The sequence below is a fragment of the Pseudopipra pipra genome, chromosome 13, assembly GCF_036250125.1.
Source record: "Pseudopipra pipra isolate bDixPip1 chromosome 13, bDixPip1.hap1, whole genome shotgun sequence".
Taxonomy (NCBI): domain Eukaryota; kingdom Metazoa; phylum Chordata; class Aves; order Passeriformes; family Pipridae; genus Pseudopipra; species Pseudopipra pipra.
This window is the reverse complement of record NC_087561.1, coordinates 17,412,519-17,838,877: the sequence shown is the minus strand read 5'-3', so window position 1 is coordinate 17,838,877 and position 426,359 is coordinate 17,412,519. Positions and strand designations below refer to the sequence as shown.

General features: G+C 48.7%; 11 protein-coding genes and 23 long non-coding RNA genes across 38 annotated transcripts; 6 read left to right on the top strand and 28 right to left on the bottom strand.

Moving 5' to 3' along the window:
• The first annotated feature begins 13,981 nt into the window (after positions 1–13,981).
• On the top strand, positions 13,982–20,857 carry LOC135421571 (uncharacterized). 2 transcript variants are annotated; one of them, XR_010434084.1, is made up of 5 exons: positions 13,982–14,685; positions 15,654–15,773; positions 16,733–18,261; positions 18,554–18,588; positions 19,122–20,857. It is a non-coding gene; the product is annotated as an uncharacterized LOC135421571 (long non-coding RNA). The 2 variants fall into 2 exon arrangements; XR_010434083.1 differs by having other exon boundaries at positions 18,554–20,857.
• A 6,503-nt stretch (positions 20,858–27,360) lies between these two features.
• LOC135421584 (serine/threonine-protein kinase PAK 3-like) lies at positions 27,361–94,185 on the bottom strand. Of its 2 annotated transcripts, XM_064670200.1 has the most exons (6): positions 94,004–94,185; positions 93,303–93,537; positions 92,993–93,056; positions 35,406–35,454; positions 28,299–28,414; positions 27,361–27,580 (listed from the first exon to the last, which is right to left on the bottom strand). In XM_064670200.1, exons 1-6 carry the CDS (start codon positions 94,145–94,147, stop codon positions 27,400–27,402), a joined length of 789 nt encoding a protein of 262 aa, XP_064526270.1. In that variant the 5' UTR covers positions 94,148–94,185; the 3' UTR covers positions 27,361–27,399. The 2 variants fall into 2 exon arrangements, 1 of the variants encoding a protein (XP_064526270.1); XR_010434094.1 differs by lacking the exons at positions 27,361–27,580; positions 28,299–28,414; positions 35,406–35,454 and adding exons at positions 90,799–90,876; positions 91,595–91,710 and having other exon boundaries at positions 94,004–94,156.
• LOC135421593 (uncharacterized) lies at positions 29,670–30,851 on the bottom strand. Its single transcript, XR_010434103.1, has 3 exons — positions 30,701–30,851; positions 30,000–30,234; positions 29,670–29,753 (listed from the first exon to the last, which is right to left on the bottom strand). It is a non-coding gene; the product is annotated as an uncharacterized LOC135421593 (long non-coding RNA).
• LOC135421595 (uncharacterized) lies at positions 36,446–49,012 on the bottom strand. Its single transcript, XR_010434107.1, has 3 exons — positions 48,364–49,012; positions 46,712–46,906; positions 36,446–36,603 (listed from the first exon to the last, which is right to left on the bottom strand). It is a non-coding gene; the product is annotated as an uncharacterized LOC135421595 (long non-coding RNA).
• LOC135421213 (uncharacterized) lies at positions 65,166–68,421 on the bottom strand. Its single transcript, XR_010433912.1, has 3 exons — positions 68,299–68,421; positions 67,981–68,103; positions 65,166–65,321 (listed from the first exon to the last, which is right to left on the bottom strand). It is a non-coding gene; the product is annotated as an uncharacterized LOC135421213 (long non-coding RNA).
• LOC135421212 (uncharacterized) lies at positions 70,886–74,141 on the bottom strand. Its single transcript, XR_010433911.1, has 3 exons — positions 74,019–74,141; positions 73,701–73,823; positions 70,886–71,041 (listed from the first exon to the last, which is right to left on the bottom strand). It is a non-coding gene; the product is annotated as an uncharacterized LOC135421212 (long non-coding RNA).
• LOC135421211 (uncharacterized) lies at positions 76,602–79,856 on the bottom strand. Its single transcript, XR_010433910.1, has 3 exons — positions 79,734–79,856; positions 79,416–79,538; positions 76,602–76,757 (listed from the first exon to the last, which is right to left on the bottom strand). It is a non-coding gene; the product is annotated as an uncharacterized LOC135421211 (long non-coding RNA).
• LOC135421599 (uncharacterized) lies at positions 82,317–85,570 on the bottom strand. The gene is made up of 3 exons (XR_010434112.1): positions 85,448–85,570; positions 85,130–85,252; positions 82,317–82,472 (listed from the first exon to the last, which is right to left on the bottom strand). It is a non-coding gene; the product is annotated as an uncharacterized LOC135421599 (long non-coding RNA).
• Positions 94,186–94,391: 206 nt separating the features above from the next.
• On the bottom strand, positions 94,392–112,341 carry LOC135421729 (serine/threonine-protein kinase PAK 3-like). Its single transcript, XM_064670415.1, has 9 exons — positions 111,687–112,341; positions 110,035–110,229; positions 99,749–99,938; positions 99,203–99,266; positions 98,712–98,760; positions 97,793–97,908; positions 96,819–96,936; positions 94,803–94,925; positions 94,392–94,397 (listed from the first exon to the last, which is right to left on the bottom strand). The coding sequence occupies exons 1-9, from the start codon at positions 111,858–111,860 to the stop codon at positions 94,392–94,394; spliced, it is 1,035 nt and encodes a 344-aa protein (XP_064526485.1). The 5' UTR covers positions 111,861–112,341.
• On the bottom strand, positions 102,327–104,636 carry LOC135421730 (serine/threonine-protein kinase PAK 3-like). The gene is made up of 5 exons (XM_064670416.1): positions 104,628–104,636; positions 104,329–104,444; positions 103,392–103,509; positions 102,909–103,008; positions 102,327–102,580 (listed from the first exon to the last, which is right to left on the bottom strand). Exons 1-5 carry the CDS (start codon positions 104,634–104,636, stop codon positions 102,327–102,329), a joined length of 597 nt encoding a protein of 198 aa, XP_064526486.1.
• Positions 108,087–109,609, bottom strand: LOC135421596 (uncharacterized). Its single transcript, XR_010434108.1, has 3 exons — positions 109,550–109,609; positions 109,016–109,041; positions 108,087–108,133 (listed from the first exon to the last, which is right to left on the bottom strand). It is a non-coding gene; the product is annotated as an uncharacterized LOC135421596 (long non-coding RNA).
• Positions 112,342–121,885: 9,544 nt separating the features above from the next.
• Positions 121,886–124,622, top strand: LOC135421570 (uncharacterized). Its single transcript, XR_010434082.1, has 3 exons — positions 121,886–122,661; positions 123,034–123,197; positions 123,670–124,622. It is a non-coding gene; the product is annotated as an uncharacterized LOC135421570 (long non-coding RNA).
• A 20,742-nt stretch (positions 124,623–145,364) lies between these two features.
• LOC135421738 (serine/threonine-protein kinase PAK 3-like) lies at positions 145,365–195,381 on the bottom strand. The gene is made up of 6 exons (XM_064670425.1): positions 195,200–195,381; positions 194,499–194,733; positions 194,189–194,252; positions 147,006–147,054; positions 146,087–146,202; positions 145,365–145,368 (listed from the first exon to the last, which is right to left on the bottom strand). The coding sequence occupies exons 1-6, from the start codon at positions 195,341–195,343 to the stop codon at positions 145,365–145,367; spliced, it is 612 nt and encodes a 203-aa protein (XP_064526495.1). The 5' UTR covers positions 195,344–195,381.
• LOC135421604 (uncharacterized) lies at positions 162,036–164,006 on the bottom strand. Its single transcript, XR_010434118.1, has 2 exons — positions 163,743–164,006; positions 162,036–162,941 (listed from the first exon to the last, which is right to left on the bottom strand). It is a non-coding gene; the product is annotated as an uncharacterized LOC135421604 (long non-coding RNA).
• Positions 177,768–181,012, bottom strand: LOC135421210 (uncharacterized). Its single transcript, XR_010433909.1, has 3 exons — positions 180,900–181,012; positions 180,582–180,704; positions 177,768–177,923 (listed from the first exon to the last, which is right to left on the bottom strand). It is a non-coding gene; the product is annotated as an uncharacterized LOC135421210 (long non-coding RNA).
• On the bottom strand, positions 183,187–186,726 carry LOC135421598 (uncharacterized). The gene is made up of 3 exons (XR_010434110.1): positions 186,614–186,726; positions 186,296–186,418; positions 183,187–183,637 (listed from the first exon to the last, which is right to left on the bottom strand). It is a non-coding gene; the product is annotated as an uncharacterized LOC135421598 (long non-coding RNA).
• A 1,571-nt stretch (positions 195,382–196,952) lies between the features above and the next one.
• Positions 196,953–355,905, bottom strand: LOC135421583 (serine/threonine-protein kinase PAK 3-like). Its single transcript, XM_064670199.1, has 11 exons — positions 355,748–355,905; positions 353,077–353,202; positions 305,284–305,409; positions 257,580–257,705; positions 242,433–242,667; positions 242,123–242,186; positions 199,908–199,956; positions 198,989–199,104; positions 198,015–198,132; positions 197,535–197,634; positions 196,953–197,206 (listed from the first exon to the last, which is right to left on the bottom strand). Exons 1-11 carry the CDS (start codon positions 355,835–355,837, stop codon positions 196,953–196,955), a joined length of 1,404 nt encoding a protein of 467 aa, XP_064526269.1. The 5' UTR covers positions 355,838–355,905.
• On the bottom strand, positions 203,531–205,840 carry LOC135421728 (serine/threonine-protein kinase PAK 3-like). The gene is made up of 5 exons (XM_064670413.1): positions 205,832–205,840; positions 205,533–205,648; positions 204,596–204,713; positions 204,113–204,212; positions 203,531–203,784 (listed from the first exon to the last, which is right to left on the bottom strand). The coding sequence occupies exons 1-5, from the start codon at positions 205,838–205,840 to the stop codon at positions 203,531–203,533; spliced, it is 597 nt and encodes a 198-aa protein (XP_064526483.1).
• On the top strand, positions 222,818–225,512 carry LOC135421569 (uncharacterized). 3 transcript variants are annotated; one of them, XR_010434081.1, is made up of 4 exons: positions 222,818–223,013; positions 223,360–223,548; positions 223,921–224,084; positions 224,558–225,512. It is a non-coding gene; the product is annotated as an uncharacterized LOC135421569 (long non-coding RNA). The 3 variants fall into 3 exon arrangements; XR_010434080.1 differs by having other exon boundaries at positions 222,818–223,068; XR_010434079.1 differs by lacking the exon at positions 222,818–223,013 and having other exon boundaries at positions 223,144–223,548.
• LOC135421727 (serine/threonine-protein kinase PAK 3-like) lies at positions 246,201–256,924 on the bottom strand. Its single transcript, XM_064670412.1, has 6 exons — positions 256,582–256,924; positions 255,920–256,115; positions 248,301–248,364; positions 247,842–247,890; positions 246,923–247,038; positions 246,201–246,204 (listed from the first exon to the last, which is right to left on the bottom strand). Exons 1-6 carry the CDS (start codon positions 256,738–256,740, stop codon positions 246,201–246,203), a joined length of 588 nt encoding a protein of 195 aa, XP_064526482.1. The 5' UTR covers positions 256,741–256,924.
• On the top strand, positions 270,585–273,200 carry LOC135421592 (uncharacterized). The gene is made up of 3 exons (XR_010434102.1): positions 270,585–271,237; positions 271,610–271,773; positions 272,246–273,200. It is a non-coding gene; the product is annotated as an uncharacterized LOC135421592 (long non-coding RNA).
• On the bottom strand, positions 287,503–292,758 carry LOC135421726 (serine/threonine-protein kinase PAK 3-like). Its single transcript, XM_064670411.1, has 8 exons — positions 292,672–292,758; positions 291,637–291,759; positions 290,838–291,017; positions 290,137–290,371; positions 289,827–289,890; positions 289,360–289,408; positions 288,441–288,556; positions 287,503–287,722 (listed from the first exon to the last, which is right to left on the bottom strand). The coding sequence occupies exons 1-8, from the start codon at positions 292,756–292,758 to the stop codon at positions 287,542–287,544; spliced, it is 1,035 nt and encodes a 344-aa protein (XP_064526481.1). The 3' UTR covers positions 287,503–287,541.
• Positions 293,905–304,628, bottom strand: LOC135421725 (serine/threonine-protein kinase PAK 3-like). The gene is made up of 6 exons (XM_064670410.1): positions 304,286–304,628; positions 303,624–303,819; positions 296,005–296,068; positions 295,546–295,594; positions 294,627–294,742; positions 293,905–293,908 (listed from the first exon to the last, which is right to left on the bottom strand). Exons 1-6 carry the CDS (start codon positions 304,442–304,444, stop codon positions 293,905–293,907), a joined length of 588 nt encoding a protein of 195 aa, XP_064526480.1. The 5' UTR covers positions 304,445–304,628.
• LOC135421591 (uncharacterized) lies at positions 318,293–320,908 on the top strand. Its single transcript, XR_010434101.1, has 3 exons — positions 318,293–318,945; positions 319,318–319,481; positions 319,954–320,908. It is a non-coding gene; the product is annotated as an uncharacterized LOC135421591 (long non-coding RNA).
• On the bottom strand, positions 335,165–338,076 carry LOC135421585 (serine/threonine-protein kinase PAK 3-like). The gene is made up of 5 exons (XM_064670202.1): positions 337,848–338,076; positions 337,538–337,601; positions 337,071–337,119; positions 336,152–336,267; positions 335,165–335,433 (listed from the first exon to the last, which is right to left on the bottom strand). The coding sequence occupies exons 1-5, from the start codon at positions 338,062–338,064 to the stop codon at positions 335,253–335,255; spliced, it is 627 nt and encodes a 208-aa protein (XP_064526272.1). The 5' UTR covers positions 338,065–338,076; the 3' UTR covers positions 335,165–335,252.
• On the bottom strand, positions 349,795–351,476 carry LOC135421597 (uncharacterized). Its single transcript, XR_010434109.1, has 3 exons — positions 351,402–351,476; positions 350,280–350,343; positions 349,795–349,845 (listed from the first exon to the last, which is right to left on the bottom strand). It is a non-coding gene; the product is annotated as an uncharacterized LOC135421597 (long non-coding RNA).
• A 3,650-nt stretch (positions 355,906–359,555) lies between the features above and the next one.
• LOC135421209 (uncharacterized) lies at positions 359,556–360,458 on the bottom strand. Its single transcript, XR_010433908.1, has 2 exons — positions 360,301–360,458; positions 359,556–359,597 (listed from the first exon to the last, which is right to left on the bottom strand). It is a non-coding gene; the product is annotated as an uncharacterized LOC135421209 (long non-coding RNA).
• Positions 360,459–366,438: 5,980 nt separating this feature from the next.
• LOC135421568 (uncharacterized) lies at positions 366,439–369,053 on the top strand. Its single transcript, XR_010434078.1, has 3 exons — positions 366,439–367,091; positions 367,464–367,627; positions 368,101–369,053. It is a non-coding gene; the product is annotated as an uncharacterized LOC135421568 (long non-coding RNA).
• An 8,082-nt stretch (positions 369,054–377,135) lies between these two features.
• Positions 377,136–379,693, bottom strand: LOC135421590 (uncharacterized). The gene is made up of 4 exons (XR_010434100.1): positions 379,544–379,693; positions 378,843–379,077; positions 378,533–378,596; positions 377,136–377,250 (listed from the first exon to the last, which is right to left on the bottom strand). It is a non-coding gene; the product is annotated as an uncharacterized LOC135421590 (long non-coding RNA).
• Positions 379,694–379,931: 238 nt separating this feature from the next.
• LOC135421737 (serine/threonine-protein kinase PAK 3-like) lies at positions 379,932–397,874 on the bottom strand. The gene is made up of 9 exons (XM_064670424.1): positions 397,241–397,874; positions 395,589–395,783; positions 385,287–385,476; positions 384,741–384,804; positions 384,258–384,306; positions 383,334–383,449; positions 382,360–382,477; positions 380,343–380,465; positions 379,932–379,937 (listed from the first exon to the last, which is right to left on the bottom strand). Exons 1-9 carry the CDS (start codon positions 397,412–397,414, stop codon positions 379,932–379,934), a joined length of 1,035 nt encoding a protein of 344 aa, XP_064526494.1. The 5' UTR covers positions 397,415–397,874.
• LOC135421208 (uncharacterized) lies at positions 390,785–392,466 on the bottom strand. Its single transcript, XR_010433907.1, has 3 exons — positions 392,392–392,466; positions 391,270–391,333; positions 390,785–390,835 (listed from the first exon to the last, which is right to left on the bottom strand). It is a non-coding gene; the product is annotated as an uncharacterized LOC135421208 (long non-coding RNA).
• A 6,205-nt stretch (positions 397,875–404,079) lies between the features above and the next one.
• LOC135421600 (uncharacterized) lies at positions 404,080–407,334 on the bottom strand. Its single transcript, XR_010434113.1, has 3 exons — positions 407,212–407,334; positions 406,894–407,016; positions 404,080–404,235 (listed from the first exon to the last, which is right to left on the bottom strand). It is a non-coding gene; the product is annotated as an uncharacterized LOC135421600 (long non-coding RNA).
• A 2,540-nt stretch (positions 407,335–409,874) lies between these two features.
• LOC135421207 (uncharacterized) lies at positions 409,875–413,046 on the bottom strand. The gene is made up of 3 exons (XR_010433906.1): positions 412,924–413,046; positions 412,606–412,728; positions 409,875–409,947 (listed from the first exon to the last, which is right to left on the bottom strand). It is a non-coding gene; the product is annotated as an uncharacterized LOC135421207 (long non-coding RNA).
• A 2,462-nt stretch (positions 413,047–415,508) lies between these two features.
• LOC135421601 (uncharacterized) lies at positions 415,509–418,763 on the bottom strand. Its single transcript, XR_010434114.1, has 3 exons — positions 418,641–418,763; positions 418,323–418,445; positions 415,509–415,664 (listed from the first exon to the last, which is right to left on the bottom strand). It is a non-coding gene; the product is annotated as an uncharacterized LOC135421601 (long non-coding RNA).
• Between the last annotated feature and the right edge of the window lie 7,596 nt (positions 418,764–426,359).

The window sequence follows — 426,359 nt, the reverse complement described above, 5'->3', positions numbered from 1 at the left end:
GGGGATGTGTGGGTTCATCACAGCTGTTCTCTTTCCATCCAAAAAGGGCTGTAATCTTACAGAAATGTGTCTTCCTGTTCATTTTTCAATTCCTGAAAGGTTATAGATGTCACTTCATATACCCAGTTAAAGGGAGTGACCTGTCCCCAGCACTTTGGACTCTGAGGACAAGGGAGCTCATTTGAAAGGTGGAAGGGAGGAAATGTGCTTTACATTCATCTGGGGAGGTGGCAGCAGTCAGGGAAATCCCTAGCCGACTTTAGAAGTCAGAAACAGAGTTTGAAGAAAGATTAGATCCAAATATCCTGTGTGGAACCCTTTGATTTAGGCATTCTGGGACTCCCTGAGTTTTGGGACAGATTCTTAGCAGGGGAGCAGCTGTGTCCCCAAATGTAGCATCTGCTTGGCATTTTAGCTCTCCCTTGAAAGAAGAACCAGTGAATTTTGCTCCTGTGACAGCAGAACCAGTGAATTCTGCTCCTCTGACAGCAGAACCAGTGAATTCTGTTCCTCTGACAGCAGAACCAGTGAATTCTGCTCCTCTGACAGCAGAACTAGTGAATCCTGCTCCTGTGACAGCAGAACCAGTGAATTCTGCTCCTCTGGGAGTAGAACCACTGAACTTCTGTTCCTCTGAGATGTCCAAGGGGTCAGAGAAATGCCAACACCCTGTTTTGCACCTGTCCTCCTTTCAGAGTGCCCAGTCATCCCACTCCTGTTCCCAGAGGGTTTTGGAGGGCTCTGTGCTCTCCTGGACCTGTCCTCATGGTCTCACAGCTCCCACACCAGCTCCTGGCTGCTCATCTGCTGAGGGATTGCTTTGGGTTTGATTCTTCTTCAAATACTGGGAAAAAGCACAGCTGTCCTGGCTCCTCTGGCCTCCCTCAAGGGCTGCTGCCTTGGCATCATCTTTTTTCCTTCATTTTCCCCTCTTTTTCTCACACCATCCCATGCTCAGCACTTTGATTCTACCCCGTATTCTTCCTTGGTGGGTTGGGTTTGGCTGAGGGATTTCTCCTAAAGCTGTTTTCCATTAGAAACTCTTTAGCCACATCAAAGCACTTCACAGGAAGAGCTCCTTTCCCAAAACTTTCCACAAAAACCACGGAGACATCCAAGGCTGCCTCATGCCTTGGGTGTTTCACAGCAGCAATGTCATGCTGTGCTTTCATTTCTGTCACAATTGTTTCCAGGAGAATAAACAGGATAAAATTTTTTCCACCAAGGAAAGTGAGGCAGTTCAGTGAGACTGTTCCCACATCACCCTTTCTGTGTGGATTTATTGCAGGAGGAATTTCAAATTTTTGGTTTTCTGTTCCAATTTGGGGCAGAAGAAAATTTGGGCAGCAAAAAATCTGAAGTTCAGTCAGATCTTTATCTTAGGTTTAAAATGTGTCACATTAAAATGAGCCAAAAAAAAAAAAAAGGCAGAAAAGAATATCTAATTTTCCTCCTGATCTTTCCCTGTTGTATCCCTGTCCTCCCATACAGTCTTACCCATCATCTTCCCTTGCTCTGCTCTAATTATAAATTCTTCCAGGCTGCCAGTGTTTCTGTCAGTGAAGTGCCAAGCCCATCCATGATGCCTTACAAATAATCATGGAGAATGCTTATTTTGGGAAATATTTAAGCTTTTCCTGTTTCAAAAAAATTAATTCTCCCTGCCACAGCAGACATGATTAAATTTCAGAGTGCCAGCCTTCCTAAATTCACATCCTTTCCTCTGTCATTCTTGCTTTGGCTCATGGGAGGCCAAAGGATCCCTCTCCCCTCTTCTTCCCACATGGAAGAATTTGATTTCAACCTCAAATTCCAGCTTATACAAAAGAATTGGACTGTCTAAGGCATATAAGGGACAATCATCTCAAATCTTCTTTAGCTGCCCATGGGGTCTTTATTCAACTTTAACCTTCATTACCTAAAAAGTCTCAAAATATCTGGAGTCTGAGGCACATGATGGAGGTGACAGAATTCTACCTGCCTTCCCTAGACCTCTCCAGGACCTGAGCACATCATGTTCATGGAATATGGCACAGGGAATTTCTTCAACCCTCTTAAATATATTTATGGAATATGACACAGGAAATATACCCCCTTAAATATCTTAAAACTTCTTGCAGGGGAGAACTGCCTCTGACAGATCATCTCGGTGGCTGGTGGGAGCCTGGTTTCCATATCCAAGGCATCCCTGGGGTGCTGCAGAGGAGCTCCTGCAGAATGAAGCTGCTCAACTGGCTCTTTCTTCCTGAAGGAATTATTCCTAGTTGGAAGCAAACAGGCAGGCAACCCTGAGGGGACACAGGGCTCTCCCCACCATACTGGCATTGTAGATGTGCCTGCAGGGCTCTCCCTCTCTGGGCACAGACCCTTCCTCACACTCACCTGGAACATGAGCCTGCCATGGCCAGGTGAGCCTCTCTGAACTTACAGTGGAGTTGGACAGGCATTCTCTGCACCTTAATACAGAAGAAAATCAGAGAATCATGAAGTCATTACAGTTGGAAAATCCTTCCAGGATCAGTGAGTCCCCCCTGTGCCCAATGCCCCCCTTGTCCCCCAGCCCAGAGCACTGAGTGCCACGGCCAGGCCTTCCTTGGACATCTCCAGGGATGGGGACTCCACCGTCTCCCTGGGCAGCATCTGCCAAAGCCTGACCACCCTTTCTAGCAAGAAATTCTTCCTGATGTCCAACCTGACCCTCTGCTGGCACAGCTTGAGGCCATTCCCTCTCATCTTGTCCCTTGTTCCCTGGGAGCAAGAGCCTGACCCCCACCCGACTCCCTCTCCTGTCAGGGGGTTGCAGAGCCAGAAGGTCCCCCCTGAGCCTCCTTTTCTCCAGGCTGAGCCCCCCCAGCTCCCTCAGCCGCTCCTGCTGCTCCAGTCCCCTCCCCAGCTCTGTTCCCTTCCCTGGACACGCTCCAGCCCCTCAGTGTCTGTCTTGGATTGAGGGGCCCAGGACTGCCCCCAGGGCTGGAGGTGCCCCAGCAGTGCCAGCACAGGGATGGGCACTGCCCTGGTCCTGTCTGAGGTCCCAAAGGAGACAACCCCCAAGACTGACCATCTGAAGGAGCTGACAAAGGCTTTCTTCAGTGTCTGTGTGAAATTATGACTTGTGCTTGTAGAGGTCCTGGTGCTTTTGCCTGCTCCTTTCCCGACTTTATTCTATCTATCAAAATCCCTGTGGGAATATGTGCTCCCACTGCTGGGACTGAGCCTGGCTATGTTTTAGGCTGGTCTGTGCCTGGTGTGTTCCCAAACACACTCCACCAGCCTCAACAGCTGAGACTTCAGTTGCCTCCTGTCCCTATTCACCGCAATCAGGGCAGATGTGGCTGTTTGCCATGGTGAGCTTTGCCTTTCTCCCTGCTCCCTTCCCTCTCCTGCCTCTTCTGGCTTCACAAATGACACGTTTCCACAGTGAAATGACAATTCTTAGGGAAGCAAAGGGAATGAAATCAGCTGAAGTGAGGAGCCCACCAGTGCTGGAGCTTCCTGTGGCACCAGAGCTTACGTGTGTGAGTTGGGGGTGTGTGAGGAAGGAAAAAGCCTCAGTGTTCAGGTCTCAGATCCTTTGCAGCAAGATGATTTCATGCTGAAAGCAGCATTCCACTGATCTTTTCATAGAATTCTTGGTCAGAAAAGATCTATTCCAAGAGATCAGAGTGAGCCAACAACAGCACTGACCCTGTGTCACCTTAGGCCTCACGTAACTCTGAAAGGACACAGTTCTTTGTCAGAAAGCACAACATTGTTTTCCAGTTACAAATCTAAATATAGCTGCTCCAAATGTTCTCCATCAATAAGGAAGAGCCATTATTGGCTTTTTCAGTTTTTTTTTTCTGAAGTCTGCTTTGCATGGATTTGCCTTTCTTCATCTGTCAGGAGTCCTTCATAGAATCACAGAATGGTTGGGCTGAGAGAGACCTTAAAGATCATCTTCTTCCAACCCGCTGCCGTAGTCTCTTGAAATCAGATGGTTTGTTCCTCTCTCTGCAGTAAAGATTTGGGAACAAGTAGTTTTTCTTTAAGATCCTTAGGGATTCAATAATTTTGTATTAATATCATTGTATTGCAAATTAAATTATACACAAGCATGGCAGAAGGACCTTTAAACAGACAGTGATTCCCTTTGTGTTACCACAAATGTTTCTGTGGATATTTCCAGATCTGTAAAACTTGACTTTCTAGCTCAGAGTGATTCAGGATAGTGACATTAGGAATACCAAAGTAAGAAAGAATAATTTATTAGTTCCATGAGCCCTTGCCTCACTAACTGTGAGGGTACAGAGCTCCTCTAGTGAATCATTTCCCATGACTCCTTCTTCCGGTACAAACTTGCTTTTCCCAAGATGAAGATGACATTTTCCAGGTAAAAAAGAGTTTTGACCCATGGAATCCAAGTCTCTGAAAGATTACTGGGATTTCATGAGCTCCAAAAGTGACCAAACCCCAGGCTGGAACGGGGCTCGGAGCAGCCTGGTCTAGTGGAAGGTGTCCATGTCCATGGAACTGGATGGGTTTTAAGGTCCCTTCCCAACCAAAGCATTCTGGGATTCTGTGATTCTATGAAAGGAAGGAGAAAATGGTTGGATAAATCATCTCTAAAAGCCTGTTATCTGTATTGATAACGTTTTAACCTCCAGTCTCCTTGGAAAACTGGATCCTGTTGGGCTGCACCATGGGCCAAGCTGTCATGGGAGGCTGGTGGAACTGTTGAATACTATTATTATAGTTGTGCTTTTTGTGTTTTATATCATGACAGTCCTCAAAATGCTGCTGTGAGGCCCTGTAAACCAGAAGGAATCCACTAATGGAAGGGTGCCATGGAATTGTTAACTTGGAGAAGTTTCACCCCAGGAAGGTTCTGCCCCTCCAGATGGGGGGAGATTAACAATATCCAGGGGGTGATGCCCCTGGAAGAGGAGAGAAGGGATTGAGCAGGTTCTCCTGTGGGGAGTGTAGTGGAGGAGGTGTCCAGGTGCACCAGCTTTAAGATCTCACTCCAAGCTTTAGTACTCCAGGAGTGTTTTCAGTCTGTGACTGTGCCTTGAGCTTGGCCAACATGGATCTTGAGGATTTGAGATGACAGCTGGGAAAGAAATCTGATGCTCAAACTCCATTTGGGGTTATTTTCCTCTTCCTGGACTCTTTCTCACTTAATTAAGGGCCCAACCTTCTCCTGAGCTGGAATTGAATTATTTGCTTTCACCTTTAATCTGCTTGAGGTTGAGTGAATTCAATTGGAGCTGCAAACACAACCAGATTGCATCTCCTGAGGAGAAAGGAATGTAATTGTATTTCTCCTGACCTCTTCACCCTCTTTTTGACCCGAAAGTCAGGATTTGCCCCCTCTGCCTGATCCCCCTTGATCCTTTCTCCACCTCCAGCTGAGTTTTTTTCTGGGGGGAGCAGAAGGTTCAGAGCTGTGCCCCCAAAGCAGCTCTGTCTGTGTGAACACAGCAAGTTTCTGCAAGTTAAATCTGTTTCTAATTCTGGATTTGAAAATGAGCTTAAATGCCAGTGGTGATGTAATGTTCATTTACATTTAGATTCTGTTTCTATTTATTTTTGCTCCCATTAACTGCATCTTGATTCTAACAGTTTGGGGTGTTTTTTTTTTTTATCCATCCAGGCTCTCTTTGATATGAGCAGCTCATTTTTTACTTAAAGCCTGCTAGATTTCAGGCCTTATTGATTCAATAAATGAAGAAGAATGACAGGTAGAAAGGGAAATGGATGTTTCCTCCCCAGGGGAAGGCTTATAAATTTGATATGAACTGTTTCTCTGGGAAATGTTCCCTCTGATTAACACTGAAATGGCTCTGGGAGGAAGTCAGAGGGGATCATTCACCTCTGGTTTGTACTGGATGTGAAAAGCTGGGGAGATGCTTTGGGTTTAGATGTTTCCTGAGCCATATTCCGTAAACATGAAGTGCCTGTGTGTGAGGGATGGCTTAAAAATAACTGCACAGCTCTGCTCTGTAGCCTGGCCCTGTGTGGTTGCTGCTCCCAGTGCTCCCACAATCCCAAGGACCATCCTGGAGCTTGGAGCTACCAGAACACTCTGGAATTAGTTGAGTCCTTGTGAGCCACAGGCACTTCAAACGGAGGTCAAGTAGTTTCTCAGCCCCTTTGTGTCCCCAGATCAGGAGGCAAAACCAGAAGAATCCTGGAATCACAGACTCATTGAGGCTGGAAAGGACCTTGGCAATGAGCAAGTCCAACCACCAACTAGCAGCATCACCGTGTTCAACACTAAACCACATCCTCAAGTGCTGCATCCATGTTTTTGGAGCACTTTAGGGGGTGTGACTCCACCACTGTCCCGGGCAGCCTGTTCCAGTGCTTGACAACCCTCTCCATGTTGGATCAGGGCATAGACCTGTAGGAGACATCTCGAAATCCAGACTCAGGAGAGCAAGGCAGGAGGTTTCAGGCAGGGACCAAAGCACTTCTGAGCATTGGGTTCCTTAACTCTCCCAGAAAAATGGAAGGAGATTTATCTCTAGAGGAAACAAAAGGAATAACACAAGGGTCATCAGCAGGATTTCTTACCTACTCCCATAAATATCCTCTGGGGTGACAGAGTTCCCTAATGGGATGGTGTTGAAAGAGCTGCTAGAATAATTTGCTAATTATTAGGAAACACAGGACATTTGGCATCTCTCAAAACTGCTGTTTCAGGCTTCTCCACAGACACAAACACACTGGATTTGCCTGCTCACACTTCTCCTAAGAACAGGGAGGTTTCCAAGAGTTCTGATTTTTAATTGAAGATCCTGAGATAATGACAGGACTTCAGGAGGCAGGAGACTCCTTGTGACTCCATCCAGGCAGGGAAGTGAGAGCAGGGACAAACCACAGCTAATAAGAAAGCTCTTTATTGTGCATAAAAACTTACATTAAACTAATAATATAAAGGAATGGAATATAATGGAAGAAGGCATCAACCAGAAAATAGCAGGATGGAGGTTGATGTTGTGAATTTAATTACCCATTTACATTATAATATCCCCCCTAATTACACAACCATATCATTTTCCAGAGGGATGGTGTCTTGAGGTTGGATATTGTTGCCAGCTTTGTGTAGCATTCGTTTAGTTTTTTATAAAGCACAAAATATGAGTGTGGCAACTGCTTTCCACTCATTTTTCCTATTACAAGGAACTGCTGCTAGGAATATCAGGGAGCACAACACAGAGGATGCCACCTTTCCTTCAGAATTCCACTAGTCCAGCAGAACAGGTAAGACTTTCTCTTATTAACTGGCTCATGAAGGTGAGCTCTGAGATATTGGTCTCCTCAGTTAATGAGCTTTGAAGGACATTTTCTGTGCAATTACTTTGGGCTCTTTCTGATAGAACAGACACTGAGGGGCTGGAGCGTGTCCAGGGAAGGGAATGGAGCTGGGAAGGGGCTGGAGCAGCAGGAGTGGCTGAGGGAACTGGGGGGGCTCAGCCTGGAGAAAAGGAGGCTCAGGGGGGACCTTCTGGCTCTGCAACTCCCTGACAGGAGAGGGAGCCGGGTGGGGGTCAGGCTCTGATCTCAGGGAACAAGGGACAAGATGAGAGGGAACGGCCTCAAGCTGTGCCAGAGAAGAGTCAGGTTGGATAATGGGGAAAAATTCCATCATGGAAAGGGCTGTCCAGCCCTGGCACAGCTGCCCAGGGCAGGGGTGGATTCCCCATCCCTGGAAGTGCACAGAAAACGTGTGGATGTGGCACTTGAGGTCATGTTTTAGTGGTGATCATCGTGGAGGTGTTGGTTGATGGTTGGGTCTGGGGATCTCAGAGATCTTTTGCAACCTTAACAGTTCCACAATTCTATTCCCTGTAGCTGCAGCTCCCCTCTTGGTCTCTGCTGGATCATCAGCCCAGAGGTTTGGGCACCATGGTGGGACAGAAATCCCAGGAATGCCAGGCTGGTGGTGCTGTGCTGGGGACAAAGGTGTCCTCCAGAAGACCCAGATCTGCTGCCTTTGTGTCAGCAAGCACCTGCTCCCGTGGAACAAGGGACAGGACAAGGGGAAATGACCTCAAGCTGTGCCAGGGGATGTTCAGGTTGGACACTGGGAAAATTTCTTCATAGAAAGGGTTGTCCAGCCCTGGCACAGCTGCCCAGGGCAGTGGTGGTGTCCCCATCCCTGGAAGTGCTCAGAAAACACATGGATGTGGCACTTGAGGATGTGGTTCGTGGTGACCATGGTGCTAGTGCTGGTTGATGGTTGGATTTGGTGATCTTAAAGGTCTTTTCCAACCTTGAAGATTCTGGGATTCTCCTTCTGGGCTGGGCATTTCCAACTTTCAGACACAAGGAGCTGTATTTACTAATGGTGAAAGCTGGACTAGCTCCAACAAACCTTGGAAATCCACAGACCAGGATGAAATGGGATCCTTTAGATAGATTCAATCAGATTCACAGGCAGGGATTCATCAAGCCCCAAAAGATGGAACTTCTTTTACATTTTGTAACAGCTTTTATTCCCTCACACTTCCCCGCTTGCAATTCTAGTGTTTCACAAGTTGCTGCCTCTTCGTTTTGCACTTCCCTCCTTGGCTCTCCTCCCCGTCAGGACTAACAGGTTTTAAGAATACCCTCTGGTATGAGACTGGGCACAGCCTTCCTTGTGCCACTGAGTAGGTCCAGAAAGTCCTTCAAAAAAGCTGGAATTCTGTGGCACTGCCTGGGTCATAGGGTGTAGTCCTGAGTTGAAGGGGGGAAGCAGCGACAGTGCAGAACAGCAGCCCCCAGGGCCATGGAGCCTGATCCCATCCTGCTCCACTGTTGGTGGTGTCACTTCCAGTTGAAGAGCAGGAATGGAAGTCAAAGCGACTTTGTTTCCAAGGATTTGTAGCATCTCAGGATGGTTTGGGTTGGAAGGGATGTGAAAAGCTCATCCAGTCCCACCCCCTGCCATGGGCAGGGACACCTTCCACTAGCCCAGGTTGCTCCAACCTGGCGTTGGACACTTCCAGGGCTGGGGCAGCCACAGATTCTCTGGGCAAGGCCTCAGCACCCTCCCAGCCCAGAATTCCTTCCCAATATCCCATCTAGCCCTGCCCTCTGGCAGTGGGAAGCCATTCCCCCTTGTCTTTTCACTCCAGTTCCACTTCAGCTTCCTTGTAGCCCCTTCAGATATATCCCTTTCCTTCTCCCTTCCTTTTAGCCTAACAATGAGCCCACAATCCAGTACAATCTGTGCTCCCCCTGTCAGACACCAGCTCTTCAGGTGTTCTCAGTTTAGCAGATCCAGACACCCTTCCATCCTCTTTGGCTGGACCTTTCCTTGCTGAATCTCCCTCTGTTGCTCCATTTCCTTTCAGGCAGAGGTGAAGAGTTGGGGGAAAAGTCAGCTAGTGCTGAGAGCACATAGCTCCCACCTCTATCCCAGTGACACCACAGATCCAAACCACTGGTTGCCTTTTCCTGACCTCACTGGTTGAGTCAAGCAGCTCATGGAATTTAGAGAGGGCACTGACTGGGATGACTGACAGCTTTTCCATGGCAGAAGTCCAAGCTGGCTCAATCCACGGCAGGGAGCTTTAAAGCCTTAAAAAGCAGAGTCTCCACTGCTCACAGGTGCCCATTAGCGATTTTCTGCCTTTGAATCTAAGTTTAGGATGTGCCATTAGGATCCCAGATCACCTTAGCAGGGATGTCAGGAGGGGTTTGCACAAAACTGGCTCGGTTTGATTCCTGTTTGAGCACGGAAGCAAAGAAAGGAATGAAAGCAGATGGAGATCAAGGGGGAGATACTGCCCTGGGGAGGGTTCTCCTGGCTCTAAAGGGGAGATAAGGAGCTTTTATAGATGGAAGGCTGCAGGATGTTAATGACGGAATATCAGTGTTTATCAGGCACTACACGGTAGGTGAGATGCCTGATCACAGCTGGGATAACGAGTCCAGTGTTGGAATTAGCTTTCCCCCCCCTCTTTCCTCCTCCCATTCTGATATCCCACTCCCATGATTTTTTCTGTCAGGATTCAAGAGTGAAGTGAAACCACTTCTGATCTGCCACCATGACAAGTAGTTCCTAAATCTCCTTAATATTGTCAGATCTCCTTTAATATTGTCAGATCTTCTCAGGAAAATGACCCAGCCACCTGCAGCAGCCTCTGCCCACCCATCTCTGCCTCCACATGGATCATGAATCATGGATCACAGAGGGATAGGGCAGCTCTGTTTGTGACCTTCAGCTGGTACAAGGTGTGACACCAAAGATGTGCTAAACTTTTCCCAGACATACCTGTTGCAGAACTTCCAGTGTGCTCTAAAAGAGCAGGGAGAGGAGAGGCAATTTGGGATTGTGTTTGCAATTACAGATTTCTCCTCTCAGGCAGCCATGGATGTAAAAATGCTGCTGCTGCCCCTCTCGCACAGCCTGACAGAGAAAATCGGTGTTTTTTTCACTTTGCTCTGGTGAAAACACTGGAGATGAACTGTCACAGAGGTTCTAAAAAACCCTGATTCCTCTGCCTCTGAGAGCAGGATTAACACACCCAGCCCTCAGCTCTGAGCACAGACACAACTATCGAAGTGTCCCATTGCCCTGTCCCCACTGTCACCCTGCCAGAGCCACAGAGACCCTGGGAGGGAAATGTGTTCAGAGCAGTGTTTGCCTCCTTGTCCCTGTGGAGAGACACAGCTCTGCAGCCCCTCAGATGTTTGTTTCTCAGGAGCCACTGGACCCTGGCCAAGGGTTAGGACAGGTCTGGACCTCAAGAACTTCACCCTCCAACAGTCCCAAGGCTGCTGTTCCCTCACCTGCCCAGCCAAGACAGAGCAAATAATCTGATCTCATGAGGAGGTGGTGGCAGGGTCATGAAATGTCTGTGTCCCCACACAGACATGGAGAGGGCCAGAACGCAGCCTGTTCAACAGCCTTTTGTGCTCCAGCAAAACTCCTTGGCCAGCCCTGCTTTTAGGGGTTTTGCCCCTGCTCCTTCAAAAGCCAAAGCCATGCCCAGAGAGCTGCCGGGGGCTGTTATTTCTCAAGGTGATCCCGACTAGAAAAGCAGTAAGGAGTGAAGTCCTCAAGGGTTTAAGGGTCTGAGGAGCATGAGCAGGTGTTGCTGTCCTGGAGATGGAGAGTCTGGGGAAGGGCAGCTCTGCTTTTAGCTGTGGGCTGTTGTGTTAATCACAACAGGGTCACTCAGGAAAGGAAGAGCTGCGAAGTGCTAGAGGTGCCATCTTTTCCCAAAGCACAGGAGACAACTGGTTTCCACATGGAGCAAGCCCCTCACAGGGATTTTCTTCCTCCATTTTCCCTTCCATGCTTCTCTCCTTGTTACTTTGTCACTCCATCCCTGGGAGGGTGTGCTGAGGTGTGGGAGCATGTTCTGTGTGCCCACAGAACAAGCAGCTCTGAGCTGAGAAATGAGATGCTTCTTTTAAAACACGGTGTGATTTTGGTGAACGTTCCACTTCTTTTAGAGGACGACACAGACACTCGAGAGCTCTTCCCAGAGAAAAGGCAGCAAAGCATCAATCCTTCCTTAAAAAAAAATATTTAATTGTGAGACAAATGAACATTAATGCCTCCCCTCCTTCCAACTCACAAAAAAGAGGCTGACTGGGAACTAATTAAGTAGTTGGTTGACTTTATGCATAGAAGTAGCTTCATTTAATTTTAAGTCAAGTTACTGTGACTTTCCTATTGAAAGACTGAGCAGAAAGGTAGGGAACGAAATCTCCATAAAAATGTTGTTCATCTTGAGAAGCCCTTGACTGGCTCCTGCATTCCCTGATGATGCTTTCCATGGAATCACAGAACAGTTCGGGTTGGAAGGGAACTTAAAGCTCATTTCATTCCACTACATCTTCCACTAGATCGGGTGGTGGTCTTTTCTCTCCACAGCCTCATCCCCGTGAGGTTCATTCTTGTTTGTGTGTCAGTAAAATACAATAATCCAGGAAGAACCATGAACCTTCCTTGAAATATTAATCTGTAACTCCCATTTTTGAATATTTCTGAATTTCGAATTATTCAATATTCACATTATTCTATTTTTTAATAAAAATAGAAGTAGGATGCGTATTATGGACCTGAGGTTGGCTCTGCAGGGCAGAAGGTGAGCAGGACAGTGCCAGTGTCTCAAATGAGACCTGTCAGGTCTCTTCAATATGTGCTCTGTCAATTTTAGAAAAATTGATTCCTCTTGCAAGATTTCTGTAGGTCTGCATTACATTTATACAGTGTTTTTATGATTGCATGTCCGTGATGTGACTCTTTGCACAGAAGGACACAAATTTCTGCATCTCCAACATAAAGGAAAAATAAGATTTTAATAGAATCCCAACTTTGGAGATGGACGGGACTTTAAAGACCCTCTTGTTCCAAACCCCTTGCCATGGGCAGGGACATTTTCACAGAGCCCCAGCTTGGCCAAAGGCTCAAAATGAGGTGGTAGAGGGGGTAGAGGTGCCCATGAATGAATCCCTGGAGATCCTTGCACTGCCCCTGGACTGTCCTCCTGGGAGTGTGTGCTGGGAGAAAATGGGAGATGCTGCACTGTGGAGAAAGAGTTGTATGGATTATCAATTCCCTGCTATTTTAAGTGTATTTTATCCCCAGAATTTGTCCAGGAATCTCAGCAAGCTCAAGTGCTGATTCAGCATCTCCTCGTTGTTTGGGGCTGTGTGGCACTTTTATTAATTACATGCCATTGTTCCTGAATTCAAATGTTCTTGTTTACCCTCCTCCCTCATTTCACTCTGAGAGCCTGAAGCTTATCTGTTTGTCAAATTTGGGTTAATTGTCTGTCACCCTTCCTGGGTCTTTGTGGCCACTGGAACAGCTCAGGAATTGCCATTTTCCTCAGGAAAGGATCATCAGATCTGACTGTGCTGTCAGAGATCGTGGAAATCCATAAACAAAAACTCAAGACTTGATGTGCCTTAGGAATACCAAGCCCCATAAATAACATGAATGATTTAACCAACATGAATGATTTAACCAACATGAATGATTTATAATCATTATAGAGAGATGCTCATCTCATTATTCAGGGGGTTGCTTTATTTTCACTTTGTTTGCTTTTAGTTAACAGCTGCTCTTATCCCGAACAACCTGACTGATTTAACACTGACAGCCATTGCTTTAGCTCTCTCTCTCTCGTTTTGGTTTTCTTGGGGTTTTTTTCCCTCTTCTCCCTGAGGTTTGGGGGGGGGGGGGGGACTTCTTGTGGTAAGGTTTGGAGACTTGGCAGGGAGCCAGCTTCAAACCATATCAGCAGGTAAAAAGTTATTTTTTCCTGGAAATGATGTAAGATTTTATAACACGTCTCCCATGCTGAAAGTGGGATGAGAGGTCAAAACTCATTGAAACTTTAGCAAAGTAGAAACCTCCCTGAAATTATTCATTTGCTGTTTAATTTTTATAGGCCTTGTTTTATCAAAGTGCTTAAGTGTATGTTTAATTTCCTATATCACAAATTTCAGCCCCTTGCTTAGGGGTTTATTAAATCAAAAATTGATGAGATTTCTGGGAAGCTGGAGAGGAAAACAAGGTGCTTTCCAGGAGTGCAGTGGAGCCATGAGCCTCTGTGTTATCTCCTCTCCATGGTGCAGTGGCTGATGGTAAGAACCTGTTATTTGCACAGTAATGGCCTTGCAGAAATTAAAAATTAAATTGAAATGGCACAAACAAGGCTCCTTCCAGCATAGAGTGCTCCCAGGAGTGAGCTGGGAGGGATCTGTCCCTGAGACCTCTCTAAACCTGGTACCCTCCATGGTTACTTCTCTTCTGGATAAAGAGAGGAATCATATCTTTTTACTGTTGCATTTAATTTTTCCTTTCTAGAACCTCTAAAAGCCCTTTTCCATAGTTTTGGGGTTCTCCCTCTCTGCCCTGCTAAAGGGTCTCTGGTAGAACCACAGAATCCCAGGATGGTTTGGGTGGGAAGGACCTTAAAATCATCCAGTCCCACCCCGTGCCATGGGCAGGGACACCTTCCACTAGCCCAGGTCGCTCCAACCTGGCCTTGGACATTTCCAGGGCTGAGGCAGCTACAGCTTCTCTGGGCAACCTGTGCCAGGGCCTCCCCACCCTCTGAATAAAGAATTTTTAGGTGCTCTCAAATTATCTCTCTCAATGGCAGCTGGGATTTTATTCCCATAATCCCAAATCTGTGCTGGGCAGGTTGTAAATCCCAGCTGTACATCAGGGAAGGGTTGGATTCCTTCTGTCTCCATCTGCAGCCTCTCACTTTTATGACCCTTTTGGATCTTTGTTTCCATCACAAGGAATGTCTTCATGCAGATGGATGAGTTTGACTGTGGGCAGGATCCAGAGAAGGGGATTTACAGGGCCTCTGGGCACTCAGGACACAGGAGCACCTTGTAACATGCCTTGGATATGACGGATGGGGAATATTATCTCAATGCTAATAAATACCCAGCCACAAATTGGCTCCGTTTTAATTCATTTGTCTGCTGCCTGTGGTTGGTGACTGACACCAAATCAAGGCTCAGACACATTAAACCTCTAATTACTGCTGATTTCTTCCTCTATTCTTTCTTTTCTCCAGGGCAATACAGATATATGGGAATATATCCATATGGATGTGCTGCCTTTGGGCATACTTCTGTCCCAGTCCTGTACCACAGCTTGGTGCAAGATGGAGGAGGTGCAAAGCTGGTGTAAATCTCACCTGGCTCAGGAGCATCATTTCAACTGCTCAGGAGGTCTGTATTCCTTACTAAAATTCCTTACTAAACTCTGCAGGACTTTTCCATGGGAATGATATAATTTGAACATACATTTGATCCCATACATGATACAATGTACTTGCTGCAGCATCTTCTGTGCAAAATGCAGCACAAACCTGTCCCCAAACCCTTTGAGAGTTACAGTTCACTTGCAGTTCCTTGTGATCAAGACATTTGTAGCAATGGCATCTTGTTTTTTTGGCCAGAAAACAAGGAAACAAGCCACTTGCATGTGGAACCTGCAAGCCTGATGTGTTCTTCCTCATTAAAGAAAAGAAAATAAAATAGTGTAGGGATAGGATGAGGGGGAATGGCCTTAAGCTGAAGGAAGGCAGGGTTAGATGGAATATTGGGAAGGAATTCTGGGCTGGGAGGGTGCTGAGGCCCTGGCACAGGTTGCCCAGAGAAGCTGTGGCTGCCCCAGCCTTGGAAGTGTCCAAGGCCAGGTTGGAGCGACCTGGGCTAGTGGAAGGTGTCCCTGCCCATGGCACGGGGTGGGACTGGATGATTTTAAGGTTCTTCCCACCCAAACCATCCTGGGATTCTATGGTTCAATGAAAATAAACCCCATGGCTCCCAGGCAGCCTCTGGGAAAGCTCTCTGGCACCTTCTGGGAATTTTTGGAGACCAATGTTGACTTTGAAACAGCTGAAAACTTTGAATAACTCTTTACTTCACTTGCCAAAGTATTATCTTCTTGAATTCCTGGTTATTAAAGATTCAGAGCTTCTCGTCTGCTTTGAGACCATGAACCATTTTGCACTGAGAGAATTCCAGTGTTTGCTGAGCACAGGTGTAAAAGCCTTTGCAGGGCAGAGCAGTGGGAAGGGCTTGGCTGCAGCAAAACAATTACATATTCAAGATACCCACCACAATCGTGTTTATTGTGTTAAATACAGCAGCAAATTCTGTCATCAAGTTGATTTTTGCTCTTCTACCAAAAGGCTCCAGAAGCTGAACTTTGGCAAACAAGGGTCAGTGGCTTCAGGGCAATCTGGGCACAAACAAAACTTCTTTGCTCTTCAGCAATGAGTAACTTCATCTGAGCTGAAGCAAGACTGGAGGTATGGCTCTCATTATGTATTGTTTATTATTATTATTTACTATTTTTTATTCTTTCTTAGAACCAGTTTTTGGTTGGGCTCACCCTCCACACTTTGTGCTGGAGCTCAGACAAGAGGTTGTATCAAGGATAGGGTTTATGATCTTTGTTATAGATCAGATTAAATGATTCAAGAGGTTCTTTCTGGCTGTGAAAACAGAGTTTGTGATTCTTAAAAATAGTGACAGTGTGCTGAAGACTTCTCCCAGGATTCCCTATGGAGATGGACTCCAGCCCAAGATGTGCACAAGGCACTCTGTGCCAAGGAATTGGGTTAGGAGATTACTGTGGTTGGGGTTACAAATTAGGTGTATCAGGTGGGTGGAAAGATAGAAGATCTACTGGGACATTCCCATCAGCTCCTGCATTCCCCATTCTCCCCTGGGGAGGGGCTGATGGACATTCTGGAAGTGAAACATAAAATACTGGAGGTGGGGTACACCAGTGTTTCCCTCCAACACCTACAGTCCTTGTTCAAAAGATGGGTTTTAACTTCGTATTTGTCTAGTTTGCAGAGTGGATTCCTGTGGTAGCATTCCATCATCCTGTGATTATTAACGGAATTAATAATGGTACTGATAAATTAATAAGGGAGGACGTTTCACATTCTTCACAATTCAAACAGCTCAGGGGAGTGTGATGGTCCTGAACATGGGGATGGTGCTGGGTTGATGATCTTAGAGGTCTTTTCCAAACTTAATGATTCTATGACCTAATCCCAGGATCTGGTTTTGGTTCCCAGCAGAACCATCCCCATCTCCAGCTCAGCCTCGCGTGGCACACATGGACTATCTGTATTTCTGTGTTTATTTGTTTAGAGCCAAGCCTGAACTCCCCTGATAGCCCTGATTTCTGTAGGATCAAGCTCAGCTCAGAGCACCTGGTTTGTTTTTTCTTTTTCTCCTTGCTCCTCTTTTCCAGGAAGGCTGATAAAAAGCAATCCAAAGGTCCTCAGTGGATCCAACCTGTCAGCTCTGACTGTGCACAGGGATGAGATGCCCTCAGCGATGTGAGGTTTGATCAGACCCATCCAAACACAGAGATAAGACGATCTTCTTCAATAATTGAAGTGGTATTAAGGTCGGGCCTCTCACTTTTAGTGCTTTTCAACTCTCTTGCCAATTGTTTCCTTGCTCTTTGCAGAGAAATTACACTTCTCTCGGTTTGGCATTTGTTCTGCTCTGTGCCAGGGGTTCCCAGCAGCTCCAGCACAGCCTGACCTCCCAGAGCAGCGGGAATATCATAACTTGTTTTCATGGAGACTGGAGGAAAGGAATAAATAAATGTGGCTGGGAATAGCAAGGCTTCACCTGCTGCCTCCAGGATAAACCAGGGAGAGCCACGGTCTGGTTGTGAGGTTACACAAAGAAGAGGGGACAGCCCCAGGTGTTGTCCCTGTCTCTGTGTCACCAGGGCCATGGTTGGTGCTGTGGGATTTGTGTGGCCTCATCATTCCCAAGGGATGGGGAGCAAACCCCAACCCATGTGCTGCTTCATCAGGGCTACCCCTCAAGGACCAACGTGGTGGGCTTGGAGCAACCTGGGCTAGTGGAAGGTGTCCCTGCACATGGCAGGGGGTGGAAATGAGGTGACATTTAAGGTGCCTTCCCAACAAACCATCCCATGATACAACATAAAAATTAAATGGAGCTGCTGGAGGAGTCCAGAGGCAGCCACAGAGCTCCTCCGAGGGCTGGAGCCCTTCTGCTCTGGAGCCAGGCTGGGAGAGCTGGGAGCGTTCACCGGGAGAAGAGAAGGCTCCAGGGAGACCTGAGAGCCCCTTCCAGGGCCTAAATGGGCTCCAGGAGAGCTGGAGAGGGACTTGGGACAAGGGATGAAGGGACAGGACAAGGGGGAATGGCTTCCCACTGCCCTCTGGGCAGGGTTAGATGGGATATTGGGAAGGAATTCCTGTCTGGGAGGGTGGGGAGGCCCTGGCACAGGTTGCCCAGAGAAGCTGTGGCTGTCTCAGCCCTGGAAGTGTTCCAGGCCAGGTTGGAGGGGCTTGGAGCAACCTGGGCTAGTGGAAGGTGTCCCTGCCCATGGCAGGGATGGAACTGGATGATCCTTCGAGTCCGTTCCAACCCAAGCCATTCCATGATTCTGAGACTGCCCAAACAGGGCAGGGATGGCATTTATTTGGGATGTGCTCAGAGTCACTGGGTGATGTCCCAGCATGAGCTGGGAGATGTACCTTTACAATACACCACTGAAAAAATCCATAAAATTCCATCTGGCTGGTGGAATTGCAGCCTGGGAGCCAGAAAAGCTCCGATTTGGATCCCAGTCTTATTGCTGAGCTGCTGTGTGGTCCTGAAAGATCACTTCTTGTTCTTCTCTTATCCTTTACTTATGAGGTTACAACACTTCTGGAGCAGCAAATTTCTGTCTGAGGAAAGTTTTGATTCTGTCTGTGCCAGGGGTGGCTTTGTCATGGTTAAGGTTTCTAGGTGAGTTATATAATTATATATATATATAATTGTACATCTATTTATTTATTTATAATATTACTTACATAATTATATATAATGCCTATAAATAATTATATACAATATATACAATTATATATAATACACATATAATTATATATAATACATTTATAGTTATATATAATACATATATAATTATATAATATAATAATAATAATATGATGTAATACTACTATCACTGGTAACAAATAAAGTTCAGGAATGCTCTTTGGGGCCAGCACTGTTTCATTCTCCCACATCCATCTGCTTCCAGGTCCTACAGGGATCCTCCAGAGACTGCTGGTGAAGGTGGGTCTTCCAAAACTGCTCTGACAATGAAAATGGACATCTGGTCTGAGATCATTCCTTTTTATTTGCTGCTTGGAGGGAATTTCTTAGAATAATGACTTTCCTTGTCAGAGGATTCAATCTGCCCTCACTCTGCACTGGATATTTTCTCACACAGAAGAGCAGGTGAATTTTGTCAGAGCAGAAGGTTGGGGTGGGTTAATCCCAGAAATTCTCAGCTCAGATCCTCCTCACCCCTGGTGAAATGAAAAGCTGAACCCAGGTGGGACTGCTGAGGTGGTTCAGCTCTAAAATTGATCTAAAAATACAAGTCAAAACTCCCAGATTGGGAGGGGAAATTTTAAGCTATGTCAAACCTGCCTTGTAACCTCCTCATGCCCACTGTGGCAGCAGCTACTCCTGCCCTGTCACAGGCACTAATTACCCCAAACAGTACATTCCTCTGGGAGCAGACAGACTTTTCCAGGCCTTGTTATTCCTCATTACTTGAATCACTCTGTCTTTATCTCCTTTGATTCTGCTGGGACACCCAGGCAATTTTCCAAGGCTGTGAGCATGGGATTCGGAAGGAATCATTGCCTGGCACTGATGCTGAAGCTGAAGCTGCTCTCTTGTGATTTGCCAATAAACCAGAAGGCACTTTGCCACCTGATACTGCTCAAAATTGGGGTTGGGGTGAGATGGTAAATTACGGCCTTTCCCTTTCTGTAGCTGTTTGATAGAGCTGGTTTGGGTGTCTGGTGTAGTCAAACTGAAGGTGTTTTACCCTCCCTCGTATTAAAAAAAAAACCCAAACAGTTGAATTGAGCTCTGTGTTCCCAGAAGTGGCTGCATTCCATTAGAGTTTGCATATGATGGGAGGAAAAAGATTGGCACAGCAGGAAATACCTCCTTTCCTCTCTTCTTGTTCCAGAGGGACCCGGAAAACTCATGGGCACTGATGCCCTGAGAGCTGTGCTCCAACTCCTGCCTGAGCAGTGAGACATTCAGGTGATTTATGTGTGTCCTGGTTTATAGACTCCAGTCCAGTTCTTCTGAGACTGATGGCGTTCCTGGGATACCAGTCTGAAGGGAAACATTCCTCCCACAACCCATGGCCCTCTGAAAGTTGTCCTGTGTCACTGCCTTGTGCAGGATGTGTCCCCCATTTCTGGTTGTCTGAGCTGTTTTGTGTCAGTGGTGCTTGTTTGTCTCTCCTACCACCTTCTGGTTCCTTCCTTTAATGTTTGTCAGCTTTATGTTTAACTCTTAATGAGTTCTAATTAGCCATCACCCATGAATGCCATTAAAAAAATGCCAGAATCATCCTTGAACTCTCATCTGTCTTTTTCCTGCTCTGATGGGACTGAATTCCTAATTACAAAGGAGTAAGGAACAAGAAAGAAGATATAGAAGATACATAAGATCAAAGGAACTGTTCTGTCCTTGCTAGATCCTGCTTGACAGTCTGATTATCCTCAAGATAATCTGTCCTGGTGCAGTCCCAGAGGAGAAGGATGAGCAGCCCTGGAGGCAGTGGAAGGAGATTGAGGCTGGTGTGAATATGTGTGTGAAGTTCAGGTTCATCTTGGCACAGTCCTGCTGGAAATCCCAATCCCACAAGGTTAATGGTGGCAGGAAAAGGAATACTGGGGGGGCTGGGGAAGTGAGGGCTTGTTCCAGCTCAGTGTAAGCTCTGGCAGGGGGGCTGCACTCCCGAGGAGCCTCACACACACCCGGGGGGTGCAAGGACACATCGAAGTGACAAGATGTGTCACCAACCCAGAGATGGTCATTCGCCTCAGAATCCTGCAATCATTTAGGTTGGAAAAGACCTCCCAGGTCTTTGAGTCAGCCACTGAACAGCCTTGGGCTGCTGCTGCTCCTGCTCCGTGGTGACAGAGAAATTTTTGCCTCAAGGAACCCAATCATGGAATGGCTTGGGTTGGAACGGACTCGAAGGATCATCCAGTTCCACCCCTGCCATGGGCAGGGACACCTTCCACTAGCCCAGGTTGCTCCAAGCCCCTCCAACCTAGCCTGGAACACTTCCAGGGCTGAGACAGCCACAGCTTCTCTGGGCAACCTGTGCCAGGGCCTCCCCACCCTCCCAGCCAGGAATTCCTTCCCAGTATCCCATCTAACCCTGCCCAGAGGGCAGTGGGAAGCCATTCCCCCTTGTCCTGTCCCTTCATCCCTTGTCCCAAGTCCCTCTCCAGCTCTCCTGGAGCCCATTTAGGCCCTGGAAGGGGCTCTCAGGTCTCCCTGGAGCCTTCTCTTCTCCCGGTGAACACTCCCAGCTCTCCCAGCCTGGCTCCAGAGCAGAAGGGCTCCAGCCCTCGGAGCAGCTCTGTGGCTGCCTCTGGACTCCTCCAGCAGCTCCATTTAATTTTTATGTTGTATCATGGGATGGTTTAGGTGGGAAGGGGCCCTTAAAGCTCATCTCATCTCACCCCTGCCATGTGCAGGGACACCTTCCACTAGCCCTGGTTGCTCCAAGCCCTGTCCAACCCGGCCTTGGACTCTTCCAGGGATGGGGCAGCCACAGCTTCTCTGGGCAGATATTTCATCATTTCACCATTAACAGACTTTTCTAGTGTTGGACCATTTGGATGTGGAAATTCCTCCGAGGCTCAGTGCTGTCAGTCCAGGATCCTTGGCAGAATTTCGGGAGGAATTTTGTCCTGTAGGAAGGCGTCAGTATTTCATCCAACAAACAACTGAGCAGAGGAAAACATCCCACATGTCCTGCCTAGTCCCAAGCAAGGCCATGCAGAATTTCTCTTGCTTTCTCCATTGGGAATATGGACCCCAGTGGTCTTTGCTGGAAGTAACAGAAGGATATGTCCCTGTTAGGAATTCTCTGTGGATTTGGCCCACTGCCAGCAGCTTCTGCAAGGTGAAGCAGAGGGGAAACGGTGCTCTTTAATCCTGGATCTTGGACTGCACCAAAGGCTCCAGCCCTTGGTAACACAGGACCTGTGTCAGGACAGAGGGAACACACTGTTTGCAGGTGGAGGAGCCATTCCTGGGGGAAGGCAGCCTGTTCCTGCCTGGGGATGTCTGGAGAGAGACTGGAGGGATCACAGGATGCTCCAAGTCTCCATCTCTCTAAATAGCAGAGAATTTGGAGTCAGTATTTACATTCAACTCTGTTGCCTCAGTGCCAGAGTGATAAGTCAGAGAGACAACAAGAGTGGTTGAAAATTTGACTTGGAAAGGTGACTCAGATTGCTCGGGAGGCACCATCTACCTTAAGGGCAAACTGGGAGGACATGGCAAGGAAGGAAAAATTGGGAGGATGTGAAGACAGAGGACAGACAGGCTGTTTGTAGGAGCTGTGGAGGAGCCACAAGGGTCAGGGAGGAAAATAAACAGTGGGAGAATGGACAAAGTATATTCTGCTCCCAGCACTGAGACTGATTTCTGGAATGATTTTGAACAGTTCGTTTATCTGGGTGTCGCTTGACAGAGCTGGAAACTTGACCTCTTGTTGCTGCTGAACAATTTTTAAGAGGAGCCCTGAAGCCCCCAGAGAACAGGCAGTTGGGTGGGTGCTGCTGGGTCACCTCCTTCAGTTCTAATCCAGGAATTAATGCAGAGTCTTTGTGCAACAAATATGCCCCTCTCTGCTGAAAAACACAGTGATGGTGATGATAAATCTGTGAGATGCTCTGGGTTCTGTGGATGAAAAAGGACTTAGTTGTGCTGGGGTCATGTTTTAAAATTCCAAAAAAAAGAACATCCCAGAGCGCTGCCAAGGTTAAGTGGCTGCTCGAAGCTGTTGCCACAGAGTTTCCAGGAGAGAGTGATTTTTATGGACTAAAATTGGCAGCTGTGTGGCTGCCTCTCAGGTGGGCACTGTTCCGTCTTGGAGCTGGATTTTCTAAGGTGGACAAGCTGGACCAGAACTGCTGAGGGTCTGCGTTTACAGAAGAAGCTTCTCTGGCACTGACATGTTGTTTGAGGTGTCTCTCCAGTCAGAGGAGTTATAGGTGCTCACAGAGATGTCAAAATATTGAATGTTGAATTATTTCCTATTTAGATAAAGTTCAAAAATGTTTTCACAAACCTAAACCAAAATAATATTGTCCTGTAAGTCTGGTGCCAGCACTACAGAGCCCCGGGGCTGGTGCCCCAGGGGGTTTTGCACCACATGTACAACTGATTTAGACATCAAGGAGCACATTTGTCATAATAATTCATCATCTTTGATTCCCATAAGAGAAGGATGAGGTGTCACTTTCCTTGCACAGAGCTGGAAACATGACTTCTTGTTGCTGCTGAGCAATTTTTAGGAAGAGCCCTGAAGCCCTCAGAGAATGGGCATAGGTACAAAAGGAATCCAGGAATCTGAAAATACCAGACTGAGCCTTCCAGGGGTTCACTGTTTTGAGGCAGTTGAGGAATGATCAAGGTCCCTGCTCTAAAAATCAGTCTCCTGGGTTTAACACTCCATGTGAGCAGCTGGACCTTCCCTGAGCAGTGTGTTCACCAGAAGGTTTTATTAAACAATTATCACTGGCAGCCTCTCTGTATGTCAAGCAGAGAATTGTTCTCCAGCAGGCCCAGGGACAGATGTGTTTAACAGTCCCACATTTCCAGCTGCAAACCTAGCTTTGAGCCGCAGGATTTGCTTTGCTCAGTTCTTCCAATTGATCCCAGTCTCAATCTCGGTCCAAAGTGGTTTGGGGAGAGGAGGAGACAATTTCAGGACAAATGGACTTGTATCCATACCACTGAGAAGTGAGTGTATGAAGTGAGTGAGAAGTCAGTGGAGCTGTGGGGTTGTTGTGCGTGCTCCAGACACCCCCTGCAAACAGTGACCACGTTTGGAGACTGTCAGAGACTGAAATGGTTAATGATTTATGCATTCTAAGAGACTTTTGCAGGCTTTCGACTTGCATAATACCTCTGATGAGCAGTCGGGCCCCTCCCTCCCTCCAGTGCTGAAGGTGTGAAGCCCTGAAAAGGCAAGAGCTGAGCTTGCAGGCTTTTGACTGTTGATACACCTGATGAGCAATCAGGACCCTCCCTCCCTCTGCTAATCTTGAAAGGCGGGAACCAGGCGAGACACAAAAAAAACTCAGCACAGACCTAGGAGATGTTGGAGGCTCGAGGCACGGCCCATGACACTAACCATGGATATAACTCATAACTTCTTGGAGTGTGGGGGCTTCCCTCCTTCACCCCCAGCAGATCAAGGCCACCACTTCAACTGACAGACATGGAAGCATCACTGGACCCCGTGGGCGGTGACTATGGACATCTGTCCACTCTCAGCTTTTCTTTCCCTTACTCTCCCTTGCTCTTATCCTGCCTTTCTCTCCCCTATGCATTTTCTTTCCCCCCCAAAGGTTATCTCTGTGTCACACTGTTGTATGACAGTACCCAAACTGCTAGCATGCCTGTTGATGCAGAATTGTTACAATAAACCTTGCCAGTATATGTTTTCAGCCACCGATAATTTAGTGTAGTGTCACTTTAATCCACCCCAAGGGAATTATTGATAAAAACCTGAGTTACCCCCTCTCCCCTTTTCCTGGGGCGGGTCGTAACAGAGACACTCCACAGTGTTCAGGAGCTCTGGGATCGAGTCCAGGGAAGGGAACAGAGCTGGGAAGGGGCTGGAGCACCAGGAACAGCTGAGGGAGCTGGGGGGGCTCAGCCTGGAGAAAAGGAGGCTCAGGGGGGACCTTCTGGCTCTGCAACTCCCTGACAGGAGGGGGGAACTGAGGGGGGGTCGGGCTCTGCTCCAAGGGAACAAGGGACAAGATGAGAGGGAACGGCCTCAAGCTGTGCCAGAGGAGAGTCAGGTTGGATATTGGGGAAAAATTCCATCATGGAAAGGACTGTCCAGCCCTGGCACAGCTGCCCAGGGCAGGGGTGGATTCCCCATCCCTGGAAGTGCACAGAAAACGTGTGGATGTGGCAGTTGAGGTCATGTTTTAGTGGTGATCATTGTGGAGGTGTTGGTTGATGGTTGGGTCTGGGGATCTCAGAGATCTTTTGCAACCTTAACAGTTCCACGATTCTATTCCCTGTAGCTGCAGCTCCCCTCTTTGTCTCTGCTGGATCATCAGCCCAGAGGTTTGGGCACCATGGTGGGACAGAAATCCCAGGAATGCCAGGCTGGTGGTCACTTCGCCCTGGGTCAGTCACGACATCTTCTTGAAGAATGGCTTCCACATTACAGCGCCTGTTAATCCCGCAACAGAGAGGGAGCCAGGAGAGGTTCCGGTGCCGCTGTTCTGGGTCTCCTGACTGCATCAATCAGAGGAGCCATCTCGACAAGACTCTTGGATTTTCCTAAAAACGGATGCTGCACCCAAAACCAAAGAAGAACAAAAGGAGCCATTACTTTCCAAATGCAGTTTCTCACAGGCTCCAGCGGGATTCCTCTGGTTACCAGCAATACACATCAGGAGGACGTAGGGAACTATCTAGACCTCCAACTTTCCTCTGAGGAAAGGCCAAGACAGATGGCACTGGAGAAGAGAAGGTGCCAGGGAGAGCTTATTGTGCCTTTCAGTCCTTCAAGGGGACACATTTTTTCAAAGGGCGTGGTTGCAATGGGACAAAGGATCATGGTTTTCAAGTGGAAGAGGATAGATTCTGGTTACATCTCAGGAAGTCATTGTTTAGAATGAGGGTGCTGAAACACTGGCACAGGAAGTGGATACCCCATCCCTGGTCAGGTGGGACAGGGCTCTGAGCAACCCAGTCTAGTTGAAGATGTCCCTGCTCGTTGCAGGGGGGTTGGACTAGATGCCACTTAAAGGTCCCTTCCAAGCCAAACTATTCTAGAATGCTACTTAGTTGTTTAGCTGATGACAAAGCCCATCCCTGGACAGCTGTTTCACCTGCAGCCACTTTACCTTCAGCAGCTTCTTGGCCGTCCATTGACGCTTTGCATTCGGGTTCAGGCAGGACTGCAGGAAGGAACGGAACACAGGCGACAGGTTTCTGGGAGTCTCCAGCTCGGGTGGCATGTCCTTAGGCTTGGGACAAAGGAAACACAAGACAGCCATTGACCATCCCTCCCCGAGGGGAAAGCTCCAGCACAGGCCAGTCCTTGCTTTCTGAGACTTGACCTGGGGCTTCTCCAGGAGCCCTGATCAACATTTGAGCTTAAGGAAGCAGAGAATTTTCAGCATCCAGACCAGTCCTGCTAATTCCCTTCAACTCTTTTTGCTGCCTTCTGCAAGGCAAATGCAATCCAAAAGAAGTCTTCCAAGAAAAGTCAGGGACCTTTTTCAGAAGGACTGGAAGACTGACATTTTCCATAATTGTTGCCTTCCTCAGGAATTAACTGTGCAGCATTTAACTTGGTTTCAGCTGTTAGTCATGGGGTTTTATCCCCGTATACCTTCCTGGCCTATTGCACACTCCTTTGGTGTAAGAGCGGGTCATTTCATTTTAGGGAATTAGCATCTACAACTGCAAACCTGGAAATACATTGGCTTACTACAAGGAGCTGTGCTAGAACCTACTTTTAGAAATGTACTGGCTAATACATACTTGTGGCAGTACTAGAAGCAGTGACCTGCCCTGAAAGGCTCAGGTAAGCAGTGGGCACTGGTCCAAGTTTGAAAAGACTTCTGGCCTGCAGATCCCCTTGAAATGCTTTTCACAGTAATTCTCCAACGGGAGAATCCTGCTGCTGAAAAATTCCTGCCATTGGGAGATCCAGCTCCAAGGGAGTTCAAAGAGCACAGGAGGAATTCAAGCATTGTTGGAGGCCAAAACGGCCCATTTCTGCACTGGCACATGTCACTTCTCCTGTGAGCAGATGTGCTCCAGGACACTTTTAGACGTGGGCCTTGGTGGGACTAGTTCAAGCTGATGTGAGTGGGAGAAAGATATGGCTCAGGGGAGAAAGGCAGGGCTCTCTGACAGTATTTGCACCTTACCCGTGTAGGACCATCCACCATTTCTAGTGCCGTGATCCCAAGGGCCCAGATGTCCACTTTGGCATCATATCGGTCTCTTCTCAACATTTCTGATACCATATAGAAAGGTGTTGAAAAAAATGACCTCCATGTCTTTCGCTGGGGCTGAAGCCAAGCACATAAGCCAAAATCAACTGCAGAAAAAAGAAATAGAGTTAAAACCGGCTTGAATTATGAAAGCAAGCACAAGAATTCCCCACTCTCAGTCTGAGAGCACAGTGTTGAATCTAGCTGGAAGAGTGGCTGTGCTCTGTTTCCTCTGGAAGGGACAGACCCAAACCAAAGGCACTCTTGACAGCCTCATCCTCTCTAGAGCTCTCTGCACATTGCAACTCTGCTCTCAGCTTACAGCAGTGGGCTGGGCACTCCCACCAGCACCACTTTTGGGGAACTGGCAGGCACTCAAAGGCAACCCCAGACCCTGCCTCCCAGGAACGCTGTGCCTGACCAAGAACACCTACTCAGTTTGACAGATCCATCCATTCCGAGAAGAATACTGTCACTTTTGATGTCTCTGTGGATCACTCGATTTGAATGAAGGAAGTCCAGGGCTTTCAGGCACTGAGATTAAACAAAGAAACACAAGGGGAAAAATTAATTAGGTTGATTTTATCGCAGAAAAAAAGAAATGGCTCTAAAAGGTCAAATTTCAGGTGACACATCAATTGCAGACATACCTCAAGTGGCAAAGTTTGGAATAATAAATGAATTAAATTGAAATTAAACTAGAAAGGAAAGTACAACAACATTATAGGAGTATAATAACAGAGTACAAGAAATGTAGTGAGACTGGCAGGCCGTTCACTTGGATGCTCTTTTCTTCTCCACATCAGAACAGCAACGCAGAAACAAAGCTCTGAACAGGAAATCACTCCTGTTCTTACCACCTTTTGCAAAGAACCATCCTGTCCAAGCTGTCAGAAGCAAGGGCAGCATCCCTTACCTCCCGACTGATAGAGGCTATCATCTCTTCCTCAAGAGCTTGTATGGAAATGACATCGCCTAAGGTGCATCCCTCCACATATTCCGTCACCAGCCAGAGTTCTTCATTGAAAAGGTAGCTGAAAGAAGAAACCCACAGCATGGAGATGAATGGCCCCAGCTAAATGACCTTATGGGAAAGACTGCAGTTGTGTTTTCTTGCCAGGTCACTTGTAAATGAAGAGAGAATCTGAGCAGGCTAAATGAGAAAGGCTCATCTGTGAAAAAGGAGATGTCTTAGATGGCAAGCAAGGCAAAAATGCAGTTTAGTGACAGCAGAGAGAAATCTGGAACCAGGACATTGCCATCAGCTGCTTCATCATCTTAACTCATCCCTTCCAGCCTGAACTCCAGGAAGCAGGCAACACAGACTTCTCCATGGGAGGAGAGTGTGCACCACTGAGGGCAGATGTTGGTCAACCCCTTGGAAAGCATTGCATAAAGTGCATTCAGAAACAGGGAAAACCATTTAAAACCTGGCACATTGTGTGGTTGTGCAAACAAGAGCCTAGTCTTCCTGGCATCCACACCAACAGAAAGTAGAAGGAAAACCCCAAGGGCAATAATTTCTAGGTGGGTTTATCAGCACGTATCATTACGGCACAGAAAAGATGATCAGTTTGAAAAAAACCAGACCCCAAAAGAACAGGGAGGTAGTGAACTGAAGGGCTGTGGCTTTAGGAAGACATGGCAGATGCAGGTTTTGGAAGACACGCTTCAAACTACGTATACCAGAAAAGGCCAAGGCAGACACAAGGCACATGTGAACCTCGGTGTGATAATCCCTGAACCACTCACCTGTCTATATAGTGAATGATATTGGGGTGCCTCATTCTCTTCAGGACTGCAACCTCAGTTAAAACAAGCTCCCTTTTGTTCTTTCTGTCGCGGAGAAAAATCTTCTTGATGGCCACCTAAAAGGAGATTGAAAGCCACAGACTTGAGAAGTCTGTTGCACGGGACCACAACGCACATGGAGCAGGTGTCTTTGGAATGATGGAGTCAGGGTGGGCCAAACTGCCTGGGATTAGACACCAGAGCTTCTTAACTGACAGGACAAGAGGCGATTCCTCCGCTCGCCCTTGTGTGCCAGTTACAGGACACATGGCTATAGACATTTTGCCTTGTAAACTCTGGACAAATGGTCTGCAAACAATCAATCCGTAATGGAGGAAATCCCATCCTAAAAGGTCATGAGGGTTACACAAAAAAATACAATCCCTGCACTTTGTAACATCTTGAAGTTGGATTTTGCAACTCTAAAGAACGTTTTTAACCCAGTTCCTATTTGCAGTTCTTTTCTGGGTTTGAAAAGGAATAACCCATTCTAGGGTATTTTATGGATGTGGCCGGGGTTATGAGCAGCGCTCAGGGCCTTTAGATCCCTTGCAGACTCCTGTGTAAGTGCACTTCCCAAGTGCAGCACTGCAGCTGGGTAAGGAGCCACCAAGTAGCTGATGCATTAGCATAGTCAGTAAATAAGTCTGAGCAAAGGTGTCCTTCTCTGAAAGATACCCCTGCCCTCCTTGTGTTCTTTTGGGGACTTAATAAGGACAAGGTCTGTCCAAACCGTGTCTTGCAGGCTGACACTTGTCTGCCCTCAGAGGAACAGTCTCTGCAGCAAAGATCTCGTGGCCACCCAGAGCTGTGGCCACAGCTCCCAGCGGAGGGGAAAGCACTCGAGAGCTGAGCTGCACAATCTGCCGGGGGTGCTGCCCTTACCCGTCTTCCTGTATCAATGTCAACTCCTCGGAAAACTCTTCCACAAGACCTAGAAACAGAGCAGCAGCCAAGAAAGGAGAAGGCGTTTAGGCCCTGGGTGAGAAAGCCAGCCCAGAGAGCAGAGCTCTGCTGCCCAGAGTGTTTATAAAACACTCGGCTTCAGCCAGCAGCCCAGCAGCCCAGCAGCCCAGCAGCCCAGCAGCCCTCTGCCATGCAGGGTGGCCAGGAGAAAACATAGGACATACTCCATGTCCTGCTCCTTGTTACAGGCAAGAGACTGCCAGCATTGAGTTGTCTTTGACAATGCCTTCTGACCACAGTTATTAAATACTGATCAGGACTGACAGACAGGAGGATGTAAGCCCAGTGTCTGCCCATGTTTGCAGCTTGCCTGACTGCATGCTTGATATGACACCAGCAAAATCCCTGGCCCATGGTTTTGTAGAAGTAGCTGAGATTGGACTTACCCTTGGCCAATTTGCTGCTGTAAAGTGTATTTCTTCATAGGGTTCTCCTCACTCACAATGCCCTCTGAAAGAAACAACATGAAAGACGCTCATGTGAAACAGAGATACCACCTTGCAGCAGATCCAAAAGGCAGCCCCACTGTGCAGGGCTGTGAGCCCTTTGTAGTCAGCTGGTAACAACAATCACAAGAGCAACAGAGGCAGCTCTGAAGCACAGGTGGCTCGACAAACACTCTGTTCCTTTAGTACAGCTAAAGTTGACATGCATACCATGGACTGCTCCACCAGAAGTGAAATACATGATACGTACTGAGATCGGCGAGGTAAATACTTGTTAGTGAGGATATCAGTTGTGGCTGGTCTGAGCTTTTTCTCCCTGTGCTGGTTTCTGCAGAGCTTTTCTTCCCAGTGCTTGTTTTCTGTGTGCATTTTTTCCCAGTGGCTCTTTTGCCAGTGCTTGTGCTTGGCATTTCAGTGTCGGGCAAGGAGACTTCTTTAGGTTGTGGTGCTGCAGCAACACCTGCCATTGCAGAGCTCTTGAGGATCTGTGGCAAGAATTAGTTTATGTCAGAAAGGTGGCTTGCAGAGATGTCCTGAGATCATAGTTCAAATGCAAACCCTTGGGAAGATGCTGTTGGCCACAAGTCAGGCTCTTAAACTGTCTTTTGCTGCCCACTTCACAAAGTGAATGGACGAGAAGAAAAGACTGGATTTACACAAGTTCATGGGCAGTTTCCTCTTCAATTTTCATGCATTTTGTCAACTAGGTCGTGCAGAGGGGCAACTACCCTCTAGGGCACAGTTATTGCTGTGTGTCCTGAAAGGGACAGTCTGACTCAACTTGGAAGTTCCAGACTGCTTTTCCAGGTGTCAGTGGCTGGGCTGAAGCACCATGTCATGGCAGGGCTACAGCCCTCACAATCTTCAGCCACAAAAAGCAAGCGCTGTCTGCTCAGGAACTTGCAGCTCTGATTGACACCAAAGGCAGTGCTAATGTACGCTGGCACTTACTGATTTCACTCCTTCAGGCTTTGCTTTGACAACTTTCTTCTCTACTTGCTCTTCTTTCCCCTCTTGTCCAGAAAGAGAGGGAGCCAGCAGAGGTTCTGGTGCCGCTGTTCTGGGTCTCCTGACTGCATCAATCAGAGGAGTCATCTCGGCAAGACTCTTGGATTTTCCTAAAAACGGATGCTGCACCAAAAAACCAAAGAAGAACAAAAGGAGCCATTACTTTCCAAATGCAGTTTCTCACAGGCTCCAGCGGGATTCCTCTGGTTACCAGCAATACACATCAGGAGGACGTAGGGAACTATCTAGACCTCCAACTTTCCTCTGAGGAAAGGCCAAGACAGATGGCACTGGAGAAGAGAAGGTGCCAGGGAGAGCTTATTGTGGCCTTTCAGTCCTTCAAGGGGACACATTTTTTCAAAGGGCCCGGTTGCAGTGGGACAAAGGATCATAGTTTTCAAGTGCAAGAGGATAGATTCTGGTTACATCTAAGGCAGTCATTGTTTAGAATGAGGGTGCTGAAACACTGGCACAGGAAGTGGATACCCCATCCCTGGTCAGGTGGGACAGGGCTCTGAGCAACCCGGTCTAGTTGAAGATGTCCCTGCTCGTTGCAGGGGGGTTGGACTAGATGCCACTTAAAGGTCCCTTCCAAGCCAAACTATTCTAGGATGCTACTTAGTTGTCATTTGAAAAGCACCAAGACTGGAGATTAGTAGGAGTGGAGGCCTCCTGATGCCTCTGAGTTTAGCTGATGACAAAGCCCATCCCTGGACAGCTGTTTCACCTGCAGCCACTTTACCTTCATCAGCTTCCTGGCCGTCCATCGACGCTTCACCTTCCGTTTCAGGCAGGACTGCAGGAAGGAACGGAACACAGGCGACAGGTTTCTGGGAGTCTCCAGCTCGGGTGGCTTGTGCTTAGGCTTGGGACAAAGGAAACACAAGACAGCCATTAACCATCCCTCCCCGAGGGGAAGAGCTCCAGCACAGGCCAGTCCTTGCTTTCTGAGACTTGACCTGGGGCTTCTCCAGGAGCCCTGATCAACATTTGAGCTTAAGGAAGCAGAGAATTTTCAGCATCCAGACCAGTCCTGCTAATTCCCTTCAACTCTTTTTGCTGCCTTCTGCAAGGCAAATGCAATCCAAAAGAAGTCTTCCAAGAAAAGTCAGGGACCTTTTTCAGAAGGACTGGAAGACTGACATTTTCCATAATTGTTGCCTTCCTCAGGAATTAACTGTGCAGCATTTAACTTGGTTTCAGCTGTTAGTCATGGGGTTTTATCCCCGTATACCTTCCTGGCCTATTGCACACTCCTTTGGTGTAAGAGCGGGTCATTTCATTTTAGGGAATTAGCATCTACAACTGCAAACCTGGAAATACATTGGCTTACTACAAGGAGCTGTGCTAGAACCTACTTTTAGAAATGTACTGGCTAATACATACTTGTGGCAGTACTAGAAGCAGTGACCTGCCCTGAAAGGCTCAAGTAAGCAGTGGGCACTGGTCCAAGTTTGAAAAGACTTCTGGCCTGCAGATCCCCTTGAAATGCTTCTCACAGTAATTCTCCAACGGGAGAATCCTGCTGCTGAAAAATTCCTGCCATTGGGAGATCCAGCTCCAAGGGAGTTCAAAGAGCACAGGAGGAATTCAAGCATTGTTGGAGGCCAAAACGGCCCATTTCTGCACTGGCACATGTCACTTCTCCTGTGAGCAGATGTGCTCCAGGACACTTTTAGACGTGGGCCTTGGTGGGACTAGTTCAAGCTGATGTGAGTGGGAGAAAGATATGGCTCAGGGGAGAAAGGCAGGGCTCTCTGACAGTATTTGCACCTTACCTGTGTAGGACCATCCACCATTTCTAGTGCCATGATCCCAAGGGCCCAGATATCCACTTTGGCACCATATCGGTCTCCTCTCAACATTTCTGGTGCCATATAGAAAGGAGTCCCAATGAAAGATGTCCGTTTCTTCTCCCAGGGCATAAGCCAAGCACAGAAGCCAAAATCAACTGCAAGAAAAACAAGTACTGATAAAACCAGCTTGAATTATGAAAGCAAGCAAAGAATTCCCCACTCTCAGTCTGAGAGCACAGTGTTGAATCTAGCTGGAAGAGTGGCTGTGCTGTTTCCTCTGGAAGGGACATACCCAAACCAAAGGCACTCTTGACAGCCTCATCCTCTCTAGAGCTCTCTGCACATTGCAACTCTGCTCTCAGCTTACAGCAGTGGGCTGGGCGCTCCCACCAGCACCACTTTTGGGGAACTGGCAGGCACTCAAAGGCAACCCCAGACCCTGCCTCCCAGGAACGCTGTGCCTGACCAAGAACACCTACTCAATTTCACAGATCCATCCATTCCGAGAAGAATATTGTCACTTTTGATGTCTCTGTGAATCACTAGATCTGAATGAAGGAAGTCCAGGGCATTCAGGCACTGAGATTAAACAAAGAAACGAGAGGAAAAATTAATTAGGCTGATTTTATCCCACAAAAAAGGAAATGGCTCTAAAAGATCAAATTTCAGGTGACACATCAATTGCAGACATACTTCAAGTGGCAAAGTTTGGAATAATAAATTAAATAAAATGAAATTAAACTGAAAAAGAAAGTACAACAACATTATAGGAGTATAATAACAGAGTACAAGAAATGTAGTGAGACTGGCAGGCCGTTCACTTGGATGCTCTTTTCTTCTCCACATCAGAACAGCAACGCAGAAACAAAGCTCTGAACAGGAAATCACTCCTGTTCTTACCACCTTTTGCAAAGAACCCTCCTGTCCAAGCTGTCAGAAGCAAGGGCAGCATCCCTTACCTCCCGACTGATAGAGGCTATCATCTCTTCCTCAAGAGCTTGTTTGGAAATGACATCGCCTAAGGTGCATCCCTCCACATATTCCGTCACCAGCCAGAGTTCTTCATTGAAAAGGTAGCTGAAAGAAGAAACCCACAGCATGGAGATGAATGGGCCCAGCTAAATGACCTTATGGGAAAGACTGCAGTTGAGTTTTCTTGCCAGGTCACTTGTAAATGAAGAGAGAATCTGAGCAGGCTAAATGAGAAAGGCTCATCTGTGAAAAAGGAGATGTCTTAGATGGCAAGCAAGGCAAAAATGCAGTTTAGTGACAGCAGAGAGAAATCTGGAACCAGGACATTGCCATCAGCTGCTTCATCATCTTAACTCATCCCTTCCAGCCTGAACTCCAGGAAGCAGGCAACACAGACTTCTCCATGGGAGGAGAGTGTGCACCACTGAGGGCAGATGTTGGTCATCCCCTTGGAAAGCATTGCATAAAGTGCATTCAGAAACAGGGAAAACCATTTAAAACCTGGCACATTGTGTGGTTGTGCAAACAAGAGCCTAGTCTTCCTGGCATCCACAGCAACAAAAAGTAGAGGGAAAACCCCAAGGGCAATAATTTCTAGGTGGGTTTATCAGCACGTATCATTAAGGCAAAGAAATGATGATCAGTTTGAAAAAAACCAGACCCCAAAAGAACAGGGAGGTAGTGAACTGAAGGGCTGTGGCTTTAGGAAGACATGGCAGATGCAGGTTTTGGAAGACACGCTTCAAACTACCTATTACCAGAAAAGGCCAAGGCAGACACAAGGCAAGCTCCTCCCTGAAGGAGCTAAGAGACCTGTGCCCTGCACCTCCCGTCCACTGCAGGTGGAGGAGTTATAAAATAATGAAGAGCTCCATGTTCTTCCAGTGACCAAAGTGGCTTTTTAGCCTTTGGCTTGCAGTTTGTCAATGAACCTCAACGTGATAATCCCAGAACCACTCACCTGTCTATGTAGCGAATGATATTGGGGTGCCTCATTCTCTTCAGGACTGCAACCTCAGTTAAAACAAGCTCCCTTTTGTTCTTTCTGTCGAGAACAAAAATCTTCTTGATGGCCACCTAAAAGGAGATTGAAAGCCACAGACTTGAGATGTCTGTTGCACGGGACCACAACGCACATGGAGCAGGTGTCTTTGGAATGATGGAGTCAGGGTGGGCCAAACTGCCTGGGATTAGACACCAGAGCTTCTTAACTGACAGGACAAGAGGCGATTCCTCCGCTCGCCCTTGTGTGCCAGTTACAGGACACATGGCTATAGACATTTTGCCTTGTAAACTCTGGACAAATGGTCTGCAAACAATCAATCCGTAATGGAGGAAATCCCATCCTAAAAGGTCATGAGGGTTACACAAAAAAATACAATCCCAGAACTTTGTAACATCTTGAAGTTGGATTTTGCAACTCTAAAGAACGTTTTTAACCCAGTTCCTATTTGCAGTTCTTTTCTGGGTTTGAAAAGGAATAACCCATTCTAGGGTATTTTATGGATGTGGCCGGGGTTATGAGCAGCGCTCAGGGCCTTTAGATCCCTTGCAGACTCCTGTGTAAGTGCACTTCCCAAGTGCAGCACTGCAGCTGGGTAAGGAGCCACCAAGTAGCTGATGCATTAGCATAGTCAGTAAATAAGTCTGAGCAAAGGTGTCCTTCTCTGAAAGATACCCCTGCCCTCCTTGTGTTCTTTTGGGGACTTAATAAGGACAAGGTCTGTCCAAACCGTGTCTTGCAGGCTGACACTTGTCTGCCCTCAGAGGAACAGTCTCTGCAGCAAAGATCTCGTGGCCACCCAGAGCTGTGGCCACAGCTCCCAGTGGAGGGGAAAGCACTCGAGAGCTGCACAATCTGCCGGGGGTGCTGCCCTTACCCGTCTTCCTGTGGCAATGTCAACTCCTCGGAAAACTGTTCCAAAAGTCCTAGAAACAGAGCAGCAGCCAAGAAAGGAGAAGGCGTTTAGGCCCTGGGTGAGAAAGCCAGCCCAGAGAGCAGAGCTCTGCTGCCCAGAGTGTTTATAAAACACTCGGCTTCAGCCAGCAGCCCAGCAGCCCAGCAGCCCAGCAGCCCTCTGCCATGCAGGGTGGCCAGGAGAAAACATAGGACATACTCCACGTCCTGCTCCTTGTTACAGGCAAGAGACTGCCAGCATTGAGTTGTCTTTGACAATGCCTTCTGACCACAGTTATTAAATACTGATCAGGACTGACAGACAGGAGGATGTAAGCCCAGTGTCTGCCCATGTTTGCAGCTTGCCTGACTGCATGCTTGATATGACACCAGCAAAATCCCTGGCCCATGGTTTTGTAGAAGTAGCTGAGATTGGACTTACCCTTGGCCAATTATCTGCTGTACAGTGTATTTCTTCGTAGGGTTCCCCTCACTCACATGGCTCTCTGAAAGAAACAACATGAAAGATGCTCATGTGAAACAGAGATACCACCTTGCAGCAGATCCAAAAGGCAGCCCCACTGTGCAGGGCTGTGAGCCCTTTGTAGTCAGCTGGTAACAACAACAACAACAACAACAACAACAATAACCACAACAGCAGAGGCAGCTCTGAAGCACAGGTGGCTCCACAAAGACTGATTTTCCACAGTGTTTTGTGGCTTTACCTTGACAGGAAACCACGCACATGGAGGAATGCTCAGAGCAGACAGAAATCAGAAAAGAACAGGCACCAATGCAAGAGTTTGTTGTCTACAAAAATTAAGGAGAGCTGGTGCAACAGAGCTCTATTTTCTTGGAGAGAAACACTCCGTGTGATTCAGCAGAAGGAACAGCCACAGTGCTCTGTTGCTTCCTCTCTTCCTTTAGTAGAACTAAAGCTGACATGCATACCATGGACTGCTGTACCAGCCAGGAAATACGTGATACGTACTGAGGTTATCAAGGAAACGTCGTGTTAGTGGCAATAGCTTTGGCGGCCGGTACGTGATTTCCTTTGGAATGCTTTTCTTCTGAGTGTCTCCTTTCCCGGTGCTTGTGCTTGGCATTTCAGTGTCGGGAAAGGAGATTTCTTCAGACTGTGGTGCTGCAGCAACAGCTGCCATTGGTGAGCTCTTGAGGATCTGTGGCAAGAATTAGTTTATGTCAGAAAGGTGGCTTGCAGAGGTGCCCCGGGATCCTATTTCAAATGCAAACCCTTCGGAAGACTTGGCCACAAGTTGGGCTCTTAAACTGTCTTTTGCTGCCCACTTCACAAAGTGAATGGACGAGAAAAAAAGACAGGATTTACACGAGTTCATGGGCAGTTTCGTCTTCAATTTTCATGCATTTTCTCAACTAGGTTGTGCAGAGGGGCAACTACCCTCTAGGGCACAGTTATTGCTGTGTGTCCTGAAAGGGACAGTCTGACTCAGCTTGGAAGTTCAAAACCTCTTTTCCAGGTGTCAGTGGCTGGGCTGAAGCACCATGTCATGGCAGGGCTACAGCCCTCACACTCTTCAGCCATGCATGGCAAGCACTGGCTGCTCAGGAACTTGCAGCTCTGAATGACGCCAAAGGCAGTGCTAACCAAAGCTGGCACTTACTGATTTCACTCCTTCAGGCTTTGCTTTGTCGTTTTCCTTCTCTGCTTGCTCTTCCTTACTCTCTTGTCCAGAAACAGAGGGAGCCAGCAGAGGTTCTGGTGATGGTGTTGTGAACCTCTGTGTAAGGAATCTCCTGATTGCATCGAGCAGAGGCCTCATGTTGTTGAGACTACCGGATTTTTCTAAAAATGGATGCTGCCCAAAGGAAAAAACACAGAAAGAAAGGAGCCATTACTTTCCAAATGCAGTTTCCCACAGGCTCCAGCGGGATTCCTCTGGTTACCAGCAATACACATCAGGAGGACTGAGGGCACCATCTACACCTCCAACTTCATGTCCAGGACCTTGCTATCACAGGCAAACATGGCCCCTGAGGCCCTTAATCAATTTCTCAGGGTGTCTGCAGCAAGGAGGTTTGCCTTGCCAGTGCTCGGGAATGCCACTTGCTGTCTCGGGCCTTTTTCCATTTCAGAAAACTCAAAGGACTCCCTTAGGTTCCTCTTCTCTAAAGACCTGGGCTATTTTAGGTGTGAAAACTGATGAGGAGCATAAGCCCCTCCTCGGGAAATTCCCGTACCTCTAAGCAAGGTCAACGCCAGGAGGATGCAGGCCTGTGTATTGTTCTGAAGAGCACTGAGGTGGAGGTTCTCAGCACCCAGACAAGAGCAGGGACACAAGGGGCAGAGCGCTGATGGACTCAGCTCTGGCTTGCAGGGAGAGCAGTGTGTGCATTCCACCCCTGCCCCTCCCTGTGCTGGCTGCCACCTTCCTTCCCAGCAGGGACAGCCCAGTGGCACCTTGTGCAGCTCCCTCTCTCTGCCACAAAACCTGCCAGAACCCTGGAGCACTTCTGGCCTGCTTGAATGTGCCAGGCAGCAAATGGGGCTGGGACAAGGCCCGCTCAGCTGTCCCTCCTTGGGTGGCAGAAACCTCAAAGAGTGGGGCAGGAGGGACAGCTGTTTCACCTGCAGCCACTTTACCTTCAGCAGCTGCTCGGCTGTCCATCGACGCTTCTCATTCCGTTTCAGGCAGGACTGCAGGAAGGAACGGAACACAGGCGACAGGTTTCTGCGAGTTTTCAGCTTGGGTGGCTTGTACTTAGGCTGGGACAAAAGACACAAGGCAGCCATTAACCATCCCTCCCCGAGGGGAAGAGCTCCAGCACAGGCCAGTCCTTGCTTTCTGAGACTTGACCTGGGGCTTCTCCAGGAGCCCTGATCAACATTTGAGCTTAAGGAAGCAGAGAATTTTCAGCATCCAGACCAGTCCTGCTAATTGCCTTCAACTCTTTTTGCTGCCTTCTGCAAGGCAAATGCAATCCAAAAGAAGTCTTCCAAGAAAAGTCAGGGACCTTTTTCAGAAGGACTGGAAGACTGACATTTTCCATAATTGTTGCCTTCCTCAGGAATTAACTGTGCAGCATTTAACTTGGTTTCAGCTGTTAGTCATGGGGTTTTATCCCCGTATACCTTCCTGGCCTATTGCACACTCCTTTGGTGTAAGAGCGGGTCATTTCATTTTAGGGAATTAGCATCTACAACTGCAAACCTGGAAATACATTGGCTTACTACAAGGAGCTGTGCTAGAACCTACTTTTAGAAATGTACTGGCTAATACATACTTGTGGCAGTACTAGAAGCAGTGACCTGCCCTGAAAGGCTCAGGTAAGCAGTGGGCATTGGTCCAAGTTTGAAAAGACTTCTGGCCTGCAGATCCCCTTGAAATGCTTTTCACAGTAATTCTCCAACGGGAGAATCCTGCTGCTGAAAAATTCCTGCCATTGGGAGATCCAGCTCCAAGGGAGTTCAAAGAGCACAGGAGGAATTCAAGCATTGTTGGAGGCCAAAACGGCCCATTTCTGCACTGGCACATGTCACTTCTCCTGTGAGCAGATGTGCTCCAGGACACTTTTAGACGTGGGCCTTGGTGGGACTAGTTCAAGCTGATGTGAGTGGGAGAAAGATATGGCTCAGGGGAGAAAGGCAGGGCTCTCTGACAGTATTTGCACCTTACCTGTGTAGGACCATCCACCATTTCTAGTGCCGTGATCCCAAGGGCCCAGATGTCCACTTTGGCATCATATTTGTCTCCTGCCAACATTTCTGGTGCCATATAGAAAGGAGTCCCAATTAAAGACCTCCGTTTCTTCTCCCAGGGATTAAGCCAAGCACAGAAGCCAAAATCAACTGCAGACAAAAACAAGTACTGTTAAAACCAGCTTGAATTATGAAAGCAAGCACAAGAATTCCCCACTCTCAGTCTGAGAGCACAGTGTTGAATCTAGCTGGAAGAGTGGCTGTGCTCTGTTTCCTCTGGAAGGGACATACCCAAACCAAAGGCACTCTTGACAGCCTCATCCTCTCTAGAGCTTGCAACTCTGCTCTCAGCTTACAGCAGTGGGCTGGGCACTCCCACCAGCACCACTTTTGGGGAACTGGCAGGCACTCAAAGGCAACCCCAGACCCTGCCTCCCAGGAACGCTGTGCCTGACCAAGAACACCTACTCAATTTGACGGATCCATCCATTCCGAGAAGAATATTGGCACTTTTGAAGTCTCTGTGGATCACTAGATTTGAATGAAGGAAGTCCAGGGCTTTCAGGCACTGAGATTAAACAAAGAAATGAGAGAAAAAAATTAATTAGGCTGATTTTTTTTCCCACAAAAAAAGAAATGGCTCTAAAAGGTCAAATTTCAGGTGACACATCAATTGCAGACATACCTCAAGTGGTAAAGTTTGGAATAATAAATAAAATAAAATGAAATTAAACTGAAAAAGAAAGTACAACAACATTATAGGAGTACAATAACAGAGTACAAGAAATGCAGTGAGACTGGCAGGCCGTTCACTTGGATGCTCTTTTCTTCTCCACATCATAACAGCAACGCAGAAACAAAGCTCTGAACAGGAAATCACTCCTGTTCTTACCACCTTTTGCAAAGAACCCTCCTGTCCAAGCTGTCAGAAGCAAGGGCAGCATCCCTTACCTCCCGACTGATAGAGGCTATCATCTCTTCCTCAAGAGCTTGTATGAAAACCACAGTAGCTAAGGAGCATCCCTCCACGTATTCCATCACCAGCCAGAGTTGTTCATTGAAAAGGTAGCTGAAAGAAGAAACCCACAGCATGGAGATGAATGGCCCCAGCTAAATGACCTTATGGGAAAGACTGCAGTTGAGTTTTCTTGCCAGGTCACTTGTAAATGAAGAGAGAATCTGAGCAGGCTAAATGAGAAAGGCTCATCTGTGAAAAAGGAGATGTCTTAGATGGCAAGCAAGGCAAAAATGCAGTTTAGTGACAGCAGAGAGAAATCTGGAACCAGGACATTGCCATCAGCTGCTTCATCATCTTAACTCATCCCTTCCAGCCTGAACTCCAGGAAGCAGGCAACACAGACTTCTCCATGGGAGGAGAGTGTGCACCACTGAGGGCAGATGTTGGTCAACCCCTTGGAAAGCATTGCATAAAGTGCATTCAGAAACAGGGAAAACCATTTAAAACCTGGCACATTGTGTGGTTGTGCAAACAAGAGCCAAGTCTTCCTGGCATCCACAGCAACAAAAAGTAGAGGGAAAACCCCAAGGTCAATAATTTCTAGGTGGGTTTATCAGCACGTATCATTAAGGCAAAGAAATGATGATCAGTTTGAAAAAAACCAGACCCCAAAAGAACAGGGAGGTAGTGAACTGAAGGGCTGTGGCTTTAGGAAGACATGGCAGATGCAGGTTTTGGAAGACATGCTTCAAACTACGTATACCAGAAAAGGCCAAGGCAGACACAAGGCAAGCTCCTCTCATCCACTTCAGTTGGAAGAGTCGAGAAACAATGAAGAGCTCCATGTTCTTCCAGTGACCAAAGTGGCTTTTTAGCCTTTGGCTTGCAGTGTGTCAATGAACCTCAATGTGATAATCCCAGAACCACTCACCTGTCTATATAGCGAATGATATTGGGGTGCCTCACGCTACTCAAGAGTGAAACCTCAGTTAAAATTATCTCTCTTGCGTACTTTTCCTTGCAAAGACACATCATCTTGATGGCCACCTAAAAGGAGATTGAAAGCCACAGACTTGAGAAGTCTGTTGCACAGGACCACAACGCACATGGAGCAGGTGTCTTTGGAATGATGGAGCCAGGGTGGGCCAAACTGCCTGGGATTAGACACCAGAGCTTCTTAACTGACAGGACAAGAGGCGATTCCTCCGCTCGCCCTTGTGTGCCAGTTACAGGACACATGGCTATAGACATTTTGCCTTGTAAACTCTGGACAAATGGTCTGCAAACAATCAATCCATAATGGAGGAAATCCCATCCTGAAAGGTCATGAGGGTTACACAAAAAAATACAATCCCTGCACTTTGTAACATCTTGAAGTTGGATTTTGCAACTCTAAAGAACGTTTTAAACCCAGTTCCTATTTGCAGTTCTTTTCTGGGTTTGAAAAGGAATAACCCATTCTAGGGTGTTTTATGGATGTGGCCGGGGTTATGAGCAGCGCTCAAGGCCTTTAGATCCCTTGCAGACTCCTGTGTAAGTGCACTTCCCAAGTGCAGCACTGCAGCTGGGTAAGGAGCCACCAAGTAGCTGATGCATTAGCATAGTCAGTAAATAAGTCTGAGCAAAGGTGTCCTTCTCTGAAAGATACCCCTGTCCTCCTTTTGTTCTTTTGGGGACTTAATAAGGACAAGGTCTGTCCAAACCGTGTGTTGCAGGCTGACACTTGTCTGCCCTCAGAGGAACAGTCTCTGCAGCAAAGATCTCGTGGCCACCCAGAGCTGTGGCCACAGCTCCCAGTGGAGGGGAAAGCACTCGAGAGCTGCACAATCTGCCGGGGGTGCTGCCCTTACCCGTCTTCCTGTATCAATGTCAACTCCTCGGAAAACTCTTCCACAAGACCTAGAAACAGAGCAGCAGCCAAGAAAGGAGAAGGCGTTTAGGCCCTGGGTGAGAAAGCCAGCCCAGAGAGCAGAGCTCTGCTGCCCAGAGTGTTTATAAAACACTCGGCTTCAGCCAGCAGCCCAGCAGCCCAGCAGCCCAGCAGCCCAGCAGCCCAGCAGCCCAGCAGCCCTCTGCCATGCAGGGTGGCCAGGAGAAAACATAGGACATACTCCACGTCCTGCTCCTTGTTCCAGGCAAGAGACTGCCAGCATTGAGTTGTCTTTGACAATGCCTTCTGACCACAGTTATTAAATACTGATCAGGACTGACAGACAGGAGGATGTAAGCCCAGTGTCTGCCCATGTTTGCAGCTTGCCTGACTGCATGCTTGATATGACACCAGCAAAATCCCTGGCCCATGGTTTTGTAGAAGTAGCTGAGATTGGACTTACCCTTGGCCAATTATCTGCTGTACAGTGTATTTCTTCACAGGGTTCCCCTCACTCACAATGCCCTCTGAAAGAAACAACATGAAAGATGCTCGTGTGAAACAGAGATATCACCTTGCAGCAGATCCAAAAGGCAGCCCCACTGTGCAGGGCTGTGAGCCCTTTGTAGTCAGCTGGTAACAACAACAACAACAATAACCACAACAACAACAATAACCACAACAGCAGAGGCAGCTCTGAAGCACAGGTGGCTCCACAAAGACTGATTTTCCACAGTCTTTTGAGGCTTTACCTTGACAGGAAACCAAGCCCATGGAGGAATGCTCAGAGCAGACAGAAATCAGAAAAGAACAGGCACCAATGAAAGAATTTGTTGTCTACAAACATTAAGGAGAGCTGGAGCAACAGAGCTCTATTTTCTTATAGAGAAACACTCCGTGTGATTCGGCCAAAGGTTTAGTAGTTTTGAATGCACTAAGTTAAGTGCATTAAAAATTAAATTTTGACAATTAAATTGAGTTTTGGAATCTACTGTTGTGAACAAGTGCCATTTTCAGAACAGAAAGAATATTATCAGGTGTTTACAGGAGATGATGGAATCTGCCCAACCTTTCAGCAGTTTGCCAAAAAAAAGCCTTTATGGTGTTCAAGAGCAGCATCTTAAGTTCTAATCCCTGAGGATGGGGCTTTAAGAACTAGGACCCTCATCACGGATCAGCAGGCTGAGTTCTGAAGAGGACCTTGCCTGTGCCATTTGAAGAACCACACTGCTTGTCTTCAACCTTAGAGATTTCGGCAAAGTCTTTGTACTCCAATGACTTGTGAGGAGTCAGGAGTCTAAAGAGAATTTAGGAACCCTAATATTCTCTTGGGTTTAGCCCTCTGCACACAGGAGTTCACTAGGTCATTCACTAGGTCAAAGCCTTCTGCTCAACCAGAAACCATCTCTGCCTTTGCCTGGAGCGTAGATGGAAGCTCAGGAAAACTGAATCCAGCCCCAGCTGCCCTCAGAGGCAGAAGGAACAGCCACAGTGCTCTGTTGCTTCCTCTCTTCCTTTAGTAGAACTAAAGCTGACATGCATACCATGGACTGCTGTTCCAGACAGGAAATACATGATACATACTGAGGTCATCAAGGTAAAGTTGTGTTAGTGGGGACAGCGTTGGCGGCCGGTGCGTGATTTTCTTTGGAATGCTTTTCTTCAGAATGCTTTTCTTCAGAATGCTTTTCTTCGGAGTGTCGCCTTTCCCGGTGCTTGTGCTTGGCATTTCAGTGTCAGCAAAGGTGACTTTTTTAGGTTGTGGTTCTGCAGCAGCACCAGGCCTCTTGAGGATCTGAGGCAAGAATTAGGTTCTGTGAGAAAGGTGGCTTGCAGAGCTGCCCTGAGATCATAGTTCAAATGCAAACCCTTGGGAAGATGCTGTTGGCCACAAGTCAGGCTCTTAAACTGTCTTTTGCTGCCCACTTCACCAAGTGAATGGACAAGAAGAAAAGACTGGATTTACACGAGTTCATGGGCAGTTTCCTCTTCAATTTTCATGCATTTTCTCAACTAGGCCATTCAGAGGGGCAAGGATCCTCCAGGGCACAGTTATTCCTATGTGTCCTGCAAGGAAGGTGAACTTCCAACTTGGAAGTTCAAAACCTCTTTTCCAGGTGTCAGTGGCTGGGCTGAAGCACCATGTCATGGCAGGGCTAGAGCCCGCACAATCTTCAGTCCCAAAGAGCAAGCGCTGTCTGCTCAGGAACTTGCAGCTCTGAATGACACCAAAGGCAGTGCTAACCAAAGCTGGCACTTACTGATTTCCTTCTCTCAGGCATGACTTTTCCAACAGCCACAGGTTCCTTCTCCACTTCTTTCTCTTCAACCTCCTGTCCAGAATCAGAGGGAGCCAGCACAGGTTCTGGTGCTGCTGTTGTGTCCTGGAGACAGTCAGTAGAGTCAGGGACAGTCACCATTCTGTCCCTTGCAAGGTTGGATAGTTACACACAATAACAAAAGGGTCACTTCACAAAAGGCCACTTTCTTGTTCAGTTTGCTTAGATTTTCTCAAGTAGGCTATTCAGACGGGCAGGTAACCCCAGGGCACAGTTATTCCTATGTGTCCTGCCAGGGACACTGGCTCAACTTGGAAGTTCAAAACCCCTTTTCCAGGTGTCAGTGGCTGGGTAGAAGCACAGTGTCATGGAAGGACTCCAGCCCTCACACAGTCTTCAGCCATGAAAAGCAAGCTTGCTCTCATCACAAGTTCTAAATTACACCAAAGGCAATGCTAATGTACTCTGGCACTTACTGATTTAATTTCTTCAGGCTCTGCAGCTCCAACAACAGCCACAAGTTCATTGTCCACTTCCTCTTCTTTAATGTCTTGTCCGGAAACAGAGGGAGCCAGCAGAGGTTCTGGTGTCACGTTTGTGCCCTGGGGAGAGTCAGAAGAGTCAGGGACAGTCACAATTCTGTCCCTTGCAAGGTTGGATAGTTACACACAATAACAAAAGGGTCATTTCACACAAGGGCCTGGCCAATTTCTTGTTCATGGATTTTCTGAAATAGGCCCTGTGGAGGGGCAGGTACATCCAGGGGACAGTTTCTCCTGTCTCCTAGGAATCCTGCACGGCAATCTAAAGATTAAACAGGAAGGGCCAAAACCCCTTTTCCAGGTGTCAGTGGCTGGGCTGAAGCACCATGTGATGGAAGGACTCCAGCCCTCACACTCTTCAGCCATGAAAAGCAAGCTTGCTCTCATCACAAGTTCTAAATTACACCACAGGCAATGCTAATGTACTCTGGCACTTACTGATTTAATTTCTTCAGGCTCTGCGGCTCCAACAACAGCCACGGGTTCATTGTCCACTTCCTCTTCTTTACCCTCTTGTCCGGGAAGACAGGGAGCCAGCAGAGGTTCTGGTGCTGGTGTTGTGCCCTGGGGAAAGTCAGTAGAGTCAGGGACAGTCACCATTCTGTCCCTTGCAAGGTTGGATAGTTACACGCAATAACAAAAGGGTCATTTCACACAAGGGCCTGGCCAATTTCTTGTTCATGGATTTTCTGAAATAGGCCCTGTGGAGGGGCAGGTACATCCAGGGGACAGTTTCTCCTGTCTCCTAGGAATCCTGCACGGCAATCTAAAGATTAAACAGGAAGGGTCAAAACCCCTTTTCCAGGTGTCAGTGGCTGGGTAGAAGCACAGTGTCATGGCAGCACTCCAGCCCTCACACTCTTCAGCCATGAAAAGCAAGCTTGCTCTCATCACAAGTTCTAAATTACACCACAGGCAATGCTAATGTACTCTGGCACTTACTGATTTAATTTCTTCAGGCTCTGCGGCTCCAACAACAGCCACGGGTTCATTGTCCACTTCCTCTTCTTTACCCTCTTGTCCAGAAAGAGAGGGAGCCAGCAGAGGTTCTGGTGCTGCTGTTGTGCCCTGGGGAAAGTCAGTAGTGTCAGGGACAGTCACCATTCTGTCCCTTGCAAGGTTGGATAGTTACACACAATAAGAAAAGGGTCATTTCACACAGGGCCACTTTCTTGTTCTTTTTTTTTATGGTTTTCTGAAATAGGCCCTGTGGAGGGGCAGGTACGTCCAGGGGACAGTTTCTCCTGTCTCCGAGGAATCCTGCACGGCAATCTAAAGACTAAACAGGAAGAGTCAAAATTCCTTTTCCAGGTGTCAGTGGCTGGGTAGAAGCACAGTGTCATGGAAGGACTCCAGCCCTCACACAGTCTTCAGCCATGAAAAGCAAGCTTGCTCTCATCACAAGTTCTAAATTACACCAAAGGCAATGCTAATGTACTCTGGCACTTACTGATTTAATTTCTTCAGGCTCTCCACCTCCAACAACAGCCACAAGTTCATTGTCCACTTCCTCTTCTTTAATGTCTTGTCCGGAAATAGAGGGAGCCAGGAGAGGTTCTGCTGTCACGTTTGTGCCCTGGGGAGAGTCAGTAGAGTCAGGGACAGTCACCATTCTGTCCCTTGCAAGGTTGGATAGTTACACACAATAACAAAAGGGTCATTTCACACAAGGGCCTGGCCAATTTCTTGTTCATGGATTTTCTGAAATAGGCCCTGTGGAGGGGCAGGTACATCCAGGGGACAGTTTCTCCTGTCTCCTAGGAATCCTGCACGGCAATCTAAAGACTAAACAGGAAGGGTCAAAACCTCTTTTCCAGGTGTCAGTGGCTGGGCTGAAGCACCATGTCATGGCAGGGCTAGAGCCCTCACACTCTTCAGCCATGCATGGCAAGCACTGGCTGCTCAGGAACTTGCAGCTCTGAATGACACCAAAGGCAGTGCTAACCAAAGCTGGCACTTACTGATTTCATTCCTTCAGGCTTTGCTTTCACGTTTTCCTTCTCTGCTTGCTCTTCCTTACTCTCCTGTCCAGAAACAGAGGGAGCCAGCAGAGGTTCTGGTGATGGTGTTGTGACCCTCTCTGTAAGGAATCTCCTGGCTGCATCGAGCAGAGGACTGTTGTTGGTGAGACTATCGGATCTTTCTAAAAATGGATGCTGCCCAAAGGAAAAAACACAGAAAGAAAGGAGCCATTACTTTCCAAATGCAGTTTCCCACAGGCTTCAGCAGGATTCCTCTGGTTACCAGCAATACACATCAGGAGGACTGAGGGCATCATCTACACCTCCAACTTCATGTCCAGGACCTTGCTATCACAGGCAAACATGGCCCCTAAGGCCCTTAATCAATTTCTCAAGGTGTCTGCAGCAAGGAGGTTTGCCTTGCCAGTGCTCGGGAATGCCACTTGCTGTTTCGGGCCTTTTTCCATTTCAGAAAACTCAAAGGACTCCCTTAGGTTCCTCTTCTCTAAAGACCTGGGCTATTTTAGGAGTGAAAACTGATGAGGAGCATAAGCCCCTCCTCGGGAAATTCCCGTACCTCTAAGCAAGGTCAACCCCAGGAGGATGCAGGCCTGTGTATTGTTCTGAAGAGCACTGAGGTGGAGGTTCTCAGCACCCAGACAAGAGCAGGGACACAAGGGGCAGAGCGCTGATGGACTCAGCTCTGGCTTGCAGGGAGAGCAGTGTGTGCATTCCACCCCTGCCCCTCCCTGTGCTGGCTGCCACCTTCCTTCCCAGCAGGGACAGCCCAGTGGCACCTTGTGCAGCTCCCTCTCTCTGCCACAAAACCTGCCAGAACCCTGGAGCTCTTCTGGCCTGCTTGAATGTGCCAGGCAGCAAATGGGGCTGGGACAAGGCCCGCTCAGCTGTCCCTCCTTGAGTGGCAGAAACCTCAAAGAGTGGGGCAGGAGGGACAAGCTGGGCCCCCTCTGAGGCTCGCAGTGAGCTCCCCACAGCCCCTTCCTTCTCACAGGCAATTCTCCGATCGCTTGGCTGGGACTGCTTCCTTGGGTCCCCCTCCACCAACACCATTGCAGCCTCTGGACCTGCTATTATTCTACTCCAGGTCTTTTGCCACCAGGTACAACCAAGTGTCCTCCCAAAGTACAAGCCAGGGCCACAGACAGGACCAGATGGTGGAAGACCTTGCCTCGGAGGAAAGGCCAAGACAGATGGCACTGGAGAAGAGAAGGTGCCAGGGAGAGCTTATTGTGGCCTTTCAATCCTTCAAGGGGACATTTTTTCAAAGGGCCCGGTTGCAATGGGACAAAGGGTCATGGTTTTCAAGTGGAAGAGGAGAGATTCTGGTTACATCTGAGGAAGTCATTGTTTAGAATGAGGGTGCTGAAACACTGGCACAGGAAGTGGATACCCCATCCCTGGTCAGGTGGGACAGGGCTCTGAGCAACCCAGTCTAGTTGAAGATGTCCCTGCTCGTTGCAGGGGGGTTGGACTAGATGCCACTTAAAGGTCCCTTCCAAGCGTAATTATTCTAGGATGCTACTTATTTGTCTTTTGAAAAGCACCAAGACTGGAGATTAGTAGGAGAGGAGGCCTCCTGATGCCTCTGAGTTTGGCTGATGACAAAGCCCATCCCTGGACAGCTGTTTCACCTCCAGCCACTTTGTCTGCAGAAGCTGCTTGGTGGGCCATCGGGGCCTCACATTCCCGTACAGGTAAGACTGCAGGAAGGATCGGAACATAGACGGTGGATTTCTGGGAGTCTCCAGCTGGGTTGGCACGTCCTTGGGATTGGGACAAAGGAAACACAAGACAGCCATTAACATGCACTTGGTCCTACGGGCCTCAGTTCTACAGTGCGTATGTCCCAGGCCAATTTAACTCTCTATCAAATTAGGGGAGTTGAAATCCCTCCACAGTCCCAGCTGCCTCTCAGTGGCAGGGCATTACATCCCATTGTCCCAAATTTGCTCTCTTTACCAACTAGTTAGACAGTGCTGCATATTGCTCTGACTTAGATATCCCACCATGGCTAAAATCAGCAAAAAATCTTCTGCCTGCAAACCCAGATCTTCCTCTGTTTAAAAGCTCTTGAACAGAAAATGAGAAAACAGCCAGGGATGCCTTGGCTGCTGCTGCTGCTGCTGCTGCTGCAAAGGCACTGACATGGACTTTCTTTCATGGACTTGCTTTCAGCCTCTCAGGCTGGCACTCTGTTGTAGCAGGCCAAGCTCACAGCTCGCTCCATGATTCTTAAAAACTAGGAACGTCAAAGCTTCCTTTTCCACTCACAGAAGGATGGGCTGCTCTCTGTCCACCTCCATATCCACTGGTGATTCCGTCTGCAATGGGCAAGGCAAAATGAACCAGACGCTGTCAGAAAACTGCCTCTTGTGGGGAATCCCATCACACAAGGCAACCCAAATAAAGAGCATTTTTCTTTCACAACATCTCTCCAGGAGCAGCAGTTCTTTTGCACAGCAAGCAAGAGAAGAGGACAAAACCCCATATTCATCTTCTACAGTTTCCTGTCTATTTTTTATGCTGTTTTCCCAGGAAATAAAACAAATAGAAACTCCATCAAGCAAATGTAAACTGTCCATTAACAGTCAATGCTTCTGTTCTACCCAAGAGCTAAAGCAGCTTTAGCTGAAGAGCTAAAGAAATTTCCTCTTCTTTTTTTTTTTTTCCTTTTTCTGTTCTGTTGGCTTTTGGTTTTTCTTTTAATAAATGGCAAGCATCAGTTCTCTTTAGCTTGCGGAAAATGGTTCCCCAGAAAAACTGTCCAAAAAATCCCCTCTAGCCATTCTAGCACACGAACAGCTCCTGGGTTCAGGAGCCTGCACTGTTTGGAAGCTGGCATTTTATCTCAGAGGTCATTGGTGTGATCAAATCCTTTAATTATGGAATTTAGCAAAAAGGATGCTTTCCCCTCAGTTCTGGAGATAACTGAACAGTTTTTAGAAGAACTTCTGAGAAGCTCTCCCAAGCCTGCATTTTGGAAGTCGTACTGGTAGAACCAGCAAAGTGAGGAAATTGCAGACTCCACAGGCTATCCAGTGGAGGGCACAGAACCCCCTCAAGTTCCATTCCAAATGCTGTCCACACACAGACCCCCCCCTTTTCAGACAAAGCTGTTGACAGGAGTTCTACCAAACTAAGGGCATCTTAAGGGCAGTTTTGTTTCTAAATCATCTCAGTGCCTAAGGAAGAGCATAAAGAACACAGCCATGCCAAAGCCAGGTATGCTGCCCCCAGGAACAAACACTACTCACCTCTCGGGAACTCCGTCACCTGGCAGGACCTGTCTGGAGAAAAATATAAATTTGATGAAAACAGCACAAAATCATGAACTGCAGCGCAGATTTGCCGAAACATTTCAGCAAAGCTGTGCTGCAGTCCAAGGGGCACAGCCCCTTGGGGGGGGGGGGAAAAGAAAACCGCTCTCTGGTTTGCAGGGTCTCCACTGAGAGCTCCTCGATCTGAAAAATCCTCTTGGACGCCCGTTCACAACTCTCCGCTGAGAAATCCTCAATCCGAAGACTCCTCTGCGACGAGCACGTGACGAACTGCACCGCAAGCCGAGGCCCTTGGTGCCTGAATGAGAGCGTTCCACGGACACTGCAGTGGCCACCCAGCACTTCAGTGACATCACAGCGACAGTGGGGGCAACAGTCCTGTGACATCACGGAAACAGCCGTTCAAGGTTCCCCACGCTGCAATGGTTTTGGGTGGCTTCTTGACCCCTGGAATGTTGAATCTTGCTCTCCTGTTGGAGCCTGACCTCCCTTTCTCGCAGTGACTTGTCAGCTTACCTCCTGATGTAAAGCTCATCTTTCTGCCTAAAACTCATCTGGAAATCAACTCTGCTCTTCCATGGAAAAATGGAATAATAAGTTTTGAATCCGTGTCTGTGTGGAGGCTGTTGGCTAGTCACCCACAGCCCATAGTGCTGTGAATAAAATAACGCCTTGCTTTTTAACACTAGCAATGCAGGGTTTGAGGGTTCTGTTATCCCGAGGATTTCAGAGGTATTTGACAACAGTAGCTGACTCCAGGAAGAGTGAGATTCCTCCCCAGCAGCCCTCACGGCACAGCCCTCGCTGTACCAAGCGGGGCTTCTCCCCTTTTACTGTGGAGAGGCTTGGAGGACATTCAGAACAGCTGTGATTGCCTGACATGGACAGCATTTGTTGTCAATCCCTCAGGGACACGTCCGTGTTCCACACGTGGCAGGGAGCCCTTGGAGCAGCTGTCAGAGTGGGGGTGCCCCCGTGGGTGCTTCCTGCCCGTTCTCCCCCCTTTGGCCACTTCTCCCATAGCCACTCAAGTCAGACTTTCTCCCAAGAAAGTTCTCTGCCCAGCACTGAGCTCTTGGTGCACCTGCAAAAACCAAATTCCCTTAGGCTTGTGGGAAACCTACAGGGTTGGAACCCTCAGTGGACATGGAGCTCTTAAATCCTTCTCCTATCCAACTTCTGTGTGCGTGTAAGATTTTCTGGGGCCCTGACTAGCCTTTCTGTCTGCTACAGTGGAATATCAGGGCGACGGAGCAGCGGGTGTGTGTGAGGGGGTCTCTCTCTTTGCTGCCTGCTGAGGGGAAGGTGCTGAGAGACTGTGCATGCTCCGAGAGCGAGGGGAACCGTTCGGTGAGAGGCAGACTCGAAGCCTTCATCCCCTGCGACCACCCGAGAGAAGTGGGCAGGCGCCAGAAGGCGTGTCCCGAGATTTCCATAGAAATCCATACCACTCTGGGGTAGTTCCTGAATATGTCAAACCGTGCGATGGATATGGATGACCTGCTGGGAGAAAATGAAATGTACTGGCTAATACATACTTGTGGCAGTACTAGAAGCAGTGACCTGCCCTGAAAGGCTCAAGTAAGCAGTGGGCACTGGTCCAAGTTTGAAAAGACTTCTGGCCTGCAGATCCCCTTGAAATGCTTTTCACAGTAATTCTCCAATGGGAGAATCCTGCTGCTGAAAAATTCCTGCCATTGGGAGATCCAGCTCCAAGGGAGTTCAAAGAGCACAGGAGGAATTCAAGCATTGTTGGAGGCCAAAACGGCCCATTTCTGCACTGGCACATGTCACTTCTCCTGTGAGCAGATGTGCTCCAGGACACTTTTAGACGTGGGCCTTGGTGGGACTAGTTCAAGCTGATGTGAGTGGGAGAAAGATATGGCTCAGGGGAGAAAGGCAGGGCTCTCTGACACTATTTGCACCTTACCTGTGTAGGACCATCCACCATTTCTAGTGCCATGATCCCAAGGGCCCAGATGTCCACTTTGGCATCATATTTGTCTCCTGTCAACATTTCTGGGGCCATATAGAAAGGAGTCCCAAGGAATGACCACTGTTTCTTCTGCCAGGGTGTAAGCCAAGCACAGAAGCCAAAATCAACTGCAGAGAAAAACAAGTACTGTTAAAACCGGCTTGAATTATGAAAGCAAACACAAGAATTCCCCACTCTCAGTCTGAGAGCACAGTGTTGAATCTAGCTGGAAGAGTGCTGTGCTCTGTTTCCTCTGGAAGGGACATACCCAAACCAAAGGCACTCTTGACAGCCTCATCCTCTCTAGAGCTCTCTGCACATTGCAACTCTGCTCTCAGCTTACAGCAGTGGGCTGGGCACTCCCACCAGCACCACTTTTGGGGAACTGGCAGGCACTCAAAGGCAACCCCAGACCCTGCCTCCCAGGAACGCTGTGCCTGACCAAGAACACCTACTCAATTTTACAGATCCATCCCTCCCCGAGGGGAAGAGCTCCAGCACAGGCCAGTCCTTGCTTTCTGAGACTTGACCTGGGGCTTCTCCAGGAGCCGTAATCAACATTAGGACAAAACAAATGCTGCTAAAATATTAGGAACTTGCAGCTTTGAATGACACCAAAGGCAGTGCTAACCAAAGCTTTCATTCCTTCAAGCATTACTTCTCCAACAGCCACAGGTTCCTTCTCCACTTCTTCCTCTTCATTCTCCTGACGGGAGTCAGAGGACCCGAGACGACCACCCGAGAGAAGTGGGCAGGCGCCAGAAGGCGTGTCCCGAGATTTCCATAGAAATCCATACCACTCTGGGGTAGTTCCTGAATATGTCAAACCGTGCGATGGATATGGATGACCTGCTGGGAGAAAACGGGAGCCGTGAGGGGGGAGCGCTCGCGCGTGTCAGGCGGAGTCATCCCCCGCGCGTCCGGCAGCGTAATAAACAACTAGCGGCTTCATAGCGCCTGTGGCTCTTGAGTTTTACTACCGTGGCCTTTTCCCGGCATCACCGAGGCCTCAGCTGAGATGGGGTGATCCCCAGGCTGAAGCAAAACCGCTGCGGGCTGAAGCAGCGGGGCACAAGGGCTGAGATGAGAATGGCTCTGGGCTGAGACAAAACCGGCTGCAGCTGAGGCGGGGGGGGGGGGGCAGTTATGAGGCAGAAAGGGCTGTGGGCTGAGGCAAAATCGGCTGCGGGCTGAGGGAAAAACTGGTGCGGGCTGAGGCAAAACCGACTGTGATCTGAAGGAAAAATGGCTGAGGGTTGAGGGAAAAAGTGGTGCGGGCTGAGGGGAAAACCCCTGAGGGCTGAGGCAAGAACAGTTGCCGATGAGGCGGGGCGGCCCCCAGGCTGAGGCAGCAGCGGCGACGGTTCTCAGCCTGGGCGATGGGGTGGGGGGGGAAGAGGCCAGGCACTGAGCACAGTGGCGAGGAGTCTCCCTACAGCTCCCCGGCCCCACGCCGTCCCGCTCCCAACTTGAAGGAAGCCCCAGTCCCGTCCCGTCCCCCCCCACACCTTTTCGTTTTTCCTTTAATTTTTTCCTGTTCCTACACAAATACATATATATATGTGTATATATATATGTGTGTGTATGTATATATATGTTTATACATATATATACACACTATATGTACACACTATTTACAGTCTCTCTATATATACACACACACAAGTATGTACATTATCTATATATAAGGGAGCATTATATAAGGGGCTACAGTGCAGGAGAGTTATGGGGTGTCGTGCAAATGCCCTATAGAGTACAGAGTACAGGCCAAGCAGAATGTCTGTACATCTGCATTTATTATTTCTTGGAAGTAGCTGGAACAGACAGGGTTTGCCCATCAGAAGGAGCTGAGTTCCCAAGCTGGGAACACGACTGGCTGTGCTGATTTACAAGGGGTCTGGCTTCCCCAGTGAATCCCAGGTGAAGCAAGGCTGCCTGTTCCCCGCACGATAGCCCAGGCTGGGCAGGGACGATGCCCCCTCGCTGTGGGCTCCAGTTCCTAACAGCTGGGCAGTATTTTTTAACAACTTGTGGGAAAAACAGGGTTTTTTGGAGGGTGCTGCATTTATGTACATACTCAGGCCACCTTCAGCAGAGAGTCCCGCGGAAATGAAAACGGGGGAAATGGGTGGGAAATGTTTCATTTCGGCCTTTCATAACTTCAATGTGAAGTGACTGAAGCAAAAGGTTTACACAAACACATATTCAGGGACTTCTGCCTCCGCCTGCCCCGCTGGCAGCCGCGAGAGGGCGATCTGTATCCATTCACCCACCCATCCTTCCATCCGTCCAGGTAAAACCATGGCCAGGTACCGACGCAACACACACCCCGATAAATACAGGGTATCGTTTACTGAAGATATCATACATTATCCTATACACGATATTATACCTCTCTCTACAGTGTGTAGCACCTATAGAAGGGCCTCCAAATGTCTATAAAAATACATATTACATATATACATTATACACATATATTACATTATATACATATATACATATACTATAGATACAAACAATATATATTTACATAAACACTGTATATATACACATATATATATACATATAATACATATATCCTGCCTCCCAGTGCCTGACCAGGAACGCCTACTCAATTTGACAGATCCATCCATTCCGAGAAGAATACTGCCACTTTCGATGTTTCTGTGGAACACTAGATTTGAGTGAAGGAAGTCCAGTCCTTTCAGGCACTGAGATTAAACACAGAAACACAAGAGGAAAAATTAATTAGGCTGATTTTATCCCACAAAAAAGGAAATGGCTCTAAAAGATCAAATTTCCAGGTGACACATCAATTGCAGACATACCTCAAGTGGCAAAGTTTGGAATAATAAATAAAACAAAATGAAATTAAACTGAAAAAGAAAGTACAACAACATTATAGGAGTACAATAACAGAGTACAAGAAATGCAGTGAGACTGGCAGGCCGTTCACTTGGATGCTCTTTTCTTCTCCACATCATAACAGCAACGCAGAAACAAAGCTCTGAACAGGAAATCACTCCTGTTCTTACCACCTTTTGCAAAGAACCCTCCTGTCCAACCTGTCAGAAGCATCCCTTACCTCCCGACTGATAGAGGCTATCATCTCTTCCTCAAGAGCTTGTATGAAAACCACAGTAGCTAAGGAGCATCCCTCCACGTATTCCATCACCAGCCAGAGTTGTTCATTGAAAAGGTAGCTGAAAGAAGAAACCCACAGCATGGAGATGAATGGGCCCAGCTAAATGACCTTATGGGAAAGACTGCAGTTGAGTTTTCTTGCCAGGTCACTTGTAAATGAAGAAAGAATCTGAGCAGGCTAAATGAGAAAGGCTCATCTGTGAAAAAGGAGATGTCTTAGATGGCAAGCAAGGCAAAAATGCAGTTTAGTGACAGCAGAGAGAAATCTGGAACCAGGACATTGCCATCAGCTGCTTCATCATCTTAACTCATCCCTTCCAGCCTGAACTCCAGGAAGCAGGCAGCACAGACTTCTCCATGGGAGGAGGGTGTGCACCACTGAGGGCAGATGTTGGTCAACCCCTTGGAAAGCATTGCATAAAGTGCATTCAGAAACAGGGAAAACCATTTAAAACCTGGCACATTGTGTGGTTGTGCAAACAAGAGCCAAGTCTTCCTGGCATCCACAGCAACAGAAAGTAGAGGGAAAACCCCAAGGTCAATAATTTCTAGGTGGGTTTATCAGCACGTATCATTAAGGCAAAGAAAAGATGATCAGTTTGAAAAAAACCAGACCCCAAAAGAACAGGGAGGTAGTGAACTGAAGGGCTGTGGCTTTAGGAAGACATGGCAGATGCAGGTTTTGGAAGACACGCTTCAAACTACGTATACCAGAAAAGGCCAAGGCAGACACAAGGCAAGCTCCTCCCTGAAGGAGCTAAGATACCTGTGCCCTGCACCTCCCGTCCACTGCAGGTGGAGGAGTTATAAAATAATGAAGAGCTCCATGTTCTTCCAGTGACCAAAGTGGCTTTTTAGCCTTTGGCTTGCAGTTTGTCAATGAACCTCAACGTGATAATCCCAGAACCACTCACCTGTCTATATAGCGAATGATATTGGGGTGCCTCATTCTCTTCAGGACTGCTACCTCAGTTACAACAAGCTCCCTTTTGTTCTTTCTGTCGAGAACAAAAATCTTCTTGATGGCCACCTAAAAGGAGATTGAAAGCCACAGACTTGAGAAGTCTGTTGCACGGGACCACAACGCACATGAAGCAGGTGTCTTTGGAATGATGGAGCCAGGGTGGGCCAAACTGCCTGGGATTAGACACCAGAGCTTCTTAACTGACAGGACAAGAGGCGATTCCTCCGCTCGCCCTTGTGTGCCAGTTACAGGACACATGGCTATAGACATTTTGCCTTGTAAACTCTGGACAAATGGTCTGCAAACAATCAATCCGTAATGGAGGAAATCCCATCCTAAAAGGTCATGAGGGTTACACAAAAAAATACAATCCCAGAACTTTGTAACATGTTGAAGTTGGATTTTGCAACTCTAAAGAACGTTTTTAACCCAGTTCCTATTTGCAGTTCTTTTCTGGGTTTGAAAAGGAATAACCCATTCTAGGGTATTTTATGGATGTGGCCGGGGTTATGAGCAGCGCTCAGGGCCTTTAGATCCCTTGCAGACTCCTGTGTAAGTGCACTTCCCAAGTGCAGCACTGCAGCTGGGTAAGGAGCCACCAAGTAGCTGATGCATTAGCATAGTCAGTAAATAAGTCTGAGCAAAGGTGTCCTTCTCTGAAAGATACCCCTGCCCTCCTTGTGTTCTTTTGGGGACTTAATAAGGACAAGGTCTGTCCAAACCGTGTCTTGCAGGCTGACACTTGTCTGCCCTCAGAGGAACAGTCTCTGCAGCAAAGATCTCGTGGCCACCCAGAGCTGTGGCCACAGCTCCCAGCGGAGGGGAAAGCACTCGAGAGCTGCACAATCTGCCGGGGGTGCTGCCCTTACCCGTCTTCCTGTGGCAATGTCAACTCCTCGGAAAACTCTTCCACAAGACCTAGAAACAGAGCAGCAGCCAAGAAAGGAGAAGGCGTTTAGGCCCTGGGTGAGAAAGCCAGCCCAGAGAGCAGAGCTCTGCTGCCCAGAGTGTTTATAAAACACTCGACTTCAGCCAGCAGCCCAGCAGCCCAGCAGCCCAGCAGCCCTCTGCCATGCAGGGTGGCCAGGAGAAAACATAGGACATACTCCATGTCCTGCTCCTTGTTACAGGCAAGAGACTGCCAGCATTGAGTTGTCTTTGACAATGCCTTCTGACCACAGTTATTAAATACTGATCAGGACTGACAGACAGGAGGATGTAAGCCCAGTGTCTGCCCATGTTTGCAGCTTGCCTGACTGCATGCTTGATATGACACCAGCAAAATCCCTGGCCCATGGTTTTGTAGAAGTAGCTGAGATTGGACTTACCCTTGGCCAATTATCTGCTGTACAGTGTATTTCTTCGTAGGGTTCCCCTCACTCACAATGCCCTCTGAAAGAAACAACATGAAAGATGCTCATGTGAAGATACCACCTTGCAGCAGATCCAAAAGGCAGCCCCACTGTGCAGGGCTGTGAGCCCTTTGTAGTCAGCTGGTAACAACAACAACAACAACAACAACAATAACCACAACAGCAGAGGCAGCTCTGAAGCACAGGTGGCTCCACAAAGACTGATTTTCCACAGTCTTTTGAGGCTTTACCTTGACAGGAAACCACGCACATGGAGGAATGCTCAGAGCAGACAGAAATCAGAAAAGAACAGGCACCAATGCAAGAGTTTGTTGTCTACAAAAATTAAGGACAGCTGGTGCAACAGAGCCCTTATTTTCTTGGAGAGAAACACTCCGTGTGATTCAGCAGAAGGAACAGCCACAGTGCTCTGTTGCTTCCTCTCTTCCTTTAGTAGAACTAAAGCTGACATGCATACCATGGAATGGACTGCTGTACCAGCCAGGAAATACGTGATACGTACTGAGGTCATCAAGGAAACGTCGTGTTAGTGGCAATAGCTTTGGCGGCCGGTACGTGATTTCCTTTGGAATGCTTTTCTTCTGAGTGTCTCCTTTCCCGGTGCTTGTGCTTGGCATTTCAGTGTCGGGAAAGGAGATTTCTTCAGACTGTGGTGCTGCAGCAACAGCTGCCATTGGTGAGCTCTTGAGGATCTGTGGCAAGAATTAGTTTATGTCAGAAAGGTGGCTTGCAGAGGTGCCCCAGGATCCTATTTCAAATGCAAACCCTTCGGAAGACTTGGCCACAAGTTGGGCTCTTAAACTGTCTTTTGCTGCCCACTTCACAAAGTGAATGGACGAGAAAAAAAGACAGGATTTACACGAGTTCATGGGCAGTTTTCTCTTCAATTTTCATGCATTTTCTCAACTAGGTTGTGCAGAGGGGCAACTACCCTCTAGGGCACAGTTATTGCTGTGTGTCCTGAAAGGGACAGTCTGACTCAGCTTGGAAGTTCAAAACCTCTTTTCCAGGTGTCAGTGGCTGGGCTGAAGCACCATGTCATGGCAGGGCTCCAGCCCTCACACTCTTCAGCCATGCATGGCAAGCACTGGCTGCTCAGGAACTTGCAGCTCTGAATGACACCAAAGGCAGTGCTAACCAAAGCTGGCACTTACTGATTTCACTCCTTCAGGCTTTGCTTTGTCGTTTTCCTTCTCTGCTTGCTCTTCCTTACTCTCTTGTCCAGAAACAGAGGGAGCCAGCAGAGGTTCTGGTGATGGTGTTGTGAACCTCTGTGTAAAGAATCTCCTGATTGCATCGAGCAGAGGCCTCATGTTGTTGAGACTACCGGATTTTTCTAAAAATGGATGCTGCCCAAAGGAAAAAACACAGAAAGAAAGGAGCCATTACTTTCCAAATGCAGTTTCCCACAGGCTCCAGCGGGATTCCTCTGGTTACCAGCAATACACATCAGGAGGACTGAGGGCACCATCTACACCTCCAACTTCATGTCCAGGACCTTGCTATCACAGGCAAACATGGCCCCTAAGGCCCTTAATCAATTTCTCAAGGTCTCTGCAGCAAGGAGGTTTGCCTTGCCAGTGCTCGGGAATGCCACTTGCTGTCTCGGGCCTTTTTCCATTTCAGAAAACTCAAAGGACTCCCTTAGGTTCCTCTTCTCTAAAGACCTGGACTATTTTAGGAGTGAAAACTGATGAGGAGCATAAGCCCCTCCTCGGGAAATTCCCGTACCTCTAAGCAAGGTCAACGCCAGGAGGATGCAGGCCTGTGTATTGTTCTGAAGAGCACTGAGGTGGAGGTTCTCAGCACCCAGACAAGAGCAGGGACACAAGGGGCAGAGCGCTGATGGACTCAGCTCTGGCTTGCAGGGAGAGCAGTGTGTGCATTCCACCCCTGCCCCTCCCTGTGCTGGCTGCCACCTTCCTTCCCAGCAGGGACAGCCCAGTGGCACCTTGTGCAGCTCCCTCTCTCTGCCACAAAACCTGCCAGAACCCTGGAGCACTTCTGGCCTGCTTGAATGTGCCAGGCAGCAAATGGGGCTGGGACAAGGCCCGCTCAGCTGTCCCTCCTTGAGTGGCAGAAACCTCAAAGTGTGGGGCAGGAGGGACAGCTGTTTCACCTGCAGCCACTTTACCTTCAGCAGCTGCTCGGCCGTCCATCGACGCTTCTCATTCCGTTTCAGGCAGGACTCCAGGAAGGAACGGAACACCGGCAACAGGTTTCTGCGAGTTTTCAGCTTGGGTGGCTTGTACTTAGGCTGGGACAAAAGACACAAGGCAACCATTAACCATCCCTCCCCAAGGGGAAGAGCTCCAGCACAGGCCAGTCCTTGCTTTCTGAGACTTGACCTGGGGCTTCTCCAGGAGCCCTGATCAACATTTGAGCTTAAGGAAGCAGAGAATTTTCAGCATCCAGACCAGTCCTGCTAATTGCCTTCAACTCTTTTTGCTGCCTTCTGCAAGGCAAATGCAATCCAAAAGAAGTCTTCCAAGAAAAGTCAGGGACCTTTTTCAGATAGACTGGAAGACTGACATTTTCCATAATTGTTGCCTTCCTCAGGAATTAACTGTGCAGCATTTAACTTGGTTTCAGCTGTTAGTCATGGGGTTTTATCCCCGTATACCTTCCTGGCCTATTGCACACTCCTTTGGTGTAAGAGCGGGTCATTTCATTTTAGGGAATTAGCATCTACAACTGCAAACCTGGAAATACATTGGCTTACTACAAGGAGCTGTGCTAGAACCTACTTTTAGAAATGTACTGGCTAATACATACTTGTGGCAGTACTAGAAGCAGTGACCTGCCCTGAAAGGCTCAAGTAAGCAGTGGGCACTGGTCCAAGTTTGAAAAGACTTCTGGCCTGCAGATCCCCTTGAAATGCTTTTCACAGTAATTCTCCAACGGGAGAATCCTGCTGCTGAAAAATTCCTGCCATTGGGAGATCCAGCTCCAAGGGAGTTCAAAGAGCACAGGAGGAATTCAAGCATTGTTGGAGGCCAAAACTGCCCATTTCTGCACTGGCACATGTCACTTCTCCTGTGAGCAGATGTGCTCCAGGACACTTTTAGATGTGGGCCTTGGTGGGACTAGTTCAAGCTGATGTGAGTGGGAGAAAGATATGGCTCAGGGGAGAAAGGCAGGGCTCTCTGACAGTATTTGCACCTTACCTGTGTAGGACCATCCACCATTTCTAGTGCCGTGATCCCAAGGGCCCAGATATCCACTTTGGCATCATATTTGTCTCCTCTCAACATTTCTGGTGCCATATAGAAAGGAGTCCCAACGAGTGACCACCGTTTCTTCTCCCAGGGCGTAAGCCAAGCACAGAAGCCAAAATCAACTGCAGACAAAAACAAGTACTGTTAAAACCAGCTTGAATTATGAAAGCAAGCACAAGAATTCCCCACTCTCAGTCTGAGAGCACAGTGTTGAATCTAGCTGGAAGAGTGGCTGTGCTGTTTCCTCTGGAAGGGACATACCCAAACCAAAGGCACTCTTGACAGCTGTGGTGGATGAGAAGACAGAATGGGAGAGATATGCTGCCTGGAAAAACATAAATGGGATCTAAATGGACCTGTTGCTTACTGAATAATTCACCCACCGGACTGACAGTTTTTCCCCAGTTTATTGTTGTGTGTTTATGAATTCTTATGCACCCCAGTTTATTGTTAAATTTTATGAATTCTGTCCTACCTCCATATTGTCTCCCTTTCTCCCTCAGATTTTCCGTCCAAAAGTTGTTTTTCCCCCTGTCTCCCCAGTTTTCCCGCTCCTCTGCCGCTGATTGGTCACAGCCTGCCGCAGTGCAGGGAGAGCTACCATTGGCCCATTCCCTCAGAGACCCGAGAGTTCCACCCACCTTTCCCCTGTCTCCCTATCACACTTTTCCCTGAGTTGTCAATCTCTTGCGCCTCCCCAGGTTAGAATCCACCCCTCAAACCTACTTTATTTAAACCCTTGTTGCCCCTAAATAAAGTGGCATTGCTGCACGAGACCTCAACTGTGTCAGAACCCTTATTGCAGTGCCCGGTCCCATTTCCCTTCCCCCCACGGACTGTGGCAGACAGCCTCATCCTCTCTAGAGCTCTCTGCACATTGCAACTCTGCTCTCAGCTTACAGCAGTGGGCTGGGCACTCCCACCAGCACCACTTCTGGGGAACTGGCAGGCACTCAAAGGCAACCCCAGACCCGCCTCCCAGGAACGCTGTGCCTGACCAAGAACACCTACTCAGTTTGACAGATCCATCCATTCCGAGAAGAATACTGTCACTTTTGATGTCTCTGTGGATCACTCGATTTGAATGAAGGAAGTCCAGGGCTTTCAGGCACTGAGATTAAACAAAGAAACACAAGAGGAAAAATTAATTAGGCTGATTTTATGGCACAAAAAAGGAAATGGCTCTAAAAGATCAAATTTCCAGGTGACACATCAATTGCAGACATACTTCAAGTGGCAAAGTTTAGAATAATAAAAAAAATAAAATGAAATTAAACTAGAAAGGAAAGTACAAGCCAGGACCACAGACAGGACCAGATGGTGGAAGACCTTTCCTTGGAGGAAAGGCTCTGAGCAACCTGGTCTAGTTGAAGATGGCCCTGCTCGTTGCAGGGGGGTTGGACTAGATGCCACTTAAAGGTCTCTTCCAAGCCAAATTATTCTGTGATGCTACTTATTTGTCATTTGAAAAGCACCAAGACTGGAGATTAGTAGCAGAGGAGGTCTCCTGATGCCTCTGAGTTTAGCTGATGACAAAGCCCATCCCTGGACAGCTGTTTCACCTGCAGCCACTTTACCTGCAGAAGCAGCCTGGTGGGCCATCGGGGCCTCACATTCCAGTTCAGGCAAGACTGCAGGAAGGAGAGGAACACAGGTGACAGGTTTCTGGGAGTCTCCAGCTTGGGTGGCACGTCCTTAGGCTTGGGACAAAGGAAACACAAGACAGGCATTAACCATCCCTCCCCAAGGGGAAGAGCTCCAGCACAGGCCAGTCCTTGCTTTCTGAGACTTGACCTGGGGCTTCTCCAGGAGCCGTAATCAACATTAGGACAAAACAAATGCTGCTAAAATATTAGGAACTTGCAGCTCTGAATGACACCAAAGGCAGTGCTAACCAAAGCTTTCATTCCTTCAGGCATTACTTCTCCAACAGCCACAGGTTCCTTCTCCACTTCTTCCTCTTCATTCTCCTGAGCAGAGTCAGAGGACCCGAGACGACCACCCGAGAGAAGTGGGCAGGCGCCAGAAGGCGTGTCCCGAGATTTCCATAGACCAGCGCCCACTCTGGGGTAGTTCCTGAATATGTCAAACCGTGCGATGGATATGGATGACCTGCTGGGAGAAAACGGGAGCCGTGAGGGGGGAGCGCTCGCGCGTGTCAGGCGGAGTCATCCCCCGCGCGTCCGGCAGCGTAATAAACAACTAGCGGCTTCATAGCGCCTGTGGCTCTTGAGTTTTACTACCGTGGCCTTTTCCCGGCATCACTGAGGCCTCAGCTGAGATGGGGTGAACCCCAGGCTGAAGCAAAAACCGCTGCGGGCTGAAGCAGCGCGGCACAAGGGCTGAGATGAGAACGGCTCTGGGCTGAGACAAAACCGGCTGCAGCTGAGGCGGGGGGGGGGGGGGGCAGTTATGAGGCAGAAAGGGCTGTGGGCTGAGGCAAAACCGGCTGCGGGTTGAGGGAAAAATTGGTCCGGGCTGAGGCAAAACCGGCTGCGAGTTGAGGGAAAAATTGGTCCGGGCTGAGGCAAAACCGACTGTGATCTGAAGGAAAAATGGCTGAGGGTTGAGGGAAAAACTGGTGCGGGCTGAGGGGAAAACACCTGAGGGCTGAGGCAAGAACAGTTGCCGATGAGGCGGGGCGGCCCCCAGGCTGAGGCAGCAGCGGCGACGGTTCTCAGCCTGGGCGATGGGGTGGGGGGGGGGGAAGAGGCCAGGCACTGAGCACAGTGGCGAGGAGTCTCCCTACAGCTCCCCGGCCCCACGCCGTCCCGCTCCCAACTTGAAGGAAGCCCCAGTTCCCTCCCACACACACAGCTTTCCGTTTTTCCTTTAATTTTTTCCTGTTCCCACACAAATACATATATATATGTGTGTGTATATATATGTGTGTGTATGTATATATATGTATATACATATATATACACACTATATGTACACACTATTTACACAGTCTCTCTGTATATACACACACACAAGTATGTACATTATCTATATATAAGGGAGCATTATGTAAGGGGCTACAGTGCAGGAGAGTTATGGGGTGTTGTGTAAGTGCCCTAGACAGTACAGAGTCCAGGTATGCCCACAGCACTGTAAAACACTATCTATATACAACGGTAATAATTCTACAGTACCTTGTGTGTCTATATATTTTATAAATTTGCACACCCCCCATATAATGCTCCCACATTTAGTAATCTCCATGATGTCAGTTGTGCCATTTCATGGGGAGCCTCCAAGCCATGAGGATCCGCCGTTTTGTGGGGCCTCTCCCAGGGAAGGCTGTCACCCTCTGTGTCAGCCTCAGTTCCCAGGGCAGAACTGGGATGCCTAAAGGACACTCACCTGAGCACAAGCCTGTGGAACAGCCCAGCTCCCTCCCCCTCTGTCCAGAGTGGCACAGACACTCCCGACCTTTCCCAGGAGCTACGAGGCAACCAAGAGGTCAGGAGGCATTGCCAGAAACGACTCCATCACTCTGCTCTCTTTTGCCCTTCTCGACTCCTGTGCAGACCCAAGGTGGCAAATCCCATCAGTCCATGCATTTCCATGCCTGGCCACGATTCCCCTCTGGAGCAGCCCACACCCAGTTTGTCTCCGAGTCTGGAAGATTAGTCTGGTCCCAGAAAGATGCAAGCACCCCGGGCTGGGCTTCTTCCAGCCTGGCTCTGCGCATGCTGAGGCTGCTCTGTGCTCTGCCCGGGCTCTGCGGGGGCTCAGCCCCTCAGACTGCTGCTCTGAAAGCCTCGCATCAGACGTGCCCTTTCGGAGCACACGGGCTGACCTTCTGCTTTTTCAGCTGAGGAAGACTCTCATCCAGGCACAGAGATTGCAAGTGGTCATACAAACCCAATTGTCAAGAACTCAAACACTCTACGGTCCCAGTTGAATACCTGTACCCAGCGGGGGGATTTGTCTGCCCCACTCTCCATCTGATTGTGGCTGGACTTGCAATTGCACTTTCTTCCTCATATAGAAGTACCACGACTGGGCAAACACAGGCCAGTGGGATGAATTCCAAAGGCAATGTGGTCTGGAGCCGATGAATGAAAGAAACCCTTTCCCAATTCCAAACCATACCAAAACCCCCATCAATGGGACTTCCCAGCTATGAATAACAACAAAAGTTTATTTACAAACGAAGTGGCTGGAAAGATCAGAGTAGATATTGCCTGATTTCCTAGTCCTTGTCTACTCTGTGCCTCCTTTGCCAGTGGAGGCATTTCCATGTCGGGAAAGGAGACTTCTTCAGGTTGTGTTGCTGCAGCAGTGCCAGGATGTTTGAACTGTGCAGAGGGGCAGGTATCCCCAAGGGACAGTTTGTCCTGTCTCCTGTCTCCTGCAAGGGACCCTGACTTGACTTGGTAGTTCAAAACCCCTTTTCCAGGTGTCAGTGGCTGGGCTGAAGCACCATGTCATGGCAGGGCCCCTGCCCTCACAATCTTCAGACCCAAAGAGCGAGTGCTGTCTGTTCAGGAACTTGCAGCTTCCTTCTCTACTTGCTCTTCTTTCCCCTCTTGTCCAGAAAGAGAGGGAGCCAGCAGAGGTTCTGGTGCCGCTGTTCTGGGTCTCCTGACTGCATCAATCAGAGGAGCCATCTCGACAAGACTCTTGGATTTTCCTAAAAACGGATGCTGCACCAAAAAACCAAAGAAGAACAAAAGGAGCCATTACTTTCCAAATGCAGTTTCTCACAGGCTCCAGCGGGATTCCTCTGGTTACCAGCAATACACATCAGGAGGACGTAGGGAACTATCTAGACCTCCAACTTTCCTCTGAGGAAAGGCCAAGACAGATGGCACTGGAGAAGAGAAGGTGCCAGGGAGAGCTTATTGTGGCCTTTCAGTCCTTCAAGGGGACACATTTTTTCAAAGGGCGTGGTTGCAATGGGACAAAGGATCATGGTTTTCAAGTGGAAGAGGATAGATTCTGGTTACATCTCAGGAAGTCATTGTTTAGAATGAGGGTGCTGAAACACTGGCACAGGAAGTGGATACCCCATCCCTGGTCAGGTGGGACAGGGCTCTGAGCAACCCAGTCTAGTTGAAGATGTCCCTGCTCGTTGCAGGGGGGTTGGACTAGATGCCACTTAAAGGTCCCTTCCAAGCCAAACTATTCTAGAATGCTACTTAGTTGTTTAGCTGATGACAAAGCCCATCCCTGGACAGCTGTTTCACCTGCAGCCACTTTACCTTCAGCAGCTTCTTGGCCGTCCATTGACGCTTTGCATTCGGGTTCAGGCAGGACTGCAGGAAGGAACGGAACACAGGCGACAGGTTTCTGGGAGTCTCCAGCTCGGGTGGCATGTCCTTAGGCTTGGGACAAAGGAAACACAAGACAGCCATTGACCATCCCTCCCCGAGGGGAAAGCTCCAGCACAGGCCAGTCCTTGCTTTCTGAGACTTGACCTGGGGCTTCTCCAGGAGCCCTGATCAACATTTGAGCTTAAGGAAGCAGAGAATTTTCAGCATCCAGACCAGTCCTGCTAATTGCCTTCAACTCTTTTTGCTGCCTTCTGCAAGGCAAATGCAATCCAAAAGAAGTCTTCCAAGAAAAGTCAGGGACCTTTTTCAGAAGGACTGGAAGACTGACATTTTCCATAATTGTTGCCTTCCTCAGGAATTAACTGTGCAGCATTTAACTTGGTTTCAGCTGTTAGTCATGGGGTTTTATCCCCGTATACCTTCCTGGCCTATTGCACACTCCTTTGGTGTAAGAGCGGGTCATTTCATTTTAGGGAATTAGCATCTACAACTGCAAACCTGGAAATACATTGGCTTACTACAAGGAGCTGTGCTAGAACCTACTTTTAGAAATGTACTGGCTAATACATACTTGTGGCAGTACTAGAAGCAGTGACCTGCCCTGAAAGGCTCAGGTAAGCAGTGGGCACTGGTCCAAGTTTGAAAAGACTTCTGGCCTGCAGATCCCCTTGAAATGCTTTTCACAGTAATTCTCCAACGGGAGAATCCTGCTGCTGAAAAATTCCTGCCATTGGGAGATCCAGCTCCAAGGGAGTTCAAAGAGCACAGGAGGAATTCAAGCATTGTTGGAGGCCAAAACGGCCCATTTCTGCACTGGCACATGTCACTTCTCCTGTGAGCAGATGTGCTCCAGGACACTTTTAGACGTGGGCCTTGGTGGGACTAGTTCAAGCTGATGTGAGTGGGAGAAAGATATGGCTCAGGGGAGAAAGGCAGGGCTCTCTGACAGTATTTGCACCTTACCCGTGTAGGACCATCCACCATTTCTAGTGCCATGATCCCAAGGGCCCAGATATCCACTTTGGCATCATATCGGTCTCTTCTCAACATTTCTGATACCATATAGAAAGGTGTTGAAAAAAATGACCTCCATGTCTTTCGCTGGGGCTGAAGCCAAGCACATAAGCCAAAATCAACTGCAGAAAAAAGAAATAGAGTTAAAACCGGCTTGAATTATGAAAGCAAGCACAAGAATTCCCCACTCTCAGTCTGAGAGCACAGTGTTGAATCTAGCTGGAAGAGTGGCTGTGCTCTGTTTCCTCTGGAAGGGACATACCCAAACCAAAGGCACTCTTGACAGCCTCATCCTCTCTAGAGCTCTCTGCACATTGCAACTCTGCTCTCAGCTTACAGCAGTGGGCTGGGCGCTCCCACCAGCACCACTTTTGGGGAACTGGCAGGCACTCAAAGGCAACCCCAGACCCTGCCTCCCAGGAACGCTGTGCCTGACCAAGAACACCTACTCAGTTTGACAGATCCATCCATTCCGAGAAGAATACTGTCACTTTTGATGTCTCTGTGGATCACTCGATTTGAATGAAGGAAGTCCAGGGCTTTCAGGCACTGAGATTAAACAAAGAAACACAAGAGGAAAAATTAATTAGGCTGATTTTATGGCACAAAAAAGGAAATGGCTCTAAAAGATCAAATTTCCAGGTGACACATCAATTGCAGACATACTTCAAGTGGCAAAGTTTAGAATAATAAAAAAAATAAAATGAAATTAAACTAGAAAGGAAAGTACAAGCCAGGACCACAGACAGGACCAGATGGTGGAAGACCTTTCCTTGGAGGAAAGGCTCTGAGCAACCTGGTCTAGTTGAAGATGGCCCTGCTCGTTGCAGGGGGGTTGGACTAGATGCCACTTAAAGGTCTCTTCCAAGCCAAATTATTCTGTGATGCTACTTATTTGTCATTTGAAAAGCACCAAGACTGGAGATTAGTAGCAGAGGAGGTCTCCTGATGCCTCTGAGTTTAGCTGATGACAAAGCCCATCCCTGGACAGCTGTTTCACCTGCAGCCACTTTACCTGCAGAAGCAGCCTGGTGGGCCATCGGGGCCTCACATTCCAGTTCAGGCAAGACTGCAGGAAGGAGAGGAACACAGGTGACAGGTTTCTGGGAGTCTCCAGCTTGGGTGGCACGTCCTTAGGCTTGGGACAAAGGAAACACAAGACAGGCATTAACCATCCCTCCCCAAGGGGAAGAGCTCCAGCACAGGCCAGTCCTTGCTTTCTGAGACTTGACCTGGGGCTTCTCCAGGAGCCGTAATCAACATTAGGACAAAACAAATGCTGCTAAAATATTAGGAACTTGCAGCTCTGAATGACACCAAAGGCAGTGCTAACCAAAGCTTTCATTCCTTCAGGCATTACTTCTCCAACAGCCACAGGTTCCTTCTCCACTTCTTCCTCTTCATTCTCCTGAGCAGAGTCAGAGGACCCGAGACGACCACCCGAGAGAAGTGGGCAGGCGCCAGAAGGCGTGTCCCGAGATTTCCATAGACCAGCGCCCACTCTGGGGTAGTTCCTGAATATGTAAAACCGTGCGATGGATATGGATGACCTGCTGGGAGAAAACGGGAGCCGTGAGGGGGGAGCGCTCGCGCGTGTCAGGCGGAGTCATCCCCCGCGCGTCCGGCAGCGTAATAAACAACTAGCGGCTTCATAGCGCCTGTGGCTCTTGAGTTTTACTACCGTGGCCTTTTCCCGGCATCACTGAGGCCTCAGCTGAGATGGGGTGAACCCCAGGCTGAAGCAAAAACCGCTGCGGGCTGAAGCAGCGCGGCACAAGGGCTGAGATGAGAACGGCTCTGGGCTGAGACAAAACCGGCTGCAGCTGAGGCGGGGGGGGGGGGCAGTTATGAGGCAGAAAGGGCTGTGGGCTGAGGCAAAACCGGCTGCGGGTTGAGGGAAAAATTGGTCCGGGCTGAGGCAAAACCGGCTGCGAGTTGAGGGAAAAATTGGTCCGGGCTGAGGCAAAACCGACTGTGATCTGAAGGAAAAATGGCTGAGGGTTGAGGGAAAAACTGGTGCGGGCTGAGGGGAAAACACCTGAGGGCTGAGGCAAGAACAGTTGCCGATGAGGCGGGGCGGCCCCCAGGCTGAGGCAGCAGCGGCGACGGTTCTCAGCCTGGGCGATGGGTGGGGTGGGGCGGGGGGAAGAGGCCAGGCACTGAGCACAGTGGCGAGGAGTCTCCCTACAGCTCCCCGGCCCCACGCCGTCCCGCTCCCAACTTGAAGGAAGCCCCAGTTCCCTCCCACACACACAGCTTTCCGTTTTTCCTTTAATTTTTTCCTGTTCCCACACAAATACATATATATATGTGTGTGTATATATATGTGTGTGTATGTATATATATGTATATACATATATATACACACTATATGTACACACTATTTACACAGTCTCTCTGTATATACACACACACAAGTATGTACATTATCTATATATAAGGGAGCATTATGTAAGGGGCTACAGTGCAGGAGAGTTATGGGGTGTTGTGTAAGTGCCCTAGACAGTACAGAGTCCAGGTATGCCCACAGCACTGTAAAACACTATCTATATACAACGGTAATAATTCTACAGTACCTTGTGTGTCTATATATTTTATAAATTTGCACACCCCCCATATAATGCTCCCACATTTAGTAATCTCCATGATGTCAGTTGTGCCATTTCATGGGGAGCCTCCAAGCCATGAGGATCCGCCGTTTTGTGGGGCCTCTCCCAGGGAAGGCTGTCACCCTCTGTGTCAGCCTCAGTTCCCAGGGCAGAACTGGGATGCCTAAAGGACACTCACCTGAGCACAAGCCTGTGGAACAGCCCAGCTCCCTCCCCCTCTGTCCAGAGTGGCACAGACACTCCCGACCTTTCCCAGGAGCTACGAGGCAACCAAGAGGTCAGGAGGCATTGCCAGAAACGACTCCATCACTCTGCTCTCTTTTGCCCTTCTCGACTCCTGTGCAGACCCAAGGTGGCAAATCCCATCAGTCCATGCATTTCCATGCCTGGCCACGATTCCCCTCTGGAGCAGCCCACACCCAGTTTGTCTCCGAGTCTGGAAGATTAGTCTGGTCCCAGAAAGATGCAAGCACCCCGGGCTGGGCTTCTTCCAGCCTGGCTCTGCGCATGCTGAGGCTGCTCTGTGCTCTGCCCGGGCTCTGCGGGGGCTCAGCCCCTCAGACTGCTGCTCTGAAAGCCTCGCATCAGACGTGCCCTTTCGGAGCACACGGGCTGACCTTCTGCTTTTTCAGCTGAGGAAGACTCTCATCCAGGCACAGAGATTGCAAGTGGTCATACAAACCCAATTGTCAAGAACTCAAACACTCTACGGTCCCAGTTGAATACCTGTACCCAGCGGGGGGATTTGTCTGCCCCACTCTCCATCTGATTGTGGCTGGACTTGCAATTGCACTTTCTTCCTCATATAGAAGTACCACGACTGGGCAAACACAGGCCAGTGGGATGAATTCCAAAGGCAATGTGGTCTGGAGCCGATGAATGAAAGAAACCCTTTCCCAATTCCAAACCATACCAAAACCCCCATCAATGGGACTTCCCAGCTATGAATAACAACAAAAGTTTATTTACAAACGAAGTGGCTGGAAAGATCAGAGTAGATATTGCCTGATTTCCTAGTCCTTGTCTACTCTGTGCCTCCTTTGCCAGTGGAGGCATTTCCATGTCGGGAAAGGAGACTTCTTCAGGTTGTGTTGCTGCAGCAGTGCCAGGATGTTTGAACTGTGCAGAGGGGCAGGTATCCCCAAGGGACAGTTTGTCCTGTCTCCTGTCTCCTGCAAGGGACCCTGACTTGACTTGGTAGTTCAAAACCCCTTTTCCAGGTGTCAGTGGCTGGGCTGAAGCACCATGTCATGGCAGGGCCCCTGCCCTCACAATCTTCAGACCCAAAGAGCGAGTGCTGTCTGTTCAGGAACTTGCAGCTTCCTTCTCTACTTGCTCTTCTTTCCCCTCTTGTCCAGAAAGAGAGGGAGCCAGCAGAGGTTCTGGTGCCGCTGTTCTGGGTCTCCTGACTGCATCAATCAGAGGAGCCATCTCGACAAGACTCTTGGATTTTCCTAAAAACGGATGCTGCACCAAAAAACCAAAGAAGAACAAAAGGAGCCATTACTTTCCAAATGCAGTTTCTCACAGGCTCCAGCGGGATTCCTCTGGTTACCAGCAATACACATCAGGAGGACGTAGGGAACTATCTAGACCTCCAACTTTCCTCTGAGGAAAGGCCAAGACAGATGGCACTGGAGAAGAGAAGGTGCCAGGGAGAGCTTATTGTGGCCTTTCAGTCCTTCAAGGGGACACATTTTTTCAAAGGGCGTGGTTGCAATGGGACAAAGGATCATGGTTTTCAAGTGGAAGAGGATAGATTCTGGTTACATCTCAGGAAGTCATTGTTTAGAATGAGGGTGCTGAAACACTGGCACAGGAAGTGGATACCCCATCCCTGGTCAGGTGGGACAGGGCTCTGAGCAACCCAGTCTAGTTGAAGATGTCCCTGCTCGTTGCAGGGGGGTTGGACTAGATGCCACTTAAAGGTCCCTTCCAAGCCAAACTATTCTAGAATGCTACTTAGTTGTTTAGCTGATGACAAAGCCCATCCCTGGACAGCTGTTTCACCTGCAGCCACTTTACCTTCAGCAGCTTCTTGGCCGTCCATTGACGCTTTGCATTCGGGTTCAGGCAGGACTGCAGGAAGGAACGGAACACAGGCGACAGGTTTCTGGGAGTCTCCAGCTCGGGTGGCATGTCCTTAGGCTTGGGACAAAGGAAACACAAGACAGCCATTGACCATCCCTCCCCGAGGGGAAAGCTCCAGCACAGGCCAGTCCTTGCTTTCTGAGACTTGACCTGGGGCTTCTCCAGGAGCCCTGATCAACATTTGAGCTTAAGGAAGCAGAGAATTTTCAGCATCCAGACCAGTCCTGCTAATTGCCTTCAACTCTTTTTGCTGCCTTCTGCAAGGCAAATGCAATCCAAAAGAAGTCTTCCAAGAAAAGTCAGGGACCTTTTTCAGAAGGACTGGAAGACTGACATTTTCCATAATTGTTGCCTTCCTCAGGAATTAACTGTGCAGCATTTAACTTGGTTTCAGCTGTTAGTCATGGGGTTTTATCCCCGTATACCTTCCTGGCCTATTGCACACTCCTTTGGTGTAAGAGCGGGTCATTTCATTTTAGGGAATTAGCATCTACAACTGCAAACCTGGAAATACATTGGCTTACTACAAGGAGCTGTGCTAGAACCTACTTTTAGAAATGTACTGGCTAATACATACTTGTGGCAGTACTAGAAGCAGTGACCTGCCCTGAAAGGCTCAGGTAAGCAGTGGGCACTGGTCCAAGTTTGAAAAGACTTCTGGCCTGCAGATCCCCTTGAAATGCTTTTCACAGTAATTCTCCAACGGGAGAATCCTGCTGCTGAAAAATTCCTGCCATTGGGAGATCCAGCTCCAAGGGAGTTCAAAGAGCACAGGAGGAATTCAAGCATTGTTGGAGGCCAAAACGGCCCATTTCTGCACTGGCACATGTCACTTCTCCTGTGAGCAGATGTGCTCCAGGACACTTTTAGACGTGGGCCTTGGTGGGACTAGTTCAAGCTGATGTGAGTGGGAGAAAGATATGGCTCAGGGGAGAAAGGCAGGGCTCTCTGACAGTATTTGCACCTTACCCGTGTAGGACCATCCACCATTTCTAGTGCCATGATCCCAAGGGCCCAGATATCCACTTTGGCATCATATCGGTCTCTTCTCAACATTTCTGATACCATATAGAAAGGTGTTGAAAAAAATGACCTCCATGTCTTTCGCTGGGGCTGAAGCCAAGCACATAAGCCAAAATCAACTGCAGAAAAAAGAAATAGAGTTAAAACCGGCTTGAATTATGAAAGCAAGCACAAGAATTCCCCACTCTCAGTCTGAGAGCACAGTGTTGAATCTAGCTGGAAGAGTGGCTGTGCTCTGTTTCCTCTGGAAGGGACATACCCAAACCAAAGGCACTCTTGACAGCCTCATCCTCTCTAGAGCTCTCTGCACATTGCAACTCTGCTCTCAGCTTACAGCAGTGGGCTGGGCGCTCCCACCAGCACCACTTTTGGGGAACTGGCAGGCACTCAAAGGCAACCCCAGACCCTGCCTCCCAGGAACGCTGTGCCTGACCAAGAACACCTACTCAGTTTGACAGATCCATCCATTCCGAGAAGAATACTGTCACTTTTGATGTCTCTGTGGATCACTCGATTTGAATGAAGGAAGTCCAGGGCTTTCAGGCACTGAGATTAAACAAAGAAACACAAGAGGAAAAATTAATTAGGCTGATTTTATGGCACAAAAAAGGAAATGGCTCTAAAAGATCAAATTTCCAGGTGACACATCAATTGCAGACATACTTCAAGTGGCAAAGTTTAGAATAATAAAAAAAATAAAATGAAATTAAACTAGAAAGGAAAGTACAAGCCAGGACCACAGACAGGACCAGATGGTGGAAGACCTTTCCTTGGAGGAAAGGCTCTGAGCAACCTGGTCTAGTTGAAGATGGCCCTGCTCGTTGCAGGGGGGTTGGACTAGATGCCACTTAAAGGTCTCTTCCAAGCCAAATTATTCTGTGATGCTACTTATTTGTCATTTGAAAAGCACCAAGACTGGAGATTAGTAGCAGAGGAGGTCTCCTGATGCCTCTGAGTTTAGCTGATGACAAAGCCCATCCCTGGACAGCTGTTTCACCTGCAGCCACTTTACCTGCAGAAGCAGCCTGGTGGGCCATCGGGGCCTCACATTCCAGTTCAGGCAAGACTGCAGGAAGGAGAGGAACACAGGTGACAGGTTTCTGGGAGTCTCCAGCTTGGGTGGCACGTCCTTAGGCTTGGGACAAAGGAAACACAAGACAGGCATTAACCATCCCTCCCCAAGGGGAAGAGCTCCAGCACAGGCCAGTCCTTGCTTTCTGAGACTTGACCTGGGGCTTCTCCAGGAGCCGTAATCAACATTAGGACAAAACAAATGCTGCTAAAATATTAGGAACTTGCAGCTCTGAATGACACCAAAGGCAGTGCTAACCAAAGCTTTCATTCCTTCAGGCATTACTTCTCCAACAGCCACAGGTTCCTTCTCCACTTCTTCCTCTTCATTCTCCTGAGCAGAGTCAGAGGACCCGAGACGACCACCCGAGAGAAGTGGGCAGGCGCCAGAAGGCGTGTCCCGAGATTTCCATAGACCAGCGCCCACTCTGGGGTAGTTCCTGAATATGTAAAACCGTGCGATGGATATGGATGACCTGCTGGGAGAAAACGGGAGCCGTGAGGGGGGAGCGCTCGCGCGTGTCAGGCGGAGTCATCCCCCGCGCGTCCGGCAGCGTAATAAACAACTAGCGGCTTCATAGCGCCTGTGGCTCTTGAGTTTTACTACCGTGGCCTTTTCCCGGCATCACTGAGGCCTCAGCTGAGATGGGGTGAACCCCAGGCTGAAGCAAAAACCGCTGCGGGCTGAAGCAGCGCGGCACAAGGGCTGAGATGAGAACGGCTCTGGGCTGAGACAAAACCGGCTGCAGCTGAGGCGGGGGGGGGGGGCAGTTATGAGGCAGAAAGGGCTGTGGGCTGAGGCAAAACCGGCTGCGGGTTGAGGGAAAAATTGGTCCGGGCTGAGGCAAAACCGGCTGCGAGTTGAGGGAAAAATTGGTCCGGGCTGAGGCAAAACCGACTGTGATCTGAAGGAAAAATGGCTGAGGGTTGAGGGAAAAACTGGTGCGGGCTGAGGGGAAAACACCTGAGGGCTGAGGCAAGAACAGTTGCCGATGAGGCGGGGCGGCCCCCAGGCTGAGGCAGCAGCGGCGACGGTTCTCAGCCTGGGCGATGGGGTGGGGGGGGGGGAAGAGGCCAGGCACTGAGCACAGTGGCGAGGAGTCTCCCTACAGCTCCCCGGCCCCACGCCGTCCCGCTCCCAACTTGAAGGAAGCCCCAGTTCCCTCCCACACACACAGCTTTCCGTTTTTCCTTTAATTTTTTCCTGTTCCCACACAAATACATATATATATGTGTGTGTATATATATGTGTGTGTATGTATATATATGTATATACATATATATACACACTATATGTACACACTATTTACACAGTCTCTCTGTATATACACACACACAAGTATGTACATTATCTATATATAAGGGAGCATTATGTAAGGGGCTACAGTGCAGGAGAGTTATGGGGTGTTGTGTAAGTGCCCTAGACAGTACAGAGTCCAGGTATGCCCACAGCACTGTAAAACACTATCTATATACAACGGTAATAATTCTACAGTACCTTGTGTGTCTATATATTTTATAAATTTGCACACCCCCCATATAATGCTCCCACATTTAGTAATCTCCATGATGTCAGTTGTGCCATTTCATGGGGAGCCTCCAAGCCATGAGGATCCGCCGTTTTGTGGGGCCTCTCCCAGGGAAGGCTGTCACCCTCTGTGTCAGCCTCAGTTCCCAGGGCAGAACTGGGATGCCTAAAGGACACTCACCTGAGCACAAGCCTGTGGAACAGCCCAGCTCCCTCCCCCTCTGTCCAGAGTGGCACAGACACTCCCGACCTTTCCCAGGAGCTACGAGGCAACCAAGAGGTCAGGAGGCATTGCCAGAAACGACTCCATCACTCTGCTCTCTTTTGCCCTTCTCGACTCCTGTGCAGACCCAAGGTGGCAAATCCCATCAGTCCATGCATTTCCATGCCTGGCCACGATTCCCCTCTGGAGCAGCCCACACCCAGTTTGTCTCCGAGTCTGGAAGATTAGTCTGGTCCCAGAAAGATGCAAGCACCCCGGGCTGGGCTTCTTCCAGCCTGGCTCTGCGCATGCTGAGGCTGCTCTGTGCTCTGCCCGGGCTCTGCGGGGGCTCAGCCCCTCAGACTGCTGCTCTGAAAGCCTCGCATCAGACGTGCCCTTTCGGAGCACACGGGCTGACCTTCTGCTTTTTCAGCTGAGGAAGACTCTCATCCAGGCACAGAGATTGCAAGTGGTCATACAAACCCAATTGTCAAGAACTCAAACACTCTACGGTCCCAGTTGAATACCTGTACCCAGCGGGGGGATTTGTCTGCCCCACTCTCCATCTGATTGTGGCTGGACTTGCAATTGCACTTTCTTCCTCATATAGAAGTACCACGACTGGGCAAACACAGGCCAGTGGGATGAATTCCAAAGGCAATGTGGTCTGGAGCCGATGAATGAAAGAAACCCTTTCCCAATTCCAAACCATACCAAAACCCCCATCAATGGGACTTCCCAGCTATGAATAACAACAAAAGTTTATTTACAAACGAAGTGGCTGGAAAGATCAGAGTAGATATTGCCTGATTTCCTAGTCCTTGTCTACTCTGTGCCTCCTTTGCCAGTGGAGGCATTTCCATGTCGGGAAAGGAGACTTCTTCAGGTTGTGTTGCTGCAGCAGTGCCAGGATGTTTGAACTGTGCAGAGGGGCAGGTATCCCCAAGGGACAGTTTGTCCTGTCTCCTGTCTCCTGCAAGGGACCCTGACTTGACTTGGTAGTTCAAAACCCCTTTTCCAGGTGTCAGTGGCTGGGCTGAAGCACCATGTCATGGCAGGGCCCCTGCCCTCACAATCTTCAGACCCAAAGAGCGAGTGCTGTCTGTTCAGGAACTTGCAGCTTCCTTCTCTACTTGCTCTTCTTTCCCCTCTTGTCCAGAAAGAGAGGGAGCCAGCAGAGGTTCTGGTGCCGCTGTTCTGGGTCTCCTGACTGCATCAATCAGAGGAGCCATCTCGACAAGACTCTTGGATTTTCCTAAAAACGGATGCTGCACCAAAAAACCAAAGAAGAACAAAAGGAGCCATTACTTTCCAAATGCAGTTTCTCACAGGCTCCAGCGGGATTCCTCTGGTTACCAGCAATACACATCAGGAGGACGTAGGGAACTATCTAGACCTCCAACTTTCCTCTGAGGAAAGGCCAAGACAGATGGCACTGGAGAAGAGAAGGTGCCAGGGAGAGCTTATTGTGCCTTTCAGTCCTTCAAGGGGACACATTTTTTCAAAGGGCGTGGTTGCAATGGGACAAAGGATCATGGTTTTCAAGTGGAAGAGGATAGATTCTGGTTACATCTCAGGAAGTCATTGTTTAGAATGAGGGTGCTGAAACACTGGCACAGGAAGTGGATACCCCATCCCTGGTCAGGTGGGACAGGGCTCTGAGCAACCCAGTCTAGTTGAAGATGTCCCTGCTCGTTGCAGGGGGGTTGGACTAGATGCCACTTAAAGGTCCCTTCCAAGCCAAACTATTCTAGAATGCTACTTAGTTGTTTAGCTGATGACAAAGCCCATCCCTGGACAGCTGTTTCACCTGCAGCCACTTTACCTTCAGCAGCTTCTTGGCCGTCCATTGACGCTTTGCATTCGGGTTCAGGCAGGACTGCAGGAAGGAACGGAACACAGGCGACAGGTTTCTGGGAGTCTCCAGCTCGGGTGGCATGTCCTTAGGCTTGGGACAAAGGAAACACAAGACAGCCATTGACCATCCCTCCCCGAGGGGAAAGCTCCAGCACAGGCCAGTCCTTGCTTTCTGAGACTTGACCTGGGGCTTCTCCAGGAGCCCTGATCAACATTTGAGCTTAAGGAAGCAGAGAATTTTCAGCATCCAGACCAGTCCTGCTAATTGCCTTCAACTCTTTTTGCTGCCTTCTGCAAGGCAAATGCAATCCAAAAGAAGTCTTCCAAGAAAAGTCAGGGACCTTTTTCAGAAGGACTGGAAGACTGACATTTTCCATAATTGTTGCCTTCCTCAGGAATTAACTGTGCAGCATTTAACTTGGTTTCAGCTGTTAGTCATGGGGTTTTATCCCCGTATACCTTCCTGGCCTATTGCACACTCCTTTGGTGTAAGAGCGGGTCATTTCATTTTAGGGAATTAGCATCTACAACTGCAAACCTGGAAATACATTGGCTTACTACAAGGAGCTGTGCTAGAACCTACTTTTAGAAATGTACTGGCTAATACATACTTGTGGCAGTACTAGAAGCAGTGACCTGCCCTGAAAGGCTCAGGTAAGCAGTGGGCACTGGTCCAAGTTTGAAAAGACTTCTGGCCTGCAGATCCCCTTGAAATGCTTTTCACAGTAATTCTCCAACGGGAGAATCCTGCTGCTGAAAAATTCCTGCCATTGGGAGATCCAGCTCCAAGGGAGTTCAAAGAGCACAGGAGGAATTCAAGCATTGTTGGAGGCCAAAACGGCCCATTTCTGCACTGGCACATGTCACTTCTCCTGTGAGCAGATGTGCTCCAGGACACTTTTAGACGTGGGCCTTGGTGGGACTAGTTCAAGCTGATGTGAGTGGGAGAAAGATATGGCTCAGGGGAGAAAGGCAGGGCTCTCTGACAGTATTTGCACCTTACCCGTGTAGGACCATCCACCATTTCTAGTGCCATGATCCCAAGGGCCCAGATATCCACTTTGGCATCATATCGGTCTCTTCTCAACATTTCTGATACCATATAGAAAGGTGTTGAAAAAAATGACCTCCATGTCTTTCGCTGGGGCTGAAGCCAAGCACATAAGCCAAAATCAACTGCAGAAAAAAGAAATAGAGTTAAAACCGGCTTGAATTATGAAAGCAAGCACAAGAATTCCCCACTCTCAGTCTGAGAGCACAGTGTTGAATCTAGCTGGAAGAGTGGCTGTGCTCTGTTTCCTCTGGAAGGGACATACCCAAACCAAAGGCACTCTTGACAGCCTCATCCTCTCTAGAGCTCTCTGCACATTGCAACTCTGCTCTCAGCTTACAGCAGTGGGCTGGGCGCTCCCACCAGCACCACTTTTGGGGAACTGGCAGGCACTCAAAGGCAACCCCAGACCCTGCCTCCCAGGAACGCTGTGCCTGACCAAGAACACCTACTCAGTTTGACAGATCCATCCATTCCGAGAAGAATACTGTCACTTTTGATGTCTCTGTGGATCACTCGATTTGAATGAAGGAAGTCCAGGGCTTTCAGGCACTGAGATTAAACAAAGAAACACAAGAGGAAAAATTAATTAGGCTGATTTTATGGCACAAAAAAGGAAATGGCTCTAAAAGATCAAATTTCCAGGTGACACATCAATTGCAGACATACTTCAAGTGGCAAAGTTTAGAATAATAAAAAAAATAAAATGAAATTAAACTAGAAAGGAAAGTACAAGCCAGGACCACAGACAGGACCAGATGGTGGAAGACCTTTCCTTGGAGGAAAGGCTCTGAGCAACCTGGTCTAGTTGAAGATGGCCCTGCTCGTTGCAGGGGGGTTGGACTAGATGCCACTTAAAGGTCTCTTCCAAGCCAAATTATTCTGTGATGCTACTTATTTGTCATTTGAAAAGCACCAAGACTGGAGATTAGTAGCAGAGGAGGTCTCCTGATGCCTCTGAGTTTAGCTGATGACAAAGCCCATCCCTGGACAGCTGTTTCACCTGCAGCCACTTTACCTGCAGAAGCAGCCTGGTGGGCCATCGGGGCCTCACATTCCAGTTCAGGCAAGACTGCAGGAAGGAGAGGAACACAGGTGACAGGTTTCTGGGAGTCTCCAGCTTGGGTGGCACGTCCTTAGGCTTGGGACAAAGGAAACACAAGACAGGCATTAACCATCCCTCCCCAAGGGGAAGAGCTCCAGCACAGGCCAGTCCTTGCTTTCTGAGACTTGACCTGGGGCTTCTCCAGGAGCCGTAATCAACATTAGGACAAAACAAATGCTGCTAAAATATTAGGAACTTGCAGCTCTGAATGACACCAAAGGCAGTGCTAACCAAAGCTTTCATTCCTTCAGGCATTACTTCTCCAACAGCCACAGGTTCCTTCTCCACTTCTTCCTCTTCATTCTCCTGAGCAGAGTCAGAGGACCCGAGACGACCACCCGAGAGAAGTGGGCAGGCGCCAGAAGGCGTGTCCCGAGATTTCCATAGACCAGCGCCCACTCTGGGGTAGTTCCTGAATATGTAAAACCGTGCGATGGATATGGATGACCTGCTGGGAGAAAACGGGAGCCGTGAGGGGGGAGCGCTCGCGCGTGTCAGGCGGAGTCATCCCCCGCGCGTCCGGCAGCGTAATAAACAACTAGCGGCTTCATAGCGCCTGTGGCTCTTGAGTTTTACTACCGTGGCCTTTTCCCGGCATCACTGAGGCCTCAGCTGAGATGGGGTGAACCCCAGGCTGAAGCAAAAACCGCTGCGGGCTGAAGCAGCGCGGCACAAGGGCTGAGATGAGAACGGCTCTGGGCTGAGACAAAACCGGCTGCAGCTGAGGCGGGGGGGGGGGGCAGTTATGAGGCAGAAAGGGCTGTGGGCTGAGGCAAAACCGGCTGCGGGTTGAGGGAAAAATTGGTCCGGGCTGAGGCAAAACCGGCTGCGAGTTGAGGGAAAAATTGGTCCGGGCTGAGGCAAAACCGACTGTGATCTGAAGGAAAAATGGCTGAGGGTTGAGGGAAAAACTGGTGCGGGCTGAGGGGAAAACACCTGAGGGCTGAGGCAAGAACAGTTGCCGATGAGGCGGGGCGGCCCCCAGGCTGAGGCAGCAGCGGCGACGGTTCTCAGCCTGGGCGATGGGGTGGGGGGGGGGGAAGAGGCCAGGCACTGAGCACAGTGGCGAGGAGTCTCCCTACAGCTCCCCGGCCCCACGCCGTCCCGCTCCCAACTTGAAGGAAGCCCCAGTTCCCTCCCACACACACAGCTTTCCGTTTTTCCTTTAATTTTTTCCTGTTCCCACACAAATACATATATATATGTGTGTGTATATATATGTGTGTGTATGTATATATATGTATATACATATATATACACACTATATGTACACACTATTTACACAGTCTCTCTGTATATACACACACACAAGTATGTACATTATCTATATATAAGGGAGCATTATGTAAGGGGCTACAGTGCAGGAGAGTTATGGGGTGTTGTGTAAGTGCCCTAGACAGTACAGAGTCCAGGTATGCCCACAGCACTGTAAAACACTATCTATATACAACGGTAATAATTCTACAGTACCTTGTGTGTCTATATATTTTATAAATTTGCACACCCCCCATATAATGCTCCCACATTTAGTAATCTCCATGATGTCAGTTGTGCCATTTCATGGGGAGCCTCCAAGCCATGAGGATCCGCCGTTTTGTGGGGCCTCTCCCAGGGAAGGCTGTCACCCTCTGTGTCAGCCTCAGTTCCCAGGGCAGAACTGGGATGCCTAAAGGACACTCACCTGAGCACAAGCCTGTGGAACAGCCCAGCTCCCTCCCCCTCTGTCCAGAGTGGCACAGACACTCCCGACCTTTCCCAGGAGCTACGAGGCAACCAAGAGGTCAGGAGGCATTGCCAGAAACGACTCCATCACTCTGCTCTCTTTTGCCCTTCTCGACTCCTGTGCAGACCCAAGGTGGCAAATCCCATCAGTCCATGCATTTCCATGCCTGGCCACGATTCCCCTCTGGAGCAGCCCACACCCAGTTTGTCTCCGAGTCTGGAAGATTAGTCTGGTCCCAGAAAGATGCAAGCACCCCGGGCTGGGCTTCTTCCAGCCTGGCTCTGCGCATGCTGAGGCTGCTCTGCGCTCTGCCCGGGCTCTGCGGGGGCTCAGCCCCTCAGACTGCTGCTCTGAAAGCCTCGCATCAGACGTGCCCTTTCGGAGCACACGGGCTGACCTTCTGCTTTTTCAGCTGAGGAAGACTCTCATCCAGGCACAGAGATTGCAAGTGGTCATACAAACCCAATTGTCAAGAACTCAAACACTCTACGGTCCCAGTTGAATACCTGTACCCAGCGGGGGGATTTGTCTGCCCCACTCTCCATCTGATTGTGGCTGGACTTGCAATTGCACTTTCTTCCTCATATAGAAGTACCACGACTGGGCAAACACAGGCCAGTGGGATGAATTCCAAAGGCAATGTGGTCTGGAGCCGATGAATGAAAGAAACCCTTTCCCAATTCCAAACCATACCAAAACCCCCATCAATGGGACTTCCCAGCTATGAATAACAACAAAAGTTTATTTACAAACGAAGTGGCTGGAAAGATCAGAGTAGATATTGCCTGATTTCCTAGTCCTTGTCTACTCTGTGCCTCCTTTGCCAGTGGAGGCATTTCCATGTCGGGAAAGGAGACTTCTTCAGGTTGTGTTGCTGCAGCAGTGCCAGGATGTTTGAACTGTGCAGAGGGGCAGGTATCCCCAAGGGACAGTTTGTCCTGTCTCCTGTCTCCTGCAAGGGACCCTGACTTGACTTGGTAGTTCAAAACCCCTTTTCCAGGTGTCAGTGGCTGGGCTGAAGCACCATGTCATGGCAGGGCCCCTGCCCTCACAATCTTCAGACCCAAAGAGCGAGTGCTGTCTGTTCAGGAACTTGCAGCTTCCTTCTCTACTTGCTCTTCTTTCCCCTCTTGTCCAGAAAGAGAGGGAGCCAGCAGAGGTTCTGGTGCCGCTGTTCTGGGTCTCCTGACTGCATCAATCAGAGGAGCCATCTCGACAAGACTCTTGGATTTTCCTAAAAACGGATGCTGCACCAAAAAACCAAAGAAGAACAAAAGGAGCCATTACTTTCCAAATGCAGTTTCTCACAGGCTCCAGCGGGATTCCTCTGGTTACCAGCAATACACATCAGGAGGACGTAGGGAACTATCTAGACCTCCAACTTTCCTCTGAGGAAAGGCCAAGACAGATGGCACTGGAGAAGAGAAGGTGCCAGGGAGAGCTTATTGTGCCTTTCAGTCCTTCAAGGGGACACATTTTTTCAAAGGGCGTGGTTGCAATGGGACAAAGGATCATGGTTTTCAAGTGGAAGAGGATAGATTCTGGTTACATCTCAGGAAGTCATTGTTTAGAATGAGGGTGCTGAAACACTGGCACAGGAAGTGGATACCCCATCCCTGGTCAGGTGGGACAGGGCTCTGAGCAACCCAGTCTAGTTGAAGATGTCCCTGCTCGTTGCAGGGGGGTTGGACTAGATGCCACTTAAAGGTCCCTTCCAAGCCAAACTATTCTAGAATGCTACTTAGTTGTTTAGCTGATGACAAAGCCCATCCCTGGACAGCTGTTTCACCTGCAGCCACTTTACCTTCAGCAGCTTCTTGGCCGTCCATTGACGCTTTGCATTCGGGTTCAGGCAGGACTGCAGGAAGGAACGGAACACAGGCGACAGGTTTCTGGGAGTCTCCAGCTCGGGTGGCATGTCCTTAGGCTTGGGACAAAGGAAACACAAGACAGCCATTGACCATCCCTCCCCGAGGGGAAAGCTCCAGCACAGGCCAGTCCTTGCTTTCTGAGACTTGACCTGGGGCTTCTCCAGGAGCCCTGATCAACATTTGAGCTTAAGGAAGCAGAGAATTTTCAGCATCCAGACCAGTCCTGCTAATTGCCTTCAACTCTTTTTGCTGCCTTCTGCAAGGCAAATGCAATCCAAAAGAAGTCTTCCAAGAAAAGTCAGGGACCTTTTTCAGAAGGACTGGAAGACTGACATTTTCCATAATTGTTGCCTTCCTCAGGAATTAACTGTGCAGCATTTAACTTGGTTTCAGCTGTTAGTCATGGGGTTTTATCCCCGTATACCTTCCTGGCCTATTGCACACTCCTTTGGTGTAAGAGCGGGTCATTTCATTTTAGGGAATTAGCATCTACAACTGCAAACTGGAAATACATTGGCTTACTACAAGGAGCTGTGCTAGAACCTACTTTTAGAAATGTACTGGCTAATACATACTTGTGGCAGTACTAGAAGCAGTGACCTGCCCTGAAAGGCTCAGGTAAGCAGTGGGCACTGGTCCAAGTTTGAAAAGACTTCTGGCCTGCAGATCCCCTTGAAATGCTTTTCACAGTAATTCTCCAACGGGAGAATCCTGCTGCTGAAAAATTCCTGCCATTGGGAGATCCAGCTCCAAGGGAGTTCAAAGAGCACAGGAGGAATTCAAGCATTGTTGGAGGCCAAAACGGCCCATTTCTGCACTGGCACATGTCACTTCTCCTGTGAGCAGATGTGCTCCAGGACACTTTTAGACGTGGGCCTTGGTGGGACTAGTTCAAGCTGATGTGAGTGGGAGAAAGATATGGCTCAGGGGAGAAAGGCAGGGCTCTCTGACAGTATTTGCACCTTACCCGTGTAGGACCATCCACCATTTCTAGTGCCATGATCCCAAGGGCCCAGATATCCACTTTGGCATCATATCGGTCTCTTCTCAACATTTCTGATACCATATAGAAAGGTGTTGAAAAAAATGACCTCCATGTCTTTCGCTGGGGCTGAAGCCAAGCACATAAGCCAAAATCAACTGCAGAAAAAAGAAATAGAGTTAAAACCGGCTTGAATTATGAAAGCAAGCACAAGAATTCCCCACTCTCAGTCTGAGAGCACAGTGTTGAATCTAGCTGGAAGAGTGGCTGTGCTCTGTTTCCTCTGGAAGGGACATACCCAAACCAAAGGCACTCTTGACAGCCTCATCCTCTCTAGAGCTCTCTGCACATTGCAACTCTGCTCTCAGCTTACAGCAGTGGGCTGGGCGCTCCCACCAGCACCACTTTTGGGGAACTGGCAGGCACTCAAAGGCAACCCCAGACCCTGCCTCCCAGGAACGCTGTGCCTGACCAAGAACACCTACTCAGTTTGACAGATCCATCCATTCCGAGAAGAATACTGTCACTTTTGATGTCTCTGTGGATCACTCGATTTGAATGAAGGAAGTCCAGGGCTTTCAGGCACTGAGATTAAACAAAGAAACACAAGAGGAAAAATTAATTAGGCTGATTTTATGGCACAAAAAAGGAAATGGCTCTAAAAGATCAAATTTCCAGGTGACACATCAATTGCAGACATACTTCAAGTGGCAAAGTTTAGAATAATAAAAAAAATAAAATGAAATTAAACTAGAAAGGAAAGTACAAGCCAGGACCACAGACAGGACCAGATGGTGGAAGACCTTTCCTTGGAGGAAAGGCTCTGAGCAACCTGGTCTAGTTGAAGATGGCCCTGCTCGTTGCAGGGGGGTTGGACTAGATGCCACTTAAAGGTCTCTTCCAAGCCAAATTATTCTGTGATGCTACTTATTTGTCATTTGAAAAGCACCAAGACTGGAGATTAGTAGCAGAGGAGGTCTCCTGATGCCTCTGAGTTTAGCTGATGACAAAGCCCATCCCTGGACAGCTGTTTCACCTGCAGCCACTTTACCTGCAGAAGCAGCCTGGTGGGCCATCGGGGCCTCACATTCCAGTTCAGGCAAGACTGCAGGAAGGAGAGGAACACAGGTGACAGGTTTCTGGGAGTCTCCAGCTTGGGTGGCACGTCCTTAGGCTTGGGACAAAGGAAACACAAGACAGGCATTAACCATCCCTCCCCAAGGGGAAGAGCTCCAGCACAGGCCAGTCCTTGCTTTCTGAGACTTGACCTGGGGCTTCTCCAGGAGCCGTAATCAACATTAGGACAAAACAAATGCTGCTAAAATATTAGGAACTTGCAGCTCTGAATGACACCAAAGGCAGTGCTAACCAAAGCTTTCATTCCTTCAGGCATTACTTCTCCAACAGCCACAGGTTCCTTCTCCACTTCTTCCTCTTCATTCTCCTGAGCAGAGTCAGAGGACCCGAGACGACCACCCGAGAGAAGTGGGCAGGCGCCAGAAGGCGTGTCCCGAGATTTCCATAGACCAGCGCCCACTCTGGGGTAGTTCCTGAATATGTAAAACCGTGCGATGGATAGGGATGACCTGCTGGGAGAAAACGGGAGCCGTGAGGGGGGAGCGCTCGCGCGTGTCAGGCGGAGTCATCCCCCGCGCGTCCGGCAGCGTAATAAACAACTAGCGGCTTCATAGCGCCTGTGGCTCTTGAGTTTTACTACCGTCGCCTTTTCCCGGCATCACTGAGGCCTCAGCTGAGATGGGGTGAACCCCAGGCTGAAGCAAAAACCGCTGCGGGCTGAAGCAGCGCGGCACAAGGGCTGAGATGAGAACGGCTCTGGGCTGAGACAAAACCGGCTGCAGCTGAGGCGGGGGGGGGCAGTTATGAGGCAGAAAGGGCTGTGGGCTGAGGCAAAACCGGCTGCGGGTTGAGGGAAAAATTGGTCCGGGCTGAGGCAAAACCGGCTGCGAGTTGAGGGAAAAATTGGTCCGGGCTGAGGCAAAACCGACTGTGATCTGAAGGAAAAATGGCTGAGGGTTGAGGGAAAAACTGGTAGGGGCTGAGGGGAAAACACCTGAGGGCTGAGGCAAGAACAGTTGCCGATGAGGCGGGGCGGCCCCCAGGCTGAGGCAGCAGCGGCGACGGTTCTCAGCCTGGGCGATGGGGTGGGGCGGGGGGAAGAGGCCAGGCACTGAGCACAGTGGCGAGGAGTCTCCCTACAGCTCCCCGGCCCCACGCCGTCCCGCTCCCAACTTGAAGGAAGCCCCAGTTCCCTCCCACACACACAGCTTTCCGTTTTTCCTTTAATTTTTTCCTGTTCCCACACAAATACATATATATATGTGTGTGTATATATATGTGTGTGTATGTATATATATGTATATACATATATATACACACTATATGTACACACTATTTACACAGTCTCTCTGTATATACACACACACAAGTATGTACATTATCTATATATAAGGGAGCATTATGTAAGGGGCTACAGTGCAGGAGAGTTATGGGGTGTTGTGTAAGTGCCCTAGACAGTACAGAGTCCAGGTATGCCCACAGCACTGTAAAACACTATCTATATACAACGGTAATAATTCTACAGTACCTTGTGTGTCTATATATTTTATAAATTTGCACACCCCCCATATAATGCTCCCACATTTAGTAATCTCCATGATGTCAGTTGTGCCATTTCATGGGGAGCCTCCAAGCCATGAGGATCCGCCGTTTTGTGGGGCCTCTCCCAGGGAAGGCTGTCACCCTCTGTGTCAGCCTCAGTTCCCAGGGCAGAACTGGGATGCCTAAAGGACACTCACCTGAGCACAAGCCTGTGGAACAGCCCAGCTCCCTCCCCCTCTGTCCAGAGTGGCACAGACACTCCCGACCTTTCCCAGGAGCTACGAGGCAACCAAGAGGTCAGGAGGCATTGCCAGAAACGACTCCATCACTCTGCTCTCTTTTGCCCTTCTCGACTCCTGTGCAGACCCAAGGTGGCAAATCCCATCAGTCCATGCATTTCCATGCCTGGCCACGATTCCCCTCTGGAGCAGCCCACACCCAGTTTGTCTCCGAGTCTGGAAGATTAGTCTGGTCCCAGAAAGATGCAAGCACCCCGGGCTGGGCTTCTTCCAGCCTGGCTCTGCGCATGCTGAGGCTGCTCTGTGCTCTGCCCGGGCTCTGCGGGGGCTCAGCCCCTCAGACTGCTGCTCTGAAAGCCTCGCATCAGACGTGCCCTTTCGGAGCACACGGGCTGACCTTCTGCTTTTTCAGCTGAGGAAGACTCTCATCCAGGCACAGAGATTGCAAGTGGTCATACAAACCCAATTGTCAAGAACTCAAACACTCTACGGTCCCAGTTGAATACCTGTACCCAGCGGGGGGATTTGTCTGCCCCACTCTCCATCTGATTGTGGCTGGACTTGCAATTGCACTTTCTTCCTCATATAGAAGTACCACGACTGGGCAAACACAGGCCAGTGGGATGAATTCCAAAGGCAATGTGGTCTGGAGCCGATGAATGAAAGAAACCCTTTCCCAATTCCAAACCATACCAAAACCCCCATCAATGGGACTTCCCAGCTATGAATAACAACAAAAGTTTATTTACAAACGAAGTGGCTGGAAAGATCAGAGTAGATATTGCCTGATTTCCTAGTCCTTGTCTACTCTGTGCCTCCTTTGCCAGTGGAGGCATTTCCATGTCGGGAAAGGAGACTTCTTCAGGTTGTGTTGCTGCAGCAGTGCCAGGATGTTTGAACTGTGCAGAGGGGCAGGTATCCCCAAGGGACAGTTTGTCCTGTCTCCTGTCTCCTGCAAGGGACCCTGACTTGACTTGGTAGTTCAAAACCCCTTTTCCAGGTGTCAGTGGCTGGGCTGAAGCACCATGTCATGGCAGGGCCCCTGCCCTCACAATCTTCAGACCCAAAGAGCGAGTGCTGTCTGTTCAGGAACTTGCAGCTTCCTTCTCTACTTGCTCTTCTTTCCCCTCTTGTCCAGAAAGAGAGGGAGCCAGCAGAGGTTCTGGTGCCGCTGTTCTGGGTCTCCTGACTGCATCAATCAGAGGAGCCATCTCGACAAGACTCTTGGATTTTCCTAAAAACGGATGCTGCACCAAAAAACCAAAGAAGAACAAAAGGAGCCATTACTTTCCAAATGCAGTTTCTCACAGGCTCCAGCGGGATTCCTCTGGTTACCAGCAATACACATCAGGAGGACGTAGGGAACTATCTAGACCTCCAACTTTCCTCTGAGGAAAGGCCAAGACAGATGGCACTGGAGAAGAGAAGGTGCCAGGGAGAGCTTATTGTGGCCTTTCAGTCCTTCAAGGGGACACATTTTTTCAAAGGGCGTGGTTGCAATGGGACAAAGGATCATGGTTTTCAAGTGGAAGAGGATAGATTCTGGTTACATCTCAGGAAGTCATTGTTTAGAATGAGGGTGCTGAAACACTGGCACAGGAAGTGGATACCCCATCCCTGGTCAGGTGGGACAGGGCTCTGAGCAACCCAGTCTAGTTGAAGATGTCCCTGCTCGTTGCAGGGGGGTTGGACTAGATGCCACTTAAAGGTCCCTTCCAAGCCAAACTATTCTAGAATGCTACTTAGTTGTTTAGCTGATGACAAAGCCCATCCCTGGACAGCTGTTTCACCTGCAGCCACTTTACCTTCAGCAGCTTCTTGGCCGTCCATTGACGCTTTGCATTCGGGTTCAGGCAGGACTGCAGGAAGGAGAGGAACACAGGCGACAGGTTTCTGGGAGTCTCCAGCTCGGGTGGCATGTCCTTAGGCTTGGGACAAAGGAAACACAAGACAGCCATTGACCATCCCTCCCCGAGGGGAAAGCTCCAGCACAGGCCAGTCCTTGCTTTCTGAGACTTGACCTGGGGCTTCTCCAGGAGCCCTGATCAACATTTGAGCTTAAGGAAGCAGAGAATTTTCAGCATCCAGACCAGTCCTGCTAATTGCCTTCAACTCTTTTTGCTGCCTTCTGCAAGGCAAATGCAATCCAAAAGAAGTCTTCCAAGAAAAGTCAGGGACCTTTTTCAGAAGGACTGGAAGACTGACATTTTCCATAATTGTTGCCTTCCTCAGGAATTAACTGTGCAGCATTTAACTTGGTTTCAGCTGTTAGTCATGGGGTTTTATCCCCGTATACCTTCCTGGCCTATTGCACACTCCTTTGGTGTAAGAGCGGGTCATTTCATTTTAGGGAATTAGCATCTACAACTGCAAACCTGGAAATACATTGGCTTACTACAAGGAGCTGTGCTAGAACCTACTTTTAGAAATGTACTGGCTAATACATACTTGTGGCAGTACTAGAAGCAGTGACCTGCCCTGAAAGGCTCAGGTAAGCAGTGGGCACTGGTCCAAGTTTGAAAAGACTTCTGGCCTGCAGATCCCCTTGAAATGCTTTTCACAGTAATTCTCCAACGGGAGAATCCTGCTGCTGAAAAATTCCTGCCATTGGGAGATCCAGCTCCAAGGGAGTTCAAAGAGCACAGGAGGAATTCAAGCATTGTTGGAGGCCAAAACGGCCCATTTCTGCACTGGCACATGTCACTTCTCCTGTGAGCAGATGTGCTCCAGGACACTTTTAGACGTGGGCCTTGGTGGGACTAGTTCAAGCTGATGTGAGTGGGAGAAAGATATGGCTCAGGGGAGAAAGGCAGGGCTCTCTGACAGTATTTGCACCTTACCCGTGTAGGACCATCCACCATTTCTAGTGCCATGATCCCAAGGGCCCAGATATCCACTTTGGCATCATATCGGTCTCTTCTCAACATTTCTGATACCATATAGAAAGGTGTTGAAAAAAATGACCTCCATGTCTTTCGCTGGGGCTGAAGCCAAGCACATAAGCCAAAATCAACTGCAGAAAAAAGAAATAGAGTTAAAACCGGCTTGAATTATGAAAGCAAGCACAAGAATTCCCCACTCTCAGTCTGAGAGCACAGTGTTGAATCTAGCTGGAAGAGTGGCTGTGCTCTGTTTCCTCTGGAAGGGACATACCCAAACCAAAGGCACTCTTGACAGCCTCATCCTCTCTAGAGCTCTCTGCACATTGCAACTCTGCTCTCAGCTTACAGCAGTGGGCTGGGCGCTCCCACCAGCACCACTTTTGGGGAACTGGCAGGCACTCAAAGGCAACCCCAGACCCTGCCTCCCAGGAACGCTGTGCCTGACCAAGAACACCTACTCAGTTTGACAGATCCATCCATTCCGAGAAGAATACTGTCACTTTTGATGTCTCTGTGGATCACTCTATTCGAATGAAGGAAGTCCAGGGCTTTCAGGCACTGAGATTAAACAAAGAAACACAAGGGGAAAAATTAATTAGGTTGATTTTATCGCAGAAAAAAAGAAATGGCTCTAAAAGGTCAAATTTCAGGTGACACATCAATTGCAGACATACCTCAAGTGGCAAAGTTTGGAATAATAAATGAATTAAATTGAAATTAAACTAGAAAGGAAAGTACAACAACATTATAGGAGTATAATAACAGAGTACAAGAAATGTAGTGAGACTGGCAGGCCGTTCACTTGGATGCTCTTTTCTTCTCCACATCAGAACAGCAACGCAGAAACAAAGCTCTGAACAGGAAATCACTCCTGTTCTTACCACCTTTTGCAAAGAACCATCCTGTCCAAGCTGTCAGAAGCAAGGGCAGCATCCCTTACCTCCCGACTGATAGAGGCTATCATCTCTTCCTCAAGAGCTTGTATGGAAATGACATCGCCTAAGGTGCATCCCTCCACATATTCCGTCACCAGCCAGAGTTCTTCATTGAAAAGGTAGCTGAAAGAAGAAACCCACAGCATGGAGATGAATGGCCCCAGCTAAATGACCTTATGGGAAAGACTGCAGTTGTGTTTTCTTGCCAGGTCACTTGTAAATGAAGAGAGAATCTGAGCAGGCTAAATGAGAAAGGCTCATCTGTGAAAAAGGAGATGTCTTAGATGGCAAGCAAGGCAAAAATGCAGTTTAGTGACAGCAGAGAGAAATCTGGAACCAGGACATTGCCATCAGCTGCTTCATCATCTTAACTCATCCCTTCCAGCCTGAACTCCAGGAAGCAGGCAACACAGACTTCTCCATGGGAGGAGGGTGTGCACCACTGAGGGCAGATGTTGGTCAACCCCTTGGAAAGCATTGCATAAAGTGCATTCAGAAACAGGGAAAACCATTTAAAACCTGGCACATTGTGTGGTTGTGCAAACAAGAGCCTAGTCTTCCTGGCATCCACACCAACAGAAAGTAGAGGGAAAACCCCAAGGTCAATAATTTCTAGGTGGGTTTATCAGCACGTATCATTAAGGCAAAGAAATGATGATCAGTTTGAAAAAAACCAGACCCCAAAAGAACAGGGAGGTAGTGAACTGAAGGGCTGTGGCTTTAGGAAGACATGGCAGATGCAGGTTTTGGAAGACACGCTTCAAACTATGTATACCAGAAAAGGCCAAGGCAGACACAAGGCACATGTGAACCTCGGTGTGATAATCCCTGAACCACTCACCTGTCTATATAGTGAATGATATTGGGGTGCCTCATTCTCTTCAGGACTGCAACCTCAGTTAAAACAAGCTCCCTTTTGTTCTTTCTGTCGCGGAGAAAAATCTTCTTGATGGCCACCTAAAAGGAGATTGAAAGCCACAGACTTGAGAAGTCTGTTGCACAGGACCACAATGCACATGGAGCAGGTGTTTTTGGAATGATGGAGCCAGGGTGGGCCAAACTGCCTGGGATAAGACACCAGAGCTTCTTAACTGACAGGACAAGAGGCGATTCCTCCGCTCGCCCTTGTGTGCCAGTTACAGGACACATGGCTATAGACATTTTGCCTTGTAAACTCTGGACAAATGGTCTGCAAACAATCAATCCGTAATGGAGGAAATCCCATCCTAAAAGGTCATGAGGGTTACAAAAAAAATACAATCCCTGCACTTTGTAACATCTTGAAGTTGGATTTTGCAACTCTAAAGAACGTTTTTAACCCAGTTCCTATTTGCAGTTCTTTTCTGGGTTTGAAAAGGAATAACCCATTCTAGGGTATTTTATGGATGTGGCCGGGGTTATGAGCAGCGCTCAGGGCCTTTAGATCCCTTGCAGACTCCTGTGTAAGTGCACTTCCCAAGTGCAGCACTGCAGCTGGGTAAGGAGCCACCAAGTAGCTGATGCATTAGCATAGTCAGTAAATAAGTCTGAGCAAAGGTGTCCTTCTCTGAAAGATACCCCTGCCCTCCTTGTGTTCTTTTGGGGACTTAATAAGGACAAGGTCTGTCCAAACCGTGTCTTGCAGGCTGACACTTGTCTGCCCTCAGAGGAACAGTCTCTGCAGCAAAGATCTCGTGGCCACCCAGAGCTGTGGCCACAGCTCCCAGTGGAGGGGAAAGCACTCGAGAGCTGAGCTGCACAATCTGCCGGGGGTGCTGCCCTTACCCGTCTTCCTGTATCAATGTCAACTCCTCGGAAAACTCTTCCACAAGACCTAGAAACAGAGCAGCAGCCAAGAAAGGAGAAGGCGTTTAGGCCCTGGGTGAGAAAGCCAGCCCAGAGAGCAGAGCTCTGCTGCCCAGAGTGTTTATAAAACACTCGGCTTCAGCCAGCAGCCCAGCAGCCCAGCAGCCCAGCAGCCCAGCAGCCCAGCAGCCCTCTGCCATGCAGGGTGGCCAGGAGAAAACATAGGACATACTCCATGTCCTGCTCCTTGTTACAGGCAAGAGACTGCCAGCATTGAGTTGTCTTTGACAATGCCTTCTGACCACAGTTATTAAATACTGATCAGGACTGACAGACAGGAGGATGTAAGCCCAGTGTCTGCCCATGTTTGCAGCTTGCCTGACTGCATGCTTGATATGACACCAGCAAAATCCCTGGCCCATGGTTTTGTAGAAGTAGCTGAGATTGGACTTACCCTTGGCCAATTTGCTGCTGTACAGTGTATTTCTTCACAGGGTTCTCCTCACTCACAATGCCCTCTGAAAGAAACAACATGAAAGACGCTCATGTGAAACAGAGATACCACCTTGCAGCAGATCCAAAAGGCAGCCCCACTGTGCAGGGCTGTGAGCCCTTTGTAGTCAGCTGGTAACAACAATCACAAGAGCAACAGAGGCAGCTCTGAAGCACAGGTGGCTCGACAAACACTCTGTTCCTTTAGTACAGCTAAAGTTGACATGCATACCATGGACTGCTCCACCAGAAGTGAAATACATGATACGTACTGAGATCGGCGAGGTAAATACTTGTTAGTGAGGATATCAGTTGTGGCTGGTCTGAGCTTTTTCTCCCTGTGCTGGTTTCTGCAGAGCTTTTCTTCCCAGTGCTTGTTTTCTGTGTGCATTTTTTCCCAGTGGCTCTTTTGCCAGTGCTTGTGCTTGGCATTTCAGTGTCGGGCAAGGAGACTTCTTTAGGTTGTGGTGCTGCAGCAACACCTGCCATTGCAGAGCTCTTGAGGATCTGTGGCAAGAATTAGTTTATGTCAGAAAGGTGGCTTGCAGAGATGTCCTGAGATCATAGTTCAAATGCAAACCCTTGGGAAGATGCTGTTGGCCACAAGTCAGGCTCTTAAACTGTCTTTTGCTGCCCACTTCACAAAGTGAATGGACGAGAAGAAAAGACTGGATTTACACAAGTTCATGGGCAGTTTCCTCTTCAATTTTCATGCATTTTGTCAACTGGGTCGTGCAGAGGGGCAACTACCCTCTAGGGCACAGTTATTGCTGTGTGTCCTGAAAGGGACAGTCTGACTCAACTTGGAAGTTCCAGACTGCTTTTCCAGGTGTCAGTGGCTGGGCTGAAGCACCATGTCATGACAGGGCTACAGCCCTCACAATCTTCAGCCACAAAAAGCAAGCGCTGTCTGCTCAGGAACTTGCAGCTCTGATTGACACCAAAGGCAGTGCTAATGTACTCTGGCACTTACTGATTTCACTCCTTCAGGCTTTGCTTTGACAACTTTCTTCTCTACTTGCTCTTCTTTCCCCTCTTGTCCAGAAAGAGAGGGAGCCAGCAGAGGTTCTGGTGCCGCTGTTCTGGGTCTCCTGACTGCATCAATCAGAGGAGTCATCTCGGCAAGACTCTTGGATTTTCCTAAAAACGGATGCTGCACCAAAAAACCAAAGAAGAACAAAAGGAGCCATTACTTTCCAAATGCAGTTTCTCACAGGCTCCAGCGGGATTCCTCTGGTTACCAGCAATACACATCAGGAGGACGTAGGGAACTATTTAGACCTCCAACTTTCCTCTGAGGAAAGGCCAAGACAGATGGCACTGGAGAAGAGAAGGTGCCAGGGAGAGCTTATTGTGGCCTTTCAGTCCTTCAAGGGGACACATTTTTTCAAAGGGCCCGGTTGCAGTGGGACAAAGGATCATAGTTTTCAAGTGCAAGAGGATAGATTCTGGTTACATCTAAGGCAGTCATTGTTTAGAATGAGGGTGCTGAAACACTGGCACAGGAAGTGGATACCCCATCCCTGGTCAGGTGGGACAGGGCTCTGAGCAACCCGGTCTAGTTGAAGATGTCCCTGCTCGTTGCAGGGGGGTTGGACTAGATGCCACTTAAAGGTCCCTTCCAAGCCAAACTATTCTAGGATGCTACTTAGTTGTCATTTGAAAAGCACCAAGACTGGAGATTAGTAGGAGAGGAGGCCTCCTGATGCCTCTGAGTTTAGCTGATGACAAAGCCCATCCCTGGACAGCTGTTTCACCTGCAGCCACTTTACCTTCATCAGCTTCCTGGCCGTCCATCGACGCTTCACCTTCCGTTTCAGGCAGGACTGCAGGAAGGAACGGAACACAGGCGACAGGTTTCTGGGAGTCTCCAGCTCGGGTGGCTTGTGCTTAGGCTTGGGACAAAGGAAACACAAGACAGCCATTAACCATCCCTCCCCGAGGGGAAGAGCTCCAGCACAGGCCAGTCCTTGCTTTCTGAGACTTGACCTGGGGCTTCTCCAGGAGCCCTGATCAACATTTGAGCTTAAGGAAGCAGAGAATTTTCAGCATCCAGACCAGTCCTGCTAATTGCCTTCAACTCTTTTTGCTGCCTTCTGCAAGGCAAATGCAATCCAAAAGAAGTCTTCCAAGAAAAGTCAGGGACCTTTTTCAGAAGGACTGGAAGACTGACATTTTCCATAATTGTTGCCTTCCTCAGGAATTAACTGTGCAGCATTTAACTTGGTTTCAGCTGTTAGTCATGGGGTTTTATCCCCGTATACCTTCCTGGCCTATTGCACACTCCTTTGGTGTAAGAGCGGGTCATTTCATTTTAGGGAATTAGCATCTACAACTGCAAACTGGAAATACATTGGCTTACTACAAGGAGCTGTGCTAGAACCTACTTTTAGAAATGTACTGGCTAATACATACTTGTGGCAGTACTAGAAGCAGTGACCTGCCCTGAAAGGCTCAGGTAAGCAGTGGGCACTGGTCCAAGTTTGAAAAGACTTCTGGCCTGCAGATCCCCTTGAAATGCTTCTCACAGTAATTCTCCAACGGGAGAATCCTGCTGCTGAAAAATTCCTGCCATTGGGAGATCCAGCTCCAAGGGAGTTCAAAGAGCACAGGAGGAATTCAAGCATTGTTGGAGGCCAAAACGGCCCATTTCTGCACTGGCACATGTCACTTCTCCTGTGAGCAGATGTGCTCCAGGACACTTTTAGACGTGGGCCTTGGTGGGACTAGTTCAAGCTGATGTGAGTGGGAGAAAGATATGGCTCAGGGGAGAAAGGCAGGGCTCTCTGACAGTATTTGCACCTTACCTGTGTAGGACCATCCACCATTTCTAGTGCCATGATCCCAAGGGCCCAGATATCCACTTTGGCACCATATCTGTCTCCTCTCAACATTTCTGGTGCCATATAGAAAGGAGTCCCAATGAAAGATGTCCGTTTCTTCTCCCAGGGCATAAGCCAAGCACAGAAGCCAAAATCAACTGCAGAGAAAAACAAGTACTGATAAAACCAGCTTGAATTATGAAAGCAAGCACAAGAATTCCCCACTCTCAGTCTGAGAGCACAGTGTTGAATCTAGCTGGAAGAGTGGCTGTGCTCTGTTTCCTCTGGAAGAGACATACCCAAACCAAAGGCACTCTTGACAGCCTCATCCTCTCTAGAGCTCTCTGCACATTGCAACTCTGCTCTCAGCTTACAGCAGTGGGCTGGGCACTCCCACCAGCACCACTTTTGGGGAACTGGCAGGCACTCAAAGGCAACCCCAGACCCTGCCTCCCAGGAACGCTGTGCCTGACCAAGAACACCTACTCAGTTTGACAGATCCATCCATTCCGAGAAGAATATTGTCACTTTTGATGTCTCTGTGAATCACTAGATCTGAATGAAGGAAATCCAGGGCATTCAGGCACTGAGATTAAACAAAGAAACGAGAGGAAAAATTAATTAGGCTGATTTTATCCCACAAAAAAGGAAATGGCTCTAAAAGATCAAATTTCAGGTGACACATCAATTGCAGACATACCTCAAGTGGCAAAGTTTGGAATAATAAATGAATTAAATTGAAATTAAACTAGAAAGGAAAGTACAACAACATTATAGGAGTACAATAACAGAGTACAAGAAATGTAGTGAGACTGGCAGGCCGTTCACTTGGATGCTCTTTTCTTCTCCACATCATAACAGCAACGCAGAAACAAAGCTCTGAACAGGAAATCACTCCTGTTCTTACCACCTTTTGCAAAGAACCATCCTGTCCAAGCTGTCAGAAGCAAGGGCAGCATCCCTTACCTCCCGACTGATAGAGGCTATCATCTCTTCCTCAAGAGCTTGTATGGAAATGACATCGCCTAAGGTGCATCCCTCCACATATTCCGTCACCAGCCAGAGTTCTTCATTGAAAAGGTAGCTGAAAGAAGAAACCCACAGCATGGAGATGAATGGGCCCAGCTAAATGACCTTATGGGAAAGACTGCAGTTGAGTTTTCTTGCCAGGTCACTTGTAAATGAAGAGAGAATCTGAGCAGGCTAAATGAGAAAGGCTCATCTGTGAAAAAGGAGATGTCTTAGATGGCAAGCAAGGCAAAAATGCAGTTTAGTGACAGCAGAGAGAAATCTGGAACCAGGACATTGCCATCAGCTGCTTCATCATCTTAACTCATCCCTTCCAGCCTGAACTCCAGGAAGCAGGCAGCACAGACTTCTCCATGGGAGGAGAGTGTGCACCACTGAGGGCAGATGTTGGTCAACCCCTTGGAAAGCATTGCATAAAGTGCATTCAGAAACAGGGAAAACCATTTAAAACCTGGCACATTGTGTGGTTGTGCAAACAAGAGCCTAGTCTTCCTGGCATCCACAGCAACAAAAAGTAGAGGGAAAACCCCAAGGTCAATAATTTCTAGGTGGGTTTATCAGCACGTATCATTAAGGCAAAGAAATGATGATCAGTTTGAAAAAAACCAGACCCCAAAAGAACAGGGAGGTAGTGAACTGAAGGGCTGTGGCTTTAGGAAGACATGGCAGATGCAGGTTTTGGAAGACACGCTTCAAACTACCTATTACCAGAAAAGGCCAAGGCAGACACAAGGCAAGCTCCTCCCTGAAGGAGCTAAGAGACCTGTGCCCTGCACCTCCCGTCCACTGCAGGTGGAGGAGTTATAAAATAATGAAGAGCTCCATGTTCTTCCAGTGACCAAAGTGGCTTTTTAGCCTTTGGCTTGCAGTTTGTCAATGAACCTCAACGTGATAATCCCAGAACCACTCACCTGTCTATGTAGCGAATGATATTGGGGTGCCTCATTCTCTTCAGGACTGCAACCTCAGTTAAAACAAGCTCCCTTTTGTTCTTTCTGTCGAGAACAAAAATCTTCTTGATGGCCACCTAAAAGGAGATTGAAAGCCACAGACTTGAGATGTCTGTTGCACGGGACCACAACGCACATGGAGCAGGTGTCTTTGGAATGATGGAGTCAGGGTGGGCCAAACTGCCTGGGATTAGACACCAGAGCTTCTTAACTGACAGGACAAGAGGCGATTCCTCCGCTCGCCCTTGTGTGCCAGTTACAGGACACATGGCTATAGACATTTTGCCTTGTAAACTCTGGACAAATGGTCTGCAAACAATCAATCCGTAATGGAGGAAATCCCATCCTAAAAGGTCATGAGGGTTACACAAAAAAATACAATCCCTGCACTTTGTAACATCTTGAAGTTGGATTTTGCAACTCTAAAGAACGTTTTTAACCCAGTTCCTATTTGCAGTTCTTTTCTGGGTTTGAAAAGGAATAACCCATTCTAGGGTATTTTATGGATGTGGCCGGGGTTATGAGCAGCGCTCAGGGCCTTTAGATCCCTTGCAGACTCCTGTGTAAGTGCACTTCCCAAGTGCAGCACTGCAGCTGGGTAAGGAGCCACCAAGTAGCTGATGCATTAGCATAGTCAGTAAATAAGTCTGAGCAAAGGTGTCCTTCTCTGAAAGATACCCCTGCCCTCCTTGTGTTCTTTTGGGGACTTAATAAGGACAAGGTCTGTCCAAACCGTGTCTTGCAGGCTGACACTTGTCTGCCCTCAGAGGAACAGTCTCTGCAGCAAAGATCTCGTGGCCACCCAGAGCTGTGGCCACAGCTCCCAGTGGAGGGGAAAGCACTCGAGAGCTGCACAATCTGCCGGGGGTGCTGCCCTTACCCGTCTTCCTGTGGCAATGTCAACTCCTCGGAAAACTGTTCCAAAAGTCCTAGAAACAGAGCAGCAGCCAAGAAAGGAGAAGGCGTTTAGGCCCTGGGTGAGAAAGCCAGCCCAGAGAGCAGAGCTCTGCTGCCCAGAGTGTTTATAAAACACTCGGCTTCAGCCAGCAGCCCAGCAGCCCAGCAGCCCAGCAGCCCAGCAGCCCAGCAGCCCAGCAGCCCAGCAGCCCTCTGCCATGCAGGGTGGCCAGGAGAAAACATAGGACATACTCCATGTCCTGCTCCTTGTTACAGGCAAGAGACTGCCAGCATTGAGTTGTCTTTGACAATGCCTTCTGACCACAGTTATTAAATACTGATCAGGACTGACAGACAGGAGGATGTAAGCCCAGTGTCTGCCCATGTTTGCAGCTTGCCTGACTGCATGCTTGATATGACACCAGCAAAATCCCTGGCCCATGGTTTTGTAGAAGTAGCTGAGATTGGACTTACCCTTGGCCAATTATCTGCTGTACAGTGTATTTCTTCGTAGGGTTCCCCTCACTCACATGGCTCTCTGAAAGAAACAACATGAAAGATGCTCATGTGAAACAGAGATACCACCTTGCAGCAGATCCAAAAGGCAGCCCCACTGTGCAGGGCTGTGAGCCCTTTGTAGTCAGCTGGTAACAACAACAACAACAACAACAACAATAACCACAACAGCAGAGGCAGCTCTGAAGCACAGGTGGCTCCACAAAGACTGATTTTCCACAGTCTTTTGAGGCTTTATCTTGACAGGAAACCAAGCCCATGGAGGAATGCTCAGAGCAGACAGAAATCAGAAAAGAACAGGCACCAATGCAAGAGTTTGTTGTCTACAAAAATTAAGGAGAGCTGGTGCAACAGAGCTCTATTTTCTTGGAGAGAAACACTCCGTGTGATTCAGCAGAAGGAACAGCCACAGTGCTCTGTTGCTTCCTCTCTTCCTTTAGTAGAACTAAAGCTGACATGCATACCATGGACTGCTGTACCAGCCAGGAAATACGTGATACGTACTGAGGTCATCAAGGAAACGTCGTGTTAGTGGCAATAGCTTTGGCGGCCGGTACGTGATTTCCTTTGGAATGCTTTTCTTCCGAGTGTCTCCTTTCCCGGTGCTTGTGCTTGGCATTTCAGTGTCGGGAAAGGAGATTTCTTCAGACTGTGGTGCTGCAGCAACAGCTGCCATTGGTGAGCTCTTGAGGATCTGTGGCAAGAATTAGTTTATGTCAGAAAGGTGGCTTGCAGAGGTGCCCCAGGATCCTATTTCAAATGCAAACCCTTCGGAAGACTTGGCCACAAGTTGGGCTCTTAAACTGTCTTTTGCTGCCCACTTCACAAAGTGAATGGACGAGAAAAAAAGACAGGATTTACACGAGTTCATGGGCAGTTTCAATTTTCATGCATTTTCTCAACTAGGTTGTGCAGAGGGGCAACTACCCTCTAGGGCACAGTTATTGCTGTGTGTCCTGAAAGGGACAGTCTGACTCAGCTTGGAAGTTCAAAACCTCTTTTCCAGGTGTCAGTGGCTGGGCTGAAGCACCATGTCATGGCAGGGCTACAGCCCTCACACTCTTCAGCCATGCATGGCAAGCACTGGCTGCTCAGGAACTTGCAGCTCTGAATGACACCAAAGGCAGTGCTAACCAAAGCTGGCACTTACTGATTTCACTCCTTCAGGCTTTGCTTTGTCGTTTTCCTTCTCTGCTTGCTCTTCCTTACTCTCTTGTCCAGAAACAGAGGGAGCCAGCAGAGGTTCTGGTGATGGTGTTGTGAACCTCTGTGTAAAGAATCTCCTGATTGCATCGAGCAGAGGCCTCATGTTGTTGAGACTACCGGATTTTTCTAAAAATGGATGCTGCCCAAAGGAAAAAACACAGAAAGAAAGGAGCCATTACTTTCCAAATGCAGTTTCCCACAGGCTCCAGCGGGATTCCTCTGGTTACCAGCAATACACATCAGGAGGACTGAGGGCACCATCTACACCTCCAACTTCATGTCCAGGACCTTGCTATCACAGGCAAACATGGCCCATAAGGCCCTTAATCAGTTTCTCAAGGTCTCTGCAGCAAGGAGGTTTGCCTTGCCAGTGCTCGGGAATGCCACTTGCTGTCTCGGGCCTTTTTCCATTTCAGAAAACTCAAAGGACTCCCTTAGGTTCCTCTTCTCTAAAGACCTGGGCTATTTTAGGAGTGAAAACTGATGAGGAGCATAAGCCCCTCCTCGGGAAATTCCCGTACCTCTAAGCAAGGTCAACGCCAGGAGGATGCAGGCCTGTGTATTGTTCTGAAGAGCACTGAGGTGGAGGTTCTCAGCACCCAGACAAGAGCAGGGACACAAGGGGCAGAGCGCTGATGAACTCAGCTCTGGCTTGCAGGGAGAGCAGTGTGTGCATTCCACCCCTGCCCCTCCCTGTGCTGGCTGCCACCTTCCTTCCCAGCAGGGACAGCCCAGTGGCACCTTGTGCAGCTCCCTCTCTCTGCCACAAAACCTGCCAGAACCCTGGAGCACTTCTGGCCTGCTTGAATGTGCCAGGCAGCAAATGGGGCTGGGACAAGGCCCGCTCAGCTGTCCCTCCTTGGGTGGCAGAAACCTCAAAGAGTGGGGCAGGAGGGACAGCTGTTTCACCTGCAGCCACTTTACCTTCAGCAGCTGCTCGGCCGTCCATCGACGCTTCTCATTCCGTTTCAGGCAGGACTCCAGGAAGGAACGGAACACAGGCGACAGGTTTCTGCGAGTTTTCAGCTTGGGTGGCTTGTACTTAGGCTGGGACAAAAGACACAAGGCAGCCATTAACCATCCCTCCCCGAGGGGAAGAGCTCCAGCACAGGCCAGTCCTTGCTTTCTGAGACTTGACCTGGGGCTTCTCCAGGAGCCCTGATCAACATTTGAGCTTAAGGAAGCAGAGAATTTTCAGCATCCAGACCAGTCCTGCTAATTCCCTTCAACTCTTTTTGCTGCCTTCTGCAAGGCAAATGCAATCCAAAAGAAGTCTTCCAAGAAAAGTCAGGGACCTTTTTCAGAAGGACTGGAAGACTGACATTTTCCATAATTGTTGCCTTCCTCAGGAATTAACTGTGCAGCATTTAACTTGGTTTCAGCTGTTAGTCATGGGGTTTTATCCCCGTATACCTTCCTGGCCTATTGCACACTCCTTTGGTGTAAGAGCGGGTCATTTCATTTTAGGGAATTAGCATCTACAACTGCAAACCTGGAAATACATTGGCTTACTACAAGGAGCTGTGCTAGAACCTACTTTTAGAAATGTACTGGCTAATACAGACTTGTGGCAGTACTAGAAGCAGTGACCTGCCCTGAAAGGCTCAGGTAAGCAGTGGGCACTGGTCCAAGTTTGAAAAGACTTCTGGCCTGCAGATCCCCTTGAAATGCTTCTCACAGTAATTCTCCAACGGGAGAATCCTGCTGCTGAAAAATTCCTGCCATTGGGAGATCCAGCTCCAAGGGAGTTCAAAGAGCACAGGAGGAATTCAAGCATTGTTGGAGGCCAAAACGGCCCATTTCTGCACTGGCACATGTCACTTCTCCTGTGAGCAGATGTGCTCCAGGACACTTTTAGACGTGGGCCTTGGTGGGACTAGTTCAAGCTGATGTGAGTGGGAGAAAGATATGGCTCAGGGGAGAAAGGCAGGGCTCTCTGACAGTATTTGCACCTTACCTGTGTAGGACCATCCACCATTTCTAGTGCCGTGATCCCAAGGGCCCAGATGTCCACTTTGGCATCATATTTGTCTCCTGCCAACATTTCTGGTGCCATATAGAAAGGAGTCCCAATTAAAGACCTCCGTTTCTTCTCCCAGGGATTAAGCCAAGCACAGAAGCCAAAATCAACTGCAGACAAAAACAAGTACTGTTAAAACCGGCTTGAATTATGAAAGCAAGCACAAGAATTCCCCACTCTCAGTCTGAGAGCACAGTGTTGAATCTAGCTGGAAGAGTGGCTGTGCTCTGTTTCCTCTGGAAGGGACATACCCAAACCAAAGGCACTCTTGACAGCCTCATCCTCTCTAGAGCTCTCTGCACATTGCAACTCTGCTCTCAGCTTACAGCAGTGGGCTGGGCACTCCCACCAGCACCACTTTTGGGGAACTGGCAGGCACTCAAAGGCAACCCCAGACCCTGCCTCCCAGGAACGCTGTGCCTGACCAAGAACACCTACTCAATTTGACGGATCCATCCATTCCGAGAAGAATATTGGCACTTTTGAAGTCTCTGTGGATCACTAGATTTGAATGAAGGAAGTCCAGGGCTTTCAGGCACTGAGATTAAACAAAGAAATGAGAGAAAAAAATTAATTAGGCTGATTTTTTTTCCCACAAAAAAAGAAATGGCTCTAAAAGGTCAAATTTCAGGTGACACATCAATTGCAGACATACCTCAAGTGGCAAAGTTTGGAATAATAAATAAAATAAAATGAAATTAAACTGAAAAAGAAAGTACAACAACATTATAGGAGTATAATAACAGAGTACAAGAAATGCAGTGAGACTGGCAGGCCGTTCACTTGGATGCTCTTTTCTTCTCCACATCATAACAGCAACGCAGAAACAAAGCTCTGAACAGGAAATCACTCCTGTTCTTACCACCTTTTGCAAAGAACCATCCTGTCCAAGCTGTCAGAAGCAAGGGCAGCATCCCTTACCTCCCGACTGATAGAGGCTATCATCTCTTCCTCAAGAGCTTGTATGAAAACCACAGTAGCTAAGGAGCATCCCTCCACGTATTCCATCACCAGCCAGAGTTGTTCATTGAAAAGGTAGCTGAAAGAAGAAACCCACAGCATGGAGATGAATGGGCCCAGCTAAATGACCTTATGGGAAAGACTGCAGTTGAGTTTTCTTGCCAGGTCACTTGTAAATGAAGAGAGAATCTGAGCAGGCTAAATGAGAAAGGCTCATCTGTGAAAAAGGAGATGTCTTAGATGGCAAGCAAGGCAAAAATGCAGTTTAGTGACAGCAGAGAGAAATCTGGAACCAGGACATTGCCATCAGCTGCTTCATCATCTTAACTCATCCCTTCCAGCCTGAACTCCAGGAAGCAGGCAACACAGACTTCTCCATGGGAGGAGGGTGTGCACCACTGAGGGCAGATGTTGGTCAACCCCTTGGAAAGCATTGCATAAAGTGCATTCAGAAACAGGGAAAACCATTTAAAACCTGGCACATTGTGTGTTTGTGCAAACAAGAGCCTAGTCTTCCTGGCATCCACAGCAACAAAAAGTAGAGGGAAAACCCCAAGGTCAATAATTTCTAGGTGGGTTTATCAGCACGTATCATTAAGGCAAAGAAATGATGATCAGTTTGAAAAAAACCAGACCCCAAAAGAACAGGGAGGTAGTGAACTGAAGGGCTGTGGCTTTAGGAAGACATGGCAGATGCAGGTTTTGGAAGACACGCTTCAAACTACGTATACCAGAAAAGGCCAAGGCAGACACAAGGCAAGCTCCTCTCATCCACTTCAGTTGGAAGAGTCGAGAAACAATGAAGAGCTCCATGTTCTTCCAGTGACCAAAGTGGCTTTTTAGCCTTTGGCTTGCAGTGTGTCAATGAACCTCAATGTGATAATCCCAAACCACTCACCTGTCTATATAGCGAATGATATTGGGGTGCCTCACGCTACTCAAGAGTGAAACCTCAGTTAAAATTATCTCTCTTGCGTACTTTTCCTTGCAAAGACACATCATCTTGATGGCCACCTAAAAGGAGATTGAAAGCCACAGACTTGAGAAGTCTGTTGCACAGGACCACAACGCACATGGAGCAGGTGTCTTTGGAATGATGGAGCCAGGGTGGGCCAAACTGCCTGGGATTAGACACCAGAGCTTCTTAACTGACAGGACAAGAGGCGATTCCTCCGCTCGCCCTTGTGTGCCAGTTACAGGACACATGGCTATAGACATTTTGCCTTGTAAACTCTGGACAAATGGTCTGCAAACAATCAATCCGTAATGGAGGAAATCCCATCCTGAAAGGTCATGAGGGTTACACAAAAAAATACAATCCCTGCACTTTGTAACATCTTGAAGTTGGATTTTGCAACTCTAAAGAACGTTTTTAACCCAGTTCCTATTTGCAGTTCTTTTCTGGGTTTGAAAAGGAATAACCCATTCTAGGGTGTTTTATGGATGTGGCCGGGGTTATGAGCAGCGCTCAGGGCCTTTAGATCCCTTGCAGACTCCTGTGTAAGTGCACTTCCCAAGTGCAGCACTGCAGCTGGGTAAGGAGCCACCAAGTAGCTGATGCATTAGCATAGTCAGTAAATAAGTCTGAGCAAAGGTGTCCTTCTCTGAAAGATACCCCTGCCCTCCTTGTGTTCTTTTGGGGACTTAATAAGGACAAGGTCTGTCCAAACCGTGTGTTGCAGGCTGACACTTGTCTGCCCTCAGAGGAACAGTCTCTGCAGCAAAGATCTCGTGGCCACCCAGAGCTGTGGCCACAGCTCCCAGTGGAGGGGAAAGCACTCGAGAGCTGCACAAACTGCCGGGGGTGCTGCCCTTACCCGTCTTCCTGTATCAATGTCAACTCCTCGGAAAACTCTTCCACAAGACCTAGAAACAGAGCAGCAGCCAAGAAAGGAGAAGGCGTTTAGGCCCTGGGTGAGAAAGCCAGCCCAGAGAGCAGAGCTCTGCTGCCCAGAGTGTTTATAAAACACTCGGCTTCAGCCAGCAGCCCAGCAGCCCAGCAGCCCAGCAGCCCAGCAGCCCTCTGCCATGCAGGGTGGCCAGGAGAAAACATAGGACATACTCCACGTCCTGCTCCTTGTTCCAGGCAAGAGACTGCCAGCATTGAGTTGTCTTTGACAATGCCTTCTGACCACAGTTATTAAATACTGATCAGGACTGACAGACAGGAGGATGTAAGCCCAGTGTCTGCCCATGTTTGCAGCTTCCCCAACTGCATGCTTGATATGACACCAGCAAAATCCCTGGCCCATGGTTTTGTAGAAGTAGCTGAGATTGGACTTACCCTTGGCCAATTATCTGCTGTACAGTGTATTTTTTCGTAGGGTTCCCCTCACTCACAATGCCCTCTGAAAGAAACAACATGAAAGATGCTCGTGTGAAACAGAGATATCACCTTGCAGCAGATCCAAAAGGCAGCCCCACTGTGCAGGGCTGTGAGCCCTTTGTAGTCAGCTGGTAACAACAACAACAACAATAACCACAACAACAACAATAACCACAACAGCAGAGGCAGCTCTGAAGCACAGGTGGCTCCACAAAGACTGATTTTCCACAGTCTTTTGAGGCTTTACCTTGACAGGAAACCAAGCCCATGGAGGAATGCTCAGAGCAGACAGAAATCAGAAAAGAACAGGCACCAATGAAAGAATTTGTTGTCTACAAACATTAAGGAGAGCTGGAGCAACAGAGCCCTTATTTTCTAATAGAGAAACACTCCGTGTGATTCGGCCAAAGGTTTAGTAGTTTTGAATGCACTAAGTTAAGTGCATTAAAAATTAAATTTTGACAATTAAATTGAGTTTTGGAATCTACTGTTGTGAACAAGTGCCATTTTCAGAACAGAAAGAATATTATCAGGTGTTTACAGGAGATGATGGAATCTGCCCAACCTTTCAGCAGTTTGCCAAAAAAAAGCCTTTATGGTGTTCAAGAGCAGCATCTTAAGTTCTAATCCCTGAGGATGGGGCTTTAAGAACTAGGACCCTCATCACGGATCAGCAGGCTGAGTTCTGAAGAGGACCTTGCCTGTGCCATTTGAAGAACCACACTGCTTGTCTTCAACCTTAGAGATTTCGGCAAAGTCTTTGTACTCCAATGACTTGTGAGGAGTCAGGAGTCTAAAGAGAATTTAGGAACCCTAATATTCTCTTGGGTTTAGCCCTCTGCACACAGGAGTTCACTAGGTCATTCACTAGGTCAAAGCCTTCTGCTCAACCAGAAACCATCTCTGCCTTTGCCTGGAGCATAGATGGAAGCTCAGGAAAACTGAATCCAGCCCCAGCTGCCCTCAGAGGCAGAAGGAACAGCCACAGTGCTCTGTTGCTTCCTCTCTTCCTTTAGTAGAACTAAAGCTGACATGCATACCATGGACTGCTGTTCCAGACAGGAAATACATGATACGTACTGAGGTCATTAAGGTAAAGTTGTGTTAGTGGGGACAGCGTTGGCGGCTGGTGCGTGATTTTCTTTGGAATGCTTTTCTTCAGAATGCTTTTCTTCAGAATGCTTTTCTTCGGAGTGTCGCCTTTCCCGGTGCTTGTGCTTGGCATTTCAGTGTCAGCAAAGGTGACTTTTTTAGGTTGTGGTTCTGCAGCAGCACCAGGCCTCTTGAGGATCTGAGGCAAGAATTAGGTTCTGTGAGAAAGGTGGCTTGCAGAGCTGCCCTGAGATCATAGTTCAAATGCAAACCCTTGGGAAGATGCTGTTGGCCACAAGTCAGGCTCTTAAACTGTCTTTTGCTGCCCACTTCACCAAGTGAATGGACAAGAAGAAAAGACTGGATTTACACGAGTTCATGGGCAGTTTCCTCTTCAATTTTCATGCATTTTCTCAACTAGGCCATTCAGAGGGGCAAGGATCCTCCAGGGCACAGTTATTCCTACGTGTCCTGCAAGGAAGGTGAACTTCCAACTTGGAAGTTCAAAACCTCTTTTCCAGGTGTCAGTGGCTGGGCTGAAGCACCATGTCATGGCAGGGCTAGAGCCCGCACAATCTTCAGTCCCAAAGAGCAAGCGCTGTCTGCTCAGGAACTTGCAGCTCTGAATGACACCAAAGGCAGTGCTAACCAAAGCTGGCACTTACTGATTTCCTTCTCTCAGGCATGACTTTTCCAACAGCCACAGGTTCCTTCTCCACTTCTTTCTCTTCAACCTCCTGTCCAGAATCAGAGGGAGCCAGCACAGGTTCTGGTGCTGCTGTTGTGTCCTGGAGACAGTCAGTAGAGTCAGGGACAGTCACCATTCTGTCCCTTGCAAGGTTGGATAGTTACACACAATAACAAAAGGGTCACTTCACAAAAGGCCACTTTCTTGTTCAGTTTGCTTAGATTTTCTCAAGTAGGCTATTCAGACGGGCAGGTAACCCCAGGGCACAGTTATTCCTATGTGTCCTGCCAGGGACACTGGCTCAACTTGGAAGTTCAAAACCCCTTTTCCAGGTGTCAGTGGCTGGGTAGAAGCACAGTGTCATGGAAGGACTCCAGCCCTCACACAGTCTTCAGCCATGAAAAGCAAGCTTGCTCTCATCACAAGTTCTAAATTACACCAAAGGCAATGCTAATGTACTCTGGCACTTACTGATTTAATTTCTTCAGGCTCTGCAGCTCCAACAACAGCCACAAGTTCATTGTCCACTTCCTCTTCTTTAATGTCTTGTCCGGAAACAGAGGGAGCCAGGAGAGGTTCTGGTGTCACGTTTGTGCCCTGGGGAGAGTCAGAAGAGTCAGGGACAGTCACAATTCTGTCCCTTGCAAGGTTGGATAGTTACACACAATAACAAAAGGGTCATTTCACACAAGGGCCTGGCCAATTTCTTGTTCATGGATTTTCTGAAATAGGCCCTGTGGAGGGGCAGGTACATCCAGGGGACAGTTTCTCCTGTCTCCTAGGAATCCTGCACGGCAATCTAAAGATTAAACAGGAAGGGTCAAAACCCCTTTTCCAGGTGTCAGTGGCTGGGCTGAAGCACCATGTGATGGAAGGACTCCAGCCCTCACACTCTTCAGCCATGAAAAGCAAGCTTGCTCTCATCACAAGTTCTAAATTACACCACAGGCAATGCTAATGTACTCTGGCACTTACTGATTTAATTTCTTCAGGCTCTGCGGCTCCAACAACAGCCACGGGTTCATTGTCCACTTCCTCTTCTTTACCCTCTTGTCCGGGAAGACAGGGAGCCAGCAGAGGTTCTGGTGCTGGTGTTGTGCCCTGGGGAAAGTCAGTAGAGTCAGGGACAGTCACCATTCTGTCCCTTGCAAGGTTGGATAGTTACACGCAATAACAAAAGGGTCATTTCACACAAGGGCCTGGCCAATTTCTTGTTCATGGATTTTCTGAAATAGGCCCTGTGGAGGGGCAGGTACATCCAGGGGACAGTTTCTCCTGTCTCCTAGGAATCCTGCACGGCAATCTAAAGATTAAACAGGAAGGGTCAAAACCCCTTTTCCAGGTGTCAGTGGCTGGGTAGAAGCACAGTGTCATGGCAGCACTCCAGCCCTCACACTCTTCAGCCATGAAAAGCAAGCTTGCTCTCATCACAAGTTCTAAATTACACCACAGGCAATGCTAATGTACTCTGGCACTTACTGATTTAATTTCTTCAGGCTCTGCGGCTCCAACAACAGCCACGGGTTCATTGTCCACTTCCTCTTCTTTACCCTCTTGTCCAGAAAGAGAGGGAGCCAGCAGAGGTTCTGGTGCTGCTGTTGTGCCCTGGGGAGAGTCAGAAGAGTCAGGGACAGTCACCATTCTGTCCCTTGCAAGGTTGGATAGTTACACACAATAAGAAAAGGGTCATTTCACACAGGGCCACTTTCTTGTTCTTTTTTTTTATGGTTTTCTGAAATAGGCCCTGTGGAGGGGCAGGTACGTCCAGGGGACAGTTTCTCCTGTCTCCGAGGAATCCTGCACGGCAATCTAAAGACTAAACAGGAAGAGTCAAAATTCCTTTTCCAGGTGTCAGTGACTGGGTAGAAGCACAGTGTCATGGAAGGACTCCAGCCCTCACACAGTCTTCAGCCATGAAAAGCAAGCTTGCTCTCATCACAAGTTCTAAATTACACCAAAGGCAATGCTAATGTACTCTGGCACTTACTGATTTAATTTCTTCAGGCTCTCCACCTCCAACAACAGCCACAAGTTCATTGTCCACTTCCTCTTCTTTAATGTCTTGTCCGGAAATAGAGGGAGCCAGGAGAGGTTCTGCTGTCACGTTTGTGCCCTGGGGAGAGTCAGTAGAGTCAGGGACAGTCACCATTCTGTCCCTTGCAAGGTTGGATAGTTACACACAATAACAAAAGGGTCATTTCACACAAGGGACTGGCCAATTTCTTGTTCATGGATTTTCTGAAATAGGCCCTGTGGAGGGGCAGGTACATCCAGGGGACAGTTTCTCCTGTCTCCTAGGAATCCTGCACGGCAATCTAAAGACTAAACAGGAAGGGTCAAAACCTCTTTTCCAGGTGTCAGTGGCTGGGCTGAAGCACCATGTCATGGCAGGGCTAGAGCCCTCACACTCTTCAGCCATGCATGGCAAGCACTGGCTGCTCAGGAACTTGCAGCTCTGAATGACACCAAAGGCAGTGCTAACCAAAGCTGGCACTTACTGATTTCATTCCTTCAGGCTTTGCTTTCACGTTTTCCTTCTCTGCTTGCTCTTCCTTACTCTCCTGTCCAGAAACAGAGGGAGCCAGCAGAGGTTCTGGTGATGGTGTTGTGACCCTCTCTGTAAGGAATCTCCTGGCTGCATCGAGCAGAGGACTGTTGTTGGTGAGACTATCGGATCTTTCTAAAAATGGATGCTGCCCAAAGGAAAAAACACAGAAAGAAAGGAGCCATTACTTTCCAAATGCAGTTTCCCACAGGCTTCAGCAGGATTCCTCTGGTTACCAGCAATACACATCAGGAGGACTGAGGGCACCATCTACACCTCCAACTTCATGTCCAGGACCTTGCTATCACAGGCAAACATGGCCCCTAAGGCCCTTAATCAATTTCTCAAGGTGTCTGCAGCAAGGAGGTTTGCCTTGCCAGTGCTCGGGAATGCCACTTGCTGTCTCGGGCCTTTTTCCATTTCAGAAAACTCAAAGGACTCCCTTAGGTTCCTCTTCTCTAAAGACCTGGGCTATTTTAGGAGTGAAAACTGATGAGGAGCATAAGCCCCTCCTCGGGAAATTCCCGTACCTCTAAGCAAGGTCAACCCCAGGAGGATGCAGGCCTGTGTATTGTTCTGAAGAGCACTGAGGTGGAGGTTCTCAGCACCCAGACAAGAGCAGGGACACAAGGGGCAGAGCGCTGATGGACTCAGCTCTGGCTTGCAGGGAGAGCAGTGTGTGCATTCCACCCCTGCCCCTCCCTGTGCTGGCTGCCACCTTCCTTCCCAGCAGGGACAGCCCAGTGGCACCTTGTGCAGCTCCCTCTCTCTGCCACAAAACCTGCCAGAACCCTGGAGCTCTTCTGGCCTGCTTGAATGTGCCAGGCAGCAAATGGGGCTGGGACAAGGCCCGCTCAGCTGTCCCTCCTTGAGTGGCAGAAACCTCAAAGAGTGGGGCAGGAGGGACAAGCTGGGCCCCCTCTGAGGCTCGCAGTGAGCTCCCCACAGCCCCTTCCTTCTCACAGGCAATTCTCCGATCACTTGGCTGGGACTGCTTCCTTGGGTCCCCCTCCACCAACACCATTGCAGCCTCTGGACCTGCTATTATTCTACTCCAGGTCTTTTGCCACCAGGTACAACCAAGTGTCCTCCCAAAGTACAAGCCAGGGCCACAGACAGGACCAGATGGTGGAAGACCTTGCCTCGGAGGAAAGGCCAAGACAGATGGCACTGGAGAAGAGAAGGTGCCAGGGAGAGCTTATTGTGGCCTTTCAATCCTTCAAGGGGACATTTTTTCAAAGGGCCCGGTTGCAATGGGACAAAGGGTCATGGTTTTCAAGTGGAAGAGGAGAGATTCTGGTTACATCTGAGGAAGTCATTGTTTAGAATGAGGGTGCTGAAACACTGGCACAGGAAGTGGATACCCCATCCCTGGTCAGGTGGGACAGGGCTCTGAGCAACCCAGTCTAGTTGAAGATGTCCCTGCTCGTTGCAGGGGGGTTGGACTAGATGCCACTTAAAGGTCCCTTCCAAGCGTAATTATTCTAGGATGCTACTTATTTGTCTTTTGAAAAGCACTAAGACTGGAGATTAGTAGGAGAGGAGGCCTCCTGATGCCTCTGAGTTTGGCTGATGACAAAGCCCATCCCTGGACAGCTGTTTCACCTCCAGCCACTTTGTCTGCAGAAGCTGCTTGGTGGGCCATCGGGGCCTCACATTCCCGTACAGGTAAGACTGCAGGAAGGATCGGAACATAGACGGTGGATTTCTGGGAGTCTCCAGCTGGGTTGGCACGTCCTTGGGATTGGGACAAAGGAAACACAAGACAGCCATTAACATGCACTTGGTCCTACGGGCCTCAGTTCTACAGTGCGTATGTCCCAGGCCAATTTAACTCTCTATCAAATTAGGGGAGTTGAAATCCCTCCACAGTCCCAGCTGCCTCTCAGTGGCAGGGCATTACATCCCATTGTCCCAAATTTGCTCTCTTTACCAACTAGTTAGACAGTGCTGCATATTGCTCTGACTTAGATATCCCACCATGGCTAAAATCAGCAAAAAATCTTCTGCCTGCAAACCCAGATCTTCCTCTGTTTAAAAGCTCTTGAACAGAAAATGAGAAAACAGCCAGGGATGCCTTGGCTGCTGCTGCTGCTGCTGCTGCTGCAAAGGCACTGACATGGACTTTCTTTCATGGACTTGCTTTCAGCCTCTCAGGCTGGCACTCTGTTGTAGCAGGCCAAGCTCACAGCTCGCTCCATGATTCTTAAAAACTAGGAACGTCAAAGCTTCCTTTTCCACTCACAGAAGGATGGGCTGCTCTCTGTCCACCTCCATATCCACTGGTGATTCCGTCTGCAATGGGCAAGGCAAAATGAACCAGACGCTGTCAGAAAACTGCCTCTTGTGGGGAATCCCATCACACAAGGCAACCCAAATAAAGAGCATTTTTCTTTCACAACATCTCTCCAGGAGCAGCAGTTCTTTTGCACAGCAAGCAAGAGAAGAGGACAAAACCCCATATTCATCTTCTACAGTTTCCTGTCTATTTTTTATGCTGTTTTCCCAGGAAATAAAACAAATAGAAACTCCATCAAGCAAATGTAAACTGTCCATTAACAGTCAATGCTTCTGTTCTACCCAAGAGCTAAAGCAGCTTTAGCTGAAGAGCTAAAGAAATTTCCTCTTCTTTTTTTTTTTTTCCTTTTTCTGTTCTGTTGGCTTTTGGTTTTTCTTTTAATAAATGGCAAGCATCAGTTCTCTTTAGCTTGCGGAAAATGGTTCCCCAGAAAAACTGTCCAAAAAATCCCCTCTAGCCATTCTAGCACACGAACAGCTCCTGGGTTCAGGAGCCTGCACTGTTTGGAAGCTGGCATTTTATCTCAGAGGTCATTGGTGTGATCAAATCCTTTAATTATGGAATTTAGCAAAAAGGATGCTTTCCCCTCAGTTCTGGAGATAACTGAACAGTTTTTAGAAGAACTTCTGAGAAGCTCTCCCAAGCCTGCATTTTGGAAGTCGTACTGGTAGAACCAGCAAAGTGAGGAAATTGCAGACTCCACAGGCTATCCAGTGGAGGGCACAGAACCCCCTCAAGTTCCATTCCAAATGCTGTCCACACACAGACCCCCCCCCTTTTCAGACAAAGCTGTTGACAGGAGTTCTACCAAACTAAGGGCATCTTAAGGGCAGTTTTGTTTCTAAATCATCTCAGTGCCTAAGGAAGAGCATAAAGAACACAGCCATGCCAAAGCCAGGTATGCTGCCCCCAGGAACAAACACTACTCACCTCTCGGGAACTCCGTCACCTGGCAGGACCTGTCTGGAGAAAAATATAAATTTGATGAAAACAGCACAAAATCATGAACTGCAGCGCAGATTTGCCGAAACATTTCAGCAAAGCTGTGCTGCAGTCCAAGGGGCACAGCCCCTTGGGGGGAGGGAAAAGAAAACCGCTCTCTGGTTTGCAGGGTCTCCACTGAGAGCTCCTCGATCTGAAAAATCCTCTTGGACGCCCGTTCACAACTCTCCGCTGAGAAATCCTCAATCCGAAGACTCCTCTGCGACGAGCACGTGACGAACTGCACCGCAAGCCGAGGCCCTTGGTGCCTGAATGAGAGCGTTCCACGGACACTGCAGTGGCCACCCAGCACTTCAGTGACATCACAGCGACAGTGGGGCAACAGTCCTGTGACATCACGGAAACAGCCGTTCAAGGTTCCCCACGCTGCAATGGTTTTGGGTGGCTTCTTGACCCCTGGAATGTTGAATCTTGCTCTCCTGTTGGAGCCTGACCTCCCTTTCTCGCAGTGACTTGTCAGCTTACCTCCTGATGTAAAGCTCATCTTTCTGCCTAAAACTCATCTGGAAATCAACTCTGCTCTTCCATGGAAAAATGGAATAATAAGTTTTGAATCCGTGTCTGTGTGGAGGCTGTTGGCTAGTCACCCACAGCCCATAGTGCTGTGAATAAAATAACGCCTTGCTTTTTAACACTAGCAATGCAGGGTTTGAGGGTTCTGTTATCCCGAGGATTTCAGAGGTATTTGACAACAGTAGCTGACTCCAGGAAGAGTGAGATTCCTCCCCAGCAGCCCTCACGGCACAGCCCTCGCTGTACCAAGCGGGGCTTCTCCCCTTTTACTGTGGAGAGGCTTGGAGGACATTCAGAACAGCTGTGATTGCCTGACATGGACAGCATTTGTTGTCAATCCCTCAGGGACACGTCCGTGTTCCACATGTGGCAGGGAGCCCTTGGAGCAGCTGTCAGAGTGGGGGTGCCCCCGTGGGTGCTTCCTGCCCGTTCTCCCCCCTTTGGCCACTTCTCCCATAGCCACTCAAGTCAGACTTTCTCCCAAGAAAGTTCTCTGCCCAGCACTGAGCTCCTGGTGCACCTGCAAAAACCAAATTCCCTTAGGCTTGTGGGAAACCTACAGGGTCAGAAGCCTCAGTGGACATGGAGCTCTTAAATCCTTCTCCTATCCAACTTCTGTGTGCGTGTAAGATTTTCTGGGGCCCTGACTAGCCTTTCTGTCTGCTACAGTGGAATATCAGGGCGACGGAGCAGCGGGTGTGTGTGAGGGGGTCTCTCTCTTTGCTGCCTGCTGAGGGGAAGGTGCTGAGAGACTGTGCATGCTCCGAGAGCGAGGGGAACCGTTCGGTGAGAGGCAGACTCGAAGCCTTCATCCCCTGCGACCACCCGAGAGAAGTGGGCAGGCGCCAGAAGGCGTGTCCCGAGATTTCCATAGAAATCCATACCACTCTGGGGTAGTTCCTGAATATGTCAAACCGTGCGATGGATAGGGATGACCTGCTGGGAGAAAACGGGAGCCGTGAGGGGGGAGCGCTCGCGCGTGTCAGGCGGAGTCATCCCCCGCGTGTCCGGCAGCGTAATAAACAACTAGCGGCTTCATAGCGCCTGTGGCTCTTGAGTTTTACTACCGTCGCCTTTTCCCGGCATCACCGAGGCCTCAGCTGAGATGGGGTGATCCCCAGGCTGAAGCAAAAACCGCTGCGGGCTGAAGCAGCGGGGCACAAGGGCTGAGATGAGAATGGCTCTGGGCTGAGACAAAACCGGCTGCAGCTGAGGCGGGGGGGGGGGGGCAGTTATGAGGCAGAAAGGGCTGTGGGCTGAGGCAAAACCGGCTGCGGGCTGAGGGAAAAATTGGTCCGGGCTGAGGCAAAACCGACTGTGATCTGAAGGAAAAATGGCTGAGGGTTGAGGGAAAAACTGGTGCGGGCTGAGAGGAAAACCCCTGAGGGCTGAGGCAAGAACAGTTGCCGATGAGGCGGGGCGGCCCCCAGGCTGAGGCAGCAGCGGCGACGGTTCTCAGCCTGGGCGATGGGGTGGGCGGGGGAAGAGGCCAGGCACTGAGCACAGTGGCGAGGAGTCTCCCTACAGCTCCCCGGCCCCACGCCGTCCCGCTCCCAACTTGAAGGAAGCCCCAGTTCCCTCCCACACACACAGCTTTCCGTTTTTCCTTTAATTTTTTCCTGTTCCCACACAAACGCTACATTCTATATACACACTATATACACACACACTATATAGACACACACACTATATAGACACACACACTATATACACACACACACTATATACACACACACACACTATATACACACACACACACTATATACACACACACACACTATATACACACACACACACTATATACACACACACACACTATATACACACACACACTATATACACACACACACTATATACACACACACACTATATACACACACACACTATATACACACACACTATATACACACACACACTATACACACACACACTATATACACACACACACTATATACACACACACACTATATACACACACACACTATATACACACACACACTATATACACACACACACTATATACACACACACACTATATACACACACTATATATACACACTATATATACACACTATATATACACACTATAGGAGCACACGGGCTGACCTACAAAAGTTTATTTACAAATGAAGTGGCTGCAAAGATAAGAGTAGATATACACACACTATATATACACACACTATATATACACACACTATATATACACACACTATATATACACACACTATATATACACACTATATATACACACTATATATACACACTATATATACACACTATATATACACACTATAGGAGCACACGGGCTGACCTACAAAAGTTTATTTACAAATGAAGTGGCTGCAAAGACCGCTGTTCTGGGTCTCCTGACTGCATCAATCAGAGGAGCCATCTCGGCAAGACTCTTGGATTTTCCTAAAAACGGATGCTGCACCAAAAAACCAAAGAAGAACAAAAGGAGCCATTACTTTCCAAATGCAGTTTCTCACAGGCTCCAGAGGGATTCCTCTGGTTACCAGCAATACACATCAGGAGGACGTAGGGAACTATCTAGACCTCCATCTTTCCTCTAAGGAAAGGCCAAGACAGATGGCACTGGAGAAGACAAGGTCCCAGGGAGAGCTTATTGTGGCCTTGCAGTCCTTCAAGGGGAGACATTTTTTCAAAGGGCCCGGTTGCAGTGGGACAAAGGATCATAGTTTTCAAGTGCAAGAGGATAGATTCTGGTTACATCTAAGGAAGTCATTGTTTAGAATGAGGGTGCTGAAACACTGGCACAGGAAGTGGATACCCCATCCCTGGTCAGGTGGGACAGGGCTCTGAGCAACCCGGTCTAGTTGAAGATGTCCCTGCTCGTTGCAGGGGGGTTGGACTAGATGCCACTTAAAGGTCCCTTCCAAGCCAAACTATTCTAGGATGCTACTTAGTTGTTTAGCTGATGACAAAGCCCATCCCTGGACAGCTGTTTCACCTGCAGCCACTTTACCTTCAGCAGCTGCCTGGCCGTCCATCGACGCTTTGCATTCCGGTTCAGGCAGGACTGCAGGAAGGAACGGAACACAGGCGACAGTTCTCTGGGAGGCTCCAGCTGGGGTGGCATGTCCTTAGGCTGGGACAAAGGAAACACAAGACAGCCATTAACCATCCCTCCCCGAGGGGAAAAGCTCCAGCACAGGCCAGTCCTTGCTTTCTGAGAGTTGACCTGGGGCTTCTCCAGGAGCCCTGATCAACATTTGAGCTTAAGGAAGCAGAGAATTTTCAGCATCCAGACCAGTCCTGCTAATTGTCTTCATCTCTTTTTACTGCCTTCTGCAAGGCAAATGCAATCCAAAAGAAGTCTTGCAAGAAAAGTCAGGGACCTTTTTCAGAAGGACTGGAAGACTGACATTTTCCATAATTGTTGCCTTCCTCAGGAATTAACTGTGCAGCATTTAACTTGGTTTCAGCTGTTAGTCATGGGGTTTTATCCCCGTATACCTTCCTGGCCTATTGCACACTCCTTTGGTGTAAGAGCGGGTCATTTCATTTTAGGGAATTAGCATCTACAACTGCAAACCTGGAAATACATTGGCTTACTACAAGGAGCTGTGCTAGAAACTACTTTTAGAAATGTACTGGCTAATACAGACTTGTGGCAGTACTAGAAGCAGTGACCTGCCCTGAAAGGCTCAGGTAAGCAGTGGGCACTGGTCCAAGTCTGAAAAGACTTCTGGCCTGCAGATCCCCTTGAAATGCTTTTCACAGTAATTCTCCAACGGGAGAATCCTGCTGCTGAAAAATTCCTGCCATTGGGAGATCCAGCTCCAAGGGAGTTCAAAGAGCACAGGAGGAATTCAAGCATTGTTGGAGGCCAAAACGGCCCATTTCTGCACTGGCACATGTCCCTTCTCCTGTGAGCAGATGTGCTCCAGGACACTTTTAGACGTGGGCCTTGGTGGGACTAGTTCAAGCTGATGTGAGTGGGAGAAAGATATGGCTCAGGGGAGAAAGGCAGGGCTCTCTGACAGTATTTGCACCTTACCCGTGTAGGACCATCCACCATTTCTAGTGCCATGATCCCAAGGGCCCAGATGTCCACTTTGGCATCATATCTCTCTCTTCTCAACATTTCTGATACCATATAGAAAGGCGTTGAAAAAAATGACCTCCATGTCTTTCGCTGGGGCTGAAGCCAAGCACATAAGCCAAAATCAACTGCAGAAAAAAGAAATAGCGTTAAAACCGGCTTGAATTATGAAAGCAAGCACAAGGATTCCCCACTCTCAGTCTGAGAGCACAGTGTTGAATCTAGCTGGAAGAGTGGCTGTGCTCTGTTTCCTCTGGAAGGGACATACCCAAACCAAAGGCACTCTTGACAGCCAGAAGGCGTGTCCCGAGATTTCCATAGAAATCCATGCCACTCTGGGGTAGTTCCTGAATATGTCAAACCGTGCGATGGATAGGGATGACCTGCTGGGAGAAAACGGGAGCCGTGAGGGGGGAGCGCTCGCGCGTGTCAGGCGGAGTCATCCCCCGCGCGTCCGGCAGCGTAAGAAACAACTAGCGGCTTCATAGCGCCTGTGGCTCTTGAGTTTTACTACCGTCGCCTTTTCCCGGCATCACCGAGGCCTCAGCTGAGATGGGGTGACCCCCAGGCTGAAGCAAAAACCGCTGCGGACTGAAGCAGCGCGGCACAAGGGCTGAGATGAGAATGGCTCTGGGCTGAGACAAAACCGGCTGCAGCTGAGGCGGGGGGGGGCAGTTATGAGGCAGAAAGGGCTGTGGGCTGAGGCAAAACCGGCTGCGGGCTGAGGGAAAAACTGGTGCGGGCTGAGGGGAAAACCCCTGAGGGCTGAGGCAAGAACAGTTGCCGATGAGGCGGGGCGGCCCCCAGGCTGAGGCAGCAGCGGCGACGGTTCTCAGCCTGGGCGATGGGGTGGGGGGGGAAGAGGCCAGGCACTGAGCACAGTGGCGAGGAGTCTCCCTACAGCTCCCCGGCCCCACGCCGTCCCGCTCCCAACTTGAAGGAAGCCCCAGTTCACCCCCCCACCCCATCTTTCCGTTTTTCCTTTAATTTTTTCCTTCCCCAATTCCAAGCCATACCAAAACCCCCATCAATGGGACTTTCCAGCTATGAATAGCAAGAAAAGTTAATTTAATAATGAAGTGGCTGCAAAGATCAGAGTAGATACTTGCCACCGCCCGGTAGGAAGGAAACAGGGACGCGACACTGCACAGAAGGCTTCGACAACATAGAAGGAAACGGTGCAACGGCCACTTTATTAGGAGGAACGAGGACTTATGTAGGGTTCAAGTGAGGGAGGTCCGATAACCGGGGCGGAGCACGGGACGGACATCTCAGGGTGCCACAGGATTGGGGAGTAGGGAGAAGGAGGGAGGGACTTGGGAGGAGTCAGGTATCTGGGGCCAATGGGAGCTCACTCCGCACTGCGGCATTTTCTGGCCAATCAGTGTGGGATGAGCGGGAAAGCAGGGGAGAGTAAGGGAGAAAACTTTTGGTGGGAATAACTGGGGACAAGTTCAGACATGTCTGGGGTAGTACAAATCAAGGGGATTGATACAGAGATATATGTGCGGGTATGTTATAAGTAAATGAAACTCAGCCTAAAATATAGCAGCAAAATTTATTAAAGATTTATATAAAGTGCAAATAAGCAAATCAGCACGCTGGGCTGCTGGGGAGACCCCTGCTCCACACACGGCCAGCAAAGCAGTGGGCAAAAGCAGTATTCTTTGTACTATTGTCAATTCCCTTCCCATAGTCACTTGTTATCCTTCTATTGCATCTGAGTTCGCAGACCTGGTTCTGGTTGGTTCTTTTGCATGCTCGCTTTTAGTTGCCAGGTACTTTCCTTTCCATAGTTTTAGGTAATTTTTCATCCTTGAGGCCTACTGTGTGAGTCTCTTCCAGATGTCCATCTAGGATACTTTTTATCGTCTTCGTTCTTGACCCTTTGATCCTTGTCCATTCTTTCGTTACTTTAAGCGTACACTTTTAGACAATATACAAAAGACTTATTCAGTAAGGCATAACAACTTTTTTTGTCAGCTTAGAAACTGCAGCTGCAGGACTATCAGCTTATAGTACTGACAGATTAATTGCCCATTCTGTAACTTACAGTCCACCGGCCTTAACAGAACCTTGATTACAAATATATATATATGAATATAACATGCAATACTATTAGAAGAGTAAATTACTACAACTATTACAACTATTACTACTACTGATTTGATGAGTAAATTATGTGACAACTACTAATCTATTACAAGGGGCAGGGCAGGGCAGGCCGCTGCCCCTCGGCCCCTGAGTGTGAGGGGGGTGTGGAGGGAATGGATTGGCCGGGCTTTGACAATCTGGCCCCTAGAAAGACTAAGTGACCTCTTCCAACAAAGGAAGACTGAAGCAAGCGGTGCCAGAAAGAACTGGAGTTTCTGGAGAATAAAACCTGGAAGTATCCCCCGGAAAATCCCCCCCGGGTGGTCACTGGTCTGACTTCCACAGACCGGTCGCCTTGGCCAGGAGTGTCCCAGCAGTCCTGCCGGAAGCGCGTTTGCCCACAATGTAATTTCCATTTGATACTGGCAAAGCCCTTCTGAGTGAGCCTCAGTCCCTGGAATGAGTGGACCAGGCTTCCAGGGCACTAATTCCAGGCGTTGTGTTTAAGGGAAGAGCAGGGGAGCCTTTCTCTGGTCCAGAGGAGCTGCAGTGTTTCCCTCTCTGGAAGAATAAGAAATAAAAAAATAAAAACCAAACAAGAAATAAAAGAAAATGAAAAATGAAGAGAATAAAAAATAAACAAAATAAAAAAGGAAATATAAAATACAGAAGAAAATAAAAAAATTAAAAGCAAGAAAACTAAAAAGGAAATAAAATAAAAAGTGAAATAAAAGAGAAAAAAAAAACCTTCTTGGGCACCCCGTTTACTTCCACCCCCCACCCTCCGAACCGTAAATTGGGGGTCACCCCTAAAATGTGAGAAGGGGACCCCGAAACGTGGGTGGGGGAACCCCAGGGACACGAAAAAGTGGAGGGGGAGCCGCGAAACGTCAGGGAAGGGCCCCAGAATGGGTGGGACCCCAGAAAAGCAGGTGAGGCGTCCGCAGTAAGAAAGCGAAGCCAGAAGGTCACGTGGTGAGGGTCCCCCAAGCAGGCGGCGTCGGCGCATGCGCAGTCATTTGTGAGACGTCCGCGATCACGTGGTAATTAAGGGCGGTCAAGAGAGGGAATGACGCATGCGCAGTGACTCTCATGGCACTGCAGCGCCCCCTGCTGAACTTAAGGGCGGCACTGCAGCGAAGGGCCCTGCACGCGCGCGGTGCCTGCCGCGGCTGTTCTTGGGAGTCTCGAGGGTCCCGCCCGCAGCGAGGGGAAGAGCAGCGGAGAACGGGGAGGGGGCGGCGGCCCTTCGGAGGCCTGCTCAAGGGGGCGGGGCCCGCCAGGAGGCGGCTGAATCAGCGGCACCGAGCAGGGAAGGAGCGGCCGCACTGGGGCCTGGCCGGTTCCCGGGGCACGACGGGACTTGTGGTCTCCCGTCTCTCTCGGGGTTGGGGGGCGGGACTAAAATGAAGATTTTGAGGTGAAACCGTAGAAATTAGTGAGGGACATTCAAAGGGTAAAGTTGGGGACCGGGAGTGGGAGCGACCGGAATATTTTCAACGCCTCAGCAAAGATGGCGCCCCCCGGACCTGAGGTCCTGCGAGGCCGCACAGAAAGATGGCGGCCCTCGGACCAGAAGTCCTCCAATGCCGTACAGAAGGATGGTCCGCCAAGCCAGAAGTGAAGATGGCGCTACCAGGACCGGAAATGAGCCAGGACAACACTAAATATGGTGGCGCGAGGCCCCCTGCCTCAGAGAGGCGTCTTTCCTGTTGCCTGAGCTCCATCCCAACCCGGACCCCCACCCCGCGCTCGCAGCGCCGTCTCGCTGCGGTGCTTCCCGCTGTGAGGACAGGACAGGGCAGGGCTCTCGGCGGCGCCGGGCGCCGGCGGCAGGCACCGGACGGGCAGCCCCGCTTGGGGACGCGGCGCGCGGCTGACAAGCGAGGACCCCAGGCAGGAAGCGGATCGGCGCTCAGGCGGCTTCGCCGCCCCGCCCGGCCACCCCGCTCCGCTCTGCTCCGTTCCCGCTCCCGCCCCGGGAGTCTGTGTTTAATGAAACAGCTTTAGTGTTTTGTTACTGGCTTCTTAGGGCTTAAATGCAGAGTTTGAAATGATGCCTTGTGGTTGAGTGAGTGTCTTCCTGCTGAATTCAGCAGGCATTCGGTGAATTTGGGCTTCTGCAGGTGAATTCAGTCTGGTGTTGTGGTTTTGTTTGTTTCTGTACTTGGGACAGTGAACCAAATGTTCTTTTTCCCTCTCCGTCAGTGCTCTGAGGAGACCAAATGTCCAGAATGGTGCCGGTGACTTTGCTTGTGCACCTGCCGGGTAGAGGAGCAGGTTTGGCTCTGTGCAGCCCTGCTCCGGAGGCCGGCAGGGTGCTCTCTGGGTGCCCTGCAGCGCTGCCCTGGGAGCAGAGCAGCCCATGCTGGGCTGTTCCTCAGGGCAGCTCTTGTGCTCTCTCTCGTCCTTTGCAGCGGAGGAGGCGGACCAGCTGAAGAGCCTGTTGCAGCCGAAGCGGCGCGAGCTGGCGCTGGACGTGCCGAAAGCAGAGGAACTGCCTGGGCTGCCAGAGATGCTGAGAAAGGGCTGACGAATTAGTGGTTACCACGACAACCTGTCACCTGTAGCTGAGCTCCACCCACCGCATGTCCAAGGAGCTGCAGGTAATGGAAAGCCAGCTTGTGACCCCCAACTCTTAAGGGCTTTAAAGACAGTTGGGTCCTTTTCTGAGCTCGTCGGGAAGAAACGCCACTGCTCCCATTCCTGCCGGGCCCGTGTGGCTGCCTGCATGCTGAGGATGGAGGGGTGATTGTACCGAGTTCGAGGGAAAGGGAGGAAGGAGCACACTGTGCATATCCCTTTCCTTTCTGCAAATTTGGAGACTAACCAATATTTTCACTGGAGAGAAGACATAACTTCACTTTTTCAACGGCTTTTCTCTTTGTAACTGGTTCCTGTCCCCTCTCCTGAAAGTTCATTTGTTTTTCTTTTCCTTGCTTTCCCCTCCTGCCCCACTGCTTGGTGAATTTTTTCAGGTAAGGAACAAAGTGAAGCAGGAGCAGAATGCCAGGCTGCAGCACCGAGGGAGAATTGGAAGGAGCGCAGCTTGGAGGTGGCAGTGCTGGAGAAGCGTGTTAGTGAGCTGCCAGAGCACCTGGAGAAGAGAAAGGCAGCTCTGTCCCAGGGAGAGAATGTACCAGTAAGTGTGAGAGATGTCCTAACAACAACATAAATTTTGTTACCTGGACAGTCTGAAGTAAAAACTTGCTTGTGGGGGAGGGGGAGTCTGTTCAGATGCTAGACCTGTTGTCTTGATCCATATGTAGTGGAAGTCTTGTGTTATTAAAGTCCTTTTCTTGGTACATTAGTGTTAACCTACTTATTCTTTACAGGCAAGAACTCTTCTAATGTTGTCATGGATTTTTTTTTAAGGTTTTTGTTGATTTTTTTTTTAATTTGCTATTTCTACCTCAAGTTTATAATTTTTATTATAATATATAATAAACCCTAATTATATAGTTATAATGCTTAAAGCTTTCTCAAAAAAGCCTCTAATATTGAGGTATCATTTGCTACTTGTTTTGTCCTTTGTGACTTCTGTTTCAAGCTCTGGACAGACACTGTGGCATAAAATTCTTTACATTTTCATCTTTTTTTTTTTTTCCCCAAAGGTTTCTTCAGATGGGAATTCACCACAGCCAGTGGCTTCTGCTCCAAGGGGAGTGGCAGCAGTAGGTCCTTCTATCCAGTCCTCTACTATGCCACATATTGCTTCCAGACCTGAACTTTAGGTGAAAGCAGCATTCTCAGGTGGGACGTGAGCCTTGCCGGGCAGCTGAGGGTCTGCTAAAATCACAAACTCTGCCCAGCGTGGGAGCTGGGAACCGTTCACAAGCTAAAGCTCCTGCAGGTAAGAGCTTATGATTAATAGTTCTTATCCAGACATGTTTTGGTTCATCTAACTGCTCTGTTTTGGTGGTTTGGGGTTTTGTTTGTTTGTTTGTTTTTGAAGCAAAGAGTTACTTGCGATGTAAGTCTCGCTACTTGCAATTATTTTTTTTTGTGCCTGTGAATACATTTATAAGCAGTGAGGTTATTCGGTTCAATGTTATAAATTAGGTAATTCTCCTAGTGAGCAGCTGGAGTTGTTATACAGTGTGGACTGCAGAAGGATTTGTGTGTAAACTAATTATTTTTTTTATTTTAAAGCTCTCCTAAAAACTATACACCAGTGTGCGTTTGAGTTTCTAGAGTCAGTTTTGGGTCATACCTGGTAACAATCTGGTGCCTGGATTTAACAACTAGCAAAGCCAAGTTTTGTGATCATGCATTTTGGAAATGACACGTGTAAAGGATTTACCATTAGCGTAGCTAACATGGCTACAGGCTCTGAAGTTAGAACTTCAGAAAAGAAGGCTCCCTGCCAAGGTCAAGGAGGAGTCTTAGAAAGCTAAACAAGTTTTTTCATCTCTTATGGACACCTGTGATGCTCCAATTAACACCGGACAACAAAGTATGTTTCTCTTATATATCCAGTGCTGTGTGAAGAAGAATCACACGTCCAGGTGTAGCAGCAGTATATAATAAATGTTCTTCTTCTAATAAACGGACATTTTGCCAACCATATTGGCCTGTGAGCCGTCTGTTCCGAGCCCCTCCACCAGTAGCTTTGTTCTTTGGGGTTGGTTTGTTTGGTTTTGGTTTGTGACTGTGAACCCCTGAAGAGGAAACTCTTCCCCGCCCAGATCTGAGACATTTTGCAGCCCTGAAAAAAGTAGAATTGTACCAGGCCATCCCTGTGCCATCTCTCCAGGTGACCTCCCAGCTCCTGCCCTCCAAGATCACCTCCAAGACTCAGCAGGGAGAGTTCATCTTTTGTAAGGAGTGGATGTAGGGAACCGAGTTTATATGACCCTGGGAGAAACATAGAAGGGGAACTTGGCAAGATAAATGCGGATGTGGTGAGATGTATCCTTGTGTGTGGGAAATTAATTGAGAGTAATTTTCTCCTAGACAGTGAATGCTTAACGAAAAAGTAGATATATAGAAAAGTTACTAAAAAGAATTTACTGCTGATGTAACAGGGTATATAAACCATGAAAGAACTGTAATAAATGATTCAATTATACCACACTCCTTGGAGTCCGTGCCCTAGTATGCCACAGGGGGTTGAGGTGAACAGCCTGAAAGCCCATCAGGGGCAGCTGAGCTATTCCGTGTCTTTGACCATGATGAGTGGGAGCTCAAGGTTCCCCACGCTGCAATGGTTTTAGGTGGCTTCTTGACCCCTGGAATGTTGAATCTTGCTCTCCTGTTGGAGCCTGACCTCCCTTTCTTGCAGTGACTTGTCAGCTTACCTCCTGATGTAAAGCTCACCTTTCTGCCTGAAACTCATCTGGAAATCAACTCTGCTCTTCCATGGAAAAATGGAATAATAAGTTTTGAATCCGTGTCTGTGTGGAGGCCTTTGACTGGTCACCCACAGCCCACAGCGCTGTGAATAAAGTAACGCCTTGCTTTTTAACACTAGCAATGCAGGGTTTGAGGGTTCTGTTATCCCGAGGATTTCAGAGGTATTTGACAACAGTAGCTGACTCCAGGAAGAGTGAGATTCCTCCCCAGCAGCCCTCACGGCACAGCCCTCGCTGTACCAAGCGGGGCTTCTCCTCTTTTACTGTGGAGAGGCTTGGAGGACATTCAGAACAGCTGTGATTGCCTGACATGGACAGCATTTGTTGTCAATCCCTCAGGGACGCGTCCGTGTTCCACACGTGGCAGGGAGCCCTTGGAGCAGCTGTCAGAGTGGGGGTGCCCCCGTGGGTGCTTCCTGCCCGTTCTCCCCCCTTTGGCCACTTCTCCCATAGCCACTCAAGTCAGACTTTCTCCCAAGAAAGTTCTCTGCCCAGCACTGAGCTCCTGGTGCACCTGCAAAAACCAAATTCCCTTAGGCTTGTGGGAAACCTACAGGGTCAGAAGCCTCAGTGGACATGGAGCTCTTAAATCCTTCTCCTATCCAACTTCTGTGTGCGTGTAAGATTTTCTGGGGCCCTGACTAGCCTTTCTGTCTGCTACAGTGGAATATCAGGGCGACGGAGCAGCGGGTGTGTGTGAGGGGGTCTCTCTCTTTGCTGCCTGCTGAGGGGAAGGTGCTGAGAGACTGTGCATGCTCCGAGAGCGAGGGGAACCGTTCGGTGAGAGGCAGACTCGAAGCCTTCATCCCCTGCGACCACCCGAGAGAAGTGGGCAGGCGCCAGAAGGCATGTCCCGAGATTTCCATAGAAATCCATACCACTCTGGGGTAGTTCCTGAATATGTCAAACCGTGCGATGGATAGGGATGACCTGCTGGGAGAAAACGGGAGCCGTGAGGGGGGAGCGCTCGCGCGTGTCAGGCGGAGTCATCCCCCGCGCGTCCGGCAGCGTAATAAACAACTAGCGGCTTCATAGCGCCTGTGGCTCTTGAGTTTTACTACCGTGGCCTTTTCCCGGCATCACCGAGGCCTCAGCTGAGATGGGGTGAACCCCAGGCTGAAGCAAAAACCGCTGCGGGCTGAAGCAGCGGGGCACAAGGGCTGAGATGAGAACGGCTCTGGGCTGAGACAAAACCGGCTGCAGCTGAGGCGGGGGGGGGGGGGGCAGTTATGAGGCAGAAAGGGCTGTGGGCTGAGGCAAAACCGGCTGCGAGTTGAGGGAAAAATTGGTCCGGGCTGAGGCAAAACCGACTGTGATCTGAAGGAAAAATGGCTGAGGGTTGAGGGAAAAACTGGCTGCGGATTGAGGGGAAAATTGGTGCGGGCTGAGGGGAAAACACCTGAGGGCTGAGGCAAGAACAGTTGCCGCTGAGGCGGGGCGGCCCCCAGGCTGAGGCAGCAGCGGCGACGGTTCTCAGCCTGGGCGATGGGGTGGGGCGGAAGAGGCCAGGCACTGAGCACAGTGGCGAGGAGTCTCCCTACAGCTCCCCGGCCCCACGCCGTCCCGCTCCCAACTTGAAGGAAGCCCCAGTTCCCTCCCACACACACAGCTTTCCGTTTTTCCTTTAATTTTTTCCTGTTCCCACACAAACGCTACATTCTATATACAGACTATATATACAGACTATATATACAGACTATATATACAGACTATATATACAGACTATATATACACACTATATATACACACTATATGTAAACACTATTTACACAGTCTCGCTCTGTATATACACACACACACGTATGTACATTATCTATATATAAGGGAGCATTATGTAAGGGGCTACAGTGCAGGAGAGTTATGGGGTATTGTGTAAGTGCCCTAGACAGTACAGAGTCCAGGTATGCCCATAGCACTGTAACACACTATCTATATACAACAGTAATAATTCTACAGTACCTTGTGTGTCTATATATTTTATAAATTTGCACACCTCCCATATAATGCTCCCACATTTAGTAATCTCCATGATGTCAGTTGTGCCATTTCATGGGGAGCCTCCAAGCCATGAGGATCCGCCGTTTTGTGGGGCCTCTCCCAGGGAAGGCTGTCACCCTCTGTGTCAGCCTCAGTTCCCAGGGCAGAACTGGGATGCCTAAAGGACACTCACCTGAGCACAAGCCTGTGGAACAGCCCAGCTCCCTCCCCCTCTGTCCAGAGTGGCACAGACACTCCCGACCTTTCCCAGGAGCTACGAGGCAACCAAGAGGTCAGGAGGCATCGCCAGAAACGACTCCATCACTCTGCTCTCTTTTGCCCTTCTCGACTCCTGCGCAGACCCAAGGTGGCAAATCCCATCAGTCCGTGCATTTCCATGCCTGGCCACGATTCCCCTCTGGAGCAGCCCACACCCAGTTTGTCTCCGAGTCTGGAAGATTAGTCTGGTCCCAGAAAGATGCAAGCACCCCGGGCTGGGCTTCTTCCAGCCTGGCTCTGCGCATGCTGAGGCTGCTCTGCACTCTGCCCGGGCTCTGCGTGGGCTCAGCCCCTCAGACTGCTGCTCTGAAAGCCTCGCATCAGATGTGCCCTTTCGGAGCACACGGGCTGACCTTCTGCTTTTTCAGCTGAGGAAGACTCTCATCCAGGCACAGAGATTGCAAGTGGTCATACAAACCCAATTGTCAAGAACTCAAACACTCTACGGTCCCAGCTGAATACCTGTACCCAGCGGGGGGATTTGTCTGCCCCACTCTCCATCTGGTTGTGGCTGGACTTGCAATTGCACTTTCTTCCTCATATAGAAGTACCACGACTGGGCAAACACAGGCCAGTGGGATGAATTCCAAAGGCAATGTGGTCTGGAGCCGATGAATGAAAGAAACCCTTTCCCAATTCCAAACCATACCAAAACCCCCATCAATGGGACTTCCCAGCTATGAATAACAACAAAAGTTTATTTACAAATGAAGTGGCTGAAAAGATCAGAGTAGATATTGCCTGTTTTCCTAGTCCTTGTCTACTCTGTGCCTCCTTTGCCAGTGGAGGCATTTCCATGTCAGGAAAGGAGACTTCTTCAGGTTGTGTTGCTGCAGCAGTGCCAGGATTTTTGAACTGTGCAGCGGGGCAGGTATCCCCAAGGGACAGTTTGTCCTGTCTCCTGTCTCCTGCAAGGGACCCTGACTTGACTTGGTAGTTCAAAACCCCTTTTCCAGGTGTCAGTGGCTGGGCTGAAGCACAATGTCATGGCAGGGCCCCTGCCCTCACAATCTTCAGTCCCAAAGAGCGAGTGCTGTCTGCTCAGGAACTTGTAGCTTCCTTCTCTACTTGCTCTTCTTTCCCCTCTTGTCCAGAAAGAGAGGTGCCGCAATCAGGTCAAGACTCTCAGTGCAGGTACAAAAACGAAACTAACTTTATTGATTACAGAGGAGTATATATATCTGAGTATACAGAGGAGTATATATATCTGAGTATACACTTCAAACAGCATCTGATTGGTTGATTCTGAGTACACAGCTGGTCTTTCTTAGTTTTCTTTCAAGTCCCTCTATCGTACTTAAAACATCCTGGTCTGTGACATCCCTCAAGTTTTATGGCCTTGTTTACTTCGCTTCCTGCGCGGACAAGGTCACTTCGCCCTGGGTCAGTCACGACATCTTCTTGAAGAATGGCTTCCACATTACAGCGCCTGTTAATCCCGCAACATCTCCCCCTCTCTTATCAAAAACTGCATCAGCCATACTATGAATTCTACTAGCAAAGCACTGAATAATACAAGGAGCCATACAGAGTACAATTCCAATAATTAATACAATGATACATATCCATTTCAAAACATCCTTGACCCATGCAGATAAACCTAATGATAGTAACCAATCGTCCAAAGGATTTGTGCTCACAGTGATCCTTTTTGTATGTTCTTTCAACCACTTCAATTGCTCCTGGATGGACTCTGAGTGATCTGAGAGATTAAAACAGCAGAGTCCTTGGTATTCCTCACAACCTTTTCCTTGTACCAATAGCAAGTAATCGATGGCAGCTCGATTTTGGAGCACAGCCTTGCGCATGCTGCTCATATCTTGTGCCAATTGGGAAAGTACATTAGTGGTGACATTAGCTTGTTTAGCAGTCCAACACGCAAGGTGTTGTAATTGGGTCAACGCTTCCTCTGCTGCGATTTGGGGAATTATGGCAGCAAACACTCGAGCTGTGGTTCCCCACAAGCTTACCTCATCAGAACAGTCTGAGGACAATTGTTCGAGACTTCTACGAGCTCTTTGTGTTTTGCCATGCAGTATGGTTTGCCATTGCTCTTTAGAAGGTGCTAGGAGAGCAAGTTTTCCAAGATAACAAGCTCTCCCATGGGCTTCTTTGGGGATGCCTTGCCATGCTCTATCACCACAGATAAGGTATATTTGATGTGGCAAGGAGGTAGCATAGGAATAATTAAGGTGGATGTGGCCTGAACCCCATCCATAAACGCGATCAGGAGAACAATATTGGGACGTGTTGTAATTTTTGTGAGGTGTTAACCAGGTACGTCTTTTCTTTTCTGTTAAATTGTACGATCCAAAAAAGACACATCCTGAACCATTTGATGGTCGACTATCCAGTAGGTTTAACTCCTGAGGATCCCAAGGCAAAGGTTCTTTAAAACTTTTCAACAGCATACCTAAGCAATAACTAGCATTTCGTGCAGTACAATTTATACTTACTACATTCTTAGCAAGCTCAAATGGACTTACAGGAACACCGATTAGGCAAGTCTTAAAAGGATTAGTTGCTGCAGTGAGATGCAAGCAAAAGGCAGAGGTGTTTGTCTGAGTTGCCCATTGAATCCACAGATTGTCTTGGGCTTGCGTCTCACCGATGGCAAATAACAGGAGAAGGAAAGAAAGGGTCAGGAAGGTAATGCCTTTTTGATCCACGGTCGAACCCATTTGGCTGGGATCCAGATGGTATCGTTACCTGTAGAGACACAAGCGTAGCCACGACCCCAGGTTATTAATTGCTGTGGACCTTGCCAAGCATTCTGTTTGGGATCCCATATTTCAACAGACACATCTGGATATTGGACAGTAGAGGATAAAAAGTGCAAAGACATTGGTGCTATATATTGCGTTTTGGGAGCTTTTGGCGATTCAACAAGATTTTTCCAATTGTGGACATATAATGCTTTTAGAACTACCTGTTGTGGTGACAGGGTCTGCTCCCCCTCTTTCATTAAAACACGGAATAAACGTTTAAGGTCTTGGTGCTTTCGCTCAACAATAGCTTGACCGGTGCTGTTGTACGGGATGCCGGTAGTATGTCGTACATTCCAGCGTGAGAGAAAATCATTGGAATAAGTGCTAGTATAATTTGGGCCACTGTCAGTTTTAATTTCTTCAGGAACACCTAAAACAGCAAAGGCTTGCAGCCAATGTAAACAAGTGGATTTGCTGGAAGTACTCGTTAGTGGCGTAGCCCAGGTCAGTTTACTGAACGTATCCACGGTAACGTGAACATACTTAAATCTGCCAAACGAGGGAACTAATGTAATGTCAGTTTGAAAAAGGGAACGTGATGAAAGGCCACGGGGATTCGTTCCCATCTGCTGTAAAGGAGGGAGACGGGCACAGTCAGGGCAGGCAGAAATAATGGATTGCGCCTCAGGTTTTGAAATATTAAACTCTGCACTGAGGCTGGGGGCGGATTGATGAAAAAACGCATGCGATTGTTGAGCGGAAAGGAAAGCAGAGGACTGAACTGCAGGAGCACTAACAGCGGTATCAATCATGGCATTACCTTCTGCAAGGATTCCAGGAAGCAGAGAATGACTTCTCAAATGAGTTACAAAAACAGGGTGGTGTCTAAGATTAACAACATTTAGTAATTCTAGTAACAGATCAGCAATGACAGGGTTAGCTACTTTTCCCAAAAGAGAGTCTTCGATACGGTTAACAATAGAATAAACATATAAAGAATCAGTTACTAAATTAAAAGGTACAGTAGAAAAGGTAACAAATGCTAATACAACAGCTTTTAGCTCAAGGACTTGCACAGAAACATTTGGAAGTGAGTCAGTAACAACTTTCCAGTTGCTGTCCTGTAAATAGGCATAACCATATTTGTGAGTACGTCCACTAGCGTCTGTAAAAACAGTAAGAGCATCTGGGAGGGGAGAGTCAGAGAGGATTTTCAAGGGTACAAATGGGAGATTGGCTGAAAATATAGGAGACGCAGGAAAGTGATTATCAATGTTTAATCCAACTATAGCTGTAGCAAAGGTGACAGAAGTATCTGCCCATTCCTCGACCAATTGCAGGTTAGAAATAGGCAAGATAAGGTAATCAAGATCTTTACCAAATAAACAACGAGTCCTATGTTTAGCTTTAAACAGCAAATCGCCTAATTGATCTACTCTTTTCTGGATAGATGTTGTTGGGGTGGATTTTGTAAACACCCATTCAAGAATATAGCATGTTTTGTGATCAGCCTCTAGTTGCCCAATAAGGGCAAAAAATTCTCTCGCAACATTGAGGACAAACAGATAAAGAGGTAAATGCGCATCATAGCGATGGGCACACACGTTCTCTAATTTCGTAGAGATATGTTGAAGAGCTTCTTGTGCAGCTGGAGTTAGGGTCCTGGGCTCTGCTATAGAGGTTGAATTTTTAAGGAGGTCGATTAGTGGCTCTAATTCTGTATTAGAAATTCCAGCCCAAGGGCGAACGCTTTGAATGTCCCCAATTAACTTTTGAACATCATTGACTGTTTGAATTGTAGGATGAAGTGATAATTTTAAAGGCCGAAAGCGATTTTTCGTGACTTCAAAACCCAAGTAATGCCAGGGATCTATCTGTTGAATTTTTTCAGGAGCAACAGATAGGCCCCAATTTTGTAATTCTGACAATAATTCATTTTGTTCCTTTTCTGGTAGGGGTTTAGGACTGGCCACAAGGATATCATCCATATAGTGATAGGTAATGTAATTGGGGTGGCTTTGACGCCAATTTTGTAAAGCTTGATTGACATACCATTGACAAATGGTAGGACTGTTTTTCATACCTTGCGGTAATACAACCCATTCGTATCTCGCCATGGGTGCAGAATTGTTGATTTGAGGAACACTAAAGGCAAAGCGTTTAGTATCATCAGGATGAAGGGGAATGCTAAAAAAGCAATCTTTAATGTCAATAATGAACAAGGAGTAATCTTTAGGAAGACCAGCTGGAGAAGGAAGGCCAGGTTGGAGTGCTCCTAAAGGAAGCATTTGGTTATTCACTTCTCTTAAATCATGTAAGAATCGCCATTTACCTGATTTCTTTTGAATAACAAAGACAGGTGTATTCCATGGACTCTGAGAAGGGACAATGTGTTTTTTCTCCAGTTGTTCTTGTACTAAAATATGTAATTGTGTCAATTTTGCTTGAGGAAGTGGCCACTGAGCAACCCAAATAGGGTCATCGTTTATCCAGCCTAACTTGATCAGTGGTTGCCCTTGGAGTTGCTCAGTGGCCCCTACTAAAAATGGTTAGAAGTGAGAACCATACGCCATTGACTCAAAGCATCACGACCCAATATCCGTAAAGTTGTCTGCAAAATGTATGGATGTACAGAAGCGACGTTGCCTTCATTATCTGAGATCTGAAAAAAATTTTGACTTTGAATGGTTTGGGCTATTCCGGAAACACCCAGAATAGATTCTTTTTTCGCATGTTTTAACCAAGTATCTGGCCATGCATCTGCTGGAATTATAGTAACATCAGAACCCGAATCCAGCATCATTTCAGCTCGTAAGTGAACCGCAGGGTCATCTGCAGAAGTGACAAGGACTGATCGGAGTGGTTTGTTATTTGAGAGTATTTCTGTGAAGGCAACTAAAGGTCCTGTACTTCCAAAACCACCTGTTCTTTCAGTGTTACTGATGCAATGCTGAGGCACCTGGGGATAAAATGGTATTAGTTGAGCAATTTTACTGCCTGTAGGGAGAAAAAAGGGTGGATGTAAAACTCTCAACATAATTTGAACAACACCATTATAATCAGCATCAATAACACCAGGTTGAACAAAAAGCCCTTGTTTGGTGGCAGAGGAACGTCCTAAAAGTAAAGCAGCAAGTCCATTTCCAATGGGTCCCTTAAAAGTGGTAGGAATTAAATGAACTGAATCATCTGTGATAGTTACAGATTGAGAAGTTACCAGGTCAAGCCCTGCACTGCCCCGGGTGGCTGCTTCGGCAGCGTACTCGGGTTGGGGGGTGTTTGGATAGGGTTCACCGCCGCGCCCCCCACGCGGCTCCTGAAGTTTCCCTGGTCTTGCTTTGTTGGTCCAAGTAAGGGTGTCCCATCCTTTCTGAATTTGGATCGGCAATCTGCAGCTCTGTGACCGGGTTTTTCACATCGATGACACATTCCTGTAAAAGAACTCATAGAAATAGCTTTAAATCCCCCCTTAAAGCGCTGGGGACACTGTTTACGAAAGTGCCCAAGCTGTCCGCAGCTAAAACATTTTTCCGGATTTTTATCTCCACGACCTTGCAGCTGTGCTTTTGTAAGCGCAGCAGCTAGAGCAGAGGCATGAATAGTTGCTTTCTCTTTCTCTAGCTCTAAAGGAGCTCGAGCACACTGTTCAATAATTTGAGTAAGAGAGGCCCCTGCTGGCAGAATAGTGATCATCCTTTTGCAAGCTGTGTTAGCATTCTGAACAGCTATTTCCCGCACCATAGTGTCTTTCATGTTATGTGGTATGTCCGGTGCTACTTCAACTCCTTCTTTCACTCTATCCACAAAGGAGAGGAAAGGTTCATCATCCTGTTGCCTAATATGTAGATAAGGCTGCTTTGGTTTACCCATCTGCGGTAATGTCATGAAGGCTTCGAGAGCAGCTGCTTTGCTTTGCGCAAGAACACGAGCGTCCAGGGCGGCTTGCATCTGCGGGTCTACAAATTGCCCTTTTCCCATTAATTGATCTAAAGTAGCAGTACGCAGGGGATCTCCGACTGGCAAATCTAAGTTCGCTACCTGAGCTACTTCCAATCTCTCTTGCCATTTTGTCAAAAACAGTAAAAAACTTGTGGGTCCCAAAATTAACTCAAAAATGCTACGTAAATCAGCAGGTACCAATTCCTGATAGCGAATGATCGTTTCAACTTGGTTTTTGACTAATCGGTTATCTATACCATAGTCAATTACTGCTTTTTGGACTCGTGTAATTAGATTCCAATCCAGAGGTGCCCATTGCCGTTGGTTCCCCTGTACAAGCACAGGGGCTGCGGTAAAGCTAAAATCACCTGTGAGTTCTGCATTTGTAATGATTCCCCTCCATCTCTTGTGATGATCAAAATTCGGATCACGGGGAGGTACTGAACCATCAGGTAAGGGAACCTTGGGGGTAGCACCCGAGTCCACAAGGGATCGCCCTGGTAGTGTTCGTTTTGGCGGCGGCGATTTGTTCCACCAATCTTGTAATTTTTGCGGCAAACTTTGATTCTGACTCGCTGAGGGAGCTGCATCATCATACACATCTGGAGGATAGTGTTTCTGATAAGCAACTATCTCTCCTTTTTCTACCGCACTTAACGGGGGTGCTCCCTTTGAAGTAAGAAAATCATCAGCGGTCTCTTCATCCCAGTGTCTTTGTTTAACCATATTAATGACCCAGCAACGTCGTTCAGGAGAAATGCCTTCCACAACAAATTCTTTATTTAATTGCTGTTCAATATTTTTTAGTCCCTCAACGATTGCTTTATGGGCTGCTTTATACTGACTCCTTATTGCAGGCTTAGTTGCAGCTTCCTTATCCAAAGCTTTCATTTCTTTTAACAATTTTGTCATGACATTTGTTTGGGCTTGCAAAAGCGTTGATAGAGTAGGATTAGTATCAACTTCCATAGGTTCAGACGGCAGTGGAACATGGGTTGGGTCAGCCGGGGGTGCGGAAGGCACGGGTTCGGGCGGGGGATTCCACGGGGGAATAAGATCGTCATATGGTCCCCGTTCAGCTGCTGCAGCAGTATAAGCTGGCACCCCGAGGTCGATGAGAGACTCTTCCGAGTCCTCCTCGGCATATTCAGGGTTAATATCTGAGCCGGCTGCGGGAGGGGGGGGCTCTTCCACCTCCGGTGCAGGCGGCACTGGGGCGGCAGCTGCTGTAAACACAGCAGCACGTACAGCAGCTTCTACACTCGCTTCAGCGCCTAACCGTTCAATAAGCAATCGGACCTGCCGATATGTCGGCGCAAGAGCCTTGGCTTCTTTATTATTTATTTGCACCGCTTCCCATAATTCTGCCCCAACTTTACGCCAGGTATCATCCTTAAAAACGTCCGTGGAATCATGCAAAAATCCGCGGCGTTTCGCCCAGAATAATAAGTCCACTACTTGAGTACGCGACAAAGTTTCATCTGCCTTTTTCCCCAAGTTCATTACTGCATCAACAGTAGCACGCTCTACTGCAGAAATAGACGACCCCATCCCGAGCAATTCAAATCAGCCTCGATGGGCTCCGACTCACCGGTCGACTGTGGCCACAAAACACGTCTCTCTCGGACGTCCGGTCGCAACCGCACCTCGGGAATTTGCAGGTATCAAGTTGCACAGAACAGTATCACGTCGCGGGGTCACCAAGATGCCGCAATCAGGTCAAGACTCTCAGTGCAGGTACAAAAACGAAACTAACTTTATTGATTACAGAGGAGTATATATATCTGAGTATACACTTCAAACAGCATCTGATTGGTTGATTCTGAGTACACAGCTGGTCTTTCTTAGTTTTCTTTCAAGTCCCTCTATCGTACTTAAAACATCCTGGTCTGTGACATCCCTCAAGTTTTATGGCCTTGTTTACTTCGCTTCCTGCGCGGACAAGGTCACTTCGCCCTGGGTCAGTCACGACATCTTCTTGAAGAATGGCTTCCACATTACAGCGCCTGTTAATCCCGCAACAGAGAGGGAGCCAGCAGAGGTTCTGGTGCCGCTGTTCTGGGTCTCCTGACTGCATCAATCAGAGGAGCCATCTCGACAAGACTCTTGGATTTTCCTAAAAACGGATGCTGCACCCAAAACCAAAGAAGAACAAAAGGAGCCATTACTTTCCAAATGCAGTTTCTCACAGGCTCCAGCGGGATTCCTCTGGTTACCAGCAATACACATCAGGAGGACGTAGGGAACTATCTAGACCTCCAACTTTCCTCTGAGGAAAGGCCAAGACAGATGGCACTGGAGAAGACAAGGTGCCAGGGAGAGCTTATTGTGCCTTTCAGTCCTTCAAGGGGACACATTTTTTCAAAGGGCGTGGTTGCAATGGGACAAAGGATCATGGTTTTCAAGTGGAAGAGGATAGATTCTGGTTACATCTAAGGCAGTCATTGTTTAGAATGAGGGTGCTGAAACACTGGCACAGGAAGTGGATACCCCATCCCTGGTCAGGTGGGACAGGGCTCTGAGCAACCCAGTCTAGTTGAAGATGTCCCTGCTCGTTGCAGGGGGGTTGGACTAGATGCCACTTAAAGGTCCCTTCCAAGCCAAATTATTCTAGAATGCTACTTAGTTGTTTAGCTGATGACAAAGCCCATCCCTGGACAGCTGTTTCACCTGCAGCCACTTTACCTTCAGCAGCTTCTTGGCCGTCCATTGACGCTTTGCATTCGGGTTCAGGCAGGACTGCAGGAAGGAACGGAACACAGGCGACAGGTTTCTGGGAGTCTCCAGCTCGGGTGGCATGTCCTTAGGCTTGGGACAAAGGAAACACAAGACAGCCATTAACCATCCCTCCCCGAGGGGAAAGCTCCAGCACAGGCCAGTCCTTGCTTTCTGAGACTTGACCTGGGGCTTCTCCAGGAGCCCTGATCAACATTTGAGCTTAAGGAAGCAGAGAATTTTCAGCATCCAGACCAGTCCTGCTAATTCCCTTCAACTCTTTTTGCTGCCTTCTGCAAGGCAAATGCAATCCAAAAGAAGTCTTCCAAGAAAAGTCAGGGACCTTTTTCAGAAGGACTGGAAGACTGACATTTTCCATAATTGTTGTCTTCCTCAGGAATTAACTGTGCAGCATTTAACTTGGTTTCAGCTGTTAGTCATGGGGTTTTATCCCAGTATACCTTCCTGGACTATTGCACACTCCTTTGGTGTAAGAGCGGGTCATTTCATTTTAGGGAATTAGCATCTACAACTGCAAACCTGGAAATACATTGGCTTACTACAAGGAGCTGTGCTAGAACCTACTTTTAGAAATGTACTGGCTAATACATACTTGTGGCAGTACTAGAAGCAGTGACCTGCCCTGAAAGGCTCAAGTAAGCAGTGGGCACTGGTCCAAGTTTGAAAAGACTTCTGGCCTGCAGATCCCCTTGAAATGCTTTTCACAGTAATTCTCCAACGGGAGAATCCTGCTGCTGAAAAATTCCTGCCATTGGGAGATCCAGCTCCAAGGGAGTTCAAAGAGCACAGGAGGAATTCAAGCATTGTTGGAGGCCAAAACTGCCCATTTCTGCACTGGCACATGTCACTTCTCCTGTGAGCAGATGTGCTCCAGGACACTTTTAGACGTGGGCCTTGGTGGGACTAGTTCAAGCTGATGTGAGTGGGAGAAAGATATGGCTCAGGGGAGAAAGGCAGGGCTCTCTGACACTATTTGCACCTTACCTGTGTAGGACCATCCACCATTTCTAGTGCCATGATCCCAAGGGCCCAGATATCCACTTTGGCATCATATCGGTCTCTTCTCAACATTTCTGATACCATATAGAAAGGTGTTGAAAAAAATGACCTCCATGTCTTTCGCTGGGGCTGAAGCCAAGCACATAAGCCAAAATCAACTGCAGAAAAAAGAAATAGAGTTAAAACCGGCTTGAATTATGAAAGCAAGCACAAGAATTCCCCACTCTCAGTCTGAGAGCACAGTGTTGAATCTAGCTGGAAGAGTGGCTGTGCTCTGTTTCCTCTGGAAGGGACATACCCAAACCAAAGGCACTCTTGACAGCCTCATCCTCTCTAGAGCTCTCTGCACATTGCAACTCTGCTCTCAGCTTACAGCAGTGGGCTGGGCACTCCCACCAGCACCACTTTTGGGGAACTGGCAGGCACTCAAAGGCAACCCCAGACCCTGCCTCCCAGGAACGCTGTGCCTGACCAAGAACACCTACTCAGTTTGACAGATCCATCCATTCCGAGAAGAATACTGTCACTTTTGATGTCTCTGTGGATCACTAGATCTGAATGAAGGAAGTCCAGGGCTTTCAGGCACTGAGATTAAACAAAGAAACACAAGGGGAAAAATTAATTAGGTTGATTTTATCGCAGAAAAAAAGAAATGGCTCTAAAAGGTCAAATTTCAGGTGACACATCAATTGCAGACATACCTCAAGTGGCAAAGTTTGGAATAATAAATGAATTAAATTGAAATTAAACTAGAAAGGAAAGTACAACAACATTATAGGAGTATAATAACAGAGTACAAGAAATGTAGTGAGACTGGCAGGCCGTTCACTTGGATGCTCTTTTCTTCTCCACATCAGAACAGCAACGCAGAAACAAAGCTCTGAACAGGAAATCACTCCTGTTCTTACCACCTTTTGCAAAGAACCATCCTGTCCAAGCTGTCAGAAGCAAGGGCAGCATCCCTTACCTCCCGACTGATAGAGGCTATCATCTCTTCCTCAAGAGCTTGTTTGGAAATGACATCGCCTAAGGTGCATCCCTCCACATATTCCGTCACCAGCCAGAGTTCTTCATTGAAAAGGTAGCTGAAAGAAGAAACCCACAGCATGGAGATGAATGGCCCCAGCTAAATGACCTTATGGGAAAGACTGCAGTTGTGTTTTCTTGCCAGGTCACTTGTAAATGAAGAGAGAATCTGAGCAGGCTAAATGAGAAAGGCTCATCTGTGAAAAAGGAGATGTCTTAGATGGCAAGCAAGGCAAAAATGCAGTTTAGTGACAGCAGAGAGAAATCTGGAACCAGGACATTGCCATCAGCTGCTTCATCATCTTAACTCATCCCTTCCAGCCTGAACTCCAGGAAGCAGGCAACACAGACTTCTCCATGGGAGGAGAGTGTGCACCACTGAGGGCAGATGTTGGTCAACCCCTTGGAAAGCATTGCATAAAGTGCATTCAGAAACAGGGAAAACCATTTAAAACCTGGCACATTGTGTGGTTGTGCAAACAAGAGCCAAGTCTTCCTGGCATCCACAGCAACAGAAAGTAGAGGGAAAACCCCAAGGGCAATAATTTCTAGGTGGGTTTATCAGCACGTATCATTAAGGCAAAGAAATGATGATCAGTTTGAAAAAAACAGACCCCAAAAGAACAGGGAGGTAGTGAACTGAAGGGCTGTGGCTTTAGGAAGACATGGCAGATGCAGGTTTTGGAAGACACGCTTCAAACTACCTATTACCAGAAAAGGCCAAGGCAGACACAAGGCACATGTGAACCTCGGTGTGATAATCCCTGAACCACTCACCTGTCTATATAGTGAATGATATTGGGGTGCCTCATTCTCTTCAGGACTGCAACCTCAGTTAAAACAAGCTCCCTTTTGTTCTTTCTGTCGCGGAGAAAAATCTTCTTGATGGCCACCTAAAAGGAGATTGAAAGCCACAGACTTGAGAAGTCTGTTGCACAGGACCACAATGCACATGGAGCAGGTGTTTTTGGAATGATGGAGCCAGGGTGGGCCAAACTGCCTGGGATTAGACACCAGAGCTTCTTAACTGACAGGACAAGAGGCGATTCCTCCGCTCGCCCTTGTGTGCCAGTTACAGGACACATGGCTATAGACATTTTGCCTTGTAAACTCTGGACAAATGGTCTCCAAACAATCAATCCGTAATGGAGGAAATCCCATCCTAAAAGGTCATGAGGGTTACAAAAAAAATACAATCCCTGCACTTTGTAACATCTTGAAGTTGGATTTTGCAACTCTAAAGAACGTTTTTAACCCAGTTCCTATTTGCAGTTCTTTTCTGGGTTTGAAAAGGAATAACCCATTCTAGGGTATTTTATGGATGTGGCCGGGGTTATGAGCAGCGCTCAGGGCCTTTAGATCCCTTGCAGACTCCTGTGTAAGTGCACTTCCCAAGTGCAGCACTGCAGCTGGGTAAGGAGCCACCAAGTAGCTGATGCATTAGCATAGTCAGTAAATAAGTCTGAGCAAAGGTGTCCTTCTCTGAAAGATACCCCTGCCCTCCTTGTGTTCTTTTGGGGACTTAATAAGGACAAGGTCTGTCCAAACCGTGTCTTGCAGGCTGACACTTGTCTGCCCTCAGAGGAACAGTCTCTGCAGCAAAGATCTCGTGGCCACCCAGAGCTGTGGCCACAGCTCCCAGCGGAGGGGAAAGCACTCGAGAGCTGAGCTGCACAATCTGCCGGGGGTGCTGCCCTTACCCGTCTTCCTGTATCAATGTCAACTCCTCGGAAAACTCTTCCACAAGACCTAGAAACAGAGCAGCAGCCAAGAAAGGAGAAGGCGTTTAGGCCCTGGGTGAGAAAGCCAGCCCAGAGAGCAGAGCTCTGCTGCCCAGAGTGTTTATAAAACACTCGACTTCAGCCAGCAGCCCAGCAGCCCAGCAGCCCAGCAGCCCAGCAGCCCAGCAGCCCAGCAGCCCAGCAGCCCAGCAGCCCAGCAGCCCAGCAGCCCTCTGCCATGCAGGGTGGCCAGGAGAAAACATAGGACATACTCCATGTCCTGCTCCTTGTTACAGGCAAGAGACTGCCAGCATTGAGTTGTCTTTGACAATGCCTTCTGACACAGTTATTAAATACTGATCAGGACTGACAGACAGGAGGATGTAAGCCCAGTGTCTGCCCATGTTTGCAGCTTGCCTGACTGCATGCTTGATATGACACCAGCAAAATCCCTGGCCCATGGTTTTGTAGAAGTAGCTGAGATTGGACTTACCCTTGGCCAATTTGCTGCTGTAAAGTGTATTTCTTCATAGGGTTCTCCTCACTCACAATGCCCTCTGAAAGAAACAACATGAAAGACGCTCATGTGAAACAGAGATACCACCTTGCAGCAGATCCAAAAGGCAGCCCCACTGTGCAGGGCTGTGAGCCCTTTGTAGTCAGCTGGTAACAACAATCACAAGAGCAACAGAGGCAGCTCTGAAGCACAGGTGGCTCGACAAACACTCTGTTCCTTTAGTACAGCTAAAGTTGACATGCATACCATGGACTGCTCCACCAGAAGTGAAATACATGATACGTACTGAGATCGGCGAGGTAAATACTTGTTAGTGAGGATATCAGTTGTGGCTGGTCTGAGCTTTTTCTCCCTGTGCTGGTTTCTGCAGAGCTTTTCTTCCCAGTGCTTGTTTTCTGTGTGCATTTTTTCCCAGTGGCTCTTTTGCCAGTGCTTGTGCTTGGCATTTCAGTGTCGGGCAAGGAGACTTCTTTAGGTTGTGGTGCTGCAGCAACACCTGCCATTGCAGAGCTCTTGAGGATCTGTGGCAAGAATTAGTTTATGTCAGAAAGGTGGCTTGCAGAGATGTCCTGAGATCATAGTTCAAATGCAAACCCTTGGGAAGATGCTGTTGGCCACAAGTCAGGCTCTTAAACTGTCTTTTGCTGCCCACTTCACAAAGTGAATGGACGAGAAGAAAAGACTGGATTTACACAAGTTCATGGGCAGTTTCCTCTTCAATTTTCATGCATTTTGTCAACTGGGTCGTGCAGAGGGGCAACTACCCTCTAGGGCACAGTTATTGCTGTGTGTCCTGAAAGGGACAGTCTGACTCAACTTGGAAGTTCCAGACTGCTTTTCCAGGTGTCAGTGGCTGGGCTGAAGCACCATGTCATGACAGGGCTACAGCCCTCACAATCTTCAGCCACAAAAAGCAAGCGCTGTCTGCTCAGGAACTTGCAGCTCTGATTGACACCAAAGGCAGTGCTAATGTACTCTGGCACTTACTGATTTCACTCCTTCAGGCTTTGCTTTGACAACTTTCTTCTCTACTTGCTCTTCTTTCCCCTCTTGTCCAGAAAGAGAGGGAGCCAGCAGAGGTTCTGGTGCCGCTGTTCTGGGTCTCCTGACTGCATCAATCAGAGGAGTCATCTCGGCAAGACTCTTGGATTTTCCTAAAAACGGATGCTGCACCAAAAAACCAAAGAAGAACAAAAGGAGCCATTACTTTCCAAATGCAGTTTCTCACAGGCTCCAGCGGGATTCCTCTGGTTACCAGCAATACACATCAGGAGGACGTAGGGAACTATCTAGACCTCCAACTTTCCTCTGAGGAAAGGCCAAGACAGATGGCACTGGAGAAGAGAAGGTGCCAGGGAGAGCTTATTGTGGCCTTTCAGTCCTTCAAGGGGACACATTTTTTCAAAGGGCCCGGTTGCAGTGGGACAAAGGATCATAGTTTTCAAGTGCAAGAGGATAGATTCTGGTTACATCTAAGGCAGTCATTGTTTAGAATGAGGGTGCTGAAACACTGGCACAGGAAGTGGATACCCCATCCCTGGTCAGGTGGGACAGGGCTCTGAGCAACCCAGTCTAGTTGAAGATGTCCCTGCTCGTTGCAGGGGGGTTGGACTAGATGCCACTTAAAGGTCCCTTCCAAGCCAAACTATTCTAGGATGCTACTTAGTTGTCATTTGAAAAGCACCAAGACTGGAGATTAGTAGGAGAGGAGGCCTCCTGATGCCTCTGAGTTTAGCTGATGACAAAGCCCATCCCTGGACAGCTGTTTCACCTGCAGCCACTTTACCTTCATCAGCTTCCTGGCCGTCCATCGACGCTTCACCTTCCGTTTCAGGCAGGACTGCAGGAAGGAACGGAACACAGGCGACAGGTTTCTGGGAGTCTCCAGCTCGGGTGGCTTGTGCTTAGGCTTGGGACAAAGGAAACACAAGACAGCCATTAACCATCCCTCCCCGAGGGGAAGAGCTCCAGCACAGGCCAGTCCTTGCTTTCTGAGACTTGACCTGGGGCTTCTCCAGGAGCCCTGATCAACATTTGAGCTTAAGGAAGCAGAGAATTTTCAGCATCCAGACCAGTCCTGCTAATTCCCTTCAACTCTTTTTGCTGCCTTCTGCAAGGCAAATGCAATCCAAAAGAAGTCTTCCAAGAAAAGTCAGGGACCTTTTTCAGAAGGACTGGAAGACTGACATTTTCCATAATTGTTGTCTTCCTCAGGAATTAACTGTGCAGCATTTAACTTGGTTTCAGCTGTTAGTCATGGGGTTTTATCCCAGTATACCTTCCTGGACTATTGCACACTCCTTTGGTGTAAGAGCGGGTCATTTCATTTTAGGGAATTAGCATCTACAACTGCAAACCTGGAAATACATTGGCTTACTACAAGGAGCTGTGCTAGAACCTACTTTTAGAAATGTACTGGCTAATACATACTTGTGGCAGTACTAGAAGCAGTGACCTGCCCTGAAAGGCTCAGGTAAGCAGTGGGCACTGGTCCAAGTTTGAAAAGACTTCTGGCCTGCAGATCCCCTTGAAATGCTTCTCACAGTAATTCTCCAACGGGAGAATCCTGCTGCTGAAAAATTCCTGCCATTGGGAGATCCAGCTCCAAGGGAGTTCAAAGAGCACAGGAGGAATTCAAGCATTGTTGGAGGCCAAAACGGCCCATTTCTGCACTGGCACATGTCACTTCTCCTGTGAGCAGATGTGCTCCAGGACACTTTTAGACGTGGGCCTTGGTGGGACTAGTTCAAGCTGATGTGAGTGGGAGAAAGATATGGCTCAGGGGAGAAAGGCAGGGCTCTCTGACAGTATTTGCACCTTACCTGTGTAGGACCATCCACCATTTCTAGTGCCATGATCCCAAGGGCCCAGATATCCACTTTGGCACCATATCTGTCTCCTCTCAACATTTCTGGTGCCATATAGAAAGGAGTCCCAATGAAAGATGTCCGTTTCTTCTCCCAGGGCATAAGCCAAGCACAGAAGCCAAAATCAACTGCAGAGAAAAACAAGTACTGATAAAACCAGCTTGAATTATGAAAGCAAGCACAAGAATTCCCCACTCTCAGTTTGAGAGCACAGTGTTGAATCTAGCTGGAAGAGTGGCTGTGCTGTTTCCTCTGGAAGGGACATACCCAAACCAAAGGCACTCTTGACAGCCTCATCCTCTCTAGAGCTCTCTGCACATTGCAACTCTGCTCTCAGCTTACAGCAGTGGGCTGGGCGCTCCCACCAGCACCACTTTTGGGGAACTGGCAGGCACTCAAAGGCAACCCCAGACCCTGCCTCCCAGGAACGCTGTGCCTGACCAAGAACACCTACTCAATTTCACAGATCCATCCATTCCGAGAAGAATATTGTCACTTTTGATGTCTCTGTGAATCACTAGATCTGAATGAAGGAAGTCCAGGGCATTCAGGCACTGAGATTAAATAAAGAAACGAGAGGAAAAATTAATTAGGCTGATTTTATCCCACAAAAAAGGAAATGGCTCTAAAAGATCAAATTTCAGGTGACACATCAATTGCAGACATACTTCAAGTGGCAAAGTTTGGAATAATAAATTAAATAAAATGAAATTAAACTGAAAAAGAAAGTACAACAACATTATAGGAGTATAATAACAGAGTACAAGAAATGTAGTGAGACTGGCAGGCCGTTCACTTGGATGCTCTTTTCTTCTCCACATCAGAACAGCAACGCAGAAACAAAGCTCTGAACAGGAAATCACTCCTGTTCTTACCACCTTTTGCAAAGAACCATCCTGTCCAAGCTGTCAGAAGCAAGGGCAGCATCCCTTACCTCCCGACTGATAGAGGCTATCATCTCTTCCTCAAGAGCTTGTATGGAAATGACATCGCCTAAGGTGCATCCCTCCACATATTCCGTCACCAGCCAGAGTTCTTCATTGAAAAGGTAGCTGAAAGAAGAAACCCACAGCATGGAGATGAATGGGCCCAGCTAAATGACCTTATGGGAAAGACTGCAGTTGAGTTTTCTTGCCAGGTCACTTGTAAATGAAGAGAGAATCTGAGCAGGCTAAATGAGAAAGGCTCATCTGTGAAAAAGGAGATGTCTTAGATGGCAAGCAAGGCAAAAATGCAGTTTAGTGACAGCAGAGAGAAATCTGGAACCAGGACATTGCCATCAGCTGCTTCATCATCTTAACTCATCCCTTCCAGCCTGAACTCCAGGAAGCAGGCAACACAGACTTCTCCATGGGAGGAGAGTGTGCACCACTGAGGGCAGATGTTGGTCAACCCCTTGGAAAGCATTGCATAAAGTGCATTCAGAAACAGGGAAAACCATTTAAAACCTGGCACATTGTGTGGTTGTGCAAACAAGAGCCTAGTCTTCCTGGCATCCACAGCAACAACAAGTAGAGGGAAAACCCCAAGGGCAATAATTTCTAGGTGGGTTTATCAGCACGTATCATTAAGGCAAAGAAATGATGATCAGTTTGAAAAAAACCAGACCCCAAAAGAACAGGGAGGTAGTGAACTGAAGGGCTGTGGCTTTAGGAAGACATGGCAGATGCAGGTTTTGGAAGACACGCTTCAAACTACCTATTACCAGAAAAGGCCAAGGCAGACACAAGGCAAGCTCCTCCCTGAAGGAGCTAAGAGACCTGTGCCCTGCACCTCCCGTCCACTGCAGGTGGAGGAGTTATAAAATAATGAAGAGCTCCATGTTCTTCCAGTGACCAAAGTGGCTTTTTAGCCTTTGGCTTGCAGTTTGTCAATGAACCTCAACGTGATAATCCCAGAACCACTCACCTGTCTATGTAGCGAATGATATTGGGGTGCCTCATTCTCTTCAGGACTGCAACCTCAGTTAAAACAAGCTCCCTTTTGTTCTTTCTGTCGAGAACAAAAATCTTCTTGATGGCCACCTAAAAGGAGATTGAAAGCCACAGACTTGAGATGTCTGTTGCACGGGACCACAACGCACATGGAGCAGGTGTCTTTGGGATGATGGAGTCAGGGTGGGCCAAACTGCCTGGGATTAGACACCAGAGCTTCTTAACTGACAGGACAAGAGGCGATTCCTCCGCTCGCCCTTGTGTGCCAGTTACAGGACACATGGCTATAGACATTTTGCCTTGTAAACTCTGGACAAATGGTCTGCAAACAATCAATCCGTAATGGAGGAAATCCCATCCTAAAAGGTCATGAGGGTTACACAAAAAAATACAATCCCTGCACTTTGTAACATCTTGAAGTTGGATTTTGCAACTCTAAAGAACGTTTTTAACCCAGTTCCTATTTGCAGTTCTTTTCTGGGTTTGAAAAGGAATAACCCATTCTAGGGTATTTTATGGATGTGGCCGGGGTTATGAGCAGCGCTCAGGGCCTTTAGATCCCTTGCAGACTCCTGTGTAAGTGCACTTCCCAAGTGCAGCACTGCAGCTGGGTAAGGAGCCACCAAGTAGCTGATGCATTAGCATAGTCAGTAAATAAGTCTGAGCAAAGGTGTCCTTCTCTGAAAGATACCCCTGCCCTCCTTGTGTTCTTTTGGGGACTTAATAAGGACAAGGCCTGTCCAAACCGTGTCTTGCAGGCTGACACTTGTCTGCCCTCAGAGGAACAGTCTCTGCAGCAAAGATCTCGTGGCCACCCAGAGCTGTGGCCACAGCTCCCAGTGGAGGGGAAAGCACTCGAGAGCTGCACAAACTGCCGGGGGTGCTGCCCTTACCCGTCTTCCTGTGGCAATGTCAACTCCTCGGAAAACTGTTCCAAAAGTCCTAGAAACAGAGCAGCAGCCAAGAAAGGAGAAGGCATTTAGGCCCTGGGTGAGAAAGCCAGCCCATAGAGCAGAGCTCTGCTGCCCAGAGTGTTTATAAAACACTCGGCTTCAGCCAGCAGCCCAGCAGCCCAGCAGCCCAGCAGCCCAGCAGCCCAGCAGCCCAGCAGCCCAGCAGCCCTCTGCCATGCAGGGTGGCCAGGAGAAAACATAGGACATACTCCATGTCCTGCTCCTTGTTACAGGCAAGAGACTGCCAGCATTGAGTTGTCTTTGACAATGCCTTCTGACCACAGTTATTAAATACTGATCAGGACTGACAGACAGGAGGATGTAAGCCCAGTGTCTGCCCATGTTTGCAGCTTGCCTGACTGCATGCTTGATATGACACCAGCAAAATCCCTGGCCCATGGTTTTGTAGAAGTAGCTGAGATTGGACTTACCCTTGGCCAATTATCTGCTGTACAGTGTATTTCTTCGTAGGGTTCCCCTCACTCACATGGCTCTCTGAAAGAAACAACATGAAAGATGCTCATGTGAAACAGAGATACCACCTTGCAGCAGATCCAAAAGGCAGCCCCACTGTGCAGGGCTGTGAGCCCTTTGTAGTCAGCTGGTAACAACAACAACAACAACAACAACAATAACCACAACAGCAGAGGCAGCTCCGAAGCACAGGTGGCTCCACAAAGACTGATTTTCCACAGTCTTTTGAGGCTTTACCTTGACAGGAAACCACGCACATGGAGGAATGCTCAGAGCAGACAGAAATCAGAAAAGAACAGGCACCAATGCAAGAGTTTGTTGTCTACAAAAATTAAGGAGAGCTGGTGCAACAGAGCTCTATTTTCTTGGAGAGAAACACTCCGTGTGATTCAGCAGAAGGAACAGCCACAGTGCTCTGTTGCTTCCTCTCTTCCTTTAGTAGAACTAAAGCTGACATGCATACCATGGACTGCTGTACCAGACAGGAAATACGTGATACGTACTGAGGTCATCAAGGAAACGTCGTGTTAGTGGCAATAGCTTTGGCGGCCGGTGCGTGATTTCCTTTGGAATGCTTTTCTTCTGAGTGTCTCCTTTCCCGGTGCTTGTGCTTGGCATTTCAGTGTCGGGAAAGGAGATTTCTTCAGACTGTGGTGCTGCAGCAACAGCTGCCATTGGTGAGCTCTTGAGGATCTGTGGCAAGAATTAGTTTATGTCAGAAAGGTGGCTTGCAGAGGTGCCCCGGGATCCTATTTCAAATGCAAACCCTTCGGAAGACTTGGCCACAAGTTGGGCTCTTAAACTGTCTTTTGCTGCCCACTTCACAAAGTGAATGGACGAGAAAAAAAGACAGGATTTACACGAGTTCATGGGCAGTTTCCTCTTCAATTTTCATGCATTTTCTCAACTAGGTTGTGCAGAGGGGCAACTACCCTCTAGGGCACAGTTATTGCTGTGTGTCCTGAAAGGGACAGTCTGACTCAGCTTGGAAGTTCAAAACCTCTTTTCCAGGTGTCAGTGGCTGGGCTGAAGCACCATGTCATGGCAGGGCTACAGCCCTCACACTCTTCAGCCATGCATGGCAAGCACTGGCTGCTCAGGAACTTGCAGCTCTGAATGACACCAAAGGCAGTGCTAACCAAAGCTGGCACTTACTGATTTCACTCCTTCAGGCTTTGCTTTGTCGTTTTCCTTCTCTGCTTGCTCTTCCTTACTCTCTTGTCCAGAAACAGAGGGAGCCAGCAGAGGTTCTGGTGATGGTGTTGTGAACCTCTGTGTAAAGAATCTCCTGATTGCATCGAGCAGAGGCCTCATGTTGTTGAGACTACCGGATTTTTCTAAAAATGGATGCTGCCCAAAGGAAAAAACACAGAAAGAAAGGAGCCATTACTTTCCAAATGCAGTTTCCCACAGGCTCCAGCGGGATTCCTCTGGTTACCAGCAATACACATCAGGAGGACTGAGGGCACCATCTACACCTCCAACTTCATGTCCAGGACCTTGCTATCACAGGCAAACATGGCCCATAAGGCCCTTAATCAATTTCTCAAGGTGTCTGCAGCAAGGAGGTTTGCCTTGCCAGTGCTCGGGAATGCCACTTGCTGTCTCGGGCCTTTTTCCATTTCAGAAAACTCAAAGGACTCCCTTAGGTTCCTCTTCTCTAAAGACCTGGGCTATTTTATGTGTGAAAACTGATGAGGAGCATAAGCCCCTCCTCGGGAAATTCCCGTACCTCTAAGCAAGGTCAACGCCAGGAGGATGCAGGCCTGTGTATTGTTCTGAAGAGCACTGAGGTGGAGGTTCTCAGCACCCAGACAAGAGCAGGGACACAAGGGGCAGAGCGCTGATGGACTCAGCTCTGGCTTGCAGGGAGAGCAGTGTGTGCATTCCACCCCTGCCCCTCCCTGTGCTGGCTGCCACCTTCCTTCCCAGCAGGGACAGCCCAGTGGCACCTTGTGCAGCTCCCTCTCTCTGCCACAAAACCTGCCAGAACCCTGGAGCACTTCTGGCCTGCTTGAATGTGCCAGGCAGCAAATGGGGCTGGGACAAGGCCCGCTCAGCTGTCCCTCCTTGGGTGGCAGAAACCTCAAAGAGTGGGGCAGGAGGGACAGCTGTTTCACCTGCAGCCACTTTTACCTTCAGCAGCTGCTCGGCCGTCCATCGACGCTTCTCATTCCGTTTCAGGCAGGACTGCAGGAAGGAACGGAACACAGGCGACAGGTTTCTGCGAGTTTTCAGCTTGGGTGGCTTGTACTTAGGCTGGGACAAAAGACACAAGGCAGCCATTAACCATCCCTCCCCGAGGGGAAGAGCTCCAGCACAGGCCAGTCCTTGCTTTCTGAGACTTGACCTGGGGCTTCTCCAGGAGCCCTGATCAACATTTGAGCTTAAGGAAGCAGAGAATTTTCAGCATCCAGACCAGTCCTGCTAATTGCCTTCAACTCTTTTTGCTGCCTTCTGCAAGGCAAATGCAATCCAAAAGAAGTCTTCCAAGAAAAGTCAGGGACCTTTTTCAGAAGGACTGGAAGACTGACATTTTCCATAATTGTTGCCTTCCTCAGGAATTAACTGTGCAGCATTTAACTTGGTTTCAGCTGTTAGTCATGGGGTTTTATCCCCGTATACCTTCCTGGCCTATTGCACACTCCTTTGGTGTAAGAGCGGGTCATTTCATTTTAGGGAATTAGCATCTACAACTGCAAACCTGGAAATACATTGGCTTACTACAAGGAGCTGTGCTAGAACCTACTTTTAGAAATGTACTGGCTAATACATACTTGTGGCAGTACTAGAAGCAGTGACCTGCCCTGAAAGGCTCAGGTAAGCAGTGGGCACTGGTCCAAGTTTGAAAAGACTTCTGGCCTGCAGATCCCCTTGAAATGCTTTTCACAGTAATTCTCCAACGGGAGAATCCTGCTGCTGAAAAATTCCTGCCATTGGGAGATCCAGCTCCAAGGGAGTTCAAAGAGCACAGGAGGAATTCAAGCATTGTTGGAGGCCAAAACGGCCCATTTCTGCACTGGCACATGTCACTTCTCCTGTGAGCAGATGTGCTCCAGGACACTTTTAGACGTGGGCCTTGGTGGGACTAGTTCAAGCTGATGTGAGTGGGAGAAAGATATGGCTCAGGGGAGAAAGGCAGGGCTCTCTGACAGTATTTGCACCTTACCTGTGTAGGACCATCCACCATTTCTAGTGCCGTGATCCCAAGGGCCCAGATGTCCACTTTGGCATCATATTTGTCTCCTGCCAACATTTCTGGTGCCATATAGAAAGGAGTCCCAATTAAAGACCTCCGTTTCTTCTCCCAGGGATTAAGCCAAGCACAGAAGCCAAAATCAACTGCAGACAAAAACAAGTACTGTTAAAACCAGCTTGAATTATGAAAGCAAGCACAAGAATTCCCCACTCTCAGTCTGAGAGCACAGTGTTGAATCTAGCTGGAAGAGTGGCTGTGCTCTGTTTCCTCTGGAAGGGACATACCCAAACCAAAGGCACTCTTGACAGCCTCATCCTCTCTAGAGCTTGCAACTCTGCTCTCAGCTTACAGCAGTGGGCTGGGCACTCCCACCAGCACCACTTTTGGGGAACTGGCAGGCACTCAAAGGCAACCCCAGACCCTGCCTCCCAGGAACGCTGTGCCTGACCAAGAACACCTACTCAATTTGACGGATCCATCCATTCCGAGAAGAATATTGGCACTTTTGAAGTCTCTGTGGATCACTAGATTTGAATGAAGGAAGTCCAGGGCTTTCAGGCACTGAGATTAAACAAAGAAATGAGAGAAAAAAATTAATTAGGCTGATTTTTTTTCCCACAAAAAAAGAAATGGCTCTAAAAGGTCAAATTTCAGGTGACACATCAATTGCAGACATACCTCAAGTGGTAAAGTTTGGAATAATAAATAAAATAAAATGAAATTAAACTGAAAAAGAAAGTACAACAACATTATAGGAGTACAATAACAGAGTACAAGAAATGCAGTGAGACTGGCAGGCCGTTCACTTGGATGCTCTTTTCTTCTCCACATCAGAACAGCAACGCAGAAACAAAGCTCTGAACAGGAAATCACTCCTGTTCTTACCACCTTTTGCAAAGAACCATCCTGTCCAAGCTGTCAGAAGCAAGGGCAGCATCCCTTACCTCCCGACTGATAGAGGCTATCATCTCTTCCTCAAGAGCTTGTATGAAAACCACAGTAGCTAAGGAGCATCCCTCCACGTATTCCATCACCAGCCAGAGTTGTTCATTGAAAAGGTAGCTGAAAGAAGAAACCCACAGCATGGAGATGAATGGCCCCAGCTAAATGACCTTATGGGAAAGACTGCAGTTGAGTTTTCTTGCCAGGTCACTTGTAAATGAAGAGAGAATCTGAGCAGGCTAAATGAGAAAGGCTCATCTGTGAAAAAGGAGATGTCTTAGATGGCAAGCAAGGCAAAAATGCAGTTTAGTGACAGCAGAGAGAAATCTGGAACCAGGACATTGCCATCAGCTGCTTCATCATCTTAACTCATCCCTTCCAGCCTGAACTCCAGGAAGCAGGCAACACAGACTTCTCCATGGGAGGAGAGTGTGCACCACTGAGGGCAGATGTTGGTCAACCCCTTGGAAAGCATTGCATAAAGTGCATTCAGAAACAGGGAAAACCATTTAAAACCTGGCACATTGTGTGGTTGTGCAAACAAGAGCCAAGTCTTCCTGGCATCCACAGCAACAGAAAGTAGAGGGAAAACCCCAAGGTCAATAATTTCTAGGTGGGTTTATCAGCACGTATCATTAAGGCAAAGAAATGATGATCAGTTTGAAAAAAACCAGACCCCAAAAGAACAGGGAGGTAGTGAACTGAAGGGCTGTGGCTTTAGGAAGACATGGCAGATGCAGGTTTTGGAAGACACGCTTCAAACTACGTATACCAGAAAAGGCCAAGGCAGACACAAGGCAAGCTCCTCTCATCCACTTCAGTTGGAAGAGTCGAGAAACAATGAAGAGCTCCATGTTCTTCCAGTGACCAAAGTGGCTTTTTAGCCTTTGGCTTGCAGTGTGTCAATGAACCTCAATGTGATAATCCCAGAACCACTCACCTGTCTATATAGCGAATGATATTGGGGTGCCTCACGCTACTCAAGAGTGAAACCTCAGTTAAAATTATCTCTCTTGCGTACTTTTCCTTGCAAAGACACATCATCTTGATGGCCACCTAAAAGGAGATTGAAAGCCACAGACTTGAGAAGTCTGTTGCACAGGACCACAACGCACATGGAGCAGGTGTCTTTGGAATGATGGAGCCAGGGTGGGCCAAACTGCCTGGGATTAGACACCAGAGCTTCTTAACTGACAGGACAAGAGGCGATTCCTCCGCTCGCCCTTGTGTGCCAGTTACAGGACACATGGCTATAGACATTTTGCCTTGTAAACTCTGGACAAATGGTCTGCAAACAATCAATCCATAATGGAGGAAATCCCATCCTAAAAGGTCATGAGGGTTACACAAAAAAAAATACAATCCCAGAACTTTGTAACATCCTGTAGTTGGATTTTGCAACTCTAAAGAACGTTTTTAACCCAGTTCCTATTTGCAGTTCTTTTCTGGGTTTGAAAAGGAATAACCCATTCTAGGGTATTTTATGGATGTGGCCGGGGTTATGAGCAGCGCTCAGGGCCTTTAGATCCCTTGCAGACTCCTGTGTAAGTGCACTTCCCAAGTGCAGCACTGCAGCTGGGTAAGGAGCCACCAAGTAGCTGATGCATTAGCATAGTCAGTAAATAAGTCTGAGCAAAGGTGTCCTTCTCTGAAAGATACCCCTGCCCTCCTTGTGTTCTTTTGGGGACTTAATAAGGACAAGGTCTGTCCAAACCGTGTCTTGCAGGCTGACACTTGTCTGCCCTCAGAAGAACAGTCTCTACAGCAAAGATCTCGTGGCCACCCAGAGCTGTGGCCACAGCTCCCAGTGGAGGGGAAAGCACTCGAGAGCTGCACAATCTGCCGGGGGTGCTGGCCCTTACCCGTCTTCCTGTATCAATGTCAACTCCTCGGAAAACTCTTCCACAAGACCTAGAAACAGAGCAGCAGCCAAGAAAGGAGAAGGCGTTTAGGCCCTGGGTGAGAAAGCCAGCCCAGAGAGCAGAGCTCTGCTGCCCAGAGTGTTTATAAAACACTCGGCTTCAGCCAGCAGCCCAGCAGCCCAGCAGCCCAGCAGCCCTCTGCCATGCAGGGTGGCCAGGAGAAAACATAGGACATACTCCACGTCCTGCTCCTTGTTCCAGGCAAGAGACTGCCAGCATTGAGTTGTCTTTGACAATGCCTTCTGACCACAGTTATTAAATACTGATCAGGACTGACAGACAGGAGGATGTAAGCCCAGTGTCTGCCCATGTTTGCAGCTTGCCTGACTGCATGCTTGATATGACACCAGCAAAATCCCTGGCCCATGGTTTTGTAGAAGTAGCTGAGATTGGACTTACCCTTGGCCAATTATCTGCTGTACAGTGTATTTTTTCGTAGGGTTCCCCTCACTCACAATGCCCTCTGAAAGAAACAACATGAAAGATGCTCGTGTGAAACAGAGATATCACCTTGCAGCAGATCCAAAAGGCAGCCCCACTGTGCAGGGCTGTGAGCCCTTTGTAGTCAGCTGGTAACAACAACAACAACAATAACCACAACAACAACAATAACCACAACAGCAGAGGCAGCTCTGAAGCACAGGTGGCTCCACAAAGACTGATTTTCCACAGTCTTTTGAGGCTTTACCTTGACAGGAAACCAAGCCCATGGAGGAATGCTCAGAGCAGACAGAAATCAGAAAAGAACAGGCACCAATGAAAGAATTTGTTGTCTACAAACATTAAGGAGAGCTGGAGCAACAGAGCCCTTATTTTCTTATAGAGAAACACTCCGTGTGATTCGGCCAAAGGTTTAGTAGTTTTGAATGCACTAAGTTAAGTGCATTAAAAATTAAATTTTGACAATTAAATTGAGTTTTGGAATCTACTGTTGTGAACAAGTGCCATTTTCAGAACAGAAAGAATATTATCAGGTGTTTACAGGAGATGATGGAATCTGCCCAACCTTTCAGCAGTTTGCCAAAAAAAAGCCTTTATGGTGTTCAAGAGCAGCATCTTAAGTTCTAATCCCTGAGGATGGGGCTTTAAGAACTAGGACCCTCATCACGGATCAGCAGGCTGAGTTCTGAAGAGGACCTTGCCTGTGCCATTTGAAGAACCACACTGCTTGTCTTCAACCTTAGAGATTTCGGCAAAGTCTTTGTACTCCAATGACTTGTGAGGAGTCAGGAGTCTAAAGAGAATTTAGGAACCCTAATATTCTCTTGGGTTTAGCCCTCTGCACACAGGAGTTCACTAGGTCATTCACTAGGTCAAAGCCTTCTGCTCAACCAGAAACCATCTCTGCCTTTGCCTGGAGCATAGATGGAAGCTCAGGAAAACTGAATCCAGCCCCAGCTGCCCTCAGAGGCAGAAGGAACAGCCACAGTGCTCTGTTGCTTCCTCTCTTCCTTTAGTAGAACTAAAGCTGACATGCATACCATGGACTGCTGTTCCAGACAGGAAATACATGATACGTACTGAGGTCATTAAGGTAAAGTTGTGTTAGTGGGGACAGCGTTGGCGGCCGGTGCGTGATTTTCTTTGGAATGCTTTTCTTCAGAATGCTTTTCTTCAGAATGCTTTTCTTCGGAGTGTCGCCTTTCCCGGTGCTTGTGCTTGGCATTTCAGTGTCAGCAAAGGTGACTTTTTTAGGTTGTGGTTCTGCAGCAGCACCAGGCCTCTTGAGGATCTGAGGCAAGAATTAGGTTCTGTGAGAAAGGTGGCTTGCAGAGCTGCCCTGAGATCATAGTTCAAATGCAAACCCTTGGGAAGATGCTGTTGGCCACAAGTCAGGCTCTTAAACTGTCTTTTGCTGCCCACTTCACCAAGTGAATGGACAAGAAGAAAAGACTGGATTTACACGAGTTCATGGGCAGTTTCCTCTTCAATTTTCATGCATTTTCTCAACTAGGCCATTCAGAGGGGCAAGGATCCTCCAGGGCACAGTTATTCCTATGTGTCCTGCAAGGAAGGTGAACTTCCAACTTGGAAGTTCAAAACCTCTTTTCCAGGTGTCAGTGGCTGGGCTGAAGCACCATGTCATGGCAGGGCTAGAGCCCGCACAATCTTCAGTCCCAAAGAGCAAGCGCTGTCTGCTCAGGAACTTGCAGCTCTGAATGACACCAAAGGCAGTGCTAACCAAAGCTGGCACTTACTGATTTCCTTCTCTCAGGCATGACTTTTCCAACAGCCACAGGTTCCTTCTCCACTTCTTTCTCTTCAACCTCCTGTCCAGAATCAGAGGGAGCCAGCACAGGTTCTGGTGCTGCTGTTGTGTCCTGGAGACAGTCAGTAGAGTCAGGGACAGTCACCATTCTGTCCCTTGCAAGGTTGGATAGTTACACACAATAACAAAAGGGTCACTTCACAAAAGGCCACTTTCTTGTTCAGTTTGCTTAGATTTTCTCAAGTAGGCTATTCAGACGGGCAGGTAACCCCAGGGCACAGTTATTCCTATGTGTCCTGCCAGGGACACTGGCTCAACTTGGAAGTTCAAAACCCCTTTTCCAGGTGTCAGTGGCTGGGTAGAAGCACAGTGTCATGGAAGGACTCCAGCCCTCACACAGTCTTCAGCCATGAAAAGCAAGCTTGCTCTCATCACAAGTTCTAAATTACACCAAAGGCAATGCTAATGTACTCTGGCACTTACTGATTTAATTTCTTCAGGCTCTGCAGCTCCAACAACAGCCACAAGTTCATTGTCCACTTCCTCTTCTTTAATGTCTTGTCCGGAAATAGAGGGAGCCAGCAGAGGTTCTGGTGCTGCTGTTGTGCCCTGAGGAGAGTCAGGGACAGTCACCATTCTGTCCCTTGCAAGGTTGGATAGTTACACACAATAACAAAAGGGTCATTTCACACAAGGGCCTGGCCAATTTCTTGTTCATGGATTTTCTGAAATAGGCCCTGTGGAGGGGCAGGTACATCCAGGGGACAGTTTCTCCTGTCTCCTAGGAATCCTGCACGGCAATCTAAAGATTAAACAGGAAGGGTCAAAACCCCTTTTCCAGGTGTCAGTGGCTGGGCTGAAGCACCATGTGATGGAAGGACTCCAGCCCTCACACTCTTCAGCCATGAAAAGCAAGCTTGCTCTCATCACAAGTTCTAAATTACACCACAGGCAATGCTAATGTACTCTGGCACTTACTGATTTAATTTCTTCAGGCTCTGCGGCTCCAACAACAGCCACGGGTTCATTGTCCACTTCCTCTTCTTTACCCTCTTGTCCGGGAAGACAGGGAGCCAGCAGAGGTTCTGGTGCTGGTGTTGTGCCCTGGGGAAAGTCAGTAGAGTCAGGGACAGTCACCATTCTGTCCCTTGCAAGGTTGGATAGTTACACACAATAACAAAAGGGTCATTTCACACAAGGGCCTGGCCAATTTCTTGTTCATGGATTTTCTGAAATAGGCCCTGTGGAGGGGCAGGTACATCCAGGGGACAGTTTCTCCTGTCTCCTAGGAATCCTGCACGGCAATCTAAAGATTAAACAGGAAGGGTCAAAACCCCTTTTCCAGGTGTCAGTGGCTGGGCTGAAGCACCATGTGATGGAAGGACTCCAGCCCTCACACTCTTCAGCCATGAAAAGCAAGCTTGCTCTCATCACAAGTTCTAAATTACACCACAGGCAATGCTAATGTACTCTGGCACTTACTGATTTAATTTCTTCAGGCTCTGCGGCTCCAACAACAGCCACGGGTTCATTGTCCACTTCCTCTTCTTTACCCTCTTGTCCGGGAAGACAGGGAGCCAGCAGAGGTTCTGGTGCTGGTGTTGTGCCCTGGGGAAAGTCAGTAGAGTCAGGGACAGTCACCATTCTGTCCCTTGCAAGGTTGGATAGTTACACACAATAACAAAAGGGTCATTTCACACAAGGGCCTGGCCAATTTCTTGTTCATGGATTTTCTGAAATAGGCCCTGTGGAGGGGCAGGTACATCCAGGGGACAGTTTCTCCTGTCTCCTAGGAATCCTGCACGGCAATCTAAAGATTAAACAGGAAGGGTCAAAACCCCTTTTCCAGGTGTCAGTGGCTGGGCTGAAGCACCATGTGATGGAAGGACTCCAGCCCTCACACTCTTCAGCCATGAAAAGCAAGCTTGCTCTCATCACAAGTTCTAAATTACACCACAGGCAATGCTAATGTACTCTGGCACTTACTGATTTAATTTCTTCAGGCTCTGCGGCTCCAACAACAGCCACGGGTTCATTGTCCACTTCCTCTTCTTTACCCTCTTGTCCGGGAAGACAGGGAGCCAGCAGAGGTTCTGGTGCTGGTGTTGTGCCCTGGGGAAAGTCAGTAGAGTCAGGGACAGTCACCATTCTGTCCCTTGCAAGGTTGGATAGTTACACACAATAACAAAAGGGTCATTTCACACAAGGGCCTGGCCAATTTCTTGTTCATGGATTTTCTGAAATAGGCCCTGTGGAGGGGCAGGTACATCCAGGGGACAGTTTCTCCTGTCTCCTAGGAATCCTGCACGGCAATCTAAAGATTAAACAGGAAGGGTCAAAACCCCTTTTCCAGGTGTCAGTGGCTGGGCTGAAGCACCATGTGATGGAAGGACTCCAGCCCTCACACTCTTCAGCCATGAAAAGCAAGCTTGCTCTCATCACAAGTTCTAAATTACACCACAGGCAATGCTAATGTACTCTGGCACTTACTGATTTAATTTCTTCAGGCTCTGCGGCTCCAACAACAGCCACGGGTTCATTGTCCACTTCCTCTTCTTTACCCTCTTGTCCAGAAAGAGAGGGAGCCAGCAGAGGTTCTGGTGCTGCTGTTGTGCCCTGGGGAAAGTCAGTAGTGTCAGGGACAGTCACCATTCTGTCCCTTGCAAGGTTGGATAGTTACACACAATAAGAAAAGGGTCATTTCACACAGGGCCACTTTCTTGTTCTTTTTTTTTATGGTTTTCTGAAATCGGCCCTGTGGAGGGGCAGGTACGTCCAGGGGACAGTTTCTCCTGTCTCCGAGGAATCCTGCACGGCAATCTAAAGACTAAACAGGAAGAGTCAAAATTCCTTTTCCAGGTGTCAGTGACTGGGTAGAAGCACAGTGTCATGGAAGGACTCCAGCCCTCACACAGTCTTCAGCCATGAAAAGCAAGCTTGCTCTCATCACAAGTTCTAAATTACACCAAAGGCAATGCTAATGTACTCTGGCACTTACTGATTTAATTTCTTCAGGCTCTGCAGCTCCAACAACAGCCACAAGTTCATTGTCCACTTCCTCTTCTTTAATGTCTTGTCCGGAAATAGAGGGAGCCAGGAGAGGTTCTGCTGTCACGTTTGTGCCCTGGGGAGAGTCAGTAGAGTCAGGGACAGTCACCATTCTGTCCCTTGCAAGGTTGGATAGTTACACACAATAACAAAAGGGTCATTTCACACAAGGGCCTGGCCAATTTCTTGTTCATGGATTTTCTGAAATAGGCCCTGTGGAGGGGCAGGTACATCCAGGGGACAGTTTCTCCTGTCTCCTAGGAATCCTGCACGGCAATCTAAAGACTAAACAGGAAGGGTCAAAACCTCTTTTCCAGGTGTCAGTGGCTGGGCTGAAGTACCATGTCATGGCAGGGCTAGAGCCCTCACACTCTTCAGCCATGCATGGCAAGCACTGGCTGCTCAGGAACTTGCAGCTCTGAATGACACCAAAGGCAGTGCTAACCAAAGCTGGCACTTACTGATTTCACTCCTTCAGGCTTTGCTTTCACGTTTTCCTTCTCTGCTTGCTCTTCCTTACTCTCCTGTCCAGAAACAGAGGGAGCCAGCAGAGGTTCTGGTGATGGTGTTGTGACCCTCTCTGTAAGGAATCTCCTGGCTGCACCAAGCAGAGGACTGTTGTTGGTGAGACTATCGGATCTTTCTAAAAATGGATGCTGCCCAAAGGAAAAAACACAGAAAGAAAGGAGCCATTACTTTCCAAATGCAGTTTCCCACAGGCTTCAGCAGGATTCCTCTGGTTACCAGCAATACACATCAGGAGGACTGAGGGCACCATCTACACCTCCAACTTCATGTCCAGGACCTTGCTATCACAGGCAAACATGGCCCATAAGGCCCTTAATCAATTTCTCAAGGTGTCTGCAGCAAGGAGGTTTGCCTTGCCAGTGCTCGGGAATGCCACTTGCTGTCTCGGGCCTTTTTCCATTTCAGAAAACTCAAAGGACTCCCTTAGGTTCCTCTTCTCTAAAGACCTGGGCTATTTTAGGTGTGAAAACTGATGAGGAGCATAAGCCCCTCCTCGGGAAATTCCCGTACCTCTAAGCAAGGTCAACCCCAGGAGGATGCAGGCCTGTGTATTGTTCTGAAGAGCACTGAGGTGGAGGTTCTCAGCACCCAGACAAGAGCAGGGACACAAGGGGCAGAGCGCTGATGGACTCAGCTCTGGCTTGCAGGGAGAGCAGTGTGTGCATTCCACCCCTGCCCCTCCCTGTGCTGGCTGCCACCTTCCTTCCCAGCAGGGACAGCCCAGTGGCACCTTGTGCAGCTCCCTCTCTCTGCCACAAAACCTGCCAGAACCCTGGAGCACTTCTGGCCTGCTTGAATGTGCCAGGCAGCAAATGGGGCTGGGACAAGGCCCGCTCAGCTGTCCCTCCTTGAGTGGCAGAAACCTCAAAGAGTGGGGCAGGAGGGACAAGCTGGGCCCCCTCTGAGGCTCGCAGTGAGCTCCCCACAGCCCCTTCCTTCTCACAGGCAATTCTCCGATCGCTTGGCTGGGACTGCTTCCTTGGGTCCCCCTCCACCAACACCATTGCAGCCTCTGGACCTGCTATTATTCTACTCCAGGTCTTTTGCCACCAGGTACAACCAAGTGTCCTCCCAAAGTACAAGCCAGGGCCACAGACAGGACCAGATGGTGGAAGACCTTGCCTCGGAGGAAAGGCCAAGACAGATGGCACTGGAGAAGAGAAGGTGCCAGGGAGAGCTTATTGTGGCCTTTCAATCCTTCAAGGGGACATTTTTTCAAAGGGCCCGGTTGCAATGGGACAAAGGGTCATGGTTTTCAAGTGGAAGAGGAGAGATTCTGGTTACATCTGAGGAAGTCATTGTTTAGAATGAGGGTGCTGAAACACTGGCACAGGAAGTGGATACCCCATCCCTGGTCAGGTGGGACAGGGCTCTGAGCAACCCAGTCTAGTTGAAGATGTCCCTGCTCGTTGCAGGGGGGTTGGACTAGATGCCACTTAAAGGTCCCTTCCAAGCGTAATTATTCTAGGATGCTACTTATTTGTCTTTTGAAAAGCACTAAGACTGGAGATTAGTAGGAGAGGAGGCCTCCTGATGCCTCTGAGTTTGGCTGATGACAAAGCCCATCCCTAGACAGCTGTTTCACCTCCAGCCACTTTGTCTGCAGAAGCTGCTTGGTGGGCCATCGGGGCCTCACATTCCCGTACAGGTAAGACTGCAGGAAGGATCGGAACATAGACGGTGGATTTCTGGGAGTCTCCAGCTGGGTTGGCACGTCCTTGGGATTGGGACAAAGGAAACACAAGACAGCCATTAACATGCACTTGGTCCTACGGGCCTCAGTTCTACAGTGCGTATGTCCCAGGCCAATTTAACTCTCTATCAAATTAGGGGAGTTGAAATCCCTCCACAGTCCCAGCTGCCTCTCAGTGGCAGGGCATTACATCCCATTGTCCCAAATTTGCTCTCTTTACCAACTAGTTAGACAGTGCTGCATATTGCTCTGACTTAGATATCCCACCATGGCTAAAATCAGCAAAAAATCTTCTGCCTGCAAACCCAGATCTTCCTCTGTTTAAAAGCTCTTGAACAGAAAATGAGAAAACAGCCAGGGATGCCTTGGCTGCTGCTGCTGCTGCTGCTGCTGCAAAGGCACTGACATGGACTTTCTTTCATGGACTTGCTTTCAGCCTCTCAGGCTGGCACTCTGTTGTAGCAGGCCAAGCTCACAGCTCGCTCCATGATTCTTAAAAACTAGGAACGTCAAAGCTTCCTTTTCCACTCACAGAAGGATGGGCTGCTCTCTGTCCACCTCCATATCCACTGGTGATTCCGTCTGCAATGGGCAAGGCAAAATGAACCAGACGCTGTCAGAAAACTGCCTCTTGTGGGGAATCCCATCACACAAGGCAACCCAAATAAAGAGCATTTTTCTTTCACAACATCTCTCCAGGAGCAGCAGTTCTTTTGCACAGCAAGCAAGAGAAGAGGACAAAACCCCATATTCATCTTCTACAGTTTCCTGTCTATTTTTTATGCTGTTTTCCCAGGAAATAAAACAAATAGAAACTCCATCAAGCAAATGTAAACTGTCCATTAACAGTCAATGCTTCTGTTCTACCCAAGAGCTAAAGCAGCTTTAGCTGAAGAGCTAAAGAAATTTCCTCTTCTTTTTTTTTTTTTCCTTTTTCTGTTCTGTTGGCTTTTGGTTTTTCTTTTAATAAATGGCAAGCATCAGTTCTCTTTAGCTTGCGGAAAATGGTTCCCCAGAAAAACTGTCCAAAAAATCCCCTCTAGCCATTCTAGCACACGAACAGCTCCTGGGTTCAGGAGCCTGCACTGTTTGGAAGCTGGCATTTTATCTCAGAGGTCATTGGTGTGATCAAATCCTTTAATTATGGAATTTAGCAAAAAGGATGCTTTCCCCTCAGTTCTGGAGATAACTGAACAGTTTTTAGAAGAACTTCTGAGAAGCTCTCCCAAGCCTGCATTTTGGAAGTCGTACTGGTAGAACCAGCAAAGTGAGGAAATTGCAGACTCCACAGGCTATCCAGTGGAGGGCACAGAACCCCCTCAAGTTCCATTCCAAATGCTGTCCACACACAGACCCCCCCCTTTTCAGACAAAGCTGTTGACAGGAGTTCTACCAAACTAAGGGCATCTTAAGGGCAGTTTTGTTTCTAAATCATCTCAGTGCCTAAGGAAGAGCATAAAGAACACAGCCATGCCAAAGCCAGGTATGCTGCCCCCAGGAACAAACACTACTCACCTCTCGGGAACTCCGTCACCTGGCAGGACCTGTCTGGAGAAAAATATAAATTTGATGAAAACAGCACAAAATCATGAACTGCAGCGCAGATTTGCCGAAACATTTCAGCAAAGCTGTGCTGCAGTCCAAGGGGCACAGCCCCTTGGGGGGGGGGGGAAAAGAAAACCGCTCTCTGGTTTGCAGGGTCTCCACTGAGAGCTCCTCGATCTGAAAAATCCTCTTGGACGCCCGTTCACAACTCTCCGCTGAGAAATCCTCAATCCGAAGACTCCTCTGCGACGAGCACGTGACGAACTGCACCGCAAGCCGAGGCCCTTGGTGCCTGAATGAGAGCGTTCCACGGACACTGCAGTGGCCACCCAGCACTTCAGTGACATCACAGCGACAGTGGGGCAACAGTCCTGTGACATCACGGAAACAGCCGTTCAAGGTTCCCCACGCTGCAATGGTTTTGGGTGGCTTCTTGACCCCTGGAATGTTGAATCTTGCTCTCCTGTTGGAGCCTGACCTCCCTTTCTCGCAGTGACTTGTCAGCTTACCTCCTGATGTAAAGCTCATCTTTCTGCCTAAAACTCATCTGGAAATCAACTCTGCTCTTCCATGGAAAAATGGAATAATAAGTTTTGAATCCGTGTCTGTGTGGAGGCTGTTGGCTAGTCACCCACAGCCCATAGTGCTGTGAATAAAATAACGCCTTGCTTTTTAACACTAGCAATGCAGGGTTTGAGGGTTCTGTTATCCCGAGGATTTCAGAGGTATTTGACAACAGTAGCTGACTCCAGGAAGAGTGAGATTCCTCCCCAGCAGCCCTCACGGCACAGCCCTCGCTGTACCAAGCGGGGCTTCTCCCCTTTTACTGTGGAGAGGCTTGGAGGACATTCAGAACAGCTGTGATTGCCTGACATGGACAGCATTTGTTGTCAATCCCTCAGGGACACGTCCGTGTTCCACACGTGGCAGGGAGCCCTTGGAGCAGCTGTCAGAGTGGGGGTGCCCCCGTGGGTGCTTCCTGCCCGTTCTCCCCCCTTTGGCCACTTCTCCCATAGCCACTCAAGTCAGACTTTCTCCCAAGAAAGTTCTCTGCCCAGCACTGAGCTCTTGGTGCACCTGCAAAAACCAAATTCCCTTAGGCTTGTGGGAAACCTACAGGGTTGGAACCCTCAGTGGACATGGAGCTCTTAAATCCTTCTCCTATCCAACTTCTGTGTGCGTGTAAGATTTTCTGGGGCCCTGACTAGCCTTTCTGTCTGCTACAGTGGAATATCAGGGCGACGGAGCAGCGGGTGTGTGTGAGGGGGTCTCTCTCTTTGCTGCCTGCTGAGGGGAAGGTGCTGAGAGACTGTGCATGCTCCGAGAGCGAGGGGAACCGTTCGGTGAGAGGCAGACTCGAAGCCTTCATCCCCTGCGACCACCCGAGAGAAGTGGGCAGGCGCCAGAAGGCGTGTCCCGAGATTTCCATAGAAATCCATACCACTCTGGGGTAGTTCCTGAATATGTCAAACCGTGCGATGGATATGGATGACCTGCTGGGAGAAAATGAAATGTACTGGCTAATACATACTTGTGGCAGTACTAGAAGCAGTGACCTGCCCTGAAAGGCTCAAGTAAGCAGTGGGCACTGGTCCAAGTTTGAAAAGACTTCTGGCCTGCAGATCCCCTTGAAATGCTTTTCACAGTAATTCTCCAATGGGAGAATCCTGCTGCTGAAAAATTCCTGCCATTGGGAGATCCAGCTCCAAGGGAGTTCAAAGAGCACAGGAGGAATTCAAGCATTGTTGGAGGCCAAAACGGCCCATTTCTGCACTGGCACATGTCACTTCTCCTGTGAGCAGATGTGCTCCAGGACACTTTTAGACGTGGGCCTTGGTGGGACTAGTTCAAGCTGATGTGAGTGGGAGAAAGATATGGCTCAGGGGAGAAAGGCAGGGCTCTCTGACACTATTTGCACCTTACCTGTGTAGGACCATCCACCATTTCTAGTGCCATGATCCCAAGGGCCCAGATGTCCACTTTGGCATCATATTTGTCTCCTGTCAACATTTCTGGGGCCATATAGAAAGGAGTCCCAAGGAATGACCACTGTTTCTTCTGCCAGGGTGTAAGCCAAGCACAGAAGCCAAAATCAACTGCAGAGAAAAACAAGTACTGTTAAAACCGGCTTGAATTATGAAAGCAAGCACAAGAATTCCCCACTCTCAGTCTGAGAGCACAGTGTTGAATCTAGCTGGAAGAGTGGCTGTGCTCTGTTTCCTCTGGAAGGGACATACCCAAACCAAAGGCACTCTTGACAGCCTCATCCTCTCTAGAGCTCTCTGCACATTGCAACTCTGCTCTCAGCTTACAGCAGTGGGCTGGGCACTCCCACCAGCACCACTTTTGGGGAACTGGCAGGCACTCAAAGGCAACCCCAGACCCTGCCTCCCAGGAACGCTGTGCCTGACCAAGAACACCTACTCAATTTTACAGATCCATCCCTCCCCGAGGGGAAGAGCTCCAGCACAGGCCAGTCCTTGCTTTCTGAGACTTGAACTGGGGCTTCTCCAGGAGCCGTAATCAACATTAGGACAAAACAAATGCTGCTAAAATATTAGGAACTTGCAGCTTTGAATGACACCAAAGGCAGTGCTAACCAAAGCTTTCATTCCTTCAGGCATTACTTCTCCAACAGCCACAGGTTCCTTCTCCACTTCTTCCTCTTCATTCTCCTGACGGGAGTCAGAGGACCCGAGACGACCACCCGAGAGAAGTGGGCAGGCGCCAGAAGGCGTGTCCCGAGATTTCCATAGAAATCCATACCACTCTGGGGTAGTTCCTGAATATGTCAAACCGTGCGATGGATATGGATGACCTGCTGGGAGAAAACGGGAGCCGTGAGGGGGGAGCGCTCGCGCGTGTCAGGCGGAGTCATCCCCCGCGCGTCCGGCAGCGTAATAAACAACTAGCGGCTTCATAGCGCCTGTGGCTCTTGAGTTTTACTACCGTGGCCTTTTCCCGGCATCACCGAGGCCTCAGCTGAGATGGGGTGATCCCCAGGCTGAAGCAAAACCGCTGCGGGCTGAAGCAGCGGGGCACAAGGGCTGAGATGAGAATGGCTCTGGGCTGAGACAAAACCGGCTGCAGCTGAGGCGGGGGGGGGGGGGGCAGTTATGAGGCAGAAAGGGCTGTGGGCTGAGGCAAAACCGGCTGCGGGCTGAGGGAAAAACTGGTGCGGGCTGAGGCAAAACCGACTGTGATCTGAAGGAAAAATGGCTGAGGGTTGAGGGAAAAAGTGGTGCGGGCTGAGGGGAAAACCCCTGAGGGCTGAGGCAAGAACAGTTGCCGATGAGGCGGGGCGGCCCCCAGGCTGAGGCAGCAGCGGCGACGGTTCTCAGCCTGGGCGATGGGGTGGGGGGGGGAAGAGGCCAGGCACTGAGCACAGTGGCGAGGAGTCTCCCTACAGCTCCCCGGCCCCACGCCGTCCCGCTCCCAACTTGAAGGAAGCCCCAGTCCCGTCCCGTCCCCCCCACACCTTTTCGTTTTTCCTTTAATTTTTTCCTGTTCCTACACAAATACATATATATATGTGTATATATATATGTGTGTGTATGTATATATATGTTTATACATATATATACACACTATATGTACACACTATTTACAGTCTCTCTATATATACACACACACAAGTATGTACATTATCTATATATAAGGGAGCATTATATAAGGGGCTACAGTGCAGGAGAGTTATGGGGTGTCGTGCAAATGCCCTATAGAGTACAGAGTACAGGCCAAGCAGAATGTCTGTACATCTGCATTTATTATTTCTTGGAAGTAGCTGGAACAGACAGGGTTTGCCCATCAGAAGGAGCTGAGTTCCCAAGCTGGGAACACGACTGGCTGTGCTGATTTACAAGGGGTCTGGCTTCCCCAGTGAATCCCAGGTGAAGCAAGGCTGCCTGTTCCCCGCACGATAGCCCAGGCTGGGCAGGGACGATGCCCCCTCGCTGTGGGCTCCAGTTCCTAACAGCTGGGCAGTATTTTTTAACAACTTGTGGGAAAAACAGGGTTTTTTGGAGGGTGCTGCATTTATGTACATACTCAGGCCACCTTCAGCAGAGAGTCCCGCGGAAATGAAAACGGGGGAAATGGGTGGGAAATGTTTCATTTCGGCCTTTCATAACTTCAATGTGAAGTGACTGAAGCAAAAGGTTTACACAAACACATATTCAGGGACTTCTGCCTCCGCCTGCCCCGCTGGCAGCCGCGAGAGGGCGATCTGTATCCATTCACCTACCCATCCTTCCATCCGTCCAGGTAAAACCATGGCCAGGTACCGACGCAACACACACCCCGATAAATACAGGGTATCGTTTACTGAAGATATCATACATTATCCTATACACGATATTATACCTCTCTCTACAGTGTGTAGCACCTATAGAAGGGCCTCCAAATGTCTATAAAAATACATATTACATATATACATTATACACATATATTACATTATATACATATATACATATACTATAGATACAAACAATATATATTTACATAAACACTGTATATATACACATATATATATACATATAATACATATATCCTGCCTCCCAGTGCCTGACCAGGAACGCCTACTCAATTTGACAGATCCATCCATTCCGAGAAGAATACTGCCATTTTCGATGTTTCTGTGGAACACTAGATTTGAGTGAAGGAAGTCCAGTCCTTTCAGGCACTGAGATTAAACACAGAAACACAAGAGGAAAAATTAATTAGGCTGATTTTATCCCACAAAAAAGGAAATGGCTCTAAAAGATCAAATTTCCAGGTGACACATCAATTGCAGACATACCTCAAGTGGCAAAGTTTGGAATAATAAATAAAACAAAATGAAATTAAACTGAAAAAGAAAGTACAACAACATTATAGGAGTACAATAACAGAGTACAAGAAATGCAGTGAGACTGGCAGGCCGTTCACTTGGATGCTCTTTTCTTCTCCACATCATAACAGCAACGCAGAAACAAAGCTCTGAACAGGAAATCACTCCTGTTCTTACCACCTTTTGCAAAGAACCCTCCTGTCCAACCTGTCAGAAGCATCCCTTACCTCCCGACTGATAGAGGCTATCATCTCTTCCTCAAGAGCTTGTATGAAAACCACAGTAGCTAAGGAGCATCCCTCCACGTATTCCATCACCAGCCAGAGTTGTTCATTGAAAAGGTAGCTGAAAGAAGAAACCCACAGCATGGAGATGAATGGGCCCAGCTAAATGACCTTATGGGAAAGACTGCAGTTGAGTTTTCTTGCCAGGTCACTTGTAAATGAAGAAAGAATCTGAGCAGGCTAAATGAGAAAGGCTCATCTGTGAAAAAGGAGATGTCTTAGATGGCAAGCAAGGCAAAAATGCAGTTTAGTGACAGCAGAGAGAAATCTGGAACCAGGACATTGCCATCAGCTGCTTCATCATCTTAACTCATCCCTTCCAGCCTGAACTCCAGGAAGCAGGCAGCACAGACTTCTCCATGGGAGGAGGGTGTGCACCACTGAGGGCAGATGTTGGTCAACCCCTTGGAAAGCATTGCATAAAGTGCATTCAGAAACAGGGAAAACCATTTAAAACCTGGCACATTGTGTGGTTGTGCAAACAAGAGCCAAGTCTTCCTGGCATCCACAGCAACAAAAAGTAGAGGGAAAACCCCAAGGGCAATAATTTCTAGGTGGGTTTATCAGCACCTATCATTAAGGCAAAGAAAAGATGATCAGTTTGAAAAAAACCAGACCCCAAAAGAACAGGGAGGTAGTGAACTGAAGGGCTGTGGCTTTAGGAAGACATGGCAGATGCAGGTTTTGGAAGACACGCTTCAAACTACCTATTACCAGAAAAGGCCAAGGCAGACACAAGGCAAGCTCCTCCCTGAAGGAGCTAAGATACCTGTGCCCTGCACCTCCCGTCCACTGCAGGTGGAGGAGTTATAAAATAATGAAGAGCTCCATGTTCTTCCAGTGACCAAAGTGGCTTTTTAGCCTTTGGCTTGCAGTTTGTCAATGAACCTCAACGTGATAATCCCAGAACCACTCACCTGTCTATATAGCGAATGATATTGGGGTGCCTCATTCTCTTCAGGACTGCTACCTCAGTTACAACAAGCTCCCTTTTGTTCTTTCTGTCGAGAACAAAAATCTTCTTGATGGCCACCTAAAAGGAGATTGAAAGCCACAGACTTGAGAAGTCTGTTGCACGGGACCACAACGCACATGAAGCAGGTGTCTTTGGAATGATGGAGCCAGGGTGGGCCAAACTGCCTGGGATTAGACACCAGAGCTTCTTAACTGACAGGACAAGAGGCGATTCCTCCGCTCGCCCTTGTGTGCCAGTTACAGGACACATGGCTATAGACATTTTGCCTTGTAAACTCTGGACAAATGGTCTGCAAACAATCAATCCGTAATGGAGGAAATCCCATCCTAAAAGGTCATGAGGGTTACACAAAAAAATACAATCCCAGAACTTTGTAACATGTTGAAGTTGGATTTTGCAACTCTAAAGAACGTTTTTAACCCAGTTCCTATTTGCAGTTCTTTTCTGGGTTTGAAAAGGAATAACCCATTCTAGGGTATTTTATGGATGTGGCCGGGGTTATGAGCAGCGCTCAGGGCCTTTAGATCCCTTGCAGACTCCTGTGTAAGTGCACTTCCCAAGTGCAGCACTGCAGCTGGGTAAGGAGCCACCAAGTAGCTGATGCATTAGCATAGTCAGTAAATAAGTCTGAGCAAAGGTGTCCTTCTCTGAAAGATACCCCTGCCCTCCTTGTGTTCTTTTGGGGACTTAATAAGGACAAGGTCTGTCCAAACCGTGTCTTGCAGGCTGACACTTGTCTGCCCTCAGAGGAACAGTCTCTGCAGCAAAGATCTCGTGGCCACCCAGAGCTGTGGCCACAGCTCCCAGCGGAGGGGAAAGCACTCGAGAGCTGCACAATCTGCCGGGGGTGCTGCCCTTACCCGTCTTCCTGTATCAATGTCAACTCCTCGGAAAACTCTTCCACAAGACCTAGAAACAGAGCAGCAGCCAAGAAAGGAGAAGGCGTTTAGGCCCTGGGTGAGAAAGCCAGCCCAGAGAGCAGAGCTCTGCTGCCCAGAGTGTTTATAAAACACTCGACTTCAGCCAGCAGCCCAGCAGCCCAGCAGCCCAGCAGCCCTCTGCCATGCAGGGTGGCCAGGAGAAAACATAGGACATACTCCATGTCCTGCTCCTTGTTACAGGCAAGAGACTGCCAGCATTGAGTTGTCTTTGACAATGCCTTCTGACCACAGTTATTAAATACTGATCAGGACTGACAGACAGGAGGATGTAAGCCCAGTGTCTGCCCATGTTTGCAGCTTGCCTGACTGCATGCTTGATATGACACCAGCAAAATCCCTGGCCCATGGTTTTGTAGAAGTAGCTGAGATTGGACTTACCCTTGGCCAATTATCTGCTGTACAGTGTATTTCTTCGTAGGGTTCCCCTCACTCACAATGCCCTCTGAAAGAAACAACATGAAAGATGCTCATGTGAAGATACCACCTTGCAGCAGATCCAAAAGGCAGCCCCACTGTGCAGGGCTGTGAGCCCTTTGTAGTCAGCTGGTAACAACAACAACAACAACAACAACAATAACCACAACAGCAGAGGCAGCTCTGAAGCACAGGTGGCTCCACAAAGACTGATTTTCCACAGTCTTTTGAGGCTTTACCTTGACAGGAAACCACGCACATGGAGGAATGCTCAGAGCAGACAGAAATCAGAAAAGAACAGGCACCAATGCAAGAGTTTGTTGTCTACAAAAATTAAGGAGAGCTGGTGCAACAGAGCCCTTATTTTCTTGGAGAGAAACACTCCGTGTGATTCAGCAGAAGGAACAGCCACAGTGCTCTGTTGCTTCCTCTCTTCCTTTAGTAGAACTAAAGCTGACATGCATACCATGGACTGCTGTACCAGCCAGGAAATACGTGATACGTACTGAGGTCATCAAGGAAACGTCGTGTTAGTGGCAATAGCTTTGGCGGCCGGTGCGTGATTTCCTTTGGAGTGCTTTTCTTCTGAGTGTCTCCTTTCCCGGTGCTTGTGCTTGGCATTTCAGTGTCGGGAAAGGAGATTTCTTCAGACTGTGGTGCTGCAGCAACAGCTGCCATTGGTGAGCTCTTGAGGATCTGTGGCAAGAATTAGTTTATGTCAGAAAGGTGGCTTGCAGAGGTGCCCCAGGATCCTATTTCAAATGCAAACCCTTCGGAAGACTTGGCCACAAGTTGGGCTCTTAAACTGTCTTTTGCTGCCCACTTCACAAAGTGAATGGACGAGAAAAAAAGACAGGATTTACACGAGTTCATGGGCAGTTTTCTCTTCAATTTTCATGCATTTTCTCAACTAGGTTGTGCAGAGGGGCAACTACCCTCTAGGGCACAGTTATTGCTGTGTGTCCTGAAAGGGACAGTCTGACTCAGCTTGGAAGTTCAAAACCTCTTTTCCAGGTGTCAGTGGCTGGGCTGAAGCACCATGTCATGGCAGGGCTACAGCCCTCACACTCTTCAGCCATGCATGGCAAGCACTGGCTGCTCAGGAACTTGCAGCTCTGAATGACACCAAAGGCAGTGCTAACCAAAGCTGGCACTTACTGATTTCACTCCTTCAGGCTTTGCTTTGTCGTTTTCCTTCTCTGCTTGCTCTTCCTTACTCTCTTGTCCAGAAACAGAGGGAGCCAGCAGAGGTTCTGGTGATGGTGTTGTGAACCTCTCTGTAAGGAATCTCCTGATTGCTTCGAGCAGAGGCCTCATGTTGTTGAGACTACCGGATTTTTCTAAAAATGGATGCTGCCCAAAGGAAAAAACACAGAAAGAAAGGAGCCATTACTTTCCAAATGCAGTTTCCCACAGGCTCCAGCGGGATTCCTCTGGTTACCAGCAATACACATCAGGAGGACTGAGGGCACCATCTACACCTCCAACTTCATGTCCAGGACCTTGCTATCACAGGCAAACATGGCCCCTAAGGCCCTTAATCAATTTCTCAAGGTCTCTGCAGCAAGGAGGTTTGCCTTGCCAGTGCTCGGGAATGCCACTTGCTGTCTCGGGCCTTTTTCCATTTCAGAAAACTCAAAGGACTCCCTTAGGTTCCTCTTCTCTAAAGACCTGGACTATTTTAGGAGTGAAAACTGATGAGGAGCATAAGCCCCTCCTCGGGAAATTCCTGTACCTCTAAGCAAGGTCAACCCCAGGAGGATGCAGGCCTGTGTATTGTTCTGAAGAGCACTGAGGTGGAGGTTCTCAGCACCCAGACAAGAGCAGGGACACAAGGGGCAGAGCGCTGATGGACTCAGCTCTGGCTTGCAGGGAGAGCAGTGTGTGCATTCCACCCCTGCCCCTCCCTGTGCTGGCTGCCACCTTCCTTCCCAGCAGGGACAGCCCAGTGGCACCTTGTGCAGCTCCCTCTCTCTGCCACAAAACCTGCCAGAACCCTGGAGCACTTCTGGCCTGCTTGAATGTGCCAGGCAGCAAATGGGGCTGGGACAAGGCCCGCTCAGCTGTCCCTCCTTGGGTGGCAGAAACCTCAAAGTGTGGGGCAGGAGGGACAGCTGTTTCACCTGCAGCCACTTTACCTTCAGCAGCTGCTCGGCCGTCCATCGACGCTTCTCATTCCGTTTCAGGCAGGACTCCAGGAAGGAACGGAACACCGGCAACAGGTTTCTGCGAGTTTTCAGCTTGGGTGGCTTGTACTTAGGCTGGGACAAAAGACACAAGGCAACCATTAACCATCCCTCCCCAAGGGGAAGAGCTCCAGCACAGGCCAGTCCTTGCTTTCTGAGACTTGACCTGGGGCTTCTCCAGGAGCCCTGATCAACATTTGAGCTTAAGGAAGCAGAGAATTTTCAGCATCCAGACCAGTCCTGCTAATTGCCTTCAACTCTTTTTGCTGCCTTCTGCAAGGCAAATGCAATCCAAAAGAAGTCTTCCAAGAAAAGTCAGGGACCTTTTTCAGATAGACTGGAAGACTGACATTTTCCATAATTGTTGCCTTCCTCAGGAATTAACTGTGCAGCATTTAACTTGGTTTCAGCTGTTAGTCATGGGGTTTTATCCCCGTATACCTTCCTGGCCTATTGCACACTCCTTTGGTGTAAGAGCGGGTCATTTCATTTTAGGGAATTAGCATCTACAACTGCAAACCTGGAAATACATTGGCTTACTACAAGGAGCTGTGCTAGAACCTACTTTTAGAAATGTACTGGCTAATACATACTTGTGGCAGTACTAGAAGCAGTGACCTGCCCTGAAAGGCTCAAGTAAGCAGTGGGCACTGGTCCAAGTTTGAAAAGACTTCTGGCCTGCAGATCCCCTTGAAATGCTTTTCACAGTAATTCTCCAACGGGAGAATCCTGCTGCTGAAAAATTCCTGCCATTGGGAGATCCAGCTCCAAGGGAGTTCAAAGAGCACAGGAGGAATTCAAGCATTGTTGGAGGCCAAAACTGCCCATTTCTGCACTGGCACATGTCACTTCTCCTGTGAGCAGATGTGCTCCAGGACACTTTTAGATGTGGGCCTTGGTGGGACTAGTTCAAGCTGATGTGAGTGGGAGAAAGATATGGCTCAGGGGAGAAAGGCAGGGCTCTCTGACAGTATTTGCACCTTACCTGTGTAGGACCATCCACCATTTCTAGTGCCGTGATCCCAAGGGCCCAGATATCCACTTTGGCATCATATTTGTCTCCTCTCAACATTTCTGGTGCCATATAGAAAGGAGTCCCAACGAGTGACCACCGTTTCTTCTCCCAGGGATTAAGCCAAGCACAGAAGCCAAAATCAACTGCAGACAAAAACAAGTACTGTTAAAACCAGCTTGAATTATGAAAGCAAGCACAAGAATTCCCCACTCTCAGTCTGAGAGCACAGTGTTGAATCTAGCTGGAAGAGTGGCTGTGCTGTTTCCTCTGGAAGGGACATACCCAAACCAAAGGCACTCTTGACAGCTGTGGTGGATGAGAAGACAGAATGGGAGAGATATGCTGCCTGGAAAAACATAAATGGGATCTAAATGGACCTGTTGCTTACTGAATAATTCACCCACCGGACTGACAGTTTTTCCCCAGTTTATTGTTGTGTGTTTATGAATTCTTATGCACCCCAGTTTATTGTTAAATTTTATGAATTCTGTCCTACCTCCATATTGTCTCCCTTTCTCCCTCAGATTTTCCGTCCAAAAGTTGTTTTTCCCCCTGTCTCCCCAGTTTTCCCGCTCCTCTGCCGCTGATTGGTCACAGCCTGCCGCAGTGCAGGGAGAGCTACCATTGGCCCATTCCCTCAGAGACCCGAGAGTTCCACCCACCTTTCCCCTGTCTCCCTATCACACTTTTCCCTGAGTTGTCAATCTCTTGCGCCTCCCCAGGTTAGAATCCACCCCTCAAACCTACTTTATTTAAACCCTTGTTGCCCCTAAATAAAGTGGCATTGCTGCACGAGACCTCAACTGTGTCAGAACCCTTATTGCAGTGCCCGGTCCCATTTCCCTTCCCCCCACGGACTGTGGCAGACAGCCTCATCCTCTCTAGAGCTCTCTGCACATTGCAACTCTGCTCTCAGCTTACAGCAGTGGGCTGGGCACTCCCACCAGCACCACTTCTGGGGAACTGGCAGGCACTCAAAGGCAACCCCAGACCCTGCCTCCCAGGAACGCTGTGCCTGACCAAGAACACCTACTCAGTTTGACAGATCCATCCATTCCGAGAAGAATACTGTCACTTTTGATGTCTCTGTGGATCACTCGATTTGAATGAAGGAAGTCCAGGGCTTTCAGGCACTGAGATTAAACAAAGAAACACAAGAGGAAAAATTAATTAGGCTGATTTTATGGCACAAAAAAGGAAATGGCTCTAAAAGATCAAATTTCCAGGTGACACATCAATTGCAGACATACTTCAAGTGGCAAAGTTTAGAATAATAAAAAAAATAAAATGAAATTAAACTAGAAAGGAAAGTACAAGCCAGGACCACAGACAGGACCAGATGGTGGAAGACCTTTCCTTGGAGGAAAGGCTCTGAGCAACCTGGTCTAGTTGAAGATGGCCCTGCTCGTTGCAGGGGGGTTGGACTAGATGCCACTTAAAGGTCTCTTCCAAGCCAAATTATTCTGTGATGCTACTTATTTGTCATTTGAAAAGCACCAAGACTGGAGATTAGTAGCAGAGGAGGTCTCCTGATGCCTCTGAGTTTAGCTGATGACAAAGCCCATCCCTGGACAGCTGTTTCACCTGCAGCCACTTTACCTGCAGAAGCAGCCTGGTGGGCCATCGGGGCCTCACATTCCAGTTCAGGCAAGACTGCAGGAAGGAGAGGAACACAGGTGACAGGTTTCTGGGAGTCTCCAGCTTGGGTGGCACGTCCTTAGGCTTGGGACAAAGGAAACACAAGACAGGCATTAACCATCCCTCCCCAAGGGGAAGAGCTCCAGCACAGGCCAGTCCTTGCTTTCTGAGACTTGACCTGGGGCTTCTCCAGGAGCCGTAATCAACATTAGGACAAAACAAATGCTGCTAAAATATTAGGAACTTGCAGCTCTGAATGACACCAAAGGCAGTGCTAACCAAAGCTTTCATTCCTTCAGGCATTACTTCTCCAACAGCCACAGGTTCCTTCTCCACTTCTTCCTCTTCATTCTCCTGAGCAGAGTCAGAGGACCCGAGACGACCACCCGAGAGAAGTGGGCAGGCGCCAGAAGGCGTGTCCCGAGATTTCCATAGACCAGCGCCCACTCTGGGGTAGTTCCTGAATATGTCAAACCGTGCGATGGATATGGATGACCTGCTGGGAGAAAACGGGAGCCGTGAGGGGGGAGCGCTCGCGCGTGTCAGGCGGAGTCATCCCCCGCGCGTCCGGCAGCGTAATAAACAACTAGCGGCTTCATAGCGCCTGTGGCTCTTGAGTTTTACTACCGTCGCCTTTTCCCGGCATCACTGAGGCCTCAGCTGAGATGGGGTGAACCCCAGGCTGAAGCAAAAACCGCTGCGGGCTGAAGCAGCGCGGCACAAGGGCTGAGATGAGAACGGCTCTGGGCTGAGACAAAACCGGCTGCAGCTGAGGCGGGGGGGGGGGGCAGTTATGAGGCAGAAAGGGCTGTGGGCTGAGGCAAAACCGGCTGCGGGTTGAGGGAAAAATTGGTCCGGGCTGAGGCAAAACCGGCTGCGAGTTGAGGGAAAAATTGGTCCGGGCTGAGGCAAAACCGACTGTGATCTGAAGGAAAAATGGCTGAGGGTTGAGGGAAAAACTGGTGCGGGCTGAGGGGAAAACACCTGAGGGCTGAGGCAAGAACAGTTGCCGATGAGGCGGGGCGGCCCCCAGGCTGAGGCAGCAGCGGCGACGGTTCTCAGCCTGGGCGATGGGGTGGGGGGGGGAAGAGGCCAGGCACTGAGCACAGTGGCGAGGAGTCTCCCTACAGCTCCCCGGCCCCACGCCGTCCCGCTCCCAACTTGAAGGAAGCCCCAGTTCCCTCCCACACACACAGCTTTCCGTTTTTCCTTTAATTTTTTCCTGTTCCCACACAAATACATATATATATGTGTGTGTATATATATGTGTGTGTATGTATATATATGTATATACATATATATACACACTATATGTACACACTATTTACACAGTCTCTCTGTATATACACACACACAAGTATGTACATTATCTATATATAAGGGAGCATTATGTAAGGGGCTACAGTGCAGGAGAGTTATGGGGTGTTGTGTAAGTGCCCTAGACAGTACAGAGTCCAGGTATGCCCACAGCACTGTAAAACACTATCTATATACAACGGTAATAATTCTACAGTACCTTGTGTGTCTATATATTTTATAAATTTGCACACCCCCCATATAATGCTCCCACATTTAGTAATCTCCATGATGTCAGTTGTGCCATTTCATGGGGAGCCTCCAAGCCATGAGGATCCGCCGTTTTGTGGGGCCTCTCCCAGGGAAGGCTGTCACCCTCTGTGTCAGCCTCAGTTCCCAGGGCAGAACTGGGATGCCTAAAGGACACTCACCTGAGCACAAGCCTGTGGAACAGCCCAGCTCCCTCCCCCTCTGTCCAGAGTGGCACAGACACTCCCGACCTTTCCCAGGAGCTACGAGGCAACCAAGAGGTCAGGAGGCATTGCCAGAAACGACTCCATCACTCTGCTCTCTTTTGCCCTTCTCGACTCCTGTGCAGACCCAAGGTGGCAAATCCCATCAGTCCATGCATTTCCATGCCTGGCCACGATTCCCCTCTGGAGCAGCCCACACCCAGTTTGTCTCCGAGTCTGGAAGATTAGTCTGGTCCCAGAAAGATGCAAGCACCCCGGGCTGGGCTTCTTCCAGCCTGGCTCTGCGCATGCTGAGGCTGCTCTGCGCTCTGCCCGGGCTCTGCGGGGGCTCAGCCCCTCAGACTGCTGCTCTGAAAGCCTCGCATCAGACGTGCCCTTTCGGAGCACACGGGCTGACCTTCTGCTTTTTCAGCTGAGGAAGACTCTCATCCAGGCACAGAGATTGCAAGTGGTCATACAAACCCAATTGTCAAGAACTCAAACACTCTACGGTCCCAGTTGAATACCTGTACCCAGCGGGGGGATTTGTCTGCCCCACTCTCCATCTGATTGTGGCTGGACTTGCAATTGCACTTTCTTCCTCATATAGAAGTACCACGACTGGGCAAACACAGGCCAGTGGGATGAATTCCAAAGGCAATGTGGTCTGGAGCCGATGAATGAAAGAAACCCTTTCCCAATTCCAAACCATACCAAAACCCCCATCAATGGGACTTCCCAGCTATGAATAACAACAAAAGTTTATTTACAAACGAAGTGGCTGGAAAGATCAGAGTAGATATTGCCTGATTTCCTAGTCCTTGTCTACTCTGTGCCTCCTTTGCCAGTGGAGGCATTTCCATGTCGGGAAAGGAGACTTCTTCAGGTTGTGTTGCTGCAGCAGTGCCAGGATGTTTGAACTGTGCAGAGGGGCAGGTATCCCCAAGGGACAGTTTGTCCTGTCTCCTGTCTCCTGCAAGGGACCCTGACTTGACTTGGTAGTTCAAAACCCCTTTTCCAGGTGTCAGTGGCTGGGCTGAAGCACCATGTCATGGCAGGGCCCCTGCCCTCACAATCTTCAGACCCAAAGAGCGAGTGCTGTCTGTTCAGGAACTTGCAGCTTCCTTCTCTACTTGCTCTTCTTTCCCCTCTTGTCCAGAAAGAGAGGGAGCCAGCAGAGGTTCTGGTGCCGCTGTTCTGGGTCTCCTGACTGCATCAATCAGAGGAGCCATCTCGACAAGACTCTTGGATTTTCCTAAAAACGGATGCTGCACCAAAAAACCAAAGAAGAACAAAAGGAGCCATTACTTTCCAAATGCAGTTTCTCACAGGCTCCAGCGGGATTCCTCTGGTTACCAGCAATACACATCAGGAGGACGTAGGGAACTATCTAGACCTCCAACTTTCCTCTGAGGAAAGGCCAAGACAGATGGCACTGGAGAAGAGAAGGTGCCAGGGAGAGCTTATTGTGCCTTTCAGTCCTTCAAGGGGACACATTTTTTCAAAGGGCGTGGTTGCAATGGGACAAAGGATCATGGTTTTCAAGTGGAAGAGGATAGATTCTGGTTACATCTCAGGAAGTCATTGTTTAGAATGAGGGTGCTGAAACACTGGCACAGGAAGTGGATACCCCATCCCTGGTCAGGTGGGACAGGGCTCTGAGCAACCCAGTCTAGTTGAAGATGTCCCTGCTCGTTGCAGGGGGGTTGGACTAGATGCCACTTAAAGGTCCCTTCCAAGCCAAACTATTCTAGAATGCTACTTAGTTGTTTAGCTGATGACAAAGCCCATCCCTGGACAGCTGTTTCACCTGCAGCCACTTTACCTTCAGCAGCTTCTTGGCCGTCCATTGACGCTTTGCATTCGGGTTCAGGCAGGACTGCAGGAAGGAACGGAACACAGGCGACAGGTTTCTGGGAGTCTCCAGCTCGGGTGGCATGTCCTTAGGCTTGGGACAAAGGAAACACAAGACAGCCATTGACCATCCCTCCCCGAGGGGAAAGCTCCAGCACAGGCCAGTCCTTGCTTTCTGAGACTTGACCTGGGGCTTCTCCAGGAGCCCTGATCAACATTTGAGCTTAAGGAAGCAGAGAATTTTCAGCATCCAGACCAGTCCTGCTAATTGCCTTCAACTCTTTTTGCTGCCTTCTGCAAGGCAAATGCAATCCAAAAGAAGTCTTCCAAGAAAAGTCAGGGACCTTTTTCAGAAGGACTGGAAGACTGACATTTTCCATAATTGTTGCCTTCCTCAGGAATTAACTGTGCAGCATTTAACTTGGTTTCAGCTGTTAGTCATGGGGTTTTATCCCCGTATACCTTCCTGGCCTATTGCACACTCCTTTGGTGTAAGAGCGGGTCATTTCATTTTAGGGAATTAGCATCTACAACTGCAAACCTGGAAATACATTGGCTTACTACAAGGAGCTGTGCTAGAACCTACTTTTAGAAATGTACTGGCTAATACATACTTGTGGCAGTACTAGAAGCAGTGACCTGCCCTGAAAGGCTCAGGTAAGCAGTGGGCACTGGTCCAAGTTTGAAAAGACTTCTGGCCTGCAGATCCCCTTGAAATGCTTTTCACAGTAATTCTCCAACGGGAGAATCCTGCTGCTGAAAAATTCCTGCCATTGGGAGATCCAGCTCCAAGGGAGTTCAAAGAGCACAGGAGGAATTCAAGCATTGTTGGAGGCCAAAACGGCCCATTTCTGCACTGGCACATGTCACTTCTCCTGTGAGCAGATGTGCTCCAGGACACTTTTAGACGTGGGCCTTGGTGGGACTAGTTCAAGCTGATGTGAGTGGGAGAAAGATATGGCTCAGGGGAGAAAGGCAGGGCTCTCTGACAGTATTTGCACCTTACCCGTGTAGGACCATCCACCATTTTTAGTGCCATGATCCCAAGGGCCCAGATATCCACTTTGGCATCATATCGGTCTCTTCTCAACATTTCTGATACCATATAGAAAGGTGTTGAAAAAAATGACCTCCATGTCTTTCGCTGGGGCTGAAGCCAAGCACATAAGCCAAAATCAACTGCAGAAAAAAGAAATAGAGTTAAAACCGGCTTGAATTATGAAAGCAAGCACAAGAATTCCCCACTCTCAGTCTGAGAGCACAGTGTTGAATCTAGCTGGAAGAGTGGCTGTGCTCTGTTTCCTCTGGAAGGGACATACCCAAACCAAAGGCACTCTTGACAGCCTCATCCTCTCTAGAGCTCTCTGCACATTGCAACTCTGCTCTCAGCTTACAGCAGTGGGCTGGGCGCTCCCACCAGCACCACTTTTGGGGAACTGGCAGGCACTCAAAGGCAACCCCAGACCCTGCCTCCCAGGAACGCTGTGCCTGACCAAGAACACCTACTCAGTTTGACAGATCCATCCATTCCGAGAAGAATACTGTCACTTTTGATGTCTCTGTGGATCACTCGATTTGAATGAAGGAAGTCCAGGGCTTTCAGGCACTGAGATTAAACAAAGAAACACAAGAGGAAAAATTAATTAGGCTGATTTTATGGCACAAAAAAGGAAATGGCTCTAAAAGATCAAATTTCCAGGTGACACATCAATTGCAGACATACTTCAAGTGGCAAAGTTTAGAATAATAAAAAAAATAAAATGAAATTAAACTAGAAAGGAAAGTACAAGCCAGGACCACAGACAGGACCAGATGGTGGAAGACCTTTCCTTGGAGGAAAGGCTCTGAGCAACCTGGTCTAGTTGAAGATGGCCCTGCTCGTTGCAGGGGGGTTGGACTAGATGCCACTTAAAGGTCTCTTCCAAGCCAAATTATTCTGTGATGCTACTTATTTGTCATTTGAAAAGCACCAAGACTGGAGATTAGTAGCAGAGGAGGTCTCCTGATGCCTCTGAGTTTAGCTGATGACAAAGCCCATCCCTGGACAGCTGTTTCACCTGCAGCCACTTTACCTGCAGAAGCAGCCTGGTGGGCCATCGGGGCCTCACATTCCAGTTCAGGCAAGACTGCAGGAAGGAGAGGAACACAGGTGACAGGTTTCTGGGAGTCTCCAGCTTGGGTGGCACGTCCTTAGGCTTGGGACAAAGGAAACACAAGACAGGCATTAACCATCCCTCCCCAAGGGGAAGAGCTCCAGCACAGGCCAGTCCTTGCTTTCTGAGACTTGACCTGGGGCTTCTCCAGGAGCCGTAATCAACATTAGGACAAAACAAATGCTGCTAAAATATTAGGAACTTGCAGCTCTGAATGACACCAAAGGCAGTGCTAACCAAAGCTTTCATTCCTTCAGGCATTACTTCTCCAACAGCCACAGGTTCCTTCTCCACTTCTTCCTCTTCATTCTCCTGAGCAGAGTCAGAGGACCCGAGACGACCACCCGAGAGAAGTGGGCAGGCGCCAGAAGGCGTGTCCCGAGATTTCCATAGACCAGCGCCCACTCTGGGGTAGTTCCTGAATATGTCAAACCGTGCGATGGATATGGATGACCTGCTGGGAGAAAACGGGAGCCGTGAGGGGGGAGCGCTCGCGCGTGTCAGGCGGAGTCATCCCCCGCGCGTCCGGCAGCGTAATAAACAACTAGCGGCTTCATAGCGCCTGTGGCTCTTGAGTTTTACTACCGTGGCCTTTTCCCGGCATCACTGAGGCCTCAGCTGAGATGGGGTGAACCCCAGGCTGAAGCAAAAACCGCTGCGGGCTGAAGCAGCGCGGCACAAGGGCTGAGATGAGAACGGCTCTGGGCTGAGACAAAACCGGCTGCAGCTGAGGCGGGGGGGGGGGCAGTTATGAGGCAGAAAGGGCTGTGGGCTGAGGCAAAACCGGCTGCGGGTTGAGGGAAAAATTGGTCCGGGCTGAGGCAAAACCGGCTGCGAGTTGAGGGAAAAATTGGTCCGGGCTGAGGCAAAACCGACTGTGATCTGAAGGAAAAATGGCTGAGGGTTGAGGGAAAAACTGGTGCGGGCTGAGGGGAAAACACCTGAGGGCTGAGGCAAGAACAGTTGCCGATGAGGCGGGGCGGCCCCCAGGCTGAGGCAGCAGCGGCGACGGTTCTCAGCCTGGGCGATGGGGTGGGGCGGGGGGAAGAGGCCAGGCACTGAGCACAGTGGCGAGGAGTCTCCCTACAGCTCCCCGGCCCCACGCCGTCCCGCTCCCAACTTGAAGGAAGCCCCAGTTCCCTCCCACACACACAGCTTTCCGTTTTTCCTTTAATTTTTTCCTGTTCCCACACAAATACATATATATATGTGTGTGTATATATATGTGTGTGTATGTATATATATGTATATACATATATATACACACTATATGTACACACTATTTACACAGTCTCTCTGTATATACACACACACAAGTATGTACATTATCTATATATAAGGGAGCATTATGTAAGGGGCTACAGTGCAGGAGAGTTATGGGGTGTTGTGTAAGTGCCCTAGACAGTACAGAGTCCAGGTATGCCCACAGCACTGTAAAACACTATCTATATACAACGGTAATAATTCTACAGTACCTTGTGTGTCTATATATTTTATAAATTTGCACACCCCCCATATAATGCTCCCACATTTAGTAATCTCCATGATGTCAGTTGTGCCATTTCATGGGGAGCCTCCAAGCCATGAGGATCCGCCGTTTTGTGGGGCCTCTCCCAGGGAAGGCTGTCACCCTCTGTGTCAGCCTCAGTTCCCAGGGCAGAACTGGGATGCCTAAAGGACACTCACCTGAGCACAAGCCTGTGGAACAGCCCAGCTCCCTCCCCCTCTGTCCAGAGTGGCACAGACACTCCCGACCTTTCCCAGGAGCTACGAGGCAACCAAGAGGTCAGGAGGCATTGCCAGAAACGACTCCATCACTCTGCTCTCTTTTGCCCTTCTCGACTCCTGTGCAGACCCAAGGTGGCAAATCCCATCAGTCCATGCATTTCCATGCCTGGCCACGATTCCCCTCTGGAGCAGCCCACACCCAGTTTGTCTCCGAGTCTGGAAGATTAGTCTGGTCCCAGAAAGATGCAAGCACCCCGGGCTGGGCTTCTTCCAGCCTGGCTCTGCGCATGCTGAGGCTGCTCTGCGCTCTGCCCGGGCTCTGCGGGGGCTCAGCCCCTCAGACTGCTGCTCTGAAAGCCTCGCATCAGACGTGCCCTTTCGGAGCACACGGGCTGACCTTCTGCTTTTTCAGCTGAGGAAGACTCTCATCCAGGCACAGAGATTGCAAGTGGTCATACAAACCCAATTGTCAAGAACTCAAACACTCTACGGTCCCAGTTGAATACCTGTACCCAGCGGGGGGATTTGTCTGCCCCACTCTCCATCTGATTGTGGCTGGACTTGCAATTGCACTTTCTTCCTCATATAGAAGTACCACGACTGGGCAAACACAGGCCAGTGGGATGAATTCCAAAGGCAATGTGGTCTGGAGCCGATGAATGAAAGAAACCCTTTCCCAATTCCAAACCATACCAAAACCCCCATCAATGGGACTTCCCAGCTATGAATAACAACAAAAGTTTATTTACAAACGAAGTGGCTGGAAAGATCAGAGTAGATATTGCCTGATTTCCTAGTCCTTGTCTACTCTGTGCCTCCTTTGCCAGTGGAGGCATTTCCATGTCGGGAAAGGAGACTTCTTCAGGTTGTGTTGCTGCAGCAGTGCCAGGATGTTTGAACTGTGCAGAGGGGCAGGTATCCCCAAGGGACAGTTTGTCCTGTCTCCTGTCTCCTGCAAGGGACCCTGACTTGACTTGGTAGTTCAAAACCCCTTTTCCAGGTGTCAGTGGCTGGGCTGAAGCACCATGTCATGGCAGGGCCCCTGCCCTCACAATCTTCAGACCCAAAGAGCGAGTGCTGTCTGCTCAGGAACTTGCAGCTTCCTTCTCTACTTGCTCTTCTTTCCCCTCTTGTCCAGAAAGAGAGGGAGCCAGCAGAGGTTCTGGTGCCGCTGTTCTGGGTCTCCTGACTGCATCAATCAGAGGAGCCATCTCGACAAGACTCTTGGATTTTCCTAAAAACGGATGCTGCACCAAAAAACCAAAGAAGAACAAAAGGAGCCATTACTTTCCAAATGCAGTTTCTCACAGGCTCCAGCGGGATTCCTCTGGTTACCAGCAATACACATCAGGAGGACGTAGGGAACTATCTAGACCTCCAACTTTCCTCTGAGGAAAGGCCAAGACAGATGGCACTGGAGAAGAGAAGGTGCCAGGGAGAGCTTATTGTGCCTTTCAGTCCTTCAAGGGGACACATTTTTTCAAAGGGCGTGGTTGCAATGGGACAAAGGATCATGGTTTTCAAGTGGAAGAGGATAGATTCTGGTTACATCTCAGGAAGTCATTGTTTAGAATGAGGGTGCTGAAACACTGGCACAGGAAGTGGATACCCCATCCCTGGTCAGGTGGGACAGGGCTCTGAGCAACCCAGTCTAGTTGAAGATGTCCCTGCTCGTTGCAGGGGGGTTGGACTAGATGCCACTTAAAGGTCCCTTCCAAGCCAAACTATTCTAGAATGCTACTTAGTTGTTTAGCTGATGACAAAGCCCATCCCTGGACAGCTGTTTCACCTGCAGCCACTTTACCTTCAGCAGCTTCTTGGCCGTCCATTGACGCTTTGCATTCGGGTTCAGGCAGGACTGCAGGAAGGAACGGAACACAGGCGACAGGTTTCTGGGAGTCTCCAGCTCGGGTGGCATGTCCTTAGGCTTGGGACAAAGGAAACACAAGACAGCCATTGACCATCCCTCCCCGAGGGGAAAGCTCCAGCACAGGCCAGTCCTTGCTTTCTGAGACTTGACCTGGGGCTTCTCCAGGAGCCCTGATCAACATTTGAGCTTAAGGAAGCAGAGAATTTTCAGCATCCAGACCAGTCCTGCTAATTGCCTTCAACTCTTTTTGCTGCCTTCTGCAAGGCAAATGCAATCCAAAAGAAGTCTTCCAAGAAAAGTCAGGGACCTTTTTCAGAAGGACTGGAAGACTGACATTTTCCATAATTGTTGCCTTCCTCAGGAATTAACTGTGCAGCATTTAACTTGGTTTCAGCTGTTAGTCATGGGGTTTTATCCCCGTATACCTTCCTGGCCTATTGCACACTCCTTTGGTGTAAGAGCGGGTCATTTCATTTTAGGGAATTAGCATCTACAACTGCAAACCTGGAAATACATTGGCTTACTACAAGGAGCTGTGCTAGAACCTACTTTTAGAAATGTACTGGCTAATACATACTTGTGGCAGTACTAGAAGCAGTGACCTGCCCTGAAAGGCTCAGGTAAGCAGTGGGCACTGGTCCAAGTTTGAAAAGACTTCTGGCCTGCAGATCCCCTTGAAATGCTTTTCACAGTAATTCTCCAACGGGAGAATCCTGCTGCTGAAAAATTCCTGCCATTGGGAGATCCAGCTCCAAGGGAGTTCAAAGAGCACAGGAGGAATTCAAGCATTGTTGGAGGCCAAAACGGCCCATTTCTGCACTGGCACATGTCACTTCTCCTGTGAGCAGATGTGCTCCAGGACACTTTTAGACGTGGGCCTTGGTGGGACTAGTTCAAGCTGATGTGAGTGGGAGAAAGATATGGCTCAGGGGAGAAAGGCAGGGCTCTCTGACAGTATTTGCACCTTACCCGTGTAGGACCATCCACCATTTCTAGTGCCATGATCCCAAGGGCCCAGATATCCACTTTGGCATCATATCGGTCTCTTCTCAACATTTCTGATACCATATAGAAAGGTGTTGAAAAAAATGACCTCCATGTCTTTCGCTGGGGCTGAAGCCAAGCACATAAGCCAAAATCAACTGCAGAAAAAAGAAATAGAGTTAAAACCGGCTTGAATTATGAAAGCAAGCACAAGAATTCCCCACTCTCAGTCTGAGAGCACAGTGTTGAATCTAGCTGGAAGAGTGGCTGTGCTCTGTTTCCTCTGGAAGGGACATACCCAAACCAAAGGCACTCTTGACAGCCTCATCCTCTCTAGAGCTCTCTGCACATTGCAACTCTGCTCTCAGCTTACAGCAGTGGGCTGGGCGCTCCCACCAGCACCACTTTTGGGGAACTGGCAGGCACTCAAAGGCAACCCCAGACCCTGCCTCCCAGGAACGCTGTGCCTGACCAAGAACACCTACTCAGTTTGACAGATCCATCCATTCCGAGAAGAATACTGTCACTTTTGATGTCTCTGTGGATCACTCGATTTGAATGAAGGAAGTCCAGGGCTTTCAGGCACTGAGATTAAACAAAGAAACACAAGAGGAAAAATTAATTAGGCTGATTTTATGGCACAAAAAAGGAAATGGCTCTAAAAGATCAAATTTCCAGGTGACACATCAATTGCAGACATACTTCAAGTGGCAAAGTTTAGAATAATAAAAAAAATAAAATGAAATTAAACTAGAAAGGAAAGTACAAGCCAGGACCACAGACAGGACCAGATGGTGGAAGACCTTTCCTTGGAGGAAAGGCTCTGAGCAACCTGGTCTAGTTGAAGATGGCCCTGCTCGTTGCAGGGGGGTTGGACTAGATGCCACTTAAAGGTCTCTTCCAAGCCAAATTATTCTGTGATGCTACTTATTTGTCATTTGAAAAGCACCAAGACTGGAGATTAGTAGCAGAGGAGGTCTCCTGATGCCTCTGAGTTTAGCTGATGACAAAGCCCATCCCTGGACAGCTGTTTCACCTGCAGCCACTTTACCTGCAGAAGCAGCCTGGTGGGCCATCGGGGCCTCACATTCCAGTTCAGGCAAGACTGCAGGAAGGAGAGGAACACAGGTGACAGGTTTCTGGGAGTCTCCAGCTTGGGTGGCACGTCCTTAGGCTTGGGACAAAGGAAACACAAGACAGGCATTAACCATCCCTCCCCAAGGGGAAGAGCTCCAGCACAGGCCAGTCCTTGCTTTCTGAGACTTGACCTGGGGCTTCTCCAGGAGCCGTAATCAACATTAGGACAAAACAAATGCTGCTAAAATATTAGGAACTTGCAGCTCTGAATGACACCAAAGGCAGTGCTAACCAAAGCTTTCATTCCTTCAGGCATTACTTCTCCAACAGCCACAGGTTCCTTCTCCACTTCTTCCTCTTCATTCTCCTGAGCAGAGTCAGAGGACCCGAGACGACCACCCGAGAGAAGTGGGCAGGCGCCAGAAGGCGTGTCCCGAGATTTCCATAGACCAGCGCCCACTCTGGGGTAGTTCCTGAATATGTCAAACCGTGCGATGGATATGGATGACCTGCTGGGAGAAAACGGGAGCCGTGAGGGGGGAGCGCTCGCGCGTGTCAGGCGGAGTCATCCCCCGCGCGTCCGGCAGCGTAATAAACAACTAGCGGCTTCATAGCGCCTGTGGCTCTTGAGTTTTACTACCGTGGCCTTTTCCCGGCATCACTGAGGCCTCAGCTGAGATGGGGTGAACCCCAGGCTGAAGCAAAAACCGCTGCGGGCTGAAGCAGCGCGGCACAAGGGCTGAGATGAGAACGGCTCTGGGCTGAGACAAAACCGGCTGCAGCTGAGGCGGGGGGGGGGGGCAGTTATGAGGCAGAAAGGGCTGTGGGCTGAGGCAAAACCGGCTGCGGGTTGAGGGAAAAATTGGTCCGGGCTGAGGCAAAACCGGCTGCGAGTTGAGGGAAAAATTGGTCCGGGCTGAGGCAAAACCGGCTGCGAGTTGAGGGAAAAATTGGTCCGGGCTGAGGCAAAACCGACTGTGATCTGAAGGAAAAATGGCTGAGGGTTGAGGGAAAAACTGGTGCGGGCTGAGGGGAAAACACCTGAGGGCTGAGGCAAGAACAGTTGCCGATGAGGCGGGGCGGCCCCCAGGCTGAGGCAGCAGCGGCGACGGTTCTCAGCCTGGGCGATGGGGTGGGGCGGGGGGAAGAGGCCAGGCACTGAGCACAGTGGCGAGGAGTCTCCCTACAGCTCCCCGGCCCCACGCCGTCCCGCTCCCAACTTGAAGGAAGCCCCAGTTCCCTCCCACACACACAGCTTTCCGTTTTTCCTTTAATTTTTTCCTGTTCCCACACAAATACATATATATATGTGTGTGTATATATATGTGTGTGTATGTATATATATGTATATACATATATATACACACTATATGTACACACTATTTACACAGTCTCTCTGTATATACACACACACAAGTATGTACATTATCTATATATAAGGGAGCATTATGTAAGGGGCTACAGTGCAGGAGAGTTATGGGGTGTTGTGTAAGTGCCCTAGACAGTACAGAGTCCAGGTATGCCCACAGCACTGTAAAACACTATCTATATACAACGGTAATAATTCTACAGTACCTTGTGTGTCTATATATTTTATAAATTTGCACACCCCCCATATAATGCTCCCACATTTAGTAATCTCCATGATGTCAGTTGTGCCATTTCATGGGGAGCCTCCAAGCCATGAGGATCTGCCGTTTTGTGGGGCCTCTCCCAGGGAAGGCTGTCACCCTCTGTGTCAGCCTCAGTTCCCAGGGCAGAACTGGGATGCCTAAAGGACACTCACCTGAGCACAAGCCTGTGGAACAGCCCAGCTCCCTCCCCCTCTGTCCAGAGTGGCACAGACACTCCCGACCTTTCCCAGGAGCTACGAGGCAACCAAGAGGTCAGGAGGCATTGCCAGAAACGACTCCATCACTCTGCTCTCTTTTGCCCTTCTCGACTCCTGTGCAGACCCAAGGTGGCAAATCCCATCAGTCCATGCATTTCCATGCCTGGCCACGATTCCCCTCTGGAGCAGCCCACACCCAGTTTGTCTCCGAGTCTGGAAGATTAGTCTGGTCCCAGAAAGATGCAAGCACCCCGGGCTGGGCTTCTTCCAGCCTGGCTCTGCGCATGCTGAGGCTGCTCTGTGCTCTGCCCGGGCTCTGCGGGGGCTCAGCCCCTCAGACTGCTGCTCTGAAAGCCTCGCATCAGACGTGCCCTTTCGGAGCACACGGGCTGACCTTCTGCTTTTTCAGCTGAGGAAGACTCTCATCCAGGCACAGAGATTGCAAGTGGTCATACAAACCCAATTGTCAAGAACTCAAACACTCTACGGTCCCAGTTGAATACCTGTACCCAGCGGGGGGATTTGTCTGCCCCACTCTCCATCTGATTGTGGCTGGACTTGCAATTGCACTTTCTTCCTCATATAGAAGTACCACGACTGGGCAAACACAGGCCAGTGGGATGAATTCCAAAGGCAATGTGGTCTGGAGCCGATGAATGAAAGAAACCCTTTCCCAATTCCAAACCATACCAAAACCCCCATCAATGGGACTTCCCAGCTATGAATAACAACAAAAGTTTATTTACAAACGAAGTGGCTGGAAAGATCAGAGTAGATATTGCCTGATTTCCTAGTCCTTGTCTACTCTGTGCCTCCTTTGCCAGTGGAGGCATTTCCATGTCGGGAAAGGAGACTTCTTCAGGTTGTGTTGCTGCAGCAGTGCCAGGATGTTTGAACTGTGCAGAGGGGCAGGTATCCCCAAGGGACAGTTTGTCCTGTCTCCTGTCTCCTGCAAGGGACCCTGACTTGACTTGGTAGTTCAAAACCCCTTTTCCAGGTGTCAGTGGCTGGGCTGAAGCACCATGTCATGGCAGGGCCCCTGCCCTCACAATCTTCAGACCCAAAGAGCGAGTGCTGTCTGCTCAGGAACTTGCAGCTTCCTTCTCTACTTGCTCTTCTTTCCCCTCTTGTCCAGAAAGAGAGGGAGCCAGCAGAGGTTCTGGTGCCGCTGTTCTGGGTCTCCTGACTGCATCAATCAGAGGAGCCATCTCGACAAGACTCTTGGATTTTCCTAAAAACGGATGCTGCACCAAAAAACCAAAGAAGAACAAAAGGAGCCATTACTTTCCAAATGCAGTTTCTCACAGGCTCCAGCGGGATTCCTCTGGTTACCAGCAATACACATCAGGAGGACGTAGGGAACTATCTAGACCTCCAACTTTCCTCTGAGGAAAGGCCAAGACAGATGGCACTGGAGAAGAGAAGGTGCCAGGGAGAGCTTATTGTGCCTTTCAGTCCTTCAAGGGGACACATTTTTTCAAAGGGCGTGGTTGCAATGGGACAAAGGATCATGGTTTTCAAGTGGAAGAGGATAGATTCTGGTTACATCTCAGGAAGTCATTGTTTAGAATGAGGGTGCTGAAACACTGGCACAGGAAGTGGATACCCCATCCCTGGTCAGGTGGGACAGGGCTCTGAGCAACCCAGTCTAGTTGAAGATGTCCCTGCTCGTTGCAGGGGGGTTGGACTAGATGCCACTTAAAGGTCCCTTCCAAGCCAAACTATTCTAGAATGCTACTTAGTTGTTTAGCTGATGACAAAGCCCATCCCTGGACAGCTGTTTCACCTGCAGCCACTTTACCTTCAGCAGCTTCTTGGCCGTCCATTGACGCTTTGCATTCGGGTTCAGGCAGGACTGCAGGAAGGAACGGAACACAGGCGACAGGTTTCTGGGAGTCTCCAGCTCGGGTGGCATGTCCTTAGGCTTGGGACAAAGGAAACACAAGACAGCCATTGACCATCCCTCCCCGAGGGGAAAGCTCCAGCACAGGCCAGTCCTTGCTTTCTGAGACTTGACCTGGGGCTTCTCCAGGAGCCCTGATCAACATTTGAGCTTAAGGAAGCAGAGAATTTTCAGCATCCAGACCAGTCCTGCTAATTGCCTTCAACTCTTTTTGCTGCCTTCTGCAAGGCAAATGCAATCCAAAAGAAGTCTTCCAAGAAAAGTCAGGGACCTTTTTCAGAAGGACTGGAAGACTGACATTTTCCATAATTGTTGCCTTCCTCAGGAATTAACTGTGCAGCATTTAACTTGGTTTCAGCTGTTAGTCATGGGGTTTTATCCCCGTATACCTTCCTGGCCTATTGCACACTCCTTTGGTGTAAGAGCGGGTCATTTCATTTTAGGGAATTAGCATCTACAACTGCAAACCTGGAAATACATTGGCTTACTACAAGGAGCTGTGCTAGAACCTACTTTTAGAAATGTACTGGCTAATACATACTTGTGGCAGTACTAGAAGCAGTGACCTGCCCTGAAAGGCTCAGGTAAGCAGTGGGCACTGGTCCAAGTTTGAAAAGACTTCTGGCCTGCAGATCCCCTTGAAATGCTTTTCACAGTAATTCTCCAACGGGAGAATCCTGCTGCTGAAAAATTCCTGCCATTGGGAGATCCAGCTCCAAGGGAGTTCAAAGAGCACAGGAGGAATTCAAGCATTGTTGGAGGCCAAAACGGCCCATTTCTGCACTGGCACATGTCACTTCTCCTGTGAGCAGATGTGCTCCAGGACACTTTTAGACGTGGGCCTTGGTGGGACTAGTTCAAGCTGATGTGAGTGGGAGAAAGATATGGCTCAGGGGAGAAAGGCAGGGCTCTCTGACAGTATTTGCACCTTACCCGTGTAGGACCATCCACCATTTCTAGTGCCGTGATCCCAAGGGCCCAGATATCCACTTTGGCATCATATCGGTCTCTTCTCAACATTTCTGATACCATATAGAAAGGTGTTGAAAAAAATGACCTCCATGTCTTTCGCTGGGGCTGAAGCCAAGCACATAAGCCAAAATCAACTGCAGAAAAAAGAAATAGAGTTAAAACCGGCTTGAATTATGAAAGCAAGCACAAGAATTCCCCACTCTCAGTCTGAGAGCACAGTGTTGAATCTAGCTGGAAGAGTGGCTGTGCTCTGTTTCCTCTGGAAGGGACATACCCAAACCAAAGGCACTCTTGACAGCCTCATCCTCTCTAGAGCTCTCTGCACATTGCAACTCTGCTCTCAGCTTACAGCAGTGGGCTGGGCGCTCCCACCAGCACCACTTTTGGGGAACTGGCAGGCACTCAAAGGCAACCCCAGACCCTGCCTCCCAGGAACGCTGTGCCTGACCAAGAACACCTACTCAGTTTGACAGATCCATCCATTCCGAGAAGAATACTGTCACTTTTGATGTCTCTGTGGATCACTCTATTCGAATGAAGGAAGTCCAGGGCTTTCAGGCACTGAGATTAAACAAAGAAACACAAGGGGAAAAATTAATTAGGTTGATTTTATCGCAGAAAAAAAGAAATGGCTCTAAAAGGTCAAATTTCAGGTGACACATCAATTGCAGACATACCTCAAGTGGCAAAGTTTGGAATAATAAATGAATTAAATTGAAATTAAACTAGAAAGGAAAGTACAACAACATTATAGGAGTATAATAACAGAGTACAAGAAATGTAGTGAGACTGGCAGGCCGTTCACTTGGATGCTCTTTTCTTCTCCACATCATAACAGCAACGCAGAAACAAAGCTCTGAACAGGAAATCACTCCTGTTCTTACCACCTTTTGCAAAGAACCATCCTGTCCAAGCTGTCAGAAGCAAGGGCAGCATCCCTTACCTCCCGACTGATAGAGGCTATCATCTCTTCCTCAAGAGCTTGTATGGAAATGACATCGCCTAAGGTGCATCCCTCCACATATTCCGTCACCAGCCAGAGTTCTTCATTGAAAAGGTAGCTGAAAGAAGAAACCCACAGCATGGAGATGAATGGCCCCAGCTAAATGACCTTATGGGAAAGACTGCAGTTGTGTTTTCTTGCCAGGTCACTTGTAAATGAAGAGAGAATCTGAGCAGGCTAAATGAGAAAGGCTCATCTGTGAAAAAGGAGATGTCTTAGATGGCAAGCAAGGCAAAAATGCAGTTTAGTGACAGCAGAGAGAAATCTGGAACCAGGACATTGCCATCAGCTGCTTCATCATCTTAACTCATCCCTTCCAGCCTGAACTCCAGGAAGCAGGCAACACAGACTTCTCCATGGGAGGAGAGTGTGCACCACTGAGGGCAGATGTTGGTCAACCCCTTGGAAAGCATTGCATAAAGTGCATTCAGAAACAGGGAAAACCATTTAAAACCTGGCACATTGTGTGGTTGTGCAAACAAGAGCCTAGTCTTCCTGGCATCCACACCAACAAAAAGTAGAGGGAAAACCCCAAGGTCAATAATTTCTAGGTGGGTTTATCAGCACGTATCATTAAGGCAAAGAAATGATGATCAGTTTGAAAAAAACCAGACCCCAAAAGAACAGGGAGGTAGTGAACTGAAGGGCTGTGGCTTTAGGAAGACATGGCAGATGCAGGTTTTGGAAGACACGCTTCAAACTACGTATACCAGAAAAGGCCAAGGCAGACACAAGGCACATGTGAACCTCGGTGTGATAATCCCTGAACCACTCACCTGTCTATATAGTGAATGATATTGGGGTGCCTCATTCTCTTCAGGACTGCAACCTCAGTTAAAACAAGCTCCCTTTTGTTCTTTCTGTCGCGGAGAAAAATCTTCTTGATGGCCACCTAAAAGGAGATTGAAAGCCACAGACTTGAGAAGTCTGTTGCACAGGACCACAATGCACATGGAGCAGGTGTTTTTGGAATGATGGAGCCAGGGTGGGCCAAACTGCCTGGGATAAGACACCAGAGCTTCTTAACTGACAGGACAAGAGGCGATTCCTCCGCTCGCCCTTGTGTGCCAGTTACAGGACACATGGCTATAGACATTTTGCCTTGTAAACTCTGGACAAATGGTCTGCAAACAATCAATCCGTAATGGAGGAAATCCCATCCTAAAAGGTCATGAGGGTTACAAAAAAAATACAATCCCTGCACTTTGTAACATCTTGAAGTTGGATTTTGCAACTCTAAAGAACGTTTTTAACCCAGTTCCTATTTGCAGTTCTTTTCTGGGTTTGAAAAGGAATAACCCATTCTAGGGTATTTTATGGATGTGGCCGGGGTTATGAGCAGCGCTCAGGGCCTTTAGATCCCTTGCAGACTCCTGTGTAAGTGCACTTCCCAAGTGCAGCACTGCAGCTGGGTAAGGAGCCACCAAGTAGCTGATGCATTAGCATAGTCAGTAAATAAGTCTGAGCAAAGGTGTCCTTCTCTGAAAGATACCCCTGCCCTCCTTGTGTTCTTTTGGGGACTTAATAAGGACAAGGTCTGTCCAAACCGTGTCTTGCAGGCTGACACTTGTCTGCCCTCAGAGGAACAGTCTCTGCAGCAAAGATCTCGTGGCCACCCAGAGCTGTGGCCACAGCTCCCAGCGGAGGGGAAAGCACTCGAGAGCTGAGCTGCACAATCTGCCGGGGGTGCTGCCCTTACCCGTCTTCCTGTATCAATGTCAACTCCTCGGAAAACTCTTCCACAAGACCTAGAAACAGAGCAGCAGCCAAGAAAGGAGAAGGCGTTTAGGCCCTGGGTGAGAAAGCCAGCCCAGAGAGCAGAGCTCTGCTGCCCAGAGTGTTTATAAAACACTCGGCTTCAGCCAGCAGCCCAGCAGCCCAGCAGCCCAGCAGCCCTCTGCCATGCAGGGTGGCCAGGAGAAAACATAGGACATACTCCATGTCCTGCTCCTTGTTACAGGCAAGAGACTGCCAGCATTGAGTTGTCTTTGACAATGCCTTCTGACCACAGTTATTAAATACTGATCAGGACTGACAGACAGGAGGATGTAAGCCCAGTGTCTGCCCATGTTTGCAGCTTGCCTGACTGCATGCTTGATATGACACCAGCAAAATCCCTGGCCCATGGTTTTGTAGAAGTAGCTGAGATTGGACTTACCCTTGGCCAATTTGCTGCTGTACAGTGTATTTCTTCACAGGGTTCTCCTCACTCACAATGCCCTCTGAAAGAAACAACATGAAAGACGCTCATGTGAAACAGAGATACCACCTTGCAGCAGATCCAAAAGGCAGCCCCACTGTGCAGGGCTGTGAGCCCTTTGTAGTCAGCTGGTAACAACAATCACAAGAGCAACAGAGGCAGCTCTGAAGCACAGGTGGCTCGACAAACACTCTGTTCCTTTAGTACAGCTAAAGTTGACATGCATACCATGGACTGCTCCACCAGAAGTGAAATACATGATACGTACTGAGATCGGCGAGGTAAATACTTGTTAGTGAGGATATCAGTTGTGGCTGGTCTGAGCTTTTTCTCCCTGTGCTGGTTTCTGCAGAGCTTTTCTTCCCAGTGCTTGTTTTCTGTGTGCATTTTTTCCCAGTGGCTCTTTTGCCAGTGCTTGTGCTTGGCATTTCAGTGTCGGGCAAGGAGACTTCTTTAGGTTGTGGTGCTGCAGCAACACCTGCCATTGCAGAGCTCTTGAGGATCTGTGGCAAGAATTAGTTTATGTCAGAAAGGTGGCTTGCAGAGATGTCCTGAGATCATAGTTCAAATGCAAACCCTTGGGAAGATGCTGTTGGCCACAAGTCAGGCTCTTAAACTGTCTTTTGCTGCCCACTTCACAAAGTGAATGGACGAGAAGAAAAGACTGGATTTACACAAGTTCATGGGCAGTTTCCTCTTCAATTTTCATGCATTTTGTCAACTAGGTCGTGCAGAGGGGCAACTACCCTCTAGGGCACAGTTATTGCTGTGTGTCCTGAAAGGGACAGTCTGACTCAACTTGGAAGTTCCAGACTGCTTTTCCAGGTGTCAGTGGCTGGGCTGAAGCACCATGTCATGACAGGGCTACAGCCCTCACAATCTTCAGCCACAAAAAGCAAGCGCTGTCTGCTCAGGAACTTGCAGCTCTGATTGACACCAAAGGCAGTGCTAATGTACTCTGGCACTTACTGATTTCACTCCTTCAGGCTTTGCTTTGACAACTTTCTTCTCTACTTGCTCTTCTTTCCCCTCTTGTCCAGAAAGAGAGGGAGCCAGCAGAGGTTCTGGTGCCGCTGTTCTGGGTCTCCTGACTGCATCAATCAGAGGAGTCATCTCGGCAAGACTCTTGGATTTTCCTAAAAACGGATGCTGCACCAAAAAACCAAAGAAGAACAAAAGGAGCCATTACTTTCCAAATGCAGTTTCTCACAGGCTCCAGCGGGATTCCTCTGGTTACCAGCAATACACATCAGGAGGACGTAGGGAACTATCTAGACCTCCAACTTTCCTCTGAGGAAAGGCCAAGACAGATGGCACTGGAGAAGAGAAGGTGCCAGGGAGAGCTTATTGTGGCCTTTCAGTCCTTCAAGGGGACACATTTTTTCAAAGGGCCCGGTTGCAGTGGGACAAAGGATCATAGTTTTCAAGTGCAAGAGGATAGATTCTGGTTACATCTAAGGCAGTCATTGTTTAGAATGAGGGTGCTGAAACACTGGCACAGGAAGTGGATACCCCATCCCTGGTCAGGTGGGACAGGGCTCTGAGCAACCCGGTCTAGTTGAAGATGTCCCTGCTCGTTGCAGGGGGGTTGGACTAGATGCCACTTAAAGGTCCCTTCCAAGCCAAACTATTCTAGGATGCTACTTAGTTGTCATTTGAAAAGCACCAAGACTGGAGATTAGTAGGAGAGGAGGCCTCCTGATGCCTCTGAGTTTAGCTGATGACAAAGCCCATCCCTGGACAGCTGTTTCACCTGCAGCCACTTTACCTTCATCAGCTTCCTGGCCGTCCATCGACGCTTCACCTTCCGTTTCAGGCAGGACTGCAGGAAGGAACGGAACACAGGCGACAGGTTTCTGGGAGTCTCCAGCTCGGGTGGCTTGTGCTTAGGCTTGGGACAAAGGAAACACAAGACAGCCATTAACCATCCCTCCCCGAGGGGAAGAGCTCCAGCACAGGCCAGTCCTTGCTTTCTGAGAGTTGACCTGGGGCTTCTCCAGGAGCCCTGATCAACATTTGAGCTTAAGGAAGCAGAGAATTTTCAGCATCCAGACCAGTCCTGCTAATTGCCTTCAACTCTTTTTGCTGCCTTCTGCAAGGCAAATGCAATCCAAAAGAAGTCTTCCAAGAAAAGTCAGGGACCTTTTTCAGAAGGACTGGAAGACTGACATTTTCCATAATTGTTGCCTTCCTCAGGAATTAACTGTGCAGCATTTAACTTGGTTTCAGCTGTTAGTCATGGGGTTTTATCCCCGTATACCTTCCTGGCCTATTGCACACTCCTTTGGTGTAAGAGCGGGTCATTTCATTTTAGGGAATTAGCATCTACAACTGCAAACTGGAAATACATTGGCTTACTACAAGGAGCTGTGCTAGAACCTACTTTTAGAAATGTACTGGCTAATACATACTTGTGGCAGTACTAGAAGCAGTGACCTGCCCTGAAAGGCTCAGGTAAGCAGTGGGCACTGGTCCAAGTTTGAAAAGACTTCTGGCCTGCAGATCCCCTTGAAATGCTTCTCACAGTAATTCTCCAACGGGAGAATCCTGCTGCTGAAAAATTCCTGCCATTGGGAGATCCAGCTCCAAGGGAGTTCAAAGAGCACAGGAGGAATTCAAGCATTGTTGGAGGCCAAAACGGCCCATTTCTGCACTGGCACATGTCACTTCTCCTGTGAGCAGATGTGCTCCAGGACACTTTTAGATGTGGGCCTTGGTGGGACTAGTTCAAGCTGATGTGAGTGGGAGAAAGATATGGCTCAGGGGAGAAAGGCAGGGCTCTCTGACAGTATTTGCACCTTACCTGTGTAGGACCATCCACCATTTCTAGTGCCATGATCCCAAGGGCCCAGATATCCACTTTGGCACCATATCTGTCTCCTCTCAACATTTCTGGTGCCATATAGAAAGGAGTCCCAATGAAAGATGTCCGTTTCTTCTCCCAGGGATTAAGCCAAGCACAGAAGCCAAAATCAACTGCAGAGAAAAACAAGTACTGATAAAACCAGCTTGAATTATGAAAGCAAGCACAAGAATTCCCCACTCTCAGTCTGAGAGCACAGTGTTGAATCTAGCTGGAAGAGTGGCTGTGCTCTGTTTCCTCTGGAAGGGACATACCCAAACCAAAGGCACTCTTGACAGCCTCATCCTCTCTAGAGCTCTCTGCACATTGCAACTCTGCTCTCAGCTTACAGCAGTGGGCTGGGCACTCCCACCAGCACCACTTTTGGGGAACTGGCAGGCACTCAAAGGCAACCCCAGACCCTGCCTCCCAGGAACGCTGTGCCTGACCAAGAACACCTACTCAGTTTGACAGATCCATCCATTCCGAGAAGAATATTGTCACTTTTGATGTCTCTGTGGATCACTAGATCTGAATGAAGGAAATCCAGGGCATTCAGGCACTGAGATTAAACAAAGAAACGAGAGGAAAAATTAATTAGGCTGATTTTATGGCACAAAAAAGGAAATGGCTCTAAAAGATCAAATTTCAGGTGACACATCAATTGCAGACATACCTCAAGTGGCAAAGTTTGGAATAATAAATGAATTAAATTGAAATTAAACTAGAAAGGAAAGTACAACAACATTATAGGAGTACAATAACAGAGTACAAGAAATGTAGTGAGACTGGCAGGCCGTTCACTTGGATGCTCTTTTCTTCTCCACATCATAACAGCAACGCAGAAACAAAGCTCTGAACAGGAAATCACTCCTGTTCTTACCACCTTTTGCAAAGAACCATCCTGTCCAAGCTGTCAGAAGCAAGGGCAGCATCCCTTACCTCCCGACTGATAGAGGCTATCATCTCTTCCTCAAGAGCTTGTATGGAAATGACATCGCCTAAGGTGCATCCCTCCACATATTCCGTCACCAGCCAGAGTTCTTCATTGAAAAGGTAGCTGAAAGAAGAAACCCACAGCATGGAGATGAATGGGCCCAGCTAAATGACCTTATGGGAAAGACTGCAGTTGAGTTTTCTTGCCAGGTCACTTGTAAATGAAGAGAGAATCTGAGCAGGCTAAATGAGAAAGGCTCATCTGTGAAAAAGGAGATGTCTTAGATGGCAAGCAAGGCAAAAATGCAGTTTAGTGACAGCAGAGAGAAATCTGGAACCAGGACATTGCCATCAGCTGCTTCATCATCTTAACTCATCCCTTCCAGCCTGAACTCCAGGAAGCAGGCAGCACAGACTTCTCCATGGGAGGAGAGTGTGCACCACTGAGGGCAGATGTTGGTCAACCCCTTGGAAAGCATTGCATAAAGTGCATTCAGAAACAGGGAAAACCATTTAAAACCTGGCACATTGTGTGGTTGTGCAAACAAGAGCCTAGTCTTCCTGGCATCCACAGCAACAAAAAGTAGAGGGAAAACCCCAAGGTCAATAATTTCTAGGTGGGTTTATCAGCACGTATCATTAAGGCAAAGAAATGATGATCAGTTTGAAAAAAACCAGACCCCAAAAGAACAGGGAGGTAGTGAACTGAAGGGCTGTGGCTTTAGGAAGACATGGCAGATGCAGGTTTTGGAAGACACGCTTCAAACTACCTATTACCAGAAAAGGCCAAGGCAGACACAAGGCAAGCTCCTCCCTGAAGGAGCTAAGAGACCTGTGCCCTGCACCTCCCGTCCACTGCAGGTGGAGGAGTTATAAAATAATGAAGAGCTCCATGTTCTTCCAGTGACCAAAGTGGCTTTTTAGCCTTTGGCTTGCAGTTTGTCAATGAACCTCAACGTGATAATCCCAGAACCACTCACCTGTCTATGTAGCGAATGATATTGGGGTGCCTCATTCTCTTCAGGACTGCAACCTCAGTTAAAACAAGCTCCCTTTTGTTCTTTCTGTCGAGAACAAAAATCTTCTTGATGGCCACCTAAAAGGAGATTGAAAGCCACAGACTTGAGATGTCTGTTGCACGGGACCACAACGCACATGGAGCAGGTGTCTTTGGAATGATGGAGTCAGGGTGGGCCAAACTGCCTGGGATTAGACACCAGAGCTTCTTAACTGACAGGACAAGAGGCGATTCCTCCGCTCGCCCTTGTGTGCCAGTTACAGGACACATGGCTATAGACATTTTGCCTTGTAAACTCTGGACAAATGGTCTGCAAACAATCAATCCGTAATGGAGGAAATCCCATCCTAAAAGGTCATGAGGGTTACACAAAAAAATACAATCCCAGAACTTTGTAACATCTTGAAGTTGGATTTTGCAACTCTAAAGAACGTTTTTAACCCAGTTCCTATTTGCAGTTCTTTTCTGGGTTTGAAAAGGAATAACCCATTCTAGGGTATTTTATGGATGTGGCCGGGGTTATGAGCAGCGCTCAGGGCCTTTAGATCCCTTGCAGACTCCTGTGTAAGTGCACTTCCCAAGTGCAGCACTGCAGCTGGGTAAGGAGCCACCAAGTAGCTGATGCATTAGCATAGTCAGTAAATAAGTCTGAGCAAAGGTGTCCTTCTCTGAAAGATACCCCTGCCCTCCTTGTGTTCTTTTGGGGACTTAATAAGGACAAGGTCTGTCCAAACCGTGTCTTGCAGGCTGACACTTGTCTGCCCTCAGAGGAACAGTCTCTGCAGCAAAGATCTCGTGGCCACCCAGAGCTGTGGCCACAGCTCCCAGTGGAGGGGAAAGCACTCGAGAGCTGCACAATCTGCCGGGGGTGCTGCCCTTACCCGTCTTCCTGTGGCAATGTCAACTCCTCGGAAAACTGTTCCAAAAGTCCTAGAAACAGAGCAGCAGCCAAGAAAGGAGAAGGCGTTTAGGCCCTGGGTGAGAAAGCCAGCCCAGAGAGCAGAGCTCTGCTGCCCAGAGTGTTTATAAAACACTCGGCTTCAGCCAGCAGCCCAGCAGCCCAGCAGCCCAGCAGCCCAGCAGCCCAGCAGCCCAGCTGCCCAGCAGCCCAGCAGCCCTCTGCCATGCAGGGTGGCCAGGAGAAAACATAGGACATACTCCATGTCCTGCTCCTTGTTACAGGCAAGAGACTGCCAGCATTGAGTTGTCTTTGACAATGCCTTCTGACCACAGTTATTAAATACTGATCAGGACTGACAGACAGGAGGATGTAAGCCCAGTGTCTGCCCATGTTTGCAGCTTGCCTGACTGCATGCTTGATATGACACCAGCAAAATCCCTGGCCCATGGTTTTGTAGAAGTAGCTGAGATTGGACTTACCCTTGGCCAATTATCTGCTGTACAGTGTATTTCTTCGTAGGGTTCCCCTCACTCACATGGCTCTCTGAAAGAAACAACATGAAAGATGCTCATGTGAAACAGAGATACCACCTTGCAGCAGATCCAAAAGGCAGCCCCACTGTGCAGGGCTGTGAGCCCTTTGTAGTCAGCTGGTAACAACAACAACAACAACAACAACAATAACCACAACAGCAGAGGCAGCTCCGAAGCACAGGTGGCTCCACAAAGACTGATTTTCCACAGTCTTTTGAGGCTTTACCTTGACAGGAAACCACGCACATGGAGGAATGCTCAGAGCAGACAGAAATCAGAAAAGAACAGGCACCAATGCAAGAGTTTGTTGTCTACAAAAATTAAGGAGAGCTGGTGCAACAGAGCTCTATTTTCTTGGAGAGAAACACTCCGTGTGATTCAGCAGAAGGAACAGCCACAGTGCTCTGTTGCTTCCTCTCTTCCTTTAGTAGAACTAAAGCTGACATGCATACCATGGACTGCTGTACCAGCCAGGAAATACGTGATACGTACTGAGGTCATCAAGGAAACGTCGTGTTAGTGGCAATAGCTTTGGCGGCCGGTACGTGATTTCCTTTGGAATGCTTTTCTTCCGAGTGTCTCCTTTCCCGGTGCTTGTGCTTGGCATTTCAGTGTCGGGAAAGGAGATTTCTTCAGACTGTGGTGCTGCAGCAACAGCTGCCATTGGTGAGCTCTTGAGGATCTGTGGCAAGAATTAGTTTATGTCAGAAAGGTGGCTTGCAGAGGTGCCCCGGGATCCTATTTCAAATGCAAACCCTTCGGAAGACTTGGCCACAAGTTGGGCTCTTAAACTGTCTTTTGCTGCCCACTTCACAAAGTGAATGGACGAGAAAAAAAGACAGGATTTACACGAGTTCATGGGCAGTTTCAATTTTCATGCATTTTCTCAACTAGGTTGTGCAGAGGGGCAACTACCCTCTAGGGCACAGTTATTGCTGTGTGTCCTGAAAGGGACAGTCTGACTCAGCTTGGAAGTTCAAAACCTCTTTTCCAGGTGTCAGTGGCTGGGCTGAAGCACCATGTCATGGCAGGGCTACAGCCCTCACACTCTTCAGCCATGCATGGCAAGCACTGGCTGCTCAGGAACTTGCAGCTCTGAATGACACCAAAGGCAGTGCTAACCAAAGCTGGCACTTACTGATTTCACTCCTTCAGGCTTTGCTTTGTCGTTTTCCTTCTCTGCTTGCTCTTCCTTACTCTCTTGTCCAGAAACAGAGGGAGCCAGCAGAGGTTCTGGTGATGGTGTTGTGAACCTCTGTGTAAAGAATCTCCTGATTGCATCGAGCAGAGGCCTCATGTTGTTGAGACTACCGGATTTTTCTAAAAATGGATGCTGCCCAAAGGAAAAAACACAGAAAGAAAGGAGCCATTACTTTCCAAATGCAGTTTCCCACAGGCTCCAGCGGGATTCCTCTGGTTACCAGCAATACACATCAGGAGGACTGAGGGCACCATCTACACCTCCAACTTCATGTCCAGGACCTTGCTATCACAGGCAAACATGGCCCATAAGGCCCTTAATCAGTTTCTCAAGGTCTCTGCAGCAAGGAGGTTTGCCTTGCCAGTGCTCGGGAATGCCACTTGCTGTCTCGGGCCTTTTTCCATTTCAGAAAACTCAAAGGACTCCCTTAGGTTCCTCTTCTCTAAAGACCTGGGCTATTTTAGGAGTGAAAACTGATGAGGAGCATAAGCCCCTCCTCGGGAAATTCCTGTACCTCTAAGCAAGGTCAACGCCAGGAGGATGCAGGCCTGTGTATTGTTCTGAAGAGAACTGAGGTGGAGGTTCTCAGCACCCAGACAAGAGCAGGGACACAAGGGGCAGAGCGCTGATGAACTCAGCTCTGGCTTGCAGGGAGAGCAGTGTGTGCATTCCACCCCTGCCCCTCCCTGTGCTGGCTGCCACCTTCCTTCCCAGCAGGGACAGCCCAGTGGCACCTTGTGCAGCTCCCTCTCTCTGCCACAAAACCTGCCAGAACCCTGGAGCACTTCTGGCCTGCTTGAATGTGCCAGGCAGCAAATGGGGCTGGGACAAGGCCCGCTCAGCTGTCCCTCCTTGGGTGGCAGAAACCTCAAAGAGTGGGGCAGGAGGGACAGCTGTTTCACCTGCAGCCACTTTACCTTCAGCAGCTGCTCGGCCGTCCATCGACGCTTCTCATTCCGTTTCAGGCAGGACTCCAGGAAGGAACGGAACACAGGCGACAGGTTTCTGCGAGTTTTCAGCTTGGGTGGCTTGTACTTAGGCTGGGACAAAAGACACAAGGCAGCCATTAACCATCCCTCCCCGAGGGGAAGAGCTCCAGCACAGGCCAGTCCTTGCTTTCTGAGACTTGACCTGGGGCTTCTCCAGGAGCCCTGATCAACATTTGAGCTTAAGGAAGCAGAGAATTTTCAGCATCCAGACCAGTCCTGCTAATTGCCTTCAACTCTTTTTGCTGCCTTCTGCAAGGCAAATGCAATCCAAAAGAAGTCTTCCAAGAAAAGTCAGGGACCTTTTTCAGAAGGACTGGAAGACTGACATTTTCCATAATTGTTGCCTTCCTCAGGAATTAACTGTGCAGCATTTAACTTGGTTTCAGCTGTTAGTCATGGGGTTTTATCCCCGTATACCTTCCTGGCCTATTGCACACTCCTTTGGTGTAAGAGCGGGTCATTTCATTTTAGGGAATTAGCATCTACAACTGCAAACCTGGAAATACATTGGCTTACTACAAGGAGCTGTGCTAGAACCTACTTTTAGAAATGTACTGGCTAATACATACTTGTGGCAGTACTAGAAGCAGTGACCTGCCCTGAAAGGCTCAGGTAAGCAGTGGGCACTGGTCCAAGTTTGAAAAGACTTCTGGCCTGCAGATCCCCTTGAAATGCTTCTCACAGTAATTCTCCAACGGGAGAATCCTGCTGCTGAAAAATTCCTGCCATTGGGAGATCCAGCTCCAAGGGAGTTCAAAGAGCACAGGAGGAATTCAAGCATTGTTGGAGGCCAAAACGGCCCATTTCTGCACTGGCACATGTCACTTCTCCTGTGAGCAGATGTGCTCCAGGACACTTTTAGACGTGGGCCTTGGTGGGACTAGTTCAAGCTGATGTGAGTGGGAGAAAGATATGGCTCAGGGGAGAAAGGCAGGGCTCTCTGACAGTATTTGCACCTTACCTGTGTAGGACCATCCACCATTTCTAGTGCCGTGATCCCAAGGGCCCAGATGTCCACTTTGGCATCATATTTGTCTCCTGCCAACATTTCTGGTGCCATATAGAAAGGAGTCCCAATTAAAGACCTCCGTTTCTTCTCCCAGGGATTAAGCCAAGCACAGAAGCCAAAATCAACTGCAGACAAAAACAAGTACTGTTAAAACCGGCTTGAATTATGAAAGCAAGCACAAGAATTCCCCACTCTCAGTCTGAGAGCACAGTGTTGAATCTAGCTGGAAGAGTGGCTGTGCTCTGTTTCCTCTGGAAGGGACATACCCAAACCAAAGGCACTCTTGACAGCCTCATCCTCTCTAGAGCTCTCTGCACATTGCAACTCTGCTCTCAGCTTACAGCAGTGGGCTGGGCACTCCCACCAGCACCACTTTTGGGGAACTGGCAGGCACTCAAAGGCAACCCCAGACCCTGCCTCCCAGGAACGCTGTGCCTGACCAAGAACACCTACTCAATTTGACGGATCCATCCATTCCGAGAAGAATATTGGCACTTTTGAAGTCTCTGTGGATCACTAGATTTGAATGAAGGAAGTCCAGGGCTTTCAGGCACTGAGATTAAACAAAGAAATGAGAGAAAAAAATTAATTAGGCTGATTTTTTTTCCCACAAAAAAAGAAATGGCTCTAAAAGGTCAAATTTCAGGTGACACATCAATTGCAGACATACCTCAAGTGGCAAAGTTTGGAATAATAAATAAAATAAAATGAAATTAAACTGAAAAAGAAAGTACAACAACATTATAGGAGTATAATAACAGAGTACAAGAAATGCAGTGAGACTGGCAGGCCGTTCACTTGGATGCTCTTTTCTTCTCCACATCATAACAGCAACGCAGAAACAAAGCTCTGAACAGGAAATCACTCCTGTTCTTACCACCTTTTGCAAAGAACCATCCTGTCCAAGCTGTCAGAAGCAAGGGCAGCATCCCTTACCTCCCGACTGATAGAGGCTATCATCTCTTCCTCAAGAGCTTGTATGAAAACCACAGTAGCTAAGGAGCATCCCTCCACGTATTCCATCACCAGCCAGAGTTGTTCATTGAAAAGGTAGCTGAAAGAAGAAACCCACAGCATGGAGATGAATGGGCCCAGCTAAATGACCTTATGGGAAAGACTGCAGTTGAGTTTTCTTGCCAGGTCACTTGTAAATGAAGAGAGAATCTGAGCAGGCTAAATGAGAAAGGCTCATCTGTGAAAAAGGAGATGTCTTAGATGGCAAGCAAGGCAAAAATGCAGTTTAGTGACAGCAGAGAGAAATCTGGAACCAGGACATTGCCATCAGCTGCTTCATCATCTTAACTCATCCCTTCCAGCCTGAACTCCAGGAAGCAGGCAACACAGACTTCTCCATGGGAGGAGGGTGTGCACCACTGAGGGCAGATGTTGGTCAACCCCTTGGAAAGCATTGCATAAAGTGCATTCAGAAACAGGGAAAACCATTTAAAACCTGGCACATTGTGTGTTTGTGCAAACAAGAGCCTAGTCTTCCTGGCATCCACAGCAACAAAAAGTAGAGGGAAAACCCCAAGGTCAATAATTTCTAGGTGGGTTTATCAGCACGTATCATTAAGGCAAAGAAATGATGATCAGTTTGAAAAAAACCAGACCCCAAAAGAACAGGGAGGTAGTGAACTGAAGGGCTGTGGCTTTAGGAAGACATGGCAGATGCAGGTTTTGGAAGACACGCTTCAAACTACGTATACCAGAAAAGGCCAAGGCAGACACAAGGCAAGCTCCTCTCATCCACTTCAGTTGGAAGAGTCGAGAAACAATGAAGAGCTCCATGTTCTTCCAGTGACCAAAGTGGCTTTTTAGCCTTTGGCTTGCAGTGTGTCAATGAACCTCAATGTGATAATCCCAAACCACTCACCTGTCTATATAGCGAATGATATTGGGGTGCCTCACGCTACTCAAGAGTGAAACCTCAGTTAAAATTATCTCTCTTGCGTACTTTTCCTTGCAAAGACACATCATCTTGATGGCCACCTAAAAGGAGATTGAAAGCCACAGACTTGAGAAGTCTGTTGCACAGGACCACAACGCACATGGAGCAGGTGTCTTTGGAATGATGGAGCCAGGGTGGGCCAAACTGCCTGGGATTAGACACCAGAGCTTCTTAACTGACAGGACAAGAGGCGATTCCTCCGCTCGCCCTTGTGTGCCAGTTACAGGACACATGGCTATAGACATTTTGCCTTGTAAACTCTGGACAAATGGTCTGCAAACAATCAATCCATAATGGAGGAAATCCCATCCTGAAAGGTCATGAGGGTTACACAAAAAAATACAATCCCTGCACTTTGTAACATCTTGAAGTTGGATTTTGCAACTCTAAAGAACGTTTTTAACCCAGTTCCTATTTGCAGTTCTTTTCTGGGTTTGAAAAGGAATAACCCATTCTAGGGTGTTTTATGGATGTGGCCGGGGTTATGAGCAGCGCTCAGGGCCTTTAGATCCCTTGCAGACTCCTGTGTAAGTGCACTTCCCAAGTGCAGCACTGCAGCTGGGTAAGGAGCCACCAAGTAGCTGATGCATTAGCATAGTCAGTAAATAAGTCTGAGCAAAGGTGTCCTTCTCTGAAAGATACCCCTGCCCTCCTTGTGTTCTTTTGGGGACTTAATAAGGACAAGGTCTGTCCAAACCGTGTCTTGCAGGCTGACACTTGTCTGCCCTCAGAGGAACAGTCTCTGCAGCAAAGATCTCGTGGCCACCCAGAGCTGTGGCCACAGCTCCCAGTGGAGGGGAAAGCACTCGAGAGCTGCACAAACTGCCGGGGGTGCTGCCCTTACCCGTCTTCCTGTATCAATGTCAACTCCTCGGAAAACTCTTCCACAAGACCTAGAAACAGAGCAGCAGCCAAGAAAGGAGAAGGCGTTTAGGCCCTGGGTGAGAAAGCCAGCCCAGAGAGCAGAGCTCTGCTGCCCAGAGTGTTTATAAAACACTCGGCTTCAGCCAGCAGCCCAGCAGCCCAGCAGCCCAGCAGCCCAGCAGCCCTCTGCCATGCAGGGTGGCCAGGAGAAAACATAGGACATACTCCACGTCCTGCTCCTTGTTCCAGGCAAGAGACTGCCAGCATTGAGTTGTCTTTGACAATGCCTTCTGACCACAGTTATTAAATACTGATCAGGACTGACAGACAGGAGGATGTAAGCCCAGTGTCTGCCCATGTTTGCAGCTTCCCCAACTGCATGCTTGATATGACACCAGCAAAATCCCTGGCCCATGGTTTTGTAGAAGTAGCTGAGATTGGACTTACCCTTGGCCAATTATCTGCTGTACAGTGTATTTTTTCGTAGGGTTCCCCTCACTCACAATGCCCTCTGAAAGAAACAACATGAAAGATGCTCGTGTGAAACAGAGATATCACCTTGCAGCAGATCCAAAAGGCAGCCCCACTGTGCAGGGCTGTGAGCCCTTTGTAGTCAGCTGGTAACAACAACAACAACAATAACCACAACAACAACAATAACCACAACAGCAGAGGCAGCTCTGAAGCACAGGTGGCTCCACAAAGACTGATTTTCCACAGTCTTTTGAGGCTTTACCTTGACAGGAAACCAAGCCCATGGAGGAATGCTCAGAGCAGACAGAAATCAGAAAAGAACAGGCACCAATGAAAGAATTTGTTGTCTACAAACATTAAGGAGAGCTGGAGCAACAGAGCCCTTATTTTCTTATAGAGAAACACTCCGTGTGATTCGGCCAAAGGTTTAGTAGTTTTGAATGCACTAAGTTAAGTGCATTAAAAATTAAATTTTGACAATTAAATTGAGTTTTGGAATCTACTGTTGTGAACAAGTGCCATTTTCAGAACAGAAAGAATATTATCAGGTGTTTACAGGAGATGATGGAATCTGCCCAACCTTTCAGCAGTTTGCCAAAAAAAAGCCTTTATGGTGTTCAAGAGCAGCATCTTAAGTTCTAATCCCTGAGGATGGGGCTTTAAGAACTAGGACCCTCATCACGGATCAGCAGGCTGAGTTCTGAAGAGGACCTTGCCTGTGCCATTTGAAGAACCACACTGCTTGTCTTCAACCTTAGAGATTTCGGCAAAGTCTTTGTACTCCAATGACTTGTGAGGAGTCAGGAGTCTAAAGAGAATTTAGGAACCCTAATATTCTCTTGGGTTTAGCCCTCTGCACACAGGAGTTCACTAGGTCATTCACTAGGTCAAAGCCTTCTGCTCAACCAGAAACCATCTCTGCCTTTGCCTGGAGCATAGATGGAAGCTCAGGAAAACTGAATCCAGCCCCAGCTGCCCTCAGAGGCAGAAGGAACAGCCACAGTGCTCTGTTGCTTCCTCTCTTCCTTTAGTAGAACTAAAGCTGACATGCATACCATGGACTGCTGTTCCAGACAGGAAATACATGATACGTACTGAGGTCATTAAGGTAAAGTTGTGTTAGTGGGGACAGCGTTGGCGGCTGGTGCGTGATTTTCTTTGGAATGCTTTTCTTCAGAATGCTTTTCTTCAGAATGCTTTTCTTCGGAGTGTCGCCTTTCCCGGTGCTTGTGCTTGGCATTTCAGTGTCAGCAAAGGTGACTTTTTTAGGTTGTGGTTCTGCAGCAGCACCAGGCCTCTTGAGGATCTGAGGCAAGAATTAGGTTCTGTGAGAAAGGTGGCTTGCAGAGCTGCCCTGAGATCATAGTTCAAATGCAAACCCTTGGGAAGATGCTGTTGGCCACAAGTCAGGCTCTTAAACTGTCTTTTGCTGCCCACTTCACCAAGTGAATGGACAAGAAGAAAAGACTGGATTTACACGAGTTCATGGGCAGTTTCCTCTTCAATTTTCATGCATTTTCTCAACTAGGCCATTCAGAGGGGCAAGGATCCTCCAGGGCACAGTTATTCCTATGTGTCCTGCAAGGAAGGTGAACTTCCAACTTGGAAGTTCAAAACCTCTTTTCCAGGTGTCAGTGGCTGGGCTGAAGCACCATGTCATGGCAGGGCTAGAGCCCGCACAATCTTCAGTCCCAAAGAGCAAGCGCTGTCTGCTCAGGAACTTGCAGCTCTGAATGACACCAAAGGCAGTGCTAACCAAAGCTGGCACTTACTGATTTCCTTCTCTCAGGCATGACTTTTCCAACAGCCACAGGTTCCTTCTCCACTTCTTTCTCTTCAACCTCCTGTCCAGAATCAGAGGGAGCCAGCACAGGTTCTGGTGCTGCTGTTGTGTCCTGGAGACAGTCAGTAGAGTCAGGGACAGTCACCATTCTGTCCCTTGCAAGGTTGGATAGTTACACACAATAACAAAAGGGTCACTTCACAAAAGGCCACTTTCTTGTTCAGTTTGCTTAGATTTTCTCAAGTAGGCTATTCAGACGGGCAGGTAACCCCAGGGCACAGTTATTCCTATGTGTCCTGCCAGGGACACTGGCTCAACTTGGAAGTTCAAAACCCCTTTTCCAGGTGTCAGTGGCTGGGTAGAAGCACAGTGTCATGGAAGGACTCCAGCCCTCACACAGTCTTCAGCCATGAAAAGCAAGCTTGCTCTCATCACAAGTTCTAAATTACACCAAAGGCAATGCTAATGTACTCTGGCACTTACTGATTTAATTTCTTCAGGCTCTGCAGCTCCAACAACAGCCACAAGTTCATTGTCCACTTCCTCTTCTTTAATGTCTTGTCCGGAAACAGAGGGAGCCAGCAGAGGTTCTGGTGTCACGTTTGTGCCCTGGGGAGAGTCAGAAGAGTCAGGGACAGTCACAATTCTGTCCCTTGCAAGGTTGGATAGTTACACACAATAACAAAAGGGTCATTTCACACAAGGGCCTGGCCAATTTCTTGTTCATGGATTTTCTGAAATAGGCCCTGTGGAGGGGCAGGTACATCCAGGGGACAGTTTCTCCTGTCTCCTAGGAATCCTGCACGGCAATCTAAAGATTAAACAGGAAGGGTCAAAACCCCTTTTCCAGGTGTCAGTGGCTGGGCTGAAGCACCATGTGATGGAAGGACTCCAGCCCTCACACTCTTCAGCCATGAAAAGCAAGCTTGCTCTCATCACAAGTTCTAAATTACACCACAGGCAATGCTAATGTACTCTGGCACTTACTGATTTAATTTCTTCAGGCTCTGCGGCTCCAACAACAGCCACGGGTTCATTGTCCACTTCCTCTTCTTTACCCTCTTGTCCGGGAAGACAGGGAGCCAGCAGAGGTTCTGGTGCTGCTGTTGTGCCCTGGGGAGAGTCAGAAGAGTCAGGGACAGTCACCATTCTGTCCCTTGCAAGGTTGGATAGTTACACACAATAAGAAAAGGGTCATTTCACACAGGGCCACTTTCTTGTTCTTTTTTTTTATGGTTTTCTGAAATAGGCCCTGTGGAGGGGCAGGTACGTCCAGGGGACAGTTTCTCCTGTCTCCGAGGAATCCTGCACGGCAATCTAAAGACTAAACAGGAAGAGTCAAAATTCCTTTTCCAGGTGTCAGTGACTGGGTAGAAGCACAGTGTCATGGAAGGACTCCAGCCCTCACACAGTCTTCAGCCATGAAAAGCAAGCTTGCTCTCATCACAAGTTCTAAATTACACCAAAGGCAATGCTAATGTACTCTGGCACTTACTGATTTAATTTCTTCAGGCTCTCCACCTCCAACAACAGCCACAAGTTCATTGTCCACTTCCTCTTCTTTAATGTCTTGTCCGGAAATAGAGGGAGCCAGGAGAGGTTCTGCTGTCACGTTTGTGCCCTGGGGAGAGTCAGTAGAGTCAGGGACAGTCACCATTCTGTCCCTTGCAAGGTTGGATAGTTACACACAATAACAAAAGGGTCATTTCACACAAGGGCCTGGCCAATTTCTTGTTCATGGATTTTCTGAAATAGGCCCTGTGGAGGGGCAGGTACATCCAGGGGACAGTTTCTCCTGTCTCCTAGGAATCCTGCACGGCAATCTAAAGATTAAACAGGAAGGGTCAAAACCTCTTTTCCAGGTGTCAGTGGCTGGGCTGAAGCACCATGTCATGGCAGGGCTAGAGCCCTCACACTCTTCAGCCATGCATGGCAAGCACTGGCTGCTCAGGAACTTGCAGCTCTGAATGACACCAAAGGCAGTGCTAACCAAAGCTGGCACTTACTGATTTCATTCCTTCAGGCTTTGCTTTCACGTTTTCCTTCTCTGCTTGCTCTTCCTTACTCTCCTGTCCAGAAACAGAGGGAGCCAGCAGAGGTTCTGGTGATGGTGTTGTGACCCTCTCTGTAAGGAATCTCCTGGCTGCATCGAGCAGAGGACTGTTGTTGGTGAGACTATCGGATCTTTCTAAAAATGGATGCTGCCCAAAGGAAAAAACACAGAAAGAAAGGAGCCATTACTTTCCAAATGCAGTTTCCCACAGGCTTCAGCAGGATTCCTCTGGTTACCAGCAATACACATCAGGAGGACTGAGGGCACCATCTACACCTCCAACTTCATGTCCAGGACCTTGCTATCACAGGCAAACATGGCCCCTAAGGCCCTTAATCAATTTCTCAAGGTGTCTGCAGCAAGGAGGTTTGCCTTGCCAGTGCTCGGGAATGCCACTTGCTGTTTCGGGCCTTTTTCCATTTCAGAAAACTCAAAGGACTCCCTTAGGTTCCTCTTCTCTAAAGACCTGGGCTATTTTAGGAGTGAAAACTGATGAGGAGCATAAGCCCCTCCTCGGGAAATTCCCGTACCTCTAAGCAAGGTCAACGCCAGGAGGATGCAGGCCTGTGTATTGTTCTGAAGAGCACTGAGGTGGAGGTTCTCAGCACCCAGACAAGAGCAGGGACACAAGGGGCAGAGCGCTGATGGACTCAGCTCTGGCTTGCAGGGAGAGCAGTGTGTGCATTCCACCCCTGCCCCTCCCTGTGCTGGCTGCCACCTTCCTTCCCAGCAGGGACAGCCCAGTGGCACCTTGTGCAGCTCCCTCTCTCTGCCACAAAACCTGCCAGAACCCTGGAGCTCTTCTGGCCTGCTTGAATGTGCCAGGCAGCAAATGGGGCTGGGACAAGGCCCGCTCAGCTGTCCCTCCTTGAGTGGCAGAAACCTCAAAGAGTGGGGCAGGAGGGACAAGCTGGGCCCCCTCTGAGGCTCGCAGTGAGCTCCCCACAGCCCCTTCCTTCTCACAGGCAATTCTCCGATCACTTGGCTGGGACTGCTTCCTTGGGTCCCCCTCCACCAACACCATTGCAGCCTCTGGACCTGCTATTATTCTACTCCAGGTCTTTTGCCACCAGGTACAACCAAGTGTCCTCCCAAAGTACAAGCCAGGGCCACAGACAGGACCAGATGGTGGAAGACCTTGCCTCGGAGGAAAGGCCAAGAGGGATGGCACTGGAGAAGAGAAGGTGCCAGGGAGAGCTTATTGTGGCCTTTCAATCCTTCAAGGGGACATTTTTTCAAAGGGCCCGGTTGCAATGGGACAAAGGGTCATGGTTTTCAAGTGGAAGAGGAGAGATTCTGGTTACATCTGAGGAAGTCATTGTTTAGAATGAGGGTGCTGAAACACTGGCACAGGAAGTGGATACCCCATCCCTGGTCAGGTGGGACAGGGCTCTGAGCAACCCAGTCTAGTTGAAGATGTCCCTGCTCGTTGCAGGGGGGTTGGACTAGATGCCACTTAAAGGTCCCTTCCAAGCGTAATTATTCTAGGATGCTACTTATTTGTCTTTTGAAAAGCACTAAGACTGGAGATTAGTAGGAGAGGAGGCCTCCTGATGCCTCTGAGTTTGGCTGATGACAAAGCCCATCCCTGGACAGCTGTTTCACCTCCAGCCACTTTGTCTGCAGAAGCTGCTTGGTGGGCCATCGGGGCCTCACATTCCCGTACAGGTAAGACTGCAGGAAGGATCGGAACATAGACGGTGGATTTCTGGGAGTCTCCAGCTGGGTTGGCACGTCCTTGGGATTGGGACAAAGGAAACACAAGACAGCCATTAACATGCACTTGGTCCTACGGGCCTCAGTTCTACAGTGCGTATGTCCCAGGCCAATTTAACTCTCTATCAAATTAGGGGAGTTGAAATCCCTCCACAGTCCCAGCTGCCTCTCAGTGGCAGGGCATTACATCCCATTGTCCCAAATTTGCTCTCTTTACCAACTAGTTAGACAGTGCTGCATATTGCTCTGACTTAGATATCCCACCATGGCTAAAATCAGCAAAAAATCTTCTGCCTGCAAACCCAGATCTTCCTCTGTTTAAAAGCTCTTGAACAGAAAATGAGAAAACAGCCAGGGATGCCTTGGCTGCTGCTGCTGCTGCTGCTGCTGCAAAGGCACTGACATGGACTTTCTTTCATGGACTTGCTTTCAGCCTCTCAGGCTGGCACTCTGTTGTAGCAGGCCAAGCTCACAGCTCGCTCCATGATTCTTAAAAACTAGGAACGTCAAAGCTTCCTTTTCCACTCACAGAAGGATGGGCTGCTCTCTGTCCACCTCCATATCCACTGGTGATTCCGTCTGCAATGGGCAAGGCAAAATGAACCAGACGCTGTCAGAAAACTGCCTCTTGTGGGGAATCCCATCACACAAGGCAACCCAAATAAAGAGCATTTTTCTTTCACAACATCTCTCCAGGAGCAGCAGTTCTTTTGCACAGCAAGCAAGAGAAGAGGACAAAACCCCATATTCATCTTCTACAGTTTCCTGTCTATTTTTTATGCTGTTTTCCCAGGAAATAAAACAAATAGAAACTCCATCAAGCAAATGTAAACTGTCCATTAACAGTCAATGCTTCTGTTCTACCCAAGAGCTAAAGCAGCTTTAGCTGAAGAGCTAAAGAAATTTCCTCTTCTTTTTTTTTTTTTCCTTTTTCTGTTCTGTTGGCTTTTGGTTTTTCTTTTAATAAATGGCAAGCATCAGTTCTCTTTAGCTTGCGGAAAATGGTTCCCCAGAAAAACTGTCCAAAAAATCCCCTCTAGCCATTCTAGCACACGAACAGCTCCTGGGTTCAGGAGCCTGCACTGTTTGGAAGCTGGCATTTTATCTCAGAGGTCATTGGTGTGATCAAATCCTTTAATTATGGAATTTAGCAAAAAGGATGCTTTCCCCTCAGTTCTGGAGATAACTGAACAGTTTTTAGAAGAACTTCTGAGAAGCTCTCCCAAGCCTGCATTTTGGAAGTCGTACTGGTAGAACCAGCAAAGTGAGGAAATTGCAGACTCCACAGGCTATCCAGTGGAGGGCACAGAACCCCCTCAAGTTCCATTCCAAATGCTGTCCACACACAGACCCCCCCCTTTTCAGACAAAGCTGTTGACAGGAGTTCTACCAAACTAAGGGCATCTTAAGGGCAGTTTTGTTTCTAAATCATCTCAGTGCCTAAGGAAGAGCATAAAGAACACAGCCATGCCAAAGCCAGGTATGCTGCCCCCAGGAACAAACACTACTCACCTCTCGGGAACTCCGTCACCTGGCAGGACCTGTCTGGAGAAAAATATAAATTTGATGAAAACAGCACAAAATCATGAACTGCAGCGCAGATTTGCCGAAACATTTCAGCAAAGCTGTGCTGCAGTCCAAGGGGCACAGCCCCTTGGGGGGGGGGGGAAAGAAAACCGCTCTCTGGTTTGCAGGGTCTCCACTGAGAGCTCCTCGATCTGAAAAATCCTCTTGGACGCCCGTTCACAACTCTCCGCTGAGAAATCCTCAATCCGAAGACTCCTCTGCGACGAGCACGTGACGAACTGCACCGCAAGCCGAGGCCCTTGGTGCCTGAATGAGAGCGTTCCACGGACACTGCAGTGGCCACCCAGCACTTCAGTGACATCACAGCGACAGTGGGGCAACAGTCCTGTGACATCACGGAAACAGCCGTTCAAGGTTCCCCACGCTGCAATGGTTTTGGGTGGCTTCTTGACCCCTGGAATGTTGAATCTTGCTCTCCTGTTGGAGCCTGACCTCCCTTTCTCGCAGTGACTTGTCAGCTTACCTCCTGATGTAAAGCTCATCTTTCTGCCTAAAACTCATCTGGAAATCAACTCTGCTCTTCCATGGAAAAATGGAATAATAAGTTTTGAATCCGTGTCTGTGTGGAGGCTGTTGGCTAGTCACCCACAGCCCATAGTGCTGTGAATAAAATAACGCCTTGCTTTTTAACACTAGCAATGCAGGGTTTGAGGGTTCTGTTATCCCGAGGATTTCAGAGGTATTTGACAACAGTAGCTGACTCCAGGAAGAGTGAGATTCCTCCCCAGCAGCCCTCACGGCACAGCCCTCGCTGTACCAAGCGGGGCTTCTCCCCTTTTACTGTGGAGAGGCTTGGAGGACATTCAGAACAGCTGTGATTGCCTGACATGGACAGCATTTGTTGTCAATCCCTCAGGGACACGTCCGTGTTCCACATGTGGCAGGGAGCCCTTGGAGCAGCTGTCAGAGTGGGGGTGCCCCCGTGGGTGCTTCCTGCCCGTTCTCCCCCCTTTGGCCACTTCTCCCATAGCCACTCAAGTCAGACTTTCTCCCAAGAAAGTTCTCTGCCCAGCACTGAGCTCCTGGTGCACCTGCAAAAACCAAATTCCCTTAGGCTTGTGGGAAACCTACAGGGTCAGAAGCCTCAGTGGACATGGAGCTCTTAAATCCTTCTCCTATCCAACTTCTGTGTGCGTGTAAGATTTTCTGGGGCCCTGACTAGCCTTTCTGTCTGCTACAGTGGAATATCAGGGCGACGGAGCAGCGGGTGTGTGTGAGGGGGTCTCTCTCTTTGCTGCCTGCTGAGGGGAAGGTGCTGAGAGACTGTGCATGCTCCGAGAGCGAGGGGAACCATTCGGTGAGAGGCAGACTCGAAGCCTTCATCCCCTGCGACCACCCGAGAGAAGTGGGCAGGCGCCAGAAGGCGTGTCCCGAGATTTCCATAGAAATCCATACCACTCTGGGGTAGTTCCTGAATATGTCAAACCGTGCGATGGATAGGGATGACCTGCTGGGAGAAAACGGGAGCCGTGAGGGGGGAGCGCTCGCGCGTGTCAGGCGGAGTCATCCCCCGCGCGTCCGGCAGCGTAATAAACAACTAGCGGCTTCATAGCGCCTGTGGCTCTTGAGTTTTACTACCGTGGCCTTTTCCCGGCATCACCGAGGCCTCAGCTGAGATGGGGTGATCCCCAGGCTGAAGCAAAAACCGCTGCGGGCTGAAGCAGCGGGGCACAAGGGCTGAGATGAGAACGGCTCTGGGCTGAGACAAAACCGGCTGCAGCTGAGGCGGGGGGGGGGGGGCAGTTATGAGGCAGAAAGGGCTGTGGGCTGAGGCAAAACCGGCTGCGAGTTGAGGGAAAAATTGGTCCGGGTTGAGGCAAAACCGACTGTGATCTGAAGGAAAAATGGCTGAGGGTTGAGGGAAAAACTGGTGCGGGCTGAGGGGAAAACCCCTGAGGGCTGAGGCAAGAACAGTTGCCGATGAGGCGGGGCGGCCCCCAGGCTGAGGCAGCAGCGGCGACGGTTCTCAGCCTGGGCGATGGGGTGGGGGGGGAAGAGGCCAGGCACTGAGCACAGTGGCGAGGAGTCTCCCTACAGCTCCCCGGCCCCACGCCGTCCCGCTCCCAACTTGAAGGAAGCCCCAGTTCCCTCCCACACACACAGCTTTCCGTTTTTCCTTTAATTTTTTCCTGTTCCCACACAAACGCTACATTCTATATACACACTATATACACACACACACTATATACACACACACACTATATACACACACACACACTATATACACACACACACACTATATACACACACACACACTATATACACACACACTATATACACACACACACTATATACACACACACACTATATACACACACACACTATATACACACACACACTATATACACACACACACTATATACACACACACACACTATATACACACACACACACTATATACACACACACACACTATATACACACACACACACTATATACACACACACACACACTATATACACACACACACACTATATACACACACACACACTATATACACACACACACACTATATACACACACACACACTATATACACACACACACACTATATACACACACACACTATATACACACACACACACTATATACACACACACACACTATATACACACACACACACTATATACACACACACTATATACACACACACTATATACACACACACACTATATACACACACACACTATATACACACACACACTATATACACACACACACTATATACACACACACACTATATACACACACTATATATACACACTATAGGAGCACACGGGCTGACCTACAAAAGTTTATTTACAAATGAAGTGGCTGCAAAGATAAGAGTAGATATACACACACTATATATACACACACTATATATACACACACTATATATACACACACTATATATACACACACTATATATACACACACTATATATACACACACTATATATACACACTATATATACACACTATATATACACACTATATATACACACTATAGGAGCACACGGGCTGACCTACAAAAGTTTATTTACAAATGAAGTGGCTGCAAAGACCGCTGTTCTGGGTCTCCTGACTGCATCAATCAGAGGAGCCATCTCGGCAAGACTCTTGGATTTTCCTAAAAACGGATGCTGCACCAAAAAACCAAAGAAGAACAAAAGGAGCCATTACTTTCCAAATGCAGTTTCTCACAGGCTCCAGAGGGATTCCTCTGGTTACCAGCAATACACATCAGGAGGACGTAGGGAACTATCTAGACCTCCATCTTTCCTCTAAGGAAAGGCCAAGACAGATGGCACTGGAGAAGACAAGGTCCCAGGGAGAGCTTATTGTGGCCTTGCAGTCCTTCAAGGGGAGACATTTTTTCAAAGGGCCCGGTTGCAGTGGGACAAAGGATCATAGTTTTCAAGTGCAAGAGGATAGATTCTGGTTACATCTAAGGAAGTCATTGTTTAGAATGAGGGTGCTGAAACACTGGCACAGGAAGTGGATACCCCATCCCTGGTCAGGTGGGACAGGGCTCTGAGCAACCCGGTCTAGTTGAAGATGTCCCTGCTCGTTGCAGGGGGGTTGGACTAGATGCCACTTAAAGGACCCTTCCAAGCCAAATTATTCTAGGATGCTACTTAGTTGTTTAGCTGATGACAAAGCCCATCCCTGGACAGCTGTTTCACCTGCAGCCACTTTACCTTCAGCAGCTGCCTGGCCGTCCATCGACGCTTTGCATTCCGGTTCAGGCAGGACTGCAGGAAGGAACGGAACACAGGCGACAGTTCTCTGGGAGGCTCCAGCTGGGGTGGCATGTCCTTAGGCTGGGACAAAGGAAACACAAGACAGCCATTAACCATCCCTCCCCGAGGGGAAAAGCTCCAGCACAGGCCAGTCCTTGCTTTCTGAGAGTTGACCTGGGGCTTCTCCAGGAGCCCTGATCAACATTTGAGCTTAAGGAAGCAGAGAATTTTCAGCATCCAGACCAGTCCTGCTAATTGTCTTCATCTCTTTTTACTGCCTTCTGCAAGGCAAATGCAATCCAAAAGAAGTCTTCCAAGAAAAGTCAGGGACCTTTTTCAGAAGGACTGGAAGACTGACATTTTCCATAATTGTTGCCTTCCTCAGGAATTAACTGGGCAGCATTTAACTTGGTTTCAGCTGTTAGTCATGGGGTTTTATCCCAGTATACCTTCCTGGCCTATTGCACACTCCTTTGGTGTAAGAGCAGGTCATTTCATTATAGGGAATTAGCATCTACAACTGCAAACCTGGAAATACATTGGCTTACTACAAGGAGCTGTGCTAGAACCTACTTTTAGAAATGTACTGGCTAATACAGACTTGTGGCAGTACTAGAAGCAGTGACCTGCCCTGAAAGGCTCAGGTAAGCAGTGGGCACTGGTCCAAGTCTGAAAAGACTTCTGGCCTGCAGATCCCCTTGAAATGCTTTTCACAGTAATTCTCCAACGGGAGAATCCTGCTGCTGAAAAATTCCTGCCATTGGGAGATCCAGCTCCAAGGGAGTTCAAAGAGCACAGGAGGAATTCAAGCATTGTTGGAGGCCAAAACGGCCCATTTCTGCACTGGCACATGTCACTTCTCCTGTGAGCAGATGTGCTCCAGGACACTTTTAGACGTGGGCCTTGGTGGGACTAGTTCAAGCTGATGTGAGTGGGAGAAAGATATGGCTCAGGGGAGAAAGGCAGGGCTCTCTGACAGTATTTGCACCTTACCCGTGTAGGACCATCCACCATTTCTAGTGCCATGATCCCAAGGGCCCAGATGTCCACTTTGGCATCATATCTCTCTCTTCTCAACATTTCTGATACCATATAGAAAGGCGTTGAAAAAAATGACCTCCATGTCTTTCGCTGGGGCTGAAGCCAAGCACATAAGCCAAAATCAACTGCAGAAAAAAGAAATAGCGTTAAAACCGGCTTGAATTATGAAAGCAAGCACAAGGATTCCCCACTCTCAGTCTGAGAGCACAGTGTTGAATCTAGCTGGAAGAGTGGCTGTGCTCTGTTTCCTCTGGAAGGGACATACCCAAACCAAAGGCACTCTTGACAGCCAGAAGGCGTGTCCCGAGATTTCCATAGAAATCCATGCCACTCTGGGGTAGTTCCTGAATATGTCAAACCGTGCGATGGATAGGGATGACCTGCTGGGAGAAAACGGGAGCCGTGAGGGGGGAGCGCTCGCGCGTGTCAGGCGGAGTCATCCCCCGCGCGTCCGGCAGCGTAAGAAACAACTAGCGGCTTCATAGCGCCTGTGGCTCTTGAGTTTTACTACCGTCGCCTTTTCCCGGCATCACCGAGGCCTCAGCTGAGATGGGGTGAACCCCAGGCTGAAGCAAAAACCGCTGCGGGCTGAAGCAGCGCGGCACAAGGGCTGAGATGAGAATGGCTCTGGGCTGAGACAAAACCGGCTGCAGCTGAGGCGGGGGGGGGGGGGGGGCAGTTATGAGGCAGAAAGGGCTGTGGGCTGAGGCAAAACCGGCTGCGGGCTGAGGGAAAAACTGGTGCGGGCTGAGGGGAAAACCCCTGAGGGCTGAGGCAAGAACAGTTGCCGATGAGGCGGGGCGGCCCCCAGGCTGAGGCAGCAGCGGCGACGGTTCTCAGCCTGGGCGATGGGGTGGGCGGGGGAAGAGGCCAGGCACTGAGCACAGTGGCGAGGAGTCTCCCTACAGCTCCCCGGCCCCACGCCGTCCCGCTCCCAACTTGAAGGAAGCCCCAGTTCACCCCCCCACCCCATCTTTCCGTTTTTCCTTTAATTTTTTCCTTCCCCAATTCCAAGCCATACCAAAACCCCCATCAATGGGACTTTCCAGCTATGAATAGCAAGAAAAGTTAATTTAATAATGAAGTGGCTGCAAAGATCAGAGTAGATACTTGCCACCGCCCGGTAGGAAGGAAACAGGGACGCGACACTGCACAGAAGGCTTCGACAACATAGAAGGAAACGGTGCAACGGCCACTTTATTAGGAGGAACGAGGACTTATGTAGGGTTCAAGTGAGGGAGGTCCGATCACCGGGGCGGAGCACGGGACGGACATCTCAGGGTGCCACAGGATTGGGGAGTAGGGAGAAGGAGGGAGGGACTTGGGAGGAGTCAGGTATCTGGGGCCAATGGGAGCTCACTCCGCACTGCGGCATTTTCTGGCCAATCAGTGTGGGATGAGCGGGAAAGCAGGGGGAGAGTAAGGGAGAAAACTTTTGGTGGGAATAACTGGGGACAAGTTCAGACATGTCTGGGGTAGTACAAATCAAGGGGATTGATACAGAGATATATGTGTGGGTATGTTATAAGTAAATGAAACTCAGCCTAAAATATAGCAGCAAAATTTATTAAAGATTTATATAAAGTGCAAATAAGCAAATCAGCACGCTGGGCTGCTGGGGAGACCCCTGCTCCACACACGGCCAGCAAAGCAGTGGGCAAAAGCAGTATTCTTTGTACTATTGTCAATTCCCTTCCCATAGTCACTTGTTATCCTTCTATTGCATCTGAGTTCGCAGACCTGGTTCTGGTTGGTTCTTTTGCAGGCTCGCTTTTAGTTGCCAGGTACTTTCCTTTCCATAGTTTTAGGTAATTTTTCATCCTTGAGGCCTACTGTGTGAGTCTCTTCCAGATGTCCATCTAGGATACTTTTTATCGTCTTCGTTCTTGACCCTTTGATCCTTGTCCATTCTTTCGTTACTTTAAGCATACACTTTTAGACAATATACAAAAGACTTATTCAGTAAGGCATAACAACTTTTTTTGTCAGCTTAGAAACTGCAGCTGCAGGACTATCAGCTTATAGTACTGACAGATTAATTGCCCATTCTGTAACTTACAGTCCACCGGCCTTAACAGAACCTTGATTACAAATATATATATATGAATATAACATGCAATACTATTAGAAGAGTAAATTACTACAACTATTACAACTATTACTACTACTGATTTGATGAGTAAATTATGTGACAACTACTAATCTATTACAAGGGGCAGGGCAGGGCAGGCCGCTGCCCCTCGGCCCCTGAGTGTGAGGGGGGTGTGGAGGGAATGGATTGGCCGGGCTTTGACAATCTGGCCCCTAGAAAGACTAAGTGACCTCTTCCAACAAGGGAAGACTGAAGCAAGCGGTGCCAGAAAGAACTGGAGTTTCTGGAGAATAAAACCTGGAAGTATCCCCCGGAAAATCCCCCCCGGGTGGTCACTGGTCTGACTTCCACAGACCGGTCGCCTTGACCAGGAGTGTCCCAGCAGTCCTGCCGGAAGCGCGTTTGCCCACAATGTAATTTCCATTTGATACTGGGAAAGCCCTTCTGAGTGAGCCTCAGTCCCTGGAATGAGTGGACCAGGCTTCCAGGGCACTAATTCCAGGCGTTGTGTTTAAGGGAAGAGCAGGGGAGCCTTTCTCTGGTCCAGAGGAGCTGCAGTGTTTCCCTCTCTGGAAGAATAAGAAATAAAAAAATAAAAACCAAACAAGAAATAAAAGAAAATGAAAAATGAAGAGAATAAAAAATAAACAAAATAAAAAAGGAAATATAAAATACAGAAGAAAATAAAAAAATTAAAAGCAAGAAAACTAAAAAGGAAATAAAATAAAAAGTGAAATAAAAGAGAAAAAAAAAAACCTTCTTGGGCACCCCGTTTACTTCCACCCCCCACCCTCCGAACCGTAAATTGGGGGTCACCCCTAAAATGTGAGAAGGGGACCCCGAAACGTGGGTGGGGGAACCCCAAGGACACGAAAAAGTGGAGGGGGAGCCGCGAAACGTCAGGGAAGGGCCCCAGAATGGGTGGGACCCCAGAAAAGCAGGTGAGGCGTCCGCAGTAAGAAAGCGAAGCCAGAAGGTCACGTGGTGAGGGTCCCCCAAGCAGGCGGCGGCGGCGCATGCGCAGTCATTGTGAGACGTCCGCGATCACGTGGTAATTAAGGGCGGTCAAGAGAGGGAATGACGCATGCGCAGTGACTCTCATGGCACTGCAGCGCCCCCTGCTGAACTTAAGGGCGGCACTGCAGCGAAGGGCCCTGCACGCGCGCGGTGCCTGCCGCGGCTGTTCTTGGGAGTCTCGCGGGTCCCGCCCGCAGCGAGGGGAAGAGCAGCGGAGAACGGGGAGGGGGCGGCGGCCCTTCGGAGGCCTGCTCAAGGGGGCGGGGCCCGCCAGGAGGCGGCTGAATCAGCGGCACCGAGCAGGGAAGGAGCGGCCGCACTGGGGCCTGGCCGGTTCCCGGGGCACGACGGGACTTGTGGTCTCCCGTCTCTCTCGGGGTTGGGGGGCGGGACTAAAATGAAGATTTTGAGGTGAAACCGTAGAAATTAGTGAGGGACATTCAAAGGGTAAAGTTGGGGACCGGGAGTGGGAGCGACCGGAATATTTTCAACGCCTCAGCAAAGATGGCGCCCCCCGGACCTGAGGTCCTGCGAGGCCGCACAGAAAGATGGCGGCCCTCGGACCAGAAGTCCTCCAATGCCGTACAGAAAGATGGTCCGCCAAGCCAGAAGTGAAGATGGCGCTACCAGGACCGGAAATGAGCCAGGACAACACTAAATATGGTGGCGCGAGGCCCCCTGCCTCAGAGAGGCGTCTTTCCTGTTGCCTGAGCTCCATCCCAACCCGGACCCCCACCCCGCGCTCGCAGCGCCGTCTCGCTGCGGTGCTTCCCGCTGTGAGGACAGGGCAGGGCTCTCGGCGGCGCCGGGCGCCGGCGGCAGGCACCGGAGGGCAGCCCCGCTTGGGGACGCGGCGCGCGGCTGACAAGCGAGGACCCCAGGCAGGAAGCGGATCGGCGCTCAGGCGGCTTCGCCGCCCCGCCCGGCCACCCCGCTCCGCTCTGCTCCGTTCCCGCTCCCGCCCCGGGAGTCTGTGTTTAATGAAACAGCTTTAGTGTTTTGTTACTGGCTTCTTAGGGCTTAAATGCAGAGTTTGAAATGATGCCTTGTGGTTGAGTGAGTGTCTTCCTGCTGAATTCAGCAGGCATTCGGTGAATTTGGGCTTCTGCAGGTGAATTCAGTCTGGTGTTGTGGTTTTGTTTGTTTCTGTTCTTGGGACAGTGAACCGAATGTTCTTTTTCCCTCTCCGTCAGTGCTCTGAGGAGACCAAATGTCCAGAATGGTGCCGGTGACTTTGCTTGTGCACCTGCCGGGTAGAGGAGCAGGTTTGGCTCTGTGCAGCCCTGCTCCGGAGGCCGGCAGGGTGCTCTCTGGGTGCCCTGCAGCGCTGCCCTGGGAGCAGAGCAGCCCATGCTGGGCTGTTCCTCAGGGCAGCTCTTGTGCTCTCTCTCGTCCTTTGCAGCGGAGGAGGCGGACCAGCTGAAGAGCCTGTTGCAGCCGAAGCGGCGCGAGCTGGCGCTGGACGTGCCGAAAGCAGAGGAACTGCCTGGGCTGCCAGAGATGCTGAGAAAGGGCTGACGAATTAGTGGTTACCACGACAACCTGTCACCTGTAGCTGAGCTCCACCCACCGCATGTCCAAGGAGCTGCAGGTAATGGAAAGCCAGCTTGTGACCCCCAACTCTTAAGGGCTTTAAAGACAATTGGGTCCTTTTCTGAGCTCGTCGGGAAGAAACACCACTGCTCCCATTCCTGCCGGGCCCGTGTGGCTGCCTGCATGCTGAGGATGGAGGGGTGATTGTACCGAGTTCGAGGGAAAGGGAGGAAGGAGCACACTGTGCATATCCCTTTCCTTTCTGCAGATTTGGAGACTAACCAATATTTTCACTGGAGAGAAGACATAACTTCACTTTTTCAACGGCTTTTCTCTTTGTAACTGGTTCCTGTCCCCTCTCCTGAAAGTTCATTTGTTTTTCTTTTCCTTGCTTTCCCCTCCTGCCCCACTGCTTGGTGAATTTTTTCAGGTGAGGAACAAAGTGAAGCAGGAGCAGAATGCCAGGCTGCAGCACCGAGGGAGAATTGGAAGGAGCGCAGCTTGGAGGTGGCAGTGCTGGAGAAGCGTGTTAGTGAGCTGCCAGAGCACCTGGAGAAGAGAAAGGCAGCTCTGTCCCAGGGAGAGAATGTACCAGTAAGTGTGAGAGATGTCCTAACAACAACATAAATTTTGTTACCTGGACAGTCTGAAGTAAAAACTTGCTTGTGGGGGAGGGGGAGTCTGTTCAGATGCTAGACCTGTTGTCTTGATCCATACGTAGTGGAAGTCTTGTGTTATTAAAGTCCTTTTCTTGGTACATTAGTGTTAACCTACTTATTCTTTACAGGCAAGAACTCTTCTAATGTTGTCACGGATTTTTTTTTTAAGGTTTTTGTTGATTTTTTTTTTTTTATTTGCTGTTTCTACCTCAAGTTTATAATTTTTATTATAATATATAATAAACCCTAATTATATAGTTATAATGCTTAAAGCTTTCTCAAAAAAGCCTCTAATATTGAGGTATCATTTGCTACTTGTTTTGTCCTTTGTGACTTCTGTTTCAAGCTCTGGACAGATACTGCGGCATAAAATTCTTTACATTTTCATCTTTTTTTTTTTCCCCAAAGGTTTCTTCAGATGGGAATTCACCACAGCCAGTGGTTTCTGCTCCAAGGGGAGTGGCAGCAGTAGGTCCTTCTATCCAGTCCTCTACTATGCCACATATTGCTTCCAGAGCTGAACTTTAGGTGAAAGCAGCATTCTCAGGTGGGACATGAGCCTTGCCGGGCAGCTGAGGGTCTGCTAAAATCACAAACTCCGCCCAGCGTGGGAGCTTGTAACCGTTCACAAGCTAAAGCTCCTGCAGGTAAGAGCTTATGATTAATAGTTCTTATCCAGACATGTTTTGGTTCATCTAACTGCTCTGTTTTGGTGGTTTGGGGTTTTGTTTGTTTGTTTGTTTTTGAAGCAAAGAGTTACTTGCGATGTTAAGTCTCGCTACTTGCAATTATTTTTTTTTTGTGCCTGTGAATACATTTATAAGCAGTGAGGTTATACAGTTCAATGTTATAAATTAGGTAATTCTCTTAGTGAGCAACAGGAGTTGTTATACAGTGTGGACTGCAGAAGGATTTGTGTGTAAACTAATTATTTTTTTTATTTTAAAGCTCTCCTAAAAACTATACACCAGTGTGCGTTTGAGTTTCTAGAGTCAGTTTTGGGTCATACCTGGTAACAATCTGGTGCCTGGATTTAACAACTAGCAAAGCCAAGTTTTGTGATCATGCATTTTGGAAATGACACGTGTAAAGGATTTACCATTAGCGTAGCTAACATGGCTACAGGCTCTGAAGTTAGAACTTCAGAAAAGAAGGCTCCCTGCCAAGGTCAAGGAGGAGTCTTAGAAAGCTAAACAAGTTTTTTCATCTCTTGTGGACACCTGCGATGCTCCAATTAACACCGGACAACAAAGTATGTTTCTCTTATGTATCCAGTGCTGTGTGAAGAAGAATCACACGTCCAGGTGTAGCAGCAGTATATAATAAATGTTCTTCTTCTAATAAACGGACATTTTGCCAACCATATTGGCCTGTGAGCCGTCTGTTCCGAGCCCCTCCACCAGTAGCTTTGTTCTTTGGGGTTGGTTTGTTTGGTTTTGGTTTGTGACTGTGAACCCCTGAAGAGGAAACTCTTCCCCGCCCAGATCTGAGACATTTTGCAGCCCTGAAAAAAGTAGAATTGTACCAGGCCATCCCTGTGCCAGCTCTCCAGGTGACCTCCCAGCTCCTGCCCTCCAAGATCACCTCCAAGACTCAGCAGGGAGAGTTCATCTTTTGTAAGGAGTGGATGTAGGGAACCGAGTTTATATGACCCTGGGAGAAACATAGAAGGGGAACTTGGCAAGATAAATGCGGATGTGGTGAGACGTATCCTTGTGTGTGGGAAATTAATTGAGAGTAATTTTCTCCTAGACAGTGAATGCTTAACTAAAAAGTAGATATAGAGAAAAGTTACTAAAAAGAATTTACTGCTGATGTAACAGGGTATATAAACCATGAAAGAACTGTAATAAATGATTCAATTATACCACACTCCTTGGAGTCCGTGCCCTAGTATGCCACAAGGGGGTTGAGGTGAACAGCCTGAAAGCCCATCAGGGGCAGCTGAGCTATTCTGTGTCTTTGACCATGATGAGTGGGAGCTCAAGGTTCCCCACGCTGCAATGGTTTTAGGTGGCTTCTTGACCCCTGGAATGTTGAATCTTGCTCTCCTGTTGGAGCCTGACCTCCCTTTCTTGCAGTGACTTGTCAGCTTACCTCCTGATGTAAAGCTCACCTTTCTGCCTAAAACTCATCTGGAAATCAACTCTGCTCTTCCATGGAATAATGGAATAATAAGTTTTGAATCCGTGTCTGTGTGGAGGCTTTTGGCTGGTCACCCACAGCCCTCAGCGCTGTGAATAAAGTAACGCCTTGCTTTTTAACACTAGCAATGCAGGGTTTGAGGGTTCTGTTATCCCGAGGATTTCAGAGGTATTTGACAACAGTAGCTGACTCCAGGAAGAGTGAGATTCCTACCCAGCAGCCCTCATGGCACAGCCCTCGCTGTACCAAGCTGGGCTTCTCCCCTTTTACCTTGGAGAAGCTTGGAGGACATTCAGAACAGCTGTGATTGCCTGACATGGACAGCATTTGTTGTCAATCCCTCAGGGACACGTCCGTGTTCCACATGTGGCAGGGAGCCCTTGGAGCAGCTGTCAGAGTGGGGGTGCCCCCGTGGGTGCTTCCTGCCCGTTCTCCCCCCTTTGGCCACTTCTCCCATAGCCACTCAAGTCAGACTTTCTCCCAAGAAAGTTCTCTGCCCAGCACTGAGCTCCTGGTGCACCTGCAAAAACCAAATTCCCTTAGGCTTGTGGGAAACCTACAGGGTCAGAAGCCTCAGTGGACATGGAGCTCTTAAATCCTTCTCCTATCCAACTTCTGTGTGCGTGTAAGATTTTCTGGGGCCCTGACTAGCCTTTCTGTCTGCTACAGTGGAATATCAGGGCGACGGAGCAGCGGGTGTGTGTGAGGGGGTCTCTCTCTTTGCTGCCTGCTGAGGGGAAGGTGCTGAGAGACTGTGCATGCTCCGAGAGCGAGGGGAACCGTTCGGTGAGAGGCAGACTCGAAGCCTTCATCCCCTGCGACCACCCGAGAGAAGTGGGCAGGCGCCAGAAGGCATGTCCCGAGATTTCCATAGAAATCCATACCACTCTGGGGTAGTTCCTGAATATGTCAAACCGTGCGATGGATAGGGATGACCTGCTGGGAGAAAACGGGAGCCGTGAGGGGGGAGCGCTCGCGCGTGTCAGGCGGAGTCATCCCCCGCGCGTCCGGCAGCGTAATAAACAACTAGCGGCTTCATAGCGCCTGTGGCTCTTGAGTTTTACTACCGTCGCCTTTTCCCGGCATCACCGAGGCCTCAGCTGAGATGGGGTGACCCCCAGGCTGAAGCAAAAACCGCTGCGGGCTGAAGCAGCGCGGCACAAGGGCTGAGATGAGAATGGCTCTGGGCTGAGACAAAACCGGCTGCAGCTGAGGCGGGGGGGGGCAGTTATGAGGCAGAAAGGGCTGTGGGCTGAGGCAAAACCGGCTGCGGGCTGAGGGAAAAATTGGTCCGGGCTGAGGCAAAACCGACTGTGATCTGAAGGAAAAATGGCTGAGGGTTGAGGGAAAAACTGGCTGCGGATTGAGGGGAAAATTGGTGCGGGCTGAGGGGAAAACCCCTGAGGGCTGAGGCAAGAACAGTTGCCGATGAGGCGGGGCGGCCCCCAGGCTGAGGCAGCAGCGGCGACGGTTCTCAGCCTGGGCGATGGGGTGGGGGGGGAAGAGGCCAGGCACTGAGCACAGTGGCGAGGAGTCTCCCTACAGCTCCCCGGCCCCACGCCGTCCCGCTCCCAACTTGAAGGAAGCCCCAGTTCCCTCCCACACACACAGCTTTCCGTTTTTCCTTTAATTTTTTCCTGTTCCCACACAAACGCTACATTCTATATACAGACTATATATACAGACTATATATACAGACTATATATACACACTATATATACACACTATATATACACACTATATATACACACTATATGTAAACACTATTTACACAGTCTCGCTCTGTATATACACACACACACGTATGTACATTATCTATATATAAGGGAGCATTATGTAAGGGGCTACAGTGCAGGAGAGTTATGGGGTGTTGTGTAAGTGCCCTAGACAGTACAGAGTCCAGGTATGCCCATAGCACTGTAACACACTATCTATATACAACAGTAATAATTCTACAGTACCTTGTGTGTCTATATATTTTATAAATTTGCACACCTCCCATATAATGCTCCCACATTTAGTAATCTCCATGATGTCAGTTGTGCCATTTCATGGGGAGCCTCCAAGCCATGAGGATCCGCCGTTTTGTGGGGCCTCTCCCAGGGAAGGCTGTCACCCTCCGTGTCAGCCTCAGTTCCCAGGGCAGAACTGGGATGCCTAAAGGACACTCACCTGAGCACAAGCCTGTGGAACAGCCCAGCTCCCTCCCCCTCTGTCCAGAGTGGCACAGACACTCCCGACCTTTCCCAGGAGCTACGAGGCAACCAAGAGGTCAGGAGGCATCGCCAGAAACGACTCCATCACTCTGCTCTCTTTTGCCCTTCTCGACTCCTGCGCAGACCCAAGGTGGCAAATCCCATCAGTCCGTGCATTTCCATGCCTGGCCACGATTCCCCTCTGGAGCAGCCCACACCCAGTTTGTCTCCGAGTCTGGAAGATTAGTCTGGTCCCAGAAAGATGCAAGCACCCCGGGCTGGGCTTCTTCCAGCCTGGCTCTGCGCATGCTGAGGCTGCTCTGCACTCTGCCCGGGCTCTGCGTGGGCTCAGCCCCTCAGACTGCTGCTCTGAAAGCCTCGCATCAGATGTGCCCTTTCGGAGCACACGGGCTGACCTTCTGCTTTTTCAGCTGAGGAAGACTCTCATCCAGGCACAGAGATTGCAAGTGGTCATACAAACCCAATTGTCAAGAACTCAAACACTCTACGGTCCCAGTTGAATACCTGTACCCAGCGGGGGGATTTGTCTGCCCCACTCTCCATCTGGTTGTGGCTGGACTTGCAATTGCACTTTCTTCCTCATATAGAAGTACCACGACTGGGCAAACACAGGCCAGTGGGATGAATTCCAAAGGCAATGTGGTCTGGAGCCGATGAATGAAAGAAACCCTTTCCCAATTCCAAACCATACCAAAACCCCCATCAATGGGACTTCCCAGCTATGAATAACAACAAAAGTTTATTTACAAATGAAGTGGCTGAAAAGATCAGAGTAGATATTGCCTGTTTTCCTAGTCCTTGTCTACTCTGTGCCTCCTTTGCCAGTGGAGGCATTTCCATGTCAGGAAAGGAGACTTCTTCAGGTTGTGTTGCTGCAGCAGTGCCAGGATTTTTGAACTGTGCAGAGGGGCAGGTATCCCCAAGGGACAGTTTGTCCTGTCTCCTGTCTCCTGCAAGGGACCCTGACTTGACTTGGTAGTTCAAAACCCCTTTTCCAGGTGTCAGTGGCTGGGCTGAAGCACAATGTCATGGCAGGGCCCCTGCCCTCACAATCTTCAGTCCCAAAGAGCGAGTGCTGTCTGCTCAGGAACTTGTAGCTTCCTTCTCTACTTGCTCTTCTTTCCCCTCTTGTCCAGAAAGAGAGGTGCCGCAATCAGGTCAAGACTCTCAGTGCAGGTACAAAAACGAAACTAACTTTATTGATTACAGAGGAGTATATATATCTGAGTATACACAGGAGTATATATATCTGAGTATACACTTCAAACAGCATCTGATTGGTTGATTCTGAGTACACAGCTGGTCTTTCTTAGTTTTCTTTCAAGTCCCTCTATCGTACTTAAAACATCCTGGTCTGTGACATCCCTCAAGTTTTATGGCCTTGTTTACTTCGCTTCCTGCGCGGACAAGGTCACTTCGCCCTGGGTCAGTCACGACATCTTCTTGAAGAATGGCTTCCACATTACAGCGCCTGTTAATCCCGCAACATCTCCCCCTCTCTTATCAAAAACTGCATCAGCCATACTATGAATTCTACTAGCAAAGCACTGAATAATACAAGGAGCCATACAGAGTACAATTCCAATAATTAATACAATGATACATATCCATTTCAAAACATCCTTGACCCATGCAGATAAACCTAATGATAGTAACCAATCGTCCAAAGGATTTGTGCTCACAGTGATCCTTTTTGTATGTTCTTTCAACCACTTCAATTGCTCCTGGATGGACTCTGAGTGATCTGAGAGATTAAAACAGCAGAGTCCTTGGTGTTCCTCACAACCTTTTCCTTGTACCAATAGCAAGTAATCGATGGCAGCTCGATTTTGGAGCACAGCCTTGCGCATGCTGCTCATATCTTGTGCCAATTGGGAAAGTACATTAGTGGTGACATTAGCTTGTTTAGCAGTCCAACACGCAAGGTGTTGTAATTGGGTCAACGCTTCCTCTGCTGCGATTTGGGGAATTATGGCAGCAAACACTCGAGCTGTGGTTCCCCACAAGCTTACCTCATCAGAACAGTCTGAGGACAATTGTTCGAGACTTCTACGAGCTCTTTGTGTTTTGCCATGCAGTATGGTTTGCCATTGCTCTTTAGAAGGTGCTAGGAGAGCAAGTTTTCCAAGATAACAAGCTCCCCCATGGGCTTCTTTGGGGATGCCTTGCCATGCTCTATCACCACAGATAAGGTATATTTGATGTGGCAAGGAGGTAGCATAGGAATAATTAAGGTGGATGTGGCCTGAACCCCATCCATAAACGCGATCAGGAGAACAATATTGGGACGTGTTGTAATTTTTGTGAGGTGTTAACCAGGTACGTCTTTTCTTTTCTGTTAAATTGTACGATCCAAAAAAGACACATCCTGAACCATTTGATGGTCGACTATCCAGTAGGTTTAACTCCTGAGGATCCCAAGGCAAAGGTTCTTTAAAACTTTTCAACAGCATACCTAAGCAATAACTAGCATTTCGTGCAGTACAATTTATACTTACTACATTCTTAGCAAGCTCAAATGGACTTACAGGAACACCGATTAGGCAAGTCTTAAAAGGATTAGTTGCTGCAGTGAGATGCAAGCAAAAGGCAGAGGTGTTTGTCTGAGTTGCCCATTGAATCCACAGATTGTCTTGGGCTTGCGTCTCACCGATGGCAAATAACAGGAGAAGGAAAGAAAGGGTCAGGAAGGTAATGCCTTTTTGATCCACGGTCGAACCCATTTGGCTGGGATCCAGATGGTATCGTTACCTGTAGAGACACAAGCGTAGCCACGACCCCAGGTTATTAATTGCTGTGGACCTTGCCAAGCATTCTGTTTGGGATCCCATATTTCAACAGACACATCTGGATATTGGACAGTAGAGGATAAAAAGTGCAAAGACATTGGTGCTATATATTGCGTTTTGGGAGCTTTTGGCGATTCAACAAGATTTTTCCAATTGTGGACATATAATGCTTTTAGAACTACCTGTTGTGGTGACAGGGTCTGCTCCCCCTCTTTCATTAAAACACGGAATAAACGTTTAAGGTCTTGGTGCTTTCGCTCAACAATAGCTTGACCGGTGCTGTTGTACGGGATGCCGGTAGTATGTCGTACATTCCAGCGTGAGAGAAAATCATTGGAATAAGTGCTAGTATAATTTGGGCCATTGTCAGTTTTAATTTCTTCAGGAACACCTAAAACAGCAAAGGCTTGCAGCCAATGTAAACAAGTGGATTTGCTGGAAGTACTCGTTAGTGGCGTAGCCCAGGTCAGTTTACTGAACGTATCCACGGTAACGTGAACATACTTAAATCTGCCAAACGAGGGAACTAATGTAATGTCAGTTTGAAAAAGGGAACGTGATGAAAGGCCACGGGGATTCGTTCCCATCTGCTGTAAAGGAGGGAGACGGGCACAGTCAGGGCAGGCAGAAATAATGGATTGCGCCTCAGGTTTTGAAATATTAAACTCTGCACTGAGGCTGGGGGCGGATTGATGAAAAAACGCATGCGATTGTTGAGCGGAAAGGAAAGCAGAGGACTGAACTGCAGGAGCACTAACAGCGGTATCAATCATGGCATTACCTTCTGCAAGGATTCCAGGAAGCAGAGAATGACTTCTCAAATGAGTTACAAAAACAGGGTGGTGTCTAAGATTAACAACATTTAGTAATTCTAGTAACAGATCAGCAATGACAGGGTTAGCTACTTTTCCCAAAAGAGAGTCTTCGATACGGTTAACAATAGAATAAACATATAAAGAATCAGTTACTAAATTAAAAGGTACAGTAGAAAAGGTAACAAATGCTAATACAACAGCTTTTAGCTCAAGGACTTGCACAGAAACATTTGGAAGTGAGTCAGTAACAACTTTCCAGTTGCTGTCCTGTAAATAGGCATAACCATATTTGTGAGTACGTCCACTAGCGTCTGTAAAAACAGTAAGAGCATCTGGGAGGGGAGAGTCAGAGAGGATTTTCAAGGGTACAAATGGGAGATTGGCTGAAAATATAGGAGACGCAGGAAAGTGATTATCAATGTTTAATCCAACTATAGCTGTAGCAAAGGTGACAGAAGTATCTGCCCATTCCTCGACCAATTGCAGGTTAGAAATAGGCAAGATAAGGTAATCAAGATCTTTACCAAATAAACAACGAGTCCTATGTTTAGCTTTAAACAGCAAATCGCCTAATTGATCTACTCTTTTCTGGATAGATGTTGTTGGGGTGGATTTTGTAAACACCCATTCAAGAATATAGCATGTTTTGTGATCAGCCTCTAGTTGCCCAATAAGGGCAAAAAATTCTCTCGCAACATTGAGGACAAACAGATAAAGAGGTAAATGCGCATCATAGCGATGGGCACACACGTTCTCTAATTTCGTAGAGATATGTTGAAGAGCTTCTTGTGCAGCTGGAGTTAGGGTCCTGGGCTCTGCTATAGAGGTTGAATTTTTAAGGAGGTCGATTAGTGGCTCTAATTCTGTATTAGAAATTCCAGCCCAAGGGCGAACGCTTTGAATGTCCCCAATTAACTTTTGAACATCATTGACTGTTTGAATTGTAGGATGAAGTGATAATTTTAAAGGCCGAAAGCGATTTTTCGTGACTTCAAAACCCAAGTAATGCCAGGGATCTATCTGTTGAATTTTTTCAGGAGCAACAGATAGGCCCCAATTTTGTAATTCTGACAATAATTCATTTTGTTCCTTTTCTGGTAGGGGTTTAGGACTGGCCACAAGGATATCATCCATATAGTGATAGGTAATGTAATTGGGGTGGCTTTGACGCCAATTTTGTAAAGCTTGATTGACATACCATTGACAAATGGTAGGACTGTTTTTCATACCTTGCGGTAATACAACCCATTCGTATCTCGCCATGGGTGCAGAATTGTTGATTTGAGGAACACTAAAGGCAAAGCGTTTAGTATCATCAGGATGAAGGGGAATGCTAAAAAAGCAATCTTTAATGTCAATAATGAACAAGGAGTAATCTTTAGGAAGACCAGCTGGAGAAGGAAGGCCAGGTTGGAGTGCTCCTAAAGGAAGCATTTGGTTATTCACTTCTCTTAAATCATGTAAGAATCGCCATTTACCTGATTTCTTTTGAATAACAAAGACAGGTGTATTCCATGGACTCTGAGAAGGGACAATGTGTTTTTTCTCCAGTTGTTCTTGTACTAAAATATGTAATTGTGTCAATTTTGCTTGAGGAAGTGGCCACTGAGCAACCCAAATAGGGTCATCGTTTATCCAGCCTAACTTGATCAGTGGTTGCCCTTGGAGTTGCTCAGTGGCCCCTACTAAAAATGGTTAGAAGTGAGAACCATACGCCATTGACTCAAAGCATCACGACCCAATATCCGTAAAGTTGTCTGCAAAATGTATGGACGTACAGAAGCGACGTTGCCTTCATTATCTGAGATCTGAAAAAAATTTTGACTTTGAATGGTTTGGGCTATTCCGGAAACACCCAGAATAGATTCTTTTTTCGCATGTTTTAACCAAGTATCTGGCCATGCATCTGCTGGAATTATAGTAACATCAGAACCCGAATCCAGCATCATTTCAGCTCGTAAGTGAACCGCAGGGTCATCTGCAGAAGTGACAAGGACTGATCGGAGTGGTTTGTTATTTGAGAGTATTTCTGTGAAGGCAACTAAAGGTCCTGTACTTCCAAAACCACCTGTTCTTTCAGTGTTACTGATGCAATGCTGAGGCACCTGGGGATAAAATGGTATTAGTTGAGCAATTTTACTGCCTGTAGGGAGAAAAAAGGGTGGATGTAAAACTCTCAACATAATTTGAACAACACCATTATAATCAGCATCAATAACACCAGGTTGAACAAAAAGCCCTTGTTTGGTGGCAGAGGAACGTCCTAAAAGTAAAGCAGCAAGTCCATTTCCAATGGGTCCCTTAAAAGTGGTAGGAATTAAATGAACTGAATCATCTGTGATAGTTACAGATTGAGAAGTTACCAGGTCAAGCCCTGCACTGCCCCGGGTGGCTGCTTCGGCAGCGTACTCGGGTTGGGGGGTGTTTGGATAGGGTTCACCGCCGCGCCCCCCACGCGGCTCCTGAAGTTTCCCTGGTCTTGCTTTGTTGGTCCAAGTAAGGGTGTCCCATCCTTTCTGAATTTGGATCGGCAATCTGCAGCTCTGTGACCGGGTTTTTCACATCGATGACACATTCCTGTAAAAGAACTCATAGAAATAGCTTTAAATCCCCCCTTAAAGCGCTGGGGACACTGTTTACGAAAGTGCCCAAGCTGTCCGCAGCTAAAACATTTTTCCGGATTTTTATCTCCACGACCTTGCAGCTGTGCTTTTGTAAGCGCAGCAGCTAGAGCAGAGGCATGAATAGTTGCTTTCTCTTTCTCTAGCTCTAAAGGAGCTCGAGCACACTGTTCAATAATTTGAGTAAGAGAGGCCCCTGCTGGCAGAATAGTGATCATCCTTTTGCAAGCTGTGTTAGCATTCTGAACAGCTATTTCCCGCACCATAGTGTCTTTCATGTTATGTGGTATGTCCGGTGCTACTTCAACTCCTTCTTTCACTCTATCCACAAAGGAGAGGAAAGGTTCATCATCCTGTTGCCTAATATGTAGATAAGGCTGCTTTGGTTTACCCATCTGCGGTAATGTCATGAAGGCTTCGAGAGCAGCTGCTTTGCTTTGCGCAAGAACACGAGCGTCCAGGGCGGCTTGCATCTGCGGGTCTACAAATTGCCCTTTTCCCATTAATTGATCTAAAGTAGCAGTACGCAGGGGATCTCCGACTGGCAAATCTAAGTTCGCTACCTGAGCTACTTCCAATCTCTCTTGCCATTTTGTCAAAAACAGTAAAAAACTTGTGGGTCCCAAAATTAACTCAAAAATGCTACGTAAATCAGCAGGTACCAATTCCTGATAGCGAATGATCGTTTCAACTTGTTTTTTGACTAATCGGTTATCTATACCATAGTCAATTACTGCTTTTTGGACTCGTGTAATTAGATTCCAATCCAGAGGTGCCCATTGCCGTTGGTTCCCCTGTACAAGCACAGGGGCTGCGGTAAAGCTAAAATCACCTGTGAGTTCTGCATTTGTAATGATTCCCCTCCATCTCTTGTGATGATCAAAATTCGGATCACGGGGAGGTACTGAACCATCAGGTAAGGGAACCTTGGGGGTAGCACCCGAGTCCACAAGGGATCGCCCTGGTAGTGTTCGTTTTGGCGGCGGCGATTTGTTCCACCAATCTTGTAATTTTTGCGGCAAACTTTGATTCTGACTCGCTGAGGGAGCTGCATCATCATACACATCTGGAGGATAGTGTTTCTGATAAGCAACTATCTCTCCTTTTTCTACCGCACTTAACGGGGGTGCTCCCTTTGAAGTAAGAAAATCATCAGCGGTCTCTTCATCCCAGTGTCTTTGTTTAACCATATTAATGACCCAGCAACGTCGTTCAGGAGAAATGCCTTCCACAACAAATTCTTTATTTAATTGCTGTTCAATATTTTTTAGTCCCTCAACGATTGCTTTATGGGCTGCTTTATACTGACTCCTTATTGCAGGCTTAGTTGCAGCTTCCTTATCCAAAGCTTTCATTTCTTTTAACAATTTTGTCATGACATTTGTTTGGGCTTGCAAAAGCGTTGATAGAGTAGGATTAGTATCAACTTCCATAGGTTCAGACGGCAGTGGAACATGGGTTGGGTCAGCCGGGGGTGCGGAAGGCACGGGTTCGGGCGGGGGATTCCACGGGGGAATAAGATCGTCATATGGTCCCCGTTCAGCTGCTGCAGCAGTATAAGCTGGCACCCCGAGGTCGATGAGAGACTCTTCCGAGTCCTCCTCGGCATATTCAGGGTTAATATCTGAGCCGGCTGCGGGAGGGGGGGGCTCTTCCACCTCCGGTGCAGGCGGCACTGGGGCGGCAGCTGCTGTAAACACAGCAGCACGTACAGCAGCTTCTACACTCGCTTCAGCGCCTAACCGTTCAATAAGCAATCGGACCTGCCGATATGTCGGCGCAAGAGCCTTGGCTTCTTTATTATTTATTTGCACCGCTTCCCATAATTCTGCCCCAACTTTACGCCAGGTATCATCCTTAAAAACGTCCGTGGAATCATGCAAAAATCCGCGGCGTTTCGCCCAGAATAATAAGTCCACTACTTGAGTACGCGACAAAGTTTCATCTGCCTTTTTCCCCAAGTTCATTACTGCATCAACAGTAGCACGCTCTACTGCAGAAATAGACGACCCCATCCTGAGCAATTCAAATCAGCCTCGATGGGCTCCGACTCACCGGTCGACTGTGGCCACAAAACACGTCTCTCTCGGACGTCCGGTCGCAACCGCACCTCGGGAATTTGCAGGTATCAAGTTGCACAGAACAGTATCACGTCGCGGGGTCACCAAGATGCCGCAATCAGGTCAAGACTCTCAGTGCAGGTACAAAAACGAAACTAACTTTATTGATTACAGAGGAGTATATATATGTGAGTATACACTTCAAACAGCATCTGATTGGTTGATTCTGAGTACACAGCTGGTCTTTCTTAGTTTTCTTTCAAGTCCCTCTATCGTACTTAAAACATCCTGGTCTGTGACATCCCTCAAGTTTTATGGCCTTGTTTACTTCGCTTCCTGCGCGGACAAGGTCACTTCGCCCTGGGTCAGTCACGACATCTTCTTGAAGAATGGCTTCCACATTACAGCGCCTGTTAATCCCGCAACAGAGAGGGAGCCAGCAGAGGTTCCGGTGCCGCTGTTCTGGGTCTCCTGACTGCATCAATCAGAGGAGCCATCTCGACAAGACTCTTGGATTTTCCTAAAAACGGATGCTGCACCCAAAACCAAAGAAGAACAAAAGGAGCCATTACTTTCCAAATGCAGTTTCTCACAGGCTCCAGCAGGATTCCTCTGGTTACCAGCAATACACATCAGGAGGACGTAGGGAACTATCTAGACCTCCAACTTTCCTCTGAGGAAAGGCCAAGACAGATGGCACTGGAGAAGACAAGGTGCCAGGGAGAGCTTATTGTGCCTTTCAGTCCTTCAAGGGGACACATTTTTTCAAAGGGCCCGGTTGCAATGGGACAAAGGATCATGGTTTTCAAGTGGAAGAGGATAGATTCTGGTTACATCTCAGGAAGTCATTGTTTAGAATGAGGGTGCTGAAACACTGGCACAGGAAGTGGATACCCCATCCCTGGTCAGGTGGGACAGGGCTCTGAGCAACCCGGTCTAGTTGAAGATGGCCCTGCTCGTTGCAGGGGGGTTGGACTAGATGCCACTTAAAGGTCCCTTCCAAGCCAAATTATTCTAGAATGCTACTTAGTTGTTTAGCTGATGACAAAGCCCATCCCTGGACAGCTGTTTCACCTGCAGCCACTTTACCTTCAGCAGCTGCCTGGCCGTCCATCGACGCTTTGCATTCGGGTTCAGGCAGGACTGCAGGAAGGAACGGAACACAGGCGACAGGTTTCTGGGAGTCTCCAGCTCGGGTGGCATGTCCTTAGGCTTGGGACAAAGGAAACACAAGACAGCCATTAACCATCCCTCCCCGAGGGGAAAGCTCCAGCACAGGCCAGTCCTTGCTTTCTGAGACTTGACCTGGGGCTTCTCCAGGAGCCCTGATCAACATTTGAGCTTAAGGAAGCAGAGAATTTTCAGCATCCAGACCAGTCCTGCTAATTCCCTTCAACTCTTTTTGCTGCCTTCTGCAAGGCAAATGCAATCCAAAAGAAGTCTTCCAAGAAAAGTCAGGGACCTTTTTCAGATAGACTGGAAGACTGACATTTTCCATAATTGTTGCCTTCCTCAGGAATTAACTGTGCAGCATTTAACTTGGTTTCAGCTGTTAGTCATGGGGTTTTATCCCAGTATACCTTCCTGGACTATTGCACACTCCTTTGGTGTAAGAGCGGGTCATTTCATTTTAGGGAATTAGCATCTACAACTGCAAACTGGAAATACATTGGCTTACTACAAGGAGCTGTGCTAGAACCTACTTTTAGAAATGTACTGGCTAATACATACTTGTGGCAGTACTAGAAGCAGTGACCTGCCCTGAAAGGCTCAGGTAAGCAGTGGGCACTGGTCCAAGTTTGAAAAGACTTCTGGCCTGCAGATCCCCTTGAAATGCTTTTCACAGTAATTCTCCAACGGGAGAATCCTGCTGCTGAAAAATTCCTGCCATTGGGAGATCCAGCTCCAAGGGAGTTCAAAGAGCACAGGAGGAATTCAAGCATTGTTGGAGGCCAAAACTGCCCATTTCTGCACTGGCACATGTCACTTCTCCTGTGAGCAGATGTGCTCCAGGACACTTTTAGACGTGGGCCTTGGTGGGACTAGTTCAAGCTGATGTGAGTGGGAGAAAGATATGGCTCAGGGGAGAAAGGCAGGGCTCTCTGACAGTATTTGCACCTTACCCGTGTAGGACCATCCACCATTTCTAGTGCCGTGATCCCAAGGGCCCAGATGTCCACTTTGGCATCATATCGGTCTCTTCTCAACATTTCTGATACCATATAGAAAGGTGTTGAAAAAAATGACCTCCATGTCTTTCGCTGGGGCTGAAGCCAAGCACATAAGCCAAAATCAACTGCAGAAAAAAGAAATAGAGTTAAAACCGGCTTGAATTATGAAAGCAAGCACAAGAATTCCCCACTCTCAGTCTGAGAGCACAGTGTTGAATCTAGCTGGAAGAGTGGCTGTGCTCTGTTTCCTCTGGAAGGGACATACCCAAACCAAAGGCACTCTTGACAGCCTCATCCTCTCTAGAGCTCTCTGCACATTGCAACTCTGCTCTCAGCTTACAGCAGTGGGCTGGGCACTCCCACCAGCACCACTTTTGGGGAACTGGCAGGCACTCAAAGGCAACCCCAGACCCTGCCTCCCAGGAACGCTGTGCCTGACCAAGAACACCTACTCAGTTTGACAGATCCATCCATTCCGAGAAGAATACTGTCACTTTTGATGTCTCTGTGGATCACTCGATTTGAATGAAGGAAGTCCAGGGCTTTCAGGCACTGAGATTAAACAAAGAAACACAAGGGGAAAAATTAATTAGGTTGATTTTATCGCAGAAAAAAAGAAATGGCTCTAAAAGGTCAAATTTCAGGTGACACATCAATTGCAGACATACCTCAAGTGGCAAAGTTTGGAATAATAAATGAATTAAATTGAAATTAAACTAGAAAGGAAAGTACAACAACATTATAGGAGTATAATAACAGAGTACAAGAAATGTAGTGAGACTGGCAGGCCGTTCACTTGGATGCTCTTTTCTTCTCCACATCAGAACAGCAACGCAGAAACAAAGCTCTGAACAGGAAATCACTCCTGTTCTTACCACCTTTTGCAAAGAACCATCCTGTCCAAGCTGTCAGAAGCAAGGGCAGCATCCCTTACCTCCCGACTGATAGAGGCTATCATCTCTTCCTCAAGAGCTTGTATGGAAATGACATCGCCTAAGGTGCATCCCTCCACATATTCCGTCACCAGCCAGAGTTCTTCATTGAAAAGGTAGCTGAAAGAAGAAACCCACAGCATGGAGATGAATGGCCCCAGCTAAATGACCTTATGGGAAAGACTGCAGTTGTGTTTTCTTGCCAGGTCACTTGTAAATGAAGAGAGAATCTGAGCAGGCTAAATGAGAAAGGCTCATCTGTGAAAAAGGAGATGTCTTAGATGGCAAGCAAGGCAAAAATGCAGTTTAGTGACAGCAGAGAGAAATCTGGAACCAGGACATTGCCATCAGCTGCTTCATCATCTTAACTCATCCCTTCCAGCCTGAACTCCAGGAAGCAGGCAACACAGACTTCTCCATGGGAGGAGAGTGTGCACCACTGAGGGCAGATGTTGGTCAACCCCTTGGAAAGCATTGCATAAAGTGCATTCAGAAACAGGGAAAACCATTTAAAACCTGGCACATTGTGTGGTTGTGCAAACAAGAGCCTAGTCTTCCTGGCATCCACACCAACAGAAAGTAGAAGGAAAACCCCAAGGGCAATAATTTCTAGGTGGGTTTATCAGCACGTATCATTACGGCACAGAAAAGATGATCAGTTTGAAAAAAACCAGACCCCAAAAGAACAGGGAGGTAGTGAACTGAAGGGCTGTGGGTTTAGGAAGACATGGCAGATGCAGGTTTTGGAAGACACGCTTCAAACTACGTATACCAGAAAAGGCCAAGGCAGACACAAGGCACATGTGAACCTCGGTGTGATAATCCCTGAACCACTCACCTGTCTATATAGTGAATGATATTGGGGTGCCTCATTCTCTTCAGGACTGCAACCTCAGTTAAAACAAGCTCCCTTTTGTTCTTTCTGTCGCGGAGAAAAATCTTCTTGATGGCCACCTAAAAGGAGATTGAAAGCCACAGACTTGAGAAGTCTGTTGCACAGGACCACAATGCACATGGAGCAGGTGTTTTTGGAATGATGGAGCCAGGGTGGGCCAAACTGCCTGGGATTAGACACCAGAGCTTCTTAACTGACAGGACAAGAGGCGATTCCTCCGCTCGCCCTTGTGTGCCAGTTACAGGACACATGGCTATAGACATTTTGCCTTGTAAACTCTGGACAAATGGTCTGCAAACAATCAATCCGTAATGGAGGAAATCCCATCCTAAAAGGTCATGAGGGTTACAAAAAAAATACAATCCCTGCACTTTGTAACATCTTGAAGTTGGATTTTGCAACTCTAAAGAACGTTTTTAACCCAGTTCCTATTTGCAGTTCTTTTCTGGGTTTGAAAAGGAATAACCCATTCTAGGGTATTTTATGGATGTGGCCGGGGTTATGAGCAGCGCTCAGGGCCTTTAGATCCCTTGCAGACTCCTGTGTAAGTGCACTTCCCAAGTGCAGCACTGCAGCTGGGTAAGGAGCCACCAAGTAGCTGATGCATTAGCATAGTCAGTAAATAAGTCTGAGCAAAGGTGTCCTTCTCTGAAAGATACCCCTGCCCTCCTTGTGTTCTTTTGGGGACTTAATAAGGACAAGGTCTGTCCAAACCGTGTCTTGCAGGCTGACACTTGTCTGCCCTCAGAGGAACAGTCTCTGCAGCAAAGATCTCGTGGCCACCCAGAGCTGTGGCCACAGCTCCCAGCGGAGGGGAAAGCACTCGAGAGCTGCACAATCTGCCGGGGGTGCTGGCCCTTACCTGTCCTCCTGTGGCAATGTCAACTCCTCGGAAAACTCTTCCACAAGACCTAGAAACAGAGCAGCAGCCAAGAAAGGAGAAGGCGTTTAGGCCCTGGGTGAGAAAGCCAGCCCAGAGAGCAGAGCTCTGCTGCCCAGAGTGTTTATAAAACACTCGGCTTCAGCCAGCAGCCCAGCAGCCCAGCAGCCCAGCAGCCCAGCAGCCCTCTGCCATGCAGGGTGGCCAGGAGAAAACATAGGACATACTCCACGTCCTGCTCCTTGTTACAGGCAAGAGACTGCCAGCATTGAGTTGTCTTTGACAATGCCTTCTGACCACAGTTATTAAATACTGATCAGGACTGACAGACAGGAGGATGTAAGCCCAGTGTCTGCCCATGTTTGCAGCTTGCCTGACTGCATGCTTGATATGACACCAGCAAAATCCCTGGCCCATGGTTTTGTAGAAGTAGCTGAGATTGGACTTACCCTTGGCCAATTTGCTGCTGTAAAGTGTATTTCTTCATAGGGTTCTCCTCACTCACAATGCCCTCTGAAAGAAACAACATGAAAGACGCTCATGTGAAACAGAGATACCACCTTGCAGCAGATCCAAAAGGCAGCCCCACTGTGCAGGGCTGTGAGCCCTTTGTAGTCAGCTGGTAACAACAATCACAAGAGCAACAGAGGCAGCTCTGAAGCACAGGTGGCTCGACAAACACTCTGTTCCTTTAGTACAGCTAAAGTTGACATGCATACCATGGACTGCTCCACCAGAAGTGAAATACATGATACGTACTGAGATCGGCGAGGTAAATACTTGTTAGTGAGGATATCAGTTGTGGCTGGTCTGAGCTTTTTCTCCCTGTGCTGGTTTCTGCAGAGCTTTTCTTCCCAGTGCTTGTTTTCTGTGTGCATTTTTTCCCAGTGGCTCTTTTGCCAGTGCTTGTGCTTGGCATTTCAGTGTCGGGCAAGGAGACTTCTTTAGGTTGTGGTGCTGCAGCAACACCTGCCATTGCAGAGCTCTTGAGGATCTGTGGCAAGAATTAGTTTATGTCAGAAAGGTGGCTTGCAGAGATGTCCTGAGATCATAGTTCAAATGCAAACCCTTGGGAAGATGCTGTTGGCCACAAGTCAGGCTCTTAAACTGTCTTTTGCTGCCCACTTCACAAAGTGAATGGACGAGAAGAAAAGACTGGATTTACACAAGTTCATGGGCAGTTTCCTCTTCAATTTTCATGCATTTTGTCAACTGGGTCGTGCAGAGGGGCAACTACCCTCTAGGGCACAGTTATTGCTGTGTGTCCTGAAAGGGACAGTCTGACTCAACTTGGAAGTTCCAGACTGCTTTTCCAGGTGTCAGTGGCTGGGCTGAAGCACCATGTCATGACAGGGCTACAGCCCTCACAATCTTCAGCCACAAAAAGCAAGCGCTGTCTGCTCAGGAACTTGCAGCTCTGATTGACACCAAAGGCAGTGCTAATGTACTCTGGCACTTACTGATTTCACTCCTTCAGGCTTTGCTTTGACAACTTTCTTCTCTACTTGCTCTTCTTTCCCCTCTTGTCCAGAAAGAGAGGGAGCCAGCAGAGGTTCTGGTGCCGCTGTTCTGGGTCTCCTGACTGCATCAATCAGAGGAGTCATCTCGGCAAGACTCTTGGATTTTCCTAAAAACGGATGCTGCACCAAAAAACCAAAGAAGAACAAAAGGAGCCATTACTTTCCAAATGCAGTTTCTCACAGGCTCCAGCGGGATTCCTCTGGTTACCAGCAATACACATCAGGAGGACGTAGGGAACTATCTAGACCTCCAACTTTCCTCTGAGGAAAGGCCAAGACAGATGGCACTGGAGAAGAGAAGGTGCCAGGGAGAGCTTATTGTGGCCTTTCAGTCCTTCAAGGGGACACATTTTTTCAAAGGGCCCGGTTGCAGTGGGACAAAGGATCATAGTTTTCAAGTGCAAGAGGATAGATTCTGGTTACATCTAAGGCAGTCATTGTTTAGAATGAGGGTGCTGAAACACTGGCACAGGAAGTGGATACCCCATCCCTGGTCAGGTGGGACAGGGCTCTGAGCAACCCAGTCTAGTTGAAGATGTCCCTGCTCGTTGCAGGGGGGTTGGACTAGATGCCACTTAAAGGTCCCTTCCAAGCCAAACTATTCTAGGATGCTACTTAGTTGTCATTTGAAAAGCACCAAGACTGGAGATTAGTAGGAGAGGAGGCCTCCTGATGCCTCTGAATTTAGCTGATGACAAAGCCCATCCCTGGACAGCTGTTTCACCTGCAGCCACTTTACCTTCATCAGCTTCCTGGCCGTCCATCGACGCTTCACCTTCCGTTTCAGGCAGGACTGCAGGAAGGAACGGAACACAGGCGACAGGTTTCTGGGAGTCTCCAGCTCGGGTGGCTTGTGCTTAGGCTTGGGACAAAGGAAACACAAGACAGCCATTAACCATCCCTCCCCGAGGGGAAGAGCTCCAGCACAGGCCAGTCCTTGCTTTCTGAGAGTTGACCTGGGGCTTCTCCAGGAGCCCTGATCAACATTTGAGCTAAAGGAAGCAGAGAATTTTCAGCATCCAGACCAGTCCTGCTAATTGCCTTCAACTCTTTTTGCTGCCTTCTGCAAGGCAAATGCAATCCAAAAGAAGTCTTCCAAGAAAAGTCAGGGACCTTTTTCAGAAGGACTGGAAGACTGACATTTTCCATAATTGTTGCCTTCCTCAGGAATTAACTGTGCAGCATTTAACTTGGTTTCAGCTGTTAGTCATGGGGTTTTATCCCCGTATACCTTCCTGGCCTATTGCACACTCCTTTGGTGTAAGAGCGGGTCATTTCATTTTAGGGAATTAGCATCTACAACTGCAAACTGGAAATACATTGGCTTACTACAAGGAGCTGTGCTAGAACCTACTTTTAGAAATGTACTGGCTAATACAGACTTGTGGCAGTACTAGAAGCAGTGACCTGCCCTGAAAGGCTCAAGTAAGCAGTGGGCACTGGTCCAAGTTTGAAAAGACTTCTGGCCTGCAGATCCCCTTGAAATGCTTCTCACAGTAATTCTCCAACGGGAGAATCCTGCTGCTGAAAAATTCCTGCCATTGGGAGATCCAGCTCCAAGGGAGTTCAAAGAGCACAGGAGGAATTCAAGCATTGTTGGAGGCCAAAACGGCCCATTTCTGCACTGGCACATGTCACTTCTCCTGTGAGCAGATGTGCTCCAGGACACTTTTAGACGTGGGCCTTGGTGGGACTAGTTCAAGCTGATGTGAGTGGGAGAAAGATATGGCTCAGGGGAGAAAGGCAGGGCTCTCTGACAGTATTTGCACCTTACCTGTGTAGGACCATCCACCATTTCTAGTGCCATGATCCCAAGGGCCCAGATATCCACTTTGGCACCATATCTGTCTCCTCTCAACATTTCTGGTGCCATATAGAAAGGAGTCCCAATGAAAGATGTCCGTTTCTTCTCCCAGGGCATAAGCCAAGCACAGAAGCCAAAATCAACTGCAGAGAAAAACAAGTACTGATAAAACCAGCTTGAATTATGAAAGCAAGCACAAGAATTCCCCACTCTCAGTCTGAGAGCACAGTGTTGAATCTAGCTGGAAGAGTGGCTGTGCTCTGTTTCCTCTGGAAGGGACATACCCAAACCAAAGGCACTCTTGACAGCCTCATCCTCTCTAGAGCTCTCTGCACATTGCAACTCTGCTCTCAGCTTACAGCAGTGGGCTGGGCACTCCCACCAGCACCACTTTTGGGGAACTGGCAGGCACTCAAAGGCAACCCCAGACCCTGCCTCCCAGGAACGCTGTGCCTGACCAAGAACACCTACTCAATTTCACAGATCCATCCATTCCGAGAAGAATATTGTCACTTTTGATGTCTCTGTGAATCACTAGATCTGAATGAAGGAAGTCCAGGGCATTCAGGCACTGAGATTAAACAAAGAAACGAGAGGAAAAATTAATTAGGCTGATTTTATCCCACAAAAAAGGAAATGGCTCTAAAAGATCAAATTTCAGGTGACACATCAATTGCAGACATACTTCAAGTGGCAAAGTTTGGAATAATAAATTAAATAAAATGAAATTAAACTGAAAAAGAAAGTACAACAACATTATAGGAGTATAATAACAGAGTACAAGAAATGTAGTGAGACTGGCAGGCCGTTCACTTGGATGCTCTTTTCTTCTCCACATCAGAACAGCAACGCAGAAACAAAGCTCTGAACAGGAAATCACTCCTGTTCTTACCACCTTTTGCAAAGAACCATCCTGTCCAAGCTGTCAGAAGCAAGGGCAGCATCCCTTACCTCCCGACTGATAGAGGCTATCATCTCTTCCTCAAGAGCTTGTATGGAAATGACATCGCCTAAGGTGCATCCCTCCACATATTCTGTCACCAGCCAGAGTTCTTCATTGAAAAGGTAGCTGAAAGAAGAAACCCACAGCATGGAGATGAATGGGCCCAGCTAAATGACCTTATGGGAAAGACTGCAGTTGAGTTTTCTTGCCAGGTCACTTGTAAATGAAGAGAGAATCTGAGCAGGCTAAATGAGAAAGGCTCATCTGTGAAAAAGGAGATGTCTTAGATGGCAAGCAAGGCAAAAATGCAGTTTAGTGACAGCAGAGAGAAATCTGGAACCAGGACATTGCCATCAGCTGCTTCATCATCTTAACTCATCCCTTCCAGCCTGAACTCCAGGAAGCAGGCAACACAGACTTCTCCATGGGAGGAGAGTGTGCACCACTGAGGGCAGATGTTGGTCAACCCCTTGGAAAGCATTGCATAAAGTGCATTCAGAAACAGGGAAAACCATTTAAAACCTGGCACATTGTGTGGTTGTGCAAACAAGAGCCTAGTCTTCCTGGCATCCACAGCAACAAAAAGTAGAGGGAAAACCCCAAGGGCAATAATTTCTAGGTGGGTTTATCAGCACGTATCATTAAGGCAAAGAAATGATGATCAGTTTGAAAAAAACCAGACCCCAAAAGAACAGGGAGGTAGTGAACTGAAGGGCTGTGGCTTTAGGAAGACATGGCAGATGCAGGTTTTGGAAGACACGCTTCAAACTACCTATTACCAGAAAAGGCCAAGGCAGACACAAGGCAAGCTCCTCCCTGAAGGAACTAAGAGACCTGTGCCCTGCACCTCCCGTCCACTGCAGGTGGAGGAGTTATAAAATAATGAAGAGCTCCATGTTCTTCCAGTGACCAAAGTGGCTTTTTAGCCTTTGGCTTGCAGTTTGTCAATGAACCTCAACGTGATAATCCCAGAACCACTCACCTGTCTATGTAGCGAATGATATTGGGGTGCCTCATTCTCTTCAGGACTGCAACCTCAGTTAAAACAAGCTCCCTTTTGTTCTTTCTGTCGAGAACAAAAATCTTCTTGATGGCCACCTAAAAGGAGATTGAAAGCCACAGACTTGAGATGTCTGTTGCACGGGACCACAACGCACATGGAGCAGGTGTCTTTGGAATGATGGAGTCAGGGTGGGCCAAACTGCCTGGGATTAGACACCAGAGCTTCTTAACTGACAGGACAAGAGGCGATTCCTCCGCTCGCCCTTGTGTGCCAGTTACAGGACACATGGCTATAGACATTTTGCCTTGTAAACTCTGGACAAATGGTCTGCAAACAATCAATCCGTAATGGAGGAAATCCCATCCTAAAAGGTCATGAGGGTTACACAAAAAAATACAATCCCTGCACTTTGTAACATCTTGAAGTTGGATTTTGCAACTCTAAAGAACGTTTTTAACCCAGTTCCTATTTGCAGTTCTTTTCTGGGTTTGAAAAGGAATAACCCATTCTAGGGTATTTTATGGATGTGGCCGGGGTTATGAGCAGCGCTCAGGGCCTTTAGATCCCTTGCAGACTCCTGTGTAAGTGCACTTCCCAAGTGCAGCACTGCAGCTGGGTAAGGAGCCACCAAGTAGCTGATGCATTAGCATAGTCAGTAAATAAGTCTGAGCAAAGGTGTCCTTCTCTGAAAGATACCCCTGCCCTCCTTGTGTTCTTTTGGGGACTTAATAAGGACAAGGTCTGTCCAAACCGTGTGTTGCAGGCTGACACTTGTCTGCCCTCAGAGGAACAGTCTCTGCAGCAAAGATCTCGTGGCCACCCAGAGCTGTGGCCACAGCTCCCAGCGGAGGGGAAAGCACTCGAGAGCTGCACAATCTGCCGGGGGTGCTGCCCTTACCCGTCTTCCTGTGGCAATGTCAACTCCTCGGAAAACTGTTCCAAAAGTCCTAGAAACAGAGCAGCAGCCAAGAAAGGAGAAGGCGTTTAGGCCCTGGGTGAGAAAGCCAGCCCAGAGAGCAGAGCTCTGCTGCCCAGAGTGTTTATAAAACACTCGGCTTCAGCCAGCAGCCCAGCAGCCCAGCAGCCCAGCAGCCCTCTGCCATGCAGGGTGGCCAGGAGAAAACATAGGACGTACTCCATGTCCTGCTCCTTGTTCCAGGCAAGAGACTGCCAGCATTGAGTTGTCTTTGACAATGCCTTCTGACCACAGTTATTAAATACTGATCAGGACTGACAGACAGGAGGATGTAAGCCCAGTGTCTGCCCATGTTTGCAGCTTGCCTGACTGCATGCTTGATATGACACCAGCAAAATCCCTGGCCCATGGTTTTGTAGAAGTAGCTGAGATTGGACTTACCCTTGGCCAATTATCTGCTGTACAGTGTATTTCTTCGTAGGGTTCCCCTCACTCACATGGCTCTCTGAAAGAAACAACATGAAAGATGCTCATGTGAAACAGAGATACCACCTTGCAGCAGATCCAAAAGGCAGCCCCACTGTGCAGGGCTGTGAGCCCTTTGTAGTCAGCTGGTAACAACAACAACAACAACAACAATAACCACAACAGCAGAGGCAGCTCCGAAGCACAGGTGGCTCCACAAAGACTGATTTTCCACAGTCTTTTGAGGCTTTACCTTGACAGGAAACCAAGCACATGGAGGAATGCTCAGAGCAGACAGAAATCAGAAAAGAACAGGCACCAATGCAAGAGTTTGTTGTCTACAAAAATTAAGGAGAGCTGGTGCAACAGAGCTCTATTTTCTTGGAGAGAAACACTCCGTGTGATTCAGCAGAAGGAACAGCCACAGTGCTCTGTTGCTTCCTCTCTTCCTTTAGTAGAACTAAAGCTGACATGCATACCATGGACTGCTGTACCAGCCAGGAAATACGTGATACGTACTGAGGTCATCAAGGAAACGTCGTGTTAGTGGCAATAGCTTTGGCGGCCGGTACGTGATTTCCTTTGGAATGCTTTTCTTCTGAGTGTCTCCTTTCCCGGTGCTTGTGCTTGGCATTTCAGTGTCGGGAAAGGAGATTTCTTCAGACTGTGGTGCTGCAGCAACAGCTGCCATTGGTGAGCTCTTGAGGATCTGTGGCAAGAATTAGTTTATGTCAGAAAGGTGGCTTGCAGAGGTGCCCCGGGATCCTATTTCAAATGCAAACCCTTCGGAAGACTTGGCCACAAGTTGGGCTCTTAAACTGTCTTTTGCTGCCCACTTCACAAAGTGAATGGACGAGAAAAAAAGACAGGATTTACACGAGTTCATGGGCAGTTTCAATTTTCATGCATTTTCTCAACTAGGTTGTGCAGAGGGGCAACTACCCTCTAGGGCACAGTTATTGCTGTGTGTCCTGAAAGGGACAGTCTGACTCAGCTTGGAAGTTCAAAACCTCTTTTCCAGGTGTCAGTGGCTGGGCTGAAGCACCATGTCATGGCAGGGCTCCAGCCCTCACACTCTTCAGCCATGCATGGCAAGCACTGGCTGCTCAGGAACTTGCAGCTCTGAATGACACCAAAGGCAGTGCTAACCAAAGCTGGCACTTACTGATTTCACTCCTTCAGGCTTTGCTTTGTCGTTTTCCTTCTCTGCTTGCTCTTCCTTACTCTCTTGTCCAGAAACAGAGGGAGCCAGCAGAGGTTCTGGTGATGGTGTTGTGAACCTCTGTGTAAAGAATCTCCTGATTGCATCGAGCAGAGGCCTCATGTTGTTGAGACTACCGGATTTTTCTAAAAATGGATGCTGCCCAAAGGAAAAAACACAGAAAGAAAGGAGCCATTACTTTCCAAATGCAGTTTCCCACAGGCTCCAGCGGGATTCCTCTGGTTACCAGCAATACACATCAGGAGGACTGAGGGCACCATCTACACCTCCAACTTCATGTCCAGGACCTTGCTATCACAGGCAAACATGGCCCATAAGGCCCTTAATCAATTTCTCAAGGTCTCTGCAGCAAGGAGGTTTGCCTTGCCAGTGCTCGGGAATGCCACTTGCTGTCTCGGGCCTTTTTCCATTTCAGAAAACTCAAAGGACTCCCTTAGGTTCCTCTTCTCTAAAGACCTGGGCTATTTTAGGTGTGAAAACTGATGAGGAGCATAAGCCCCTCCTCGGGAAATTCCCGTACCTCTAAGCAAGGTCAACGCCAGGAGGATGCAGGCCTGTGTATTGTTCTGAAGAGCACTGAGGTGGAGGTTCTCAGCACCCAGACAAGAGCAGGGACACAAGGGGCAGAGCGCTGATGGACTCAGCTCTGGCTTGCAGGGAGAGCAGTGTGTGCATTCCACCCCTGCCCCTCCCTGTGCTGGCTGCCACCTTCCTTCCCAGCAGGGACAGCCCAGTGGCACCTTGTGCAGCTCCCTCTCTCTGCCACAAAACCTGCCAGAACCCTGGAGCACTTCTGGCCTGCTTGAATGTGCCAGGCAGCAAATGGGGCTGGGACAAGGCCCGCTCAGCTGTCCCTCCTTGGGTGGCAGAAACCTCAAAGAGTGGGGCAGGAGGGACAGCTGTTTCACCTGCAGCCACTTTACCTTCAGCAGCTGCTCGGCTGTCCATCGACGCTTCTCATTCCGTTTCAGGCAGGACTGCAGGAAGGAACGGAACACAGGCGACAGGTTTCTGCGAGTTTTCAGCTTGGGTGGCTTGTACTTAGGCTGGGACAAAAGACACAAGGCAGCCATTAACCATCCCTCCCCGAGGGGAAGAGCTCCAGCACAGGCCAGTCCTTGCTTTCTGAGACTTGACCTGGGGCTTCTCCAGGAGCCCTGATCAACATTTGAGCTTAAGGAAGCAGAGAATTTTCAGCATCCAGACCAGTCCTGCTAATTGCCTTCAACTCTTTTTGCTGCCTTCTGCAAGGCAAATGCAATCCAAAAGAAGTCTTCCAAGAAAAGTCAGGGACCTTTTTCAGAAGGACTGGAAGACTGACATTTTCCATAATTGTTGCCTTCCTCAGGAATTAACTGTGCAGCATTTAACTTGGTTTCAGCTGTTAGTCATGGGGTTTTATCCCCGTATACCTTCCTGGCCTATTGCACACTCCTTTGGTGTAAGAGCGGGTCATTTCATTTTAGGGAATTAGCATCTACAACTGCAAACCTGGAAATACATTGGCTTACTACAAGGAGCTGTGCTAGAACCTACTTTTAGAAATGTACTGGCTAATACAGACTTGTGGCAGTACTAGAAGCAGTGACCTGCCCTGAAAGGCTCAGGTAAGCAGTGGGCACTGGTCCAAGTTTGAAAAGACTTCTGGCCTGCAGATCCCCTTGAAATGCTTTTCACAGTAATTCTCCAACGGGAGAATCCTGCTGCTGAAAAATTCCTGCCATTGGGAGATCCAGCTCCAAGGGAGTTCAAAGAGCACAGGAGGAATTCAAGCATTGTTGGAGGCCAAAACGGCCCATTTCTGCACTGGCACATGTCACTTCTCCTGTGAGCAGATGTGCTCCAGGACACTTTTAGACGTGGGCCTTGGTGGGACTAGTTCAAGCTGATGTGAGTGGGAGAAAGATATGGCTCAGGGGAGAAAGGCAGGGCTCTCTGACAGTATTTGCACCTTACCTGTGTAGGACCATCCACCATTTCTAGTGCCGTGATCCCAAGGGCCCAGATGTCCACTTTGGCATCATATTTGTCTCCTGCCAACATTTCTGGTGCCATATAGAAAGGAGTCCCAATTAAAGACCTCCGTTTCTTCTCCCAGGGATTAAGCCAAGCACAGAAGCCAAAATCAACTGCAGAGAAAAACAAGTACTGATAAAACCAGCTTGAATTATGAAAGCAAGCACAAGAATTCCCCACTCTCAGTCTGAGAGCACAGTGTTGAATCTAGCTGGAAGAGTGGCTGTGCTCTGTTTCCTCTGGAAGGGACATACCCAAACCAAAGGCACTCTTGACAGCCTCATCCTCTCTAGAGCTCTCTGCACATTGCAACTCTGCTCTCAGCTTACAGCAGTGGGCTGGGCACTCCCACCAGCACCACTTTTGGGGAACTGGCAGGCACTCAAAGGCAACCCCAGACCCTGCCTCCCAGGAACGCTGTGCCTGACCAAGAACACCTACTCAGTTTGACGGATCCATCCATTCCGAGAAGAATATTGGCACTTTTGAAGTCTCTGTGGATCACTAGATTTGAATGAAGGAAGTCCAGGGCTTTCAGGCACTGAGATTAAACAAAGAAATGAGAGAAAAAAATTAATTAGGCTGATTTTTTTTCCCACAAAAAAAGAAATGGCTCTAAAAGGTCAAATTTCAGGTGACACATCAATTGCAGACATACCTCAAGTGGCAAAGTTTGGAATAATAAATTAAATAAAATGAAATTAAACTGAAAAAGAAAGTACAACAACATTATAGGAGTACAATAACAGAGTACAAGAAATGCAGTGAGACTGGCAGGCCGTTCACTTGGATGCTCTTTTCTTCTCCACATCATAACAGCAACGCAGAAACAAAGCTCTGAACAGGAAATCACTCCTGTTCTTACCACCTTTTGCAAAGAACCATCCTGTCCAAGCTGTCAGAAGCAAGGGCAGCATCCCTTACCTCCCGACTGATAGAGGCTATCATCTCTTCCTCAAGAGCTTGTATGAAAACCACAGTAGCTAAGGAGCATCCCTCCACGTATTCCATCACCAGCCAGAGTTGTTCATTGAAAAGGTAGCTGAAAGAAGAAACCCACAGCATGGAGATGAATGGGCCCAGCTAAATGACCTTATGGGAAAGACTGCAGTTGAGTTTTCTTGCCAGGTCACTTGTAAATGAAGAGAGAATCTGAGCAGGCTAAATGAGAAAGGCTCATCTGTGAAAAAGGAGATGTCTTAGATGGCAAGCAAGGCAAAAATGCAGTTTAGTGACAGCAGAGAGAAATCTGGAACCAGGACATTGCCATCAGCTGCTTCATCATCTTAACTCATCCCTTCCAGCCTGAACTCCAGGAAGCAGGCAACACAGACTTCTCCATGGGAGGAGAGTGTGCACCACTGAGGGCAGATGTTGGTCAACCCCTTGGAAAGCATTGCATAAAGTGCATTCAGAAACAGGGAAAACCATTTAAAACCTGGCACATTGTGTGGTTGTGCAAACAAGAGCCAAGTCTTCCTGGCATCCACAGCAACAAAAAGTAGAGGGAAAACCCCAAGGTCAATAATTTCTAGGTGGGTTTATCAGCACGTATCATTAAGGCAAAGAAATGATGATCAGTTTGAAAAAAACCAGACCCCAAAAGAACAGGGAGGTAGTGAACTGAAGGGCTGTGGCTTTAGGAAGACATGGCAGATGCAGGTTTTGGAAGACACGCTTCAAACTACCTATTACCAGAAAAGGCCAAGGCAGACACACGGCAAGCTCCTCTCATCCACTTCAGTTGGAAGAGTCGAGAAACAATGAAGAGCTCCATGTTCTTCCAGTGACCAAAGTGGCTTTTTAGCCTTTGGCTTGCAGTGTGTCAATGAACCTCAATGTGATAATCCCAGAACCACTCACCTGTCTATATAGCGAATGATATTGGGGTGCCTCACGCTACTCAAGAGTGAAACCTCAGTTAAAATTATCTCTCTTGCGTACTTTTCCTTGCAAAGACACATCATCTTGATGGCCACCTAAAAGGAGATTGAAAGCCACAGACTTGAGAAGTCTGTTGCACAGGACCACAACGCACATGGAGCAGGTGTCTTTGGAATGATGGAGCCAGGGTGGGCCAAACTGCCTGGGATTAGACACCAGAGCTTCTTAACTGACAGGACAAGAGGCGATTCTTCCGCTCGCCCTTGTGTGCCAGTTACAGGACACATGGCTATAGACATTTTGCCTTGTAAACTCTGGACAAATGGTCTGCAAACAATCAATCCGTAATGGAGGAAATCCCATCCTAAAAGGTCATGAGGGTTACACAAAAAAAAAATAGAATCCCAGAACTTTGTAACATCTTGAAGTTGGATTTTGCAACTCTAAAGAACGTTTTTAACCCAGTTCCTATTTGCAGTTCTTTTCTGGGTTTGAAAAGGAATAACCCATTCTAGGGTATTTTATGGATGTGGCCGGGGTTATGAGCAGCGCTCAGGGCCTTTAGATCCCTTGCAGACTCCTGTGTAAGTGCACTTCCCAAGTGCAGCACTGCAGCTGGGTAAGGAGCCACCAAGTAGCTGATGCATTAGCATAGTCAGTAAATAAGTCTGAGCAAAGGTGTCCTTCTCTGAAAGATACCCCTGCCCTCCTTGTGTTCTTTTGGGGACTTAATAAGGACAAGGTCTGTCCATACCGTGTCTTGCAGGCTGACACTTGTCTGCCCTCAGAAGAACAGTCTCTACAGCAAAGATCTCGTGGCCACCCAGAGCTGTGGCCACAGCTCCCAGTGGAGGGGAAAGCACTCGAGAGCTGCACAATCTGCCGGGGGTGCTGCCCTTACCCGTCTTCCTGTATCAATGTCAACTCCTCGGAAAACTCTTCCACAAGACCTAGAAACAGAGCAGCAGCCAAGAAAGGAGAAGGCGTTTAGGCCCTGGGTGAGAAAGCCAGCCCAGAGAGCAGAGCTCTGCTGCCCAGAGTGTTTATAAAACACTCGGCTTCAGCCAGCAGCCCAGCAGCCCAGCAGCCCAGCAGCCCTCTGCCATGCAGGGTGGCCAGGAGAAAACATAGGACATACTCCACGTCCTGCTCCTTGTTACAGGCAAGAGACTGCCAGCATTGAGTTGTCTTTGACAATGCCTTCTGACCACAGTTATTAAATACTGATCAGGACTGACAGACAGGAGGATGTAAGCCCAGTGTCTGCCCATGTTTGCAGCTTGCCTGACTGCATGCTTGATATGACACCAGCAAAATCCCTGGCCCATGGTTTTGTAGAAGTAGCTGAGATTGGACTTACCCTTGGCCAATTATCTGCTGTACAGTGTATTTTTTCGTAGGGTTCCCCTCACTCACAATGCCCTCTGAAAGAAACAATATGAAAGATGCTCGTGTGAAACAGAGATACCACCTTGCAGCAGATCCAAAAGGCAGCCCCACTGTGCAGGGCTGTGAGCCCTTTGTAGTCAGCTGGTAACAACAGCAACAACAACAACAACAATAACCACAACAGCAGAGGCAGCTCCGAAGCACAGGTGGCTCCACAAAGACTGATTTTCCACAGTGTTTTGTGGCTTTACCTTGACAGGAAACTAAGCCCATGGAGGAATGCTCAGAGCAGACAGAAATCAGAAAAGAACAGGCACCAATGAAAGAATTTGTTGTCTACAAACATTAAGGAGAGCTGGAGCAACAGAGCCCTTATTTTCTTGGAGAGAAACACTCCGTGTGATTCGGCCAAAGGTTTAGTAGTTTTGAATGCACTAAGTTAAGTGCATTAAAAATTAAATTTTGACAATTAGATTGAGTTTTGGAATCTACTGTTGTGAACAAGTGCCATTTTCAGAACAGAAAGAATATTATCAGGTGTTTACAGGAGAGGATGGAATCTGCCCAACCTTTCAGCAGTTTGCCAAAAAAAAGCCTTTATGGTGTTCAAGAGCAGCATCTTAAGTTCTAATCTCTGAGGATGGGGCTTTAAGAACTAGGACCCTCATCACGGATCACCAGGCTGAGTTCTGAAGAGGACCTTGCCTGGGCCATTTGAAGAACCACACTGCTTGTCTTCAACCTTAGAGATTTTGGCAAAGTCTTTGTACTCCAATGACTTGTGAGGAGTCAGGAGTCTAAAGAGAATTTAGGAACCCTAATATTCTCTTGGGTTTAGCCCTCTGCACACAGGAGTTCACTAGGTCATTCACTAGGTCAAAGCCTTCTGCTCAACCAGAAACCATCTCTGCCTTTGCCTGGAGCGTAGATGGAAGCTCAGGAAAACTGAATCCAGCCCCAGCTGCCCTCAGAGGCAGAAGGAACAGCCACAGTGCTCTGTTGCTTCCTCTCTTCCTTTAGTAGAACTAAAGCTGACATGCATACCATGGACTGCTGTAGCAGACAGGAAATACATGATACGTACTGAGGTCATCAAGGTAAAGTTGTGTTAGTGGGGACAGCGTTGGCGGCCGGTGCGTGATTTTCTTTGGAATGCTTTTCTTCAGAATGCTTTTCTTCCGAGTGTCGCCTTTCCCGGTGCTTGTGCTTGGCATTTCAGTGTTGGCAAAGGTGACTTTTTTAGGTTGTAGTTCTGCAGCAGCACCAGGCCTCTTGAGGATCTGTGGCAAGAATTAGGTTCTGTGAGAAAGGTGGCTTGCAGAGCTGCCCTGAGATCATAGTTCAAATGCAAACCCTTGGGAAGATGCTGTTGGCCACAAGTCAGGCTCTTAAACTGTCTTTTGCTGCCCACTTCACCAAGTGAATGGACAAGAAGAAAAGACTGGATTTACACGAGTTCATGGGCAGTTTCCTCTTCAATTTTCATGCATTTTCTCAACTAGGCCATTCAGAGGGGCAAGGATCCTCCAGGGCACAGTTATTCCTATGTGTCCTGCAAGGAAGGTGAACTTCCAACTTGGAAGTTCAAAACCTCTTTTCCAGGTGTCAGTGGCTGGGCTGAAGCACCATGTCATGGCAGGGCTAGAGCCCGCACAATCTTCAGTCCCAAAGAGCAAGCGCTGTCTGCTCAGGAACTTGCAGCTCTGAATGACACCAAAGGCAGTGCTAACCAAAGCTGGCACTTACTGATTTCCTTCTCTCAGGCATGACTTTTCCAACAGCCACAGGTTCCTTCTCCACTTCTTTCTCTTCAACCTCCTGTCCAGAATCAGAGGGAGCCAGCACAGGTTCTGGTGCTGCTGTTGTGTCCTGGAGACAGTCAGTAGAGTCAGGGACAGTCACCATTCTGTCCCTTGCAAGGTTGGATAGTTACACACAATAACAAAAGGGTCACTTCACAAAAGGCCACTTTCTTGTTCAGTTTGCTTAGATTTTCTCAAGTAGGCTATTCAGACGGGCAGGTAACCCCAGGGCACAGTTATTCCTATGTGTCCTGCCAGGGACACTGGCTCAACTTGGAAGTTCAAAACCCCTTTTCCAGGTGTCAGTGGCTGGGTAGAAGCACAGTGTCATGGAAGGACTCCAGCCCTCACACAGTCTTCAGCCATGAAAAGCAAGCTTGCTCTCATCACAAGTTCTAAATTACACCAAAGGCAATGCTAATGTACTCTGGCACTTACTGATTTAATTTCTTCAGGCTCTGCAGCTCCAACAACAGCCACAAGTTCATTGTCCACTTCCTCTTCTTTAATGTCTTGTCCGGAAACAGAGGGAGCCAGCAGAGGTTCTGGTGTCACGTTTGTGCCCTGGGGAGAGTCAGAAGAGTCAGGGACAGTCACAATTCTGTCCCTTGCAAGGTTGGATAGTTACACACAATAACAAAAGGGTCATTTCACACAAGGGCCTGGCCAATTTCTTGTTCATGGATTTTCTGAAATAGGCCCTGTGGAGGGGCAGGTACATCCAGGGGACAGTTTCTCCTGTCTCCTAGGAATCCTGCACGGCAATCTAAAGATTAAACAGGAAGGGTCAAAACCCCTTTTCCAGGTGTCAGTGGCTGGGTAGAAGCACAGTGTCATGGCAGCACTCCAGCCCTCACACTCTTCAGCCATGAAAAGCAAGCTTGCTCTCATCACAAGTTCTAAATTACACCACAGGCAATGCTAATGTACTCTGGCACTTACTGATTTAATTTCTTCAGGCTCTGCGGCTCCAACAACAGCCACGGGTTCATTGTCCACTTCCTCTTCTTTACCCTCTTGTCCAGAAAGAGAGGGAGCCAGCAGAGGTTCTGGTGCTGCTGTTGTGCCCTGGGGAAAGTCAGTAGTGTCAGGGACAGTCACCATTCTGTCCCTTGCAAGGTTGGATAGTTACACACAATAACAAAAGGGTCATTTCACACAGGGCCACTTTCTTGTTCTTTTTTTTTATGGTTTTCTGAAATCGGCCCTGTGGAGGGGCAGGTACGTCCAGGGGACAGTTTCTCCTGTCTCCGAGGAATCCTGCACGGCAATCTAAAGACTAAACAGGAAGAGTCAAAATTCCTTTTCCAGGTGTCAGTGACTGGGTAGAAGCACAGTGTCATGGAAGGACTCCAGCCCTCACACAGTCTTCAGCCATGAAAAGCAAGCTTGCTCTCATCACAAGTTCTAAATTACACCAAAGGCAATGCTAATGTACTCTGGCACTTACTGATTTAATTTCTTCAGGCTCTCCAGCTCCAACAAGAGCCACAAGTTCATTGTCCACTTCCTCTTCTTTAATGTCTTGTCCGGAAATAGAGGGAGCCAGGAGAGGTTCTGCTGTCACGTTTGTGCCCTGGGGAGAGTCAGTAGAGTCAGGGACAGTCACCATTCTGTCCCTTGCAAGGTTGGATAGTTACACACAATAACAAAAGGGTCATTTCACACAAGGGCCTGGCCAATTTCTTGTTCATGGATTTTCTGAAATAGGCCCTGTGGAGGGGCAGGTACATCCAGGGGACAGTTTCTCCTGTCTCCTAGGAATCCTGCACGGCAATCTAAAGACTAAACAGGAAGGGTCAAAACCTCTTTTCCAGGTGTCAGTGGCTGGGCTGAAGCACCGTGTCATGGCAGGGCTAGAGCCCTCACACTCTTCAGCCATGCATGGCAAGCACTGGCTGCTCAGGAACTTGCAGCTCTGAATGACACCAAAGGCAGTGCTAACCAAAGCTGGCACTTACTGATTTCATTCCTTCAGGCTTTGCTTTCACGTTTTCCTTCTCTGCTTGCTCTTCCTTACTCTCCTGTCCAGAAACAGAGGGAGCCAGCAGAGGTTCTGGTGATGGTGTTGTGACCCTCTCTGTAAGGAATCTCCTGGCTGCATCGAGCAGAGGACTCTTGTTGGTGAGACTATCGGATCTTTCTAAAAATGGATGCTGCCCAAAGGAAAAAACACAGAAAGAAAGGAGCCATTACTTTCCAAATGCAGTTTCCCACAGGCTTCAGCAGGATTCCTCTAGTTACCAGCAATACACATCAGGAGGACTGAGGGCACCATCTACACCTCCAACTTCATGTCCAGGACCTTGCTATCACAGGCAAACATGGCCCATAAGGCCCTTAATCAATTTCTCAAGGTGTCTGCAGCAAGGAGGTTTGCCTTGCCAGTGCTCGGGAATGCCACTTGCTGTCTCGGGCCTTTTTCCATTTCAGAAAACTCAAAGGACTCCCTTAGGTTCCTCTTCTCTAAAGACCTGGGCTATTTTAGGTGTGAAAACTGATGAGGAGCATAAGCCCCTCCTCGGGAAATTCCCGTACCTCTAAGCAAGGTCAACCCCAGGAGGATGCAGGCCTGTGTATTGTTCTGAAGAGCACTGAGGTGGAGGTTCTCAGCACCCAGACAAGAGCAGGGACACAAGGGGCAGAGCGCTGATGGACTCAGCTCTGGCTTGCAGGGAGAGCAGTGTGTGCATTCCACCCCTGCCCCTCCCTGTGCTGGCTGCCACCTTCCTTCCCAGCAGGGACAGCCCAGTGGCACCTTGTGCAGCTCCCTCTCTCTGCCACAAAACCTGCCAGAACCCTGGAGCACTTCTGGCCTGCTTGAATGTGCCAGGCAGCAAATGGGGCTGGGACAAGGCCCGCTCAGCTGTCCCTCCTTGAGTGGCAGAAACCTCAAAGAGTGGGGCAGGAGGGACAAGCTGGGCCCCCTCTGAGGCTCGCAGTGAGCTCCCCACAGCCCCTTCCTTCTCACAGGCAATTCTCCGATCGCTTGGCTGGGACTGCTTCCTTGGGTCCCCCTCCACCAACACCATTGCAGCCTCTGGACCTGCTATTATTCTACTCCAGGTCTTTTGCCACCAGGTACAACCAAGTGTCCTCCCAAAGTACAAGCCAGGGCCACAGACAGGACCAGATGGTGGAAGACCTTGCCTCGGAGGAAAGGCCAAGAGGGATGGCACTGGAGAAGAGAAGGTGCCAGGGAGAGCTTATTGTGGCCTTTCAATCCTTCAAGGGGACATTTTTTCAAAGGGCCCGGTTGCAATGGGACAAAGGGTCATGGTTTTCAAGTGGAAGAGGAGAGATTCTGGTTACATCTGAGGAAGTCATTGTTTAGAATGAGGGTGCTGAAACACTGGCACAGGAAGTGGATACCCCATCCCTGGTCAGGTGGGACAGGGCTCTGAGCAACCCAGTCTAGTTGAAGATGTCCCTGCTCGTTGCAGGGGGGTTGGACTAGATGCCACTTAAAGGTCCCTTCCAAGCGTAATTATTCTAGGATGCTACTTATTTGTCTTTTGAAAAGCACTAAGACTGGAGATTAGTAGGAGAGGAGGCCTCCTGATGCCTCTGAGTTTGGCTGATGACAAAGCCCATCCCTGGACAGCTGTTTCACCTCCAGCCACTTTGTCTGCAGAAGCTGCTTGGTGGGCCATCGGGGCCTCACAGTCCCGTACAGGTAAGACTGCAGGAAGGATCGGAACATAGACGGTGGATTTCTGGGAGTCTCCAGCTGGGTTGGCACGTCCTTGGGATTGGGACAAAGGAAACACAAGACAGCCATTAACATGCACTTGGTCCTACGGTCCTCAGTTCTACAGTGCGTATGTCCCAGGCCAATTTAACTCTCTATCAAATTAGGGGAGTTGAAATCCCTCCACAGTCCCAGCTGCCTCTCAGTGGCAGGGCATTACATCCCATTGTCCCAAATTTGCTCTCTTTACCAACTAGTTAGACAGTGCTGCATATTGCTCTGACTTAGATATCCCACCATGGCTAAAATCAGCAAAAAATCTTCTGCCTGCAAACCCAGATCTTCCTCTGTTTAAAAGCTCTTGAACAGAAAATGAGAAAACAGCCAGGGATGCCTTGGCTGCTGCTGCTGCTGCTGCTGCTGCAAAGGCACTGACATGGACTTTCTTTCATGGACTTGCTTTCAGCCTCTCAGGCTGGCACTCTGTTGTAGCAGGCCAAGCTCACAGCTCGCTCCATGATTCTTAAAAACTAGGAACGTCAAAGCTTCCTTTTCCACTCACAGAAGGATGGGCTGCTCTCTGTCCACCTCCATATCCACTGGTGATTCCGTCTGCAATGGGCAAGGCAAAATGAACCAGACGCTGTCAGAAAACTGCCTCTTGTGGGGAATCCCATCACACAAGGCAACCCAAATAAAGAGCATTTTTCTTTCACAACATCTCTCCAGGAGCAGCAGTTCTTTTGCACAGCAAGCAAGAGAAGAGGACAAAACCCCATATTCATCTTCTACAGTTTCCTGTCTATTTTTTATGCTGTTTTCCCAGGAAATAAAACAAATAGAAACTCCATCAAGCAAATGTAAACTGTCCATTAACAGTCAATGCTTCTGTTCTACCCAAGAGCTAAAGCAGCTTTAGCTGAAGAGCTAAAGAAATTTCCTCTTCTTTTTTTTTTTTTCCTTTTTCTGTTCTGTTGGCTTTTGGTTTTTCTTTTAATAAATGGCAAGCATCAGTTCTCTTTAGCTTGCGGAAAATGGTTCCCCAGAAAAACTGTCCAAAAAATCCCCTCTAGCCATTCTAGCACACGAACAGCTCCTGGGTTCAGGAGCCTGCACTGTTTGGAAGCTGGCATTTTATCTCAGAGGTCATTGGTGTGATCAAATCCTTTAATTATGGAATTTAGCAAAAAGGATGCTTTCCCCTCAGTTCTGGAGATAACTGAACAGTTTTTAGAAGAACTTCTGAGAAGCTCTCCCAAGCCTGCATTTTGGAAGTCGTACTGGTAGAACCAGCAAAGTGAGGAAATTGCAGACTCCACAGGCTATCCAGTGGAGGGCACAGAACCCCCTCAAGTTCCATTCCAAATGCTGTCCACACACAGACCCCCCCCTTTTCAGACAAAGCTGTTGACAGGAGTTCTACCAAACTAAGGGCATCTTAAGGGCAGTTTTGTTTCTAAATCATCTCAGTGCCTAAGGAAGAGCATAAAGAACACAGCCATGCCAAAGCCAGGTATGCTGCCCCCAGGAACAAACACTACTCACCTCTCGGGAACTCCGTCACCTGGCAGGACCTGTCTGGAGAAAAATATAAATTTGATGAAAACAGCACAAAATCATGAACTGCAGCGCAGATTTGCCGAAACATTTCAGCAAAGCTGTGCTGCAGTCCAAGGGGCACAGCCCCTTGGGGGGGGGGGGGGGAAAAGAAAACCGCTCTCTGGTTTGCAGGGTCTCCACTGAGAGCTCCTCGATCTGAAAAATCCTCTTGGACGCCCGTTCACAACTCTCCGCTGAGAAATCCTCAATCCGAAGACTCCTCTGCGACGAGCACGTGACGAACTGCACCGCAAGCCGAGGCCCTTGGTGCCTGAATGAGAGCGTTCCACGGACACTGCAGTGGCCACCCAGCACTTCAGTGACATCACAGCGACAGTGGGGCAACAGTCCTGTGACATCACGGAAACAGCCGTTCAAGGTTCCCCACGCTGCAATGGTTTTGGGTGGTTTCTTGACCCCTGGAATGTTGAATCTTGCTCTCCTGTTGGAGCCTGACCTCCCTTTCTCGCAGTGACTTGTCAGCTTACCTCCTGATGTAAAGCTCATCTTTCTGCCTAAAACTCATCTGGAAATCAACTCTGCTCTTCCATGGAAAAATGGAATAATAAGTTTTGAATCCGTGTCTGTGTGGAGGCTGTTGGCTAGTCACCCACAGCCCATAGTGCTGTGAATAAAATAACGCCTTGCTTTTTAACACTAGCAATGCAGGGTTTGAGGGTTCTGTTATCCCGAGGATTTCAGAGGTATTTGACAACAGTAGCTGACTCCAGGAAGAGTGAGATTCCTCCCCAGCAGCCCTCACGGCACAGCCCTCGCTGTACCAAGCGGGGCTTCTCCCCTTTTACTGTGGAGAGGCTTGGAGGACATTCAGAACAGCTGTGATTGCCTGACATGGACAGCATTTGTTGTCAATCCCTCAGGGACACGTCCGTGTTCCACACGTGGCAGGGAGCCCTTGGAGCAGCTGTCAGAGTGGGGGTGCCCCCGTGGGTGCTTCCTGCCCGTTCTCCCCCCTTTGGCCACTTCTCCCATAGCCACTCAAGTCAGACTTTCTCCCAAGAAAGTTCTCTGCCCAGCACTGAGCTCCTGGTGCACCTGCAAAAACCAAATTCCCTTAGGCTTGTGGGAAACCTACAGGGTCAGAAGCCTCAGTGGACATGGAGCTCTTAAATCCTTCTCCTATCCAACTTCTGTGTGCGTGTAAGATTTTCTGGGGCCCTGACTAGCCTTTCTGTCTGCTACAGTGGAATATCAGGGCGACGGAGCAGCGGGTGTGTGTGAGGGGGTCTCTCTCTTTGCTGCCTGCTGAGGGGAAGGTGCTGAGAGACTGTGCGTGCTCCGAGAGCGAGGGGAACCGTTCGGTGAGAGGCAGACTCGAAGCCTTCATCCCCTGCGACCACCCGAGAGAAGTGGGCAGGCGCCAGAAGGCGTGTCCCGAGATTTCCATAGAAATCCATACCACTCTGGGGTAGTTCCTGAATATGTCAAACCGTGCGATGGATAGGGATGACCTGCTGGGAGAAAACGGGAGCCGTGAGGGGGGAGCGCTCGCGCGTGTCAGGCGGAGTCATCCCCCGCGCGTCCGGCAGCGTAATAAACAACTAGCGGCTTCATAGCGCCTGTGGCTCTTGAGTTTTACTACCGTGGCCTTTTCCCGGCATCACCGAGGCCTCAGCTGAGATGGGGTGATCCCCAGGCTGAAGCAAAAACCGCTGCGGGCTGAAGCAGCGGGGCACAAGGGCTGAGATGAGAATGGCTCTGGGCTGAGACAAAACCGGCTGCAGCTGAGGCGGGGGGGGGGGGGGGCAGTTATGAGGCAGAAAGGGCTGTGGGCTGAGGCAAAACCGGCTGCGAGTTGAGGGAAAAATTGGTCCGGGCTGAGGCAAAACCGACTGTGATCTGAAGGAAAAATGGCTGAGGGTTGAGGGAAAAACTGGTGCGGGCTGAGAGGAAAACCCGAGGGCTGAGGCAAGAACAGTTGCCGATGAGGCGGGGCGGCCCCCAGGCTGAGGCAGCAGCGGCGACGGTTCTCAGCCTGGGCGATGGGGTGGGCGGGGGAAGAGGCCAGGCACTGAGCACAGTGGCGAGGAGTCTCCCTACAGCTCCCCGGCCCCACGCCGTCCCGCTCCCAACTTGAAGGAAGCCCCAGTTCCCTCCCACACACACAGCTTTCCGTTTTTCCTTTAATTTTTTCCTGTTCCCACACAAACGCTACATTCTATATACACACTATATACACACACACTATATACACACACACACACTATATACACACACACACACTATATACACACACACACACTATATACACACACACACACTATATACACACACACACACTATATACACACACACACTATATACACACACACACACTATATACACACACACACTATATACACACACACACTATATACACACACACACTATATACACACACACTATATACACACACACACTATATACACACACACACTATATACACACACACTATATACACACACACTATATACACACACACACTATATACACACACACACTATATACACACACACACTATATACACACACACACTATATACACACACACACTATATACACACACACACTATATACACACACACACTATATACACACACACACTATATACACACACTATATATACACACTATATATACACACTATAGGAGCACACGGGCTGACCTACAAAAGTTTATTTACAAATGAAGTGGCTGCAAAGATAAGAGTAGATATACACACACTATATATACACACACTATATATACACACACTATATATACACACACTATATATACACACACTATATATACACACTATATATACACACTATATATACACACTATATATACACACTATAGGAGCACACGGGCTGACCTACAAAAGTTTATTTACAAATGAAGTGGCTGCAAAGACCGCTGTTCTGGGTCTCCTGACTGCATCAATCAGAGGAGCCATCTCGGCAAGACTCTTGGATTTTCCTAAAAACGGATGCTGCACCAAAAAACCAAAGAAGAACAAAAGGAGCCATTACTTTCCAAATGCAGTTTCTCACAGGCTCCAGAGGGATTCCTCTGGTTACCAGCAATACACATCAGGAGGACGTAGGGAACTATCTAGACCTCCATCTTTCCTCTAAGGAAAGGCCAAGACAGATGGCACTGGAGAAGACAAGGTCCCAGGGAGAGCTTATTGTGGCCTTGCAGTCCTTCAAGGGGAGACATTTTTTCAAAGGGCCCGGTTGCAGTGGGACAAAGGATCATAGTTTTCAAGTGCAAGAGGATAGATTCTGGTTACATCTAAGGAAGTCATTGTTTAGAATGAGGGTGCTGAAACACTGGCACAGGAAGTGGATACCCCATCCCTGGTCAGGTGGGACAGGGCTCTGAGCAACCCGGTCTAGTTGAAGATGTCCCTGCTCGTTGCAGGGGGGTTGGACTAGATGCCACTTAAAGGACCCTTCCAAGCCAAATTATTCTAGGATGCTACTTAGTTGTTTAGCTGATGACAAAGCCCATCCCTGGACAGCTGTTTCACCTGCAGCCACTTTACCTTCAGCAGCTGCCTGGCCGTCCATCGACGCTTTGCATTCCGGTTCAGGCAGGACTGCAGGAAGGAACGGAACACAGGCGACAGTTCTCTGGGAGGCTCCAGCTGGGGTGGCATGTCCTTAGGCTGGGACAAAGGAAACACAAGACAGCCATTAACCATCCCTCCCCGAGGGGAAAAGCTCCAGCACAGGCCAGTCCTTGCTTTCTGAGAGTTGACCTGGGGCTTCTCCAGGAGCCCTGATCAACATTTGAGCTTAAGGAAGCAGAGAATTTTCAGCATCCAGACCAGTCCTGCTAATTGTCTTCATCTCTTTTTACTGCCTTCTGCAAGGCAAATGCAATCCAAAAGAAGTCTTCCAAGAAAAGTCAGGGACCTTTTTCAGAAGGACTGGAAGACTGACATTTTCCATAATTGTTGCCTTCCTCAGGAATTAACTGGGCAGCATTTAACTTGGTTTCAGCTGTTAGTCATGGGGTTTTATCCCAGTATACCTTCCTGGCCTATTGCACACTCCTTTGGTGTAAGAGCAGGTCATTTCATTATAGGGAATTAGCATCTACAACTGCAAACCTGGAAATACATTGGCTTACTACAAGGAGCTGTGCTAGAACCTACTTTTAGAAATGTACTGGCTAATACAGACTTGTGGCAGTACTAGAAGCAGTGACCTGCCCTGAAAGGCTCAGGTAAGCAGTGGGCACTGGTCCAAGTCTGAAAAGACTTCTGGCCTGCAGATCCCCTTGAAATGCTTTTCACAGTAATTCTCCAACGGGAGAATCCTGCTGCTGAAAAATTCCTGCCATTGGGAGATCCAGCTCCAAGGGAGTTCAAAGAGCACAGGAGGAATTCAAGCATTGTTGGAGGCCAAAACGGCCCATTTCTGCACTGGCACATGTCACTTCTCCTGTGAGCAGATGTGCTCCAGGACACTTTTAGACGTGGGCCTTGGTGGGACTAGTTCAAGCTGATGTGAGTGGGAGAAAGATATGGCTCAGGGGAGAAAGGCAGGGCTCTCTGACAGTATTTGCACCTTACCCGTGTAGGACCATCCACCATTTCTAGTGCCATGATCCCAAGGGCCCAGATGTCCACTTTGGCATCATATCTCTCTCTTCTCAACATTTCTGATACCATATAGAAAGGCGTTGAAAAAAATGACCTCCATGTCTTTCGCTGGGGCTGAAGCCAAGCACATAAGCCAAAATCAACTGCAGAAAAAAGAAATAGCGTTAAAACCGGCTTGAATTATGAAAGCAAGCACAAGGATTCCCCACTCTCAGTCTGAGAGCACAGTGTTGAATCTAGCTGGAAGAGTGGCTGTGCTCTGTTTCCTCTGGAAGGGACATACCCAAACCAAAGGCACTCTTGACAGCCAGAAGGCGTGTCCCGAGATTTCCATAGAAATCCATGCCACTCTGGGGTAGTTCCTGAATATGTCAAACCGTGCGATGGATAGGGATGACCTGCTGGGAGAAAACGGGAGCCGTGAGGGGGGAGCGCTCGCGCGTGTCAGGCGGAGTCATCCCCCGCGCGTCCGGCAGCGTAAGAAACAACTAGCGGCTTCATAGCGCCTGTGGCTCTTGAGTTTTACTACCGTCGCCTTTTCCCGGCATCACCGAGGCCTCAGCTGAGATGGGGTGAACCCCAGGCTGAAGCAAAAACCGCTGCGGGCTGAAGCAGCGCGGCACAAGGGCTGAGATGAGAATGGCTCTGGGCTGAGACAAAACCGGCTGCAGCTGAGGCGGGGGGGGGGGGGGGCAGTTATGAGGCAGAAAGGGCTGTGGGCTGAGGCAAAACCGGCTGCGGGCTGAGGGAAAAACTGGTGCGGGCTGAGGGGAAAACCCCTGAGGGCTGAGGCAAGAACAGTTGCCGATGAGGCGGGGCGGCCCCCAGGCTGAGGCAGCAGCGGCGACGGTTCTCAGCCTGGGCGATGGGGTGGGCGGGGGAAGAGGCCAGGCACTGAGCACAGTGGCGAGGAGTCTCCCTACAGCTCCCCGGCCCCACGCCGTCCCGCTCCCAACTTGAAGGAAGCCCCAGTTCACCCCCCCACCCCATCTTTCCGTTTTTCCTTTAATTTTTTCCTTCCCCAATTCCAAGCCATACCAAAACCCCCATCAATGGGACTTTCCAGCTATGAATAGCAAGAAAAGTTAATTTAATAATGAAGTGGCTGCAAAGATCAGAGTAGATACTTGCCACCGCCCGGTAGGAAGGAAACAGGGACGCGACACTGCACAGAAGGCTTCGACAACATAGAAGGAAACGGTGCAACGGCCACTTTATTAGGAGGAACGAGGACTTATGTAGGGTTCAAGTGAGGGAGGTCCGATCACCGGGGCGGAGCACGGGACGGACATCTCAGGGTGCCACAGGATTGGGGAGTAGGGAGAAGGAGGGAGGGACTTGGGAGGAGTCAGGTATCTGGGGCCAATGGGAGCTCACTCCGCACTGCGGCATTTTCTGGCCAATCAGTGTGGGATGAGCGGGAAAGCAGGGGAGAGTAAGGGAGAAAACTTTTGGTGGGAATAACTGGGGACAAGTTCAGACATGTCTGGGGTAGTACAAATCAAGGGGATTGATACAGAGATATATGTGTGGGTATGTTATAAGTAAATGAAACTCAGCCTAAAATATAGCAGCAAAATTTATTAAAGATTTATATAAAGTGCAAATAAGCAAATCAGCACGCTGGGCTGCTGGGGAGACCCCTGCTCCACACACGGCCAGCAAAGCAGTGGGCAAAAGCAGTATTCTTTGTACTATTGTCAATTCCCTTCCCATAGTCACTTGTTATCCTTCTATTGCATCTGAGTTCGCAGACCTGGTTCTGGTTGGTTCTTTTGCAGGCTCGCTTTTAGTTGCCAGGTACTTTCCTTTCCATAGTTTTAGGTAATTTTTCATCCTTGAGGCCTACTGTGTGAGTCTCTTCCAGATGTCCATCTAGGATACTTTTTATCGTCTTCGTTCTTGACCCTTTGATCCTTGTCCATTCTTTCGTTACTTTAAGCATACACTTTTAGACAATATACAAAAGACTTATTCAGTAAGGCATAACAACTTTTTTTGTCAGCTTAGAAACTGCAGCTGCAGGACTATCAGCTTATAGTACTGACAGATTAATTGCCCATTCTGTAACTTACAGTCCACCGGCCTTAACAGAACCTTGATTACAAATATATATATATGAATATAACATGCAATACTATTAGAAGAGTAAATTACTACAACTATTACAACTATTACTACTACTGATTTGATGAGTAAATTATGTGACAACTACTAATCTATTACAAGGGGCAGGGCAGGGCAGGCCGCTGCCCCTCGGCCCCTGAGTGTGAGGGGGGTGTGGAGGGAATGGATTGGCCGGGCTTTGACAATCTGGCCCCTAGAAAGACTAAGTGACCTCTTCCAACAAGGGAAGACTGAAGCAAGCGGTGCCAGAAAGAACTGGAGTTTCTGGAGAATAAAACCTGGAAGTATCCCCCGGAAAATCCCCCCCGGGTGGTCACTGGTCTGACTTCCACAGACCGGTCGCCTTGACCAGGAGTGTCCCAGCAGTCCTGCCGGAAGCGCGTTTGCCCACAATGTAATTTCCATTTGATACTGGGAAAGCCCTTCTGAGTGAGCCTCAGTCCCTGGAATGAGTGGACCAGGCTTCCAGGGCACTAATTCCAGGCGTTGTGTTTAAGGGAAGAGCAGGGGAGGCTTTCTCTGGTCCAGAGGAGCTGCAGTGTTTCCCTCTCTGGAAGAATAAGAAATAAAAAAATAAAAACCAAACAAGAAATAAAAGAAAATGAAAAATGAAGAGAATAAAAAATAAACAAAATAAAAAAGGAAATATAAAATACAGAAGAAAATAAAAAAATTAAAAGCAAGAAAACTAAAAAGGAAATAAAATAAAAAGTGAAATAAAAGAGAAAAAAAAAACCTTCTTGGGCACCCCGTTTACTTCCACCCCCCACCCTCCGAACCGTAAACTGGGGGTCACCCCTAAAATGTGAGAAGGGGACCCCGAAACGTGGGTGGGGGAACCCCAGGGACACGAAAAAGTGGAGGGGGAGCCGCGAAACGTCAGGGAAGGGCCCCAGAATGGGTGGGACCCCAGAAAAGCAGGTGAGGCGTCCGCAGTAAGAAAGCGAAGCCAGAAGGTCACGTGGTGAGGGTCCCCCAAGCTGGCGGCGGCGGCGCATGCGCAGTCATTGTGAGACGTCCGCGATCACGTGGTAATTAAGGGCGGTCAAGAGAGGGAATGACGCATGCGCAGTGACTCTCATGGCACTGCAGCGCCCCCTGCTGAACTTAAGGGCGGCACTGCAGCGAAGGGCCCTGCACGCGCGCGGTGCCTGCCGCGGCTGTTCTTGGGAGTCTCGAGGGTCCCGCCCGCAGCGAGGGGAAGAGCAGCGGAGAACGGGGAGGGGGCGGCGGCCCTTCGGAGGCCTGCTCAAGGGGGCGGGGCCCGCCAGGAGGCGGCTGAATCAGCGGCACCGAGCAGGGAAGGAGCGGCCGCACTGGGGCCTGGCCGGTTCCCGGGGCACGACGGGACTTGTGGTCTCCCGTCTCTCTCGGGGTTGGGGGGCGGGACTAAAATGAAGATTTTGAGGTGAAACCGTAGAAATTAGTGAGGGACATTCAAAGGGTAAAGTTGGGGACCGGGAGTGGGAGCGACCGGAATATTTTCAACGCCTCAGCAAAGATGGCGCCCCCCGGACCTGAGGTCCTGCGAGGCCGCACAGAAAGATGGCGGCCCTCGGACCAGAAGTCCTCCAATGCCGTACAGAAAGATGGTCCGCCAAGCCAGAAGTGAAGATGGCGCTACCAGGACCGGAAATGAGCCAGGACAACACTAAATATGGTGGCGCGAGGCCCCCTGCCTCAGAGAGGCGTCTTTCCTGTTGCCTGAGCTCCATCCCAACCCGGACCCCCACCCCGCGCTCGCAGCGCCGTCTCGCTGCGGTGCTTCCCGCTGTGAGGACAGGGCAGGGCTCTCGGCGGCGCCGGGCGCCGGCGGCAGGCACCGGACGGGCAGCCCCGCTTGGGGACGCGGCGCGCGGCTGACAAGCGAGGACCCCAGGCAGGAAGCGGATCGGCGCTCAGGCGGCTTCGCCGCCCGCCCGGCCACCCCGCTCCGCTCTGCTCCGTTCCCGCTCCCGCCCCGGGAGTCTGTGTTTAATGAAACAGCTTTAGTGTTTTGTTACTGGCTTCTTAGGGCTTAAATGCAGAGTTTGAAATGATGCCTTGTGGTTGAGTGAGTGTCTTCCTGCTGAATTCAGCAGGCATTCGGTGAATTTGGGCTTCTGCAGGTGAATTCAGTCTGGTGTTGTGGTTTTGTTTGTTTCTGTACTTGGGACAGTGAACCAAATGTTCTTTTTCCCTCTCCGTCAGTGCTCTGAGGAGACCAAATGTCCAGAATGGTGCCGGTGACTTTGCTTGTGCACCTGCCGGGTAGAGGAGCAGGTTTGGCTCTGTGCAGCCCTGCTCCGGAGGCCGGCAGGGTGCTCTCTGGGTGCCCTGCAGCGCTGCCCTGGGAGCAGAGCAGCCCATGCTGGGCTGTTCCTCAGGGCAGCTCTTGTGCTCTCTCTCGTCCTTTGCAGCGGAGGAGGCGGACCAGCTGAAGAGCCTGTTGCAGCCGAAGCGGCGCGAGCTGGCGCTGGACGTGCCGAAAGCAGAGGAACTGCCTGGGCTGCCAGAGATGCTGAGAAAGGGCTGACGAATTAGTGGTTACCACGACAACCTGTCACCTGTAGCTGAGCTCCACCCACCGCATGTCCAAGGAGCTGCAGGTAATGGAAAGCCAGCTTGTGACCCCCAACTCTTAAGGGCTTTAAAGACAGTTGGGTCCTTTTCTGAGCTCGTCGGGAAGAAACGCCACTGCTCCCATTCCTGCCGGGCCCGTGTGGCTGCCTGCATGCTGAGGATGGAGGGGTGATTGTACCGAGTTCGAGGGAAAGGGAGGAAGGAGCACACTGTGCATATCCCTTTCCTTTCTGCAAATTTGGAGACTAACCAATATTTTCACTGGAGAGAAGACATAACTTCACTTTTTCAACGGCTTTTCTCTTTGTAACTGGTTCCTGTCCCCTCTCCTGAAAGTTCATTTGTTTTTCTTTTCCTTGCTTTCCCCTCCTGCCCCACTGCTTGGTGAATTTTTTCAGGTAAGGAACAAAGTGAAGCAGGAGCAGAATGCCAGGCTGCAGCACCGAGGGAGAATTGGAAGGAGCGCAGCTTGGAGGTGGCAGTGCTGGAGAAGCGTGTTAGTGAGCTGCCAGAGCACCTGGAGAAGAGAAAGGCAGCTCTGTCCCAGGGAGAGAATGTACCAGTAAGTGTGAGAGATGTCCTAACAACAACATAAATTTTGTTACCTGGACAGTCTGAAGTAAAAACTTGCTTGTGGGGGAGGGGGAGTCTGTTCAGATGCTAGACCTGTTGTCTTGATCCATATGTAGTGGAAGTCTTGTGTTATTAAAGTCCTTTTCTTGGTACATTAGTGTTAACCTACTTATTCTTTACAGGCAAGAACTCTTCTAATGTTGTCATGGATTTTTTTTTAAGGTTTTTGTTGATTTTTTTTTTAATTTGCTATTTCTACCTCAAGTTTATAATTTTTATTATAATATATAATAAACCCTAATTATATAGTTATAATGCTTAAAGCTTTCTCAAAAAAGCCTCTAATATTGAGGTATCATTTGCTACTTGTTTTGTCCTTTGTGACTTCTGTTTCAAGCTCTGGACAGACACTGTGGCATAAAATTCTTTACATTTTCATCTTTTTTTTTTTTTCCCCAAAGGTTTCTTCAGATGGGAATTCACCACAGCCAGTGGCTTCTGCTCCAAGGGGAGTGGCAGCAGTAGGTCCTTCTATCCAGTCCTCTACTATGCCACATATTGCTTCCAGACCTGAACTTTAGGTGAAAGCAGCATTCTCAGGTGGGACGTGAGCCTTGCCGGGCAGCTGAGGGTCTGCTAAAATCACAAACTCCGCCCAGCGTGGGAGCTGGGAACCGTTCACAAGCTAAAGCTCCTGCAGGTAAGAGCTTATGATTAATAGTTCTTATCCAGACATGTTTTGGTTCATCTAACTGCTCTGTTTTGGTGGTTTGGGGTTTTGTTTGTTTGTTTGTTTTTGAAGCAAAGAGTTACTTGCGATGTTAAGTCTCGCTACTTGCAATTATTTTTTTTTTGTGCCTGTGAATACATTTATAAGCAGTGAGGTTATACAGTTCAATGTTATAAATTAGGTAATTCTCTTAGTGAGCAACAGGAGTTGTTATACAGTGTGGACTGCAGAAGGATTTGTGTGTAAACTAATTATTTTTTTTATTTTAAAGCTCTCCTAAAAACTATACACCAGTGTGCGTTTGAGTTTCTAGAGTCAGTTTTGGGTCATACCTGGTAACAATCTGGTGCCTGGATTTAACAACTAGCAAAGCCAAGTTTTGTGATCATGCATTTTGGAAATGACACGTGTAAAGGATTTACCATTAGCGTAGCTAACATGGCTACAGGCTCTGAAGTTAGAACTTCAGAAAAGAAGGCTCCCTGCCAAGGTCAAGGAGGAGTCTTAGAAAGCTAAACAAGTTTTTTCATCTCTTATGGACACCTGTGATGCTCCAATTAACACCGGACAACAAAGTATGTTTCTCTTATATATCCAGTGCTGTGTGAAGAAGAATCACACGTCCAGGTGTAGCAGCAGTATATAATAAATGTTCTTCTTCTAATAAACGGACATTTTGCCAACCATATTGGCCTGTGAGCCGTCTGTTCCGAGCCCCTCCACCAGTAGCTTTGTTCTTTGGGGTTGGTTTGTTTGGTTTTGGTTTGTGACTGTGAACCCCTGAAGAGGAAACTCTTCCCCGCCCAGATCTGAGACATTTTGCAGCCCTGAAAAAAGTAGAATTGTACCAGGCCATCCCTGTGCCATCTCTCCAGCTGACCTCCCAGCTCCTGCCCTCCAAGATCACCTCCAAGACTCAGCAGGGAGAGTTCATCTTTTGTAAGGAGTGGATGTAGGGAACCGAGTTTATATGACCCTGGGAGAAACATAGAAGGGGAACTTGGCAAGATAAATGCGGATGTGGTGAGATGTATCCTTGTGTGTGGGAAATTAATTGAGAGTAATTTTCTCCTAGACAGTGAATGCTTAACAAAAAAGTAGATATATAGAAAAGTTACTAAAAAGAATTTACTGCTGATGTAACAGGGTATATAAACCATGAAAGAACTGTAATAAATGATTCAATTATACCACACTCCTTGGAGTCCGTGCCCTAGTATGCCACAAGGGGGTTGAGGTGAACAGCCTGAAAGCCCATCAGGGGCAGCTGAGCTATTCTGTGTCTTTGACCATGATGAGTGGGAGCTCAAGGTTCCCCACGCTGCAATGGTTTTAGGTGGCTTCTTGACCCCTGGAATGTTGAATCTTGCTCTCCTGTTGGAGCCTGACCTCCCTTTCTTGCAGTGACTTGTCAGCTTACCTCCTGATGTAAAGCTCACCTTTCTGCCTGAAACTCATCTGGAAATCAACTCTGCTCTTCCATGGAAAAATGGAATAATAAGTTTTGAATCCGTGTCTGTGTGGAGGCCTTTGACTGGTCACCCACAGCCCACAGTGCTGTGAATAAAGTAACGCCTTGCTTTTTAACACTAGCAATGCAGGGTTTGAGGGTTCTGTTATCCCGAGGATTTCAGAGGTATTTGACAACAGTAGCTGACTCCAGGAAGAGTGAGATTCCTCCCCAGCAGCCCTCACGGCACAGCCCTCGCTGTACCAAGCGGGGCTTCTCCTCTTTTACTGTGGAGAGGCTTGGAGGACATTCAGAACAGCTGTGATTGCCTGACATGGACAGCATTTGTTGTCAATCCCTCAGGGACACGTCCGTGTTCCACATGTGGCAGGGAGCCCTTGGAGCAGCTGTCAGAGTGGGGGTGCCCCCGTGGGTGCTTCCTGCCCGTTCTCCCCCCTTTGGCCACTTCTCCCATAGCCACTCAAGTCAGACTTTCTCCCAAGAAAGTTCTCTGCCCAGCACTGAGCTCCTGGTGCACCTGCAAAAACCAAATTCCCTTAGGCTTGTGGGAAACCTACAGGGTCAGAAGCCTCAGTGGACATGGAGCTCTTAAATCCTTCTCCTATCCAACTTCTGTGTGCGTGTAAGATTTTCTGGGGCCCTGACTAGCCTTTCTGTCTGCTACAGTGGAATATCAGGGCGACGGAGCAGCGGGTGTGTGTGAGGGGGTCTCTCTCTTTGCTGCCTGCTGAGGGGAAGGTGCTGAGAGACTGTGCATGCTCCGAGAGCGAGGGGAACCGTTCGGTGAGAGGCAGACTCGAAGCCTTCATCCCCTGCGACCACCCGAGAGAAGTGGGCAGGCGCCAGAAGGCGTGTCCCGAGATTTCCATAGAAATCCATACCACTCTGGGGTAGTTCCTGAATATGTCAAACCGTGCGATGGATAGGGATGACCTGCTGGGAGAAAACGGGAGCCGTGAGGGGGGAGCGCTCGCGCGTGTCAGGCGGAGTCATCCCCCGCGCGTCCGGCAGCGTAAGAAACAACTAGCGGCTTCATAGCGCCTGTGGCTCTTGAGTTTTACTACCGTGGCCTTTTCCCGGCATCACCGAGGCCTCAGCTGAGATGGGGTGATCCCCAGGCTGAAGCAAAAACCGCTGCGGGCTGAAGCAGCGCGGCACAAGGGCTGAGATGAGAATGGCTCTGGGCTGAGACAAAACCGGCTGCAGCTGAGGCGGGGGGGGGGGGGGCAGTTATGAGGCAGAAAGGGCTGTGGGCTGAGGCAAAACCGGCTGCGGGTTGAGGGAAAAATTGGTCCGGGCTGAGGCAAAACCGACTGTGATCTGAAGGAAAAATGGCTGAGGGTTGAGGGAAAAACTGGCTGCGGATTGAGGGGAAAATTGGTGCGGGCTGAGGGGAAAACCCCTGAGGGCTGAGGCAAGAACAGTTGCCGCTGAGGCGGGGCGGCCCCCAGGCTGAGGCAGCAGCGGCGACGGTTCTCAGCCTGGGCGATGGGGTGGGGGGGGAAGAGGCCAGGCACTGAGCACAGTGGCGAGGAGTCTCCCTACAGCTCCCCGGCCCCACGCCGTCCCGCTCCCAACTTGAAGGAAGCCCCAGTTCCCTCCCACACACACAGCTTTCCGTTTTTCCTTTAATTTTTTCCTGTTCCCACACAAACGCTACATTCTATATACAGACTATATATACAGACTATATATACAGACTATATATACAGACTATATATACAGACTATATATACACACTATATATACACACTATATATACACACTATATGTAAACACTATTTACACAGTCTCGCTCTGTATATACACACACACACGTATGTACATTATCTATATATAAGGGAGCATTATGTAAGGGGCTACAGTGCAGGAGAGTTATGGGGTGTTGTGTAAGTGCCCTAGACAGTACAGAGTCCAGGTATGCCCATAGCACTGTAACACACTATCTATATACAACAGTAATAATTCTACAGTACCTTGTGTGTCTATATATTTTATAAATTTGCACACCTCCCATATAATGCTCCCACATTTAGTAATCTCCATGATGTCAGTTGTGCCATTTCATGGGGAGCCTCCAAGCCATGAGGATCCGCCGTTTTGTGGGGCCTCTCCCAGGGAAGGCTGTCACCCTCCGTGTCAGCCTCAGTTCCCAGGGCAGAACTGGGATGCCTAAAGGACACTCACCTGAGCACAAGCCTGTGGAACAGCCCAGCTCCCTCCCCCTCTGTCCAGAGTGGCACAGACACTCCCGACCTTTCCCAGGAGCTACGAGGCAACCAAGAGGTCAGGAGGCATCGCCAGAAACGACTCAATCACTCTGCTCTCTTTTGCCCTTCTCGACTCCTGCGCAGACCCAAGGTGGCAAATCCCATCAGTCCATGCATTTCCATGCCTGGCCACGATTCCCCTCTGGAGCAGCCCACACCCAGTTTGTCTCCGAGTCTGGAAGATTAGTCTGGTCCCAGAAAGATGCAAGCACCCCGGGCTGGGCTTCTTCCAGCCTGGCTCTGCGCATGCTGAGGCTGCTCTGCGCTCTGCCCGGGCTCTGCGGGGGCTCAGCCCCTCAGACTGCTGCTCTGAAAGCCTCGCATCAGACGTGCCCTTTCGGAGCACACGGGCTGACCTTCTGCTTTTTCAGCTGAGGAAGACTCTCATCCAGGCACAGAGATTGCAAGTGGTCATACAAACCCAATTGTCAAGAACTCAAACACTCTACGGTCCCAGTTGAATACCTGTACCCAGCGGGGGGATTTGTCTGCCCCACTCTCCATCTGGTTGTGGCTGGACTTGCAATTGCACTTTCTTCCTCATATAGAAGTACCACGACTGGGCAAACACAGGCCAGTGGGATGAATTCCAAAGGCAATGTGGTCTGGAGCCGATGAATGAAAGAAACCCTTTCCCAATTCCAAACCATACCAAAACCCCCATCAATGGGACTTCCCAGCTATGAATAACAACAAAAGTTTATTTACAAATGAAGTGGCTGAAAAGATCAGAGTAGATATTGCCTGTTTTCCTAGTCCTTGTCTACTCTGTGCCTCCTTTGCCAGTGGAGGCATTTCCATGTCAGGAAAGGAGACTTCTTCAGGTTGTGTTGCTGCAGCAGTGCCAGGATTTTTGAACTGTGCAGAGGGGCAGGTATCCCCAAGGGACAGTTTGTCCTGTCTCCTGTCTCCTGCAAGGGACCCTGACTTGACTTGGTAGTTCAAAACCCCTTTTCCAGGTGTCAGTGGCTGGGCTGAAGCACAATGTCATGGCAGGGCCCCTGCCCTCACAATCTTCAGTCCCAAAGAGCGAGTGCTGTCTGCTCAGGAACTTGTAGCTTCCTTCTCTACTTGCTCTTCTTTCCCCTCTTGTCCAGAAAGAGAGGTGCCGCAATCAGGTCAAGACTCTCAGTGCAGGTACAAAAACGAAACTAACTTTATTGATTACAGAGGAGTATATATATCTGAGTATACAGAGGAGTATATATATCTGAGTATACACTTCAAACAGCATCTGATTGGTTGATTCTGAGTACACAGCTGGTCTTTCTTAGTTTTCTTTCAAGTCCCTCTATCGTACTTAAAACATCCTGGTCTGTGACATCCCTCAAGTTTTATGGCCTTGTTTACTTCGCTTCCTGCGCGGACAAGGTCACTTCGCCCTGGGTCAGTCACGACATCTTCTTGAAGAATGGCTTCCACATTACAGCGCCTGTTAATCCCGCAACATCTCCCCCTCTCTTATCAAAAACTGCATCAGCCATACTATGAATTCTACTAGCAAAGCACTGAATAATACAAGGAGCCATACAGAGTACAATTCCAATAATTAATACAATGATACATATCCATTTCAAAACATCCTTGACCCATGCAGATAAACCTAATGATAGTAACCAATCGTCCAAAGGATTTGTGCTCACAGTGATCCTTTTTGTATGTTCTTTCAACCACTTCAATTGCTCCTGGATGGACTCTGAGTGATCTGAGAGATTAAAACAGCAGAGTCCTTGGTGTTCCTCACAACCTTTTCCTTGTACCAATAGCAAGTAATCGATGGCAGCTCGATTTTGGAGCACAGCCTTGCGCATGCTGCTCATATCTTGTGCCAATTGGGAAAGTACATTAGTGGTGACATTAGCTTGTTTAGCAGTCCAACACGCAAGGTGTTGTAATTGGGTCAACGCTTCCTCTGCTGCGATTTGGGGAATTATGGCAGCAAACACTCGAGCTGTGGTTCCCCACAAGCTTACCTCATCAGAACAGTCTGAGGACAATTGTTCGAGACTTCTACGAGCTCTTTGTGTTTTGCCATGCAGTATGGTTTGCCATTGCTCTTTAGAAGGTGCTAGGAGAGCAAGTTTTCCAAGATAACAAGCTCCCCCATGGGCTTCTTTGGGGATGCCTTGCCATGCTCTATCACCACAGATAAGGTATATTTGATGTGGCAAGGAGGTAGCATAGGAATAATTAAGGTGGATGTGGCCTGAACCCCATCCATAAACGCGATCAGGAGAACAATATTGGGACGTGTTGTAATTTTTGTGAGGTGTTAACCAGGTACGTCTTTTCTTTTCTGTTAAATTGTACGATCCAAAAAAGACACATCCTGAACCATTTGATGGTCGACTATCCAGTAGGTTTAACTCCTGAGGATCCCAAGGCAAAGGTTCTTTAAAACTTTTCAACAGCATACCTAAGCAATAACTAGCATTTCGTGCAGTACAATTTATACTTACTACATTCTTAGCAAGCTCAAATGGACTTACAGGAACACCGATTAGGCAAGTCTTAAAAGGATTAGTTGCTGCAGTGAGATGCAAGCAAAAGGCAGAGGTGTTTGTCTGAGTTGCCCATTGAATCCACAGATTGTCTTGGGCTTGCGTCTCACCGATGGCAAATAACAGGAGAAGGAAAGAAAGGGTCAGGAAGGTAATGCCTTTTTGATCCACGGTCGAACCCATTTGGCTGGGATCCAGATGGTATCGTTACCTGTAGAGACACAAGCGTAGCCACGACCCCAGGTTATTAATTGCTGTGGACCTTGCCAAGCATTCTGTTTGGGATCCCATATTTCAACAGACACATCTGGATATTGGACAGTAGAGGATAAAAAGTGCAAAGACATTGGTGCTATATATTGCGTTTTGGGAGCTTTTGGCGATTCAACAAGATTTTTCCAATTGTGGACATATAATGCTTTTAGAACTACCTGTTGTGGTGACAGGGTCTGCTCCCCCTCTTTCATTAAAACACGGAATAAACGTTTAAGGTCTTGGTGCTTTCGCTCAACAATAGCTTGACCGGTGCTGTTGTACGGGATGTCGGTAGTATGTCGTACATTCCAGCGTGAGAGAAAATCATTGGAATAAGTGCTAGTATAATTTGGGCCATTGTCAGTTTTAATTTCTTCAGGAACACCTAAAACAGCAAAGGCTTGCAGCCAATGTAAACAAGTGGATTTGCTGGAAGTACTCGTTAGTGGCGTAGCCCAGGTCAGTTTACTGAACGTATCCACGGTAACGTGAACATACTTAAATCTGCCAAACGAGGGAACTAATGTAATGTCAGTTTGAAAAAGGGAACGTGATGAAAGGCCACGGGGATTCGTTCCCATCTGCTGTAAAGGAGGGAGACGGGCACAGTCAGGGCAGGCAGAAATAATGGATTGCGCCTCAGGTTTTGAAATATTAAACTCTGCACTGAGGCTGGGGGCGGATTGATGAAAAAACGCATGCGATTGTTGAGCGGAAAGGAAAGCAGAGGACTGAACTGCAGGAGCACTAACAGCGGTATCAATCATGGCATTACCTTCTGCAAGGATTCCAGGAAGCAGAGAATGACTTCTCAAATGAGTTACAAAAACAGGGTGGTGTCTAAGATTAACAACATTTAGTAATTCTAGTAACAGATCAGCAATGACAGGGTTAGCTACTTTTCCCAAAAGAGAGTCTTCGATACGGTTAACAATAGAATAAACATATAAAGAATCAGTTACTAAATTAAAAGGTACAGTAGAAAAGGTAACAAATGCTAATACAACAGCTTTTAGCTCAAGGACTTGCACAGAAACATTTGGAAGTGAGTCAGTAACAACTTTCCAGTTGCTGTCCTGTAAATAGGCATAACCATATTTGTGAGTACGTCCACTAGCGTCTGTAAAAACAGTAAGAGCATCTGGGAGGGGAGAGTCAGAGAGGATTTTCAAGGGTACAAATGGGAGATTGGCTGAAAATATAGGAGACGCAGGAAAGTGATTATCAATGTTTAATCCAACTATAGCTGTAGCAAAGGTGACAGAAGTATCTGCCCATTCCTCGACCAATTGCAGGTTAGAAATAGGCAAGATAAGGTAATCAAGATCTTTACCAAATAAACAACGAGTCCTATGTTTAGCTTTAAACAGCAAATCGCCTAATTGATCTACTCTTTTCTGGATAGATGTTGTTGGGGTGGATTTTGTAAACACCCATTCAAGAATATAGCATGTTTTGTGATCAGCCTCTAGTTGCCCAATAAGGGCAAAAAATTCTCTCGCAACATTGAGGACAAACAGATAAAGAGGTAAATGCGCATCATAGCGATGGGCACACACGTTCTCTAATTTCGTAGAGATATGTTGAAGAGCTTCTTGTGCAGCTGGAGTTAGGGTCCTGGGCTCTGCTATAGAGGTTGAATTTTTAAGGAGGTCGATTAGTGGCTCTAATTCTGTATTAGAAATTCCAGCCCAAGGGCGAACGCTTTGAATGTCCCCAATTAACTTTTGAACATCATTGACTGTTTGAATTGTAGGATGAAGTGATAATTTTAAAGGCCGAAAGCGATTTTTCGTGACTTCAAAACCCAAGTAATGCCAGGGATCTATCTGTTGAATTTTTTCAGGAGCAACAGATAGGCCCCAATTTTGTAATTCTGACAATAATTCATTTTGTTCCTTTTCTGGTAGGGGTTTAGGACTGGCCACAAGGATATCATCCATATAGTGATAGGTAATGTAATTGGGGTGGCTTTGACGCCAATTTTGTAAAGCTTGATTGACATACCATTGACAAATGGTAGGACTGTTTTTCATACCTTGCGGTAATACAACCCATTCGTATCTCGCCATGGGTGCAGAATTGTTGATTTGAGGAACACTAAAGGCAAAGCGTTTAGTATGATCAGGATGAAGGGGAATGCTAAAAAAGCAATCTTTAATGTCAATAATGAACAAGGAGTAATCTTTAGGAAGACCAGCTGGAGAAGGAAGGCCAGGTTGGAGTGCTCCTAAAGGAAGCATTTGGTTATTCACTTCTCTTAAATCATGTAAGAATCGCCATTTACCTGATTTCTTTTGAATAACAAAGACAGGTGTATTCCATGGACTCTGAGAAGGGACAATGTGTTTTTTCTCCAGTTGTTCTTGTACTAAAATATGTAATTGTGTCAATTTTGCTTGAGGAAGTGGCCACTGAGCAACCCAAATAGGGTCATCGTTTATCCAGCCTAACTTGATCAGTGGTTGCCCTTGGAGTTGCTCAGTGGCCCCTACTAAAAATGGTTAGAAGTGAGAACCATACGCCATTGACTCAAAGCATCACGACCCAATATCCGTAAAGTTGTCTGCAAAATGTATGGACGTACAGAAGCGACGTTGCCTTCATTATCTGAGATCTGAAAAAAATTTTGACTTTGAATGGTTTGGGCTATTCCGGAAACACCCAGAATAGATTCTTTTTTCGCATGTTTTAACCAAGTATCTGGCCATGCATCTGCTGGAATTATAGTAACATCAGAACCCGAATCCAGCATCATTTCAGCTCGTAAGTGAACCGCAGGGTCATCTGCAGAAGTGACAAGGACTGATCGGAGTGGTTTGTTATTTGAGAGTATTTCTGTGAAGGCAACTAAAGGTCCTGTACTTCCAAAACCACCTGTTCTTTCAGTGTTACTGATGCAATGCTGAGGCACCTGGGGATAAAATGGTATTAGTTGAGCAATTTTACTGCCTGTAGGGAGAAAAAAGGGTGGATGTAAAACTCTCAACATAATTTGAACAACACCATTATAATCAGCATCAATAACACCAGGTTGAACAAAAAGCCCTTGTTTGGTGGCAGAGGAACGTCCTAAAAGTAAAGCAGCAAGTCCATTTCCAATGGGTCCCTTAAAAGTGGTAGGAATTAAATGAACTGAATCATCTGTGATAGTTACAGATTGAGAAGTTACCAGGTCAAGCCCTGCACTGCCCCGGGTGGCTGCTTCGGCAGCGTACTCGGGTTGGGGGGTGTTTGGATAGGGTTCACCGCCGCGCCCCCCACGCGGCTCCTGAAGTTTCCCTGGTCTTGCTTTGTTGGTCCAAGTAAGGGTGTCCCATCCTTTCTGAATTTGGATCGGCAATCTGCAGCTCTGTGACCGGGTTTTTCACATCGATGACACATTCCTGTAAAAGAACTCATAGAAATAGCTTTAAATCCCCCCTTAAAGCGCTGGGGACACTGTTTACGAAAGTGCCCAAGCTGTCCGCAGCTAAAACATTTTTCCGGATTTTTATCTCCACGACCTTGCAGCTGTGCTTTTGTAAGCGCAGCAGCTAGAGCAGAGGCATGAATAGTTGCTTTCTCTTTCTCTAGCTCTAAAGGAGCTCGAGCACACTGTTCAATAATTTGAGTAAGAGAGGCCCCTGCTGGCAGAATAGTGATCATCCTTTTGCAAGCTGTGTTAGCATTCTGAACAGCTATTTCCCGCACCATAGTGTCTTTCATGTTATGTGGTATGTCCGGTGCTACTTCAACTCCTTCTTTCACTCTATCCACAAAGGAGAGGAAAGGTTCATCATCCTGTTGCCTAATATGTAGATAAGGCTGCTTTGGTTTACCCATCTGCGGTAATGTCATGAAGGCTTCGAGAGCAGCTGCTTTGCTTTGCGCAAGAACACGAGCGTCCAGGGCGGCTTGCATCTGCGGGTCTACAAATTGCCCTTTTCCCATTAATTGATCTAAAGTAGCAGTACGCAGGGGATCTCCGACTGGCAAATCTAAGTTCGCTACCTGAGCTACTTCCAATCTCTCTTGCCATTTTGTCAAAAACAGTAAAAAACTTGTGGGTCCCAAAATTAACTCAAAAATGCTACGTAAATCAGCAGGTACCAATTCCTGATAGCGAATGATCGTTTCAACTTGTTTTTTGACTAATCGGTTATCTATACCATAGTCAATTACTGCTTTTTGGACTCGTGTAATTAGATTCCAATCCAGAGGTGCCCATTGCCGTTGGTTCCCCTGTACAAGCACAGGGGCTGCGGTAAAGCTAAAATCACCTGTGAGTTCTGCATTTGTAATGATTCCCCTCCATCTCTTGTGATGATCAAAATTCGGATCACGGGGAGGTACTGAACCATCAGGTAAGGGAACCTTGGGGGTAGCACCCGAGTCCACAAGGGATCGCCCTGGTAGTGTTCGTTTTGGCGGCGGCGATTTGTTCCACCAATCTTGTAATTTTTGCGGCAAACTTTGATTCTGACTCGCTGAGGGAGCTGCATCATCATACACATCTGGAGGATAGTGTTTCTGATAAGCAACTATCTCTCCTTTTTCTACCGCACTTAACGGGGGTGCTCCCTTTGAAGTAAGAAAATCATCAGCGGTCTCTTCATCCCAGTGTCTTTGTTTAACCATATTAATGACCCAGCAACGTCGTTCAGGAGAAATGCCTTCCACAACAAATTCTTTATTTAATTGCTGTTCAATATTTTTTAGTCCCTCAACGATTGCTTTATGGGCTGCTTTATACTGACTCCTTATTGCAGGCTTAGTTGCAGCTTCCTTATCCAAAGCTTTCATTTCTTTTAACAATTTTGTCATGACATTTGTTTGGGCTTGCAAAAGCGTTGATAGAGTAGGATTAGTATCAACTTCCATAGGTTCAGACGGCAGTGGAACATGGGTTGGGTCAGCCGGGGGTGCGGAAGGCACGGGTTCGGGCGGGGGATTCCACGGGGGAATAAGATCGTCATATGGTCCCCGTTCAGCTGCTGCAGCAGTATAAGCTGGCACCCCGAGGTCGATGAGAGACTCTTCCGAGTCCTCCTCGGCATATTCAGGGTTAATATCTGAGCCGGCTGCGGGAGGGGGGGGCTCTTCCACCTCCGGTGCAGGCGGCACTGGGGCGGCAGCTGCTGTAAACACAGCAGCACGTACAGCAGCTTCTACACTCGCTTCAGCGCCTAACCGTTCAATAAGCAATCGGACCTGCCGATATGTCGGCGCAAGAGCCTTGGCTTCTTTATTATTTATTTGCACCGCTTCCCATAATTCTGCCCCAACTTTACGCCAGGTATCATCCTTAAAAACGTCCGTGGAATCATGCAAAAATCCGCGGCGTTTCGCCCAGAATAATAAGTCCACTACTTGAGTACGCGACAAAGTTTCATCTGCCTTTTTCCCCAAGTTCATTACTGCATCAACAGTAGCACGCTCTACTGCAGAAATAGACGACCCCATCCTGAGCAATTCAAATCAGCCTCGATGGGCTCCGACTCACCGGTCGACTGTGGCCACAAAACACGTCTCTCTCGGACGTCCGGTCGCAACCGCACCTCGGGAATTTGCAGGTATCAAGTTGCACAGAACAGTATCACGTCGCGGGGTCACCAAGATGGCAATCAGGTCAAGACTCTCAGTGCAGGTACAAAAACGAAAACTAACTTTATTGATTACAGAGGAGTATATATATGTGAGTATACACTCAAACAGCATCTGATTGGTTGATTCTGAGTACACAGCTGGTCTTTCTTAGTTTTCTTTCAAGTCCCTCTATCGTACTTAAAACATCCTGGTCTGTGACATCCCTCAAGTTTTATGGCCTTGTTACTTCGCTTCCTGCGCGGACAAGGTCACTTCGCCCTGGGTCAGTCACGACATCTTCTTGAAGAATGGCTTCCACATTACAGCGCCTGTTAATCCCGCAACAGAGAGGGAGCCAGCAGAGGTTCCTGTGCCGCTGTTCTGGGTCTCCTGACTGCATCAATCAGAGGAGCCATCTCGACAAGACTCTTGGATTTTCCTAAAAACGGATGGCTGCACCCAAAACCAAAGAAGAACAAAAGGAGCCATTACTTTCCAAATGCAGTTTCTCACAGGCTCCAGCAGGATTCCTCTGGTTACCAGCAATACACATCAGGAGGGACGTAGGGAACTATCTAGACCTCCAACTTCCTCTGAGGAAAGGCCAAGACAGATGGCACTGGAGAAGACAAGGTGCCAGGGAGAGCTTATTGTGCCTTTCAGTCCTTCAAGGGGACACATTTTTTCAAAGGGCCCGGTTGCAATGGGACAAAGGATCATGGTTTTCAAGTGGAAGAGGATAGATTCTGGTTACATCTCAGGAAGTCATTGTTTAGAATGAGGGTGCTGAAACACTGGCACAGGAAGTGGATACCCCATCCCTGGTCAGGTGGGACAGGGCTCTGAGCAACCCGGTCTAGTTGAAGATGGCCCTGCTCGTTGCAGGGGGGTTGGACTAGATGCCACTTAAAGGTCCCTTCCAAGCCAAATTATTCTAGAATGCTACTTAGTTGTTTAGCTGATGACAAAGCCCATCCCTGGACAGCTGTTTCACCTGCAGCCACTTTACCTTCAGCAGCTGCCTGGCCGTCCATCGACGCTTTGCATTCGGGTTCAGGCAGGACTGCAGGAAGGAACGGAACACAGGCGACAGGTTTCTGGGAGTCTCCAGCTCGGGTGGCATGTCCTTAGGCTTGGGACAAAGGAAACACAAGACAGCCATTAACCATCCCTCCCCGAGGGGAAAGCTCCAGCACAGGCCAGTCCTTGCTTTCTGAGACTTGACCTGGGGCTTCTCCAGGAGCCCTGATCAACATTTGAGCTTAAGGAAGCAGAGAATTTTCAGCATCCAGACCAGTCCTGCTAATTCCCTTCAACTCTTTTTGCTGCCTTCTGCAAGGCAAATGCAATCCAAAAGAAGTCTTCCAAGAAAAGTCAGGGACCTTTTTCAGATAGACTGGAAGACTGACATTTTCCATAATTGTTGCCTTCCTCAGGAATTAACTGTGCAGCATTTAACTTGGTTTCAGCTGTTAGTCATGGGGTTTTATCCCAGTATACCTTCCTGGACTATTGCACACTCCTTTGGTGTAAGAGCGGGTCATTTCATTTTAGGGAATTAGCATCTACAACTGCAAACTGGAAATACATTGGCTTACTACAAGGAGCTGTGCTAGAACCTACTTTTAGAAATGTACTGGCTAATACATACTTGTGGCAGTACTAGAAGCAGTGACCTGCCCTGAAAGGCTCAGGTAAGCAGTGGGCACTGGTCCAAGTTTGAAAAGACTTCTGGCCTGCAGATCCCCTTGAAATGCTTTTCACAGTAATTCTCCAACGGGAGAATCCTGCTGCTGAAAAATTCCTGCCATTGGGAGATCCAGCTCCAAGGGAGTTCAAAGAGCACAGGAGGAATTCAAGCATTGTTGGAGGCCAAAACTGCCCATTTCTGCACTGGCACATGTCACTTCTCCTGTGAGCAGATGTGCTCCAGGACACTTTTAGACGTGGGCCTTGGTGGGACTAGTTCAAGCTGATGTGAGTGGGAGAAAGATATGGCTCAGGGGAGAAAGGCAGGGCTCTCTGACAGTATTTGCACCTTACCCGTGTAGGACCATCCACCATTTCTAGTGCCGTGATCCCAAGGGCCCAGATGTCCACTTTGGCATCATATCGGTCTCTTCTCAACATTTCTGATACCATATAGAAAGGTGTTGAAAAAAATGACCTCCATGTCTTTCGCTGGGGCTGAAGCCAAGCACATAAGCCAAAATCAACTGCAGAAAAAAGAAATAGAGTTAAAACCGGCTTGAATTATGAAAGCAAGCACAAGAATTCCCCACTCTCAGTCTGAGAGCACAGTGTTGAATCTAGCTGGAAGAGTGGCTGTGCTCTGTTTCCTCTGGAAGGGACATACCCAAACCAAAGGCACTCTTGACAGCCTCATCCTCTCTAGAGCTCTCTGCACATTGCAACTCTGCTCTCAGCTTACAGCAGTGGGCTGGGCACTCCCACCAGCACCACTTTTGGGGAACTGGCAGGCACTCAAAGGCAACCCCAGACCCTGCCTCCCAGGAACGCTGTGCCTGACCAAGAACACCTACTCAGTTTGACAGATCCATCCATTCCGAGAAGAATACTGTCACTTTTGATGTCTCTGTGGATCACTCGATTTGAATGAAGGAAGTCCAGGGCTTTCAGGCACTGAGATTAAACAAAGAAACACAAGGGGAAAAATTAATTAGGTTGATTTTATCGCAGAAAAAAAGAAATGGCTCTAAAAGGTCAAATTTCAGGTGACACATCAATTGCAGACATACCTCAAGTGGCAAAGTTTGGAATAATAAATGAATTAAATTGAAATTAAACTAGAAAGGAAAGTACAACAACATTATAGGAGTATAATAACAGAGTACAAGAAATGTAGTGAGACTGGCAGGCCGTTCACTTGGATGCTCTTTTCTTCTCCACATCAGAACAGCAACGCAGAAACAAAGCTCTGAACAGGAAATCACTCCTGTTCTTACCACCTTTTGCAAAGAACCATCCTGTCCAAGCTGTCAGAAGCAAGGGCAGCATCCCTTACCTCCCGACTGATAGAGGCTATCATCTCTTCCTCAAGAGCTTGTATGGAAATGACATCGCCTAAGGTGCATCCCTCCACATATTCCGTCACCAGCCAGAGTTCTTCATTGAAAAGGTAGCTGAAAGAAGAAACCCACAGCATGGAGATGAATGGCCCCAGCTAAATGACCTTATGGGAAAGACTGCAGTTGTGTTTTCTTGCCAGGTCACTTGTAAATGAAGAGAGAATCTGAGCAGGCTAAATGAGAAAGGCTCATCTGTGAAAAAGGAGATGTCTTAGATGGCAAGCAAGGCAAAAATGCAGTTTAGTGACAGCAGAGAGAAATCTGGAACCAGGACATTGCCATCAGCTGCTTCATCATCTTAACTCATCCCTTCCAGCCTGAACTCCAGGAAGCAGGCAACACAGACTTCTCCATGGGAGGAGAGTGTGCACCACTGAGGGCAGATGTTGGTCAACCCCTTGGAAAGCATTGCATAAAGTGCATTCAGAAACAGGGAAAACCATTTAAAACCTGGCACATTGTGTGGTTGTGCAAACAAGAGCCTAGTCTTCCTGGCATCCACACCAACAGAAAGTAGAAGGAAAACCCCAAGGGCAATAATTTCTAGGTGGGTTTATCAGCACGTATCATTACGGCACAGAAAAGATGATCAGTTTGAAAAAAACCAGACCCCAAAAGAACAGGGAGGTAGTGAACTGAAGGGCTGTGGGTTTAGGAAGACATGGCAGATGCAGGTTTTGGAAGACACGCTTCAAACTACGTATACCAGAAAAGGCCAAGGCAGACACAAGGCACATGTGAACCTCGGTGTGATAATCCCTGAACCACTCACCTGTCTATATAGTGAATGATATTGGGGTGCCTCATTCTCTTCAGGACTGCAACCTCAGTTAAAACAAGCTCCCTTTTGTTCTTTCTGTCGCGGAGAAAAATCTTCTTGATGGCCACCTAAAAGGAGATTGAAAGCCACAGACTTGAGAAGTCTGTTGCACAGGACCACAATGCACATGGAGCAGGTGTTTTTGGAATGATGGAGCCAGGGTGGGCCAAACTGCCTGGGATTAGACACCAGAGCTTCTTAACTGACAGGACAAGAGGCGATTCCTCCGCTCGCCCTTGTGTGCCAGTTACAGGACACATGGCTATAGACATTTTGCCTTGTAAACTCTGGACAAATGGTCTGCAAACAATCAATCCGTAATGGAGGAAATCCCATCCTAAAAGGTCATGAGGGTTACAAAAAAAATACAATCCCTGCACTTTGTAACATCTTGAAGTTGGATTTTGCAACTCTAAAGAACGTTTTTAACCCAGTTCCTATTTGCAGTTCTTTTCTGGGTTTGAAAAGGAATAACCCATTCTAGGGTATTTTATGGATGTGGCCGGGGTTATGAGCAGCGCTCAGGGCCTTTAGATCCCTTGCAGACTCCTGTGTAAGTGCACTTCCCAAGTGCAGCACTGCAGCTGGGTAAGGAGCCACCAAGTAGCTGATGCATTAGCATAGTCAGTAAATAAGTCTGAGCAAAGGTGTCCTTCTCTGAAAGATACCCCTGCCCTCCTTGTGTTCTTTTGGGGACTTAATAAGGACAAGGTCTGTCCAAACCGTGTCTTGCAGGCTGACACTTGTCTGCCCTCAGAGGAACAGTCTCTGCAGCAAAGATCTCGTGGCCACCCAGAGCTGTGGCCACAGCTCCCAGCGGAGGGGAAAGCACTCGAGAGCTGCACAATCTGCCGGGGGTGCTGGCCCTTACCTGTCCTCCTGTGGCAATGTCAACTCCTCGGAAAACTCTTCCACAAGACCTAGAAACAGAGCAGCAGCCAAGAAAGGAGAAGGCGTTTAGGCCCTGGGTGAGAAAGCCAGCCCAGAGAGCAGAGCTCTGCTGCCCAGAGTGTTTATAAAACACTCGGCTTCAGCCAGCAGCCCAGCAGCCCAGCAGCCCAGCAGCCCAGCAGCCCTCTGCCATGCAGGGTGGCCAGGAGAAAACATAGGACATACTCCACGTCCTGCTCCTTGTTACAGGCAAGAGACTGCCAGCATTGAGTTGTCTTTGACAATGCCTTCTGACCACAGTTATTAAATACTGATCAGGACTGACAGACAGGAGGATGTAAGCCCAGTGTCTGCCCATGTTTGCAGCTTGCCTGACTGCATGCTTGATATGACACCAGCAAAATCCCTGGCCCATGGTTTTGTAGAAGTAGCTGAGATTGGACTTACCCTTGGCCAATTTGCTGCTGTAAAGTGTATTTCTTCATAGGGTTCTCCTCACTCACAATGCCCTCTGAAAGAAACAACATGAAAGACGCTCATGTGAAACAGAGATACCACCTTGCAGCAGATCCAAAAGGCAGCCCCACTGTGCAGGGCTGTGAGCCCTTTGTAGTCAGCTGGTAACAACAATCACAAGAGCAACAGAGGCAGCTCTGAAGCACAGGTGGCTCGACAAACACTCTGTTCCTTTAGTACAGCTAAAGTTGACATGCATACCATGGACTGCTCCACCAGAAGTGAAATACATGATACGTACTGAGATCGGCGAGGTAAATACTTGTTAGTGAGGATATCAGTTGTGGCTGGTCTGAGCTTTTTCTCCCTGTGCTGGTTTCTGCAGAGCTTTTCTTCCCAGTGCTTGTTTTCTGTGTGCATTTTTTCCCAGTGGCTCTTTTGCCAGTGCTTGTGCTTGGCATTTCAGTGTCGGGCAAGGAGACTTCTTTAGGTTGTGGTGCTGCAGCAACACCTGCCATTGCAGAGCTCTTGAGGATCTGTGGCAAGAATTAGTTTATGTCAGAAAGGTGGCTTGCAGAGATGTCCTGAGATCATAGTTCAAATGCAAACCCTTGGGAAGATGCTGTTGGCCACAAGTCAGGCTCTTAAACTGTCTTTTGCTGCCCACTTCACAAAGTGAATGGACGAGAAGAAAAGACTGGATTTACACAAGTTCATGGGCAGTTTCCTCTTCAATTTTCATGCATTTTGTCAACTGGGTCGTGCAGAGGGGCAACTACCCTCTAGGGCACAGTTATTGCTGTGTGTCCTGAAAGGGACAGTCTGACTCAACTTGGAAGTTCCAGACTGCTTTTCCAGGTGTCAGTGGCTGGGCTGAAGCACCATGTCATGACAGGGCTACAGCCCTCACAATCTTCAGCCACAAAAAGCAAGCGCTGTCTGCTCAGGAACTTGCAGCTCTGATTGACACCAAAGGCAGTGCTAATGTACTCTGGCACTTACTGATTTCACTCCTTCAGGCTTTGCTTTGACAACTTTCTTCTCTACTTGCTCTTCTTTCCCCTCTTGTCCAGAAAGAGAGGGAGCCAGCAGAGGTTCTGGTGCCGCTGTTCTGGGTCTCCTGACTGCATCAATCAGAGGAGCCATCTCGACAAGACTCTTGGATTTTCCTAAAAACGGATGCTGCACCAAAAAACCAAAGAAGAACAAAAGGAGCCATTACTTTCCAAATGCAGTTTCTCACAGGCTCCAGCGGGATTCCTCTGGTTACCAGCAATACACATCAGGAGGACGTAGGGAACTATCTAGACCTCCAACTTTCCTCTGAGGAAAGGCCAAGACAGATGGCACTGGAGAAGAGAAGGTGCCAGGGAGAGCTTATTGTGGCCTTTCAGTCCTTCAAGGGGACACATTTTTTCAAAGGGCCCGGTTGCAGTGGGACAAAGGATCATAGTTTTCAAGTGCAAGAGGATAGATTCTGGTTACATCTAAGGCAGTCATTGTTTAGAATGAGGGTGCTGAAACACTGGCACAGGAAGTGGATACCCCATCCCTGGTCAGGTGGGACAGGGCTCTGAGCAACCCAGTCTAGTTGAAGATGTCCCTGCTCGTTGCAGGGGGGTTGGACTAGATGCCACTTAAAGGTCCCTTCCAAGCCAAACTATTCTAGGATGCTACTTAGTTGTCATTTGAAAAGCACCAAGACTGGAGATTAGTAGGAGAGGAGGCCTCCTGATGCCTCTGAATTTAGCTGATGACAAAGCCCATCCCTGGACAGCTGTTTCACCTGCAGCCACTTTACCTTCATCAGCTTCCTGGCCGTCCATCGACGCTTCACCTTCCGTTTCAGGCAGGACTGCAGGAAGGAACGGAACACAGGCGACAGGTTTCTGGGAGTCTCCAGCTCGGGTGGCTTGTGCTTAGGCTTGGGACAAAGGAAACACAAGACAGCCATTAACCATCCCTCCCCGAGGGGAAGAGCTCCAGCACAGGCCAGTCCTTGCTTTCTGAGAGTTGACCTGGGGCTTCTCCAGGAGCCCTGATCAACATTTGAGCTAAAGGAAGCAGAGAATTTTCAGCATCCAGACCAGTCCTGCTAATTGCCTTCAACTCTTTTTGCTGCCTTCTGCAAGGCAAATGCAATCCAAAAGAAGTCTTCCAAGAAAAGTCAGGGACCTTTTTCAGAAGGACTGGAAGACTGACATTTTCCATAATTGTTGCCTTCCTCAGGAATTAACTGTGCAGCATTTAACTTGGTTTCAGCTGTTAGTCATGGGGTTTTATCCCCGTATACCTTCCTGGCCTATTGCACACTCCTTTGGTGTAAGAGCGGGTCATTTCATTTTAGGGAATTAGCATCTACAACTGCAAACTGGAAATACATTGGCTTACTACAAGGAGCTGTGCTAGAACCTACTTTTAGAAATGTACTGGCTAATACATACTTGTGGCAGTACTAGAAGCAGTGACCTGCCCTGAAAGGCTCAAGTAAGCAGTGGGCACTGGTCCAAGTTTGAAAAGACTTCTGGCCTGCAGATCCCCTTGAAATGCTTCTCACAGTAATTCTCCAACGGGAGAATCCTGCTGCTGAAAAATTCCTGCCATTGGGAGATCCAGCTCCAAGGGAGTTCAAAGAGCACAGGAGGAATTCAAGCATTGTTGGAGGCCAAAACGGCCCATTTCTGCACTGGCACATGTCACTTCTCCTGTGAGCAGATGTGCTCCAGGACACTTTTAGACGTGGGCCTTGGTGGGACTAGTTCAAGCTGATGTGAGTGGGAGAAAGATATGGCTCAGGGGAGAAAGGCAGGGCTCTCTGACAGTATTTGCACCTTACCTGTGTAGGACCATCCACCATTTCTAGTGCCATGATCCCAAGGGCCCAGATATCCACTTTGGCACCATATCTGTCTCCTCTCAACATTTCTGGTGCCATATAGAAAGGAGTCCCAATGAAAGATGTCCGTTTCTTCTCCCAGGGCATAAGCCAAGCACAGAAGCCAAAATCAACTGCAGAGAAAAACAAGTACTGATAAAACCAGCTTGAATTATGAAAGCAAGCACAAGAATTCCCCACTCTCAGTCTGAGAGCACAGTGTTGAATCTAGCTGGAAGAGTGGCTGTGCTCTGTTTCCTCTGGAAGGGACATACCCAAACCAAAGGCACTCTTGACAGCCTCATCCTCTCTAGAGCTCTCTGCACATTGCAACTCTGCTCTCAGCTTACAGCAGTGGGCTGGGCACTCCCACCAGCACCACTTTTGGGGAACTGGCAGGCACTCAAAGGCAACCCCAGACCCTGCCTCCCAGGAACGCTGTGCCTGACCAAGAACACCTACTCAATTTCACAGATCCATCCATTCCGAGAAGAATATTGTCACTTTTGATGTCTCTGTGAATCACTAGATCTGAATGAAGGAAGTCCAGGGCATTCAGGCACTGAGATTAAACAAAGAAACGAGAGGAAAAATTAATTAGGCTGATTTTATCCCACAAAAAAGGAAATGGCTCTAAAAGATCAAATTTCAGGTGACACATCAATTGCAGACATACTTCAAGTGGCAAAGTTTGGAATAATAAATTAAATAAAATGAAATTAAACTGAAAAAGAAAGTACAACAACATTATAGGAGTATAATAACAGAGTACAAGAAATGTAGTGAGACTGGCAGGCCGTTCACTTGGATGCTCTTTTCTTCTCCACATCAGAACAGCAACGCAGAAACAAAGCTCTGAACAGGAAATCACTCCTGTTCTTACCACCTTTTGCAAAGAACCATCCTGTCCAAGCTGTCAGAAGCAAGGGCAGCATCCCTTACCTCCCGACTGATAGAGGCTATCATCTCTTCCTCAAGAGCTTGTATGGAAATGACATCGCCTAAGGTGCATCCCTCCACATATTCTGTCACCAGCCAGAGTTCTTCATTGAAAAGGTAGCTGAAAGAAGAAACCCACAGCATGGAGATGAATGGGCCCAGCTAAATGACCTTATGGGAAAGACTGCAGTTGAGTTTTCTTGCCAGGTCACTTGTAAATGAAGAGAGAATCTGAGCAGGCTAAATGAGAAAGGCTCATCTGTGAAAAAGGAGATGTCTTAGATGGCAAGCAAGGCAAAAATGCAGTTTAGTGACAGCAGAGAGAAATCTGGAACCAGGACATTGCCATCAGCTGCTTCATCATCTTAACTCATCCCTTCCAGCCTGAACTCCAGGAAGCAGGCAACACAGACTTCTCCATGGGAGGAGAGTGTGCACCACTGAGGGCAGATGTTGGTCAACCCCTTGGAAAGCATTGCATAAAGTGCATTCAGAAACAGGGAAAACCATTTAAAACCTGGCACATTGTGTGGTTGTGCAAACAAGAGCCTAGTCTTCCTGGCATCCACAGCAACAAAAAGTAGAGGGAAAACCCCAAGGGCAATAATTTCTAGGTGGGTTTATCAGCACGTATCATTAAGGCAAAGAAATGATGATCAGTTTGAAAAAAACCAGACCCCAAAAGAACAGGGAGGTAGTGAACTGAAGGGCTGTGGCTTTAGGAAGACATGGCAGATGCAGGTTTTGGAAGACACGCTTCAAACTACCTATTACCAGAAAAGGCCAAGGCAGACACAAGGCAAGCTCCTCCCTGAAGGAACTAAGAGACCTGTGCCCTGCACCTCCCGTCCACTGCAGGTGGAGGAGTTATAAAATAATGAAGAGCTCCATGTTCTTCCAGTGACCAAAGTGGCTTTTTAGCCTTTGGCTTGCAGTTTGTCAATGAACCTCAACGTGATAATCCCAGAACCACTCACCTGTCTATGTAGCGAATGATATTGGGGTGCCTCATTCTCTTCAGGACTGCAACCTCAGTTAAAACAAGCTCCCTTTTGTTCTTTCTGTCGAGAACAAAAATCTTCTTGATGGCCACCTAAAAGGAGATTGAAAGCCACAGACTTGAGATGTCTGTTGCACGGGACCACAACGCACATGGAGCAGGTGTCTTTGGAATGATGGAGTCAGGGTGGGCCAAACTGCCTGGGATTAGACACCAGAGCTTCTTAACTGACAGGACAAGAGGCGATTCCTCCGCTCGCCCTTGTGTGCCAGTTACAGGACACATGGCTATAGACATTTTGCCTTGTAAACTCTGGACAAATGGTCTGCAAACAATCAATCCGTAATGGAGGAAATCCCATCCTAAAAGGTCATGAGGGTTACACAAAAAAATACAATCCCTGCACTTTGTAACATCTTGAAGTTGGATTTTGCAACTCTAAAGAACGTTTTTAACCCAGTTCCTATTTGCAGTTCTTTTCTGGGTTTGAAAAGGAATAACCCATTCTAGGGTATTTTATGGATGTGGCCGGGGTTATGAGCAGCGCTCAGGGCCTTTAGATCCCTTGCAGACTCCTGTGTAAGTGCACTTCCCAAGTGCAGCACTGCAGCTGGGTAAGGAGCCACCAAGTAGCTGATGCATTAGCATAGTCAGTAAATAAGTCTGAGCAAAGGTGTCCTTCTCTGAAAGATACCCCTGCCCTCCTTGTGTTCTTTTGGGGACTTAATAAGGACAAGGTCTGTCCAAACCGTGTGTTGCAGGCTGACACTTGTCTGCCCTCAGAGGAACAGTCTCTGCAGCAAAGATCTCGTGGCCACCCAGAGCTGTGGCCACAGCTCCCAGCGGAGGGGAAAGCACTCGAGAGCTGCACAATCTGCCGGGGGTGCTGCCCTTACCCGTCTTCCTGTGGCAATGTCAACTCCTCGGAAAACTGTTCCAAAAGTCCTAGAAACAGAGCAGCAGCCAAGAAAGGAGAAGGCGTTTAGGCCCTGGGTGAGAAAGCCAGCCCAGAGAGCAGAGCTCTGCTGCCCAGAGTGTTTATAAAACACTCGGCTTCAGCCAGCAGCCCAGCAGCCCAGCAGCCCAGCAGCCCTCTGCCATGCAGGGTGGCCAGGAGAAAACATAGGACGTACTCCATGTCCTGCTCCTTGTTCCAGGCAAGAGACTGCCAGCATTGAGTTGTCTTTGACAATGCCTTCTGACCACAGTTATTAAATACTGATCAGGACTGACAGACAGGAGGATGTAAGCCCAGTGTCTGCCCATGTTTGCAGCTTGCCTGACTGCATGCTTGATATGACACCAGCAAAATCCCTGGCCCATGGTTTTGTAGAAGTAGCTGAGATTGGACTTACCCTTGGCCAATTATCTGCTGTACAGTGTATTTCTTCGTAGGGTTCCCCTCACTCACATGGCTCTCTGAAAGAAACAACATGAAAGATGCTCATGTGAAACAGAGATACCACCTTGCAGCAGATCCAAAAGGCAGCCCCACTGTGCAGGGCTGTGAGCCCTTTGTAGTCAGCTGGTAACAACAACAACAACAACAACAATAACCACAACAGCAGAGGCAGCTCCGAAGCACAGGTGGCTCCACAAAGACTGATTTTCCACAGTCTTTTGAGGCTTTACCTTGACAGGAAACCAAGCACATGGAGGAATGCTCAGAGCAGACAGAAATCAGAAAAGAACAGGCACCAATGCAAGAGTTTGTTGTCTACAAAAATTAAGGAGAGCTGGTGCAACAGAGCTCTATTTTCTTGGAGAGAAACACTCCGTGTGATTCAGCAGAAGGAACAGCCACAGTGCTCTGTTGCTTCCTCTCTTCCTTTAGTAGAACTAAAGCTGACATGCATACCATGGACTGCTGTACCAGCCAGGAAATACGTGATACGTACTGAGGTCATCAAGGAAACGTCGTGTTAGTGGCAATAGCTTTGGCGGCCGGTACGTGATTTCCTTTGGAATGCTTTTCTTCTGAGTGTCTCCTTTCCCGGTGCTTGTGCTTGGCATTTCAGTGTCGGGAAAGGAGATTTCTTCAGACTGTGGTGCTGCAGCAACAGCTGCCATTGGTGAGCTCTTGAGGATCTGTGGCAAGAATTAGTTTATGTCAGAAAGGTGGCTTGCAGAGGTGCCCCGGGATCCTATTTCAAATGCAAACCCTTCGGAAGACTTGGCCACAAGTTGGGCTCTTAAACTGTCTTTTGCTGCCCACTTCACAAAGTGAATGGACGAGAAAAAAAGACAGGATTTACACGAGTTCATGGGCAGTTTCAATTTTCATGCATTTTCTCAACTAGGTTGTGCAGAGGGGCAACTACCCTCTAGGGCACAGTTATTGCTGTGTGTCCTGAAAGGGACAGTCTGACTCAGCTTGGAAGTTCAAAACCTCTTTTCCAGGTGTCAGTGGCTGGGCTGAAGCACCATGTCATGGCAGGGCTCCAGCCCTCACACTCTTCAGCCATGCATGGCAAGCACTGGCTGCTCAGGAACTTGCAGCTCTGAATGACACCAAAGGCAGTGCTAACCAAAGCTGGCACTTACTGATTTCACTCCTTCAGGCTTTGCTTTGTCGTTTTCCTTCTCTGCTTGCTCTTCCTTACTCTCTTGTCCAGAAACAGAGGGAGCCAGCAGAGGTTCTGGTGATGGTGTTGTGAACCTCTGTGTAAAGAATCTCCTGATTGCATCGAGCAGAGGCCTCATGTTGTTGAGACTACCGGATTTTTCTAAAAATGGATGCTGCCCAAAGGAAAAAACACAGAAAGAAAGGAGCCATTACTTTCCAAATGCAGTTTCCCACAGGCTCCAGCGGGATTCCTCTGGTTACCAGCAATACACATCAGGAGGACTGAGGGCACCATCTACACCTCCAACTTCATGTCCAGGACCTTGCTATCACAGGCAAACATGGCCCATAAGGCCCTTAATCAATTTCTCAAGGTCTCTGCAGCAAGGAGGTTTGCCTTGCCAGTGCTCGGGAATGCCACTTGCTGTCTCGGGCCTTTTTCCATTTCAGAAAACTCAAAGGACTCCCTTAGGTTCCTCTTCTCTAAAGACCTGGGCTATTTTAGGTGTGAAAACTGATGAGGAGCATAAGCCCCTCCTCGGGAAATTCCCGTACCTCTAAGCAAGGTCAACGCCAGGAGGATGCAGGCCTGTGTATTGTTCTGAAGAGCACTGAGGTGGAGGTTCTCAGCACCCAGACAAGAGCAGGGACACAAGGGGCAGAGCGCTGATGGACTCAGCTCTGGCTTGCAGGGAGAGCAGTGTGTGCATTCCACCCCTGCCCCTCCCTGTGCTGGCTGCCACCTTCCTTCCCAGCAGGGACAGCCCAGTGGCACCTTGTGCAGCTCCCTCTCTCTGCCACAAAACCTGCCAGAACCCTGGAGCACTTCTGGCCTGCTTGAATGTGCCAGGCAGCAAATGGGGCTGGGACAAGGCCCGCTCAGCTGTCCCTCCTTGGGTGGCAGAAACCTCAAAGAGTGGGGCAGGAGGGACAGCTGTTTCACCTGCAGCCACTTTACCTTCAGCAGCTGCTCGGCTGTCCATCGACGCTTCTCATTCCGTTTCAGGCAGGACTGCAGGAAGGAACGGAACACAGGCGACAGGTTTCTGCGAGTTTTCAGCTTGGGTGGCTTGTACTTAGGCTGGGACAAAAGACACAAGGCAGCCATTAACCATCCCTCCCCGAGGGGAAGAGCTCCAGCACAGGCCAGTCCTTGCTTTCTGAGACTTGACCTGGGGCTTCTCCAGGAGCCCTGATCAACATTTGAGCTTAAGGAAGCAGAGAATTTTCAGCATCCAGACCAGTCCTGCTAATTGCCTTCAACTCTTTTTGCTGCCTTCTGCAAGGCAAATGCAATCCAAAAGAAGTCTTCCAAGAAAAGTCAGGGACCTTTTTCAGAAGGACTGGAAGACTGACATTTTCCATAATTGTTGCCTTCCTCAGGAATTAACTGTGCAGCATTTAACTTGGTTTCAGCTGTTAGTCATGGGGTTTTATCCCCGTATACCTTCCTGGCCTATTGCACACTCCTTTGGTGTAAGAGCGGGTCATTTCATTTTAGGGAATTAGCATCTACAACTGCAAACCTGGAAATACATTGGCTTACTACAAGGAGCTGTGCTAGAACCTACTTTTAGAAATGTACTGGCTAATACAGACTTGTGGCAGTACTAGAAGCAGTGACCTGCCCTGAAAGGCTCAGGTAAGCAGTGGGCACTGGTCCAAGTTTGAAAAGACTTCTGGCCTGCAGATCCCCTTGAAATGCTTTTCACAGTAATTCTCCAACGGGAGAATCCTGCTGCTGAAAAATTCCTGCCATTGGGAGATCCAGCTCCAAGGGAGTTCAAAGAGCACAGGAGGAATTCAAGCATTGTTGGAGGCCAAAACGGCCCATTTCTGCACTGGCACATGTCACTTCTCCTGTGAGCAGATGTGCTCCAGGACACTTTTAGACGTGGGCCTTGGTGGGACTAGTTCAAGCTGATGTGAGTGGGAGAAAGATATGGCTCAGGGGAGAAAGGCAGGGCTCTCTGACAGTATTTGCACCTTACCTGTGTAGGACCATCCACCATTTCTAGTGCCGTGATCCCAAGGGCCCAGATGTCCACTTTGGCATCATATTTGTCTCCTGCCAACATTTCTGGTGCCATATAGAAAGGAGTCCCAATTAAAGACCTCCGTTTCTTCTCCCAGGGATTAAGCCAAGCACAGAAGCCAAAATCAACTGCAGAGAAAAACAAGTACTGATAAAACCAGCTTGAATTATGAAAGCAAGCACAAGAATTCCCCACTCTCAGTCTGAGAGCACAGTGTTGAATCTAGCTGGAAGAGTGGCTGTGCTCTGTTTCCTCTGGAAGGGACATACCCAAACCAAAGGCACTCTTGACAGCCTCATCCTCTCTAGAGCTCTCTGCACATTGCAACTCTGCTCTCAGCTTACAGCAGTGGGCTGGGCACTCCCACCAGCACCACTTTTGGGGAACTGGCAGGCACTCAAAGGCAACCCCAGACCCTGCCTCCCAGGAACGCTGTGCCTGACCAAGAACACCTACTCAGTTTGACGGATCCATCCATTCCGAGAAGAATATTGGCACTTTTGAAGTCTCTGTGGATCACTAGATTTGAATGAAGGAAGTCCAGGGCTTTCAGGCACTGAGATTAAACAAAGAAATGAGAGAAAAAAATTAATTAGGCTGATTTTTTTTCCCACAAAAAAAGAAATGGCTCTAAAAGGTCAAATTTCAGGTGACACATCAATTGCAGACATACCTCAAGTGGCAAAGTTTGGAATAATAAATTAAATAAAATGAAATTAAACTGAAAAAGAAAGTACAACAACATTATAGGAGTACAATAACAGAGTACAAGAAATGCAGTGAGACTGGCAGGCCGTTCACTTGGATGCTCTTTTCTTCTCCACATCATAACAGCAACGCAGAAACAAAGCTCTGAACAGGAAATCACTCCTGTTCTTACCACCTTTTGCAAAGAACCATCCTGTCCAAGCTGTCAGAAGCAAGGGCAGCATCCCTTACCTCCCGACTGATAGAGGCTATCATCTCTTCCTCAAGAGCTTGTATGAAAACCACAGTAGCTAAGGAGCATCCCTCCACGTATTCCATCACCAGCCAGAGTTGTTCATTGAAAAGGTAGCTGAAAGAAGAAACCCACAGCATGGAGATGAATGGGCCCAGCTAAATGACCTTATGGGAAAGACTGCAGTTGAGTTTTCTTGCCAGGTCACTTGTAAATGAAGAGAGAATCTGAGCAGGCTAAATGAGAAAGGCTCATCTGTGAAAAAGGAGATGTCTTAGATGGCAAGCAAGGCAAAAATGCAGTTTAGTGACAGCAGAGAGAAATCTGGAACCAGGACATTGCCATCAGCTGCTTCATCATCTTAACTCATCCCTTCCAGCCTGAACTCCAGGAAGCAGGCAACACAGACTTCTCCATGGGAGGAGAGTGTGCACCACTGAGGGCAGATGTTGGTCAACCCCTTGGAAAGCATTGCATAAAGTGCATTCAGAAACAGGGAAAACCATTTAAAACCTGGCACATTGTGTGGTTGTGCAAACAAGAGCCAAGTCTTCCTGGCATCCACAGCAACAAAAAGTAGAGGGAAAACCCCAAGGTCAATAATTTCTAGGTGGGTTTATCAGCACGTATCATTAAGGCAAAGAAATGATGATCAGTTTGAAAAAAACCAGACCCCAAAAGAACAGGGAGGTAGTGAACTGAAGGGCTGTGGCTTTAGGAAGACATGGCAGATGCAGGTTTTGGAAGACACGCTTCAAACTACCTATTACCAGAAAAGGCCAAGGCAGACACACGGCAAGCTCCTCTCATCCACTTCAGTTGGAAGAGTCGAGAAACAATGAAGAGCTCCATGTTCTTCCAGTGACCAAAGTGGCTTTTTAGCCTTTGGCTTGCAGTGTGTCAATGAACCTCAATGTGATAATCCCAGAACCACTCACCTGTCTATATAGCGAATGATATTGGGGTGCCTCACGCTACTCAAGAGTGAAACCTCAGTTAAAATTATCTCTCTTGCGTACTTTTCCTTGCAAAGACACATCATCTTGATGGCCACCTAAAAGGAGATTGAAAGCCACAGACTTGAGAAGTCTGTTGCACAGGACCACAACGCACATGGAGCAGGTGTCTTTGGAATGATGGAGCCAGGGTGGGCCAAACTGCCTGGGATTAGACACCAGAGCTTCTTAACTGACAGGACAAGAGGCGATTCTTCCGCTCGCCCTTGTGTGCCAGTTACAGGACACATGGCTATAGACATTTTGCCTTGTAAACTCTGGACAAATGGTCTGCAAACAATCAATCCGTAATGGAGGAAATCCCATCCTAAAAGGTCATGAGGGTTACACAAAAAAAAAATAGAATCCCAGAACTTTGTAACATCTTGAAGTTGGATTTTGCAACTCTAAAGAACGTTTTTAACCCAGTTCCTATTTGCAGTTCTTTTCTGGGTTTGAAAAGGAATAACCCATTCTAGGGTATTTTATGGATGTGGCCGGGGTTATGAGCAGCGCTCAGGGCCTTTAGATCCCTTGCAGACTCCTGTGTAAGTGCACTTCCCAAGTGCAGCACTGCAGCTGGGTAAGGAGCCACCAAGTAGCTGATGCATTAGCATAGTCAGTAAATAAGTCTGAGCAAAGGTGTCCTTCTCTGAAAGATACCCCTGCCCTCCTTGTGTTCTTTTGGGGACTTAATAAGGACAAGGTCTGTCCATACCGTGTCTTGCAGGCTGACACTTGTCTGCCCTCAGAAGAACAGTCTCTACAGCAAAGATCTCGTGGCCACCCAGAGCTGTGGCCACAGCTCCCAGTGGAGGGGAAAGCACTCGAGAGCTGCACAATCTGCCGGGGGTGCTGCCCTTACCCGTCTTCCTGTATCAATGTCAACTCCTCGGAAAACTCTTCCACAAGACCTAGAAACAGAGCAGCAGCCAAGAAAGGAGAAGGCGTTTAGGCCCTGGGTGAGAAAGCCAGCCCAGAGAGCAGAGCTCTGCTGCCCAGAGTGTTTATAAAACACTCGGCTTCAGCCAGCAGCCCAGCAGCCCAGCAGCCCAGCAGCCCTCTGCCATGCAGGGTGGCCAGGAGAAAACATAGGACATACTCCACGTCCTGCTCCTTGTTACAGGCAAGAGACTGCCAGCATTGAGTTGTCTTTGACAATGCCTTCTGACCACAGTTATTAAATACTGATCAGGACTGACAGACAGGAGGATGTAAGCCCAGTGTCTGCCCATGTTTGCAGCTTGCCTGACTGCATGCTTGATATGACACCAGCAAAATCCCTGGCCCATGGTTTTGTAGAAGTAGCTGAGATTGGACTTACCCTTGGCCAATTATCTGCTGTACAGTGTATTTTTTCGTAGGGTTCCCCTCACTCACAATGCCCTCTGAAAGAAACAATATGAAAGATGCTCGTGTGAAACAGAGATACCACCTTGCAGCAGATCCAAAAGGCAGCCCCACTGTGCAGGGCTGTGAGCCCTTTGTAGTCAGCTGGTAACAACAGCAACAACAACAACAACAATAACCACAACAGCAGAGGCAGCTCCGAAGCACAGGTGGCTCCACAAAGACTGATTTTCCACAGTGTTTTGTGGCTTTACCTTGACAGGAAACTAAGCCCATGGAGGAATGCTCAGAGCAGACAGAAATCAGAAAAGAACAGGCACCAATGAAAGAATTTGTTGTCTACAAACATTAAGGAGAGCTGGAGCAACAGAGCCCTTATTTTCTTGGAGAGAAACACTCCGTGTGATTCGGCCAAAGGTTTAGTAGTTTTGAATGCACTAAGTTAAGTGCATTAAAAATTAAATTTTGACAATTAGATTGAGTTTTGGAATCTACTGTTGTGAACAAGTGCCATTTTCAGAACAGAAAGAATATTATCAGGTGTTTACAGGAGAGGATGGAATCTGCCCAACCTTTCAGCAGTTTGCCAAAAAAAAGCCTTTATGGTGTTCAAGAGCAGCATCTTAAGTTCTAATCTCTGAGGATGGGGCTTTAAGAACTAGGACCCTCATCACGGATCACCAGGCTGAGTTCTGAAGAGGACCTTGCCTGGGCCATTTGAAGAACCACACTGCTTGTCTTCAACCTTAGAGATTTTGGCAAAGTCTTTGTACTCCAATGACTTGTGAGGAGTCAGGAGTCTAAAGAGAATTTAGGAACCCTAATATTCTCTTGGGTTTAGCCCTCTGCACACAGGAGTTCACTAGGTCATTCACTAGGTCAAAGCCTTCTGCTCAACCAGAAACCATCTCTGCCTTTGCCTGGAGCGTAGATGGAAGCTCAGGAAAACTGAATCCAGCCCCAGCTGCCCTCAGAGGCAGAAGGAACAGCCACAGTGCTCTGTTGCTTCCTCTCTTCCTTTAGTAGAACTAAAGCTGACATGCATACCATGGACTGCTGTAGCAGACAGGAAATACATGATACGTACTGAGGTCATCAAGGTAAAGTTGTGTTAGTGGGGACAGCGTTGGCGGCCGGTGCGTGATTTTCTTTGGAATGCTTTTCTTCAGAATGCTTTTCTTCCGAGTGTCGCCTTTCCCGGTGCTTGTGCTTGGCATTTCAGTGTTGGCAAAGGTGACTTTTTTAGGTTGTAGTTCTGCAGCAGCACCAGGCCTCTTGAGGATCTGTGGCAAGAATTAGGTTCTGTGAGAAAGGTGGCTTGCAGAGCTGCCCTGAGATCATAGTTCAAATGCAAACCCTTGGGAAGATGCTGTTGGCCACAAGTCAGGCTCTTAAACTGTCTTTTGCTGCCCACTTCACCAAGTGAATGGACAAGAAGAAAAGACTGGATTTACACGAGTTCATGGGCAGTTTCCTCTTCAATTTTCATGCATTTTCTCAACTAGGCCATTCAGAGGGGCAAGGATCCTCCAGGGCACAGTTATTCCTATGTGTCCTGCAAGGAAGGTGAACTTCCAACTTGGAAGTTCAAAACCTCTTTTCCAGGTGTCAGTGGCTGGGCTGAAGCACCATGTCATGGCAGGGCTAGAGCCCGCACAATCTTCAGTCCCAAAGAGCAAGCGCTGTCTGCTCAGGAACTTGCAGCTCTGAATGACACCAAAGGCAGTGCTAACCAAAGCTGGCACTTACTGATTTCCTTCTCTCAGGCATGACTTTTCCAACAGCCACAGGTTCCTTCTCCACTTCTTTCTCTTCAACCTCCTGTCCAGAATCAGAGGGAGCCAGCACAGGTTCTGGTGCTGCTGTTGTGTCCTGGAGACAGTCAGTAGAGTCAGGGACAGTCACCATTCTGTCCCTTGCAAGGTTGGATAGTTACACACAATAACAAAAGGGTCACTTCACAAAAGGCCACTTTCTTGTTCAGTTTGCTTAGATTTTCTCAAGTAGGCTATTCAGACGGGCAGGTAACCCCAGGGCACAGTTATTCCTATGTGTCCTGCCAGGGACACTGGCTCAACTTGGAAGTTCAAAACCCCTTTTCCAGGTGTCAGTGGCTGGGTAGAAGCACAGTGTCATGGAAGGACTCCAGCCCTCACACAGTCTTCAGCCATGAAAAGCAAGCTTGCTCTCATCACAAGTTCTAAATTACACCAAAGGCAATGCTAATGTACTCTGGCACTTACTGATTTAATTTCTTCAGGCTCTGCAGCTCCAACAACAGCCACAAGTTCATTGTCCACTTCCTCTTCTTTAATGTCTTGTCCGGAAACAGAGGGAGCCAGCAGAGGTTCTGGTGTCACGTTTGTGCCCTGGGGAGAGTCAGAAGAGTCAGGGACAGTCACAATTCTGTCCCTTGCAAGGTTGGATAGTTACACACAATAACAAAAGGGTCATTTCACACAAGGGCCTGGCCAATTTCTTGTTCATGGATTTTCTGAAATAGGCCCTGTGGAGGGGCAGGTACATCCAGGGGACAGTTTCTCCTGTCTCCTAGGAATCCTGCACGGCAATCTAAAGATTAAACAGGAAGGGTCAAAACCCCTTTTCCAGGTGTCAGTGGCTGGGTAGAAGCACAGTGTCATGGCAGCACTCCAGCCCTCACACTCTTCAGCCATGAAAAGCAAGCTTGCTCTCATCACAAGTTCTAAATTACACCACAGGCAATGCTAATGTACTCTGGCACTTACTGATTTAATTTCTTCAGGCTCTGCGGCTCCAACAACAGCCACGGGTTCATTGTCCACTTCCTCTTCTTTACCCTCTTGTCCAGAAAGAGAGGGAGCCAGCAGAGGTTCTGGTGCTGCTGTTGTGCCCTGGGGAAAGTCAGTAGTGTCAGGGACAGTCACCATTCTGTCCCTTGCAAGGTTGGATAGTTACACACAATAACAAAAGGGTCATTTCACACAGGGCCACTTTCTTGTTCTTTTTTTTTATGGTTTTCTGAAATCGGCCCTGTGGAGGGGCAGGTACGTCCAGGGGACAGTTTCTCCTGTCTCCGAGGAATCCTGCACGGCAATCTAAAGACTAAACAGGAAGAGTCAAAATTCCTTTTCCAGGTGTCAGTGACTGGGTAGAAGCACAGTGTCATGGAAGGACTCCAGCCCTCACACAGTCTTCAGCCATGAAAAGCAAGCTTGCTCTCATCACAAGTTCTAAATTACACCAAAGGCAATGCTAATGTACTCTGGCACTTACTGATTTAATTTCTTCAGGCTCTCCAGCTCCAACAAGAGCCACAAGTTCATTGTCCACTTCCTCTTCTTTAATGTCTTGTCCGGAAATAGAGGGAGCCAGGAGAGGTTCTGCTGTCACGTTTGTGCCCTGGGGAGAGTCAGTAGAGTCAGGGACAGTCACCATTCTGTCCCTTGCAAGGTTGGATAGTTACACACAATAACAAAAGGGTCATTTCACACAAGGGCCTGGCCAATTTCTTGTTCATGGATTTTCTGAAATAGGCCCTGTGGAGGGGCAGGTACATCCAGGGGACAGTTTCTCCTGTCTCCTAGGAATCCTGCACGGCAATCTAAAGACTAAACAGGAAGGGTCAAAACCTCTTTTCCAGGTGTCAGTGGCTGGGCTGAAGCACCATGTCATGGCAGGGCTAGAGCCCTCACACTCTTCAGCCATGCATGGCAAGCACTGGCTGCTCAGGAACTTGCAGCTCTGAATGACACCAAAGGCAGTGCTAACCAAAGCTGGCACTTACTGATTTCATTCCTTCAGGCTTTGCTTTCACGTTTTCCTTCTCTGCTTGCTCTTCCTTACTCTCCTGTCCAGAAACAGAGGGAGCCAGCAGAGGTTCTGGTGATGGTGTTGTGACCCTCTCTGTAAGGAATCTCCTGGCTGCATCGAGCAGAGGACTCTTGTTGGTGAGACTATCGGATCTTTCTAAAAATGGATGCTGCCCAAAGGAAAAAACACAGAAAGAAAGGAGCCATTACTTTCCAAATGCAGTTTCCCACAGGCTTCAGCAGGATTCCTCTAGTTACCAGCAATACACATCAGGAGGACTGAGGGCACCATCTACACCTCCAACTTCATGTCCAGGACCTTGCTATCACAGGCAAACATGGCCCATAAGGCCCTTAATCAATTTCTCAAGGTGTCTGCAGCAAGGAGGTTTGCCTTGCCAGTGCTCGGGAATGCCACTTGCTGTCTCGGGCCTTTTTCCATTTCAGAAAACTCAAAGGACTCCCTTAGGTTCCTCTTCTCTAAAGACCTGGGCTATTTTAGGTGTGAAAACTGATGAGGAGCATAAGCCCCTCCTCGGGAAATTCCCGTACCTCTAAGCAAGGTCAACCCCAGGAGGATGCAGGCCTGTGTATTGTTCTGAAGAGCACTGAGGTGGAGGTTCTCAGCACCCAGACAAGAGCAGGGACACAAGGGGCAGAGCGCTGATGGACTCAGCTCTGGCTTGCAGGGAGAGCAGTGTGTGCATTCCACCCCTGCCCCTCCCTGTGCTGGCTGCCACCTTCCTTCCCAGCAGGGACAGCCCAGTGGCACCTTGTGCAGCTCCCTCTCTCTGCCACAAAACCTGCCAGAACCCTGGAGCACTTCTGGCCTGCTTGAATGTGCCAGGCAGCAAATGGGGCTGGGACAAGGCCCGCTCAGCTGTCCCTCCTTGAGTGGCAGAAACCTCAAAGAGTGGGGCAGGAGGGACAAGCTGGGCCCCCTCTGAGGCTCGCAGTGAGCTCCCCACAGCCCCTTCCTTCTCACAGGCAATTCTCCGATCGCTTGGCTGGGACTGCTTCCTTGGGTCCCCCTCCACCAACACCATTGCAGCCTCTGGACCTGCTATTATTCTACTCCAGGTCTTTTGCCACCAGGTACAACCAAGTGTCCTCCCAAAGTACAAGCCAGGGCCACAGACAGGACCAGATGGTGGAAGACCTTGCCTCGGAGGAAAGGCCAAGAGGGATGGCACTGGAGAAGAGAAGGTGCCAGGGAGAGCTTATTGTGGCCTTTCAATCCTTCAAGGGGACATTTTTTCAAAGGGCCCGGTTGCAATGGGACAAAGGGTCATGGTTTTCAAGTGGAAGAGGAGAGATTCTGGTTACATCTGAGGAAGTCATTGTTTAGAATGAGGGTGCTGAAACACTGGCACAGGAAGTGGATACCCCATCCCTGGTCAGGTGGGACAGGGCTCTGAGCAACCCAGTCTAGTTGAAGATGTCCCTGCTCGTTGCAGGGGGGTTGGACTAGATGCCACTTAAAGGTCCCTTCCAAGCGTAATTATTCTAGGATGCTACTTATTTGTCTTTTGAAAAGCACTAAGACTGGAGATTAGTAGGAGAGGAGGCCTCCTGATGCCTCTGAGTTTGGCTGATGACAAAGCCCATCCCTGGACAGCTGTTTCACCTCCAGCCACTTTGTCTGCAGAAGCTGCTTGGTGGGCCATCGGGGCCTCACAGTCCCGTACAGGTAAGACTGCAGGAAGGATCGGAACATAGACGGTGGATTTCTGGGAGTCTCCAGCTGGGTTGGCACGTCCTTGGGATTGGGACAAAGGAAACACAAGACAGCCATTAACATGCACTTGGTCCTACGGTCCTCAGTTCTACAGTGCGTATGTCCCAGGCCAATTTAACTCTCTATCAAATTAGGGGAGTTGAAATCCCTCCACAGTCCCAGCTGCCTCTCAGTGGCAGGGCATTACATCCCATTGTCCCAAATTTGCTCTCTTTACCAACTAGTTAGACAGTGCTGCATATTGCTCTGACTTAGATATCCCACCATGGCTAAAATCAGCAAAAAATCTTCTGCCTGCAAACCCAGATCTTCCTCTGTTTAAAAGCTCTTGAACAGAAAATGAGAAAACAGCCAGGGATGCCTTGGCTGCTGCTGCTGCTGCTGCTGCTGCAAAGGCACTGACATGGACTTTCTTTCATGGACTTGCTTTCAGCCTCTCAGGCTGGCACTCTGTTGTAGCAGGCCAAGCTCACAGCTCGCTCCATGATTCTTAAAAACTAGGAACGTCAAAGCTTCCTTTTCCACTCACAGAAGGATGGGCTGCTCTCTGTCCACCTCCATATCCACTGGTGATTCCGTCTGCAATGGGCAAGGCAAAATGAACCAGACGCTGTCAGAAAACTGCCTCTTGTGGGGAATCCCATCACACAAGGCAACCCAAATAAAGAGCATTTTTCTTTCACAACATCTCTCCAGGAGCAGCAGTTCTTTTGCACAGCAAGCAAGAGAAGAGGACAAAACCCCATATTCATCTTCTACAGTTTCCTGTCTATTTTTTATGCTGTTTTCCCAGGAAATAAAACAAATAGAAACTCCATCAAGCAAATGTAAACTGTCCATTAACAGTCAATGCTTCTGTTCTACCCAAGAGCTAAAGCAGCTTTAGCTGAAGAGCTAAAGAAATTTCCTCTTCTTTTTTTTTTTTTCCTTTTTCTGTTCTGTTGGCTTTTGGTTTTTCTTTTAATAAATGGCAAGCATCAGTTCTCTTTAGCTTGCGGAAAATGGTTCCCCAGAAAAACTGTCCAAAAAATCCCCTCTAGCCATTCTAGCACACGAACAGCTCCTGGGTTCAGGAGCCTGCACTGTTTGGAAGCTGGCATTTTATCTCAGAGGTCATTGGTGTGATCAAATCCTTTAATTATGGAATTTAGCAAAAAGGATGCTTTCCCCTCAGTTCTGGAGATAACTGAACAGTTTTTAGAAGAACTTCTGAGAAGCTCTCCCAAGCCTGCATTTTGGAAGTCGTACTGGTAGAACCAGCAAAGTGAGGAAATTGCAGACTCCACAGGCTATCCAGTGGAGGGCACAGAACCCCCTCAAGTTCCATTCCAAATGCTGTCCACACACAGACCCCCCCCTTTTCAGACAAAGCTGTTGACAGGAGTTCTACCAAACTAAGGGCATCTTAAGGGCAGTTTTGTTTCTAAATCATCTCAGTGCCTAAGGAAGAGCATAAAGAACACAGCCATGCCAAAGCCAGGTATGCTGCCCCCAGGAACAAACACTACTCACCTCTCGGGAACTCCGTCACCTGGCAGGACCTGTCTGGAGAAAAATATAAATTTGATGAAAACAGCACAAAATCATGAACTGCAGCGCAGATTTGCCGAAACATTTCAGCAAAGCTGTGCTGCAGTCCAAGGGGCACAGCCCCTTGGGGGGGGGGGGGGGAAAAGAAAACCGCTCTCTGGTTTGCAGGGTCTCCACTGAGAGCTCCTCGATCTGAAAAATCCTCTTGGACGCCCGTTCACAACTCTCCGCTGAGAAATCCTCAATCCGAAGACTCCTCTGCGACGAGCACGTGACGAACTGCACCGCAAGCCGAGGCCCTTGGTGCCTGAATGAGAGCGTTCCACGGACACTGCAGTGGCCACCCAGCACTTCAGTGACATCACAGCGACAGTGGGGCAACAGTCCTGTGACATCACGGAAACAGCCGTTCAAGGTTCCCCACGCTGCAATGGTTTTGGGTGGTTTCTTGACCCCTGGAATGTTGAATCTTGCTCTCCTGTTGGAGCCTGACCTCCCTTTCTCGCAGTGACTTGTCAGCTTACCTCCTGATGTAAAGCTCATCTTTCTGCCTAAAACTCATCTGGAAATCAACTCTGCTCTTCCATGGAAAAATGGAATAATAAGTTTTGAATCCGTGTCTGTGTGGAGGCTGTTGGCTAGTCACCCACAGCCCATAGTGCTGTGAATAAAATAACGCCTTGCTTTTTAACACTAGCAATGCAGGGTTTGAGGGTTCTGTTATCCCGAGGATTTCAGAGGTATTTGACAACAGTAGCTGACTCCAGGAAGAGTGAGATTCCTCCCCAGCAGCCCTCACGGCACAGCCCTCGCTGTACCAAGCGGGGCTTCTCCCCTTTTACTGTGGAGAGGCTTGGAGGACATTCAGAACAGCTGTGATTGCCTGACATGGACAGCATTTGTTGTCAATCCCTCAGGGACACGTCCGTGTTCCACACGTGGCAGGGAGCCCTTGGAGCAGCTGTCAGAGTGGGGGTGCCCCCGTGGGTGCTTCCTGCCCGTTCTCCCCCCTTTGGCCACTTCTCCCATAGCCACTCAAGTCAGACTTTCTCCCAAGAAAGTTCTCTGCCCAGCACTGAGCTCCTGGTGCACCTGCAAAAACCAAATTCCCTTAGGCTTGTGGGAAACCTACAGGGTCAGAAGCCTCAGTGGACATGGAGCTCTTAAATCCTTCTCCTATCCAACTTCTGTGTGCGTGTAAGATTTTCTGGGGCCCTGACTAGCCTTTCTGTCTGCTACAGTGGAATATCAGGGCGACGGAGCAGCGGGTGTGTGTGAGGGGGTCTCTCTCTTTGCTGCCTGCTGAGGGGAAGGTGCTGAGAGACTGTGCGTGCTCCGAGAGCGAGGGGAACCGTTCGGTGAGAGGCAGACTCGAAGCCTTCATCCCCTGCGACCACCCGAGAGAAGTGGGCAGGCGCCAGAAGGCGTGTCCCGAGATTTCCATAGAAATCCATACCACTCTGGGGTAGTTCCTGAATATGTCAAACCGTGCGATGGATAGGGATGACCTGCTGGGAGAAAACGGGAGCCGTGAGGGGGGAGCGCTCGCGCGTGTCAGGCGGAGTCATCCCCCGCGCGTCCGGCAGCGTAATAAACAACTAGCGGCTTCATAGCGCCTGTGGCTCTTGAGTTTTACTACCGTGGCCTTTTCCCGGCATCACCGAGGCCTCAGCTGAGATGGGGTGATCCCCAGGCTGAAGCAAAAACCGCTGCGGGCTGAAGCAGCGCGGCACAAGGGCTGAGATGAGAATGGCTCTGGGCTGAGACAAAACCGGCTGCAGCTGAGGCGGGGGGGGGGGGGGGCAGTTATGAGGCAGAAAGGGCTGTGGGCTGAGGCAAAACCGGCTGCGAGTTGAGGGAAAAATTGGTCCGGGCTGAGGCAAAACCGACTGTGATCTGAAGGAAAAATGGCTGAGGGTTGAGGGAAAAACTGGTGCGGGCTGAGAGGAAAACCCGAGGGCTGAGGCAAGAACAGTTGCCGATGAGGCGGGGCGGCCCCCAGGCTGAGGCAGCAGCGGCGACGGTTCTCAGCCTGGGCGATGGGGTGGGCGGGGGAAGAGGCCAGGCACTGAGCACAGTGGCGAGGAGTCTCCCTACAGCTCCCCGGCCCCACGCCGTCCCGCTCCCAACTTGAAGGAAGCCCCAGTTCCCTCCCACACACACAGCTTTCCGTTTTTCCTTTAATTTTTTCCTGTTCCCACACAAACGCTACATTCTATATACACACTATATACACACACACTATATACACACACACACACTATATACACACACACACACTATATACACACACACACACTATATACACACACACACACTATATACACACACACACACTATATACACACACACACTATATACACACACACACACTATATACACACACACACTATATACACACACACACTATATACACACACACACACTATATACACACACACTATATACACACACACACTATATACACACACACACTATATACACACACACTATATACACACACACACTATATACACACACACACTATATACACACACACACTATATACACACACACACTATATACACACACACACTATATACACACACACACTATATACACACACACACTATATACACACACACACTATATACACACACACACTATATACACACACTATATATACACACTATATATACACACTATAGGAGCACACGGGCTGACCTACAAAAGTTTATTTACAAATGAAGTGGCTGCAAAGATAAGAGTAGATATACACACACTATATATACACACACTATATATACACACACTATATATACACACACTATATATACACACACTATATATACACACTATATATACACACTATATATACACACTATATATACACACTATAGGAGCACACGGGCTGACCTACAAAAGTTTATTTACAAATGAAGTGGCTGCAAAGACCGCTGTTCTGGGTCTCCTGACTGCATCAATCAGAGGAGCCATCTCGGCAAGACTCTTGGATTTTCCTAAAAACGGATGCTGCACCAAAAAACCAAAGAAGAACAAAAGGAGCCATTACTTTCCAAATGCAGTTTCTCACAGGCTCCAGAGGGATTCCTCTGGTTACCAGCAATACACATCAGGAGGACGTAGGGAACTATCTAGACCTCCATCTTTCCTCTAAGGAAAGGCCAAGACAGATGGCACTGGAGAAGACAAGGTCCCAGGGAGAGCTTATTGTGGCCTTGCAGTCCTTCAAGGGGAGACATTTTTTCAAAGGGCCCGGTTGCAGTGGGACAAAGGATCATAGTTTTCAAGTGCAAGAGGATAGATTCTGGTTACATCTAAGGAAGTCATTGTTTAGAATGAGGGTGCTGAAACACTGGCACAGGAAGTGGATACCCCATCCCTGGTCAGGTGGGACAGGGCTCTGAGCAACCCGGTCTAGTTGAAGATGTCCCTGCTCGTTGCAGGGGGGTTGGACTAGATGCCACTTAAAGGACCCTTCCAAGCCAAATTATTCTAGGATGCTACTTAGTTGTTTAGCTGATGACAAAGCCCATCCCTGGACAGCTGTTTCACCTGCAGCCACTTTACCTTCAGCAGCTGCCTGGCCGTCCATCGACGCTTTGCATTCCGGTTCAGGCAGGACTGCAGGAAGGAACGGAACACAGGCGACAGTTCTCTGGGAGGCTCCAGCTGGGGTGGCATGTCCTTAGGCTGGGACAAAGGAAACACAAGACAGCCATTAACCATCCCTCCCCGAGGGGAAAAGCTCCAGCACAGGCCAGTCCTTGCTTTCTGAGAGTTGACCTGGGGCTTCTCCAGGAGCCCTGATCAACATTTGAGCTTAAGGAAGCAGAGAATTTTCAGCATCCAGACCAGTCCTGCTAATTGTCTTCATCTCTTTTTACTGCCTTCTGCAAGGCAAATGCAATCCAAAAGAAGTCTTCCAAGAAAAGTCAGGGACCTTTTTCAGAAGGACTGGAAGACTGACATTTTCCATAATTGTTGCCTTCCTCAGGAATTAACTGGGCAGCATTTAACTTGGTTTCAGCTGTTAGTCATGGGGTTTTATCCCAGTATACCTTCCTGGCCTATTGCACACTCCTTTGGTGTAAGAGCAGGTCATTTCATTATAGGGAATTAGCATCTACAACTGCAAACCTGGAAATACATTGGCTTACTACAAGGAGCTGTGCTAGAACCTACTTTTAGAAATGTACTGGCTAATACAGACTTGTGGCAGTACTAGAAGCAGTGACCTGCCCTGAAAGGCTCAGGTAAGCAGTGGGCACTGGTCCAAGTCTGAAAAGACTTCTGGCCTGCAGATCCCCTTGAAATGCTTTTCACAGTAATTCTCCAACGGGAGAATCCTGCTGCTGAAAAATTCCTGCCATTGGGAGATCCAGCTCCAAGGGAGTTCAAAGAGCACAGGAGGAATTCAAGCATTGTTGGAGGCCAAAACGGCCCATTTCTGCACTGGCACATGTCACTTCTCCTGTGAGCAGATGTGCTCCAGGACACTTTTAGACGTGGGCCTTGGTGGGACTAGTTCAAGCTGATGTGAGTGGGAGAAAGATATGGCTCAGGGGAGAAAGGCAGGGCTCTCTGACAGTATTTGCACCTTACCCGTGTAGGACCATCCACCATTTCTAGTGCCATGATCCCAAGGGCCCAGATGTCCACTTTGGCATCATATCTCTCTCTTCTCAACATTTCTGATACCATATAGAAAGGCGTTGAAAAAAATGACCTCCATGTCTTTCGCTGGGGCTGAAGCCAAGCACATAAGCCAAAATCAACTGCAGAAAAAAGAAATAGCGTTAAAACCGGCTTGAATTATGAAAGCAAGCACAAGGATTCCCCACTCTCAGTCTGAGAGCACAGTGTTGAATCTAGCTGGAAGAGTGGCTGTGCTCTGTTTCCTCTGGAAGGGACATACCCAAACCAAAGGCACTCTTGACAGCCAGAAGGCGTGTCCCGAGATTTCCATAGAAATCCATGCCACTCTGGGGTAGTTCCTGAATATGTCAAACCGTGCGATGGATAGGGATGACCTGCTGGGAGAAAACGGGAGCCGTGAGGGGGGAGCGCTCGCGCGTGTCAGGCGGAGTCATCCCCCGCGCGTCCGGCAGCGTAAGAAACAACTAGCGGCTTCATAGCGCCTGTGGCTCTTGAGTTTTACTACCGTCGCCTTTTCCCGGCATCACCGAGGCCTCAGCTGAGATGGGGTGAACCCCAGGCTGAAGCAAAAACCGCTGCGGGCTGAAGCAGCGCGGCACAAGGGCTGAGATGAGAATGGCTCTGGGCTGAGACAAAACCGGCTGCAGCTGAGGCGGGGGGGGGGGGGGGCAGTTATGAGGCAGAAAGGGCTGTGGGCTGAGGCAAAACCGGCTGCGGGCTGAGGGAAAAACTGGTGCGGGCTGAGGGGAAAACCCCTGAGGGCTGAGGCAAGAACAGTTGCCGATGAGGCGGGGCGGCCCCCAGGCTGAGGCAGCAGCGGCGACGGTTCTCAGCCTGGGCGATGGGGTGGGCGGGGGAAGAGGCCAGGCACTGAGCACAGTGGCGAGGAGTCTCCCTACAGCTCCCCGGCCCCACGCCGTCCCGCTCCCAACTTGAAGGAAGCCCCAGTTCACCCCCCCACCCCATCTTTCCGTTTTTCCTTTAATTTTTTCCTTCCCCAATTCCAAGCCATACCAAAACCCCCATCAATGGGACTTTCCAGCTATGAATAGCAAGAAAAGTTAATTTAATAATGAAGTGGCTGCAAAGATCAGAGTAGATACTTGCCACCGCCCGGTAGGAAGGAAACAGGGACGCGACACTGCACAGAAGGCTTCGACAACATAGAAGGAAACGGTGCAACGGCCACTTTATTAGGAGGAACGAGGACTTATGTAGGGTTCAAGTGAGGGAGGTCCGATCACCGGGGCGGAGCACGGGACGGACATCTCAGGGTGCCACAGGATTGGGGAGTAGGGAGAAGGAGGGAGGGACTTGGGAGGAGTCAGGTATCTGGGGCCAATGGGAGCTCACTCCGCACTGCGGCATTTTCTGGCCAATCAGTGTGGGATGAGCGGGAAAGCAGGGGAGAGTAAGGGAGAAAACTTTTGGTGGGAATAACTGGGGACAAGTTCAGACATGTCTGGGGTAGTACAAATCAAGGGGATTGATACAGAGATATATGTGTGGGTATGTTATAAGTAAATGAAACTCAGCCTAAAATATAGCAGCAAAATTTATTAAAGATTTATATAAAGTGCAAATAAGCAAATCAGCACGCTGGGCTGCTGGGGAGACCCCTGCTCCACACACGGCCAGCAAAGCAGTGGGCAAAAGCAGTATTCTTTGTACTATTGTCAATTCCCTTCCCATAGTCACTTGTTATCCTTCTATTGCATCTGAGTTCGCAGACCTGGTTCTGGTTGGTTCTTTTGCAGGCTCGCTTTTAGTTGCCAGGTACTTTCCTTTCCATAGTTTTAGGTAATTTTTCATCCTTGAGGCCTACTGTGTGAGTCTCTTCCAGATGTCCATCTAGGATACTTTTTATCGTCTTCGTTCTTGACCCTTTGATCCTTGTCCATTCTTTCGTTACTTTAAGCATACACTTTTAGACAATATACAAAAGACTTATTCAGTAAGGCATAACAACTTTTTTTGTCAGCTTAGAAACTGCAGCTGCAGGACTATCAGCTTATAGTACTGACAGATTAATTGCCCATTCTGTAACTTACAGTCCACCGGCCTTAACAGAACCTTGATTACAAATATATATATATGAATATAACATGCAATACTATTAGAAGAGTAAATTACTACAACTATTACAACTATTACTACTACTGATTTGATGAGTAAATTATGTGACAACTACTAATCTATTACAAGGGGCAGGGCAGGGCAGGCCGCTGCCCCTCGGCCCCTGAGTGTGAGGGGGGTGTGGAGGGAATGGATTGGCCGGGCTTTGACAATCTGGCCCCTAGAAAGACTAAGTGACCTCTTCCAACAAGGGAAGACTGAAGCAAGCGGTGCCAGAAAGAACTGGAGTTTCTGGAGAATAAAACCTGGAAGTATCCCCCGGAAAATCCCCCCCGGGTGGTCACTGGTCTGACTTCCACAGACCGGTCGCCTTGACCAGGAGTGTCCCAGCAGTCCTGCCGGAAGCGCGTTTGCCCACAATGTAATTTCCATTTGATACTGGGAAAGCCCTTCTGAGTGAGCCTCAGTCCCTGGAATGAGTGGACCAGGCTTCCAGGGCACTAATTCCAGGCGTTGTGTTTAAGGGAAGAGCAGGGGAGGCTTTCTCTGGTCCAGAGGAGCTGCAGTGTTTCCCTCTCTGGAAGAATAAGAAATAAAAAAATAAAAACCAAACAAGAAATAAAAGAAAATGAAAAATGAAGAGAATAAAAAATAAACAAAATAAAAAAGGAAATATAAAATACAGAAGAAAATAAAAAAATTAAAAGCAAGAAAACTAAAAAGGAAATAAAATAAAAAGTGAAATAAAAGAGAAAAAAAAAACCTTCTTGGGCACCCCGTTTACTTCCACCCCCCACCCTCCGAACCGTAAACTGGGGGTCACCCCTAAAATGTGAGAAGGGGACCCCGAAACGTGGGTGGGGGAACCCCAGGGACACGAAAAAGTGGAGGGGGAGCCGCGAAACGTCAGGGAAGGGCCCCAGAATGGGTGGGACCCCAGAAAAGCAGGTGAGGCGTCCGCAGTAAGAAAGCGAAGCCAGAAGGTCACGTGGTGAGGGTCCCCCAAGCTGGCGGCGGCGGCGCATGCGCAGTCATTGTGAGACGTCCGCGATCACGTGGTAATTAAGGGCGGTCAAGAGAGGGAATGACGCATGCGCAGTGACTCTCATGGCACTGCAGCGCCCCCTGCTGAACTTAAGGGCGGCACTGCAGCGAAGGGCCCTGCACGCGCGCGGTGCCTGCCGCGGCTGTTCTTGGGAGTCTCGAGGGTCCCGCCCGCAGCGAGGGGAAGAGCAGCGGAGAACGGGGAGGGGGCGGCGGCCCTTCGGAGGCCTGCTCAAGGGGGCGGGGCCCGCCAGGAGGCGGCTGAATCAGCGGCACCGAGCAGGGAAGGAGCGGCCGCACTGGGGCCTGGCCGGTTCCCGGGGCACGACGGGACTTGTGGTCTCCCGTCTCTCTCGGGGTTGGGGGGCGGGACTAAAATGAAGATTTTGAGGTGAAACCGTAGAAATTAGTGAGGGACATTCAAAGGGTAAAGTTGGGGACCGGGAGTGGGAGCGACCGGAATATTTTCAACGCCTCAGCAAAGATGGCGCCCCCCGGACCTGAGGTCCTGCGAGGCCGCACAGAAAGATGGCGGCCCTCGGACCAGAAGTCCTCCAATGCCGTACAGAAAGATGGTCCGCCAAGCCAGAAGTGAAGATGGCGCTACCAGGACCGGAAATGAGCCAGGACAACACTAAATATGGTGGCGCGAGGCCCCCTGCCTCAGAGAGGCGTCTTTCCTGTTGCCTGAGCTCCATCCCAACCCGGACCCCCACCCCGCGCTCGCAGCGCCGTCTCGCTGCGGTGCTTCCCGCTGTGAGGACAGGGCAGGGCTCTCGGCGGCGCCGGGCGCCGGCGGCAGGCACCGGACGGGCAGCCCCGCTTGGGGACGCGGCGCGCGGCTGACAAGCGAGGACCCCAGGCAGGAAGCGGATCGGCGCTCAGGCGGCTTCGCCGCCCGCCCGGCCACCCCGCTCCGCTCTGCTCCGTTCCCGCTCCCGCCCCGGGAGTCTGTGTTTAATGAAACAGCTTTAGTGTTTTGTTACTGGCTTCTTAGGGCTTAAATGCAGAGTTTGAAATGATGCCTTGTGGTTGAGTGAGTGTCTTCCTGCTGAATTCAGCAGGCATTCGGTGAATTTGGGCTTCTGCAGGTGAATTCAGTCTGGTGTTGTGGTTTTGTTTGTTTCTGTACTTGGGACAGTGAACCAAATGTTCTTTTTCCCTCTCCGTCAGTGCTCTGAGGAGACCAAATGTCCAGAATGGTGCCGGTGACTTTGCTTGTGCACCTGCCGGGTAGAGGAGCAGGTTTGGCTCTGTGCAGCCCTGCTCCGGAGGCCGGCAGGGTGCTCTCTGGGTGCCCTGCAGCGCTGCCCTGGGAGCAGAGCAGCCCATGCTGGGCTGTTCCTCAGGGCAGCTCTTGTGCTCTCTCTCGTCCTTTGCAGCGGAGGAGGCGGACCAGCTGAAGAGCCTGTTGCAGCCGAAGCGGCGCGAGCTGGCGCTGGACGTGCCGAAAGCAGAGGAACTGCCTGGGCTGCCAGAGATGCTGAGAAAGGGCTGACGAATTAGTGGTTACCACGACAACCTGTCACCTGTAGCTGAGCTCCACCCACCGCATGTCCAAGGAGCTGCAGGTAATGGAAAGCCAGCTTGTGACCCCCAACTCTTAAGGGCTTTAAAGACAGTTGGGTCCTTTTCTGAGCTCGTCGGGAAGAAACGCCACTGCTCCCATTCCTGCCGGGCCCGTGTGGCTGCCTGCATGCTGAGGATGGAGGGGTGATTGTACCGAGTTCGAGGGAAAGGGAGGAAGGAGCACACTGTGCATATCCCTTTCCTTTCTGCAAATTTGGAGACTAACCAATATTTTCACTGGAGAGAAGACATAACTTCACTTTTTCAACGGCTTTTCTCTTTGTAACTGGTTCCTGTCCCCTCTCCTGAAAGTTCATTTGTTTTTCTTTTCCTTGCTTTCCCCTCCTGCCCCACTGCTTGGTGAATTTTTTCAGGTAAGGAACAAAGTGAAGCAGGAGCAGAATGCCAGGCTGCAGCACCGAGGGAGAATTGGAAGGAGCGCAGCTTGGAGGTGGCAGTGCTGGAGAAGCGTGTTAGTGAGCTGCCAGAGCACCTGGAGAAGAGAAAGGCAGCTCTGTCCCAGGGAGAGAATGTACCAGTAAGTGTGAGAGATGTCCTAACAACAACATAAATTTTGTTACCTGGACAGTCTGAAGTAAAAACTTGCTTGTGGGGGAGGGGGAGTCTGTTCAGATGCTAGACCTGTTGTCTTGATCCATATGTAGTGGAAGTCTTGTGTTATTAAAGTCCTTTTCTTGGTACATTAGTGTTAACCTACTTATTCTTTACAGGCAAGAACTCTTCTAATGTTGTCATGGATTTTTTTTTAAGGTTTTTGTTGATTTTTTTTTTAATTTGCTATTTCTACCTCAAGTTTATAATTTTTATTATAATATATAATAAACCCTAATTATATAGTTATAATGCTTAAAGCTTTCTCAAAAAAGCCTCTAATATTGAGGTATCATTTGCTACTTGTTTTGTCCTTTGTGACTTCTGTTTCAAGCTCTGGACAGACACTGTGGCATAAAATTCTTTACATTTTCATCTTTTTTTTTTTTTCCCCAAAGGTTTCTTCAGATGGGAATTCACCACAGCCAGTGGCTTCTGCTCCAAGGGGAGTGGCAGCAGTAGGTCCTTCTATCCAGTCCTCTACTATGCCACATATTGCTTCCAGACCTGAACTTTAGGTGAAAGCAGCATTCTCAGGTGGGACGTGAGCCTTGCCGGGCAGCTGAGGGTCTGCTAAAATCACAAACTCCGCCCAGCGTGGGAGCTGGGAACCGTTCACAAGCTAAAGCTCCTGCAGGTAAGAGCTTATGATTAATAGTTCTTATCCAGACATGTTTTGGTTCATCTAACTGCTCTGTTTTGGTGGTTTGGGGTTTTGTTTGTTTGTTTGTTTTTGAAGCAAAGAGTTACTTGCGATGTTAAGTCTCGCTACTTGCAATTATTTTTTTTTTGTGCCTGTGAATACATTTATAAGCAGTGAGGTTATACAGTTCAATGTTATAAATTAGGTAATTCTCTTAGTGAGCAACAGGAGTTGTTATACAGTGTGGACTGCAGAAGGATTTGTGTGTAAACTAATTATTTTTTTTATTTTAAAGCTCTCCTAAAAACTATACACCAGTGTGCGTTTGAGTTTCTAGAGTCAGTTTTGGGTCATACCTGGTAACAATCTGGTGCCTGGATTTAACAACTAGCAAAGCCAAGTTTTGTGATCATGCATTTTGGAAATGACACGTGTAAAGGATTTACCATTAGCGTAGCTAACATGGCTACAGGCTCTGAAGTTAGAACTTCAGAAAAGAAGGCTCCCTGCCAAGGTCAAGGAGGAGTCTTAGAAAGCTAAACAAGTTTTTTCATCTCTTATGGACACCTGTGATGCTCCAATTAACACCGGACAACAAAGTATGTTTCTCTTATATATCCAGTGCTGTGTGAAGAAGAATCACACGTCCAGGTGTAGCAGCAGTATATAATAAATGTTCTTCTTCTAATAAACGGACATTTTGCCAACCATATTGGCCTGTGAGCCGTCTGTTCCGAGCCCCTCCACCAGTAGCTTTGTTCTTTGGGGTTGGTTTGTTTGGTTTTGGTTTGTGACTGTGAACCCCTGAAGAGGAAACTCTTCCCCGCCCAGATCTGAGACATTTTGCAGCCCTGAAAAAAGTAGAATTGTACCAGGCCATCCCTGTGCCATCTCTCCAGCTGACCTCCCAGCTCCTGCCCTCCAAGATCACCTCCAAGACTCAGCAGGGAGAGTTCATCTTTTGTAAGGAGTGGATGTAGGGAACCGAGTTTATATGACCCTGGGAGAAACATAGAAGGGGAACTTGGCAAGATAAATGCGGATGTGGTGAGATGTATCCTTGTGTGTGGGAAATTAATTGAGAGTAATTTTCTCCTAGACAGTGAATGCTTAACAAAAAAGTAGATATATAGAAAAGTTACTAAAAAGAATTTACTGCTGATGTAACAGGGTATATAAACCATGAAAGAACTGTAATAAATGATTCAATTATACCACACTCCTTGGAGTCCGTGCCCTAGTATGCCACAAGGGGGTTGAGGTGAACAGCCTGAAAGCCCATCAGGGGCAGCTGAGCTATTCTGTGTCTTTGACCATGATGAGTGGGAGCTCAAGGTTCCCCACGCTGCAATGGTTTTAGGTGGCTTCTTGACCCCTGGAATGTTGAATCTTGCTCTCCTGTTGGAGCCTGACCTCCCTTTCTTGCAGTGACTTGTCAGCTTACCTCCTGATGTAAAGCTCACCTTTCTGCCTGAAACTCATCTGGAAATCAACTCTGCTCTTCCATGGAAAAATGGAATAATAAGTTTTGAATCCGTGTCTGTGTGGAGGCCTTTGACTGGTCACCCACAGCCCACAGTGCTGTGAATAAAGTAACGCCTTGCTTTTTAACACTAGCAATGCAGGGTTTGAGGGTTCTGTTATCCCGAGGATTTCAGAGGTATTTGACAACAGTAGCTGACTCCAGGAAGAGTGAGATTCCTCCCCAGCAGCCCTCACGGCACAGCCCTCGCTGTACCAAGCGGGGCTTCTCCTCTTTTACTGTGGAGAGGCTTGGAGGACATTCAGAACAGCTGTGATTGCCTGACATGGACAGCATTTGTTGTCAATCCCTCAGGGACACGTCCGTGTTCCACATGTGGCAGGGAGCCCTTGGAGCAGCTGTCAGAGTGGGGGTGCCCCCGTGGGTGCTTCCTGCCCGTTCTCCCCCCTTTGGCCACTTCTCCCATAGCCACTCAAGTCAGACTTTCTCCCAAGAAAGTTCTCTGCCCAGCACTGAGCTCCTGGTGCACCTGCAAAAACCAAATTCCCTTAGGCTTGTGGGAAACCTACAGGGTCAGAAGCCTCAGTGGACATGGAGCTCTTAAATCCTTCTCCTATCCAACTTCTGTGTGCGTGTAAGATTTTCTGGGGCCCTGACTAGCCTTTCTGTCTGCTACAGTGGAATATCAGGGCGACGGAGCAGCGGGTGTGTGTGAGGGGGTCTCTCTCTTTGCTGCCTGCTGAGGGGAAGGTGCTGAGAGACTGTGCATGCTCCGAGAGCGAGGGGAACCGTTCGGTGAGAGGCAGACTCGAAGCCTTCATCCCCTGCGACCACCCGAGAGAAGTGGGCAGGCGCCAGAAGGCGTGTCCCGAGATTTCCATAGAAATCCATACCACTCTGGGGTAGTTCCTGAATATGTCAAACCGTGCGATGGATAGGGATGACCTGCTGGGAGAAAACGGGAGCCGTGAGGGGGGAGCGCTCGCGCGTGTCAGGCGGAGTCATCCCCCGCGCGTCCGGCAGCGTAAGAAACAACTAGCGGCTTCATAGCGCCTGTGGCTCTTGAGTTTTACTACCGTGGCCTTTTCCCGGCATCACCGAGGCCTCAGCTGAGATGGGGTGATCCCCAGGCTGAAGCAAAAACCGCTGCGGGCTGAAGCAGCGCGGCACAAGGGCTGAGATGAGAATGGCTCTGGGCTGAGACAAAACCGGCTGCAGCTGAGGCGGGGGGGGGGGGGGCAGTTATGAGGCAGAAAGGGCTGTGGGCTGAGGCAAAACCGGCTGCGGGTTGAGGGAAAAATTGGTCCGGGCTGAGGCAAAACCGACTGTGATCTGAAGGAAAAATGGCTGAGGGTTGAGGGAAAAACTGGCTGCGGATTGAGGGGAAAATTGGTGCGGGCTGAGGGGAAAACCCCTGAGGGCTGAGGCAAGAACAGTTGCCGCTGAGGCGGGGCGGCCCCCAGGCTGAGGCAGCAGCGGCGACGGTTCTCAGCCTGGGCGATGGGGTGGGGGGGGAAGAGGCCAGGCACTGAGCACAGTGGCGAGGAGTCTCCCTACAGCTCCCCGGCCCCACGCCGTCCCGCTCCCAACTTGAAGGAAGCCCCAGTTCCCTCCCACACACACAGCTTTCCGTTTTTCCTTTAATTTTTTCCTGTTCCCACACAAACGCTACATTCTATATACAGACTATATATACAGACTATATATACAGACTATATATACAGACTATATATACAGACTATATATACACACTATATATACACACTATATATACACACTATATGTAAACACTATTTACACAGTCTCGCTCTGTATATACACACACACACGTATGTACATTATCTATATATAAGGGAGCATTATGTAAGGGGCTACAGTGCAGGAGAGTTATGGGGTGTTGTGTAAGTGCCCTAGACAGTACAGAGTCCAGGTATGCCCATAGCACTGTAACACACTATCTATATACAACAGTAATAATTCTACAGTACCTTGTGTGTCTATATATTTTATAAATTTGCACACCTCCCATATAATGCTCCCACATTTAGTAATCTCCATGATGTCAGTTGTGCCATTTCATGGGGAGCCTCCAAGCCATGAGGATCCGCCGTTTTGTGGGGCCTCTCCCAGGGAAGGCTGTCACCCTCCGTGTCAGCCTCAGTTCCCAGGGCAGAACTGGGATGCCTAAAGGACACTCACCTGAGCACAAGCCTGTGGAACAGCCCAGCTCCCTCCCCCTCTGTCCAGAGTGGCACAGACACTCCCGACCTTTCCCAGGAGCTACGAGGCAACCAAGAGGTCAGGAGGCATCGCCAGAAACGACTCAATCACTCTGCTCTCTTTTGCCCTTCTCGACTCCTGCGCAGACCCAAGGTGGCAAATCCCATCAGTCCATGCATTTCCATGCCTGGCCACGATTCCCCTCTGGAGCAGCCCACACCCAGTTTGTCTCCGAGTCTGGAAGATTAGTCTGGTCCCAGAAAGATGCAAGCACCCCGGGCTGGGCTTCTTCCAGCCTGGCTCTGCGCATGCTGAGGCTGCTCTGCGCTCTGCCCGGGCTCTGCGGGGGCTCAGCCCCTCAGACTGCTGCTCTGAAAGCCTCGCATCAGACGTGCCCTTTCGGAGCACACGGGCTGACCTTCTGCTTTTTCAGCTGAGGAAGACTCTCATCCAGGCACAGAGATTGCAAGTGGTCATACAAACCCAATTGTCAAGAACTCAAACACTCTACGGTCCCAGTTGAATACCTGTACCCAGCGGGGGGATTTGTCTGCCCCACTCTCCATCTGGTTGTGGCTGGACTTGCAATTGCACTTTCTTCCTCATATAGAAGTACCACGACTGGGCAAACACAGGCCAGTGGGATGAATTCCAAAGGCAATGTGGTCTGGAGCCGATGAATGAAAGAAACCCTTTCCCAATTCCAAACCATACCAAAACCCCCATCAATGGGACTTCCCAGCTATGAATAACAACAAAAGTTTATTTACAAATGAAGTGGCTGAAAAGATCAGAGTAGATATTGCCTGTTTTCCTAGTCCTTGTCTACTCTGTGCCTCCTTTGCCAGTGGAGGCATTTCCATGTCAGGAAAGGAGACTTCTTCAGGTTGTGTTGCTGCAGCAGTGCCAGGATTTTTGAACTGTGCAGAGGGGCAGGTATCCCCAAGGGACAGTTTGTCCTGTCTCCTGTCTCCTGCAAGGGACCCTGACTTGACTTGGTAGTTCAAAACCCCTTTTCCAGGTGTCAGTGGCTGGGCTGAAGCACAATGTCATGGCAGGGCCCCTGCCCTCACAATCTTCAGTCCCAAAGAGCGAGTGCTGTCTGCTCAGGAACTTGTAGCTTCCTTCTCTACTTGCTCTTCTTTCCCCTCTTGTCCAGAAAGAGAGGTGCCGCAATCAGGTCAAGACTCTCAGTGCAGGTACAAAAACGAAACTAACTTTATTGATTACAGAGGAGTATATATATCTGAGTATACAGAGGAGTATATATATCTGAGTATACACTTCAAACAGCATCTGATTGGTTGATTCTGAGTACACAGCTGGTCTTTCTTAGTTTTCTTTCAAGTCCCTCTATCGTACTTAAAACATCCTGGTCTGTGACATCCCTCAAGTTTTATGGCCTTGTTTACTTCGCTTCCTGCGCGGACAAGGTCACTTCGCCCTGGGTCAGTCACGACATCTTCTTGAAGAATGGCTTCCACATTACAGCGCCTGTTAATCCCGCAACATCTCCCCCTCTCTTATCAAAAACTGCATCAGCCATACTATGAATTCTACTAGCAAAGCACTGAATAATACAAGGAGCCATACAGAGTACAATTCCAATAATTAATACAATGATACATATCCATTTCAAAACATCCTTGACCCATGCAGATAAACCTAATGATAGTAACCAATCGTCCAAAGGATTTGTGCTCACAGTGATCCTTTTTGTATGTTCTTTCAACCACTTCAATTGCTCCTGGATGGACTCTGAGTGATCTGAGAGATTAAAACAGCAGAGTCCTTGGTGTTCCTCACAACCTTTTCCTTGTACCAATAGCAAGTAATCGATGGCAGCTCGATTTTGGAGCACAGCCTTGCGCATGCTGCTCATATCTTGTGCCAATTGGGAAAGTACATTAGTGGTGACATTAGCTTGTTTAGCAGTCCAACACGCAAGGTGTTGTAATTGGGTCAACGCTTCCTCTGCTGCGATTTGGGGAATTATGGCAGCAAACACTCGAGCTGTGGTTCCCCACAAGCTTACCTCATCAGAACAGTCTGAGGACAATTGTTCGAGACTTCTACGAGCTCTTTGTGTTTTGCCATGCAGTATGGTTTGCCATTGCTCTTTAGAAGGTGCTAGGAGAGCAAGTTTTCCAAGATAACAAGCTCCCCCATGGGCTTCTTTGGGGATGCCTTGCCATGCTCTATCACCACAGATAAGGTATATTTGATGTGGCAAGGAGGTAGCATAGGAATAATTAAGGTGGATGTGGCCTGAACCCCATCCATAAACGCGATCAGGAGAACAATATTGGGACGTGTTGTAATTTTTGTGAGGTGTTAACCAGGTACGTCTTTTCTTTTCTGTTAAATTGTACGATCCAAAAAAGACACATCCTGAACCATTTGATGGTCGACTATCCAGTAGGTTTAACTCCTGAGGATCCCAAGGCAAAGGTTCTTTAAAACTTTTCAACAGCATACCTAAGCAATAACTAGCATTTCGTGCAGTACAATTTATACTTACTACATTCTTAGCAAGCTCAAATGGACTTACAGGAACACCGATTAGGCAAGTCTTAAAAGGATTAGTTGCTGCAGTGAGATGCAAGCAAAAGGCAGAGGTGTTTGTCTGAGTTGCCCATTGAATCCACAGATTGTCTTGGGCTTGCGTCTCACCGATGGCAAATAACAGGAGAAGGAAAGAAAGGGTCAGGAAGGTAATGCCTTTTTGATCCACGGTCGAACCCATTTGGCTGGGATCCAGATGGTATCGTTACCTGTAGAGACACAAGCGTAGCCACGACCCCAGGTTATTAATTGCTGTGGACCTTGCCAAGCATTCTGTTTGGGATCCCATATTTCAACAGACACATCTGGATATTGGACAGTAGAGGATAAAAAGTGCAAAGACATTGGTGCTATATATTGCGTTTTGGGAGCTTTTGGCGATTCAACAAGATTTTTCCAATTGTGGACATATAATGCTTTTAGAACTACCTGTTGTGGTGACAGGGTCTGCTCCCCCTCTTTCATTAAAACACGGAATAAACGTTTAAGGTCTTGGTGCTTTCGCTCAACAATAGCTTGACCGGTGCTGTTGTACGGGATGCCGGTAGTATGTCGTACATTCCAGCGTGAGAGAAAATCATTGGAATAAGTGCTAGTATAATTTGGGCCATTGTCAGTTTTAATTTCTTCAGGAACACCTAAAACAGCAAAGGCTTGCAGCCAATGTAAACAAGTGGATTTGCTGGAAGTACTCGTTAGTGGCGTAGCCCAGGTCAGTTTACTGAACGTATCCACGGTAACGTGAACATACTTAAATCTGCCAAACGAGGGAACTAATGTAATGTCAGTTTGAAAAAGGGAACGTGATGAAAGGCCACGGGGATTCGTTCCCATCTGCTGTAAAGGAGGGAGACGGGCACAGTCAGGGCAGGCAGAAATAATGGATTGCGCCTCAGGTTTTGAAATATTAAACTCTGCACTGAGGCTGGGGGCGGATTGATGAAAAAACGCATGCGATTGTTGAGCGGAAAGGAAAGCAGAGGACTGAACTGCAGGAGCACTAACAGCGGTATCAATCATGGCATTACCTTCTGCAAGGATTCCAGGAAGCAGAGAATGACTTCTCAAATGAGTTACAAAAACAGGGTGGTGTCTAAGATTAACAACATTTAGTAATTCTAGTAACAGATCAGCAATGACAGGGTTAGCTACTTTTCCCAAAAGAGAGTCTTCGATACGGTTAACAATAGAATAAACATATAAAGAATCAGTTACTAAATTAAAAGGTACAGTAGAAAAGGTAACAAATGCTAATACAACAGCTTTTAGCTCAAGGACTTGCACAGAAACATTTGGAAGTGAGTCAGTAACAACTTTCCAGTTGCTGTCCTGTAAATAGGCATAACCATATTTGTGAGTACGTCCACTAGCGTCTGTAAAAACAGTAAGAGCATCTGGGAGGGGAGAGTCAGAGAGGATTTTCAAGGGTACAAATGGGAGATTGGCTGAAAATATAGGAGACGCAGGAAAGTGATTATCAATGTTTAATCCAACTATAGCTGTAGCAAAGGTGACAGAAGTATCTGCCCATTCCTCGACCAATTGCAGGTTAGAAATAGGCAAGATAAGGTAATCAAGATCTTTACCAAATAAACAACGAGTCCTATGTTTAGCTTTAAACAGCAAATCGCCTAATTGATCTACTCTTTTCTGGATAGATGTTGTTGGGGTGGATTTTGTAAACACCCATTCAAGAATATAGCATGTTTTGTGATCAGCCTCTAGTTGCCCAATAAGGGCAAAAAATTCTCTCGCAACATTGAGGACAAACAGATAAAGAGGTAAATGCGCATCATAGCGATGGGCACACACGTTCTCTAATTTCGTAGAGATATGTTGAAGAGCTTCTTGTGCAGCTGGAGTTAGGGTCCTGGGCTCTGCTATAGAGGTTGAATTTTTAAGGAGGTCGATTAGTGGCTCTAATTCTGTATTAGAAATTCCAGCCCAAGGGCGAACGCTTTGAATGTCCCCAATTAACTTTTGAACATCATTGACTGTTTGAATTGTAGGATGAAGTGATAATTTTAAAGGCCGAAAGCGATTTTTCGTGACTTCAAAACCCAAGTAATGCCAGGGATCTATCTGTTGAATTTTTTCAGGAGCAACAGATAGGCCCCAATTTTGTAATTCTGACAATAATTCATTTTGTTCCTTTTCTGGTAGGGGTTTAGGACTGGCCACAAGGATATCATCCATATAGTGATAGGTAATGTAATTGGGGTGGCTTTGACGCCAATTTTGTAAAGCTTGATTGACATACCATTGACAAATGGTAGGACTGTTTTTCATACCTTGCGGTAATACAACCCATTCGTATCTCGCCATGGGTGCAGAATTGTTGATTTGAGGAACACTAAAGGCAAAGCGTTTAGTATGATCAGGATGAAGGGGAATGCTAAAAAAGCAATCTTTAATGTCAATAATGAACAAGGAGTAATCTTTAGGAAGACCAGCTGGAGAAGGAAGGCCAGGTTGGAGTGCTCCTAAAGGAAGCATTTGGTTATTCACTTCTCTTAAATCATGTAAGAATCGCCATTTACCTGATTTCTTTTGAATAACAAAGACAGGTGTATTCCATGGACTCTGAGAAGGGACAATGTGTTTTTTCTCCAGTTGTTCTTGTACTAAAATATGTAATTGTGTCAATTTTGCTTGAGGAAGTGGCCACTGAGCAACCCAAATAGGGTCATCGTTTATCCAGCCTAACTTGATCAGTGGTTGCCCTTGGAGTTGCTCAGTGGCCCCTACTAAAAATGGTTAGAAGTGAGAACCATACACCATTGACTCAAAGCATCACGACCCAATATCCGTAAAGTTGTCTGCAAAATGTATGGACGTACAGAAGCGACGTTGCCTTCATTATCTGAGATCTGAACAAAATTTTGACTTTGAATGGTTTGGGCTATTCCGGAAACACCCAGAATAGATTCTTTTTTCGCATGTTTTAACCAAGTATCTGGCCATGCATCTGCTGGAATTATAGTAACATCAGAACCCGAATCCAGCATCATTTCAGCTCGTAAGTGAACCGCAGGGTCATCTGCAGAAGTGACAAGGACTGATCGGAGTGGTTTGTTATTTGAGAGTATTTCTGTGAAGGCAACTAAAGGTCCTGTACTTCCAAAACCACCTGTTCTTTCAGTGTTACTGATGCAATGCTGAGGCACCTGGGGATAAAATGGTATTAGTTGAGCAATTTTACTGCCTGTAGGGAGAAAAAAGGGTGGATGTAAAACTCTCAACATAATTTGAACAACACCATTATAATCAGCATCAATAACACCAGGTTGAACAAAAAGCCCTTGTTTGGTGGCAGAGGAACGTCCTAAAAGTAAAGCAGCAAGTCCATTTCCAATGGGTCCCTTAAAAGTGGTAGGAATTAAATGAACTGAATCATCTGTGATAGTTACAGATTGAGAAGTTACCAGGTCAAGCCCTGCACTGCCCCGGGTGGCTGCTTCGGCAGCGTACTCGGGTTGGGGGGTGTTTGGATAGGGTTCACCGCCGCGCCCCCCACGCGGCTCCTGAAGTTTCCCTGGTCTTGCTTTGTTGGTCCAAGTAAGGGTGTCCCATCCTTTCTGAATTTGGATCGGCAATCTGCAGCTCTGTGACCGGGTTTTTCACATCGATGACACATTCCTGTAAAAGAACTCATAGAAATAGCTTTAAATCCCCCCTTAAAGCGCTGGGGACACTGTTTACGAAAGTGCCCAAGCTGTCCGCAGCTAAAACATTTTTCCGGATTTTTATCTCCACGACCTTGCAGCTGTGCTTTTGTAAGCGCAGCAGCTAGAGCAGAGGCATGAATAGTTGCTTTCTCTTTCTCTAGCTCTAAAGGAGCTCGAGCACACTGTTCAATAATTTGAGTAAGAGAGGCCCCTGCTGGCAGAATAGTGATCATCCTTTTGCAAGCTGTGTTAGCATTCTGAACAGCTATTTCCCGCACCATAGTGTCTTTCATGTTATGTGGTATGTCCGGTGCTACTTCAACTCCTTCTTTCACTCTATCCACAAAGGAGAGGAAAGGTTCATCATCCTGTTGCCTAATATGTAGATAAGGCTGCTTTGGTTTACCCATCTGCGGTAATGTCATGAAGGCTTCGAGAGCAGCTGCTTTGCTTTGCGCAAGAACACGAGCGTCCAGGGCGGCTTGCATCTGCGGGTCTACAAATTGCCCTTTTCCCATTAATTGATCTAAAGTAGCAGTACGCAGGGGATCTCCGACTGGCAAATCTAAGTTCGCTACCTGAGCTACTTCCAATCTCTCTTGCCATTTTGTCAAAAACAGTAAAAAACTTGTGGGTCCCAAAATTAACTCAAAAATGCTACGTAAATCAGCAGGTACCAATTCCTGATAGCGAATGATCGTTTCAACTTGTTTTTTGACTAATCGGTTATCTATACCATAGTCAATTACTGCTTTTTGGACTCGTGTAATTAGATTCCAATCCAGAGGTGCCCATTGCCGTTGGTTCCCCTGTACAAGCACAGGGGCTGCGGTAAAGCTAAAATCACCTGTGAGTTCTGCATTTGTAATGATTCCCCTCCATCTCTTGTGATGATCAAAATTCGGATCACGGGGAGGTACTGAACCATCAGGTAAGGGAACCTTGGGGGTAGCACCCGAGTCCACAAGGGATCGCCCTGGTAGTGTTCGTTTTGGCGGCGGCGATTTGTTCCACCAATCTTGTAATTTTTGCGGCAAACTTTGATTCTGACTCGCTGAGGGAGCTGCATCATCATACACATCTGGAGGATAGTGTTTCTGATAAGCAACTATCTCTCCTTTTTCTACCGCACTTAACGGGGGTGCTCCCTTTGAAGTAAGAAAATCATCAGCGGTCTCTTCATCCCAGTGTCTTTGTTTAACCATATTAATGACCCAGCAACGTCGTTCAGGAGAAATGCCTTCCACAACAAATTCTTTATTTAATTGCTGTTCAATATTTTTTAGTCCCTCAACGATTGCTTTATGGGCTGCTTTATACTGACTCCTTATTGCAGGCTTAGTTGCAGCTTCCTTATCCAAAGCTTTCATTTCTTTTAACAATTTTGTCATGACATTTGTTTGGGCTTGCAAAAGCGTTGATAGAGTAGGATTAGTATCAACTTCCATAGGTTCAGACGGCAGTGGAACATGGGTTGGGTCAGCCGGGGGTGCGGAAGGCACGGGTTCGGGCGGGGGATTCCACGGGGGAATAAGATCGTCATATGGTCCCCGTTCAGCTGCTGCAGCAGTATAAGCTGGCACCCCGAGGTCGATGAGAGACTCTTCCGAGTCCTCCTCGGCATATTCAGGGTTAATATCTGAGCCGGCTGCGGGAGGGGGGGGCTCTTCCACCTCCGGTGCAGGCGGCACTGGGGCGGCAGCTGCTGTAAACACAGCAGCACGTACAGCAGCTTCTACACTCGCTTCAGCGCCTAACCGTTCAATAAGCAATCGGACCTGCCGATATGTCGGCGCAAGAGCCTTGGCTTCTTTATTATTTATTTGCACCGCTTCCCATAATTCTGCCCCAACTTTACGCCAGGTATCATCCTTAAAAACGTCCGTGGAATCATGCAAAAATCCGCGGCGTTTCGCCCAGAATAATAAGTCCACTACTTGAGTACGCGACAAAGTTTCATCTGCCTTTTTCCCCAAGTTCATTACTGCATCAACAGTAGCACGCTCTACTGCAGAAATAGACGACCCCATCCCGAGCAATTCAAATCAGCCTCGATGGGCTCCGACTCACCGGTCGACTGTGGCCACAAAACACGTCTCTCTCGGACGTCCGGTCGCAACCGCACCTCGGGAATTTGCAGGTATCAAGTTGCACAGAACAGTATCACGTCGCGGGGTCACCAAGATGCTGCAATCAGGTCAAGACTCTCAGTGCAGGTACAAAAACGAAACTAACTTTATTGATTACAGAGGAGTATATATATGTGAGTATACACTTCAAACAGCATCTGATTGGTTGATTCTGAGTACACAGCTGGTCTTTCTTAGTTTTCTTTCAAGTCCCTCTATCGTACTTAAAACATCCTGGTCTGTGACATCCCTCAAGTTTTATGGCCTTGTTTACTTCGCTTCCTGCGCGGACAAGGTCACTTCGCCCTGGGTCAGTCACGACATCTTCTTGAAGAATGGCTTCCACATTACAGCGCCTGTTAATCCCGCAACAGAGAGGGAGCCAGCAGAGGTTCCGGTGCCGCTGTTCTGGGTCTCCTGACTGCATCAATCAGAGGAGCCATCTCGACAAGACTCTTGGATTTTCCTAAAAACGGATGCTGCACCCAAAACCAAAGAAGAACAAAAGGAGCCATTACTTTCCAAATGCAGTTTCTCACAGGCTCCAGCAGGATTCCTCTGGTTACCAGCAATACACATCAGGAGGACGTAGGGAACTATCTAGACCTCCAACTTTCCTCTGAGGAAAGGCCAAGACAGATGGCACTGGAGAAGACAAGGTGCCAGGGAGAGCTTATTGTGCCTTTCAGTCCTTCAAGGGGACACATTTTTTCAAAGGGCGTGGTTGCAATGGGACAAAGGATCATGGTTTTCAAGTGGAAGAGGATAGATTCTGGTTACATCTCAGGAAGTCATTGTTTAGAATGAGGGTGCTGAAACACTGGCACAGGAAGTGGATACCCCATCCCTGGTCAGGTGGGACAGGGCTCTGAGCAACCCGGTCTAGTTGAAGATGGCCCTGCTCGTTGCAGGGGGGTTGGACTAGATGCCACTTAAAGGTCCCTTCCAAGCCAAATTATTCTAGAATGCTACTTAGTTGTTTAGCTGATGACAAAGCCCATCCCTGGACAGCTGTTTCACCTGCAGCCACTTTACCTTCAGCAGCTGCCTGGCCGTCCATCGACGCTTTGCATTCGGGTTCAGGCAGGACTGCAGGAAGGAACGGAACACAGGCGACAGGTTTCTGGGAGTCTCCAGCTCGGGTGGCATGTCCTTAGGCTTGGGACAAAGGAAACACAAGACAGCCATTAACCATCCCTCCCCGAGGGGAAAGCTCCAGCACAGGCCAGTCCTTGCTTTCTGAGACTTGACCTGGGGCTTCTCCAGGAGCCCTGATCAACATTTGAGCTTAAGGAAGCAGAGAATTTTCAGCATCCAGACCAGTCCTGCTAATTCCCTTCAACTCTTTTTGCTGCCTTCTGCAAGGCAAATGCAATCCAAAAGAAGTCTTCCAAGAAAAGTCAGGGACCTTTTTCAGAAGGACTGGAAGACTGACATTTTCCATAATTGTTGCCTTCCTCAGGAATTAACTGGGCAGCATTTAACTTGGTTTCAGCTGTTAGTCATGGGGTTTTATCCCCGTATACCTTCCTGGACTATTGCACACTCCTTTGGTGTAAGAGCAGGTCATTTAATTTTAGGGAATTAGCATCTACAACTGCAAACCTGGAAATACATTGGCTTACTACAAGGAGCTGTGCTAGAACCTACTTTTAGAAATGTACTGGCTAATACATACTTGTGGCAGTACTAGAAGCAGTGACCTGCCCTGAAAGGCTCAGGTAAGCAGTGGGCACTGGTCCAAGTTTGAAAAGACTTCTGGCCTGCAGATCCCCTTGAAATGCTTTTCACAGTAATTCTCCAACGGGAGAATCCTGCTGCTGAAAAATTCCTGCCATTGGGAGATCCAGCTCCAAGGGAGTTCAAAGAGCACAGGAGGAATTCAAGCATTGTTGGAGGCCAAAACTGCCCATTTCTGCACTGGCACATGTCACTTCTCCTGTGAGCAGATGTGCTCCAGGACACTTTTAGACGTGGGCCTTGGTGGGACTAGTTCAAGCTGATGTGAGTGGGAGAAAGATATGGCTCAGGGGAGAAAGGCAGGGCTCTCTGACAGTATTTGCACCTTACCCGTGTAGGACCATCCACCATTTCTAGTGCCGTGATCCCAAGGGCCCAGATGTCCACTTTGGCATCATATCGGTCTCTTCTCAACATTTCTGATACCATATAGAAAGGTGTTGAAAAAAATGACCTCCATGTCTTTCGCTGGGGCTGAAGCCAAGCACATAAGCCAAAATCAACTGCAGAAAAAAGAAATAGAGTTAAAACCGGCTTGAATTATGAAAGCAAGCACAAGAATTCCCCACTCTCAGTCTGAGAGCACAGTGTTGAATCTAGCTGGAAGAGTGGCTGTGCTCTGTTTCCTCTGGAAGGGACATACCCAAACCAAAGGCACTCTTGACAGCCTCATCCTCTCTAGAGCTCTCTGCACATTGCAACTCTGCTCTCAGCTTACAGCAGTGGGCTGGGCACTCCCACCAGCACCACTTTTGGGGAACTGGCAGGCACTCAAAGGCAACCCCAGACCCTGCCTCCCAGGAACGCTGTGCCTGACCAAGAACACCTACTCAGTTTGACAGATCCATCCATTCCGAGAAGAATACTGTCACTTTTGATGTCTCTGTGGATCACTCGATTTGAATGAAGGAAGTCCAGGGCTTTCAGGCACTGAGATTAAACAAAGAAACACAAGGGGAAAAATTAATTAGGTTGATTTTATCGCAGAAAAAAAGAAATGGCTCTAAAAGGTCAAATTTCAGGTGACACATCAATTGCAGACATACCTCAAGTGGCAAAGTTTGGAATAATAAATGAATTAAATTGAAATTAAACTAGAAAGGAAAGTACAACAACATTATAGGAGTATAATAACAGAGTACAAGAAATGTAGTGAGACTGGCAGGCCGTTCACTTGGATGCTCTTTTCTTCTCCACATCATAACAGCAACGCAGAAACAAAGCTCTGAACAGGAAATCACTCCTGTTCTTACCACCTTTTGCAAAGAACCATCCTGTCCAAGCTGTCAGAAGCAAGGGCAGCATCCCTTACCTCCCGACTGATAGAGGCTATCATCTCTTCCTCAAGAGCTTGTATGGAAATGACATCGCCTAAGGTGCATCCCTCCACATATTCCGTCACCAGCCAGAGTTCTTCATTGAAAAGGTAGCTGAAAGAAGAAACCCACAGCATGGAGATGAATGGGCCCAGCTAAATGACCTTATGGGAAAGACTGCAGTTGTGTTTTCTTGCCAGGTCACTTGTAAATGAAGAGAGAATCTGAGCAGGCTAAATGAGAAAGGCTCATCTGTGAAAAAGGAGATGTCTTAGATGGCAAGCAAGGCAAAAATGCAGTTTAGTGACAGCAGAGAGAAATCTGGAACCAGGACATTGCCATCAGCTGCTTCATCATCTTAACTCATCCCTTCCAGCCTGAACTCCAGGAAGCAGGCAACACAGACTTCTCCATGGGAGGAGAGTGTGCACCACTGAGGGCAGATGTTGGTCAACCCCTTGGAAAGCATTGCATAAAGTGCATTCAGAAACAGGGAAAACCATTTAAAACCTGGCACATTGTGTGGTTGTGCAAACAAGAGCCTAGTCTTCCTGGCATCCACAGCAACAAAAAGTAGAGGGAAAACCCCAAGGGCAATAATTTCTAGGTGGGTTTATCAGCACGTATCATTACGGCACAGAAAAGATGATCAGTTTGAAAAAAACCAGACCCCAAAAGAACAGGGAGGTAGTGAACTGAAGGGCTGTGGCTTTAGGAAGACATGGCAGATGCAGGTTTTGGAAGACACGCTTCAAACTACGTATACCAGAAAAGGCCAAGGCAGACACAAGGCACATGTGAACCTCGGTGTGATAATCCCTGAACCACTCACCTGTCTATATAGTGAATGATATTGGGGTGCCTCATTCTCTTCAGGACTGCAACCTCAGTTAAAACAAGCTCCCTTTTGTTCTTTCTGTCGCGGAGAAAAATCTTCTTGATGGCCACCTAAAAGGAGATTGAAAGCCACAGACTTGAGAAGTCTGTTGCACAGGACCACAATGCACATGGAGCAGGTGTTTTTGGAATGATGGAGCCAGGGTGGGCCAAACTGCCTGGGATTAGACACCAGAGCTTCTTAACTGACAGGACAAGAGGCGATTCCTCCGCTCGCCCTTGTGTGCCAGTTACAGGACACATGGCTATAGACATTTTGCCTTGTAAACTCTGGACAAATGGTCTGCAAACAATCAATCCGTAATGGAGGAAATCCCATCCTAAAAGGTCATGAGGGTTACAAAAAAAATACAATCCCTGCACTTTGTAACATCTTGAAGTTGGATTTTGCAACTCTAAAGAACGTTTTTAACCCAGTTCCTATTTGCAGTTCTTTTCTGGGTTTGAAAAGGAATAACCCATTCTAGGGTATTTTATGGATGTGGCCGGGGTTATGAGCAGCGCTCAGGGCCTTTAGATCCCTTGCAGACTCCTGTGTAAGTGCACTTCCCAAGTGCAGCACTGCAGCTGGGTAAGGAGCCACCAAGTAGCTGATGCATTAGCATAGTCAGTAAATAAGTCTGAGCAAAGGTGTCCTTCTCTGAAAGATACCCCTGCCCTCCTTGTGTTCTTTTGGGGACTTAATAAGGACAAGGTCTGTCCAAACCGTGTCTTGCAGGCTGACACTTGTCTGCCCTCAGAGGAACAGTCTCTGCAGCAAAGATCTCGTGGCCACCCAGAGCTGTGGCCACAGCTCCCAGCGGAGGGGAAAGCACTCGAGAGCTGCACAATCTGCCGGGGGTGCTGGCCCTTACCTGTCCTCCTGTGGCAATGTCAACTCCTCGGAAAACTCTTCCACAAGACCTAGAAACAGAGCAGCAGCCAAGAAAGGAGAAGGCGTTTAGGCCCTGGGTGAGAAAGCCAGCCCAGAGAGCAGAGCTCTGCTGCCCAGAGTGTTTATAAAACACTCGGCTTCAGCCAGCAGCCCAGCAGCCCAGCAGCCCAGCAGCCCAGCAGCCCTCTGCCATGCAGGGTGGCCAGGAGAAAACATAGGACATACTCCACGTCCTGCTCCTTGTTACAGGCAAGAGACTGCCAGCATTGAGTTGTCTTTGACAATGCCTTCTGACCACAGTTATTAAATACTGATCAGGACAGACAGACAGGAGGATGTAAGCCCAGTGTCTGCCCATGTTTGCAGCTTGCCTGACTGCATGCTTGATATGACACCAGCAAAATCCCTGGCCCATGGTTTTGTAGAAGTAGCTGAGATTGGACTTACCCTTGGCCAATTTGCTGCTGTAAAGTGTATTTCTTCATAGGGTTCTCCTCACTCACAATGCCCTCTGAAAGAAACAACATGAAAGACGCTCATGTGAAACAGAGATACCACCTTGCAGCAGATCCAAAAGGCAGCCCCACTGTGCAGGGCTGTGAGCCCTTTGTAGTCAGCTGGTAACAACAATCACAAGAGCAACAGAGGCAGCTCTGAAGCACAGGTGGCTCGACAAACACTCTGTTCCTTTAGTACAGCTAAAGTTGACATGCATACCATGGACTGCTCCACCAGAAGTGAAATACATGATACGTACTGAGATCGGCGAGGTAAATACTTGTTAGTGAGGATATCAGTTGTGGCTGGTCTGAGCTTTTTCTCCCTGTGCTGGTTTCTGCAGAGCTTTTCTTCCCAGTGCTTGTTTTCTGTGTGCATTTTTTCCCAGTGGCTCTTTTGCCAGTGCTTGTGCTTGGCATTTCAGTGTCGGGCAAGGAGACTTCTTTAGGTTGTGGTGCTGCAGCAACACTTGCCATTGCAGAGCTCTTGAGGATCTGTGGCAAGAATTAGTTTATGTCAGAAAGGTGGCTTGCAGAGATGTCCTGAGATCATAGTTCAAATGCAAACCCTTGGGAAGATGCTGTTGGCCACAAGTCAGGCTCTTAAACTGTCTTTTGCTGCCCACTTCACAAAGTGAATGGACGAGAAGAAAAGACTGGATTTACACAAGTTCATGGGCAGTTTCCTCTTCAATTTTCATGCATTTTGTCAACTGGGTCGTGCAGAGGGGCAACTACCCTCTAGGGCACAGTTATTGCTGTGTGTCCTGAAAGGGACAGTCTGACTCAACTTGGAAGTTCCAGACTGCTTTTCCAGGTGTCAGTGGCTGGGCTGAAGCACCATGTCATGACAGGGCTACAGCCCTCACAATCTTCAGCCACAAAAAGCAAGCGCTGTCTGCTCAGGAACTTGCAGCTCTGATTGACACCAAAGGCAGTGCTAATGTACTCTGGCACTTACTGATTTCACTCCTTCAGGCTTTGCTTTGACAACTTTCTTCTCTACTTGCTCTTCTTTCCCCTCTTGTCCAGAAAGAGAGGGAGCCAGCAGAGGTTCTGGTGCCGCTGTTCTGGGTCTCCTGACTGCATCAATCAGAGGAGTCATCTCGGCAAGACTCTTGGATTTTCCTAAAAACGGATGCTGCACCAAAAAACCAAAGAAGAACAAAAGGAGCCATTACTTTCCAAATGCAGTTTCTCACAGGCTCCAGCGGGATTCCTCTGGTTACCAGCAATACACATCAGGAGGACGTAGGGAACTATCTAGACCTCCAACTTTCCTCTGAGGAAAGGCCAAGACAGATGGCACTGGAGAAGAGAAGGTGCCAGGGAGAGCTTATTGTGGCCTTTCAGTCCTTCAAGGGGACACATTTTTTCAAAGGGCCCGGTTGCAGTGGGACAAAGGATCATAGTTTTCAAGTGCAAGAGGATAGATTCTGGTTACATCTAAGGCAGTCATTGTTTAGAATGAGGGTGCTGAAACACTGGCACAGGAAGTGGATACCCCATCCCTGGTCAGGTGGGACAGGGCTCTGAGCAACCCAGTCTAGTTGAAGATGTCCCTGCTCGTTGCAGGGGGGTTGGACTAGATGCCACTTAAAGGTCCCTTCCAAGCCAAACTATTCTAGGATGCTACTTAGTTGTCATTTGAAAAGCACCAAGACTGGAGATTAGTAGGAGAGGAGGCCTCCTGATGCCTCTGAATTTAGCTGATGACAAAGCCCATCCCTGGACAGCTGTTTCACCTGCAGCCACTTTACCTTCATCAGCTTCCTGGCCGTCCATCGACGCTTCACCTTCCGTTTCAGGCAGGACTGCAGGAAGGAACGGAACACAGGCGACAGGTTTCTGGGAGTCTCCAGCTCGGGTGGCTTGTGCTTAGGCTTGGGACAAAGGAAACACAAGACAGCCATTAACCATCCCTCCCCGAGGGGAAGAGCTCCAGCACAGGCCAGTCCTTGCTTTCTGAGACTTGACCTGGGGCTTCTCCAGGAGCCCTGATCAACATTTGAGCTAAAGGAAGCAGAGAATTTTCAGCATCCAGACCAGTCCTGCTAATTGCCTTCAACTCTTTTTGCTGCCTTCTGCAAGGCAAATGCAATCCAAAAGAAGTCTTCCAAGAAAAGTCAGGGACCTTTTTCAGAAGGACTGGAAGACTGACATTTTCCATAATTGTTGCCTTCCTCAGGAATTAACTGGGCAGCATTTAACTTGGTTTCAGCTGTTAGTCATGGGGTTTTATCCCCGTATACCTTCCTGGCCTATTGCACACTCCTTTGGTGTAAGAGCGGGTCATTTCATTTTAGGGAATTAGCATCTACAACTGCAAACTGGAAATACATTGGCTTACTACAAGGAGCTGTGCTAGAACCTACTTTTAGAAATGTACTGGCTAATACATACTTGTGGCAGTACTAGAAGCAGTGACCTGCCCTGAAAGGCTCAAGTAAGCAGTGGGCACTGGTCCAAGTTTGAAAAGACTTCTGGCCTGCAGATCCCCTTGAAATGCTTCTCACAGTAATTCTCCAACGGGAGAATCCTGCTGCTGAAAAATTCCTGCCATTGGGAGATCCAGCTCCAAGGGAGTTCAAAGAGCACAGGAGGAATTCAAGCATTGTTGGAGGCCAAAACGGCCCATTTCTGCACTGGCACATGTCACTTCTCCTGTGAGCAGATGTGCTCCAGGACACTTTTAGACGTGGGCCTTGGTGGGACTAGTTCAAGCTGATGTGAGTGGGAGAAAGATATGGCTCAGGGGAGAAAGGCAGGGCTCTCTGACAGTATTTGCACCTTACCTGTGTAGGACCATCCACCATTTCTAGTGCCATGATCCCAAGGGCCCAGATATCCACTTTGGCACCATATCTGTCTCCTCTCAACATTTCTGGTGCCATATAGAAAGGAGTCCCAATGAAAGATGTCCGTTTCTTCTCCCAGGGCATAAGCCAAGCACAGAAGCCAAAATCAACTGCAGAGAAAAACAAGTACTGATAAAACCAGCTTGAATTATGAAAGCAAGCACAAGAATTCCCCACTCTCAGTCTGAGAGCACAGTGTTGAATCTAGCTGGAAGAGTGGCTGTGCTCTGTTTCCTCTGGAAGGGACATACCCAAACCAAAGGCACTCTTGACAGCCTCATCCTCTCTAGAGCTCTCTGCACATTGCAACTCTGCTCTCAGCTTACAGCAGTGGGCTGGGCACTCCCACCAGCACCACTTTTGGGGAACTGGCAGGCACTCAAAGGCAACCCCAGACCCTGCCTCCCAGGAACGCTGTGCCTGACCAAGAACACCTACTCAATTTCACAGATCCATCCATTCCGAGAAGAATATTGTCACTTTTGATGTCTCTGTGAATCACTAGATCTGAATGAAGGAAGTCCAGGGCATTCAGGCACTGAGATTAAACAAAGAAACGAGAGGAAAAATTAATTAGGCTGATTTTATCCCACAAAAAAGGAAATGGCTCTAAAAGATCAAATTTCAGGTGACACATCAATTGCAGACATACTTCAAGTGGCAAAGTTTGGAATAATAAATTAAATAAAATGAAATTAAACTGAAAAAGAAAGTACAACAACATTATAGGAGTATAATAACAGAGTACAAGAAATGTAGTGAGACTGGCAGGCCGTTCACTTGGATGCTCTTTTCTTCTCCACATCAGAACAGCAACGCAGAAACAAAGCTCTGAACAGGAAATCACTCCTGTTCTTACCACCTTTTGCAAAGAACCATCCTGTCCAAGCTGTCAGAAGCAAGGGCAGCATCCCTTACCTCCCGACTGATAGAGGCTATCATCTCTTCCTCAAGAGCTTGTATGGAAATGACATCGCCTAAGGTGCATCCCTCCACATATTCCGTCACCAGCCAGAGTTCTTCATTGAAAAGGTAGCTGAAAGAAGAAACCCACAGCATGGAGATGAATGGGCCCAGCTAAATGACCTTATGGGAAAGACTGCAGTTGAGTTTTCTTGCCAGGTCACTTGTAAATGAAGAGAGAATCTGAGCAGGCTAAATGAGAAAGGCTCATCTGTGAAAAAGGAGATGTCTTAGATGGCAAGCAAGGCAAAAATGCAGTTTAGTGACAGCAGAGAGAAATCTGGAACCAGGACATTGCCATCAGCTGCTTCATCATCTTAACTCATCCCTTCCAGCCTGAACTCCAGGAAGCAGGCAGCACAGACTTCTCCATGGGAGGAGAGTGTGCACCACTGAGGGCAGATGTTGGTCAACCCCTTGGAAAGCATTGCATAAAGTGCATTCAGAAACAGGGAAAACCATTTAAAACCTGGCACATTGTGTGGTTGTGCAAACAAGAGCCTAGTCTTCCTGGCATCCACAGCAACAAAAAGTAGAGGGAAAACCCCAAGGGCAATAATTTCTAGGTGGGTTTATCAGCACGTATCATTAAGGCAAAGAAATGATGATCAGTTTGAAAAAAACCAGACCCCAAAAGAACAGGGAGGTAGTGAACTGAAGGGCTGTGGCTTTAGGAAGACATGGCAGATGCAGGTTTTGGAAGACACGCTTCAAACTACCTATTACCAGAAAAGGCCAAGGCAGACACAAGGCAAGCTCCTCCCTGAAGGAACTAAGAGACCTGTGCCCTGCACCTCCCGTCCACTGCAGGTGGAGGAGTTATAAAATAATGAAGAGCTCCATGTTCTTCCAGTGACCAAAGTGGCTTTTTAGCCTTTGGCTTGCAGTTTGTCAATGAACCTCAACGTGATAATCCCAGAACCACTCACCTGTCTATGTAGCGAATGATATTGGGGTGCCTCATTCTCTTCAGGACTGCAACCTCAGTTAAAACAAGCTCCCTTTTGTTCTTTCTGTCGAGAACAAAAATCTTCTTGATGGCCACCTAAAAGGAGATTGAAAGCCACAGACTTGAGATGTCTGTTGCACGGGACCACAACGCACATGGAGCAGGTGTCTTTGGAATGATGGAGTCAGGGTGGGCCAAACTGCCTGGGATTAGACACCAGAGCTTCTTAACTGACAGGACAAGAGGCGATTCCTCCGCTCGCCCTTGTGTGCCAGTTACAGGACACATGGCTATAGACATTTTGCCTTGTAAACTCTGGACAAATGGTCTGCAAACAATCAAGCCGTAATGGAGGAAATCCCATCCTAAAAGGTCATGAGGGTTACACAAAAAAATACAATCCCTGCACTTTGTAACATCTTGAAGTTGGATTTTGCAACTCTAAAGAACGTTTTTAACCCAGTTCCTATTTGCAGTTCTTTTCTGGGTTTGAAAAGGAATAACCCATTCTAGGGTATTTTATGGATGTGGCCGGGGTTATGAGCAGCGCTCAGGGCCTTTAGATCCCTTGCAGACTCCTGTGTAAGTGCACTTCCCAAGTGCAGCACTGCAGCTGGGTAAGGAGCCACCAAGTAGCTGATGCATTAGCATAGTCAGTAAATAAGTCTGAGCAAAGGTGTCCTTCTCTGAAAGATACCCCTGCCCTCCTTGTGTTCTTTTGGGGACTTAATAAGGACAAGGTCTGTCCAAACCGTGTCTTGCAGGCTGACACTTGTCTGCCCTCAGAGGAACAGTCTCTGCAGCAAAGATCTCGTGGCCACCCAGAGCTGTGGCCACAGCTCCCAGTGGAGGGGAAAGCACTCGAGAGCTGCACAATCTGCCGGGGGTGCTGCCCTTACCCGTCTTCCTGTGGCAATGTCAACTCCTCGGAAAACTGTTCCAAAAGTCCTAGAAACAGAGCAGCAGCCAAGAAAGGAGAAGGCGTTTAGGCCCTGGGTGAGAAAGCCAGCCCAGAGAGCAGAGCTCTGCTGCCCAGAGTGTTTATAAAACACTCGGCTTCAGCCAGCAGCCCAGCAGCCCAGCAGCCCAGCAGCCCAGCAGCCCAGCAGCCCAGCAGCCCAGCAGCCCTCTGCCATGCAGGGTGGCCAGGAGAAAACATAGGACGTACTCCATGTCCTGCTCCTTGTTACAGGCAAGAGACTGCCAGCATTGAGTTGTCTTTGACAATGCCTTCTGACCACAGTTATTAAATACTGATCAGGACTGACAGACAGGAGGATGTAAGCCCAGTGTCTGCCCATGTTTGCAGCTTGCCTGACTGCATGCTTGATATGACACCAGCAAAATCCCTGGCCCATGGTTTTGTAGAAGTAGCTGAGATTGGACTTACCCTTGGCCAATTATCTGCTGTACAGTGTATTTCTTCGTAGGGTTCCCCTCACTCACATGGCTCTCTGAAAGAAACAACATGAAAGATGCTCATGTGAAACAGAGATACCACCTTGCAGCAGATCCAAAAGGCAGCCCCACTGTGCAGGGCTGTGAGCCCTTTGTAGTCAGCTGGTAACAACAACAACAACAACAACAACAACAATAACCACAACAGCAGAGGCAGCTCCGAAGCACAGGTGGCTCCACAAAGACTGATTTTCCACAGTCTTTTGAGGCTTTACCTTGACAGGAAACCAAGCACATGGAGGAATGCTCAGAGCAGACAGAAATCAGAAAAGAACAGGCACCAATGCAAGAGTTTGTTGTCTACAAAAATTAAGGAGAGCTGGTGCAACAGAGCTCTATTTTCTTGGAGAGAAACACTCCGTGTGATTCAGCAGAAGGAACAGCCACAGTGCTCTGTTGCTTCCTCTCTTCCTTTAGTAGAACTAAAGCTGACATGCATACCATGGACTGCTGTACCAGCCAGGAAATACGTGATACGTACTGAGGTCATCAAGGAAACGTCGTGTTAGTGGCAATAGCTTTGGCGGCCGGTACGTGATTTCCTTTGGAATGCTTTTCTTCCGAGTGTCTCCTTTCCCGGTGCTTGTGCTTGGCATTTCAGTGTCGGGAAAGGAGATTTCTTCAGACTGTGGTGCTGCAGCAACAGCTGCCATTGGTGAGCTCTTGAGGATCTGTGGCAAGAATTAGTTTATGTCAGAAAGGTGGCTTGCAGAGGTGCCCCGGGATCCTATTTCAAATGCAAACCCTTCGGAAGACTTGGCCACAAGTTGGGCTCTTAAACTGTCTTTTGCTGCCCACTTCACAAAGTGAATGGACGAGAAAAAAAGACAGGATTTACACGAGTTCATGGGCAGTTTCAATTTTCATGCATTTTCTCAACTAGGTTGTGCAGAGGGGCAACTACCCTCTAGGGCACAGTTATTGCTGTGTGTCCTGAAAGGGACAGTCTGACTCAGCTTGGAAGTTCAAAACCTCTTTTCCAGGTGTCAGTGGCTGGGCTGAAGCACCATGTCATGGCAGGGCTACAGCCCTCACACTCTTCAGCCATGCATGGCAAGCACTGGCTGCTCAGGAACTTGCAGCTCTGAATGACACCAAAGGCAGTGCTAACCAAAGCTGGCACTTACTGATTTCACTCCTTCAGGCTTTGCTTTGTCGTTTTCCTTCTCTGCTTGCTCTTCCTTACTCTCTTGTCCAGAAACAGAGGGAGCCAGCAGAGGTTCTGGTGATGGTGTTGTGAACCTCTGTGTAAAGAATCTCCTGATTGCATCGAGCAGAGGCCTCATGTTGTTGAGACTACCGGATTTTTCTAAAAATGGATGCTGCCCAAAGGAAAAAACACAGAAAGAAAGGAGCCATTACTTTCCAAATGCAGTTTCCCACAGGCTCCAGCGGGATTCCTCTGGTTACCAGCAATACACATCAGGAGGACTGAGGGCACCATCTACACCTCCAACTTCATGTCCAGGACCTTGCTATCACAGGCAAACATGGCCCATAAGGCCCTTAATCAATTTCTCAAGGTGTCTGCAGCAAGGAGGTTTGCCTTGCCAGTGCTCGGGAATGCCACTTGCTGTCTCGGGCCTTTTTCCATTTCAGAAAACTCAAAGGACTCCCTTAGGTTCCTCTTCTCTAAAGACCTGGGCTATTTTAGGTGTGAAAACTGATGAGGAGCATAAGCCCCTCCTCGGGAAATTCCCGTACCTCTAAGCAAGGTCAACGCCAGGAGGATGCAGGCCTGTGTATTGTTCTGAAGAGCACTGAGGTGGAGGTTCTCAGCACCCAGACAAGAGCAGGGACACAAGGGGCAGAGCGCTGATGGACTCAGCTCTGGCTTGCAGGGAGAGCAGTGTGTGCATTCCACCCCTGCCCCTCCCTGTGCTGGCTGCCACCTTCCTTCCCAGCAGGGACAGCCCAGTGGCACCTTGTGCAGCTCCCTCTCTCTGCCACAAAACCTGCCAGAACCCTGGAGCACTTCTGGCCTGCTTGAATGTGCCAGGCAGCAAATGGGGCTGGGACAAGGCCCGCTCAGCTGTCCCTCCTTGGGTGGCAGAAACCTCAAAGAGTGGGGCAGGAGGGACAGCTGTTTCACCTGCAGCCACTTTACCTTCAGCAGCTGCTCGGCCGTCCATCGACGCTTCTCATTCCGTTTCAGGCAGGACTGCAGGAAGGAACGGAACACAGGCGACAGGTTTCTGCGAGTTTTCAGCTTGGGTGGCTTGTACTTAGGCTGGGACAAAAGACACAAGGCAGCCATTAACCATCCCTCCCCGAGGGGAAGAGCTCCAGCACAGGCCAGTCCTTGCTTTCTGAGACTTGACCTGGGGCTTCTCCAGGAGCCCTGATCAACATTTGAGCTTAAGGAAGCAGAGAATTTTCAGCATCCAGACCAGTCCTGCTAATTCCCTTCAACTCTTTTTGCTGCCTTCTGCAAGGCAAATGCAATCCAAAAGAAGTCTTCCAAGAAAAGTCAGGGACCTTTTTCAGAAGGACTGGAAGACTGACATTTTCCATAATTGTTGCCTTCCTCAGGAATTAACTGTGCAGCATTTAACTTGGTTTCAGCTGTTAGTCATGGGGTTTTATCCCCGTATACCTTCCTGGCCTATTGCACACTCCTTTGGTGTAAGAGCGGGTCATTTCATTTTAGGGAATTAGCATCTACAACTGCAAACCTGGAAATACATTGGCTTACTACAAGGAGCTGTGCTAGAACCTACTTTTAGAAATGTACTGGCTAATACATACTTGTGGCAGTACTAGAAGCAGTGACCTGCCCTGAAAGGCTCAGGTAAGCAGTGGGCACTGGTCCAAGTTTGAAAAGACTTCTGGCCTGCAGATCCCCTTGAAATGCTTCTCACAGTAATTCTCCAACGGGAGAATCCTGCTGCTGAAAAATTCCTGCCATTGGGAGATCCAGCTCCAAGGGAGTTCAAAGAGCACAGGAGGAATTCAAGCATTGTTGGAGGCCAAAACGGCCCATTTCTGCACTGGCACATGTCACTTCTCCTGTGAGCAGATGTGCTCCAGGACACTTTTAGACGTGGGCCTTGGTGGGACTAGTTCAAGCTGATGTGAGTGGGAGAAAGATATGGCTCAGGGGAGAAAGGCAGGGCTCTCTGACAGTATTTGCACCTTACCTGTGTAGGACCATCCACCATTTCTAGTGCCGTGATCCCAAGGGCCCAGATGTCCACTTTGGCATCATATTTGTCTCCTGCCAACATTTCTGGTGCCATATAGAAAGGAGTCCCAATTAAAGACCTCCGTTTCTTCTCCCAGGGATTAAGCCAAGCACAGAAGCCAAAATCAACTGCAGACAAAAACAAGTACTGTTAAAACCAGCTTGAATTATGAAAGCAAGCACAAGAATTCCCCACTCTCAGTCTGAGAGCACAGTGTTGAATCTAGCTGGAAGAGTGGCTGTGCTCTGTTTCCTCTGGAAGGGACATACCCAAACCAAAGGCACTCTTGACAGCCTCATCCTCTCTAGAGCTCTCTGCACATTGCAACTCTGCTCTCAGCTTACAGCAGTGGGCTGGGCACTCCCACCAGCACCACTTTTGGGGAACTGGCAGGCACTCAAAGGCAACCCCAGACCCTGCCTCCCAGGAACGCTGTGCCTGACCAAGAACACCTACTCAATTTGACGGATCCATCCATTCCGAGAAGAATATTGGCACTTTTGAAGTCTCTGTGGATCACTAGATTTGAATGAAGGAAGTCCAGGGCTTTCAGGCACTGAGATTAAACAAAGAAATGAGAGAAAAAAATTAATTAGGCTGATTTTTTTTCCCACAAAAAAAGAAATGGCTCTAAAAGGTCAAATTTCAGGTGACACATCAATTGCAGACATACCTCAAGTGGCAAAGTTTGGAATAATAAATAAAATAAAATGAAATTAAACTGAAAAAGAAAGTACAACAACATTATAGGAGTATAATAACAGAGTACAAGAAATGCAGTGAGACTGGCAGGCCGTTCACTTGGATGCTCTTTTCTTCTCCACATCATAACAGCAACGCAGAAACAAAGCTCTGAACAGGAAATCACTCCTGTTCTTACCACCTTTTGCAAAGAACCATCCTGTCCAAGCTGTCAGAAGCAAGGGCAGCATCCCTTACCTCCCGACTGATAGAGGCTATCATCTCTTCCTCAAGAGCTTGTATGAAAACCACAGTAGCTAAGGAGCATCCCTCCACGTATTCCATCACCAGCCAGAGTTGTTCATTGAAAAGGTAGCTGAAAGAAGAAACCCACAGCATGGAGATGAATGGGCCCAGCTAAATGACCTTATGGGAAAGACTGCAGTTGAGTTTTCTTGCCAGGTCACTTGTAAATGAAGAGAGAATCTGAGCAGGCTAAATGAGAAAGGCTCATCTGTGAAAAAGGAGATGTCTTAGATGGCAAGCAAGGCAAAAATGCAGTTTAGTGACAGCAGAGAGAAATCTGGAACCAGGACATTGCCATCAGCTGCTTCATCATCTTAACTCATCCCTTCCAGCCTGAACTCCAGGAAGCAGGCAGCACAGACTTCTCCATGGGAGGAGGGTGTGCACCACTGAGGGCAGATGTTGGTCAACCCCTTGGAAAGCATTGCATAAAGTGCATTCAGAAACAGGGAAAACCATTTAAAACCTGGCACATTGTGTGGTTGTGCAAACAAGAGCCTAGTCTTCCTGGCATCCACAGCAACAAAAAGTAGAGGGAAAACCCCAAGGGCAATAATTTCTAGGTGGGTTTATCAGCACGTATCATTAAGGCAAAGAAATGATGATCAGTTTGAAAAAAACCAGACCCCAAAAGAACAGGGAGGTAGTGAACTGAAGGGCTGTGGCTTTAGGAAGACATGGCAGATGCAGGTTTTGGAAGACACGCTTCAAACTACGTATACCAGAAAAGGCCAAGGCAGACACACGGCAAGCTCCTCTCATCCACTTCAGTTGGAAGAGTCGAGAAACAATGAAGAGCTCCATGTTCTTCCAGTGACCAAAGTGGCTTTTTAGCCTTTGGCTTGCAGTGTGTCAATGAACCTCAATGTGATAATCCCAGAACCACTCACCTGTCTATATAGCGAATGATATTGGGGTGCCTCACGCTACTCAAGAGTGAAACCTCAGTTAAAATTATCTCTCTTGCGTACTTTTCCTTGCAAAGACACATCATCTTGATGGCCACCTAAAAGGAGATTGAAAGCCACAGACTTGAGAAGTCTGTTGCACAGGACCACAACGCACATGGAGCAGGTGTCTTTGGAATGATGGAGCCAGGGTGGGCCAAACTGCCTGGGATTAGACACCAGAGCTTCTTAACTGACAGGACAAGAGGCGATTCCTCCGCTCGCCCTTGTGTGCCAGTTACAGGACACATGGCTATAGACATTTTGCCTTGTAAACTCTGGACAAATGGTCTGCAAACAATCAATCCATAATGGAGGAAATCCCATCCTGAAAGGTCATGAGGGTTACACAAAAAAATACAATCCCTGCACTTTGTAACATCTTGAAGTTGGATTTTGCAACTCTAAAGAACGTTTTTAACCCAGTTCCTATTTGCAGTTCTTTTCTGGGTTTGAAAAGGAATAACCCATTCTAGGGTGTTTTATGGATGTGGCCGGGGTTATGAGCAGCGCTCAAGGCCTTTAGATCCCTTGCAGACTCCTGTGTAAGTGCACTTCCCAAGTGCAGCACTGCAGCTGGGTAAGGAGCCACCAAGTAGCTGATGCATTAGCATAGTCAGTAAATAAGTCTGAGCAAAGGTGTCCTTCTCTGAAAGATACCCCTGCCCTCCTTGTGTTCTTTTGGGGACTTAATAAGGACAAGGTCTGTCCAAACCGTGTGTTGCAGGCTGACACTTGTCTGCCCTCAGAGGAACAGTCTCTGCAGCAAAGATCTCGTGGCCACCCAGAGCTGTGGCCACAGCTCCCAGCGGAGGGGAAAGCACTCGAGAGCTGCACAATCTGCCGGGGGTGCTGCCCTTACCCGTCTTCCTGTATCAATGTCAACTCCTCGGAAAACTCTTCCACAAGACCTAGAAACAGAGCAGCAGCCAAGAAAGGAGAAGGCGTTTAGGCCCTGGGTGAGAAAGCCAGCCCAGAGAGCAGAGCTCTGCTGCCCAGAGTGTTTATAAAACACTCGGCTTCAGCCAGCAGCCCAGCAGCCCAGCAGCCCAGCAGCCCAGCAGCCCAGCAGCCCAGCAGCCCTCTGCCATGCAGGGTGGCCAGGAGAAAACATAGGACATACTCCACGTCCTGCTCCTTGTTCCAGGCAAGAGACTGCCAGCATTGAGTTGTCTTTGACAATGCCTTCTGACCACAGTTATTAAATACTGATCAGGACTGACAGACAGGAGGATGTAAGCCCAGTGTCTGCCCATGTTTGCAGCTTGCCTGACTGCATGCTTGATATGACACCAGCAAAATCCCTGGCCCATGGTTTTGTAGAAGTAGCTGAGATTGGACTTACCCTTGGCCAATTATCTGCTGTACAGTGTATTTCTTCGTAGGGTTCCCCTCACTCACAATGCCCTCTGAAAGAAACAACATGAAAGATGCTCGTGTGAAACAGAGATATCACCTTGCAGCAGATCCAAAAGGCAGCCCCACTGTGCAGGGCTGTGAGCCCTTTGTAGTCAGCTGGTAACAACAACAACAACAATAACCACAACAACAACAATAACCACAACAGCAGAGGCAGCTCTGAAGCACAGGTGGCTCCACAAAGACTGATTTTCCACAGTCTTTTGAGGCTTTACCTTGACAGGAAACCAAGCCCATGGAGGAATGCTCAGAGCAGACAGAAATCAGAAAAGAACAGGCACCAATGAAAGAATTTGTTGTCTACAAACATTAAGGAGAGCTGGAGCAACAGAGCCCTTATTTTCTTATAGAGAAACACTCCGTGTGATTCGGCCAAAGGTTTAGTAGTTTTGAATGCACTAAGTTAAGTGCATTAAAAATTAAATTTTGACAATTAAATTGAGTTTTGGAATCTACTGTTGTGAACAAGTGCCATTTTCAGAACAGAAAGAATATTATCAGGTGTTTACAGGAGATGATGGAATCTGCCCAACCTTTCAGCAGTTTGCCAAAAAAAAGCCTTTATGGTGTTCAAGAGCAGCATCTTAAGTTCTAATCCCTGAGGATGGGGCTTTAAGAACTAGGACCCTCATCACGGATCAGCAGGCTGAGTTCTGAAGAGGACCTTGCCTGGGCCATTTGAAGAACCACACTGCTTGTCTTCAACCTTAGAGATTTCGGCAAAGTCTTTGTACTCCAATGACTTGTGAGGAGTCAGGAGTCTAAAGAGAATTTAGGAACCCTAATATTCTCTTGGGTTTAGCCCTCTGCACACAGGAGTTCACTAGGTCATTCACTAGGTCAAAGCCTTCTGCTCAACCAGAAACCATCTCTGCCTTTGCCTGGAGCGTAGATGGAAGCTCAGGAAAACTGAATCCAGCCCCAGCTGCCCTCAGAGGCAGAAGGAACAGCCACAGTGCTCTGTTGCTTCCTCTCTTCCTTTAGTAGAACTAAAGCTGACATGCATACCATGGACTGCTGTTCCAGACAGGAAATACATGATACGTACTGAGGTCATTAAGGTAAAGTTGTGTTAGTGGGGACAGCGTTGGCGGCCGGTGCGTGATTTTCTTTGGAATGCTTTTCTTCAGAATGCTTTTCTTCAGAATGCTTTTCTTCGGAGTGTCGCCTTTCCCGGTGCTTGTGCTTGGCATTTCAGTGTCAGCAAAGGTGACTTTTTTAGGTTGTGGTTCTGCAGCAGCACCAGGCCTCTTGAGGATCTGAGGCAAGAATTAGGTTCTGTGAGAAAGGTGGCTTGCAGAGCTGCCCTGAGATCATAGTTCAAATGCAAACCCTTGGGAAGATGCTGTTGGCCACAAGTCAGGCTCTTAAACTGTCTTTTGCTGCCCACTTCACCAAGTGAATGGACAAGAAGAAAAGACTGGATTTACACGAGTTCATGGGCAGTTTCCTCTTCAATTTTCATGCATTTTCTCAACTAGGCCATTCAGAGGGGCAAGGATCCTCCAGGGCACAGTTATTCCTATGTGTCCTGCAAGGAAGGTGAACTTCCAACTTGGAAGTTCAAAACCTCTTTTCCAGGTGTCAGTGGCTGGGCTGAAGCACCATGTCATGGCAGGGCTAGAGCCCGCACAATCTTCAGTCCCAAAGAGCAAGCGCTGTCTGCTCAGGAACTTGCAGCTCTGAATGACACCAAAGGCAGTGCTAACCAAAGCTGGCACTTACTGATTTCCTTCTCTCAGGCATGACTTTTCCAACAGCCACAGGTTCCTTCTCCACTTCTTTCTCTTCAACCTCCTGTCCAGAATCAGAGGGAGCCAGCACAGGTTCTGGTGCTGCTGTTGTGTCCTGGAGACAGTCAGTAGAGTCAGGGACAGTCACCATTCTGTCCCTTGCAAGGTTGGATAGTTACACACAATAACAAAAGGGTCACTTCACAAAAGGCCACTTTCTTGTTCAGTTTGCTTAGATTTTCTCAAGTAGGCTATTCAGACGGGCAGGTAACCCCAGGGCACAGTTATTCCTATGTGTCCTGCCAGGGACACTGGCTCAACTTGGAAGTTCAAAACCCCTTTTCCAGGTGTCAGTGGCTGGGTAGAAGCACAGTGTCATGGAAGGACTCCAGCCCTCACACAGTCTTCAGCCATGAAAAGCAAGCTTGCTCTCATCACAAGTTCTAAATTACACCAAAGGCAATGCTAATGTACTCTGGCACTTACTGATTTAATTTCTTCAGGCTCTGCAGCTCCAACAACAGCCACAAGTTCATTGTCCACTTCCTCTTCTTTAATGTCTTGTCCGGAAACAGAGGGAGCCAGCAGAGGTTCTGGTGTCACGTTTGTGCCCTGGGGAGAGTCAGAAGAGTCAGGGACAGTCACAATTCTGTCCCTTGCAAGGTTGGATAGTTACACACAATAACAAAAGGGTCATTTCACACAAGGGCCTGGCCAATTTCTTGTTCATGGATTTTCTGAAATAGGCCCTGTGGAGGGGCAGGTACATCCAGGGGACAGTTTCTCCTGTCTCCTAGGAATCCTGCACGGCAATCTAAAGATTAAACAGGAAGGGTCAAAACCCCTTTTCCAGGTGTCAGTGGCTGGGTAGAAGCACAGTGTCATGGCAGCACTCCAGCCCTCACACTCTTCAGCCATGAAAAGCAAGCTTGCTCTCATCACAAGTTCTAAATTACACCACAGGCAATGCTAATGTACTCTGGCACTTACTGATTTAATTTCTTCAGGCTCTGCGGCTCCAACAACAGCCACGGGTTCATTGTCCACTTCCTCTTCTTTACCCTCTTGTCCAGAAAGAGAGGGAGCCAGCAGAGGTTCTGGTGCTGCTGTTGTGCCCTGGGGAAAGTCAGTAGTGTCAGGGACAGTCACCATTCTGTCCCTTGCAAGGTTGGATAGTTACACACAATAACAAAAGGGTCATTTCACACAGGGCCACTTTCTTGTTCTTTTTTTTTATGGTTTTCTGAAATCGGCCCTGTGGAGGGGCAGGTACGTCCAGGGGACAGTTTCTCCTGTCTCCGAGGAATCCTGCACGGCAATCTAAAGACTAAACAGGAAGAGTCAAAATTCCTTTTCCAGGTGTCAGTGACTGGGTAGAAGCACAGTGTCATGGAAGGACTCCAGCCCTCACACAGTCTTCAGCCATGAAAAGCAAGCTTGCTCTCATCACAAGTTCTAAATTACACCAAAGGCAATGCTAATGTACTCTGGCACTTACTGATTTAATTTCTTCAGGCTCTCCAGCTCCAACAAGAGCCACAAGTTCATTGTCCACTTCCTCTTCTTTAATGTCTTGTCCGGAAATAGAGGGAGCCAGGAGAGGTTCTGCTGTCACGTTTGTGCCCTGGGGAGAGTCAGTAGAGTCAGGGACAGTCACCATTCTGTCCCTTGCAAGGTTGGATAGTTACACACAATAACAAAAGGGTCATTTCACACAAGGGCCTGGCCAATTTCTTGTTCATGGATTTTCTGAAATAGGCCCTGTGGAGGGGCAGGTACATCCAGGGGACAGTTTCTCCTGTCTCCTAGGAATCCTGCACGGCAATCTAAAGACTAAACAGGAAGGGTCAAAACCTCTTTTCCAGGTGTCAGTGGCTGGGCTGAAGCACCATGTCATGGCAGGGCTAGAGCCCTCACACTCTTCAGCCATGCATGGCAAGCACTGGCTGCTCAGGAACTTGCAGCTCTGAATGACACCAAAGGCAGTGCTAACCAAAGCTGGCACTTACTGATTTCATTCCTTCAGGCTTTGCTTTCACGTTTTCCTTCTCTGCTTGCTCTTCCTTACTCTCCTGTCCAGAAACAGAGGGAGCCAGCAGAGGTTCTGGTGATGGTGTTGTGACCCTCTCTGTAAGGAATCTCCTGGCTGCATCGAGCAGAGGACTGTTGTTGGTGAGACTATCGGATCTTTCTAAAAATGGATGCTGCCCAAAGGAAAAAACACAGAAAGAAAGGAGCCATTACTTTCCAAATGCAGTTTCCCACAGGCTTCAGCAGGATTCCTCTGGTTACCAGCAATACACATCAGGAGGACTGAGGGCACCATCTACACCTCCAACTTCATGTCCAGGACCTTGCTATCACAGGCAAACATGGCCCATAAGGCCCTTAATCAATTTCTCAAGGTGTCTGCAGCAAGGAGGTTTGCCTTGCCAGTGCTCGGGAATGCCACTTGCTGTCTCGGGCCTTTTTCCATTTCAGAAAACTCAAAGGACTCCCTTAGGTTCCTCTTCTCTAAAGACCTGGGCTATTTTAGGTGTGAAAACTGATGAGGAGCATAAGCCCCTCCTCGGGAAATTCCCGTACCTCTAAGCAAGGTCAACCCCAGGAGGATGCAGGCCTGTGTATTGTTCTGAAGAGCACTGAGGTGGAGGTTCTCAGCACCCAGACAAGAGCAGGGACACAAGGGGCAGAGCGCTGATGGACTCAGCTCTGGCTTGCAGGGAGAGCAGTGTGTGCATTCCACCCCTGCCCCTCCCTGTGCTGGCTGCCACCTTCCTTCCCAGCAGGGACAGCCCAGTGGCACCTTGTGCAGCTCCCTCTCTCTGCCACAAAACCTGCCAGAACCCTGGAGCTCTTCTGGCCTGCTTGAATGTGCCAGGCAGCAAATGGGGCTGGGACAAGGCCCGCTCAGCTGTCCCTCCTTGAGTGGCAGAAACCTCAAAGAGTGGGGCAGGAGGGACAAGCTGGGCCCCCTCTGAGGCTCGCAGTGAGCTCCCCACAGCCCCTTCCTTCTCACAGGCAATTCTCCGATCGCTTGGCTGGGACTGCTTCCTTGGGTCCCCCTCCACCAACACCATTGCAGCCTCTGGACCTGCTATTATTCTACTCCAGGTCTTTTGCCACCAGGTACAACCAAGTGTCCTCCCAAAGTACAAGCCAGGGCCACAGACAGGACCAGATGGTGGAAGACCTTGCCTCGGAGGAAAGGCCAAGACAGATGGCACTGGAGAAGAGAAGGTGCCAGGGAGAGCTTATTGTGGCCTTTCAATCCTTCAAGGGGACATTTTTTCAAAGGGCCCGGTTGCAATGGGACAAAGGGTCATGGTTTTCAAGTGGAAGAGGAGAGATTCTGGTTACATCTGAGGAAGTCATTGTTTAGAATGAGGGTGCTGAAACACTGGCACAGGAAGTGGATACCCCATCCCTGGTCAGGTGGGACAGGGCTCTGAGCAACCCAGTCTAGTTGAAGATGTCCCTGCTCGTTGCAGGGGGGTTGGACTAGATGCCACTTAAAGGTCCCTTCCAAGCGTAATTATTCTAGGATGCTACTTATTTGTCTTTTGAAAAGCACTAAGACTGGAGATTAGTAGGAGAGGAGGCCTCCTGATGCCTCTGAGTTTGGCTGATGACAAAGCCCATCCCTGGACAGCTGTTTCACCTCCAGCCACTTTGTCTGCAGAAGCTGCTTGGAAGGCCATCGGGGCCTCACATTCCCGTACAGGTAAGACTGCAGGAAGGATCGGAACATAGACGGTGGATTTCTGGGAGTCTCCAGCTGGGTTGGCACGTCCTTGGGATTGGGACAAAGGAAACACAAGACAGCCATTAACATGCACTTGGTCCTACGGTCCTCAGTTCTACAGTGCGTATGTCCCAGGCCAATTTAACTCTCTATCAAATTAGGGGAGTTGAAATCCCTCCACAGTCCCAGCTGCCTCTCAGTGGCAGGGCATTACATCCCATTGTCCCAAATTTGCTCTCTTTACCAACTAGTTAGACAGTGCTGCATATTGCTCTGACTTAGATATCCCACCATGGCTAAAATCAGCAAAAAATCTTCTGCCTGCAAACCCAGATCTTCCTCTGTTTAAAAGCTCTTGAACAGAAAATGAGAAAACAGCCAGGGATGCCTTGGCTGCTGCTGCTGCTGCTGCTGCTGCAAAGGCACTGACATGGACTTTCTTTCATGGACTTGCTTTCAGCCTCTCAGGCTGGCACTCTGTTGTAGCAGGCCAAGCTCACAGCTCGCTCCATGATTCTTAAAAACTAGGAACGTCAAAGCTTCCTTTTCCACTCACAGAAGGATGGGCTGCTCTCTGTCCACCTCCATATCCACTGGTGATTCCGTCTGCAATGGGCAAGGCAAAATGAACCAGACGCTGTCAGAAAACTGCCTCTTGTGGGGAATCCCATCACACAAGGCAACCCAAATAAAGAGCATTTTTCTTTCACAACATCTCTCCAGGAGCAGCAGTTCTTTTGCACAGCAAGCAAGAGAAGAGGACAAAACCCCATATTCATCTTCTACAGTTTCCTGTCTATTTTTTATGCTGTTTTCCCAGGAAATAAAACAAATAGAAACTCCATCAAGCAAATGTAAACTGTCCATTAACAGTCAATGCTTCTGTTCTACCCAAGAGCTAAAGCAGCTTTAGCTGAAGAGCTAAAGAAATTTCCTCTTCTTTTTTTTTTTTTCCTTTTTCTGTTCTGTTGGCTTTTGGTTTTTCTTTTAATAAATGGCAAGCATCAGTTCTCTTTAGCTTGCGGAAAATGGTTCCCCAGAAAAACTGTCCAAAAAATCCCCTCTAGCCATTCTAGCACACGAACAGCTCCTGGGTTCAGGAGCCTGCACTGTTTGGAAGCTGGCATTTTATCTCAGAGGTCATTGGTGTGATCAAATCCTTTAATTATGGAATTTAGCAAAAAGGATGCTTTCCCCTCAGTTCTGGAGATAACTGAACAGTTTTTAGAAGAACTTCTGAGAAGCTCTCCCAAGCCTGCATTTTGGAAGTCGTACTGGTAGAACCAGCAAAGTGAGGAAATTGCAGACTCCACAGGCTATCCAGTGGAGGGCACAGAACCCCCTCAAGTTCCATTCCAAATGCTGTCCACACACAGACCCCCCCCTTTTCAGACAAAGCTGTTGACAGGAGTTCTACCAAACTAAGGGCATCTTAAGGGCAGTTTTGTTTCTAAATCATCTCAGTGCCTAAGGAAGAGCATAAAGAACACAGCCATGCCAAAGCCAGGTATGCTGCCCCCAGGAACAAACACTACTCACCTCTCGGGAACTCCGTCACCTGGCAGGACCTGTCTGGAGAAAAATATAAATTTGATGAAAACAGCACAAAATCATGAACTGCAGCGCAGATTTGCCGAAACATTTCAGCAAAGCTGTGCTGCAGTCCAAGGGGCACAGCCCCTTGGGGGGGGGGGGGGGGGGAAAGAAAACCGCTCTCTGGTTTGCAGGGTCTCCACTGAGAGCTCCTCGATCTGAAAAATCCTCTTGGACGCCCGTTCACAACTCTCCGCTGAGAAATCCTCAATCCGAAGACTCCTCTGCGACGAGCACGTGACGAACTGCACCGCAAGCCGAGGCCCTTGGTGCCTGAATGAGAGCGTTCCACGGACACTGCAGTGGCCACCCAGCACTTCAGTGACATCACAGCGACAGTGGGGCAACAGTCCTGTGACATCACGGAAACAGCCGTTCAAGGTTCCCCACGCTGCAATGGTTTTGGGTGGTTTCTTGACCCCTGGAATGTTGAATCTTGCTCTCCTGTTGGAGCCTGACCTCCCTTTCTCGCAGTGACTTGTCAGCTTACCTCCTGATGTAAAGCTCATCTTTCTGCCTAAAACTCATCTGGAAATCAACTCTGCTCTTCCATGGAAAAATGGAATAATAAGTTTTGAATCCGTGTCTGTGTGGAGGCTGTTGGCTAGTCACCCACAGCCCATAGTGCTGTGAATAAAATAACGCCTTGCTTTTTAACACTAGCAATGCAGGGTTTGAGGGTTCTGTTATCCCGAGGATTTCAGAGGTATTTGACAACAGTAGCTGACTCCAGGAAGAGTGAGATTCCTCCCCAGCAGCCCTCACGGCACAGCCCTCGCTGTACCAAGCGGGGCTTCTCCCCTTTTACTGTGGAGAGGCTTGGAGGACATTCAGAACAGCTGTGATTGCCTGACATGGACAGCATTTGTTGTCAATCCCTCAGGGACACGTCCGTGTTCCACACGTGGCAGGGAGCCCTTGGAGCAGCTGTCAGAGTGGGGGTGCCCCCGTGGGTGCTTCCTGCCCGTTCTCCCCCCTTTGGCCACTTCTCCCATAGCCACTCAAGTCAGACTTTCTCCCAAGAAAGTTCTCTGCCCAGCACTGAGCTCCTGGTGCACCTGCAAAAACCAAATTCCCTTAGGCTTGTGGGAAACCTACAGGGTCAGAAGCCTCAGTGGACATGGAGCTCTTAAATCCTTCTCCTATCCAACTTCTGTGTGCGTGTAAGATTTTCTGGGGCCCTGACTAGCCTTTCTGTCTGCTACAGTGGAATATCAGGGCGACGGAGCAGCGGGTGTGTGTGAGGGGGTCTCTCTCTTTGCTGCCTGCTGAGGGGAAGGTGCTGAGAGACTGTGCGTGCTCCGAGAGCGAGCTGAACCATTCGGTGAGAGGCAGACTCGAAGCCTTCATCCCCTGCGACCACCCGAGAGAAGTGGGCAGGCGCCAGAAGGCGTGTCCCGAGATTTCCATAGAAATCCATACCACTCTGGGGTAGTTCCTGAATATGTCAAACCGTGCGATGGATAGGGATGACCTGCTGGGAGAAAACGGGAGCCGTGAGGGGGGAGCGCTCGCGCGTGTCAGGCGGAGTCATCCCCCGCGCGTCCGGCAGCGTAATAAACAACTAGCGGCTTCATAGCGCCTGTGGCTCTTGAGTTTTACTACCGTGGCCTTTTCCCGGCATCACCGAGGCCTCAGCTGAGATGGGGTGATCCCCAGGCTGAAGCAAAAACCGCTGCGGGCTGAAGCAGCGGGGCACAAGGGCTGAGATGAGAATGGCTCTGGGCTGAGACAAAACCGGCTGCAGCTGAGGCGGGGGGGGGGGGGCAGTTATGAGGCAGAAAGGGCTGTGGGCTGAGGCAAAACCGGCTGCGAGTTGAGGGAAAAATTGGTCCGGGTTGAGGCAAAACCGACTGTGATCTGAAGGAAAAATGGCTGAGGGTTGAGGGAAAAACTGGTGCGGGCTGAGGGGAAAACCCCTGAGGGCTGAGGCAAGAACAGTTGCCGATGAGGCGGGGCGGCCCCCAGGCTGAGGCAGCAGCGGCGACGGTTCTCAGCCTGGGCGATGGGGTGGGGGGGGAAGAGGCCAGGCACTGAGCACAGTGGCGAGGAGTCTCCCTACAGCTCCCCGGCCCCACGCCGTCCCGCTCCCAACTTGAAGGAAGCCCCAGTTCCCTCCCACACACACAGCTTTCCGTTTTTCCTTTAATTTTTTCCTGTTCCCACACAAACGCTACATTCTATATACACACTATATACACACACACACTATATACACACACACACTATATACACACACACACACTATATACACACACACACACTATATACACACACACACTATATACACACACACACACTATATACACACACACTATATACACACACACACTATATACACACACACACTATATACACACACACACTATATACACACACACACACTATATACACACACACACACTATATACACACACACACACTATATACACACACACACACACTATATACACACACACACACTATATACACACACACACACTATATACACACACACACTATATACACACACACACACTATATACACACACACACACTATATACACACACACACACTATATACACACACACACACTATATACACACACACTATATACACACACACTATATACACACACACTATATACACACACACACTATATACACACACACACTATATACACACACACACTATATACACACACACACTATATACACACACTATATATACACACTATATATACACACTATAGGAGCACACGGGCTGACCTACAAAAGTTTATTTACAAATGAAGTGGCTGCAAAGATAAGAGTAGATATACACACACTATATATACACACACTATATATACACACACTATATATACACACACTATATATACACACACTATATATACACACACTATATATACACACTATATGTACACACTATATGTAAACACTATTTACACAGTCTCGCTCTGTATATACACACACACACGTATGTACATTATCTATATATAAGGGAGCATTATGTAAGGGGCTACAGTGCAGGAGAGTTATGGGGTGTTGTGTAAGTGCCTCCTGCAAGGGACCCTGACTTGACTTGGTAGTTCAAAACCCCTTTTCCAGGTGTCAGTGGCTGGGCTGAAGCACCATGTCATGGCAGGGCCCCTGCCCTCACAATCTTCAGACCCAAAGAGCGAGTGCTGTCTGTTCAGGAACTTGCAGCTTCCTTCTCTACTTGCTCTTCTTTCCCCTCTTGTCCAGAAAGAGAGGGAGCCAGCAGAGGTTCCGGTGCCGCTGTTCTGGGTCTCCTGACTGCATCAATCAGAGGAGTCATCTCGACAAGACTCTTGGATTTTCCTAAAAACGGATGCTGCACCCAAAACCAAAGAAGAACAAAAGGAGCCATTACTTTCCAAATGCAGTTTCTCACAGGCTCCAGCGGGATTCCTCTGGTTACCAGCAATACACATCAGGAGGACGTAGGGAACTATCTAGACCTCCAACCTTCCTCTGAGGAAAGGCCAAGACAGATGGCACTGGAGAAGACAAGGTGCCAGGGAGAGCTTATTGTGGCCTTTCAGTCCTTCAAGGGGACACATTTTTTCAAAGGGCCCGGTTGCAATGGGACAAAGGATCATGGTTTTCAAGTGGAAGAGGATAGATTCTGGTTACATCTCAGGAAGTCATTGTTTAGAATGAGGGTGCTGAAACACTGGCACAGGAAGTGGATACCCCATCCCTGGTCAGGTGGGACAGGGCTCTGAGCAACCCGGTCTAGTTGAAGATGTCCCTGCCCATTGCAGGGGGGTTGGACTAGATGCCACTTAAAGGTCCCTTCCAAGCCAAATTATTCTAGAATGCTACTTAGTTGTTTAGCTGATGACAAAGCCCATCCCTGGACAGCTGTTTCACCTGCAGCCACTTTACCTTCAGCAGCTGCCTGGCCGTCCATCGACGCTTTGCATTCGGGTTCAGGCAGGACTGCAGGAAGGAACGGAACACAGGCGACAGGTTTCTGGGAGTCTCCAGCTCGGGTGGCATGTCCTTAGGCTTGGGACAAAGGAAACACAAGACAGCCATTAACCATCCCTCCCCGAGGGGAAAGCTCCAGCACAGGCCAGTCCTTGTTTTCTGAGACTTGACCTGGGGCTTCTCCAGGAGCCCTGATCAACATTTGAGCTTAAGGAAGCAGAGAATTTTCAGCATCCAGACCAGTCCTGCTAATTCCCTTCAACTCTTTTTGCTGCCTTCTGCAAGGCAAATGCAATCCAAAAGAAGTCTTCCAAGAAAAGTCAGGGACCTTTTTCAGATAGACTGGAAGACTGACATTTTCCATAATTGTTGCCTTCCTCAGGAATTAACTGTGCAGCATTTAACTTGGTTTCAGCTGTTAGTCATGGGGTTTTATCCCTGTATACCTTCCTGGCCTATTGCACACTCCTTTGGTGTAAGAGCGGGTCATTTCATTTTAGGGAATTAGCATCTACAACTGCAAACCTGGAAATACATTGGCTTACTACAAGGAGCTGTGCTAGAACCTACTTTTAGAAATGTACTGGCTAATACAGACTTGTGGCAGTACTAGAAGCAGTGACCTGCCCTGAAAGGCTCAGGTAAGCAGTGGGCACTGGTCCAAGTCTGAAAAGACTTCTGGCCTGCAGATCCCCTTGAAATGCTTTTCACAGTAATTCTCCAACGGGAGAATCCTGCTGCTGAAAAATTCCTGCCATTGGGAGATCCAGCTCCAAGGGAGTTCAAAGAGCACAGGAGGAATTCAAGCATTGTTGGAGGCCAAAACGGCCCATTTCTGCACTGGCACATGTCCCTTCTCCTGTGAGCAGATGTGCTCCAGGACACTTTTAGACGTGGGCCTTGGTGGGACTAGTTCAAGCTGATATCAGTGGGAGAAAGATATGGCTCAGGGGAGAAAGGTAGGGCTCTCTGACAGTATTTGCACCTTACCCGTGTAGGACCATCCACCATTTCTAGTGCCATGATCCCAAGGGCCCAGATGTCCACTTTGGCATCATATCTCTCTCTTCTCAACATTTCTGATACCATATAGAAAGGCGTTGAAAAAAATGACCTCCATGTCTTTCGCTGGGGCTGAAGCCAAGCACATAAGCCAAAATCAACTGCAGAAAAAAGAAATAGCGTTAAAACCGGCTTGAATTATGAAAGCAAGCACAAGAATTCCCCACTCTCAGTCTGAGAGCACAGTGTTGAATCTAGCTGGAAGAGTGGCTGTGCTCTGTTTCCTCTGGAAGGGACATACCCAAACCAAAGGCACTCTTGACAGCCAGAAGGCGTGTCCCGAGATTTCCATAGAAATCCATGCCACTCTGGGGTAGTTCCTGAATATGTCAAACCGTGCGATGGATAGGGATGACCTGCTGGGAGAAAACGGGAGCCGTGAGGGGGGAGCGCTCGCGCGTGTCAGGCGGAGTCATCCCCCGCGCGTCCGGCAGCGTAAGAAACAACTAGCGGCTTCATAGCGCCTGTGGCTCTTGAGTTTTACTACCGTCGCCTTTTCCCGGCATCACCGAGGCCTCAGCTGAGATGGGGTGAACCCCAGGCTGAAGCAAAAACCGCTGCGGGCTGAAGCAGCGCGGCACAAGGGCTGAGATGAGAATGGCTCTGGGCTGAGACAAAACCGGCTGCAGCTGAGGCGGGGGGGGCAGTTATGAGGCAGAAAGGGCTGTGGGCTGAGGCAAAACCGGCTGCGGGCTGAGGGAAAAACTGGTGCGGGCTGAGGGGAAAACCCCTGAGGGCTGAGGCAAGAACAGCTGCCGATGAGGCGGGGCGGCCCCCAGGCTGAGGCAGCAGCGGCGACGGTTCTCAGCCTGGGCGATGGGGTGGGCGGGGGAAGAGGCCAGGCACTGAGCACAGTGGCGAGGAGTCTCCCTACAGCTCCCCGGCCCCACGCCGTCCCGCTCCCAACTTGAAGGAAGCCCCAGTTCACCCCCCCACCCCATCTTTCCGTTTTTCCTTTAATTTTTTCCTTCCCCAATTCCAAGCCATACCAAAACCCCCATCAATGGGACTTTCCAGCTATGAATAGCAAGAAAAGTTAATTTAATAATGAAGTGGCTGCAAAGATCAGAGTAGATACTTGCCACCGCCCGGTAGGAAGGAAACAGGGACGCGACACTGCACAGAAGGCTTCGACAACATAGAAGGAAACGGTGCAACGGCCACTTTATTAGGAGGAACGAGGACTTATGTAGGGTTCAAGTGAGGGAGGTCCGATAACCGGGGCGGAGCACGGGACGGACATCTCAGGGTGCCACAGGATTGGGGAGTAGGGAGAAGGAGGGAGGGACTTGGGAGGAGTCAGGTATCTGGGGCCAATGGGAGCTCACTCCGCACTGCGGCATTTTCTGGCCAATCAGTGTGGGATGAGCGGGAAAGCAGGGGAGAGTAAGGGAGAAAACTTTTGGTGGGAATAACTGGGGACAAGTTCAGACATGTCTGGGGTAGTACAAATCAAGGGGATTGATACAGAGATATATGTGCGGGTATGTTATAAGTAAATGAAACTCAGCCTAAAATATAGCAGCAAAATTTATTAAAGATTTATATAAAGTGCAAATAAGCAAATCAGCACGCTGGGCTGCTGGGGAGACCCCTGCTCCACACACGGCCAGCAAAGCAGTGGGCAAAAGCAGTATTCTTTGTACTATTGTCAATTCCCTTCCCATAGTCACTTGTTATCCTTCTATTGCATCTGAGTTCGCAGACCTGGTTCTGGTTGGTTCTTTTGCAGGCTCGCTTTTAGTTGCCAGGTACTTTCCTTTCCATAGTTTTAGGTAATTTTTCATCCTTGAGGCCTACTGTGTGAGTCTCTTCCAGATGTCCATCTAGGATACTTTTTATCGTCTTCGTTCTTGACCCTTTGATCCTTGTCCATTCTTTCGTTACTTTAAGCGTACACTTTTAGACAATATACAAAAGACTTATTCAGTAAGGCATAACAACTTTTTTTGTCAGCTTAGAAACTGCAGCTGCAGGACTATCAGCTTATAGTACTGACAGATTAATTGCCCATTCTGTAACTTACAGTCCACCGGCCTTAACAGAACCTTGATTACAAATATATATATATGAATATAACATGCAATACTATTAGAAGAGTAAATTACTACAACTATTACAACTATTACTACTACTGATTTGATGAGTAAATTATGTGACAACTACTAATCTATTACAAGGGGCAGGGCAGGGCAGGCCGCTGCCCCTCGGCCCCTGAGTGTGAGGGGGGTGTGGAGGGAATGGATTGGCCGGGCTTTGACAATCTGGCCCCTAGAAAGACTAAGTGACCTCTTCCAACAAAGGAAGACTGAAGCAAGCGGTGCCAGAAAGAACTGGAGTTTCTGGAGAATAAAACCTGGAAGTATCCCCCGGAAAATCCCCCCCGGGTGGTCACTGGTCTGACTTCCACAGACCGGTCGCCTTGGCCAGGAGTGTCCCGGCAGTCCTGCCAGAAGTGCGTTTGCTCACAATGTAATTTCCATTTGATACTGGCAAAGCCCTTCTGAGTGAGCCTCAGTCCCTGGAATGAGTGGACCAGGCTTCCAGGGCACTAATTCCAGGCGTTGTGTTTAAGGGAAGAGCAGGGGAGCCTTTCTCTGGTCCAGAGGAGCTGCAGTGTTTCCCTCTCTGGAAGAATAAGAAATAAAAAAATAAAAACCAAACAAGAAATAAAAGAAAATGAAAAATGAAGAGAATAAAAAATAAACAAAATAAAAAAGGAAATATAAAATACAGAAGAAAATAAAAAAATTAAAAGCAAGAAAACTAAAAAGGAAATAAAATAAAAAGTGAAATAAAAGAGAAAAAAAAAACCTTCTTGGGCACCCCGTTTACTTCCACCCCCCACCCTCCGAACCGTAAACTGGGGGTCACCCCTAAAATGTGAGAAGGGGACCCCGAAACGTGGGTGGGGGAACCCCAGGGACACGAAAAAGTGGAGGGGGAGCCGCGAAACGTCAGGGAAGGGCCCCAGAATGGGTGGGACCCCAGAAAAGCAGGTGAGGCGTCCGCAGTAAGAAAGCGAAGCCAGAAGGTCACGTGGTGAGGGTCCCCCAAGCAGGCGGCGTCGGCGCATGCGCAGTCATTGTGAGACGTCCGCGATCACGTGGTAATTAAGGGCGGTCAAGAGAGGGAATGACGCATGCGCAGTGACTCTCATGGCACTGCAGCGCCCCCTGCTGAACTTAAGGGCGGCACTGCAGCGAAGGGCCCTGCACGCGCGCGGTGCCTGCCGCGGCTGTTCTTGGGAGTCTCGAGGGTCCCGCCCGCAGCGAGGGGAAGAGCAGCGGAGAACGGGGAGGGGGCGGCGGCCCTTCGGAGGCCTGCTCAAGGGGGCGGGGCCCGCCAGGAGGCGGCTGAATCAGCGGCACCGAGCAGGGAAGGAGCGGCCGCACTGGGGCCTGGCCGGTTCCCGGGGCACGACGGGACTTGTGGTCTCCCGTCTCTCTCGGGGTTGGGGGGCGGGACTAAAATGAAGATTTTGAGGTGAAACCGTAGAAATTAGTGAGGGACATTCAAAGGGTAAAGTTGGGGACCGGGAGTGGGAGCGACCGGAATATTTTCAACGCCTCAGCAAAGATGGCGCCCCCCGGACCTGAGGTCCTGCGAGGCCGCACAGAAAGATGGCGGCCCTCGGACCAGAAGTCCTCCAATGCCGTACAGAAAGATGGTCCGCCAAGCCAGAAGTGAAGATGGCGCTACCAGGACCGGAAATGAGCCAGGACAACACTAAATATGGTGGCGCGAGGCCCCCTGCCTCAGAGAGGCGTCTTTCCTGTTGCCTGAGCTCCACCCCAACCCGGACCCCCACCCCGCGCTCGCAGCGCCGTCTCGCTGCGGTGCTTCCCGCTGTGAGGACAGGGCAGGGCTCTCGGCGGCGCCGGGCGCCGGCGGCAGGCACCGGACGGGCAGCCCCGCTTGGGGACGCGGCGCGCGGCTGACAAGCGAGGACCCCAGGCAGGAAGCGGATCGGCGCTCAGGCGGCTTCGCCGCCCGCCCGGCCACCCCGCTCCGCTCTGCTCCGTTCCCGCTCCCGCCCCGGGAGTCTGTGTTTAATGAAACAGCTTTAGTGTTTTGTTACTGGCTTCTTAGGGCTTAAATGCAGAGTTTGAAATGATGCCTTGTGGTTGAGTGAGTGTCTTCCTGCTGAATTCAGCAGGCATTCGGTGAATTTGGGCTTCTGCAGGTGAATTCAGTCTGGTGTTGTGGTTTTGTTTGTTTCTGTACTTGGGACAGTGAACCAAATGTTCTTTTTCCCTCTCCGTCAGTGCTCTGAGGAGACCAAATGTCCAGAATGGTGCCGGTGACTTTGCTTGTGCACCTGCCGGGTAGAGGAGCAGGTTTGGCTCTGTGCAGCCCTGCTCCGGAGGCCGGCAGGGTGCTCTCTGGGTGCCCTGCAGCGCTGCCCTGGGAGCAGAGCAGCCCATGCTGGGCTGTTCCTCAGGGCAGCTCTTGTGCTCTCTCTCGTCCTTTGCAGCGGAGGAGGCGGACCAGCTGAAGAGCCTGTTGCAGCCGAAGCGGCGCGAGCTGGCGCTGGACGTGCCGAAAGCAGAGGAACTGCCTGGGCTGCCAGAGATGCTGAGAAAGGGCTGACGAATTAGTGGTTACCACGACAACCTGTCACCTGTAGCTGAGCTCCACCCACCGCATGTCCAAGGAGCTGCAGGTAATGGAAAGCCAGCTTGTGACCCCCAACTCTTAAGGGCTTTAAAGACAGTTGGGTCCTTTTCTGAGCTCGTCGGGAAGAAACGCCACTGCTCCCATTCCTGCCGGGCCCGTGTGGCTGCCTGCATGCTGAGGATGGAGGGGTGATTGTACTGAGTTCGAGGGAAAGGGAGGAAGGAGCACACTGTGCATATCCCTTTCCTTTCTGCAAATTTGGAGACTAACCAATATTTTCACTGGAGAGAAGACATAACTTCACTTTTTCAACGGCTTTTCTCTTTGTAACTGGTTCCTGTCCCCTCTCCTGAAAGTTCATTTGTTTTTCTTTTCCTTGCTTTCCCCTCCTGCCCCACTGCTTGGTGAATTTTTTCAGGTAAGGAACAAAGTGAAGCAGGAGCAGAATGCCAGGCTGCAGCACCGAGGGAGAATTGGAAGGAGCGCAGCTTGGAGGTGGCAGTGCTGGAGAAGCGTGTTAGTGAGCTGCCAGAGCACCTGGAGAAGAGAAAGGCAGCTCTGTCCCAGGGAGAGAATGTACCAGTAAGTGTGAGAGATGTCCTAACAACAACATAAATTTTGTTACCTGGACAGTCTGAAGTAAAAACTTGCTTGTGGGGGAGGGGGAGTCTGTTCAGATGCTAGACCTGTTGTCTTGATCCATATGTAGTGGAAGTCTTGTGTTATTAAAGTCCTTTTCTTGGTACATTAGTGTTAACCTACTTATTCTTTACAGGCAAGAACTCTTCTAATGTTGTCATGGATTTTTTTTTAAGGTTTTTGTTGATTTTTTTTTTTAATTTGCTATTTCTACCTCAAGTTTATAATTTTTATTATAATATATAATAAACCCTAATTATATAGTTATAATGCTTAAAGCTTTCTCAAAAAAGCCTCTAATATTGAGGTATCATTTGCTACTTGTTTTGTCCTTTGTGACTTCTGTTTCAAGCTCTGGACAGACACTGTGGCATAAAATTCTTTACATTTTCATCTTTTTTTTTTTTTCCCCAAAGGTTTCTTCAGATGGGAATTCACCACAGCCAGTGGCTTCTGCTCCAAGGGGAGTGGCAGCAGTAGGTCCTTCTATCCAGTCCTCTACTATGCCACATATTGCTTCCAGACCTGAACTTTAGGTGAAAGCAGCATTCTCAGGTGGGACGTGAGCCTTGCCGGGCAGCTGAGGGTCTGCTAAAATCACAAACTCCGCCCAGCGTGGGAGCTGGGAACCGTTCACAAGCTAAAGCTCCTGCAGGTAAGAGCTTATGATTAATAGTTCTTATCCAGACATGTTTTGGTTCATCTAACTGCTCTGTTTTGGTGGTTTGGGGTTTTGTTTGTTTGTTTGTTTTTGAAGCAAAGAGTTACTTGCGATGTAAGTCTCGCTACTTGCAATTATTTTTTTTTGTGCCTGTGAATACATTTATAAGCAGTGAGGTTATTCGGTTCAATGTTATAAATTAGGTAATTCTCCTAGTGAGCAGCTGGAGTTGTTATACAGTGTGGACTGCAGAAGGATTTGTGTGTAAACTAATTATTTTTTTTATTTTAAAGCTCTCCTAAAAACTATACACCAGTGTGCGTTTGAGTTTCTAGAGTCAGTTTTGGGTCATACCTGGTAACAATCTGGTGCCTGGATTTAACAACTAGCAAAGCCAAGTTTTGTGATCATGCATTTTGGAAATGACACGTGTAAAGGATTTACCATTAGCGTAGCTAACATGGCTACAGGCTCTGAAGTTAGAACTTCAGAAAAGAAGGCTCCCTGCCAAGGTCAAGGAGGAGTCTTAGAAAGCTAAACAAGTTTTTTCATCTCTTATGGACACCTGCGATGCTCCAATTAACACCGGACAACAAAGTATGTTTCTCTTATATATCCAGTGCTGTGTGAAGAAGAATCACACGTCCAGGTGTAGCAGCAGTATATAATAAATGTTCTTCTTCTAATAAACGGACATTTTGCCAACCATATTGGCCTGTGAGCCGTCTGTTCCGAGCCCCTCCACCAGTAGCTTTGTTCTTTGGGGTTGGTTGGTTTGTTTGGTTTTGGTTTGTGACTGTGAACCCCTGAAGAGGAAACTCTTCCCCGCCCAGATCTGAGACATTTTGCAGCCCTGAAAAAAGTAGAATTGTACCAGGCCATCCCTGTGCCATCTCTCCAGTTTGTCTTCTCCTTTGCTGTTCATATGTTAATTACGAGATTGCTTCACTTTTACATATCTCTAACAGGCACACTGTGACCAGCAAAACAAAGAAAACCCAACAACACCCCTGTCCCAGCCCAACTCCGCTTCAAAAAAAAAAAAAAAAAAAAAAAGGGGGGGGGTTAGAAACAAGCAGCTAACCGCAGCGAAGCACAGATAACCTTGCAATTTTTAACAACTACTTCAAGTCTTTCTTTAAGTGTAAACCAATTCGAGAGTACTTGTAACAGTTTTTACAATTTGCAATTAGTCAAACTTTAATTATAAACATTAGGATTTACTTCTTTGTTGTTTAATAACAAATTTACATTTTTGTTCTTTATTATTAATTTAGAAATCTCCACACACAGAAGGCACTCAGAAGGCGAATATTCCTCGAGAAGGAAATTCGGGACTGGCCCCCCACACAGGTTCCCAAACCATGACATTTATCACAGCTGGAATAGATAACTTTGGGCCCCTACACAGGCTCCCAGAGTTATCATAGCTGGAATAGATAACTTTAGGTCCCCAAGATAAAAGACTCTTGGGTCATCCACTCAGTTCATATACCCCATAGCCTTAAGCTATATAAGGGGTATACACGGTGGAACGGTCTCCTGCCACAACCAAGGACTAGCCTAGTTGATCAAGAGGTGTCAGTAGCTGGGGGTGAGGCCTCCCTAACAGGCTCGGGGTGAGCACCCACACATGCTCAGGGTGGAAGCCTCCTTAACAGGCTTGGGTAGAGTCACCCAAACAGACTCAAATAAAATCTAATTTGGAGATTTCTCTTTTTATAATAGGAACATAAATTTTTAAATTACCTGATTTCCCAAGTTCAATAAAAATCGTCTTACTCACTTTCTCATTTTGATATCAACTTTTACCCCAGGTTCAACTAAAAAATCTTCATTCTTAAATCCCATTAAAATTATAAATGTTGTCTTTGTTATAATAGAAAAGGGTGAGATGTTGGGTTTGGAAGCTCTTAATTCACCTGTCTACCATTGGTTTCTGTGTTGCCATAGTTATTATACTGTCTCCTTGCCAAATGGCCAATCGCTTCTTTGGCCCAGCAGCCTTTATAAGCTGCGGGAAATTTGAATAAAGGCCTCTTCGCTGCTGGATTCCCTGCGTGCTGCGTGGTCTCTGTCTCTTGGCTTAGGTACTCCGCCGCCTGTCCCTGCCTCGAGGGACGGGTGGCGGGGGGATGATTCCAGCCCTGAAAACCTACACAGAGCGGCCGGCAGTGACCCCCAAGAAACCCCACGAACTGCGACAGTTTGGCAACAGTAGCTGACTCCAGGAAGAGTGAGATTCCTCCCAAGCAGCCCTCACGGCACAGCCCTCGCTGTACCAAGCTGGGCTTCTCCCCTTTTACCGTGGAGAGGCTTGGAGGGCATTCAGAACAGCTGTGATTGCCTGACATGGACAGCATTTGTTGTCAATCCCTCAGGGACACATCCGTGTTCCACACGTGGCAGGGAGCCCTTGGAGCAGCTGTCAGAGTGGGGGTGCCCCCGTGGGTGCTTCCTGCCCGTTCTCCCCCCTTTGGCCACTTCTCCCATAGACACTCAAGTCAGACTTTCTCCCAAGAAAGTTCTCTGCCCAGCACTGAGCTCCTGGTGCACCTGCAAAAACCAAATTCCCTTAGGCTTGTGGGAAACCTACAGGGTCAGAAGCCTCAGTGGACATGGAGCTCTTAAATCCTTCTCCTATCCAACTTCTGTGTGCGTGTAAGATTTATTGGGGCCCTGACTAGCCTTTCTGTCTGCTACAGTGGAATATCAGGGCGACGGAGCAGCGGGTGTGTGTGAGGGGGTCTCTCTCTTTGCTGCCTGCTGAGGGGAAGGTGCTGAGAGACTGTGCATGCTCCGAGAGCGAGGGGAACCGTTCGGTGAGAGGCAGACTCGAAGCCTTCATCCCCTGCGACCACCCGAGAGAAGTGGGCAGGCGCCAGAAGGCGTGTCCCGAAATTTCCATAGAAATCCATACCACTCTGGGGTAGTTCCTGAATATGTCAAACCGTGCGATGGATATGGATGACCTGCTGGGAGAAAACGGGAGCCGTGAGGGGGGAGCGCTCGCGCGTGTCAGGCGGAGTCATCCCCCGCGCGTCCGGCAGCGTAATAAACAACTAGCGGCTTCATAGCGCCTGTGGCTCTTGAGTTTTACTACCGTCGCCTTTTCCCGGCATCACCGAGGCCTCAGCTGAGATGGGGTGACCCCCAGGCTGAAGCAAAACCGCTGCGGGCTGAAGCAGCGCGGCGCAAGGGCTGAGATGAGAACGGCTCTGGGCTGAGACAAAACCGGCTGCAGCTGAGGCGGGGGGGGCAGTTATGAGGCAGAAAGGGCTGTGGGCTGAGGGAAAAATGGCTGCGGGCTGAGGGAAAAACTGGTGCGGGCTGAGGGGAAAACACCTGAGGGCTGAGGCAAGAACAGTTGCCGATGAGGCGGGGCGGCCCCCAGGCTGAGGCAGCAGCGGCGACGGTTCTCAGCCTGGGCGATGGGGTGGGGCGGGGGGAAGAGGCCAGGCACTGAGCACAGTGGCGAGGAGTCTCCCTACAGCTCCCCGGCCCCACGCCGTCCCGCTCCCAACTTGAAGGAAGCCCCAGTTCCCTCCCACACACACAGCTTTCCGTTTTTCCTTTAATTTTTTCCTGTACCCACACAAATACATATATATATGTGTGTGTATATATATGTGTGTGTATGTATATATATGTATATACATATATATACACACTATATGTACACACTATTTACACAGTCTCTCTATATATACACACACACAAGTATGTACATTATCTATATATAAGGGAGCATTATATAAGGGGCTACAGTGCAGGAGAGTTATGGGGTGTTGTGTAAGTGCCCTAGACAGTACAGAGTCCAGGTATGCCCACAGCACTGTAAAACACTATCTATATACAACGGTAATAATTCTACAGTACCTTGTGTGTCTATATATTTTATAAATTTGCACACCCCCCATATAATGCTCCCACATTTAGTAATCTCCATGATGTCAGTTGTGCCATTTCATGGGGAGCCTCCAAGCCATGAGGATCCGCCGTTTTGTGGGGCCTCTCCCAGGGAAGGCTGTCACCCTCTGTGTCAGCCTCAGTTCCCAGGGCAGAACTGGGATGCCTAAAGGACACTCACCTGAGCACAAGCCTGTGGAACAGCCCAGCTCCCTCCCCCTCTGTCCAGAGTGGCACAGACACTCCCGACCTTTCCCAGGAGCTACGAGGCAACCAAGAGGTCAGGAGGCATTGCCAGAAACGACTCCATCACTCTGCTCTCTTTTGCCCTTCTCGACTCCTGTGCAGACCCAAGGTGGCAAATCCCATCAGTCCATGCATTTCCATGCCTGGCCACGATTCCCCTCTGGAGCAGCCCACACCCAGTTTGTCTCCGAGTCTGGAAGATTAGTCTGGTCCCAGAAAGATGCAAGCACCCCGGGCTGGGCTTCTTCCAGCCTGGCTCTGCGCATGCTGAGGCTGCTCTGCGCTCTGCCCGGGCTCTGCGGGGGCTCAGCCCCTCAGACTGCTGCTCTGAAAGCCTCGCATCAGACGTGCCCTTTCGGAGCACACGGGCTGACCTTCTGCTTTTTCAGCTGAGGAAGACTCTCATCCAGGCACAGAGATTGCAAGTGGTCATACAAACCCAATTGTCAAGAACTCAAACACTCTACGGTCCCAGCTGAATACCTGTACCCAGCGGGGGGATTTGTCTGCCCCACTCTCCATCTGATTGTGGCTGGACTTGCAATTGCACTTTCTTCCTCATATAGAAGTACCACGACTGGGCAAACACAGGCCAGTGGGATGAATTCCAAAGGCAATGTGGTCTGGAGCCGATGAATGAAAGAAACCCTTTCCCAATTCCAAACCATACCAAAACCCCCATCAATGGGACTTCCCAGCTATGAATAACAACAAAAGTTTATTTACAAACGCAGTGGCTGGAAAGATCAGAGTAGATATTGCCTGTTTTCCTAGTCCTTGTCTACTCTGTGCCTCCTTTGCCAGTGGAGGCATTTCCATGTCGGGAAAGGAGACTTCTTCAGGTTGTGTTGCTGCAGCAGTGCCAGGATGTTTGAACTGTGCAGAGGGGCAGGTATCCCCAAGGGACAGTTTGTCCTGTCTCCTGTCTCCTGCAAGGGACCCTGACTTGACTTGGTAGTTCAAAACCCCTTTTCCAGGTGTCAGTGGCTGGGCTGAAGCACCATGTCATGGCAGGGCCCCTGCCCTCACAATCTTCAGACCCAAAGAGCGAGTGCTGTCTGCTCAGGAACTTGCAGCTTCCTTCTCTACTTGCTCTTCTTTCCCCTCTTGTCCAGAAAGAGAGGGAGCCAGCAGAGGTTCTGGTGCCGCTGTTCTGGGTCTCCTGACTGCATCAATCAGAGGAGCCATCTCGACAAGACTCTTGGATTTTCCTAAAAACGGATGCTGCACCAAAAAACCAAAGAACAACAAAAGGAGCCATTACTTTCCAAATGCAGTTTCTCACAGGCTCCAGCGGGATTCCTCTGGTTACCAGCAATACACATCAGGAGGACGTAGGGAACTATCTAGACCTCCAACTTTCCTCTGAGGAAAGGCCAAGACAGATGGCACTGGAGAAGACAAGGTGCCAGGGAGAGCTTATTGTGCCTTTCAGTCCTTCAAGGGGACACATTTTTTCAAAGGGCGTGGTTGCAATGGGACAAAGGATCATGGTTTTCAAGTGGAAGAGGATAGATTCTGGTTACATCTCAGGAAGTCATTGTTTAGAATGAGGGTGCTGAAACACTGGCACAGGAAGTGGATACCCCATCCCTGGTCAGGTGGGACAGGGCTCTGAGCAACCCGGTCTAGTTGAAGATGGCCCTGCTCGTTGCAGGGGGGTTGGACTAGATGCCACTTAAAGGTCCCTTCCAAGCCAAATTATTCTAGAATGCTACTTAGTTGTTTAGCTGATGACAAAGCCCATCCCTGGACAGCTGTTTCACCTGCAGCCACTTTACCTTCAGCAGCTTCTTGGCCGTCCATCGACGCTTTGCATTCGGGTTCAGGCAGGACTGCAGGAAGGAACGGAACACAGGCGACAGGTTTCTGGGAGTCTCCAGCTCGGGTGGCATGTCCTTAGGCTTGGGACAAAGGAAACACAAGACAGCCATTAACCATCCCTCCCCGAGGGGAAAGCTCCAGCACAGGCCAGTCCTTGCTTTCTGAGACTTGACCTGGGGCTTCTCCAGGAGCCCTGATCAACATTTGAGCTTAAGGAAGCAGAGAATTTTCAGCATCCAGACCAGTCCTGCTAATTCCCTTCAACTCTTTTTGCTGCCTTCTGCAAGGCAAATGCAATCCAAAAGAAGTCTTCCAAGAAAAGTCAGGGACCTTTTTCAGATAGACTGGAAGACTGACATTTTCCATAATTGTTGCCTTCCTCAGGAATTAACTGTGCAGCATTTAACTTGGTTTCAGCTGTTAGTCATGGGGTTTTATCCCAGTATACCTTCCTGGCCTATTGCACACTCCTTTGGTGTAAGAGCGGGTCATTTCATTTTAGGGAATTAGCATCTACAACTGCAAACCTGGAAATACATTGGCTTACTACAAGGAGCTGTGCTAGAACCTACTTTTAGAAATGTACTGGCTAATACAGACTTGTGGCAGTACTAGAAGCAGTGACCTGCCCTGAAAGGCTCAGGTAAGCAGTGGGCACTGGTCCAAGTTTGAAAAGACTTCTGGCCTGCAGATCCCCTTGAAATGCTTTTCACAGTAATTCTCCAACGGGAGAATCCTGCTGCTGAAAAATTCCTGCCATTGGGAGATCCAGCTCCAAGGGAGTTCAAAGAGCACAGGAGGAATTCAAGCATTGTTGGAGGCCAAAACTGCCCATTTCTGCACTGGCACATGTCACTTCTCCTGTGAGCAGATGTGCTCCAGGACACTTTTAGACGTGGGCCTTGGTGGGACTAGTTCAAGCTGATGTGAGTGGGAGAAAGATATGGCTCAGGGGAGAAAGGCAGGGCTCTCTGACAGTATTTGCACCTTACCCGTGTAGGACCATCCACCATTTCTAGTGCCATGATCCCAAGGGCCCAGATATCCACTTTGGCATCATATCGGTCTCTTCTCAACATTTCTGATACCATATAGAAAGGTGTTGAAAAAAATGACCTCCATGTCTTTCGCTGGGGCTGAAGCCAAGCACATAAGCCAAAATCAACTGCAGAAAAAAGAAATAGAGTTAAAACCGGCTTGAATTATGAAAGCAAGCACAAGAATTCCCCACTCTCAGTCTGAGAGCACAGTGTTGAATCTAGCTGGAAGAGTGGCTGTGCTCTGTTTCCTCTGGAAGGGACATACCCAAACCAAAGGCACTCTTGACAGCCTCATCCTCTCTAGAGCTCTCTGCACATTGCAACTCTGCTCTCAGCTTACAGCAGTGGGCTGGGCGCTCCCACCAGCACCACTTTTGGGGAACTGGCAGGCACTCAAAGGCAACCCCAGACCCTGCCTCCCAGGAACGCTGTGCCTGACCAAGAACACCTACTCAGTTTGACAGATCCATCCATTCCGAGAAGAATACTGTCACTTTTGATGTCTCTGTGGATCACTCTATTCGAATGAAGGAAGTCCAGGGCTTTCAGGCACTGAGATTAAACAAAGAAACACAAGGGGAAAAATTAATTAGGTTGATTTTATCGCAGAAAAAAAGAAATGGCTCTAAAAGGTCAAATTTCAGGTGACACATCAATTGCAGACATACCTCAAGTGGCAAAGTTTGGAATAATAAATGAATTAAATTGAAATTAAACTAGAAAGGAAAGTACAACAACATTATAGGAGTATAATAACAGAGTACAAGAAATGTAGTGAGACTGGCAGGTCGTTCACTTGGATGCTCTTTTCTTCTCCACATCAGAACAGCAACGCAGAAACAAAGCTCTGAACAGGAAATCACTCCTGTTCTTACCACCTTTTGCAAAGAACCATCCTGTCCAAGCTGTCAGAAGCAAGGGCAGCATCCCTTACCTCCCGACTGATAGAGGCTATCATCTCTTCCTCAAGAGCTTGTATGGAAATGACATCGCCTAAGGTGCATCCCTCCACATATTCCGTCACCAGCCAGAGTTCTTCATTGAAAAGATAGCTGAAAGAAGAAACCCACAGCATGGAGATGAATGGGCCCAGCTAAATGACCTTATGGGAAAGACTGCAGTTGTGTTTTCTTGCCAGGTCACTTGTAAATGAAGAGAGAATCTGAGCAGGCTAAATGAGAAAGGCTCATCTGTGAAAAAGGAGATGTCTTAGATGGCAAGCAAGGCAAAAATGCAGTTTAGTGACAGCAGAGAGAAATCTGGAACCAGGACATTGCCATCAGCTGCTTCATCATCTTAACTCATCCCTTCCAGCCTGAACTCCAGGAAGCAGGCAACACAGACTTCTCCATGGGAGGAGGGTGTGCACCACTGAGGGCAGATGTTGGTCAACCCCTTGGAAAGCATTGCATAAAGTGCATTCAGAAACAGGGAAAACCATTTAAAACCTGGCACATTGTGTGGTTGTGCAAACAAGAGCCTAGTCTTCCTGGCATCCACACCAACAGAAAGTAGAGGGAAAACCCCAAGGTCAATAATTTCTAGGTGGGTTTATCAGCACGTATCATTAAGGCAAAGAAATGATGATCAGTTTGAAAAAAACCAGACCCCAAAAGAACAGGGAGGTAGTGAACTGAAGGGCTGTGGCTTTAGGAAGACATGGCAGATGCAGGTTTTGGAAGACACGCTTCAAACTACGTATACCAGAAAAGGCCAAGGCAGACACAAGGCACATGTGAACCTCGGTGTGATAATCCCTGAACCACTCACCTGTCTATATAGTGAATGATATTGGGGTGCCTCATTCTCTTCAGGACTGCAACCTCAGTTAAAACAAGCTCCCTTTTGTTCTTTCTGTCGCGGAGAAAAATCTTCTTGATGGCCACCTAAAAGGAGATTGAAAGCCACAGACTTGAGAAGTCTGTTGCACAGGACCACAATGCACATGGAGCAGGTGTTTTTGGAATGATGGAGCCAGGGTGGGCCAAACTGCCTGGGATAAGACACCAGAGCTTCTTAACTGACAGGACAAGAGGCGATTCCTCCGCTCGCCCTTGTGTGCCAGTTACAGGACACATGGCTATAGACATTTTGCCTTGTAAACTCTGGACAAATGGTCTCCAAACAATCAATCCGTAATGGAGGAAATCCCATCCTAAAAGGTCATGAGGGTTACAAAAAAAATACAATCCCTGCACTTTGTAACATCTTGAAGTTGGATTTTGCAACTCTAAAGAACGTTTTTAACCCAGTTCCTATTTGCAGTTCTTTTCTGGGTTTGAAAAGGAATAACCCATTCTAGGGTATTTTATGGATGTGGCCGGGGTTATGAGCAGCGCTCAGGGCCTTTAGATCCCTTGCAGACTCCTGTGTAAGTGCACTTCCCAAGTGCAGCACTGCAGCTGGGTAAGGAGCCACCAAGTAGCTGATGCATTAGCATAGTCAGTAAATAAGTCTGAGCAAAGGTGTCCTTCTCTGAAAGATACCCCTGCCCTCCTTGTGTTCTTTTGGGGACTTAATAAGGACAAGGTCTGTCCAAACCGTGTCTTGCAGGCTGACACTTGTCTGCCCTCAGAGGAACAGTCTCTGCAGCAAAGATCTCGTGGCCACCCAGAGCTGTGGCCACAGCTCCCAGTGGAGGGGAAAGCACTCGAGAGCTGAGCTGCACAATCTGCCGGGGGTGCTGCCCTTACCCGTCTTCCTGTATCAATGTCAACTCCTCGGAAAACTCTTCCACAAGACCTAGAAACAGAGCAGCAGCCAAGAAAGGAGAAGGCGTTTAGGCCCTGGGTGAGAAAGCCAGCCCAGAGAGCAGAGCTCTGCTGCCCAGAGTGTTTATAAAACACTCGGCTTCAGCCAGCAGCCCAGCAGCCCAGCAGCCCAGCAGCCCAGCAGCCCAGCAGCCCTCTGCCATGCAGGGTGGCCAGGAGAAAACATAGGACATACTCCATGTCCTGCTCCTTGTTACAGGCAAGAGACTGCCAGCATTGAGTTGTCTTTGACAATGCCTTCTGACCACAGTTATTAAATACTGATCAGGACTGACAGACAGGAGGATGTAAGCCCAGTGTCTGCCCATGTTTGCAGCTTGCCTGACTGCATGCTTGATATGACACCAGCAAAATCCCTGGCCCATGGTTTTGTAGAAGTAGCTGAGATTGGACTTACCCTTGGCCAATTTGCTGCTGTACAGTGTATTTCTTCACAGGGTTCTCCTCACTCACAATGCCCTCTGAAAGAAACAACATGAAAGACGCTCATGTGAAACAGAGATACCACCTTGCAGCAGATCCAAAAGGCAGCCCCACTGTGCAGGGCTGTGAGCCCTTTGTAGTCAGCTGGTAACAACAATCACAAGAGCAACAGAGGCAGCTCTGAAGCACAGGTGGCTCGACAAACACTCTGTTCCTTTAGTACAGCTAAAGTTGACATGCATACCATGGACTGCTCCACCAGAAGTGAAATACATGATACGTACTGAGATCGGCGAGGTAAATACTTGTTAGTGAGGATATCAGTTGTGGCTGGTCTGAGCTTTTTCTCCCTGTGCTGGTTTCTGCAGAGCTTTTCTTCCCAGTGCTTGTTTTCTGTGTGCATTTTTTCCCAGTGGCTCTTTTGCCAGTGCTTGTGCTTGGCATTTCAGTGTCGGGCAAGGAGACTTCTTTAGGTTGTGGTGCTGCAGCAACACCTGCCATTGCAGAGCTCTTGAGGATCTGTGGCAAGAATTAGTTTATGTCAGAAAGGTGGCTTGCAGAGATGTCCTGAGATCATAGTTCAAATGCAAACCCTTGGGAAGATGCTGTTGGCCACAAGTCAGGCTCTTAAACTGTCTTTTGCTGCCCACTTCACAAAGTGAATGGACGAGAAGAAAAGACTGGATTTACACAAGTTCATGGGCAGTTTCCTCTTCAATTTTCATGCATTTTGTCAACTAGGTCGTGCAGAGGGGCAACTACCCTCTAGGGCACAGTTATTGCTGTGTGTCCTGAAAGGGACAGTCTGACTCAACTTGGAAGTTCCAGACTGCTTTTCCAGGTGTCAGTGGCTGGGCTGAAGCACCATGTCATGACAGGGCTACAGCCCTCACAATCTTCAGCCACAAAAAGCAAGCGCTGTCTGCTCAGGAACTTGCAGCTCTGATTGACACCAAAGGCAGTGCTAATGTACTCTGGCACTTACTGATTTCACTCCTTCAGGCTTTGCTTTGACAACTTTCTTCTCTACTTGCTCTTCTTTCCCCTCTTGTCCAGAAAGAGAGGGAGCCAGCAGAGGTTCTGGTGCCGCTGTTCTGGGTCTCCTGACTGCATCAATCAGAGGAGTCATCACGGCAAGACTCTTGGATTTTCCTAAAAACGGATGCTGCACCAAAAAACCAAAGAAGAACAAAAGGAGCCATTACTTTCCAAATGCAGTTTCTCACAGGCTCCAGCGGGATTCCTCTGGTTACCAGCAATACACATCAGGAGGACGTAGGGAACTATCTAGACCTCCAACTTTCCTCTGAGGAAAGGCCAAGACAGATGGCACTGGAGAAGAGAAGGTGCCAGGGAGAGCTTATTATGGCCTTTCAGTCCTTCAAGGGGAGACATTTTTTCAAAGGGCCCGGTTGCAGTGGGACAAAGGATCATAGTTTTCAAGTGCAAGAGGATAGATTCTGGTTACATCTAAGGCAGTCATTGTTTAGAATGAGGGTGCTGAAACACTGGCACAGGAAGTGGATACCCCATCCCTGGTCAGGTGGGACAGGGCTCTGAGCAACCCAGTCTAGTTGAAGATGTCCCTGCTCGTTGCAGGGGGGTTGGACTAGATGCCACTTAAAGGTCCCTTCCAAGCCAAACTATTCTAGGATGCTACTTAGTTGTCATTTGAAAAGCACCAAGACTGGAGATTAGTAGGAGAGGAGGCCTCCTGATGCCTCTGAGTTTAGCTGATGACAAAGCCCATCCCTGGACAGCTGTTTCACCTGCAGCCACTTTACCTTCATCAGCTTCCTGGCCGTCCATCGACGCTTCACCTTCCGTTTCAGGCAGGACTGCAGGAAGGAACGGAACACAGGCGACAGGTTTCTGGGAGTCTCCAGCTCGGGTGGCTTGTGCTTAGGCTTGGGACAAAGGAAACACAAGACAGCCATTAACCATCCCTCCCCGAGGGGAAGAGCTCCAGCACAGGCCAGTCCTTGCTTTCTGAGACTTGACCTGGGGCTTCTCCAGGAGCCGTGATCAACATTTGAGCTTAAGGAAGCAGAGAATTTTCAGCATCCAGACCAGTCCTGCTAATTCCCTTCAACTCTTTTTGCTGCCTTCTGCAAGGCAAATGCAATCCAAAAGAAGTCTTCCAAGAAAAGTCAGGGACCTTTTTCAGAAGGACTGGAAGACTGACATTTTCCATAATTGTTGCCTTCCTCAGGAATTAACTGTGCAGCATTTAACTTGGTTTCAGCTGTTAGTCATGGGGTTTTATCCCCGTATACCTTCCTGGCCTATTGCACACTCCTTTGGTGTAAGAGCGGGTCATTTCATTTTAGGGAATTAGCATCTACAACTGCAAACCTGGAAATACATTGGCTTACTACAAGGAGCTGTGCTAGAACCTACTTTTAGAAATGTACTGGCTAATACATACTTGTGGCAGTACTAGAAGCAGTGACCTGCCCTGAAAGGCTCAGGTAAGCAGTGGGCACTGGTCCAAGTTTGAAAAGACTTCTGGCCTGCAGATCCCCTTGAAATGCTTTTCACAGTAATTCTCCAACGGGAGAATCCTGCTGCTGAAAAATTCCTGCCATTGGGAGATCCAGCTCCAAGGGAGTTCAAAGAGCACAGGAGGAATTCAAGCATTGTTGGAGGCCAAAACGGCCCATTTCTGCACTGGCACATGTCACTTCTCCTGTGAGCAGATGTGCTCCAGGACACTTTTAGACGTGGGCCTTGGTGGGACTAGTTCAAGCTGATGTGAGTGGGAGAAAGATATGGCTCAGGGGAGAAAGGCAGGGCTCTCTGACAGTATTTGCACCTTACCTGTGTAGGACCATCCACCATTTCTAGTGCCATGATCCCAAGGGCCCAGATATCCACTTTGGCACCATATCTGTCTCCTCTCAACATTTCTGGTGCCATATAGAAAGGAGTCCCAATGAAAGATGTCCGTTTCTTCTCCCAGGGCATAAGCCAAGCACAGAAGCCAAAATCAACTGCAGAGAAAAACAAGTACTGATAAAACCAGCTTGAATTATGAAAGCAAGCACAAGAATTCCCCACTCTCAGTCTGAGAGCACAGTGTTGAATCTAGCTGGAAGAGTGGCTGTGCTCTGTTTCCTCTGGAAGAGACATACCCAAACCAAAGGCACTCTTGACAGCCTCATCCTCTCTAGAGCTCTCTGCACATTGCAACTCTGCTCTCAGCTTACAGCAGTGGGCTGGGCACTCCCACCAGCACCACTTTTGGGGAACTGGCAGGCACTCAAAGGCAACCCCAGACCCTGCCTCCCAGGAACGCTGTGCCTGACCAAGAACACCTACTCAGTTTGACAGATCCATCCATTCCGAGAAGAATATTGTCACTTTTGATGTCTCTGTGAATCACTAGATCTGAATGAAGGAAGTCCAGGGCATTCAGGCACTGAGATTAAACAAAGAAACGAGAGGAAAAATTAATTAGGCTGATTTTATCCCACAAAAAAGGAAATGGCTCTAAAAGATCAAATTTCAGGTGACACATCAATTGCAGACATACTTCAAGTGGTAAAGTTTGGAATAATAAATTAAATAAAATGAAATTAAACTGAAAAAGAAAGTACAACAACATTATAGGAGTATAATAACAGAGTACAAGAAATGTAGTGAGACTGGCAGGCCGTTCACTTGGATGCTCTTTTCTTCTCCACATCAGAACAGCAACGCAGAAACAAAGCTCTGAACAGGAAATCACTCCTGTTCTTACCACCTTTTGCAAAGAACCATCCTGTCCAAGCTGTCAGAAGCAAGGGCAGCATCCCTTACCTCCCGACTGATAGAGGCTATCATCTCTTCCTCAAGAGCTTGTTTGGAAATGACATCGCCTAAGGTGCATCCCTCCACATATTCCGTCACCAGCCAGAGTTCTTCATTGAAAAGATAGCTGAAAGAAGAAACCCACAGCATGGAGATGAATGGGCCCAGCTAAATGACCTTATGGGAAAGACTGCAGTTGAGTTTTCTTGCCAGGTCACTTGTAAATGAAGAGAGAATCTGAGCAGGCTAAATGAGAAAGGCTCATCTGTGAAAAAGGAGATGTCTTAGATGGCAAGCAAGGCAAAAATGCAGTTTAGTGACAGCAGAGAGAAATCTGGAACCAGGACATTGCCATCAGCTGCTTCATCATCTTAACTCATCCCTTCCAGCCTGAACTCCAGGAAGCAGGCAGCACAGACTTCTCCATGGGAGGAGAGTGTGCACCACTGAGGGCAGATGTTGGTCAACCCCTTGGAAAGCATTGCATAAAGTGCATTCAGAAACAGGGAAAACCATTTAAAACCTGGCACATTGTGTGGTTGTGCAAACAAGAGCCTAGTCTTCCTGGCATCCACAGCAACAAAAAGTAGAGGGAAAACCCCAAGGGCAATAATTTCTAGGTGGGTTTATCAGCACGTATCATTAAGGCAAAGAAATGATGATCAGTTTGAAAAAAACCAGACCCCAAAAGAACAGGGAGGTAGTGAACTGAAGGGCTGTGGCTTTAGGAAGACATGGCAGATGCAGGTTTTGGAAGACACGCTTCAAACTACCTATTACCAGAAAAGGCCAAGGCAGACACAAGGCAAGCTCCTCCCTGAAGGAGCTAAGAGACCTGTGCCCTGCACCTCCCGTCCACTGCAGGTGGAGGAGTTATAAAATAATGAAGAGCTCCATGTTCTTCCAGTGACCAAAGTGGCTTTTTAGCCTTTGGCTTGCAGTTTGTCAATGAACCTCAACGTGATAATCCCAGAACCACTCACCTGTCTATGTAGCGAATGATATTGGGGTGCCTCATTCTCTTCAGGACTGCAACCTCAGTTAAAACAAGCTCCCTTTTGTTCTTTCTGTCGAGAACAAAAATCTTCTTGATGGCCACCTAAAAGGAGATTGAAAGCCACAGACTTGAGATGTCTGTTGCACGGGACCACAACGCACATGGAGCAGGTGTCTTTGGAATGATGGAGTCAGGGTGGGCCAAACTGCCTGGGATTAGACACCAGAGCTTCTTAACTGACAGGACAAGAGGCGATTCCTCCGCTCGCCCTTGTGTGCCAGTTACAGGACACATGGCTATAGACATTTTGCCTTGTAAACTCTGGACAAATGGTCTGCAAACAATCAATCCGTAATGGAGGAAATCCCATCCTGAAAGGTCATGAGGGTTACACAAAAAAATACAATCCCTGCACTTTGTAACATCTTGAAGTTGGATTTTGCAACTCTAAAGAACGTTTTTAACCCAGTTCCTATTTGCAGTTCTTTTCTGGGTTTGAAAAGGAATAACCCATTCTAGGGTATTTTATGGATGTGGCCGGGGTTATGAGCAGCGCTCAGGGCCTTTAGATCCCTTGCAGACTCCTGTGTAAGTGCACTTCCCAAGTGCAGCACTGCAGCTGGGTAAGGAGCCACCAAGTAGCTGATGCATTAGCATAGTCAGTAAATAAGTCTGAGCAAAGGTGTCCTTCTCTGAAAGATACCCCTGCCCTCCTTGTGTTCTTTTGGGGACTTAATAAGGACAAGGTCTGTCCAAACCATGTCTTGCAGGCTGACACTTGTCTGCCCTCAGAGGAACAGTCTCTACAGCAAAGATCTCGTGGCCACCCAGAGCTGTGGCCACAGCTCCCAGTGGAGGGGAAAGCACTCGAGAGCTGAGCTGCACAATCTGCCGGGGGTGCTGCCCTTACCCGTCTTCCTGTGGCAATGTCAACTCCTCGGAAAACTGTTCCAAAAGTCCTAGAAACAGAGCAGCAGCCAAGAAAGGAGAAGGCGTTTAGGCCCTGGGTGAGAAAGCCAGCCCAGAGAGCAGAGCTCTGCTGCCCAGAGTGTTTATAAAACACTCGGCTTCAGCCAGCAGCCCAGCAGCCCAGCAGCCCAGCAGCCCAGCAGCCCAGCAGCCCAGCAGCCCTCTGCCATGCAGGGTGGCCAGGAGAAAACATAGGACATACTCCATGTCCTGCTCCTTGTTACAGGCAAGAGACTGCCAGCATTGAGTTGTCTTTGACAATGCCTTCTGACCACAGTTATTAAATACTGATCAGGACTGACAGACAGGAGGATGTAAGCCCAGTGTCTGCCCATGTTTGCAGCTTGCCTGACTGCATGCTTGATATGACACCAGCAAAATCCCTGGCCCATGGTTTTGTAGAAGTAGCTGAGATTGGACTTACCCTTGGCCAATTATCTGCTGTACAGTGTATTTCTTCGTAGGGTTCCCCTCACTCACATGGCTCTCTGAAAGAAACAACATGAAAGATGCTCATGTGAAACAGAGATACCACCTTGCAGCAGATCCAAAAGGCAGCCCCACTGTGCAGGGCTGTGAGCCCTTTGTAGTCAGCTGGTAACAACAACAACAACAACAACAACAATAACCACAACAGCAGAGGCAGCTCCGAAGCACAGGTGGCTCCACAAAGACTGATTTTCCACAGTCTTTTGAGGCTTTACCTTGACAGGAAACCAAGCACATGGAGGAATGCTCAGAGCAGACAGAAATCAGAAAAGAACAGGCACCAATGCAAGAGTTTGTTGTCTACAAAAATTAAGGAGAGCTGGTGCAACAGAGCTCTATTTTCTTGGAGAGAAACACTCCGTGTGATTCAGCAGAAGGAACAGCCACAGTGTTCTGTTGCTTCCTCTCTTCCTTTAGTAGAACTAAAGCTGACATGCATACCATGGACTGCTGTACCAGCCAGGAAATACGTGATACGTACTGAGGTCATCAAGGAAACGTCGTGTTAGTGGCAATAGCTTTGGCGGCCGGTACGTGATTTCCTTTGGAATGCTTTTCTTCTGAGTGTCTCCTTTCCCGGTGCTTGTGCTTGGCATTTCAGTGTCGGGAAAGGAGATTTCTTCAGACTGTGGTGCTGCAGCAACAGCTGCCATTGGTGAGCTCTTGAGGATCTGTGGCAAGAATTAGTTTATGTCAGAAAGGTGGCTTGCAGAGGTGCCCCGGGATCCTATTTCAAATGCAAACCCTTCGGAAGACTTGGCCACAAGTTGGGCTCTTAAACTGTCTTTTGCTGCCCACTTCACAAAGTGAATGGACGAGAAAAAAAGACAGGATTTACACGAGTTCATGGGCAGTTTCAATTTTCATGCATTTTCTCAACTAGGTTGTGCAGAGGGGCAACGACCCTCTAGGGCACAGTTATTGCTGTGTGTCCTGAAAGGGACAGTCTGACTCAGCTTGGAAGTTCAAAACCTCTTTTCCAGGTGTCAGTGGCTGGGCTGAAGCACCATGTCATGGCAGGGCTACAGCCCTCACACTCTTCAGCCATGCATGGCAAGCACTGGCTGCTCAGGAACTTGCAGCTCTGAATGACACCAAAGGCAGTGCTAACCAAAGCTGGCACTTACTGATTTCACTCCTTCAGGCTTTGCTTTGTCGTTTTCCTTCTCTGCTTGCTCTTCCTTACTCTCTTGTCCAGAAACAGAGGGAGCCAGCAGAGGTTCTGGTGATGGTGTTGTAAACCTCTGTGTAAAGAATCTCCTGATTGCATCGAGCACAGGCCTCATGTTGGTGAGACTACCGGATTTTTCTAAAAATGGATGCTGCCCAAAGGAAAAAACACAGAAAGAAAGGAGCCATTACTTTCCAAATGCAGTTTCCCACAGGCTCCAGCGGGATTCCTCTGGTTACCAGCAATACACATCAGGAGGACTGAGGGCACCATCTACACCTCCAACTTCATGTCCAGGACCTTGCTATCACAGGCAAACATGGCCCCTAAGGCCCTTAATCAATTTCTCAAGGTCTCTGCAGCAAGGAGGTTTGCCTTGCCAGTGCTCGGGAATGCCACTTGCTGTCTCGGGCCTTTTTCCATTTCAGAAAACTCAAAGGACTCCCTTAGGTTCCTCTTCTCTAAAGACCTGGACTATTTTAGGAGTGAAAACTGATGAGGAGCATAAGCCCCTCCTCGGGAAATTCCTGTACCTCTAAGCAAGGTCAACGCCAGGAGGATGCAGGCCTGTGTATTGTTCTGAAGAGCACTGAGGTGGAGGTTCTCAGCACCCAGACAAGAGCAGGGACACAAGGGGCAGAGCGCTGATGGACTCAGCTCTGGCTTGCAGGGAGAGCAGTGTGTGCATTCCACCCCTGCCCCTCCCTGTGCTGGCTGCCACCTTCCTTCCCAGCAGGGACAGCCCAGTGGCACCTTGTGCAGCTCCCTCTCTCTGCCACAAAACCTGCCAGAACCCTGGAGCACTTCTGGCCTGCTTGAATGTGCCAGGCAGCAAATGGGGCTGGGACAAGGCCCGCTCAGCTGTCCCTCCTTGGGTGGCAGAAACCTCAAAGAGTGGGGCAGGAGGGACAGCTGTTTCACCTGCAGCCACTTTACCTTCAGCAGCTGCTCGGCCGTCCATCGACGCTTCTCATTCCGTTTCAGGCAGGACTCCAGGAAGGAACGGAACACAGGCGACAGGTTTCTGCGAGTTTTCAGCTTGGGTGGCTTGTACTTAGGCTGGGACAAAAGACACAAGGCAGCCATTAACCATCCCTCCCCGAGGGGAAGAGCTCCAGCACAGGCCAGTCCTTGCTTTCTGAGACTTGACCTGGGGCTTCTCCAGGAGCCCTGATCAACATTTGAGCTTAAGGAAGCAGAGAATTTTCAGCATCCAGACCAGTCCTGCTAATTCCCTTCAACTCTTTTTGCTGCCTTCTGCAAGGCAAATGCAATCCAAAAGAAGTCTTCCAAGAAAAGTCAGGGACCTTTTTCAGAAGGACTGGAAGACTGACATTTTCCATAATTGTTGCCTTCCTCAGGAATTAACTGTGCAGCATTTAACTTGGTTTCAGCTGTTAGTCATGGGGTTTTATCCCCGTATACCTTCCTGGCCTATTGCACACTCCTTTGGTGTAAGAGCGGGTCATTTCATTTTAGGGAATTAGCATCTACAACTGCAAACCTGGAAATACATTGGCTTACTACAAGGAGCTGTGCTAGAACCTACTTTTAGAAATGCACTGGCTAATACAGACTTGTGGCAGTACTAGAAGCAGTGACCTGCCCTGAAAGGCTCAGGTAAGCAGTGGGCACTGGTCCAAGTTTGAAAAGACTTCTGGCCTGCAGATCCCCTTGAAATGCTTTTCACAGTAATTCTCCAACGGGAGAATCCTGCTGCTGAAAAATTCCTGCCATTGGGAGATCCAGCTCCAAGGGAGTTCAAAGAGCACAGGAGGAATTCAAGCATTGTTGGAGGCCAAAACGGCCCATTTCTGCACTGGCACATGTCACTTCTCCTGTGAGCAGATGTGCTCCAGGACACTTTTAGACGTGGGCCTTGGTGGGACTAGTTCAAGCTGATGTGAGTGGGAGAAAGATATGGCTCAGGGGAGAAAGGCAGGGCTCTCTGACAGTATTTGCACCTTACCTGTGTAGGACCATCCACCATTTCTAGTGCCGTGATCCCAAGGGCCCAGATGTCCACTTTGGCATCATATTTGTCTCCTGCCAACATTTCTGGTGCCATATAGAAAGGAGTCCCAATTAAAGACCTCCGTTTCTTCTCCCAGGGATTAAGCCAAGCACAGAAGCCAAAATCAACTGCAGACAAAAACAAGTACTGTTAAAACCAGCTTGAATTATGAAAGCAAGCACAAGAATTCCCCACTCTCAGTCTGAGAGCACAGTGTTGAATCTAGCTGGAAGAGTGGCTGTGCTCTGTTTCCTCTGGAAGGGACATACCCAAACCAAAGGCACTCTTGACAGCCTCATCCTCTCTAGAGCTCTCTGCACATTGCAACTCTGCTCTCAGCTTACAGCAGTGGGCTGGGCGCTCCCACCAGCACCACTTTTGGGGAACTGGCAGGCACTCAAAGGCAACCCCAGACCCTGCCTCCCAGGAACGCTGTGCCTGACCAAGAACACCTACTCAATTTGACGGATCCATCCATTCCGAGAAGAATATTGGCACTTTTGAAGTCTCTGTGGATCACTAGATTTGAATGAAGGAAGTCCAGGGCTTTCAGGCACTGAGATTAAACAAAGAAATGAGAGAAAAAAATTAATTAGGCTGATTTTTTTTCCCACAAAAAAAGAAATGGCTCTAAAAGGTCAAATTTCAGGTGACACATCAATTGCAGACATACCTCAAGTGGCAAAGTTTGGAATAATAAATAAAATAAAATGAAATTAAACTGAAAAAGAAAGTACAACAACATTATAGGAGTACAATAACAGAGTACAAGAAATGCAGTGAGACTGGCAGGCCGTTCACTTGGATGCTCTTTTCTTCTCCACATCATAACAGCAACGCAGAAACAAAGCTCTGAACAGGAAATCACTCCTGTTCTTACCACCTTTTGCAAAGAACCATCCTGTCCAAGCTGTCAGAAGCAAGGGCAGCATCCCTTACCTCCCGACTGATAGAGGCTATCATCTCTTCCTCAAGAGCTTGTAGGAAAACCACAGTAGCTAAGGAGCATCCCTCCACGTATTCCATCACCAGCCAGAGTTGTTCATTGAAAAGGTAGCTGAAAGAAGAAACCCACAGCATGGAGATGAATGGGCCCAGCTAAATGACCTTATGGGAAAGACTGCAGTTGAGTTTTCTTGCCAGGTCACTTGTAAATGAAGAGAGAATCTGAGCAGGCTAAATGAGAAAGGCTCATCTGTGAAAAAGGAGATGTCTTAGATGGCAAGCAAGGCAAAAATGCAGTTTAGTGACAGCAGAGAGAAATCTGGAACCAGGACATTGCCATCAGCTGCTTCATCATCTTAACTCATCCCTTCCAGCCTGAACTCCAGGAAGCAGGCAGCACAGACTTCTCCATGGGAGGAGGGTGTGCACCACTGAGGGCAGATGTTGGTCAACCCCTTGGAAAGCATTGCATAAAGTGCATTCAGAAACAGGGAAAACCATTTAAAACCTGGCACATTGTGTGGTTGTGCAAACAAGAGCCTAGTCTTCCTGGCATCCACAGCAACAAAAAGTAGAGGGAAAACCCCAAGGGCAATAATTTCTAGGTGGGTTTATCAGCACGTATCATTAAGGCAAAGAAATGATGATCAGTTTGAAAAAAACCAGACCCCAAAAGAACAGGGAGGTAGTGAACTGAAGGGCTGTGGCTTTAGGAAGACATGGCAGATGCAGGTTTTGGAAGACACGCTTCAAACTACGTATACCAGAAAAGGCCAAGGCAGACACAAGGCAAGCTCCTCTCATCCACTTCAGTTGGAAGAGTCGAGAAACAATGAAGAGCTCCATGTTCTTCCAGTGACCAAAGTGGCTTTTTAGCCTTTGGCTTGCAGTGTGTCAATGAACCTCAATGTGATAATCCCAGAACCACTCACCTGTCTATATAGCGAATGATATTGGGGTGCCTCACGCTACTCAAGAGTGAAACCTCAGTTAAAATTATCTCTCTTGCGTACTTTTCCTTGCAAAGACACATCATCTTGATGGCCACCTAAAAGGAGATTGAAAGCCACAGACTTGAGAAGTCTGTTGCACAGGACCACAACGCACATGGAGCAGGTGTCTTTGGAATGATGGAGCCAGGGTGGGCCAAACTGCCTGGGATTAGACACCAGAGCTTCTTAACTGACAGGACAAGAGGCGATTCCTCCGCTCGCCCTTGTGTGCCAGTTACAGGACACATGGCTATAGACATTTTGCCTTGTAAACTCTGGACAAATGGTCTGCAAACAATCAATCCATAATGGAGGAAATCCCATCCTGAAAGGTCATGAGGGTTACACAAAAAAATACAATCCCTGCACTTTGTAACATCTTGAAGTTGGATTTTGCAACTCTAAAGAACGTTTTTAACCCAGTTCCTATTTGCAGTTCTTTTCTGGGTTTGAAAAGGAATAACCCATTCTAGGGTATTTTATGGATGTGGCCGGGGTTATGAGCAGCGCTCAGGGCCTTTAGATCCCTTGCAGACTCCTGTGTAAGTGCACTTCCCAAGTGCAGCACTGCAGCTGGGTAAGGAGCCACCAAGTAGCTGATGCATTAGCATAGTCAGTAAATAAGTCTGAGCAAAGGTGTCCTTCTCTGAAAGATACCCCTGCCCTCCTTGTGTTCTTTTGGGGACTTAATAAGGACAAGGTCTGTCCAAACCGTGTGTTGCAGGCTGACACTTGTCTGCCCTCAGAGGAACAGTCTCTGCAGCAAAGATCTCGTGGCCACCCAGAGCTGTGGCCACAGCTCCCAGCGGAGGGGAAAGCACTCGAGAGCTGCACAAACTGCCGGGGGTGCTGCCCTTACCCGTCTTCCTGTATCAATGTCAACTCCTCGGAAAACTCTTCCACAAGACCTAGAAACAGAGCAGCAGCCAAGAAAGGAGAAGGCGTTTAGGCCCTGGGTGAGAAAGCCAGCCCAGAGAGCAGAGCTCTGCTGCCCAGAGTGTTTATAAAACACTCGGCTTCAGCCAGCAGCCCAGCAGCCCAGCAGCCCAGCAGCCCAGCAGCCCAGCAGCCCAGCAGCCCTCTGCCATGCAGGGTGGCCAGGAGAAAACATAGGACATACTCCACGTCCTGCTCCTTGTTCCAGGCAAGAGACTGCCAGCATTGAGTTGTCTTTGACAATGCCTTCTGACCACAGTTATTAAATACTGATCAGGACTGACAGACAGGAGGATGTAAGCCCAGTGTCTGCCCATGTTTGCAGCTTGCCTGACTGCATGCTTGATATGACACCAGCAAAATCCCTGGCCCATGGTTTTGTAGAAGTAGCTGAGATTGGACTTACCCTTGGCCAATTATCTGCTGTACAGTGTATTTCTTCGTAGGGTTCCCCTCACTCACAATGCCCTCTGAAAGAAACAACATGAAGGATGCTCGTGTGAAACAGAGATATCACCTTGCAGCAGATCCAAAAGGCAGCCCCACTGTGCAGGGCTGTGAGCCCTTTGTAGTCAGCTGGTAACAACAACAACAACAATAACCACAACAACAACAATAACCACAACAGCAGAGGCAGCTCTGAAGCACAGGTGGCTCCACAAAGACTGATTTTCCACAGTCTTTTGAGGCTTTACCTTGACAGGAAACCAAGCCCATGGAGGAATGCTCAGAGCAGACAGAAATCAGAAAAGAACAGGCACCAATGAAAGAATTTGTTGTCTACAAACATTAAGGAGAGCTGGAGCAACAGAGCCCTTATTTTCTTATAGAGAAACACTCCGTGTGATTCGGCCAAAGGTTTAGTAGTTTTGAATGCACTAAGTTAAGTGCATTAAAAATTAAATTTTGACAATTAAATTGAGTTTTGGAATCTACTGTTGTGAACAAGTGCCATTTTCAGAACAGAAAGAATATTATCAGGTGTTTACAGGAGATGATGGAATCTGCCCAACCTTTCAGCAGTTTGCCAAAAAAAAGCCTTTATGGTGTTCAAGAGCAGCATCTTAAGTTCTAATCCCTGAGGATGGGGCTTTAAGAACTAGGACCCTCATCACGGATCAGCAGGCTGAGTTCTGAAGAGGACCTTGCCTGGGCCATTTGAAGAACCACACTGCTTGTCTTCAACCTTAGAGATTTCGGCAAAGTCTTTGTACTCCAATGACTTGTGAGGAGTCAGGAGTCTAAAGAGAATTTAGGAACCCTAATATTCTCTTGGGTTTAGCCCTCTGCACACAGGAGTTCACTAGGTCATTCACTAGGTCAAAGCCTTCTGCTCAACCAGAAACCATCTCTGCCTTTGCCTGGAGCGTAGATGGAAGCTCAGGAAAACTGAATCCAGCCCCAGCTGCCCTCAGAGGCAGAAGGAACAGCCACAGTGCTCTGTTGCTTCCTCTCTTCCTTTAGTAGAACTAAAGCTGACATGCATACCATGGACTGCTGTTCCAGACAGGAAATACATGATACGTACTGAGGTCATTAAGGTAAAGTTGTGTTAGTGGGGACAGCGTTGGCGGCTGGTGCGTGATTTTCTTTGGAATGCTTTTCTTCAGAATGCTTTTCTTCAGAATGCTTTTCTTCGGAGTGTCGCCTTTCCCGGTGCTTGTGCTTGGCATTTCAGTGTCAGCAAAGGTGACTTTTTTAGGTTGTGGTTCTGCAGCAGCACCAGGCCTCTTGAGGATCTGAGGCAAGAATTAGGTTCTGTGAGAAAGGTGGCTTGCAGAGCTGCCCTGAGATCATAGTTCAAATGCAAACCCTTGGGAAGATGCTGTTGGCCACAAGTCAGGCTCTTAAACTGTCTTTTGCTGCCCACTTCACCAAGTGAATGGACAAGAAGAAAAGACTGGATTTACACGAGTTCATGGGCAGTTTCCTCTTCAATTTTCATGCATTTTCTCAACTAGGCCATTCAGAGGGGCAAGGATCCTCCAGGGCACAGTTATTCCTATGTGTCCTGCAAGGAAGGTGAACTTCCAACTTGGAAGTTCAAAACCTCTTTTCCAGGTGTCAGTGGCTGGGCTGAAGCACCATGTCATGGCAGGGCTAGAGCCCGCACAATCTTCAGTCCCAAAGAGCAAGTGCTGTCTGCTCAGGAACTTGCAGCTCTGAATGACACCAAAGGCAGTGCTAACCAAAGCTGGCACTTACTGATTTCCTTCTCTCAGGCATGACTTTTCCAACAGCCACAGGTTCCTTCTCCACTTCTTTCTCTTCAACCTCCTGTCCAGAATCAGAGGGAGCCAGCAGAGGTTCTGGTGCTGCTGTTGTGTCCTGGAGACAGTCAGTAGAGTCAGGGACAGTCACCATTCTGTCCCTTGCAAGGTTGGATAGTTACACACAATAACAAAAGGGTCACTTCACAAAAGGCCACTTTCTTGTTCAGTTTGCTTAGATTTTCTCAAGTAGGCTATTCAGACGGGCAGGTAACCCCAGGGCACAGTTATTCCTATGTGTCCTGCCAGGGACACTGGCTCAACTTGGAAGTTCAAAACCCCTTTTCCAGGTGTCATGGCTGGGTAGAAGCACAGTGTCATGGCAGCACTCCAGCCCTCACACAGTCTTCAGCCATGAAAAGCAAGCTTGCTCTCATCACAAGTTCTAAATTACACCAAAGGCAATGCTAATGTACTCTGGCACTTACTGATTTAATTTCTTCAGGCTCTGCAGCTCCAACAACAGCCACAAGTTCATTGTCCACTTCCTCTTCTTTAATGTCTTGTCCGGAAACAGAGGGAGCCAGCAGAGGTTCTGGTGTCACGTTTGTGCCCTGGGGAGAGTCAGAAGAGTCAGGGACAGTCACAATTCTGTCCCTTGCAAGGTTGGATAGTTACACACAATAACAAAAGGGTCATTTCACACAAGGGCCTGGCCAATTTCTTGTTCATGGATTTTCTGAAATAGGCCCTGTGGAGGGGCAGGTACATCCAGGGGACAGTTTCTCCTGTCTCCTAGGAATCCTGCACGGCAATCTAAAGATTAAACAGGAAGGGTCAAAACCCCTTTTCCAGGTGTCAGTGGCTGGGCTGAAGCACCATGTGATGGAAGGACTCCAGCCCTCACAGTCTTCAGCCATGAAAAGCAAGCTTGCTCTCATCACAAGTTCTAAATTACACCAAAGGCAATGCTAATGTACTCTGGCACTTACTGATTTAATTTCTTCAGGCTCTGCGGCTCCAACAACAGCCACGGGTTCATTGTCCACTTCCTCTTCTTTACCCTCTTGTCCGGGAAGACAGGGAGCCAGCAGAGGTTCTGGTGCTGGTGTTGTGCCCTGGGGACAGTCAGTAGAGTCAAGGACAGTCACCATTCTGTCCCTTGCAAGGTTGGATAGTTACACACAATAACAAAAGGGTCATTTCACACAAGGGCCTGGCCAATTTCTTGTTCATGGATTTTCTGAAATAGGCCCTGTGGAGGGGCAGGTACATCCAGGGGACAGTTTCTCCTGTCTCCTAGGAATCCTGCACGGCAATCTAAAGATTAAACAGGAAGGGTCAAAACCCCTTTTCCAGGTGTCAGTGGCTGGGTAGAAGCACCGTGTCATGGCAGGGCTCCAGCCCTCACACTCTTCAGCCATGAAAAGCAAGCTTGCTCTCATCACAAGTTCTAAATTACACCACAGGCAATGCTAATGTACTCTGGCACTTACTGATTTAATTTCTTCAGGCTCTGCGGCTCCAACAACAGCCACGGGTTCATTGTCCACTTCCTCTTCTTTACCCTCTTGTCCAGAAAGAGAGGGAGCCAGCAGAGGTTCTGGTGCTGCTGTTGTGCCCTGGGGAAAGTCAGTAGTGTCAGGGACAGTCACCATTCTGTCCCTTGCAAGGTTGGATAGTTACACACAATAACAAAAGGGTCATTTCACACAGGGCCACTTTCTTGTTCTTTTTTTTTATGGTTTTCTGAAATCGGCCCTGTGGAGGGGCAGGTACGTCCAGGGGACAGTTTCTCCTGTCTCCGAGGAATCCTGCACGGCAATCTAAAGACTAAACAGGAAGAGTCAAAATTCCTTTTCCAGGTGTCAGTGACTGGGTAGAAGCACAGTGTCATGGAAGGACTCCAGCCCTCACACAGTCTTCAGCCATGAAAAGCAAGCTTGCTCTCATCACAAGTTCTAAATTACACCAAAGGCAATGCTAATGTACTCTGGCACTTACTGATTTAATTTCTTCAGGCTCTCCAGCTCCAACAAGAGCCACAAGTTCATTGTCCACTTCCTCTTCTTTAATGTCTTGTCCGGAAATAGAGGGAGCCAGGAGAGGTTCTGCTGTCACGTTTGTGCCCTGGGGAGAGTCAGTAGAGTCAGGGACAGTCACCATTCTGTCCCTTGCAAGGTTGGATAGTTACACACAATAACAAAAGGGTCATTTCACACAAGGGCCTGGCCAATTTCTTGTTCATGGATTTTCTGAAATAGGCCCTGTGGAGGGGCAGGTACATCCAGGGGACAGTTTCTCCTGTCTCCTAGGAATCCTGCACGGCAATCTAAAGACTAAACAGGAAGGGTCAAAACCTCTTTTCCAGGTGTCAGTGGCTGGGCTGAAGCACCATGTCATGGCAGGGCTAGAGCCCTCACACTCTTCAGCCATGCATGGCAAGCACTGGCTGCTCACGAACTTGCAGCTCTGAATGACACCAAAGGCAGTGCTAACCAAAGCTGGCACTTACTGATTTCATTCCTTCAGGCTTTGCTTTCACGTTTTCCTTCTCTGCTTGCTCTTCCTTACTCTCCTGTCCAGAAACAGAGGGAGCCAGCAGAGGTTCTGGTGATTGTGTTGTGACCCTCTCTGTAAGGAATCTCCTGGCTGCATCGAGCAGAGGACTGTTGTTGGTGAGACTATCGGATCTTTCTAAAAATGGATGCTGCCCAAAGGAAAAAACACAGAAAGAAAGGAGCCATTACTTTCCAAATGCAGTTTCCCACAGGCTTCAGCAGGATTCCTCTGGTTACCAGCAATACACATCAGGAGGACTGAGGGCACCATCTACACCTCCAACTTCATGTCCAGGACCTTGCTATCACAGGCAAACATGGCCCATAAGGCCCTTAATCAATTTCTCAAGGTGTCTGCAGCAAGGAGGTTTGCCTTGCCAGTGCTCGGGAATGCCACTTGCTGTCTCGGGCCTTTTTCCATTTCAGAAAACTCAAAGGACTCCCTTAGGTTCCTCTTCTCTAAAGACCTGGGCTATTTTAGGTGTGAAAACTGATGAGGAGCATAAGCCCCTCCTCGGGAAATTCCCGTACCTCTAAGCAAGGTCAACGCCAGGAGGATGCAGGCCTGTGTATTGTTCTGAAGAGCACTGAGGTGGAGGTTCTCAGCACCCAGACAAGAGCAGGGACACAAGGGGCAGAGCGCTGATGGACTCAGCTCTGGCTTGCAGGGAGAGCAGTGTGTGCATTCCACCCCTGCCCCTCCCTGTGCTGGCTGCCACCTTCCTTCCCAGCAGGGACAGCCCAGTGGCACCTTGTGCAGCTCCCTCTCTCTGCCACAAAACCTGCCAGAACCCTGGAGCTCTTCTGGCCTGCTTGAATGTGCCAGGCAGCAAATGGGGCTGGGACAAGGCCCGCTCAGCTGTCCCTCCTTGAGTGGCAGAAACCTCAAAGAGTGGGGCAGGAGGGACAAGCTGGGCCCCCTCTGAGGCTCGCAGTGAGCTCCCCACAGCCCCTTCCTTCTCACAGGCAATTCTCCGATCGCTTGGCTGGGACTGCTTCCTTGGGTCCCCCTCCACCAACACCATTGCAGCCTCTGGACCTGCTATTATTCTACTCCAGGTCTTTTGCCACCAGGTACAACCAAGTGTCCTCCCAAAGTACAAGCCAGGGCCACAGACAGGACCAGATGGTGGAAGACCTTGCCTCGGAGGAAAGGCCAAGACAGATGGCACTGGAGAAGAGAAGGTGCCAGGGAGAGCTTATTGTGGCCTTTCAATCCTTCAAGGGGACATTTTTTCAAAGGGCCCGGTTGCAATGGGACAAAGGGTCATGGTTTTCAAGTGGAAGAGGATAGATTCTGGTTACATCTGAGGAAGTCATTGTTTAGAATGAGGGTGCTGAAACACTGGCACAGGAAGTGGATACCCCATCCCTGGTCAGGTGGGACAGGGCTCTGAGCAACCCAGTCTAGTTGAAGATGTCCCTGCTCGTTGCAGGGGGGTTGGACTAGATGCCACTTAAAGGTCCCTTCCAAGCGTAATTATTCTAGGATGCTACTTATTTGTCTTTTGAAAAGCACTAAGACTGGAGATTAGTAGGAGAGGAGGCCTCCTGATGCCTCTGAGTTTGGCTGATGACAAAGCCCATCCCTGGACAGCTGTTTCACCTCCAGCCACTTTGTCTGCAGAAGCTGCTTGGTGGGCCATCGGGGCCTCACATTCCCGTACAGGTAAGACTGCAGGAAGGATCGGAACATAGACGGTGGATTTCTGGGAGTCTCCAGCTGGGTTGGCACGTCCTTGGGATTGGGACAAAGGAAACACAAGACAGCCATTAACATGCACTTGGTCCTACGGGCCTCAGTTCTACAGTGCGTATGTCCCAGGCCAATTTAACTCTCTATCAAATTAGGGGAGTTGAAATCCCTCCACAGTCCCAGCTGCCTCTCAGTGGCAGGGCATTACATCCCATTGTCCCAAATTTGCTCTCTTTACCAACTAGTTAGACAGTGCTGCATATTGCTCTGACTTAGATATCCCACCATGGCTAAAATCAGCAAAAAATCTTCTGCCTGCAAACCCAGATCTTCCTCTGTTTAAAAGCTCTTGAACAGAAAATGAGAAAACAGCCAGGGATGCCTTGGCTGCTGCTGCTGCTGCTGCTGCTGCAAAGGCACTGACATGGACTTTCTTTCATGGACTTGCTTTCAGCCTCTCAGGCTGGCACTCTGTTGTAGCAGGCCAAGCTCACAGCTCGCTCCATGATTCTTAAAAACTAGGAACGTCAAAGCTTCCTTTTCCACTCACAGAAGGATGGGCTGCTCTCTGTCCACCTCCATATCCACTGGTGATTCCGTCTGCAATGGGCAAGGCAAAATGAACCAGACGCTGTCAGAAAACTGCCTCTTGTGGGGAATCCCATCACACAAGGCAACCCAAATAAAGAGCATTTTTCTTTCACAACATCTCTCCAGGAGCAGCAGTTCTTTTGCACAGCAAGCAAGAGAAGAGGACAAAACCCCATATTCATCTTCTACAGTTTCCTGTCTATTTTTTATGCTGTTTTCCCAGGAAATAAAACAAATAGAAACTCCATCAAGCAAATGTAAACTGTCCATTAACAGTCAATGCTTCTGTTCTACCCAAGAGCTAAAGCAGCTTTAGCTGAAGAGCTAAAGAAATTTCCTCTTCTTTTTTTTTTTTTCCTTTTTCTGTTCTGTTGGCTTTTGGTTTTTCTTTTAATAAATGGCAAGCATCAGTTCTCTTTAGCTTGCGGAAAATGGTTCCCCAGAAAAACTGTCCAAAAAATCCCCTCTAGCCATTCTAGCACACGAACAGCTCCTGGGTTCAGGAGCCTGCACTGTTTGGAAGCTGGCATTTTATCTCAGAGGTCATTGGTGTGATCAAATCCTTTAATTATGGAATTTAGCAAAAAGGATGCTTTCCCCTCAGTTCTGGAGATAACTGAACAGTTTTTAGAAGAACTTCTGAGAAGCTCTCCCAAGCCTGCATTTTGGAAGTCGTACTGGTAGAACCAGCAAAGTGAGGAAATTGCAGACTCCACAGGCTATCCAGTGGAGGGCACAGAACCCCCTCAAGTTCCATTCCAAATGCTGTCCACACACAGACCCCCCCCTTTTCAGACAAAGCTGTTGACAGGAGTTCTACCAAACTAAGGGCATCTTAAGGGCAGTTTTGTTTCTAAATCATCTCAGTGCCTAAGGAAGAGCATAAAGAACACAGCCATGCCAAAGCCAGGTATGCTGCCCCCAGGAACAAACACTACTCACCTCTCGGGAACTCCGTCACCTGGCAGGACCTGTCTGGAGAAAAATATAAATTTGATGAAAACAGCACAAAATCATGAACTGCAGCGCAGATTTGCCGAAACATTTCAGCAAAGCTGTGCTGCAGTCCAAGGGGCACAGCCCCTTGGGGGGGGGGGGGGGGGAAAGAAAACCGCTCTCTGGTTTGCAGGGTCTCCACTGGGAGCTCCTCGATCTGAAAAATCCTCTTGGACGCCCGTTCACAACTCTCCGCTGAGAAATCCTCAATCCGAAGACTCCTCTGCGACGAGCACGTGACGAACTGCACCGCAAGCCGAGGCCCTTGGTGCCTGAATGAGAGCGTTCCACGGACACTGCAGTGGCCACCCAGCACTTCAGTGACATCACAGCGACAGTGGGGCAACAGTCCTGTGACATCACGGAAACAGCCGTTCAGGGTTCCCCACGCTGCAATGGTTTTGGGTGGCTTCTTGACCCCTGGAATGTTGAATCTTGCTCTCCTGTTGGAGCCTGACCTCCCTTTCTCGCAGTGACTTGTCAGCTTACCTCCTGATGTAAAGCTCATCTTTCTGCCTAAAACTCATCTGGAAATCAACTCTGCTCTTCCATGGAAAAATGGAATAATAAGTTTTGAATCCGTGTCTGTGTGGAGGCTGTTGGCTAGTCACCCACAGCCCACAGTGCTGTGAATAAAGTAACGCCTTGCTTTTTAACACTAGCAATGCAGGGTTTGAGGGTTCTGTTATCCCGAGGATTTCAGAGGTATTTGACAACAGTAGCTGACTCCAGGAAGAGTGAGATTCCTCCCCAGCAGCCCTCATGGCACAGCCCTCGCTGTACCAAGCTGGGCTTCTCCCCTTTTACCTTGGAGAAGCTTGGAGGACATTCAGAACAGCTGTGATTGCCTGACATGGACAGCATTTGTTGTCAATCCCTCAGGGACACGTCTGTGTTCCACATGTGGCAGGGAGCCCTTGGAGCAGCTGTCAGAGTGGGGGTACCCCCGTGGGTGCTTCCTGCTCGTTCTCCCCCCTTTGGCCACTTCTCCCATAGCCACTCAAGTCAGACTTTCTCCCAAGAAAGTTCTCTGCCCAGCACTGAGCTCCTGGTGCACCTGCAAAAACCAAATTCCCTTAGGCTTGTGGGAAACCTACAGGGTCAGAAGCCTCAGTGGACATGGAGCTCTTAAATCCTTCTCCTATCCAACTTCTGTGTGCGTGTAAGATTTACTGGGGCCCTGACTAGCCTTTCTGTCTGCTACAGTGGAATATCAGGGCCACGGAGCAGCGGGTGTGTGTGAGGGGGTCTCTCTCTTTGCTGCCTGCTGAGGGGAAGGTGCTGAGAGACTGTGCATGCTCCGAGAGCGAGGGGAACCGTTCGGTGAGAGGCAGACTCGAAGCCTTCATCCCCTGCGACCACCCGAGAGAAGTGGGCAGGCGCCAGAAGGCGTGTCCCGAGATTTCCATAGAAATCCATACCACTCTGGGGTAGTTCCTGAATATGTCAAACCGTGCGATGGATATGGATGACCTGCTGGGAGAAAATGAAATGTACTGGCTAATACATACTTGTGGCAGTACTAGAAGCAGTGACCTGCCCTGAAAGGCTCAAGTAAGCAGTGGGCACTGGTCCAAGTTTGAAAAGACTTCTGGCCTGCAGATCCCCTTGAAATGCTTTTCACAGTAATTCTCCAATGGGAGAATCCTGCTGCTGAAAAATTCCTGCCATTGGGAGATCCAGCTCCAAGGGAGTTCAAAGAGCACAGGAGGAATTCAAGCATTGTTGGAGGCCAAAACGGCCCATTTCTGCACTGGCACATGTCACTTCTCCTGTGAGCAGATGTGCTCCAGGACACTTTTAGACGTGGGCCTTGGTGGGACTAGTTCAAGCTGATGTGAGTGGGAGAAAGATATGGCTCAGGGGAGAAAGGCAGGGCTCTCTGACACTATTTGCACCTTACCTGTGTAGGACCATCCACCATTTCTAGTGCCATGATCCCAAGGGCCCAGATGTCCACTTTGGCATCATATTTGTCTCCTGTCAACATTTCTGGGGCCATATAGAAAGGAGTCCCAAGGAATGACCACTGTTTCTTCTGCCAGGGTGTAAGCCAAGCACAGAAGCCAAAATCAACTGCAGAGAAAAACAAGTACTGTTAAAACCGGCTTGAATTATGAAAGCAAGCACAAGAATTCCCCACTCTCAGTCTGAGAGCACAGTGTTGAATCTAGCTGGAAGAGTGGCTGTGCTCTGTTTCCTCTGGAAGGGACATACCCAAACCAAAGGCACTCTTGACAGCCTCATCCTCTCTAGAGCTCTCTGCACATTGCAACTCTGCTCTCAGCTTACAGCAGTGGGCTGGGCGCTCCCACCAGCACCACTTTTGGGGAACTGGCAGGCACTCAAAGGCAACCCCAGACCCTGCCTCCCAGGAACGCTGTGCCTGACCAAGAACACCTACTCAATTTTACAGATCCATCCCTCCCCGAGGGGAAGAGCTCCAGCACAGGCCAGTCCTTGCTTTCTGAGACTTGAACTGGGGCTTCTCCAGGAGCCGTAATCAACATTAGGACAAAACAAATGCTGCTAAAATATTAGGAACTTGCAGCTTTGAATGACACCAAAGGCAGTGCTAACCAAAGCTTTCATTCCTTCAAGCATTACTTCTCCAACAGCCACAGGTTCCTTCTCCACTTCTTCCTCTTCATTCTCCTGACGGGAGTCAGAGGACCCGAGACGACCACCCGAGAGAAGTGGGCAGGCGCCAGAAGGCGTGTCCCGAGATTTCCATAGAAATCCATACCACTCTGGGGTAGTTCCTGAATATGTCAAACCGTGCGATGGATATGGATGACCTGCTGGGAGAAAACGGGAGCCGTGAGGGGGGAGCGCTCGCGCGTGTCAGGCGGAGTCATCCCCCGCGCGTCCGGCAGCGTAATAAACAACTAGCGGCTTCATAGCGCCTGTGGCTCTTGAGTTTTACTACCGTCGCCTTTTCCCGGCATCACTGAGGCCTCAGCTGAGATGGGGTGATCCCCAGGCTGAAGCAAAACCGCTGCGGGCTGAAGCAGCGGGGCACAAGGGCTGAGATGAGAATGGCTCTGGGCTGAGACAAAACCGGCTGCAGCTGAGGCGGGGGGGGGGGCAGTTATGAGGCAGAAAGGGCTGTGGGCTGAGGCAAAACCGGCTGCGGGTTGAGGGAAAAATTGGTCCGGGCTGAGGCAAAACCGGCTGCGAGTTGAGGGAAAAATTGGTCCGGGCTGAGGCAAAACCGACTGTGATCTGAAGGAAAAATGGCTGAGGGTTGAGGGAAAAACTGGTGCGGGCTGAGGGGAAAACACCTGAGGGCTGAGGCAAGAACAGTTGCCGATGAGGCGGGGCGGCCCCCAGGCTGAGGCAGCAGCGGCGACGGTTCTCAGCCTGGGCGATGGGGTGGGGCGGGGGGAAGAGGCCAGGCACTGAGCACAGTGGCGAGGAGTCTCCCTACAGCTCCCCGGCCCCACGCCGTCCCGCTCCCAACTTGAAGGAAGCCCCAGTTCCCTCCCACACACACAGCTTTCCGTTTTTCCTTTAATTTTTTCCTGTTCCCACACAAATACATATATATATGTGTGTGTATATATATGTGTGTGTATGTATATATATGTATATACATATATATACACACTATATGTACACACTATTTACACAGTCTCTCTGTATATACACACACACAAGTATGTACATTATCTATATATAAGGGAGCATTATGTAAGGGGCTACAGTGCAGGAGAGTTATGGGGTGTTGTGTAAGTGCCCTAGACAGTACAGAGTCCAGGTATGCCCACAGCACTGTAAAACACTATCTATATACAACGGTAATAATTCTACAGTACCTTGTGTGTCTATATATTTTATAAATTTGCACACCCCCCATATAATGCTCCCACATTTAGTAATCTCCATGATGTCAGTTGTGCCATTTCATGGGGAGCCTCCAAGCCATGAGGATCCGCCGTTTTGTGGGGCCTCTCCCAGGGAAGGCTGTCACCCTCTGTGTCAGCCTCAGTTCCCAGGGCAGAACTGGGATGCCTAAAGGACACTCACCTGAGCACAAGCCTGTGGAACAGCCCAGCTCCCTCCCCCTCTGTCCAGAGTGGCACAGACACTCCCGACCTTTCCCAGGAGCTACGAGGCAACCAAGAGGTCAGGAGGCATTGCCAGAAACGACTCCATCACTCTGCTCTCTTTTGCCCTTCTCGACTCCTGTGCAGACCCAAGGTGGCAAATCCCATCAGTCCATGCATTTCCATGCCTGGCCACGATTCCCCTCTGGAGCAGCCCACACCCAGTTTGTCTCCGAGTCTGGAAGATTAGTCTGGTCCCAGAAAGATGCAAGCACCCCGGGCTGGGCTTCTTCCAGCCTGGCTCTGCGCATGCTGAGGCTGCTCTGCGCTCTGCCCGGGCTCTGCGGGGGCTCAGCCCCTCAGACTGCTGCTCTGAAAGCCTCGCATCAGACGTGCCCTTTCGGAGCACACGGGCTGACCTTCTGCTTTTTCAGCTGAGGAAGACTCTCATCCAGGCACAGAGATTGCAAGTGGTCATACAAACCCAATTGTCAAGAACTCAAACACTCTACGGTCCCAGTTGAATACCTGTACCCAGCGGGGGGATTTGTCTGCCCCACTCTCCATCTGATTGTGGCTGGACTTGCAATTGCACTTTCTTCCTCATATAGAAGTACCACGACTGGGCAAACACAGGCCAGTGGGATGAATTCCAAAGGCAATGTGGTCTGGAGCCGATGAATGAAAGAAACCCTTTCCCAATTCCAAACCATACCAAAACCCCCATCAATGGGACTTCCCAGCTATGAATAACAACAAAAGTTTATTTACAAACGAAGTGGCTGGAAAGATCAGAGTAGATATTGCCTGATTTCCTAGTCCTTGTCTACTCTGTGCCTCCTTTGCCAGTGGAGGCATTTCCATGTCGGGAAAGGAGACTTCTTCAGGTTGTGTTGCTGCAGCAGTGCCAGGATGTTTGAACTGTGCAGAGGGGCAGGTATCCCCAAGGGACAGTTTGTCCTGTCTCCTGTCTCCTGCAAGGGACCCTGACTTGACTTGGTAGTTCAAAACCCCTTTTCCAGGTGTCAGTGGCTGGGCTGAAGCACCATGTCATGGCAGGGCCCCTGCCCTCACAATCTTCAGACCCAAAGAGCGAGTGCTGTCTGTTCAGGAACTTGCAGCTTCCTTCTCTACTTGCTCTTCTTTCCCCTCTTGTCCAGAAAGAGAGGGAGCCAGCAGAGGTTCTGGTGCCGCTGTTCTGGGTCTCCTGACTGCATCAATCAGAGGAGCCATCTCGACAAGACTCTTGGATTTTCCTAAAAACGGATGCTGCACCAAAAAACCAAAGAAGAACAAAAGGAGCCATTACTTTCCAAATGCAGTTTCTCACAGGCTCCAGCGGGATTCCTCTGGTTACCAGCAATACACATCAGGAGGACGTAGGGAACTATCTAGACCTCCAACTTTCCTCTGAGGAAAGGCCAAGACAGATGGCACTGGAGAAGAGAAGGTGCCAGGGAGAGCTTATTGTGCCTTTCAGTCCTTCAAGGGGACACATTTTTTCAAAGGGCGTGGTTGCAATGGGACAAAGGATCATGGTTTTCAAGTGGAAGAGGATAGATTCTGGTTACATCTCAGGAAGTCATTGTTTAGAATGAGGGTGCTGAAACACTGGCACAGGAAGTGGATACCCCATCCCTGGTCAGGTGGGACAGGGCTCTGAGCAACCCAGTCTAGTTGAAGATGTCCCTGCTCGTTGCAGGGGGGTTGGACTAGATGCCACTTAAAGGTCCCTTCCAAGCCAAACTATTCTAGAATGCTACTTAGTTGTTTAGCTGATGACAAAGCCCATCCCTGGACAGCTGTTTCACCTGCAGCCACTTTACCTTCAGCAGCTTCTTGGCCGTCCATTGACGCTTTGCATTCGGGTTCAGGCAGGACTGCAGGAAGGAACGGAACACAGGCGACAGGTTTCTGGGAGTCTCCAGCTCGGGTGGCATGTCCTTAGGCTTGGGACAAAGGAAACACAAGACAGCCATTGACCATCCCTCCCCGAGGGGAAAGCTCCAGCACAGGCCAGTCCTTGCTTTCTGAGACTTGACCTGGGGCTTCTCCAGGAGCCCTGATCAACATTTGAGCTTAAGGAAGCAGAGAATTTTCAGCATCCAGACCAGTCCTGCTAATTGCCTTCAACTCTTTTTGCTGCCTTCTGCAAGGCAAATGCAATCCAAAAGAAGTCTTCCAAGAAAAGTCAGGGACCTTTTTCAGAAGGACTGGAAGACTGACATTTTCCATAATTGTTGCCTTCCTCAGGAATTAACTGTGCAGCATTTAACTTGGTTTCAGCTGTTAGTCATGGGGTTTTATCCCCGTATACCTTCCTGGCCTATTGCACACTCCTTTGGTGTAAGAGCGGGTCATTTCATTTTAGGGAATTAGCATCTACAACTGCAAACCTGGAAATACATTGGCTTACTACAAGGAGCTGTGCTAGAACCTACTTTTAGAAATGTACTGGCTAATACATACTTGTGGCAGTACTAGAAGCAGTGACCTGCCCTGAAAGGCTCAAGTAAGCAGTGGGCACTGGTCCAAGTTTGAAAAGACTTCTGGCCTGCAGATCCCCTTGAAATGCTTCTCACAGTAATTCTCCAACGGGAGAATCCTGCTGCTGAAAAATTCCTGCCATTGGGAGATCCAGCTCCAAGGGAGTTCAAAGAGCACAGGAGGAATTCAAGCATTGTTGGAGGCCAAAACGGCCCATTTCTGCACTGGCACATGTCACTTCTCCTGTGAGCAGATGTGCTCCAGGACACTTTTAGACGTGGGCCTTGGTGGGACTAGTTCAAGCTGATGTGAGTGGGAGAAAGATATGGCTCAGGGGAGAAAGGCAGGGCTCTCTGACAGTATTTGCACCTTACCCGTGTAGGACCATCCACCATTTCTAGTGCCATGATCCCAAGGGCCCAGATATCCACTTTGGCATCATATCGGTCTCTTCTCAACATTTCTGATACCATATAGAAAGGTGTTGAAAAAAATGACCTCCATGTCTTTCGCTGGGGCTGAAGCCAAGCACATAAGCCAAAATCAACTGCAGAAAAAAGAAATAGAGTTAAAACCGGCTTGAATTATGAAAGCAAGCACAAGAATTCCCCACTCTCAGTCTGAGAGCACAGTGTTGAATCTAGCTGGAAGAGTGGCTGTGCTCTGTTTCCTCTGGAAGGGACATACCCAAACCAAAGGCACTCTTGACAGCCTCATCCTCTCTAGAGCTCTCTGCACATTGCAACTCTGCTCTCAGCTTACAGCAGTGGGCTGGGCACTCCCACCAGCACCACTTTTGGGGAACTGGCAGGCACTCAAAGGCAACCCCAGACCCTGCCTCCCAGGAACGCTGTGCCTGACCAAGAACACCTACTCAGTTTGACAGATCCATCCATTCCGAGAAGAATACTGTCACTTTTGATGTCTCTGTGGATCACTCGATTTGAATGAAGGAAGTCCAGGGCTTTCAGGCACTGAGATTAAACAAAGAAACACAAGAGGAAAAATTAATTAGGCTGATTTTATGGCACAAAAAAGGAAATGGCTCTAAAAGATCAAATTTCCAGGTGACACATCAATTGCAGACATACTTCAAGTGGCAAAGTTTAGAATAATAAAAAAAATAAAATGAAATTAAACTAGAAAGGAAAGTACAAGCCAGGACCACAGACAGGACCAGATGGTGGAAGACCTTTCCTTGGAGGAAAGGCTCTGAGCAACCTGGTCTAGTTGAAGATGGCCCTGCTCGTTGCAGGGGGGTTGGACTAGATGCCACTTAAAGGTCTCTTCCAAGCCAAATTATTCTGTGATGCTACTTATTTGTCATTTGAAAAGCACCAAGACTGGAGATTAGTAGCAGAGGAGGTCTCCTGATGCCTCTGAGTTTAGCTGATGACAAAGCCCATCCCTGGACAGCTGTTTCACCTGCAGCCACTTTACCTGCAGAAGCAGCCTGGTGGGCCATCGGGGCCTCACATTCCAGTTCAGGCAAGACTGCAGGAAGGAGAGGAACACAGGTGACAGGTTTCTGGGAGTCTCCAGCTTGGGTGGCACGTCCTTAGGCTTGGGACAAAGGAAACACAAGACAGGCATTAACCATCCCTCCCCAAGGGGAAGAGCTCCAGCACAGGCCAGTCCTTGCTTTCTGAGACTTGACCTGGGGCTTCTCCAGGAGCCGTAATCAACATTAGGACAAAACAAATGCTGCTAAAATATTAGGAACTTGCAGCTCTGAATGACACCAAAGGCAGTGCTAACCAAAGCTTTCATTCCTTCAGGCATTACTTCTCCAACAGCCACAGGTTCCTTCTCCACTTCTTCCTCTTCATTCTCCTGAGCAGAGTCAGAGGACCCGAGACGACCACCCGAGAGAAGTGGGCAGGCGCCAGAAGGCGTGTCCCGAGATTTCCATAGACCAGCGCCCACTCTGGGGTAGTTCCTGAATATGTAAAACCGTGCGATGGATATGGATGACCTGCTGGGAGAAAACGGGAGCCGTGAGGGGGGAGCGCTCGCGCGTGTCAGGCGGAGTCATCCCCCGCGCGTCCGGCAGCGTAATAAACAACTAGCGGCTTCATAGCGCCTGTGGCTCTTGAGTTTTACTACCGTCGCCTTTTCCCGGCATCACTGAGGCCTCAGCTGAGATGGGGTGAACCCCAGGCTGAAGCAAAAACCGCTGCGGGCTGAAGCAGCGCGGCACAAGGGCTGAGATGAGAACGGCTCTGGGCTGAGACAAAACCGGCTGCAGCTGAGGCGGGGGGGGGCAGTTATGAGGCAGAAAGGGCTGTGGGCTGAGGCAAAACCGGCTGCGGGTTGAGGGAAAAATTGGTCCGGGCTGAGGCAAAACCGGCTGCGAGTTGAGGGAAAAATTGGTCCGGGCTGAGGCAAAACCGACTGTGATCTGAAGGAAAAATGGCTGAGGGTTGAGGGAAAAACTGGTGCGGGCTGAGGGGAAAACACCTGAGGGCTGAGGCAAGAACAGTTGCCGATGAGGCGGGGCGGCCCCCAGGCTGAGGCAGCAGCGGCGACGGTTCTCAGCCTGGGCGATGGGGTGGGGCGGGGGGAAGAGGCCAGGCACTGAGCACAGTGGCGAGGAGTCTCCCTACAGCTCCCCGGCCCCACGCCGTCCCGCTCCCAACTTGAAGGAAGCCCCAGTTCCCTCCCACACACACAGCTTTCCGTTTTTCCTTTAATTTTTTCCTGTTCCCACACAAATACATATATATATGTGTGTGTATATATATGTGTGTGTATGTATATATATGTATATACATATATATACACACTATATGTACACACTATTTACACAGTTTCTCTGTATATACACACACACAAGTATGTACATTATCTATATATAAGGGAGCATTATGTAAGGGGCTACAGTGCAGGAGAGTTATGGGGTGTTGTGTAAGTGCCCTAGACAGTACAGAGTCCAGGTATGCCCACAGCACTGTAAAACACTATCTATATACAACGGTAATAATTCTACAGTACCTTGTGTGTCTATATATTTTATAAATTTGCACACCCCCCATATAATGCTCCCACATTTAGTAATCTCCATGATGTCAGTTGTGCCATTTCATGGGGAGCCTCCAAGCCATGAGGATCCGCCGTTTTGTGGGGCCTCTCCCAGGGAAGGCTGTCACCCTCTGTGTCAGCCTCAGTTCCCAGGGCAGAACTGGGATGCCTAAAGGACACTCACCTGAGCACAAGCCTGTGGAACAGCCCAGCTCCCTCCCCCTCTGTCCAGAGTGGCACAGACACTCCCGACCTTTCCCAGGAGCTACGAGGCAACCAAGAGGTCAGGAGGCATTGCCAGAAACGACTCCATCACTCTGCTCTCTTTTGCCCTTCTCGACTCCTGTGCAGACCCAAGGTGGCAAATCCCATCAGTCCATGCATTTCCATGCCTGGCCACGATTCCCCTCTGGAGCAGCCCACACCCAGTTTGTCTCCGAGTCTGGAAGATTAGTCTGGTCCCAGAAAGATGCAAGCACCCCGGGCTGGGCTTCTTCCAGCCTGGCTCTGCGCATGCTGAGGCTGCTCTGTGCTCTGCCCGGGCTCTGCGGGGGCTCAGCCCCTCAGACTGCTGCTCTGAAAGCCTCGCATCAGACGTGCCCTTTCGGAGCACACGGGCTGACCTTCTGCTTTTTCAGCTGAGGAAGACTCTCATCCAGGCACAGAGATTGCAAGTGGTCATACAAACCCAATTGTCAAGAACTCAAACACTCTACGGTCCCAGTTGAATACCTGTACCCAGCGGGGGGATTTGTCTGCCCCACTCTCCATCTGATTGTGGCTGGACTTGCAATTGCACTTTCTTCCTCATATAGAAGTACCACGACTGGGCAAACACAGGCCAGTGGGATGAATTCCAAAGGCAATGTGGTCTGGAGCCGATGAATGAAAGAAACCCTTTCCCAATTCCAAACCATACCAAAACCCCCATCAATGGGACTTCCCAGCTATGAATAACAACAAAAGTTTATTTACAAACGAAGTGGCTGGAAAGATCAGAGTAGATATTGCCTGATTTCCTAGTCCTTGTCTACTCTGTGCCTCCTTTGCCAGTGGAGGCATTTCCATGTCGGGAAAGGAGACTTCTTCAGGTTGTGTTGCTGCAGCAGTGCCAGGATGTTTGAACTGTGCAGAGGGGCAGGTATCCCCAAGGGACAGTTTGTCCTGTCTCCTGTCTCCTGCAAGGGACCCTGACTTGACTTGGTAGTTCAAAACCCCTTTTCCAGGTGTCAGTGGCTGGGCTGAAGCACCATGTCATGGCAGGGCCCCTGCCCTCACAATCTTCAGACCCAAAGAGCGAGTGCTGTCTGTTCAGGAACTTGCAGCTTCCTTCTCTACTTGCTCTTCTTTCCCCTCTTGTCCAGAAAGAGAGGGAGCCAGCAGAGGTTCCGGTGCCGCTGTTCTGGGTCTCCTGACTGCATCAATCAGAGGAGCCATCTCGACAAGACTCTTGGATTTTCCTAAAAACGGATGCTGCACCAAAAAACCAAAGAAGAACAAAAGGAGCCATTACTTTCCAAATGCAGTTTCTCACAGGCTCCAGCGGGATTCCTCTGGTTACCAGCAATACACATCAGGAGGACGTAGGGAACTATCTAGACCTCCAACTTTCCTCTGAGGAAAGGCCAAGACAGATGGCACTGGAGAAGAGAAGGTGCCAGGGAGAGCTTATTGTGCCTTTCAGTCCTTCAAGGGGACACATTTTTTCAAAGGGCGTGGTTGCAATGGGACAAAGGATCATGGTTTTCAAGTGGAAGAGGATAGATTCTGGTTACATCTCAGGAAGTCATTGTTTAGAATGAGGGTGCTGAAACACTGGCACAGGAAGTGGATACCCCATCCCTGGTCAGGTGGGACAGGGCTCTGAGCAACCCAGTCTAGTTGAAGATGTCCCTGCTCGTTGCAGGGGGGTTGGACTAGATGCCACTTAAAGGTCCCTTCCAAGCCAAACTATTCTAGAATGCTACTTAGTTGTTTAGCTGATGACAAAGCCCATCCCTGGACAGCTGTTTCACCTGCAGCCACTTTACCTTCAGCAGCTTCTTGGCCGTCCATTGACGCTTTGCATTCGGGTTCAGGCAGGACTGCAGGAAGGAACGGAACACAGGCGACAGGTTTCTGGGAGTCTCCAGCTCGGGTGGCATGTCCTTAGGCTTGGGACAAAGGAAACACAAGACAGCCATTGACCATCCCTCCCCGAGGGGAAAGCTCCAGCACAGGCCAGTCCTTGCTTTCTGAGACTTGACCTGGGGCTTCTCCAGGAGCCCTGATCAACATTTGAGCTTAAGGAAGCAGAGAATTTTCAGCATCCAGACCAGTCCTGCTAATTGCCTTCAACTCTTTTTGCTGCCTTCTGCAAGGCAAATGCAATCCAAAAGAAGTCTTCCAAGAAAAGTCAGGGACCTTTTTCAGAAGGACTGGAAGACTGACATTTTCCATAATTGTTGCCTTCCTCAGGAATTAACTGTGCAGCATTTAACTTGGTTTCAGCTGTTAGTCATGGGGTTTTATCCCCGTATACCTTCCTGGCCTATTGCACACTCCTTTGGTGTAAGAGCGGGTCATTTCATTTTAGGGAATTAGCATCTACAACTGCAAACCTGGAAATACATTGGCTTACTACAAGGAGCTGTGCTAGAACCTACTTTTAGAAATGTACTGGCTAATACATACTTGTGGCAGTACTAGAAGCAGTGACCTGCCCTGAAAGGCTCAGGTAAGCAGTGGGCACTGGTCCAAGTTTGAAAAGACTTCTGGCCTGCAGATCCCCTTGAAATGCTTTTCACAGTAATTCTCCAACGGGAGAATCCTGCTGCTGAAAAATTCCTGCCATTGGGAGATCCAGCTCCAAGGGAGTTCAAAGAGCACAGGAGGAATTCAAGCATTGTTGGAGGCCAAAACGGCCCATTTCTGCACTGGCACATGTCACTTCTCCTGTGAGCAGATGTGCTCCAGGACACTTTTAGACGTGGGCCTTGGTGGGACTAGTTCAAGCTGATGTGAGTGGGAGAAAGATATGGCTCAGGGGAGAAAGGCAGGGCTCTCTGACAGTATTTGCACCTTACCCGTGTAGGACCATCCACCATTTCTAGTGCCATGATCCCAAGGGCCCAGATATCCACTTTGGCATCATATCGGTCTCTTCTCAACATTTCTGATACCATATAGAAAGGTGTTGAAAAAAATGACCTCCATGTCTTTCGCTGGGGCTGAAGCCAAGCACATAAGCCAAAATCAACTGCAGAAAAAAGAAATAGAGTTAAAACCGGCTTGAATTATGAAAGCAAGCACAAGAATTCCCCACTCTCAGTCTGAGAGCACAGTGTTGAATCTAGCTGGAAGAGTGGCTGTGCTCTGTTTCCTCTGGAAGGGACATACCCAAACCAAAGGCACTCTTGACAGCCTCATCCTCTCTAGAGCTCTCTGCACATTGCAACTCTGCTCTCAGCTTACAGCAGTGGGCTGGGCGCTCCCACCAGCACCACTTTTGGGGAACTGGCAGGCACTCAAAGGCAACCCCAGACCCTGCCTCCCAGGAACGCTGTGCCTGACCAAGAACACCTACTCAGTTTGACAGATCCATCCATTCCGAGAAGAATACTGTCACTTTTGATGTCTCTGTGGATCACTCGATTTGAATGAAGGAAGTCCAGGGCTTTCAGGCACTGAGATTAAACAAAGAAACACAAGAGGAAAAATTAATTAGGCTGATTTTATGGCACAAAAAAGGAAATGGCTCTAAAAGATCAAATTTCCAGGTGACACATCAATTGCAGACATACTTCAAGTGGCAAAGTTTAGAATAATAAAAAAAATAAAATGAAATTAAACTAGAAAGGAAAGTACAAGCCAGGACCACAGACAGGACCAGATGGTGGAAGACCTTTCCTTGGAGGAAAGGCTCTGAGCAACCTGGTCTAGTTGAAGATGGCCCTGCTCGTTGCAGGGGGGTTGGACTAGATGCCACTTAAAGGTCTCTTCCAAGCCAAATTATTCTGTGATGCTACTTATTTGTCATTTGAAAAGCACCAAGACTGGAGATTAGTAGCAGAGGAGGTCTCCTGATGCCTCTGAGTTTAGCTGATGACAAAGCCCATCCCTGGACAGCTGTTTCACCTGCAGCCACTTTACCTGCAGAAGCAGCCTGGTGGGCCATCGGGGCCTCACATTCCAGTTCAGGCAAGACTGCAGGAAGGAGAGGAACACAGGTGACAGGTTTCTGGGAGTCTCCAGCTTGGGTGGCACGTCCTTAGGCTTGGGACAAAGGAAACACAAGACAGGCATTAACCATCCCTCCCCAAGGGGAAGAGCTCCAGCACAGGCCAGTCCTTGCTTTCTGAGACTTGACCTGGGGCTTCTCCAGGAGCCGTAATCAACATTAGGACAAAACAAATGCTGCTAAAATATTAGGAACTTGCAGCTCTGAATGACACCAAAGGCAGTGCTAACCAAAGCTTTCATTCCTTCAGGCATTACTTCTCCAACAGCCACAGGTTCCTTCTCCACTTCTTCCTCTTCATTCTCCTGAGCAGAGTCAGAGGACCCGAGACGACCACCCGAGAGAAGTGGGCAGGCGCCAGAAGGCGTGTCCCGAGATTTCCATAGACCAGCGCCCACTCTGGGGTAGTTCCTGAATATGTAAAACCGTGCGATGGATATGGATGACCTGCTGGGAGAAAACGGGAGCCGTGAGGGGGGAGCGCTCGCGCGTGTCAGGCGGAGTCATCCCCCGCGCGTCCGGCAGCGTAATAAACAACTAGCGGCTTCATAGCGCCTGTGGCTCTTGAGTTTTACTACCGTCGCCTTTTCCCGGCATCACTGAGGCCTCAGCTGAGATGGGGTGAACCCCAGGCTGAAGCAAAAACCGCTGCGGGCTGAAGCAGCGCGGCACAAGGGCTGAGATGAGAACGGCTCTGGGCTGAGACAAAACCGGCTGCAGCTGAGGCGGGGGGGGGGGGGGCAGTTATGAGGCAGAAAGGGCTGTGGGCTGAGGCAAAACCGGCTGCGGGTTGAGGGAAAAATTGGTCCGGGCTGAGGCAAAACCGGCTGCGAGTTGAGGGAAAAATTGGTCCGGGCTGAGGCAAAACCGACTGTGATCTGAAGGAAAAATGGCTGAGGGTTGAGGGAAAAACTGGTGCGGGCTGAGGGGAAAACACCTGAGGGCTGAGGCAAGAACAGTTGCCGCTGAGGCGGGGCGGCCCCCAGGCTGAGGCAGCAGCGGCGACGGTTCTCAGCCTGGGCGATGGGGTGGGGCGGGGGGAAGAGGCCAGGCACTGAGCACAGTGGCGAGGAGTCTCCCTACAGCTCCCCGGCCCCACGCCGTCCCGCTCCCAACTTGAAGGAAGCCCCAGTTCCCTCCCACACACACAGCTTTCCGTTTTTCCTTTAATTTTTTCCTGTTCCCACACAAATACATATATATATGTGTGTGTATATATATGTGTGTGTATGTATATATATGTATATACATATATATACACACTATATGTACACACTATTTACACAGTCTCTCTGTATATACACACACACAAGTATGTACATTATCTATATATAAGGGAGCATTATGTAAGGGGCTACAGTGCAGGAGAGTTATGGGGTGTTGTGTAAGTGCCCTAGACAGTACAGAGTCCAGGTATGCCCACAGCACTGTAAAACACTATCTATATACAACGGTAATAATTCTACAGTACCTTGTGTGTCTATATATTTTATAAATTTGCACACCCCCCATATAATGCTCCCACATTTAGTAATCTCCATGATGTCAGTTGTGCCATTTCATGGGGAGCCTCCAAGCCATGAGGATCCGCCGTTTTGTGGGGCCTCTCCCAGGGAAGGCTGTCACCCTCTGTGTCAGCCTCAGTTCCCAGGGCAGAACTGGGATGCCTAAAGGACACTCACCTGAGCACAAGCCTGTGGAACAGCCCAGCTCCCTCCCCCTCTGTCCAGAGTGGCACAGACACTCCCGACCTTTCCCAGGAGCTACGAGGCAACCAAGAGGTCAGGAGGCATTGCCAGAAACGACTCCATCACTCTGCTCTCTTTTGCCCTTCTCGACTCCTGTGCAGACCCAAGGTGGCAAATCCCATCAGTCCATGCATTTCCATGCCTGGCCACGATTCCCCTCTGGAGCAGCCCACACCCAGTTTGTCTCCGAGTCTGGAAGATTAGTCTGGTCCCAGAAAGATGCAAGCACCCCGGGCTGGGCTTCTTCCAGCCTGGCTCTGCGCATGCTGAGGCTGCTCTGCGCTCTGCCCGGGCTCTGCGGGGGCTCAGCCCCTCAGACTGCTGCTCTGAAAGCCTCGCATCAGACGTGCCCTTTCGGAGCACACGGGCTGACCTTCTGCTTTTTCAGCTGAGGAAGACTCTCATCCAGGCACAGAGATTGCAAGTGGTCATACAAACCCAATTGTCAAGAACTCAAACACTCTACGGTCCCAGTTGAATACCTGTACCCAGCGGGGGGATTTGTCTGCCCCACTCTCCATCTGATTGTGGCTGGACTTGCAATTGCACTTTCTTCCTCATATAGAAGTACCACGACTGGGCAAACACAGGCCAGTGGGATGAATTCCAAAGGCAATGTGGTCTGGAGCCGATGAATGAAAGAAACCCTTTCCCAATTCCAAACCATACCAAAACCCCCATCAATGGGACTTCCCAGCTATGAATAACAACAAAAGTTTATTTACAAACGAAGTGGCTGGAAAGATCAGAGTAGATATTGCCTGATTTCCTAGTCCTTGTCTACTCTGTGCCTCCTTTGCCAGTGGAGGCATTTCCATGTCGGGAAAGGAGACTTCTTCAGGTTGTGTTGCTGCAGCAGTGCCAGGATGTTTGAACTGTGCAGAGGGGCAGGTATCCCCAAGGGACAGTTTGTCCTGTCTCCTGTCTCCTGCAAGGGACCCTGACTTGACTTGGTAGTTCAAAACCCCTTTTCCAGGTGTCAGTGGCTGGGCTGAAGCACCATGTCATGGCAGGGCCCCTGCCCTCACAATCTTCAGACCCAAAGAGCGAGTGCTGTCTGTTCAGGAACTTGCAGCTTCCTTCTCTACTTGCTCTTCTTTCCCCTCTTGTCCAGAAAGAGAGGGAGCCAGCAGAGGTTCTGGTGCCGCTGTTCTGGGTCTCCTGACTGCATCAATCAGAGGAGCCATCTCGACAAGACTCTTGGATTTTCCTAAAAACGGATGCTGCACCAAAAAACCAAAGAAGAACAAAAGGAGCCATTACTTTCCAAATGCAGTTTCTCACAGGCTCCAGCGGGATTCCTCTGGTTACCAGCAATACACATCAGGAGGACGTAGGGAACTATCTAGACCTCCAACTTTCCTCTGAGGAAAGGCCAAGACAGATGGCACTGGAGAAGAGAAGGTGCCAGGGAGAGCTTATTGTGCCTTTCAGTCCTTCAAGGGGACACATTTTTTCAAAGGGCGTGGTTGCAATGGGACAAAGGATCATGGTTTTCAAGTGGAAGAGGATAGATTCTGGTTACATCTCAGGAAGTCATTGTTTAGAATGAGGGTGCTGAAACACTGGCACAGGAAGTGGATACCCCATCCCTGGTCAGGTGGGACAGGGCTCTGAGCAACCCAGTCTAGTTGAAGATGTCCCTGCTCGTTGCAGGGGGGTTGGACTAGATGCCACTTAAAGGTCCCTTCCAAGCCAAACTATTCTAGAATGCTACTTAGTTGTTTAGCTGATGACAAAGCCCATCCCTGGACAGCTGTTTCACCTGCAGCCACTTTACCTTCAGCAGCTTCTTGGCCGTCCATTGACGCTTTGCATTCGGGTTCAGGCAGGACTGCAGGAAGGAACGGAACACAGGCGACAGGTTTCTGGGAGTCTCCAGCTCGGGTGGCATGTCCTTAGGCTTGGGACAAAGGAAACACAAGACAGCCATTGACCATCCCTCCCCGAGGGGAAAGCTCCAGCACAGGCCAGTCCTTGCTTTCTGAGACTTGACCTGGGGCTTCTCCAGGAGCCCTGATCAACATTTGAGCTTAAGGAAGCAGAGAATTTTCAGCATCCAGACCAGTCCTGCTAATTGCCTTCAACTCTTTTTGCTGCCTTCTGCAAGGCAAATGCAATCCAAAAGAAGTCTTCCAAGAAAAGTCAGGGACCTTTTTCAGAAGGACTGGAAGACTGACATTTTCCATAATTGTTGCCTTCCTCAGGAATTAACTGTGCAGCATTTAACTTGGTTTCAGCTGTTAGTCATGGGGTTTTATCCCCGTATACCTTCCTGGCCTATTGCACACTCCTTTGGTGTAAGAGCGGGTCATTTCATTTTAGGGAATTAGCATCTACAACTGCAAACCTGGAAATACATTGGCTTACTACAAGGAGCTGTGCTAGAACCTACTTTTAGAAATGTACTGGCTAATACATACTTGTGGCAGTACTAGAAGCAGTGACCTGCCCTGAAAGGCTCAGGTAAGCAGTGGGCACTGGTCCAAGTTTGAAAAGACTTCTGGCCTGCAGATCCCCTTGAAATGCTTCTCACAGTAATTCTCCAACGGGAGAATCCTGCTGCTGAAAAATTCCTGCCATTGGGAGATCCAGCTCCAAGGGAGTTCAAAGAGCACAGGAGGAATTCAAGCATTGTTGGAGGCCAAAACGGCCCATTTCTGCACTGGCACATGTCACTTCTCCTGTGAGCAGATGTGCTCCAGGACACTTTTAGACGTGGGCCTTGGTGGGACTAGTTCAAGCTGATGTGAGTGGGAGAAAGATATGGCTCAGGGGAGAAAGGCAGGGCTCTCTGACAGTATTTGCACCTTACCCGTGTAGGACCATCCACCATTTCTAGTGCCATGATCCCAAGGGCCCAGATATCCACTTTGGCATCATATCGGTCTCTTCTCAACATTTCTGATACCATATAGAAAGGTGTTGAAAAAAATGACCTCCATGTCTTTCGCTGGGGCTGAAGCCAAGCACATAAGCCAAAATCAACTGCAGAAAAAAGAAATAGAGTTAAAACCGGCTTGAATTATGAAAGCAAGCACAAGAATTCCCCACTCTCAGTCTGAGAGCACAGTGTTGAATCTAGCTGGAAGAGTGGCTGTGCTCTGTTTCCTCTGGAAGGGACATACCCAAACCAAAGGCACTCTTGACAGCCTCATCCTCTCTAGAGCTCTCTGCACATTGCAACTCTGCTCTCAGCTTACAGCAGTGGGCTGGGCACTCCCACCAGCACCACTTTTGGGGAACTGGCAGGCACTCAAAGGCAACCCCAGACCCTGCCTCCCAGGAACGCTGTGCCTGACCAAGAACACCTACTCAGTTTGACAGATCCATCCATTCCGAGAAGAATACTGTCACTTTTGATGTCTCTGTGGATCACTCGATTTGAATGAAGGAAGTCCAGGGCTTTCAGGCACTGAGATTAAACAAAGAAACACAAGAGGAAAAATTAATTAGGCTGATTTTATGGCACAAAAAAGGAAATGGCTCTAAAAGATCAAATTTCCAGGTGACACATCAATTGCAGACATACTTCAAGTGGCAAAGTTTAGAATAATAAAAAAAATAAAATGAAATTAAACTAGAAAGGAAAGTACAAGCCAGGACCACAGACAGGACCAGATGGTGGAAGACCTTTCCTTGGAGGAAAGGCTCTGAGCAACCTGGTCTAGTTGAAGATGGCCCTGCTCGTTGCAGGGGGGTTGGACTAGATGCCACTTAAAGGTCTCTTCCAAGCCAAATTATTCTGTGATGCTACTTATTTGTCATTTGAAAAGCACCAAGACTGGAGATTAGTAGCAGAGGAGGTCTCCTGATGCCTCTGAGTTTAGCTGATGACAAAGCCCATCCCTGGACAGCTGTTTCACCTGCAGCCACTTTACCTGCAGAAGCAGCCTGGTGGGCCATCGGGGCCTCACATTCCAGTTCAGGCAAGACTGCAGGAAGGAGAGGAACACAGGTGACAGGTTTCTGGGAGTCTCCAGCTTGGGTGGCACGTCCTTAGGCTTGGGACAAAGGAAACACAAGACAGGCATTAACCATCCCTCCCCAAGGGGAAGAGCTCCAGCACAGGCCAGTCCTTGCTTTCTGAGACTTGACCTGGGGCTTCTCCAGGAGCCGTAATCAACATTAGGACAAAACAAATGCTGCTAAAATATTAGGAACTTGCAGCTCTGAATGACACCAAAGGCAGTGCTAACCAAAGCTTTCATTCCTTCAGGCATTACTTCTCCAACAGCCACAGGTTCCTTCTCCACTTCTTCCTCTTCATTCTCCTGAGCAGAGTCAGAGGACCCGAGACGACCACCCGAGAGAAGTGGGCAGGCGCCAGAAGGCGTGTCCCGAGATTTCCATAGACCAGCGCCCACTCTGGGGTAGTTCCTGAATATGTAAAACCGTGCGATGGATATGGATGACCTGCTGGGAGAAAACGGGAGCCGTGAGGGGGGAGCGCTCGCGCGTGTCAGGCGGAGTCATCCCCCGCGCGTCCGGCAGCGTAATAAACAACTAGCGGCTTCATAGCGCCTGTGGCTCTTGAGTTTTACTACCGTCGCCTTTTCCCGGCATCACTGAGGCCTCAGCTGAGATGGGGTGAACCCCAGGCTGAAGCAAAAACCGCTGCGGGCTGAAGCAGCGCGGCACAAGGGCTGAGATGAGAACGGCTCTGGGCTGAGACAAAACCGGCTGCAGCTGAGGCGGGGGGGGGCAGTTATGAGGCAGAAAGGGCTGTGGGCTGAGGCAAAACCGGCTGCGGGTTGAGGGAAAAATTGGTCCGGGCTGAGGCAAAACCGGCTGCGAGTTGAGGGAAAAATTGGTCCGGGCTGAGGCAAAACCGACTGTGATCTGAAGGAAAAATGGCTGAGGGTTGAGGGAAAAACTGGTGCGGGCTGAGGGGAAAACACCTGAGGGCTGAGGCAAGAACAGTTGCCGATGAGGCGGGGCGGCCCCCAGGCTGAGGCAGCAGCGGCGACGGTTCTCAGCCTGGGCGATGGGGTGGGGCGGGGGGAAGAGGCCAGGCACTGAGCACAGTGGCGAGGAGTCTCCCTACAGCTCCCCGGCCCCACGCCGTCCCGCTCCCAACTTGAAGGAAGCCCCAGTTCCCTCCCACACACACAGCTTTCCGTTTTTCCTTTAATTTTTTCCTGTTCCCACACAAATACATATATATATGTGTGTGTATATATATGTGTGTGTATGTATATATATGTATATACATATATATACACACTATATGTACACACTATTTACACAGTCTCTCTGTATATACACACACACAAGTATGTACATTATCTATATATAAGGGAGCATTATGTAAGGGGCTACAGTGCAGGAGAGTTATGGGGTGTTGTGTAAGTGCCCTAGACAGTACAGAGTCCAGGTATGCCCACAGCACTGTAAAACACTATCTATATACAACGGTAATAATTCTACAGTACCTTGTGTGTCTATATATTTTATAAATTTGCACACCCCCCATATAATGCTCCCACATTTAGTAATCTCCATGATGTCAGTTGTGCCATTTCATGGGGAGCCTCCAAGCCATGAGGATCCGCCGTTTTGTGGGGCCTCTCCCAGGGAAGGCTGTCACCCTCTGTGTCAGCCTCAGTTCCCAGGGCAGAACTGGGATGCCTAAAGGACACTCACCTGAGCACAAGCCTGTGGAACAGCCCAGCTCCCTCCCCCTCTGTCCAGAGTGGCACAGACACTCCCGACCTTTCCCAGGAGCTACGAGGCAACCAAGAGGTCAGGAGGCATTGCCAGAAACGACTCCATCACTCTGCTCTCTTTTGCCCTTCTCGACTCCTGTGCAGACCCAAGGTGGCAAATCCCATCAGTCCATGCATTTCCATGCCTGGCCACGATTCCCCTCTGGAGCAGCCCACACCCAGTTTGTCTCCGAGTCTGGAAGATTAGTCTGGTCCCAGAAAGATGCAAGCACCCCGGGCTGGGCTTCTTCCAGCCTGGCTCTGCGCATGCTGAGGCTGCTCTGTGCTCTGCCCGGGCTCTGCGGGGGCTCAGCCCCTCAGACTGCTGCTCTGAAAGCCTCGCATCAGACGTGCCCTTTCGGAGCACACGGGCTGACCTTCTGCTTTTTCAGCTGAGGAAGACTCTCATCCAGGCACAGAGATTGCAAGTGGTCATACAAACCCAATTGTCAAGAACTCAAACACTCTACGGTCCCAGTTGAATACCTGTACCCAGCGGGGGGATTTGTCTGCCCCACTCTCCATCTGATTGTGGCTGGACTTGCAATTGCACTTTCTTCCTCATATAGAAGTACCACGACTGGGCAAACACAGGCCAGTGGGATGAATTCCAAAGGCAATGTGGTCTGGAGCCGATGAATGAAAGAAACCCTTTCCCAATTCCAAACCATACCAAAACCCCCATCAATGGGACTTCCCAGCTATGAATAACAACAAAAGTTTATTTACAAACGAAGTGGCTGGAAAGATCAGAGTAGATATTGCCTGATTTCCTAGTCCTTGTCTACTCTGTGCCTCCTTTGCCAGTGGAGGCATTTCCATGTCGGGAAAGGAGACTTCTTCAGGTTGTGTTGCTGCAGCAGTGCCAGGATGTTTGAACTGTGCAGAGGGGCAGGTATCCCCAAGGGACAGTTTGTCCTGTCTCCTGTCTCCTGCAAGGGACCCTGACTTGACTTGGTAGTTCAAAACCCCTTTTCCAGGTGTCAGTGGCTGGGCTGAAGCACCATGTCATGGCAGGGCCCCTGCCCTCACAATCTTCAGACCCAAAGAGCGAGTGCTGTCTGTTCAGGAACTTGCAGCTTCCTTCTCTACTTGCTCTTCTTTCCCCTCTTGTCCAGAAAGAGAGGGAGCCAGCAGAGGTTCTGGTGCCGCTGTTCTGGGTCTCCTGACTGCATCAATCAGAGGAGCCATCTCGACAAGACTCTTGGATTTTCCTAAAAACGGATGCTGCACCAAAAAACCAAAGAAGAACAAAAGGAGCCATTACTTTCCAAATGCAGTTTCTCACAGGCTCCAGCGGGATTCCTCTGGTTACCAGCAATACACATCAGGAGGACGTAGGGAACTATCTAGACCTCCAACTTTCCTCTGAGGAAAGGCCAAGACAGATGGCACTGGAGAAGAGAAGGTGCCAGGGAGAGCTTATTGTGCCTTTCAGTCCTTCAAGGGGACACATTTTTTCAAAGGGCGTGGTTGCAATGGGACAAAGGATCATGGTTTTCAAGTGGAAGAGGATAGATTCTGGTTACATCTCAGGAAGTCATTGTTTAGAATGAGGGTGCTGAAACACTGGCACAGGAAGTGGATACCCCATCCCTGGTCAGGTGGGACAGGGCTCTGAGCAACCCAGTCTAGTTGAAGATGTCCCTGCTCGTTGCAGGGGGGTTGGACTAGATGCCACTTAAAGGTCCCTTCCAAGCCAAACTATTCTAGAATGCTACTTAGTTGTTTAGCTGATGACAAAGCCCATCCCTGGACAGCTGTTTCACCTGCAGCCACTTTACCTTCAGCAGCTTCTTGGCCGTCCATTGACGCTTTGCATTCGGGTTCAGGCAGGACTGCAGGAAGGAACGGAACACAGGCGACAGGTTTCTGGGAGTCTCCAGCTCGGGTGGCATGTCCTTAGGCTTGGGACAAAGGAAACACAAGACAGCCATTGACCATCCCTCCCCGAGGGGAAAGCTCCAGCACAGGCCAGTCCTTGCTTTCTGAGACTTGACCTGGGGCTTCTCCAGGAGCCCTGATCAACATTTGAGCTTAAGGAAGCAGAGAATTTTCAGCATCCAGACCAGTCCTGCTAATTGCCTTCAACTCTTTTTGCTGCCTTCTGCAAGGCAAATGCAATCCAAAAGAAGTCTTCCAAGAAAAGTCAGGGACCTTTTTCAGAAGGACTGGAAGACTGACATTTTCCATAATTGTTGCCTTCCTCAGGAATTAACTGTGCAGCATTTAACTTGGTTTCAGCTGTTAGTCATGGGGTTTTATCCCCGTATACCTTCCTGGCCTATTGCACACTCCTTTGGTGTAAGAGCGGGTCATTTCATTTTAGGGAATTAGCATCTACAACTGCAAACCTGGAAATACATTGGCTTACTACAAGGAGCTGTGCTAGAACCTACTTTTAGAAATGTACTGGCTAATACATACTTGTGGCAGTACTAGAAGCAGTGACCTGCCCTGAAAGGCTCAGGTAAGCAGTGGGCACTGGTCCAAGTTTGAAAAGACTTCTGGCCTGCAGATCCCCTTGAAATGCTTTTCACAGTAATTCTCCAACGGGAGAATCCTGCTGCTGAAAAATTCCTGCCATTGGGAGATCCAGCTCCAAGGGAGTTCAAAGAGCACAGGAGGAATTCAAGCATTGTTGGAGGCCAAAACGGCCCATTTCTGCACTGGCACATGTCACTTCTCCTGTGAGCAGATGTGCTCCAGGACACTTTTAGACGTGGGCCTTGGTGGGACTAGTTCAAGCTGATGTGAGTGGGAGAAAGATATGGCTCAGGGGAGAAAGGCAGGGCTCTCTGACAGTATTTGCACCTTACCTGTGTAGGACCATCCACCATTTCTAGTGCCATGATCCCAAGGGCCCAGATGTCCACTTTGGCATCATATCGGTCTCTTCTCAACATTTCTGATACCATATAGAAAGGTGTTGAAAAAAATGACCTCCATGTCTTTCGCTGGGGCTGAAGCCAAGCACATAAGCCAAAATCAACTGCAGAAAAAAGAAATAGAGTTAAAACCGGCTTGAATTATGAAAGCAAGCACAAGAATTCCCCACTCTCAGTCTGAGAGCACAGTGTTGAATCTAGCTGGAAGAGTGGCTGTGCTCTGTTTCCTCTGGAAGGGACATACCCAAACCAAAGGCACTCTTGACAGCCTCATCCTCTCTAGAGCTCTCTGCACATTGCAACTCTGCTCTCAGCTTACAGCAGTGGGCTGGGCACTCCCACCAGCACCACTTTTGGGGAACTGGCAGGCACTCAAAGGCAACCCCAGACCCTGCCTCCCAGGAACGCTGTGCCTGACCAAGAACACCTACTCAGTTTGACAGATCCATCCATTCCGAGAAGAATACTGTCACTTTTGATGTCTCTGTGGATCACTCGATTTGAATGAAGGAAGTCCAGGGCTTTCAGGCACTGAGATTAAACAAAGAAACACAAGGGGAAAAATTAATTAGGTTGATTTTATCGCAGAAAAAAAGAAATGGCTCTAAAAGGTCAAATTTCAGGTGACACATCAATTGCAGACATACCTCAAGTGGCAAAGTTTGGAATAATAAATGAATTAAATTGAAATTAAACTAGAAAGGAAAGTACAACAACATTATAGGAGTATAATAACAGAGTACAAGAAATGTAGTGAGACTGGCAGGCCGTTCACTTGGATGCTCTTTTCTTCTCCACATCAGAACAGCAACGCAGAAACAAAGCTCTGAACAGGAAATCACTCCTGTTCTTACCACCTTTTGCAAAGAACCATCCTGTCCAAGCTGTCAGAAGCAAGGGCAGCATCCCTTACCTCCCGACTGATAGAGGCTATCATCTCTTCCTCAAGAGCTTGTATGGAAATGACATCGCCTAAGGTGCATCCCTCCACATATTCCGTCACCAGCCAGAGTTCTTCATTGAAAAGGTAGCTGAAAGAAGAAACCCACAGCATGGAGATGAATGGCCCCAGCTAAATGACCTTATGGGAAAGACTGCAGTTGTGTTTTCTTGCCAGGTCACTTGTAAATGAAGAGAGAATCTGAGCAGGCTAAATGAGAAAGGCTCATCTGTGAAAAAGGAGATGTCTTAGATGGCAAGCAAGGCAAAAATGCAGTTTAGTGACAGCAGAGAGAAATCTGGAACCAGGACATTGCCATCAGCTGCTTCATCATCTTAACTCATCCCTTCCAGCCTGAACTCCAGGAAGCAGGCAACACAGACTTCTCCATGGGAGGAGAGTGTGCACCACTGAGGGCAGATGTTGGTCAACCCCTTGGAAAGCATTGCATAAAGTGCATTCAGAAACAGGGAAAACCATTTAAAACCTGGCACATTGTGTGGTTGTGCAAACAAGAGCCTAGTCTTCCTGGCATCCACACCAACAGAAAGTAGAAGGAAAACCCCAAGGGCAATAATTTCTAGGTGGGTTTATCAGCACGTATCATTACGGCACAGAAAAGATGATCAGTTTGAAAAAAAACCAGACCCCAAAAGAACAGGGAGGTAGTGAACTGAAGGGCTGTGGCTTTAGGAAGACATGGCAGATGCAGGTTTTGGAAGACACGCTTCAAACTACCTATTACCAGAAAAGGCCAAGGCAGACACAAGGCACATGTGAACCTCGGTGTGATAATCCCTGAACCACTCACCTGTCTATATAGTGAATGATATTGGGGTGCCTCATTCTCTTCAGGACTGCAACCTCAGTTAAAACAAGCTCCCTTTTGTTCTTTCTGTCGCGGAGAAAAATCTTCTTGATGGCCACCTAAAAGGAGATTGAAAGCCACAGACTTGAGAAGTCTGTTGCACAGGACCACAATGCACATGGAGCAGGTGTTTTTGGAATGATGGAGCCAGGGTGGGCCAAACTGCCTGGGATTAGACACCAGAGCTTCTTAACTGACAGGACAAGAGGCGATTCCTCCGCTCGCCCTTGTGTGCCAGTTACAGGACACATGGCTATAGACATTTTGCCTTGTAAACTCTGGACAAATGGTCTCCAAACAATCAATCCGTAATGGAGGAAATCCCATCCTAAAAGGTCATGAGGGTTACAAAAAAAATACAATCCCTGCACTTTGTAACATCTTGAAGTTGGATTTTGCAACTCTAAAGAACGTTTTTAACCCAGTTCCTATTTGCAGTTCTTTTCTGGGTTTGAAAAGGAATAACCCATTCTAGGGTATTTTATGGATGTGGCCGGGGTTATGAGCAGCGCTCAGGGCCTTTAGATCCCTTGCAGACTCCTGTGTAAGTGCACTTCCCAAGTGCAGCACTGCAGCTGGGTAAGGAGCCACCAAGTAGCTGATGCATTAGCATAGTCAGTAAATAAGTCTGAGCAAAGGTGTCCTTCTCTGAAAGATACCCCTGCCCTCCTTGTGTTCTTTTGGGGACTTAATAAGGACAAGGTCTGTCCAAACCGTGTCTTGCAGGCTGACACTTGTCTGCCCTCAGAGGAACAGTCTCTGCAGCAAAGATCTCGTGGCCACCCAGAGCTGTGGCCACAGCTCCCAGCGGAGGGGAAAGCACTCGAGAGCTGAGCTGCACAATCTGCCGGGGGTGCTGCCCTTACCCGTCTTCCTGTATCAATGTCAACTCCTCGGAAAACTCTTCCACAAGACCTAGAAACAGAGCAGCAGCCAAGAAAGGAGAAGGCGTTTAGGCCCTGGGTGAGAAAGCCAGCCCAGAGAGCAGAGCTCTGCTGCCCAGAGTGTTTATAAAACACTCGACTTCAGCCAGCAGCCCAGCAGCCCAGCAGCCCAGCAGCCCAGCAGCCCAGCAGCCCTCTGCCATGCAGGGTGGCCAGGAGAAAACATAGGACATACTCCATGTCCTGCTCCTTGTTACAGGCAAGAGACTGCCAGCATTGAGTTGTCTTTGACAATGCCTTCTGACACAGTTATTAAATACTGATCAGGACTGACAGACAGGAGGATGTAAGCCCAGTGTCTGCCCATGTTTGCAGCTTGCCTGACTGCATGCTTGATATGACACCAGCAAAATCCCTGGCCCATGGTTTTGTAGAAGTAGCTGAGATTGGACTTACCCTTGGCCAATTTGCTGCTGTAAAGTGTATTTCTTCATAGGGTTCTCCTCACTCACAATGCCCTCTGAAAGAAACAACATGAAAGACGCTCATGTGAAACAGAGATACCACCTTGCAGCAGATCCAAAAGGCAGCCCCACTGTGCAGGGCTGTGAGCCCTTTGTAGTCAGCTGG

Bases quoted from the DNA above. Each gene is read 5' to 3' on its own strand.
- LOC135421584 (XM_064670200.1), bottom strand. From the start codon at position 94,147: ATGACTCCTCTGATTGATGCAGTCAGGAGACCCAGAACAGCGGCACCA. The intron at 93,538-94,003 runs GTAAGTGCCAGA...TTCTTGCCACAG, and splicing joins AGCCTGAAGGAGTGAAATCA to ATCCTCAAGAGCTCTGCAAT. The intron at 28,415-35,405 runs GTAAGGGCAGCA...ATCTCCTTTTAG, and splicing joins ACATTGCCACAGGAAGACGG to GTGGCCATCAAGAAGATTTT.
- LOC135421730 (XM_064670416.1), bottom strand. The intron at 103,009-103,391 runs GTAAGGGATGCT...GTTTAATCTCAG, and splicing joins TAGCCTCTATCAGTCGGGAG to TGCCTGAAAGCCCTGGACTT. The intron at 102,581-102,908 runs GTAGGTGTTCTT...TTTTGTCTGCAG, and splicing joins GGATGGATCCGTCAAATTGA to TTGATTTTGGCTTCTGTGCT.
- LOC135421729 (XM_064670415.1), bottom strand. From the start codon at position 111,860: ATGTTAATGGCTGTCTTGTGTTTCCTTTGTCCCAATCCCAAGGACGTG. The intron at 98,761-99,202 runs GTAAGTCCAATC...CTCTGTTTCTAG, and splicing joins CAGCAGATAATTGGCCAAGG to GACTTTTGGAACAGTTTTCC. The intron at 97,909-98,711 runs GTAAGGGCAGCA...ATCTCCTTTTAG, and splicing joins ACATTGCCACAGGAAGACGG to GTGGCCATCAAGAAGATTTT.
- LOC135421738 (XM_064670425.1), bottom strand. From the start codon at position 195,343: ATGACTCCTCTGATTGATGCAGTCAGGAGACCCAGAACAGCGGCACCA. The intron at 194,253-194,498 runs GTACGTATCATG...TGTTTCTTTCAG, and splicing joins TATTTACCTCGCCGATCTCA to AGGGCATTGTGAGTGAGGAG. The intron at 146,203-147,005 runs GTAAGGGCAGCA...ATCTCCTTTTAG, and splicing joins ACATTGCCACAGGAAGACGG to GTGGCCATCAAGAAGATTTT.
- LOC135421728 (XM_064670413.1), bottom strand. The intron at 204,714-205,532 runs GTGAGTGGTTTG...TTCTTCTTTCAG, and splicing joins ATCATTCGCTATATAGACAG to CTACCTTTTCAATGAACAAC. The intron at 204,213-204,595 runs GTAAGGGATGCT...GTTTAATCTCAG, and splicing joins TAGCCTCTATCAGTCGGGAG to TGCCTGAAAGCCCTGGACTT.
- LOC135421727 (XM_064670412.1), bottom strand. From the start codon at position 256,740: ATGGTGACTGTCCCTGACTCTACTGACTGTCTCCAGGACACAACAGCA. The intron at 247,891-248,300 runs GTAAGTCCAATC...CTCTGTTTCTAG, and splicing joins CAGCAGATAATTGGCCAAGG to GACTTTTGGAACAGTTTTCC. The intron at 247,039-247,841 runs GTAAGGGCAGCA...ATCTCCTTTTAG, and splicing joins ACATTGCCACAGGAAGACGG to GTGGCCATCAAGAAGATTTT.
- LOC135421726 (XM_064670411.1), bottom strand. From the start codon at position 292,758: ATGTTGAGAGGAGACAGATATGGTGCCAAAGTGGATATCTGGGCCCTT. The intron at 291,760-292,671 runs GTAAGGTGCAAA...CTTTGTCCCAAG, and splicing joins TGGTGGATGGTCCTACACAG to CCTAAGCACAAGCCACCCGA. The intron at 287,723-288,440 runs GTGAGTGGTTCA...TTCTTCTTTCAG, and splicing joins ATCATTCACTATATAGACAG to CTACCTTTTCAATGAAGAAC.
- LOC135421725 (XM_064670410.1), bottom strand. From the start codon at position 304,444: ATGGTGACTGTCCCTGACTCTACTGACTGTCTCCAGGACACAACAGCA. The intron at 296,069-303,623 runs GTACGTATCATG...TGTTTCTTTCAG, and splicing joins ACTTTACCTTGATGACCTCA to AGAGCCATGTGAGTGAGGGG. The intron at 294,743-295,545 runs GTAAGGGCAGCA...ATCTCCTTTTAG, and splicing joins ACATTGCCACAGGAAGACGG to GTGGCCATCAAGAAGATTTT.
- LOC135421585 (XM_064670202.1), bottom strand. From the start codon at position 338,064: ATGGCAAGTGTTGCTGCAGCACCACAACCTAAAGAAGTCTCCTTGCCC. The intron at 336,268-337,070 runs GTAAGGGCCAGC...ATCTCCTTTTAG, and splicing joins ACATTGCCACAGGAGGACAG to GTGGCCATCAAGAAGATTTT. The intron at 335,434-336,151 runs GTGAGTGGTTCA...TTCTTCTTTCAG, and splicing joins ATCATTCACTATATAGACAG to CTACCTTTTCAATGAAGAAC.
- LOC135421583 (XM_064670199.1), bottom strand. From the start codon at position 355,837: ATGTTCCGATCCTTCCTGCAGTCTTACCTGTACGGGAATGTGAGGCCC. The intron at 197,635-198,014 runs GTAAGGGATGCT...GTTTAATCTCAG, and splicing joins TAGCCTCTATCAGTCGGGAG to TGCCTGAATGCCCTGGATTT. The intron at 197,207-197,534 runs GTAGGTGTTCTT...TTTTCTCTGCAG, and splicing joins GGATGGATCTGTCAAACTGA to TTGATTTTGGCTTCTGTGCT.
- LOC135421737 (XM_064670424.1), bottom strand. From the start codon at position 397,414: ATGTTAATGGCTGTCTTGTGTTTCCTTTGTCCCAATCCCAAGGACGTG. The intron at 385,477-395,588 runs GTAAGTGCCAGC...TTCTTGCCACAG, and splicing joins AGCCTGAAGGAATGAAATCA to ATCCTCAAGAGCTCACCAAT. The intron at 384,805-385,286 runs GTACGTATCACG...TGTTTCTTTCAG, and splicing joins ACGTTTCCTTGATGACCTCA to AGAGCCATGTGAGTGAGGGG.